At 38.6% G+C, this 547851-nt stretch overlaps 46 protein-coding genes, 2 long non-coding RNA genes and 2 other non-coding genes across 78 annotated transcripts; 31 read left to right on the top strand and 19 right to left on the bottom strand.

Annotated features, from left to right (window-relative positions):
• Positions 1 to 10541: 10541 nt before the first annotated feature.
• Positions 10542 to 11676, bottom strand: LOC111596633 (zinc finger protein 432). 2 transcript variants are annotated; one of them, XM_023310924.2, is made up of 3 exons: positions 11498 to 11676; positions 10769 to 11441; positions 10542 to 10705 (listed from the first exon to the last, which is right to left on the bottom strand). In XM_023310924.2, exons 1-3 carry the CDS (start codon positions 11571 to 11573, stop codon positions 10549 to 10551), a joined length of 906 nt encoding a protein of 301 aa, XP_023166692.1. In that variant the 5' UTR covers positions 11574 to 11676; the 3' UTR covers positions 10542 to 10548. The 2 variants fall into 2 exon arrangements, with proteins under 2 accessions (XP_023166692.1, XP_023166700.1); XM_023310932.2 differs by having other exon boundaries at positions 10769 to 11429.
• A 43265-nt stretch (positions 11677 to 54941) lies between these two features.
• Positions 54942 to 55737, bottom strand: LOC111592935. Its single transcript, XM_023305396.2, has 4 exons — positions 55663 to 55737; positions 55487 to 55607; positions 55127 to 55435; positions 54942 to 55059 (listed from the first exon to the last, which is right to left on the bottom strand). The coding sequence occupies exons 1-4, from the start codon at positions 55727 to 55729 to the stop codon at positions 54942 to 54944; spliced, it is 615 nt and encodes a 204-aa protein (XP_023161164.1). The 5' UTR covers positions 55730 to 55737.
• A 9004-nt stretch (positions 55738 to 64741) lies between these two features.
• On the top strand, positions 64742 to 64995 carry LOC111592946 (sex determination protein fruitless-like). The gene has a single exon (XM_023305424.2). It carries the CDS (start codon positions 64750 to 64752, stop codon positions 64993 to 64995), a length of 246 nt encoding a protein of 81 aa, XP_023161192.1. The 5' UTR covers positions 64742 to 64749.
• A 9160-nt stretch (positions 64996 to 74155) lies between these two features.
• Positions 74156 to 197079, top strand: LOC111592945 (sex determination protein fruitless). Of its 10 annotated transcripts, none has more exons than XM_023305413.2 (8): positions 106238 to 106680; positions 107920 to 108232; positions 173320 to 173467; positions 173533 to 173733; positions 173797 to 174618; positions 179412 to 179696; positions 181176 to 181311; positions 184712 to 185958. In XM_023305413.2, exons 2-8 carry the CDS (start codon positions 108225 to 108227, stop codon positions 185698 to 185700), a joined length of 2589 nt encoding a protein of 862 aa, XP_023161181.2. In that variant the 5' UTR covers positions 106238 to 106680; positions 107920 to 108224; the 3' UTR covers positions 185701 to 185958. The 10 variants fall into 10 exon arrangements, with proteins under 10 accessions (XP_023161185.2, XP_023161181.2, XP_023161183.2 ...); XM_023305415.2 differs by lacking the exon at positions 106238 to 106680 and adding an exon at positions 107633 to 107644; XM_023305417.2 differs by lacking the exons at positions 106238 to 106680; positions 107920 to 108232 and adding an exon at positions 74156 to 74220.
• Positions 88606 to 89619, bottom strand: LOC111592948 (odorant receptor 59b-like). The gene is made up of 3 exons (XM_023305425.2): positions 89171 to 89619; positions 88752 to 89109; positions 88606 to 88674 (listed from the first exon to the last, which is right to left on the bottom strand). The coding sequence occupies exons 1-3, from the start codon at positions 89617 to 89619 to the stop codon at positions 88606 to 88608; spliced, it is 876 nt and encodes a 291-aa protein (XP_023161193.2).
• A 2497-nt stretch (positions 197080 to 199576) lies between the features above and the next one.
• Positions 199577 to 205134, top strand: LOC111592937 (UPF0565 protein C2orf69 homolog). Its single transcript, XM_030224865.1, has 6 exons — positions 199577 to 199755; positions 202847 to 203217; positions 203274 to 203378; positions 203754 to 204450; positions 204571 to 204736; positions 204793 to 205134. The coding sequence occupies exons 2-6, from the start codon at positions 202901 to 202903 to the stop codon at positions 205110 to 205112; spliced, it is 1605 nt and encodes a 534-aa protein (XP_030080725.1). The 5' UTR covers positions 199577 to 199755; positions 202847 to 202900; the 3' UTR covers positions 205113 to 205134.
• LOC111592936 (TWiK family of potassium channels protein 18) lies at positions 201247 to 202732 on the top strand. Its single transcript, XM_023305397.2, has one exon. The coding sequence runs from the start codon at positions 201568 to 201570 to the stop codon at positions 202729 to 202731; it is 1164 nt and encodes a 387-aa protein (XP_023161165.1). The 5' UTR covers positions 201247 to 201567; the 3' UTR covers position 202732.
• Positions 205135 to 205136: 2 nt separating the features above from the next.
• LOC115483348 (lateral signaling target protein 2 homolog) lies at positions 205137 to 205763 on the top strand. The gene has a single exon (XM_030224866.1). The coding sequence runs from the start codon at positions 205158 to 205160 to the stop codon at positions 205608 to 205610; it is 453 nt and encodes a 150-aa protein (XP_030080726.1). The 5' UTR covers positions 205137 to 205157; the 3' UTR covers positions 205611 to 205763.
• A 1282-nt stretch (positions 205764 to 207045) lies between these two features.
• On the bottom strand, positions 207046 to 208124 carry LOC111592939 (glucosidase 2 subunit beta). 3 transcript variants are annotated; one of them, XM_023305401.2, is made up of 4 exons: positions 208046 to 208124; positions 207735 to 207858; positions 207489 to 207673; positions 207046 to 207417 (listed from the first exon to the last, which is right to left on the bottom strand). In XM_023305401.2, the coding sequence occupies exons 2-4, from the start codon at positions 207849 to 207851 to the stop codon at positions 207099 to 207101; spliced, it is 621 nt and encodes a 206-aa protein (XP_023161169.1). In that variant the 5' UTR covers positions 207852 to 207858; positions 208046 to 208124; the 3' UTR covers positions 207046 to 207098. The 3 variants fall into 3 exon arrangements, with proteins under 3 accessions (XP_023161169.1, XP_023161171.1, XP_023161170.1); XM_023305403.2 differs by having other exon boundaries at positions 207489 to 207655; XM_023305402.2 differs by lacking the exon at positions 208046 to 208124 and having other exon boundaries at positions 207735 to 208005.
• On the top strand, positions 208116 to 210294 carry LOC111592938 (WD repeat-containing protein 37). Its single transcript, XM_023305399.2, has 3 exons — positions 208116 to 208692; positions 208765 to 209347; positions 209403 to 210294. Exons 1-3 carry the CDS (start codon positions 208539 to 208541, stop codon positions 210148 to 210150), a joined length of 1485 nt encoding a protein of 494 aa, XP_023161167.1. The 5' UTR covers positions 208116 to 208538; the 3' UTR covers positions 210151 to 210294.
• Positions 210295 to 210494: 200 nt separating this feature from the next.
• LOC111592944 (vesicle transport through interaction with t-SNAREs homolog 1B) lies at positions 210495 to 221433 on the bottom strand. Of its 2 annotated transcripts, none has more exons than XM_023305410.2 (3): positions 221295 to 221433; positions 210964 to 211133; positions 210495 to 210896 (listed from the first exon to the last, which is right to left on the bottom strand). In XM_023305410.2, exons 2-3 carry the CDS (start codon positions 211123 to 211125, stop codon positions 210687 to 210689), a joined length of 372 nt encoding a protein of 123 aa, XP_023161178.1. In that variant the 5' UTR covers positions 211126 to 211133; positions 221295 to 221433; the 3' UTR covers positions 210495 to 210686. The 2 variants fall into 2 exon arrangements, with proteins under 2 accessions (XP_023161178.1, XP_023161179.1); XM_023305411.2 differs by lacking the exon at positions 221295 to 221433 and adding an exon at positions 211703 to 211720.
• On the top strand, positions 211858 to 220087 carry LOC111592942 (V-type proton ATPase 116 kDa subunit a). Of its 4 annotated transcripts, none has more exons than XM_023305407.2 (6): positions 211858 to 212006; positions 217106 to 217243; positions 217304 to 218928; positions 218998 to 219259; positions 219322 to 219553; positions 219615 to 219880. In XM_023305407.2, exons 2-6 carry the CDS (start codon positions 217127 to 217129, stop codon positions 219878 to 219880), a joined length of 2502 nt encoding a protein of 833 aa, XP_023161175.1. In that variant the 5' UTR covers positions 211858 to 212006; positions 217106 to 217126. The 4 variants fall into 4 exon arrangements, with proteins under 4 accessions (XP_023161175.1, XP_023161176.1, XP_023161174.1 ...); XM_023305408.2 differs by lacking the exon at positions 211858 to 212006 and adding an exon at positions 213463 to 213499; XM_023305406.2 differs by lacking the exon at positions 211858 to 212006 and adding an exon at positions 213532 to 213682.
• Positions 221434 to 221508: 75 nt separating the features above from the next.
• LOC111592941 (V-type proton ATPase 116 kDa subunit a) lies at positions 221509 to 224608 on the top strand. Its single transcript, XM_023305405.2, has 5 exons — positions 221509 to 221970; positions 222026 to 222442; positions 222504 to 223958; positions 224013 to 224268; positions 224326 to 224608. Exons 1-5 carry the CDS (start codon positions 221812 to 221814, stop codon positions 224589 to 224591), a joined length of 2553 nt encoding a protein of 850 aa, XP_023161173.1. The 5' UTR covers positions 221509 to 221811; the 3' UTR covers positions 224592 to 224608.
• A 336-nt stretch (positions 224609 to 224944) lies between these two features.
• On the top strand, positions 224945 to 228176 carry LOC111592940. The gene is made up of 3 exons (XM_023305404.2): positions 224945 to 225247; positions 225311 to 225634; positions 225695 to 228176. Exons 1-3 carry the CDS (start codon positions 224949 to 224951, stop codon positions 228075 to 228077), a joined length of 3006 nt encoding a protein of 1001 aa, XP_023161172.2. The 5' UTR covers positions 224945 to 224948; the 3' UTR covers positions 228078 to 228176.
• Positions 228177 to 229117: 941 nt separating this feature from the next.
• Positions 229118 to 232172, top strand: LOC111592929 (retinol dehydrogenase 14). 2 transcript variants are annotated; one of them, XM_023305387.2, is made up of 4 exons: positions 229118 to 229293; positions 229947 to 230089; positions 231126 to 231264; positions 231322 to 232172. In XM_023305387.2, the coding sequence occupies exons 2-4, from the start codon at positions 229949 to 229951 to the stop codon at positions 232050 to 232052; spliced, it is 1011 nt and encodes a 336-aa protein (XP_023161155.2). In that variant the 5' UTR covers positions 229118 to 229293; positions 229947 to 229948; the 3' UTR covers positions 232053 to 232172. The 2 variants fall into 2 exon arrangements, with proteins under 2 accessions (XP_023161155.2, XP_023161156.2); XM_023305388.2 differs by lacking the exon at positions 229947 to 230089 and having other exon boundaries at positions 229125 to 229293; positions 231322 to 232171.
• A 130-nt stretch (positions 232173 to 232302) lies between these two features.
• LOC111592934 lies at positions 232303 to 233569 on the bottom strand. The gene is made up of 3 exons (XR_003944318.1): positions 233206 to 233569; positions 232866 to 233028; positions 232303 to 232811 (listed from the first exon to the last, which is right to left on the bottom strand). It is a non-coding gene; the product is annotated as an uncharacterized LOC111592934 (long non-coding RNA).
• Positions 233570 to 238011: 4442 nt separating this feature from the next.
• Positions 238012 to 242171, top strand: LOC111592930 (protein glass). The gene is made up of 5 exons (XM_023305389.2): positions 238012 to 238190; positions 239415 to 239539; positions 239884 to 240014; positions 240110 to 241587; positions 241705 to 242171. The coding sequence occupies exons 2-5, from the start codon at positions 239494 to 239496 to the stop codon at positions 241829 to 241831; spliced, it is 1782 nt and encodes a 593-aa protein (XP_023161157.1). The 5' UTR covers positions 238012 to 238190; positions 239415 to 239493; the 3' UTR covers positions 241832 to 242171.
• Positions 242172 to 243932: 1761 nt separating this feature from the next.
• On the bottom strand, positions 243933 to 245264 carry LOC111592927 (nucleoporin Nup43). The gene is made up of 2 exons (XM_023305384.2): positions 244828 to 245264; positions 243933 to 244763 (listed from the first exon to the last, which is right to left on the bottom strand). The coding sequence occupies exons 1-2, from the start codon at positions 245093 to 245095 to the stop codon at positions 243970 to 243972; spliced, it is 1062 nt and encodes a 353-aa protein (XP_023161152.2). The 5' UTR covers positions 245096 to 245264; the 3' UTR covers positions 243933 to 243969.
• Positions 245265 to 245406: 142 nt separating this feature from the next.
• LOC111592928 (Werner Syndrome-like exonuclease) lies at positions 245407 to 247174 on the top strand. Its single transcript, XM_023305386.2, has 6 exons — positions 245407 to 245645; positions 245708 to 245806; positions 245868 to 246073; positions 246136 to 246363; positions 246575 to 246818; positions 246882 to 247174. The coding sequence occupies exons 1-6, from the start codon at positions 245586 to 245588 to the stop codon at positions 247035 to 247037; spliced, it is 993 nt and encodes a 330-aa protein (XP_023161154.2). The 5' UTR covers positions 245407 to 245585; the 3' UTR covers positions 247038 to 247174.
• A 51-nt stretch (positions 247175 to 247225) lies between these two features.
• Positions 247226 to 249330, bottom strand: LOC111592926 (protein hemingway). Its single transcript, XM_023305383.2, has 4 exons — positions 249003 to 249330; positions 247720 to 248909; positions 247506 to 247665; positions 247226 to 247439 (listed from the first exon to the last, which is right to left on the bottom strand). The coding sequence occupies exons 1-4, from the start codon at positions 249174 to 249176 to the stop codon at positions 247302 to 247304; spliced, it is 1662 nt and encodes a 553-aa protein (XP_023161151.2). The 5' UTR covers positions 249177 to 249330; the 3' UTR covers positions 247226 to 247301.
• Positions 249331 to 254649: 5319 nt separating this feature from the next.
• LOC111592932 (patj homolog) lies at positions 254650 to 285671 on the top strand. 2 transcript variants are annotated; one of them, XM_023305390.2, is made up of 2 exons: positions 254650 to 257535; positions 285226 to 285671. In XM_023305390.2, the coding sequence occupies exon 1, from the start codon at positions 254790 to 254792 to the stop codon at positions 257493 to 257495; it is 2706 nt and encodes a 901-aa protein (XP_023161158.2). In that variant the 5' UTR covers positions 254650 to 254789; the 3' UTR covers positions 257496 to 257535; positions 285226 to 285671. The 2 variants fall into 2 exon arrangements, 1 of the variants encoding a protein (XP_023161158.2); XR_002751006.2 differs by lacking the exon at positions 254650 to 257535 and adding an exon at positions 281593 to 281726.
• A 2576-nt stretch (positions 285672 to 288247) lies between these two features.
• Positions 288248 to 301491, top strand: LOC111592933 (retinol dehydrogenase 13). The gene is made up of 5 exons (XM_023305391.2): positions 288248 to 288451; positions 290030 to 290679; positions 290807 to 290870; positions 300645 to 300791; positions 301092 to 301491. Exons 1-5 carry the CDS (start codon positions 288354 to 288356, stop codon positions 301252 to 301254), a joined length of 1122 nt encoding a protein of 373 aa, XP_023161159.2. The 5' UTR covers positions 288248 to 288353; the 3' UTR covers positions 301255 to 301491.
• Positions 301492 to 305330: 3839 nt separating this feature from the next.
• Positions 305331 to 319206, top strand: LOC115483339 (serine/threonine-protein kinase D1). 2 transcript variants are annotated; one of them, XM_030224819.1, is made up of 9 exons: positions 305331 to 305570; positions 310397 to 310531; positions 312092 to 312612; positions 314850 to 314994; positions 315097 to 315234; positions 315379 to 315563; positions 316858 to 317845; positions 317908 to 318645; positions 318712 to 319206. In XM_030224819.1, exons 3-9 carry the CDS (start codon positions 312487 to 312489, stop codon positions 318906 to 318908), a joined length of 2517 nt encoding a protein of 838 aa, XP_030080679.1. In that variant the 5' UTR covers positions 305331 to 305570; positions 310397 to 310531; positions 312092 to 312486; the 3' UTR covers positions 318909 to 319206. The 2 variants fall into 2 exon arrangements, with proteins under 2 accessions (XP_030080679.1, XP_030080680.1); XM_030224820.1 differs by lacking the exons at positions 305331 to 305570; positions 310397 to 310531; positions 312092 to 312612; ... (1 more) ...; positions 315097 to 315234; positions 315379 to 315563 and adding an exon at positions 316680 to 316792.
• Positions 319207 to 320394: 1188 nt separating this feature from the next.
• On the top strand, positions 320395 to 321588 carry LOC111605435. The gene is made up of 3 exons (XM_023323951.2): positions 320395 to 321233; positions 321290 to 321444; positions 321508 to 321588. The coding sequence occupies exons 1-3, from the start codon at positions 320609 to 320611 to the stop codon at positions 321586 to 321588; spliced, it is 861 nt and encodes a 286-aa protein (XP_023179719.2). The 5' UTR covers positions 320395 to 320608.
• A 222-nt stretch (positions 321589 to 321810) lies between these two features.
• On the top strand, positions 321811 to 323258 carry LOC115483347. Its single transcript, XM_030224857.1, has 3 exons — positions 321811 to 321945; positions 321998 to 322616; positions 322676 to 323258. The coding sequence occupies exons 1-3, from the start codon at positions 321879 to 321881 to the stop codon at positions 323151 to 323153; spliced, it is 1164 nt and encodes a 387-aa protein (XP_030080717.1). The 5' UTR covers positions 321811 to 321878; the 3' UTR covers positions 323154 to 323258.
• Positions 323259 to 323270: 12 nt separating this feature from the next.
• LOC111605450 (dynein light chain Tctex-type) lies at positions 323271 to 324234 on the bottom strand. Its single transcript, XM_023323966.2, has 2 exons — positions 323633 to 324234; positions 323271 to 323573 (listed from the first exon to the last, which is right to left on the bottom strand). The coding sequence occupies exon 1, from the start codon at positions 324057 to 324059 to the stop codon at positions 323724 to 323726; it is 336 nt and encodes a 111-aa protein (XP_023179734.1). The 5' UTR covers positions 324060 to 324234; the 3' UTR covers positions 323271 to 323573; positions 323633 to 323723.
• A 110-nt stretch (positions 324235 to 324344) lies between these two features.
• LOC115483346 (2-(3-amino-3-carboxypropyl)histidine synthase subunit 2-like) lies at positions 324345 to 326096 on the top strand. The gene is made up of 2 exons (XM_030224856.1): positions 324345 to 324598; positions 324652 to 326096. The coding sequence occupies exons 1-2, from the start codon at positions 324446 to 324448 to the stop codon at positions 325924 to 325926; spliced, it is 1428 nt and encodes a 475-aa protein (XP_030080716.1). The 5' UTR covers positions 324345 to 324445; the 3' UTR covers positions 325927 to 326096.
• LOC111605443 (mitochondrial-processing peptidase subunit beta) lies at positions 325993 to 328307 on the bottom strand. The gene is made up of 6 exons (XM_023323960.2): positions 327991 to 328307; positions 327484 to 327690; positions 327099 to 327427; positions 326672 to 327042; positions 326514 to 326605; positions 325993 to 326459 (listed from the first exon to the last, which is right to left on the bottom strand). The coding sequence occupies exons 1-6, from the start codon at positions 328057 to 328059 to the stop codon at positions 326115 to 326117; spliced, it is 1413 nt and encodes a 470-aa protein (XP_023179728.2). The 5' UTR covers positions 328060 to 328307; the 3' UTR covers positions 325993 to 326114.
• Positions 328308 to 328413: 106 nt separating this feature from the next.
• On the top strand, positions 328414 to 329459 carry LOC111605449 (cyclin-C). The gene is made up of 2 exons (XM_023323965.2): positions 328414 to 329159; positions 329217 to 329459. The coding sequence occupies exons 1-2, from the start codon at positions 328572 to 328574 to the stop codon at positions 329430 to 329432; spliced, it is 804 nt and encodes a 267-aa protein (XP_023179733.1). The 5' UTR covers positions 328414 to 328571; the 3' UTR covers positions 329433 to 329459.
• Positions 329418 to 332001, bottom strand: LOC111605446 (GPALPP motifs-containing protein 1). Its single transcript, XM_023323963.2, has 3 exons — positions 331860 to 332001; positions 329707 to 330572; positions 329418 to 329652 (listed from the first exon to the last, which is right to left on the bottom strand). The coding sequence occupies exons 2-3, from the start codon at positions 330565 to 330567 to the stop codon at positions 329488 to 329490; spliced, it is 1026 nt and encodes a 341-aa protein (XP_023179731.2). The 5' UTR covers positions 330568 to 330572; positions 331860 to 332001; the 3' UTR covers positions 329418 to 329487.
• On the bottom strand, positions 330632 to 331860 carry LOC111605447 (phosphatidate cytidylyltransferase, mitochondrial). The gene has a single exon (XM_023323964.2). The coding sequence runs from the start codon at positions 331778 to 331780 to the stop codon at positions 330764 to 330766; it is 1017 nt and encodes a 338-aa protein (XP_023179732.1). The 5' UTR covers positions 331781 to 331860; the 3' UTR covers positions 330632 to 330763.
• A 73-nt stretch (positions 332002 to 332074) lies between the features above and the next one.
• Positions 332075 to 335470, top strand: LOC111605441 (exosome component 10). The gene is made up of 5 exons (XM_023323958.2): positions 332075 to 332456; positions 332512 to 332693; positions 332749 to 334159; positions 334225 to 335133; positions 335207 to 335470. The coding sequence occupies exons 1-5, from the start codon at positions 332334 to 332336 to the stop codon at positions 335285 to 335287; spliced, it is 2706 nt and encodes a 901-aa protein (XP_023179726.2). The 5' UTR covers positions 332075 to 332333; the 3' UTR covers positions 335288 to 335470.
• Positions 335471 to 335472: 2 nt separating this feature from the next.
• On the bottom strand, positions 335473 to 338155 carry LOC111605444 (glycosaminoglycan xylosylkinase homolog). The gene is made up of 5 exons (XM_023323961.2): positions 338109 to 338155; positions 336786 to 337853; positions 336152 to 336729; positions 335888 to 336088; positions 335473 to 335825 (listed from the first exon to the last, which is right to left on the bottom strand). Exons 2-5 carry the CDS (start codon positions 337062 to 337064, stop codon positions 335618 to 335620), a joined length of 1266 nt encoding a protein of 421 aa, XP_023179729.2. The 5' UTR covers positions 337065 to 337853; positions 338109 to 338155; the 3' UTR covers positions 335473 to 335617.
• Positions 338156 to 338290: 135 nt separating this feature from the next.
• Positions 338291 to 340388, top strand: LOC111605436 (L-asparaginase). Its single transcript, XM_023323952.2, has 3 exons — positions 338291 to 338483; positions 338537 to 338766; positions 338822 to 340388. The coding sequence occupies exons 1-3, from the start codon at positions 338384 to 338386 to the stop codon at positions 340280 to 340282; spliced, it is 1791 nt and encodes a 596-aa protein (XP_023179720.1). The 5' UTR covers positions 338291 to 338383; the 3' UTR covers positions 340283 to 340388.
• A 1333-nt stretch (positions 340389 to 341721) lies between these two features.
• On the bottom strand, positions 341722 to 347003 carry LOC111605427 (F-box only protein 11). The gene is made up of 4 exons (XM_023323936.2): positions 344187 to 347003; positions 343910 to 344090; positions 342500 to 343574; positions 341722 to 342436 (listed from the first exon to the last, which is right to left on the bottom strand). Exons 1-4 carry the CDS (start codon positions 346323 to 346325, stop codon positions 342307 to 342309), a joined length of 3525 nt encoding a protein of 1174 aa, XP_023179704.2. The 5' UTR covers positions 346326 to 347003; the 3' UTR covers positions 341722 to 342306.
• Positions 347004 to 347139: 136 nt separating this feature from the next.
• LOC111605428 (replication protein A 70 kDa DNA-binding subunit-like) lies at positions 347140 to 349384 on the top strand. The gene is made up of 4 exons (XM_023323937.2): positions 347140 to 347295; positions 347353 to 347597; positions 347652 to 348888; positions 348951 to 349384. Exons 1-4 carry the CDS (start codon positions 347260 to 347262, stop codon positions 349260 to 349262), a joined length of 1830 nt encoding a protein of 609 aa, XP_023179705.1. The 5' UTR covers positions 347140 to 347259; the 3' UTR covers positions 349263 to 349384.
• A 418-nt stretch (positions 349385 to 349802) lies between these two features.
• On the top strand, positions 349803 to 352004 carry LOC111605438 (replication protein A 70 kDa DNA-binding subunit-like). Its single transcript, XM_023323953.2, has 3 exons — positions 349803 to 349957; positions 350012 to 351469; positions 351541 to 352004. The coding sequence occupies exons 1-3, from the start codon at positions 349919 to 349921 to the stop codon at positions 351844 to 351846; spliced, it is 1803 nt and encodes a 600-aa protein (XP_023179721.2). The 5' UTR covers positions 349803 to 349918; the 3' UTR covers positions 351847 to 352004.
• A 1929-nt stretch (positions 352005 to 353933) lies between these two features.
• Positions 353934 to 384450, bottom strand: LOC111605461 (dedicator of cytokinesis protein 3). 2 transcript variants are annotated; one of them, XM_023323978.2, is made up of 13 exons: positions 383609 to 384450; positions 372279 to 372520; positions 372070 to 372218; positions 361146 to 361266; positions 359971 to 360208; positions 358167 to 359909; positions 357286 to 358106; positions 357111 to 357220; positions 356965 to 356982; positions 356444 to 356650; positions 356206 to 356380; positions 355926 to 356147; positions 353934 to 355866 (listed from the first exon to the last, which is right to left on the bottom strand). In XM_023323978.2, exons 1-13 carry the CDS (start codon positions 383640 to 383642, stop codon positions 353956 to 353958), a joined length of 5991 nt encoding a protein of 1996 aa, XP_023179746.2. In that variant the 5' UTR covers positions 383643 to 384450; the 3' UTR covers positions 353934 to 353955. The 2 variants fall into 2 exon arrangements, with proteins under 2 accessions (XP_023179746.2, XP_023179748.2); XM_023323980.2 differs by lacking the exons at positions 372070 to 372218; positions 372279 to 372520; positions 383609 to 384450 and adding an exon at positions 369178 to 369248.
• Positions 367350 to 370765, top strand: LOC111605462 (innexin inx3). The gene is made up of 5 exons (XM_023323981.2): positions 367350 to 367596; positions 368918 to 369126; positions 369195 to 369655; positions 369716 to 369869; positions 369929 to 370765. The coding sequence occupies exons 1-5, from the start codon at positions 367434 to 367436 to the stop codon at positions 370130 to 370132; spliced, it is 1191 nt and encodes a 396-aa protein (XP_023179749.1). The 5' UTR covers positions 367350 to 367433; the 3' UTR covers positions 370133 to 370765.
• Positions 384451 to 385807: 1357 nt separating the features above from the next.
• LOC111605434 (elongation of very long chain fatty acids protein 7) lies at positions 385808 to 398777 on the bottom strand. The gene is made up of 6 exons (XM_023323950.2): positions 398270 to 398777; positions 395541 to 395731; positions 395371 to 395451; positions 393927 to 394089; positions 393732 to 393868; positions 385808 to 386538 (listed from the first exon to the last, which is right to left on the bottom strand). Exons 1-6 carry the CDS (start codon positions 398427 to 398429, stop codon positions 386239 to 386241), a joined length of 1032 nt encoding a protein of 343 aa, XP_023179718.1. The 5' UTR covers positions 398430 to 398777; the 3' UTR covers positions 385808 to 386238.
• Positions 398778 to 408878: 10101 nt separating this feature from the next.
• LOC111605454 (elongation of very long chain fatty acids protein 7) lies at positions 408879 to 412939 on the top strand. The gene is made up of 4 exons (XM_030224843.1): positions 408879 to 408923; positions 411643 to 411845; positions 411950 to 412515; positions 412576 to 412939. The coding sequence occupies exons 2-4, from the start codon at positions 411785 to 411787 to the stop codon at positions 412867 to 412869; spliced, it is 921 nt and encodes a 306-aa protein (XP_030080703.1). The 5' UTR covers positions 408879 to 408923; positions 411643 to 411784; the 3' UTR covers positions 412870 to 412939.
• Positions 412940 to 416079: 3140 nt separating this feature from the next.
• On the bottom strand, positions 416080 to 422905 carry LOC111605432 (elongation of very long chain fatty acids protein 7). Of its 7 annotated transcripts, none has more exons than XM_023323947.2 (5): positions 421125 to 421274; positions 417523 to 417617; positions 417272 to 417462; positions 416425 to 417188; positions 416080 to 416371 (listed from the first exon to the last, which is right to left on the bottom strand). In XM_023323947.2, the coding sequence occupies exons 2-4, from the start codon at positions 417578 to 417580 to the stop codon at positions 416445 to 416447; spliced, it is 993 nt and encodes a 330-aa protein (XP_023179715.1). In that variant the 5' UTR covers positions 417581 to 417617; positions 421125 to 421274; the 3' UTR covers positions 416080 to 416371; positions 416425 to 416444. The 7 variants fall into 7 exon arrangements, with proteins under 7 accessions (XP_023179715.1, XP_023179714.1, XP_023179709.1 ...); XM_023323946.2 differs by having other exon boundaries at positions 416432 to 417188; XM_023323941.2 differs by lacking the exon at positions 421125 to 421274 and adding an exon at positions 422750 to 422905 and having other exon boundaries at positions 416080 to 417188.
• A 2646-nt stretch (positions 422906 to 425551) lies between these two features.
• On the top strand, positions 425552 to 428515 carry LOC111605429 (CUE domain-containing protein 2). The gene is made up of 4 exons (XM_023323938.2): positions 425552 to 426113; positions 426189 to 426456; positions 426632 to 426798; positions 426857 to 428515. Exons 1-4 carry the CDS (start codon positions 425800 to 425802, stop codon positions 427041 to 427043), a joined length of 936 nt encoding a protein of 311 aa, XP_023179706.1. The 5' UTR covers positions 425552 to 425799; the 3' UTR covers positions 427044 to 428515.
• A 466-nt stretch (positions 428516 to 428981) lies between these two features.
• LOC111605433 (transcriptional adapter 2B) lies at positions 428982 to 432248 on the top strand. Of its 2 annotated transcripts, none has more exons than XM_023323948.2 (4): positions 428982 to 429190; positions 429704 to 430576; positions 430894 to 430973; positions 431037 to 432248. In XM_023323948.2, exons 1-4 carry the CDS (start codon positions 429077 to 429079, stop codon positions 431722 to 431724), a joined length of 1755 nt encoding a protein of 584 aa, XP_023179716.1. In that variant the 5' UTR covers positions 428982 to 429076; the 3' UTR covers positions 431725 to 432248. The 2 variants fall into 2 exon arrangements, with proteins under 2 accessions (XP_023179716.1, XP_023179717.1); XM_023323949.2 differs by having other exon boundaries at positions 430824 to 430973; positions 431037 to 431239.
• A 45-nt stretch (positions 432249 to 432293) lies between these two features.
• Positions 432294 to 435894, bottom strand: LOC111605458 (DNA polymerase iota). Its single transcript, XM_023323976.2, has 3 exons — positions 435798 to 435894; positions 433749 to 434713; positions 432294 to 433681 (listed from the first exon to the last, which is right to left on the bottom strand). The coding sequence occupies exons 2-3, from the start codon at positions 434703 to 434705 to the stop codon at positions 432392 to 432394; spliced, it is 2247 nt and encodes a 748-aa protein (XP_023179744.1). The 5' UTR covers positions 434706 to 434713; positions 435798 to 435894; the 3' UTR covers positions 432294 to 432391.
• LOC111605459 lies at positions 434911 to 435774 on the top strand. Its single transcript, XR_002751801.2, has 3 exons — positions 434911 to 435325; positions 435399 to 435556; positions 435617 to 435774. It is a non-coding gene; the product is annotated as an uncharacterized LOC111605459 (long non-coding RNA).
• An 11316-nt stretch (positions 435895 to 447210) lies between the features above and the next one.
• On the bottom strand, positions 447211 to 449173 carry LOC111605430 (insulin-like growth factor-binding protein complex acid labile subunit). Its single transcript, XM_023323939.2, has 2 exons — positions 447482 to 449173; positions 447211 to 447401 (listed from the first exon to the last, which is right to left on the bottom strand). The coding sequence occupies exons 1-2, from the start codon at positions 449105 to 449107 to the stop codon at positions 447387 to 447389; spliced, it is 1641 nt and encodes a 546-aa protein (XP_023179707.2). The 5' UTR covers positions 449108 to 449173; the 3' UTR covers positions 447211 to 447386.
• Positions 449174 to 496701: 47528 nt separating this feature from the next.
• On the top strand, positions 496702 to 532196 carry LOC111605440 (GATA-binding factor C). Of its 2 annotated transcripts, XM_023323955.2 has the most exons (9): positions 496702 to 497041; positions 510028 to 510314; positions 510391 to 510595; positions 510626 to 511183; positions 518293 to 518438; positions 527704 to 527847; positions 531438 to 531624; positions 531692 to 531879; positions 532001 to 532196. In XM_023323955.2, the coding sequence occupies exons 1-9, from the start codon at positions 496702 to 496704 to the stop codon at positions 532025 to 532027; spliced, it is 2082 nt and encodes a 693-aa protein (XP_023179723.1). In that variant the 3' UTR covers positions 532028 to 532196. The 2 variants fall into 2 exon arrangements, with proteins under 2 accessions (XP_023179723.1, XP_023179724.1); XM_023323956.2 differs by lacking the exon at positions 510626 to 511183 and having other exon boundaries at positions 510391 to 510556; positions 532001 to 532192.
• An 8378-nt stretch (positions 532197 to 540574) lies between these two features.
• Positions 540575 to 540647, top strand: Trnar-acg. The gene has a single exon. It is a non-coding gene; the product is annotated as a tRNA-Arg (tRNA).
• A 401-nt stretch (positions 540648 to 541048) lies between these two features.
• Trnan-guu lies at positions 541049 to 541122 on the top strand. The gene has a single exon. It is a non-coding gene; the product is annotated as a tRNA-Asn (tRNA).
• Positions 541123 to 547851: the final 6729 nt, after the last annotated feature.

Genomic DNA, 547851 nt, shown 5'->3' with positions numbered 1-547851 from the left:
TTTTCATAGCAATCGATTAATAGTATTATAATGACTCGACTCGACTCATGCTGAAATTGTTATATATACATATATATGTGTATGTAGTTCAGACCTTAAGACAAACTCCTTCACAAACTAAAAAAACCCTTTGCAAGTGTATAAAAACTTATGACAGGCATCGCTTGATGTCCTTCGATGATAGACAATCAGTAAACAGAAGGCAGGCAGAGAGAGATAGAGTGAGCCAGATGAGAGAGATGCAGCTAACATTTGTGGCAGATTTATGTGGTAAGTGTAACAAGCTTTTGCCACTTGCCACTTGACTTTGCCACACAAGTTTCCTGTGTCCGTCTGCTATGGCAAGATTTTCCTGTTTGCGTTTGCAGCTTAAAGTTCGCGCTGCAAATTTAAGCAGCGAAAGTTTTTAATTAATTTCACACGCGCTGTAACTAGCGTGTGCATCTAATTACTTGAGCAGATGGTGGGCAGAAAGGGGGGCGTGGCTAGGTAATGTGTCTGTGGCAGCCATCATTATCGACAACATTATCTCGACAACAAGCAGCTGTTGCAGCCACAAAGTATGCAACACGTTTTGACAAGACGGTTAAACAGTAAGAAATAAGAAGTTGTGACTGAAGATACCCTGTAAATAAACTTGTCCCAAGATATTCGTGAATATTTGAGATCATGAATATGGCAATATATGGAATATTGACATGAGAGTTAAACAAAAGAAATTATTGAAAACCTAAAATATATTTAATATATATCTAACTTGAAAGCCTTTCAAGTTGTGTTGGAATTTTTTTAATTGATTAAGCGTGCAAACATTTATAAGCCCTCTTCAATGAGTTAAGGGTATTAAAAATGGAAAAGCAAGTGCAGTGGGTCGTCTAAAAGCAAATAAACAAACATAAGAAGAGTTGTGGCAAGGCAATACGCCTCGTCCTGCCTTCGTGGCTAGTCATCGAACTTTTAATGCGGGTCTCAGTTACACGTAAACTGAAATTTAAACTGCAGTTTAAAGTGCTTAAATTTTGAGCAGAGTGAATAAATATACAGATTAGTGAAAGTAATATATTGAGATATCTTAAGTAGTATGTTAAAGACATAAAACTTGAGCTGAGAATTTTGCCGAGGGTCGAAAACGTCACTGCAGGAATCTTCCTTCTTCGATAACACTGAACACGAGTTGTTTTTTATTTATGTATTATTATTATTTTTATTATTATTATTATTATTATTATTATTATTATTATTATTATTATTATCATTATTATTATTATTATTATTATTATTATTATTATTAATATTATTAATATTATATTAAAATATTTTAAATTTATTATAAATTTCAATATATATATTTCTTATCTTATGGCAACTTCAGTTATTTTTGGGCAGTTCAATAGTTAACGAGAATTCACTTTAATGCAACTCGCGTACGCTTCAATCGGCAAAGGCAGACAACGCACAAGCACTCTGACACACGCCCACCCACCCACACACCTTGACACAACTGCAGACATCGACTCAAACACCTGCGAAATTGAATGCGAAATTTCCTTTGTGTGTTGTGCGCTCAAAACTTATTTCCACTGCTACGAGTGCCACACGCACACAGACTAAATATATATGTATATATGTATATATTTCAAATCCGAAAATAGTTGCCAAAACAATTTTTGCGCCAAAAAGATTTTTTCCATACAAAGGATTCTGCAAATGCCCGAAAAAAACTAAAAGTTCTTCTTTGGTCAGCGGCTGATGAAATAAATATAAGAAAATAAATAAAAAAAAAAATAAAAATAAATGAAAAATTAAAAAAAAAAAATATAAAAAAATTCAAATAAGCAATAAATACAAAACTAAAAAAGTAAATGAATATAAAAAAATCAAAATACAAAATTAAAAATAAAAATGGCAATAAATACAAAAATAAGAATCAAATAAAAAAATAAAAATAAAAATATGATTTAATTAAAATTAAAATAAATAAACGCTTTTTTGTTTAGCCTTAAGATCGTTATTATTTTAATAACAATAAATAAAACGAATTCATTTCTCAAATGCACATTGGCCTAAATGCTAAAAATATTATGAAAAATTTTAAGATTGTAAATTCAGACCTCAGACATGCTACACTTTATGTTCATAGCTTAATTAAAGTCTGAGAAAAACATTGGACCAATCGCACCACGCCTTCTTCCTTATCTCACATATATATATTATCATTCATTGCACTGAATACAAGTAAAAATTTCAAAAAGGCAAGTTTAATTCTTAACTTCCAAACGTACTGAAATTGAATCGATTTTCCCAATCAGTAAAATGATAAATCGAAAAGTATTTAAATTCAGCTTGAGCTATATTTCTTATACTTATGTTCGAATTGGTTTTCGCACATAAAATTAATAGAGACTTGAAATAAAAATTTATTAGAATTTGTACCAAAAGGTTGAATATAAGATTTATTTTTATTTAATAAATTTTTAAAAATTTATTTTTATTTATTAAAAATATTTTGCAAATAAATTGTGAGTATTAAAATTTGTTTTGGATATAATTAAAAACCAAAATAATTTTGTCTCAAATTTCATATTGAAAAATATAAATATTAAAAAGCTGAGTAGCTGTGAAGCTGATATAGCATATAATCTAAATATATCATAAATTTGATTGTATATTTTTCTTTTAATTTATAATATATTTTTTAAAATATTGCTTAAAATATTGCTTAAAATATTAAGCCAAAAAAATATTATAGAAAATATGAGAAATGGAACTTTTAGTTGATTGATCTTTTTTTTAAATTTTAAACAAATATTTACCGGACTGTTACAAAAAGGCCAATTTAGTTTTATGTTAAAAAGAATAAAACAGAGTCTTATAGAAAAAAGTTATAGGACTATAGTTTGAATGATATGGGAAAAGTTCAATAGTAGCCAAAGGATTGAACTCTAATTTGATTCTGCTTCTCTTCAGTTTAAGAAATTATTAATTTTGCAATATTTTATTTAGCTAGCTACAATAGTTTATATTATATTTATTTAAAATTTGTTTTTAATTTAGCTTTCAGCTATACATAAAAAGAAATATTAACTCGCTTAAAGTTAGCTTTAAGAATGTTTTATAATAAAAACCTGAGGTTAAATTTGAATTAATCAAAAACTTTGCTCAACCGCCAGCAGCATAGATATGAGCTGTCTCTCTCTATATGTATGCAGTTGTTGTTGTTGTTTAGCACATATTATTGTTGTTGTTGCTCGTTTTTTTTACTTCATCATAAAGCATCAAAAGTCAGCTACAGGCCACGCCGAGTCGAACAATTTCAAAGTTGAATTGAGTTTTGTCTGAAACGCGAACTGCATAACAGCAGAGAGAGTAGTTTGAGGAGTTGCGCTATTGAGGGCTATACTCATTTGTCTGGCTGTTTGTTTATCATGTACAGGGTATTCCCACTGGCGCACAATCCCACTGGCAATATAAATGCGTCAGCCGTTTGACGATAATGAAAGATTTGCCAACGAACAAGTTCTACACAAGTGAATCACATATATATATACATATATATATATATGTATATATGTAAAGTTTATTTACATTATTGCTACTTTTTCCATTGAATGAAGTCGACGCTTAGCGGCCTCAGTTTCGGTACAGCTCTCAAACAAGTCGACTTCACGCTCTCTCACACAAATCGATGAATACCACAAAAATTATGGATTGGCTGGAGCAAGAGTACTTCTGCTTCAGCATGCTCTATCTAATACCATCTGTAATTGTGGCTCTAATACTGTTAACGTGTTATATCTATTACTGTTATCTAGCGGTGCGTGAATGTCGTCGCAGAGAGCAGCTCGAAAAGTCAAATACAACGATTCGCGCACGCATCCACCGAGTCGAGAGCATTCGGCAGATGCATCAAAGCCGACAGTCCGATTTTTATTGAAAATAACTAACTAATTTCCTAACCGATATTAGAGTACAAATAGTGCATTGCTTATGTATATGAAACGTATAAAAATTATTGTATTTTGTCTAGCAAATCCATTAATATTTTATATAATTTCAAATCGAAAACGACAAAGTGAAACGAGTGAAACAAAATGTAATTAGCTAAAACATCTGTTATGTTTTATAACTTTTTATCTAAGTGTATTTGTATTTGTATCGTTAAACTTTTTAAGCTATTTTTAAGTACATTTATGGAATTTTTCAACGAACACACAAAGCGTCTAACACGCTTTAAATAGAGGCATAAAAGCAATTGAATTTTAAAATAATATACTGACTAACACAATACTCGTTCAGTGTGCGAAAAAAAAAAATGGAAATGAATCAAATGAGCTGACCATAGATCAATGGGTATACTGTTGAGACAATCAGCAACAAATTTTGACTAAAATGTGTCGAGACTAAATTATGTAGTATTCCAAGTCAATATTCCAAATTTTAAGTCTAAGCTTAAACACTGACATTTCACAGACAAAACTCTTCTTTGCTTGAACGAGTATCAAAACGAAAAAAACTTCACTCAAATGTAGATATATCCAAGCTATAGAAGTAGCACAAAAATAATTGATATTAGCCATAAAATTGTGGCAGCTTTATAACAGCTGCAAGTTGCCACGCCTTCATTCCTAGAAGTCTTGTAATACATAATTATGTATATCAAACAGCAAGTATTTAATCTCGAATTCAGACAGGCACTGCACGTAACCCATATGCGCTTCTCATTCCTTGAACGAGTAACAAATCACGAATACCCCGCATAATTTAAATTTACATGGAAACACTTAAACTCATATCGCCCCTTATCAGTATTTATAATGCCTTCAAATTGTGTATCAAAAAATCTCAAGGGCTTAGTTTATAGTGCGTTGTAATTGTAATTATACACAGAAAATATATTTTTAAGTAAATAATATATATCAAAATAATTGTATATTAAATGAAGAAGATATAAATAAATATATGACAATTATTAAAGGAAGCTTTATTTTAGATTTATTTATTTATTTTTGCTCAGTGTAAGGTTTATACTTTGCAGCTGCAGCAATTAATATGTAGTCAGCTTTTAGATATCCTGTAAGTCTTGTAGATAGAGTTTTTATTGAGCTGAACATTGATTGGAGCTTATTGAGCTTGAGGTCGCTTAATTCTATGCGGCAAATGAATAGCATTAAGTGGATCTGCTGTAGAAGCAGCTAAGTCGATGTAGTCTAAGTCTTTAGTTTGCCAGAATGTATTCTATATGGATTGACGGAAGTCTCAAAATTTTATCTTAAGTCACAAATATATTTCCTGAATATGAGTAATGTTTAACGTCATGAATTTCCTCTTTTCAAAGGGGTTTTAGGCATGAAATGCTAAATATATATTTTTTTATTTACTTAATTTTTTATTTATTTATTTTAATTTAATAAATACATTTTTAATTATATTATGAAATATTTCTACAGTTTCGCTTACAGTTGAAATACCCGCTAGGAGCAATTTGCATAGCTACAGGGTATACCAAGATATATACACATAAAGTCGATAAGCTGGTCGGAATTCACACTAAGTACAATGCAATTTAATTGCCTTAAAATGCTTTTCTCACTTCATTATAGCTTGTAGTAATTGTACTGATTCATTGACCTCACATCAAAGCCACAAGTGAATTCTATTTCTTTGCCTATGAGTCGGGAGTTCGTTAAGCTGAACTGCAGCACTTCGATCGGGGTTAGTTTCGGTTTCAAGTTCTGTGAAGTTAAAATGGGTTTCTCTCAGCAGCTGGAGGACTTTTGGATATATCTGAACGAGGAGAATGATACACTGCGAATACCATTGGTCTATATTGTAATACCCATGTGTGCTGTTACCATCGTATTGTTCTTCCTCTGCTGTTACTTTTGCCTCAGGGCGTGTCAGGAGCCAGAATTACGCTTTGTGCCCCGATCTTTGCCCACAATGCCAATGCGTCGCAGTACCGCGGACATAATCCGCATGCCGGAAACTGTGCAGCCAAGGCTATCCATTGAAATAACCAGCTCCGACGAGGAGCACTCCTGTACCTACGTCGAGCTGGATGCGAATACCGTGAATCAACAGAATGCCATATACATGCAGCGCAACTATTGCGTGCGCACCTAAATACACCTTAGCCAAGCTAGACGAGTTCCTTAAATGCCGCTTAAAGTGTGTGAACGTGCCGTGGCTCCTTCGGCGGGTCATAAATTCTCGCCGTTGCTGTTGCCGTTGCTGACGTTTTCTTTTCATCAACCGCAAATTTAGCATCGCTTGGCGCTTTTTTGATAACCATCACCTGCAGGACGAAATGTGCTAATAAACGGCATTCGACATTTTAACTTGGCTGACATTTTAGTAGACGACAACAGCAGCAACAGCAACAGCAACAAAAAGCTGTGACGTGTGGATTTTTAAGCTTTAAGATTATAGTTGGTAAATGAGTATAACATTATATATAAATGATATATAAATATTTTAATTAATAAATAAATTAGTAAAGTTTTGAAATTTGTAGAAAAAAACTTTGTACTTTGCTGAGAGCTTAAAGTCTGCAGTCTTTAATGCTATATATAGCAGCTTCAAAGCTTTGGTAATTAGCTGCAAGCTCTTAAAGCACATACAAGCTCTAGGCATATGTAACTATGAATAAGACGATATATGCAAACTCATTTGAAATAGAAGTTAAAAACTAAAAAAAAAAATAAAAATAAAAAAAAATTAAAAGCATAAATATAATTTTTAGAATTCACAAAATTTTAAAAAATATATATAGATTTTATTATAAAATGAATGTATTTATGTAAATGATTAATATATTTAATATATATTTAAAATAGGAGCAATAGTAACGGCACTGCTAAGCAACTTTCTACTCTGAACTGAAATTTTGATAACATTTTGAAATGATTTTTAGATTGCAGCTAAGTCATAATTAAATGGCAAATTATATTGAATACTTCAGCAGCTAAATGCTTTCAATAACTTAAGCAGACGACTGATAACTCTGATAAAGGAAATGTTATCATTTATGCTGGGTCATTTTTTATGTTTGCTTAAGTTAGATTTTTAAAATGACTTATGGAAGGTTCAAGAGTTTCATATTTTTATTACATACAGAACATAAATATTATGTATATAGAATATATATTGTTGATCTATATCAAAAGCCGCATCATTGAAGCACATTTAATTTTTTGTCTTGAGTGTCCTCTCATAGATTTTTGAAAGCTTTTATTTTTCCAGTGTAGAAATATAATTATCGAAATTAGTTGGCTTTTTTATTATATAGCTACCATATTTAAGATAAATTGACTAGATTTAAGTTTGCATATCAATGTGCATGGTTTCCCTCAACCTCTGATTTAGACACTTAATTTGAGTAGCTATAAAGTGTTAAATGAAATTAAAATGAAGTGCATTTGGGGAATACCCCTGATAAATTATTTATATAACTTGTGAAGTACCTTAGCAATTTGAATGCAAATTGTAATTGAATTGAATTGGCCAACTTTGGGCAACTCGTTGGTCACCTTACGGGCCTTAAATTGAAAAGCTAAAATAATTTACGGCTCAACTAGCTGCATGCCAAAAAGAAGACAGAGAGGGGGAGAGGGAGAGAGCAAGCTACATTTTGGCCAAATGAAAGGCTCCCAGTTGGCAAATTAGTTTAAAAATACGTTGACAACGTGGCAAAGGCCAACATTGAGCTGCTGTGCCACAGTCGCAGCTGCTCAGCGTGGCGCATGCTGCGTTTTGGGTGGCATAAAAATTCACTTTGCCAGCCATTTGGCCACGTTCTGGCCAAACTTAAGAGCGAACTAGCGCAGCTCAATAAAATTTCGTGTTTTACAATTTTATTATGTGACGCCTGTCGCGCGTCTCGACTGCATCAAATATTTAATAACAAAACAAAAAAAAACGTTTTTTGGCCAATTGCCAGAAAGACTTTGGCCCATTGGCTGGGCATTGGCATTGTTCGTCGTGACTCTTAAGTAATTGCGTTTTAGTGGACACACGTTTTATGCTTGACCAAAGCCTTTAAATCATTTGCCTGCCTCATCCCTCAGCACCCACCCCCGCACACACCATCACCCATCCACGCCCATGTTCAATTGCTTTGGTCTGCTCGTTGTTTATCTTGCGACCATAAATTAACGCATTACCCATGCTGTCTCATCTTGTTATACGCTGTAGATAGTGTGCAGAGCGGGTAAATTGGCTTTTTTGTCTAGAAATGTGAATTTTATTTGTAAATGATTTGGTTTGTGGCTTGAATAAAATTCTATTGGCTAAGGCTTCGAATCGAGATTAATTTAGCTTATCAATTATAAATCAACATATTTTTATAGTTTTCATAATATTTATATGTATCTTGCTAGAGCTCAGTTCGAGTATATAAACTCATTTGCTTATTGTCCTCACATTGTTGCAAGAATCATCTCATTTATATGTTAAGTTTCTCATAACTAGTTATAGAATTCTCATTTCCTCTCACTTCTCTTCAAATCCAGCCATCTAACAGTCACGCCCCCAAAATTCTGCACATCTATAAATTTTTCTAGCAACTAAAACTCACTTCACTCTTCAATTAAATCAATCATGCAGTCAAATACCTTTCTCTCCACCACATTACAGGGTATGTGATAGTCGTCCAGCATCACTTTGCCATTTCTTACTGCTTGTTGTTGTTATTGTATTAGTCCCTGTAGCAAAGCAGGCATCGAACTGTTTGCATTTCGACCGTTGCAATTGGCCATGCAGCTGCTGCCGTCAAAATTGTGGCCAACTGTGTGGGGTTTACACAGCGGCCGAGGTTAACCGCAATCGAAGCACTAAAAACTCCCTTCCGATCATTAATTGTGCCAAAGCAGTATGCGTGTGTGAATGGCCAAAAGTTTCGCCCTCACATTTTGTTTGATTTAGAGCAAAACACTTGAAAGTTCGGCCATTGCCGAAAGTCTACTTCTGGCCAGCCAAAGAATTGGCTCTTTGTCTGCTAATGAGCCAATTTAGTTGCATCGAGCCGAAATTGCATTGTGTCTGCCACTTGAACACTTGGCCAACTCTCTTTGAAATGTTAAACAGCTTGCCCATATCGGTGTCACAGCAGCTGCCAATTGGACTCAACTTTCTGGGCGTGCAAGACATGTGAAGGCGGATGGCAAATGGCAGATGGCACAAGTTATACATTGCAAAGAGTAAGTCTGCTTAGATATAGCAGTCTTTCGATATTTTTTGTAGTCGTTTTAGTGATATAATCTATGCTTATAAACTAATAAGAACTTTACTTGATTAAAGAAGTGGAGCACATATAAGAAAGGCTGCTTCCTTTTGTGATTATGCTTAGTCTTAATTAATAAAAATATTTTTTTTTGTATGCCTAACAGTCTCTGGATTTTAGTATATTGCTTAATTTATTTATAAAATTTTATATAAAATAAAAATTTAATTTGATTTGAGCTTTTGTAAAGAACGTTCTTCATTTTGAAAATTTTATATAAAATAAAAATGTAATTTGATTGGTGTTTTTATAAATAACGATCTTCAAATTGGAATTCAATTTTTAATGGTTTCGTGTAATGACATTTAAGTGGCAGAAGAAGGTGCGGCATAGTCTTTTAAGTATATGTATTCTATATCAGAACGATGAGCTAAGTCGATCTAGTTATGTGTATCTGAGTATCTAGCATCTAGCTGCTCAACTGAGTGTCTGTCCGTCCGTATGAGCGAAGCTAAGGCACAAATGCTGGAGGCTTACAATTTGAATGAATTATAAATTTATCGAAAAACATTTTCTCATTATTTCGTTTTTTTAAAGTAGCTAATTACCATAAATACTAAAATTTAAAATTCTTCTTCAGCCAACCTTTATATTTATAACAAATATACTGTGGAATAAGACTTACTTTAATATGAACAAACAATGAGCCAGGGAAAGACTTACTGTAAAATAGACATAAATGAGAGAGAAAGGCTGGGTTACAATTGGGCAAATTGAGCAGTCGGGCGTAGCATCATAAATATGTTAACAGAATCAGCTCAGATTAGTTAAGTTGTAATTCAAAATAATGAGAGCTTCTTGATAAAAAAAACGTTTTTATAAATATTTAAAATATGAGTTTGAAGGAGTAGTAGGTTTAGATAGCTCAACGGTCTTTTTTGTTCTTGTTATTAAATTTGAACATACTGAAACACTGGATAAGGCTAATCTTATATTTAGATTCAGCTACTACAAAATTTAAAAAAAAAAACTAAAATCTAAGTTTTAATAAGTTGTCAGTAAAAACTTAATGTGATGTTGCCTTTATATTGGCTTTGTTAAAAAACTGAATCACTGAAAAATAGAGAGTACGAAGTCTTATCCATAAAGATGATGATCGATCTGCCTGCGCGTCTGAGAAATTGTGCAAATAATTTATATAAATTTCATGTATTATCGAAGCTATAGTTGAACATATAACTTGAATCGGTTTTTGAAATTCAGCATATATATTTATATATATATATAAATATATATATCTATTTATCAATAGATCATCTGTCGTTTCCTTATTTCTTCAGCCTAACCGAGAGCAGATACTTGCGGCAGGCATCCAAGGAATGTCGCTTCAGATAGCACTCCTGACTGAAGTACTTGCCGCATTGTCCGCACTGGAACTCCCAGCGATGGTGGCCCATGGTGCGCTGATGCGAACGCAGATTCGAGCTGTCAAATGCCATACAAAAATGAATTGTATTGATATATAGATTATATATACAAATGCCTCACCGATCGGCAAAGCTCTTCTGGCAATTCATCTCGGGACAGACGAAGGGCTTCTCGCCCGTGTGAGTGCGCTTGTGTGCTACCAGCATCCATGAGTGATCGAATTTCTTGTTGCAATCGCCGCAGAGGAACTGCTCGCCCGGCTGCTTGAGACGCCGTCGATCTGTTGGCTTCTTCAATAGCTCCGGCTTGGAGCGCTCGGCCAGCTGCACCCTCGGCGATCGAGTGACCATGCCCTGATTACATTGAATTAGCAGCTCGTCGCGCTTTTGCATATCCGCCTTCTTGCGCCGGCCCTTGGTCTTGGTCAGCATCTTGATTCTGCCCAGCTTGGTGACGCCATTCTTTCCCTGTTTCTGCTTTGCAAATATGGCCAGCTCCTCGCCGGGCAGCTCCAGCTCCCAGATGGTATGGCTGAAATCTCCGCTCGCGTTCAACTCAAGGTCCATCAACTGTATATCGTTGACCTCCTCCATGCGACGCCGCTCCACAATGGGCACATTGTCGGCTGCGCGCCAATCGCTGCTCGGCTCCCCGCTGCCGTAGTGAAACTTCTTGCCAGCGCCCTTATGCTCGCTATTTGGCGTCTTGTAGAAGTGGCAGAAGGCCTTGCCGTGCCCCTGCAGTGCGACCAGGCGCGGCATAGGCGTCATGCTTGGTATGGCTAAGCAAATTGCTGAAGAGCTATTCTATTTGAAGTGAAAATAGAGACAGCTTTATATTTTATATTACCTGCATATTTTTCATAGAATTGCTCATAGTTGCCATTGTAGCGATCGGAGAAGAGACTGCGAAAGAGTCGCGGCATCTTTAATAGTTTTTCACACAAAACAAATCCCAAGTTAAATGTAATTTATGTGAGTTTTATATGTTCTATGAAAACTGTTTGATTTCTTTTGTTGTTTGACAAGTCTGACAACTTCAGGAACTGCCAACCTTATGGAATTTCATTAATACTTAACAACATAAAAAATATTAATTTTTTTTCTTTATAAAGAATATAAAATAATCTAAATATATAATCTAAATATATATTATTTTTCGCCTGATTATTTTATAATTAAAAAACATTTAAAATTTTATGTAATTATTTAGTTTAAATTTTTGCTTAAAGTGGATGCTTCAGCATTGCTTTGATTAAACCTTTTTTTAATTAGCTATTTAAGAAACAGTTACTAAGAAAATAGTTTTTAGTCGGGAGTGCTTGAGTTTTGTTATAGTATGTATTGAAACTAAATTTAGTTCACTTGCTTATTTTAATGAGTATTTTCAAAAATTTAATCTTAAATTAAAGTAAATTTATTTCACTTCTTAGACCTCAATTAAAATTATTTAACTCATTTGCGCGCGCGTCCAAAGTAAACAGAAGAAAAGACTACTTAAAGTTGAAAAACTGTGAAGAGCTTTACTGGATTTGCTATGATGCTTATTGGCTTAAAGCCGCTGGCCAAGCACTGCCTTAAACTGGTCTTCATGAGGCCACTTAAGACGAAACACTTAAACAATTTTCTTGTACAAATTTTTGCACACGATTGCCAGAGGACAAGGAGCTGGGTCGGAGTGCGAATCCGACTCGGAGTCTGAGGCGATCAGAATGCTCATGAATGTGGTATACAATAAAATTAGTTTTCTTCCTATGTGGGTGTGTATGTGTGTGTGTGCGAGACATGCAAAGACGTTTGCAATTTGCCTGTAATCCTCCAGCGCACAGTTGCTTGGGCCTTGGATAGGTTGGAAATGGAATAACTTGAGGGGCCAGCTACTTCAACGCTTTAAACAACGAAAATTGAATTGTAGTTTGCAGTTGGTCTTCGGTAAGCACTTAAAAGAGCTTGTTCACAACAATTTTCAATTGTTTGGCAGTTTATGCGCTTTTATTTGCGTTCCTTTTTAGCTTCGAAGTGTGTTTTGTAATAAAAGCCGGAAGAAACCGGCCAAATGGCCTTATTTCATTTATTTGCCACTTTATTACCCATAGTTGTTGTTGCTGCTGCTGCTGCTGGTCGGCAAATTACTTGGGTAATTTCAAATGCAATCGGCCTTAGTCAAAGATAACATGAGCAAATTTACCAGTTAAACATTAATTCATTTTGACAATTGCAAACTGCACAGAACTCAACTTGTTTTTATCTCTTGCTAAATGCTTTATGCCAGTATATTGCACAATTTTTCATAAGCATGTGAGTGCCAGTGTGTGTGTGTGTGTGTGTTTTTCATAAATTTTTATTTGCTCTGTGCGTCTAACGAGAAAATCGCATAAATGTTTTCGACTGTCAACAAAGGCTTGACATGAAAGCAACTGCCAGCCCAATGAAACGATTCTTTCTCTATTTACTCGCTTTGTCTGTGCGTGGGTGTGTGTGTGTGTGCTTGTGTTTCTCTTTAGTGTTTGTCAGTTGGACTATTAAATATCTATTTGAAGTACATTGAAATTGCGCAATCCTGGCACAAAACAGCGCACTTTATGGCAGCAGCTAGAAAAAAATTATTGCATACTTTTGGGCTGGCCATAAAGACTTTTCCCTCTCTTTCTGCCTCACTCTGTCTTTCTCTCTCTGTCTGCCTTTGGTAATGAAAAAGCATTCCAAATGACATTCGCTTCACAAATTGTGCTTTGCATTTTATATGCTCTGACAGTGAACACTAATTTGAGGCGCAAACAAACGCCACAAATGAGTTGTGGGTCAGCTCAATTAACGGACTCATTTTTATGTGGGGTATTTAAAATATCTTTTTGCACTTAGCATATGATGAGATATATGAATAAGATATATGAATATGCATCTTTTGATTAGATGTTATAGTAAAATTGAATAGAATTTTATGAGTATCTGAGAATATGTCTAGATCTAAATCGATATACTTTTAGATAGAGACAGATTTAGATTCATTTTTATACACTTATCTATAGAGATACATCTTTAGATATAGATATACATAAATAGAGATACTTTTAGATAGAGACAGAATTAGATGGCGATACACATACATATAAATACAGATACACATATAGCTATAGATACATTTAGATACAGAAATATCTTTAGATAGACATGCTTTTAGATAGAGATATATTTAGATTCAGATACATATAGATACAAATACTTATAGATACAGCTACATATAGAAAGAGATACATTTATATAGAGATACTTTTAGATAGAGATAGGCTTAGATACATATATATCTATAGATTTTAAGATAGAGATCCTTTTAGATAAATTTAGATACAGGCACATATAGAAAGAGATTATTTTTTAATCACAAATGTAGGGCATTTATTAGTCGCACAAGGAATAAAAGCTAATTTAATTTTTTATTTTTTGCTGCCTTCACAAACAATTGTCGAGTGCGCGTTTTACGTACGTGCGTGTCAGTTGGTTTGTGCAAGGAGCTCGTGCGGCCAGATCTTAAAGCCGGCTGCTGATTGGGCTGAAATGTGGCAACGTAAGCCACGTTAAGATGACGTTTGGCTAGTGCTTGAAAATATGCAATAAATGCGTCTCGTTGCGTCTCCCAGAAGGCCTGCGGCCAAGATTGCATTGCAAATTTTGTCATCAACATATAAATGAAGTATGAATGGCAGACGTCTGACTGTCAATTGGAAAAACGAGCCAATAAATCCAGGTGGCATCATAACCAGCTCTACAATGGGAAACACAACAGCAACTGCTGCATTTACTCGACTCTTGCACAATTTGCCAATTTCAAATGTAATTACTTTAGCTGAGCCCGAAGATTTGCTGCAATTCACATTTGATAAATTACTTAAAGAAAGAAAAAACGAGTAGAAAAAGAAATTCTGATTTAATATTCAGCAAATCCGAATGAAAATATATATATAAATGTATAATTTAATCAAATTCTGTGTGTGTGTATGTGTTGGGGGAACGGAACGATAACGATCCGGTTTGCTGCAGGCGTTGGCAAATTAAATTTGCATGCCGCAATTCCATGCAACAAAAAAGTGTCAAAGTCCGAACTTGTGTCGAGTTATTTACTAAAGAAAAACACAATTGTTTGTAGCATTTGCGGCTGGACCACAAAATTTGACCAGGCACCATGAGCCCAGTGGCACGCCCTCTCCATTCCCTCCTTTTACTCCACCTATTAAGGTAGCAGCATAAACAACAAACTGCGACATAGGCAAATAGAACTTATTTTTGCTGTGCGAGTAGATTTGAAAATTTGTTAATTTGCGCAAAAGTTTGCATTGCATTTCCTCTGGCGACGTGTGTGGCATAAACTCGTGCAACGGGCCAACTGACTGAACAGCTAGAGATGTGCAACTGATGTGCTGCTTCAGCGTGACACGAAAATTTATTGCGTTTCGAATATTGAGTGTGGAATGGAAGAGCATGGAAAGCTTAATGAAAATATGTGTAAACTTTAAAGGGACTAGAGATGAGCAGCTGTTGCCATCGTGATACGAAGCTTGATGTAGTAAAATATTCAGTTTTTTAATGATTGAATAGTTAAGATAGACTATCAGCAGATAAAATACCTAAGAGTAATATTTCTAATTTTTAAAAGTTGCGAGTGTTCAATTAAAAGTGTGCCTAAAGTGATTTTCACTCGTGACACGAAACTGGATTTAGAAATGGATATGAAATTTCTAATGTAAGAAGTTGATAGCTTAAAGCAACATATTGCTATGCATATTTTTCTCTGCAAGTTTCTTACTGGAGAAAAAACTTGTTTTATGTTCTTCATTCGTGACACGAAATCTTATATGTTAAAATATTGAAAAGGAGTGTATAGTGCGATATATGAATATTGTAATAAAAATTCTTGATAATGCTTCTGATTTTATATACATAATTTAGTTTAAAGTATATTTATTGATTATATGTATATGTATTTTAGCTCACGACACGCGCTCTTCTCTACTACAGGCTCACGAGCTGCTCGCCTGGCCAGGCGATTATGTGATTTGGCTGAACTCGGTCGAGCAGCGAGCAGCTCTACGAGGTCTGAGGCTAACCACTTTGCTGTAATTAATGAACAGAACACATATTTGGAAATAAAGGCAGAGCCAGCATACGCATGGTAAAAAAAAAACTTGCTTTAGACTACAATTAGCATAGACCAAAGCCAGAACAGTTCTTATATGACATGTACCTCATTATTATATTTCTATTGACTTGAATTGATTAAGAATTATATATTTATTACATTCGTTGATATATATTTTAAGGCCAGTTGGATGTGAATAACTCGAGAATTAACTGGATACCAAGTTGACTGTACTCTGTATAGACACATACATACTCACACAAGGAAATGTATTCAAAAAGTAGAGCTTACAATATATGTAAATGTATTCGTTTGGGAATTTCTATAAAAGAAATTTGATGACTCTAGTTCTCAAAGTGTAAAAGATAGGTTGAAAAATAGCTAAACTTTGGCATCGATTTCTATTGATTTCATTGTAATGGAAAAAAGTTATCGATGATGTAAAGGAAACGTCATCTACATCAGCTATAGCAGTACCAATGAATAACATGTGAAGACTCTAGATCTCACAGAAATTTCGAAAGCAAAATATTCACACATACGAATAGACGGACAAACAGACTTACGACCGGACAGACGATAGATGGACAAATCTTGATTAAGTCTACATATAACAGACATGACTTCTTCTCTTAGTGACATGTAAAAAATATTTCCTTAAGCTATGAATGTCTTTCCGAATTCATAGAGAATCACTTAACATTAGACTTAGCCTTAACTTTAACCTTAAACTAGTTTTTAGCCATATAAATTTAGCCATATTTCGTTCCGTTTTCGGCCAATTTGGCATCCTCTATGCCTATATATAAGTTATGACAGCATTCGCATCTGCTAGCATTATCTTTTTAGTGGAAGCTGTTGGTCCATAAAATGGACCCGTTGCCATTTTTAGCAGCCATGCAACATGACAAATGTTTATTTGCTGTGCTGGTTTTTGTTTTTGGCCAAAATGTACTTCAACTGCCATTTGTATGCTGTTTGGCTATGGCTATTGGCTGGGCTAATAATTTATAGACTGCACGTATCCAATATATATATATTTATATATTTCTGTACAAATGTGAGCTTAGCGCGTTGATACCACACGAGTTGGGTGTCAGCTGCAATGGCATTGCCATTGCCATAGCCTTTTGCTTGTTTGCTGTGTTAATCGTTGGTAATTTACACTGCAATCATTACGTGAACAGAAAATAAGGGAGTAAATCAAACAAATATTAATTGAAAAAAATAGCAGCAGAGCAAACGCATTATTACAGCTCAAAATTATAATTTGACAATCAGTTGAGTTGAAGTGAAGCATTTTCACTTGGCGGCATTACGAAGGCTAAAAATTCGAAAGTTTTTATGAATTCTGATTTTTTATAAATTAAATTAAATTAAAATATATTATATATATTATATTATAGTTAAATTTATGCTTAGAGAAAATGAAACATTCCTCCTATAATAACTTATTAAAATAAGAGTAAGTAAAAATTGTAATTATAATTAATTTAATAAATAATAATAAAATTTTAATTTGAATTGATTATATATATTTTGAGCTTCCAGCATTTTAATTTAATGTTTTAAAATTGTATAATAAATATAATATAATTATATAATTTTATACAAATTAACATATAACATTTTATACAATCTCTTTCTCTTCTTTGTTTCTCTGCCTATTTACGAATCGAAACACTTAAAATGTTTTTATTTCATTTTCATTATATAAGAAATATGCAAGCCGTTTTTTTTTTAATTTGACTAAAATAAATATAAAGTTTTTTTAAATTTATTTATTTTTTATTATGTATTTTACCATTTCTTTCAGCTTTAGTTAGTTGGATTAAAAACATTGGCAAAAGGCTTTAAATGTTGTTCAGTGGAAACGCATTAAAACGGCGCATGCATAAAAAATAGATTTGTGTGTGTGTGTGTTTGTTTATTGCATTGCTCATAGTAAAGAAATATGCATGCAAATTTAATTTACACACACACGCAAACACAGTCATACTCATGCAGCGCACAGTCAAAGTCGTAGCATACTTTTCAGAGCCTCGAGGCATTAAAAAATGTATTCTCTTCGGCCAGTCGGCGATTGTTGTGTGTCAGTGTGTTTATTTAAATAAAAATAATCACACATGCAAATTAATAATTTCATTCTCTACCCCAGCGCCTGACGTTCCTTTATACAAACAAATTTTGCAGGGCAAAAATATTTGATTTGAAAATTTTTCATTTTTGTTTTTTTTTTTTTTATTATTATTTTTTAGCCATTTAGTTATGCATTGGGGCATGAACAATAAACGGTGTGTGTGCAGCAAATCTGTTGCGCATTGGTTTTTGCTTATCGTGCAAATAATTTATGGCCTGGCAAAAAAATGGCAATTGAGGTCTCAGTTAGGCAAGCCGATTTATCAATTTATCAATTTGCCACTTTAAGCCTGGTTCATGTTGCTCATGTTGTTTGCCATTTGTTCACATTTGTTTGCACTGCTGCACGATAATAATAACTGTTAATTTACATGCCGCAAGTGTCAATAGGCCGCTGGCCATCTGTAATTATGGACACCAGATTCTCCTGCTTTTTTTCATTGCTATTATTATTATTGTTTTCTCGCTTTATACGAGGTAACAGAGGGTGTTATAATTCGGTAAGCAAATGTGTATTATTTGAATTTAAAATATGCATATAGATAGAAAATATATGTGTGTATACTCTTCGTCTGTGTGGGGTTGTCACAGGCACCTTAAAGAAAGAATTGTGAATGAGTAAGTCTATAAGATGCTAGCGTATAGCCCACGAGCTTAGCTGATTGCGATTAACAGAAAATTAACTTAAAAGTGAAATTTGGCTTTTTTTAAGCTATAGCTCAGCAGCTGTGTAGGTTCTCAAGAACATCAGACTTTCAAACATTACAATAAAATTTGCCATTTACTTATAAAATGTCTTACGTCTGTCAAATGCATAGAAATATGTACAAAAAATATATAAATATTTCTACTAAGTTTCTAGTCTATTGCGCACTCTATGCTTCACGTAGTTGATAATTGATGAATCTTAAGCCAATATCCAGGCGTCTGTCGTCAGTGGAATGTGTAGAAATATTTATAAAAATTTTTAAGAAATTCGACTTAGTTTCTATCTTAAGCCAATATTCAGGTATAGAAATATAGCTAGCCACCTTAGAAAATATATTCAAAAGGAGCTAAAAAAAATTATTTAAATTTGCATTTCAATTAAAATTGCTTTAATTTCCATCGGATCAGCCTCTATATTACATAGTTCTATAAAAGAAATAAAAAATTTTAGATTTAAAAAAAGTGATTCTTATTTTCAAAGCATGTTAACAAAACTAAGCCTGAGTTAGCTTCACTTATCTCAATTCAACTACAGTCAAAGTACATAGCAAATCAATCGAAACACTTAATGTCAGGGCATACAAACTTCGGTTAGCCATAGTTAACGTTCCTTTCTTATGTTGATATTTTGTTTGCGGTTTAAATGAAGTTTTTTCTTGTTTTTTATTTTTTTAATTTAAATGGCACAAAGTACTTTATAAAGTGCATTGGCATGCAAATTACGTTAAGCTCATGAATTTATAATTTAATGAAGACACTTTGTCGCCATAATTGGTCAACAACAATTCGCAGTGCGGCCATAATATTGTTGTTAATTTAATAAATGCGATACGGCGATTGCAGCAACTGCGGTGATTTTTTTGCATTTCACATTTATGTTTTATATTTATTTATTATTTTTACATAATTATTGATGTTCTTATTGTTGTTGCTGCGCACGTTTGCACATACTTAATTAAATTGCACATTTTCGCTATTTTTTTTTAAATACATTTCGACTTCGGCGTAGCACAGCGAGACTCATCGAGCGAGTATGAATTAAGATATGTGGGAAGAGGCAGTTGCAGTCGAGTCAGTTTTTCGTCAGCCCTCACTCCTTACGCCTTTTATTTTTTGGGACTTGTTCATGCGCAAATGGTATGGGAAATGCAATTTGAAATAATTTAATAAAAAAACTTAAAAAATTAATTAAAAATATTTTTTAAAATTTTGAAAAAATGGGAAGCAATACGTACGATACAACTATTTGATACAACTATTCATATTATTTTGTATATTGTCTTAAAAAATATTCCCTTTATATTACGCCTTTTTAAATTAAGCCAAAAACTAACTCACTTATTTACTTTTACACTCTAAAGCCTAATATGAGTTGGCAGTTGGTAGATGTGGATGCATGATCCTAAAATACTTCTAATGATCATAATCTGATTTTTGGTTAATATATTTTATCATATTTTGTTGAAATGTGCCATGCAGAGACGTTGAGTGCGTTGAGCTCGATGTTTGAATTAAAAAAATGAGTACTCTGCATATTTATTAAATGAATGCCAAAATGTTGCTTGCAATAATTTTAATATTTTTTATACTAAATATTAAATAATAGTAAATAATAAAAAATATTTTTAAAAATGTTTTTCACATGTAAATGTCTAGTAGACATTTTATGCAAAGTAAAAAAAACATAGCATACTTTTTAGCGCACATTACATGAGTGTTGTCTTGGACAACCTTAAATCTTTAATTTTATTTTGTTTTGCAAAAGGAGTCAATTTTGCTTTAATTTTTCTTGTTATTTTTATCGTATATTTACGCATGATTTATGGTTAGATCATGATATGTGAACGCATAAACAACTCAATGCGAGCTCACTGACAGCTCTGTCAGTTTTCAGTCTTGCGTGTGTTTCAATTAACTTTTTGCCTGCACCAAAGACGCGGATATGAGAATGCAGTTGAGAATGTCGAGTTGGTGGTGATGGTGGTGCGGTTGGTGGTGGTGCTTGGCGGCTGCTTGTATTATAAGCAGCTTCTTCGCTTGTTTGAACATAAAAATGCGACGCTTAACATAAATTACGCGACGTGTCAGTTCTTCTGTGTGTTATGTTTGTGTTTGCCTAGCAAACGAGAGGGGCTGGAGGGGCATATGCAACGTGGTGCGGCAGGTGCGAGTCAAGTTAATTGTTAAGTGCTTGCCGCGTAGCTGTTGCTGCTGCAGCTACGTTCGGGATTAGCAGGCGCTGTGCTACGTCTTAAGCATCAAAGTTTTTGGACGTATCGTTTTTTCTTTGTTTTAATGGCAGGCACAAAGTTGCCCCGGCAGCAGCAGCATCAGCAGCATCAGCTTCCGCAATTTATGTGCCAAGCTAGATCGCAAACCCGAAAAATAGTGAAAAGCAACTGTAAATTATAATTGCATATTTTCATATTTTACAATTGACGCCGTCAGACTTGCGGCTGTCCTGCCACGTGTCCTGTCTTGCAGTTTAATGAGAAATTAAATGTCTGCACTGCTTATGCATGCAATTTTCACACAACTTTTCAATGGAAAGCTAACTCTGGAAATTTCCACAATTTCCGTTTAACATTCAAAGGCCGAAGTTGTAGACGCCTTTTGGCCGCAGCTGTGCAAAATGCATTTGCATTTAGTGTTTCAAAGACAATACTCTCTCTCTCTCTCTCTCTCTCTCTGAGATTTTCAATGCATTGTGATTAACTAAATGAAATTTCATTTAATTTAAGAGCACTTTCAACGAGTCTAACTTATATGTATATATTTCTTTAATACTTTATAGTACGTTAGTCAATGCATATTTAGTTATTTAATCTGTCACTGAATCAATTAGTGTTCCAGCCCATCAGTCATAAAGCTTGGCCTATAATAGTTTGGCCTATCAGTCAAATGAGTCAAATGAGCTCAGTCAATCACTCAATCGGAAAGACAGTCTGCCAAGCTGTAAATCAATCAATCAGATATTCAGTTCATCAAAAATCAAGTCATCAATCAAATCATTAAGTTCAACATTTATTTATTAAACAAGTTGATCATTCAGTCAATCAATCAATCTGGCCAAAAGTCAATCAGTTAATCTAATAGTGACTTATTATTATTATTGTTATTCTTATTATTATTATTACTTATTGTCAGTTATTTCAATCTGTGTGTCAATCAGAGAGTCACTTCAATAAAAGATCAATGTGTGAGAGACACACTCTCAGTCAATCAATCAAGCGGTCAATCAGTTTCCATTCAGTCAAGTTGTCTATCAATCAATTAGTTTTTTGATCAAACAATCATATTAATAAGTCCATCAGTCCATCAGTCTATCAATCAGTCCATCAGCCAGTCAATCAGCGTCAGTCATTTAACCGCTTAATCAATTATCGTTCAATTAGAGCATGAGTCAGTTGGTCAGTCTAGCTCACTATGATCATCAGTCAGTCAGTCAATCAAATCTTGTCTCTAAATCAAATAATCCATGACAGAGGGAGACCGTCAGTCTATCAATCAGTCTTCCAATAAGATACTCAAATAGGTTCTCCTATCAATCAGTCAATCAATCAATCAATTATTTTTCTATAAAACTGCTTTTCTTTCACTTTGAAAGTCTCTTTAACTTTTCTCACAGACTTCCGCTCAAACACCTAAAGTTGGTTAACAATTTCCTTACCTTCACATTTGTCTTGGCCAACAATTGAAAAAGTTTGCAGCCAAGCTAATGCACACACATTTTTATAAACATCTAATTTGAAAAAAAGGTGTGCGACAGTTGATACTAAAAAAAAAAAAAACAAGGAAAAACTAAAACTATAAACCCCGAGGGTAAGAATCCAACCAAACCAACCGGACTTCAACGCGTGGGCGATAACAAGCTGCCAATTGCCGGACGATTGTTGCCTTTGGGCTGTAGGAAAATTATTTCACAGCTGAAGCAATTTTCATGAAATTAGTTTTTCTTTTCGATAGGTTTTCTTTTTCCATTTCCATTTATCCTCTTACCAAATCTCATTTACCTGTTGAAAAAACTTGAGCACGTCTCGACCGAACGAAATCGGATATATGTATATATATATATATATATTAGCCGAAAAGTAGAGTTAATTCAAATACAATGCGTCTACGATTAATATTTTATAATTTTGCGCACGATTTTCAATTTCTGTCTGTTAACAGGGCCAAGAGCGCCGGTGAAAGTTTTGCCAATTTTCTATTTTCCTTTGCTCAGCTGCTTTTGTGTCGTGTGCCTTGCGGCTGCCAGACATGCATTTGAATTTTTCGTGTTGGCCAAGATTTTCGGTCAGAGCAAGCGAAAGGCTTTCTTGCCTCTGAATGAAAAGCCTTTCCTATTCGAGTGCATTATGAATAATTAATTGTGGAACAATTGCCGCCCAATGTCAATGCCATCATTAACTGAAGGGCTCCGTGAGCTTTTGCCGGAAAACCAGTTTTGCCCGCGCCCAATTCAAGTCTTGTTTAACAAGCCATTTGCCTGTCTGCCTGCTGTCCTTGAAGTTGCCGGATTAATTTCCCATTTCTGGCTGGCAACTAATCCTGTAAAAATAGTCGCAGCAAGAAACTTTTCTGTTTGTAATTGTTAAATGCAATTGAATTTATAAGCGGCGCATAATTAAAATTACGCAAAAACTTTTTGCAACTATTGCACTTCCGCAGCTTTGGCATCCTGATCCCTGATCCAGCGTCCTGTGCCATTGTCTCCCTTTGAGCTGGCTTCTAAGTGGGTTTCTGCTAACAGGATGAGCTTCGCTTAAAATATGCTCTGCGCCGAATGCCCAAGCAGCCAAGAACCGTGAGTCGAGAGTGGAGAGTCGACAGTCGAGTGTCGAGAGCCTTGGCCAACACTTTGCTAGCGGTTAATGAGGCGTGTCTGGGCATTGAGGCAGCGCATGCAAATGCTTGAAAACTCTAAGAAAAATGCGTAGAAAATTCAGCTTACTGTAAAATTTTATAATTTTATATTGGTTTTGCTGCAAATTCAATGCTATGCTTTCTTATTATAATAATATAATGTATAAATATTATATATATTGTTATATAGCGTAGATTGATTTATTAATATTGTATTAATAAGAATAATTTATTTTTTAATAAGAATAATATTCATAAGGCAAGCCATCATCTATCTATCTAATTGTTATCCCTAATCTAGAGCAGTGAGAAGTCCTTCTACACACTAACCTGGCTAAAACTATCAGTTTTATTAAAGTAGATGCCATAATGGAGCAGCCTAACTAGACAGCACAATGTAGCAATTATGGTAATGTGGTTAGAGACTTAACTCAAATTGTATTGCGGAGGTAAAAGTGGTATCAGGAATCACAAATACTAAGCTGGAGCCTTGAAGCTCAATGCGAAATAGCGCTCGTAGTCAGCCAAACAATTAAAGCATTTTCAGCTTTTATGCCAATCTCATTTATATAACAAAAAAATATATATATTAAATAATATTGATCAATTCTTTTTTCTTTAAGTCAAGTTCAAACTTTTCTCTCATATATGTTGATAATATAATACTAAATGTATAAATATAATATTTTAATTATTTATCCTGTCTGCTCATACTTTCATATATTTCATTTATTCATAGTTTTTAAATGCTTATATATAAAAGTTTTTTGCTAATTGTTGATCAACTTACAAGTTTAATTTAACTGTCACAAAAACCAACAAAACTGAAATATGTAAAAAAGTTTTTGTATGTTTTTGGTCCTTTTTGTAAGAATATTTCAAAAAGAATAGAGTAACTTCTCATATAGCAAAGGAATATATCAATTTTGTGGCCTACACAAAAAGTTAGCGAGATATTAGGTGAAATTTTTGGCAAACTTTTTTTTTAAATATTTATTAAAATATTTTCTCAATTAATTTAGAGCTCAACTTTGTTTTATTTAAAAAAAAAAATAAATCACAGTCAGATATAAAAAAAGTTTGGGAATAAAGCTTGAATAATAAGGAAAATCTAAATAATGTTGTAACCAGTCAACTCAAGCTGCTGCGTTAGTGGCACGCTTTTACTTATTAATTTTGGTACTTTAAGTACACATATATAAATGACATAATATTGTTAAAACAAGTTAATATATTAAATAAGTTAAGCTATCTCTAGAAATTATCATATAAAAATTTAAATCAAAACTAAAAACTGGAAATTCATTCAAAAATTTAATAATGCAAATGGAGAACTTTAAGCATTGTAGCTTTGTATTCAGCTCACAGCAACTAATAACTTTTGAATAATTTACTTGTTTTTGTATTGTATGTCTCCTGGCATGTGCGAGTTTTCTAATTCCTTTCAGAAAACTAGAACGCTTTTCTTTGGCTCAGGCATACATACATATCTGGCTGCTAAGTATAATGCGGCTGCTTATCTGCTGGCTAAATATGCAGCTGCTCAAACTAAAAACCTAGAGAACAACAAACAACAACAATTCCCATAAAGAGACACAAACCATTTGGCATTTTCATCAAGAAGATAGAAATACACACACACACACACACACACATGCGACTCATTTGACTGTCGCCAGCTGTAATGGGAATGCATGAAATGCTTCTGGAAAATTTTAGCTGCTCAGTTGTAAACACACAAAACATCAAAGATCCAGCGAAGCTGAAGCTGCCGCTGCAGCTGAAGTTGGTTTTTGTTTTTTAGCCAAGTTCAGAGCGAAATGCTGATGGTGATGAAAAGCTGACGCACAATTTGTAAGCAACAATAAAACATTTCAGCTAAATTAGTTTTTGTCAATTGCATTAACTAATGTAGTTTCATTTTTTTAAAGCACTTACTGCATCTGAGTGCATAAATAAGGAATTTAAATTGATATTAAAATGACATTTAATTAAGATTCAAATTTATGCAACCAAAAAGAGCTCAACAATTGGTAAAATACAACAAAAACAGTCAAATGTGTTTTAAATGCATTTTTGGTTGGGTATATTTTTTGTAAATTTTTTGCCACGCCCCCGACCGCTGCGCCTTCGCCTGGGCTGTGGCTTAAAGCTTACCGAAGCCCGGCTCGGCTAAAACGAGCAACATTGTATTGCCAAATCGGGGCAGGGATGTGGGCGCGGGCCACAACCAACGGCCGACGAATGAGACGACGAGCTGCACCGCCCGCCCTGCCCCTTCAACCTATATACCATAGCCATGTAGGCGACATGGCAGCCCGTCGCTGGTTGGCTGCCCGTCTAAATGGAGCCTATGTAAACGACGCACGCATCCGTCGTGCGCTGCTCTTGTCTGTGTGCATGTCTGCGTGCCTATGTGTATGTAGGTGACATGTACCACAACAACAAGAGTCATGGCAATGGCCAAAGGTAGCGGAGTAAAAGCCAAATCTGTAGGGAGCCCACTGCAGGGGAAGTTTACGTCAAACATGTTGCAAGAGGAGGAGTTTGGCACAGGCTGCCAACCCGGTTTGAAGTCAATTTAAACCAAAATTTCTGCTAAAAATTATAGTTTATAGTTGATAATATTAGTTGAATAAGAGTAAATATATTTAAAAATAAAATTTAATATATCTATGTTGTGTAAATAATTTTTTAAAAAAATTAATTTTTAAAGAAAATTTTTAGATATTTTTGTGCTTAATGCAGATTTTTAAGAGAAAAAAAATTTATATAGATATAATTTCAAGATTTTTACTTAAGCTTGCTTAGTCAACTAATTGCTACATTTAAATCTAAAAAATATATTTAAAAAAAATCTATAAATTATATAAAATAAATTATTTCAATGACGCTGCATTTCTTCTTTTAAATAAAAATATAATTAAATATGGCTAAAAAATGTATATATAAATATATACATATATATATATATATATATATATATATATATATATATATATATATATATATATTGACTTTACTTAAAATTGGTCCAAACTTTGACAATTTTAATAAATTTTAATAACATTTGTGTTTAACTCAATTTAGGATTCAAAACTCAAAAATAAAAATATATTTAGTTATTTAAAATATTTTAAAATTTTCAAAACAATTTTCAGTTAAGACCCAGGGATTAACAAGAATTTATGCTTAATTTTTTTTTTATATTTAACTCCCAATTTTAATTTCTTTTACAATAATTAGGAGCTTTTAGTTGTCTAGTTGAGAAATTTTAATGGTTTATTATTTGTAATTTATTATTATTATTATCTTTTATTATTAATTTTTAGTTAACATTATTTGCTTATATATAAATTATTCATTTTAAAAAGTGCAAATCACATATATTTTATATATTAAAATATGTTTCAGCTTTCAGATCTGTTTTAAGGATTTATTATTCATAAATAAAATTAATCAGAAATAAATTATGACTAACAGAATAATAAGTCCATAAAACGAATCTGAGTGCCATAACATATTTGTATATCATATCACTTATGTACCTTGGTGTCATACCACAATTTCATACAATTTCTATTCGTGCCACGTATAATAAAAATGAAAAAAATATATATGTGCCGACCTGCCCCAAAAATGCATGCAACATTTAAATGAATTTGAAGACAACGCCTGGCAATTAAAACGAGCACGCACATAACGAGTAATACGCACATTTCATTCGTGGCCCGATCGGCTATATACATACACCCATATACGTATATATATACATGTGTAAGTATGTAGCTGCATATATAAATTAACTGAAGTTTTGTAGGTGGAGTTCCCGACTTATGTAAGAATTTATTTTTTGTTGTACGGCGCTGCGAATGTTTTGTCCTTTTTTCGTTTTACCGATGGCGGGGCAATGTGCGAGCGAGATGGCTAGCGCGGCGAACACGAACATGTTCGATGTGCCGAGCACTTTTAGTTGCATGCTGCAGGGCGCCAAAAAAGCTAGCCGTGGCCAAGTTTCTGCAGTGCACTGTTGTTGTAAACAGAGCGCTCATTCGCTCACGACTTTACAGTTACCGAACGACATAGCCGGAGAGAGAAAGAGAGATAGTGTGTGTGACTACAGAATGCCGGCCACGTGACACTGTTGCATTTCCCGTTGATTGTGTGCGTGTGTGTGTTGGAGTGCGTCTGTGTGTGTGCCTCAGTGCTGATAAGCACCAACGAAGCTATTAATCAAAACAAAATCAAAAGAAGACGTGCGTTTGTGTGCGTGTGCTGAGTGGCGTGAGAGAAACACGTGCCGTCCACTTAACAGCAGCGCCTTAACAGCGCACTGTTAACGTCGCCCAGTTGGCAACAAGCCGGTCGACCGTTGCTGCCGCCATTGCCATTGTCTTCATATCTAATTATAGACTGAGTGCCTGTAAGTGCGTGGAGCTGAGGTGTAATCACGAACGCCCACTGCTCACCACCCGCTGGCCATTTGCATTTGAATTAATGAAGAGCGACACAGACACAGTATTGATTGCATAAATGCTACTTTAACCTTGATATTGGCTCGTGTACTTAGGCTTTGAGCGATTCAGCGCTGCAAACGCATTAAATCAATTGCTTCGGCTGAAGTCCCCAGGCTGAAGCGCCCGTTGCTCCCGCTGCTGCTGCTACTGCTGCTGCGTTGCATTGTTGCTAAGCCGTTAAGCGACTGCTTCCTTTTGCCTGTTTGTCCAACACTCTTGCCACACGCACACGCCGCAAATAAAGACGTGCCACAGCTTTATATATACAGTTATATATGCATTTGCACATAAAAATGTCCTTGTACTTTTATATAATAAACGATTCAATGCCGAAGCCGGCAGCAATCAGACCGCTAGCCGCCTTAACAGAGCGCTGTTAATTACAGCACTGATAAGAGCCGGCAAAATGCAAGGCGCCAGAGAGCGCAAACAGAGCGAGAGCGAGAAAGAGAGAGACAGAAAGAGAGCAAACTTTACTGCTGCTGCTATGTAAAGTGCAACTGTAAAGTGCCCTGTAGTTGCGTGGCACTAAGCCAACGACAACGCCAACAGTGGCCGACATACATGCTTGTCTCTATGTATGCATGCATGCATGTTATATGTATATGTATGTGGGACAGAATGCGGGGCGCCGTTGTACGAAGAACTTGCAACACGGCCGAGTGCCGACTGCGTTGCGTTGCGCTGCTGCTGCTGCTGCTGCTGCTGCTGCTGCTGTTGCTGTCGTTGGTTTGCACAACGACAACTACAACTACAACATATTTAGTTTGGGGGCTGCCGCTACACAACCCTTGACCAAGGCTCCACTTCGTGCTGAGCTCGTCTGCCTTGCATTATGTACATGCGACAACACATGTAGATGTAGCCCTGCTGTCTATGTGTTAGTCGGTGGTGCTGCTGCTGCTACTGCGACTGCTGCGACTGCTGCTGCAACAATCGCATTTTCCGCAAACGCCAACATTTAGTTGAACGCGGCTGTTCCTTCAGGAAGGACGCGCAGCAGTTGCCAAACAGCCAAAGCAGTCAACCAACCATTTAGCCAGCCACTTACTTGGCTTTGAGTGTGTCTTAACTTCAAACTAAAAATATTTTGTTTTGTTTTTTTTTTTTGCTGCTGCTGGTTCTCATGTAACTGTTAGCCAACTTAGCCAAGTGTTGTAATCAGAACTCAAGTAATTAGGCAACAGCTAACCACAGACAGCTGAGACGTTAACAGAAGCCGGCGCTGTAAACTTTACAGCGCTCGTTACATAAATGCTACAGGCGCCACTCTGAGCACTCGAATTGACTCGTTAAGAAAGGCCCGCCAGCATCTTTAGAAATCAGCATTTTGGTGGGACGGTCTAATTGACTAATTGGCAACGCTAATAAAGCGTTGCATGCAGCATTGCGGCAAGCAAAAGCCATGCATCAAATTGCAGTTTAAGAGACGTGAAAAAGAAAAACAATTTACTTCTGCTGTTCGATTTACTACTTCTACTTTAAGTTGTTATTTTCTTTGTTTTTTCTTGTTGCGCTCTTGTGTGTAATTTTATTAGACTTTCGTGCTCAGTGAACATTACTTGAAAAGACACTCTACTAACATCAAAAACGAATACCAAGTGGTTGAACTAGTTGTTGCTTCGTCAAAAAAAGAAGCAGGCGAATAAAGTGAATTCTATTTTATTATTAAAGTCAACAAGTTGCTGCAAAATCTCATAGACAACAAACCAGGTGAGTTTCATATGACAAAGCAGCAGCTGTTGCTGTTGCGGCTGCTGTTGCTGCTGCTGCTGTTCTTTTACCTGTTCATATCCTATTATTACATGCTGTGGCATTATGCTTAAGTGTTGATTATGTTTAGGATATTGTCTGGCTTGTCAAGTGCTTGTGCTGTGGGAAAATGTGAAAAGGTGAAAGAAAATGTGATTTGATTGAAAGCTTAACGAAGCTTGATTGTCAGTTGAGCTAGGCGTTTGATTACGATACATATAATTTGAACAAATTGCTAGAGTTGTTTTAAATTGTAGTATAACTATAAATTGTAATGAAACTTTTAGCCTCATTGGAAGTGTTCATTAATAAATTTCTAAAATTTTAATTCAAGAAAAAAATGGAAATATAAAATAAAACTCAACGGTTTTTATTCTGTTTATTCTTCATATAGTTAGAGCTAACAAAATTTGGGAACTATAAAATTGAAAAAATTTGTATAAGATTATTCACACACACAAAATTTTAATAAATTCGTTTTTGTATAAAATATTAAAATATTTTAAGGAAAGCATTATTGTAAGAACTATTTGAAATAATTTAAAAAATATTTAACTAAAGACAAAAATTTCAAATACAAGGGAATTTATTTTTAAAAATAATATTTTAAATTAGTCAACAAAGTTTGTACAAAAACAAATCTTAAGAGGAATTAATTTTTGTATATAGAAAAATATTTAGTAATAACAGAAATATTTTAAAATTTTTAGGGAAAAGTTAATAGGAAAAATTAATAAATATAATAAATAAATATAATATAATAATATAATAAAATAATATAATAAATAAATAAATAAACTTAATAGCTTAATTTTTAATTATATATGTATTAAAACAATAAATAAAATACATTTATGATGTCTTATATAATTATAATTAAAAAAATGTAATATAATAAAATATAGGTAATTACAAACAAAAATTTTTAAAAATGTACAAATTTAGTTTTAATTTAATTTAGTTTATAAAAAAAATTGTGTGTTATTTGAGAAATGTGAAAAAAAACATGTTTGGCTGCTCCGATTTGTGACTTAAAATAAATTTTGTTTATTGAGTTTGGCCCATTTCTAATTTTATTACTTTTATGTTTTTAATAAACTTATTTTTTACGTAAAAATTGTGGCTAAATAATAAAAATACATATGGCCAAAATATATATATTTAAAAACTATATATAAGTATAAATTTTATTAAATTAATTATGAATTTTTATGATTTTTTTTTGACAGTTCTAAAAATATAAGACGTAAAGTTATTTATGTCCTATAGTGTAACTCTATTATTAAAAAGTTATAAAAAATTTCGAAGCCCTAAAAACTTTAAATTATTAAGAAAATATATTTAATTTAAAGTTCGATATAAATTGGTGTTATCTTTTTATATATGATCCAATTTTTCGTTTAAAATTTCTAATATATTTTAGTTAGGCTTACAACAGTTTGAGAGAACAAAAATAAATTATAGGCAGTTAAGGTAATTCATAGCCATTTGCCAGTTGATATGAGTGTGTCCTAAAATATAAATATAAATAAATAAAATATGAAATAGCTTTTAGATAGTTGCAATAAATTGCATTAGGCTGGCTCGTCTTCGTGTTACCCCATAGACTTGTAATTTATGCATAAATCATAGAGCAAATAAAATATTACAAAAATAATAAAGCTGTTAGCACAAACTAAAACTAAATAAAATATACAAAATATCGTTGGTTATTTTAAAAAATAATATCTCAAATAAGAGATGTGTTGGCAATTAGTTTGCAACGTTGTTAAATAATCCAAACATTTTTACAAGCGGCTCCCCTTTGTAAAGCTGCTGAAACTTTATAATCCGACGCCTTGGTTTGTTTACATGAATGCCAAATGCCTCAGCCGCAATAACAACAACAACAACGAAAATAATAACAACAACAATGAGTATGAGAGTATAAAAATTGTTCCATATTTACACAAGACAATTTACACACTCGCCTATCTGAATGGCACAGGCTGCAGCAGACGCAGAGGCGTGGCAGCTGGAGCGAGGGGTGCTCGGTGGAGCTCGGTAGAGCTGTCTGTCTATTTGTAAGCACTGACTGAGTGAGTGAGTGAGTGTCGAGGTTATTTTGTAAATTGTGTGTAAGCCGAACTGCTGCTTGCTGAACATGCAAAAGTCCAACAAGTTAGCTGACGTGTATGTGTGTGGCATGTGGCATGAATGAATATGTGGCAAGTGGAAAAACGGGCAGCCAGGCTAAGGACAAGTGTCGGCAGCAAAGGCAATTGTTATTGCACCCTACTGCGGTTTCTCCCTAGGTGGGTGTGCGTGTGTTTGTGTGTGGCAACAACAACAGCCATTGCAGACGGAAGTAATTCGATTTTGTTGGCATGTTGATGATGAGCCTATGACATTCTTGTGCCATCCACGGATCGGCAGTCAAATAAACAGTCAAACAAACAAACAAACTGTCTGCAACAGTCACAATTGTCACAGCTGTCAGTCGGTGACCGGATGGAGGGCTTATGAGGCATGCAACAAGGCCGAAACAAGATCATATTTTACTGCACATTAATAACACACATTGCACAATTAATACAACTATTTATGCACTTCCCGTGCCAAAGGCCACAAGCTAATTTCGCTAAAATTTGGCATTATTATTATTGTTACTACTATTGTAATAATTTATTTACAACATTAAATGAAATTAATTGTAATTGAGCGACAAATTGTTAAACATTTCACATTTCGCAAAATGTTTACTACATTAATTGCATACTAAATTACATTTATTACACATTTTTATGAGCTTTGCTGTTGCTGTTCTAGAAACGCATTCAACTGCTTAGTGTAGCATTATTTATAGTACTAATAGCTGTCTGTGAATTAGTTTAGTTTAGAGTTTATTATTTTTATTCATATATGTATTTATATGTTTTATTTGATAAATGCATTAATTGTATTTCATTCGATGTGGACTAAAGCCAAGCAAATACTGGCTTGGTGGTGCCTAAATTTCAGCTTTGCTGTTGCTGTTAATAAGTCTGCTAAAAATTTAAAAATTTAGAAATTTTTAAGAGATATATATAGATACTTATAACATATATATAATTTATTAATTTAGTATATATTTTTTTTTGCATAGAATATATACAATTTATATTTATTATTAAATACAAGATTTTTTCTACCATATAAAACAGATTTAAATTTAAATCTGATTAACTTCTGACTTCGATTACCTAAGCTATGTCTTACAAACTTATACAATTTATAGTAGAGTAGGGAGCAATCGACTAAGAGATACTCTGAAATGCTTGTCAAGTTAGAATTTTTTTGGAATGACAACGGCCTTTAAATTGTGGAAATTTTCCACAATAATTTTGAAACCTTAGCTATATACCCAAAAAACTGAAACTGTGAATTTTTTAGCAATAATTAAATAAAAAGCAAGAACAGTTTAAAAAATTGAAGCCAACACAATCTGGGCGTGTTATAAGAAGTGAGTGTGTCGAGTTCTTAGAGTTGGCCATATGAACGCTCTTAGAGATTGGAACAGACAAAACTCGATACATGTTTAGGAATATATATTAATATATGTTATATTAAATTTGAATTATATATATTTACATATATATACTTTATGATATACGTAGGCATTTCCTATCATTCAAAGGCTTTTATTAATTCTGACGAATAAGGAACTTCTCGGCAGTTAGAAACGCCCTTCGATATAGCTGGACACTGATGACTCCCAAAAATTAGATATAAAAACCTTAAGAAACAAATGCATGCAAAATGCTATTCACATATCTAATTCATTGTATTAAGAGCTTTTACCTTTCTAGTAGACTTAAGTAAGAAAAAGATTCCAAGCTTAATTGCCCACTAGGAAAACATTTAGCTAAGCATTTTGTCAAACTTGAGCTGGGCTCTGGTCAAATGTAACACGAAAATTCTGGCAAATTGTGAGCACTAAAAACTAATTATGAAAAGCAACCGCAAATTGTTAAACGAAAATGTCAGAATATGTGACAAAAATTGGGCATTTTACATGCGGTCAATCCAAGTCGACAGGTTGCCAATTAAAGTGGACAAAAATGTGTCCAGGTCTGCGTAATTGCTTGAGCTTAAAAATGCATGACAAGCGCTCAGAAATGCTCAAAGTAATAAAATCTAACTCGAGGAAACATTGCCCGAAATATGTCCTTTGATTATCCGAATGGGCGAATAGAGATGTGTGCAGAGATATTTTTATTAGGCCTGCGGTAAATGCTTTTTTGCCAACGACGAACAACTGGGCATCAATATTTAATTTCATTACAAACCACAAAATGCCAAAAGAGCATCAACAATGACAAAAACGTAATAAATAATTCCCATCGACTGCCTTTCGATATGGAAAAGTTCATTTAAATATGCCTTTGAGGCGGTTCAATTTGAAGTCCATTAAGGGTAGCCTGAAGGACATCTTTCTCGCCGTCTCTCCTTCTCCCACTCTCCCGCTCTCTGTCTGTGTGTTTACACCTAGCTGTAAACTAAGTTGAAACCAATTTGTTGTTCATATATCTGGCTTTAAGCTGCAGCCCAGTTGAGCCACCCACGCACACATGGCCAAGTGCAGCTGCTGGCTGCATGTCCTTGTTATCCTGTATGCCTGCCCTTCAGCTGGCCGCTTTGGCGTCTGCTTAAAATGATAACGTTGAGTGTCCGCCCAGAAGACAAATGTGTGCCATTCAGGCGTAAAAATATTCCACTATAAATACACATAAAGCGCAAAATCCAACTTTAAGCTCTGTGTAAATCGCTTCATCTCTGCCTGCCTCTCTCTCTATGTCTTCTGCAGCAACTGTTAGCGTTTCTTTATTTATAGATTTTCCGTAGCTGTAAAATAGAAAAGTTGGCTGCTAACCAGACGCTAAATAGCGCGAAAATCTAATTATGAATAGCTTAAGCTTCTAGCCAAGTTTTTTTCACACACAAAACAAAAAAAAAGTAAAAAAAACAATTTGCAGTCACAAAAAATTAAAGCAAAAAACTAAAATCAATATTAACTAAAACTGTGCTGTGTTTTAATTACAAAAATTGTGGAACTGTTAAGATTAATGATGTCTTGGACAGCTCGACTTTCATGTTTATAAATCATTTGTTTAAAGGGGGCTTGTCCTGAGTGCCAGCAGACCTTAAGGAGCTGATGCGGTTTAAATATGTGATTGATCAGTGGGAAAAAAAATCCCTAGAGTATTTTTCTTTGCTCCCTTTTAGGGTCAGTATCTTTTGAAAATATAGGAGCAGGCCAGATTGATAACAGGCTAGGTATATATATAGATATTCTTGATCAATACTAAAAGTCGAGTGATTCTAGACCTGTACCTCTATCTTTATCTGCTTTTCAATCTCCTTACTGTAGCATGCCAATAGCAAAGCCTTTGCTTTTCTGATCACATTGTCATCGTGAGATGGTTATGGCTGTATGACAGCGCTTGAACTAGCCTGCCTATGACGATAAAATAAGTCGAGAGATAGAAAAAGAAAAAGTAGGACTGAAGATTATTTTTTTTGGATTTGAAAAATTGAAGAAAGCTGCTCACATTAAGTATGAATGAATCCATCTCGATCTACAAAGGCTAGAGACTGACGCATCAATGCTTCTAAAGTAGGATGAGCTCTGATTTCTTTAATTTTAGAAATCGATAGAGTTGCTTAAGCTCAATTTTTTTAATAGTTGCAACTTAAGTCTTTACAACTTTCAATCGTCTTCAAATCAAAAGTTAACTAAAGTTTCTAAAATATAGAAAACTTATTTGATTTAGGATATTTTCTAGTCGGTCACTTATAAATCACGCTGCATTCAATACTCTCAATTCTTATACTGCCACGATTTGGTTTTTCTTTCAATATTTTTTTAATCATTCCAGGTTATTTGCAGTTGCTTTACTATTTTAAATTTATGCCCACTTTAAAGAAAAGCTGCACATTTACATTTTATTTAGCATCTAGTTGCCAACTCAAATACTCTATACGAACTTGCTCAGCGGAGCTAATATATTAAAACGTCATTCCAAGGCAATCATCTAGTCTATATAACCCATAGAAAGCCGCATCTATTTCATTTTATAAACTAAATTCGGAAATAACTTTATTTACTTTTCGGTGCTCTCGTTAGACAAACAAACGTAAAGTGAACTCTTTAAGCTTACAGCCCGTGCTTTCCTCTGCGTCTGTCTGGATGCTGCCCCAAAAATTGGCAAGCCGCGCAGACAGCATGCCCCTTTGCCTCCACTCGACACGCTCGTGCTGCTGTCTGGCTCCTCGTTGTCGGCAGCCGGCTAGAAAAAATGTCAGTAAATGGCAGTAAATGTAAAACGAGCTGCAAAAACCGAACCGAGCGACGGCGACCCAATTTTCGTTAGCTGTAAAATCGCAGCTTTCATTAACCGCAGCGTCAGACGATTGAGGAGCGGAGTCGGTCTGCAGCAACTGTCGCGACTGTCAACGACTGCGTGGCAAAAACTGCAACAACGCGTGCCTTAAACAAAAACAAGCGCATTTCGAGCTGCCTGATTGAGGCGAGGTGCATGTAGAGGTGGAGCCGTGGCACGGGAAGTCTCTGGCTGCACAGCCCTTGCGGCCCTTGAATCCCCTGCGGTGCAAGCATGTGCAGCCTGTGGGTTAGCTCACATGGGCGCCAACATTGTTTTGGCTGTGCAAATTGCTTGCATTTTATTTATATATGACAAATATATATATATATTTTATATACACATAAGCTTTAAAGTACAAGTGGGAAGTGTTTGTGCTGATGGACTGATTGAACGATTGATTGATGATCAGCAGCGTGAGAAATAAAAGCTGGCAGGCTGTCCTTTTTTTGGCCGCATTTAGATTTTATGACCCAGTAAAATGGGAATATGAAAATGGAGTGAAATTGTTTAACGACTTTTTGTGTTTATTGAACGTATTTATATTTTATATGGATAGGATTGCATATATGCTAATATTTCAATATACACTTTGATTGATTGATTGATTGATTGATTAGCTGAAGTGGAAATTGTTGATCAAATGTAATCCTTTTTTACACAGATTTAAGCGCATTGAAGCTCTACTTAAGTGTAAAGTATAACTTTCCATCGAAGAGCTTTAAGATAATTTTTCAAGCAGATATAAAGCTCTACTTTTGAGAGAAAGCTCTCTCCAAGAGCTTCACCACAGTAGAACATGTATTAATCAAGTAAAAGCTCATTAAAGCAAAATATTAGAGAATATATTTAATCTCTGGTTAAGTTCCTAGCCTAAGTACATAAAAGCTATACAGTAAAGCATGCATTCCTCTAGCCAAGAAATTCTATAGCCTCAAATTAATATATGATACAAAGAGCTTTAAGCTCAGTTCCTCTCGACAATAATTATTTTTTACTATACTTCAGAAACTTTATTTGTGCATGAACGGCATGGGCTGAAGTTGACATATCATGGAAAGAGCTTTAAGCTGATAAAAGCTCTAAAATAAATTTTTTAAAACTTCGGAGATTCTAATCCTTGCGAGCTCAGCGAAGCTAAGTTTTGTAAAGCAAGGCTACGCTTTGTATTTTACTCAAAGAGCTTTAAGCTATCCAAAGCTCTATATTGAAAATATTGCATTCTCAGCTTAGTCAAGGCAAGTCCGCAACAAGCAAGTTAAATGTAAAAAAAACTAATTTGAGTTGAATAAAAATCGCACTGACAAATCATAAAATGCCCAAAGCTCACCTTTGACTCAACTTTTGATCAACGTGCAGTTGCAAAGTATTTCTTATTTGTCTTCTCCTGTTTTTTTTTTTTTGTGTCTGACAGTCAATACGGAAATTAAATTGTCATCGTTGGCTTTCGGCTGCCATTTGGGCCAGAAGGATGCGCTCTCAAGTGTTTGTGTCATTTGCAATTAATTGGCTTTTGACCAGGGTTTTTCCGCTGTTCGATTTTGGCATTTCAATTAGGCTTTGGCAAAAGGCAAAAAGCAAACGGGCACAAATATTGCAATAATTTTTGTCGAATATCGAAACCATTTGCAGCGCCTAAAAGCCGACTGCATATTTAATTAGTCAAAGCTAATGCAATTATGCCGCACAGATATCTAAACATGCTCGGCTTATCGTTATCGAACTTTTAAGCAGCCGACCAAAAATGTTGCCTTTTTACTTCTGATGATGATGATGACGGGCAGCAGGAAGCTGGAAGGTGAAGCTGTGCGTATCCTTACGGTCATTTATCCTCAGCTTGCGCCATGTTTGCTTGTGTAACCCATGACAGGAGGCGACTGCTCCTACTGCTGCTGCTGCTGCTGCTGGCATATGCTAATGCCAGGCAACTGTTACTGGATCTCCAGCGACTGCGACTCTTTCTGCCCAAAAACAAACTCTCGAAATATGTATGCCAAATGCGATTTACATATAACGTTCTGTTTCCCAACCAACCAGCCAGGCAGCCAGTTTTTTGGTATGCCTTTTAGTCCGACTTCTGACGTTGCTTTGAGCCGAGACTACTATGCACTTTGTGCCACAGTCAGGTATGTTTGCCACAAGCCCTCTGGCTTTGTGCGGCTTTTTGGACATCTGCTGCCAAAGGACATGTCATTCTCAGTACAGTTATGACACTCAGCCAATGCTGATTTACATGAAAATTAGCTGGTTCATTTGATCCATTGTCCGCATGTCATTAAAATGCTAAAATCTTACATGCGTATGCATAAAATTATCGCACGAAATTTATGCAAATTTGAAGCCAGCCAGCCAGCTCAATTGCCAATCACAATAACTTTCAATTTAAAGCGTGAACCAAATTCATTTCGATCAAAAATAAATTGCAAATGAGTGAAAGTAGTTGCCAATTGCTGAGGCGCATGCCAAAGTCGCCTGTCATAAAGCCTGCCAGCTAGATATATACATAGCTGTGTGAATGCCTTTGTGTGTGTCTGAGTCTGTTTTGTTTTTGCAGCAGCAGCAGCAGCTAAAAGGCATTGCCGGCATAAGTTTGTGTGGCACAAGAATTTTTCCTTTTTCAACCAAGTTGCACGATAAATCTCGACCGAAAGTTCTGCTTGACTAGCGGAATATGAGGTTAAGGGGTATACATGGCCCGTAGGGGGAGCTCGACTATCCGACAGATTGTGTAAAATATGCACTGCTTTGGTGGGGCACAGGGCACACAACAGCCAACAGCCAACAGTCACCAAAGGCAGGCAACGGCCACCAAAGCACTTGAAGCCGACACAATGCCACAAAGCGCATTATGATTATCAACTCGATTATGAGGGCGAGGAACGAGAGCTAGAGACAGAGTGAAGCTGCTGGCACAGTGGCCAACAAACATAGGCAAACACCAAAAAAACCAAATTACATTTGGCAATTGGCCAACACGCTTAACCAGCCATCATCGACTAATCATTTTAATGGTAAACGAATTGCATTAAATGAAAAAATATGAGTATCAACATTTAGTTCTTTCCTGTGCGAGGGCCAGCGGAAGAGTTGCAGCCAGGACTTAGTAATGTTTTATGTGTGCTGTTTATGGGCTATTGATTATTTGTTGAATGAAATTGGAATTTAGAAAAAAGTGTCTAGGCAAATGGAAATAATATTCATATATGAGTTGAGCAAGCAGGAATAATACTATTTTTAATAAAAATATCTCAGCAGCTGTTAAAGTAAACAAAAATATTTAATTGCTTAAGTATACAATATAGTTTGCCATTTAAATGAAAATTGTTTTTTGTATGAAAAACAAATGGAAAAGTTACTCAAATTTGATCATAGTTGGGCATACACAACCTGAAAAGCAATGCAACTACAGAAGCTAAGAAATTTGGCTACTTCGTTTTCTTCAGATGAGCTTTCATTTGATAATTTTGGTAATTTAATCTGAGATAACATTAAGTCTAGTTCTGAAGAGTTCAATACTAATATTCCAGATTTCATTGCCTGAATTAATTCTTTAATTCTTTTAATAATCTAAATCATATCAAATTGAGCCTTGCGCTTACAGCACTTGCAGCTAAAATATGACAGCTATTTAAATGATGTTATATTCCATAGATAAAACCATGAATGCAGCTTTAAAATAAAATTAAAAATAAAGTAATTTTTTAAATAGTTTTTATCTATTTATATTTATTTATTTAAATATATATTATAGCTTGACCAGCCTAAATGCTTCACAGCCGTCAGCAAATACTAAATATTTTTATATTATTATTTCTAAATGAATATTTCTATAAATGTTTTAAGAAATATTTTTTTTATATTATTATTTCTAAATGAATATTTCTATAAATATTTTAAGAAATATTTTATTAACTTAATGCACATTCACATTATTCGTTCAGCTGTTGCATTAAGCTCCATGCATATAGAATTTCAGTTTCCCCTCGCAAATTGAAAACCGAAACTAAATTTCCAACTCGTTCAATTACGCTCTTAAAACTAATTACAAAAAACGGCTGTAAGCGAAAATAAAGCCAGTCCTGTAACACAAGTATGTATGGCCTATAGGGTCATCAGATACATATGCATATATATCTTACCAAATATATCCAATGAATCAGTTGAGTTGGAACAGAAACTTGCTAACAGCTTGAAAGAGTGGGCAAAGCTCTTTAGAGCCTTAGGCGCAGGGTGGTGCACGGCTGGAGAGGATTGTGTGGTGCACAGTCTACAGTTACTTTTATTGGTATTTGCTGGCAAACAGGATGCCCCAGCAATGGAATTCGACTTTCAGCTACTTTCTATGCCAAAAACGAAGTTTTCGACCAACAACCTACTTACTGTGACTGTGACTGGGGGAGGGCGGCAAGGGGTGGCAGGTCTATAAACACGTGATAAAAGCTTTGCTGGCAATTTTAACTTTGAAGACGAGTGTAACAAGGAGCTAAACAGGATTACAGTGCAGCCCAAACAACAACAACAACAACAAATAGTTGCTGCAGCACAATGGCCGCGATGCACTGGGCGTCAGAGCGGCACCAAAGGCAGTCGGCAATGCCAATGCCAAGGCAGACAAGCAGGCAAGTGAGATGGTCAGTAAAGGAAGTAGAAAGAGAGTTAGAGAGGTGGAGAGAGTGTGAGGGAGAGAGATAGAGAGAGAGTGGGGAAAAGGCAGACAGAGTAAGAGAGAGAGAGACGCTGAGACAGTCAGACAGATTTCCAATGTCAAAGGCAGTCAGTCATTTAGTCAATCGGTCAGTCACTCAGTCAGCTAGTTATAGAAAACTCTTTGTCTGCCTGCCAGCATTGTGTCATTCTACTTAGGAGCTTCACTGGCGCAGAGTGTTGTTTAACCGTCTGTATGTGTCAAGGGTCATTTTGAACTTTCTGGCTTTTAAGCTGCTCGCGTTTCATCTCTCATACTCTTCTTCTGCTTGGCGAGACTATTGGCTATTTGTCAGCGAATGTGTAATGCATCGAAACAGCTTTGAACGTGCAGAAATCAATTGCAAAGTTCTCTTAGATATACCTTTAAGACTCTAAGCAACTGAAATTCTCTTCTGATTTATAATGCTAAATTATAGAAATGCATCTTTGCTGTGTGCTGGGCTGTAACTCTAGTAAAATCAAATTATAGATTATATTTGTTGTAGGCTTTATAGGTCTTAAATCAATTTTAATGTCATTTCAAGCAACGCTTTCAAGTGTATATGCATAACATTGTCTATTGAATAAACTTTTTCTATTAACTTTCATTTTTTATGTAAGATTATTTTGTGATTTTTTTCTTTTAAAAGTTAGTAAATACTCTGTGATATTTAATATTCAGCTTGCAAATGAATTGAAGGCAAGTTCGGCTTGAGTATTTTAGCTATGCATATTGTCATATATTTTTTTTAATTTTCTAAATAAATAATAGATAAATAAATAATAAAAAAATATCTGCTTTTCAAATTCGAATTATGCAAAGGTTAAACCTCCCTTTGCCACTACCTTAGCACGAAGTTAAATACCCTTTTAGTTTAGTATAATTTACTAGTTTATGCAATATTCAATATTTTAGTAAATGTTTGAATGTTTTAGTAAATGTCTGAAGTTCCCAAAATCTGACTAAAAAACTAATTTAGTTATATATATATATATATAGCAATGAGCCATGTTAACTTACATTTTCTGACTGGCCTATCAATTCGCATTTCAAGAGTATTCCGTCTTCGAATGCTCTCCTTTTGCTTTTTTCTATCCTTTTTATTTGTTTTTCTGCTTTTATATGCAGCTGCAGCTCTCGGTCTTTTATAGATTTCGGCCTTAAAGTAACAAATATTGCCATCGCATGTAATTGGCTGCAGTTCAACTATATATTTATATATATATATATATATATATATATATATATATATATATATATATATATATATATATATATATATATATATATATATATATATATTGTGTGTCTATTTTGATATACATTTGAACTATCACAGCTGGCCGCAAATTCCAGTCAGATTACTTAAATATGCCACTTAACATGGCCATGTTGAGCTGGCTTTGGCTCATCAACAGGGCGCTCAGCGTTTGGGTAGCAGCATTTCAATTTATTTAATTTGATATTTGTTTTTGCAAGTGCAACTGCGAATAGCTGTTGCAAAGATGCATGCCACACACACACACACGCACACCCATTACCAATGCCCAAGCGCATTGATTTGAATATGTCAGCAATTTGTGCAGTTTTGTGCTCGACTGCGCCTCTGCTCATGCTGCTACTGCTGCTGCTTCTGCTGCTTCAGCTTCAGCTTTAGCTTCTGCTCTATATCGTACTCCATATCCTGGTCCTATGCTATTGCCGACGGGCGACGCTGCGTAATGCAATGTAAACCAAACCAAACAATTTAAAATCATGGCGTGCATTTGGCTTCAATTCAATTTCAACTGAAATGAGCTCCATGCCCTGCCTGCAGATGGGCGCCGGCGGGGCGTGGCACTTTATATAGGTAGTCTAGAGGCAGAGCAGTAAACAGTACACAGTATACACTTTATTAAATTGCAATTTTCACTTACGTTGTAAACTATTAAATTACAAAAGAAAGAAAAGCCAAAAACTAGACTTAACTTCGATTCAAACAAATGCCTAGTCTGAAGTCAAGTTTATTTAGTAGAGAATTCTAAAGATGTAAAATAGAATTCGATATTTTTCTCTCGGGAATGTCTAAAATACAAATTAAATAATGAATTGTTTAGGTTAGACAAGGACAATGGAATATTTTCTTATAACATTTAAATTGAGTTTTTATAAAAATTTGTTTCTTTAAAATTAAATTTGTATTTAAGAAGAAAATCAATAAAATTTTCAATATAAAAATATAAAATATTTTTAAAAATAAATAAATTTGATAACAAATTCTGTTGCTATAATTATATATACAGCAAAAATCATTAAAATTATGTAGGTACTTAGCATTTTTAAAGCTATGTAAATTATAAAATAAAATCATATCAGCAAATATATAACATTAAGATGCAAAAATTAAAAAATTAAATATTTGTAATCATTTTTTGGTTTTTTTAAAATTTTTTTCTCATGACTTAAACAATTTAAATTAAATAATAAAACAAATAATATAAAAATTAGTTCATTAATTTTTTTATATTTTTTTTATTTTTAACAATATTTTGTACTTGTTGTTTTTAGACAATTTGTTTTATATAAACATATATATACATATTTATTTTTATATACTTAGTATAATTTTTACTTTATTTTAAATAACTAATAAAAATATATTTTTTATTTGAAATTTATTAACTAGAAAATGTTTTATTAATGTTTGTATAATTTAATATTTAATCTTAATTTTATTTCCAATATGACAGTTTTATATTTTGCCATAAACATTTTTTTATGGCCTTGCACGTTAAGCTGCTTTTTAGCTGAAAATAAATTCACGCACAGTCTGTTACAGAAGTAAGTGAACATCGCACTTGTTCGCCCAACGAGCTCTGCCGCTGACTGTGTCAAGTGCAGACAACTGGGCGCTGTTAATGCACTGTTAAGTGCTTACAGCGCGTTAGCAGTGCAATACAAATGCGAGACGATAAATTTGGCTAGCGTTATGCATTTTTAATACAGGCGGAACGGAAAGTTTTGGCATTACAATACCAAGGCCCAATGTGGTTGTCGAAGCTAAGAAGTTGTTGGCTTTGTTTTTATTGACACTTGCACACAACTGTGTCATATAATTTATGGCTGGCAATTCGTAAACAAATGACAAACGGGAACTGCATATGGAACGGATTGGTGTGTGCGTGTTTGTGTGTCTTCTTTAAGGCTGTAGCTGATGCACTAAGAATTGTTGTATGGCCAAATCTGAGCCGGCTTCCGTGTCCAAGTCGAAGACAAAACAATTAAAACGTTGCTCAGGCCAATTAAAAGTTTGGCTAAAAGGACATCTCAACCTGGCCGAAAAAGCAATGCTATTGCCGCACGAACGCCTTGTTAGCGCCAACTTTATAGCAAATGCCAACTATTCGTCGTGGCAATTTAATGAGAAAATGTAGGACACTGCCTCACTGCCTAACTGCCCGACTGCCAGGCTGACTGTCTGCTGCTCTATTCACAGCCTGCAGGCAGCAGCCAGCAGGGCAAGGCAGCACAGGACAGGGCAAGACTGGGCAGACAGTGCCTGGCAACGTCTATCCTCAAGACTGAAGCACCATTCAAACAGTCTGAGTGCCGTTTATAAAGCCACCCACCCACCACTGCCTACCTCAATCAGTTACTGAGCCACCTTTAAAGCGCCAGTTAAATAATTCATAAATCCGTTGCCTTTCTGGCAATTGGCGGTTCGCGCAGTTGATGCTGTAAAATCAGAGTTTTGTTTACAACTGACAAACAAGCAGCGACAAAAGCCGCAGCAACAATCACAAACTGACGGAATAACAAAATTAATTATGACACCTGCGTTGCCAACATGCCCTTCACTCTCCACACACCTGTCTCCCACCTCCCTCCATTCGCTTTACAACGCTGTGTGTTGCATATTTTAGTGTGTCGCCGCCAGCAAATAAGTTTTTGGCCGCCCAAATCCTGCCTCACAGTCTGCCTCTGCCCCAAGGCTGGCTGCAAAAGTTGTTGTTGTGGGCTTTAAAGCTCCAGTCGCAGTCAATAGCATTGGGCACGAATGTCAAGTGCATGGAAAAATGTGCAAGAAAATTGCAGTCGAGTCTAACTGACTGCTCAACACTCGCTTGCAGTAGCAGCTTCTAGCCTTCTACTTTGATTGCAGCTCATTTATAGACTAGACTCGATATAATCCTAAAAACTATCCCAAGTTACAAATCTATATCTTGAAAACAATTTGCAAAACCAATATACCTCATATAAAACTTAGTAGCCCACAAGCCTTGGCTAGCGGAACAATAAAAGTTAAGCTCCCACACGACGCGATACCCTGTAACCACTTGACCCTATCTATTGGCCACATGGTCCACTCTAGTGGCCATAAACTTTCGTGTTGTGGCCTCTGGACATCTTTACAACTTGCTGCGGCTAGCAAACTGCATAACAGCAGCTACCTCAGCACCTTCCACGCCCTGTTGCACTCTTTCATGGCTTTTAAGCTGCCTTTCGTTCTTTATGATAACCAAGAGAGCCTTAACTTACGGCGAAATTTAAATACGAAATGCTTTAAAATACTTTGCACTAGGCGATTGGGTCGCAAAACGTTTATGATACACTTCATTCGGGCCAATTGGCTTCATCTAAGAGGGGCTTACATCTGTTTGTCGTAAAACATTTAGACTGCATGCATTGGACATTTTTTATACCCTTTTTAAGGTTTTATGAATATAGTCTCATATGAACTTTTATAATGTTGGCGTTATTTAAGCATTCAAATTTTGTCTTGATTAGAGCATAGGGTACAGTTAACAGATACTTGTTTGTGCTGTTGATCGGATCACGTACCAGCAAAGAGAGCGTAAGTGGGAGGGAGATAGATAGCTAATGTGTTCACCAACAGATAAGTGTTTACAAGTTTCGATTTCTCTTATTCCTGCAGCTACAGCAAAGAGAGAGTGAGAGTGTATAGCGCTCACGCCATTGGTCGTTGCGTTTGTGATCCCGTTATGCCAATTCTATATTTAGCGCATAAGCGTGCGTTAGTGATGTAAGCGTTTTGAGTAATAAGAATACGCAAATACTCAATGAGTGCAAGTAAAGGAGGTAATTAAATAGCTGGTAGGCTTAACTTAGGTAAGCGCCTTAGAAGTTAAATTCGATTTAAATAATCAACTCTATAAGGGATTTATAGTTAATTTTAACCAAAGTAAATCGCTTTTAAACTGATATATTTAATAAATAAATTATCAGTGCCTTATTCAGCAATTGTGAAAGCATGTTTTCTATACAACAAAATGGCGGACATTTGTGTTAAGTCGTCATGCAGTAGGAGAGTCAGTGAGAAAAAGTGAGAGCAATATCAATTGAGTGTATTGAAGCTAAATTAGCTAAATTTAATACGCTTACAGAGGGTATATTAATTTTAATATTAGATATGTAACACATTCAGGTAAGCAACTCCGTTTATATATTAGGTACAATATATATATTTCCTAAAACAATATACATATTAAATTTTCCCCTAATGTTAGTTGTAGGGTATTCGAAACTATACTACACATTTTGATCTCTTGCAAAAGCGCATTACAGAAAAAGAGAGCTTTAAATTGCCGGCAAACAGTGGGCAAACTATTTGTGTTTGTTTTATATGCGAGTAATTTTCACTTTTATTGGTGCACAAAAGTAAAACAAATTTTTATTTCTGTTTATTTGCAAAATGTCTGCACATTTTTAATTATATGGAAACTCGACTACAGTTGGTTTTATGACTTGCCAGGCTAAAGTATACCTCTATCTATATTCGGATATGCCTGTGTGTGCGTGAGAGAGAGGGGAGGTGTATCTATTTGGCTGACTGACAGCCAAATGCTGAGCGTGAACTAATTAGCGCATTAGCATTTAGACGAAAAACTTTCACTGCACCACCTAAAGTAAAGTGGGTTAAACGCAACGCTCGATGATTTTCATGTGGATGTGGTTTGTGGTTATCTGGTTATCTGTTGTTGATTAAATATGTGCGTGTGTCTACGTGTGTGTGTGCGTGTGTGATTATTAACGCGCCTTATTATTGCGTGCGCAGATTGATGACTAATACAAATTGGCTTAAATAACCATGATGAACTTCACCTGCCTGCCTGCCTGGGTGGCTGACACGTGCAGCAATCAGGCCGGAATGCAATTTACATAGCCGCAACGCAAATTCAAAGCAAATTTAAGCTAGTGAATACCATTAAATGTGGCGTGCCGAAAATTGAATGCCCTGAAAGTTAAGCAGTTCAATTTAATTATACCCTGATCCCATTAAAAATGGGAAATCAGGGTATAATGGTTTTGTGCAAATGTATGTAACAGGCAGAAGGAGGCGTGGCAGACCCCATAAAGTATATATATTCTTGATCAGGACGACAAGCCGAGTCGATTGAGCCCTGTCCGTCTGTCTGTCTGTCCGTCTGTCCGTCTGTCCGTCTGTCCGTCTGTCCGTCTGTCCGTCTGTCCGTATGTGTGAACGCGTGGATCTCAGCATCTATAAGAGCTAGAGACTTGAAATTTTTTTTGTAGGTCCGTGTATAGCACGCGCAGGTCAAGTTTGTTTCAAATATTCGATAACTATTCGCATTTAATTGTTATCGAATAAAAACATTATTGAAATGCAGTAAATAAATTATATCTCGAACGTCTTAAGAGCTAGAGCCTCCAAATTTTGTATTTAGTGTTATGTATATTTTATGCAATTTTGATTTTTGTTGGATTTTGGATACCGGCTCCAAATTCCCCCAAATTCTTAGAATTTAAGTTTAGTTGGAACTAGGGCCATTATGTGAAGGCGTTTGCATCTCAACCAAGCCAATAGGATATGTAGATCATATGCTGAAAATTTCATTAAAATCCATTAAGTAAAACAGAAGTTATTAAACAAAACGTTTGGCCAATTTGCAAAAGCACATGTCAGCAGCGCCACGCGCACGCATTTTTCCTATGCGTGTGCACACATACATTCAAATGCGTGTATACTTTTCTATTCCAAGAATTGAAATTGCGATTGAATTGTGCTGAATTATTAGCTGCTACTTATGTTCAAATTTGCAACAGCTCGCGTAAGAAGGGCAGTGGCTGCGTTGGTAGAGGCACCTCTCGGATGCAGCTTGGTCCGGGTTCGAGACCAGAGGAGATGAAATGTTTTTTATTGTTTTATATTATTTATTTATTTTTTTTTTTTAGTTATGAAGTGGCGGTGTTGGTAGAGTTTGTGCACGTTGCGCAAATAATCCGGGTTCGAATCCTGGTCTCGCAATGTCGATTTTTATTTGTTTTCTTTTTTTTTTAATACTCGATACAAACTACGGAAAATATTACAAAACTCAAAGGACTGGGATCAGGGTATCTCCTAGTCGGGCACCCCGACTAGAGCTTTCTTACTTGTTTTTAAATAATTTGTATAATAATTATTTATTATTATATAATAATTTCATATAGTTTTCCAAATGTATTTGCATAATAATGAAGTCAAAAAGTTTTTTTTCTTTAATATCAAATCACGTATGTGTACCCTTTTTATCTAGCTATAATATATAGCTTATCTAATATACTTCAGATTATTGATAATATTTTTAATTAAGCTTTTAAACTTAAATCCCCTAATTTTTTAATATCAAAAGATTCTTCAGACCAAATTATAATTTAACTGTAAATATATCTGCTTCTACACGTTACCTGCTGGATATCTAGTTTATAATGCCCTGTGTCAGCGTATAATAACAGCCACAGAGTGTACGAAACAGTGGGAGTTAGGGAGAACGGGAGAGAGAGTGAGATAGCGCGTGGAAGAGCGAGAGTGAGTGAGATAGAGAGACAGAGAGAGAGATGGAGTGCGAGACAGACAGGCTGTCTGACTGGATTGTTGGTCAGCTACGCCGCAAGGACGCGTTGATTTTCATGTAAAACAAATATCACTTAATGTGGCTGTGTCCTGTCGACGCTGGCTAATGGCAAAACAAAAGGCACGTAGCTGAATTCCAGTTGTGGCTGTTGTCGGTCTATCTGTGGCCCACTGGGCTGGCAACGTCAACGGCGTCATTTGGCCAACACGCAGCTGCTATCGTCGCAGACCTACCACCTGGACACGTGTGCGTGTGCGGCTCATAATAAAAAGTGTGCATCAGGTTGCAAGAGTGCAGCAAGGGCAGAGAGAGAGAGAGAGAGAGGGAGAGCGAGGGTGGTGTAGGGGCTGTGCGCGTGGGCGTCGCTTTCTGGACTGGCCACCAGCCATGTTGTCCGCTGTGCGGCATTAAAAGCAACTGTCGCCAACCAACAACAAAAGCTATAGAAACGGACCACCTGATGGCACCGACTGTCCGGCTTGTGCAGCACAGCACCGTGGTGTCAAGCTGTGTAAACACTCAATGAAATGAAATATGGCAAAACTATTTTAGTTTAATTATATATTCAATTTGGCATATGTTTTCAGTTAGAGTTTCAAAATGCAAATATTTAAATAATTATATTTTATTTTTAATGAAAGAGTGCAAATATGAAATGCAAATATATAAATAATTAATTAAAGAGTTTTGAATGTTAAATATAGTAGAAGACTGAGAGATTTTTGACCAGATGAATTTTTTCTGTCGCGCCCTTTTTGTGCCTGCAGCTGTTACACGTCTTAGAAACTTATAACTTACATATGATCAATATTTAATTATAGCTCAGTTTGAAAATCACTTAATATAGTTATTATTACAGTTTTAGAGTCACCAAGCCAATCCTTTAAGTAGAATACAGTAGTAGAACTAGAATTAAAATATCATTAACATAACGTTAAGTCACTGATTGGTGTTTTCTCATACCACAGCTTAAAGTCATATATATATATAAAGTTTATATATTACAGTCTTAGAGTCAACAGCATAATCTTTCAAATAGACTGCAGTATTAAAGCTGGAGTAGACTAAATTATGCCGATAGCTCATTCACTACTTCGCGTATTGGTAAGATAGCAATAAGCCAATGATTGGCATTGTCTTCAATCACAGTTTTGAACTGTCGCCGCTACAGTTTTAGAGTCAGCTGTACAATCAATCAATCAATCAATCAAAAAGTTCCATAAACATTTCTTTTAGATTGAATTCTATTTCTAATCCATTCCCGTCTACTGCTCAGCTCTTAGCTATAAAATTTCTTACTATATTTCATATAAAATTCATGAACATTTTTAGCACATCATTTTTAGCGCATAAATATTATATCTTAGCCCACTGTGCGGCGACTGCCCCGTGTCCATGGCACTTAATTTTAATAAACAAAATACTCGACGCGTGTGCTTGGTGGACTAGAAGCAGCAACTGGAACTGGGACCAGGTCCACCAGCCGCAGTGCATGCCAAGGCTGATGCCATATGGAATACACACACGCACACACGCACACAAATACATACATATATATAGCTATATATATGGAGAGACAATCTTCATGCGTGTTGTGTATTCGAGCAGCTCTGCTGCAGTTGTAATGAGCCGCACGAGAAATGCATAAAGTTTTTGGGCTTAAGTAGTTGAGGGCAAACACGGCGGCACCCAGGAGATCGATGTCTAACCATAAGTCTGGCAGAGAGACGGCTGCGAGTGTCAGGCGACGTAAACAGAAGACCGTAAATGGGACTGTACGGGCAAAGGCAAAGGCAGCGCCAACGGCTACGGCTACGGCTACGGCTCACAGTTTTTGGCTTCGTGGCAGGTTCGCACGTGCGCTTGTCATTTTACTTTTAAAACTTTTGCGTTTTGTAGTTATTATTGTTGTTGTTGTTGGCTTTTTTGGCTGCTTTTCAATTTTATTGTGGAAAAACAACGGAAACTGTAAAAGGCGTTGGAGTGCTACGTGATTTACACCTAGGCGAATGTGCATCTGTGCATCATTTTACGAGCATGCTTTAGCTGCCGCATGCCACACATGCCCTACCATGCCACGCCCTACCCCCAACGCCCAACTCGCTGCTGTGCATCAACCCGTTTAATGTTTATAAGGTGCTGCTTTTAGCTGACAGCCGAGATGTTTGTTTACTCCTATACATACATATATATATATATAAATATATAAATATATATATGTATATATATATATTTCAGTTGATGACTCGCTGCAGAATTTATTCGAGTTTACAGCACGGCCTCAACCGTCAGCGTTGATGCGACTTTTACGTGCATGTTGATGCGCGTTGCTGCCGCAGCTGACAGCGCCGAGTTTTGAGGCCACTTGCAGTTGCTCTTACTCATTTTTTTGTTGCCCCCTCTCTAGTGCCACAAGCCGCTCAGCCATTGGCCATGTCAAAGTCAAAGCCACGCGCCGCCATTGTCATTACACGCGCGAACGCTTACACGATTTAGCTTGGGAATGGGCTTTGGTGTGGGCTGGAGGGCCGGAGCGCATTTTATAGACCGCAGGCAGTGGACTTGGCTGGATTGATTGTGGTCGCAGCTACGTTCGATTGCCCCGCTGCCGACGCGCCGAGCATCCACAATCCATTGCATTTTAATGAAGATATACGGCGCAGCAGCCAGCCTTGGCCGGGGCAAGTGAGCGGCAAAGCGGAAAAGCGGCAAATGCGTGTCAGCCGCAGCGCCTCTGCCGGCGTTTAGTTAGCAGACGCGTTGCGCCTCTATTCACGCGTCAGTCAGCCAGTTTGTCGAGCTATTTGGGCCTGCCTCTGCTGCAGCGCGCGACTCTCTATTTGACGCGTGGGCATGGCCAAAGGCGTCGCCAAGGCAGTTACGAGTTAGGTGAAGGTGTGTGTGAGTGTGTGTGGGTGGGTGTGTGGTTGTGTGTGTGTCCGAGTAGTTTTCGTGTGAAAAGAGAATATTTCGAATAACTCACTGACTGCTAAAATAAAGAATGCTTAACTATGGGAAAGATAAAGAAAGAGAAAGAGAAAGAGAAAGAGAAAGAGAAATAAAATGAGAGATAGAGAGTAGAATAGAGCACCTAAGAGAGTGAGGGAGAAGGCTGGAAAATTAAGGGCTCAAAAAAACTTGAAAACTTGCTCATTCAAAGCAGGCTATGCTCGACTACATAATGCTCGCTTGTGGCCCAAGATAAATTAACAAAATACAAAAATCTCGCTATCCCATTTGGTGTCTTAATGAAATTGCTTCATTTCTGTCTATAAGCAAATATTGCAAACTTTTGCTTTAAAATTGTTAAAGAAATAATTTAAGCTAAATATTATTAATGAATTTACCGCGCCCACCATCAAATTTGAAGAATTCTAATACTATAAACAAAAATACGAGAGTATACAAGATTCCAGATCAAAAAAATGAAGTCTCTAGTAGTAGGCTTTGCACACACTTAATATACTCTCTTCACTCTGTGAACGAGTATAAAAACTTTGTTTTACCATTCATAAGAAGCTATTAATCTTCATAAGAATATTACTCTACTGAAATTGTATTTAAAAAAATATTTCTTTTTTGTTAAATAATATATTTCATCTTTCAAATAACTCTGCACTTAAAATTTTTTATTGAAAATATATGCAAATATGAACTGGTACACAATAAAGTTTAGCTGATTTAAAAATTGCAAAAAAATTACAATTTCATATTTTATCATAAAACATTTTAAGCGAGGTTTTCTGGCTAACAATTGAAAATCCTATTAATGATATACAAACATCTGTATGACAACTCGACTGCTGACTTCAATTTATTCAGTTTAATAAAATATTTTCCTTTATTATATTATTTAATATATTTCCCTTTTAAGTCAAGCCTTCTGCACTCGCTGCAGAATATTACAAAATTCTGACTGTTAATTTTCGAGTGCTTTCTTTGTCTTTGTCTGGGAAATTTTCGCTTTGGCTGTTTGCTTTCACTTTGTCCTCACGACAATTTGATGCGGTTTTTTCTTCAGCTGCGCCTTTGTCTTGCCAGCCAACTTTACGCATTAATTCTGTTAATAAATTTAATGTCTGCATATGTTTCGGCATGCCAAAAAGTTCAACAACTATTTGTACAGACACCCACGCACACACACACACACACACACACCCACGCTTGGTAATTAAAAATTTAACTGCACTGTCAATATGTGAGCCGTCAAGTTTTTACTGTACCACAAGTTACAAATTGCACAAAAAGCAGCATTTGCAATGCAAATTACTTACTTGAGCAGTTTATCAATTTTACAGACATACTTTGGGCTGCAGAGATGTGGGCAAGTGGGCGGCTCTTCACACATTGTACGCCCTCTGTCCAATCCTTTGGCATTGACTACGGCTTCCGGCTGCCATTGGCAGTTGCCATCAATTTGCGCTGTCAATGCAAAAGCCGCTTGACGTGTTTATAACTTAACTGGGCACGCACACACCTGTAAGTGCTTGCCCCTTTTATTTACTGCTTAAGCATGTGAACTTTATTGGCTGCGTGCTGGCATTCTTGTTTTTAAGTTCAGTACTCGACATAGGTAGCTGAAGGTATTCATATAAATGCAAAATAGCCGCAATAAATGCATATTTTACTATGCAGCTAACCTTTCGCTCTCTCTCTCTTTATTGGCAAAGGAATTGCAAATTGTTTTCAACTTTTGAATTTTCTGCTTTGGCTTTAAAATATTTGTCCTTAAAGAGCCGACAAATGCAAGCCTAATTCATTGTTATCTTTGTTTCAATTAGCTTTATTGGCCAACAAATTGTTAACAAAAGAATTTAATTCAATTATCTTTAGTTAATGTTGCTAATAGAAGCAAGTAGTTGAGTTTTAGTTCGAGCAGTGGTATTTGACATGTAAAGCTGTGTCTATATAACCTATTGATCATTGATATTTGTTGTATAGAATATCGTATATACCCTGTAAGTCAAATGTCAGTAGTTGCATAAATTAATATATTTGAATATATAAGTAACAGGCGGAAGTAGACATTGCTTATTATTATTATTAAATTATAGATATGCTTGTAACATTAACTCAAGCATCTAGAGTAGAGTAGTGTAGAATAGAAAGTTAAGTATTGGATTGCAGCTTTTTATATGTAGGTGGTATATATAAATATATAAAAAATATATAAAGTGTAATTAACAAATGGAGAAAGTTGCCTTACTCTGACTTTAGTTTCAGAAGGTCATAACTCGAAGCTCAGCTGTAGTGATTTCCCTGAAAAATAGAAAAGATAACTTAGAAGTGAAGAAATTCATATTTTTAAAATTTTTTCAAAAAGTTTTTGCACAAAATGAATTTGCTCAAGTCTTAAAATATTCAAGAAAAAGAAGAGTTTATGGATCATATGAAATAAGCTTGATCTACGTGTGCCTTGCTCTTCTAGCTTAACAAATTGCACTTAGACAGAATAATAGACTGGCGAACAATGTGCCGAATAGACTTAAGTGAGCTCGGCTATTAAAGCAAGTCACGATGACTTGGAGTTCATGGATCGGCTTAGCCTACTTCAAGCAAAAAAAATATTCCCCAAATGCCAAAATTCAATGGATTCATAGCATACAAAATGGATATTCTAAATATACTAAAGATATTTCTAACTAATAAGCTGACTAATTAATAGTTAAGCTAGGCACTGTCTGCTCAGACAGTGTTAAGAACTAAGAAACTGACTTGCTCACGAAATGTATCTTTATGATTGAGTAAAGAGCACTGGGATAAGCTAAGCTATGCTAAGGAAATTCCAACTAAATTTTGATAAAATTAAGATTGAACTTATTTCATATTAGAGTTATCCCTAAAAGTAAATAAATGTCTATTTAGTTATTTTTTATATATTTTTATTTATTTATTAAATATTTCTATATATATTTAAATACATCTAAAATTTCATGCATACAGAGTATTTCTCAGTCAAGTACACTCAACCAGAAGCAAAGAAACTTTCACAGTTTGTCACTTGCATATAAATTAGTCAAGCAAATGCTATTTAAATCTGTGTAAATCCTATAACAATAAATATTAAATGAGGCAACATGGCAAGGCAAGGCAAGGCAAGGCACGGCAAGAGCTGGCCAGGCTAGGCAGCAGGATGTTGCCACGTCCGAGTTGTATTATATTTGATTAACTGGTTGCACTTGCTACTTAGTTACAAGCACTTGGCCGGTTTATGTAAGCAGTGCAGTGCAGTGCAGCTCAGCCCAACTTCGATTTGGGCAGCGTGGCAAGCAAATATTTGCGGCAATCGTCGAGCGAATGCCGTTGCAAGTCGCAATGCTTGCAGCACATGCTGCACTCCAGCTGGTGACTGCAACTGGAAAAGCAGAAAGCCATTACAAACGGTCAATAGGAAAAGTTTTCTTATATTCAGCGCCACGCACCCATCGACAAAAGTCAGCGGCGCCTGCTGCTCGGCCAAGCTTGGCGAGTCCTCGCGCTGCTGTTGCCAGTTGATTGAGCCAATTGTGTCCTTCAAACTTGGCTGGCTCATTTGCTTAAGGCTTAAGTTTGGCTTATCCGCCAGACGCAGCGAACGTCTCGGCTCAGCTAGAGCTTCATCCGCCTCCGTTGGCCAGCTGCGCCAGCTGCAGCCGTCGCTGCTCAGACTGCCCACACGCTCCATTAATTGGCAGCAGCTCCAGTTTTCAATGGCGCGACGTACCACAATCGACACCGAGTGTCCAGCTATCCTGTAGGTTTGCCAATTAGCCTTGAAGATAACGGACCCCACCGATACATACCACTCATCGTAATCGTAGTCTGCGGGTTTTCTCCTCTTGCGCGCACATCTGAGCGATTTGCTGCCCGAAGGCTCCTCTGGACGCTGATAGAGAGGCAGATTGGCATAGCGCTGACGTGTCGCTACACATGTATATATATATATTATACGTTCTTATATAATAATCCAGTGGCTCACCCTCGTATTGTGCATAGAACAGTTCGCGTTTCTTATTGTATCGATTGGAGAGGAGGCTGTTGAACATTTTCCATGTGCCTCTGTCCAATTGAGAATGCGTTGCGTAATCAACTTTAGTTCTATTTTAAAGCTTTCGACTGCAAGACCGCAACAACAACAACAACAATAAAACGACGATAGCGATAAGAAAATAAACAGTTGCTAAACGTTGACTCACAATCAGGCTGGTGCGACAAGTCATTGCTGCAGTCCACTCTGATAATTGTTTATAGGCAATTTTGTTTATATTTGCCAGCATGAGTATGTGCAGATAGAGACAGATTCGTTAAATGTTAGATTAGCAGTCGAGAGAGTTGCAAACTCTAAACATTTTCCTCATGCTCTAAGTTTGATTTTGTTTACTTATCACTTAAAAAGTCGATGCTGATGTGTAGAGACCCCTAATGAATATATTTTTTAAATGCTCCTTCAATTAGTTATTTCTTAATTTATAACTCCCTAGAATAATGCCTTTCTTTGCGATTCTCATTTCAGCTGGGAATTCCTAATAGCATTAAAGACATTCTCATTACACATTTTTATTCATTCTTTCGAGCCCCACTTTTCTGTCACTTCATCTCTCTTTCACTCTCTTTCTCTCCCTCTGTCTTTTTCTCCTTCTCTATCTCTTTCTCTCCCTCTGTCTTTCTCTCTCTCTCTCTCCCTCTCTTTCTCTCCCTCTCTCTCTCTCCCTCTCTCTTTCTCCCTCTCTCTTTCTGTCTTTGTCTTTCTCCCTTTCTCTCTCTTTGTCTGTCTCTTTCGCACTTTCATCCACTTTTCTTAATTATTTTATTACTTCTCTTACATTGTTACAACTTCATCTTATTCTTTTTCAACTATGCATCCATCATACTCACTTCTTCTTCCACTTTGTCTCTAATTAATCACACACATCGCTCTTCCATGCAATTCTCATGACTTCAACTGAAGGTTATTTGGTTTTTTAATACCTTTCTCTCGTTTACTATAATTGCTCAGCTTGACTCACTTACACTGTAGATGTCTCTATTACTTTACATTTGCTTTGTCGTTCAAAGTTTCAAGATATGGGTATATACCACTATACCCTTGAACCAAAGGTAATGACAATTTATTGTATAATTGTCATATATATTATATGTAAAGGCAGAAGAAGGCGTGGCAAATCCCATTAAGTATGTGTCTTCTTAATTAGCACTTAAAGCTGAGTCGAAAAGCTTCTGAATAATTAAGTTGCCACCGCTCCTACAGCAGCCCAAGCGCAGTCGCTGCATAAGCAGCGCTGTAAGAGGCCAAAAGAGGTGTAAAATGATTGCAATATGGAAATATGCAGCCTCGACTAGAGCACTTGCTTATATCTCACTCTATTGATTTCTTTTACTTCCCATTCACAATCGCTTAACCTTCATAAACACCACCCTTCTTTGCGCTTCTCATGACTTTAATCAAATCAATGTTTAGCAATAGAAAGTATGGAGAAGTATGTTCAAAATCATATTACATATTGAAACTAAATACAGCTATCAGAGTGGATTTCACGCTCAAGTGCTCTCCACTGAAGCACACTTATTTCGAAGAGCAGGGCAAACAAATGGGCTAGATGGAACGGCATATGAGCACTCGCTATGCAGCATATTATAATGCTGATAAGGCCAGCAGGAAAACAAACCATTTGGCACAATCAAAATTATAAACTAATGTTGAGTGAGAGCAGCTCTGGCCACATCAAATCGCAAAGTTTGAAAGCCGAGCACGTAGGAAAACTAAATGCGAGCGACCACAGCCAGGAACTGCACCTGAATGGGCCAAAAGTTGGACAACAGTAAACAGGCGTGCATGCGTGTGTGTGTGTAGCTGAAAATGAGACACGTAATTGGCTATTAACACTCGCCTCTACACAAAGCACAATGGCTAATTGCAGTTGTTGCTGTCATTTTTGTGAAAATTGCGTCGCGTTAATTGAATTAAAAGTGCGAAAACTGATTTCACGCGCTCAAATCATATTAAAAAAATATTAACAAAAAAAAAATAAATTAGCTAGCTAAACAAACATTAATGTAAATTTAATTGAATTTGCATATTAGCTTGGAGTTTTCAGCCAGTCAAATTTAAATGGCAAAGCTGATTTAATTGAGCGGCGGCGGCGGTGGTGTTGGAGCTGGTGGGTGCCAGGACACCATATAAATATAATCCCAATAAAATGCATTTTTCATGTCAAACGCCTGAGCTGCTGGAATAACCTGAATGCACGCACAGGACTTTACGGAATTGCACGCAAACAAAGTGCTGCACAAGCAGACACACATACATAGAGAGAGCGAGAGGGACAGGGAGAAAGCAGTGGGCAGATTTGCCAGGGGCGTGGCATCTGGCATACCAAATTGAATGCTAGCAGCTGTTGACTGGGCAGGCCCGCTGCAGCTGCTCCAGTATTATGTAATAAGAATGCAACAAACAAAAAGCAAAATAACATTTGGACTGCGGTCGAGCTAAGCTAAGAGCCAAGTCAATAGCACAAAGAGCGCCAAGCTATTTGGCAAAGAGCACAACAGCAGAGACAGGGAAGGCGCTGGGGCGTGGCTAGAGAGTGCATCAAATGCAATTGCCGCAAATCAGCTTATGCTTATGCATTTGTCTAAGCAAGTGGACTCGACGGACTTGCTCCGTGTCGCAGCGCAGCTGGCGCCAAATTCAATTTGTTGTCTTAAAGCGCTAAACCGCAAAACGACGGGCTAACGCAATAAAACGCAACAAAGGATTATCTCTCCACTGAGCCGCTGGCCAACAACACAAACTTACCCCAACTTGCTGTGCGGGCGCCTTCGACTCAACGTTAAAGTAAAAGTCAGCAAAAGTTATCCATTGCATGCTGATAGCAAGCGGGTCACAACTTCCAAGAAGTAATATATAAAAAAGCAGAAATTATGACTTGCTGCACCACGAAGATTATATGCCCTAGCAGCTGCAGCATATATTCTGTAGAAGTCTACGATTGAAACTGCTGAAATTCGTTATTTAAGTTGCAAATTTTTAAGAAAATATTATGAATTTTTTGTATTTATAGTCGATGTATATATATATCTTTTACCTTTACTTTAGTATCTGTATGATTTATTCTATCAAGTGATCTTGGCATATATAAAGTTGAATCTATGCCAGTTTCCATTACAGTGAATAGATACATAGACTGATTGATATATAGAATGATTGAACGATCGATGTATAAATAGATAGATAAATAGATACTTGGATAAATTGATGAAGATAGTTAGATTGATAGAAACATACATATGAGATATATAAATACACAGATAAATATATATATATACAGTTAGATAGAGAGATAGTTAGATGGTTAGATGGTTAGATGGATAGATTGATAGATTGATAGACATATCGAGAGTTAGATAGGTGCATAGAGACATAAATACATTGATTTAGATATACAAAGAGATTGAGGTAGATTGATAGAGAACTAGAAAGACTGCTAGAGCGATGGATAAATAGAAGGAAAAATAACTATATAGAGATAGATAAGGGCATAGCTTTATAGAGAGATAGATCGATAGATGGGCGGATGATAGATAGATAGTTTAGGAGATAGATAGATAGATTAATATAAGGAGAGATAGGTTGATATATAGATATATATATAGATTGATAGATTAATAGATCGATAAACATATGGAATGATATATCGATAAATTGATAGATTAATAGCTAGATATATCGAAGAAGGAAAGTCACATGGTTAAACAGAGCTTTATCATATAGACTGCTTCATTTTCAATTACTTAAAAATATAAATAATATACATCTAAATAATTTCCAAAATAATTTACTAGAATATAGAGTAGAGAAAGATAGATAGATATAGATAATCTACAGCCAAATTTTTTAGTCCATAATCACTGATAGGTACTTAGATAAATATGTTTTTTCTCTTATTAAATCTCATTATTTCTATCTTTTGATTACACACGTCATGCCATAGTAAGTAAGCCCTCATCAAGAGCATACGCAATTATTTTCAATATGCAGTCAAAGTTTTGCATTTGTTCAGCTTATGCCATTAAATCGCAGAGTAGTTCAATTAATTAAAAGTCAGGCAAATGCATAACGAACAGCAATGCACGAACTCCAAAAGTGCAATAGGTAGTTGATTTCTAGCAGCTTTAGGTATACTTAGCTAACACACAATAATGAATATATATATATAGATATATAGTTGGAAGTGGTTCAAATACTTGTGTGACAGACGGCATAGCTGAATGTGAGTGAAAACTTAGTTAGTTGGCTCATGGCACTCATATCACAACAAGCTAAGAGAAACTTCGGCAGCTAACAAGAAGAAGAAGAAGATATCAAAAACTAATGAAATATCTTAAAATTAGCAAAGACTTTAAACAACTTATTATAAATAGATTTGGCTGCTGTATAAAAATATATATATAGCACTATATTCACTAAGTTTACCTCTTTCTTCACAAGCTGCAACCATATAATTCTCAACTGGTTACAGCTTAGCAAGAGAGAGTAGCAGAAGCCAAGAGCTGCTGTTAGAATCGTTAGGTTCTTAAATTACTTATGCAATCGGCCATAAATATATTAGATATTATTAAAAATACGACTTATATAAATTGAATATTATATATAAAATTATTATCAGCTACATCACTTATTATGCATTTAGAGTATCATCAACGCTTTGTTAGTCACTTAAATTTATTTGGAGAGCACCTTTGCTCCCTCGTCCTCGCCCCCTCCCTAGCTTAGTAGACAAACAACCAGGCCCGTCACTAGATCCCATTAAATCTAGTCACATTTAAGCCGTTGTTATTAAACATGTTTGCTTTTATGTTTAATAGACGCACAAGTTCGGGACGCAGTCTCAAGAAGGTCGCCAAGGCAGCGCACAAAAGTAGGCAACACAAAAGCAACAAACTGGCGGCATTGTCAGCGCTTGCCATTGTTGTCGTCTGCTGTTGGGCTTTGGGTTGACGCCAACGCACTTAGACGCACCTACACAGAAACACACACATACACGCGCACAGCGATAGCATTTCTTGACTCATTAACAGGCCGCAACTCGCAGCAGCAATTGCTGTAAATGTGCCGCAACAGCAGAGATTACTTTGCCAGATTCCTGGTAGCAACACGCTCACGTTCAGTTACGTTCAGTTCAGTAGGTGACACCAATGTGCGCGTAGGTGCCCGACGCACAACGTCTGGCCTATTTGCAACCGTGTCGCGCCGCCCCACCAGAGACCGCATCCGCGTGCACTTGACGCTATTGCTCCAAATTTATCAGCGCGCATGTGTGCATGTGAGTGTGGACCTGTCCATGTGTGTGTATTGGTGTAGATGCATACAAGTTAAAGTCAACGATACTCTGGGGCATGGGCGTGCCATTAGCGTCACACGGTGAACTACAATGCACAGTGGGACCAGAAGAGCCGAAAAATATTTTGAATTTTAAAAATATGCTACAAATTTGACTCAATTTAATGGAATTTTAAACAACTATTAGGCTGATAGTTAATTTTTTAATAATCTTGAAAAGTATGTTAGTTTTAAGATAAACATATATTTTTTATATTTTAGCCAGCTCCGTCTGTGTATGCGTATGTAAATATTAAAAAAAATTTTAAGTTTAAGTTTTTCTATCAAAGATTTCAACTTGCTCACACAGACTCTTGCCATATACATTTTTATAGTTCATATATGCAAATAGCCACACTGTGCATATGCTCTGCATTTGATGATATAAAAAGTTGCTCCATGTAAGTTCAAGCTGTGCGCATATCTCTCAACTCTGATACGCTTGCCCCCCACTCCCCGACGGGCCCATCGCGCGCTTCAGCTTTAGACAAATTTCTTAGAAAGTTCGAACCGCGCCGCGCCGCCGCTGCGAACTTCATATAAATCCGCAAGCTGGCAACTTTTTTTCTTACACGTAATTATGCAAAAGTTAAACGCCGTCAACGGGAACGCCAACGCCAACGCCAACGCCAACGCGTTACGCCGTCTGGAAAATCAGTCAGCACTTGAGCTGTCGCGTTAAATTATGCAAAAGAAAAAAGGAAAATGGCAATAGGGAAAAAGTAGGAGTAAAAAAGAAAACAGCATTCATTAAGAAAGCGCACTGCATTCGGTCATTGTGCGAAGCATTTACTCTGTGTGTGTGTGGCATGCGATGCGATTTGTAGCACACTTAATTGTGGCTCAGAAATTGTGGCATGTTGCCCACTTGATGCCAATTGGCTGGAAATTGCGTTAATCCGCCAAATGTACTTACACTGGCTTACAAAATCACGTACGCGAATCAACCGTGACGTCATTAATGTCAACGGCAATTCCTTGAAATTTACACCTAATGCGATTATTGCGTGTAGCTTACAGAAATTAACCCTTGATCTTTGTTTTGAGCGGCTTCTGGGTATTCCAGGCAACAATTATAAATATTTATACATATATCAGCTATTTTTTTGTATACTTACAAAGCAAGACTTTAGATCAAACTTAAAGTGTTCTTTGAGAAATTTGAATATATATAGGAAAAATAAAAATAATTATAATTGGGTTTGCTAACTTGTCTTTATGAGTAGCTAGCAGAGCGATTATATAAAGAACTTACATTTTTCAATAATTCGCAATTTAAGAAATTTTATAGTCCAGCAAAATTGAGCTTCATTCAAGCCTTTCAATAGTCTCGAATAATTTCAGTTCCAAGCTCTAGCTCCAAGGCCTAGTTTTCTAAAATAGGTAACAGATTGCCCAAGCAATGAATGCACTCAAAGGAATTTAACTTGGTATAGTTCACAAGCTTTTTAGAAATAAATAAAAAAAATCAAATAAGTGTCATACTTTATGCTTCAAGATATGAGTTATATAAAAGGACAAAAAAATATTATTTTAGATATATATTTTTTTTGCTTATATAAATTAAATATAAATGTTTACTAATAATTTATTTGAAAATATAAAGCTGCCTCCTTTGACTATTATTTACTTTAATTATTTCTAAGTTATACAAAAGGACAAAAATTATTATTTTAGAAATATATTTATTTTGCTTATGTAAATTAAATATAAATATTTATTTGAAAATATAAAGTATCCTCCTTTGACTATTTTTTACTTAATTTATATTTAAAAATATCAAGCCATAAATGACATTCACAAAATACTCATTGGCCTATTAGTATTTTTATAAAGAGAAAATTTGCACAGCTTTATGTATATATCTACTCTGTTAAGTTCTGCTCTATTGCTGTGTGCGCTCCCATCCAACGAACCTGACTGAGGGCGCTGAGCAGCGCAACCTGAGCGAGTCAATGAATTCGAGTGAAGGTAGTGAGCGAAGAGCATGTGCCATAGCAGTCGCTCGATCAGTGGCTCTGCAGTGTCAGTCAGAAAGTGAAGCTCATCGGAAGTAGTTGAGTGTCACAATCAAAAAATGCTTGGACTCCCTGCTGAAAGTGTGGCAAATATGAAAGATATAGCACAAGGTCATATTTATAAAAATTAATATATTATCTAAAATTGATATTATTTAAATGAATTATATGTAGCATATAAATAGATGTTTAGTTATAGAAAAAGGCTAGAAAAAGGCTAAATGTTCTTACAATAATTTTTTGTTGTATATTTAGAACCCTTTTTTTGCTGCCCTCTCTGTCTCTCCCTTCCTATCTATCTCCACCTCTCTCTAATACCTTAATTAACCAAAACATAAACAATTCAATTTAAAAGTGTCCCTTGCTGAAGAATAGGCGCCAATAATTGCTGTTTGGCTTGATTACTGGGAATGCGAACACTACCATCAACTGCTCGTTACGCGCACTTTCCCAAATGGGCGGCACTTAAAGCGATGGGCGGGGACAGGACACTTAATTACATGCATTGAGCACTGTCGTCATGTCATGTTCTGCGCTGACAACTGTCCCTTGTCCGATGTCCGTTGCCCGTTGCTCAGTGCTCAATAGCTGATGTATCCTGTCAATTATGGCGTGTTCGACATGTGTGTGTGTGTGTGGCTGTGTGCGTGGCTGAATCCGTGCTGTGGGCATCAATCAAATGGACATGTTACAATAATTTCATTTCACAACAAAAAATTAAATGCAGTCGCGTGCCTCACATATTTACATGACTATTAAATTAAAAAACATGAATGGACAGGACACGCACGTTGCACAAATAACACACACACACACACACACACACGCACATAAGCTACCATCGTTTAGTCAGCTCTGAATGGCTGCCTATAAAAATGGTCTATTGACATGCCACGATTTCAAAAGTGTCTATGAATATGAATGCGACTGCGGTTTAAGGTCGCTTTATTTGCTTTTAATTTAGTGGAAAATAGGTGCGAGAATGTGGCTAGAGCTAACAATAACTTAGCTGGCATTGAATTATAAGCTGACAGGCTAAACGTCTAGAAAACTGCATTTTAAGCAGGTTTTCATTTTAGCGCCATGACTGAGTCCTGGAAACTTTGTTCAGCTAGTTGTCTTCAAATAGAATTAAAAGTTTTAATCGAAACCAAAATCTGTCTTGCATAACAACTGCAATGTAACAGAGTGCAGAAGGCATTTCTGATAAGCGTGGCTTAGATAAATGCATAGATAAATGTCCTTTGCCTTGCGCCTTATGACAAGCTAAATTGATTAAGCAGCTTGCCTGTCTGACTGTAAAAGGCTTCAATAAGTCTAGACTTAAGGTTTTATATATATGCTGGCTAATTAAATACATGCCTATAGAGTATAAAAGTCTAAAAAATTATAAAAAAATATTTTTTTAGAAAAGAATAAAATCGTTTATTTAGCAGAATTAATATTTTGTACTTCAAGTTTTATATAGCAAACTAAAAAATACCAAAAAAATATTGACAAAATTAATTTAAGCAGAGCTCTAATAACATTATTGCTATTGACTAAATTTCGTATTTCCCATCAATTAAATTCAAGGATTTGAATTACCTTCAACGATTTCCTGAACCATTTTCTTAATAATTTCTCTGTTTAATCGATTTTCCTTTCTCGATTGCAGTTTCGTTTCGATATGATGGCCACCTCACAGGATTATTTTGGCAATCCGTATGCGCTGTTTCGCGGTCCGCCCATTACCATGCGGCCACGCAGCTCGCCGCTGGGCGTGGCTGGGCACACGCATGCCGCATACGCGGCACTCGATCTGCAGTCGCCGCACAAGCGTCACATTGAGACGGATGTGCGATCACAGCCGCCGCCGCCGTTGCCGCCGCCGCCGCTGTCGCTACCGCCGCTGCCGGCCGCATCGCCGAGGTAAGCCAGAGTCGAGTGTGGAGGCGGGAGAGCGCTAGAAGCAAGCACAGAATTGAAAGTACAGAATCGAATATCGATCCCAAATGCATATCATCAGCAACACATCAACACTTCTTCTATGCTAAGTCTTCAATCAACACAAGCGCTTCAACCGACACCAAAGCAAAAAAAAAAGCAAACTAAATTTAAATCAAGTTTGAGTTTTTGTTATTTGTAAAAAAAAAACTTTTTTCTTAGCGTTCAAATCAAGTTAAATAGCCCTTAAATAGTTACGGCCAGAAAAAAAAAAAACAAAAAGAATTAAATTAACGTAAATCAATTAGAGTCATTTTAATCAATTGCTAGTCGCTTTTGTTGAACCTTAACGAAAACTAAATTGGACTTTAAACCCATCAAAGAGAGATTTGCAAAGAGAGAAAACAATTGAAAGAAAGGAAAAGTGTTTGCTACGCTATTTAAGATAAGTTAAGCTAAGATAACTAACACTTAAAACTATTCTAACTAAAAGAAAACTTAGCTCAGAAAGCTGAACATGTGCATATAGTAATCCCTGTAAGACAAGACACCAACTACTATTAAGCCTTAGACTATAGATCGTAAGCTATTGCAGAGCAGAGAAGAGCACTTGTACCGTTGAGGCAGACAGATTAGTTTATATATCTAAGTACAGTTAATAGCTATATAACTAACAATATTATTAACTTCCAAATTTAAGATATAATTGTCTCTGATATATACAAACTTAAAGTGTTCAACTTTGCCCAGATCAGCGTATTAAATAGTCGATTTAAACAATATAGTATATAATAAAAATATTATTTAGATATATATAAATATACTGAAAGGTATACTAAAGCCAATATTCTAACTACAAATCAATATATATATATATATTTATATTTATATATATAGCATTTTAGTAGACAGCTAAATTTGTGGGTCCAGTTGTTCCCGATACTTATATAACTACAGCATATACCATAGATATATAAAGATATATATACGCATTTAAAGTAGTGAACAATTTACAATATATATAATATTCTAAAGTCTTATTGCCCTTATCAAGTTCTTAGTGCTTCAACAATAACAAATACAGCTAATGTTAACTCGAAGTATACGTACACGAATAGCCTCTTGAAATTGTAGAATTTGTAGTTCAGCTCAAGCAATACACTTTACAATAATTGATATTCCATAACAAAATATAATATTTAATATTTATAAACATACCAAAAAGTAGCTAATCTTATCGATATCAATATACAATGTATACCAGTATTATATAACTATTTGTATCTAAGTAGTGCGAATAATTTTCTAGTTTTCTAAGCGATTCATGTTTATGCCTATCAACTATTATCAATCCTAAGTCCTGGGCATAAACACGCACCTAACGAGCACATTGTAAAATGCAAAATTTTAAGCCAAGAGTACAAAAAAAAGAAAAAGTTGAGCCCACAAATTGGAAACAAAGAAACTTGTACTTAAGTAGTTCTAAGACACTGTAAAGCAAACACTTTTCACGTGAGAAATCCTAAGAGATTTATATATATATATATATACGTAAAACATATGAAGCCAAAGTCAAGGACAACTGTGAGAAGCATCGAAACTGAGCCCCCAACGAGTGCGCCGGAGTTGCCAACGTCTTCAATCAACTATGAGCAGCCGATCATCAATCAACAATCAACAATATATTAGCTTAGCAAGTCGCATTAGCTATTAGCCATCTCTCTCACTCTCTCTCTCTCTCACTCACACAAACTCTATCTATCTCTATAAATGTAATGAAAACCCAACAATCAACAAGCACCCAAACACCTGTCAACGAGCGCGGTAAGTCAAGAGCTATTTACATTTATCTGTACTCCCTGCATAAGAACCAAATCACGTGCGTGTCTAGCCAACGTAGATACACTCACTCACAAACGTAGTGCATACCGAGTGCGGCATGGAGCCATTTTAGTGGGGGCGACAGTGGGGCTGCCCTGCATGTAAAAAATACGTATATATAAGCTTAGATCTACATAGTGCTTAAGATCTAGCTGCATTGTGCGCATGCCAAACAACCATTGTGAGCCTCTTAAAGCTGCCAAACGATGCAGCAACATGCAACATAAGCTCCAAGTAACTGTATATTTTATAATTAATTCAAATTCTTTAATCCCGAGCGCTGCACATGCAACAGAAGAAACCCATCAAGATATATATATATATAAAGCAATTTTCCTTTTTTGTCAACAAGTTCATGCGAATGCCAATTTTAGCTGCGATAAGATTCAAATATCTGCATTAAGCCCTTTGCTCCATCGAGCTCCAACATCGACGATAATCAAATCTAACGGAAATGTCTTTACAAGAACCCTAATGTGCGCTTTTCGATTGCCGCGAAACACACGAAAAGCGAGTTTTATAGCGAAGTAGACACTGAATACTCTTTCCTTGACTACCAACTGATATGGGAATAATTTTGAAATTAATTTTGTATTGATAAAGTATGTCGTATATGCTATATAAAAATAAATATATATCTTATATATATAAAAAGTTAACTATGGCTGCAGTAACTTCAGTGCAAGCAGTTAATCATTCGGTACACAGAGTTGTTTATCTATATGACAGAGGATGTAGATATAATACTTTATGCACTGAATGATAGACTGCTTGAGCTTGAGCCCACAGACAATATTTTAAAAATATATAACATATATATGAGTCATGCAGTACACAAAGTTCTCTGTCTCTATGTTCTGACTGACTGAGTATTTATACAATGGCAGCTAATACTAGTTGAGTAATTTGCTTTCTTATAGCTGCCTCAAGTTACTCAAGCTTTGATTACAGCAAATGGTCAAGCTGCTTTATAAAACTTTTTTTAAACTAATTCTGTTGATCTGGCAATTTTTTCTGGTATATTTATTGGCAAGCTGTAAAGAGCATATCTCTTTTAATAAATGTTGTCGCTTTCTCCACTCGCGAACAATATTCGAAGCGACTCAGCATATATTTTATAAAGCCCATGGCGACTCTATAGAATTTAAATAATGAAAGCATCATTTATTTGACTAAAATTGGACAACTTTTTCACACAAATATCTGACAAAAGCAAAAGTTATTTGGGTCTAATTATGCTCAATAAGGTGTAGAGTCATATGTAGAAAATGATGCTTCGACCATTTCTATCAGCTGAGTTAAAAACTTTGTAGGCTAACAGTTAGTTTATTTATTATTTATTATATATAATATCAGAAATAATATGTACATCTAAAATTTAAAATATATACCTGATATTATTATAATATTATATATTATATATAATATATATTATCATAAATAATATGAACATCTAAAATTTAAATTTATATATACCTGACCTATAAATATAGACAAGTAAGCACATGACTTTCTACAACATATACTCGTATATTTATTATTCCCTTATCAACTGTATTACATAAATTTCATCATATTTACTCATATTATACTCAACTATATATATACATATATCAATATACTACGACACATGTTGTTCGAATTCCTACGAAACACTATGAAACATTTAAAGAACTGTGATAAATTCCCAAGTAATTCTGCGTATCGTTAGTCGACTATCATAACTTTAGATAGCTATGCATATCTATAACCAATAACGTCTACAAAGCTATAATTAAAATTTCTGCAAATATTCTATAAAATATATAAGATTCAAACTATGCAGCCGAAGCTCGTAGAACTTCGTCTATGCCTATGCCTTAGCTAGGCCTCGACTTTGTTCTCACATACTTTCCTGAAGTTTTGTTTACACAACGATGGAGTTGTAATGAGTCATGCCACATGCAACACAATACATTTTTACAGCCATGTGTCGTGTGGCATGACGTGTGGCAAGTTGACAGCCGAGCATTGGTCATGCATTTCCGCCCGAACTCGAGTAACACGTGTAAATATACACAAATAACTGCGCTTTAAGTCAAATGCCAGAGTTTGTGGCATTCGGACATGCCAATTGGTAATCTTGTGACAATGCCATCAACATTTCGTATCAATATGATGTTAGTTAGTGCTCGAGGCACAACGGAAACGTCTCAATTTGCAATTTATCAAAGTGCTGGTCCAGAGCCAATTTTGGCCTGCAGCGTGGCTGGCCCGAGCCGTGGCTAGCAAAGACAGCGACAGATTTGTTAAATACTTTGCTCGCTTAGGCTTTATAGTAATGTGACGAGCTTATAATAATCGTAATATGCATAGGAATTGGCCCCAAGTCATGTAACACCATTAGAGAGGCTAGAGCTGCAGTTGCAGAAGGCCAAGGCAGAGACTGTGGCAGCGTCTGTTAATGGAATTTAATACTGTGCAGGCAGTATGCCTGCTTGCCACTTGGCCAAGTCTAATGAATGCAGCAGACTGTGGAACTGGAGCAGGATAAACACAAAAGAGCGAGGCTAAGGCAGCGACTGGGACTGCGACAGCGAAGGGGCTGAGTAGGCGCTCAGACTGGGATCGGGCGCTGTTGGGGCTGCCAGGAAGCACGCACTGACACCAATACAAGAACACACACACACACATATTCATAGGCAAAATGCTGCTGCTATTTGTATGCCAAGACATGCGCCTGCCCACTGCCCCTGCCCGTTCTAAGTCACCTCATGTCTCAGCTGCAAGCTGTACGCTGCTTGTATTTGTATATTTGAAAGGAATCGCCCATGGTTATGCCTAGCATTTACCTGTAATTAAAAACTCCTGTAGAGCTCAAGTTCATGTGAAATTATGTTTGCCGGATGTGGACAGTAAAAGCTATTGGCAGCATTCTATTTAAACAGCAAGGGGCAACTGTTTCGAGTGGCAAAAGTAATTGCGGAAGCAAACCGCAAACAGTTGAGCACTGGAGCACCTGCGGCTCGAACGAGTCAATAAATCACAATAGCCAAAGCGAGGAAAAGAAAAACTAAGCTGTTTCTACCCAATACCAATAGAGAGAGGGAGAAAAAACACAAATTTTGTAGCATTTTTCATGGCACGCGCTGACAGTTTCAAGGTTTCGTCGAGTACAAAAACTGTTTACAGTTTTTAACACAGTTTCGGTTGCGTTTGGCATAAGCTTTGCAGCTTAACTTTTTGCCTCTGCCTCTGCCATGGCGCGCCATTTTGTTGGTCTGCCATATTTTGTTCTAGCAGCATTTCCGCTTCCGGTACGGGCCCAAGCTCGGCGCAGCGTGGCGCCACTTTACACACTTTGAAGTCTTGTAAATTATTAAGTGAAAATGAAACTGTTTGCCGTTAAGAGTTTACAAATTTGTAAACATATTAGTGACATTTTTTTGTCTAAATTATTTAATGTTTAATTTATATTACTTCAACTTCAACTTCTTTGAGTTGGAATTCATTTAAGTTTATATACTTTTGAGTAAGACTTGTAATCTTATTTATATTCATAGAAATATATTTCAAGTAGATCATTCGGTCTTTATAAAATTTGTTATTAATTTTAGATACTTACAGCTTTGGGCTAGCAACATTTTTTTGATAGTTTATTTAGCAACTGATAGCTTGTTTTTTTTGGTTTTGGTTTGATATTTCATTATGATGATAGTCATGATTCCGAAGAATGATTATAAAAATTGTTGCTCCACATAAAATAAACAATATTGTCATTAAATGTGCAATTTAATAAAGCCTATTTTATTGATATTACAAATTTATTATTTTGCTTTATTATAATTTAAACTTGTAATATTCTATAAAAACCATCAAATATATAAAAATTAAATTTATGAATAAATCTCCTCCATTGTGAGCTGTCATATCAACTACCAAATCAAGTAATAAATTTTCTATTATTTTTATAGTTAAATTTACAGATATTTTACCAAGAAAAATATTTATTTTTAAATTTTAATAAAAATATATTATTTAAGTTTCAATAAATATTAATAAAAATACAATCGGAAATTTATGGGCAACTTATAGAAAGGAAATCTAAGCAAAGCGTTAAGAGCATAAAAATAAAAACTGACAAACAAATACCCTGGGAGCAGTAGCGAGCTGAACTAAGAAATTTTCATAGATATTTTTAAAGGCTTCTTAAGTTAAGTCGATATAATTAAACTAATAATGAAAGAAAATTAGTATAAAATATTAAATGTTAATCTTCAGGAATTTCTGATATCCAAATGAATGACAGACTGCCAAGCGGAAGATGAAAGCCAAAAGTTAACAGAGTCAGTTGGCATTCTGCTTCCATTACTAACTTACATTAACTCATAACAACAATATATCCCTTGTCTGCACACGTTCTACGCAGCTGCAGGATATAAATATCAAAAGCTAATAAAAATTAAAAAAAGTTTTGCTTTTGATTTGAAGTTTTTTGGACTAATTGGCAACTGGGAAACAAGTTCACATAAAATTTAATAAATTGGCAAATTTATTAAAGTTTCTTTGGGCTGAACAAAAAGGTCTTAAAGTGAAGCTTGCATAAAGAGGAAACTGGTAAATGCCGCTTATAATTAACTTTTGTCAACTTTGCTGTTTGTGCACATTTTACACTCGAGCTTTGCAGCTGTTGACAGTCCACAAGACAACGGCTTTGCCTTGTGACCAATGTCACAAATCATAATTTTAAATATGTATAGAGTGCATATAGTGAGTGGCTGCTGTGTTGCCAGTGCAACTAATCATTCGAGCAAATGGACTGACAGGTCCTTAGCAGAGGAAGCTTCTGTAAGTCGCCTCGCCCAGGGAACGCAGCTCTTCCACCTGCAGCTGAGGCGACGCTTGATTTACCGTTGATTGCAATTTATTTACGTTGATTCGGATTGGGGTCGGCGCTTTGTTTGGAATATAAATATTTGAGTGCCTTCATTTAATATGCATATTCAATTGCTCTAATATGGTATATTATGTAGGTGTTTGCACTGGCTCCCGCCCGCAAATGCAATTGTTTAATTAAATGGAAAATAGCTGCTCATTAAGCCCATTTGGCTAGGCGTATGCATGCCTTGGCCCTGGGTTAGCAATGCTTGCTTGCATTGGTAATTTAATTACATTATTTATTATACGCCCCGTGGGCCAGTTAAAAGACTTTGCACTTGACTTGCTGCCGGCAATTATGATTTGTGCAGCATTCACGTTACGTATACGCACGGTGGCGCATGTAAATGTTTCGGGCACATGCAGAGCGTCTAAAAGCCATTCCGTCGACATTTCTCTCTTGCACTCCCTTTAGCCTGGCAATTTGGGTCACTTAGCGTCGAAGTGCAGCTCGGATCCGAGAATGTAATTTGCGTTCGGTGTTATTAAATTGCCAGACAAAATGCAAAACGTCTCGACAATGGTAAAAACACAACGATTACCACTTGCACAGTCAACTGTACATAGATGCATATGCATATGGCTATATATATTGCTCATATTGCTTGAAGGAGTCTAAAAATGATGGTCATATTAAACAGACAGCCAGACAAATAACTGGCCCAGGGTTAAGGCGGGGGACTTCGCTCTGATTGTTGCATATTTCATTAAAAATATTGCGTGCAGTCAAAACCTGGCTGAGAGCTCGCTAACGTCTAAGTCCCTGCCCTTATGCATTTGCTTTATAGCACACACACTCTCATGTGCGTAACACTTTAGCACTAGAACTGGTTCGCCTCGTTGCGTGCGTGGGCCTCTTGTAGAACTGTGCGTCATTTGTGCCCGGCCGTTCGAGATTTGTGCGTTGGCATAAGTTGAAAAAGTGAAACTTTTTCCATGCACGCACCTCACGTCCACACCTGCAGCATACCACCTTATAAGCCTTCTTTATTTGCCTGGCTTGTTTGCATTTGAATTGTTGAAGTGCCTGGTTGGCTTTAGCTTTTCTTTTAATTAATGCGCCAAGCATCATTTTTTATTGAGGGATTAAGTATTGAGTGTTTCAATTAAAATTGTAAATTACATTTTTCAGCCTACTATGCGTGCGCTGCAAACGTTTCCTGGTTATAAAAACTTTTTATTTTCCCCCGACTAAAATCGGGAATTTAAAAAAATGTTGCCTACTTTTGTGCGTCCGTTGAAACTAAAGCAGCGCCAGCTTAAAAGTATGCAATAGCATGTGGCAAGTGCCAAAGCTGACATTGACAGCAAGAAAGAAGAAGAGGCGTAATGCTAAGTAGTAAAAAAACAAAAATTATATATATAGTATAACTATATATAACAATACTTAGTATAAGAGCATATACTATGCATATTTTTAATTTAATCTAATTAACTTGTGACACTTTGCTTTGCTTGAACTACTGTGCCAGAAAGGCAGCGCCAGACGCAAATAAAAGCGGCATGAAAAAAAGCAGCGATAAGGTAGCTGGCCTAAGAAATGCACTCAGAAATTATGAGCGAAAATTATTATATAGGAATTTAGATGACATTTTTAAATTTAATGTCAAATGATTATTTTGATTTAAGACTTTGACAAAAATATTTATTAATTTATTATTTATTATTTATATATATAAAATATTATTGCAAAACGAAAAAACAATATATTTTTTTTAAATATATATTAATTTATATATTTTAGATATTTTTATAAGAATTAAATTATATTAAAAGAATTTATATTTATATTAATTACTTATATTTAAATTTAGTTTTATTTAATTAATATGAATTTGAAATTTTTAAAATATATCAATTCTAACAATTTTTTATTATTTATTTTCAATATAAATAATATTAAAATATAAATAAAATATTTTATATTGAATATGTAAAGCTGTTTTAAATTTATTTAATAGTTTATTTAATTATTTAAATTTATAATTGAATTATTTAAAAATATTCAAAATAGATATATTTTCATTCAATCCATATTTAATTCATAGTCAAGCGAATGGACTCATGGAGAAAGTGTATCCCACAAACCATACCTTAAAGCGGCTTTTAGTAATTTTTATACATTTTGCCTTCTTTTCACTTGTGCTCTCGATTTTCCTTTTATTTTTGCTTTGCACTTTGTGTGTCAGAAGCAAAACGCAGCGGGCCTAACCTTCAGCGTGGCGTTACAGTTACCTGGTTTTGCCTGGTCCACCATTTTACCTTTGGGTGCTAGTTATGTGCGCAGACCATAAATTGTATACGATATTATTTTGCCTCTTGGCAAGCCACATTTTGTTTGAACAGTTTCAGTAAATGGCAAAACGTCGCGACTGTAAAATCGCAGCTGAACAAAAATCGAGAGATAAATTGACGTGTGAGTAGCTAATGCAGATGTGGTCAGATATATATATATATATTCTATTTATATGTAAAAAGTTAATTGTTTAATTGATAGACAGTTAAATGCCCATCAAGAGCCATTAGGCAGCAAAGGCACAATAATGTCAAGCTTAGCCAAACCATTTTTGGTCAACTGAGTGAGGCCGAGGACAATGCAAATTTCTCGAGCAAATTCCATGGCCAGCGACATTGGCATTGCCCATTTTGGCACCGACGGGATTCTGGTGGCCAATGAAGCTATTATTTGTGGGGCCTGGCAAACACAATTGCCAAAGCTGTCTCCGCTGTAGGTGTCACTTACCCGAGGGGCTTCATAGGGTGCAGGCCAGAGTAGCAGAAATTGGAGTTGCAGTTGATGTTGAAGTTGGAGTTGGAGTTGGAGTTGCGGCCGCTTGTTGTCTTTCAGTTGTCTGTTGGCCCCGTTGGAATTACAGGAGCACTTTTCGCAATTAGCTGAGCTGAAATTACCTGCCTCGCCGTATGCACCGGACACTTGTATCTGTGCACAATTGTTGTTGCATGCAACAATTTAGATTAGCCTCCGACTTGGCCATAGCAACGTCAATTGTTCTTGTCTGCTCCATAAAAATGCATTCCTGACGGAAGACTGGCCAAAGCAGCAGTCGTCGTCGTCTTATTTTTCCTACTTCAGTTTTTTTTTTCGCTTCTAATCTAAATGTTTAGCCTAGACATTTGATGGCCAACATGCGCCGTTTGCCGTTTGCCGTCACAACAGCTGAGTGGCAGCTTCAGCTCTGCTGTCAATCGTTGTCTTCTGCTGCTGCTGCTGCTTCGGCTTCTTCTACTTCTTCTGGCTGCCGGGCAGCAACGCAAACGGTGGCACTTTACAGTTGCACTTGCGGATTGAATGGCCTCCGCAGTGTGCAATTATTGTAATCCATTCGGCCTGCTGCCTTAACAGCACCAAAGACCAGCTACATTGTGGGCGTATATATATATATGTGTGTGTGTGTATATAGAGTTTATAGTTGCAGTTTGGCGCATTAGCCCATTGACCTTGTTAGGCGGTCGCGGTGGGCGACTGATTGATGCGGCACGTTTTTGCGCCACTTGAGCCGCTAGGCGGCACTTCCTGCCGGTAACTGGTTATTCGCCAAATTCGACACCCAGGAAAAATCAATCGCGAAAATCTTATCATTAAAACATCAAAAGCTAGCAACAGCCACAGCATGTAAACGCTGCCAGGCAGCAACTTAATTCAGCAACCAGGCAGGCAGACGACGCTTGCAACACACAGCTGCAAAACATCTCAGCGGCAATCAACGGCAGACAATCAAATGGCCAGGATAAAATCTACAGGTGCCGGCCAGTCAGTCAGTCAGTCTGTCTATCTGTCTGTCTGTCTGGTCCACTGCCCGTCTGTTTGTCTGTCGTGATGTTTCGCGTAGCTGCAACCGTGTTGCAGCAACTTTTCCATCAAATGCTGTAACCGGTTTCAATGATTTTTCAAAAAATTGCATTCGTCTTGATCCACGAGCTGCAGAGCAATAGATGATGAGCAGGATTAGCCGACGCATTGACAACCATCTCCATTTCCAACAACGATTCCACAGACCCGATTCCGACTCCGACTCTGACTCCAACCTGTCCGAGTGACATGCAGAAATTATGTTTTGCCACATTGCAGACTTATAGGAGATGCCTCTGGCTACTTAACGCCCCGTTGCATTCGTCTCCTGCAACGCGCTAATCAGTGTCACCTGTAATTAGTGGCAAAGCACAGTGGGATAGCCAGACGAGCGGCTCAGACAAAACCTGAGCAACTGCAGCTGATTATAATCATAATGTCAATAATTTGCAAATAATTATTAATATTCTCAAATACAGATTATGAAAATGCAATAATTAGAAATCATTCCATGACAACGAAATAGCAATGTTGGATTTTTAATCAATTCTTATGCTAAGGCTGAGTAGGATTATTTGTGCTCATTTTAGATACTTTTCAAATTTAGATTTACATACATTGATATTTCTTTATTTATTTATTATTTATTTATTTCTTTACCATATTTAATTTTCTATTTAAAAGCTATTTCATTGACATGAAAGAGAATATTATACTTACAACTAGACTCATCTATATAACTTTTAGGGAAACCTATTAACTTTAGTACATAACTTAATCTGAACTTAATTTGATATGGAAGCATTCGACTTATATTTGACTTTTTAATGCCTAAAACAAGAGAAAGCCCCAGGCGAGGCAGAGACTAACTCAGAGTTAGCCTGAGCTTCAAGCTGAACTCAAGTCTAAGGCATTCTAGCTTATATAATATATTCCACAGATTCATTAACTTGTTTATTACTTAAAAAATTACTTGTCTAAAATGCCTCAGCTGATCAACATTTACATCTATCGTTTTTATGAGGCCTTTTCATTCATTGTATACATTTAATACATTTCGTATTTCATTGTTTTATTATTAACTTATTATTGACTCAAGTTAAGTCCTAAATGTCTTTACTTAATATGCCCTTAAGACATAAAGGGAATTTATTGTAATATATAATTAAATAATTCACTTTGGCATATGCATAAAATGAGCTAAAATTAAAGCTTATTAAATATTATTAATTTTATTTTTATATAAAATATTATATTAATTTTATTATTATTTTATTTTATTAATTTTTTTATTATATTTTTTCTTATGTTAAAAAAGAAGATGATTATGTATAAATATATTTTATTAAAGTTATCATCATTCACATTAATTATTATTAATATTATACCTTGCTATGAGTCTCAAAGTTGTTACTATTAAAGAATGCATATTTTATTGCCTCAACTACTGTCGTGTATCAGTTTTATAACAATACATATATACATATATCAATGTATATATGCATCTAAAATGTTCTTTCGAACAATTGCAATTGCCTAACATTGTGGATAATCCTTTTATAGATCTCTAATATATATTTTTGCATACTCATATAATATGTTATGTCGATTGCTTTGGTTTATCTGTTAAGAATATATTTCTCTTAATAAACTTAGCCCTACTCAAACGCCTAAGCGTTGCAGTTCTTCTCGGCCCACTAGCCAAGAGCTTTGAAGAATAAAAAAAAAGATTTATGAATATATAAATAATTTATGAAAATACACAAAATTCTTGTATACAGACATACAAATATATATACATATATTTCATATGAATAGCATAATATGAAATTATATTCAATAATATCAATACTCTTTAAGCTGCATACTCTACTAAAAGCCATCTTCATTTATAACCCCATAACTTAGTAGGAAAACATTGCGCCTGTTGCATGTGCAGCAGCAACAGAGAATAGAAAACAAAAAATTGATTCGCCTAATAACTTCATTAAGATTGGATGGCCAACGATTTGTTGACTGTTATATATAACAGCTGGTAGCCGCTCTCGCCTCTGTTCGCTCGACTACTGCAGCCTCGTCGAGGTCAAAGAGAAGCGTTGGCAGCGTTTTACAGTTTTGTTTTCGCTTCGACGCTACAAAACCGTTGCTTGCTGCACCTGCAACAGCAGCATCCACTGGCGCATCATTGACTGCAATAGCAAAAGATGCTGCCTGCAATAAATCTCAATTTAAATGGCGCCCCAGCATGCGTGGCCAAAACGGTGCTTGGTGCTTGGCCTTCCACTGGTTTTCCTTCAGCATTTCGCTTGCTTTCTTTCCCTCTAGCTGTCTATCGTTCTGCCTCTGCCTCTTCCGCACTCTCTCTCCCTCTCTCTGTCCCTCTCTATCGGGCTCATTTGTAGCAGCGCGCGTCAAATTTGTTGCCGAACCAGTTAAAACTCTAAGCTGCAGCTGCTGCAATTGCGATCTGGGCGGCAGCAACAGGCAGCACATTCGAACTGTACTCTCCGAGTCCGTTGAATTTCGAATTGCGATTTACTGTGCCAAAGCGCGATCATTATCCTAACGCAATTTATGCGCGCTCCAGCCGCGCCCCACGCCCAAACTAATTGCAGGCAACGGATTGCATTGTTAGCTGCCTTTTCAGTGCAACAGTAGCTGCCAGCAGTAACAGCAGCAGCAGCGGCAACAGCAACAATGACTGTCGGTAATGGCGATAATCATTATAAAAATCGAACGCTGTTCGATAACAACAACAAGAACAGCAACTAGAACTGACTGCCACGACAACAACAAGAGCAGCCCAACAGGTTCTGCACGCGTCATCAACAGACATCGAACCGTTTCGACTAGCATTAACAGGCAATCTTAGGTCTTTGTCTTCCTGCCATCAACAAGATCGTTTCGCAGCGACATTGAGCCCGGCCCCAAGTCCGGCCCCAAGCCTGGCCCAAACCCTGGCCAAGCTGCGCATAGCTCGCAGTATTAACATCGCCATCAACGGATTTGTCGGTCTTTATCAATTACGCTGGCTTGCATTCTGTATTCTGTAGTCTGTTTTCTGTATTCTGCATTCGACATTTGCCACATTTACAGCAAGTGGCATCCACATCGACATTGGCATCTGCGCCTGCTCCAGCTTCAATCTAACTGTATTCTCCAGCTTGGCCAACAGCTGACAGCTTAGCCAACAGCCGGGCTAAGAGATGTGCCATCAAGATTTATGCGGCCAATTTGAAGATTGCTTCAGTTAGATTCCAAGCTTCATTTCGATTATGATGATCTTTCGAGAAAATAACAAATACTGTTCCATATATCATGCATATATATATATATAATATAACCTTTCGATTCCTCCCATTTACTTTGGCTCCATTGCATTTCCCATTTTTCTTCTTTGCCATTTTACAAATGGTTTTTCAGCACATTTCGCCTACAAACTTTATTATTTTTATAAACTATTTGCTATCTGTCTGCTGTCAATGCCGCAGCAAAACAAATGATATTTGTGACCTTTTTTCCAGTAAATCCATTCTACATGACAGCCGCATTAACCTGAATCAGGTCAACAGCTTAAAATGCAGACACGCAACAAAAATATTTATTTCTGATTGTTTAGTTCCCATTTTTGCAGCTGAAAGATCAGAGCCTTACTAGAAATAGCTCTGCTGAAACAGCATGAAGAAACTAATATATAAGGCAAATTTTAGGCTAGTGGATACCCTGTAATCAAACTGAAAACTTGCAGCAATATTTTGATATTTTGAGTTTGCGTTTCCTCTGGAAATATTTATATATACAGAAGAAGCGAGGTAAACTCAAGCTCTAGCCAAAGTTTGGATTAAATATTGCTTGAGAGGAGCTTAAGCGCTTTATAGATTGCTGTATATTAACTAAGCAACTCTTCTTAAATAACTTTTTATAATAGCTCCAACAATTATAAACCGCAAGCAGAGTTTAATTGAAGTGAAAATATATTTCAAAACTTTATTTTAACTAAGTCTAATTATAGAAAAATAAAATTTATTAAAACATATATTTAATGCAGCTGCACATGCTGGGTGTTCCCATATGAGAGTTCACTGTATTAGCTCCAAGTCACACACTGTCTTTGGCAGTAATCAAATACAGTTAACTCTTTCAAGGACATATAACGGCCAGCCAAGTGACAGCAGCAGCAACAGTCGCTGTTAGCGGTAAAGCCACACACATACACACACACACAGATGACAAGAACAAGTGCAAATAATGAAGAAAAAAGGTGAAGAAGAAGAGGAGAGAATAAGCCAGAATATATCTTACATTTACTTTGGCCATTGCCACGCGACAGCCCAGCAGATAACTCACTTTATAAGATGCAACAGGCAACAAGTCGATGCCCAGCCAAAAGAAACTAACAAACACAACAGGGAACAATAACGAGTACAAGCGGCGTTGATAGCTGCCCGATAACAGGCAGCAACAACAATAAACAGGGTTAGCAAAAATCGAGGAATTTTCAAGTGGATTACCCAGTTTTTCTTTTTGTTTTTGCAAATGCAATGTGAAAATAAATAAACTTGTGGCATGATTGGCTGTGCATGATTAGTCACATGCTGAAAGGAGAGTGGTGTAGCAGCAGAGTGAAAGAAATGCAGATAATGTGAGATAGAGAGAGCAAGAGGAGCTGACTAGCTGTTGTGCTTAATAGAATTGATATAAACAAGGCCGGTCGTAAGATACACGAAAGATAGGCAGCAACTGCAGCAGCAGCAGCAACAGCAGCAGCGGCAGCAACAACAGTTATTGTAACAATAAAATTAGCTAACGATATGGAAGGCAAGGCAGAACCAGGCAACAATAACGGCAAACTAAGTCGAAGAGAACAGAAACAGGTGGCAAACGTTGCACGAAGAACGGCAATTGCTGCTGCTGCAGTTGCATTTGCAGTTGCTGCATGTAAATCATATTCGTGGCCCCTTTGTCTTTGACTTTTTGTCTGCCTTCTTTTATTTTATTGCATTTTATTTGGCATTCAATATTTTGCTGAGCAAGTCCCACAGTGTCTCAGGACAATTGGTAATTGCCTTTACCTGTTGCCACAGACCCTGCTCAGCTGCGCATTTATTGATTGTCTGCTTCACGCTTTTCATGTTCGCCCACAATCCCATCTGCTGCTCTTGTCCGTTCTCTTTCTCGGCCTTTATCTTTGACTTCGGTTACACACTTTATTGCCTGCCCCAAATATGCATTTATTAACTCTTGGCAGCTGCTGTAAATAAAGTGACCATAATTAAAATGTCTTCAATGGCCTCTTGTCTTCTGAAAATTTTGTCAATATTTGTTATTTGTTTAACGTGGCGTATGTGTAATAATGTAAATGGTTTAAGTCATTATGTAAGACTTAACTTAATTGTGGGAAAGCCAATGAAATGGTTACATATTTAATAAAGCCTAATAAAATGCGAAAAATATATTTTATCATCATAAACTCAATACATTTTTATTGTAAAGTATTTAAAAGCTGTGGGAAAATTTTTTGAAATTTAACTTTACAAATTTGGAAATTTTTTAAATTTCTAAAAATTTAGAATTTAAGTTTTACACTGGAAAAATATTATATATATTTATTATTTTTAAATTAATTCTTTATTATTTAAAAAAATCTATTTTATTTAATAAAAATTCGTTGTTATTTTAAGTACCTTTTGTATTACTTTTAAATGTTTTTTTTTTTATAAAAAAAATAGTATATATCTGGTAAGACAGAAAATTGATCCAAGTACATTTTTAACGTTAAAAAGTAATTTATTTCTTGTAAAAATATTTTGTTAAAAATCTAAAAAATGTCAGACTAACTCAATAAGTTGCCAAAAATTAACTAAGGGCTAAATGATAAATAAAATGAGCATAGCTTCACTTCTGTCAAAGTTTTAAGTCCAATTTGCTCGAAAAATTTGCTCAGCCTTTAAAAATATTAAATAAAAGCAACTACAGCAGGCAGTCAGGGCTGTGGCACTTGTTGTTTATTTCGTGTCAGGCAAAGCATTTGCTATTATTAATTGAATATATTTAAATAATTTCTAACATCATCTATCATAACTAATGAAAAGCAGCAAACGAGAACAACAAGCGGAGACAACAGAGTGGACCAGCAAAATGAGTAGAAAAAAATCAATTTACATAAAAAATGCATACGCCATGGCGCCCAGACAAGAGAAAGAGGCAGCAGAGGCAAATGCTGAGAAAGAGTTGTAGTCAGAGACGAGGGAGAAGCAGAAGAAGTGCATCCCGGTGCATTTGTTGCTGGTCAGTCAGCTGGCCATTGAGGCGGCAAACGCGATGCGTGCGCCATTAGAAAGAGCCGATGGGCAGGCAGACAGTCGGCGGCGACTGGTGGGGTAGAGTTGGCTCCGCTCGATGGGTTTACGTGGCTAGATACCGTTAGGTACCCACAGCATGCAGCATCTGGGAGTTGAAGTTTCATTGATGGCCAGCCCGTCCGGTGCGATGCGGGCCAACTCAATCAGCCAGTCAGTTAGGGAACACAGTTGGCGACTTCGATGGCATCGCAATTGCAATTGCAGCCGCCCAATGGGACGCCCCAAGGATCAATGGCAGGTTTGTTCCGTTATTGGCCGCTTGACTGTTGTGTAATGCATGTTAATTTCATTTACTGGCTAAATTATTGTTATTATTAGCCAAAGACTGTAAAGCAAGATATGGCAGGCAGCCGAGCAGCCGGACACTATTGAGGCAAAGAAAAGGGGCAAAAAGTTGTCAAGCTTGAACAGTTTGCTGGCGTTCTGGTGGAAGAGGAGAGTTCCTCGTAAGTTATAGCCATACAGATAGATAAGCTTTACGCAAAAGTAATTTTTTTGAAATTCATATAAATTATTTATTTACAACGATTTGTTTCTATTGCGATAATGTGCGGATTATCTATAGGAAATAAATTGAAATTAAACAAAAGATGTGAATATGGATATGGTTAGGGATAAGGAAATGTATACGGATAGGAATAAATCTTTAGCTCTTCTTGTTATAGGAAATATTCTGTAATTAAAAAAGAGATATGGGCATGGATATGGATAGGGATAAGCATATGAATGTGGGAATTGGGATGGGGATAGGAATATGAATATGATTATGAAATATATATAGGTAGCAATGGATAAGGATAAGCATATAGACACGGAGTATATGAGTATATGTTTAGCTTCACATTCTATAAAAAATATATTGATATTAAAAATTAGATTTGACTATAAATATAGATAAAAGTATGAATATGAAATAAATTTATGAATATATAAATATATGAATATGAATATGAATAAATAAATATATGGATATGGATAAGGATAAGGATATGGATATGGATGGGTATACGAATATATCCTTATTTTTTTTAAATGGGTAATATATTGAAACTAAATAAAATATATAAATATGAATATTTGGTATAGGTAGGGATATGGATATGGATAAGGGTACAGATATGGATAAAAATATATTTTATTATTTATTATTTCTTTTCTTTCCTTCTCTGGAAATATTTAAAATGAAAGAATAAAAAAGAATAAGAATATGTAATATGTACTAGGATAAGGTTACGGATATAGATGCGATAGGCATATGAATGCGGATACGTCTCTTCCAACATTAAACAGCACAGAAATGTCAACTTCTAATGCTAAACATTTGTTTATACTTTAGTTAATTGATGCGCATTAAGGCTAGCATTGCCTTTATTGTTGATAATTAGTTTGTTGATTTATTTGGCCCACTAAACGTGTTTTGTTTCTCTCTTTTTGGGCAGGCGAAACACCTGCGAGCCAATAAGCCCGCTAGATACTTACTTTCAATTGAAAGCCGCAGTCGATGGCGCGATTAGCGTGCAACAAATTGCACAGATTTATTACGCGCCGTGGCAGCGCAGCGATTGGCGACTGTGTGCAGCGGCGGCTTATCAAGCGACTCTTGCCAATTTTGGCAACAGCAGCAGCAGCAGCAGCAACAACAACGGCAACAGCAACAACAGTGGCTGTGTTATGAATTATTGGACGCTTTTGACTGCCGCCGCACGGCGTGCTACCAAATTTGTGCGCCATGCTGGCCGGAGGACCTGCATTCGCAGCTGATGTTGGCGACAACAACAGCAGCCGCTGCAGCAGCAACTGCAGCAGGAGGCGGCTGCAGCAATTTGTCAGCAGAGCTGCAACGTGTCTGGGTTTGGGTTTTAGTTTGGGCAGTTGGCAAAGCCAATGCCAAATATGGTCGGGCCACAGCAAATGCCGCGTCTCTTGCTGTGGCCAGTTGCCCCATGTTGCCAGTTGTTCGTTGGCCTATTGCCTGCTGCCTGTTGCCTCTTGCTATGGCTATTGCTGTTGCACTTGCGCATGCGCATTTATCGTTTACGTTATTTGTTGCCGCTAGTTTTCCAGTTAGCCTCAGTTAGCTGTGCTGCATTTTGCTCAAAGTGAAAGATTTACGCGGCCTCGGCCTGCACTTGGCCCCTGTCTCACTCCGCACAGCACCGCCCTGACTGGGCTGCTGGTGGTGCTGTGTGGCAGTGCTGTTGTACTCTGGTGCTGTGCTGTGCTGCGCATGCGTGCCGTTATGGTTTATTTAATGCGTTTTGAAAGTGCATTTTCATGTTCGATGAGATTGATGAGAAAATTTGATTTATTTTTTTCTACGTATCGCTCATAATATTATTCTCTCTCTGTCGCTCTGTTTGTGTCGGCCTGGTCAATGGCCATTGGGCCATTGGTTGTCAGTTACACTTGCAGGTTGCGGCATTTTGTCAGAGGGACAGTTAGAAAAGGCCGCCTCGCAGATCGGCATTCGGACTGGCATTCACTGCCATAAATGGCCGTCCATGGGAAATGTGATGAAGTATTTTCTTAAGCTCCACTCACTCTTACCTCTCTATCGTCCTCTCTTTCATTCTATGTATTGCCTGGGAAATCGCAGCGTTTGCAGCGCTTTGAATGCCAAAGTTGGGATTGGCATTGACATTGGCATGAAAAAAAACGGTTTACCTTTTTGATATAGACAGAACGTTACTTTAATCATTCTTTGCAAGTCAAAAATATCAATTAGTAACTGAAATTTTATAAATGAGCTTTCGACTTATTAGCATTTAGCATTTAAGAATGAATAACTTTCTAGCGAACAATTTAGGATAATTATATATTGGATAGACTGACCCAGTTAGAGTATAACTTTTGCAAAGAATTATATTTTATTTATTTTTATTTTTTTATTTTTGTTTTATTATTTTTATTTATTTTTATGTTAAAAATATTTTTAATATTTGCCATTTAATCATGAGTTGTCTTAAGGCTGCACTGCAGAGGAAAGTATTTGTTAAATAATATATATGGTAATTTCGTGCTTTTAATATTGTGAGGGCTCAATCATCTGAAGACTAGCACTCATCAAATATTTCTTAAAAGGAAATCATGGAGATAATAATAATTATATAAATCCCTTTTATTTATATAACGCAATTTATTCTCCTACAAGTCCTAGTTAGATAAGGATTACTGTGACTTTGTTACTGAAGCTTACATCCATAGAAAAGAATTTTTATATATATACATATATTTTATATTTGTTTTCATATATAATGATGTACATATATACATATATTAATATTTTATATTTATGTATTATATTATAAATTTAATATTTTATAAAAAATTTACCTAATGTAATTGACTATATAAATATTTTTCCGTACAAAAAATTATAATAACAGTATTCATCTCTTAGCAATTTATATATTGCTTATATACTCTATGCTTATACTATGCTGCACAAAAACCAGAACTTCTTGAAACTAGGGTAAAGTTAAATGAGTCTGAAAACATTTTTTATATGAATGCTGCATAGCACTTATTTTTAAATTATTATAAAATATTATTATTATATTATATATATATTATTATTATCGTATAAAAAGTTAAATTCAATTCCATTTCTTACACTAAAGGCCAAAAATTTTCTGATGTTTTCTTAATTTCTATATTGGAATGAGTTCACAGTGAATATTTAAATAGCTGCTTTAAGAAGATGTATTTAGGATGCAGAAGAAGGCATGTAGACTCAAAAGTCAGGGTATATACAAGCACACTCCCGACTTTAGCTCACTCTTTCTATCTAAATAATTTTCCAAAGTAAGTCTACATTTTATTTATAGATGATTCATATGCCTCAAGAGCTAGCCAAGCTACATTACGCTCACAATTTAAGGAACATTTCCTCACCCATAAATCGCCGGCCACTTAATGCGATCGTTAAGGCCTCAGCGAGAATGTTGCCAATTGGCCAATCGGCGACTTTGTTGCCAATATTAGTTACGTTTGCCAATTAATTACATTGATCGTAAAATATACACACACACACATGAGTTTCTAAGCGCATTGATAACGGAGATAAAGCCCAGTGCAATGGCGCATAAAATTGAGACTCGCTGTGATCGTCGCGTCGCCCCTCTGCCGCAGATGCTGGCGATATCAATAAACGCATCGTTAAATGTTGTTGTTGTTGTTGTTGCTGTTGGCGATCGTTATAACTGTGCTGCATGCCAGCTGCTTGAACAGGAGGTGGAGCAGTAGGAGGTCGGTTCTCTGTGGCAGCCAGCATCAGATTGGCGTGCAACGTGTCGCCTCATTTGCTGTCTGTCGCAACTTGCATAATGTTTATTAATGCGCAAATTTTTACGACGCCTGCCCCCTTTAACGATGCCTTTTAACGATTGTGGGGCCCAAGAAGACACAACCGATGGCCATTCAATAAGTGCCAGTTGCAGTTGCAGTTGCAGTGGCTGGCATCCAACAATCGCTTTTAGGCCTTAACAGCATTTTTATGGCCCATAGATGTGGCCGGCTGGCCAGTTAGTTGCTGCCGCTGCCGCTGCCGCTGCTTACTGTTCTTTTGCAACAATTTAAATTGCAACAATTTACAATTAGCCACGTTTGTGCTCCATTTTGTCGTCATCGTGTTGGCCATCTAACGGTCAACATGTGATCGCCTCCTTAAGTACCATAATGCCAGGCAATTAAATTAGCCATTTCGCCTCGTTTTGCCATCTTATCCAGTTTGGCCATTTAACACAAATTTCTCTTCAACTTGTGCTTTAAATCATTTATTCTTTTGCCAATATAGATTCGAAGAGCTCTTTGAGCCACCCACTTGGCTGCTGCTTTTTCGTTTTTGCCTTTTACTTCAGTTGTTGCTGCTGCTGCTGCTGCTGCTGCAGCTGTAGCTGTAGCTGTAGCTGTAGCTGTAGCTGTAGCTGTAGCTGTAGCTGTAGCTGACCTTGACCAAGGCATCGTTTTTATGCTTCACTCGAAGCTGCAGCTTGTGCGCACGTGGCGTGTGGGCGTGCCTGGCGCTCTGCACTCGTGCGTGTCATTACATCACACAATTTGAGCCAACAACGAATAGTTTTCCTGTTTTTCCTTTTCTTTTATTTCGTCCAACTATTGCCGACATTTGGCTTATCATCTGTCGGCATTATGAGCTGAGTAATAAAGTGGCACGCCTTCCAACTCCTTTCAGCCTTTTGTAAGCTGCAATTTGATAAACGTGCCAACATTAATGCTGCCTGTCAAGGAAACTCCTGCTGCTGCTACACTTGAAGTGGAATATTTTTCTGATCTGTTGGCTAAAGAATGGGCGAGCTGCTAAAGGAATACTCTATTTATTAAAGAGAAAATTGAATGCGAACTGCATTGAAAGGTCTCTATATAGAGTTATATAAATTGTAAATTCTTTAAATTTGTATATTCCTTAAATTCGTAAATTCTTTAAATTTTATTTTTGAAAACTTCTAGCTAAAGGCTAGCATACTCTCAGCTAACATATAACATCTAAAGTATTTTAATTTTTTTATAGTTTCTGAAATCTATTGAGCTGCTATCATCGCATACTTTTTGTTATTACTAAGGGACACTCAGGCTGTCAGCCTATGCTGGTGCTTAGATCTTATATTTCAGTTATCCATATCATATAGCTGCCAGTGCAATCCTAGTCGATAAGTGCTGATTATAACAATGAAACATAATAAAAATTAAGGAATAGAAACAAGCCAGGCAGAGTACTGTTGCACAGATACCTTTGTGTTGTTTGTTAATACCTTAATCAACGTGCTCTAAGCTGTTGCCTTTCATAATATAAAACTTTAAGTTAAGTTTGTTTAGTTACCTTTGTAACAATTAACCAAAATTATATAAGAAAAAGGCAAACAAAACGAGGCTTAAGGTAAACGATTATTTGCAGGGATTACACTTTACTGAATGAGATTTTGCTAGTTAGACTCTCTAGTGGGATATATTAACATAGAATTTCTTGACTTGAATTTCATGCTAAAATCAGAAACAAGCATAATCAGTCGACCTTAAAGAAGACTTCCGTCATACATACCACTTTTAGTATTTACACATTCTTCAAGACATGCCTTTAAAACTAAAAGTGGAAAAGTTAAAATTTCAATTTTTATTGATGTTAAAGAACAAAAATGAGAACTCAAGGAAAAAGAAACATATTAAGCTTACATCGAATAGACAAGCATATATATTCCAGTTTAACATATATAGAGTTAGTAAATTACAAAATCGTTAAGGATTAGTTTTGAATTAAAAATCCAAAGCCACAGCCGAAGTTAAGCTGCCTGAGCAAACTGTCATTTGCTTAGCTTTAATGTCTTCACAAATGTCTGTGGGAATGAAGCAACTGTTCAGCTCGGCAAGGTGTTCGACACGCCCACAAAATACCTGTATAATTTAGCAACTTAACTGGGCAAACAATAAATGCTTACGCAAAAAGAATTTTCATGAATTTTTATTTCTATTTTAAATTATAAAATCATACAGAATCTGATTCTTCCGAAATGATGTGCCAAAGTTAATTATCAAAATTCAATTTATATTTAAATAAAAATAATAAGAAATAAAAATTATCAATAAATTTATTTTTATTAATTAAAGAACAACAAGTTCATTTTAAGCGTTCATCCAGATTCATTTGCTTCATTATGATCATAACGCTGAAGGCGAACTTTGCCATCTAAAAATGTTGAGAAATATTTATTGTGCTCAAATTTATAGCCATATATATCTATATTTATATATAACTTTACTTACTTTAATGTTGCTAGCCATGGAGATGGGAAAGATGCCGGCGGCTATAAAGACAATTGGTTTTTGAGCGTGTTGCATGAAAATTATTAAAGTGGATTTATATTTGCTATCGGCATTAAGCCAGTTCGATTGGGCCAATATGTTTGACAAGTCCATGCTGTCTTCGGCGAGTAGGTCGCTGAGATAGCAGCAGGGAAACGATTCTAATAGCAAAGCAGCCATAAATAAAAACGATACGACGCGATGAGCGACATCCGTAGAAGATAATATGTTGAGTATGGTTACGCCCAGCACGATGCCAACCAATAGAAAATGTATGAAAATGGTGCCCGAAATAACTGGACGCAAGATCTCAGAGCAACTGAAATAAGTAGGTTATTAGCCAAAGAGCAAAACAGTTAACCTCAACTCTATATACTCACCTCAAAATCAGCTTATGGTGTAGAACGCAGTCAACGAGCTCCTCATAGTTATCAGCCTCGCCCTGCAGTGGGCCAGTGCGCAGGTTTTGAATATGATTTCTTAACACATCGATGTGGCCTCGCAATATGATAATAACTAATATTGGAAACGTGTCTACGAGCAATGCCGAAAAAACTATAAGAAAGAATAAGAGGTGTTCCAGTAGTGAATGCAATAATAAATGGATCAGTCCATTTCGCCAATCAAAGAACGGATTGTATAACATCCAGGGCGGCCGGGCATTCAGTATGCCAGTCATGAACGCAAAGGTCGCATAGGTCCTATATAATATGGCGTATACCAAAAAGATATAGTTGGCATCGGCAACGGCCTTGTGGATCCTACGACGATCGTTTTCCAGAGGCACCCGATCATCCATACGGTCGAGTACATTGTCGATCTGATTCATTCGTGAAAAGTTAAATAAAAGCAACACACTCGTTAACATTGTTCCGGTTGTATTAACGGTTAGTTCGATTACGCTAAGAAAATCATTCAGATTTAAAGTCGCAAAGTTGGCAACAAGGCTGAGGGCCATTCCAATTGGTATATACAACAGTGAGAAAGTGCCCACCAAAGTAGACCAAACTAGATATAGACAACGTTGAACACCCTCCCTCGGAGGTTTCCAACCAATGAACTTGACCGCCTGATAGAAATAGGTAAAAGATTCCTTGGAACTCAGCCTAAATTGAACCGGAGCTGGATATATCAATTGGAATATCCGTTTCATTGTGCAGAACAGAACTCTATCTCGTATAAGCCAGAACTGAAACTGGTCTTAGTCAGAAATACAAATATTCCAATTGGCAAACAGCTACCTCTGGGACAAGGCCAGCTGTTCATTTAATATGTCCATAGATGTCTAACACGCGCTAGGCCTCTAATTAGAGAAAGTGTCAAGTGCCAGTGTTGAATGGCGTTTGACATATCTGAAAGCCTTCAACGACTGTTATAATTATTAAAAGAAATATTTAAAATATTACTAAGTGAATATTTGATTAATTGCCAGAGTTTTCTAACTAAGTGATTGCTAAATCGATTAATCTACTGACTGAACTTTCAGTTACACCTGACTAAGAGCCAGAGTGCCTGAACAGTCATAACTGTATAACTGTATAACTGTATAACTGTATAACTGTATAACTGTATAACTGTATAACTGTATAACTGTATAACTGTATAACTGTATAACTGTATAACTGTATAACTGTATAACTGTATAACTGTAAAACTGTATAACTGTATAACTGTATAACTGTATAACTGTATAACTGTATAACTGTATAACTGTATAACTGTATAACTGTATAACTGTATAACTGTATAACTGTATAACTGTATAACTGTATAACTGTATAACTGTATAACTGTATAACTGTATAACTGTATAACTGTATAACTGTATAACTGTATAACTGTATAACTGTATAACTGTATAACTGTATAACTGTATAACTGTATAACTGTATAACTGTATAACTGTATAACTGTATAACTGTATAACTGTATAACTGTATAACTGTATAACTGTATAACTGTATAACTGTATAACTGTATAACTGTATAACTGTATAACTGTATAACTGTATAACTGTATAACTGTATAACTGTATAACTGTATAACTGTATAACTGTATAACTGTATAACTGTATAACTGTATAACTGTATAACTGTATAACTGTATAACTGTATAACTGTATAAATCCCTAGCTGTCTGACTGATAATAAGTCACCGGCTGTCTAACTGACTTGTGGACCGACTGACTGAAGGACTAACTATGAATGTGATAGATCAACAAAAGCATATGATTGTCATAGAAGAAGACACTGAAAGGGGACATTATTGTGGCAAGACGCAAGGCAGAGTCAAGAGGAGCTTTCGCTAACCTTGCAGCTGACTCAGTTAGCAATAATGTAATTAGAAATTAATTGAAATTTACAGCTGAAGCCAGTTAGGCTTAAATATTTATAAATATGCATTTGGCTGACAGATTAAATCAGTAATTATATCAAAGCCATAAGCCAAACATCTCAATGATCAGCAATGCTGTTATATGTGAGGCATGTCAAAGGCATCTGCATGCAGGCGATCAGCATCAGCATACGAGCGGGCGATGCAACTTTTACTGCTGCCATTGCCAGTTACAGTTAACATTATTAGCCCCGCCATTGAGAACAAGTCAGCAACGACAACAACTCGACTTGAACAACAACAACAACAACAACAACGAGAACAACTGCAAGTGGCCGCTTAATGACTTTAATAATCCTGTCACCGATCATTAAAAAATCTCTGGCGAACACACAAAAGAAATTCCATGGCAGCTCCAATCAAAATAAAGTACACGCTCTTCCTGCCACGGCGCTGAGAGTTTTGCGGCCAATTACAGTGGGGCCAGCGACATTGTTGGCCAAAAAAGAACAGCAACAGAGCAACAGAAACAAAAACAAAATGTGTGATCGCTGTTCTCACATGCTGCTGCTATTCAAATTTCTTTTAACAACATTTTAATGATTACTTCGGCAGACATTAAAACTCATTCAGGCATAATAAACATTAATAACACTTTAATCCAAGGGGCAAGGCGGTGGCTGGCTGCAGCTGCTATCAAAATAATCAGAGGAGCGGGCAGAGATCTGACAGTAGAAGAAGAGGGAGAAGTTGAAGTAGAAGATAAAGCAGTGGCAGAAGCAGAAGTTGAAGTCTAGTAGAAGAAACAGTGCATTCTGGAGTGCACTGTGGCCGCTAGCTTGGAATAAATAATAGAGAAACTTGTTGTTGCCTGGGCGCGTTGTAAGGCTATAAAAATGCATGTTTGCTAAATCAATGCAACAACTTGGGGGCATGGCAGCCGCAGCAGCAGCGACAGCAGTGGCAGCAACTGTGGCAGCAACTGTGGCAGCAACCCACATGCAGCCCGTTTGGACCTATGCGCACATGTGCATATCCTACTCTCTCTCGTTCTCTCGCTCTCTTTCTCACTCACTCTGTGTGTACCTGCCCACCTTTCGCTTGGCATCCTTTAGTGGCAAGCTCGGGCGGCTGTGTGCGATCTTGCCACTTACGTAGGCCGCGTGTGGCAGGTTGCCGTTGCAGCTCGTTGCATTGGGCTCAGGCCGGCATGCCCCATACCAAGGTCTTTCTAGCTTGCAGGCCAGATCAGTTTGCTTCCTAGTTGCATCGAGCGGCTTGATGTAATTGTGCGACCATGTGTGTGTGTGTGCGTGTGTATGTGTGTGTAGAAACTCGCCTGGTTCTTTGGCGGGTTCTAAATGTCGCTGTCCCTTGGACTGTGATGTGATTAGCCGGCTCAATTCAATTTCTTAGACTGTTTGCAACCAAATAAATCGTAAGCATATATATATATATATATATATATATATATATATATATATATATATATATATATATATATATATATTTTATATATTATCACAACAGTTTTTTAAAAATATGTTTAAAAAAATAAATTAATTTTAAAAAACTAATGAAATATAATATAAAAACAAGAAGATCTATATAATAAAATACAACACGTGACATATAAATAATAATCATTAAATAAAATATAAATAAATATATTTGAAATTAAAATAAAAATAATAAAATAATAAATCGAAATTCGGAAAATATACTTAAATATATAGTAATTTAAAAAATGAATAAAAAGCCCAATAAATGAGTTATTAAATAAATTTTTTATTTCTCCCCCTAAGAGAATAATTAATGAATTAATTAATTATAAAAATTTATGTAAGAAAAACAATTTTTATTTATAAAAAAAAAAAAATATAAATATTAATAAAATATATATTTTAAAAAATTAAATATAAGTGAGCCATTTAAAATATAATTAATATAAAATATAAAATATAAATAAAAACAAAATAATAATGAAAAGAAAATTGAAAAAAAAATAAATATATATTATATATCTATATATTATATATCTACTAAAATACCCTGTAAGTATTCCTGTGACCATATGCTATAGTGTATTAAAATTGTCTGCCATTTGCAGTTGGATTTTTATGGGATTCTATTACTTTTATTTCACTTATCAGGGAAACATGTTGCCGTTGCACGTGGCCCCCTGCTGCCTGCCTTGTTGCTGTTGCCTGTTGGCACAGGAAAATGGCAATGGTGGACGATGGTCCGCTATCTTTCGGTCTTTGGTCGCGTCTTATGGCCAACGACGAGTAGGTCCACCAAATACCATTTAGAATCTGGCATCTGGCTGCCCATGGGCTGAGACTCGGTCCATTCCGATCCGGTCTGGCATATTTAAAAGGTTACGTGTGTGCCTGTGTGTGTGTGGAGGGCTGGCTGAAGTTTTTTTTGTTCGCTTGCGTCTAATAAACATAAAATTCAATTTTCATTAAGCTGTTGTCTAGATCCCTTGGCTATTTACCGTTATGCAACTATAGGGCCTTCAAGTTGCGAATTATTTCAATAATGAATTCGCGATAAGCTCTTGCCCAAGGAATTCTTTCACTTGATAGTTGGAACGGGTCTGGAAGTCTGAGCCTCTGCCTCTGCCTCTCCGAAGGTTCTCAAGTGCGCAATTTTCTCACATGTGGGGAGAGCCATGGACCCGGGTCCAGTCGGGTCTCAAGTCAACTTGTCGTCCCTCCAAAAGTTGTAGATTTAAATGAACATGGCGCTGGCTGGGAATGGACAGTCGGACAGCGGCTAATGCCCAGGCCGACACACACATGCGTGTGTGTGTGTGTGTGTGCGTTGATCTTCCGCCTGGTTGTGGCTGCGATTTTACGCCGCGATTGCGGTTAGTTGCCCATAGAGCTGACACCGCTTGACGAACTTCATCATCGTGATGCAGCTGGCGATAATGAAGATTAGCAGCGGGCCAGCAAAAGATTCAGATTGCAGATGCATTCGCATCTGGCTCTTAACCCAAAAAACAAGTTTGCTGCAGTTGCAGTTGCAGTTGCCGTTGCCAATGTTGTTGCTGTTCCTGTTGCTGTTATTATTTTGCGCTGTTGTTGCAAGTGCAGCGCGGCAATATTTAAATTGTTTTATGCTTTGGAGTGCTGTTAGCCAGCCAGCTGCCCCTCCCTCGAGCTGCCCCATGCCCAACGCATGTCCTAATGCGTAAAGCAGCGCTCGGCTGGAGAGCAGCAGCTAACGCAATTGCTTCCTTGTTGGGCTTGGGATTTGCATCGTTGTTGTTGCCGTTGCCGTTGCCGTTGTCGTTGCCGTTGCTGCTATTTGAATTGCTGTTGCTGCAGCTACCGCCTGTACCTGCTTTAAATTTCCGTTTATGCCTTTTGAGTGCCTGTAAAACGTTAAATAAAATTTAAATTTATTGCACTGCCACAGCAGCGATTGACGTCTCCAATGCGCGCCCATATGGCCAAGTGGTTAGCCAGCTTCGAGCTGTGCTCAATGCTTATCTCAATTGCTTATGGCCAGCTACTACTTACCAGAATTGCTTGTTTTTTTGGGCCAGGCGCCAGGCGCGGAGTCCAGTTAACGCCACAAATGTGTCAACTAATCATGAAGTATAGCCAAGCTATGCAAAAGTTAAGTAAAACTTTATTCAATTAATTAGAACTGCTTAGTATTTGTATTTATAGCAATTAAATGTTTTTTGAGCTAACAAATTGTAATGAAATTTTTGGCTAATTTTTTTTTTAGTTTTTTTAACAGCATTCTAAAGTGCATCAGTATCCAGCTGTGTATCTAGATACTTTTACTATTGCAACTCTTTTAATATAACCAGATCTGATTTATATATGCAGCACATGCTTAAAATTCCTAGCCAAAATAATGCTCATATGTTTTAGAGTATGATTGTCAGCATAATAATGGCTGGACTTTACAAAATCTTTAGTTTAAGGGCTTATTAATTTCATAAGATTTTAGCAAAGATTCCAAAATTTCCAATTCATTTCTAATTCAGAAATTCTATAATTTTGTATATGAAATTTTTGTATTTTTTTTTTTTAGTTTTAATGTTTAGTTTTATTTATACTTTAAATATGTCTTCTAGATGGATACAGCTTTTTTTGTTAGGGGCGTGGCCGACCTAAAAAGACTATGTGCACAATTTAAAGCAAAGATTATTACAATACATTTAAAGATGCTCAGCTTAATCACTGTTACAGATAGATCATCAACTCATACGTTCCAACTCAAAAGGCATGAAAAATCAATTCACGATTCATGATTTAAAAAAAAAAAAGATTTTTTTATTTTTTTTGTTTTAAACATAAACTAAATGTTAGACGTTCTCACTTATTGTTTCGTATTAATATTTTTTTTAATAGCCAAAGACTCTAAGAAATTTTAGATTCATTCACTTAAAGCTTCACATGATACTAAATTTGTGTGAAGCAGGCAGCACGTAAAGTGAACCAACATGAAGCAATTATGATCTATGTGTTGTCTTAAATGTCTTAATTGTTTAATTTGGTTTAAAGTTGACAAAATGAAACTTGTCGCACAATAAGTTTAACTGTCTCAAAGTGTATAAATAAAGGCGTAACTTATCAAACTAGCAAAATTTCAAACCAACTTAAAACATTAAAATTTTGAAAATTTTATTAAGTTTCTACAAGGCACTTCCAGTTTATTAAAAAAATTAAGTTGTATAATTAAAATATGTAATTTTTTGTTGACTTTAGCTGCTCTGTTGAGGGAGCAAATCAAAATAAAATCTGGCATATTTGCTGCAGTTGCTGTTTGTCTTGCTGCCGCTAATGCCGCGTGGCAGGTTAGCTAAAAATGGGCATTAAATGCAAAATGAGGGTAACCACAACAGCAACAACAATTTTCCACTTGACTTGAGCGTTGCATTTAGAAACAAGTGGGCAGCAAGAGGCTGGCCAAAGCATTTAGCCGTAGTGTCGCCCCGCAGGAGTCGCCTGCTTCCTTCTGTTTTCTTCTCTGCTGTCTGTTTTTTTTTTTCTTTTCGATCTGCCCACATTTTTACCTAAAAGGCGTCCGCAGAGGCAGAGCCAAACTTGAAGCTGAACTCGAACCTGTTGCCTACTGAAATGTAAATCTTGATGGTAATTTTAATAGAAAAAGGCAACAAAACTCCGTTGCACGAGGCGATGGACGGGAGAGTGTGGAGAGGGGGAGTGCGGCGGGCTGGATGGTGGCAACAGACAAAGGCGCTGGGCATACAAAACGTTGGCTAACTAAGCGCTGGCACGGGATAACACTCCAGCAACAACAACAACAACAACAACAACATCATATCCCACACCCATGCGAAGCAGGCAACACCTAATGTTTATTGTGCCATATAAATGGCAGCATTTGCAGTTAAGCAATGTCCGCTGCTGAACGCATTCCTTGGCCAAAGTGGCTGCAACTCAGGTACATTGGCCCAATCCTATCTAGCCAGGCCTAGCCAAGCGCTGGGCCGTCGCCCGCTGCGAGCTGCGAGCTGCGAGCTGGACAAACCAGATATTGATAACGGCTCTTCGATGCTGTTACTTTGGAGCCGCATTGCATTGGGCCCTGGTTTGTTGCGAAGAAGCGACGCGTCGCAGCGTTTGGCTATCATGCAACATTTGTTGTACACTCGCCGTGCCACGTATATCTGTATATGTGTGAGTCTGTGTGTTGTGTTTTTTTCTTGCGCTTGGGCTGTTTGTTTTCGTATGAAATTAAACGACGCGCACAGGTGCTTGGCTCAAGAACGAAGAAGACATTCGCTTCAGGTGCAGTTGAAGCTCTAGCTGCATTTTATTTGCAATTATTTTGTAGCGCACTTTATTCTGTTAGCCAGAGAGAGCGACGAAGAGAGAGCGAGAAAGCGAGCGAGAGCTTTTATCAGCTAACTGGCCATCTTCGAGTGCGGCTTAGAAAAATTCTAATTTTACAGCGCAGCTGCGCGCCAGGCTGCACAGGGAACACCTCCTGGAGCCGCACAAATGTCTGTCCACTGCCACTGCCACCTTGCCCCCATCTGTGGCAATGTCGACCTGCCTGTCGCGCTGTTGGTGGCGCTGTTGGTGTTCATTACGCAAGAGGTTAATGCACCTATCCATCGCGCCACTCGCACTTGGCCAGCTACTGCTCAGCGCTGCTCTGCCCTGCAGTCAAGGCATTAAATCAAGACGAACTTGTTCGCTAATTGGTGCCGCCGTCCATGCTGTCCATGTATGTGCCACTTAGGGACAACAAAAATCAGCCAGCAACTTGGCCGAGGCTAAACCAAGCTCATATCTTCAATTGAATTTGAATATGCCAACGAGCGCGGCACAACTGTACTTGAAATCTATTTTGCTGCATAGCTTGAGAATTATCTAAAAATTCAGATTTGAGCAAATCTAAATTTTTTTTGAGCTGAATCTGCAGAGGCACAGAAAGTATTCAGTGCATCTGGCTACAGTGCCTAATCGATACTATGAATACTAAATGTTTTCTCCCTCACAAACTAGATATTTTTAATATTGTAATATCTAATATATATATATATATATATATATATATATATATATATTTTTTTTTTTATTTTAATTTAGTTCAATGTTTTGTTTTTCTTAAGGAATTTTGTTTAAGGAAATTAATGCCAAAAGTCTGACAATTAACTCCCATGCAATTTCTGTTAACATTTGTTCATAATTAGTTTGTTATTAACGTTTTGAAATAGCCTAAAAGCATGCAATAAAAAATGCTTACTAATAATATGACAAGGTTTCTAAATAGTGACAATTTAATGTCAATAGAATTTTAGAAATATATAAAAACATCTCAGAAATTTGTATTGCAAAAATAATTTTTAAAATTTTTCAAATATTTATATTTATATATATATTAATATTTATATTTATATTTATATTTATATTTATTTGTTCAAAAAGACAAAAGAGTATATTGGAATATTATTTGGAAGACATTGCTTTACAATTGTGCTCCTCTGATGGTAATTGGGTAATGCTCTGATTGAAACTAGATACTTGGCATTTGAAATAAGTTAGTATATGGCATTGCCTGATATTGCATTGGTACTAAAATTATATAAATGTTGGAAAATAGCAAATTTTTAGAAATATTATACTCTATTTGTACAATTAGCCTTTTGCAGTGTTGTAAAACGATATAATATTATGTATCAATCAATATTTTATTGGTTGCTCCCGATAGCCACATTATCTATTTTATTTATTAAAAATATTTTTTTTAATTTTAAAAACTAGAAAAAAATATTTTTGAATTTATTATAAAAAATGAGTAATAATTAAATATAAATGAATTAAGCTCACAACAAATTAAAAATTACCTAAAATGTGCCCTAACTCAACTTGTATCTTATTAAATAGCATTCAAATTAATGCTCCAAATGCCCAGACACATTGACTTAAACATGGAGATCTTATCGAAGCAAAGCTTCACACAGCTCTCTACAAGAAGCAAAAGCGGGCTAATTAATTTCCCAATCAATTTAATCGTTTCTATTATGTTAACGTCTCGATCGCATTATTCATCCGAAAACTTCTTAAAATATAACAAAAAGCAGAGCCAAAGACGCGCATCTTCACTAAAACTGTATCGCGTCATGGATTATGTAAGCGCTGAAAAAACATGTTTTACCAAAAAATAAAACACAAAAGCTTAACAAAATACAACAACTAAATATGCACAAACAAAGCGCAAAAATCTAAGCTTTGCGAAATAGCAAAGGTCGTCAAGCAAATCAGCAACAACAACAACAATAAAAATATAAAAAAAAAAAACAATAATAAAAAGCATTTGGCAACGATAACGAAAACGCTTTTGAAGGTTGTTCTCATGCAGCGGCCCAAACCCGAGCAAATACATTAACTAAAATACATTAATTAAATAAAACAAAAACAACAACCACAAATCGATGACTGCAACAAATGCTGAACAAATTTATTACAATTTAAGAAGAGGAAAAAATAGAAGAAACCAAAAGTTGGCAAAAATAAAAAAAACGCAACGAAAAAATAAAAACTTCCGTATTTGCCAAAAACATTATTGCCCATTGAAAATGTGTGTGTGAAGCTGGGGTATATTGGCTGCGAGCAGCCGTTTGCTCGATATAAATATTATAGCGCTTGCTTCTATCACTCACTCACTCTCTTCTGCCTCTCGGCTTGCGCCTTCAGATTGTGTTTGTCTCTTATGTCACTCAGACTCTCAGCAGAGTTTCGCTTATATAAATTGAGTTAAGGTACGCTCAGCTTTATCATAGCTTAACATTAGAAATCAGCATAAAGAACAAGAAACAGCTGTCACATCACACAAAAGAACAGCTATAAATCTCTCAATAAATTAAAAAACATCAAATATTTATACACATACTAAAAAAACCGGAATCTTTCACCCATTCAATTTCTTTATTATAATTTAGTTTATTTGCAGACTAAGAAGATTCAGAGTGCTTATATTTAAATAGAATACTACGGAACTTTCCCTCTTCTTCTTCATCAAAAACTTTCACAGAGATCTTCCTTAAATATCTTTTTCTCTAATATAATATATAGCAGAATATCTTTGAGATGCATGAATACAAGAAGAGGAAAACTAAAACTATCTCAAAATAATAATATGAAAAAGAAGGAGGAAAAAAGCTGATTCCGTTTCCTTTCCTTAGTGCAATAACTTTCATATTTCCCTCCAACATACTGCAGGTATCTTCTAGTCGATCACAGCCCACTGCAGTTGTCTTAATATCTTAGCTTTGTTGTTGTTTTGCTCTACGATATTTAACTATAAATTACGCGACGACCTGTCGTGGCATTAGGTGCAGCCGGGTCGAGGGGCGGGCCAGTTGGGGGCAGGGCGGTGTCGTGGGGCGTCTGCTGAGGGCAGCGCGTATAATTTTGGCAAAGTTAACGAAGGTCTGGCGCTCGGCAACAGGGGCCCCCACTAGACCAGTTTTTAAATTACATGCAAAGCATTCAAAATGCAAACTAAAACATTTATTTTATTTGCTGTTGCTGCTGCTGCTGCTGTTGCTGATGTTGTTGTTGTGGTTGTTGCTGTCGGTTTTTGGCGACGTGTCTTCCTGCGTTTATGTTTTGTTTGTGTGTATCAAATGTTAAACAAAATGCAAACAGCGCACCAAAAAAAAATCAACAAAAAAATAAAATAAAACAAAAGCAATCAAAAGCAACAACAACAACAACAAACTAAAATTTGTTTTCAAGGGCAAATGTGCGAATTTTTTTGAGTATCTTTTTTCGCCTTTGTTGCGGCTGTCAACGTTGCAATGCGTCTTAGCTTCGAGATACACTGAAACTTAGAGCAATTGAACTTGGGGCATTTGACTTGTCACAGTTTCAGATAGTTTTTGTGATCAGATATATTATGTTATATAATACTAAATTAATATACATACAAATATTTTATGTATTATTAACTAGAAATACAAATTAAACAAGAAATATATTTTTAAAAAAATGAAGCCAATTTTTTTTTAAAAACAATATTTTGATAAATAATAAGCTTTAAAAAAAATTATTTTAATATATTACAAGTCTTTCAAAATGCGTATTATTTTTATTTAAAAAATATATAATTTTTAATCTATATATTTCTTTTTACTTGGAATTCTATGGCACTTATTAGGAGCATATAAGAAAATTTAATAAAATATATACATATATATATGAAACAGAAAAATATATAATTTTACATAAATAAAAATTACAAAATAGAAAAACTAATTTTGAAAAATGTATAATAAATATTCTAAAAATATTTGAATATAATACAAAAAAATTATAAAATTTATAAAATGTGTGAATACAATTTTTAAGAAATATGTATAAAATGAGGCACAAAATGAATATATATTTTTATATGCATCTTTTTGGATCTTCAGCTAGTCATTTATTAAAAGTATGCCAAAATTAGCAAAAGCAAAGCTAAATATTTATATATGCCAATTCAGTGATAACTGCACAGCTCTTCAGTTAATTTAAGTGTATTTGCCAGTCGTAGACTTATCAAGTTTCGAGCGCAATTTTCAGTTGATTTTTATAAATGGTGCGGCGCCAATTCCGAAATGCTTTTGTTTTCTGGGTAAAAACTCAACTGAAGCGCTTTAGATTTATGCGCACAGGCAATTAAATTCATTAAACGAAATTTATGAGCAGCTCAAAATACTTGTGGGTGACATAATTGAGTGCTGCCTGGCAGCATCTTCCAAAGATCTGCAACTTGCCTAAGTCGGTTCATTAGCCAGGCTGCAGGAATTCAAATGTGCGTAAACAATATCTTTATGGGGAATTTCAAATTGGGCTAAGTAAATTACGCACATTCGACTAAACCAAACAATGTGCATAAACAAAAAGAACATTAGCCGTGGGGTGTAATCAACTGCCTAATGCCCGTTCAAGGATGGAAAGTTGCGAATGATATGTTTATGAATAACTGTTCAGAGACAGTTTTCTTAAGGCTTTCTGTCAAGTTTGAGTAGATAAACTTTTAAGCTTGAAGAGATACACATTTTTCTCTATGTACCACGCCTCATTGTAAGTGTTGCCTTCAATCTATATAAGAAATTCTATCATAGAAGAATTTATATATTTATGTTCACGCATCTTCATATACTTTAGATCTAGTCCGATACAGAAGTATGTTTCCTCTAATCTTTATAAGACCCACTCCCATAGAAATGTATATATAAGCAAGCTCAAGTCCTTTTTGATATCAGAATATATATATATATATATAGCTGGCAGCAACTCCTCAGCTTTGCTTCCGCATTCAACCCAATACGCCCTGATCGCCCTGCTGGCGAGCATCAACACTTTGTAAGGCAAAGGCAAACACGCATGTGCTCTTTATTTGTAGGCAAGACCCCAAATACGACCGCAGCGTGTAATATTTTCGCTATAATCAAAATTGAGGCGATAAAAACCATATTGTTTTCGGCTAGGTGTGCATATGGCGCCCTACTTTCGGCTGGGTTGCCACTAGCTAATCGGCTATATATGTTATACATATAAATTTTGGCTATATGTATATATACTTTTCATTAAAGTAACACACATAAATATCAGCTACTTTTTTCGAGAAAATTTAGGGCAGCTACAGGCGTTTATTTGTAAAACAGGTTGTTGTTGTTGCTGCTGCCGTTGTTAGCCGAATAAAAGAAAACACATGTGTGCAAACTTTTACCAAATGCTAAGTAAATATAAAAAAAATGGAAGCAGAATCGAAAAGTTAAACAGTATTTGCCAAATGTGCGAATTGCAAAAGAATTTTGCCCATATACAAAGCAGAAGCAAAGCGCGTTACGCATACGCAGCGTGGGCCCAAGAGAGACGCGCTGCTTGGTAGCCGCGATAAACAACTGAGAGATTCGCAACTGCAATAATAGCAAACAAGAACTCACTTTCATTACATATCTTTAGATATATACAGACATTTTTCTATATAGAATAGTTTACTAACAAGAGAGAGAGAGAGAGGGAGAGTTCATGATTGATAGCTCAGATAAGATATGCGCAAATCGTTTTGCATTATTTATTGCTTTATCATGGCAACAGGTCAGAAGATAACAAACGCTGTTCAAAACTGATTTGAAAAGGGTATATTCGGCTTCAGACCCAACTTGAAATAAGAGACTTCAAATATGGTGTTTATAGCTGAGTATCCCTCAGGTCTTTCTGTAGATGTTTAATGTGTCATATCGTGCACTGCTCTAGCCTTTACAATCTAAACGCTATAGAAGCACGACAGACTTGAAGTAACTTGAGTATACGCTATGTAAGAGTTTACTGTGCTTTGTACACTTCTAGTGGAACAATTCGCTATGACGGTAAAAGCTGATTGAGATCTTCCTTAAGATTAATGGGTTATTCCCATGGAGGCCCAAAATTTTGACAAATCAGTTGCTGTTGACCTCCTCTATAAATTGCCTAAAACATGTATTATTTATTTAGGCATGACACACCAGCAAAGATCTTTGTCTTCTACTATCTAGAGTAAGGATCTGCAAGGCATCATGTATCTTCAAGTATTTGCAATAATTATTTACCTATTCTAATGATAAGACTTGGGGCATGGCATCAGATATAAACAAACTTTAATTGTTTTTGGATCCATAACGAGTATTATGCAGCCAATAACACTCGTTTGGAATGTTCTAACTTGTTTTTACTACAGTGAGTAATAATACAGAGTGATAATTTGCATGCTTAAACGTATTATTTTTAGCGATAATTAATTAATTTTATGTAAATAATGTAATTTTTAAATATATAAAACAAATTTTATGTGGAAACAATAATGAATAGTAGCTTTAGAAATTAAAAAACCAAACATGGCAATAGAAACACCGACATAGTTGTGCTAGTTCCGCACTACTCTTTCTGTTTCGTTTCCATGTTTCTTTTTTCAATTTCAAAGCCTTTACAAGAAAATTCATTTTGAGCGAAAGTAACGGGTTTTTTTTAAACTAATTTCCTTACATTATTTTCCTTATCTTTTTCAACTTAAAAAATATCTTTTCATTTAGTTAAAGCTTTGTGTTGTGCAGCGCTACTATTTTTATGAACAGCTATACATATTCATAAACATTTAAAATATTTATCAATTTATTTTGTTAATATAATAAAACAAATCTGCCTTTGCATTCACTTTCTGTTAAGCTGCATCTGATTAACCTGAAAACAATTTTAAATATGTTTTTTGCTAGATTTCCTATGACAGTCTTAAGCATATCTAATGCTCTTTGAGTTTTTTCTTAAATGAGCTACCAATTGATGAGCTCTTTTTGTTTTGTTAAGCTGCAATCAAGGGTCGCTTGAGTTCTTCTTGCTTCGAAAAGTAATTTAAAAAGCAAAGGAAAAATGTTCAAGTAAAATATTTGCTAACTGAGGAGCCCAACCGTCGCCCAATATCAAATTTGGCAGCGGCATGCCCTTTTTTTACAAGCAAGCTTCGTTTTTTAATACCCTGTAGCTATGGAAATATGATGGATTGAATGGATGAGCAGCTGAGTAGATATAGCTTGGAAATTTTCTAGTTTATAGAGAAGAATTTTGAGTATTTAATATGAATATTTATAATTGAATTTTTAACTTGAAAATTTTCATTCATCAAGGAAAGTTTTACAACTATATCATATATAAAATAAAATATAAAATATCATATATAAAATAAAAGTTAAGCCAGCAACCACAAAGTTTAGCTGCAGACAAAGCCTTCGATAACTTTGTTCAGTGCCACTCGTAACTGAGTTACAGGGTAACGCCATGTGTGCTTAACTATTATTTGCTTGTTGTAGTTGCTGGTTGCCTGTGGCTGGTGGTTGGCATGGCCTGGCCTGACTTGGAGCTCTTCGCGAGCCACACAACAAATGCAAACAGGCAAAGTTTGTTTTGTCATTCGTTCGTTGGCAGCGCCAGCAGAAGCCAAGCAAAACGTTGCCAATGATTACGACAAATGCCGAAACGACCTTGCCAATTACTGTTTGCGGCACGCCTCCCTCCCCCGTCTCCGCCCCCGACCACATATAACCAACAGCTAGCCACAAAATTTGTACGTTGCGCCGCGCTGTTTGCGTATGCGTGGCGAATGCTCAGCTATGTGTGCGTGTGTGTGTGTATGTTTAACTAAGCAATGTTAAAGGTTAAATGCAAACCTTAAAAATTATTGACGCTACACATTGCGCGCTCTTTAAAAGAGCGCCCCTTCAATCAAACCAAAAAACATGCATAAATTTACAGATACTTTTTATTTAAATGTATTTCATATGCCAACGTTGTATGTATGTGTGTGTGTATGTGCCACGCTGCTGAAAAAAAAATAGCTTGCAAATAATTAGCGCAAATTTGACGCCAGTTGCTCAGCGCCGAGTGCGTGCGATCGCAGCGTTTGAGTACGTGTATCTATGAGATACAGCTGTGTATCTTTGCCTTTTACATGAGAGTCGGGCACACAAAGAGAGTGAGAGAATGCGCAGGCCTGACTGTGTGTGGAGCGCTAGAAAAATGTGAGAGAGAGAGAGTGAGAGAGAGCGCGCGTGTTAGAGTGCGAGAAAGAGAGAGTGAGTGCGCGAGAGCAAGCGATGAGCTTAGGCGCGCAAAATTTTTGCACAAAACGTGGATAGTTGGCAAACGGGCGATCTATGCGCGCTTTTTTTTTTGCTGTGGCATCTTTTGTGTGTGCTTTTCGCAAAGTTTACGCACACAGCCGCTGACTAGTTGGGCCAGCAGCGGTGGCAGAGGCAGCAGCGACAGCCACTTAAGAGCTGTTGCGCACATGTGCCGCAAGAACTGAATAGCACACACACACACACACACAGAGAGAGCTGGGAAACCGGCATGTCAGGAAAGCTAGCTAAGCGATCCAGCTAGAGGCACGAAGCGCACTCGGACTTTGGTTCGGACTTAGACTTAATCTAAGTCAATTCTAATGCATGCATGCAGACACTGCTCAGAGAGCGAGACATGTGCATGCAAGAGCGAGAAAGAGAGAGAGAGAGAGAGAGAGAGAGCGTGACTGAGTGGCAGAGGCAGCATGAGAATGCGAGAGCAATTGCAGTTTGCCAGCTTCAACATTTGCCACATGCGGCGGCGACGACGACGACGCTCTCAGCTGCAACTGCTGCCACTGAGACGCTGCTGCTATTGTTGTTGTTGTTGTTGTTGCCTTTGCTGCTGCTGAACGTGTTCTTTTTAGACTTTTAGCATTATTTGCAGCATTTGCAACGAACACTCGCTAAAAACAACTGCAACCGCAACGTTGTGGCACGCGTTTCTATCGCAACAAGAAATAAAAATAAAAATAAAAAAATAGAAAAAAATTAGACAACAAACTTAGTCTTAGACTAAAAGCCCGCAAGTGGCCAAACGGTCAACCAGTGCTAAAAAAAAACAAATAATAGTGACAATCGGCTCAAATCGGTGCAATATACACGATATATATATCTAACAAATATAAACAAACCAAAAGAGCTTGCAACATGTGCCGCGCAACTTTGAACTTTGAATGAGATCATCGGCTATTTAAGCCAGGCACACACACACACACACCCACACACACACACCCACACACACACACTCGCACACTGGCAAAGTATGTGGGAGTCTCAAATTTTGGACTTACTAAAATACAAAAAGTTCTCTAGCTTCCGGAGAAGTTGAAATTTTCCAGCGAACAAACAACTTTTTGGCGCCCAAGTGAAAACATTTGCATACGACTTATTTGCAGGCATACTTTCGCACTAATGTAATGCTATATATCACTCAAAAAGAAAATAATATTAATTTAGTATAGATTTCGATAGAAAATTCAAATGTGATAACGCGGAAAGCACAACAACGGCGATCAAACCAATGCAAATTGTGAATTGTGCGAATTTGCGCTAAAACAACAAAAGCTGCTAGCACAACAGAGCCCAACACGCCCACAGGCACGCCCACAAGGCGCAACTTGCAAACAGCTGATGGGGAGCACAGAGGCAGCAGCAGCAACAGCAGCACAGATCCTCATCATACCCAAAAGTATCTGTCAGTTCCTTTCAGTTTCTAAACATGTGAGACGCACATTTTGCATGGTCTCAGGCAATTCCAGGGAATTAAAATGATATGAGAGATTGAGACGGAGACTGTGACTGGGACTGAGACTGAGACAGAGACTTTTATATATATATATATATATTTTGGGGGGATGATGATGAACGGAACAGCAAAGGAGACAAAACGAGACTTACACAGACACACAGGCACACACTCGAGGCAGATATAAAGCCAAAGATCGGGTACTAGGTTAGCAGGCAAAAAGAGGAATAGGAATAATGAAAAGCAAAAAAAAAATAACAAAAATAAAAAACATACAAAATGCTCTTAAGCAGACGAGCGGCTGTCGCCGAAGAAATTCGCAAATTGCTCGTTTGAAAGCGAAAACCCAGCGTCAGATACACAGACAGCTCACAGATACAGCTACAGCTACAGCTCACAGATACAGATACAGATACAGGCAAAACAGATCGCTGCTGTAAGCGCCTTCAAGGGTGAGCCAACAGCAGCGACTGCGACGCCGACTGCGTGTCGTGTCCAATATGCCCTTGATCGTAGCTGCTGCTGCTTAAAATGTCGCGACTGCGTAGCTGACAGCAGCAGCGACTGCAGCTGAGACAGCGGCAGCGGCAGCGACAGCGGCAAAATATCTGTAAGCTTTGCCAGTCCCTTGCCCATGCCCGATCCGTCCCAGCCCCGAATTTTGGCAACACACAGAAAAAGAAAATATACATACTTATATACACATATTATATGTATATATATGTATGTATATATTTATAAAGACAAGCATAAAGAGCGTTTGCCGTCCGCCTTTAGATACTCGCATTTTTGCTCAGTTTTTTTTGCGCTTTTGTGCTTTTAAATTATGTTATTTATTTTGTTTACTTGGGAATTGGGAATTGGCAAGGGTCTGTCGTACAGCCAGTCGGCGTTACGTGCTGCTGCGGTACGCTTTGCTTGATTTTGTTGCTTATTTGTTGCCGCAAGAACATATTACAAGCATGTCCAAAGTGTATCCGTATCCGTCAGATACACAAGTCCAAGCTACTAATTAGCCAAACAGTACGCGCTCTTTCTCTTTAATTCTACTATCTACGCCCCTCTCTCTCTCTCTCTCTCTTCCTCTCACACCCTCTCCCTCTGTCTGTCTTTAACGAATTGTGTAATAATTTTTGCCAAAATGCCAGCAACAACAAATAATAATTCGCGTGTTCTTCACAGCTCATAAAATTTTTTAGTGCCGCTCGCGTAGGAAGTCGCACGTAGGCAAACCCGAACGTTAGAATGCGCGTGTGTATTCCAGATACAGTAAAAAGATACAATACAAATAATTGATTGGTGCAAAAATTGTAAAAAATTGAACCGTTAGATACTGCAGCTGACCAAAAAAAAAAGAAAGAAAACAACAAATTACAAAAGTCTCAAATACTCAAGTCAGATACTCTTCGCTTTGTACCTCGAGCCAACCCAAAGCGTTGCAAATGTTATAAAAAAAAACATATAATTGACAAGGTTTTTTTACGGAAATGACCAGGTGCGTGTTGATACGTTAACTATTTATTTGTAATTAATTTCTACACGTGTGTTATGTTTGATAAATATTTGAAAATATATATATCTTATGTCAAGTATTCAAATTCTGAAAAATATTAGACTTACAGAAATATTTATAAAAGTTGTTTTTAATGATTTGACGAAGTTCTTATCTACTTATTGAGGTATATTGAGGTACATTATATACATATATTTATATGCATATAAACTGTGTATGGGTATATATAACTTTGCCTATATCAATATAGATATATGGAAAAAATTCTTATTTTAGTCAAATTCATGCACGACTAACTTTAATAGGTATACAATTTTAATTATTTTTTTTTAATTATATTTTAGTTTTTGTTGTGTTATTTATTTATTGTGCTGTTTTTTTTTTGGTTTATTTATTATACTTATTTTTTTATTTAAAATATTTTTTTTTTTATATTTATCTATTTTATTTGTATTTATTTATTTTTGTTATTTTATATACTTTTTACAGTTTTTATTATATATTTTTCATTTCATTATTTTAGTTATTGTTTTTTAATTATTATTTTTATTTTTTCATTTTGTTTATTTATCTAATACTCTCAAATTTTAATATTTATTTTATTATACCCTGATCCCATTAAAAATGGGAAATCAGGGTATAATGGTTTTGTGCAAATGTATGTAACAGGCAGAAAGAGGCGTGGCAGACCCCATAAAGTATATATATTCTTGATCAGGACGACAAGCCGAGTCGATTGAGCCCTGTCCGTCTGTCTGTCTGTCCGTCTGTCCGTCTGTCCGTATGTGTGAACGCGTGGATCTCAGCATCTATAAGAGCTAGAGACTTGAAATTTTTTTTGTAGGTCCGTGTATAGCACGCGCATAGATGAAATGTTTTTTATTGTTTTATTTTATTTTATTTATTTATTTTTTTTTTTTTTTAGTTATGAAGTGGCGGTGTTGGTAGAGTTTGTGCACGTTGCGCAAATAATCCGGGTTCGAATCCTGGTCTCGCAATGTCGATTTTTATTTGTTTTCTTTTTTTTTTAATACTCGATACAAACTACGGAAAATATTACAAAACTCAAAGGACTGCGATCAGGGTATCTCCTAGTCGGGCACCCCGACTAGAGCTTTCTTACTTGTTTATTTATTGACCTTTAGGCAACCGTGCTAAAAATATTTTGTAAAAAAGAAAATTAGAAACTAATTGAATTTTTCAAAATATTGCGTATACGATAAATAATTATTTATAGAACTGTTACTTATCAAACCCTTCTCAAGGCAAAAACTAATTTTTGTTGTGGGCATTAATTTTTAGTATATTGCTTTTTTTTGGATTCTAATAACAGGTTTTTTACAGTAAAGAATTTTGTTATTTAAAATAATATTTATGTTATACAAAATAAAATTTAAGATAGCTACCATAGACCAACAGCAAGGCACTCACTCGCTGTACAAAACAACCAATTTGGGATATTCATATCTATATACGAAAGGTTTTCTAATTTTTACATCTATTCCAAGATCTTTAATGTCTTTAGCTAAAGTAGCTAGAATAGAGACATTTAGATTCTGCGAGCAGTTCGAAGTTCGTACTTTTCTCACAAAAGATCTCCGACTAAATAATATAAATTATGATTTTAAATATTACTAATTCACATATTAATAAAGCCAGCTGAGCAAAACTTGTACAACAATTTGCAATGCTGGTCAATTATAGTTGCATTGGCCAACTTTGTTGGCCCGCATCAAGTTTACAGCGCCCAGTTGGATATCAATTGAGCACATAAAATTTGCTCCAACTTGGGTGGGGTTAGAGCTGAGAGCTCTGAAAGTCGTCTGCCCGCGCCCAGCTGCTGGCAGCTGTTGCCAAATCAATTCCAATTTAGTCAAGGACAAATTGGCTTTAACTGGGGCTCAGCTGGGCGACGTCATCAGTTCCAAATAGATGAAATAGTAAACAAAAAATTAAGTATACGCAATGCTAATTGAATAATTTGAATTGTTGCACCTACAACGACTGCAGATGCTTAATATAGTTGTTGCAATTCTTGTTGTTGTTGCTGTTGTTGTTTTAGCAACAGATATTTTGACAGCTCTGGCTAAGCCGACGTGGGCGCAGGCGTGCCAACTGCTCTTGTGGGTGGCAGCAACAGCAACAGCAGCAACGACAACATTTACTTCGTTTTCTAATCAATGCAAATGCACATTTTTGGTCAATTGAGCTCAAATGTAATTTATAACATTTAACAATATGCGAATGCCTATTTGTTTTTGTTAGTTTAAACAAATGGCAATACGCTATGGCAGAAAAATAGCAAGTGATGTCATCCTGCAGCTGGCTCGATTGCTGCTGCTGCTGCTGCTGCTGCTGTGACAGACACCCGGGGTCAGGTTAAAGTTGAATCATTTGTTTGTTAAGCGAACACGATTTTTCTTTTAGCACACATTTTCGATATTGCCTGCTAATTAATTGAAAGCCATTTTATCGCAGACACAAAAGCCGACTGGCCATCAATTTCACACAACAACAGCAACTGCAGCAGCAGCAGCAGCAACTGTTGCTATTATTATTACGTTATATTGCAACAATGGGCAACAATTGGGGGCAATATGCGCAGCGAAGATCGCCTCGGTGGCAGCTTCTAACTGCGCTTTTTGTTAACATTTCAAACACGCCCACGACACAAAGCGCGCAAAAAAAGGCCAAAAATAACTGGCACAGGCTTCGCCCCGGCAAAGTCCTCCAACGAAACAAAAGCGAAAACAATAACAACAACAATAGGCATAACAAAAAGTAAGAGTGGATGACGTGGCAGATACCCTGTAATTAGCGAGAAGCTATGTAAGACACTTAGAGAAGTTGCTGTGGCCACAGAAGGTATTCATAATTGATCTAATGGTTGATCTATGTGGGGTATGAAGGGATGGCTTGTATAGAGATTTATACATAAGAAGCTTTGCGTAGCTCTCTGTATATATTACAAACTGAACATATGTTTATACATAGGAATATTTTGAGCATAATAGATATAGCTATGGATATAGTTAGATAAATATATAGTTAGATAGATAGATAGATAGATAGATAGATAGATAGATAGATAGATAGATAGATAGATAGATAGATAGATAGATAGATAGATAAATAGATAGATAAATAGATAGATAGATAGATAGATAGATAGATAGATAGATAGATATATAGATAAATAGATAGATAGATAGATAGATAGATAGATAGATAGATAGATAGATAGATAGATTTATAGATAGATATATAGATATTTAGATAGTTAGATAGACAGATAGATAGCAAGAAATATAGAGTATAGATAGATATATAGATAGCTTGGTAGATAGATAGTTAGATAGATATATTGATAGATAGGTAGATAGACTTAGAGAGATTTCTCAGGTATTTCTGCTTTGCTACATTAAATTAAATAGACATTTATAGATGCCTGGAGAATTATAAGTGCAGATGGTTGGAGATTCAATAATTGAAAAAATTAATCAAAGACCTATCTAGATTTCGGAATGCCATATTTTATTTGTTATTAAGCCTATAACCTTCAACAAAAGTCTTAAAAATCCCATCGAGTATCGAATCTAATCGTGAGTACAAACCAAAGTATCGATCGATTTTCCAATCATCGAGAAAAACTACGCTTAACAAAATCTGTTAGCTTCCGATATTTATCGATAAACTCTATCTAGTCACAGTCTAATAGTATCCCATATTGTTACCTACACAAATATAAATCTTTGTATTCTTATAGATCGGGTTAATGCTTCAAATACATATACATATGTGTATTCAGTATGCACCACATTGTTCCAGCTGGTTCACATACCCCATTCGCCACATTTGCTACAGGGTGTTCTAAAGCCAGACAACAGCTTGAGATTCTCTTTCTTCGTTTTGGCATTTTCAGTTTCGTTTATTTTTTATTTCTTTTTTTCTGTTGGCCATCGCCTGCTGCCTGTTTGGCCGTTTGGCTGTTTAGCTGTTGGCCATAAGGCTAGTGGCTTACAACAAATAAACTGCTTTTAACCTTGAGCTGCGCGCGTTTAGTTTGTAAGTCACGTCTAAGTCGCCATCGCCGCTCAAAGGTTTGACAGTCGCCGATGACGCTGGCTGCGCAGCTAGCAGCGGCGTTGGCAGCGCTCTTTTTGGCCACGGGCTGCGACGCGTCAAATTCGCTTTATTTCAGTTTTTTTTGTTGTTTTTTGTTGCCATTTTTGCAAATTTTTGGCGTGCCTCGTTTTTACCCTTTTGCCTTGTTCTTGTTGTCAAGTGTGTGCTAGTGTGTGTGTGTGTGTCTATATATATATAAATGGTTTTTTTGGGAACTTGTAAGCTGCGCCGCTTGACCAATTTGAGTTTTTAAGTTGAAGTTTTGCACGCCACGAAAAAGGTTAAAACATGTTTCTGAAGTAGGTTTTCCACTCGCTTCTAATGGCCTGCAACATCTAACTAGCTCCGAGGGGCAGCTTTGAGGTGTTAGCCCGCTCAGGTATGGCTTATGTAATGCCAGGTAAACTAACAAAAATAAAAAAAACTCAAGAAAAAAATAGAAATACAAAACTAAACTGCCTATTCGTGCGAAATACATTAAAATGTCTCATATCAGGGTTAACATGATTTTTATCAAGTTGCAAAATATTATAAGGGGCCTCCATTCATAGCGTACCATATTTAGGGTACAGTTTGTATGGGTTTGCTCATATGTGTATGTACTCTTTAGAGAAATTATATATTTTATGATTTAAGACTAGGAAGTTTATAAAGAAATTTAATTCTGATATACGATTTTGTGTATCTTGTATCTCTGCCTAAGTGAAATAACTTATCTCCTTCTGATTAAAGTAAGATCTTTTCCAAGTCTTATCTCTCAAATCAAATACATCTATCCTAATATCTTATTTAAAATCGCTTCCTGATTCATACATATCCAGATATTCAATAAACTTCTCTTTGAACTCCAATCCTACCTTAAATATGAGACGATATTACTTCTGAACTCACTTCAAATCCTTTCCGACTCTTAAAGCTTCTAAGCTTATCTTTAAAACCTTCTCAAATTTTAATACTTTTTACTCAAAAATCCTGTTCTAACTGATACATAATAAAATATCATGGAAAGTTCTCTATTTAACATTTTCTTCTTATATAAAAACCTATTCTAAATTCTTCTCTGACTGTATAAGTATATATGAACTTCATAATTCTTTCTTTCCAAATTCTCCCTTTAATGTTTTGACTTAAATGGAATTTCAGTTAGGAATCCTATGATAGAAGAGCATGTGAAAAGTTCTTCTAGAAGTATCCCAACTTTCCAAAGTTTAACATTTCGCATTGCAAAAATATCTAAGATCAAAACTCATTAACGAAACTCTTCTCTATACTATAATGGAAATTACGCACCCAGAATCGAAACTAAATAATAAAAAGATAATTAAATGAAAAATAAATTGAAATATTATTAATAATCATGATATGCTCGTCAATTTCTGAGCTTCAGACACTTGAGCTTAAGTGTTTGCCTATCTGAAATGTGAATTTATTCAGATAACAAATATACGTAAATTGCCGTTATGAAAAATCTCCTTTCCGCTTGCTTATCAATTGTTTAATTACAAAATAAATGTTAACGTTTACATTTAGCGAAACACGCGCGCTTCCATTTGTTTAATCCACATCATTAATCGCCCCACACACATACACACACACACGTAAACATAAAAAGCTGCCAAAAAAAGTTACACACACGCACACACAATCGCACAAAGCGATAGCGAGTCTACTAGTGGAAGAGCAAGCAAGGAAGAGAGACAGAGCGAGAGAGAGCGAGAGCGAGCTAGGAGCGTAAGAAGCGAAGCAATAAAATGTGCATTTGTATTGGTTTGGCTTTGGTAAAAATTCAACAAATACACATCAATAAAAAATTAAAAGAGCACAACAAATATAGAAACGAACAACAGCAGCAGCAGCAGCAACAACAACGGCCAATAATAAAATTTAACAGCAAAAAATTAATATAAACATTTTGATGTAGTTGTTAGTGGCCCATGCACACACACATACGCATTTAGTTGTTTGCTATTTCGGGTTTTTTTTTAAGTGTATTCAGTTACACACACACACATCGCACAGCCTTTTGTGTGCATGTGTGTGAACTTTAAATTAGAAGAAACACGACGGCAACAACAACAACAGCTGCCCATACGAACAGACCCTAATAAATTTCGCATACTTTGCGAATTTATGCTGAGACACAACAACAATAACAACAACACTAAGCAACAACGACAGTTGTTCGCTGCTGAGCAGCAGCAGCAGCGGCAGCGACAGCACCAGCCAAGCCCAAAGGCCGTCGCTTCGTCTAATGGCGTCGTCGCTGACGTTAACGTTGACGTTGACGTTGACTGCATTTGGCAGCGTTGGCGTCGCTGCCATCGCTTCGACTGCTCATTTGGCGATTTTGGTGATCTTCTTTTGGTTCGCTTAACATTCAAGGACAAGTGTGACTGGAGTCTTAGCTCTGCTGCCTGCTTTTGCCTGCCTGCACAGTTACTGCCCCGGTTCGGAATGGATCTGATGTGGATCTACTGTCTTTCTCCCTTTCTCTCTCTCTCTCTTTCTCTCTCTCTGTCTCGCTCTGTACTTTTGTCTTCTTTTGATGTTATGCTTTGTTAAAGTGTTTATGCTGAGATGAATTGGCTTTAGATAGGCTGCAGCAAATACAGTTGTATGTAAATTGCTGTCGATGTTGTTGATTTGCAAAATCGAGCTATTTATTTCTAGACATTAACTGTAAAATAAACATGATGTAATCTACACTTCACAGTTCAAACCCACTTTTGCACTTTCTTATCAAGCAGCGCTGATTACTAAAACGCGTTAGATATGAATAAGCATGAATGAATGACCGGAAAGTCCAATATACACATACGCATACATACATGCTTATGTTAAGTATGTATATATGTATATATTTATAATAGTTAGTAAAGCCCTCTAGATCTATGTACTATATATCAATAAAATACTATACGTATGTATGCACGTATCAGAGCCATTTTGCAGTTAAAGAAATTTAGAGCCGGCTCATAATATTGTTTGAGATAGACAAGAAAATACCCTGTAACTCGCCGTTAGCATATGGCCACATGTAAGTTTTGGTGTACGAAAATAACAACAGTCTTGCATTTTTTCCATTACTGCTTAGGCCTAACCAGTTATTACTGTAAATTGGCATTGGCGCCATCTCGCTCTGAGCTTTGCAGACTCTTCATTAGCATAGGGTATGTTGTAGCAGACACTTGCAAAAAGTGAACAATTTTGATTTCTCCTTTGCTCTTTTCTTGGCTCGACTCTCTTCGTCTGTCTGTCAGTCTGTGAGTGTGTGTGTGTTTCTTTCTTTCTTTTTTTCATGTTGCTTACTTTTTTATTCGCTCTTCTTTTTTCGGTGCGCTTAATTTTTGCATGCACGTTTCGGCGCTGACCTTGAAATTTTTTCTTTTGCTTTTGCTTTTGTGTTTTGTTGGCTGCTGTTGTTGCCTTTGCTGCCGCTGCCGCTGTCACTGCCGCTGCTGCTATCGCTGCTGATACGTTACTCTGGCTGTTTATTTATTTTATTTTTATGTTTTGTTTATTTAAATTGTATATTTTTTATATATTACGTTACTTCGAGCTGAAAAGGAAGCAATAATAAAAACAACAACAATAGCAATATTATAATTATTTATTCTACATATGCATTTCAATTTATTTTTTTGTGTGACTTTTTAATGAGTTCGTCTAAAACCGGCGTTAGCCAGGTGGCATTTAATCCACCAAATTGGACCAGCAATTATTTTCAAATATATTTTTAACGTTGCTTGTGATATAATTCGAGCCGGGTTACTAAGTTATATGTGGGATATGTATAGTATAAAATTGCATATATGCATAGTCTATAACAGTTCCATTTCAAATCTTGAGCAGTTCCAATTTTGGTAAAAAAATTTAAAGTATAGATTTTTGCAATTTAATGTAATGAAATTAAATGTATTATAAATAATTTTGAAGGCAAGTAAAAATCTATAATAATTTCGTTACTAACTAAATGCTTTAGTTGCTTTAAAAATTCAGATCTGTCAGCCTCTAGTTTCTGAACTTCCTGCTTCGATTCAGTTCGGTTCGCTTCGTTAGGTAAATGTTTCCAAACTAAGCTCAAATCTATTTTGCATATTTATTTAAGATTTGATTTATTTTTTAACGTTCCACTTAGATATGTATGATAAACCAAATATATAAATTGTTAAAAGGTTACATCTTTAAATCTTAAAAATAAATCAAATTTTTTAAAAATATTTTTTAAGGAATCCAAACATTTTTTTACACAAATCTCTGTTACACTTTGCTCTTTTATTCGTTTATTTTCGAGGAAAACTTTTATTAATTTTTTTCCTTTATAGCTCAGATCTTGGGTTAAATTTGTTCTCGCAGCCCTGAAAATTATAATTAAAAATGCAATTTGTCAGCCAAATTTTGACAGTCAGCTAGTTGGCTACTTAATTAATTTAAATGACTTTGATAATCTTCTATGTATATGCATGTTCTGTTCCTTGCATATATATATATATATATATATATATATATATATATATATATATATATATATATTTATATATAATTCTGTATATAAAGTTGTTTTTATCGCTGCCTTTTTGCAGCTCATTAAAAATTGTCGCCAACTTTTGCACCTGTCGCATCGCTTGCCACCTTCAAACAGTTTTACTGACAATGCGGCCAAATGGCAGCTAAACGCACACACACACACAATCATATATCGGTGTGTCTGTAAAGTGAAATTGAAAGTGTCAGCTTTTAGTTTTTGATTTTTTGTCTTTGTAAATTTGTAGACAACTTTTTGCCTTTTGGCCAGCATTTAATTTAGTTTTTAATTTTCACTCATGTATGTGTGAATGTGTGTGTGTGTGCGTATTTATTTTTATGCGTGCTTTCGCATTACTTGTGCACATTTTGTACACGCATTTTTTGTGGTTATTAATTTGACCCAATTTCGCTGACAGTTGAAAAGTCGGCAAAATATTGTCGCTGGTCTCAAAAAAAAAAAATGAAGAGAGACAAACTTTTGGGCTATCTATAACAAGAAGACCAGTTGCCTTAAGTGTATACTCTGTACTGACAAATATTGCGAGAGTTTGAGTTGCTTAAAGAAACAATTCTACAGTCAGCTGAGACTTTGACGGGACTATTGAAGCCTTTAAATGTGTGTATATGTGCATTGTTTAAATTTTATAAAATGGTGAAAATATATATGAAAAATATAAAATTAATAATTAATTAAAAATCTTTAGCTGAAAGATGTCTAAATGAAAACTTTATATGATTTACTCTGCCTTCAGTAAATATGAAATAGTTTAGCTAAGTTTTATGCCTTATTGAAGTTTTCGAAGATCTCAGCATTCACTAAATTTTAATTATATTACATTAATAATTAATAATATAAAAATATATAATACTGCATCATTAATAATTTCCTAAGCCTCTCAATTGATAACTTTCAAAATCTCTAAAAGAAACCTATGCCAATTTGTGATTTCCAGCTGCCTCTACAGGGCATCTCATCTGCTAGTCTCATGGCCATCACTTGGCCAGAAATTGTTTGATTTGTGTCTCTTGTGCTGCATTTCGTGTAATAGTTTTGCTGTAAAACGGCATAGAGTCATTTCAAGGCATTTGGCTAATTTGTCAAATGCAAAACCCAAGCTGCTTCATTATCCTCAATGACAGTTGTGTGACAGGCGCTGTGACAGCGCTTTCCGCATTATTAGCTCGAAGTGCCGAGCGCACAGAGAGTGCGCGAACGTTGAAAGCGACAGCTAAATAGATGCCAATTTGCAATTGGAGCGCTATGCGCGAGATGAAAGCACTCCAAATGCAATGCAGCTGTTAATTCTGTCAATTATGCCAGCTGTCAATTGTGAGTTGTGCGTCAATTGTTGTTAAACATGGACACGAGTGATGCGCTAATAATTTATTTTAATTAGACAACAGGGACAGAGAGAGAGAGATAGAGAGAGAGAGAGAAAGAGTAATTGCGGCTGCAACACGCTGCGTATGATTAATATGTGCATAGCGCATACGCCGCGTAACCTGGTCAAATATAAACAAACAAATAGAATTTGCACAGCTATTTATCATGCATATAGCTGCGGCACGTCGGCACCAATTACAAATTAAATACATCAGCTAAACAACCACAAGAACAACAGCAGCAAATTAAGTTGTCCCAACTAAGTGCCTGAAACTTGGCAACCGCCAGACGCCGCGCCTGCAACGCAATATTTCGCTTGACAGAACGAGTGCAGAAAGCGAAGGCGTTGCCGCGTTGCAAGTTGCCCAATAGGCCGCATGTCTGCCCGCCTCTCCCTGCCCCACCGCCTCCCTCTCCGCCTCTCACACTCTCAGTTTCATCTTTAAATAATCGCATTTTCGTCAAATGCATAACATGTTGGCCATTTAATTGCTGCTCTGCACTGGAGCCCACGCAACTGGCCAGCAATTGGCCAAAGCTGCCTCCCATAAACATTCGCAAATTATGTCTTATTAAGTGTGAAGTGTGCTGGCCCCCAACTCGCCAGCCACTTGGCTGCATTTGTCATTAGCATTTGGCCAGTCGCTGCAAATTATGCAAAAAGTCAAACATCACAAAATGTAACAAAAAATTCAGTAAACACACTGCAAGCGAGCTGCACTGACTGCATGATGCGCGTTCACGTGAGGTCGCACTGTGTGGAAGATCGACTGAGATGTACCTAGACCAACGTAGCTCCAGAACTGTGCAAGATTATATTGGCTGTAAAACTGTAATAGAATTTGGTTATAGAAGTTAACTTTGAAGTTCACTTAACTATTGCTAGTTCTACTACTATTACTGCTACTACTATTTTTAATGCTACTATTTCGACTATTTGTATAAATGATATCTAAATTTCTATTAATACTCCTACTACTACTATGACTTTTTCTGCTACTAGTGTTACTACTACTATTACTACTATTAACAAATCTACAACTACTACTTCTGGTACTACTACTAATTCTACTACTACTATTTTCTACTACTTCGACTATTTGTATAAATAATACCTAAATTTTTAATAATACGTCTACCACTAATATTACGACTTCAACTACTAGTGTTACTACTACTATTGCTACTACTAATACTAATTCTGCAACTACTGTAATTACTACTACTACTACTGCTACTACTACTAATAATTCTACTACTACTACTGCTACTACTACTTCTAATTCTACTACTAATACTACTATTTCTACTACTAATTTTACTACTACTTTTACTAGTAATACTACTATGTCCACTACTATTTACTACTTCTACTACTAATATTACTATTTCTACTACTAATTCTACTAGTACAGTAATTTCTACTACTAATTCTACTACTATTTACTACTTCTACTACTAATACTACTATTTCTACTACTAATTCTACTACTATTTACTACTTCTACTACTAATACTACTATTTCTACTACTAATTCTACTACTATTTACTACTTCTACTACTAATACTACTATTTCTACTACTAATTCTACTACTACTGTAATTACTACTACTACTAATTCTATTATTATTTCTACTACTACTACTACAACTATTACTACTACTACTACTACTACTACTACTACTACTACTACAACTATTACTACTACTACTACTACTACTACTACTACTGCTTCTACTACCAATTCTAATACAACTCCCAGTCCTACGACTACTACTACTCACGCAGTATATATTCGAAGCTTAAAATTACATTCATAGCACCAAGCCAAAACGCTCTCTTGCCTTTATGAAGCAGCATTGAACAAGTCTTGCAAAGTGTGTGCACACGTACATATATGCATCGCCAGCACACACATAAATACATAACTATATGGAGTAGCTGAAGTCTTTCGGTGCCATTCCGAAACATTTGCTTGTTAATTGCACAGGAAGTGCCGTCATCAAATTATTATTTTGTTTATTTCTGTTCATTCTAATTTCTTTTTTCTGCATTATTGTTATTTATTTTGTTTTATGCGCGCACATTTATTTTATTTGTTTGCTGTTAATGCTTTTTGCGCTGGCCAATTAAATGCGACTGCTGCTGTTGTGTGTGGTCAAGAAATCAGATAAATATTTGAATATTACTTATGTGCCCTGAGCTGCGGCATATAAATCTTTCACGCCCATGAATCACATACTATATATAAATGTGTATATATGTATGTGTGTGCGCGTGCGTGTGTGTGTGTGTGTGGATGCGCTCAGACATTCCGCGACAACTTTGCATAATCCTCGACGTTGTCAACTTAGCGCTGCCTTTTGTGATATGCCACAGACTGGGCGTGTTTGCATGCGTCTGGACACTTTCGTATCTAAATTAATTGAGTCATGCCAGACTATAGCTATACACACACACATATATATATATATATATATATACGTGTCTTTGTGTGTGACTCACTCAAGTCAAAATTGCTGCGCTTTGGTTAGCCAGCTTACAAGCTGTGGCAACTGCCACTTGTGGCAGCGAAATTGCCAACAGCGTGAAAATGTGGCCAAAATGCGAGCTGTGCGCTTCAAAGTAACGCAATGCGTGCAACCGCGGCGCAAAGTCGAAAAAGAAGAAGAAGCTGCTGCTGCATCACGTAGCTAAGGCAACGCGAGAAAGTTGCTTTATTTGCTGTGTTTTCCCTAAGATTTGCATACAACTTAGACAGATAACAAGGCAACATGTGTGTTCTAGACGGTTGGGCATGACTAGTAGATGCCCTGTTGCAGTCTAAGCTGATGCCATGAGCTGTTGCATTAACTGTTGCTTCTTACTCTTTCCAAAGAAATTTGTTAAATAACTATGCCTTGAATAAGAGAGCAAAGTAAATTTTAACTGCGTCTAACTCTTAACTTGTCTTTAGCCATTTGGCTGAAACATTTAAGGAAACTCTTCTTTAAGTAAAAACTGCTCTCATTTGTAATACTTTTGCAGAGTCTAAGTACCAAGTTGGCAAAATATTGTAGCAAAAATAAATCTTAGCATCTATCCTCACTTATACTTAGCCTTATACTGGAAGAAACTATTGAAGAAGTGATGAGCTCTATAATTGTTAATACTTTGTGGAATCTACATATATAACAAGTATCGTAGCGCTAGCAAAGTGCAAAATTGTCTCAATTGACTGAAGTCTGATATGAATTTGAAAAGATTTTATGGAAGTTCAAAAAGTTTGCTGGGATTTGAAAAAAAGTCAAACTGTGTGGGCTTTAAGAGCATCTACATCCCAATATTTGACTTCCTATATGCTTAAAGTCTTATACATATACTCTTCTACTTGTTAGCTTATACTTACTAATACTCTTATACCTTGATACTTATAAATTAAATTTAAATTAATTTAAGTATATTTCTATAAATACAATTTTTTACTTATAATCTTCTACTTATATTTTTATACGTATAATATTATACGCATACTCTTCTTCTATACCATACTGTTATACGTATTCTCTTATAAGTATACTCTTATATGCATACACTTTTAATTAGACTCCCTTTTTATACAGCTCTACTTATTATCTGATTCATGCCCTCAAAGAAATTTCTGAAATAACATCTACAAATTATACATCATCTATATAAATATATATCTCAACAACTGCAATAATTTATTATATGAATTGAAAGTTAATTTAAAGCTTAATTCAAAAACACATTCCCGTACTAAGACCCTAACCTAGCTCAATATTTAATACATTTTGCCAGGCCTAACAAAACACAGCAAACAAACTCGTAAAAAAATAAAAACAAAAAAATTAAATGAAATGCATAATAAAATGGTATAAAAAAAGGTGCGCGACTTTTAGTAAGCGTAATTAATGCGCCTGTAACAACAAAAACTTAACAGCAATTTTTTCAAGGCTGAATTTCTTGTAAAATAAAGAAAGAAAAAAAAACAAAAACAAATTGGAAAAAAAAAACATTTCGCATGCGTTAAACAAACGAGAAACTGTAAAAAGTGCCTGCCTACCTATTAGGTATTCAAATGCTTACAACGCGAACAACTTGTGACTGTATGTGGCATATATAGCATATATATAGATATATATGTAGAGCTGTGAAGGCGCCTAGGCGGGAGGTGGGGCACTCGAAGAGTTGCTACGCTACGACGAACGCCCTTTACCTTGCTGACACACATTTTATGCTAAATAGCCGACGGGCAAAAACGGACGTGATTGTGGTTGTTGTACGAGCTGTTGTTGTTGTTGTTGTTGCTTTCATTTGTGCTGGTTATATCAGTGGGTCTAGTGGATCTGTTGTCTTCGACCCACTAATTTGGCAATCAACTAAACGCCGTAGAGCTGCTTTTGTTGTTGTTGTTTTTGGTTTTTGCTTTTCGCATTTGCTTTTAACCTTCAAAATGACAACAACAACAACATCTACCACGTAGTACATTTACATGTGAACTGAGCAACAACAAACACGAATTGAGGCGAAGGTGTAGGCATATTTACATATTGTAAAAAAACTCTAGGTTTTTTTAATGTAAATTAAGACTTTTTCCAATTTTAATTAAAATAAAATCATCATTCAATTTTTTAATAATAATACATTTATGAATAAAATATAATTTAATAAAAAATAAGTTTAATAAATTTATTAAAGAGAGAGACGAAATTTGTTAATAAAAACAAACTCTCGTTAGCTCAGCTGAGTATACACTCTTCTACATATTGGCTTACACTAAACAACAATAATTTTGATACTAGAGTAAAGAGCCAATAATGCTGATGGATTTGTTTTTATAAGATTCGGTTCAACTACGTTTTTTATTTTAAGCTCTTATCTTCCTAGAAATCCACTTTCCTTTTTCTTTAACAATATCTTATCGCTGTCTCCCACGGCTTGTTATTGGAGCTTACGGCACAAGTGCTTTGTTCTGATATTCCCATACTAATTTGTTTCGTATATATTACGAATGGTCGCAGTCCTCAACAGTGCAGAAAAAGATTGCCGAATGGGTTGGTCTTAATTCATAATTTTCTTAAAATTGCAAAAATAAAATTTAGAAAAAAATATATATTTTTATATTCGGAATTCACAGATCCCTTTAAAAATTTTTTTATTTTAATGAAAAAAAAATTGGACATTTTATCAAATTATTTTTAAGCGGCTTTTCACTCTCTGTGCCTAACATTTAATCTTTTTATAGACTTGCTTATTTATATATAAGCCGCTTACCTCAGAATATCCTAAACCTACATGATACAGAGCATGGCTTAAAAATAATCTGTTAAGCCCAGATTTTTAAAAGATTTTGTGCATCAATTCAAAGAAATTTACCTAAATATAAGTTCCCTTCATCCTTTGTATTCAGTTTGCAAGCGACTGCTCACTTCAATATATATAACTACATAAATTCTCAACTGTTAAAAATAAATATTTTTATAAACTTAATTTCAAGCTTAGCGCAATTAAAATATTAAAAAAAAAAAACAAAATTTTTTTTGTCTTTGGGCTAAAGGTTTTACAGTCATGTTGGCCAATAAAAAAACTGCTGAATAAAAAGTTCCCTAAATATTAATTAGAACAATTGAAGTGGAAAATAAGTAAAAAAAATCAAAAGTAACAATTTTTTTGTATAATTTTCATTTCTCAGTTTTCGCATTCATGTAAATAATTCTTTTTGGTGCCACGTTAAAATCGCTTACAAGCGCCAACAAACTTGGCCCAAAACACAAAAAAAAATTGAAAATTAACTAAAATTATACGAAAAAATTGAATTTCTGCTGATTTGTTTAAACAAAAAGCCGCAAGAAAAAAATGTAAAAAAGTGAAGCAAACAAAAAACCCAACTTCAACTTTTGTTGACGCAGCTGCTGCAGGGCTTGGGCGAGTGGCTGGTTGGCGGGGCTGATGTGTTGAGTGGAGTCAGTTGGCTTACAATGTTGCAGCCGCTGGCGCCAACTTCGGCGGGAAGACAGACCCCGGCGAAGGTCTACGCAAGCGCCAGCTACGTTAGCACAAAATCCAAACAGAAAAACTAAATAAAAATATAAATATAACTAAAAGCAACAACTACAATAAATAATAATAATTTACACTAACAACAACAGCAGCAGCGTCGGCACTAAAGTGCTGTAATGTGCCGCTTAGTTTACCATTTACAGCCAAGCCATTTTTTTTTGACTCTTTTTGTTTTGGGCCAAAACTGTTTTACGACTTTTGAACTGGGCATGTGTTAGGGTTCGGCAGCTGGGCAAAGAATTTGCAGCAGTACAGTAGATACTGTGTATTGAGGGACTTATAGACTTGTGAACTTGTCTCGAGCAGAATTCGAAGTCAAATTTATTGAAATTCTTTCTTTTGCTGACCACGTTTCGATAGCCAAATCACTGACTGTAAGTACAGTAGTCAATCAGTAAGAGTAACAATTTTTTAGTGATTGAAGGCTGCTTAGATTGAGATGAGTTAGTCAGCCAATACTCCCTTTGTTTATTCTCGCTCACCTAGTATTAAGCGTATATTGGCTTCCATAAGGCTGTTATTGATGCTTGAGATTTGATATTTCGTATAGTGTATCGATTATCCAGTTGTAGCTGTATAGTTGCTTACCTATTATACAAATAGAGCTTAAGGTTGGATATTTAGTTAGTTTGTGCACCTTCCATTCCATATGTTTCCACAATCATTTCTAGAATCACGCTTTCTAGTTGCTGAGCTTCGTTCACTGACAATCATCACAACCCTGTCTGATTGTCCTAAATAGTCATCTCACTCTCACGCGCCAACATCTCAGGCTACGTTCAGCAAAAGCTATCTCTTTCTCGCTAGTTCTATATCTCTCTCGCGCTCTATCCCTATCAACATCTCTCTATCCATCTCAATCTTTATCTCTCTCTCTCATTCCATAAATCTTTCTCACCCTCTATCTATATTTGTCTCTTTCTCTCTATCTCTTTTTCTATATACTAACTAGAACTGAGAAACGCAAAGCCAAGAGGCAAACTCACTCAGATAATACCTCCACAACGATTCCGTACAACTCTCAGAATCATGCACTACTGCAACAGTGGGGGATAATCATGAATTATATATATAATATATAATATAATATATAAAATACGAAGATTTACAGCTAGATTTCAGGTTGAGCCAAAGTTAACTTCCTTCTCAGCTCGATTTATAGAGGCGCAACAACTTCGAAAATATTGCGAGACTTAACTCAGTAAACTGAAAGAGCACTGAGCATGGCATGCCAGTCCTAAGCTTCCTTTTCTAGCGAGTTTAGTAGTAGTAGTAGTAGTAGCCAAAGTACAGTTGCCACTCAATAAAACTGACAAATTGCTCAGCATAGATTTATCATTAGCAAAGAAACACGCCCCAGCTCTGTTTAGCATAGAGCTTTATCTAGATATTAAATAGTTTGTAATTTGGCAAAAATCTTTTACAGTTGTTTTTTATTTCTTGTTTCTGGCTTTTTTGTTGTGTTTGGCAAACAAGTTTTTATTAGTTGTTTTTTTTTTTTTAATTTTTTGATTTGCGGTTGTTGTTATATGCAGCTTGACTAAGTCAAAAACTAGAAGTCGACCCGCGATTCGGTTCGCTTACCGGATTGCCATTTGGCTGCGTTTTGGCCGCGTTGCATGCGCGTGTTCTAATGCGAAATTAATTCAGCATGTTTTTTCGAATCGTCTTTTACTTCATTTTCTTCTCTTTTAGCGGATACTCTGAAGCCGTTAAAGGGGTATATATGCGATAGGAGGCAAAGTTGAAACATAGAGTATATATGTTGCTGATGAGAGGCAATTGCCTAAGCTATCTAGCTGTGGCTGTCAGCTAAAGACTGAAAGCAAACAGCTAAGTCTTGCTATATCATGCATGCTTCTAGTTTATTTTAAATTATCGATAACTTATCGCTTTAAAATCGATTAAAATTGATGTCAAAGCAGAGCTTCAAACCCGCTTAAAGAGCTTTAAATATATAAATATTTTTAGTTCCATACAAATAAAACGTAATCTACACTGTGGTCAGTCTCTCTCTAACCCAAACTCTTGTCCAGGGCATCTGGCAGTCGTTCACACACCTATTTAAATGTAAGTTTTATCGCTGTTGTTCGCGAATTCAAAGCTAACCAAACCAAAAAATAAAGCAATACAAAATTCTAAAGCTAATTTTACTACTAGCTAGTTAGTTAGTTAGCTAGTCGCAGCTGCTGCTGCTGCTGATGGTGCTGGTGCTGCAGCTAACTGGTTTTTTTACTTCTTAGCCAAATATGGCGGCATTTTTTGAGGTTTATGTCTTGTTATGCGCTCGGCTGTCGTTAATGAACGAAGGTCAGTTTTCTGCCGGTTCACATGGAATACCAAAAAAAAAACAAATATTTTTTAATGGTTTCAATTACGAAATTATACATGTATATGAACTATCTAGAAATTATATATATTCTAGTAAAACGAAATGTATTAAAATTAGCTGAAAATTTATATAAATATATATATCTATATGATATATTCTTTATAAAACTTTGAGTCGTGTTTCTTCGAGCAGCTATAAAAATTTTAAATTCCATTTGAGTTTTAAAACTTTCAGATGTCAATAATATTATAGCTTATACAAAATAATATTAAATAAAAATATTAATAATAAAAATGAATAATAATAGTATAAATAATAATATTAATATTTAATTATATTTTCTTTCTGCAGCTTTAGCCATTTTAATAGTTCGAAATTATATTTTTATATTTTTTGTTTATCTTCAGGAATAGCTCATGAAGCTGCTTCTGTTGACTTGGTTGTTTTCTGTTAACAGAAATTTTTTCAATTTTATGGGGAGCAAATTTTAGTATTTACAAATTTTTAATATCTTAGCAAAAATATTGTAAAATTGCTGGAAAATTGTTAGATGAATTCAGTTGTTTAAAAAAAATATAAATGAAACCCAGTTTCTGGTTCACATCTAAATTCTACTTCAAATTTTTAAAAGACAGAAATCATTTACTCTGCTAGGTTTTAGCTGAAAAATAGACTAGAATCTATTGTTTATATGTATGTAAATATATATATTAAATTCAGCTATTGCTGAGCCACAGCTGCAACTCTCTACCAGCTTTGGTTCTTTAACATTCATCACAAAGCCGTGTCGCAACTCGAAAGCCTCGCCAAATTCTGCTTAGCATAATCAAAGACAAACCTTTTTCAGTTAATTTCTGCCTTTTTAATAATTCTTCTTAAGCTCAGGTACAGGCTCAGGTTCCGGTTCATTCTTGAATCACATTTCAATTAACCATATACCCTAATCAGATTATGCTGCCAAGTCAGCTGTGTCATGCTAAAATCTTCATCAACGACTCATGCCTGACCACGCCCCCTGAACATCTGCTGAGTTATGTATATGGGCAAGCAGAAAACTCAGCGTGCCACGCCCCAATTCGGTGGACTGCGCCTCATGTGAAATGCAAACAGGCAATTAAACGGCGTTGCAAAAGGCGCAAAAGCTTGCAATGTGCCACAGTTGCAGTTGCAGTTCCAGTTGCAGTTGTTGTTGCACTTGCCCAGGCCAACGATCGACTATGTGTGTATGTGTGTGTGTGAGTGTGTGCTGTGCTGTGCTGCGCATGCGTCCAGTTTTTACAGTTTTATTAACTGCATTTTTATCTAGCTGCAACCAAACAACTTGCAGCAAGCTGCACGAACTGGCTCTCAGACTTGGCGCATTGAGCGGAAAAAACATAGCCCAGGTTTTTGCTGTTTGTTGTTGTTGTTGTTGTTGTTGTTCGTATCGCACGAAATACCCTTTTGGCCAAGAATTCGCTGGCTGGTTGGCTAGCTAAAAGGTACCATAGAGGCGGAGCAGGCGAAGGAAGCTGCCGCACTTGCCACAAACCAGTTGAGCGCCAAGCAGCGTCTAACTGTTCACGTCGGCGGCCAGTTGGGGCAAGTGCAGTCCGTTGCATCTCTTGGCTTATTACTTATAGAATTTATTTGGCCAACAAACACGACCGACCGACTTGTCTTGGCCAACAACAACAGCAACAGCAGCGCAGACTAAAAGCAAAAAATAAAATAAAATAATGATAACTGCTGAATCGTAAAAAAAAGGTTGTGCATTTTTTATAACTACTGCCATTTGGCAATGCCCAGGAGCAGCCAGCAGCGGAAATTGTTTGTCCTACTATACATATACAGATATATATATATATATCTATCTTTATATATATATATATATATATATATATATATCTATCGAAGTTTGTTGTTTGTTCTCGTTGCTTGTAATAGAGTTAGCTTAGCCCGAAGCACGGGTTCTGTTCTCCTTATAGGGGCAATCAGCCAGCATCGACAACTTGGCTGCAATTCAGGTTGCAGCTACTGCTGCTGTTGCAGTTGCAGTTGCAGTTACCGTTGCAATTGCATATTTACACAGGAATGTCAACTATTTCCTTTTAATAATTTGCCAAGACAGGTTTTGTTCGTTTTTTTTTCCTTTTCTGATTGATGCGCTAAACAATAAAGCTTCTCAGCTTTGGCCATTAATTAATTAGGCAAGCAAGCTGCTTAGCCACAGCTCGTTGCACATATATATATATATATATATATATATATATATATGTGCTCAACTATAGTGCTTGCCTGCCACAAATCCGCGCTACCGTAACATTCAAAAGTCAATATTGAATCGTGGGGCAGTTGCAAACAAACACCCAGCCAGCCAGTCAGCCAAGTGCTGCTGTCACAGGCACTTACACACACACACACACACCTACCACAGCAGCAGCTCCTTTGGCAGTTGACTTTTGGCACCTAGTGTGTTTGTGTTGCTTGTTTGCTGCAATTGTTTTCACAGTTTGTGGAATTTCGCACGGCAATTTGTGACGTCACGTTTATTTGAATATATATAGATATATGTATTGAAATGATGACCTTAAAATGGGGGATTTTTTTTGGTATCTTCACAGTTATACAACGCTCTTAATTAGTAGCCAAAGCGAACTGTGGATACATTGGAACTATTGAAATTTGTTTATAAATAAATGGTTATACATAAAATTAACAAATGTTTAGCTTTCGTATGACTTACATACATCTTGATTGGTTCATTGTGATGTCCCACTGCTCTAATCCTCTTTTTACAGCCTTTTGACTTTAAATATAATCGAATATTATTATTTTACTTTGGTTTATTGAAGTCTAAAATGTTAGTGGACTAAAGCTTAGAGCGTGAGACGAAGTGAGGAGTGTCATTGTCATTGCCATTGTCATTGTCATTGTCATTGTCATTGTCATTGTCATTGTCATTGTCATTGTCATTGTCATTGTCATTGTCATTGTCATTGTCATTGTCATTGTCATTGTCATTGTCATTGTCATTGTCATTGTCATTGTCATTGTCATTGTCATTGTCATTGTCATTGTCATTGTCATTGTCATTGTCATTGTCATTGTCATTGTCATTGTCATTGTCATTGTCATTGTCATTGTCATTGTCATTGTCATTGTCATTGTCATTGTCATTGTCATTGTCATTGTCATTGTCATTGTCATTGTCATTGTCATTGTCATTGTCATTGTCATTGTCATTGTCATTGTCATTGTCATTGTCATTGTCATTGTCATTGTCATTGTCATTGTCATTGTCATTGTCATTGTCATTGTCATTGTCATTGTCATTGTCATTGTCATTGTCATTGTCATTGTCATTGTCATTGTCATTGTCATTGTCATTGTCATTGTCATTGTCATTGTCATTGTCATTGTCATTGTCATTGTCATTGTCATTGTCATTGTCATTGTCATTGTCATTGTCATTGTCATTGTCATTGTCATTGTCATTGTCATTGTCATTGTCATTGTCATTGTCATTGTCATTGTCATTGTCATTGTCATTGTCATTGTCATTGTCATTGTCATTGTCATTGTCATTGTCATTGTCATTGTCATTGTCATTGTCATTGTCATTGTCATTGTCATTGTCATTGTCATTGTCATTGTCATTGTCATTGTCATTGTCATTGTCATTGTCATTGTCATTGTCATTGTCATTGTCATTGTCATTGTCATTGTCATTGTCATTGTCATTGTCATTGTCATTGTCATTGTCATTGTCATTGTCATTGTCATTGTCATTGTCATTGTCATTGTCATTGTCATTGTCATTGTCATTGTCATTGTCATTGTCATTGTCATTGTCATTACCATGATTCATTACCATGATTCATTACCATGATTCATCTGGGGATTTTCAGTAGCATTGTCATTATTATCATCATTCGTATAATTTTTTTTAATACTTATTTAAATCGAGTGGCCAAATTCATTTGCTGAACTATAGCCATAACGCTAAACGCAAACTTGGCCACCTGCACATTAGAAACGACTTCATATTAACCCAAATTTATTTTCATATTAAGCCATAATTATCTACCCACCTGAATATTGCTGTTCAATGAAATGCCAAAAATGCCGCCAGCTTTGAAGATAATTGGCTTTTGCAGGTTTTGCATAAAAAACTTGAGTGCGGATTTGTATTTGGGTTCAGCGTCGACCCAATAGGAATGTCCTAAGAGATTCGATAGTTCCTCACAGTCTTTGGCCAACAGATCGCACATATAGCAAAAGGGAAAGGTCTCCAACAGGACGGCGAGGGCAAAGATGATCGCGGAAATTGCACGAAATAGCCCAGAGAAATATATGGCATTGATCATAGTCAGACCCAGAACGAAGCCGATCAACATAAACTGTACGAAAATGGTGCGCGACATAACTGGACGCATTATGTTGCAGCATCTGAGATGAGGGGCTCATTAGCATATATGTTATGTAGTGTAACTGGACTTACTGCAGTATCAATTTATGATAAATAATGTTATAGACCAGATCCTCGTAGTGCTTCGCCTCTGTCTGTTGACGATCGGTGCGCAGCTGGCGAATATGCTCCTTCAGAACATCGGCATGACCTCGAAAATTATTGACGAACACGAGCGTATATGTGTCAGTAATCAAAACTATCGTCGCCACCAATAGGAAAACAATACACTCGAAGATCGTCTGTATCCAAAGCTGGCCGATATCATTGCGCCAATCGAAGATCGGATTGTAGAACATCCAGGGCGGATGTCCATTCACCACTCCAACCACGACGACAGACACCGAATAAGTTAGATTAAACAGGCCATATATGAAAAATATGTAATTGGAGTCAGCCACAGCTTTGTGGATCGTCCAACGATCGCCGTCGCTTTGTAATCGCTCATCCAGATCGTCTAGTATCGCGATCGTCTGGTGCAGACGCTTCAGATTCGTATACACAATAATAATCTTAACGGATGCTCCAGATATGTTGAAAGTTAGTGGCAGCATGCTCAGAAACTCGCCAGGACTAAGGTTCTTCAAATTCACAATGAGACTAAGACCCATACCAAGCGGTCCATAAAGGAACGCAAAGTGGAAGACCAAGCCACTCCAGAGCAGGTATAGGTAACGTGTGACACCCTGCTTAGGCGGTATCCAGCCAATGAACTTCATAGTTCGAAACAAATAGGTGCAACACTCTCGGGAACGTACGCGCACCACAAGTGGAGCTGGATGAATTAGCCTGAATATTCCGGTCATTGCGAGTGCCACTGAATTCAAACCGAAATGTGCTCAGCTTTTATAATGATTCAACGATAACTGTGGGATTGGCAGCAGCTGCAAAGGTGTCCATCACTTGGCTATTGGCTATATAATTAAGAATATCGAATTGGCTAGCTACGAGTGTCAATCAGAAACAAAAGGCGTCGCTCACACATCGAATATGCTGCAGGAGTGCGTGGCCTAGACTAGATGGCAAAGATATAGAGAGACCTTTGTAACTGGCAAAGAACATAGGAAAGGGAATATGAGACTATAAGACCATATGTTAGCAGGCTAAAGATAGAGAAAGTGTGTTTCATATAACTCTCAAATAAGAGCGAATAGAAGTCCAGGGGAAACAGATGAAACAGTAAAATTAGCTAATACGACCCGAGAGAAGCTTCTTATTATTTTTGCAATTTTCTCAGCCTAACTTCTCTATAAAAGAAGAGCTAATTTTAGGCATTTCAGTTTATAGAAACTCCCTTAGGCCTGAACCCTTTGAAAATGGGTAGCAAGAGGCGTGGCTATATATATTCCTAATCCATAAGCCATATCGTTCTGACTGCCTGTAAGGCTAGACATTTTAAATATATATTCTTGCAGTTTTCCGGGTATTGCCTAGTCGAGCACTCACAACTAGAGCTGATTTTTAACATAAGTTACGACAACTGCTGTGCAGATTAAACACAAAAATCTATATTTCTTAGTTGTGTTACAATTACAATTGAATTTTTGAATCAGCAAAGTTCTTAAGCTTTTTTATTTATTTTTATTTTCATTTTTCATCTCGCATTACTTGAATCGATCGCCCAGATTCATTTGCTGCACTATGGTCATAACGCTGAATGCGAACTTGGCCATCTGTAAATAATAATTTTATATAAGAATGGGAAATGATTTAAGAATTTTTCTACTCACCTGTACATTGCTCTTCAGTGAGATGGGAAACACGCCGCCAGCAATAAATATGATGGGTTGTTGGACATGTTGTAAGAAAATTCTTAGGGTCGACTTATATTTGATGCTGGAATCCATCCAGTTCGATTGGGCCAACAGATTGGACAACTCGATGCAATCGTTGGCCAGCAAATCGCAATAGTAGCAAAAGGGAAATGTCTGCACCAAAACGGCGCCGACAAATATCACCGAAGATAAGCCCCGAAAGAAGTTGGAGAAATGTAAAATGTTAATCAGAGTTAAGCCCAGGATAATGCCAATAAACAGAAACTGGATGAAAATTGTGAGCGACATTATGGGACGTATCAAGCGACAGCAGCTGGAAAGAAGATGCTGAAATGTACTACAGGCTATACTAGAGATATATGTGAACCTACTGCAGTATCGACTGATGATAGGTAATGCAGCCGACGAGCTGCTTATAGTCCTCAGCGTCTGTCTCGATCAGATCCTGGCGCAAATTGCGTACGCGATCCTTCAGCACATCGATGTGCGCCCGAAAGATATTGACAAAGATAATGGTAAACGTGTCCATAGAAAGTATCACACTCGCCATCAAACCCACGACCATCAGCTCGAGAACAGACTGTAGCAATAAGCTCCACACTCCGTGGCGCCAATCGAAGATGGGATTGTACAATAGCCAGGCTGGTTGTCGATTTATCATTCCGGCTATCACATCGGATATCGTATAGGTTAGATAAATCTTCAAATATATTAGAAATATATTGTTCGATCTGGCAATGGCTTCGTGAATCTTTCGACGGTCTTCGTCGCTGTGCACCTGTTCGTCCAAGATATCTAAGGCGTCTTTGGTGTCGTGCAAGCTGTTCAGATAAATCAACATCACCAGACACTTTACCGTGTTGCCAACTATGTTGAAAAACATTTGCAGAACGTTCAGAAATTCGCCCGGCGTAAAGTTCTTGGCGTCAATAAAGAGGCTCAGTCCCAGCCCAGTTGGCAAGTAGATCGCACCAGCAACAAATACGAAGCTCGACCAGCATAGATACAAATAACGCCTCAAGCCCTGCTTGGGCGGAATCCAACCAGTAACGGACATCATGCGATACAAATAGGTGCAACTCGCCCGGGAACGCATGCGCACTGAAAGCGGAGCCGGATAAATTAGTTGAAATATGCCTGCCATTGCACTTGATACTGTGGCATGTCTCAGAAGGTGCGCAGCTTTTATGCAGGCTTCAAGGGCAGCGCAGGAACTGCAGCAGCTGCTAAGGTGCTCAAGTTGAGACTTGGCCTGTAATTAGGCCTTTTGAGGTGTCAATCATTTGCAAGTTCTGCATTCGAATTCGCATTTTTGTTTAAGCCTTTTCACACTCAGCCAATTTCACTCAAAACAATTTCAAAAAAACAATTTAAGAGGCAAAAGTGAGTTGGAAGACTTCGGCTCTGCTGTTGAAATTATAAAAGGCATTTAAGACTGAAACTGTTGCAAAAATATATCTTTGATAAATACCAAACTTAGAATCTCTACTCTTCAGGTTATATTAAACTAAAATATTTTTGAACCATGAACAGAATAATATTGCTTAAGATTAACTGCAATGTTCTTGGCTAAGAAAAGTGTCAATCGTTAAAGATTTATTAAATATCCATATAAAAAGCGCGAAGCTAGTTTCTGTTGGCATTTGCTTGACACCAACAAATCAGTTGTTTTGTGATATATATATATATATATATATAATTTATATAATTTATATAAAATAGTTGCATGTTGCTGCCAGCTTTGGATGCTCGAGGCTGCTGTTCGAGCTGGCAAAAAATAGAATTGCCGGAGTTTTTGTAATTTGCACAGCTTAAACACGCAACGGATAAGCCTGGGCGTGGCCGTCACACCTGGTACAGTAGTGCTAAGTAGTTGATGGACCTTCGTGACTGTCAAAGCAAATATAAAATATACAAATAGATAACTAGATATGTAGCTTAGCCGTAAGTAGCTTAGCTGAAAAAAAAACTAAAAATATAACTAAATGAAACTAATCCTTAGAGCTAATATAAGTCTGCATTGATATTAACTGATATAATTAAAATAAAACAAACTTAAAATTAATATAACATAAATAAAATAAAAGCATCTAAATACCTTAGCGTGACTGTTCAAAGATTTGCATCGAATACATTAGCTCATTATCAATATTATTTCTTTGGTTTTATCATAATCAAATTATGTTTTAATCAATAGACATTTTATTTGTTACCAAATTCAAATTCTTGCTACATTTAACTGATAAACATTTTTATCTATTTTTAGGTAAGTCCATTTGAAGTGTGAAGCGTCTTACTTAATTGAAATGATTCTCGTATATTTAAGTACTTTTCGAATTCAGGTAAAATAAAAAACTTTTATTATAATTAACAATATTTAACGAGCACATCAAATGTTTATTCTCTTCTTAACAAAGTCTTATAAGTTTTTCGATTGTCTCTAAATACGCTACGTGTTCTTTGTAGGCAATCTGACAAGATTTGCACTTTGCCAAACTTAAAAGCTTTTTACTGTTTGTTTGCTAAGCAAGTGGCCAGTCTGTTTGACAGCCTGTTAAATATTTGACAATATTAAACACATATATGACAATTAAAAATAAGAGTAATGCATTGGAAGGTATTTAAAGAGCTGCTGTTAAATTTTAACAAGAACTAAACTATTCATTACATATTGTAAAGTAATCTCAATCAATCAAATTTTTAAGAATCAGATAAGTTTCGTAGTAAATATTTGTATATTTTCAATAACTTTGAATGTATTACAAACAGTTTAATAATATGTATAATTACATTTATGACAGAACTTTAACTGCCAGTTAAATATGAGTCAAGGCTTGCAGCTATTTTTTAACTTCCAATTCATAGTTTCGATTTCAACGAATAACACAGATCAATGTAAAATATTGTAAGAGCTGTTGTCAATTCTTTGACAGACACTTAACAGTTAGTTAAACATTAATAAGAAAAATTAAAAATTATAAAAATTATATATATATATATATATATATATATATATATATATATATATATATATATATTAACATTGCAAGACATGCTGTCAAATTTTTAATATGCACTTTAACTGCCAGTTTAATACTTGACTGCAAACCTTAGAATTCGTTGTTTCGATCTCAGCATAAAACACTTACAACACAAGAGATTAGAACACTGCTGTCAACTTTTTAACTGCTACTTTAACTACCAGTTAAGTATTTGACTACAATTGCAACGCTTACGAGGCTTACGATTTATGTCAAATAAATAAGAGTCACTTAAGCTGGCAGTCATGTTCATCATTTCCATGTAGAAAGTTCTCCCACACAGATAAAACTAGAAAATGAAATAGATTGCCGCAAATTTAATGCAATTTGACAAGCCTTAAGTCGCTCCACATTTTCGGCCACATATTAGGAATATTTTCCCCAAGTGGAAACGCGCAATAAACTCTATAAATTTCACACTATGAGAATTTAAGCGGGATTTCTTTTTGGCGTATTTTGAACATTCCGCTTTGCCACTTCTTGCCCAAACATTGACCGCAGCAATGAAGGGCTTAAAAACATAAAAAAAGAGGAAGCAACAACAAGTGGCAAATAAAGCCACAAAAAATGCCACAAGAGCAGCATGCCTGAAGGCCACCAGCCGCAACAGCAGCAGCAACAACAGCAGGAGAAAAAAAAACATTTAACGAGGAAGAGTTGAGTGCGGTTGGGTGTTGTCGGCTTATAAAAAGTAAAAGCGCAAAATTGTCATAAAAATGCATAATAAAGCGGACGCTCCTGCGCTATAATTGCTGGCCAAATAATAGCTGTAATTTTGTATGCCATCAACTTTAATGCGTGCAGATAAAATTTCGTTTAAGCTGGAAATAATGCGCGTGTCTTTGGGCCACGTTTCGGGCGCTGCAACATTGCGTATACGTAATATTTGAAATGCATTTCTGCAGCGGCAGCTGCCGCGCGAAAAGCCACTTAAAGCGCGTGGGCAGCCGTTCGACTGCTAATAAAGCCATTAAACAGCTTGGCTACAAATTAATTAAACAAGACAAGAAGACTCGATGCTCACAAGAGCCATGCAAATCTGTGGAGCTGCATGATGTCAGCAGCCGAAATATCTCTGTATAACAAAAGAGGAGACGAACCAAAGCTTGAGCATAGATACAAATGTATTCGCGCACATGTTCAGATACAAATGTATCTACGTGGCGCATGCAGCATGTGGGCCGTGCAGTGCGCATCTGTCAGCTACTTTTAGGCATGTTTGCGCCTCGCTGTCACCTGCTTGGCCGCTGGCAGCTCTAATGGCCGTTAGCTGCCCACGATGCCAAAAATGATCGCGTTATCTGTGCAACTTGTTGTTGCAAATGCGCCTGACCAACAAAATTTAAGCCGAGAGCCAAACATTAGTCATAAACGTAGCGTCTGCGTGGCGAAAAACCTTTTTCTAATACCCTGTAAAAGAGGCTGCTGTCAGCTTGACCGAACGTATTATCATATATACTCTAAATCGATAAATGTCGATTTATATAGCTGTTAACTTTAGGACTGTTGAAATACTTTAAACAAGAGAGACTTCTGTCGAGTTGAGGCTTAGTTAATGTAGTTGAGAACAAAAAGTGCTTTTCATTTGCACTCTTCATGCATATCGATAAATATCGATAAATATCTTGAAAGGTATCGATTATAATATTGTAGAATGACAGCTCTCAGAAAATCGTTCAACTGTTGAGCACAAACAGCTAAGCCAAATTTAAATGGATTTCAATTTCAATTAAGTTACTTTCAGCAGTTGTGAGAAGCGCAGAGAGAGGCATGTGTGAGTGTGTGTTTCTCTATATTGCATAGCCACAGTTTACAGGGTATATTCGAGTCAAGCATTGCTGTTTAGTTCTGTTTTTCTGTTGCTTTGGTGTCGAGTTGCGTTGGCGTGCTTTTGGGTCAAGCGGCAGCTCCTTTTTGGCATTGTTCTGTCTTTGGCTTTGGCTCGTGATTCGTAATAAAGTCAAGGAGAACTTTTTTTGGGCTGACGGAGCCGCGCAGCCAAGCGAAGTCAAGTCAACCGGTTGCAGTGGCATGTCAGTCAGAGCGTGTGGGTGTGGACCAGGGCCCATTGTGCGACGGCAGCGGTGACTCTTGTTGGCCTAAAACTAACCGCACTGACGGATTGCTTTCTAATGGTTTGCCAAATGTGCGCCGCCGCTGCTGACCCTTTTTGCCCAAAATTGTTTGGCGTTGGCGTGACCGCAGCGAGGCCAATAAAGCCAGGCGGCACGAACAGCAGTTGTTGTTGTTGTTGTTGTTGCTGGTTTTTGTTGCATGAAAACGGTTAAATCGCCGCAGGCGCGTAACCTGTCTTAAGACCTTTTGCGCAAGTGCAAAAATTGGCCAAAACTGGCAACAGCAGCAGCAGCAGCGGCAGCATTTAACTGCGTCTCCAACCTGAGTCCAAAAGTCCAAGCCGAAGTCCGTAAAGTATCTGTGCCGTTTGCCTGCCACATGGCCGCAGCATGCGATCGCCATATTTGGCCAAAATAAAATATATATATATAAATGTATGTGTGCATGTATGTGTGTGTGTGTGCTTGGGTATAAGCTGCATTTAGCTTGGCTAGCCAAAAAAAAAAAAAACACTATTGCATGCCACTTGACTTGCCGCCTGACTCGTATTTGGTTATACGTCGCCCTAGGCCCCAAAAGCTTGAGACGCAGCCAACATTCGGCTCTGCCTCACCTCTGGCTCCAGCTTCAGCTGCGGCTGCGGCTGCAGCCCAGACCCTTGCCTAAGCCGGTTTCTTCTTTTTTGCATGCCCGCTCATAAATCCCCAAGAATTCGCATTTTGTCTTCTCAATGCTGCTGCTGCTGCTGCTGCTGCGACTGTTGGTAATTCAAGCTCACATTTGACTTTTAACTTTCGGCCAACCGAAATGTGCAACGTGGCCAAAAACAAAAATCATTGGCGGCCATTTTGGTCATATGTGTGCCGAAATTGATTACAATTCGAGGCAAGTCTAAGAAAACGCATTGCCAAGAAGTTGCTAGAGCGAGAGACAGAACTCTAAACTTTGCTTATAGCAGACTGAAGTAAAATGAAGTTGGAGTTATATAGCCTTATATATATATGTATATATATATATATATATATATATATATATATATTATATATATTATATATATTAAAAAATAGTTTTTCTAGCCTCTGCAGAACTTATTTTAAAACTGAACTCTCAGCTGATCTCTGTCTTTAGATATTCTTGCACCTTTTGCGCTCTTACAGTCATTGCAGACAAGCTCTGGCTTAGCTCCTAAGTCATGTCTTTAAAGCATTTAATTACTTACGTATTCATTTTTATTTACTTACAATAATTTATTTTATATTTCTGTGAGTCCTTATAATATTTATTTTTTATTTAGATTTATTATTATACAAACTTATACAGCTTCTTAAGCTTTACTAGATTAACTTGTAATAGTCACAATAGAAGTAAGGATTTCAGTGTTAGTATATTTTAAAGGAAAGGTCTAGAGGCATCTAGAGTCATATGCCTCTGTCTGTCATTTTATTTTGATGGTCTTCTTGTCTGCGACTGCAGATATTTAATGTCTTTAGCTATGTTTTGAGGATTCTGCAAGCACAGCTGATAGATTCAGTTCTCTGAGAATGAATTGATTTATATCTTTATGAGTTTACCACTTTACTGTTGCTGCTAAATTCCAGTGAAGCCTTGGCATATTATAAATATATAATAAATGCATGCGCATGTCTAGTTGGCCAAAACTATTTTATTTTATTTACACTCTTTGCTTTCTAAATTTAAATAAATATTATATGTAACAAATGAAATTTATAAAGTTAAAAAAAAATATGTATAAATAGGTGAACTCAGAGTAGTCTGAAGACTCAGAATGCAGCACTCAGCACAGCTTCCACAAACTATCCTTAAGTAAACATTAAACTGAATGATTTTTTTTGGAGCAGCTGCTGTCTTCATTGGTCCTTCTTAGTCTTCTTACCAGTCCAAGTCGCACTCTCAAGTCTCCCAGCAAAGAGAGCACATGTATATACTATAGGCATCTTGGTGACTTCAATGCAGCCTAATTTGACGAGCTTTTTTGGTACGTTTCAATGTGCAATCCATGCTACATTGACCTGAAAGATAGGTTGACTCAAATCTAGGCACTAAACTTCGCCAGGAAAAACTTCATAGCTTTAAGAGTTGATATTTTCGTTTCACGTTTTTCTGAGCCTGCAAAGTACTCTCTAGTCACAGCATAATATCCTTGAAGCTTCCCTTAAAATCCATATTTAATAAAAAATTATCCAAGTAAATGAGCAATAAATTTAGCTCTCAAAACAGAAACCCTCCGCCTGTGCCACTTCAGGCTAATTGTATAAGAGAAAAACAATGTTTAGCTCAAATATTTAGGAAGCGCAGCGAAGTGAATCTAAACAAATCAAATTAAGGCCACACTTTAAGAACTAACGTGGCTTGTAAATATGTTTTTAACGGTGCTGAAGTAATGCGCGACGCTGAAATCGTTGCAGCGTGCCACCAGTAACAAATGCAACTAAATATAATAATAAATATATATATTTATATTTATATATATATATATAGAGAGAGAGAGAAACATATATGAATACGGTAAAGCCGCGATCCGGCTGCGGCAAAAACAACAATGGGCTAAAACCAAAGCAAGCATATTATAAACAAACATAATCGCTGGCGCCACGACACGCTTCGTGGGTCAAAAGCGGTTGCAGTTGCAGTTGCAACAACAACAACAACGAAAGCACTTAGTGGCAGCAAAAAAAACGCAAAAAATTGAAGCAAAACAAAACAGAAAATGGTAAAGAAAAGAAACGAAACGAAATGCACATGCAACAGAATCGGTGGCAGCCACAGTGGCTGGCTAAGGGTTAGCTGGTAATGGGCATACGTTGGGGGCAGGCAGGGCAGAGCCGCAGTCACATTTCTGCCTCTCTCTCTCTCTCATTTGTTTTTATTTTTTTGCAGCTTGCAGGCACTTGGCAATCCATCAATAAAATGAGCCTCGGCGCGTGCAAAGAATCAGCCAGCAAGCCAATAAGTACGACGTGAAAGAGCATACTGCAGCAGCAGAGAGGCAGCAAGGGGCAGGGGTGCTGAGACAGAGAGAGAGAGAGATAGATGGAGCATATTATGGCTTGTGGGTTTTTTCACGACTCTTGGCTTGGCTGCACTTGGCTGCCCGTCGCTGTTTTCTGCTCATATGAGCTCTGTCGACTACCCTGCAGTGAATGGGCTGCTGTAGAGGGGCTTATCAGCTAAGGGTGAATGAATATGGGTTAGTTAGATGCGGCAGCAACAGCAGCCGAGCTGGAATAGTCTATGGAATTTCTTTAACAGTTGCAGTCAGACTTTACGGTGCTTTTATATTGAAAATATATTTTATAAATTTGCTCAAATTACATAAATTTGAAATATTTAAAAGTCGCAAAATAAATCAAATTTAATTATTTACTATATATAAAGGAAATTAATTATAATATTTTACTCTAAGACTTAAATTAAATAAAAATTCTTAAACTTGAGAATTTTATCTTTTTATATATTTATATATTTATCTTTATATATTTATATATAAGTTTTATATTTTTATATATTCATATTTATTATCATTTCTACAATTAAAAAAATTATATATTATATATATATATACTAAGCTTTAAAATTTTGTTTCTAATATTATATTTTTTTAATTGTAGAAATTATAATAAATATATAACTATATTTCACTCAAAATATTAATTAAATTTATTTATTTTGAGCTTTATAATTATTTTTCTAAATAAATTTTTTATTTTTCTTATGCATAACATTTATATATATAATTCTAATAAGTAGTATATATCAGAATAGATTTATATTCATGTGCTGGATATATGAGATGCTAATATGAGCAGTAAAAAAATAGATTCTTGGCAGCTCTTAGCCTTTTCATCAAATGAAAAAAACTACAATAGTAGATATAATGAGCTATAACTCCAAGCTATAGCATCAAGTAGATAATGAAAGACTTCAAAGCGTTTGTTTATTCAACTCTAATTTCATTTTGAGGCAGCAACATCTTCAGCTTCAGTTTCTTAGCCAACTGCAGAGTATCGGCTAGTCGTGCATGGCCACTCCATATGTCTACGTGCCACTGCTATGCGAGTACTTTGCGTTCATTATGATCATGATTATGATTATTTTGGAGCAGACGTTTTGCTGTACCTTCGTCCCTTCAGTTGGCTACAGCTGCTGCTCACCTGCTTGCCGCCTCACCTGCTCGTCTGCTGTTAATGGGGCGCACTCATTCAATCAGTGGCAAGCAGCTACAGCAACAACAACAGTTTGGCTGCTGCAATCAGCGCGCGCATCAACGTTGCATATTTCACATTGCCACGCTTCAACATCTGCCCATCGTGCCCTGCCCCTTCCGACTGCCTTTTTATTGTTGTTCTTTTTCTTTTTTATTTCCTCTTTTTTTTTTGGTGTTCCTTCCACACGTCTTTCGCACTGTTTTTTGTGCCGTGCAGCCACTTAACGGTTTTTCAGTATGCAGCCACAGTTAATTCCCGAGTAATTGGCTAAGCGTTTCGCTTGCGTTCAGTTTGTGCATCGTCTGCCACAAATGGTCAGCCACATGATGTGGCAATAATTTCAGTCTTAAGTGATATATCTGCTAAAGGGAAATAGCTGCTAGTAGAGTTACTACAAGCTGATAATACGACACAATTCTGTGGACGTAATGCGAGGCTTAAAGTAGATGGAAGCTAGAAAAATGCAAAGACTGCAGTTAGACGGGAGTGTATGACTAGGAGATACCCGGATAGGGTAGGGCATTGTTTCAACATCTTATGCAGCGGCTGCTACTGGGAAAAGAAGCTATTAATGTTGTTGAGCTCGAATATGACATTAGTATATGTGTAGACAGCAAAGCACAGTTGAAGTTATTTTAATTTAAAGGTCAAATATAATAATTTCAAAATATTTAATTTATTTTGTTTATTCCGTAAGAGAACTAGAGAACTAATAATATCTTTAAGACTTATGGCCTTCAAGTTATTTATCAAAAATCAAATCATTTTAAGTGAACTAGAATATATATATATATGTAATTTCAAATCTCTATAACAGGCGAATATTATTCAACAAACAGTATAATAATATCTGTTTAGTCTTAGATAAATTACCCAAAAAATTGTACTTGAAACTACCTCGTTTTATGGTATTCATTCTAAATCTAACTACGCTCAACATTGTTATTATTTATGCTAAGGATTTTATTAGCCAGTTCGTAATTAAGCTATGGCCAGGTGGCAGCTGTTAGCAAATAATTAATTTCAACTGCGCTTAATTGAACAAGTCGAGCAACTAATTAGGGCTGAGCTCTACCCTCGGCCCTGGTAGAAATAATTTCGGGTCATTTGGCTAGCCAATTAGATTTTCTGTTGGCCATTTTTGTCGGCAATTTAAGCCAAAACGACACCAACAAAATAATTTAGCTGTAAATTGTGGCTATAACTGAATGAACTCTTGTATCTAAAGGGTGTTGTTGTTGTTGTTGTTGGCACGTGTTCCAGCACATCATCATTCATAAAGTGCAACAACAGATAACAACAGCAACGGCGACCTGGGTGTAAAAGATGCTGCAAAAATAAACAGAGCAACAGCAGAAAGCAGCAGCAACAGCACGCTGCTTGCTAAGGAAAGCCATTCAAGTAATTTAGTTTGATATAGTATGACACTTGCATATACCCTGTGAGGCCTTTTTAATGATAATCAATTTGAATTTTGTAGTTCTCTTAGCTTGGCTTAATGTGCTTAAATCAATTTTATATTTTTAACCAACTGCATAATACTCACTAAGGTATATATATATTTGTGAACTTGCCATGCTCCACTGGACAAGCTACTTAATGTAATATAGTTTTTAATTTAGTTTTTCTGATTTTCTTAGATTTCTGTTCATGTTGATCATTCGATAAAATAAATTTTATTGAAATATATATAATTTGAGAAAAGAATCATTGCATTAAGCTTCATATTTGTTAAGCCTTCTCTTGGACTTTTTAATCATCATATTAGAAAGGAAAATTTCCTTTAAGTTAATTAAGTTAAGTTAATTTACATTAAAAAACAAAAACATTTCATTATGACGCTGAAGCTTAAAATTTACTCAAAACAATTTTGATATATTTTTAACAATATTTATATTGAATATATTTATATGATATATTTTTTAAAAGTATTTCTATTTATTTATATTTATATGAAAACATATTTTTTCTACTATATATTTGCCATAGTAATTTTTTATTAAAAAAAGATTCATTTCGCAATCTACGCAATTTATTTTACATTTTTTAGGAATAATTTTTTCAACAAATTTTTTAAAAAATATTATGAAATGTTTCAGAACATATTATTTTTTTATTTTAAGAAAAATAAATCTGAGTCTTATAAAAATAAAATTATCAATTATATAGAAAATATTTAATATATGCGGAGAATGTGAAGGCTGCACTAATTTAAATTAATTAATTTAAATATTTGGAAATAATAAATTGAAGGAATTTTATCTTAATATTTTTTTTTTTAATATTCTTGACGGATAAAAATATTTTAAATTTTTATTAGATTTGAAAGTATTTTCTTAATTATTCTTTATATTTTATATTATATAAAATATTAAATTTGTAATAGATATTTCGCAGTCGAGCAACTTTCCACAGCAGCCTTGTTACACATTGTTAGGTAAATATGTGCCAGGGGCAAAAGGATCGCAAAGCAAAGTTAGCTTGGCTAATTGGCTGCCGACAGCTACATAATTAAGTGCAACAAGTTGTTGTTTCGATGCAGAAGAGGAAGAAGTATCACAAGAAGTAGACGAAGTGCAGCCAGCAACAGTTGCGCCAACGAGACATTCAAGCGCAGAGCGTGTGCCACAAGCGGCGATGGCGGCGGCAACATTGCGATTGCCGTTCCCGTTGCCTGCAACTGCTGTTGGCTGTCTGTCACAGCAGACAGTTAACCCGCTCACGACTGAAGGTCGCTGCGAAGCAGCCAAACTGATTCACGTTTCGCTCAATTGCTCGGCTGCCCCCGTTTATCACCCATCGAGCAGCAGAGAAAAGCATTCACTCAATCATTCATAGCCCATTCATTCAGTTAGTCAATTCATCAATTTCGCACTCTGCTTTTCCCATTCAGCTGGCAAGGGGTCAAGGTAGTCGTCACTTGATACTGATTGCGTATACGTCATGTGGGCCGCTTCTCATTGAATCTGGTTTAAGATACTTTGCGGTACATTCGCGTCTTCTTTGCAAAATTACAAAAGCTGACGGCTTTTTGCGCAAGATTTTCTAAAAAAAAAAATAGAAATACTAAAAAATGTGTTTGGCATTTTTTGTTTGTGCTCCCGTTGACGTTGTTTAATTTCACAGTTCAGTGCGTTACGCGGCTTAGACGCGCCCATCTGCCCATATACATATGACTGTAGCTGTACCTAAATGTAGCCGTAGCCGTAGCCGTTGCCGTAGCTGTATCTCTGTCTGTATCTCTGTCTATATATGCTACATCTTTGTTGGTTTTTTTTTTGTTCACTTTCACATTTACAAGCTGCACGCAGCCATTGGGTTAGACAGCCGTCGACAGCCTCAATTTTGGTTTTTTGCCAAAAACAAAAGGCAACAACAAACACGTTTCAATGCTGGCCAAAACGCAACCTTGGCTTTTGGCTTTAAACAACGGAAGTTCAATGCGGTAACGTTTTAACTTTTGCTTTTGTTGTCAATTTTCGCATTTGTTTTTTCGTCTTTATTTCATTTTTAGCTTCGCTTTACACGCATATATATATTTAAGTATATTTGCGTTTTTGGCGCACTCTAATATAAATATAAATAAAAATAATAAAATAAATAATAAAATAAAAAATAAATAAATACATATATATATTTCAAATTGACAAGAAAATCTTCGCTTGTATAAAATATTTTAAGTATTATGGAAGCTTGAATAAATTTTACACATGTTCAAACACCTGAGTACTCTACTAGATCAGAAAATATTTTTTTAAATAAGATAAGTAGCTTTGTTAAATGGAAATAATCTTGTTTTGTCCAAGATTTATATTTACAATATTTTCTTACAAAGTATATTCCCATTTTCATATATTTAAAAAAATATATTTAAAAATAATTTCCTAAAATATGTATTAAATAAATAAAGGAAAATTCATATAAATTTCTTACCATATTTCGAAACTTATCAAAAATAATATAAAAATATTTGAAAGCTTTCATAAATTTTTAGCATATCTTAAAGCTTTTTTTCCCAAAAAATTTAAATATATTAAAATTGTATTAAATGCGCAAACGAAACTTTACAATTTTATAGATAAAAAGAATCAAATATAAATCAGAATATTCAACAAAAAATGTGAAATCTGAAAAGCTGCAACTTAACCAAAGCGTATCGCAATTGAATATGTTTTTTCATATAGACCAGATATATACATATATAGAAGCGTTAATAAATCGTGGATAGAGCTCATAATGATATGCATACGTTAATAAAATTACAATGACAGCCTCTGACATATAGATTTTATTGCACTTATTTATGGCATTTACTTTTTATTTATTACAATATTTTTCTGTGTTTTTTAATCATTTTTTTGATTTCCTTTATTTTTTGTATAAAAATTGAAATGCTATTAAAGTCAATTACAACTTTTTGTTGTTGCCTTTATGCTGGGGTCTGCGAACTGTACATAAATAATAAAGGATTTTCATGTGGGACAAATGGAAAAGCTCTGGCTCTGGATTGAATCGAATGTCAGGATATTTAAGCTTGTAGACGCACTGGCAACAGGCACTGTTGGCGCTTGTATACTCTATGAGCTGACGATGTGTTCATATTTAAGGAGGAAACTTTTGTGAATACTTTGTAGAGGAAGTAGATTGGATTGAAGATGGATTTCTTTGAGATAATTAAGCTTATATAATTGTGATTAGTAAGAGAAGCTTATGAGTAGCTTAAGTATATAAGTTCTTGATCCATGAAAGCTAGCCTCTTAAGTTTAAGTCTTTCTTACGTAAGCTTCATGTAGGCTGTGGAGTTCGATCTATAAGTGGCTTTAGTAAACAAAACTAAGTCAGAGTCTCTTTATCTACATGTCGTTCTATATTCAAAGCTTAAGTATAAAAATTATCTTTATAGTTTTCAAAAACATTTCGACATGCATTAAAGCATGTTACTGATAATTCAGGTCTTATTATATCAATGAGTAGATAAACAATTATAAAGATCTTTTTCATATTTTTCCAAATAAATGCATCAGAAGCTTATAGACACCTTCTATACATTATAGTTTTCCATATATAGTTCTCTGACACCAGTGAACACTGCGCGTTATAACCTTTTCATTTATTTTTGATAAATTGATCTATCTTGATTTGATATTCATTGGCTACAAATAGATTTTGACGCAATGTGTTTTTTTCTTGCGAGAACTCTTAACTTTTTTTTGCTCAGGATATCAGTTCATACATCCAACAAATCTTGTCAATATACAAAGAATATAGCATGGAGCTAATGAAGAAACCATCAAGCGAAGATTACATATTTATTTTTCAGATTTAATTTTTGGCTTTTCTTTAAAATAATTTAATCAATTCCTCATCGAAATTGAAATCACATCAAACCAAAGTTTTTTAAAGTTAAGATCTCTTTTATATTTCTTATGACAGTTGCCCATTGACTCAGCCGTAATCATGTTATATAAAATCATATTTGAAGCTCTTTCTTATACTCAAGATCACTTCTAAGCGTCTACCTGGCAAGGTTCTCGTTTCCTATTATATCATATATTCTTAAAATTCTTTGCCTCCTTCATATTCGGAAAGAGTATTCAATCTTCCTAGTGGTTTCATAATGCATTTTGCTTCCATTTTATTGCTCGCGTCTGTCACTTGGCTCGCTCAGAATTGGCAACTGCTTGTTGACAGCTCCTCGTAGCCATTGTGTTGGTTACACAGATTTACAGCCACAGCTGGCAGTGCCTACAGACACGCCCCCCTTTGGCGCTGTTGGCCTGGACGAACTCTTAATTACGCCATAATTTCGCTGTCGGACTGGCCAACGCCAAACCGCGTCCGTTTCGCCCATTGTTTTTTAATTATTTGCCCAACTTTTGTGGAGTTGTAAAAGAAGCTGTGGCAGCCTCTGCGGCAGCCTCTGTCTCCGCCTCTGTCTCTGCATCTGTCTCCGCATCTGCCTCTGCGGCTGTTAATGAGCCAACATTGTTGTGTTAATTTGCCTTGCTGGACACACTGTGCCACACAGTGGGGCGCAACCGCTGGGCCTCCTCTCGGGCCCCTCCATTTGCCAGTTATTAAATTGACATTCGCGCTGATGACGCGTTGATTGCAATTCCCCCGGCAGAAGGACATGTAATTTTTATAGCCGTCGCCAGTTTTTTGCCGAAATTCAATTTGTCATTTAATTGATTTTAATGCGCGCTCTGGATATGCCGCACGCCTATTTGCATTTGTCCAAATGCAAATGCCTTCAATCGACAGCGAGAAAAAAGACGATTCTCAAAAATTATATATATGCACTAGATGTAACGAGTAGATAACCAACACACTAAGGATATACCCTATAAAGATAGACTGAGGTGCAGACAAAGACTGTAGACTGAGGCTGTGGTCTTAAAGTTGTTTTCTTAGTCCCCACTTTGGGTGTCTCGCGTAGAGTCATACTGAAGTTGAATCTATATATCTAATTTGATGAGTTCAGCTTATAGAATATATGAGACATGCTTAAATAACTCAAGTTTAATATTGGTTTTATCGATTTTTATCGATTTCCTGCGCAAAATGTATCGATTATTTGTGAAGAAGCGTATGATAACAGATGGTTATCTAGTTGCTATATTTCTCGAGATGGACAAGCTCATACAGACAGATTGACACACAGACTGACAGACCGACTATCACACCAACTGACAGAGAGGCTGACTGACGAATAAATTATCAGACTGAGAGATTAACAAAGCTCGATCAACTGATTCTAATCAAAAACATAAATGCTCCATAAACTCAGCCAAGCATCGTTCATAAACACACCTTGAAGACACGAACGCATATACCCATATTAAAACTTTTAGCCACTATTCAGGACATTAGTGCATATATAGACTATATGTGATATAATCAAAAAGAGAGTAGCGCAACAGCTGATAATGTTTTATGCATATTTTGCGGGCATTAAAAATTAAATTAAACAAGCAAATGCAAAATATACACAGAATTTATTTTATTTATTGCTTTTTACACAAGTTTTTTCTTTTGCTGCCCTCGAGGGAAGCGCCGCAGCCAAAAATATTTGTGACTATAGTGGAAATATATATGCACGATATGTGCGTATGTATATAAATATATATATGTATATATTGTCATTTACATATCTACGCGCAGAGAACACAAAACATTTTTCAAAGGGTCCCAATTGCATTGTGCCGTTAAACACATACAGTGCCTGCTTTTATTTTGTGCACACTTAGAGTTTTGTAAAAGTTTTTACATATGTACCATTTAATATTTATATTTATAAATATATATATATATATATATTTGTTTAATATTTAAAGTTGATTGTTGTAAAAATTTACAATGCCCTTAGGAAGTTTGTAACTCTCACTCTCTTCTTCTCTCTCTCTCTCTCTCCCTCTCCAACTTTCCCTTTCTGTCCCACACTCTCATTTTCTCTTTATCTCTCTCTCTCTTAACTATATTGCAAAAGCCAAACTTAATAAATAATTTAGTTTTACATAAATATTTATACTTGTTCAAACTTTGAATGGAGTATATTAGTTCAGCGCATTTGTCTCAGAGACTCATGTGTACTCACTTGATTCATAAAGTATTCAGAATATGCAGCTGGCTAATTTTTTAAAACTCTGCGACCAACAATTTTGTTGAATAAAATTAAAAAATATTAAAATGCCTTACCTAGGCGTATACTTGATATTATTAAGAACAAGGAAAAACAAGCTAAAAAGTACTAAATAATAACAACATGGTGCCCTCTCTTACCCAGTGCTTCGCAACTATGCTTTAGATAATTTTATTTCAAATGGCTTTTAGTAGCCACAGTCAAGACGCTAATTCACTCGGATAAGACCTCCACAACTCTACAACTCTCTGAATCATTCAGGCAATCATGAAATGGGCAACTAAATAAGCTGCTTCGGCTCTTAATATCACAGTATCTCGTCATACTATATTAGCGTTATGACATATTTGTAAAGAATCGAACCCTGAGTCACGTATTAAACTCACTCGACAATTAGGAAAAGAAAACTTTATGTTTTACAGTTTTCAAGTTGGAATCAAGTTTTGCTAAGCGATTGCTGTTCACTTAGCCTGCAGTTAGAGCTTAATATTATGTATATTATTATCTCATTATAAATTATAAATAAATAAATTTTTTTTTTAAGTTTTTCTTTAAGACATTTAGTTGCGTTGGAATCATGAATGAATCATTGACGAATCATGAATCATGAATCAATCTTGATTCTTTTATAAACGATTTTTTGCTGAGGAAAACGAAATGCGAAAAAATATATAACTGATATTTTTCATATATTATATATTTATATTATATTTATATATTTATATACCGATCTATATTTTATATATCACATACAGCTTTCGTCACAGTTTTTAGTCACGAAAATTGTGTATATATTTTAGCAGAGCTAATCGCTGTTTATCGGAATGCCCATCAGGTTGTTAGAGAACGTATTTAAATTGAATCTGTAGTATTTAAATTTTATAGTATATTGTGTATACAATATTTAAATCTATTTAAAAGTTGTTGTCGAGGCACAGGACATTCTGACGCAGCTCTATAAATCGCTTGGAGCCATTTGAGTCAACATTTTATGGCTGTTTGTTGGCCAAATGAGCAGGACTAAAATTAAATATTTATTGTAATTTATATAGTGTGGCAGTAGGCGTAGGGCTGTGTATGTGTGTGTGCCTGTGTGTGTGTAAACAAACGCACTGTTTGACAATAAATAATTGTGCTCTGAGTTAATTACAAATTGCACTCGTCGCAACATTTTGTTCGGCTTATTAGCGAATGGCATGAGCTGCTCTCTCTCTCTTTCCCTCTCCTTCTCCCTCCCTTTTGCTAGCTGTTTTAGCCAAATTGTTACTGTAAATACGCGCAAGTAAATGAGTTCATTCAGCTCTTTAGCTTTTGGCCCACATCGAATGACAACAAAAACAATTCGTAATTAAAGAAAACAAGTAAAAAGTGAGAACAGAGCAAGAATAGTGCAGGACTAACAAATACCCTCTAGAAAGAATTGCTTATATTTTCAGATAACCAGATAGCATATCAATCGATTTTCGATATTTATCGATTTTCTACAATTGATTTAGCTAACCGTTAATATCACCGCAATAAAATATAAAATATCTTTAAATATTTAAAGAGAGCGAACCAATTTCATTATCTTTAGCTATCCAAAGTTTCAAATTGTTTTCAAAAGCCTAAACGATATATATCGACTTCTGCAAATGTAAAGATCGATTATTAATATGTCTAAGCTTAAATGCTGCTACAAATGCTCTGAAACGTATCATATACCAAATTTAAGTATATCATAAACCTTTTGCTGAAAATCGATAATTATCGCTTAAACGGTTATATGGTTACATTCTAGATTCTATACTGTTCTATTCTAAAAATCTACAAAAGTGGTTATCTCCAGCGCTTGATTACTGCTTGAAGTGTCTTAAAATCGATATTTATCGAACGTCCCCAAATATTTAAATATACTTAAATTGTTAAGTTTGAAGGCATAATATATTTAGCTTATATGCTCGCAGATTACTTATTGAGAATATACCCCCTTCAGACACTGGCAACATTTACAGGGTATATATACACTCAATGAACGGGCCAAAATGTGCTGATAACTATAAAATGTTGAGAACAACATTTTAACGCTGGCGCCAGTCAGACTGAAAAAATACATTTCTTTAGCTTTTCATATACTTCTGTGTATATATAGTATATATTTTCGATTTATATATATTTATATATAGAGTATTTATCTGCTGTTGCTTTGCTACGTGCAGCTTTCACGCATTTCTTTTCAGCATTTTTCCATGCGAGAGCAGCTGATAAAGCATTACAGAGATGTCAACCCTCATACCGCAGCCTCTGCTCGCACCCCACCACCCCTGCAACTACCCGCTACCCGCTGATGCTCACCTGCCATTTATGGCGTACGTGAACTTTGCGCGCCAACTGTATCTAGAGAAAGATAGAGATATGTATGTGTGTGTGTCTGTGTCTGTGTGAGATATTTATAAGATATAGATATATATCCATAGCAGTTTCTCACGCTCACAATATGATTTTTTGTCTCTGTGTGTTGCAGGTAAAATGCCAAGCAAGATTTTTGCCATTTTTGGGCGCCAGAAGGTTTCGTTGCGCTTTACATGACAAGCGCCCGTTTGGGCCTTTATGCTAGCAACAATGTTGCTGTTGTTGTTGTTGTTGTTGTTGGGTCGCTGTTTTGGCATACGGCGCATGCGGCACACGTTTTGTTTTGGGCGAGTGTGTCAAGGCAGCGCCATTGCACACATGTATGTAAGTCGGTAAGTCCGAGTACAGCTGGCAGCCACTGTCGGGCGATGCCAACTAACTGAACCAGCTGAGTTTGTAGCCTTTTATGGCCATTTTGTTATTTGGTTTTCATATTTGAAGCGAAGCAGCGCGACGGGCAACGGGCAACAGCAGCAGCTCCCAATTAATGGGCGCTAATAGAGCTTTAATTAACTCATCTGATCAACAGTCACGGCCAAGTTGAGAGTCTCGTGATTCGGGCACAAACAAAATGTAGTATATTTGATTAAAGCATATTTACAAAGATAAGACATTTTCTTAATATTGTGCAATTTAAACTCGAATTCAAATTTGAAATCCTTCTAAAACAGTCACATCATGTTGCAGAACATTTGTTAGCAACATATGCTGGCTGCTAGGCCTTACTCTTCGTCAGTGTCCTAATTCTCTGCTAGTTCACTGTGTCAAACGCAGGCGCAGCGTTAGCATTACTATAAAACACACACATTCAAATCATTCTGTAGCTGCGTCGCGTCTCGTCGCGTCGCATTTTCGTCTGAGCGCATCGATCGTGCAAAGAGCGAATGTTCTGCTCGAAAACGCTCTTATTTAGCGCGCGCTGTTCTCTTTACTGCCTGCGACGCAAATACCGTTCTTTTCAACGTTGTTTTTTTTTGCTATATTTCGCATAACTTTTTTCAGTGTGTGCGTGCGCGTGCGTTTTTATTTAATAATTTGTTGTTGTTGGCGCTGCTGCCGCTGCCGCTGCCACTGCTCGATTATGTGAGCGCGACGCCGCAGTCAACAATATTGCGTGTTCAGTTCTTTTCTAAGCGGCATGCCGTGTAATTCTTCTTCTAATCGCTTCGAATTTTTACAGTGCGCTCGCTCTCGCGATTTTTGTTGTAAGAAAAGAATAATAAAAAAAAAGACAAAAACTTTCGCAGCGTGCGGGTGTGTGTGTATGTGTGTGAATGAGTAACTGTGCTGAAAGTGAAGTTTTTGTTGTCATCGTTAGTTTGCTGATTGGCTGATATGTGAGCGTGTTCGTATGTGTGTGCAGCGCTAGCTCCTTGTAATAATTGCAAGCCCCAATTGACGTTCATGTGAAATTCAACCGTGCCAATGCGATAATATTGCGTATTTATAGACGTCGTCTAATCACTCGTGATTGATAATCGTGCTGTCAATCGTCACCATATGAGCACACGCGCACATGCATGCATGTAAATGTATTGGGTGTGTATGTGTGTGCATGCATATTGTATTATGGGCTGCAGCCAACATTGTGCCCTTTTACAACACTGGTCAACAAAATGTTGCCAAACATTTTTGATTGTTGTAAGTTGAGGTTTGAAAATGAAGAAGTTCAAATTTTGGCCTTATTCTTTAAACACTAAAAATTCAAGGACGTTTTCTTTAAAAACGTTTTATAAAAAATTCAAATAAAAAATGTTTAAAAAAATTAAAGAAAAGTTTTTTTGTGAACTAAATTTTGATTTTCGATCTGTTTTGGTATCAACACATACATAAGCACAGCCACACACACATGAACAAGTATGTAAACTTGAATGATTGGAACAGTTGGATTGATAATTTTTTTCTATAGATAATAATTTAATCTAGAGGGAGCTGTTATCAATGCTTTGCTATTTATGTGATATTCATTCATAAAATAAATGTAAACCATTTTTTTTATTTGTCTGGACGAAATGGATTCTAGGGAAAAGCTAAGGTCACTTCACATTGTCAGCCAAGCATACAAATAGAGCACACACACACATGTACTTATATTTGTATGTATTTGTAACTTGTGGCAATAAAAAAAGCAACAATTAAAAATACTCAAACGGAACGAGCCCAGCAGCGGTTTTTGATTATATAAATGCAAAAAAATATATAAAAATAAAAAAAAAATTGCAAAAATTCTAAATTTATAAAAAGGCAACAACAAACCTCCATACACTTATACACTTGATCATACATACATGTGTGTCTTTTATACGCTACAACAAATTGGGCAGCTCGTTTAAGTGTATTTGCATGTGTGTGTGATCAAGGCAGTCGGCGCAGCAGCAGCGACGTCGGCAGCGGCCGTTAAAAAGGCAGCGGACCCTACACGCGCATGTAAAGTTACCCGAGCACACACACAGCCACAGGCAAATGCGAGCGCAGAACCAAAAAGCCGAATGTGCCAAAAATAAAGCAAAAATAACAGCAACAACAAAACTATGGCAGCGTCAACGTCAACGCCAGCAGCGACATCGACGCAACGCAACTAACGCCAAGTAAAACTGGCGGCAGCAACAAATTTTGCGCTTATGGGTCGTAAAGTTGACCTTCAAAACACGAACACACACACACACGCACACATACACACACAACGAAAATTGGCCAAAAAATTGCAGGTTTTTTTGTGTTCGTTGGCTATGCTGCGCCCAGTTTAAGCTTTTTCAAAAGCCAACAGCGCCCGACGATGACGCTATGTGCATGCCATTGTCGACGTTGTTGTTGCTTGTGTCTCATAAATGTGTGTGCGGCGGCAGCGGCAAAATCTAATTTTGTGAGCGCATTTTACAAAGAGAGTCAGTTGATCAGATCGCTGCTCAAAGCGGGGGCGAGGACGCTGCACATGCTGCTGCGGCGGCGGCCTCTGCCTTCTTTTTTGTTTTTTTTTTTTTATTTTTTTTTGTTACTTTTGCGCGGCATTTTTTGCTTTTGCAAACTTCGCTCTCTTACTCTTTGGCTTTTGTTTGCACTGCTCTTTTGCTATAGTCCGTCGCCGCTCTTATTGTGCGCAACTGTGTAATTTGTTGTTGCCGTTGCCGTTGCTTTTTGCGATTTTCATACCCTGCTCTCTAGCGACGATGGGAGTATTTGTCAAATGTAATGAACATATGATTATACATGGATTCGTTCAAATTATACAAATGAAAGGAAGAAAAGATGCAGTTTGAGGTTCGCATAGCTTGCCTCAGTTTTAAGAGAGTATATTTTTGCGAGACTCAGGTCTTATGCTCTCAATGGGTATTCAGCAGTCGTGAACTGACGCTGACGCACGCTAACTTGTTGCGAATGTTCGTTTTCGGGTGTGTGTGTGTATGAGTGTGTGCGAAGCGATCGGTATCAAGGTTTTTGGCAATTTGGTTTGTGCTGCCGCTTCAGTCGGTTGGTAGGTCGCGTCGTCAACGCCGGCGTTGCTGCTGTAGTTCTGCTGCTACCGCTGTCGCTGCCGTTGTTAACTGCGCTGCTTGCTGCGGTTGCGCCTTTTTCTAGCTTGCGGCTCGCTTGCTTTATTTTATGTATAAAACTTTTTTCGCAAATTGCCAATGCAGAGATCAACATAGTCGCGTCGCTCATGTGCTACGCTCGCGTGCGCGTTTAGTTTTCTGTTTTGTTTTTGGTTTTTGAAACGTCAACGTCGACGTCGATGCCTACGGCGCGGTCAACGCTAGCGTCAACGCCAACGCAGTTGCCGCTGCGCGACACTCTTAACCTATTTTCTCGCGAGCCGAACATTAGTTACAATTTTGTTGTGATGTTGCGTGGCAGATACGCGTCGGACACGGACGCTGCTTGCGCGGATTCTAAGCACGCACAATTACATTAGCACACATACATACACATACGTACACACACATACACACACATGTCTAGTATACACGCGCACATAGCCTCACACATACAAATGAAATTTTGCCAATAAGCTCTAGTAACAAGAAAAAAAATTAAATAAAATAAAATAATAAATAAAAGAACAATATTTGTTCTAGAATTTCGCAAAAAGTGCAAATTATATGTATACACATATGCATATATTGATAAAAGTGTTTAAATTACAGTGCCTTACAATAATAATCGGCTACACACATATGTGAAATCTGTTTACAATCAATGAAAATGCGGTGCCTTGGTACAATCTTAAAGTTTTATGCATGAATTCGCTCGAAAAAGTGCTAAAAAGTGAGAGAAAAATAAAAATAATAATAATAAAGTCCCGTTAACGGATGAACTATATTTGCTTGGCCTCAACTGTACCTTAGCAAAAGAGCAACGCATCAAATTGGATTACACAAACTTCTGGCTGCTGCACTCCCTGTCTGAAAGGTTAGTACGCGCATCAAGTATACGCCATATCACACGCCGAGCAGCTAACCCGCTCGATCGCACAAATGATGAATGGGTTTGCGCCTGTCCAAACGAAAGCAAAAGTGTCTAAGTGCCGTTCCACTAAATATATATACATATATATACTCGAACTAGATAATCTAGAATATAGTGACATAGTATGCGACAAGTGCTGATAAGGCTTACATTTTATTTTGCTTTCCTGGAAATTTCAGGCAAGTTCCGCAGAATTTTACGGTGGCCATAACTAGGGGAATTAGGGTTAACTTTTAACAAGCTAACAAAATTGACGCATAATACGTCTTGGTTATGTCACAACAAAGGCGAATATTATAAGTTTACGAAATCTGAACTCAAAAGCTAAGTTTTCTGTAAAAATTTGAAATTCTATAAAATACTCAAAAATCGCAACCAAATTGAAATATTAAAAAAAAAAATTTGCTAACCTTTTGGAAAAACTGCTTCCTTTTTTAAACAATAATTTCAATCTTAAACTAACTTGTATTGAATTTTTACACACAGATATATGCGAGGGTAGTATAAAAAATTTTGATAAGGAAATAAAATTATCCTAAACATTCAAAATATAGTAGCTGACGTTCATACGATATTCAAGATATTCATATATATTAAAATAAAATTACATTTAAAACTAAATATAATTTTTTAATATTATTAAAACATATTAATTTGTTTTATTAAAAATTTAAAATTATTTATTCAAAATATATATATAAAAATAATTTGTTTCTAATTTTTAAAAAAGAAAACATTTTTTTTATGTTTATATCCAAAAAATATATATTTTTTAAAATATGAATATCTTAAGTGTCTTTTACTGTATTTTTATCTTATTTTATAAAAATACTTGACCTTCATTTCTGCAAATATAAAATTTTTTTTTGGTTTCGATTTTTTCATTTGTAATTGCAATTCGAAACTGGGAATTTGTCTTCTTTGGCACAAAAGTTAGATAACAATAGACGCATTTGTGAACTTGTTTGAGGATGAGTTCGGAGCTGTGCAAACTAGTTTATGATTCGGTATTTTACTGTCCTGCCCAGTGTAAACTGGTTTTTCAACACATTTTTATTTGCTTTCTTTACATTTTTTATTTTTTTCCTATTTTTTTGGCAGCTAACGTATCTTATCTGTGTAAGGGATGTTTCCTTTATAAAAGACAAAGATTCCATAATAAAAAAACTTGATTTTAAAATTCAGTTTTAAAAAAGTTGGTTTGAAGCTTAATATAAAAATATTAAAATATATAAAAATAGTAGTGCACATATATAAATTGAATAAATATTACATTATATATATGTATATTGTTTATTCATATATATATATATATCTACCTATCTCTATGTATATATTCAACTTATGTAACCGTTTGCCCTGCTCGAACTCAGCCAATTTAAGTTGGGATAATATCAAGTCATGCGTAAAATTATTTATAAATACTATATGGGAAAATACTGCACGAACTGACAGATGCGCGGCAGAAAACACCTAAAACATGCGAAAATTATCTATAAATTAAAATTTTTACAATCTGTGTGCGATTATACAAAGCAACAACAATAACAACAACATCGACAACAATAAATGCTGCCTAAAAAGCTTTGAGCTGACGTCAAACGGCAACGCTGACAGCGACGTCGGCAGCGCCAATTTATTTTACACAATTAAGGGTGTGCGCCGCTGTGCGAAAGAGACAGCCAAAAGGCTGAGGGTATGTGCAAGTGGGATAGACAAAGAGATAGGGAGGGATAGACATAGCGGGCAGGCAAAGATATAAATATATATATAAATATATGTGTATAAACATATGTAAGACACGGGCGATCACACACACACACACTCACACAGATACAGAATGATGTGAAAAGAGCATTACTATGCGCCAATTTAGATTAAAGCAACGCGTGACCACGCCCCAGCCTCTGAAAAGCCCAGCTAACTGTCAAACGAAAATGACAAATATATCTGCTCAAGGCATACATATACCCTGTAGTAAGCGCTAAAGCGCAATAAGTGAAGAGAAGTGAAGATTAAAGAGAATTTATATATTAAACTATCTTTGATATATCTAGATATTGTATATATAATATTTATTAATTTTCATAAATCTTGCTTAATTATATTTAATATACGATTTGCTTCTACTTCAAGACTTAAGTTGTCTGTCATTGCCTATTATAGCCCATTTCCTGCTCTTCTATAGGATATTTAAAATATATACAATTTGTTACCCGTGTTTTAAAATAATAAAAGCAAAGAACGCTTCACAGCGCACAGAGCGCCGTCATTGTTGTTACCAAATTTTTTGCATATTTATTTAGTTGTACATTTATGCAATATTTATTATTATTCGATATATATTTATATGTATATTTTATATGAATTATTTCTTTGAGGAACATTTGCGAGGTTTTTTTGTTGTGCGCAACAACTGTGCAAATATTAAGCGCTCTTCTCTTTGTGTATGTGTGTTCGTCTGTGTGTGTGTGTGTGTGTGTGTAGCTACCAGACTCTCTTCCTCGTACCCTCTCTCTTTCTCTTTCAGCGCCTCGTTCTCTGACTGTGTGCGCCCAGCAGTCACAGGCCCTGGGCCCAGGCACACACACACACACACACACACTCACACTCACAGCTAGTGGGCTGTGCATGTGGATCATTTTTGCGCATAGAATAGATCCACTGGCAAAATACCAGCAGAAATTGGGGATCTATGTCAGTTCGCAGCCAACTGAATGGGCGCCCAACCACCCAACCTAGCCCAAGCAACCAGCCGGCCACCCACCTACCGCACACCTTGTGATGCTTACGTACGTTGGGAGCAGCTGTCTGTGTTGTGTGTGTGTGTTTATGTGTGTGTGCCCATTACGCCTCATTTCGTCTAGCTTGTTGTTGTTCTTATTGTTGCTTGCTCCCTTTGCAGATGCGCAAATCGTTTGTTTAGCTTGTTTTATACCCTAACAAAAGACGAGTTTCATTTGAAACGTAAATGGATTTTGCTAGATATGCTAATATATACTGTAGCTCTTAAATATATACCTATAAATATATGTATATATAATCTTGAATAGTAGATCTATTGCTCTTAATGTTTCTCTATATTCAAGCTAGCATATTTAAACTTGGCTTGAAGCTTGCTATCAATTGCAAACAAATTGCAATCTTGCAATGCAAATCGTTTTACCATATCATAAACTGATCAATCAAATGTGTGCATAAGACTTTGGCAGCTTATATACAGTTGTGTTCATAAAAATAGTATTGATTGGAAACAACTTGAAACGAATATTAAGATTAACTTATTTTTTGTTACAAAGCTCAAGGCTTGAGAAAGAAAAAATAACAGAATTTTGTTGTTCATAAAAATAGTAGTGGCTACTAAAGAAGGCAAACTATGTTTGAAAATTGTCAAATTTTATACTCAGTTATATATACTCAGTTAAGTTTGGTCTGGCATTAGATCCTAAGACTGAGACGGTCATGTCATGGCGTCTTTTCGAAAGCCAATCTTAACCAAGCGGACTCATCCATATATATATCCACAGATCAGCTGTCATACACATATATCCATAAACATATATGCCCTACTTTAAAAAGTGTATTTGCTCTTCGCCTGAAAATGTTTCTTAACAATTTTCTATTTGGTTCGCGCAGATTATAAATAAATTTTTGCTAGCAGCAGCAACAACAACCACAACAAGAAGAACGAAAAATGTTTAATATTATTTTTGATACATAGCCTTTGGCTTGGCCGCCGCCGCGCTGTGTTCCTGTTGCCAAAAAACTATTTGCAAACAAAAACATAAATTCATCTCGTGCTCGCATATATTTAGACGCATATTAATAAATGAATGCTACCAAAGATTCAGCTTTATTTATACCTCAGCGGCATTCGGCATAATGATAAAAACAAGTTTGTTAAATGTTACGAAATGTTTGTGCATTTTCCAGAGGTATATATATATGTATATATAATAATTATATATAATTTATATATTTTTATATTTTTCAACTTAGCTTTATCTGTGCTTAGCTTATCAAATCAAATTCTTAGATTTTTTCTGACGTAGTTTCTATACCACTCAAAGAGTTTTCACTGCAAGAGAACTTTGATTATAAATTCCGAAAACAACAGCAGATATATTATTTTACATAACATTTTTATACAACTTAACAAAGTTAAAACTCTTCCCCACCTACTTTGCTATTAAATATATTACGTATTTCGGCTTTAGATGTCTTTAAGGCCATGAAGTTTATATATTTAGCTTCTTCTGCTCCCAGTCTTAAGTCTCACATAACCAAAAGTATTTCTGTTAAAAAAAATCTTATAAAATAATATATTCAATTTTGAATTTTCTTGTTTGAATTTGGTTTCACATAAAAACATAATCTTATCAGCAGTCAGACTTCAATAGATTTCTCAAAAGTTATGCATTTTTTTCTCACATGCTTTACCACATGCTTCTTAGCTTCTATAGAAAGTTTTATTCATCAGTAAAATATATAAGTATGTAATTCTTTTATATAGTTTGTAATATTATTTTCATGGAATTTCATGTGTAATGCTAGGCACAACGTGGCGTGTGATTAATATTTATTTCTATATTGATTTATAGCTAAATATTTATAGTCTAGCGAAGCTTTATGCATAGTAATACTAATTTAAATATAAAAACCCTTTTTTGTCCCTAATCATGCATACAAATTGGATTTACCTCAAGCGCTTTGCTCTAACTTATTCGACTTGATTTTGGTGTGTTTTGTACCTTAGGCGTTTCCTGCCTGCTACAGACACATAATTGCGATCGTTGATTTGCTACTCGTTCGTTTGCATGAATTAGGGCCACATGTTGGCGATTCACTCTCCAACAACAACAACAAAGCGCACTCTGACTCTGCCTCTGCTTCTGCCCACGCAATGCGCGCGCAAAAATTTACGCGATTTGTCAGCCCGTCGAATATGCTTTTTTTTTCTTTTTGCTTTTTCCTAGATGTTTTTTCTTGCTGCTATTTATTGTGTGCTTACATTTCGCTTGTTGGTTCTTTGAAATGCTTGAGTTTGCTTTCGGCAGTGTTTAAGTGGGCCTACACACAGAAACACACACACGCAGACAGATAGACACGCTGTTCGCTTTTGATACACTGTTTTTGTGAGTAAAAAGGAGTTTAACTTAGTTATTGGCCTTTGGAAAATGCAAAAATTAACTGAATCTTTTTAATTGAAACCGAATTTTGCTTCAATCGGCATTGAAAATATTGTTAATCTTATGTATATACAAATAAATTGATTTAAAATAAAAAATAAAATATATTCAGCACATTTTTCATTTTCAATTTGTTGAGAGACTTATAAAATTTTAGAATAATTTGTTAACTTGTTTTAAAATTTACATTTTTATAAAAAACTTTAAAAATATTCAACTGTTTTAAATTAAAAATTATGTTTAAAAAGTGAATTAAAAATAATTTGTACAAAAAATAAAAGTAAATTTAACATTTACAAAACTTAAAAAAAAAATTAAATATTTTAAAAAATATATTTTTAAATTTTAATAGATTAAAAATATAAAAAAAATATATAATTTATATAAAAGATGTACAAAATATTTAAGGAACTAAAAATTAAATAGTAAAAATAAAAAAATGAAAAAATAAATAGTGAAAATAAAAAAATAAATAATTTAGAAAATAAATATATAAAAATATTTAAAACAATATATAATAGAAATTATAATAATAAATTAAAAATTTATAAAAAAAAAATTTTAGTTTTGGACATTTTAAATTATATTTTTGGTTCAACAAGCAATGCAAATAGAATCATCTATATGCGCTCTAAAATAGCTCAAATTAAGGAATCGCCTGTCACATATGAACAAAAATCAATCTTAATTATTTTAAAGAAAACAGAGCATTAGGCAGTCAGTTTAAATTTAGCTGCAGTGCCTGTCTCACTTGTTTGTGTTGTGTACTTAGTGATATCGAAGTAGTTGTTGTTATGCTGCTGTCGTTGCTGCTGCTTTTGGTGTTGTTGCTGTTGTTGTTGTTGCCGTTGTTTGTAGACAATTTCTAAGTGTGTTCAAATTTGGGTCAGCTCTTCTACGCACTGTCGCTGCTGACGCTGCTGGCTGTCAGAGTGTCATTGTAATTGCAAATATCGCAGCCAAGCAGCGACACTCACTCACTCAAAAAATATCACTCATACGCCAGCGTGTGCATTCGCGCACTGCCCACGCGCTGCTTAAGCCACAGCCAAGAAAAAAAAAAAACAAAATGGAAAAACGAAGCAAACGCAAACGCAAATTGTCATCATTTTCATTTTGGGGGCCCCAAAAGTGCCTGATGCAAAACTATAAATGAAAATTAGCGCATTTAATTGCCCAAAATGTGTCTGCCAACAGCAACAGACGCAACACGACTCGTATGCAACAACAACATTTGCAACGTCTGCAACAAGGCGCTTGACGTAATTGCCCAGACAAGTTTTCTGCCTTGCACTTCTCGCATTGCGCACTTTTGACAGACCCCAACGCAAAAGGCGTCTAAAAATTTATTTTACAGCATTGTTCATATATAAAAATATACATATACATGTGCATATCCATATATATATATATAATATTTTATTATACCTGTATTAAATATTATTACACCAGCTATTTATTTGTGGCGCGTATATTGCTGCCAGAGCCTGTCGAGGTAGCGCTTTTAAATGGATATTTGGCTTGTTTAGACATGAATAAATGGAATTATATTTGGATAGGTTAGGCCTCGAAAATTATAGAAGTACTTAACCACAACTATATACTTATACAAATATACTTATACTGATACTTATACTACTACACATTTATTTGATTCTATACTAATACCTCTACTTATACTTCCATTAATACCTTATCCTTATGATTTACTCAAATACACATAGCTTTGCTTTTACTTATACGAAATCCTACAGATTTTCTAGTTTATTGAAAGCTACTCCATGCACTAAGGGCTTGCAGTTGTTTGTGTATCATTTGGCAGTGTGTTAATCTTTTTAACTGCGGCATATATGAAGTATGCGCAATTTTTTTATACAAAAACATTGAGTATACGCCCAGTTGCGGGTATAATAAACAACGCGTGATGTTGCCAAATTTGAGTATTTAGCAGCTCATAAAGGCAGCTGCTGCCTGTGCCGCTGCTGTTGCAAAAATCCCTTTCATGTCAGCCCTTATGGCGCCCTAATTAATGCTAATTCCGCATTGACTACCTTTGCTTCATGTCTTTTTTGGCGCTCAATTAACATTGCGTTAATGGCCAACACACACACACTGTGTGAGATGCTCTTTGACAGCTAGAGAGCTGCTTAACATCGCTTTGAGTTGGTCACCAAGTGCCTGACAAGCTGCCAAAAGGGAGTCTCGACTCGAGACGAGCTTCAAGCCGCAGCCTCGATTGTTGTAAAGATTCATACAATAAGTTGTTGTTGTCGTTGTTGTTGTGGGGCAGCCCACGGCAAATTTCGCAAATAACAAACGACGAGTATCGAGCATCGAATCAACAACCATCGCTGTATGTCGCTGCCTTTTCAAGTGCTAACAAGTTGTACCGCCCCTCTGCCCCGCCCCCGTCATATGGCTAAATGTGTTAACCGCAAAGCAGCAACAAGTTCAGCTTCACTCAATGCTGCCAGATTGTGGCATTTGGCACCCACAACAGCGAAGCGACATAACTGTAATAATTACAGATAAATTCCTAAATCTAAAACCCGTCCACATCCCTGACCGCCCGCCCTGCCTCCCTAGCAGCCCATTGGCCAACGTGAGTCGCAGGGCTTGAGCTTGAGCTTGTGCCATTGGATATATATATATTTGTTGCTCCCATTCGGCCAATAAGAGCCAACCATACATGACATCGATTTAGCTAATGGAAAACTATAAACATATTTTATTGCATTAAATCTATTTATATAAAATATTTCATATTATTTTACGAAGTCTTAATCAAATTTGAATTGTTCGTTTGAGTCAATATTGAGTAGAGTAAGAGACAGAGAGAGAGAGAGAGAGAACTCAGAGCAAACCCACACAATGATTGTAGCTAACGTAAAAATATCGCAAAGAATGCTTGTAACATAAGATAAGGCTACTATGTGCCTGAAGTGAGGCCTTTTCAAGTACCGGAAGTTAGATCACGATTCTCATTTTAAGACTAAAATTTTAAGTTATAAAGTAAATTCAATTTTCGTCATCTGAAAGTTTCAGCTGTGTCCATAAACTATATTTATTTAAAATTAATATATAAATTGAACTAATATTTGCTTTTCTTTGGTGTTCTTAACTCCAATAATAAGTGTTGGTAATTTTATATCAAGTTTCATAAATATCTTTCGTCTCATAGTGATGAGAGCTGCAAGCTGTGCTAAGCTGTTTTGACTTTTGTCTAAGATTCTTATCAACAGCTTATATCTATTGCTAATGATTTCCCAAGGCGCGTAATTTGAGCATAGAGTACAAGGCATGTGCGTATATTCCTAAAGTCGATTATTTTGAGGTTTGGGCATAGTTGAAAAGTCCACTTGGACGGGGAGTCAGGAGCGTGGAGAAGTGACTATGTTTATGTTAGACGTCCATTTTTAGGCTTAGATCAACTAAACTACAACTAGAGTAAGTGATTTAGATCAATCAGTCAGTGAGAGCTGAACAGCGATGTACGCCTATAACTAGAGTAAATGATTTAGGTCAATCATCAAGCCATTAATCAGTCAATCACAGATGAACAGCAGAGTTCATGTAGTTCAGCGACTTATTGAGCTTTGTTTTCTGTTTTAGTTTTGAAGCAATCAATCAGTCTATCAATCAGTCAGTCAGAGCTGAACAGTGAAGTACTATATTTAATTGGCTTTTAGACTTCATCAAACAGCACTGAAGTATGATGTAGTCATATGCCTTAGTTAGTACTACACCTGTTTAGTTCTAATTTAAGTGCAATCAGCTCCTCAGTCAGTCAGTCAATCGCTCAGTTACGATACGATCAGTTTAATATACAGCAACGTTTATCTCATGTGTGCGTTGCCAACAAATTGCGATTGTCGCACTTTTACACAATTTCGCACTTTGCAGTAAATTTTAGATTTTATTTTATTTTATTTCATTTTTAAGTTGAATTTTTTTAGTTTTTAGATTTTGGCTTTTATTCGTACGCCCACACGAGGCGCGGCACTAATTTTTCGCAGGCGCCCATTCAGCCTCGTTTTGCGAATCACATTGCCTGCCACGCCTCCAGCCCCCTTTGGCAGTGTGTAAACAGTTGCGTGTGGGCGTTCTATTCCTGGCGCACGCATTGCCAGCGCAATTAACACATTTGTATCTGACAAATGCAATCTGCGCGCTCGTATCTCAAAAGCGTTTTCACTTGCACTTTTCAGATACTTTTTGCTGCTGCTGCTGTTGCTGCGACTACTGTTGTTGTGGTTGTTGTTGTTTTACGCTGGGTGCCTAATAAAGCGCATTGTGCGCTTGTTAATATTTGCGAGACAAATGAAATTTATAAGTGCCAAATGAAAATAAATTCAAACAAATGGCAAAAATAAAATGCGAATTCAGATTTTCTTCGAACATTGTGTAGGTCATAGCAAGCAGAGTTGTGTATAAATGTTCTTTATATATATCTTTCTGATTAGTTTATTAACGCTAAGTTGACTCGTTGACTCGTTACTCAACTGTTTCTCTTCGCTGTTCAAGTCTCTGTGAAAATTGGCATAGTTTCAAAATGTAGATGAAGATAGCACTTGGTCATATCAGCTAGACATATTTATATAGTTTTTAAAGCTAATTGATCAAATATAGTTATACACTTTAGTTATTGTCTTGATTTATAGTTCTGCTTTAAGCCATGCTTTGTTTAGCTGATGTCTCAAAAGAGTTTAGAACATATTGGTAAATTATTGACCTATTAGAATATCCCGTTTGGCTTTCCGCTCAGGCGAATACAGCATTAATTCCATGCACACATTCATAAAACTTACAGATTTTATAACTGTGGATTTGAACCTGACTGGCCGCTTATATAATTTTTGAAAGTTATTTGTCTCACATATTTTAAAATTTTGCGAAAACACTTGAGAAGCAGTTTACTGGGATTCGAACCTTAACTTCTTGGTTCTCATGTTATGTTCGAACCTGAATTGTCTTATACAATACTTCTAAACGACATGAAAATACCTAAAAAAAGTTTAACTGGGTTTTGAACCTGAAATTCCTGGTTTAAATTACGAGTTCTGACGAAAAAAAATGTTATATATTAATTTTAGGATGTTGTTTTCGCTTAATATCTATGCAAATTGCGCTCTATGAACGAAGGCTAGATAAATGTAATTTTTAATAATTTTCAGAGTAATTTTTTATTATTAGATATTTGTTTCAAAAAGCTGATATTAAAAGAAAATCAAGTAAAAATATTGCAAAAATATGATTTGATTTGAACTTTTAAATTTAAATTAAAAATTTAATTTTGATGATAATAAACAAAAGTTTAAACAAAAAATATAGAAAAATCTAAGATTTTGCTACGAATCGAATTTTCTATAAAGCTGACTCCAGTTAACAGCGTAACTAACATGCATCTACCATTTTCATTATCCATTCTGCCTTATTGACCCACATTTTAGCGTTCAGTCGACTTCACCCATTAACCTTTTGGCATTTGACCTTGCTGGCCAAGCTGGCCAAACCCCGCGAACCAAAGGCAATAGCTAAAAAAGCATTTTAACTGCTTAATCAATCATGGTTAGCCAAGTATCTATAACTTGTCTATGTATCTATATATATATATATATATATATATATCTCTCTCTCTCTCTTACTCTATATATATATTTGTATCTGTAACTGCTGACCTTCATCTTTTACAATTTACTGCGGCTGATGCTGGGGCCAAACCTATTTGCTACTCGGTTTATTCAAATGATTTGTTGCTCTTGCTGTTGTTGTTGTTGTTGTTGTTGTTGCTGTTGCCTTTCGGCTGATTCATTTGCCCGTTTGAGGCATTTTGCACATTTGACCATTGAGCCAAGGTGAACTTCAAACACTAATCTTGATCTCGTTTACCTTCTGCACAGATCACAGCTCTATATACACACACACATATCTATATGTATATATATTTTTTTATATATTTATTTTTTTCTGTTATCTCATTTGGCGCATCTTTTGGCAGTTCGCAATTGATTTGTGCCGTCGCTTTCAATATTGAAGGGCAAATGTTGGAAATAAAACAAGTTTATGATCCATTTGTTGTGCGGGTGTGTTTGTGTGACTGTGACTGTGTGTACTTATATAGCTATAGACTGATTGATTTGCTTAGCGGCCGTCATGTGGGCGCTTAGTTTTGTAACGCTCACGCGCGTGTTACCGCTGCGTTCAATGAACTCAACGGTAAATTTACAACGCCAATAACAACAACAAAAAAAAACACATTAATAATAAAGTAAAGCAGCAACTACAACAATAACAACAGCAATTGCTGTTGCTGCCAACGTCAAACGCTGAAAACCTACGCCAACATGTAAAGTTCTAATGCCAAAGATAAACAAAGGCAAAAAAAATATTCGAAAATGAGCAAAGAGAAACAGCAGCAACAACAAATATCAACAAACTACTTTGTATTTATAATTATTATCGGTCCGTCCGTCCGTACGTCCGTACGTCCGTACAGCACTTCAAGTGCTCGTGTATCTCTCTCAGCTCGAGCAAACCCCAGCCAACCGGCACTGCCTCTCTCTCTCCTCTCATCTCTCTCTCTCACAGCAATTTAGAACGTGTAAATTGAAAAACTATTTGGCTGTTACAGCAGCGCTGCCCGTTTCGCTGCCGGCGTCGCTGCTGCGCACGATAAGGCGCAGCTAACTAAAAGTTGAAGGCCATTGCTGATACGCCGCGTGGGACGCGTGTGTTGGCAGTTGTGGCAGTATCCATGTGTGTAATGTTGCGTGTGTGTGTGTGTGTGTATTGTTAGCATTGATTATCTAAGTAGCCATATATATACATATGTATCTATGGGCAACAGGCACGTGACACCAGGCGTGTGCTGTCCACAGCTCTATTTGCATCTGCATTAGAGTTTGTTATCTCATCTACAATTAATCAGCCTGAATTATTATTTATTTATTTATTTCTTACATATTAGACATTTATTTAAAGTAGAACGTTACAGTAAAGACTATTCGTATAAAATATATTCATAAATATTTTCAGCTACAAATTTTTAACAACAAAATTCCTAATTTAACTTTGTATAAATTATTTTGCATTGGAAATAATTTTGTAAATTTATTAAGCATTCGGATAAGCCTTCAAATGCCTAAAAAGTTAAGACTTACAGCAGATTATAGAGTTTATGCCCAAATAAGTTTGTGTAAGATGAAAAGTAATTTTCGTACAATCAAGGGAAATGGCCATAAATATAATATCGTTCAGTTAGTACTGTTAAGCACGTCCCATGGACTGTCCACAGCTCTGGCCCGATGCGTATCTATTACAGCATCGCGCTGAGCTAAGCAAACAGCGCACGGATAACGCGGGCACTTATAGACATACATACCTACACATACATATATATTTAACATATTGCGCAATTTGCTGATCGCTCAACTCGACCCGCCCCAAAAGAAAAAAACTCTCTTTACTTTTGTTTTTGTTTGGTTCTGTTTGTATTCTCAAGTGTTTTTTTTTTCAACGCTCGCGCTACGTCTGCCTGCAACGCTGATAAGCAAACACAATATACACATATAAATATATATATATATATATATATAATATATACATACTTAAACAATTTGACGTAAGCAGCGGAAAGTAAAAGTTTTGCTACTGCCATTGCACCCATTAATTAAACATGTGTGTGGAGGGGTTGCAGTGAGGGGGCGTGGGGGCGCGGCGCTGGGCCATTGCAAGTGAAAAGTGCAAGTGAAAATGGGAACTGCAAATTGTGAATCACTTTATAAACTGCAATTCGCGTCAATGAAAATGAAACAGAAAATAAAAATGCATTTCAATTATACATAATTTTTTTTCTTCGACCTTCTCCATAAATAAAAATTTATAAATTGCTAATTATTAATTTATGTTTATTATTATTTTCTGTATTGTTATTATAAATTATTAATTAAAAATTATTAATTCAAGCTTAATTGTTCAGGTGATTTATGAACGAAAGTAGGATAGCTCTAGGCAATGCCCGACTGGCAGATAACCCGAGCGCAGCGAGAAATCTGCTTTACGTTCGATTTACTTTTCGATTACTGTCGATCATTAGGAAATGAGATAAGTATAAGTTATCGCAAAATGATAAGCGCGTACTGAGTATGCTGTACAGGAAAACACATCTAAAATTCTAGGCTTGTACCGGACATGGCTAGAGCGACTCGTGCTGATCGTTGATATATTAACTTGCTAAAGCTGTACTATCTGCTATATATAGATATATGGATAATATATATAATTTGAAGAAAAATATTTAATTTAATTTTCTATAAAATGCAATTAATTATTCATTAATTATAAATAAATATTTACAATTTATCTACAATAAAGGCAAAGTTCTATATTGGGTATTAAAAGTCTGGCATATACTATATATGTTATGTATAGCTCTATAGATGTAGATATCTGACATTGATTTAACTTACATTATTTAATCTTTATTTACATATAGATACCTAATGTAATGAGTTAATCCAAGTTTATAGATAAATAAATGCGAGAAAATCCATTTCAAGTTATATTTATTATTTATTAATTTTGCTTAGATATATTTATATATTCTGTTTACTGATCTGCTATAATGATTATATATTATTTCAATTTCAAGTCTGCATCATTTCTCAATTTCAAATTCACTTTTTTATAGACTGTAATTCAATAATTCGCTTGAAACTTTAGCTGCCATAATTTTGTTTTTTTTTTGTTTTGTTTTTTTTTTTTTATAATTTGCTAACCTTACACTATCAATGTGAACATTATGTAATGCACGGCAAATAGAAGTTTCCATCGCGGCATAGATTTTACTCTGCGATATATTCTCAAATTCAAAATAGTATTCAATCAGATTGTAAAGTCTGCCAATTTAGCATAGAATTTGTTGTAAAATGTGTGCGAAATATATGATAATTCGAAAAGTATATTCTATATATTTCCATATGTATGAAAATCAAATTGTAATAGCAAATGAAAGCCGCGTGATCTGCGCTGGCTCTCTGCAAATTTAGAACGTTTGCAAAAAGCAAAGAAAAAAAAAAACAAAGTAAAATAAATAAATAAATAAAATGCGAAATTAACAACAAAAGTTATTGCAAAAGTTTTCTCAGCTGAAAGCGAAAGTTCTCTGCGAGAGATAGTTTAATGCCCGTTGTATATATATATATATATATACATATAATATATATATATTTATATATATTTATGTGTGTATGTATATTGTTGCTTGTGCTATTAAATTTTATAAGCCACACAAACACAGCGAGAGAATAAAATAATAATAAAAATGAAAAGAAAAAAACAAAAACAAAGAAAAAATACATTGCGGGCGTCGCAGTCGGCGCCGCAAATAAAAAATCGCTTACGACAGCGCCGGGCCCCATGGCGCACACGCACACACGAAGCTTGTAGTTGTAATTGTTATTATTGTTATTGTTACTGCTCACACACACACACACACAGACACACATGCACACATTCTCGCGATCGTCCAGCTCAGTCACACACCCTCATTGTGCGCCTGTAGCGCTTGCTCGCTCGCACACGTTTGCGAAAAAGTTCTTTGACGTTTTGTTTATTTATTTTGTTAAGCTGCGCGCGCGTCGTCAGCGACAGCAGCAGCAGCAACAACAACACTCATATACTCTCTTACTAAAAAGCTTTCTGTCAAGCGCTCTCACGCGCTCTCTTGTACGCTCTCTGCATTTGAAACGTATACAAAGCGCAAAGAAAAGCAAAAGTACTTCTTATCAGCTTTGCCTCTTCCCCTCCTCTTTGCGTCACTCTTTCTTTTGTTACTGTTCGCTGCATTAGAACTTTGCCCAAAAGCAGTTAAGATTAGAGCGCTGTAAAAAAAATAACGTACGCATACATGTGACTTACATATGCCAAGGCATGTATATAAATAGTGCCAGCGAGGGTGGCTATCACAATTGGGGTATGCATATGTTTATTTGTTTGTTTGTATGTATGCCTCTGTGTGTGGAGCTACATAAATTAGCATTAGCTTATCTATGCCATTACATTTGGCCGCAAAACATAAGCCAATGTACTTAACCCCTTCCAGCTTACACCAATATTTTCACGCAAAATTTGCTCGAGCAATTAACAGTTAGCCAGCAGTCAAAACATGGCGGCAACAAATGACAATTTACACGCCACACACCACTGCACACGCACCCCTCCCAGAGACAGAGAGATGGCGAATGGCGAGTGGCACACGCGTTTAGCCTGTTATCGGCTAACGGAAATGCAATTAATAATGTTGGCCCAGCAACCGCACAACTTCCGCTTAATTGTATTGGCAAAAAAAAATTTACATGGTGTTTAATGACAAATTACCATTTGTTTTCGTGTGCCTATAGATAGACACTGATAACGATATCACAGCTGAAAGTAAAAATGGGAGCCGCATCCGCTTCCTCTTTCCCATGCGCTGATAGCTAGCGAGAGTTGATAGGAACTAAAATACAAAATAGACTAGCACCAAAAAGGTAGTGAAAACTCTTAAATGAGTACAGAGTTCTATTTCCGATCGTTGTGCGATAAGACATCACAAATTGTACAGTTGTCGATTGCTATTTGTTTAAGTGCGAATTTCTCGCACGGCGAATGTGGGCCATCAAATAGAACTATAAAAGGGAACCAACTGCTATACAAACTCACCAAATAGCAATAGATATACAGAAAATTAACATCAGTTCTCTCGCAAATTCTCGGGTAATTATGGCTATACTTTGGATCACGAGATCCAGATGTTATTCTGTTTTTTTTTTTAAAGCCAAAAACTGGCTAACAAATGTGTTAATAAACCAAATATTAACAACATTTTCGAAATTTACTTGCCTCGCGCCCGCTATGCTGATAAGAGCTACTATATATGTGTATTCCTATCTAAGTTGATTAAGTTTTCGACATTTTTAGTTGATCGAAAAGCCAAAAAAAAATTTTTTCAAACATAATAAATATATATAAAAGGATCAGTGATATGTGAGCTGTGTAGCTTATGCTTTTCTTTATTCACCTAGTTTCCACGCCTAACAGTGGATTTGCATAGATCGTTTATGAGTTCTAAGAAGTCAATTTAATCTGAACTTTTAGCTCAAGTAATGGATATAGGTAGAAACCAATTCAAAAAAATGTTATGGAACTAAAAAATGATATATAATTATATAAATTATACCCAATTCACCCGTTTTCCATGTGAAAATGTGAGATTAAAAAAATCTTCTTTTCCATATATATTTGTTCTTCGCCGCCTTCTGTTCTATATTAAATACAACTCTTGTATAATTAGTATCGGATTATTCGAATACGTAGTTAACATATCTGTTATTGCTTCAACAGGTACAACACTGAACAAGGAGCTATGGACCAGCAATTCTGTTTACGCTGGAACAATCATCCCACAAATTTGACCGGGGTGCTGACCTCGCTGCTGCAGCGCGAGGCGCTCTGCGATGTCACCCTCGCCTGTGAGGGCGAAACAGTCAAGGTACAAACTGAACGATCTAAAAATAGAATATATAGCAATTATAACGGTTCCCAATCCTGTTGCAGGCACATCAAACCATACTGTCAGCCTGCAGTCCATATTTCGAGACGATTTTCCTGCAGAATCAGCATCCACATCCGATCATATATTTGAAAGATGTGCGATACTCAGAGATGCGCTCCCTGCTGGACTTCATGTACAAGGGCGAGGTCAATGTGGGTCAAAGTTCGCTGCCGATGTTCCTGAAGACTGCCGAGAGTCTGCAGGTGCGTTGACCAAACCTCTTCATTCATATCTTTATTGATGAGCTGTTTTTTATGGCTTTGCAGGTGCGCGGCCTCACAGACAACAACAATCTGAATTATCGCTCCGATTGCGACAAGCTGCGCGACTCGGCTGCCAGCTCGCCCACTGGGCGTGGCCCCAGCTATGGCGGCATGGGCGCCGATATACGCGAATCACGTGACTCCCTGCGCTCCCGCTGCGAACGCGACCTGCGCGACGATCTGCAGCGCAGCAGCAGCAGCCTCAGCTTGAGCGAACGCAGTTCGGCCGCTGCGGCGGCCGCCGCTGCTGCCGCTGCCGCTGTGGCAGCAGCCGGTGGCAATGTGAATGCAGCTGCCGCCGCTCTCGGCCTGACAACCAGCGCCGGCGAACGATCTCCCAGCGTGGGCAGCGCCAATGCCGCGGCAGCTGCCATGGCCGCTGCCGTCGCCGCAGTTGCGAATCGTAGCGCCAGCGCCGATGCTCTGAATAGTCGCGGCGATGCTGGCAGCGATCGGGGCAGTGAACGGGGCACGCTGGAGCGTGCTGACAGTCGGGATGAGCTGTTGCAGCTGGACTACAGTACCAAGGATAATAATAATACTAACAGCAGCAGCAACAACAACAACAACAGCAGCAACAGCAGCAGCAGCAACAACAACAATAACAACAACAGCAGCAGCAACAACAACAACAACAATCGAGAGCGCAACGATAGCAGAGACAGAGATCGGGACAGAGAGCTGTCGACAACGCCCGTCGATCAGCTGTGTAGCAGTAAGCGCAGACGTAAGAACTCATCATCCAACTGTGATAATTCGTTGTCCTCGAGCCATCATGCGAATGCGGCCCACATACAGGACAGACACTACGCGCAGGACTCTCAGGTGAGTCAAGCGATCGCTTGAGTAATTGATCAAAAAGAGAGAAGTCTGTTAAGCAAGGCAAGCTCATCAATATAAATGTGGAATATTATGAGCTATGTTTAAACAGACATAGACTGTTTGACCTTATATATTATAGCACCATATCGCATTAGACTGGTATTCAAAATCAAGCAAAAGGTGTTTTATAAACTATATCTATATATTCTTCATCAAAATCAATAGCCAAGTTGTTGTAGCCATCTGTCTGATCTGTCAGACCTGGCACGCATATTAAGTTTCCAGATTTGATATGCAGATTCTGCTCAAGTATTCAGTATACTAAACTTTTTGAACAAGTAATTGTGCTCTAGTCGAGTCGCCTCGACTAGGAGATACCCTGAAGCGTTGATATTCCCATCATTGTACGATACACACATAAGCTCGCAATAATAACTATAGTATAATATAGTATAATAACTATAGTATGCTTTTATTTGTAAAAGCACAAGTTTCTAGTATTAGAAATATACATTTTTTTCTGTCAATTTGAGCCGAAGGGTTGAAGTTATTCCATAGCCAAAATCAAAAATATTTAAAATCGTATGTATTAGGAGAACCGACACCATAAATCTGATGTCTTCAACATTTACGGTATTCAGCCTACGCTTAAAAAAGCAGACATAGCTAGATAGACTCAGCTCGTTGTCCTGATCAAAAATATATATATTTTATGAAGACTGTCACGCCTTCTTCTGCCTGTTGCATACATTTTCACAAAGCCATTAAATTCTGAATTCCCATAAAAGAAGGACTTTTCAAGGACTTGGCATACAGAGTATCTACAAGTCGTACACTTCCTTGAGTAATTTGTCTGGCTTTTTATTGAGTCTAATTCTGAACACTTTCTACAAACGATCTACAATTCAAACAACTTAATGCAGTAAACAAAAAGTATTTTGTGCAGTCTAAATTTTGTGTTTCTTTTACTGAATTAGTTTAAATAGTTTATGAAACAATAATTAGATACAATAGATATTATATAGTCTACGCTCACAGCTACTCAAACTGATCGAACAGATTCATGCTCTTCACTATGGTGACAACGCTGAATGCGAACTTGGCAACCTGTAAATAGTATCAAAATGATATAGGAAATATTTAGATGCATAGCCATACCAACCTTAATGTTGCTGTTTACTGATATTAGTATAATGCCGAAGCCAATAAATATGATCGGCTGCTGTACCTGATGCATGAAAATCCTTAAGGTGGATTTGTATTTACGCTCAGCATCGATCCAATGCGATTGACCCAGAATATTGGACAGATCATCGCTGTCTTCGACTAGAGAATCGCAGAGAAAACAAAACGGAAATGTCTCCAGCAGCAGAGCTATAAGCAATATGATCGAAGATATTTTGAAAAAGATATCCGAGGAGTAGAGCACGCCTATCATAGTTAGGCCCAGCACAGCCCCAATGAGCATAAACTGTATACAAATCGTGCGCGACAGTATGGGACGCATCAGGTCACAGCATCTGAAAGGAATTTCATGCAACGAAATGATGACTAAATAGATATAGGATAATATAAGGATGAGTATAGGGATAGGTAAAGATATATATAAAGTTTGATAGAAACATATTTATGGATATAGATGACTTATAGATAGAAAGATAGATATATTTAGAGACAAAGATATGCATAGAGGATGTATATAGATACTTAGATAGATACACATAGATGGATACAGAGTTACAGATAGATAGATGAATAGATGGATAAATATATAAAAGAATATGGATCAATATATTGAAGTAGATGGAAAGAATATATACATAGAAGGATATAGATGAATGTAGATATATGTAGATACATTTAGATAGAAATAGATGTATATAGATAGCTAATTGAATAGATGAATAGATATGCATTAGATGAAAATATATGAATATATTTGAATATGGATAGTTAGCTATGTGCCTATAGTATAGATAGATATACAAATCTAGATGGATGTAAATTGATGTAGATGAATGAAGATTTACATGTGAATGTTGATGTATATAGAATGAGTGATATGTACATATAGGAAGTTAGATAGATAGATCAGTCGATCTTACTTGACGATCAGTTTGTAGTACTTGATGCAATGCACCAGCTCTTCGTAGTTCTCAGGCTCCGTGTTGTACGTATCGGTGCGTAGATTGCGTATATGATCCTTCAAAATATCGACATGCGCTCGAAATACAACCATGCAAATTATGGGGCAGGTGTCCAAGACCAGATTCATAACCACAGCAACAGTTAGAGTTGAGAACTCAAAGAGTGTTTGTAGGCAGAGTTGAATGGTCCCGTCCCTCCAATCGAAGAGCGGATTATAGATCAGCCACGGAGGTTGAGCGTTCAATATGGGAGTCACTAACATGGACACCGTATAGCCCACGTAAGATACGCCGTAAACCACAGTGACGTAGTTGCAGTTGGCTACAGCTTTGTGGATCTTCCTGCGATCGCTGTCGACCTGTAGCTGCTCGTCCATTTCATCGAGCACTTTCATCGTCTCCTCAAGACGTAAAAATAGCAGGCGCATAATAAGAGACTTAAACGTAATGCCGCTCGTGTTAAGCATGATTTGGATTATGCCAAGAATCTCGCCAGAACGAAATCTCCCAAAGTCGAAAGCGAGACTGAGACCAAAGCCGACGGGTATATAAAATGCCGATAGAGCATTTACCAAGAAGGACCAGATGAAATACATATAGCGCATCGTACCATGCTTGGGTTGCAGCCAGCCAACGAATCTGATAACTCGAAACAAATAGATGCAAGCGTCTCTTGACTTCATCCGCACCCCAAGTGGAGCTGCTCTGATGAGCTTGAATATTCCGGCCATGGCAATTGAATGGAGCAAAATCACGATTGAAACTGAATCGAGCAAAGTAAAATTAAACTGCGAACTGCTGTTCGATTCGCACCATTCTCGAAGTGTCAACCACGCCCAACTATTTGCTTGGCTTATAATTAACACACAATTGGAGAATCCTTTGATAAAATATGTATTACTGTATAAGAATGCAAAGCTAGCTAAAAAGTTGCATATATCAGTCGTGGGTTTGGACTAATTTAAGATTTGCTGGCTATCAAAGCAAAAAGAGTATATTGGTTTTATGCAATGTCTGATTAGAATTAAAATTTGAAACATATATTAATTTGTATCTTTTGGTGACATGGAATTATGGAACATTAACTAAATTATTTGTGAGCTATAGACTTGATGAAGAGGGAGAGATAGAAAGAGAGCGAGAGAAGCTGGATAAGATGGAAGAGAAGATACTCGATAGGTAGAGGGATGGAGGGAGAGTGAGAGGTCGGCAGAGTGAGAAAGCTAAGATGAAGAGCTAGACATAGTAACAGAGTGGGAAAGCTAGATAGAGATAGCGAAAGTGAGATAAATGAGAAAGAGGGAGATATAGAAACAAAGGAAGAGCTAGACAGAGAGAGATTGAGGACGTCATAAATTATAGGTCATAGATCATAGATCATAGATCATAGATCATAGATCATAGATCATAGATCATAGATCATAGATCATAGATCATAGATCATAGATCATAGATCATAGATCATAGATCATAGATCATAGATCATAGAACATAGATCATAGATCATAGATTATAGATTATAGATCATAGATCATAGATCATGGATCGTGGATCATGAATCATAAATCATAAATAATGGATCATGGATCATTAGTCATTGATCATAGATCATTGATCCTTGATCATTGATCATTGATCATAGGTCATAAAAGACTATTGATCATAGATCATTGATCATTCATCATTGATAATTTATCATCGATCATTTATCATTGATCATGGAACATTGATGATTGATCCTTGATCATTGATCATTGATCATTGAGCATAAATCATAGATCATTCATCAGTAATTATAACTACTCTAATGCATTTACTTCAGGATCAGTTTGTGATAGAATTTGCAAAGATCTTTGTAGTTCCCCGTCTCCGTCTTGTGTGGAATTTTGCGTAGATTACGAGTATATCGATGTGAACTCGAAATATAGTTATCAATATGAGCGGATATGTTTCACATATTAAATTTATGAGCACACCAATAATAGCCCAGATCACAAGTAGGTAGTTAGATAAATAGAGCTGATTGCACTGAAATTATATACAATACAAAATCAATTCCATATTTGATCAAGTATATATATGAACTGCAAGTAATCGATAATAAATCGATGTTTAGTGGACATCTGTTAATCGATCAACGATTGAGAACCTATCGAATATCGGTAATCTAACAATAGCTAATAATTGCTTAACTGGAAATAATCGGTTCTTCAATTCGATAATGCTTGTTGACAGTTAACGCTAAATCCCTCGATGCAAATCTTATCGAAATGTGAAAGCAATAGTAATTAGTCACCGGAAATGAGATATAGTGAGTGTGTATATCGATAAATACACTATACTGTATATTGTATATATATAGCATATAAATTATGGGGTATTTGCACTGCGATGGCAAATATGTTTTCGTTATCAACATCCGTTCAAATGTGAATAGGCAACATTTATGTTTCGCGGTCGTGACACAAGTTAGGCAGGCCCCAACTGTCGAGCCTATCAGCTTACAGATCTTTGATGATATGCATGTGTGTGTGAGAGTGTATTTGTGCCTGACTTAGCGGTAGGCGTGTGCCGCTCTCGCGGCTGAAATCGCCAGATATGACTGCCGAATGGTGAAGAGTATGCTAACTCGTTGTTTCCCTTTTACAGGCCAGCAATTTCAAGTCGAGTCCGGTGCCAAAGACGGGCGGCAGCACATCCGAGTCGGAGGATGCGGGCGGCGGCGGCGGCGGCGGTGGCGGCATTGGCTGTCGACGCGATTCACCATTGTCGATGACCGTTGGCCATTTGGGCGGCGGGAATGTGGGCGCGTCCAGCGCGCTAAGCGGACTCAGCCAGTCGCTAAGTATTAAGCAGGAGCTAATGGATGCACAGCAGCAGCAGCAGCAGCAACATCGCGAGCATCACGTCGGCCTGCCACCCGAATACTTGCCGGTAAGTGAAGCCACATAGATCTACGTATTGCCCGACCCGATCCACTTTTCACTTTTATCTAACTGTAGTTAGCTAAGTTAATTGTTAAGGTTTTTTCTTTGGACCGGTGCGATGGTTCCAATTTCTGTTTTAAACCGAAAACAAAACAAAACCAAAAAAAAAAAAAAACAAAATGCAGCTTAATTTATTTTTTTTTCTAATTAAAATATTTTTTTGTATATATATATAAATATTTGCATAATTTAAGCCAATTGCAAAATGCTTCAAGAGAAAACCAAAAGCTGCTCACAAATTGTTCATATTATTGTTGTTGTTGTTGTTGCTTTTTGTTTGTAGTAAAATTTAAGAAAAAATCGCGTAAAGCAAAGGGCGAACGAAGGATTGGTTGTTTGGCTCGTTGATTAAACACATTTAGATATCTCGCAATGGAATATCGGCCAAGAAAAAGAAAAAATCTCAACAATTTTTTTGCTAAAGTAAATAAATTAAAAAAAAAAAAACGAAAACAGAAAACAGCGTCAAATCCTTCCTTCTACCAGTAGATTGTTTTGCCAATTTTTTCTTAAGTTGTATGTTTTTTTTTCCATTTGTTTTTCCTTTGGCTCTTTTTGTTGGTGTTTTGTTATTGTTCGGTTGCGTTTGGTGTTTGCCGTAGCCCAAAGCCAGCTGCACTAAAGACACTGAGCACAAAGCGGAGACCTCGATGCAGCAGCTGCTGCTGCAGCATGCGATGGAGGCGCAGCTCAAGACATTGCAACTGCAATATCAGCAGGAGACGCTGGACAGCACAGTGCAGCGATTGCTGCAGCAACAACAGCAACAACAGCAGCAACAGCAGCAACAGCAACAACAGCAGCAACAGCAACAACGTCTGCCGGATCCCAAGAAACTGCTGGGACCGCCAGCAACGACTACGGGCACCTCGTCGCGCAAGAGCGGACGCTTTCGAGCCAATTGGCTGTATCAGTTCGACTGGCTGCAGTACGATGAGCTGGCCAATACGATGTACTGCAAGCATTGCCGCAAGTGGAGCAACGAGCTGGCCGACATACGCACCTCCTTTGTGGAGGGCAATTGCAATTTCCGACTGGAGATTGTCAATCATCACAACAAATGCAAATCGCATCGTCTGTGCTACGAGCGTGAGCTGCAGGAGCAGAGCAATCTGGCCAGGATAAGCAGCAGCGGCAGCACAGCTAAGCGCGCTGCTCCGCCGGATATCATCACCATCAATGTGGGCGAGGACAGCGCCTGAAGCAGCATAGACACCCGCACACACACACACACCCACACTCACACACACATGTTGCTCTTGCTCAGGTTTAGTAGTAGTTAGCTTTTATAATTAATTTAAGCAGCTTGAAGCATTTTGCAATCGATAACAAATAAATATAAACGAGTATAAACTATGACAAGCTCTCTATCTCTCTATCTCTCCTTCTCTCTGTCTATTTGTCCTCTCTCTCTCTCTCTTCCAAGCAGAGCGCTGCTCTTAAAATGCACGCCGAGGACATGTCGACGCTGTTAACACAACACGCGCTGCAGGCCGCCGATGCGCGGGAGGAGCACAACGATGCCAAACAGATGCCACTCGATCAGACGGACAACATTGACGGTGAGTAGCGCACACAACTCTACCAATGTATATATATATGAATATATATATATATTATATATATCTCTCTTTATATATATATATATTTATATATATATATAGCATATATATGTTTCGTTTCTATCTGTGCTTTGAAGCTAATGCACTCGAAACTAAGCGATATCATCCAATGATATATAAAAAAATATCTAGAGCAAAACTTGTACAATTTTTGAATTAGCTTTTGATTTCTGTAAAAAAACCTGTTTTTTTTTTGTAATTATTCTATTGAGTCCGAAGGAAAACTTGTAGAAAAAAAAAACAACCAACAACAACTGTAAATCCGTAGTTCTTAGCTTAATTTGTTTTCGCATAACCCGTTCCTAACTATCCCAGCGTAGACAAAACTTTTCTAATTGATTGCGACTGGCTGTGCACAGTGGGGCGACGAGCAGGCCACCACTGTAGGCAGCCATATCGTAAAGTAAACACATATATATATATATATATATATAAATATGTGTAGTTATCCTGCATGCACTTGATCGTATATATATATATATATATATATATATATTAATATCCAAGCGAATCGAAACCGACCCGAAAGCACTTCAAGTGCTTTTCACACCTTTCTTACCCAACCACCCCGAACATCCACCCACCCCACCACCACACACAAGACAACTTTTATCGCTATAGTATATAGTATATGTATATCAAGTTCTTACTTTTTATGCTTTTGTATTTATGTATTTATCTATTTCTACCCATATACGTATACCTCCTCCCTCTATTATTATTATTTTTCTCTAATTTTTATTGCCGTTCTGAATGATAGCTTTTAAGCGAAAAAAAATGTTAAATCGAGAAGGAAATGCCACTTGCTAGAGCAGCAGATCAACACCTCTCCTACCAAATAGACTATGCCACATATATATACATATATATACTTTACTTTATATATATATATATATATATATGTATATTTGTAGTACATCAAATAATTTGTTGTTTTGTCGTATCGTATTTTGTTTTAATCGTAACTCTTAGGCGCAAACTATATTAGCTGACTTATCGTAAACGTAAACGTAATCGTAATCGTTATCGTAATCGGTTTAGTATTCTTTGTATGTTAACGCATGTTGCATGTTTAGATGACGCATACACACACGCCCACTGTTATGATTATGATTATTATTTGATCCATACAGTTAATATATATATATATATATTATTTTTGATTTTGACTCGAAATTCTCTTTACTTTAAATTTAAGTTATTCAGTTTCTTATTCATAGTTAAACCTATATGGGAAATGCCTCCGCTGACATCCATACAATTTACGTTCAGTTTAAGCAAATTGGCTCACATAATATTAACCTGACAAAATATATAAAAAAAAAACACGCTCAAAGTATAAACAATAAAAAATATATCATGACACAAACACACACTCACACACACACACTCAGCTGCTCACATAATATTTAAAAATTTATTTCAAATCTTTTCTCTCTCCACATCAACTAACTGCTTTTTATTATTATATTTGTTTAATTTTTCTATTACTAATTTATTTATTTATTTTGATCATTTTTAAAGTCTTTTGTGCGCGTTGTTTTGCCTTCTTTGTCTTAACTCTATTCATAACTGTGCTAAACTATATAGAAAAAAATACCTCAAATTTTTCAACTCTATTTTCGTCTTTAATGTTGCAACTTATTGTCTAAGAAAATCGAATAATTCTTTCGGTAAGAAAAACCAAACAAGAAAAAATATATAAAAAATAATAGTTTTTTTTTTCTCAAATAATAACAACAACAATAATACAAATATAAACAAATAACAATAAAAAAAAAAAATAAAACAAAAACTGCCACTGCTTCAAAATTCATTCAGTTTCTATATATATATATAATTTTTCTGTTCAATATTTACACTAACCTAACTTGCTGCATATATAATTTAATGTGAGCTCAATTTATTTGCCACCACTGTTTAACGAGATGTAAATGATTGTCTGTTTAATTGTAATTGGTTTTTGTCGATTCACTAAATGTTTTTTCTTTCGAATATATTTCCGTCTCTCTCTCTCTCTCTCTCTGTTTATGCATATACTATATTTATGGGTATGTGTACTATGCGTGTGTGTGCGTGTATGCTGAGTCTCTGTGTGTGTGTGTGTGTGTGAATTTAGTCTTACGGTCTCTACAAAGCTAAGCGTTAAGCGAAGGACTTACCATGCACATTGGTTACGAATTGCGCAAAAATTGAAAGAAATTATAAACGTACCTTATCTAACACGAACCCCCTTAAGCTACCCAAACTTAGGCCTCACAAAAAAAAAAAAAAAAAGAAAAAAAGAACTGGAATTTGCACCCAAAAAATGAAAGAAGAAAAGAAAAGAATATGAAATAAAATTAAGTATTATAAACTATATATATATCGTTTATTGCTGAAACATTTGTTGCAACATTGAAGTACTAAAATGAAATATCAAAATCAATCAAATAAATCAACAACAGAAATTGTATTATATTATGTAAATGTCCACAAATGACACACAAACATATAGAAATTAGTTATTTTTTGATTTGTTCTCCTTATATGCAATATATACACACTATAAATAGCTGAATTGTTTGAATACTGAAACCTGCCGAAACCGAAACCAAATACCAAATACCAATTTTTATTAGCCTTAAGTTGAACTTTTAATTTGTGTTTAATTTTTAATTTAATTTTAGTTTAATTACAAATTGTTCTTAAGCTGCTATTTATATATATTTCTATATAAATATGTTTTCTCCTACGTTTGTCGATATGATTTGAAATCCTCTTAGTTGCCAAACAAGTACCTAAGCTATTTAAGCCAGCCAGCCAGCTTTATTCCTAGTTCCATTTTGTTCTCAATGCATTTTACGTTCTCTTTTAAATGCCAAAACACCCACAATATATACACACGCATACGATCTGAATTGAATTGTAATGAAAACCGAAAGCAAAAAAAAAAGCAAAAACCAAAACTGAAAAGCAAAAAAAACACTAAAGAACTATTCTTGTAGCTGTTTCAATTCGTTTGCATAACCTAAAGAATATGAATCAAAATCAACATTTATATCTACATACTTATATCTACCTATACCACATACCATATTTATACATATATATATACAATATGCAATCCTTATGGCCTGCCTTATTCAGTTCCAATTACCAATTACCAATTACCGATTACCAATTGGCCAGAGCCCACTGTGCGCATGGAATGTAAACGAGAGCGCATCCCCCCAGGCATTGCATTCCACGCACTCGGCAAATCCTGCTAAAAAAAAAACAATAAAAAAAAAACAAAAACAAAAACAATAAACCTATCGCCACAGTGATAACGCATTATACGAAACGCAAATGTTTGCAGGTCGCGTTAAATGTTTTAACAGTGCCCGCAAGCACGAAGCGGACGACGATGTCGAGGTCGATGTGGCCGTTGCCGTTGTCCAGGATGTGGACGTCGATGAGGAGGAGGCGGAGGAGGCGGCGGCGGCACTGGCCTATCATCATGCCACGCCCAAATATAGACGCGCTATCATCTATGCGCCGCACGACGAGGATATGCCCGCCACGGATCTGTACATGGATAACAGCTACAACTGCGAGTACAAGTGCAAGGAGCGCAATATGCGCGCCATACGCTGCAATCGGCAGCAACATCATCCGCATCCGCATCAGCATCAGCATCAGCATCAGTTGGCGACGGCGCCGCAAACGGCGCTCAATCTGGGCCGGCACAGCAGCGCAATCGTGGCAGCTACAGCGGCGGAAACGCTCTGCGGCGCTGAGGCAGCAGCGGCATATTCGCCCACGCCCACCTCCAGCAACAGCAGCTATCGCGAACAGCAGCAGCAGCAGCAATCGCATTTGAGCTATGCGCTGCAGCAGTCGCCCAATGGAACGCAGCAACTGGAGCTGGCGCACAGCTATGCGCATCATGGACATCATGTGCCGCCGCCGCCGGCGCCGCCGCCATCGCTGGCAGCCAATTCGCCGCATTATCAGCCCGCCATTGGCTCGCTTTCGCCGCAGCCCAGCTCGTCGTCATCATCAACATCAGCGGCTGCAGCGGCGGCGGCAGCGGCAGCAGCAGCAGCGAATCGTCGGGATCATAACATTGACTATTCAACGTTGTTCGTACAGCTGTCTGGTACGCTGCCCACGCTCTATCGCTGCGTCAGCTGCAACAAGATCGTCTCGAATCGCTGGCATCACGCCAACATCCATCGGCCGCAGAGCCACGAGTGCCCCGTCTGCGGCCAGAAATTTACGCGTCGCGACAATATGAAGGCCCATTGCAAGATCAAGCATGCGGATATCAAGGATCGTTTCTTCAGCCATTATGTACATATGTGATCACTTCTTTAGATAGTTATACGATCTGTAAAAGCCACTCGCGAACAACCCAATGGAAGTCTGCACCAGAGTTAAAACTATTTATTATGTAGAGCCCTAAGAATTTCCGAGAGTTTCCTTACGCAATTTATCGTGAAAGACGGAAAAGTTAAACAAATCAAATCAAATCGAATCGTATCGAATAAAAGGTTTTCAATCTATAAAACTTAATAAGCCCACATACGTAATATTATAATACAAAAAGAACTTAAGATTTATCCAAACAGTTTCTTTAGCTATGATATCAAAGAAGAAATATGTATTCTACTCTCGTAGTTGATTTAAAAGACTTTTTATTAATTGTTACTTAAATAACCTTTAGATGCTTTTTTACATCAATTGAATCGTTATTATTATTATGATTATTATTATCATTATTGTGAACCGCGGCCAGTACTTAAGAGCAAACTTTATAAAGTATTACATTAGAATTCCACGACGTTATGCTTCCAGTTTTAATTTTCTTTATTTATGTTTACATATAACAAATAATATTTAACATGTGCTGTAGTGAGTTTTTTGACTAATACTATTTTGTGTGCCATATTATCTAGTACTTAATGAAACAATCAAATGGTTAAACAACAAATGACATCAATTTTATCAAGAAATGCAACGAGTGAGGCATGCAACAACGAGACTAATTCATTAGCTGAAAGCTATTTGAAAAGCAAAGAGCGAAAAGCGAAATGCGAATAGCAAACAAAAGCAATAAATATGAAAATACAAAAAAAAAAAAAAACAATTTTCTCAACAATTAAGCAAAACAACAAATATTTTAAATAAACTAATATTATAAATTGTTAAAATAAAAACAAAAACTGTAAAAACGATTGCGCTCGATTTCAAAACGAAGCATTTACAAAAAGTGCAAAAATGAGCCCCCTATGAGCACTTATGGATATATATCTTAACTAGGATTTGGTATTGCATCTTCCAAGAGTATATAGAGCATATTGAACTCTGATTTGAAGTTAACGTACAGCTCAATGAGTCGTTATGTTACAGTATACAAGCAAGTCTCTCTCTGCTGATCTGCTATGAGCATAAGTAAGATCGATAAGAGTTGGCTCTACAACATTAAAGATTATATATTTGATATGGTTATCATATCATTGATATGGTTTTAAGACTACAGTTCCTTCAGTTGAGATCATTCAGATCAAAGATCATTTTGCTGAAAGGTCATTCAGTTAAAGATCAATCAACTGAAAGATCATTCAGCTTAAATATCACTCAGATTAAAGATCATTCAGATAAAAGCTCACTCGGATTAAAGGAACATTCAGGTCAAAGATCATTTCGTTGAAAGGTCATTCAGCTCAAAGAGTATTCAACTGAAAGATCTGATATATCATTAGTTTAACTCTTAAGTCTCTGATATCATATCAGTGCAATCAGATGACATCTATAATGGTTTCTTGATTTCTGTGAGTATATATTACTCTTTTGATTCATTCATCTAAAGGTGTATATCATCACTGATATGCTATGATCTAGCAGAACTTTGAATTGATGTATTGGCTAAAGTAAGAGATGTGATAGGATAATCTTTTCTAAGAGCAAAGATCGGCTCTATTCGTTACACCTCTCCAAACTCATCATAATTGATTGATGTCATAATTTTTTATGATATCATTGATTTTATATCAATGTCTATGAAATGATAACTCTTAAAATCTAATTTTTTCAATCATTACAAACTATAAAAGTATATATATATACTCTTATTGTTCATTCATATATATATATATATATATGTCATAATATATATCATCTATGATTTAGAATTGGTTATTCGGATCAATTCTTATCTGCCTGATATGGCATAGCTTTGATCTACAGAATGTTGTAACAGCACTTCAAATATCATCATATATATGCTCTTAAAGGTTCCATATCTATGATAAGATATAATGCCAATCCTTTATGTATTTGCATTGAAATTGGGCGCTCGTTAGATATCTATATACCACAAATAAAATATGTTTCTCGTATCTTTGGCAAAAGACCCACCGATATTGGATTGGTTGCAACCGTTCTTAAATTATTTCGATTCACAAACAAATATATATATATATTTCTATAAATTTAGAGTGGTTTTTGCTAAAGTTACATTATCTCTAGTTCACACTTTAAGCTCAGCAATAAACAAATGTATTTGAAAAGCAAAAATAGTCGTAGTTTAAACAAATGAAATCCAATTATGCAGATCAAGCGAAAGCAAAAACAAAATATCAAAACAGCAAATATTACTTAACGTCTTTAACTTTACTTAATAAAACTCTTTCAAATCAAATTCCAGTTCTTTTCAATTCTCAAAAGAGATCGGCCTTTAGGTACTAAAAACTAACCAAGCAAAGGTCAATCAATCTACTTAATGCCAGTTTCTTATAATATATATATATATATATTTTGTACGTATATATATGTGAGCAAATACCGTTATCGATTTCGATTAATCCAAACAATAATAATAATAATAATAATAATAAATAAAAACTCCAAGCGCACTCTCTACCTACGGTAAGTTTCCATTTTCTAAGCTCTAACCAAATACATCTAAGTTGATTTAAATATGTTAAATTACATTTTAATGCATAAAAACTTAAGTTACGTATTGTTTTATGTATGTGTTCTCTTTTTTATCTAAAAAAAAAAAACGAAAGCTAAATTTAAAATTCTTATAAAAATTACTGGACGAAAAAAAACAGGAATTGGCCAAAACAATTGAAAATGTTTTCTCTCTCTCTCTATATATAATATTTCTAAAATGTTTTGAAACACTTGCTCTCTTACTCACTCACTTTCTACTCTCTTACGTCTCTCTCTCTCTCTCTCTCACACACAATCTTGCGCTGTCTCTCACTTTCTCTTACGCTGTTACTGTCTTACTCTGTGGACTTTTTGTCGTTATTTGAGCTCTCTTACTATATAGATATATATGTTTTGTATGCAGCAGGCAGGAGGGGTGTTGAAAACATATTTTCGTATATGCCACAATGTCGAATGTCGCTTAACTATATTTGACTATTTACATATTATTTTTTATGTATTTTTTTTTTAAATTTCCTTTGAGTCTTATATGCTGGCCCCTCTTATTTAACCCTCTTTTGTACATTCACATTAGCATTTCCCTCAAAAAAAAAAAAACAAAATTAAAAATAAATTATAATGAGAAAACTGCCCTCAACGCCCGTACAATATTTTTTGAAACTAATACGGTTTCGGCTTAAAAACAAACCTCGAAATAAAACAAATTATAATAAAAGGCAAACTTCTATAATATTAACAGTCGAAACAAAACATCCAACCAAAACACACACACACACTCATCAGCTACTTAAACCACATAACAAACAAATTATTTATATATTATAAAACTACAAAACCAAATTGATATATCCCAAACAAAAACACAGCGCTCATTGCATATATCTATATGTATATATATATATATATATATATATATATATATATATGATTATAAAATATATATATATATATATTTATATTTCTTATAAACGTTATTTGGTTTGGGTTTCTTCAAAAAGTCGTTCGTTTATTGTAAATAATAATTTAAGCAATTTTTCACTTTTGTCAACAATTTTTTTTTATATTTTTGTTGTTCTGAATTGGTTCTTCTTCTTTCCATTCCCAAACGAAATATTTTACTAAATTAATCATAATTGTTTATTAAATATTTTGTTTTTGTTTTGGGTGTAACAAAATTTTGCGTGTAAATCATATTTGAAATTCGAACTGAAATTGCGAAATAAAACGGAATTTAACTCGTTGAAGCCCACCCCACCGAACCAACCCATACACCTTTCATGGTTTTTCCCCCCCGCCAATTACATATATATATACATATATCTTACTAAAACTCCAGACAAGACGTCGTTCGCACGTCTTGACACATATATATAGTTAATAAATTACTGCAAACTCTTCATTGGCTACAAAAAAATATTCAAATATAAATAAAAAGCAAGGGCAACTAGTTAAATAAACAAAACCAAAAAAAAAAAACAATACAGCTTAAGAATAATTATAAAAATAATAATTTTTCTGTTTCTGTGAATCACCAACAACAACATTGTTTTTCTCTTCTTTTTTCTTTACGCGTTTGAACGAACAAACCAAACCAAACCAAACCAAACCAAAAACAAAAACCGAAACCAAAAAAAAAAAACCAAAACAAAAAAAAATAAAACTAAATTGAATATTTAAAAACAAAACATCTAAAACTTAATTAAAAATTAAATTAAAAAACATAAACGAAAATAAAATAATTAATACGTGCGCAGGCTCGAAGGCCTGGCACATGCGGCTCACCTTCGAGCGCCTCTCCGGCGGCTGCAACCTGCATCGCTGCAAGCTGTGCGGCAAGGTCGTGACGCACATACGCAACCATTACCACGTCCACTTCCCCGGCCGCTTCGAGTGCCCACTGTGCCGCGCCACCTACACACGCAGCGACAATCTGCGCACCCATTGCAAGTTCAAGCATCCCATGTACAATCCGGACACGCGCAAGTTCGACAACCTAATGTCCGCCACGGCGACGGCGGTGGGCGGTGGTGCGGCCACGCCTACGGCCACACAGCTGGCGGCCGCATCGCAGGCAGCCATGGCAGCGGCGGCAGCAGCAGCGTTTACAGCCGCGCAGCAACAGCAGCAGCAGCAGCAACAGCAGCAACAACAGCAGCAACAGCAGCAGCAGCAGCAACAGCAGCAGCAACAGTCACATCAACAGTTGCAGCAACATGCACACGCCCTGGCGCAGCAGCACATGCTGCATCAACAGCTGCAGCCACAGCATCATCAGCAGCAGCAACACAATGCAACAAGCGAATGATATAGCCAGTACCTGGCCTGGAACTATGCTGCATGGAGCCCAGACGAGTCGACCATGAAACAGCCGCCGCACTTTGCCAGCAACTATCAACAGCAGCAGCAACATTTACTACGCCGGGCACAGCCTCTCAATTTCTATGCACGCAACTACTATCAACAACATTTTGAGGCCAAGCAATACAGCAGCAACATGCGCTTGCAACAGCAGCAGCAGCAGCAGCAACATCGCCAGCAGCCGACGCAAACGATTGTCATTGATGAGAGCGATGACAATGAGCTGGAGGAGGAGCCAGGCGGCATGGCCAGCTGCATGCGACGCAGCTTCAATCATTATATGGAGCAGCTGAAGCAGTTGGCGCCGTGCGCAGCTGCAGCAGCTGCTGCTGCTGATGATGCTGCTGCTGCTGCTGCTGTCGTCAACAGGTGCAATAGCGACAGCAACAATTCAACAAATGCCAATCAAATGGAAGCTAATACAAATACAACAGCCACAACTACTAATAGTAATGCTAATGCTAATGCTAATGCTAATGCTAATCATAATAATTGTAATCCTAGAAACTTCAACAGGCAGCTGCCACCTTAGGCATTGGCAACAACAGCAGCAGCAGCAGCAGCAACATTGATACTCAGACCTAAGCATATGCATATATAAAATATATATATATATATATAAATATCCCGATATCTATATATATATATATGTAATTAACTGAATGAATTCTTAAATGTTGACCATGCATTGCAAAATATTATGGTAAGCCAAATTTATTTGTCAATTATATAGGGAAAGCAAGTGAAGAGCGCTAAGTGGATAAAGTATGGAATCAAATGCTGATCTGTGCACGATTCATGGTTTCAACTGGATGCAAATGTTTGCAAATTCAAATATAGAAAAACCTAACAATAGTTATTAAAAGGGACAAAGGGTTTCCAAGGCAGCCAACAGAGAACCTTAAACGAGATTGTGCATTATAAATATATGCAAAAAAAAAAACACATATAGATATACATAAATTCAAGTAAAAATTCGATCAGCACTTTTAAACTAACATAAATATCTCCTTTTTTGGCAGCCCTGACAAGCCTGTTCTAGAGCAAATCATGTGCCAAACTGTTTGCACCTGTTCGTTGTTGCATTTAACACGCTTACAGCAAATCTTAACTGTATAGAGTCGACTATATGCACCTAGAACTCACTTTAAACATAATTAACAGAGATTTCCTTCAGATAAAAACAAAAAAAAAAAAACAAACAAGGCACAAAGACATTGTTAAGCTTGAGATTTTCTGTGTGCAGCTAATTGAAATCTATATATGTATGTGCTAATCATGTTATATAAGCCGAAAACTGTAAAATATGTTTAACAAAACAGCTCTATACTTATACAGTTAGGCAGCATACATACATATATATATATATATATCTAGTACATAATCGAAATTGTAGAAGCAGAAGAATATTTATTATATGTGCGTTTTAATGTTAAACTTGGAAGACATATGCATACGATGCCCTATTAGTATACAATTATTGATTAATTAATTGATTAACAAAATCGAAGATGTTAATTTATTTATATAAATATATATAACACGTGTGTGTGCGAGCGTGAATGCAGAACAAAAATAAACAAACAAAAAAAATGGTAAAAGCAGCGAGCCTTCGCCCCAGTCAGTCGTACCCTTGCTCCCCCAACCCCCTTCTGTATTATATCAGCAATAGCCCTAGATATATATATATATCTCTGATAACTGATAGATGCATGCGAGTGCCCGGGCGCGTTCTGTTAACCAGTCTCTATACAATTTAGTTTATATCTAATATTAAAACATAGTTCTTGCAGCATTTTCTCAATAAGCCTCTGTATATATGCCCCCAATATATATATATATAATCAGTTATATATGTATATATTGTTTTTTTTACATATCTTTTTCACTAAGTAGTTTTGTATATTTCTTTGGTGCGCACATAAAATGCCTAAAAAAGAAAATTAAAACTGAGGTGTTAAGACAAAAAAGATTAATTAATTAAATACTATTTATTTGTTCTAATTTGTAACATTGAAATTGTTTAGTAATTAATGCTACATCAAATACTGCCCCGACTTAATAATTGTTTTTTTTTATAAATATTTTTTAATTTAATTTTTTTAACTTTTTGCTTTTGTTACAACAACATGAAATTTATCTATATATATATTATATATACGATGTGATAACTATAGTTAATCTTAAACACACACACACACAAACACATTACAAAATGAAATTATGTTAATTATTAATGGAAGAGCTGGAAGAGATGTCTATATGATATATATATATATATATACTTATATATATATCTAATTTGTGGTATGCAAAATGGTGCTAAATCCAAATATATACTTTAAATGAGAAAGCAAACCCAGCTGAGCCCAGCCCCCGACCCCGCCCCCTGACCTCGCCCCCCTTGAATCGTAGACAGCTTTTCAACTTATGTATGTGCAATATGACTAGTTTTTTGATGTGCAAAGTGGATTGTGGAATATTTAATAATAATTACAAATTAAAAACTAAACAAATAAAAATAATTAAAAAATAAAAAATACTTAATGTGGGAGCGAAAGTTGTTTGAATAGAAATAAATATAGCTAAACATTTAAAGCGAATGTTAACATATCAAATATGAATATGAATATGAATATGTATGTTGTATTTGTAACTGAACAATTGGTACTTTATATGCATATACACATACATATATATATGTATGTATAGATAATACAGTTAGCAACATTTCTGTGTCTATTTTCAATATTTCAAATGTCATAAACTAACATTACAATACAACAACAACATAAGTAGCAAATTAAGATCTGAGCCACACGCCCCGCCCTCCTCGCCCCGCCTACTTCATATTTATTAACAACAACAACAACAACAAGACACCCAACAAATTTATTATGTTTATTATGTTAATTTTTTCTTAATTCAATTTAACAGCCGAGCATTTGTTTGCAGTTCGAAAATACAAAAAAAAATAATAATAAAAAAATAAATAAAAAATAAAATAGAAAAAGTTTTTAACTTTTTTATTACTTTTTAACTAGTTTCAATGTAATCCTTAGCTCTTAAGCTTTAACTTTAACTTGTATTAATAAAACGCAATACAAATAATTTTAGTTTTATTTATATAAAAAGAAAAAAAATAAAAAACAAAATGATTACAAATTAAACATAAAAGAAAATTAAGCAAATTTGCAGCATTTGTTAAAATCTTTTTTATATACATATATATATATATATACAAATGATTAAATATATATTTTAAAATATTTTTAATAAACATTCTATCCATAAAGCCAGCGTTATATTTCAATTGAGTGCAGAAAAAACTAAAAGAAAAAAATAAAGAAAACAAAAATAATAATAAAATTAATAATAATAATAACAATAATCATCATATTAATAACCCGTACTGAACCACAGGCAAACTCAAACGACAAATTGCAAATAAATTGAAATTTTATGGAATCAAAAAAAAATCCAAAAAAAAAACAAAAAAAATGGTGATCACGTTTTTTTCTTTCTTTCCTTCTGAGTTGTTCGCTTTGAATTGTGCTTCCAAAGAGTTTTTAGGGGCTGCCCATTAGGAACTTATCATGCATATATATATATATATATATATATATATATATATATATATATATATATATTAAAACATATATACACACACCCACACACACACATACACACGCTCAGTTAAACATGTGTCAAATTTTATATATTACCTCGGCCCAATTTCCTGTTTTTTTTTAACCTTTAACTTTTATAATTAATTATTTATTATTATTATATATACATAAACAACAATGAAAATATATATATAATATGTGCTCTTATTAACAAGTTTTTTTTTAGGTTTTTTCACTTGTTTTGAGTTTTCGCTTAGTTTAAGAAAAAAATGGAAATATAAGAAAAATGATGCGACGCACAAATGAGTTACACCCAAGACCAAGAACAGTTGTTTATATACAAAAATAATATAATATATAATTCAATTTTATGTTAATTACACACACACACACACACATACATACATACACACATACTTATGCAGCTATATATATATACACTATATATCTTGTACTTGTCATTCGGATCAATTGTGTTACCCATTTGTGCTCAAAAACAAGCTTATTATAACTACAATTTACATATATATATATACGATATATATGTATATACCTGATTTGTGACTAATTTCATTTATATATATATATACATATATATGAAATCACTTTCAAAAGTATATCAGCAAAATCTCAACGGAGGCATTTTTTCTATTCCTTCAAAAGCTATATGTAGCAGATCCTAGCTATATATATATATATATATATATATATATATATATATACATACATATATATACATACATTACGTTTATAGCTTTAGTTTTAGTTTTAGTTATAACAAAAAAACCAAAGTGAGCTGAAATTTTATACAACTTGCACGCTTGAATGTGAAGGGCATCGAAATACTTAATATTACAAGCTAAAAGAACATAGTTTTTCCTTTTGTTTTTTGCAATCAATTTGTATTTTTAGTTCTATTTGTTATATTTTACTTATTTACTATAGTTTTTTTTAAATATATTTTTTCCTTTTGTTTTTCATACTCGAACTATTTTTGTATTTGATGCGCCTTATGTTAGTTAAGTTGCTTGAACGTAGTTAGCCAACAGCTATATAGACATAGGCATACACAGATGTCTGTGTGTGTGTATGTGTATATAGTTTGTTTTTGTTTCTTTTTCATATGTATCAATTAAGTTTTTAGTTTGTATTTGCCTATGACAACAATTTTATTTTGCCACAAAAACAAAACTCTCTCTCTCTCTCTGTCTCTGTTTTACCATATGTCTATCATACTGTCTCTTTCTAACTCGCTCTATCTATCTATCTCTCTCTCTCTCTCACTCTCTCTCTATCTCTCTCTGTCTGTCCCGCTCCCACTATCCTTATCATATCAAAAAAAATCAAACAAATTTTATACCAAATTCAAAAATCCAAAATCAAAAAAAAAAACCAAAAACAAATACGATCTATTTCTCTGGGCTGATTTTCGTCCCGCTCGACGGGCTGTTGTGTGTCTGTTCTTCTCTTTCTCGTTCTCGACAACAGGCCTCGCCGCTCGTCACCATCTCTCGACACCGCTCTCGACCTCGTCGTCGGCCTCGCCCCCGCCACCACCGTTCGGCATGCAGCTGTCGGCCGCACTGAAGAGCGAATACCATCATCCGTTGCACTATATACGCGCTGCTGGCAATGGCCATAATCCCGCCGGCGGCACGCCACCCGCCCACGGCTACAATCCCGGCCAGGCGGCGGCACTGGGCGGCGGCGCCAGTACACCAACTAGCACCGGTCACAATTCGCATCACACCATGTCGTATCACAATATGTTTACGCCATCGCGCGACCCGGGCACCATGTGGCGCTGTCGCTCCTGCGGCAAGGAGGTGACCAATCGCTGGCATCATTTCCACTCCCACACCGCCCAGCGCTCGATGTGTCCCTATTGCCCGGCTACGTACAGCCGCATCGATACGCTGCGATCGCATCTGCGGGTCAAGCATCCGGATCGACTGCTCAAGCTCAACTCATCGATGTAAGGGCGGGGCGGGAGCTGTGCACAGCGGACAACATTTAGCAACAACAACCAATACTACAACAACCAATACTACAACAACAACAACAACAACAACAACAACAACAAAAACAACATGTAAATTGATTTGTCGCGTCTTTTCCTACTAACGTTTAAGTGTCTTTCGTTCGACTCGGAGTTGAACCGATCAAATAGTTATATACATATATAACAGTCGTATAACAGTTTTCGATTAACTGTTATAACTTGCATTTAGTCGCTTTGATACATTTCAAATTTTGAAAGCCTCAATCAGCAATAACCCAAAATATATAGAACCGAAGATGCTAAAAAAAGATAAACAAGAAGAGAAATGAACTAACTATATGAACTACAATATAAAGAAGAGGAAGCAGCGGATATAGCATATACATATATGAGAAATCAATGGACTAGCTCTAGAAACGAACCTTTTCTTTTCCTATAAAGATTCTACAACGGTTTCGGTTGCTTGCACTTGAGTAGCCCCTGAGAACCGGGCACTACTAAACTAGGTTTAAGTCGAAAACTAGCGCGTATTTAGCATTGATGTAAACTTTACTAAACAAACAAAATATAATTAAAAAACTTTGAAGGTTTCTGCGTGTTGTTTCCTAATACACATACATATATGCATATATAAATAGCTAAAACTAAATGTAAACCTAAAAAGAAATGAATTGTAAAACACGTCAAAGGGATCCTCCGAGGTCCGGCACAGTCACCTACTCGTATACTACTCATATATTATCACATTAGTCTTTAGTTGGCACATACACACACACCCGAACACAATCACACACACACGCATATATATGTATGCATATATGATATATTTTTATTAATTTTACTATATATACATAGATATATAGATATATATATATATGATTTTTGCAGAGTACATTGTTTACTCAAAGAACTACGAAGAAATTTTGATATACCTCAAATGCATTTCAGTTTTATTGTTGATTGATTGCTTAATTTTAATAATTTTAACTATATATTAGCAAACTATTTTAATAACAAACAAACAACAACAACAACAACAATTGTGTTTTGTTAGCTGCGTTAATTTAATTGAACTTTTGTATGGTTAAAGTTTTTTTTATGTTTTGTTAGACTAAATGCGAACCACTTGAACCACCTCACAATTTTGTTAAACATTTACGTTAAGCTTAAATACATAAATATAAAAAAATAAAAAGTAAAAAAAATATAAATATATATTAAATTTGTAATAATTCATATCAGCAACTGTTAAGTAAACTAAATTTAATAACTATCTAAGTAAAATGCTGCGATTAGAGCTCATTGGATTTCTGCTTAAACATAAATTCAAAATAAAAAATTACTACAAAAAAATAACTACAAAATATTTAATAGAAATTTTTATTAATTTTAAACATTTTGTGATAAGCAAAATTTATGGTTTGGCACTTATTGAAATTAATAATGGCAAAAACAAAAAAAATAAATAATTAAAATTTAAAAATTTAAAAAAATCAATGTGATATTTTCGGCACAAAAAAACTTTACATAAACAAAATTTATGAATAAAAGTGAATGAAGTTAAAATAAAAATAATAATTAGGCAAAGGCAACAAAGCTAATAATATTAAATTAATGTTGCTCCTTGATGCCCCTTTTAGTTATGTAAATGTTTTGTTTATTAATTATTATTTCTTAAAATTTAAAGCAAAATTGATTATATTTCGGTCCAAAGCACAAAATGTATAAAATAAAAGAAAAAATTCAACATTTCTTAGTTTATAATTTACCAATTATTTTACCTGCTAAGTTATGTATATATATATGCATATAACTATATATATATATATATATATATATATATATATATATATATATATATATATATATATATATATATATATATATATATATATATATATATATATATATATATAATTATTATTTTATTTAGTTTTAAAAACTCTTCAACAAATATTGCAGCAACAACATTTACAACAACAACACACAGATTTATGTACCAAAAATGTAATAAATATGAAATTATATTAAAACAAAAAAAAACATATACTATATACTAAACAGCTATACTAAACCATATACTAAAACAGATCTAGATTGGGATTAACTCAAAGGGCAAGCGCAACTCTTTCGAGCGTATTTTTATATATATACAAATCAATATATATATATATATAGGGTTCTGCTAACTGCTGCATAAAAGAAAATAGTAAAATAACAATAATAAATAAAAATAATAATTATATATCTCGCACCACACTTAACCAGATTTAATGTAATTATTTTTTCACTCTGCACTCGACAATTTTCTATGAATAACAATTACCAAAAAAAAAAAAAACAAAACAAAACAAATCAAATATATACAAAACATGCTCAAATATATGCATAAATAAATATATATATCTATATATATAAATATATATATATATATATATATATATATATATATATATATATATATATATATATATATATATATATATAATATATATAATATATATATTTGTCTTTTATTATTATAAACTAAAGAACTCTTTCGTCGTCTAATCAATACGAGTATCTGCATTATATATGTATATAAATCTATTTATATATATATTGCAAAATTATTCCAATTAAATACAAATATAAAATCAAAATATACATCCCTAGCAGCATTTGAATGTCGAAAACAAAAGAAAACGAAAACCAAATAAAATTTATGATTATTATTAATAAACATTTAGTTTCAAATAGTTTTAGTACAAAGTCCTCTCTGTTGGAAGCACAATTCAAATCGTTAGGTTTTGGGTGGGGGGTGGATTGAAAGTTTTGGAGAGTTTGTTCCTCTTTTTTTCAGCCACACCAAATGAAGTAAGTATACATCGAATAGATTGACTACATCAAATGAGTAAGTATGTGCCAAAGTAAGTTTGAACGACTTCATACTAAGACTCTAGAAATGTAAGACTGAGTGATCAACACTCCGCTAAAGACCTAAAATCTAAGTCTGTGATGAAGGCAAACAATGCTACTAATCAATCATTCAGCGCCTATTTATCTAAGAAATTAAAGAAGTTTCCCAGTTTCGCATTGTTAGTTATAACTGCAAAATTTGAATATAAATTTGAATTGCGCTGTAAAGCAATTGGCGCCATATATTCAAATTACCAACCACTTTTTTGAGAGCGTTGCCATCACGCCGGTAACAGTTGCAGTTTGCCCATCTTCATGTTCAGTATTTTTAGCATTTTATGATTTGGTATTTTGTATGTTGTCTTCGCGGTCACACAGATGCCGTGGTGCGCAGTTTTGGGATTTTTAACAGGATTTGTGTGCCCATATTTGCAGTGTGTGAAAATATCAATGTAAAAATACGAAAATTAAAAATACAGACGCACAGATAAAAGAAAACTGTATAGAAGCAAAAGACGCGGGAATTTTTTCATAAATAAACAAATTATCACAACAAATTAAAACAAAAACGGCGTAAGTACTAAACACAACAAGCAAATTGTGCAGCCAGTGCAAAATTCGCGCGGTGCGCTGAAAATTTTGCATAAATTCGTGAAATATTTATGTGTGTGTGTGCGTGTGTGTATGCGCGCTTGTGTATGTGAGGCTAAAGTATGTGCGTATGTGTATATGTGTATGTTTTTGTACGTGTGTGTATTGAAAAAATCCATCTCTTCGCTACGCATTTCACCCCTCAGAGCTGGTGTTGCTGCTGGCGGTGCCGCTGCCGCTGCTGCTGCTGCGCTTGCCACTGGCCATTTATATGACATCTTCAGGGTCATTGCTGAGCAGAATAGCTGCAGTTGCAGCGCTGCTGGGGACACTGCATCGCCGTCCCCCGCTTACGTCGCACATCTTACGGCTGCTGGCGTGAACACCCCTAATGTGACGCCCACGTAATGCAACTCTTGCCTACCGCAAACCACCGCCGCTGACCCGTTTTTTGCGCATTCATTGATCTTCGTGCCTCTTCTTGTGTATCTGTTGTCTGTGTACAGGTTAAACCGGCTAAGCGGAATGTTAACGACCCTTAAAAATCACTGTTTATTATTTCATTATTATTTATTTGAATTTTTTTTTTTTTTTGCCAAGAGAGGTGTTATGCAAGTGAAATTAGGCGAAATGAAATGCTGCTCATATTGCCAATATTGAGTTTTTCTTATCAGTTCGTTTCGTCTGGTCTCACTGTGGGTCATATTTATTTATTTTCTTATTCTGTTGCGCTCTCTTTCGCGCTTTTTATTCTTTGTTTATATTTTGCATACACTTTGTTGTGCTTTGTATATTGTTATTGGCTTTGAGCTGCGTGTGATAAACACCTCAATAATCTGCGATAGTTTTTCATTGCATATATCTATATCTATATATACACACTCATATTTAGAATGTGCTACGTTCCCTGGTCTGAAATCTATTTGATTCATTAATCAAAGCTATTTCATAGACGCACTCGCCACAACGTAAATAACTCTGAAAATGTAAATAGAATTTTTGGGATACGAATTTTCCATTTTCTATGCCATAGTTCATAAATCGTTAAATGAGAATGTGTGAGTGTGTGTGTTTGTGTGTACAGTGTTGACTGCTTAAAAGAGAAAGAGCATTTATGCTCTTCGATTTGCATCTAATGTACACTATACGAGGGTAGTTCAATTGTTTGTGATATAAAGTTGAAACAAAAAAAATTGTTTTTTTTAAATTAAATCAATTTGAATTGCAAATTTTATTAAAATAATTTTAATTTAAATTTTTCAATCTTTCGACTTCAAGTTAAAGCTGACAATTTTTGAACTAACCCTCCTCTAGATCAACTTTGTTTCGAAAAGCTTGAGCATAGTTTGTGCTTGTTTCCCCAAGGGATTTGTTCGTCTGCGCAGCTTTCACTGTATCCCAAAATAATTCTATTGAATCCCTAGCGATGCTCTTGCCAAATGTTGTTGTTGCTGCGGCTTGTTATTTTGCTGCCCAAGAGAAATTCTGGTTGAGTTTTTTTGTTTTTGTGTGTGGAGCAAATAGTTGAATTTTGGCGGCCGCATCGATCGCATCTACATAGCTGGCCATTGGGTTAAGAGACTCGTTAGCGGCAAATGCTGTGTGGCAGTGCGTGGGTTTATTTATAGCATTTGTGCTGATTTTCAAGCAGTCGGCCACGAATAACCAGAGCAAATTTCCAATTAACTGCACATTAAACGAAATAGTTTCTCGATTTTAATATACATAGCGCGAAGAAGTGAAAAGTATTGCTGCTGATCGGCATAGAGTTATATAACTATGTAATTGCCAGACATGTCGAGCAAATTTCAACGCAGCTCCCCCCAGATGCTGGGCGTGGAGGCGTCTACGGTCTCATCGACGGCCAGCAATCAGCCGCGCAAACGTGTGAAACGCTGCTGCAGGAACTTTGTTACCTTCATGTGCACACAGGTGGGCGTGGGTGCGCTCATCGTCTTCTATGCCATCTGCGGCGCTTTGGCCTTTATGAACATTGAGCGCAAATATGTGGACGAGACTGCGAAGGTGGTGCTCAGCATGCGCTTCAATTGCTCGCAACGGCTCTGGAACATCACCGAGGAGCTCAATTTGATTGATAAACAACTTTGGGTGAACGAAACGAATGCCGTGCTGCAAGCCTATCAGGTGCAAATAGCGGCGATCATTAAGAACGGCTATGTGGGACGCAGTCCGGCACAAATCTGGAGCTTTCCGGCTGCCTTGATGTTCTGCCTATCCGTGATCACAATGATCGGCTACGGCAACATGGTGCCGCGGACGCCGTGGGGCAAGGGCTTCACTGTCATCTATGCCACCTTTGGCATACCCCTCTATATACTCTACTTCCTCAATATGGGTCGCGTGCTGGCGCGTTCGTTTAAGTTTCTCTATCGCTCCATGCACGACTGCACCCAGGAGCGCAACTATGATGCTCGCATGGAGGCGCTCGAGAACGGAAGCCTGGGCGCCTTGACCCTGCGCAAAAAGGTCATTGTGCCCTCGACAGCCTGCCTGTGGGTCATCATCTTCTACGTGCTGACGGGCACCATTATGTTTGCCAACTGGGAGAAGTGGAGCTTCCTGAATAGCTTCTATTTTTGCATGACTTCGCTGTGTAAGATCGGCTTCGGTGACTTTGTGCCGGGCGCCTCGCTGACTACCGCAGCCGATGTGGATGCGGCCACACAAAAGCTGCGCGAAGACATTTCCGCCGATCCCAATGAGGTGTCCGATCTGCAGCGCATTACCGATCAACACTCCAAGCTGGCCATCAACTTTATCTACATGCTGTTGGGCATGGGTCTGGTGGCCATGTGTCGCAATCTGATGCGGGAGGAGGTGCGCGTTAAGCTCAAAGAGATGAAAGAGGATGCTAAGCTGTGTGTGGAGGATACGCGACTACGTTTCGTTGGCTGCTGTGGCGATCCTCGAGATTTCTATGAGAATGATTATTACTAGGTGTGCGTGTGTGTATGTGTGTGTGTGTGTGAGTGTGTGTGTGTGCTGTGTGTATTGTGCTGGCTGTGCCAAAGTGTCGCTTAAAATGCTCTCTGATGACTCTCATTCCTCTCAGCTCACCATTGATCAATTTCTGCAACTACAAGAGCGGATACGAAACTTCGAGGGCATGCTTGGCGGCAGCAGCGGGGAGCGTTTATGCACGCCAAGCACTTCGGCCGGTCCATTTCGTATATTCTCCGTGGCCGGTTTTCAGAATCGCGCCAACGACATTGTCTACTGTCCGCCAATTGTGCGCCAACAGTCGCAGCATGTCGATGACTCCAAGGCAATTATCTACTTTGGGGGCGATGTGCAGGACTTTCCGGAGAGCATGGAAACGAATCGGGACAGTCGCGGCTACATGAAATACAATCTGGAGAACTCTGCGATATTGCTGCGTGAAGCCTTTCCGCGCTCCCATATTATAGTCATACGGCCGGTTCGGTAAGTATGCCAAATATCCAAACTTATTAGCTTAACTAATTTCTTTTTTCTTTTAGCATGGAATTTAAGACCTTCAGTTGCTTCGACAATTTCGTACGCGGGAACAATGCTGGTGTGCCGGATCATACGCCCATGAACCATGCGCTGCAACATTTAGAAAAGTGAGTGGCGCACAAACACTGGATGATCGTTGACATATACCAGCTTATAGTTTAGATATATGTTGATTCTTTATATAAGTGCACTTAGTTGATATTTCATTAGTTAGTTTTGGTATTTCTTACTCTTCTCTTTCATTCCTATTTCGAGTTAAGATCGATATTGCAACGGTATACACTAAGTACCCAGTTCAGAGTCGTCTATATAGTCCTGTTGCTCTTGTGAATCTAATCACTTCATTGTCTCAACTCTTTCATATAACTAATTTAAACCTCAGCAATTCAGTTTCTTCTAAATAATATTTATAATATGTCTATTTATATCTTCTGTTATCGAACTTTTAATTAATCTCATTCATCTTTTATTCTGCTCAACAGACTGCTGCAGAATCTATCGCAACGCCTGATCTCAATACCCGAGAACGAGATACTCGACCAGGCAGCACAGGCGGCGGCCGCAGCTGCTGCTGTTGCTGCTGCTGCAGCGGCGGCTGCAATGACGCTCTCAAATGCCACTGTGAACTCAGAGACCAGCTCAGCCTCAGTAGCAGCAGCAGCAGCAGCGGCGGCGGCGGCGGCAGCGGCGAATGACAGCAGTCAGGAAATGGACATAGATATACTGCAGGTGCAGGAGAATGTTACAGTGGATGCAGATGGTGCCGTGATCTTTCCCATAGTCTCCGCTGGTAGCACGGAAGCGAGCACACCTACTAATAATGTTGGCAATGTCAACAATAGCAACAATAAAGATGTTGTGCTTAACAATCATCAAGAGTTGAACAACCAACAGCAACAGCAACAGCAGCAGCAGCTACAACAACAACAGCAACAGCAGACAGTTGTAAAGGCAGCGTCAACGCCAATGAACAATGTGGATCACTACAACAACACAACAAACAGCAGCAATGATTGCACCGCAGACCGGCAACCGTCGCTGCCTACGCAACCGCAACAGCCGCGGCCGGCGACGCCGACGTCAGAGAATAATCCATTGTGGTGGCGGGAGAATCTAAATTTGGACAAGTCCAAGCTGGTGCTGATAGGCTTCAGCAAGGGCTGCGTCGTGCTCAATCAAGTGAGTCACATTTGGTGTAAAAATCGCTAACAAATTATTATTACGTTATTAACCTAGTCGAACCTACGAAAGCCCCAACTTAAACATTTCACATATTTATTGATGCGCGTTTGCTTGCAGTTCATCTATGAGTTTCATTATCTGAAAACGTTGACGCCAGATGACAGCAGCATGTGCCGGCTTCTCTCACGCATAACGGACATGTATTGGCTGGATGGAGGTCATGGCGGTCAGAAGAACACATGGATCACATCACGAAGTCTGCTGGAGACGCTGACGCGAATGGGTATGTCATCATTCTACTTTGCTATGTCCCAATATTTATCGAAGTTCAATTTTCAGGCATGAACATACATGTGCACCTCACACCTTACCAGGTGCAGGATGATCGGCGGCCCTGGATACGCAAGGAGGAGAAGCTGTTCACAGAGATGTTGCGACGTTTAAATGCACCCATTACACGACACTTGCACTACGATAATCAGCCGGCGAATCTGATGACGCACTTTGAAGTATTGCAGGCATTCTGTCAGCACGTCCATTCCCTCAACCAGCAGCAGCTGCAGCAACAGCCTGGCCACGAACAGCCAATTGTGGCCACCAACAATGGCTCGAGCAGTGGTAGCAACAATCTGCTTGATGCCAGCGATGAGGCAAAGTGACAGCTTCAATTGCATCCACATCATCATAGGCGGCGTTTACATGCGATGCGCAAGGGCGCCGCCGCTGCTAAGCGATTGCAGCTGCAGCAGCTACGGCAGCAACAACAACTGTTGCTATCAACGGATGCCGCCTCGTCATCGGCATCCTCTCGCTTGGCCGCGGCACTGATTTCCTCGGCTGTGGCTCTCAGTGCTGTTTCGACTTCAGCCACGGCTTGCACGGCGAGCATTGTAAATAATCATCATCAAAGCCATACACCACAGCAGCAGCAACCACAACAACAGCAGCAGCAGCAGCAACAACAGCAACACACTACAGCACGCTCACACTATCAGCAACAAGCACATTCACATCAACACTCTCACAGACATCATCATCACCATCACCATCATCATCATCATCACCATCATCACCAGCAGCCAAATCATTCGCACAACCATCATCAATGTCGCACGAAACGCAAACTGCAAAAATTGTATTATACGCTTTGCCGTTAGACTTGTACACCTAATTATAAACTATCTATACACATATACATTTTATGCAACTACTTTTTGGCTTAAGTGTAGCCTAAGTTATCCTCAACTCAATTTTCTCTCTTTTTATACCAATTATGTAAAGCTAAGGTCGCGTCAATTGTTGTGCTGAAACGGATTCTAATTGTACATTTGTTTTCTATAATTTATGTGTATTGTCCAAAAATATTTATTTATTTTTTTTTTTTTTTTAAATAATTTCTTCACCCATTTTTATACTATCAGACTTAAGCAAAAAAGAAGAAAATCTCGTCAGTGCAATAATACATCTTTCTTACTTTTATACTTTTCCCCTATATATGCAATCTTTCCACTTCCAAAAACCTATTTTAAAATGCGTAGGCATTTAAATTATATTTAAAGATTTCGATCGACAGGAATTTATATCAAAAATAAAATTTATTCACACAAACATAGAGCCACAAGTATCCAAACAATATTCAATAACAAAACAAATAAAAAAAATTAAAAAGAAAAACTCTGATTAAGTATTACTTAGCGTTAAGTAAGCATAACTTAAGTTCCACAACCTTAAAAAATATAGGCTTACACAATCAATTTATCTTAATAGTAATGCCTTTATTGTACTTTATTTAATGATTTTTGTATGATTACAAAAAAGAAAACGATTTTGCTCTATGTATTGTGTACGTAGTTCAATGTTGTACTACAAAATTCTAAGTAGACCATCTCATTGAAAATAAAAAAAATAATAAAAATAAAAAATGAAATAAATATATAAATTACAAAACGTTCCTTAATATAGAAAGCAAACAGAGAGCCATCAAATCCCAAATTAAGAACTATATAAAAAAAAAACGAAAAAGGGATTGCAAAAAATTTCTTAAAAAGTTTTGCTAATACTCTACAAAAATTAAAAACAAAAAGAAAAAAATAACAGTTTCGTACCTTTTAGAATTTGCAGTTCAAAATTGTCAGTAAAATTGTACGGCTTGAAAGTAAAGTAAATATGTTGCGAGTCTTAAAACGGAAATGAAGAGAAAACAAATGGAATGATGTCTTCATTATAAAAACACAAAAAGAGTTCTATGTAAAACAGGCTTTTGATTCTAGCGTGTCTAGTAATAAATGAAATTAAGCATAAACAGCGTTTATTGGGGGTCGTAACCAGAAGGCAAGATCTGCAATTGGAAAAACTGAGAGGTAAGTTTTGAGTCAGTATTTTCAAAATCTTGGCTTTTATGAATTACGTATTTTTATTCGATCTACTTAATTGTAATGCTTGGTTTCCTTTCTGTTTCTTTTTAAATTAATTACACGTTAATCGTAAAATATTCTACAAAAAATATCATTTGTGATGCACTTTTAATTACTAAATGGAGTAATCTTTGAGATGCGAATGAGATAGCTGTCGTGTCGCTTAGTTTTGTTTTTGTTTTTTTTTTTTTGGTGTTCTGCTAAGCCGATCCACCCGAAATGCAAGCAAAACTACGCACAATGATTTTGGCAGTTGGCATTTGTCGTCCATTCGTCGCTGCCGTCGCAGCAATCACATACGTTATCATTCACTCGGGACGCCCAAACCCACACGTCTAAGCCACGCCCCGTGATATGTCTTTTTTGGTATTTGCAATAGAAGCGGCCATTGGAGCAGGCATTTGTACTCGGCTCATCGCTGCCATCACTAACACAGTCGCAGTAGTTGTCATTGAGATGGTCAAAAGGTATCTCCCTGCTGCCATCCAGACACTTGAAATTGCCTTTGTAATTGGGCTTGTATGCATCATAGTCGAAGAGACGAATGCCCCTGTAAACGGTAGACGTGGCCACTATTTAATATCACATATAATATATATTTATATATACACTAAATCATACCTTATAATCTTGATGGCATCTGCATCTTGTGTTGCCGGCACAGCCAGATTGCCATCCTTGCCACTAGCAACGCCGCCTCCGCCATCAAAGTCATCGTCCAGCTGTTTGCTACCAAGTGACTGCATCATTTCTTTATGCTTTCGTCGCAGCTGCTGCACGCTGGGCAACTGATTCAGCGAGAAGGCCTATTATTAATTTATTATATTAATAAAAGCGCAAAAAAAAAACACGAAATCGTTTTCCAACCTGATAGGCAATGAATGAGATTCCAACCAAAAATATTAGAAGCAAAAACATTTTCGATTTATCCTTGTAGAATGGTTTGTAATATATATTTTCCCGCTTCACCCATGTTTTGCGCATTTTTAATCTGTTTAATATTTGTTATAATTAATAAAAAGCTTTAAGTTTTGTTTATTTGTTAGTCAGTCAGCTCCGCGTCAGCGATGTGGCCAAGTAATATGAATAAAAACAAATCTTAACCCTTATGTGAATAGCTCAGCTGAACAGCTTAAACAAATACAACAAAAATTCACTTGCCCTGATGTTAAACTCACTCAAGAAAATTCGTTTTATTTCCTGTCTAATATGATTTCTTATAAACATTACAAATAAAAAAACAAATGCTTATATTCAAATTGCTAACAAATTTAAATAATAATTTTGATATCATTAGACGGTCAATGGGTGTTTAATATGACAAGGTGGACACATTTCGGTTAAGCCAATCAGCTGTTTGTATATCAATGTTTTCATGCAGCTGATTTTGTTCACAGTGCTGTAAAAGATTTGCATATTCAATTGTATGTTTTCCAACACTGCAAAACATAAAAACCTAAAGAAAAATATTCATGCAACAGAAATATATATATATATGTATATATATAATATGGAATTGGATCAATAAAGGTCGAACGGCTATCATTAAAACTATCCACTAATTGGATTGTAAGCAAGCAACCTGGTGACGGGAAACGCTCTGTTGCGGAAGTCAGAAATAAACTGGCAAACGTGAAGAAACAAATATACAGGCAAAACAAAAACATTAAAATGAAATCGACGGCAACAGCAAAAACGCGGCTAACTAGTTTAACCGAGGATATATCCATAATACCCGAGGATGCGCCATATCGCAACCGCCTTCACTACCTGTTTGCCCAAATCGAAAAGGAATTTGAACAGCTCTACTTAGAGAATCTCAGTCGTGAGTATACATACGAATTTCTTTGCAAAAGCTAAGAAACCAATTCAATTGCTTGCCAATTGTTCCTTACAGTTCAGGATAAGTTGGAAAATGCCACCGCCGTTACCAAAGATTCACTGACACCGTACGATCAACGTTCTGCAGCGGGTGGAGCACTAGTTGCCACGGGCAGTGGAGGCGCCTCACTGGCGGCCACACCTGCTACACCCTCCGCACCGTTGGGCGACGAAATTGGTGCCAGTTTGCTAGCAGCGGCTTCCAGCACACACAAGAGTCTCAAAGCCAAGCTGAGCAGCGCTACAGGTGGCAGCAAGGTGAAGGCCAGCAATAAAATCAAAGCCCAGACCAGTCGAATCGTCTCCAGCTTTAAAGCACAGACTGTGGTCAGCTCGGTGGTACGTGAATTTGGCGGTCACAAGGATGGCATTTGGCAGGTGGCTGCCAAAGTGGGCCAGCCCATTATAGGCACAGCGTCCGCTGATCACACCGCTTGCATTTGGGGCATAGAGAGTGGTCGCTGCCTGCTACAGTACCAAGGGCACGCTGGATCCGTAAACTCCATTAAATTCCATCAGTGTCGGGATCTGGTGCTGACCGGCAGTGGCGATGGGACAGCACACATCTGGCAAGCCGCCGTCAACTGGGAAGTGCCCAAGTAAGAGATTCTCCATTTAAGAAACTTGACCAAAAACTAGCTCTTCCCTTTTTAGAAAGGGACACTCGTCTGAGGAGGAGCTTGATGATAGTGACGGACAGCTGGAGGATCGAGACCGTGTGGATTCTTTGCGTACACCACTCTGCGAGTTCACTGGCCCCGGTGGACATCTTTCAGTTGTGGTTGCTGCGGATTGGCTCTCGAGCATGGATCAGATTATCACCGGCAGTTGGGATCGCACGGCAATACTTTGGGATGTCGAGACGGCACAACCGCTGCAACCGCTTACCGGCCATGATCACGAGCTTACCCATGTATCTGCACATCCCACACAGCGCTTAGTTGTGACGGCTTCACGTGACACCACCTTCCGCTTATGGGACTTCCGCGATCCGATACCCGCCGTATCCGTCTTCCAGGGACACACCGAGACGGTCACCTCGAGTGTTTTTGCGCGCAACGATAAAGTCGTCTCGGGTTCTGATGATCGCACAATCAAAGTGTGGGAATTACGCAATATGCGCTCAGCGCTGGCCACCATACGAACAGATTCATCCGTAAATCGCTTGGCTGTCTCAAGTGGCGGTATAATAGCCATACCCCACGACAATCGACAGATCCGTCTCTTCGATTTGAATGGACAGCGAGTGGCGCGCTTGCCACGCACCAGTCGCCAGGGCCATAGACGTATGGTCTCGTCGGTTGCCTGGTCGGAGGAGCCGATTTTGAATTGTGATCTGTTCTCTTGCGGCTTCGATAGACGCGTATTTGGCTGGTCCATAGTGTTACCAAAGGATAATTGAAAATTACTCAAACGCTGAGCTGCATTGCAGACAAAAAATACATTAAATAATAACATTAAAACGCTTTTACTCAATTGTTCTTATGAAAGCGAATATCTCTCGAACACATCATTTAGGTGTCATTTGGTTATCTCAAATAGAAACGCGAGTATTTACCTTTAATGTCGTCTATATATCAAGTATTATGCTAATGTGAAAAACTATTTTTTTTAGATACGTTCTTATCCATTTAGCATACGATTTGTTTTATGCCAAATAATCACGTTATATATACATCTATACATATATAAATATGTATAAAATTATTGTTATCCTATTATATACTATTTGTAAAATGTGTGTAGATAAGGGATTCAGATAACCTCCATAACGATTAGCTGTGTTTTTATTAATATCGATCCATATACGATTTACATTATCTTAACTCTATATGTCTAAGGCATGGGTTTAGCATGATTGTTAGATAAGACAAAACAAAATACTTAATAAAAATCCATATCCACTCCGAATATAGCTTTGGAATAAACTGACTCGCCTCACAGATGGGCAAACTTTAGGACCAGCAGGCCAATGAGTATGGCTATTTCTAAAAATATAATTAATATTAAAACGATCCTGTTGTAAACAACTTCACGGCCCAGTTTGCGTAAAATGATTCGAGACTTCGAAAGTTCCTGATCGGCATCCTCTAGACGGCGAGTAGTGCGTAGGAGTGATTCACGTTGTTCGCCCAGCTCGCCAAGTACCTGCATACAAGAAGATTTATATATATTTGTTTAATATATTTGCTTTGCTTGGCATTTTTAATCATACCTCGGCACCCATATTTTCCGTTTCGATGGCCACTTGATTGGAGCGCTGGATGCTTTCTGTGGTGCGCTGCAGGACGTCATATGTGTTGGCTATCACCTGTTGCTGTCGTCGGTTGTGGTCTGTACTGCCGCTAGGCAGTTGGGTGTAGCCTTCGTAGGACATTCTACGGCCTTAGCAATATCAAAATGAAATAAAAAATTTTTCCAACTGAACAGCTGTATACAAAGAAACATATCGAGCAGTTAGCTAAACAAAGCTATCGACTAGCCACCACAACAGCTGCTCACTATAGCAGCCCTAGTTGTACATAATAATTATAAGTATATTTATTTAAATATGTGTGGTACATGTTTGAAATTAACGTATTTTGTTGCTAAGACTCGTATTTATTTTAGCATTGGGGGAATATTAAAAACGATTTATATGACTGACACAATCAATATCAACTGGCTTATCGAGCCCTGGGAATTACTATGTTAAGACGTTGTTAATTATAATTGATAGTGTCTCCTGTTTTTTTTTGTAGAACATACGCAATTTCACAGATACACAAACACAAACAACAATAATATTAATACAAACATATATCACTAGAGAGAGCTTGGACTTTTGTATTTTCGATTTCTGATAAGAGAAAAAAAACTTGATCAGACATATTTATATGCGACAATACTCGTATGCATGTGTGTGCGTATGTATATATGTGTTTGTCATGCTTGGAGGCCGCAACCGTACTCACCGAGATACTTCTCAAAGTAAAGTTACCGAGCGAGAGAGAAAGAGAAAGAGAGAGAGAGAGAGAGTGAGAGTGTGTGTGTGCTCGCTGCTGTCGGCTACATGCTCGCTTCAGCTCAATACTAAACATCACAAGCAACTGAACGCTGGTGTTGACCAGACGTGTGCTCTTCTGGCTGCGTCGAGATCGTTTTTAATAACCTATACAAAGGCAGGCGCTACGGGCTAAACAAGTTCTAAATTTAACGCACGTACGCTTGGGGAATCTTAAATATTTTGTATAAAAAAACAATCTTAAAACTGCAAAGGTAAGCATGCCATAAACAAAGATAAAAAACAAAGATAAAAAATAAAACATCGTAAGACAGCAAAATAAGTACATATGTATATATTGTATTGTATATACTAAGCATAAATCAATTCGCGTGTGACTTCAAGGTGATCTGCTAAGCAAAAAAAGCTAGACATCATGCGTGTGCATAAAATCGAATGTTAACATTAAATAGTAAATGCTTAATTAAAAATTCAACAATTACACTATCTGCACGTGAGCAACGCTCATCACAGTTGTAGGCGCAGCTCTGCGAATTGTCATGAGACTTATGTCAAAGTAAATGCCGCGCCACCTGTCTACAGCGAGCGTAACTAAGTGTTAACAGTAGTAGTGCCGAGTATCTGTTTGTGTGTATCTGTGTGTATCTCTCACGCACGTTAGTCAGCAGTATGTATATATATATATACATATGTGTGTGTGTGACCAGTGGCGTTACAGAGCTGAGTTTTATGCAATCCCCATATCATGTGACCTGCATTTTTCCCAGAGAACATCTTTGGCATGCGTGCTTAAATTCATTTGAACAAGTATCAAGTAGCTCTTAGCAGTAGAATATAATCAAATTCAATTGAATTATGATTTATATGCCGATCATAAAACTTGACAAGCACCTCAATCAATCATTTTGATTACAGCTACGGCGGATCGTTTTCATATATTTGCCTATGCAAGGGAAGTCTATAAAATCTTTAGATTAGAGATTCAGATATTTAAAGCATTGTACTTATTAAGTGTATTAACTAACTGCGAGGTATTTCAGTTATATTCCTCACTTATGCAACGTTTGGTCGGGTTATCAATGTCTGGACGAGGCTTTTTAATATTTTATATTTTACATTTCCTTAGGTTTTATCAACTCCCCTTATCGCTTGCATAACAATTCATGATATGTTGCCAATTTTTAACGCAAAACGTCTGATCCTCATTAATAATAGCTCCGAATAACTGTCATAAGATAGTAGAAAAAAATGGTAAAAAATGACCAAATTAAACGTCACACACTGACAAGCACATACACAAGCTAAAGTGAGCTCACGAAAAGAGCAAGCGTGCATGAGAGTGAAAAACAAACAAAACACAAAAAAAATTTAACGAAACTTCGTTGTCGTAGAGATATTAACTGCGCCTAGCATGGGCGTTGTTTGATGGGGGTCGTCAACGCCATTGGCGTGAAGCACGAATTGCTGTTGCTTCGTTAAAATGTGATTAAGACTCACCCGTTTCTTGCGTTTGTGTACGGGCGCGACAGCAAGCGCACACACACTAACACATTGACAATTACATATTGTACGTATTATTGCAAAAGGCAAACAGAGACAGAAACTACTAACACCCACACATTACACGCTCGTAGTCCGGCTTACTCACGAAAATGACCAGCGAAAAGCAAACGCTAACTGTCAGACCAACATCAGACCCTGGCACGGCTAGGCGGCGAGAGCGAGAGCATTTGAACAGACGGCAACGGTGTGTTTAGTTGTTTTGAAGTTGAACTGGTTTACAGTTGTGCGTGTTTAGAAATTGGAAAAAAAAAATTATTTGTATATTTTTTGTGTGGTTAACCAAAAACTCGCATTCAATATCTGTATATATGTTTGTACATATGTATGTATCAGTATTGAATTGAAAGCGCATATCGTGTTTAGCAAGGCAAGTTGAAATTTAGCCTGAAAACGTTTCAAATTAATTGAAGCTTAATTAAAAACGATACCCGCCTGCATATATGTGTATGTATGTGTGTTTGTGTGTGGCTGACTTGCTGACGGTGCTAAAAAATAAAGTTGCACTCATGCAAATCTACATACAGTAGAGCTAGCTGTACTTGTGTATATGTATGTATGACGGTAAATTTTGTAAATGGATTAGCAATGTCGAGCGCGAAACAGAAATTGTTAAGAATTTATGAGTCCTTCATTTTATTGATGGCAATGTTCTAGTTTAACTGTTATATACATAAATTGATATACCTTATACTGTTCCACATTAATTACAATGAATATTAAATGTTCATCGTTCATTGTTTATAGTGAGTGGATGTTTTATAAGTTGGCTTCCGTTTGGTTACCTTATCTTTTGAGGCATACCGAACTCAGCGATAATTTAGCAATGCTTGCTTATTGTTTTACTTTATTAGTAAGCTCACTATTATTGAGGCAAGCAAATAGATATAGCTAAAGTACAGTCTAATCAGCTATTCATAAGTGGAATTAAGGCAACATATGACGAAACTTCCGTTGAAAACAGTTATCCACTCTGAATTTCTTATTAAAAGGGTGCGCTAAATTATTATTTCAACAACATTTTTAAATATAGCCTTTCATAAATTCTGATAAAATATTATTATACAGTGCACAAAAAAAAAAACACGAACTAATCAGAAGTTTAAAATAACATTCATATTTATGGTGATGATTCTTATGTGCCTGTTCCAATATTTCCAGATAACATTGTAATATAATATACACGTTATATGTTGTAGTATATATAAATGTATATATAATTATATATATTTATTTAAAAAAAAAACTTTTTACTTTAATTATTGATAAGATTTTGTTATTTACTCAGATATCTTGAAAAATGAATGTTTTTCCTTAAACGATTGTTGCTATGCCAGCGGATCATATGACTACTATTTATTTGGACTAAATAATATATGATTTAAAGAGCAATCCTAAAAGTTTCCGAACTTAATATCTTATGAACAGTTATCTACCGATTAGTATTAACTGTAACACATGTACATTAACTGTTATTTTCATTGATACAAAAGTGTTTATACTCTCTGAAAGGGTATGGAAATACTTGTGGCATTCCTTAAGCAACAGCAGCAATGAGCAACAGGCATGATAAAGAAATGTGCAAATGCTCCAATTGAAAGTAATTTGAATTCAGTTACAAAGAGGAATTGTTGCTACAATTATATAGCTATATCTTTATATATATGTGTATATATATATATATATATATAGTGTTATATATAGTGTGGACAAGCTATAACTATGCTGTTGGTTGGCAGCCAAGAAGCCAGCATAAGTTGATTGCAAAAGCCCGGCAGATGGCGCCCTACAAAAAAAAAGATTTTTAACGAGCATTCAATGTGTGTGTGTGTGCGTGTGTGTGTGCGTGTATACGCGCACATTTATCATCATTTCTGCTATGCACAAACATATTTATGTATGTATGCAAGTGTTTATGTTTGAGTGTGTGTGTGTGTGTGTGTGTGTATGTGGATATGTACATAAGCTAAAGCTAATTCTCCTGGCCAGGCCATTAAAGTTCGATAATGTGCGACGCGTCGTCCGTGTCGTTGACTGCCCGAGTCTGATGATGTCACAGTGAACCTTGGCGTGTCGCGACTGTTTGTACATTTTATTTGTTCTAGTTCATTTTGGTTTTTGTTGTTTTTTTTTTCGCTTTTGTTTTTAGCCAATACAGCAGCAGGCGCAGCAGCTGTGTTGCTTAGTGCATTTTCATTTCCATAAAAAACCAAAAAAAAAAAAACAAAAAAAGATTAATCATACTCATTATCTGTTAGTGTCGACTAATTCATCTGGTCACAGTTAATATATATTAACAAAAATAACTATTTATATATGTATGTATATGCACATATTTTAATATGTAGCATTCTGATAAAGCAGACATTTATCAGTTAATTAATCGACTTTGCTAAATTTCTAATATTATGTCAGTTAAAAAGACACAAAGTTACATAAGGCAAAAAAAAAAATTAATGTTGAGAATAAAAGCAATACACTGAAAAAAATATATAAGAATATTAATATTAATTTTAGGTAAAAGAGTTACTATAAAAATATGTATAAATATATATTTTTTTTGTTAGAAATCTTTTATCATTTTTACCAATTAATGTATATTTGGAAAGTAAATTTTGATTGATTGATTTAATTAATTTTAGAGAACTTTTGCAGGAACCTTTCTAATCATGACAGAAATTCACGTATATAATAACAAACAATGCCTTAGCTTACTAAGAGCTTAATTCTGAGAATCGAAGTTCATTTACTTAGCCTGCCTGAGTAATGATTGAAACGATTTAGCCCGGCCAACGTAAAAGTATGAATTGTAGCCATTTCGACAGGGCATGGCAATGTGCAGAAGTAATTACCTCTGCATAAATAATAAGCATAAACAAATGAAAGGAAAAACCCAAGTACTATGCAAAGCAAATAGAAAATCCGTTCGTCTTTCGAAATAGCACCAATAAAAGTTTCCTCGGTCTTTTGACTACATTTTAATGGCAGACCAGGCGCATGCAGCATATGTTCCTGAGCACAGTGAACACACCAATAACTAACAGTGGCAATAATTTCTGAATTTATTAAAATTATGTGTTTCAAAAAATTCAGGACAAATTATTGGTATTTCGATTCCTAATAAGATTATTTCTGATCATAAATTGAAATGACAAAAATGAGAAATATATTTTTGCAATTAACGACTTGTTTAAAAACCAGTTTGTTAACCTGATGAAAATAAATATAATATATTTATATATTAAATATATACGTACAAAATATATAATAGCACCACCATCACAGCTTAATCGTTGGTGTTTAAGTAACTTTGCAATAAGTTTATACAAAAACAAGACCGTAAATTAGCTTGAAAGTTATCATATACTAATTTAGAACAAAAATTTAAAAACCAAAGTTTTTTTGAATAATTGATTAGATCAATGCTATTATTTAATTCGTCACTGTATATACTATTATGATATTTTTATTATATTTCAGTTAACTGGACTTAAGTAAAACATTGTGAAAACTTGGTCAGTTCATTCAATTGAGTTTCACCTGTATGTGCTATAGTATATGTTAGACAAAAGAAGCCATTGGCTGTGGCTGTCATCATGGTTAGACCAAAACAAAAATACAAAAACAATTCAAATCATTTGCCAAACGACGACGTCTTCGTCTGGCCGTTGATTTTTGTTTTCCCATTTGAATTTTAATTGCATGTCTGTGGAATGTTCCAACCAACCTGCCCCCCCCTCCTATTACTCTTTCTCACTCACTCACTCACTCTCTCTCTCTTTTGCTCTTGCAGGGAACGTAAAGCGTCGCCAAGATGGGGGATATGTTCCGCAGTGAGCAAATGGCATTATGCCAGATGTTTATACAACCAGAGGCCGCGTACACCTCCGTCTCGGAGCTGGGTGAAACCGGCTGTGTGCAGTTTCGCGATGTAAGTGAGACGCACGATTTGTATGAAGCTCATCTCTAATCCCCATTTGACTTTCCACAGCTAAACTGTACGGTGAATGTCTTCCAACGCAAGTTCGTGACGGAGGTGCGTCGTTGCGACGAGCTGGAGCGTAAGATACGCTACATCGAAACGGAGATCAAGAAGGACGGCATTGCGCTGCCGGATATCCAGGATGATATTCCACGCGCGCCCAATCCACGCGAGATCATTGATCTGGAGGCGCATCTGGAGAAGACCGAAACCGAAATGATCGAGTTGGCCCAGAATGAGGTCAACATGAAATCCAACTACTTGGAGCTGACCGAACTGCGCAAGGTGCTGGAGAATACCCAGGGATTTTTCTCCGACCAGGAGGTGCTCAATCTGGACTCGAGCAATCGTGGCGGTGGCGACGAGGCTGTTACCCAGCATCGTGGTCGTCTCGGATTCGTGGCGGGCGTCATTAATCGTGAACGCGTGTTTGGTTTCGAGCGCATGCTGTGGCGCATCTCGCGTGGCAATGTGTTCCTTAAGCGTTCCGATTTGGATGATCCTCTGAATGATCCAGCCACTGGTCATCCCATCTATAAGACCGTCTTTGTGGCCTTCTTCCAGGGCGAGCAGCTGAAGAATCGCATCAAGAAGGTGTGCACCGGCTTCCATGCCTCGCTGTATCCCTGTCCCAGCTCGCACAACGAGCGCGAGGAGATGGTCAAGAATGTGCGCACTCGTCTCGAGGATCTGAAGCTGGTGCTTAGCCAGACCGAGGATCATCGCAGCCGTGTGCTGGCCACGGTCTCCAAGAATCTGCCCTCGTGGTCGATTATGGTCAAGAAGATGAAGGCCATATATCATACGCTCAATCTGTTCAACATGGATGTGACCAAGAAGTGCCTCATCGGCGAGTGCTGGGTCCCGACTAAGGATTTGCACGTTGTGCAAAAGGCTCTGTCCGACGGCTCAGCTGCTGTGGGCAGCACCATTCCATCGTTCCTCAATGTCATCGATACGAACGAACAGCCGCCGACTTTCAATCGCACCAACAAGTTCACGCGCGGCTTCCAGAACCTGATCGATGCCTATGGCATCGCCTCGTACCGCGAGTGCAATCCGGCTCTGTACACTTGCATTACATTCCCCTTCCTTTTCGCTGTGATGTTTGGCGATTTGGGACACGGCCTGATCCTATTGCTCTTCGGCGCCTGGATGGTGCTCAGCGAGAATAAGTTGAGCCGCATCAAGAATGGCGGCGAAATCTGGAACATCTTCTTTGGCGGTCGCTATATCATTCTGCTCATGGGTCTATTCTCTTGCTACACCGGCATCATCTACAACGATATATTCTCCAAGTCTATGAATTTGTTCGGCTCGAATTGGGTGAATAACTACAATACATCGACGGTACTGACCAATCCACATCTACAGATGTCACCGAACACCTCCGCTAAGGGTGTCTATCCCTTGGGCCTGGATCCCATTTGGCAGCTGGCCGACAACAAGATCATCTTTCTCAACAGCTTCAAGATGAAGTTGTCCATTATCATCGGTGTACTGCACATGATCTTTGGCGTCAGCATGTCCGTTTTCAACTTTGTGCATTTCAAGCGTTATTCCTCCATCTTGCTGGAGTTCGTGCCTCAAATTTTGTTCCTGATGCTGCTTTTCGGTTACATGTGCTTCATGATGTAAGTCAATTGTATAACTGTACTTAAGCGTACATGCAATATATGCTAATATATTTAAATTACTTGCAGGTTCTTCAAGTGGTTCAAGTACAACGGATTCACCAGCAACCAGCCCGAGACACCTGGCTGCGCTCCATCCGTGCTGATCATGTTCATCAACATGATGTTGTTCAAAAACACTGCGCCACTCAATGGTTGTAAAGAGTTCATGTTTGAGTCTCAGCCCGATGTGCAGAAGCTTTTTGTCGTCGTTGGTCTCATTTGCGTGCCATGGATGCTGCTCGGCAAGCCGCTGTACATCAAAATGACTCGCAGCAAAAACGTGTCGCATGTAAGTGGAGCGATGTGCGGCATGAAGTTCCAAGAGGTTATTGAGATTGATTTCTCTTTCAGGTCAAGCACAATGGCGAGCTGACTGGCAACATGGAACTGGCCGAGGGCGAGACACCATTGCCCACTGGCTCAACCGGCACTGAGAGCGCTGGCGGTGCGCACGGTCACGACGACGAGCCCATGAGCGAAATCTACATTCATCAAGCCATTCACACTATCGAATATGTGCTCAGTACCATCTCGCACACGGCCTCCTATCTGCGTCTCTGGGCTCTGTCCTTGGCCCATGCTCGTAAGTGGCAACAAATCTTCAGCTGGCATTTAGTATTGATTCTCGTCTGTATTCCTTTTAGAACTGTCTGAGGTGCTGTGGAACATGGTGCTGTCGATGGGTCTTAAAATGCCACCCTATACCGGTGCCATTGGCTTGTTCATCATCTTCGGCGCCTGGTGCTTGTTCACTTTGGCCATTTTGGTTATGATGGAAGGCTTGTCTGCTTTCCTGCATACCCTGCGTCTGCACTGGGTGGAGTTCATGAGCAAATTCTACGAAGGCTTGGGCTACGCCTTCCAGCCCTTCAGCTTCAAGGCGATCATTGATGGCGAAGAGGAGGAGTAATCGAGCCCCAGCAATAGCCACAACTATATGAATATCATATATATATATATTATTTTGTTTTGTTTGATATTTTTTGTTCTCTCAATACTGTCAGTATTGTGGTACTCTTCCCACATTTCCTCATTTTATGTATTCCATCCGTTTTCAAAAGTTTTTTGTTATGTATTCTCAGAGAAAAAACCGCTTAAGCAATAATTTGATATTCGTTGTTAAACAAATTTATTAATGAAACAACCAGTTCAGTTAATGTCTGTCTAAAATTTATCTTGATGATATTTGTGAGCCTTGCGATATCCTTATTATAAATTTTAATCATTTAGTTAACTAATTTGATAATAATAAAGCAAGAAGAGAAAAGCAATTGCTACTGTTTATCTATAACATACAGGGTAACTAGTCTTGACATATTTATAAATTTTATATATGTATTAATATTATGCATTGATGTACATACAATGTATGCAATGTATGTATGTATGCATAGGTGTTTATTATGTGTGCTTGAAAGTGTGCATTGTTGCCTTACTGTAAGCTTTCAGTTATAGTTACATTTGATAGCAGTTGATTGCAATATGATAAACGTTATGGATATATGTATGCAAATATGTAGGTGTTTATGCATATACATGTGCATGTAGCGCAGGGAAAGGAACTCAGCCAAGGCAATGTTTACATGTTGATACCAAGCATTATAAATTCCTAATAATTCCTTCCCAAAACATACACACAAGTGCATGCATAAGCATATATATATTTTAGGCAGCACAAAGAGTTGAACTGAGAGAAGTTGTGTATCAATGAGTGTGTGTGCAGTTAGACACATGATCTGTGGAAATGTCAGTCTGAAGCATGGTCAGTCTGAGAGGAGAGCTCGTTCAGAGCAGTTGTAAGCTTTACGCCCAAGGAAGTACTTGACTCGCATTGGACATATTAAAGATATAGAAGACACAGTAAGTATATATAGATATGTACATAAGTATGCATATACGTATGAATATATATGTATATGTATATATGTATGTATATATAAATGAAAATGTTCCTAAGCTTATAACAAAAAAAATTTAATTAATAAGAAAAAAAATTTAATTAATAAGAAAAAATATGTTAATCTGAATATTTTTTTGTTTTGCTTTAATTGTTTAAAAATTTGAAACTGTACTAAAATTTGAATTTTTTAAAAATTTTAATTGTTTAAAAATTTTCTAAATAACTCTAAATTTTATTGTACAACATTTAGAGCTAAGTCGCACTACTATTTTTATGAACAACGCTCTATGTGTAAGTATAGAAAAAAGTGCACATATCTGTGCTTATATGTATGTGTCTGAACATACATATGTATATATGCATGCATGTATGTATGCCTGTACATCCATATTTACGTATGAATATGACATTTTTGTCAACTTACCATAAATGTTGCTTTTCAGGCAAACCTTTTGCTATCAGCATAGTTGAAAATACTAAACACATAATTTTTAAGCTGTTTGTATTTACATCAGCTTTTCATATTATGAACTTATTATTCTTCAGCTATCTGTCGACTTCTTTCACTGACAAACGTTTCACAACTGAAATGCCAAAGCGAATTATGTCTCTAAAAACTCACTGCAAATTGGTTTCTGATTGGGTTCCAATTAGTTTTTAATGCCTAGGTAAGCAACAATATCAAACTTTAGACAGATAAGGGGCCATGACTCTGCCGTCATATTGATAGATGGCTCAAATATGCATCGGGCAGCTCTGGTCACCTTGTGGAATAGTTTATCCAGAGCATGTGGCCGCCAGATAAGCCTGGAAAGTTGTACATAATTAGTGTCCAGCTGTGTGTCCAAAGCTTCGTTGTAGCAGTCACTTGACCACGACGATCAGTCCACCTGCCGTCTTTGAAGTGCGCGGAGGTGTCCCTGTCCGAGAAAGAATTGAAAATGTGCACCAAATTTAAGGAATTGCTGTGCGGCTCTGGCCCGCAGGACAGCATATTCCGTAGCGAGAAGATGTCCTTGGGGCAGATGTTTCTGCAGCCAGAGGCCGCCTATGAGACCATTGCGCAGCTGGGCGAGATGGGCTGTGTGCAGTTCCGTGATGTAAGTGTGAAGCTATGATGATGATGATGTAATTGTAATTGTGCTGCGCCTGCAGATGAACGAGGGCGTCACGGCGTCACAGCGCAAGTTCGTCAACGAGGTTCGTCGCTGCGATGAGTTGGAGCGGAAGATACGCTATGCGACAGCAGAGTTGGCCAAGGATGGTCTGAAGGTGGTTGATCTGATCGAAGACTTTCCGCCCGCACCCAAGCCCAAGGAGATCATTGAGCTGGAATCGCTGCTGGAGAAGACGGAGACAGAGATCATCGAGCTATCTGCGAACAATCTGCGTTTGCAGACCAACTTTCTGGAGCTGACCGAAATGATTGAGGTGCTGGAGAGAACGGATTCGTTCTTCTCCAACCAGGAGTCGCACAACTTCGATGTGAATAAGCGTGGCACGCACTTGGATCCGGAGAAGTGCGACGGCAGCTTGGGCTTTGTGGCTGGCGTCATACGCAGAGAGCGAATGGTGCGCAGGATGAGTCCGTTCTCAGTTTACTTTTATTTAATTGAGACATAAATCTTTACAGTTCGGCTTTGAGAGGATGCTGTGGCGCATCTCGCGTGGCAATGTTCTGGTGCGCAGCTGCGATATGGAGTCGCCCGTCAAGGATCCTAAGACGGGCGACCTGGTCCATAAGACCATCTTCGTCGTCTTCTTTCAGGGCGATCAGCTGCACGGGCGCATACGCAAGGTGTGCACCGGCTTCCATGCCACCATGTACCCGTGTCCCAGTTCGCATCAGGAGCGCATGGACATGATTAAGAGCGTGCGTGTACGCCTCGACGATCTGAAGATCATCATCAGCCAGACGGAGGATCATCGCTCCTGTGTGCTGAAGGCCATCAAGAAGCAGCTGCCCAACTGGACGGCCATGATCAAGAAAATGAAGGCCATCTATCATACGCTGAACATGTTCAATGTGGACCTGGGCAGCAAGTGCCTGATCGGCGAGTGCTGGCTGCCGCAGCGTGAGCTCGAGGAGGTGGAGACTGTGCTGTCGGAGGCATCGCTGGCCTTGGGCAGCACGGTGCCCACAATATTCAATATACTCGAGACGAAGAAGGAGCCGCCCACCTATTTCCGCACCAATAAGTTCACCTACGGCTTCCAGGTGCTGATCGATGCCTATGGCGTGGCGGAGTATCGTGAGGTGAATCCCGGTCTCTATACGTGCATCACGTTTCCGTTCCTGTTTGCCGTCATGTTCGGCGACATGGGCCACGGGTTTTTGGTCTTTCTGCTTGGCCTCTGGATGGTGGTTGACGAGAAACGGCTCTGCAAGCAGCGCGCTGGTGAGATCTGGAAGATTCTATTCGGTGGTCGCTACATCATAATGCTGATGGGCATGTTTGCCGTTTACACGGGCTTCATGTACAACGATTGCTTCTCCAAGTCGTTCAATGTGTTCGGCACGCACTGGGTCCTGCAGTACAATAGGACGACGGTGCTCACGAATCCCGATCTGCAGCTGAATCCGACGACGGACCAACGCGGCACCTATCCCTTTGGCATTGATCCCATTTGGCAATCGGCCACCAATAAGATCATCTTCCTGAACACCTACAAGATGAAGCTCTCCATCATATTTGGCGTGCTGCACATGATCTTCGGCGTCTGCCTTTCGGTGGAGAACTTCGTGTATAAGAAGAAATATTCGTACATTTTCCTGCAATTCGTGCCGCAAGTGGTCTTCCTGCTAATGCTGTTCGGCTACATGGTATTCATGATGTTCTACAAGTGGATTCAGTATTCGCCCAGCAGCAAGGATGTCGCCAACTCGCCGAGCTGTGCACCTTCCGTACTGATCATGTTCATCGACATGATCCTGATGAAGACCGAGGTGCCGGCAGCGGGCTGCATGGCCACCATGTTCCCAGTCCAAAGGGAGCTGGAGACGATATTGTTTGTTGTGGCCATCATATGCATACCCTGGATTCTGTTGGGTGTGCCCGTTTGGACGATAATCAAGCGCAAGTATTCGGTAAGTCATACTAAAAGGAATCTCGATGCGCTTCTATAGAGCTTGCTTTTGTAGAGCGACAAGTTTGAATATACGGGCGACACTATCATGGAGACCATCGAAATCTCTGGCAAGGAGGTGATCATAACAGAGCTGGAGCCACATGGCAAGCTGGCACATGGTGGCAAGGAGGAGCATGACGAGGAGGAGGAGGAGCCGATGAGCGAAATCTGGATACATCAGGCCATACACACTGTTGAGTATATTCTGAGTACCATCTCCCATACAGCCTCGTATCTGCGTCTCTGGGCTTTGTCCTTGGCTCATGCGGGTAAGTTGCTGTGCGACTGATTTCCTAGGAATTTTGTTTACATTGGAACACTTGTAGAGCTGTCCGAGGTCTTGTGGACGATGGTGCTGTCGGAGGCTCTGCAGATGGGCGGCTGGATTGGCTGCATCGCCGTCTTCCTAATCTTTGCCGTTTGGGTGTTCTTCACCATTGCCATCATGGTCATGATGGAGGGTCTGTCCGCCTTTCTGCACACACTGCGTCTGCACTGGGTCGAGTTTATGAGCAAATTCTACACCGGCTCTGGCTACGAGTTCCAGCCGCTGAGCTTCAAGGCCATGCTGACAGAAGAAGACGAGGGCTAGAGGCGTTTTATGTAATCTTAGTGGGTTACCCCCATTAATAAATTGAATAGCATACCAAACTGACGAGGGTGTTTGGTTTTATTTTTAATACTCTCGTTCTTGTTCTTGTTCTTGTTGGTCTTGCTGGTTGGCCCACATACGAGACGTGATTGCCGTCGAAAGCGTTAAAAAGGTCATTGCATTGAGGGCAGCGCTCAGCGAAAAATTCTTGCCAATCGCAGCAGATTTCCATGGAACTGAAGCACTCTGGAACTCAAAGCTCTAGGCGGCGCAGCTTATTAGTTTCTCCCCTTGGCCAACGTTGCGTCAGTTGTTTAGACATTGAGCTACGGTGAAGTCATCTACTCCACACAAAAGATGTTGTGGCTATCGTTATTCGCTCTGCTGGCCGTGTGCCAGGCGGAGACCCTAGTGCAGCTGCACGTGAATCGTCCGTTCAACGATATCAGCGAGAAGTTCATTAGTTTTGCGGTTCGTCCGGAGGATCTGTACGATGCGCTGGATGGCAAGAATCGCAAGGCTGTCACCTGCATGGCTGCTCTGCTGGGCGATGCCTATGTGAAGTTCGTGGGCGACTTTTACTTTGCCAGCAATGTGAAGCAGCGTCTACGGAATCCCACCAAGATCATATGGAAGGGCTTCAATCGCTGGACACGGTAAGTCACTTGACGGGCTGACTGTGGTGTTGATGCTTCCATTTACTTGCTCTAACTGTTCAGCGCTGTCAACTGGACCATGATTATACCCGTGCCCTATGCGCCCGACGAATGGGACTCGATGCACACGCTGAAGATCCTGAACACCTCCTATATGGTGGGCATAACGGACTGCATCTGGCAGCTGGGCACAGACTTTGGCACGTCGCGCGCCAAGGACTACGTGCAGGAGCTGAACACACTCAAGCTGATGACGGATACGTTTAATCCCTATGTGGACAGCTGGCGTGTCATGGGCGCCGACATTTCAGCCGGCAGCTGTGCTGAGGAGACGCGCAAATACGTGGACATGTCGAAGGATGTGAATGCCGCCTTCGGCTGGACGCAGTGAGTACCGTAGGAGTGTCAACAATTGTCGCATTACACCTATTTCCTATGCATCAACAGACCCGCCAACATGCTGCCCACCAGCAGCCTGGGAAGCTACATTTATAACAGCGATCCGGCCCTGAAAATTCTGCAGCAACAGCGGGTTCCGCTGTGGCTAACGCTGCCGGACGAGCGCAAGGGACCGGAGTCTATAAACAATCGTTTGCTGGGCGATGAGACCACGGACGCCTTGCGCTGGGCCCAGACCCTGGGCGATGCGGCCAGCGGCGGCTTCGATGTGGTCTTTAAGCGCATGTCCCTTGAGGATTTCGAACGACCCAACTTTAGCTACTATGTCACGGCGATCTTTAAGAAGGTGATGGGCTCTCGAGTGTTTCCGGCGCGTCCCTTGAATGTCTTTGCGCCCACCAACAAGCTCTACACGCATTGCGCCAATGCTGTCTCTGGAGGATTGGCCTTCATGGTGGTCAATACGGAGGAGCAGCCCACCACGATTACCGTGCGTAGCACGAGTCGTCTGTCGAACAGCGACATCTGGCAATATGTGCTCACTTCGGACAAGGGACAGATGCGCCTGAACAATGTGAAGCTCTCCTTAAACTCCACGCTGCGTCCGCAGGTCACTTCGAAGGACTCCAGCAAGAAACTGCAACTGATCACGCCCAGCATGTCGGTGGGCTTCTGGGTGCTGCCCAGCGTCAATCTGGAGCACTGCCAGTACTCCGAAATCGAAGCAGACAGTGTCAGCGCCGAGAGCTCAACCGACAGTCGACATGCCGATGGCTACAGCTCCGCCGATCGCCTGCTGCAGCGCCTGATCGAGGAGACGGCCGTCTCGCGTGGCTCGTTGCAGAGCTCGCTCAATCGCCCGCGACGCTTTGTGCTGGATAACCCGGAACTGGAGGTGCCGGACACGTGGCTGGGCCGACTGTTGCAACCGTTCAATCGCCTGCCGCTGCAGAAGCCTGCAGCAGTTGCTCCCGTCAAGCGTCACGTGAAAATTGAAGTGCAACCGAAGGCGCAAGCTGTGCGTCCCTGCGAGGCACTCAACTGGCTGAGAAATGTTATGGAACAGAGCAGGGATGCACTGCGCCATCGTCGCAGCAGGCGTAGTTCAAACGACTACGCGGGGCCCTTCTTCTACAATCGGCAAGGCAAGAAGACGACGGTGACCAAGAAGATAACCGAGATACGGAAGCCGGAGCGCAAGGTGAAGCCACTCTTCGATCTGGCCGAATTCGATGAGGAGGAGTTCTTCAAGAAGATGGGCGAACAGCCCGAACCACCGCCATACACCCGCCTGCCCGAGGGCGACGTCCATCTGAAGCACATTGAGACTCCCGACGGCGAGGAGAGCGAAATGCAACCCGAACCCGAGCCCATCAGATACAAGAAGCGCAGGCCTTCCAAGTCCAAGCAGTTGAAGATTTTGCAACGTTCTCGGGAAGAGGAGGAAATAGAGGATGTGCCCGAAGCGTCCAAAACTCAGGAGCGTCAAAAGCTGCGTCTACTGCCCACGGAGTTCTTCGAGGCTCTGCCAGCCCCGGTGCCCAAGCAGACTAAACGCTTGAATCTGGGCGCCACCTTGAACTCGTTGCTCTTTCCCGAGCCCTTCTCCAACAAGGGCACCGTGAGCAAGAGTCAAGGCAACAACCAGAGCAAGCAAGTGGAGGAACCGGAGCCGGATGTGGACAGTGTGGAGGGTGATAGCAACAGAAAGCGTTCAGCGAAGACCGGAAATGCCGCCACCGACTTTCTGCAGGCGCAGCGCGAGCTTGGCAAGCACTTCCTCAGCCATATCCATGAGCACAATGAGCACGAGCAGCAGTTTCCCATGGGCGATGAGCACTTGAGAGAGCAGTCAGACGACGACGAGAGGGAAGTTGAGCCACGGAAGGCGGCCAAGCCGCTGCCAGCCAATGACAATGAAGAGGATTACTTTAGTGCCAAGGCCAGACCTGTGCCTGCGCCGAAGCGACTGAAGAAGCTTGCCGAAGAGAGCATCACCTCCTGGTGGGACATGCCAACATTTAGACACCGTCGTGCCCTGGCCCAGCCGCTCAACTATGCTGACGCGGCTCTGAGCTCGAACATCATACACAAGGACGATCAGCAGGAGCTGCTGCCCCTGGGTCGTTATTCAGTCTACGAGTACAAAGTGGACCTGCCCACGGTGACGCCTGCCAGCGAACCAGAGCAGCCCGAGGCCAAAATCATGAAGATCAGCCCAAGCCCAAGCAAAGCGCAAGGCTCAAGCTGTCGCAAGATCACACTGTCCGACAACATTGTGACCACCGTAAAGTCCAGGGTATCCAAGTTCATGAGCATTATCTCGCGGCATATGAACGAGTGGTACAACACTCTGGCGAAGCATCTGGACAGCGAACCAGCCCACGCACGTACCTCCTCCGTGCGAGTCGAGAACGCCATAGACAAATGAAATATATTCTCATAGCTTGGAATAAGATTTCTGCTTGAAAAAATCTGCGAAACTTGATGTAAATATGTATGTATATACAATACGAGGTTGGTCTGAACAGTTTCCATTCTAATAAAAATTATATAATAATTTAAATAAATTAAATTTTACATTTCCGTCAATTTTGTTTCATATTCAAATTGATGTAGGAAATATTTCAGAGCCGACCTACGTACAATATTATTTTATAAACAACTTCAAATTATTCTATTATTTATAAAAATAATACGAAGCTAATTAGTTTTTGCTTTTCTATCAAGAAAAATATATTTAAATGTATAAAGTTTTTATTTTATTTTTTTTTATATTTTGTTTCAATTAAAAAAAAATATTATAATGAATTCTGTAAGAATGCACTGAAAAATAATTGAAATATTTAATAAAAATATTGAAAAATATATATTATTTTTGATCAAATTTTTCGATATTGTTAAATTAAATTAAATTAAATTAAATTTAAAATTATCAAAAAGAACTTTTAAAAAGAACTTTTTAATATGTATCTATTATTGTAAATAGTTAAAAATTTTTATTTGGTGCATTCACTGTTAAAACACCTAATTTCAATTTATAAATAAATTTCTTAGAAGTAAAATATGCATGCAAAACATTGCAATGGTAGTAAATGTCATAAGCTAGCTTAAATACTTTAATAATTAATTATTATATAAGAGAGCTTATAAGCTTTCGCTCTATACATTTAACATACAATCACAGAGCTTTAGAAAAGTTTCTTTCCCAAGCGACACTTTCTCTCTCGCTCTATCCGTCTTATGCTCTATGCAACAGCTAGCGAAAGACCAGCGCAAAGAAAAGTCAACGAAGCAGACGCTCTATCTCTCTCTTACGCTCTACTCTCTCGGGGCTCTCTTTGACGACAGCTTCAAGCTCAGCTTCAACTTGTTTTGCCGGCCAGCAGCAGCAACAACAACAACAAGACATATCTATAAATACAAACTATTGCGGCTATTTGACAATAGCAATGCGCACAGCTTCGATCGCGAGACGCTTTCAGCCGTGAGTCTCTTCAGCCAGTCGCAGAGTAAGCGTTCAAGGCGAAGGTTGTGATTGAGTCGAGTTTTCGATCTGGCAATAATTCAACAGCTAGTTCAAAGTACAAACCTACAACGTTTGCAATAATATAATATATATATATTTACATATATAAATCAGACAGGTGAGTAGCTGACTAAGCAGTTTTTATAGCATTTTTGTTGCCAAAAACGGGCAGCAAACAAAATCGGGTCAATTCTAGCTCGAAGAAGTTGCAGTCAGGGAAGCATAGAAGCGTAACCAGTTAACCAAACGTACCCAAGTCAGACAACTTTTTTTAGTGACGTGGACAGTGAAAAAAGAAGAGACAGAGAAGAGGAAACAACAATAACAACAACTACAACAACAACAGCAACAGCTACAAATTTGTGGCTTTCTTTTGCCTACCTGTGTAACGGCAATGAACTTTGCTTTGCTTTGGCCTCGACGAGCGCTTCAAAAATCCGTTTCATAATTATTTATCGGGCTTATATGAAAAGTGAAAGTATAAAATTTCCAATATATTATATTGATTTTTAATTTATTATGTTCATTTTATGCATTTTTGTTAATGATTTCGTTTGGCAAGTGTAAAATTGACCAAGTCTAAATTTCCTCTTTCGTTGCCTTTGTTGCTGTTGGTTCGATCTTGAGCTGGTTAAATGGCCAAACGTGTTTCGAAATTCGAATTTGAGAGACGAAATCGAATGGAATCATTGTATTATATAAACTAATTTGCATACACATATACATTAACATATATAATATACGTAATACTGTTCACAATATCATTTATAGGAATGGGTTTCGTCTTGGCCTGGTTGCCAAGCGATCATTATTACCGCGATATATGCATCGTGACACTCACAGCGGCTTTTCTGGCCACCTTGCTGAGCATTCGATTCTATTTACGCATTACGGCGGGACGTTGTTTCACTGAGGTAAACACACAGCCAGCTCACTAGACTCTTCCCCAATTAAATATCTATCCAAAATCGAACTTCCGTCAATTGCTTAGCTGTACAACTATAGAGATCGTGATCTTTAACCAACTAGGCTATACCTTGAAACTTAATTAGCCTAGCCGAAGCTTTTTATAAGTCTGTAATTGTTACTAACTAAAGATCACTTTTCTTGAATGAATGAATGACTTCAGTAAACATCAATTGCTAGGTAACGACTTTTTGTTTTGACAGTTTAGAGGTGATCTTACCGTGAAGATCAGATAGAATTGGGCAGTTATAAGAATATAAATAAATAATATTAATAGAAACTCCAAATTATAAGTTTAAAACTTTTTTTAAAATTATTATTTCGGTATTTTTCCAGAGCATTTCTATATATCATACAGCTGTCAAGAGCTTTTTGTTTATTCCTTAATATTCCTATTCTAAGAACAAAATCTTAAGATCATTGAACTAACAGCCGCTCAACTAATGAGTTTTAGTATAAAAAGTTTTTTTGTCTTGACACTAATCACTACATCAGCTTTGATGCACCAAATCCATGTCTAGTTTGTCCATTATATTATGTATAAAGCGCCTAGAGGTAAATTTCTATATAATCTCTTAGACTCAAATAACATATATACAGAACTTTATAGGCAGTACTTTTAGTCTCTCGAATAGTTCGCCAAGCCGTGACGTAGACTTAATTAGCTTTTGTAAGCTGAATGTTGCTAGTGGAGCCGACTCTATTACGGTATTTGTATTACACTCGACGAGAGATCGCTTACCTTTAAAATTAGAAAAACGAAGCGCTGGGCTTTTTATGAGTTTCCACGGAGGTCGGCAATTAAACACGCCGCTGATGACCATGCCGGAAAAACACTGAGATTCGTATAGTTTCGACTAGAACATTGTCATTATACTAACTACACACTTTAATTAGAATAGGCTATTATCCGGTAACGTCTATTAAACTGCCCAACCACTAACAGTAACTGTGTTACTAATATACTTCATATATATATTTTAGACTAAAATGGAGGGAAAAACTGTTATCATCACCGGCGCCAACAGCGGCATTGGCAAGGAGACCGCAAAGGATCTGGCAGGACGTGGCGCCAGGATCATCATGGCATGCAGAAACCTGGAAACAGCTAATGCCGTCAAGGGTATACACATGCATAAGCCAAGTTAAATAAATGTATATAAGTTAACTCTGTCTTTAGATGAGATCGTCAAGGAGACCAATAACAACAAAATTCTGGTCAAGAAGCTCGATCTGGGCTCACAGAAATCGGTGCGCGAATTTGCGGCTGATATTGTTAAGACTGAGCCAAAGATCGATGTACTCATTCACAATGCCGGCATGGCCTTGGCCTTCCGCGGTCAGACCAGCGAGGATGGCATCGAGCTGACCATGGCCACCAATCATTACGGTCCCTTCTTGCTGACGCACTTGCTCATCGATGTGCTGAAGAAGAGCGCACCGGCACGCATTGTTATCGTCGCCTCGGAGCTGTATCGCCTGGCTTCGGTGAATGTCAACAAGCTGAATCCCATTGGCACCTTCCCGGCTGCCTACTTGTACTACGTGTCGAAGTTTGCCAACATCTACTTTGCCCGCGAGCTGGCCAAGCGCCTGGAGGGCACCAATGTCACAGTCAACTTCTTGCACCCGGGCATGATTGATTCGGGCATTTGGCGCAATGTGCCCTTCCCCCTCAACTTGCCCATGATGGCCATCACGAAGGGTTTCTTCAAGACAACCAAGGCGGGTGCCCAAACCACCATCTATCTGGCCACATCCGATGAGGTGGCCAACGTCTCGGGTAAATATTTCATGGACTGCAAGGAGGCGACACTGAATGCTGGCGCTATGGACATGGAGAAGGCACGTCAAATATGGGAGGAATCAGTGAAGCTTGTCAAGCTGACGCCACAGGATCCCAAGATCTAAAATCAACTCATAAAAAACATAAAGAAATTTCAATAATTTTGATTATATACAACGTAATTTGGGGGAGCATATCATAAGCTTAAGTTTTTCACGTAAATAAATAAAAACAAATACATTTTATAAAACTAAGTGTATACTATTTAATTTTTATTGAAATTTTGTTTCAAAAGCGAACTAAAATTTTAACATAAGCAAGTTTAATATAAAACAGTTTTTAACAGCGCTGCTATTAGTAACAGTACTGCGCCTGTTAATGTAAGTGTCATACGCTGTTATTAACATTTGTGGTATTTATTTGAGCTAGTATTGGCCAAGAACTAGTTCCATAGCTGCGCTTTAATGCATTGATTTTTAAATATGAACTTTTGTTTTTATTTATTGGATTTCCTTGCGAAGGAGTTACAATGTCAGTTCATGAGAATTAATAAAAACGACAAATCACAGCGTCAACTGGAAATTTGATATGCACAAAGCAGAATCACAAAAACAAACAGAAAAAAATTAAGATTCTCACACAATGTGCGTGCAGTTCTCACCTGTTGAGGGCGGTCGAAAAAAGGATACGCTCAACACTCAAGGGACAGGGACGGCGCTGCACTTTGTGCTGCTGAGGGTCCTTAATCTGATAAAATTGCAAGCGCATCTCGTTGTCTCAACCGCAGAGGGTAGTCCCAGTGCGATTATTATCGGCGACTGGTTGACACGTGACTTCTGTATTAGCCCGGCGCCAAAGATGCTGATAATGATAATGATTGCCCGCTAATAATATGTTAACGACTATAATTGAAATTTAATATTTATTCAACGGCTTACAGGATAATCATTTGCGGTTTTTGCGGCAGGACGTGCCACTCGGCACTAGGATAATTGCCCATGAATAGAATTTCCCCTCTGTAAAGGACATACATCGGTCTACCCCCTGCAGCGACCGCTGTGCGAAATTGTCATCGGCCCATTTGTTTGCGGAAGTGATTCTCTAATAAAAAATAAACAACGTAAAACAGTAGCCAACAACGAGACATTTTATTGCTACATTGGCTGGTAGATGCCACTCCTGCCCTGCCCTGCCCTGCCCTGCCCTGCTCCCGCCCGCTGCCAGGAACTTTAGCCATTGATAAGGGACGTGGAAACCCTCTGGAAAGTATCAACTTACAATTTTAATTTGGCGCGCTTCACTCAAGTGTACTCTCATAGTATCCACAAACATATTTCGGAGTTCCAGTTTTGACTGTAATTCAAGTCGTTCATTGGGGCGGCCAGGGCACAGGACCTCATGTCCTGCACAGTTGCTCAAACTGTCGCCTGTCGGTTAGCAATAAGTCGCAGTTTAATAAGCTGGCTTAGGTTTTTAATAAGAAATGGGCTATGAGCCGCACTCGAGGTTCGATTCTCCAGCTGTCAGCCAACTACTGCGGCCTGCGTCCTACGTCCTCCAACTGTCAGTCGGACATCGATACTTTATCCAGCCGGAATGACGTGCTCGGCACTAGTCACTGGCTGACAGTTGTTAAATTTATTTCCATTTTCAAATATATTTCAAGTAAACAAAATACTTCATATACTTTATATACATATATGCGAATATTTATACATATATTTCTAACTCTTCATATTCTCAGTTTAAGTTTTGTTTTACTTCATTAAAAGCGAAGTCATAGATCATTTTTCAGTTTATTCTCGTACTTCTGCCAGAGAAACCAAACTGAAATTAGTAAAATTAATTGTAAAAACTTATTATTTCTCTCTAGTGTTGCCGTGTAACTTTACCTACACTCTGTGCTCATAATTAAAAATAGAGTATATTCGCTTTCTGCATTTTGCGTCGCTTTGGCTAGTCGTTTGCAACTAAATAAAATTTTCTAAATTATGTTAATTTTAAAGTTTATTTTTACAATGTTTTTGGAATTTAATACAAATATTTTAATATGTTAAATGGGAATGAATTCTTGAATTTATGTAATTAATATTATATACAGTAAATTAGGATAATATTTTAAGATTTATATATATATAAAAAATAAAACTAAAAAATAAAATAATTAAAAAATTTTTATAAAAAATATTTTTGATCAAATTTTTAATAAAATTTTTATGAAAAACATAAAATATTTTTTGAAAAAAATTTTTATAAAAAAAATTAAAAAAAATTAGAAAATATTTGTTGTATCAAAAATTATTTATTATTTTATAAATATTATATTGTCCAACATCTTTTATTATTTTATATAAAAGAAGTTACTTTTGTAATACTAATAAGTACTAATAATTTTGATGTAAAATATTATATTTTTTTTCTTTTAAAATTGAAAAAATTATTTATTCTGATTGTTTTTTTTTAATAAAAAAAATCCAAAATCAAAATAATAAATACACAATAAACAAAAAGAAAAATATTTATAAAACCAATAAATATATATATAAGACTTATGTACAATTCCAGTTAATAAAGTCTTAAAGAAATGAAGCGTTGCAAAAATAATTTAAAGCACATTAAGTGCGCTACACATGATTTCGCAGAGCCTATTGATTGGACAGCTAAATAAAATTGAAAAATAAAATGATTTATAAATTAATTTCATTAAATGTAAACATAATTAGACTAAATGTGAGTTGGCATTTCGATTATAATGTGTTGAATATTGTGCGATTCAAGATGTTAACTGACTTCGACTACCCGACACATTAATGTAAAGGCAAAGCGTAGCCAGCGCTTGGGAAGCCTCAAGAGTGCCACCCGAAAAGTATTTCATTGATTTTTGAAGCCCCGCCCAAACGCACAGAGCGCACAGAGAATAAGAATACAGAATACACAGAGCTCGACGCAAATGAAACGCAAACGAAATGCCTGACTGACTTTGCAAGGCAGGAGGGGGCGGGAGGAGGCGAGGTGGGCAGGCATTGAGGCAACAATTGTGCGGCCCACCAGGACGTCCAGAGGACCACAGCCAGAGCGAGCAGAACGCAAAGACTTTAATCAAATAGTGACCGAGGCTGAGCTCTAAGCAAACAAACATTCACGTGCCACAGTCCCATTGATAATGATGCGACTGGTGTGATAACAGGTACACAGCGTTGATGGTGGTAGGTCGACTCTCGCAATGTTTACTTACTTAACAATACATGTAACAAATCACAGTCAGGGCAAATAATTTTCAAGAATTTTGTGGTTAATTAAGCGTCTAAGCAACACAGTTGAATGCCGCTGAGGGGCGGGCGCGAGCAGGTATGCACAGCTGACACCTGAGCACACTTGCAAAACCTAAGCGATCATTTCTAATCATCGTAAACAAGCCAAAATTGTTATTGATACCCAGTTAGCCAGTTAGCCGGTTAGCCAGTCAGCCAGCCGTCCGACAGTCAGCTACCAGGCTCGTACTCCTGAGCCTAATGCGTTCTGACAATCGGCAGCAAAACATGGCTCACAGCGAGAGCTCAAGCTCGACTCAGGTCAGGTCCTGGACAAGTTGAAACCGATCGCACTTGTAGCCAAGTATAAGAGCAAGGAACAGGCATTTCCGCATGCCGCACTTTGAATACTCTTCAAAGCTTTCAATGTCGTTCAGTTGAGCTGCAGTTACAGTTAGCCATGATAACTTAATTGCTTATACGATTTTGTATAATAGCTATAAGACGTGGTCACCTGCTATCATTATATGCATAGAAACAGATAGATCTGATCTGAACTCTTGCTATCCGTTGCATATTCAATGACAAAATAATATCCTCTGCCAAGTGAAAACTGAAAAACAGGATTCGCTCAGACATTGATCATCTTTTAACACACACGACGTTGCTGTAGACCTTAAAAATTCCCACCAATATGGTAAAATGATATGATGTAGCTACACACATAGCCCATAGCCAGCAATCACTGAAAGCCTTTACACTTAACTGATTTAAGTAATTCGCAAATTCTGTTTTATGAACGTTTACTGCAGTGAAAAACGAGTATATTGGCTAGCTGCTTGATATTTAATGAATATATATATATATATATATATATATATATATATATATATATATATATATATATATATATATATATATATCATATAATTATTTATATTCTTTTCAAAAATGATTCAAAATTTAAGTAAAATTTATTTCTTGATAAACTATTTGAATATCGTAAATCTTTCATATGAGCTAATATTAAATAATAAAATATTGTAAGAGATTCATATATTGCATAATATATTGAAAGAAGTTAACAGATGTAACTTTTTCATAAATTAATCAATCACTTGGCTCTTTTAAAGACAATAAATTTTATGATATTTAGTGATCAGATTTTTGATGAAGATATGAAGCGAGCTGCTCTAAGAATTTATAAGAAATTTTTAACTCTTAGAACTGTGTCTAGCTTTTAGATAACTATGAACAAGACGAGCCACAGTCGTGTCTTATGAGCCCTGTGAATATCGTAAATCCTAAATTGGCTTAGTTATTGAATAAAGAGAATAAATATGTTAACACATAGAATGAAGATATTAGATAAAATTAGGTAAATATCGATCAACATATTTGAATATCGTAAATCTTACGATATTTAATGAATATGTATGCCAAACATCTCTAAGGATCAATGGAAACACTCAGAAAATGTTTGTCTTTAGCTACTTTCCAGCTCTAACTGAACTATGAACGAGTATAGCTCAGTCGTTTCACACGACCCTTGCAATATCGTAAATTTGACATCACAAAAGTTTGGGTGTTTAGCTACTGCATGAAGAGATAATTTGAACTCGTAGACAAGAAATTGATAGATTTGCCTGCTCTTGAGCTACGAACGAGCATTAGGCAGTCGTTTCGACTCACTTTTGTAGGCCAATTTGAAGTTAATTGGGGAAATGGAAAGCTGTAGTTAATGCAAAAGATTCTGTTGCTAAGCCTAGGCCAGGTTCGAGCGATGACAACGACTCGCTGTGAAATGTTTCATAATTTTTTTTATTATTAGTTTTCTGTAATGAAAACACAACCACAAAGCGAAATATCGAATGACAATAAATAATTCACAATTGTCGGGTTGATTGTAACTATGCGAAAGAGCAACGATCGATGGATTTTAGACGAGCCGAGCGCCCCAAGCACAGATACAATTGTCATTGGTCGCTAGAAATGAGAAAGACACCAGATACACAGCCCAGAGAGAGGGTTGCTGGCCCGGCTGAAGTGTGAGCGAGCGAGCAGCAGTGTGTGCGTGCGAGCGGGACAGACTGTTTGATGAACTGTCACAGTGGCAAAGGCAAACATGTTTAACCACAAAGAATGGAACGAAGGAAGCAGCAGACGATCAATGGTCGCTCTGCCCCCAGACACTGGGCTCTGGCTGCAACCGGCTCGCTTGTATCTGGTGTCCAACTGTAAAGATATTGGGTGACAAATAAAAACTACTGAAAAACTGCTGCTGCTGCTGCTGCTGTTGCTGTTGCTGCCACTGCTGCTGCTGCTACGTATGAATGAGCGTTGCTGAATGGAGCAAGGGGGTTGCAAGACGTCAACGTCATTGGTTGGCTAACTGACTGACTGACTGACTGTCTGCCTGCCAGCTAGCCAGCCTGCCTGACTGTTGTACAGTCTGTGCTGCTGCTGGTTGTGGTGGTTGCTGCTGTGAGGGGGGTGTCTACAACAGCAACAGCAACAAGACGCTGCTGTAAGGGTCTCTCACACATGTGATTGTATGCCAAGTAGTTGGGCACTTTGTGTCACTGTAGCTGCTCTGAGTGTGTGTGCGTGTGTGTGTGTATGGTTTGACGTTGTCTTTTGCGCCCTTTTGTCGCTTGTTTGTAATTAAGTGAGCATTTTTTTTCTGTGGTTGTCGCTTTGACGCTGACGCCTCTGACGGTATCGTCGCCAATATCGGCCGAGAGACTTCGAACCGAAACTGACAATTAGTCGCCTTCTTATGCTCGTCGTCGTTAGTCGCTAGTCGATACTAGCCCGCCCCCCGAACCGTTAACTTGAAAGTGCAAAGGCTACAATTTCTGCAATCACACAAGAAACAGTCCAACAATCGAGTGAATTTCAATCCACATTCAAAAATTATAAAGTTTGTGTTTCATTTGAAAAAGATCTGCAAATTAAATCTTATATTCAGTGCTGTGTCTTGACCATGAGACATGTTTACTTAACAACAAGGTGCGATTTGGTAATTGGAAAATTTTAAATATGAAATGTGCTTAAAAATCAAACTGGGATGCAAATGGATACACTTGATGGATATATTAAAAAAAAAAAAATTAAAAAAATAAATAATACAATAACTAAAATTTAATAATTTTTATAAGAAATATACATAATTTTTTTTATAAATATATAATATTTATATAAAAAATTAAGAAGTTCAAAAATATTTTATTATAATTGTTTAGTTTAAATAAACTTTAGTTGGAATATAGCAAGCTAGTTGGAATTATATACATTTTTATAATAAATATATACAAAATTATATAAATAATAAATATATCTATCTATAGTCCTTCATATATAATTCCTAAGACATTGCCATCTATATATGCCTCTTTCGGCTCGTTTGCCTTGAGAATATATATCCACTCATTTTATATCGTTTAAGCCTCAACTAGCTTTATTTTAAACATCTTTAGGTGTACTGAGTTTTAGAAGTTAACGTATTTAAGCTTCCACAATGAAAGTTAGGAGTTATTATTGAATAAGAATTTTATATTTGTTTATACTTTTTCGACAATGTTTTGAATATTTTATTTTGGATAAAACTAGGTTTGAATTTGAAGCAGATTTTTTTTAAATTAAATTAAATTCTAATAATATATACAAAAATGTTATATAGTTATTTATACATATACTTCATATATTGACTTTTATATAGCTAAAATGAAGAATACATATGTTTTATGTATATTTTCAAAACCTTTATGTGAGCTAAGAAACAACAGTTCAGCTAGATTTAATAAACAAGAATCCTACTTTACTTTTTCAATTATTTATTTTTTTTAATTTTAAATTTTTGAAAATATAATTGACACAATGATTTATCAATTCGGTATGTCGGTTCGGAATCAACGAAATTTTCGAAAAAATATAGCTTTATTCTGTGTTGACAATTTCATTAGAATTTAATTATTGTCTAGCTAGGCTTTTAAAAGTATTGAAATTTTATTCAATCTAATATCTAAAATATACCTATAAATAAATATATAAAAAAATATAGATAAAGCTGATTATTATATCTATAACTGAAATGTTTTACAAAAAAGCCAGGTTAACTTACCTCCATAATTATTTTTGTTTTATATCATATTATTTATTCTATATTATATCTGAACAAAACTCAACCTAGATATCAGATTAAATAAGTAAATAATTTGCGTTCACCTTTTGCAGCTGGAAATGGCAATTGATGCGACAAAATGAAACGTAGAAAAACGAGAAATAAAACGCAAAAATCAGCTGGAGTCATGTCATGGGATTGTTATTTAAAGGTTCCAAACTCTTGAACATAATTCTGGGTGAGTTTTTAAAACACAAAATACAGAGTTGAGCAGAGTTAGCTAGAGAGTGAGAGAGAAAGAGAGCAGCGAGGACAGAGGACTGATAGAGAGAGGGAAAGAGAAAGAGAGCAGAGAACATAGGCAAAGAGCAAAGCAAATGGCGTCGCGTGTGCTTATTTGCTCGCGTCTGTTGTGTCTGTGTGTGTGTGTGTATGAATGTATATTTGTGCTTGAATGTGTTTAGGGGCGGAGTTTAGCGCGGCGCACAGTGGGCCGCAGTTAGTTGTGAACTGTATGAAATGTTTGGGCATTGCTTGCAAGCATTTTTCCAATGAAGTTAACTGATTTGCTCTCCTGCGCAGATTCCCTGGAAGATCAAGAGGGTGGAGCTATGTACATATCGTGCGATGTCTCAAACGGAGGTCCTGTGGAACCAGAAACGGGCTATGTGCCCAATAATCCATTATTCGGCCTGGCGCTGGACAGTCCACAGGTACATTGACGCGCTTCGCCATAAAATCACTTGACACTGGTGTTGCAGGAGCTTTTTGAGTTAATTTTCGTTTTTTATTTTATCGCCATCTGCAGCAAGAGTGCGCTGCATCCTGCGTCGGCTGCTTATCCTGCCAAGGCAACACCGCCCTGCCCATCTCCTCGCTGACCAGCAGCGACTTCGATTGCGGAGGCTGCTTTGATCCGACGATTGGTGTGCTCAGCAGTCAGATCAATACCACGCCGCCGGCCAGCAATAACAACAGCAACAACAACAACAACAACAGCGTCGCCTCGCTGACCGGCAACGGCAGCTACTGGAGCACCGACGAGATGGCATCCACATTTCCTGGCCTACCGCCGCTGGACATCGATCCGCTGCCCAGCCTCTTTCCGTTCTCGCCCTGCGGCGCGTCCTACAATTTTGCCAGCAATCCGCACCAGGCCTCGCTCTCATACACCGTGCATCCGCACCAGATGCTGATCTCACCCACAGGCAGCCAGCATCACCATCAGCAGCAGTATCAGCCGCAACAGCAGCAGCAGCAGCCGCACACACAGTCATCCACGCATTCCCATCAGCTGCAGTCGCAGCACTTGCAGCAGGCATCGCACGGTGGTAACGCGCTCCACGGCCACAGCAGCAGCCTAGGCAACGGGCCGCTCGTCGGAGGCGCTGGCTCGGGCTCGGGCAGCGGCTGCTACTATGAGGCCGCCAGCAATGCCAGCGCACCGCCCATGTATCCCAGTATGAGTGTCAATGTGAGCATGAACATGACCATGCATCATGGCTACGGCGCCGATGCTGGTGCCGTGCCCATGCCGTGCTCCCAAATGAATTGGACGCCGCCAAATAGCTCCTCGGCGGCTGTCAATGTGCTCTATCCGCCGCTATTGAGTCCCACGCACTATCCGGCCTCGGCCACCTATTCCTTTACGGCCGACTTTCGCGCTCCGCCGCCAACTGCGCTCAACGCTCTGCCATCGCTGGCCGACAAAGAGTCGACGCCATCGCCGCCCGTCTCCAGCACAGCCGCTGCGCTGGGCTACTATGCGACGGGCGGCGGCCAGAGCTATACGCCGCCACACAAGAGCCCCAGCTATCAGGCTGCAGCGCTGAGTCTCGGCCTGTCCGCCTTCGAGGACGAGGAGGAGAGCATCGAGGATGGCGATGCTGATGGCGAGGGCAGTGCCGGCGGTGATATGAAGCCGAATCTGTGCCGCCTGTGTGGCAAGACGTATGCTAGGCCGAGCACATTGAAGACGCACTTGCGCACCCATTCCGGCGAGCGGCCGTATCGATGTCCGGACTGCAACAAGAGCTTCTCACAGGCCGCCAATCTGACGGCCCACGTACGCACACATACCGGACAGAAGCCGTTCCGCTGTCCCATTTGTGATAGACGTTTCTCGCAAAGTTCCAGCGTAACCACGCACATGCGGACCCATTCCGGCGAGCGGCCCTATCGCTGCTCATCCTGCAAGAAGTCCTTCTCGGACAGCTCCACGCTGACCAAGCATCTGCGCATCCACAGCGGCGAGAAGCCCTACCAATGCAAATTGTGTTTGCTCAGGTGAGTCGCCCATCCACTGGAAGTCCAAACTGGAATCAACCAAATAACTAACCCCAACTTCCTCTATATATATATATATATATATATATATATATATATATGTGTGTGTGTCTGTAGATTCTCGCAATCGGGCAATCTGAATCGGCACATGCGCGTTCATGGCAACAACTCGAATGGCAGCAGCGGCGGCGGCGGTGGTGGCAATGGTGGCTCGGGCGGCATTGGCGGTGCTCTACTCACATGACAAAAGCCGCGCAGTGCAGGCGGTTTTCAGCATTATCACCCTCCGCACACGCACTCGCACACACACCCGCACACTCACACACACACACACATGCATCACCACGCCCACGCCCACGCACATTTGGCAAACTATGAATATGGGAATTACAGCATCGGCGACTATACTCCACCCACACAAAACTATTCAGGGTATTATTTCTGCGCACTCAACAAGCCGCCCAAATTCGAGCGTTTCTATTAGAGTCGAAGATGAAACGGTACCAGCTAAATCCATTCCATAACATATATTTCCAATCGCAAATGCTCAAAGTCTAATTGAAATTTCAAACAAAAAACTTAATTGAGGCCCAAGTGCTTTAGTGTAAATATTAAAAAGAAAAATCATTTTGTATTTATTATTCACTTAGCTTATATATATATAAATATTAATGTATCAATGGATTAGTTTATAATAATAATATATGTGTATGTATATGGTAGTTGAAAAACACGCATAAATCTATCCAAAATTAGCCAACGATTAGTATATTACCTTAAGTCAAACACAAACCTAGGCAATGTAACACTGAATGTGAAGTTAACGCTGCAGAAATCAGTTCAACACTTAAGAACAATTTTCATTCTTTATATTTTTTCAGTAAATAATTTTTTAAATATATTTGCATAGTTTTGATTTTTCAAATTTCATATTGAATAATGATTTTGTAGCTTCATATTCTTGACTACGCTTATGTAGTTCCGACACAGCACCCAGATATATATATATATTTAAGACATTGTATATTTAACTGTAGTTGTATTGTTAGCCATATATTGTGTAAGGCAGGTGCTTTGATTTAAGCCAATTTTGCGAATACTGAAATTAAAATGCATAAAATATATTTAAAAAAAATAAATCAATTTTTGCAGGCGACTTTTCATAATGCTATTGATCCGTATGTATCTAAAAAGGGTATACCTTCTAAAAATTTGTATATACCTAAGCAAGGCGCATTTTAAATTTAAACTAAGCTTACAAACGTTCTATTGATGAGCCCTCAAAATAGAATATATGGCGATTTGAAGAAGTCATATATGGTAAATCAGTGTGAGATTAGCAAACAACTTTACAAGATATAGTCCTTCAAATTAAAAAAAAATTTTATGATTCGAATATTTCTTTCAAAAATTAGAAATTTTAATAACTTAATCGAAGAGTATTAAAAGTTTTAAAGCTGTAGTAACTGAAAGTCGGAGCTTTTGATTGAAGTTGTCCAAGAAGATCAGTAGTCATCAGTCATCACTTATCAATCATCAGTCATCACTTATCAATCATCAGCCATCACTTATCAGTCATTAACCATTAGTCATCAGTCATTAATTCATCTGTCATCAGTCATCATCCATTAGACATTAGTTCATCACTCATCACTCATCATTCTTCAGTCATCACTCATCACTCATCAGTCATTACCCATTACTCATCATCAGTCATCATTCATCACTCATCACTCAGCACTCATCATCTGTCATCAGTCATCAGTCATCAGTCATCAGTCATCAGTCATCAGTCATCAGTCATCAGTCATCAGTCATCAGTCATCAGTCATCAGTCATCAGTCATCAGTCATCAGTCATCAGTCATCAGTCATCAGTCATCAGTCATCAGTCATCAGTCATCAGTCATCAGTCATCAGTCATCAGTCATCAGTCATCAGTCATCAGTCATCAGCCATCAGTCATCAGTCATCAGTCATCAGTCATCAGTCATCAGTCATCAGTCAGCAGTCATCAGTCATCACTCATGAGTCATTAGTTCATCAGTTCATCAGTAATTCATATTGTCAGATAATGTGATTCTAGCTCTAATAATGTGGAAGATTCGATTTCCTCATTCAGAACCGTAAGAATTTACAGGCCGAAATAGTATAGCGGGACATTAAGTATGTGAATAGGAATGTAAGCTAGCAATCCGTAACATAATCCAACCAAGGATCGACTATATTAGAAGGATAATATTTGGTACACTTTACCAAGTCACATCTGACAAATACTAAAATTGAACTTAACATTTAGAAAACACACAGCTAATTGTTTAAGTATAGAAAAGTATCATAGAAGTAGAAATGTATTTGAATTGAAATATAAATAGGGCATTGCTTAAACATCGTTAACAATGTAAACGGCTTCTGTGTCGCTGCCGCAGACCATTCTGGAGCCATGGACATCGAATGAATTGATCGCTTTGCGTATGTTGGTCAGAACGCCGTCGACATTGACCATGGCACGCAATCGGTCGCCGGATAGCCAGGCACTGCTGCTATCATTCTGGCTGGCATCAATGAGCTGCTTCTTCTCTGACCACATCCAAACTTCGCCCGCTTCCGCTGCAGTAAACAGCTTAGAGGGATCTTGGCGATGAAATCCAATGTCCGTAATGGGCGAACTATGAGCACTCAAGTAGGAAGCTGGATAGTTCAGATGGCGCAAATCCCAGACAGTAATGGAGCCCTCTTCACTGCCACAGATGAGTATGTGCTGTTGCATGGGATGCGTGATCATGGCAGAGACAAAATTCGAGCTCTTCGTATCCTGGCAGGCGGCCATGAATGAGATTTTTGGTTGTCCATCGCCCGCTGTGCGCACATCGAACATGCGAATGACGCCCATTCGATTGGCCGTCACAACTTGATGCTGGTTGACGTAGGAGACGGTCAACAGGCTCATGCTGTCCGCATCAATTGTGCGCTTCACCTGATTCAAATTGTTGGCATTCATCACATTCAGGCGTCCATCCTCGCCAACGGTCGCAACGTCCGTGCCGTACACATTGATTGCCGTGCAGGGCGCATTTGCATGACTGCATTTGAACTCGTGCAGACGTTCGCTGTGTGCTATTCGTCGGATTTGATCCTCCTCGACGGCTCGATGTACATTAAATAGGCTCAGTCGACCTGCGGGTGGACACAAATGGTAAATGTAGCACAATCCATTACCTCTTCTTATACCATCGCTTACCATCGGAGCATCCCACTGCAAAAATGTCATCGTTGACAAACTCTAAGCCTGTGACGTCGCCCTCAATTGCCACCTTATCGTTGCAGCGTGGTGTGTGCTCCACATTCTCTGCATAGGGGTTCACATGGAGACGCCACACGCGCACAAAATTGTTTTCCATATCCCAGGTGCCGGTCACGAATCGCTCGCTTTGTGTCAGCTTCTCTGGCAGCCAACGCACCTTGGAGATTTTCTCCGATATATAATGGGCACCTACTGTTGCTGACATCCTGCAGCACTCTTTAATATAAGTTTTTGTAAGTAAGATAAATAAAGCAATGCCGGTCAATGGGCCGAAACATATGTTTTTGGCTTCTATAACGTTAACATTTAGCCGCGCTGTTATTAAACAGCTTCTAAATGAGCATAACAGATGTTAAAATACGATAGCACTATCGTATAGAGTACAATTACTACTCGTCATCGATTGTTTAGCCAGCAAGTGGAATCATTTTTTGATAACTGATAAGCAATTTGAATATTTACAATATTTTTTTAAACAATTGATAAACCATTTGATTATTTACAATATGCTTTCAATTTTTGTGCTGTCTAAGTTTAAGTACATTAATACGTTCAAATAACTTGCTGCTCGTTCAACGATGTTCAACTATCGCTAAACGCTTAGGCTTCTGCAGACGAAATGTTTACTGCAAGCGCTTTCCAACACTATCAGCTATTTTGGCGGCAAATTTTAGTAAGCAAAATTGTCAAAGGGCATGGATAAATATTTAATTAAAATGCCAGTAAAATCAAAAAATAATGTCCTGCCAGAGGAAGTATGTATTAAGTGACACATAAAAAAGGAAAGCCTACTAAATAATGATTTATTTCGTTAAAGAATAAGACTGTTAAGGAAGAACAGCCGAAGCCAAAGAAAGTCGCTAAGGAACAGAGTGCAATTGCTAATAAGCGAAAGAATTTAGATACTCCAGAAATAGTAAGTAAGTGGTTGACTATATATTTAGTTACTGTAACAAAGATGTTATAATGCGCTGTAGATCAAAGACAAAGAAAACGCCGAGGTTGAGAACCCACCCAAGCGCAGGAGCACTCGAGTGACGCGCAGCACACGCTCCATGGCTGATGACGGAACGCCTTCGCCGGAGATGGAAGTCCCAGAGAAGTTACCGTTCATCAAGTATCGCGGTGCCATCAAATATTTCACCGAAAGCCAAGAGATTGCCGCCTCTGCAGATGAGGTCATGTAAGTATAGAGACTGAATTAGATATTGGTATTTAAATATTGATTATTATTTTGTATATCAGGCAGTGGGTGGATAAGCAGACCAACGCAGAAATCGTGCCCATGGCCTTTGACATGGAGTGGCCCTTCTCCTTCCAAACGGGACCCGGCAAGTCATCCGTTATACAAATATGCGTTGATGAGCGCTGCTGCTATGTGTATCAACTAAGCAAACTAAAGAAGATCCCAGCTGCGCTGGTCGCACTCATAAATCATCCCAAAGTCCGGCTGCATGGCGTGAATATAAAGGCGTAAGTGTACATATATAGGAAAAGTCGGGAGTCTCAGACTAGACAACAGGCAATTAAGGCTCTTTAACTTGACTCAACTTGTCTTTGCGTCTTAATATGGTCAAACAATCCTATTTCTGCCTATAGCATATATATATGCATAAAACTAATATACTTTGCTCTCTTAAATCTTATCTATATCTTTTATATTAATTGGCATCGAAACTTTCAGCGATTTCCGCAAGTTGGCGCGCGACTTTCCTGAGGTAGCAGCTGAGCCGCTGATCGAGAAATGCGTTGATTTGGGTGTGTGGTGCAATGAGGTCTGCGAGACAGGCGGCAGGTGGAGCCTGGAGCGACTGGCCAACTTCATAGCCAGGAAGTCAATGGACAAGAGCAAAAAGGTGCGCATGAGCAAATGGCATGTAATACCGCTCGACGAGAACCAACTGATGTACGCGGCCATAGATGTTTATGTGAGTATTACAGACAAAAGTAAAGAAGTTTGTAATAATAGTCCAATTCCTAAATCTTTCTAGATTGGTCAGGTTATTTATAGGGAAATAGAGCAGCGCGAGCAGACAAAACTGAAGAACGAGGCCGAGTTCAAGCAACAAAACGGAGAAACTGCATTCAAGGCTGTCAAAGCGTTAGGTGAAACCTTCCTCACCAAGATCAACGAGGTGACACTCTAGAGTTGCAATGAAGAAATCCTAGGCTTTGGCCTAGGCAATATATACTTAAAATTTTATTTCAAATTGTATTAAGATTATACTTATATGCATTAACAGAGATTTATAAAATTTAAAGTACTGTAACGATCTTTGATACGCATACATTTTTATATATTTTTACAATAGGTATTAACTTGCATTAAATTTTAATTTGGTAAATTCGCTTTAAACATTTCTAAAATTATAATATTTAGTATCTGCAGAAATAACAACGGTCTGATGAGTTCACTTGAATATAGGTCGGCGTGAGCCAACGGCTTCCAGTTTACGCTTCAGCACATCGTTGTCCAAATCAATCTGCCTTTGATACTTCTTGCGGTTCACAGCGGCACTTGACCTGCGTGCTACAGGCGGCCCTTGATTCTGGATGGAACAGGTGTTTTAAAGATGCCTATATCTTATATATATCTGTAATCTGTTTGGGCCTACCTTAGCTTGAATATTGGTGTTGGATTTGGCTGCATTATTAGTCGGTTTTATTGTCGGCTTTACGTTCATCATTTTCTTCAATAAAATGTTATTCTGCCGCTCGATTTCGCGCACCTGGGGATTAGTGAAGCTGAAGCTCTTGCGTCCCAGATTCTTATAGCTGCAAAGCGCATTTGAGATTGTTTTCACACAGTATGCATGGCTCGGTACTTACTTGACCTCCGAAGGGGCGGCAGAGCGAGGGCGTCGTATGTCCAAGCGGTAGCCGGTGGTTTCGCTACGCAGACCACTGGGCGTTGAGCTGAGTAGGCGAGCCGAGTGCGGCTGCTTTTGGCGCGGATAGCGCAATAGGCCATCGCCCTGGCCACATTCGTCCATCAAAAAGTCGCTGCCTTCCTCAGTCTCAGTGATTTCACTGGTTGAGGGACAGCGGCAATTACGACGGCCCAATTTCTCTGAGCACACTGTGTCCGGCGTATCGATGGATTCGGATTCCTCTTCCAATAGGTCCACATCGGACGATTTCGGCTTGCCGTGTTTCTTCATCAATTTGGTGGCCAGTGCCAGCTGCTCCAAGGCACTGCTGTCAGCAGAGCCGCCGCTTAGGCGGAACGTCTTCATGATCATCTCCGACATCTGGGTCATTTGCTGTTCCAGAAACTTGACATTGAGCGGATCACCTGGTGCAGGCTCATCGCCATCCAGTTTATAGACCTCTTCCCCATTATCATCGTAGATGTTCTCTAGCTTGGGGACCAACGGTGCCTCAGCATCTACAATTGGTTTCCGTGGTAAATTTGGATGGTACTGATGACTGCGTTTCATATTTGGGAAGTTCAGATTGCGCAGGACGGTCATATCATCTGCGTCATCGCCGTCTGTGTTGCGTGCGGAGTCCATCTCACTGTCGTCACCATCGGCGACATTGACGAGGTCCACATTGGGCGTATCATTTGCATCTTGATTATTGTTCTCCTCCTCATCTTCATCATTCTCATCTCCCTCGTCCTCCCCCTCATCCAGTTGGGATATTGCAATGTCATCCTTGTCATCGCTACATTTCTCGGTTGCAAGGTCGTCATCGTATTCATTATCAGAAAAAATCATCTCTTCAGCGCCCAAGTCGTCGTCCAATTCGAACTCCACTTCAGTTAAATCACTTTCTGATTGCCCATCGTCCTGCTGCTTACCGCTCTTTGGCATCAATGTGCGCACCGACATGGATTCATCGTCTGTCTGCTCCGGTTGCAACGACGATGAATTCACTTCGGCCACCGTCTTGGTGATGACCACGGGTCCCTCGTCCTCGGACGAGGATGTGTCATATTTCACATTGGTTTGGCGGGCGAAGCCGCTGCCGCCGCCAGAGCGCTTGGCATAGATCTGTTGACGGCGTGCATGGGGCTGTGGGGGCAGTTGGTTGATATAGTTGAGGCTAAACTCTTTGATGGTCAGCTCCTGCAGTTGGATCTGACCCGTTGTTGTTTTTGGACTTACATTACCACGCAGATACTCAGCCTCGACGTCCGTGTCGCTCTGCGTGTCGCTTTCATTCACTTCAATCTCCTCCTCAGAGTCCTGTTCCTCCTCCACCTCTTCATCGAAGGCCTCCTCCATGTAAAATTCCTCTTCAGAGTTCACCGGCGGCTCAGTCATTTTGTTATGTTGCATATAACGATTTTCCCGGCTTGATCAATGCTTATTGTATGTCAAATGCGATCCAGGATTTATTTATTTTTTTTTAGAAAATAAAGTTAACGAATATTTACTATATATGTCTTTATCCAGTTGTATTATTGAGAGTAGATGCGAGCTACTGAAAATTTTCATGAAGTCATCCTCTAAACAGGACACTTCGTTCACCGATTACTGGGTTCACTGAATTTGATTTCTCGCTACGTTTTCGACACTTCACTGAGATGTGGGACACCGACGACGGGTTGGCCAATAGGTGCACTGAACCCATTTCGCCCACAGCTTTTCGCTTTTGGTCAAGAGGCAGCTGAGACGGGTGCTTTGTAACGATAGTTGCGAATAATACGTTCCTTCCTATTATTTTTTTTCGCTAGTTATTTTCCTCACGCCCGTCGCAGTGTCTTGGCTCATAGTTCTTTAACACCTGCACCGTAACTTTCGAGTGTCTTTACGAGGTGCTGCCAACCGTCTACGACTCCTTGGCAGGTGGAACTTTGCCTGTTTATTAGGATGTCGTAGCCCTTGCGGCCATGAACGTTGCCGTGGACAACAGAGCAGGCGCACGAAGTTTGTTGATTGACGTAGCCTCCCTGCCAAAGGCATTCACTTGTTGTCCACCTGGTGAGAGAAGTCTATTTACATGAATTCAAGCAGTCATAATAAATATCTCAGAAATTAAATTTCTAGCTCATATGTTTGCATGTATAAATATATATGTATATAAAAGCCATTTTGTAGCATAAATTATCTGTCCTGCTTACTCCTTTACTTCTCCCGGACGGAGTCTAACAAGTGCCAAAACTGTTTTCAGCATTCACACATATGCAAATTTAACATACATACATACAGTCAATGACATTTTCTTAACATTCTGTAATCTTCGTGTTTACTTCACACTTGTGCGCTGAGATCATAACAAGAATTAGTATTCATTGTCTCGCTTACACACTTCTGGTCCTACTTGCATAACTGCTTGTCTCGCTCGCACATGCATAACAAAGATAACAGCTTTGGCTGTACGCATCATATAAGTTAAATTGTTGTCTCCTTTACACTAAAGGATCACAATTTCTTTTGTTTGCATGTCTTGATCGAACGTCAGAAGAGAGCAGATGCAACTCAAAGTATTTGTTTACCATTCGCTAGCAACATTTGTGTTTTACTACATAAGTTGAGAATCGACCCCTTGGAAAGCACCACAAACGGCGCCACTGTATCCAAAAGCTTTCTTACGCACTCTCCCACAATCGGAAAGTTGAATGAATGCTATACGGCGGCAACTTCAGGCGCCGCCAGCTGCCGCCGCGCGTCAACTTCATATGTAAATACTGGCCGAGTGCCGAGCGCCGAACAGCCGAGAGAGCCAGGCGCAGCTGTGCGCCGCAGCAGAGAGCACAGGAAAGAGAGACAGAGAGAGCAATTCGCATCTAAACACCCTGTCAAGACGCCACGTGCGAGCGGAGAGCACGACATAGCATAGCATAGCAGAGGCAATCTGGCCAGCGGGCAATACATTTGACCAAGTTGCTTAGTCGCGTGCGGGCGTGTTGTCGAGCCGGAAAATGCGCGCGTAAACTGATAAAAAGAAAGAAAAAAAAAGTAGCATATAATTACAATTGAGGGGAATATAAAGTGCACAGAAACTGAGCAAATAAAACGTAGTGGAGCCAGCCGCCATGCTGGCCCAGAGCAATGTGTTTATGAAGTGAGTGAATGAGCGCAAAATGAAAATGTGGCCAAAAGCCAGCGAGCCAGTGCAATCATATTGTTTGGCCAAATGTACGCAGCCGGCCCTTAAAATTAATTAATAATATGCAACAGCTGCGAGTGCTCTGCAAATTGAGTTAGCACCAACGCACACACACACACACACCTACGCGCACACACAGACTTGCAGATATGGACATGGACAGCTCAGAGATTGGCAGCGATTGCTGTGGTTAGCGTGCTTTGTTTGGCTGCATCAGCTTGTTAAATCAATAGAAAAACCACGTTACGCGCTGTGTGCGTGGCTTTAACCAACTGCGGCATTGCTCATACGCCGCGTTGTTCGCGACATTATTCTAGGACGGTTCGGCTTGCCATGTCTTGGCTTGGCATTGCCTGGCATCGGGCTGGCTCTGCTAAGTAATTGCGTGGCATGACTTTTGGTTAGCAAGTTCACAAGTTGAGCTGCTTTCTTTTCTGTGTGGGGCTAACTGCAGGCAATGCTCGCGCAATTTGGCTAAAAGCCGTCGCTATCGCCGACTTGTCGCCGACTCTTGCTCGCTCTTAGGTAGGTCAAAAGGCGAAGCCACAACCGCGCAGCAACAGTCAGGCGGCTGGAGCCTGTTCAGTCTGCGGCAAAAACAAGTCAAGAACAACAACAACAACAACAACAACAACGGCAGCAGCTAGAACGATAAACAACTATGGCATAAGCAGTCGAAAGTCAAATTCATTAAGCATTAGGCGTAGGCGTGGGCGTGGCCGCTAATGTAGGCGTAGGCAACAAAGTAGCAAAGGAGTAAACACGCCAAGCCGTGGCTTCATCTTGCCCGCCTCCACGCCCTAATAGCTTATATATGTTTATATATGTATATCGTGCACACTTTCTTTTTATATTTTGCGCCATTTATCGATTTTTGACACTTGACTTGAGCGGGCCAAAACGCTGCGCCGGCTAATAATGCTTAGTGGGTCAGCGTTTTGAAGTGCGTTAGAAGCAACAGTGGCCAGCGGCAATAAAATGAAAATGAAAATGAAAATGAGAATGAGAATGAAAACCTGAAATGTTGGAACTGGCACAGCACCAGTTGGAGCCGCAGCTGGAGCAAGCCTTAAGTTGTGACATATAAAAATAGTAGCCCCCCAACAACACACACACACGCAACAAATCCCCCTGCAACACATACACACACACACACACACACACACTTGCAGACGCATTGTAAACTTCAAACGCGCTTGGCCTACTTTTTGTGTACTGGTCTGGGATGGCATAGTCCACGCCATCGTCCTGGCCATGGTGCTTGTCGCCCCCTTACAGCCGGCTGGCCCTCGCAGTTGCGTGCTCGTCAACCGCAGCCAAGTTAAATGAAGCACAGTGCCGGGCAGCGGGGCCAGCAGGTCTGCAAACAAATGACCAAAAGCGTGCGCGCGCGTTAATCATACGCCCCGTGCGCCGGGCACCAATCCGTGCTTTGTTGAACGTAAAGTCAATCAGCGCTGAATTGACAGCTGCACTCGATGGCCAAACGGTGCAGCGCAGCATAAAAACCAAAAATGATGGCATCGCGCCACCGTCCAGCTGCACCTCATTAGCTGCCCATAGAGATGAGCCCGACCAAGCGCCAAAAAGTGTGCAAAGTATGGCTGGATTCATTGTAAATGATTCGTTTTCTATTTCGTTTACGTTGAATTCAATATTTATTTGAGAGTTTCAGTTATCTAAGCGCAGCAAATGCTAAGAATTTGCAGGCGTAAAGAAGTTCATTAATTAATATAGAAATATATAGAAGAATCTTAGAAATGGTAGAGAATAATGCTGACTTTGTAGTCAATGTTATTAGGTAATTGTTAAACAATAATATATATTATATAATATATAATATATAATATATATTATATAATATATAATATATAATATATAATATATAATATATAATATATAATATATAATATATAATATATAATATATAATATATAATATATAATATATAATATATAATATATAATATATAATATATAATATATAATATATAATATATAATATATAATATATAATATATAATATATAAATAATGCTCATTCAAGGTTCATAAATAGTTCAATAACTTTTGCTATGTCTCAAGAGAGAATCTTTAGTAAGTTAAGTTAGCAAGTTAATCAAATTTTGGGAGCTTTGTAAGATATAGTTTAATTCCAATTTGCCACGCCTTAATGGGCGCAGGTATATCAACTCTATATTAAAGGCTTAATTTGCTTAACTTGAAAATTTAAACTTGAAGCAGCTTAAATAAAAACTTTAATATTATATCAGATAAAGTATTTAACGCTTAGCCACGCCCCTCTATATATGTGGACAATCTTAATAAATTTCAGCTTTAGTTTTTCGTCCAACATTGCGCTAAGCTAATATACGCCTTCACTTCATGAGCGAGAATCATAAATTTATTTTTTATTTATTTTTTTATTATTTTAGAATTCAGTTAAAATTATTGAAAATATTTTAAAATTCTTAAATAATAACAAAAAATATAAGTTCAGTTTATTAATGATAAAATTGAGCTGGAAATAATTTTTTATTTATTGATGCCAAATAAAAAAAGCGCACAATTTGCTCTTTTTTTGCTTGCACTGCATACAGTGTTGTCATAAACAAGTTTTTATCATCGAACGTTCATAAAAATTCGCTGGCTTCATTTTCCCAATTTCCCATTTTCCCGCACTGCATGTCATTCAGTGCAAAAAGTTAACTTTATTAATAAAAAATTACAATTCAAACAAGCAAAAGAAGTTGTAAAACAAATTGTTTTCATTTGCCTGGAGGCCAGCTGCATTTGAGTATAAATATTTGCTAGGCTGATCAGTGAGAGTATGTATGTATGCATATATTTATACCTGTATGTACCTGTTTATTTATCTAACTGTTAAAGAACTTTTTAAATTATCAGCTCATCTCTAGACGTGTCGCAGCATTAGCAAGAAAAACCACAGCAAAGTCGTGATGCTGCCTCAAAAGCAGGCAACAAATACACACACACACACACACACACACACATAGACGACCTTTTATTGACTGCTTATTCGAGTTATCGTTAGCTGCAATTTGCTTCTGGCGCGCGTCTCCGCGGCACATTGTGCTACAGAGTTGTTCGCATTAGGCTCGGCAAACTAGTCGAGTGCAGTGAAAGGTTTTGCTCATTTTCCAAATTAATTGCCGTCGCGCGGGCGGCGTGGGTGGTGCTGTTACTGAATGTCTGGCATGCGTGGCACGTGAACGCGAGGCAAAAACCATTTGCTTGCGTGTGTGGCTGGGTGTGTGTGCGGGCGTGCGTGTGTGTGCATGTAAATTACGAAATCGTGCAAAAAAGGTGCCATTAAAAAAGGCGCGCGGTTGCCCAACAAATGAAAAATAAACTAAATATAATATAAATAAAAAAAAGCAAGTCCAGCTGCTGCCACGTGACGTAAGGGCAGACGCTGCGTATACGCAATCAACTTTCGCTCTCTCCCTCCCTCTCTCTATCTGTCTCTCTCTGAATAATTGCGGACAGGTGGCGGTGCGTGCGGCTGTTGTCGTTAAATGTTCGTGGCGTCGGCGGTGCCAGGAGCCGTTACCCGGCCGGGCCATAATCGTTATTCAAATGTGGCAAAGGTGAATAATACGAAATGCAATAACAATAACTGCGACAGAGACAGCAAGCTCAAATAAATACAAGTGAAAGAGATAAAAGCACAAACAGACAACAACAGCAACAACAACAACAACAGCAGCAGCAGCAGTTTGCCAACAGCACCACCAGCGGTCATGTTAGCAGCCAGCTTGAGCCGCCGCACCACAGTCAAGCGAACCACACGTACAGCAGCAATTGGAGCAGCAGCGAGATGGTATTGAGCACCGAATGGTCGCAGGTGGAGGTTATAGATTTGATCAACGATGGCAATGGCTTGGGCTTCATTCTGGTGGGCGGTCGCAGCACGGGCGTTGTCATCAAGGCGCTGACGCCGGGGGGCGTGGCCGAGCGGGATCAGCGCCTGCAGCTGGGCGATCATCTGCTCCAGATTGGCGATGTAAATCTGCGCGGCTTCAGCTCGGAGCAAGTGGCCACAGTTCTTCGTCAGACCGGAGCTCAGGTGCGTCTGATTGTGGCACGGCCGGTGGAGCCGACGGCCATCGACTATCATACGCTGGCCAGTCATGCGCCCATTATACCAACTAAGCTCCTCTCCGACCCGGAAGAACTGTCGCGGCATCTCTTTCAGAATCCGAGCTTGGCCACGGCGACGACACCCTTGGATGTGGGCAGTCTGGTTGGCCTGGTCACTGGCGCCCCAGCTGGCGATACAGCTGACCAGGGCAATGTGTCACTGCCCCTGTCCCTGCCCCTGCCCCTGCCCATGCCCCTAACTCTGCCACTGCCACTGGCTCTGCCCCAGACCATGCCCTTGGCCGCTCTTGACCCAGCGCCCGATACAGAGCTAGCCGATCTGCCGCTGCCACCGATACCCGCCAATCTGGCCAGCAGCAGCAGCTCCTGCCTGCAGGACCTCGATATTGTGCCCTACTCAATACTGTCGCCGCCTCCGACGACAGCGCTGCTCACGGCGCGACAGTCGCTGCAGTTGCCATTGGGTCAGCGCTGGCAAAATCAGGAGGAGGAGGACGACGTCGACGACGTGGATGATGACGACGATGATCAGGATGAGCAAGTTGGGGAACGAAAGCAGCATGTGATAGCCGGCAAAAAGTTGGCAAACGACGGCGACTGCTGCTCCGTGGACTCCGAGTCGCCCTCGACGTACGTCGACTCACCCGAAACGGAAACGTACGTCGTGGAGCTGCACAAGAACGTGTACGGCCTGGGCATTACCGTGGCCGGCTACGTCTGCGAGGAGGAGGATCTGTCGGGCATCTTTGTGAAGAGCATCATTGAGGGCAGCGCCGCCGAGATGAGCCGCCAAATTCAGATCAACGATCGGATCGTGGCCGTCGATGGCCGCACTTTGGCCGGCGTCACCAATCATCAGGCCGTGGAGCTGCTGCGCAACACGGACATCGAGGTGCATCTGACGCTGGAGCGTTTCCTGCGCGGCCGCAAGTTTGAGCATCTGCAGGTGGCCCTCACCGAGATGAAAGTGGGCGGCAGCAGCGCCAATGCCAACGATGGCGATGCCCAGTCGCAGCTGTCCATGCCCGCCTCGCCGTCCATAGCGACGCTCAGCTGGCTGCCGCCAAAGTCCGCCGATGCGGACTCCATTGTTACCGATGCCGGGGACGGCCACCTGCTGCCGGATTTTCCCGAGCTGCCCTCGCGGGACACCGTCGACTCGAATATGTCGCACATGCTCGACCGCAGCGATCATAGTGCGCCGCCTCTGACCAATGGCAATGGCAATGGCATGGGTCATGGACTTGGGCATGGCCATGGCCATGATCATGACAGCGGCAATGACACCGATGAGCAGTGTCCAGAGCCGGAGCCGGAGCCGGAGCCGGAGCCGCAGCCGAAGCCGGAATTGAAGCCGCAGCCAAAGTCAAAGTCAGAGACTGAGTCGATTGCAGCTGCAGCTGCAGCCGTCGCCGAGCCGGAGCATGGCAAGACGCCCACCAATGAGCCGGATGTGCCGGCGTTTAAGTGCGCTGACACGGCCACGCCCGTCAAATTGGCCAGCCCCAGCGCCGGCTCGCTGCGGGTGGCCTGGAAAAGTGAGTTTCCCGAAAGTGAAATTTTAGTTGCCGAAATAAATAAACTTTCAGGTCTAGGGATCAGCCTCGAGGGCACCGTCGACGTCGAGTGCGGCATTGAGAAGCGTCCGCATCATTACATACGCTCGATACTCGAAGACGGTCCCGTCGGCAAACAGGGCATTCTGCGGCCGGGCGACGAGCTGCTCCAGGTCAACGAGCACAAGCTGCAGGGCCTGCGTCACATCGATGTGGTCAAGATACTCAAGGAGCTGCCGGCCAGCGTGAAGCTGGTCTGTGCGCGCGGCACACGCGCGCCCTCAATTATCAACACCTCCCAGAATGCGGAGGCCTTCGAGACGCGCAGCCTGCTGCCCGGCGGCCATCAGAGTCTGCAGAATTTGCTGAGCAAGGCGCAGTCGGAGAGCTCCCTCTACACGTCGAGCACGGCAACGCTGACGGAATCAGCTGCAGCAGCGGGCGCTGCAACCGCTGCAGCCGGCGCCACAGTTCAGCGCTCCAAGTCGCTGGACAACATGTCCGGCCTGGCGCTGTGGAGCAGCGAGGTGACTGTGGTGCATATTGAAAAGTCAGAGCAGGGCTTCGGTTTCTCCATACTCGACTATCAGGATCCGCTCGACGCGGAGGGCAGTGTGATTGTGATACGTGGCCTAATACGCGGTGGTGCTGCGGAGGCAACCAACGAGATCTATCCGGGCGATCGTCTAATCAGCGTCGGCGAGCACTCGCTCCAAGGCCTCGAGCTGGACGAGGCGGTGGCCATACTCAAGGCCATGCCGCCAGGCCGCACGCGCCTCGGCATCTGCCGGCCCCTCTCCACCTCGGACAGCAACAGCAACAGCAACATTGCCTCGCCGCTCGCCGACTCGGCGAGCAGCACATAGTGCCAGGCGGAAGCACCAGCGCAGCAGCAGCTCGTGATGCGTGAGTATTAAAGCCCTCTATAAATCAAGTATTTCAATATTTTACACTTGAATATTATAAACAAAAACGAAATTGATATAACTTTATGCTCAGCGAGAATTGATGCCACTTCAAATAAGTCTAGTTGGATTCTGATTAGCATTCAAATAAACTCAAATTTCCTGCTGGAATAACATTTGCTTTAAGCTTTTTTTGTTTTGTTTTAACTATGTGAAACAATCGAATATGCATCTGAATGTGCTTGAGCAGCTGCAGCTACAACATGTTCTATATACCCTGTACTTGCACAAATAGATTAAAGTGTATGATAGAGTCAGCAGAATGAGACCCGTTCAGATTTAAGCCAGTCTTAGCTCTGCTCACCTCACACAAATTTCTATTGAATGACAGCTCTTAAATTTAAATCTTGATTATTTATCTATATATGTATTTATCTATATATATATCTATATATATTTATCTGCAAAATCTCAAGAGAAATTCTAGAATTGGCAAAGCAAACAAAAATGAACTCAAACACAGACAGCAAGTATCTGTGCTGGGTATCTGTTAGTGCACTTGAGAGCCAGCAATCAGAGTGCCAAATCGTTTCAAAAGGTGTTTTGCACCTGTTGCCATTATAATATGAATTCGATTGCCGTTGCCAGTTCCATTGGCAGTGCGGATTGCCTGGGCTATAATTGAATCATCTTTTGAGGCAGCTGTCGCCAGTATGCTGACGATTTTGCTTTCAGGTTTGCTTATGCTCGTTCCGAGTGTGTGAAGCGAGCATATTGGTTGGCTAGTAGATTGATTATCAGAGAGTAGCTAGCTATTATAGCCTAGTTATCGAGCTAGGTTGAAGCGAAAGTAGTTAAAATTGTCTATAAAAATCTATCAGAAATGAATAAATTTATATAAGCTTTCAAGTTTTGCTGCTGACCAAGCGTGTATCACGCAGTTGTGTATACCCAATTGAGACATGCTCGCTTGCTCTTTATTATATTTGCTTTTTTTCCTTTCGAGCTTCGCTTTTTGTGAGCCTGAACGTCTGTCGGTGACAAATGCTGCCACTTCAATTTGGTCGCTTTTAATGTTGTTCCTTTGCCACGCCCCCACCAGGCTTTCACTCTTTTTGGCTCTGTAGTGCTGTTTGAGCCTTTATTTAATTGCTGCCCACAGCAACGCCCCCACGCACACTTTTGGCAAACAAAAACTCTGTCAAATTTATAGCCCAGGAAAAAAGGGGGCACAAAAAAAGAGAAAACAATGCTTGAGTGGGGACTGTGGAGCCGTTCGAGTGCTTCGTGTTCATCCATATGCTGACAACAACTCTTTGCGCCTTTTGTCAGCCACTTGTTGTACTCTAATTCGTTCTGTGATTGCCCACATTCAGCCGTGTGCTCACGGCGTGGGGCAGGTGCAAAACTTTTCTCAAAGAATCTTTGACGCAATCCGCAAAAGTTTTCATTGCACACTTTAGTTCTGATACACGCTGCAACATTGCTGTGGGACTGGAACTGGCCATCACATCATTTGGCTTTTTTAAATTCAAATATATTTCATTTGCTTTCTTTTGCTCGAATATATTTTACATAGCAACTCCCTTGGGCAGACATTTGTTATGCGAGCCTTTGCTTTTTGATGTGGTCTTTCTTTTGACCGAACTCGGACACTCTTACTGACAGACAGAAATATTTTAATGAAATTGCAGTTGATTGCGCCTGAAAGAGCTGCAGGAGTTGGTCAAGGCTTATGTAAGGAGCTTGAGAAATGTGGAAAGCATTTGGGCTTACTTTAGTCTCCAGCAGCTATTTGTGTTTTCAGCCGTGGTGCAGTCCTTAGCGCTTAGTTCTTAGTTAACTACGTTTACAATTTAAACAGATTTACTATACACTGCTTCCTTCCAACTTCACAGTAAAAAATGCTACGATGCAGTGTGAAAGGGTTGACATGAAGTAGCTGACTATAAATATTTAAGTATAGTGTATAAATCGTAATAGAGTGTGTATATATGAATAACCTGATAAAGCTAGAGCAGCGCTTCGCTTTCCGCATACTCGAGTAAACGAATCCACTCGATTCTCAGCGCAAAGTGCTTCTGATACGCGCTGTTGTTGCTGAGTCAAAGAAGGCGATGATTTCGGGTGATTGTCTAATCAGCGTTGGCCAGCACTGGCTTCAAGTCTTCGAACTTGACGAGGCGTTGGGTACACTGAAGGCCAGCCACCCAGGCAGAAGCCGTCTCAGCATTTGCTCATCCCTCAGCAACTACAACTGCAGCAGCTACAATGTCTCGTATTTTAGTTTCTCTCTAAGCAAACGTGTTTCTTAGTAGCAAAAGAGCAAATCTATATTTTATAAAATGTCAGTAAAATTGTTAAATTTGTAATCAAATTCAAATAGACTAAGTAGAAGCATCTAACTAACTATAAATCTTTCTATATCTATCTCTCTCCCACTCTGTATCTCTCTCTGTCTCCGTCTCGTTTGCTCTCTAGCTATCTCTCGATATATATATATATATATATCTATCTAACTCTCTCACTCTATATATACATATATATATATCTTTCTCTTATTCACTTTTGCTCTCACTCTGTCTCGCTCGCTGTCTCTCTCTCTCTGTCTATCTCTCGCTGTGTAGCTCTCTCTCTCTCTCTCTCTCTATCTTTCTCTCTGTCTGTCTATCTCTCTCTCTCTCTTTCTCTCTCTTTTTCTCTCCCTCTCTCTCTCTCCTTTTCTATCTCTCTCACTCTCTGTCTCTATCTCTCTCTCTCTCTATCCCTCTGTCTACCCTGGAATTGGCATGTACCTTATATCCCTTATTATTTAGTTTTCTATCGACTATACCAACTGGAGCTCTTCTAGCAACAACTATTCTAGCAACTTTAGAGTATTTGATTGTTGTCATTAGTTGCGAAAATTTTCCTTAACAATTCCATCAAATTGTGTTGCAAACGAAACAGCTTTAAGAGCTTAGCTCGCCTGGTGGCAGCCGGAGTCATCAGGACTTTCGAATGCCTTTTGAGTTGGTGCAGAAAAGTTTTAATACACCTACTGCTCGGCTGGTTGCTGGGCTCGGGCACATTAGGCATTAGGCTTTGTCCTGCCATAAATAATTCATGCATAGAAATAAATACGAAACTTTGACAGAAGTTTCAAGATGCGATGCCTGCCTGGGCTTGTGGCTGTAGGGACGAACAGACGCCAATTTGCTGCTAATCCCAAGCGGGTCAACAAGCTGCGCCTTAAGCACTTCACACATGTGTGTGTGCGTGTGTGTGTGTGTGTGTGTGAGTGTTAGTGTGTGTCTCAAAATCCCATAAATAGTAATTTTATTAATTGAGTGTGTTGTGCTGCGCTCCCAGTCCCAGTAGTCGCTTGTTTTCATTCGTAATTTACGATACGTTTGACATTTGTTTAAAAAATCATAATTCGCAATTGTCAAAGGCATAAATAACGAGCTACAAGCTTTCATTTCGGTATTCGCATATTAATGCCCACATGATTTATGTATGGCCGACGATAGATATGCTTTATTATTGTTTTTTGTTTTGCCTTTTTCCCTCAACTGGATCATGAAAAATGGAGTCCATTGTCCGGCAGCTGCCCTAGAAATAATAAAGCCTCGCCATGGCAAATTATAAAAAATTGTTTGCCCAGAAATTTGCTCAGACGTGTGCACAGCTATGTACACACACACACACACACTCACACAGTTACCTTTATGTAATTGTTGTTGTTTGGCCATTTAATTAATTGGCTATTAAAAGTGTTGAAAATTGAAAACAACATTTTTCGCTATTGCACGACGCGCGCAACGCAAAAAAATTAAAATTCTTGCCCAGCGCTCGCGGCAGCTGTGGCATGTGCCCCCTGGTCAGACCGACTGACTGTCCGGCGTTTAGACTCGTGTGTTTTCCGTATACTATATAAAATGTGAGCATATAGAACAGCAACTGATATATATATATACAGCTGAAAGTGCTTCAGTGCATCAGTCAGTTAGTTGATATACCCTGTAAAAAGTGCGTGGCTGCTTGGTTTTATATTACTATCAAATCAAATTTTATTTATTGTAATTAACTCAAATAGTAATGGCAATATTTTCAGCGTATCTTGACTTTCTCAGCAGAGCATTATATATTACTTAAATAATTTTGTTGCAAATCATAAATCAATATTTAGTCAATATCTTATACAACTAAAATTTCTGAATTTTAATAAAATTTTATATAAAATTCATAAATAAATATTTATTGTATAAAATATTATATAAAATAAATGTAAATTAGAGATATATATAAATTTATATATATAATAATATTTTATATTTTAGCTATAAATACTTGCTATTCTTAGCCTTTTTTGGCGTGCAATCAAAGCCAGAATAATAAGGCATTTAGCTTGAGTTTTACTTTGTTGTTTTGCTCTGATATTTGTTATAAAAATGCAAATATGTTCAAGTCTTTGCTCCAAATGGCTTTTCAACAATTTATAAAAGTCTTTAGTGGCATTCTGTGGACATTCCAGCATGACAATGCTGACAATGTCAATTCATATCGCCTGATTGGAGAAAATGTAGATTAATGCTCGCTTGCTGTCAAGCTCAGCGCAGTTCGACATTATTAAAAATATTTGGGGTTGAAGTTGGAGACTATTTGTCAACTTTGCGAACTCTGTTGAAGCAATTAAAAGAACATAGGCAACAGTTGAGGGGAGCTAGTGAAAATGAAAAGTTTTACAAGGCGTATACTTGATATTATTAAAAATGAGGCAGAACATAAAAGAAATGGAGTTGTTAAACTTTGGCAGTGCCTTAAAATGTTGCTTATTATAATTTTTCTTAAATTATAAAATAATAGTTGTTTTAACAAAATTTATTTAGTTGAGTAAAAACAAATATTAATTTTTATGCTTAAAAAAAACTAATAAAATTATAGAAAAATTAATTTTTCTTATTTGTTCAATGATTGTTGTGTTTATATAACAAAATTTGCTTCAATTGGATCGAAGTTTTTGCTTAAGAAATTTAGCTTTGCAAACTTTTGTCAGAAATCAAACCTATTCAGTTGGATAGCATTGTATATATAACTCTTTTAGCCTCTAGGATATATGATTAGGATTTTATATTGCTTTATCTCTATTTCTTTTCTACCTACAACAGCTCAATCAACCTTTGCACACAACTTTATCTGCACAGGGTATTATGAAATTCGGCTACTGTGCAGCAGCTGCAAAATTAGTTTCATTTAACCATTTAATGAGTAGAAACATGTGTATATTAAATAAATCTATCTATAATGTCGAGTACTTAACTCTTTATGGACTTAAGTTGCAAAATGGCTAAAAAAAGTTGGCTAGGCTATCAACATATATATATTAATATATATGTATATTGGTCATATCATATGCTAAGCTGTTCAATTAATAATCGATTTGTCTCTTAACACAGCAATTATACATAACACCCAGTCATTAAAATGCCCAATGCCCAGTGCACAATGCCCATAAATAGTTTGATGGTCTTTCAATTATAGCCATAATTGTGTGTGGGGCTTAATTAAAATCTCTGAAAATAAGCGCAGAAAAAAATCAGTATAAACAAATTTGTGCGGTTGCCTTTCTGCTTCAATATTAATTAGATTTTAATGAGATTTATTTATAATTCTATAATAACGCAGGCCCTCGAACTGCGCTGGCTGTGGAAAATTTTAGCGAATTCATATTTAAAACCAAATCAGTTTGAATTAAGTAAATTAAAGAACAGCAGAAAAAAAATATATATATAAAAAATATATATAAACAATATAAGTCAAAATTCAGATTTACTTTAAAGCTTTTCTATTAAATTATAAACCGGAAAAATGAATCATAAAAGCTAGAAAAACAAATAAGAATCTTGCTGCTGCTCATAGATAGATCGTTAGGTAGATATATATATATATATAAATATATATATATATATATATATATATATATATATATGTATATACTATGGTTCCACAGACGAACCTTAGAATTTATAGCTGAATCTGTAGAAGAGCATTTGCAGGTTTAAAGCTGAGATCTTACTCTGAGGCTCTTACGATTTGTTATATAATTTATTTCATTTTACTAATTTAACTACTTTTGTTATATAATGCGAGGTCTGCTCAAAAAGTATCGCGAATCTTAACTATGAGTGCTTACATATATTTGCGTTTTTGACTCTTCTGTGGTGTTCTCATATTCCACTCTGGTTTATCTCTGCTTCGATTGCTTCCTATGCCACCTCGCGCACATCGTTGCCTGTGGGCCAAGGACAGCCCACTAATGATGCTGCAGTGCCGTATGCTATAGACCTGCTCCTCTGTGACTTTTTCTTGTTTGCGAAACTGAAGAGGCACATGAAAGCTGAAAGATTGAGATGATAAAGAGCGCATTGTAGCAGGAGCTGAACAAGATAACAAAGATGATTTCTTTAAGTGCTACGCGGATTGGAAAAAATGTGTTCACAAAAGAGATAATAATAAATAATATAATTGTTTTTAAAGAAAACTAAAAATTTTGATAAATTTGAACGGATTTTGTATCTTTCTCTAGCTTCAATGGTATCAAAAATAATATTGTAGATGCTATCAAAAATATATGCAGTCGTGTTCCGTACAAGAAACGTGCATATATAATATATATATGATTTGTCTATGGAAGATTACAAAAACAGCTGATGGAATAGATATAGATATATATATATCGATATATACAGTATTATATATTTGCTTGGTTCATTAGGGGCAACCCTCTACAAGTTAAGTAAGACATGTTATATGAGCATACTTAGAAGCTTCTCTGCGAAATGTCAACTGGCTGCAAATGATTAACGTTTCAAAGAGACAGACAAATAAACCAATAAATTCTTCACTTTATGAATTTTACTTTCTATTCTATTCTATTATGAAGAGAATCCTGAATAAAACTAAATTAATTTTCTATGACACATGAAATATATTAATGCATAAATAAGTTCTGAATTAGGCTTAGTGGCAAAGAAAATTTCTGCCACAAAAGTGAGCGCAGAAATGCAAGTTTCATTTGTTTGTTGTGCATGGAATGCCCACATGCCACAGATATATATATATATATATATATATATATATATATATATATATATAAATGGTGTGTGTGTGTATATCAAAAACACGCCAAGTTCCAATTGAATTTTTGGGGGAGAAGCGAAAAGTTGTTGGCATTTGCTGACAAGGTTGACGTGAACGTTGATTTGGGCGCGAATGTCGTTGGTTTTAATAACATTTTAATTAAGAAAACATCCGATGCGCTTCATAAATCAACAAAATGCCCAAATTGTTTACAGCAGCTGCCTGTCTGGCAAGTGGGCGTGGCATCAAGGGGGATGGTTCCGCGCGGCAGGTTCGGGGCTCCTGCTATTGTGCAAGCTTTGCATTTTAAATCAAATGCAATTTGTTGTCAAATTAATGTAAACATTCGCATAATTGACTGCCAGCCAATTTGGCAAGGGGTGCGTGCAGAGCAGAGCTGGCAAATTGCATAAAACATTGCTGCCACTACCAATGTGGACAGCATTGTGCTTCGGCCCGAATGCAAATCCCATAATGTAAATACCAAAAATAGCAACAACATAATCTAACCAAACTTAACTTCTCTCCAACTGTGTGTGGGTGTGTGTGATTAATGTATTTAGCTTTTGTTGTGCAACATTTGGATTTTGTCTGTTGCATTTTCCTACGCATTTCCCTTCTGGCTTCCATTCGCATTTCATCAAATAATTATTAGCATTAAACGCATTTGTATCGATTCAGTTAGCACACAATGAGCAGAGTGAACAGTAATTTGGCTAAAAGGCACATTATTCGAGGTTACTCTTATATAAAGCTAGTTGTATGTAGTAAAATAAAATATTTTCTCTCTAGATTTGAACGGACACTTAAAAGTTCAACTTTTGATTAGTGAAAATGATATAAAATACAATTTTCAATTTTAAATATTTTTTTTTGACTAAACTGGATATAGAAAGTAGATCATGAAATTCATTTTGTAAAAGAGTCGAGCCAAAAATAAAAAATAGTAGAAAATTGAAAATGGAATTTTATATTTTTATATATATATATATATATATATATATATATATACATACATAAATATATATATAAATATATATATTAGAATATATATACTTAGCACCTTCTTCCAAAAAAGTGCTCTTGATATTTGTTGAAGATTAAAATTTATACATTATATATATATATATATATATATATATACATATATATATATATATATATATCATAATACAATTATTGTAATATATCAGAATACATCCAATAAATAATATAAAATTGGCAAAGCCAAAAGAAGCGCAGCTAAGCAAATGTGTGCTTGGGTCACATTGAATGAGGCGAGCTTAGATTAGAAAGTTAGAATATGACTATTACATATTAAATATACATATATAAATTAATTAAAATATATATAAATAACAAAGTATATATATTTATATATAATATTATATAAATTTATATGTGTTAACTATAATTGACTTATATACTAAATTCCATATAAATATGCCTATGTTTTTTCAAAATAAAATCAATTAAAATCAAATTTAAATTCAAATTCCAATTCTACTTCAAAGTTCAGCTTTTGAGCTTGAAGTTCGGAACATTCATTTCGATTCTGAGACTTGAAGGAAATCCATTCAGCACGCTCCTCAGCTCTTTTCGATCTACTTATCTGTTGCATTTATACCTAACTAAGCACCAACACATCAGACAGAAACTTGCCCGCTCTGTGCACAGCTTCCTCGGCTTGTTGGTTTGATGCAAACGCATTTGCAGCGTCAGCTAGTTTTTTGTGGCACAACTTCAGCTATCACTCTGCCACATGCTGATTATAAGTGCAGACTTGCAACTGGTGTAAAAGAATAATTACGCCAGAACAAAAACTCATTAAAAGCCATTGTGAATAGTACTAGATGCCGCAAAGCACACACATTCCCCAGTTGCTTTCTTGGAGCAGTTGGCATTGTGGCATGCAACCAAGCAGGTCCTTATGTGTGCACACACACTGGGATATATGCAAATCTATCAACGTCTTTGTGCCTTAGAGGCGGTCGGTCTACATAAATGTGGAAATGGGAGCGCTTGGAATACAAAACGTTTATTTAATGCAACAATTCCGTGGCAAGTGCAGCAGCAGCTGCTGCTCGAAATGAAGAAACAACAGAGCGCAACTAGCTGCACGTTTCAAATATGTATACATGTGTGCCTGTGTGTGTATTTAAAGAAGTGCCAGCATTAGGTTGCATGCAACATTTTGTATCTACAACATGATGTTGCCTTTTGGCCTGGCATATCGACAACGTGTCCTCAGCTGCCACTTGAGGCACGCTGACTGCAACCGCAAGTGCTACGAAAATGAGCTTGTTATCTGCTTGTTATTTGCTCAGCTATATTTGACAGCGACAGCGACCCCGACCCCTGCCCCTACCCACCACCACCCCCGCTGACAATCTTTAATTGAACTCTGACAGAAAGCGAAAAATGTTCAGTTCTCTGCTCGTCGTGCACAGTCAGCAGCAAATATTGAGTGGCTTTTCCTGATTGTTATCTGTCCGCTGACACGCCCAGCGCTGTTTATAATATGCCCATGTCCGCGAGTTAAGATCGTTAAGACCCTGATTACGTCTGCGGCAACTGACGGAGCCAACGAGCGCTTTAAATATACATAAAATATTAAGAGCTGACGCATAGGAGACCCCGAAAAAAGAAAGCGAAAAAAGCTCTTGCTGTGACGCACTCAATATATATATTACATATGCCATAACTCTGCTCTAGCTCTAGCTAGCGGTGAGCACGTGACACGAAAGAGCTACAACATCATCTATTCTCGTGAGTGCCTAAAAATTCTAAGCAAAGTCCTTAAGTATTAATATTTAGCTCAATCAATCACGCAATCATATTTTCAGTGTTGCTTAATTTGGATTAGTGTTGAAAAACTGTTCGCCAGTAACACTTTTCAACACTTACTAAGCAGAAACTGTAAGAAACTTAGATATTCAGCTTAAGAAAATCTATTTCAGTGTTTATTAATTAACAATTGCTTGATTAGTGTTGGAAAACTGTTTACTGCCAGCACTTTGCAATACTGTATGCTCAAAAGGTACTTTAACTTTCATATATACGAGGCTTCTTCTTACTAACAATTAATTTCAGTGTTGGTTAAGTGTTGAGAGACAGGAAGTGCTAGTAATTTGGTTTAGTGTTGAAAAACTTTTGGCTATAAGCACTTACCAGCTGCTGTCTAACAGTCAACTTAGCTATTTTTATTAAAAATAATATAATTTAGTTTTTAATAATGATTCAAAAACTTTAATTAGTGTCGGAAAACTGTCTGCTGCCAGCACTGTGCAACACTATTTGCTTAAAACTTTCTTTGCTTCTTGTCGCTAACTAACAATACTTTTCAGTGTTGGTTAAGACAGTGAGCAGCAACGCCCATCTCTAGAAAGCACTCGTTGCTCCCTAACCACATGCGCGACTCATGATTTTGTCATTAAGTCTTGTAACCGACTCAGTTCGTCATGTTATTAATATTTGACGGTTTAAGTACGTGAACTGATTTACTTAATGCGCTTAAATTATAAACTATTTAATGCCCTGGTTGCCACGTCTCTTAATAATTATGGCAAATGAAATGCGAAGTGCCTCGGCTTGGGCACTGTTTTCTGGTTCTTGCTCTGGCATTGTTCTTATTGATTTTCTGTCAGTGAAAAACACTGGAAAATAAAGGGAAAACATATGTGTTCATATTTAATTATACTCATGCCACAATCACTGACGCATTTTTTTGTTCTGCGTGTGTGTGAGTGAGACAGAGAGTGAGGGAGGGAGCGAGAGACAGGTTGACCATGTATGTCCCTCAAGTAATAATCATAAAGTCGAACAACTTTCGCAGCTTCATTGCAAGCTTGTAAATGCTTTATGGCCACTTCGGGTGCGGTTTTATGCAGCTTCGTATAGTTGATCCTTCCCTATATATGCATGTATATACAATGTACTCATATCCTTAAACTGTTTTAAACGGAAGCTGCACACATTTGAATCCGCTCGGCTTATGAGTCATTAATATTTTTAATTTGATGTCTTCTTTGATTTTTACGCCGTGTCATTGCTTGGCAATTACTCAAACAGTTCTTTATTGCAAACGCTTTATGGCTTATGCCTGATAAGCTTTATTGAAATAACACCATGACGTTGCCAAATTACCTTATAAAAAACTTTTACATATATTAACAGCTTTTCATGGCAACTTTTGATGATGCAAATGGGAATTAAGTGCAAAGGAATGAGCACAGAGAGTTTACTTATGCATATCGAAATTTATATAAACTTGATTATTGTTATGTGAGCAGGGCTTAAGTCTAATAAACTAGGGCTCGTTAGAGATATGAGAGCAGGTTTGAGAGGTAGATAAAGCAAGCATAACTTATAGAGAGTGACATGATTTAGTAGTTTAGAAACTTTTATAAGTAAATAATATAATTTATAATATATAAGTAAGTAAAACAATATTATAATTTGAAACTTTTGCACATAAAATAAAGTTAAATTTTTAAGCATACATTTTTGTTTAAATACCTGGCAAGTTTTTTTATGAATGGAGTCTTTAAAAATAAGGCGACTCAGCAAGAGTGATACAATTTTCAATAGCTATATTTCAGTTGTTATTTAAGTTATTAATAAATAGAAGATGTTGTAATATTTTATAAGCTATGCCATTTAATTAAAAATTTAGTTTCATAAACAAACATATTGAAAGTGTTAGAAATTGTACTAAAAAGCTGCTCGTCATTAAAGCCTCACTGCTCAATTTGTCTCACAGAAGGTTTCAGCATGAGTATAAGCTTTTAAATAATAACTTAACATTTAGACAGAGATTGGCATAAAGTTATAAAAATATAAAAATATAGCCAGCGCAGCAAATGGAAGAAACAGCGAAGTCGCTTCAGAATTTCGCATTGGCTGAGCCTCAGCTTATTGAAACAAGTCAAGCTAACACTTGAAGCAGTTCCATTTGAATAGCAAAATAGCACTAGTCGTTCAAGAGTTCAGCTGTAGTCTGATTATCAACCATTAGCTTAATATTGATCTGGCATAGATACAGTATATTTATATTTTTAGTTCTTTTCTCGCTGCAATAAATATTTATAAATATTTATATCTATTTCTATTTTGCGCCTAATGCCTGCATTAATAATTCAGTCGAACCTGGCACGATACGGAATTTAAATTTAAATTGAAATTGATTTTGTGTATTTAGTGCAGCTAAAGGACTTTGAAGGTGTCCAGGCACACATCAAATATGCACACGCACGCACAGAACTCAATGGCCCTTAATTTTGAGTGTTCCGGATTAAGGAAATCCGGACAGAGGGAACTATTAGCAACAAATGGATACGCATGCCTCGATGCGGCATGCCACTTCGGCAGCCACCGTAGCCAGTTAATTGCAGATCAAATCCTTGGCCTTTTTTGCAGCCAGTTTTGTTTGCTCTGGCAAAATGTTTTTCAGCCACTGCAATAGCCAGATAGGTTGTGCACACATACGCATCGGCTGCACACAGATTACCGCACAAATGTAGCTGCATCCCTTACCCATTTCCATCCCATTTTTTTGGGCATCTTCTCTAGAAAAGCAAAACTGATGGAGCAGCAGCAGCTGCCGCCGCCGGCTAACGGCAACTTGTAAAGTGCAATGGAATTTGAATTTATAAGGCAAAAGCAAGAGCAAACTGCTACAAGCATTGCAGCTAGAATATACCCTGTAATAGCTTAGAGCTGTTTTCTTTATAATACAAAATATCCTGTCATTATTTACCATGCTTTAGTTCGTGCTTCGAGGCACTGAAACAAAAGTCTTTTTCTACTATGTGAGCTCTAGTTCTATATAACACATAAATTATAAGACTTGGCTTTTAGTTCTGAGAATTCGATTCAGTCTTTGCTTCATTTTGAAGTTTGAATCTTTGGGCTAACCCAAGCTTAAAACTCTTGCATTTAAGCAGTCCAAATCGTAGTATGAAAGTGGTCCTGAACCTTAGATAACTTCGGATAACTAAGCCCAAAAAGTATTTCTAAGTTTCCAACTAAAACTTTCGCTATATGAATTATATTTAGCGCAGTAGTAAAACTTAAATCTCACTTAGGTTTTTGACTCTACTTTTCGCTTTATGAATTGCTCAACTGATTTGATCTAAGTATCAAATTGAAACCGGTTCAGCTTAAAGCGCAACCCACTAGCCTAGCTCACTATATACTTTAGTCATAAGCCTTATAGGGTAAAGAATAATGGATGGGATCAAGCATCTCTTTCAGTTGTACTCAGTGCTTGTAGACTTATGCCACCCACTGTGCGACGTTTTCACATTTATTGTTCGTAATGTTATTTCATGGCACTCGTTGTTGTTGTTGTTGTTGCTCTTGTTTGCTATCAACGCGAAAAAACATGCATGTATATTGAATGAAGATGTATGTGATTGCAAATATGAGAATAGTGCTACATATATGCGTGTGTGCGTGTGTTAGTACTCATGTATTTATATGCATAAATTACGTATACGCCACGGCAAGTTCGATCAAAGCGGGCGCTCGCGTACAACCACTTGAGAATCGCAGCCGCAGATGTCGCCAGCTTCAGCTTCTCATCTGTCCCTCTCACTCTCTCTCTCTCTCTCTCTCTCTCTGTTGCGTGCACTCTGCCATACAAGTATTTATATGCAATTCTTCTTCATCTTTTATGTATATGCGTTGTCGTCACCGGCTTTCATATCCTTTCGAGTGTGTGCATATACTTATTTGATGTGCTGTCAGCCAGCCGTTTGCATATGTAAGTCGCTGTAATGATATTTGTTTGTTTGTTAGTTTGCGTGTGCGTTGAAAGCATTGAAATCTCGCCTCACACCACCCACACCATGCACGCCACTCCGACCCTACACACAACTACTACACATGTACCCTGTACACTTTTCTAATGGCTGCGCAGCGCCTCCGGCTGGCAGACAGGCAAGACGAACGAACGCATTACAACTCGCTTACAATTCGTAGCACGATTCAATTACCACGTGACTGGCCATAAGGCCGCTTTGAGCTTCACATTTGCATACTTTGGGCCCAAAACTCCCCCAAAGGCATTTGTCAGTCCCGCTGCACTTTAGCCATAGGCAGCCAACATTTTTAAGTGCACATTCTGGCCGAAGCAGTTGCCTAGATTATTATTTCAATATACTTATATATATATATATATATATATATATATATATATATATATAGTCTATAGAGTGCATTAAGCCTTTGTTTATTAATGCATTTTTCGCTGAGAAGCATTTTACTAGACGTCACGTCGTTCCGCGTTCTAAATTTTAGTCTTTAATGTGCATAGTCTGATAATTGAGTTCAATAGATACTAGAATAGAATATTATATTACAATTGACAATATTTTAGCACTTTAAATTAAATTAAGTATTATACTTTTTATCATACAAAGCTCTGTTAATAGTTCATTAATTTTGATGATCAAATGGAATTCTTGAAACAAAAAATAGTTCAACATAATGAACCAGTTCTGCAGTGGAACTTCTAGCTTATCATTTATATTGTAATGTTATCATTTGTATTGTAATATCGATCACTTTTAATCAAAAATAAAAAAATAAAAAAACTTTCTTGAGTAATGTTCAATGATACTATATTTAAAAACTGAAAAACAAATAGTAAATTCTTTTACAACTATCCCAACCTTTACAAATTTGTCGATTAACTATTTGTTATCATTTATATCATTTATGTAACTCTTTAGCCTTATAGATATGCAAATACCGACTATCCTAACTATCCATCGGCTAGATATCGAAAATTTTACGGCATTTGATGAAGCTGCATAGGCTTCGATCGATAACAAATGGCTTTTCAACTGTTCTAATTTTGAAAATATACCGATTATTTTTGATAATCGATTAATAATATTGTCATAAAACCAAAATATATATTGTTCAATAGATATGCACAGAAATCGACTATAAAATCTGTCGGCAGATTAATTATATATTTCACATCATTTAATAAAACCTCACTTTGATCGATAATATATGACTTTACAGCTCTTACAATTTTCTTAACTTATCGATTGTTTTAAGTAATCGAATATCTAATATCTAATAAATCATCTATCCAGTTGCCCATCGATTATTCTAGAGTCCAAGTGTATAGAATGCATGAAATAGGCTTCATCTTATTGAGAACAGAATTAATAGGAGCTTAATCTATACCATGTCATATTTGTAAGAGAGCTAAGTGTCTATGCAACTTTGAGGACTCAAAGCTAGCTCCTATTTGCGCTGTACAAATTCCTCAGCCCAGGAGCCTCGTTTACAAAGCTACCCCAGCCCGACCTCAAGATACATATGACTAGGTGGTGTATGTAAGCCGAGTACATGTGAATGCACATCTGATATGTTCGGCTTGATTGATGATGATATTGGGCCTACGGTTAGGTGAGACTGAGGCTGTCGCACAGGGAGCCACAACTCGTACATTATCAGCCAGCCGGGCCAAGCAGGCCAGGAGTAGGTAGCGCTCGCTCTGTATACGGAAATGGGTTTCGGTTGCGCCTCGCTTGCCATGCACATTATCCTGCCTCTTGTGCCTGTCATCCTTAAAACCAGACAAATTCTATTATTTGTTGCCACTCAGTGTGCACATGTGTGTGTGTGTATCTGCGTGCGAGTGTGTGTATTTGCAGAATACAAAGCGCCACATGCAAACAGACACTCAGCCAATATGATACGCTTCATATAGCACACTAAATTAGCGCCAAGGCTAGGAGAATATGTTTTCGGATGCGTTGGGTGTGTTAAGAACTTTTTTCGGTTTGTTTGCTTGTTTTGCGTTTTAAAGGATTTCCATTGCATGATTTGCCAAAACAAGTAACAATTGCCATTAACCACACAGCCACAATGACACTGTCAACAATCCGTGATGATGCTTTGTTCAGTTGGCTTTTTATTATACCCTGTGGCCGTAAACCAGCCAACAAAGGGTATAATAAAATAGTGTATACGGCAGAGACCATCTGGCATTAAAAATAGCAAGCCCTTTACAGCTTAATTTACCATAAATACTAATTTTACTGTTACTTATACTGCTACTGCTATTGCTACTTCTACTTCTACATATACTTCTTTTTATACTTATACTTATACTTATACTTATACTTATACTTATACTTATACTTATACTTATACTTATACTTATACTTATACTTATACTTATACTTATACTTATACTTATACTTATACTTATACTTATACTTATACTTATACTTATACTTATACTTATACTTATACTTATACTTACTTATACTTATACTTATACTTATACTTATACTTACTTATACTTATACTTATACTTATACTTATACTTATACTTATACTTATACTTATACTTATACTTATACTTATACTTATACTTATACTTATACTTATACTTATACTTATAATTCTTATATAAGCCCTTACAGGATAACACCAGATCATGCATACCCGCTTACATCTTTTTTTCCTGTTTTAATCTACAAATTGGAATTGATTTTACGCAAATTAAATTCATGTGAGCCGCATTAAATTGTCTTGTTGTCGTTGCCAATTGTTGTTGCTGTCGCTTGTTGTATTTTTATCACTCGCTCGCTCTCTCTCTCTCCCTCTGGGTTTCTGTATGTATGTAAGCACGCCTCGTTGAACATTTAATGCTATATTCAAATCATCTAACTAAGCATTTTAACAGAGAGCCAAACTCGTGGAGGCGTCCACAGCTTTGCCAACTGCTCTGTTTGCACTTAATTTTCATATTTAAGTTCATTTATTATGCGGATTTCATTAATTATAAAGTTAACTTAAAGCGAAAGTTAAATTCAATATTTCAATTTATTGCTGACATTCGCCTGCGGCCAATGGAACGAGGAGAGTTGCTAACACGTATGCGGGTCAAAGTTGACTTTTACGACAATTAGCCGCAGGTGGCTGGAAGCAGGTGGCAGATGCCAGGTGGCAGCTGGCTGGAGGCTGGAGGCAACTGGCAATTAAACGACACTTGACATTTTCACTGCTCTGGGCCACAGCGAATCAAAAATTAACACTCAGCCGCACTGACTGATCAGCAAATGCCAACATATATATCTATACGAAAAATGAAAACAAATAAAAATTCATCAGGGACATAAACTGTTGGAGATATAAAGCATGGGCTCGCGTATTTTTTTTCCTGTTAGTGATTGCGACAGAAGCAGCTGCTGCACTGGCTCTAAAGTACACACACCCACACGCATACAGATGGCAAAGCGAAATGCCAAAATGTTGAAAAATGTAGCATACTTTTCAGCGTGAGTCAAGGCGAAAACATTAAAACAATTTTGTCGCCCGCCGCTTGCCGTTCGATGCTTAAATTATGCAACATGCTTTTAAGAGCTTTAAAGCAAGGCATCAGCAAAATTGGGAGCGAAAAAAGCGACACAGATTGCAAAATATGCGCCCAACAAACAATAAAAAAAAATGAGACCCAGCGAGAGAGAGATATTCGAGAAGGCAAAAGTTTTGGCTCCATAAACTCAGTCGTGTTATTTTTTTTTGGCAAGCCTTTCGGCATGGCGGACACCAGGCACATTTTCAGCTCAGCCGCATCAACACACCATTTATGAATACACCCACACCCACACCCACATACATATATATATACATATTTAGGTGTGTTGGTTTGGCTGTCAATTTTAATGGCTGGCCATGAAATTGAAATGCAAGCTATGAAAAATGCAAGCATTTCAACATGATGGACACCGTGGAGTGGCTTTAATTTATGGCCAAGGCAATGCCACAATGAAAGCTCTGACAGGAGAGACGTGAAACCAACAACAACCACAGTTCAAGCAATAACAACAACAACAACGACATTTGCAGCGCTCAAGGCTAAAGGCACAGAGCCGTCGCTCGAAGCAAAAGACAGTTTAGAAAATCGAAACCGTTGAAATGTATTTTTGGGATTTTAACATTTCGAATTGTAATCAAAATGTCATTAAGTTACCTTTTTTTTAATATCACAGGCCACAGCTCGACAGTATTTTGGCATTTCGATTTGCGCCTGTTTTAATTATTAAACTCTTACAGCTTTCACTCTGACTCCAACTGTTCCTGCACCGCATTGAAGCTACGCTTTGTCCTTTCTTGTCGCTATTGGCTCATCAGCTTGCATGGCTGAAGGGCTGTTTGCTTTTGGTATTGACATACATTGTACAAACTGAGTGACAAGTCGCCCCAATCACCCCGGCCCCAACTTTGCTGGGAGTTAAGAGTACTAATTGCAATTTAATGATTTCCCAACACACACAGTCGATAAAGCTGGCGAACAAATAGCTGCTTAGCTTCTCTCTCTCTCGCTCTCACCCACTGCTGACTAACTGATTGATTGAGCGATTGGCTGACTAACTTATTGGTATACAAAGTAGACAGCCATAATTATTTAACTGTATTTTATTATTTCGTAGTGGCTGTGGAAAGTTTTTGCTATTGTGGAAAATAGTTGAATGACTTTAGCTGAAACTTCTTCTGTTTGATTTTAAAGAGTAGCTGAAAATCTGCAAGGAACTGTGAGATCGAAGCTAAGGGCAACATTCGATTCGAGCAGTAGCTAAATGAAAAGCATTAAAATTTATGCTTTAGCCCTCAGCCAAATAAGAAAAACAGTAAATTTTTACAACAATATTAATAAAATGCAAACGCCAACAGAAAAGTGAAATAAAAAAACAATAATAATAAATGTAAATATAAATTTGCATGATTTTCGCAGGAATTGAAAGTTTTTAGTTGAGCTATAAAAGCAATAAAATCAATATAAATTTATACATATAAATACATATATATATATATATATATAGAGAGAGAGAGAGGGAGAAATGTGCAGATGGCACTGATGTGCCGAACTTTTCAAGTGGATTATGACATGAAATAAAATTGTTGTGCAACAAATTATATTTGCATAAATTCCAGGTAATAACAAAATTGATTGTGCCAACAATTATTTGGAGATTGTGCAATCAATTTGAGTTCGGGTCGCACGGGTCGTATACATAATAAGCACATTGCTTATACGCCAAGTTGTGCGGAACGAATCGGCTTTGGCTCCGGCACGGGCCAGCTTCTTGATGGCTTAACTCAATTTGAACGCTTTGATAAGCTCAAATTTGTTTACGAAATCAGCATAAAAAGGATGCAAATGAAATGTATCTATGTCAATGCCTGCCATTCGTTTTGATAAACTCCATAAAAGTATCCAAGGACAGTAACGAGTATTTTAAGCCCATTAAAGACAGGCCGCCTGGTTGCCTGGTCGCCTGTCAGCCAAATGGGCCAAACTGAATCCTTTTTCAACAAACCGCCCAAGGGGCAGCCGAAGATGGAGCGCAAACATGAGCGAAGGCGGCGCCAAACATCTAACAAACGACATTTCCAGATAAGACCTAACCATTTTTTCTCTCTCTCTCCGGTTCTCTCACTCTTTCTATCATTTCTTTTCGGAATATTTTTTTCCTTCTTCCTGCCATTGGCCTTTTAATAAAAGTTGCGGCTGCAATAAAAACGCACCAATGTGGGCACAATGCCCATGTCCTGCCTCCTGTTTCTCGACTGCTGCTTGTTGAAATCTGAAATCTGTTGCTGGGACTGGCCGTTGCTGGCGTTTCTTATCTGTAGCCGCACATGCTTGGTCCATGCGTTCGTGCTCTTCCTTTTGCGACTTTTGGCTGCGTTTTGCAAATGGAATTATTTCACTTTTATGAGAAATTCGCTCAGCGCGTGTCGTAAGACAATAAAATCCGACGAGTAGGCCGTCAACGCAGCCGGCACATATTTCTACATGTCACTAGCTTTCGCTATGCCTGCTGCCAATACATCCTTCGTCCTTGTTAGGCAGGCGACAGACGTGCAAATAAATCATTTTATTGCAATACAATTTTCCAACACCCGCAATGCTCTGACATGACAATGGCCAAACGGATTCCTACCATACGCTCGCTGATGCCTGTCACTCAATTCTCTATCTGTGTGAGTGTGCGTGTGTGTGTTCATAGGTGTGCTAAGGCATTTTATGCGACCATTGGGATCGCATCCTGGAACGGCAGTTCCACGCTGATGTAATATTAATAAGAGTGGCTCTGTCAATATGACTGCGTCCGGATGTTGTGCTGCAAACCCAGCAAAGACTTTCATCATCCAGCGTGTTTCAAGGCAGCCAATGCTCATTGAAGGTAAAAGACAAACAGAGGGTATACCTACAGCAGGTGTATCTATATTACAGTTAGAAAAAGCTGGTCTTAGGAGTTTTTTAATATAAATAACTATAAATTTCGTACCAGCTGTGGAAGATATTTTGCAAATAGTTTCTTTTACAGCTCACGCCCATTTAACTCATTGTCATTTATCGATAACTCCTTTCTTTATCAAAAAATCGATTACTATTATCATACTTTTGCCTATGCTCTTAAAGTATCGAAGAATATTAAGGTCTAGACCTTCAAAGATTGATAATTATATATATCATACTGTTTTAAATTAATATTAAAATATCGATAGGTTATCTTCAAATCCAAACGATATATATTGTTATGCAGAAATTATTTTTTTTTTAAAAGAACTAAGACTAGCACGACTAACTAAAAGACGAAGGTAAATAAGGCAAAAAAGACTTATCGATAAAAGTTTCACTTTTTCGATAACGCAAAATTTTTAAGTAAAGACATTATAATCAGTTTTATGATTTATCCTTAACTTTTTCTACCTTTGCTATGCTAAATAAGCTATGTATACTACTAAGGTGTAATCGTCCTTAAGAACTTATCGATAATATTAATTGTTATTGTTAATGTGTTATGTAATAAGTTTTTATGTGCTACAATAGTTATTCTTCCACTCTCTCAATGTATATACTGTGTGCTTTATTCAATCTGATAAATTTATCGATAATTCGTTCCACTTTAGGGATATCCATAAAAAATGCAGTATGTATATATCATTGATAAATATTTTTCCTCGTTTCCTATAAGGAAACACACTTATCGATAACTGTTTTTAGATTATCAATATATATATAAATATAGATAACTTCATTTCACTTCGCTTTACCGATAACGATAAATTGGCCCCTATATATTTATTGAAATTCTCTTAGCTCACAAAGACTGAAGTCAACAAATTTGATGGATTTCTAATATCGCGTTTTAACATAAATTTCGATAACTTGACACAAAAGCTATTCAACAGCCCAAAGGAAGAAAAGTTTTAAATACGCTTTGTTCAACTATAAACACCTGCTGTAAACAGGGTATTCCCGCATCGCGCACACTTTGCTAGTCAGCATCCACAGTCTTTTCCCCTTTTTTGTAGCGTTCAGCTCAATCTCGGTCAGCAGCAGCTCTTGCGCATCGAATGTTCAATTGGTATTTGCTGCCGGCGCCGGAAACAACGGGCAACACTCAGCGGCAACTGGCAGCAACTGGCGGCAGCTGGCAGCGGATGTGCTGCTTTGATGTATTCGTTATTGGGAACTTGGGTTAAAGCTTTAGCTGAAAAGTCAGCCTTGGGCCCAGATTGCAGATTCGCGAAACGCGCGTTCCAATTAATACTTTTATGGAGCACGCGTTGCCTGGTTGGAAATTTAATTTAATTATTAATTAAGAGTGGTTTGCGCTGCGGCGAGTCGGCCAACCGGCCAGCCGACCAGTCGGCCAGCTATTATGCTTATTAAACCAAGCGCACATCCAATTAACTTTCCACACACACACACATACAGTCGCATACTTTTACATACTTATCTGAAGTTAATTTCGGGCCCATGCTGCGCTATTTGACTTGGTCTACTCCGGTTGCCATTATTTGCACAGAGGGCAGCTTAATTGCGTTTGAATTGCAAACAAAGCAGCTGAAACAACAACGCAGCCACAGCAAACGCAGGAGCATCGCTCTGGCTAGGCGAGGGCAGGGTGAGGGGCGAGGGTCGCTGGCCCAAGATCAAAGTCAACGTGTCGTATTCTGTCGCCTTGCAGCCAAAAGTTTTGTGGCCCCATTTCCTTAACGGTTGCACTGCACGAAACTTTGTCCTTTTACCTGCTGCCAGCACCTGGCTAGTTTTCCCCTCCACTAAAACTCAGCTCCTTCTCACTCTGGCTCCGCCTCACCCTGCTCTAGTCCTTTACTCTTTTGGGCTCTTTCACTTCCGCACCTTAAAATATTCATAATGAAAGTTATTGTTTGCCACTTTGCGAGCACGTATGCCTCTCTGTGTGTGGGTGTGTGTGTGGATGGGCATGCGCCACGCCCACGCGCCCACCTATACAAAGCATGTTGAAAGTGTGCACATTGCTCAGTGGACGGTTTTGATTGTTTTGCGGCCAGGCCACGTTGTCAAGTTTTGCAGCGCTGGGGCCTTGTTTGCTCTATTCGAAAGTTGTTCGAACTTCGATTGCAGCTCAAAAGGCCAACCAAAATTTAATTGAAACAATATTCAAAACCGAAACTACAACTCAATTGTATGCCGCTAGCTAGCTCGCTAACCCAACTATATAGTTTGGCAGAGAAGTGGAACAGAGCGAGAAACCAAATCTAAGCGAGCTGAACTTAAAAATATATGTCTTTTATTTGTATAGTAAAGTCAGCTATATTTATATATATATATATATTTTTTTTTTGTTTTATATTTATACATATATATGTATTCACACACAACAAAAAATAAATATATATATATATATATATATATATATGCATATATTTAAAGATATAAATTTACTTTGGCTTTCACTTGCTTTTTCAGCCTTTTTGTATACATAAAGTTTAGTTGTATTTGTTATAAAATATTTAAAATACTACAAAAAATTCAAAATTCAAAAAAAGCAAATGCGGTTCATATCGAACAAAAATAAATTGCATTTAAAATTATTTTCATACATTTTGTATTTTGAAATATATATAGAAATTCTTAGCCAAGCTGCATATTTGACCTTTTGTTATCAAATTAAATTAAAATAAAAAAATAATATAAATATAAAAAAAAATTAAAAAAATAAAATTACAAAGAAGCTAATATCTTAAACTATTTATGTTTTATTATAAAAGTTGTTACTGTTGCTTTTAATTGGTCATCCTACCAAAGGTAAATTCATGAAAAAATATATATTATATACATGCAAAAATTGTTTATTAATTAAGCACAAAAAGTTGTGTGTTTCAAATTCATAAACAATTTTCGTGGATAAATGAAATTAACTTTCGAGCTCTATTCCACTTTATGAAGTGTTTTTATTTGGGGCATTGTAAAACATATGAAAAATTAAATTGAAATTGAAATTTCAAACTGTTTTGGTAGCTTTTCTTTATATATTATTTTTTCAACATTTTTTCTATTTTATTTATTTTGAACTCAAAGTCAACAATATTAAACATAAATTTGAGCAACAAATATATGAAGTGAGGCAGAAATTTCATGCACAAATATTCTCTAATATTTGTATATTAAAGCTCGTTCGGCTGTTAATAAAAACAAATTTTCCTAGCCCACTCAAAGCACCTGCCAAAGGTATGCCAAATAGACTTTTTTCGACATATTTTACTTTGAGCGCCTTTTTCTTTGTTTCCTCGTTTTTTGACAAATTACTTGGGTGAGCTCCTTAAGAAGCCGTCGCTCTTTGCCTTCTTTCACGTAGCTTTACGGGCCGTTTATGGCCCCGTGGTATATGGCATAAAGTCGGTGCTATTAAATATAATTGCCAGCAATTTTTGCAATCTACTTAGGAAATCATTTTTAATGTGCTTTCAAAAGCTAGCCCAGCGTCCCCCGTCCGGCTGACATGCTAATTGAGGACTGTGTGAAAAAGCAAAAAAACAAAAAACATAAAGAACTGTGTCCCAAGCACAAAACAATAGAGCTTAGAAATTTAAATTAACATTTTGAGTGAATCTAATAAAAGGGAAACGGAAAAGAGTCTGCGATAAGAGAAAAAAGTGGCCAGCAAAGCAAAACAGTTAAATTGTTTTTGACCAGGGCACGGACGATGGAATGCGATGGCAGCCACAATCGCCGCAGCCAGGTGGCACCAGGTGGGACCTGGCGTTAGATTTTTTATGCATACCCAACATTGTTGCGGCCTGGCTCTGGTTTACAGTTAGCTCGACATTGCTCTGGCTGGTGCCTTTGTTTATGCGGTCAAATTTAAAATGCTAACAGCAGCAGCAACTGTGTGTGTATACAGAAATATGTGTGTGTGGGTGTGTGTATGTATTTACATATTTTAATGTGCTCGTGGGCAGCATTCGATGCCTTTATTTTGTATTCCGGACCTGGTCAAAGGGCTGCGACTGCGACTGACTTGAGGCTGTCCCAAAAAGAAAACCAAACAGCAACGGCAACAGCAACAGCTACGACAAAAGCAGGGCATAAACCAAGGCAGGCAAAAGGCACACACACACACACCCACACACAGTGGAGCTGCGAGCACATGCATACATACATAAATTTTCACACTCGCTCGACGAGGGGCCCGCAAAAGTTGAGGGACAAATGCAAATACACAAACAATGGCAGCGAGGGGCTACTAAGCCAAACTAAGAAGGTTTCGGTAAACAAACAGACACACACACACACACACACATGTATACACAGGCACATAGACAACATCAGCCACAGCCACAGCAGCAGCAGCAGCAACAGCAGCGCAGGCGTTGTTATTGTTGTTGCCACCAGTTGGGCACATTCATAGTTAAAATTTGGAGAGACAGCGCCGAGAGATTTGGCAAACAGCCGTGGCGAACCCAACCCACCCTAAGCCAACCCAAGCCTAACCCAATCTCTCTCGCTCTCTGTCTCCTTCCCTCCTCTCCTTACCCCAGCCCTTCTCTTGTCCAACTCGGTCGCGTTAATCATGGCTGCTACAATCGCCAAACAAGTAAAACAACTGTGCAACAACAACAGCAACAATGCAGAGTGAGCACGTGCCAAAATGGACATCACACACACACACACACAGATGGCCACATACCCTAGCTTAAATTGTGTATACCAGGCGATGTTGTTCGCATTTGTTGGCTGTCAGTATTTAACATTAACTCGCACAGATTCATTCCCCCAGCATCGGCAACTGTGGAGTATATATTCTAGAGCCAGTAGCTCACAATGCTACGAACCTCAAATATTTAACTGTAATTTCATTTAATTCAAATCAAGTTTTATTTACAAAACTTTGCGCCGCAACTACAACAACAACTTTGTGCATATTTTGCTTAACTCGACATTTTGTATTTTATTTGTTTTTCAAAATTACATTTTCGCTATAAAAAAGAGCTGCACATTGCTCAATGAAACAAGGCTTTGGCTTGGGATTCGTTTTGTTAAGCTAGTTTTTAATATTTACAAAAAAAAAAAAAAAAAACAGATTAAAATGCTGAAAGTTAAGTTAGAGTCGAGTTTAAACGGTTTATATCTTTAGTCTCTCGGTTTGAAGACTTTAAATTTCACTTTAAATAAATATTTGAGTATTGATTTATTACGAAACTTGTTTTGCCCAAAGTTTAATTGAAGCTAAAAGCTTTAAAAATGTTTAGTTTACATTTGCAACATATAGACGAATATCGTATTGAATATCGTGTCTAATATTGTCTGGAATTTCATAAAGAATATCGTATCTAATATCGTATCTTATTTCGTATTGAATATCATATCGAATATCATAGAATATATTATTGAATACAGTGTCAAATATCGTGTTCAGTGTCGAATTGAATGTCGTATTGAATATCGTATTTTATATCGTATTGAATATTGTATTGAAAATCGTATCGAATATCATATTCATATCGAAAACCATGTTGAATATATAATATATAGAATATCACGAGTTAGTTCCATTTTTGGTTCGAGATACATTTTTCAACTCACTCAAAAATACCGATTAAAGCCTGAAATGAAAACGTTACACTAAAAAATACTGAACTTTGTCAATAAGAATATTGAATTACAGCTCATATCCATTTGAATCGTACAGTAGCTTTTTATAGTTTTCTTTTCTCTTTTAAGTTTTTCATTTATATTTCACTATTTTAACAGACAATATATATGCAATATATATTTATGTAGAGCTGCCAATTGATTTACCCTTTTTTTTTTAATTTTACATATTGAAGAGATACATTAAATACACAATGGCTGCATGGCCGCTATAGGTCAATGTGCTATGCATACCCTGATGATAGCAAACAAAATGATGAACTCTGCACAGCAATTTGTCCGAGCAGAGAGCAAAGCATCTGAGTTTATGTACGTCGAAGCATGTAGTATATTAAAATCGATTGATTTTTTGATGGTTATTGCCAACAACGATGGGGCTATGTATACATACATGCACATTGTGAATAAATGGCCACTCGTTAAGGTAATAACAAATAACTGTATAGAACATTATGCCTAACAATGAAAGGGCATAATGACAATAGAATGGGCGGAGGGGCAGGGTGGGGACAGGGAGGCTATAGTCAGAGAGGCAGCAGCATAAAGTTAATAGTCAAATATCAAGAGGCATTCATTTAACTTACGATCTTATTTGAGCTAATTACCAGCTAAAGCAGCCCAATTAACAGAGTAGTCAAAATTAATATTAGGAAAGGACTTAAGGACGGGCTTAACGCGGTTTACGATATATTAATGTATATATATAAAGCTTATGAAATCAGAAATATTTGTGTTATTTAGTTAAAGCATTTCAATGTTTTTTTTTGAATGCATTTATATGCATTTAAATTGTTGCCGATACTCGTTCGCCAAGTGAAAAGGGTATATTAGTTTTGTTAGAATTACTACAACAACAAAATGAAAGCCAAATTTTTTGAACACATTTGAGTATCTGACATTATTCAGCAAAAGCTTTTAGAGTGACCATATATGCAAAAATATCAATGCGAAGTCCCTAAACTCTATATGCTTATTGAATGAAATTTAATGTGTACATAAAAATGAGTTGAATAAATGAATAGCAAATCACAATAAACTAAGACTCTGTCAGTTTTAAGGCTAGGGTGACCAAATTTCAATTTAAAAAGCTTATAGTTCTTAGCCTCCAAATTTTTGATGAATATATAGCATATAATTATATAAAATAATCATAAATTAAATCATTTTGTCTATCAAAATTGATCTATATTTTTGAGCATTTAACAAGTATTCTACAGTCAGTTACACCCAACTACAGTTCTACATAGTTCGTGCTTGTTTACATTGAGGTTTTTATTTGACATTTAATTCAATAAGCAAGAACAACCACTAATTGCATACATAAATAAAGCATTTATGCAATCTATGCAATTTACGAACTTTTTCCATGAATGTTTTAATATTTACAAAAAATATTTATTTATCAAAAGAGGGAAGCAAAAATGAATTCCAACCAAACAATCTGCAGCGCAATGTTTGACAGCCATTCGTTCGTGCTCTTGAATGATTTATAAGTGCCCACAAAATTGGAAAGCCGCTAATCGAATTTTCATATATCTGTATCTATATCTATATCTATATACATGTATTAATACATATCTCTATATATATTTGCAGATTATATTTTGACCCTCATATTGGCCAGTTGAATGTGAAGCAGCCAAAACCAAAACCAAAAAAAGAGAAACAAACCCGAAAAACTAAACGAGCTGCAGTATAAATCAGCGGAACTGAGCATGCGACAATTTGTACATAGATGACCCATGGCATATATTGTTCGAGTACATATGAATAGTATCTAGTAACACACACACATACACACAAAGAGAGACCCACATACCGTAGCTGTAACTAATTGGTTTGACGGCGCTGACGTGTTATTGATCTGCAGCAAACGTATAAATAAATAACTAGATAGTTATGCATGCGAAATTTTCAGATTTCAACAACAACAGCAACAAAATTGAGAATAAAATATTTATCACAAATTGTAATAGTCCATCAATTTATAATAACAAATTTTTGTCAGTTGTCGAAGGACACAAAACACCCACAAAATCTAGTCAAACAAAATTTAAATATCATAAAAAATAATACTAAATAAAATAAAAGAAAATAAATAGATTGCAGAACAATTTTCAAGTGTAGGCTCCGATTTGTACCAATTGTAAATAGTTAAGAAATTGTTTTTTTATTAAAGTTTCTTAATTTGATACCTAGTTGAGTGTAGTTTAGTTTAAGGGTCTAGGATTCATTGCCTTCGAGGGAAAGCCCGTAGTAATTAAGTAGGCAATCACAAAAAAAAAAATCAAATTGGATGTATCCAATGAATATTAGTAAAAATTATATGCTTATGGTAAATAATATAAAAATCTATATATATATACAATGGACGACCAAACAAAAGTTTAACTTTAAATTTAGCAACTCTAAAGATCATACTTCAAATACAACTAAATTGAAGCCAACTGAAACATTTAAAGTTCGGGCGCAACTCTGAGATACTTAAGATATATATGAGTCTAGAACTCATAGAGCTCAATCTGAAGTCAAGATTTCGAAATGCCTAAGCTTTAGCTCCTCCAAATATAACAAAAACGTTTAAGAATGAAATATGAAAGGGAAAGAAGATAAAAATTAACAGAAGGCTTGTTAGTGATATTAATTTTAAAAAACTTTAAACTAAAACCTATTAAAGGATCTTTAATGCAATATTTTAATTTGCTGAAAAAAACACTTGAAGATGATAGAGAAAATATTAACAAAAAAAAAAAAAAAAACAAAGGAAGGGCGGACTACATAAACATCTTGAAAAGCAAACTAGAATATTTACTTTAATACGCCCAAGGTAGCTCTATAAGCATTAGGTTCTTATGTAAATTCGGCAGTTAACGTTTTTCTGTTAGTTAACTTTTAGCTTATTATGTTAAGCTTCAAACTGATTGTAAATAATAGAAGGAGGCGAGAACACTCAGCATTTGAAATAGAGATTAAATCACTTAAGAACTTCTCGTATATCAACTAAACTAAAATTTAAACAACATTATACACAGGCAGCACATTAACAATAAGAAACACTAAGCAACGCATATGTAAACAAGTTCCAAGCAAGTCTTACACACACACTCACACACAGACACATTCACACACACTCACAGACATGCACATTAATGCAGCATATTCAAAGAAAAGAAAAGAAAAAACAACAATTTAGCAATTATCATTAAATATTTACGAACTGTCTGAGCAAAAGCAAACTAACTAAAGCGAATGACTAAGCTAAAGAGAAAGCAGAACTAAACGAAACACAGCGCATAAGCAATAGGCGCCATCAGCTATACGAGTAATGTAAAACGAAAGAAAAAGCCGTTAAATAAACGAATAAAAAAAATAAAATACAAACGAATTATTTTCAATTTCATTTTGCACTGCAAGCATCAATATGCGGGAGCTGGAACTGGTTCGTATGCGCCTGGGACTCATTGCTCCCATACAACATACGCCCAATTGAATAGCCGGAAATGAAATGCGAAAGACTGCAACAGTAGCTGATTGAATGCTCCGTCATTATAGGGGTCAGTAAGTAAAAACATACATATATATGAATAAATATATATATCTAAATGAACATACGTGTGCTTCTATGGATTTAATTCAATTTGAAGTAACAAAGGGTCGCATATGGGAAAACCGTGTTGTGAGAACTAATGTTAAAATAAGAAATTCATGACATAAATGTGAATTAAGTTAGCTGCGCCATACGCCATGCCTCACTTGGTACTGAAATGTTAAGCAAGCGACGCAAGTTAGATATTGCAATTGAGAGTACCCGAGCTATAGTAAGACAAGACATATAACTTATAAAGTAAGTAAAAGTAAGTAGTATCTTAAAAGTTCAGCTACATTTTACTATAAAGGAACTAAGCTAACCTCCATTCCCATCATCACCCAGCTTAGCAGCACAGAGCACCACCCAAGCAAAGCATCCGAAATCGTAGAAGCCAAAACAGCTGTTAAATGTAATTAAAATTGGTGGCCAGCGTAGTGAAGAGATGCGCGGCGCTCGCCCGCAAATGAATTAAATAAATTAATTTAGTTGGCAGACGGAAAAAAAAAAATATGCAAACGTAATATGCGTAAAACCGCAAATGAAAAAAAGACAAAAAAAAAGTAAAGCGAAGTTAAAACCCAAATGAAATATGGAAAAACGCGTGTAAATGGCGAACGCGTGTTTTTCTTCTCAACACCAGAACTGGGGTAATTTTACACCTAAGCTAAGAGCAGCGACAGGTGCTTAGCAACACTGGCACCCCAGCGTAAGTCGCAACCACTTGCACTCGCACGCCAGCATCGGGCCTCTCTGTCTAGCGCTCATTTAAATGCCGCGCAACAAGCATTTATGTAAATTGAAAATATGCCGAAACGGGGCAGCCATTTAAATTCAATTGTCAACGGCATCTCGTGCCGCCATGGCAATGCGTAAGAGCGAGGGGGACAGGAAGCGGGAGAACGAGCATAAAGGAGAATACGAGCGCGCCAGCAGCCGCAAGCTGAGCACTCTGAGCGCTTCCCGCTGTGGGTGCACGCAATCAGAATTTATATTTATTATTACGATTACAGTTCAGTCGCAGTTCACAGCCGTTGCAGTGCAGATACCCATTTGTTCATCAATAATAAGCGTGCAGAGACAGTCTTGAAATTGCACAGACACCTACACGCCCACACAGACTTACACATACAACAACATGGAACGCCTGCTGACCATATTTGAACAGGCTGATCCCTTCTCCACCTGGTGGCCCACAATTGCTGCTGTACTGGTTGGCGTTGTGATAACAGTGCGGTAAGTGAGGCGGTTATTGAGGCAGCACACACACACACACACATACACAACACAATATCCAACACTAACGATAAGACATGACCCACGGCAAAAAGTTTTCGCCGCATCGCGACGCGTTGCCGGACACGTGCATATACATAACTGTCGCGGCGAAGAGAGTAAAGTAATAAAAAGAACTCGCTGCACTCGAAACTTTTTAAGTGGATTTCACAAAGAGGGTCGCAAGTCGCAGCTAAGCCCGCTCAGCCTCCTTCTCAGTATTGCCGCGCCCACATCCTCTGCTGCTTGCCTTTAGCCAACTCCGTGAAGCAGCGGGATAATGTGTAATATCTAAAGATTATTTTTGCGCGTTGCGCTTTTGAGGAGTGCACGCGGTTTTTGTGGCCTGCCCCTCCGGTTGCAGGTGTTTGGCTGAGAATGCCGGCACGGACTAAGGGGGCGTGTCAGTGAGCAATGTGGTGCTGCAATCGCAATATGTACGAACTGGCAACTGACAACTGCGGCAAGTGCCAAAAGCTGCTGCTGCAAATATTTGTAAAGTGGATTTGCGCAAGTTGGCTAAAAGTAAATGCGCTGGCAAATGAATTCTGAAACGTTGCAAATACCGTCGAGCAGGTAAAACTTACCTAAAGTGCCAAATAACTGTCAGCCAATGAAGTGGAAGGTCATAATGCCACCCAAGCAGAGACAATTTAAAAACTTAAACTAAGCCAATGCGATATCTCTTGATTTGACAGCCGTAAGAAACGACAGCTTAATAGTTATATGTATCTTATAATTGTGATACCAGAGATGAGACATCTAAGTAATTATAGAACACAAAGTGCACAAATATACTCAATTTCACAAATTTAATTCGTTTATCACGCGTTTCGAAGCTTGTTTTAAATTCGCTTTAAAATAGTGTTGGACAGTTCCCTAATTATTTATTAGCAGCAGCTTAGCATAATGTACACAAAATAACATAACTCTGTTAAGTGAGTACTTAAAGCCACGATTGAGCTTAGCATAATGCACAGAAAATAACATAACACTTTTAAGTGAGTACCTTAAGCCACGATTCAGAAATACTCAGTTCTTTAACAGTGCATAGGCTTTCCAACTTAACATAAGCTCTTGCTGTTATTAACAGCCGTTCATGTTTAGGTTATTTTGCATATAGCTAATAATACTACAAATATATTAATAAAAAAAAGAAGCTTAAATCTTGACGCACAAATAATACTTATTTTAATATATGTTAATAATATTCATTGCTGTTTAATCTAGCGTTCAATAGTAGTTTAAGCTCTGCAATTGTTGCCGCTTAACTTGTTGAGCATTTTACATAATTTTTAATTTAACAAATGTGCATTTGCATATGCTAATAGGAAGTACGATATTATTTACGCCCCATCAATAAGCCATAGGGACGCACAGAGCGTGAGAGACAGGGCGATATGCTCCAGCGAGCCGGCTTTGGACCACATGTTGGTTACACAGCATTACGGTTAAGTTTGCCACCTACACACACGCATACTTACACGCACATGTACAGTTATCTGTAGTGTATTCAACTATACGTAACCCGCATTGCAGCACCATAATGAGCGGCCAGCGTTGCCCCAACGATAATCAAATCAAGGAGCAAATTGTTGTAGTTACCGGTGGCAGCAGCGGCATTGGCTTTGAGATAGCCAAAGCGCTGGCGGCACGTGGCGGCCGCATTATCCTTGCCAGCCGCAATCTGGCGGAGGGCGAACGTGCCGCATCAATTATTAAACGGGAGCTCGGCTGCCGCACGCCCACCTCCAGCACGGACAGCGTCAGCCCCGCCGAACGCTACTTTGTGGAAGCGCGTCTTCTCGACCTGTGCTCGCTGCGCAGTGTGCATCAGTTTGCCGGCCAGCTGATGTCCGAGTTCGAACGCATCGATGTGCTGGTGAACAATGCGGGCATGGTGTTTGGTGACACACGCGCGACCACGCCGGACGGCTTCGAGCCGCACAGCCAGGTGAACTATTTGGGTCCGTTTTTGCTGACGCAGCTGCTGCTGCCGCATCTGCGTCGCTCGGAGCAGGGCCGGATTATTTTTGTGTCGGCGCACGCCCATCAGGCGGCCAAAATCGATTTCGACGATCCGCTAAATGTGGGCACCTGGTCGGTGAAGTTCCATGCACGCGACGCCTTCGCCCACTCCAAGCTGGCCGTTATTTTGGCCACGCGCTGGCTGGCCCGAGAGCTGAAAGGTAAGCGCTGACCATCAGAGAATTCAATTATTTTTTTTCCTAGCCAAGCTCGCTAAATTACTGAAATGCTTAACTCGAGCGGGCCGTCGAGTTTTTCATTTTTAATAACGCGCTGATTTCCCCGCAGATACCCCCATTACGGTCAACTGCTGCACGCCCGGACTAGTGAGAGGCACACGGCATCTGCGCAAGTAAGTGTAACCAAACCAGGCCAGGCCAGGCCGGGCCAGACCTGCCCAGCAACTAAAAACGTAAATTGAAATCAAAACCAAAAAACCCACAAGTTGCACTCAGCACAAACTGCAGCTGCAGCTGCAACTGCAACTGCAACTCAATTTTTAAGCTCATTTCGCGGCCGTGCAAAAACTTTTTCCACTTTTCATTTGGCTAAACGTGACTCGGCGTGGGCTTGGGCGTGGGCGTGGGGTCAAAAGTGGGCCAAGTGCCGAACGTGACCCGCCAGTTGGCATCGCATCAAAGGCCCAGGCTCAAACTCAAATGTAATTAAAGATTTCAAATGGACAGCCTTGAGTGCTGCTCAACCAAATGACCCTGACTTGATTGGAAGGCTGCTCTTACGTGCTTGATTTACTTCAAACATAAATTACAGTGCCTCAAAAAAATCCTAACGCAGTTAAAGTGCTTCAACAAAAGCAACTTTGCAGCACTCGCAACTGAAATCTTGGGGTTAATTAGGGCTAGGCTTGATAGTTCATCAGCTAAAGGGGCTGTAGATAAAATTATAGCTATAAAATGTTAGGCAGATTGTACAGGAATTGTCTTAACAGAACTGTTAAGATCTGAAAGGAAGGTCATGTTAATATGAACCATCAGCTTAACTACATTTGACATGAAATCGATAAAAATCGATATGAAATTTAAGTTACTTGAGCATGAGATAAAAGAGCGCATGTCCTAAAATATTATTAATTAATTTAAAAATTAATTATTATGTTTTTAATTAATTAATAATATTTAGGACATGCGCTTAATTATTATTTTTTTAATTAATTAATAATATTTTAGGACATGCGCTCTTTTATCTCATGCTCAAGTAACTTAAATTTCATATCGATTTTTATCGATTTCATGTAAATGGAAAAATATATCGATAGATGTGTATATATAGAAGCAACGATGAGTACTATTTCACGCACCATTCTGAGAGGCTTATCCTAGAAAATATAGGTTCCACGGTTGGGAATGCGGCTAGAATGACGAACGGACGGACGCACGCACAGGCAGGCGCATAATTAAAGATGCTTTTGTCTGTTGCTCCTGATCAAAAATTTATATAAATTACATCCCTTTAGGCATAGCTAACATAATATCCTGCATTCCTATTGTCTCTGGATGCTGAGTTCCAATAACTTGTAGCTCTGTTAGAAGCTGTAGTAGCTAGCTAACCTTAATGATTAATTGACCAGATTACACAGGTATTCAGATTCGAAGCTGTGCGGAGTTTGAGATAGCTTTATAGGTTGTATCAGCATAGGATGGCATAACCTACACTAGGCTGAGCAGAGCTGGCATCGAAAGTAGTTCTGCCTGACAATAGAGAAAGATTGACTGGATTTGTAACCACTAATTGCTGCCATCTATAGACAGCCTGCAACATTGACTGAGTCTTTAACTAGCTTCCTGTTAAGTGAAGCAGTTCTGTATCGCTGAAGTCGCTCAAGGGACAACCGCTGCGTTCATATCGTTTCCCTTTCCGCGTAGCTTAAGTTGGCGTTAGAAAAAAAAACCGTAACTGTTGATGCCCCAAAGCTAGACGCATCCTGTTCCTGCGAAAAGCTAGAAGCTGTATCTTTTGTGGAGTCAGCAAGGGCGCATTAACCGACAGCTTTGCCTGGGGATTCATTTTTGGTTGCTTCACAAGAAAATATGAATCGACTGCATCATTTAAAATTTAGCTACTTTTGCTCTCAAGCGCAAGATACGAAAGCGAAACCAGTGGCTTGCTGCCATTATCCGGAGCAAGATTATTTTTAGCAGCGCTGCAAAGGGTTTCTGAGCGTTGTCTAAACAAAAATCCATTAGGATAGCTGTCAAGGACAGCAACTGCATTAAACAGAGCAACAGCAGCAGCAGCAGAATTAACAGAGCTGCGGCAAAAGGAGCTCGATGACATAGGCTTAAAGGCAGCCCATGCAAATTGGTTGTCAGCCCCCCAGCAAAATGCTGTATAGAACATCAAGTTTGTGTGCGGGTATATACGTGTCTATATAGGGGAGGAATATGAAAAAAGGAAATTTGCACAATACACAGAAAAGGACGTGCAAACACGACAAACAGTTGCAAATTACGAACAGCACAAAATGACGACAAGCTGCAACAGCAACAGCAGCAACAGCATAGACCCCACATAGAACCCTCCATCTCTGCCCACCGCACAGCAGCAGCTGCGTAGATAATCCAGCATCGAGTGGCACTTGCCACACACTCGAACATTCACACACACATTTGCAATTGCTTATGCAACAAGAGCGAAACGCGATAATTAGAATGCCAAGCACGCGGCGCGACATGTTACGCTGCCCGGGCCAAGCTGAGCCAAGCTGGCCGAGCACTTGACAATTGCCTACGATTTCTTAGGGCCAACAAAGATAACTGCGGGTCCCAAACTTGGCCTAGACTGTGCGGATTTTGAGTTATTGCCCACTCGCGCACAGCTGACAGTTGTTGTTGTTGTTGTAGTTGCAGATGCTGTTGCTGTCATATATATTGCTGCTGCTGCTGCTGTAGTTGTTGCTAAGTGTATTGTAGTTGTTGTTGTTGCTACTCTGCGCTGTTGTTGTTGACTGTTGCTGCTGTTGCTATTCATGTTGCTGCTGCTGTAGCTCCTTTGTATTGCTGTTGCTGCTGCTGTTGCTATTGTTGCTGCTGCTGCTGCAGCTGCAGTTGCTATCGATATTGCTGCTGCTGCTGTTGTTGTCGGTGCTGCTAGAGATGTTGCTGCTGTCATTTCTGCTTGCTGTTGTTGCTATTGATGTTGCTGCTGCTGCTGCTGCTGCTTCTGCTGCTGTTGTTGTGTTTGTTCCTGATGTTTATGGTTGCTGCTGCCTCCATTGCTCTTATTGTTGCTGCTGCCTCCTGCTGCTGTGCCTAGTCATGCCATTGATGTTGCTGTTGTTGCTGTTGTTAATTTTCCTGTTATTGCTGCTGCTTTTCATGCTGCTGCTGCAGGTGATTCCGCTGCTGTGTTGCTGCTATTCTTGTGGCTGTTGCCGTATCTTTTGCTTCTGTTTCTGTTGCTATTGTTGTTGCTATTGCTACCGCTGCTGCTGTGTCTGCTGGTGTCGTTGTTCTTGTTGCTGGTCCTGTTGTTGCGGCAATTGTTTCTTTTTGCCAACGGCAACGCTGTGTCAGCAAAAACCAAGTTCAAGCGACAAGCATAGTCGACACTTCGCTACGCCCCTATTCTTGTCTGTCCTACTCCACCCCCGCCCCCTCCCACTCCCCGCAAACATCTTTCATTGATGGCAACAATATTAATGCAAGATTTATTGATACTTCAGCTGGTCTTGCAATCGCAAATCTGCAACTTTCTGGCAGTTATAAATTAGTCATTGCCAAACATTTTGATACGGAAGAGAAATCATTTTTCAACCAGCAAATCCACCCACAATGACCAAGGCACATTGCACAGTCATTGCCAAAAGTCTGTTGACACTGAGTCGACATATAGAGGCAAATGTAGTTGTCTCTATCTCTATCTCTATCTCTATCTCTATCTCTATCTCTATCTCTATTCTATCTCTATCTCTATCTCTATCTCTATCTCTATCTCTATCTCTATCTCTATCTCTATCTCTATCTCTATCTCTATCTCTATCTCTATCTCTATCTCTATCTCTATCTCTATCTCTATCTCTATCTCTATCTCTATCTCTATCTCTATCTCTATCTCTATCTCTATCTCTATCTCTATCTCTATCTCTATCTCTATCTCTATCTCTATCTCTATCTCTATCTCTATCTCTATCTCTATCTCTATCTCTATCTCTATCTCTATCTCTATCTCTATCTCTATCTCTATCTCTATCTCTATCTCTATCTCTATCTCTATCTCTATCTCTATCTCTATCTCTATCTCTATCTCTATCTCTATCTCTATCTCTATCTCTATCTCTATCTCTATCTCTATCTCTATCTCTATCTCTATCTCTATCTCTATCTCTATCTCTATCTCTATCTCTATCTCTATCTCTATCTCTATCTCTATCTCTATCTCTATCTCTATCTCTATCTCTATCTCTATCTCTATCTCTATCTCTATCTCTATCTCTATCTCTATCTCTATCTCTATCTCTATCTCTATCTCTATCTCTATCTATCTCTATCTCTATCTCTATCTCTATCTCTATCTCTATCTCTATCTCTATCTATATCTATATCTCTATCTCTATCTCTATCTCTATCTCTATATATCTCTAGCTTTATCTTTGTCTATTAAAATTAAAATTCTTTTGAAACTTTAATCTTAAGTAAAGAAATATTAATTTTCGAGGCTTAAATTATTTAAACTTCATTCCAATTTCTGAACTTCTACCAAAAGTATATAAATTTTAGTTTACTGTGGAAATGCGAACAGTCTGTTTGCCTTCATTCATCTGGGCCAACATTTGACTTAACTTGGCTTAACAACTTTGCACCGAAATAAACAAAATAAATGAGCGTAACAGATGTGTGCAAAGCCTTAAATAGTTAACAACTTTGCAGCTAGAGGACGATAACAATCTGGAATGTTACGCAAATAAAATACACACACACACACACACACACCCACACACACACACCTGTTTGTGAGCATGCTTCACAAATTACACAATTCAATAAAAATAATTGGAAATATATAGTTGAGTGAAATACATATGTATGTATAGTTGGCAATGCTGTGGCAAGTGGCAGGCAGGCATTTGTGATATGCCACACACACACACTCACACACAGGTAACAGCTGTCAGAAGCCACAAAAGCATAATCCATCATAGACACAAAACTGTTGTGCTCACATCGCACATATGTATGTATCTTATTCGCTTGCCAATGGCAGCTGCCACATGGCCAGGGCGAAACATTGTTAACATGCGTCATTACAATTTGCAAATGCCTCGTGCTGCTGCAAGCTGACTGCACAGTGAAACAAAAGATTGTCAAACAATGAAAGAAATCAAATGCCGGGCCAAGCGTACAAATCATTTAGACATAAAACGCAGCTCCTTGACAGCTGTGGACTGAGGGCGCTGGCAGTGGCGGGGCTCTGTCAGTTGTGGCAATAGGCACGTGGCACGTGATCCTGACGCCATCAACAACAGCAACAACAACAACTGGCCACCTTCACAGCCCTGGGGCTGCGGCAATAAAACAGCAAATGAACAGCGGAAGTAACATGAAGTGGACGTGCATGGAGCTGGCCTACAGTTCACCTACATATGACTCTTCCAAGTGTGCGTGTGTGTGTGTGTGTGAGAGTATCTGTGTGTGTATGCTGCTAGATACAAGCACCTGGCAGGCATATACTTCCTGTGCATTGCGCTGCATGCAACTGCTGCCCACACGCTTCACTTCAGCCCAATTTTAGTTCCAGTTCCCGTTGCAGCTCTCGTTTTTAGCGTTGCTCTGTGCATATGTTTGAGCTGCTCAAGTTAATTTTCTTTTTTAAATTTGTAGCTGGTTCTAATTGTTCAACTGTTAGTTTCAGTTCCAGTTCAGTTCTAGTTCTAGTTCCAGTTTCAGTGTCATTTCCAATTTTAATTCAAGTTCCTTTAATAGATGCAATTCAAATTCCAGATCTAGATTTAGTTACAGCTTCAATTCCAGCTCTAATATCAGTTCCAGTTCCAGTTTCAGCTGTTTTAGTTTCGCTTCCAATTCCAGTTTTATTTTTAATTTCAGCTCTAATTCTATTCTCAGTCTCAATGTCATTTCAAGTTACAATCACAATTCAATCCAGTTCCACCTTTAGTTCCAGTTCTAATTCCAGCTTCAGTTTCATTTTTAGTTGTTTTAGTTATATATACATATATATATATATATATATATATATATATATATATATATAATAATATATATATATATAATATTATTTATTTATATATTATATATATATATATATATTTTATAATATATTTAGTTCTAATTTCAGTTATATTTGCAGTATTATTCTTAATACTAGTTCCAATTCCAGCTTCAGTTTTAGTTCAGCTCTTGCATCTCTGGCAGTTCTCATGCTGGTTCCACCTGCAGTTCCCACTCAAGTATTCAGTTGTAAGTTCAGTCCCAGTTCATTTAAACCAATTCTAATTCTCTAGTTCTCTAGCTCTAGTTCCAGTTTCAGTTCCACTTTCAGTTACATCCCAGTCTCAGTGTATGTTCGCAACAAATCACTGAGTTCCATCTCAGCTGTTGTTCCAGTTCCAGTTCCTGTTCCTTGTCGTTTGTACATTTCGTGTACATGTTTTGGCTCTTCATGAAGATTTTCTATTTACAGACTTTGTAGCGTCAAATTGAACTTTTGTTTTACTTGTACACACACACAGAGCACACACACACACAGACAGAGCACATACAGACAAGAACAGCATCTTACATGGTATATTACTCTGTGACTTTCGTTGCTTTTATGATTGTCAGGCTTGTGTCTGTTGAAACAGCTGTCAGCCACGTATTGCATTCTGCCCCGCCTCCAGTTTTACCTTCGCCTGCTGCTCAATGTGCGGTCAAGGCGCTTGATGTAGCCTGCCTGTCCGTCAGTCACTCACTCACTCTGTCAGTCACTCAATCTGGCACATTTTCGTGATAATTTATTAAAGTGCAACTGCGCTCTACGTCTTATCTAGTCCTGAAAATAATTCAGAAAATCAATTTCGGTTCAGCTGGTTTTCAATTCACTTTTATGTGGCTTTGAAATGAAACGAAAATGCATAAAATTTTACAGCTGTAAATAATTGTGATACGAAATAAACTGAGCTAGACTATAAAAAGTTTTCTTATTGCCAATGGATGAACATTTATTTCTTTTTATAAAGTAAGAAAGATTTAAGTAAAATGATCAAGATTATAGCCACTGTATTTGTTAGGGATAAGTTCTAGAGTAAACTAACTTCTTTAAGCTCAAATCTTTTAAGCTCATGTATCTGATCTATATATGATTTTTGTCTGTATAATATAGCATTTATTATATGTTCCTACCAATTATTCTTTTTATTTTCCCATATTTGTTTTTAAAAAATGACATTATAACGCAATACCGTTACTTTTAATGACAGCTTTACTAATTAGCAAGCGAAAAGCTAAAGCACACACACGAACATATTCATAAGCAAGTGAGATTCTTGCACTCGACTGTTCAATACTCCCGCGCGGGCCAAGCACGTGCAACGTTTTTCCATTTGCCACGCCCTAATATAGGTTTATTTTTAGTGTATGTTAACAGTTACTCAACTTACAAATCTCAATCTGCACTCAAAATGGAGCAAAGAAATTATTTTAATGCATATATCACAGCATGAATGATTGTGGCTTTGATAGATCAACTCTGACTTTAACACAAGATATAGATAGATATCAAAATATAGTGTAGCTCCAACTGCCCCGCCCCCACTTCAGCATATCTCTCATGCAGCTGCTTGACTCGACTTAATTATTTAAATTCTAAGTCTGTGGCAAAAAATCAATATACTCCATTAACTTCTTGGGCGAGTATAAAAAGTAACACGTTTAACTTTCTGTTTAATTAATGTATACGAGTACTGAGTATGTCTCTCTCTAAAAAAACAGCTAGCAACAACCCGTAATTCCGACGCATTATCCATGGCAAAGTGGAAATCGTGATTTCCAAAAGTTCTGCGTGAACTCGTTCATTAAGCAAATGTGCAGATACCCTGCAGTCATTGGCAAGGCATTTAAATGCACTTATGTGTGTGTGTGTGTATTTTTATGTAGGGGCTAAGCATTCACATGCAATCAGCTGCACGGTAGGGTGGCTCATTGCACGTGAACTTTGTCCGGCTTAGCGGTTCAGCCCGCACAGCTCGCCTAATGCGATTCACAAATCCATCCAAAGAATTAAAAGGGCAACAAGAGAGAGGAGGGACAGGGGGCAGGAACTGTTGGTTGTGGCAAGGGCAACAAGCTTTAAAAAGCGTTGCATTGAATGAAACCATTTTCACTCTATGATAGGGCAAGGCACACAACACACAGCAGCAGCAGCAGGAGGCGAAGGAGGAGCGAAGAGGGCAGCGGGAAGCAGGGCAGACAGCGATAGCAGTGGAGGCATAAAGAGGTGCAAGAGGTAGGGACAGCACTGCAGCCAGATAGACAGACACGCTTTTGTATGAGCTCAGTGTGTGTGTGTGTGTGTGGGTGTCTGTGTGAAATGAATGAAAATGAAAAGCAGTTAATGCTCAAGTCACGGAAAAAGCGTAAATGGAAAAGTTAAACGCATTAATTATTTATTTATCGTTTTATTATGTTCAAGTGTCGGTGAACCTGCGACCATTGGAAGCAGCAGCAGCAGCAGTGGCAGCAAAAACAATAAAAACAACAACAAACAAACAACAAAGACAGCTAAGCAAATTGAGCGCGCGTCCGTAATCCTGTCTGAAAGGCATCTGCATGGCGTATACACATATATAAATAAATATATATACTATATAAAAGTTGAGCGAAAGAGAGTTGGCTATGACGCACGTTAAATTGTAGCATGCCCCAAATTGTTTTTTATTTCATTTTTTCTTCCTCCTCTCTGTGTCTTCTGCCACAATTAAAAATGCCATTAGAAGGCAGTTGTTAAAGTTGTGCAACTGAAACCCATTGTCGTAGATTTCATGACTCTCATCTTTTTTTAGCTCCTCGATATCCAGCCTTCTTTGCTCTCTAGTTTTTTTTTCGATTTCGGTAATTCAATTTAAATATTTATGGAAGCACAAAGTTTTATACTTTTTATTCCCCAACAGCTGTTCAGTGAATACATTCAGCTGTTCACAAACTTTGTTTAAATATAAAAATCTTACAAATACATAAATTTCCAATTCATGGATCAGCTTTCAAGTTAATAACTAATTATTAGTGAATTAAAAAGAGAATTGAGCTAAGGAATATATGCTTAAAATATATAGAGTAAAGCGAGGTATACCAAAGTATAAGTATAAGTATAAGTATAAGTATAAGTATAAGTATAAGTATAAGTATAAGTATAAGTATAAGTATAAGTATAAGTATAAGTATAAGTATAAGTATAAGTATAAGTATAAGTATAAGTATAAGTATAAGTATAAGTATAAGTATAAGTATAAGTATAAGTATAAGTATAAGTATAAGTATAAGTATAAGTATAAGTATAAGTATAAGTATAAGTATAAGTATAAGTATAAGTATAAGTATAAGTATAAGTATAAGTATAAGTATAAGTATAAGTATAAGTATAAGTATAAGTATAAGTATAAGTATAAGTATAAGTATAAGTATAAGTATAAGTATAAGTATAAGTATAAGTATAAGTATAAGTATAAGTATAAGTATAAGTATAAGTATAAGTATAAGTATAAGTATAAGTATAAGTATAAGTATAAGTATAAGTATAAGTATAAGTATAAGTATAAGTATAAGTATAAGTATAAGTATAAGTATAAGTATAAGTATGAGTATAAGTATAAGTATAAGTATAAGTATAAGTATAAGTATAAGTATAAGTATAAGTATAAGTATAAGTATAAGTATAAGTATAAGTATAAGTATAAGTATAAGTATAAGTATAAGTATAAGTAATTCTCTTGACTTCTATGAACTTTCCATTTCCTAGATTATCTTTAAGTCGACTACTCTCTGTTTGGCTTCATGTTTTGCATTTTAATTACAATGGAAATGAAATTAAGCTAACTCTTGTTACCTTTTTTAACTTTTGTTTTGTTTTTCTTCTTCTTTTTGTCGTTTTTCTTTGATGTGGCTAACACGCACAGCTCACCGCTAATGTCGGCCATTTGCGTTAAGGTGATCACCTACCCCTGGATGTGGCTATTCATGAAGAACGCCAGCGAGGGAGCCCAGTGCGCCATACGCCTAGCCACAGATCCCCAGCTGAAGCAAGTGACCGGCGAGTACTTCAAGTGAGTTGCCAAACAACGGAACCGGCTGATGCCGCATTAGCGCCATTTTCCTACACTTTTTATATCCGGAGATGCTTTAGAATTGTGTGGAACGGGTATATTAGTTTGTTGCAACAGCACCTTGAAGCCTTGAGAAGGAACAATAGTATGTTCATCTGTCTGCGAGAACGCGAAAACAGCAGTTTGCAAACTTGAATATATTGAATAGAATAGTTTCTTAGGGTATCTGGTAGTCGGGCACTGCCGACTTTGCCACTCCTACTTGTTCATTTTGTGCAACGTTTCTTCGCCTACTTGCAGTGACTGCGAAATTGCGCCAACTTCAGAGGCCGGGCAGGACAAGGAGTTGGCCAAGAGATTGTACATGCAGACCATAGAGACGCTCCAGCGCGTTACCAAGCTAACCGTCGACAAGGAGGCGTGCACCATGGCGACGCAGCTTCAACTGGAGTCCGGCAAGTGATTTATGTGCTGCACGCGGCCAGGCATACACGACGACGACGACGTCTACAACTTCCAACGTCTATTTGCATTTGGCTTAACAATTGCCGCATTATCCAGCCAACCAGCCAGTCTGCCAGGCAGCCAAACCAGTTCGGGCCACTTAGAGTCCGCCCCAAATTTAAGAGTCTGCAGCTGCGACTGCCTCTGCGATTCACTCGTAGAGAATATATGTAAATTTAATGTGCTAACGAAATTGCTGAGCTTCTGTTTTGCTTTTTAATTTATGACTAAAAGAAATATATAAATATATATATATATATATATATATAATATATATATGTATATTTAACTATATATAAATTGAGGGTCAGGCCCAGGCAGAGATTTATGAGACGCGCTCAATTAGAAATTCACCATATGCTTGCCTCAAGCTTGCTGTCCTTTTGAATATTATTTTCTAGAATTTATTCAAAGTATTTGCTGAAAATGTCTACCTTAGGTATTAATATTTAACATGACTAAATCATTAGGACAGATAAGCAAAACGTCAATTTTCAAGTTTTCATATTGTAATCTCCTGATTCTTTGCAGGCCAGGAAAGAGATGGAGAAAGACAAGGATAATTTTGTTCTATAAGCAATCAAAGTCTGTTATAATATGAGAGTAATGAAGCATTTGCATATTGCAAATTATTCAATTTATATATTATTTTATATATTAATATATATATTATTTTATTTATAAATAATTATTTACATTAAAATAAACATTTTCTTTATCATTCTGCTAATCGTTATTTACTGCCAAAATTCAATAGGCGATTTCTTGTACTGCAAGAAGTGATCAGAAGGCTAGAAAGGAATGAATGAGGCTATAATGAAGCAAATGAGCATAGGCAAAGATGCTGTCCAAAGAGTAACAGTTAGAAAAGAAAAAGTAGGAGGTTTGCAGTTCCAGACGAAGCCTCGAATCATGATTAAAAAAAAACATTTAAAACTACAACAAAAATAGTATTTCAAAAAATCAACATCATAATCATCAATATAAATGTCAATTTAAATATAAATAACTATGTTTACCACTATTATTATCATTAACATAATCATTATCGTATCAACAAAATGTCCTAAGAACTTAGCTAGATGTGAGTAAAGAGCTTTGCTTCTAAAGCATTTAAACTTAATTTAATGGTGCTCTAGGAAATCTATTCAATTCTCTCACAAAAGACTCTATAAATCAATAATAATTAACTATATCAATATCAACATCAACAAGTTAGTGAAATCGTAAGCAATGATAACATTTCAAACTCTCTGCAAGATGTTCATCAGTCAACATCAATTAACGATAAAGAATAGAAGTTAAGCGGATTACTTCAAGCAGAAGGACAGTTTGCATCTTGACAGAAAACTTGAAGCACATTCTTCGTGTCTAAATTGTGGAGCTTAAAACGTGCAATGCAACGACTCAGTCAGATTGAGGCAATTATTGCTGCTGCCATGGATCGTGAGTAAAAATTGATTGCATACTTTCAGGGGCAACACCTTCGGCTGGCTTACCTGAAGAAGTTTTGAGCTGTAACTAGAGCACAGCAAATAAAACTATATAATTTATTGCTGGATTTATTGTCTTTATATAACCTTTCAGTTGACTGTTTTAAATGCAAGTGAAGGTTTCAGCTGTCATGGCGCAACTCGAGCTGTTTAAATAAGGCTCATAATAAGCCATAAAAGAGCTTAAGCGCATTAAGCCAATGGTAAGCTAATGAAAACTTCTCGAATGTGTACAGCCGACAAAGGTTGCAATAAATAACAGTTCTGCTTTCTCTTTCTGTTCGCTTGCTATCAGCTCGTTGTTTGGATAACTCATTAGCCAGCATCAACTATGTGAAAATACGTGAAAAGAGAATTCCTTGGCACATATGTATGTATAAAAAACATTCTATACGAAGCTAATTGGAAAGTGCCTCTCTGTCAGCTTTTTCACTCAGTCTCCCCTTCTCTCTCTCTCTTTTTGTCGCGCTGTCACACTCGCTATCTGTTCGCGTGCCAACAAACTGTTGCTGTTGATTAGCAGAAGTAAAACAAAGAAAAACATAAAAGAAATAGATAGCAAAGTTTGTTTACAAAGCGAACAGACTGCTAAACTACACGAGCAATTATATACTTTATATATATATATATATATATATACAAAAATATATATAAAATTTTTTTCTGCTCAGCTAAAACCGATTTCGATTAGAGCCCGATATGGCAGCCGCTTTGTATGCTATGGAAAATCTCTTTATTATATTACGTGCCATGCTTTTGTTGTCTAGAACTCCAATAGCTTTTCGCAAGAGCCAACAAAATATAGCAGAAGCAGAAGAAGTAGTAGAAACCCCACCCAATCGCGACTGGAACGGGCGACGTGAGGAGCTGCGCCATGTGTTGCTGGCACAATTTGACGGTTCCTTTTTTGATGCTGCTTCGTGTGCCGTTTTTTCCATTTTCCCTCTGCACAGTAATTGCATGGCTGTTGAAAATGAAAAGCTCTGCTCCGTAGCGAAAGCGATTATGTTGCTGGTGTTGTTGTTATTGTTGTTGTCGCAATTTCCACAGTTGGCAAAAAGCTTTACATTTCCGCCCACATTTCCGCTCTGGCGTGCATTTTTACGCGCCTCAATTAGAAGCAGCTAAACAAACAGAAAATCAAATTCACGCGAATCAACGGAACAAAGGTTTAAGTGCAGAGAATTTTGTTTACTTAAAAATATTTTTAGAAAACTTTTGAATTATTTTTGCATATATTGAAAAATATGGATAAAATAATATTGCTTACCTTTCGTATACGTAATATTTTGCTGTGTATTGCGAGCTTTACTACGGGAGCAAGTTGTAAAAAAGCTGAAACGTGCGACTTTCGCTCTTTCACAGCAAGCAAAGAGCGCTGCTTAAGCACTGAAGCTCTTATGAATTATTACAACATATTACGTATACGCCTGGTGCTGCGCAAATGGACAGGACTTTGGGCAGAAGCAATGTTTGAACCAATTGTCGATGGAAAGAAACTAAGAAGGTATCAAAATAAAAAAATTGATTTCGGAGCTTATTAAACACTCAGTTATTAAATACTCAGTTAACTTTTCGAGCTAAGAATTAAATCCATTTCAGATTAAATTTTTAATAAATTTTAAGTTTTTCAAAGACACTTGGTAGCATAGAACAGTAAGAGTGCAAACATGTATAAGGTTCCATAATCAAATATTAATTTCAATGCTTAAAAACTCAAAATCTAATCTAAGTCTAACTTCAGAATCAAACAAATTTTTGAATAAAACTTTTATTGTAAGAAAAATTTTCGTTGAAATATATATATAAATTTCCAATTGCCAACTAATTTCTATTGCCTAATACGTGGCCAAAAATATACATATATATTTGATACGTCTAACATTATAGTCACCATTCATAAGCTAACAATAAGCTACTACCGCACAAAGCCGGGTAATATTTGCTTATATTTAAATACACTTCAACATTTATATCCAAATGCTTTAGTCATTTCCGGCAAGAGCTTTTGCTCTCAAACACTTATCTTAAACAGTCTGGCAACGCTGTGATGCGCGCTCTCTTAGGTCAGTGTGAACGCCGCTCTTGCATGCGCCGCTCTCTTCGATTGGCAACTCCACAATAAAGCACAAACACCTGTGAAAGCTGCCAATTCAATTTTAGCGGCAATTCCGAACGAACGTAAATAACAACGAAAAATAATCACAAAATGTTTTAAATAAACAACCGAAGCTGCAATAAGGGAAACGCGTCAAGAATCATGGCCCATAGCCACAGTGGGCATTCAGCGTGTGAAAATTGCGTCAACATAGCGTAAACAACAAATAACGCGCGCTCGCTCTCAGTCGCCCTCGCTCTCTCTCTCTTTCTCTCTCTCTCGCTCTAGCTCTTCTTCTGGGAGCAGCGCTGAGCTGTGGGAGCATAAGAATTTGAAGAGCGGAAATGAGTTGAGCTGGCGATGCTTTTCAGGTTGAATTTTTATTTCTTTCTTTTTTTTTGGGTTTTTTGCAGCTCGCGTTCGGTTTTGGTTTCCTCGTATCAGTTGCGCGGCAATCCAGCCAAAGACTAAACGTGCGAATTATCCTCGTTAGCGTGTGTATTGCCACACATTGGGGCAGACGACGACGGCGATGCTGCTGCTGCTGCTACTGTTGCTGCCACAACGGTCGCGTTGACAGAACAGTACAACAAAAATATAAAATAAAATAAAAAAAAAAAACAAAAAACGAAGAAATTTGAAATTCTAAAGAAAAGCGCTTGGCGAAATGGGCCACGAGTAAAGGTGTGTCGTTTGTGCGCGTGTGTGTCTATGTGTGTGTGTGTCTGTGTCTGTGTGCATATTAATTATTCAAATTAATTGCAAGAAATACGCTACAAGCACAAGTAGCTGCGTACATAATTTATAAACATATTTTTGTTTGAGCGAAATATATTTTGAATTTGTTGTTAGTTTGTTTGCCAAATGAAAATGCATAGAATAACTAAAGTGTAGTTGCTGATATATATAATGTATATATACATCAATTTATAAAAGTTCAGCAATAGATGAACTAACAACAACAGCAAATAATCACAAGATGAGCGCACAGCTTGCGACTTTACGGGCCAACCATGTTTATAGAGCAGGTTTTTTTTCTCCCATTTCATTTTTTTGTTTTTGTTTTCGTTTACTTAGTGGACTAAGCTGCCACATTGAGCTTTACACACTCAAATATATATATATATATACATATGTATATTTTTGTACACCTATGGCCAGGCATATAGCACAAGAATTTACAAGATAAAATATAAATGCATATATATAGATATTAAATAATTGAAACGTATATATTTCAATCAATTTAAAAAAAAATTTATGTATTCACTTATTATTTTTTAATATTTTATCAACTGTTTAATATAAAAAAATTAATATTTTTTTTTTTTTAATATTAAAAATATAATGTTTTACACATTTCTCAATTTTTTTTGCAAAATTTTTAAAAACAATCTTTAATTAATAAAATGTCAAAATATATTTTTAAAAAAGTAAATATATAAGTATATATATTTATTAATATTCTTAATATTTTAAAAACTCTAAGAGTTCTTTGATCAGAAAAGCATTCAAGTTTCATATTAAAAGCACTAAAACATAAATACTAAAATAATATATTATTTATATTTTATTTCAATTTAATATTTAACTAGTTTTTAAATATTTTAACTTAATTAACTCATAAAAATAAGTTATATATTAAAAAAATTAATACCTTCGCCTTTTTTAGTATACACTATTATTTTTTTGAACGACTAAATTTTGTTAATTTTTCTGTCTCAAGCCCTCAAGTGCACATGTTCCCAAGTTGTACTAAGAAGTACATTAAACTTAATCTTTGTTTCAAATTGTTATTTAAATATTTTGTTTATCACTTAATTTTGTTTTCCAACATTTTGTGCCCAGCTGCACTACTATTTTTATGAACAGAGCAGCAAATATAAATAATATGTTTTAAGGAACTCTCACAATATTTAAAATAATAACAAAGACAAGTATATATAATATTTTATAAAATTTAATATCTATTATTCATTTTTAAATTTTTTTATTGTAGATATTTGTTTAAAATTTTAAATTCAATTTTTGCTTTACTTTTCATTTTGAATATTTCTTCTTCTTTTAATATTATTATTAGTACAGCATAAACTTTGCCTTATCTTTGGTTCACATAATTAAGTTTTTTGAATTGAATATCTCTAATTGCCTCGTGTCGGCTGCTCTATTTGCATGTCCATGGGTGTACATATGCAGAGTCTGTGTGTCATTTTATATGCCATTTGTAAATGTTTGTGTGCCACCAAGACCAATCTATATTGAAGTGGAGTGTGGCTGGGAAAGGCAAACAAATAAAGAAAACACGTTCAAGTTATTCCTTGGCCTTGGTATTTATGGCCACTGCGACAGGCCCTGTCCTGTCCTGTCCGCCTGCTGTTCCAGTGCTTCAGCAGAGCCCGCATACTGAATGCGATTTATGAGAGTTGGCCTCACGCCCTTCGTCATTTGGTCGCCACCCACAGTGGAATTTGAACCTGTCGCGACTTGGCAGCATCTCTCACATGTCTCTCTCGGTGGCCCCATTATCACCTTGCTAATTATCTATCGATGATGATGCCATGCGCTGTGCCCTACTCTGGTCTGCTCTAGCCTTATCAGCTGCGTATGCGGGCAACGCTTCCATCTATTTGCATTTCATTTCTATTTCAAATCTAATAATATTTCAACAAATAAACATGTGAGCGTGGCCTCTGAGCTGAAATGAGACAATAACGGGAATATATATACATATAATTATATATATATATATATATATTTATATATATGTGTGTACAGACAATGTAGAAGAACTCTTAATGTCCTTTAGCATTGTCAAGAGCAGAACAAAGACTTGGCAAACAGCAGAGCTTTACGGTCTATAAACGTGACTATTTCGAGCTCTAATTTGCGCTGGGCTTCTAATTGTATAAAGCGAGCATTATACCATTATTGTTTGCCGACTGTCTATACAAAAGAAATAAAAATACAAAGCTAAATCTGCCAAGGGTGATGAATGGCAAAGGCAGCATCAGTTCACTGACGACTAAGCTATACCCTGTAATATATAATTAAGGAAAATGCAAATTTCAAATGGCTGCAAATTTAACAAAATTTATTTATATTTTATTTTGAATAAGTTCTATTAAAATATTGATAAGTGACATATAAACCATATCAAAAATTGACTTGAATATTTTAGATAAAATTTTTAATTAAAAAAATCTAAGATAATTTTTGGCCTTGATAAAAATTATATTTTGGCAAAACTCATTAAAATGAGATTGATATAATTCGATATACCCTGTAGCTAGCTGTCGAACTGTCATTCTTAAACTATAATTGAAATTATTGTTCAAGTTTCTTGCAGTTAAAAGGGCGTGACTATTAGATACTCTATATCTTAGTTAGCTAAAGAACTCTTTAAAAGTATTTCCGTTAACCATGTATATAATATTATAATAAATTATAATATACCCTGTAGTTAGTCATAAAAACAAATACGACTGAGACAATTTATATGACAAATCTAATGCTGCCAATCGATATTTATCGATATTATCAAACTAAGCGGATAAGCTCCGCCTCTAACTTTAACTGTTACTAAACCTACTTTAGCAGTCTCGTTAAGCATACATAAATTGCCTGTTACATACGCCCACACAAAGCCAATATGCCCTGCGCTCGTACCATTTTCGATGAGCACAAAGTAAAAGAAATAAATTGTATATTTCTGTGCATTATTTTTCATTCAACCACTTGAAGCGTTAACAGAAGCCCTCACCTAAATAGAGGCATTTACGAGGCGCAGCCGAGAACATTTCTTTTGCACCTCGCGATGGCAACGCTGGGCGAAAGGAAAGTCAGGTCGAGTGTCGCTATGAAAATCGCTTATCAGCGACCACAGGTAGTTTTTCGCACAGCCTTGACAATGACAGCCAAAGAAAATGGGCGCGCACTACGACTAGCTGAGGGTGGATGGGCGGACGAGAGACAGAGAGAGAGAGAGAGAAAATAAGTGCAAAATCGTTGCGGCTGTGGCAGTGGCAACAATGTTACTTGATTATTTTAAGGCAGCGACAACAGCAGCGGCAGCAGCAACGGCTGTGGCAACGGTCGTTACAACAAACAAACAAAGGAAACAAACAAAGTGGCGAATATTATGGGGCGAAGAGCTATCAACCTTAGCGGGCGCAGGGCGAGGCGGGGCGGCGGGAGATGGGAACGAACTGTCGTGCTGGGTCGAGTGCTTTGGTTCATAGCACACACACACTTGCATACACACATACTGTTAAGCACGCGCTCTTTCTCTCTCTCTCTCTCCCACTCTCTTCAAAGAGCATTCGTAGCGTATGTGTGTGTGTGTTGTGTATGTGTGTGTTTGTGTAGTAAAACGGGTTTTGAGTTGGCTTTTACCACTGCCAACTGCCGCTGCTGTTGCTTTACTGCTGCTGCCGCTGCTGCTGCTGTCGCCTTTGCAGTCAGTTGGCCAAATCAGTTGCTCTTTTGGCTTAGTTAACACAGAACGTGCCGCGGCGACAATGCCAGCGACAACAGCAGCGAATTGCAACGCATAGAACAAACAAACAAACGGGCAAGAGACAGCAGCAACAGCAGCAGCAGCAGCAACAGCAGCATTGTAACGGGTTAGTCACAATGCCAGCAAGTGGCAAGCACTGGGCTGCAACAAAATTTAACTAAATTCAACAAATTAATAAATATTAAAAAGGAATTTATAAAAGAATCGCGTCTGCGGCAGCTGTTGCTCGCTGTTATGTAAAATGTCAAAATTCAAAGCTGCTCAAAGATACAAATAAGATTTAATGCTATGTGCGTGTGTGTGTGTGTGTACGCGCGAGTGACTGTGTGTGTGTGTTAAATGGCAGCATTGACTTGAGGCTGCGTCATTTGCTGCTCAAATTCTGTCAGCCACTTGAAGTGTTTCTAGTCCGCAGCCTCTCCCAGCTTCAATTGAAATACGAAACGCACTTGGCGGCGCTTGGTTCCTACGCGTCTATCCCTCAGCCTTGGCCGCAGCTACAACAACAACAACAACAATAGCAGCAGCAGCAGCAGCAGCACAACAATAACATTTACACTCCATACACCTACTTAAAAAATTTAGAAAGTTGCTTGTCGGCCGACGCGTTCGAGTCTTTTTCTTGGCCTGGCTTTCATTTCGTTAACTTGGGCCTCGTTGTCTTCCACACACACACACACACTTGTGTATATATATATGTACTCGGCATTCTTTAGGTCTTGGACCTGTTTATTAATTGCTTTTAATATCTGGCATTTTCTTGACATGTGAGATACAAATTTATTTTGTTTTCGTTTTGCATAGAAGCGAATCTGTTTTCTTTATAGAATATTCTCTCATGCCTTCATCTTGTAGAGCAATTAGCAACCGGTTCGTGTGTAATAAGCCCAATTACCCATATATATATATCTAACTAAGCGCCTGCAGTCGCAACCTAATCAAATACAAATTTCAAATTCACGCTCACATTATTTATAGCCCCATTGTTTCCCAGATACACGTTCCATGACCTAACTTACTAAAAGTTCGACTTCGCCAGGGGTTTACGAGGAAATTGGCCCAACTATCGAACTGAGAAAAATATTATTGATTGAGAGCACGTGTGCTGAGTGCTCTTCAGAACACCTGAGTATGTAAATTGCGAATCTCTGCATTATTTATCGACTTTAGCTTAAGTTTATATACTTTTGTTATTATTTACTGTTTTTCTAAGAAAATGATGTCAAGGAATGAGCTCCATAGATAAACAGATAGAATATAGAATATAGAATATAGAATATAGAATATAGAATATAGAATATAGAATATAGAATATAGAATATAGAATATAGAATATAGAATATAGAATATAGAATAGAATATAGAATATAGAATAATATAGAATATAATATAGAATATAGAATATAGAATATAGAATATAGAATATAGAATATAGTATAGAATATAGAATATAGAATATAGAATATAGAATATAGAATATAGAATATAGAATATAGAATATAGAATATAGAATATAGAATATAGAATATAGAATATAGAATATAGAATATAGAATATAGAATATAGAATATAGAATATAGAATATAGAATATAGAATATAGAATATAGAATATAGAATATAGAATATAGAATATAGAATATAGAATATAGAATATAGAATATAGAATATAGAATATAGAATATAGAATATAGAATATAGAATATAGAATATAGAATATAGAATATAGAATATAGAATATAGAATATAGAATATAGAATATAGAATATAGAATATAGAATATAGAATATAGAATATAGAATATAGAATATAGAATATAGAATATAGAATATAGAATATAGAATATAGAATATAGAATATAGAATATAGAATATAGAATATAGAATATAGAATATAGAATATAGAATATAGAATATAGAATATAGAATATAGAATATAGAATATAGAATATAGAATATAGAATATAGAATATAGAATATAGAATATAGAATATAGAATATAGAATATAGAATATAGAATATAGAATATAGAATATAGAATAATTAGACTATAGAATATGAATATAGAATATAGAATATAGAATATAGAATATAGAATATAGAATATAGAATATAGAATATAGAATATAGAATATAGAATATAGAATATAGAATATAGAATATAGAATAGAATATAGAATATAGAATATAGAATATAGAATATAGAATATAGACTATAGAATATAGAATATAGAATATAGAATATAGAATATAGAATATAGAATATAGAATATAGAATATAGAATATAGAATAGAATATAGAATATAGAATATAGAATATAGAATATAGAATATAGAATATAGAATATAGAATATAGAATATAGAATATAGAATATAGAATATAGAATATAGAATATAGAATATAGAATATAGAATATAGAATATAAAATATGGAAGATAGACTACACAACTATTTGGGAAATCGAATAAACATCATTAATTGCTTTCCATTTAAATTCTATATCTGCAGTGCGATTTGATTGCATCTGAACCGCATAAATCAAAATCCGTAAACACGCTGGATTGGCTATTAAGTTTTAATTGATTTTTCTTTTTATATCTCATGGCCAGCGATTAAATCAAGTGCATGGCAATAAAAAATAAAGCTAATAATTTGCTAACGGTTTTTTGTTATTTTGGACTTTGTTACAGTTATTTTTCGCAAGCCGTTAATGGCTGTCTAGAATTACGGAAACCCCCGCCAACGCCTGGGCCACAGCCGAATCCAACCGCAGAAACTTGCAATAGAAAAACGTCCAAAAGAACAACAGTAACAACAATAACAACAACAAATAACGGGATTAAGGGAAATACGAAAACGTCCTTCGTCCTTGATGTGCTTTGGGCAGCAACTGCTGCTAAAACGAAACTTTTTATTGAGATAACGCCAATCGCTCGCGCAGCTGGAGCACCCTAAAGACGCAAACCTGGCGCAACGACAGCAACAGCAACAACAACAACATTGCAACAACAACAGCAACAGCGGCAGCAGCACCAACGGCTGCGGCGTCAGCGTCGGCAGCGGCGTTGGCAGCGTGCCGGTCATCATGGAGGGGCCGGAGGTGACATTCCTCTTTCAATTTGGCAGCGTGCGCGACGCAGTTTGTGTGCCGGCAAATGCATTGACGCTGAAAACGCTCAAGGATTTGGCATGCGACTTCATCAACACCAAGGTGAGTTGAGCCTGGGCTGGGATCGACCAAATGGGTCAACATCTGTCGACTAAATTATGCAAAAGCTAAACACACACACACGCCCACACACCACTACACACACATACATGTAACTAGTCAATATTATTGCGCGGAACGCGGCCAAGTCAACAGACTAAGGCACAGTGGGACTATTTGCATGGTTACCTAATGAAAATCTTTATTTGAAATTGCTAGGAAATTAATCTAAAAACTACATTTAGCTATTAAGAATTTGAAAATGATGCACAGGGTGTCACGATAACAAGGTGACTCAACTTTGTGTTGGAAATATTTATATATATATAATTTTTTTTTTATTTTTATTTGAATTTGAGAAATATTATATTATATAAAATATAAATATGCGAATATGTGATTTTTATTTTTTATTTTTTTTTTCATTTTATTTCTTTTATTTATCATATTTATTTTAGTCATATTTTTATTTATTTATTTTAAGTATTTTATTTTTATTTTTATTTTTTTTATTTATTTTATTTATGCTATTTATTTTAATTATTTTATTTTTATTTATTTTTTATTTTAACTATTTAATTATTTTTTATTTATCGTTTTTTATGAAAATAAAAATACTTAAATAAAATTAAGAAAAATATCAATTTTAAGATTAACTCAATATTTAATAATATAGAAAATTGTTTATTTTTGTCTTTTGCTTGAGATTTTATGAACATTTATAATGTTTTTAAAACTCAAAGCTTCCTTTAACAATTCTCTGCACAGTCCGAGTTATACTAATATTGCAGAATTTTCAACTCAGCTTAAATTTCAAGTAAAAAAGAAATTATATTTAATTTTTAGCTATGCCTGCTAAGCTTGACTTTTGCCTACATTTCAAAGGTCATAGGCCCACTGTACAACGCTAGCTCTATTAGACTGGCCTACCGGCCACTATGTCGCTCTATCTCCCCTTCTCTCGGCCCCTCCCCCATTCTCCCTCTCTCTCTCCGACTCTCACTGTATTTGTTGATTTGTGTAGCAGAAGTGTGTACCTAATAAATTTATGTGTGCACTATAATTGCTTAATTTCATTAAGTAAGTCGGAGTCCCATACACATAGTAGTAGACACTTTCCGTTTTGCGCAGTTATCCATGACCAATTCAATTAACCAGGCGGCCAAGCAGCCAGCTGACACTCACTCTTAGCCCGAATCAGTAGCTTTGCTGCCCTGGCACGTCCTGTGGCCTGCTCAGCAGTTGAGCTTTGACAGCTGCTCCCGCCGACACAAGTATCATTTTTCAATGTCCATACTAAATAATGGGCTATGATGAGTCTCTTGTCCAGTTCGCTGTATATTGCCATCGCAAGGATATCTATATCAATCTATATATATCGTAAAATAAGCCTGCAGCACTAAGATACCCTTTGACCTATGACAGCGCATGAAAATCTTAATAGTGAAAAAGTTTTCTTATAAGAAACAGTCTTATTTGAAGGCAATAAAGGTATAAATATAAAAATAATAATACATATATAAATGTAAATTTATTGCTGAATCAGTTTACTTATGGTCACAATTCTAATTGGAACAGTATTATGAGCAGTAAAGAATACGCATTCACTTTACTTATGGGAACTAATCTGATTGGAATATGAAATTAAGAAAAGAAGAATCAATCAGATTGCAGATGGCAACTCATCTGATTGGAATATTATTGACTTGAGTAGAGAAGACTCAAACCCTTTACATATGGATGCTTTTCTAATTGGAATGTTTTTAAAATCAACCAAGACTAACTATATGAGAATTTTATTTCTGAAAATTATTTCTTTATAATAAAAAATATGACAAAAATAATCTTAAAGATGCGCTCATTAACTGAGTAAAAAGCCCACTAAAAAGCCCTCATTAAAACTAATAAGAAAAGAGCTAACTAAATATACAAATTGTGCACTTAATAGGGTATCTCAAACAGAGCACAGTTTGCTAACTGTTTTGATTATGCACAAGTAACTGTATTTGTGTAGACATATATTAATTGATACATACACACATACATATGTGTGCGCACGTTAGAATCTTATCGCACAATCAATTAAGATATGATATGATAACTGATATAGATATATATATGATAAGTGCCATATGCAAAATGAGCGTTAAATTAAGCAAAACATCAAAAATGGACATGCATCTCCTCTCTCTCTCTCTCTCTCTCTCTCTCTGACACGTCTTCTCTTTGTCCATTTACAGATACCAGATAGTGGACTCACATATCTGTCAGAGCGCATTTTACTCTTCATACATGACTATAGCACGCCCAATGTGCTGCACATTATCAATTCCGCAGCGGAAGTTGTGGACGAGACATTGGTGGAAATTGTATTAACAGCCAGCCGTAAGTAGTTTGTGTGTCGCCTTCAATCAATGTAGGATGAGCCGCACACTTTATCCATTTAACGAATGTCATCAGCCATATCCATTCACTCCTCGCCAACAGCCATACTATATCCGACATCGGAAATGCCAACATTGAAGCCGCATAGCCTGAACGTTCATTCCTATAAGGCGCCCACATTCTGTGATTTTTGCGGCGAAATGCTGTTTGGACTGGTGCGTCAAGGACTCAAGTGCGATGGTATGTACACAGACCCACACACAGACACACACAGTCACACACACACACACATACATACAGACGCCCGCTTGTTCAGTCATAAAAACTAACTCAATTTGCGACATACATATATACATATATATATGTGTGTATCATTCACCACAGGCTGTGGTCAGAACTATCACAAGCGCTGTGTGGTGAAAATCCCGAACAATTGTAACCGCTCCAGTGATGCCACCTCGAGACGTTCGTTTACATTGCAGCCGCCCCGCAGCCCATCTGGCAGCTCACAGCAGTCGCTGGTCTCCAACGAGGAGTCGACGGGTCGCCACGATTCCAGCAGCTCATTGGTAAAACGCATGTCGGAGCTTATGAATGACATAATTAAGAATTAAATATGGGCAGCGCAGTAGCAAATGGGCTTAAGTGCGGTTTAAGTTTTTGGGGTTAAGCGGTAACGGGGCTCCCTACGAGTATTTAAAACATTATTTACTTACATTTTTTGCTTTTTAATTTTTATATTATTTTTTTGAATAAACTTTATTTAATTTTGATAAAACTGCTTTAGTTGGCTTTCATTTGAAATTCAGTTAAATACTCGTAGTGGAAATATTAGAGTGGAATTTTAAGGATAGTAAATTGGAGAGTTGTTTAAAGTGTAGAGTTTAATAGTATTATGAGGGGTTGAGCTTATAATGAAACGGCATACTTTAGTGCAGATAGAAAAAGCTGGGGCAATGTGTAGAGTGGAGAGTTTAAAACTGAGTAGATATTAGACTATACTTAAAGAGAAAAAACTTCTATAGAAATTATAAGGCTTAAGGTATACTGTAATTTGGAGAGTTTTGTAGAGTGGAGACTTAAACTCTCCACTCTCCACTCCATTCTAAATAGTTATATTAGACTATACTAAAGTGCAAATTAAAAGGCTTATTTTAGTGGATATGCTGTAATTTGGAGAGTTGTGAATAGTGGAGAGTCGAACATGGAATAGGCAGTTCATTAATATTTACGGCCTAAATAATTGGCATTGCATGTTCACTTAACCAGAAATAGAGTAAGTGGGAGAATTGTGTAGAGTGAAGATTTTAAGTCTCCACTCTACACTCTACTCTGAATAGTTATATTAGACTACACTTCAGGTGTAATAAGCTTCTAGTGCCATCTAAAGTGGGCATACTGCAATTTGGAGAGTTGTGTAGAGTGGAGAGTTGAATACGCATTAGATATATATTCGTATATTCGTATTAAAAATAACTAGAAGGACAATAAACTAGTTTATTTAACTTAGAATAGAGTAAGTTGGAGAGTTGTGTAGAATGGAGAGATATAAAACAGTGAGAGTTGAAGAAACAGTGTGTAGAGTTGTAAGTCGATTAGAGTGAAATAACAGATAAAATTAGCCAACTCAGATCCTCCCACTGCTCATATATATATATATATATATTCAGATATATATATATACATTTAGTTTTTATATGTTTAAGAAGTCTATTCTCATTTAAAATTGAATATTCCTCAAAATAGATAGAAATGCGTAGCAACGTCAAGTTGTAAGGGAATCGCTAAGCCAAGCAGGGTATCTCTTAGTCGAGCACGCCCTCGTCAAATGGATTTTCTAACGCTTTTGTATTTGCCCCTTAGAACATACCCGGATATATGGGCCGTCATCAGCGCACCCACTCGGCGAGCAGTCGGAATGGGCAGATGGTGCTGCGCATACCGCACACCTTTATGGTGCACACCTATGGAATACCCACGGTCTGCCAGCACTGCAAGAAGCTGCTGAAGGGCCTGTTCAAGCAGGGCTTGCAGTGCCGCGACTGCCAGTACAATACTCACAAGAAGTGCATGGATAAGGTGCCGCAGGATTGTACGGGCGAGGCGCAGCTGAGCCAATTGCAGGCGGAGATTGGCGACGGGACGCCGCGCAAGGAGCGCGACAATTTCTTTCGCGAGGAATTCGACGACAGCGATTTCGAGGATGGACCCCAAGCCGAACTTGCCATATACAACAGCAAGGCCATGGGCGGCACGAATCTGGTGGCCGGACGACCAAGGGAGGCGCCCAAGGCGCTCACCAACGCACAGAACTCACCACCGGAGCTAGTCAATGGCGCCATGACGGACAACAGCGGCAGCACTGGGCCCGACGCCAAGTCGACTGACGGCCAATCGGAGCAGTCGCAATCCTCGTCGTCCTCCTCGCCCAGTGCCAATATACCCCTGATGCGAATCGTGCAGTCCGTGAAGCACACAAAGAAGCGGGGCGGCCAGGCCATCAAGGAGGGCTGGCTGGTGCACTACACCTCGCTGGACAAGGCGCTCAAGCGCTACTATTGGCGCATGGATTCGAAGAGCATAACGCTCTTCATATCGGAGCAGGGCAGCAAGTACCACAAGGAGCTGCCGCTGGCCGAGCTGCTCTCCATTGAGACGAAGCCCAATGCCAACTACTGCTTCGAGCTGTGCACGGCCAATCTCAGCTACTATGTGGGCCAGGACCCGCAGCTGGGCGTGGGTGAGCAGCAGGCGGTGCGTCTGCCACCGCCGGACAGTGGCATCGGCACCGACATTGCCAAGAGCTGGGAGACGAGCATACGGCAGGCCTACATGCATGTGACAAACACACGTAAGATTCCCAGCTTGAGGTCTAACCAAATCTTTGCTAATCCATTCGTTCCATACGCGCAGAATGCTGTGAATCGGAGGAGCAGGTACAGGATATGGGTCAGCTGTATCAAATCTTTCCGGACGAAGTGCTCGGCTCCGGACAGTTCGGCGTCGTCTACGGCGGCGTGCACAAGAAGACCAAGCGCGAGGTGGCCATCAAGGTGATCGACAAGCTGCGCTTCCCCACCAAGCAGGAGGCACAGCTGAAGAACGAGGTGGCCATACTGCAGAACATAACCCACTGCGGCGTTGTCAATCTGGAGCGCATGTTCGAGACGCCGGAGCGCATCTTTGTGGTCATGGAGAAGCTCAAGGGCGACATGCTCGAGATGATACTCTCCCATGCACGGGGCCGCCTCAGCGAGCGCGTGACCAAGTTTTTGATCACACAAATCCTGATTGCCCTCAAGTATCTGCACTCGCAGAACATTGTCCACTGCGATCTGAAGCCGGAGAATGTGCTGCTCTCGTCGGATGCTGAATTTCCGCAGGTGAAACTCTGTGATTTTGGCTATGCGCGCATCATTGGCGAGAAATCGTTCCGGCGCTCGGTTGTGGGCACGCCCGCCTACCTGGCGCCGGAGGTGCTGCGCAACAAGGGCTACAATCGCTCCCTGGACATGTGGAGCGTGGGCGTGATCATCTATGTGAGCCTCAGCGGCACCTTTCCCTTCAACGAGGAGGAGGACATCAACGATCAGATACAGAACGCGGCTTTCATGTATCCACCCAATCCCTGGAAGGAGATCTCCTCGAATGGTAAGCCTCAGGCTCAGCCTCAGCCTCAGTACCTATAGATAGTAACACAATCGGAACTTCTCTTAGCCATTGACCTCATCAACAATCTGCTGCAAGTGAAGCAGCGCAAGCGCTACACCTGCGACAAGAGTCTGATGCACTATTGGCTGCAGGACAAGCAGACGTACAGAGACTTGCGCAACCTGGAAACGCAGGTGGGCCTGGGTCGCTATCTCACCCACGAGGCCGACGACATGCGCTGGGACAGCGCTGGCGACATTTGACCTGCCACAACAGCAGCAGCAGCGGCAGCAGCAACAGCAGCGACAGCGGCGACAGCACATGCCGAGCTGTTGGGCAGCCAGAGCGTGCCCTCGAACTGTGCCGGCTGCCATCGGCTGTCCAGCTCGCCCAAAGTGGAGGCCATTGGCGACAAGGCGCTCAAGTGGATGCGCTTTCATCTGTGCAAGCACATCAAATAGCCTTCGCTTCCCACTAGCTTTTTCTAAATACCATTCATTGTTTTTATATACTACACACAAATATTTGCCAGACTGTAAATTAACGTGAAAATATTTTAATTAGCACCTTGTTCAAAGAAAAAAAGAAAATGACAAAAAAACAAGAAATTTTCAATCTTGGCGTTTATCAAAATTTTTAGATATATTGTCTCTCTATGAATTTCGCACAACTTTTCTTACGCTTGATCTTAAAAAGAGCAAGAAAAAAGACACAGAAAACACAAAAAAAAACAAAAAAAAAACACAAAAATTCATTAACAAATTAAATTTCTCACGCTTTTCCAGATGCCGTTTGTAACTGAAATCTCTGTGCTAAATTTTTCCTAAGAATCAAAACTAGTATACTTATACATACATATACATATATAACTGATGGATTACGGTACTTAAAAGAACGCATACTATAGACGAGCAGAAGCTGAACAATTTCTGAACTTAACAAAAAATAAAAATAGAAAAAAATTTAATATTTATTTAAATAATAAAAATTTTGGTTTATCAAAAAAAAAAAAAAAAAAAAGAAAACAATTTAATATTTAAATAAATAATTAAATAAATTAAATAATTTAAATAAATAAAATTTTTATTTATAAAAAAAAAATAGAAAACAATTTAATAGGAATTTAAAGAAATAAAATTTTTCTTTATCAAAAAAGATAGAAAACACTTTAATAATAATATAAATAAATAAAATTTTTATTTCCCACTTTCATCTTCAAATTAAGTTCGGAAATTGTTTAGCCTCTTTTTCGTCTATATTCACATGACCACATAGACCAATCCAAAAAAAATGTATGCAAACGCTCAGCTGTGCTCGTATTTTAGAACCAATTAAAATATAATTACTAAAAAAAAAGAAACCGATAAAGATAAATAATAATAAAAATCAGACAAGTACTGCTTGAAAATGAATGTGTGTTTGAGTGCCCTATATGGAAGCTGGGTAAAGAGGGTATATTGGTTTTATGTGTATAAGAGCTAGAAAGAGACTTGATAACAAGTCTTATTTCTATATATGTAACAGCTAGAAAGAGACTTGACAGCTATAGCCCATCGTCTATACTTATCTGTCCCTTCTATTCCCTTGCCTCTAAGCTCTTTTGCACCTCCATTCGTTTAGCTGTCTTCTATACCTTAAGCACCATAAGCTCTTACTCTTACCTCTCATCTCTTTAATATATGAATATATGCCCTAAAAATAATATTGATATTTTTATACATTTCATATAATTTGTATAATCATTCCCTATTCACACTTAAAGCATTCATGACTTTGATAAATTTGCACAAAGTCAACAATAATCTTTGCATCGGGTACTTTCTAGTCGTGCACTCCCGTCCATAACACTCCAACTTGAAATCTGCTTCAGTGGCATGCAACGGCTGACACCCTTTTGCGAGATTTCTGGCCCAGTTGCAAGAGTTAGCTGCAGCAGTCGCTGCACACTCTTTGGACGAGCAAGATGCAACACTTTGTGGCCAGACTTTGGCTGCTGCTAGCACTGAGCCGCTTCAGCATTACCGAGTGGGTGGAGATTGCACACTCGCAGTCGCAGCCGCTGGCAACTTCCAGTGGCAAGCAGCTGGCAGTTGAGCGAAATGCCAATGGCGAAGGCTTCACCACGCCCAGCGCTGTCTGGCTGGAGTATCAGCGGGAACGCTTCGGCTTGAGCAACGGTCAGAGCAATCCTTTGGTAGTTAGCGATGTGGGCGGCCTGAAGCACAGCGAACAGATTGTGGTGCCAAACAATAGCCAGGTGATTCATGCCAGGACCAAGCTGGTGGTACACAACAGTTCCAGTAGGCCGCCAGTGGATGTGGATCTGGTGGTTACACCCAAAGTGGAAACCACATCGCGTCGCCATTCGTCGCAGGTGGAGAGTGCCGAGGATGTTGATGGCGTTGTGGAGACAGCCACCGAGCAGTCGGACGGCGCAGATGATGGGGAACTGCTTTTGCCCAGTATGCAGGGTTTTCTAAAATTTTTGAAAAAAATGCAAATCGGCTGGATTAAGAAGTCGGCACTCAACATAGAAAATAAAATTAAATTACTGAAGCAGCTACGAGACAATTTCATGAAAGTTATTGGTGCGTACTTGAAATAATAAAAAGTTGTCGCATTAAGTGAATTTTACTTTCCACAGAGCAACAGTTCTCGGTGCTGTGGCAGCCAACGGAGCGGCACAGACGACGACGACGCGGCCTGTTGGATGAATCCAATTTAGAATTTCCACCGGAAGCAGCGCTAATGAGTATTAATTTTTTAACATTTGCAGTATTTTTAATTAAACTAGTGCTGGTGAGTAGATTGAATCGAACTGATAATTTCCATAGATAATAATGTACATTATTCATATTGCAGCAAGTGGTAAAAATAGTCAAAAGCAAACATTACAGCTTTTCAGGCTTTAACATTAATGCAGATGTTGTTCGAAGTCCATAGAATATACATTTTAAAATTGGCGCGCAACATTGTGTATGGCAGCTCTAATGATAACAAACATCTGGCAACCTCTGACAGGCTTAATATAATGGCAGATTTCCATTGCATGTCTTAAATTTAAAAAGAAGCGGGCAAAATTGTCTGTGACAACTCTGGTGACAGCAAACATCTGGCAGCACTGTTTCCCCAGCTGTTCGGCTATTTGTAATTCCTACACGTGCAACGGCACATTTGACATTTAACATATAATCTGTATTTAAGTTTTTAAGTTTTAATTTAATTGAATAAAAATGGATGAGAAAACATTGATTGAAAATGTTTACAATCACAATCAAGATACATATTTCCCCACTTTGCGTAAGTAGTACATTGTAACTGAAAGATCTTGTAAAAAAACTTCTGCTTGAAGTAAAATTTCAGAACGGCTCGCTCGGCACCAGCTCAAATTTTTCACTGATTGAGAGCAAAAACAAACGAAACACACGCAAACGCGCCTTGGTCATGGCAGGTGCCAATACCTATGTAGGTGATTTGCAGAATAATGAAGAATTTGATACGTATATCTGTTTGCGCGATAAAACAACAAACAAAGCTACCATTTTGCCTGTGCAGCAGGCGCTGCTGTCAAACCACATTTACGAGAAAATGGATAAACTAGAGAACCGACCAATGCTGAGCAAAGAACATGCTACAAAGAAGCTACTCAAGGAGTTTGGCGGTCGCAAGGCATCCCGCTATGTGGCCAATCGCGAGGAGATGATGGTCAATGTAAATGTGATGCGTCAGGATCTAGATGAAACAGTGCAGAACTCTGCTCGTCAGGAAGACGAAAATGACGAGGATAATACCCTACCCGAAGTGGATACAAACAATGCAGAATATTTGGCGACCATTGTGCCCAAGTGCGATAAGACGGCAACAAAAATAAATGAAATTTACGATGTGGAGGATGTGGTGCCACAAGCATTGCTCGATCGCCTGGACGAGGAGGCCCAAAGTGTATACTCTGCAGAGTTGGAGACACTACCGTAAGTTTTCAATTTAGATCTATAAACATTCTCGACTTACCTAATCCTCTTTTTTTCAGCATCGAGTCGGACTATCTGCGTGACTGCATCAAGCGCATCCAAAATAAGGAAATCACCACAAAGCAAGATATTCTGCACATCAAATTGATTATCTACATGGACGCGCTGCAGTCGCTCATTGCGCTGCGCAAGCGGCAAATGAAACGTGTCGAATTCTCGGAGATTACGGAGAAAGTGGAAAATGACATACGCCATCGTTTTGCAGATCCCAACGTGGCCAAGTCCTGCACACGCACCACCTTCAGCACAGAGAAGGCGCTCACACATTTCATTGTGCTGGCGCTGCTCATCAGCGAGAATCATGAAGTAGATGTCAATATGCTATCGCGCATTCTACGCACATCCAAGGAACGCATCATCACCTACGCACACTTGGTCAATGCCCGTCCCAAAGCGCGTTCGGACGTGCTATCACTGCGACTGCCCAGCACGGTGCCAGCGCTGACGGTCGGGAGGCGCTTTCAGCGCAAAAAGTAACAGTTTTTAAATTACAGAAAGAACACCCTGTATTGATTGCAGCAGTTGCATCGATTAAACAAATTTCGGTCGTTATTCAAGGCCGAATGGGGTGAAACTAAAAAACATAAGAGAACATTTATTTTTACATTTTATTTAATTTACTTTTTAAATGAAAAACCGTACGTAACATTCAAACACTTTGTGTGCAACTTTTGTTATTCAGAACTCGAAAAAATAATACAAATACATTTCATTTTGCTAAATAATTGGAAATTTTGCTGCATGTGTTTCATTCTAAGAATTTGACAATACTTTGCTCGTTGTTGTAACGTGATAGATTGGTTAGATTCCTTGTTATGTGGCTTGAACAAATAGTTCGCTGAAGTAATTCTTTTTTTGTTGTTTTTGTTGAGTATATCGATTTGAATTCTGTTTCAGCTGCAAAATGTGGCACTTATTAAAGCATTTATAATTTATATATATATTGCTCAACTTACACGCAAAACAAATGCAAGGCAATCTTGTTAATCCCTCCCCCTTAGTTGTTAGTGATTTGTGTGTCTTGGATCATGATCGATGTGCGTCGGCCTAAACGGCCAGCCCAAAGACCGAGACGATGCAGTACATGGTCTTATTTTCCCAGCGGACGGTGCAGCTGCCGTCGGTGTCGTTATTCCAGTAGCAGGAGCTGGCCGTGTGCAGTCCGGCGCCGTTCTTTTGCATGATCATGGCTGTGACAATGTATTTGTAGGGCTTCTGCTCTTTGGTGAGCACAGTGAGGCAATTTTCGACCACCTGGCCGGTCCAGTTGTTTACTTTATCGTGCTGGTATGCGTTGCCACCGATAGTTGATTCGATAGCCTCTTTAATTGTTTTGCTCACATCATCCACAATAAATTGGCTTTCCTCGCGTGAGTCATCCATTTTTGTTCAGATTTGTGAAGTCTATGTGTATTTCGTATACAGTTGATGCTCCTTTACCGTTGTTTGACGTTGAATTATGCGCGCGTATTCGCAAACGTTGGCGCGTCTGAATGCCTCAAAAATATATGTCTGGGGTTAGCTTCGACAAATTTCGCTTGCCTTGCTACTTGGTGAGCAGTTAAGTTTAGCGATGGGAAAAGCAATAGCATATCGATAAGTTGGATTTTGATATCATATAGCAAATTCTTTTTGCTAGAGTGAGACAATTACATATCTGTAAAGAAAATACCACAAAAATTCGATAAGTATAAACAAATCGAACTGCTTATCGGCCTTTCACTTTAATTGTTTATTTTACGGTTTCTGCACATTTATTAAATCGAACAATGACAGCATCTGCCTTTTCCAGCCAGGATACGGCAGCGCTGGAGCGTCAGACAGAATTGGCTGTGGAATCGCCGGTAACATTTGAACAAATCTGGAATGAAACGCACAAAAAAGTTAGCATCGGCTGGATACGACAAAATGGTTACAAGCGGGTGCGTAAATGCAACAGGAAAAAGTTGTTGCGTGATTTTAACATATTTCTCAGATCTGTCTTCAATTCCCAGACGATTATTTGCCTCACAGCAATGCGATCAGCACTTGCCTGCAGTTAGCGCTAACAGTAGAGGACTGCAAGATTTTCATTTTAGCAGACACCACGTATGGCAGCTGTTGCGTCGATGAAATTGCTGCTGCTCATGTGGAGGCGGATAGCATTATTCACTTTGGTAATGCGTGCCGCAGCAAGGCCAGTCGCTTACCGGTACTCTATTTGTATCCAGTGCTGCCTCTGGAGCTGTCCACAATGCTACAGCAGCTGGCCACGCTGCAACCAGAATGCACTGAACGAGATGTATGCGTTTATCTTGATATTGGCTACCAGCATCTCTATGAGCATCAACTAGCTGAGGGCGAGGATACGCTCTTTAGCCAGCTGCGCGATGTGCTACGCCCTAAAAAGCTGCTTATAGAGGTGTATCCACCACCCGCTGAAGATTGCATTGAGAACAAGCAACCAGCTGAGTCAGAGACTGCATCGCCGACGGAGCGTATTTGCATTTTTATTGGTGCAGATAATCAGCGCTTTGCTAATCTGTCACTGACCACCACAGCGTTCCAGTGGCATATTTTCGACGGTGCCAGTGCCACGTTGAGTGCCAAAAATCCACTGACTGCACAATATATACGTCGGCGTTATTACTACATAGAGAAGTGCAAAGATGCACAGACACTGGGGCTGATTGTCGCCACATTGAGCGCTGTTGGCTACTTAGATGTAGTTTCACGTTTGCAGGAAATGGCCAAGAGTCGTGGCATTAAGACGCAACTTATTTCCGTTGGCCGCATCAATCCGGCTAAGCTGGCTAACTTTCTGGAGATAGACTGCTTTGTGCTAATCGGTTGTCCCTTTAACAATATGTATAATTCCAAGGAGTACTATAAGCCCATTGTGTCAGTGTTCGAGGCTGAAATGGCGCTGAATCCAGCCTGGCATATGAAGTATCCGGAGGCGTATGTCACAGATTTCAAGCAGTTACTACCGGAGGGACGAAGCTTTTTAGCCTTTGATGCACAGGCCGTGCAGCCGCAGGATGTGAGTCTGGTCAGCGGACGCATGAGAGGAGGCACTGCTGGCAATGAAGCAGTCGATTCAAGCACGACAGTGGCTACGCAGGCCAAGATGGCACTGATGACAACCGACACTGGCTTGACGTTCGAGGATCGCACTTGGCAAGGCTTGGACCCGGCGCTGGGTCAAACTGAGCCAGCCAAACTGCAGAAAGGTCTTAGCGGAATACCTATCAACTACTCGCATGATTAGATAATAATCGATGTATCACCTCTCAATACCAATAAAATACAACGAACAAATATTTACAGCAGTTCATTTAAAGTTATGTTGTGGTTTTATATTAGTTTGGTTTTTACTGATTCTCTTGGATCAAATTTTTCTTGAATTGGACTACACTGCTAGCAACGATATATTTTAAACCAGAGCATTGAAGCTATTTAGACCCTCAACCAGTACATCGAAGAGCGAATTCTGTTGTAATCGGGCAAATTCTCAACGGGTCCAACGGCGGATACGGCGGGGCATCTGTCATAGATGTACTTCATGCCGACATCGCGGACATTCTGGACGCTGACAGCATCGATGCGCTGTTCCAGTTCATGCAATGGGATGCGGCGATTATAGCACAGAATCTGGCGACCGATATCCTCGCAAATAGGCGTAGTGCCATCCAACTGCAGAAGCATGTTTGTCTTCAGCAAGTTCTTGGCGCGTTCAACTTCAGCCTCTGTAACCATGGTGCAAAGACGCATCCATTCAGTTTGCACATTGAAAATCATATCCTAAAAGAAAGCTGGTTTTATAGAAACAATCTGCTAGAAGAGATTTATATATACCTCGCACTGCAATGGATCGCAAACGAAGTAGATACCCCATAGGCCGGTATCCTTGTAGCAGGTGTTGAACGATTGGAAGCTGTGGCACAAATCTGCATATGGAATACGAAGCAAGAGCATTTACATAGGACAGAGATCATTATATTTTGGATACTAACTGTCCTCAGCACTGGCACGTGCCAAGTTGGATGCATTATTGGCGCCACCGCCCTGAGAGCGATCCCAGGCACCTACCAAAGTGTTGGCCACCATTAATGGGATGTTGTCCTGGTCGGTCCAGCCACAACCCTCAACAGCAACAGCTACATGAGCCAAAGGCAGTGAATCGTCACGCACACGCACTTCGGAGCCAGTGAAGCGACAGGGAGTTACTTCAGCTGGCAGTACGCTAGACTCCAAGCGGCCAAGAGACTGACCGGCCAACTTGACAAGTTCGTCATGCTTAACACCACCGGCGCCAGCCAAAACAATGCGCGACGCCTTATAGTGGGTCTGAATGTAGTCGGTTAAGTCGGATTTACCAATTGACCTGTAAATAACAGAAATTAGCTAAATCTTAAATTATCTCAAATATATTCGACTTACTGAATGTTCTTGGTCGGGCCAAGAATGGTCTGACCCAAGGGAGTGCCCTGATAGGCAGTAGCGTGCAAGTGATCAAAGACCACCTCCTGCAAATTGCTCTCCACCTCCTGCATCTCGCGCAGAATGACCGAACGTTCACGTGCGATCTCCGACTCACCCAGCTTGGAGTTCTGAATAATATCAGCTAAAATCTCAACGGCCTTGGGTACATCCTTGGACAGACACTTTGCATAGAACACAGTCTGCTCGCGTGATGTGTACGCATTCAGATGAGCACCCATGTTCTCAACCTCAAGCTCCAGGTCAGTTTGCGAACGCTTGGCAGTACCCTAATAATGGAAGATGCATTAATATTATATTTATATACTATTATGTTCTACCTTACCTTGAAGGCCATGTGCTCCAAGAAGTGGGCAACGCCATTGTTCTTATCGTTTTCGGAACGCGAACCAGCATCGATCCAGAGTCCAACCGTGGCAGTAGATGCGCCCGAGTCTTCGCTAGCGACGCGCAGTCCATTATCCAGCCTGGTCACCTGGGTGGCGGGTATGTTCAACAGCGTCTTCCTAACGGTCAGTGCTGATTTGTAACGCTAAGAAATAGGAACAAAGAAAAAAAAAACAAAACAAAACAAAATTTTAAGTTGCGAATCAGTTGGGCAATTGAATATACATAACCTCAAATTTGCTAAAGACATTTTGTAACTATTTTGTGTAGCTTTAAGCTAGCATATTGAAGGGACATATTTATGCTTTTTAGCTTAAGCCTTTAAATAAAGGAGCTCGCCACTCATTCCACTTGCAAATTGGAAGTGGGCAGCTTACAAAATGCACAATTACGTAATTTAAAATACTGGAGCGTAAACCAATATATAATTGTATTTTTTAGTTACCTTGATGAGGTCAACGCCGCGCATGTATGAGCGCATATTTTGCGTTACTCCAAGTACACGCAACGCCATCGTTTATTATAATCGTTTAATATTTTATACACTTAAAATAAATTAAACTTATGCGTTCCCGTTGTCGCGGCGCCTGCTGAAAATTTCACACTCGCATATGTACTATGTTAAGGCGTGAAGTTAGTTGCGTGCAAATCAGCTGCTCACTGGTCGATGGATACTACTCTGGTCCCACTGTAGTAAAGCAAGATTTGTGTATTTTTTACGTTAAATTTTTTGGCAAACTTTTTTTGTTTTGAAAGATTTTCAATTTATTTTATAACCGAAAAGCAAAGCCAATTGATTTAAACATAAAAAGTTTATATATTTCCAATATTGCTTCCCAAAGTATCTAATACATGGGTTTCAATTCAAAAGCAGCTGATACACGTTGACAACTCTGGTAACACTGTAGTGACGCGAAATTTGCGGCTTTTAGACTGTTGTTAGTTTATTGAATTTTTTGACAATTTTTGTTTTTAGATAAGCAATTTCCGATCTAAACGAAGTCGTAACGAACTGCCAAGCTTATAATGGCAGGCAACTTCTGGCAGAGCTCGCACTCACAGCAATGGATACTCGATAAGCAGGATTTGCTACGTGAACGCCAAAATGATTTGCTGGCTCTCAGCGAGGATGAATACCAAAAGATATTTATATTTTTTGCTAATGTCATCCAAGTGCTGGGTGAGCAGCTAAAGCTTCGGCAACAGGTCATTGCCACGGCAACCGTATATTTCAAACGTTTCTATGCTCGCAACTCATTGAAAAATATTGATCCTCTGCTCCTGGCGCCCACTTGCATCCTGCTGGCCTCGAAAGTGGAGGAGTTTGGTGTTATATCCAATTCGCGTCTGATCTCTATTTGTCAGTCGGCCATTAAGACCAAGTTCAGCTATGCATATACACAGGAGTTTCCCTATCGCACGAATCACATACTCGAATGCGAATTTTATTTATTGGAGAATCTCGACTGTTGCCTAATTGTATTTCAACCGTATCGGCCTTTGCTGCAACTGGTTCAGGATATGGGACAAGAAGATCAGCTATTGACTCTTAGCTGGCGCATAGTGAACGACTCGCTGCGCACTGATGTTTGCCTGCTGTACCCGCCCTATCAGGTAAACACAATGAATACATATAAAGCATTAGAAAGCTCAAGCCGCAATGAATTTTAGATTGCCATTGCCTGCCTGCAAATCGCATGCGTCATCTTGCAAAAGGATTCCACCAAGCAATGGTTCGCTGAGCTGAACGTCGACTTGGACAAAGTGCAGGAGATAGTGCGCGCGATTGTCAATCTCTACGAGCTGTGGAAGGACTGGAAGGAGAAAGACGAGATTCAAATATTGCTCTCGAAAATACCGAAACCCAAGCCACCGCCACAACGATAAAAGTTGCATTCAATATATCTATATTAAAGTAATTTTATACTAATTTATATATTGCTCAAAGATACTTGGCTTGTCCGCTGGAAAACTTTGTATTAAGTATCTTAGCCTTATCCACAATTTGTTTGGTTTGATTTTTGTCAATCTTGTTTAGCTTCAGATCCACGTCGCGACTAAAGGGTCGCCGCTCGGGTTTAGAACCGCTGGCAGCCAGTTCCTTCTCCTACAAACAACAACAGTTAAAAACATCGAACATTTTAAAATGCAAAATTTGTACCCGTTCGCGCTGCTCCTTGCGCAGTTTCTTCTGATGCAGCTGGACAAGGGATTCATCTCGTTTGTGCTTCTTTTTGTGTTTCTTGGCAATGCATTCCTGCTCCTCATCACGTTGCCGTTCGTAGTTAGCCTGCGCCTTTTGCTCCAATTCTTTAGAGCTGCAGGGCTTCGGACCAGCAGCCACACTCTGCGGCGTCTTAGTCCAAGAGCTGCGATCACTAAAATCTGGTCGCTCTTTGCCCTGGTAGAAAGTGCGCTTCATATTGTTGAGAGCGGCCAAACCAGTCTTTAGACCCACTTCGGGCAGCTCCAACATCCATTCTTCGCGCACATCTTGATCCGTTGCAGAGCTGCCCAAGCCGCCGCCCTCCAGTGCAGCTAGCTTCATAGCCAGCGCACGTTCCTCCAGCTCAACTTGTGTGGCATTTGGTATTGGTCCAAACATGCCCGTCATATCGTCATCATCATCATCAGCGGCTTCGCTTTTGTGCGGAGCATCTTCGTTAATTATTGCAAGCTGGCTGGGCATTACGGGTCCAATAATCTGTGTTTGTTGTGGCCGAGCATCCATCTGAGGTTTTTCCTGATTAACCAAGTATGGCGGTAGCGCGGGCATATAAGCATTTGCATCTGCATCTGTATCATCAATCGTCACCGGCAGCTGTCTAGCTGGCAGTTCTTGAAGCGCTTGCTTCTGTTCTGGCGAAGCGTCCCGCTTGCAACGTTTCTTTTCCTTGTGACGCTTTTCATGTTTGTGCTTCTTGGATTTCTTTTGCTTCTTATCAGCGTCCTTGCTTTGTTTTTTATGCTTGCGCTTGCGCCTGTGCTCCTCGGCGCTGGAACTGCTCGAATCGCTGGTCATGACCTCTGTAAAACATTTCGAAATTGCTGGCAATGAAAACTCAGGGCTCTACTTTGCAGTTTCTCTATTGATGTCAACAACAACTTTAGGACTTAAAATTAATTAACAAAAAGTTAGCACAAGTTAGCGCAACTTAGTCAATAATTGGCAGGGAAGATTAGCGAAAGATTAACTTATAGCAGATAATATAAATACTTTAAACTGCGAAAGTCTTCTGGGCCTTGCGAAAGCTATAGACGAGTGACTTGATAATCCCAGCTGTGGCAATATTTTTCAGCGATTGCTTAATGCTACTGCGCCACACGATGTCATTCACCGAGACCTGGACGATCTTGGAGAGCAATGGTGCTACGGCTAGATACTCTACCACATCCGCATAATCTCCGCGGCAGGCAGCATTGCGCTTGAGACGGTGGCACAGCTCTTTAGGCAAATGACGCAGATGATATCGTGTAGCTTCGCCAGATTTATCCTGCTCGAAAACAATGGCCGGCTTTAGTGATCGCGGCTCTTGGCCATGCAAGTCAACGGCCATGTACTGCGACAACTGTTTCATAATGGGTTGGTAGAGTGCGAAGAACTCGGAGACTTGTGGCTGGACTATGTTGTGCACCTTCTGCTTATTCTCGCCAAAAATCATACGAAAGTCGCCCTTGTAGCTTAGCCCGGCAATGGCATAAAATAGCTCGTAGGCGGTAAATTTCTCGGGCAGCAGCAGCAGCGCAGTCTGACAGGCTGACCGTAGATTTCTTTCCAAAGCCGTTTTAAGACGTGAATCGGCGTCTAGCTTTACGAGATCAGTAACCGGTTTTTGTAGGCGCCCAGCCAAATAAAGATGCCGCCAATTGAGTAGATCATCAATTAAATGATCCTCATGTACTACGCCGTATTTGATTGTCACACCTAGATCATAAAGTGGCACCAGCGTATTGAAATAAACCCTGGCGCCGAGTAGCTCCTGATACTGTGCCACAAGGTTGGACCCCATATAACGCAATGCTGAATAATGACTGGAATGCCGGTGTATATTCTCCGCATGAAAGCCTCGAGTATCACGTACGCAAAATACTAAGTCGATGACACTTTTTGAATCCGGCTTCTGTTGAACTTTTTCATAGCCTATTTGCTGCTTAACGCCCGATCCATAGGCGAACATGTAGCTGACATTGCCAAGTGGAAAGCGACCCACAGCGCGCCTGTATAAATCCAACATGATGATGCAGTGCGGGGAGTTGGGTTGAGTTATGGATGGGATGGCTTGACGTAGTTTTAATATATAATTTTATAATTACGTTTCTTTTCTTTTTCTGGCGGCTAACGCTGGGATTTCGATTATCCCATAAACATCGATGTACTTGTAGCCCAGTTGCTTGCTCTAGTTAGGGAATGGCACGATTTCGATACATCCGATATTCAATTTAGTGATGACAATACTCGGACAAGGACAGGCATGTCACAGATTTAAAACATGATGCGGTCGAATATGTTGTCGAAATCATTTCAATCTCTCAATCAATTTTTTATAATTTTCTTCGCTGTAAATTTGAATGGCCAGCTCGAATTGGATCGTTTACAATAGTCTTGCATTTCAATGAGTAATTAAAATTTGCCGCTGGTAGTAGTGTTGACAACTCTAAATTATCGGTGTTTTTAATTCTTTCGGAAGAAGAAGAAAAACGCACATTTTTTGTACCCAACCAGCAAACAAATCAAATACAATAGTACCGAAAATATCAAAAGCCAACCATCATATTATATCCAACACAATGCCACAGACGCCAAAACAAACAAATCTGTCGGAACCAGAACAGCCTGAAGAAGAACCCGCTTCCCAACCGTCAACATCTCAAGCCAGCTCGGATCGCAGAAACTTGGTCACCTTTACAACGGTAAGTGAATGCAAATTATTTAAAAATTAGCCAATTCTCACTTCTCATTATTTAGGAAGCATATCGCAATGTAGTAGCTGCTACACGCTGCTGTAATGCATTTCCACAGGGTGCAGCCCGTTCGATTTATCTCAGTTATCCAGGGTATGCACGTATGTTGGAGGAGCAGTCGCAGCGAGTGCTGGGATTGATTAACAAGGTCTTAAAGACGGAAAATATATCAGGTGACATAAAAAGGTAAATAAGCCCTTAATCTCCATACGTTTAAAATTCTAATAAGAAATATCCATAGGCGTCAAGGCGATGAACAGCTGGAAATGGTGCAGGAATTTAATGATATCCTATTCGAACGTATCACTACAAATTTAGACATTAGAAGCGGTCTTAGACGAGGCAACCAGCCCATGGTTGTCGAAACCCAGGTCGATGTACAATCTACATCGAGTGCCGCAAAATCAGCGACCATAACAAAAGAATCGCCACGTGCTGGTAGCTGGAATCGCTACAGCACAACTCCTGGCACTCCAGCGCGCAACATGGTCTCTGCACGATTGTATACGGCACACAATATAATGCGTCCGCAAATACAGTTTAAGGTGCCGGTGGACAATAGCTCTCAGAATCCTTTTCGACCGCGTCTTACGGAGAAGCCTAATTCGCTGAAGCCCTTGGCATTGCTGCCCGAATACGATGATGCTGGTAACGTAGTGTCTTACCTACATCCGTATGAGTTTGAGCTGTTGAAATTTGAGCCGCCCAATGAGCAATTGCAAATGCAAAAGCCCCTCTTGCCGGCCCCACCAGCTGAAACTGAACTGATGGTAGTAGACAATGTGGAGGCACTGCAAGAGGCACTAAAGGAGCTGCGCCAAGCGCCTCAAATAGCCATCGATGTGGAGCATCATTCGTATCGCACGTTTATGGGCATCACTTGCCTCGTGCAAATGTCAACACGCACGAAAGACTATATATTCGACACGCTGACGTTGCGCGAAGACATGCACATACTAAATCTAGTGCTCACCGATCCCAAGGTGCTTAAGATATTGCATGGCGCTGATCTCGATATTGAATGGCTGCAACGCGATCTATCTCTATACATCGTTAATATGTTCGATACACATCGCGCTGCCAAAGCCTTAAACATGGCACGACTTTCGTTAGCATTTTTACTGAAGCATTACCTCGATCTGGATGTGGATAAGAGCTTGCAATTGGCAGACTGGCGCATGCGTCCACTGCCACAAAAACTAATTGACTATGCACGCCAGGACACACACTATCTCATCTATGTTTACGAGCGTCTCACGAACGATTTGTTGCAATCCGAGCAAGGTCAGCTACAGGGCTTGCGTATGGTTTACCAAATGAGCACAGACGTTTGCAAGAAGCGCTACACAAAGCCGCACATTGGACCGGATTCACATCTGGATCTAGTGCGTAAAACGAAGCGCTCCTTTGACAATCGCCAGCTACATGCACTGCGCGGTATCTTTGTGTGGCGCGATGCTACCGCTCGTCAGGAAGACGAAAGCTATGGTTATGTTCTGCCCAATCATATGATGTTACAAATTGCAGAAAGTTTGCCTCGTGAAATGCAAGGTATATTGGCCTGTTGCAATCCTATTCCTCCTTTGGTACGCCAGCAGCTCAACACGTTGCATCAAATTGTGCTACGGGCGCGTGAACAACCTTTAATCAAAGTGAGTCATCCAGACGCAATGTCTAATCTTTACAAATCAATAATCCTCTATGCTTTCGCTTATAGCCCATATTAGAAGCACGTCACATTGTTCCCATACACTTATTGCCGAGCACTAAAGACTTCAATAGCAAACTGAATTGCCCACTTGACTTTTCGCATCAAGAGGAGATACGCGATGATTTACCCACACTGCTAAGTCGCAACCCTACGGGCAAATTGGAGCATCCAAGCAAACCGAAACTTGAGGTACCTTCGGCATCCTTAATTGCACCTGCTCTATCATTATTAGAAAGGCCAGCGACACCCACACAGGACGAGCAGGTGCGTTGGATGCGCGCCCGGCAGGAGAGTAAAACAATGCGCATGCCCTATAAGCGCTACATGGCTATTTTGCCGCTCATGCAGCAGCAGAAGAATGAGCAGACTGCACAACAAAATAATGAGCAGCTCACGCGACGTCTTTGCCCCGCCGAGCCCGTGCCGCCGACCGAATTGCAAATTGAACCAAAGGTGGAAGAGGATTCTGTATACAATATTCCACTGAAGGAACAACTAAAACGTAAACATCAGCCCACAAGTGATCAATCCACGCTGGCGAAACGCAATAAAAGTGAGGAGATGCCAAGTGCGTCCACATCCGGGGCATTAATTAATCTGACACAACAAAACAAAATAGAGGTAGACCATAATGATGACGACGACGATGAAGTGGTTGAAGTGCCCATCGAGAAAGGTCCCATTGAGATTCCGACACCTATGCTCAGCAAGCGCCAGCAGAAACGCCAGGAGAAAAATAACCGATTCAAGGCCAAGGCACGAATGCAAGCACAAAGCTCCAATAGAGCTGTACAATTGCCCTCCAATAGCGGAGTGGTACAAAACTTTGACTATAAAAACGTAGACTTCCGACAATTTCAAGGCGGCGCTAAACGCGCACAGGGCACAGAAATCAAGTCACAAATACGCGGCAAGGTAAGTTTGATGTTTGATTAATTGAATCGAACCACTTCGAATGCTTATAAAAATCAATTTTAATTCATTGCAGAATCGACCAAACAATCGGAACAATAAGCAGTTTAATAAACTGTTTACTTTCAGCAAAATTAATAAAGAGAGAAAGAAGTAAATGAGAAAAAAAATCTGGAAAAATTCGACCCGATCAACAGACCGACATATGTAGTCATTGAAACTGCATTCAGAATATTTAGTTTTGTTTTCTTTCAGTTTGTATTCTGTTTAAACTAGGCAACAATCTTAACTTTAAATAAAACTAATAGTAGTTACAAATGGATTGTAACATTAAATTTAACAATTGATCTGGAAAAGTAGTTCAAACTTCGTCATTCACTAGATATTTTAAGCAATTACTATAACTATCGATATATACGTGTATTTCTGGGCACTTGATTTACTAAACCTAATAACAACCTAGACCTTAGCTAAACTGTAAGTGGAACTAGAGAGTTTTAAACATCTTGTCACCCTCCTTGTCCATGCAGTACTCCACCACAGCGAATACCACAAGTAATCTGCGCTCAACACCGCGTTTATGCTTGTCCGTGATGAGCGGATAGAGAGCATCCTGTTTGGATAGACGGTCAACTATTTCAGTCAGCACGCCGCCCGAAAAAACTTGCAGGCGATCCCACGTGGATTTACGTATGCTTAAAAGGGAAATAAACGTAGGCTTAGACTAAGGGCAATTATAATCGGGATCCGAACTCACAGGCAGCACTGATAGAGAGGGGCCAGGATGTCCAGATGATCCTTGTTCGGATTGCCAAAAGCTTTGCCATTGTCAATCAGTACAACGCGCTCTTCGCGCGTCTCATAATGATGTCGATCTCCATTCTGTATCAGATAGTCAAAGATGGCCACGTCTATGAGATCCAGCAGCCGTATTGTTTCCATTTTATTCTTGAGAGATCTGAGAAATAAAAAAAGAGCTAAAATAACTCGATTAACTTGATATATCAACTTGTCGGCTCACTTGCAGTAGGTCATATCATCTTCCCAAATGGCACGCTTTTCCTCTTTGTAGGTGCGTTGCCATGGGGAACGACGTTTAGCCAACGTGCCCGGCACAATGTAGATGATGACGCCCTCGATATTGTGCTGCTCATCGCCGCAAACAGTCTCCTCCTCGTTGCAATAGTGACACTTGCCAAACAGGCAATATGTCTCGTTACCCTCATCATCGACTTCAATTTTAATTGTGTTCTGGAGCTCTTGATCGCCGTGGGCGTATAGATCATTTTTGAGATTTACCACGCGACCGACCACAATGGGTGTCCAGCGTAAATCGAGTACTGCGCCCAAATAGAAGGCATACACCTCGGCCACATGGCGATCCTTGCCGCTGTAGACAACGCCCTCGATGACCACGTCACGTGGATACCATTGCGGCTTGAAGATTACCTTCTGCTGCTGGCTGAGCCGCAGCAGCAGCTTCAGCTGTGTGCCTCGTGCCAAATTATTCGCCCTGGTGATGGGCTCCTCGCGCAACGTCTTCAACAGTTGCCCCATCGAGGAGTCATACAAGGGATAGATCTCGTTCTCGTGCGGCCACTGCAAAATGTACGTTAGACATATTGTGACCAGAATATGGTTGTAGGCAGACTCACCCAGTTAGCTATCTCCCAGAGCACGCTGGCATTCTCGTAGGCCGCCTGCTTGTAGTTCTTCAGCAGTTTGTTGCGAAACATGAAGAAGCGAGGATTGCGATTTAAATACGCGGGCTTCAGATGGCGTATCTTTTGCCGGATCATATTCTCCAGCGCACGCACGCTCGCCAGCTGCCCCTCCTCAGCATTGAGGTAGTACATGAAGTAGAAGTTGGCGCCGAGCACAACGCACAGCAGCGTGGCAATGATGCACAAAATGATGATGCTGCGTTTGTTCATCTTCTGAATGATCTCTAGTCTCTGGGCGGGGCGACAAGGTGATGTGCTCTTGCCTTTTCGCTGGGCGCTCGTACTTTATTTTTAATATTGCCTATACGTAACGCAGAACTAGCAAATTGCTCAATTCTAGCAAATAATTTGTTGCCGTTATTGCTGCTGGGCTGTTGATGTTGCTGTTGCATGCTGTGGCTTCGTTCTTTTCTCTATTTTTTTTTGCTTTGTCTTGTTTTGTTTTCTTTTTGGCAGACATTAGCAACAACTGTTCGCATCAGTCCATTGTTGTTGTTGCTCTAATTAATTAATGACAAACGGCAAATTGTTGGGTTTTGCATCTTAATTAAAATGTCATCAAGTTGTTTGTCCTTATGGCAACTACAAATTCCCAATAAGGTCAAGCCTGGACATCTCTGTCGACCGCATGGCAGTGGCTTAAGTGCGTTGCAGGTGTGCGTTACTCACAAGAAGAGGAAGCGCGTGACGTCACGGTTGCTTTTTGGCGGCGATCCTAAGCGCGCTGATCGATCCACTAAATAAACATAATTTACATGCGCATTTTTGTACTCGCCAGCCAAGAAGCAAACTCATTTTGAAGATTTCGCACAGTTCCAACTACTATAAAGTTTATGAAATCATTCTTCGGAAATTGTCTGTTTGGCCCCGGCATAAGTGATAGCCGACAAATTTGTTTACTTATATGTAAACACACACCGGTCTATATGTTTACACAAATAACATGTTTATAAATATGGTCACACCATTATTCGTTTGGCATCCGGACGCAAATGTTACCTAACAGAATATCTCATGTTATTAACATTTAATGAACCGTTACTAGTTATTTCTGTTGGTAAACAACAGGCAGGGCCACAATATTTAAATTTAACAAATGGCGCTCAAATCAATAATACAAACGTTGTTATTGATATATTGTGAAAATGTAAAGTTATCTGAAACTGATATTTCTTCAAGTAATTTGTTTACTTGTAATAACAATAATTAACTGTTAGTTGTTCAGTTTGTATACAATTTACAATGGGACAATACCTAAAAGTGACAACCTCACTACTTGAATGCTGGAATACAAATTATTAATTTTTTGTCGAATCCATGGTAAAGTTTAAATTGAAAAAACTGTTGTTTGCAATAACATTAATATATTAAATCTATTCTGCTTGCGGACGTCTGGCAACGCTAACTTATGTTAATCTAACATTGTAATCTTTTGAAAGCTATGTCAGTTATAAGTGAAAATTTGTTATTTAATGTTTGGGAAAATAAACTTTTAAAATTCAGTTAGCGTATCGTGGCAGTTGGCTGCAATGGCAAATCAATCATGTCGCTGCAAGCATAAAAAGGAATCGCGTGTCCTCGTCATCAACACCGGCGGTTGCATTGGTATGATACGGCAAGCCGACGGCAGTAAGTGTTTTATATCAGTGGAATTGAACCATATTTGAAAAGCGGCTTGTCAGGTTTGAAAAGTATCAAGGATGAACTCATCAAGCGACTGCGCGAAGATTCCAGCTGCCACGACAAAAGATATAATCTGGCTTTCGAGAGGGGCGAAGACTCGCCTTTGGTGCTACCACCGATTCATGGCGCAGAATTCCGTGTGATCTACGATATATTGGAATTCTCGCCATTGATGAACTCTTGCTCCTTACAGACGGATGACTGGGAGCACATAGCCAACGAAGTGGGCGTACGCATAATGCAACTCAAAACTTTGTACTTGGGTTAATCTCTTTTGCTTGCAGGACAAATACGAGCGCTATGAGGGCTTTGTCATTCTGCATGGCAGAGACACCTTAACCTTTACTGCCTCTGCTCTCGCTTTTATACTTGAGAATCTGTCCAAGCCCGTTGTACTAACCGCCAGCCAGTTGCCCATTGTTGAGATGCGCACAGATGGTCGGGACAATTTTATTTCATCGCTGCTGATAGCTGGCAACTATGACGTGCCCGAGGTAATGGTATTCTTCGGTCACAAGTTGTTGCGCGGCTGCCGCTCCACAAAGCGGGCAAGCAATTCTTTTCACGCATTCGATTCGCCCAATTTTCCCGCACTCGGCATATCTGGCGTTAACATCGACATAGATCAGAAGCACATACTTAGGCCTAGCGACACAGATTCATTCTCTGTATTCACTGGAATGGAGCGGAATGTGGGCCTGCTGCGCTTGTATCCAGGCATTACAGTAGAAATAATGCAAGCCGTTTTTAATGACCCTATCAAGGGCGTTGTCTTACAGACCTACGGAGTCGGTAATATACCAACCAAAGATACTTCGTTCCTCGAAGTGATTTCAGATGCGGTTCAGCGTGGTGTTCTGGTTGTGAATATGACGCAATGCTCAGTTGGTAAAGTGTTGCCCGAGTCCCTATCGAGCAGTTGGATGGATGTTGGCGTCATATCTGCCTCCGATATGACTCAGGAGGCAGCATTGACCAAATTATCTTATGTGCTGGGAAAAAAGGAATGGGACGCAGAGAGTAAGAAGGAAATGATGGCCCGAAACTTGCGCGGCGAGATGAGCGTGTCCAAATTGTCAGTCAGCACTGAGGTCGATTTGATTGAGGGCGTGGCACGTGGTCTTAACGTATCCAGTAACAAGAAACGTGACGAAATGTGCTCCACATTCTTTCCAGCGCTCGTCGAAGCAGCCGTTCGAGAGGATAATTCGCAGAAACTGACAAGCCTCAAGCAATACGGTGCGAATCTGAGCGATACGAACACGGAGGGACGGACTGCTTTGCATCTGGCATGTTTTCTGGGCAAGGTAAGCTGCGTGCGAACCCTATTAGACGAAGGATGCCCAGTGGACTTGACCGATCGATTTAATCGAACGCCGCTGCACGAAGCCATCGATACAGACAACCATCAGATTATAAAAATATTGCAAAAGAGAGGCGCCAAGCTAACAGAAAATCCATTGGATCTGGCCGAGCAATTGCGTCCACTCGCCGAGCATGGGAATATCGAGCGCTTGGAGTCGTATCGCTTGGCCTGTGCCGATCTCGAGGTATCCGATGGCAGCGGTCGCACGCCACTGCATCACGCCAGCCAGCTCGGCCAAATCAAGGTGGTTAAGTATCTGTTGCCCTTCTATCGCAATCCCAGTGCCAAGGACAACGTCGGGCTGTGTGCTATACAATATGCCAAAGCCGGCAATTACAGTAGCATTGTCGCTTTGCTGTCTGCAGACAAAAAGTGTTGAAGCATGTATAAGCAAACAAAAAAAAACGTGAGCTTTTTGCTCTGAATATTCAGACAGTTTGAATTGCAAATTTATAATATGCGTATATATCCATATAATTAAAATAAATAGAATGCAACGATTTTGTTTTTTTTTTTGTTTTTTTTTTTTTTTGTGAAATAATTTCAAATATAATTTTAGCTTATACCTGGTATGTGTATAATTAGTTTGTTGTCTGTGAGTCCAAGTCGACGACGATGCGTAGGTAACACATTAAAATTCATTTCTACATAATATAGGTGTGTCTGTGTGTGTGTGTTTGTGTATCTGTGTGTGTGCTTGTGTGTTTTACAATTCAAAATTGTCGTTGCTCTTTTGCTCTTACATCGAAATACAAATACACACATATATGTGTATATGGATGTATATAGTAGGTATGCACAACGCTATTATTTTATATATTTATGTTTTTTGTTGTTAGTAAATACGCTTATATACTTGAAATATGTTTGTGTTTGTGTCTGTGTGTGTGTGTGTGTGTGTGTGTCTGTGTATTTGTTTATGCCTATATTAAGATACGTAAAATATTTATGTTTAGCATATGGTTGGTTTCTTTTTATGTTTTTCTTCATTTTTTTTGTTAAATTTAAATCGATCTTCATTCAAGTTATTTGATTTATGCAAAAATATATATTATGAAAAAAAAACAAGCGAATCGCGAAAATGTAACATAAATAAACACATTGGCAACATATAAAAAATATTAGGCATGAAAAAATAAACAAAACTAGTTAATTCTTAAAGAGAAAAATTAATCAAAAACACAAATCATCAAAGGATTAAACTCTTCTACGCTGCGCATATATATATATCTTTATATATATATAAAACTAGTTACTGTGTATCTCTACAAACATACACGATATATATATATATATATATATAGTATATAATGCTACTTAGTAATATCGATTATAGTTAAAAATAATGAGTTTGCATAATTCGAATACTTTGAATACTTTGCCGCAAACCGAAACAGTTCATTTTTGTTTTCATTTTGTTTAAGCTTAAGTTGCTAAAATGACACAAATATATATATTCGTTAAGCTTTTCGCTAATGTTTTTCTTATTTTTTGCTTTCCTTTTTTTTGACATTTAGACATGAAATATTGCTCATTATTGAATGCTATTAAACGCTTTTGATTCTGAAAACTGTATTTATGTATAGGTAATTAAATATATATATGTAGATATATATATGTTTATGTTTATGTTTATGTTTATATGTTTATATGTATATATATGTTTATATTTATATTTGTATGCTTGTTAGTTTTGTTGCTAAAGCAAAAAAGCGGCTGCTGTCGTTTATCTAATTTGTTATTAATACTTAAAATTGCTTTTCGTATTGTTATAGTTTTTTTTTGTATGTTTGTTGGTTTGTTTGTTTGTTTGTTGGCGGCTTAAAATACACTTCATTTTGCTTTTGTTATTTTAGTTTTTAGTTGGAATTTAAAAAAAACTACTTAGCTACATTACAAAATCGTTTTTCTTCACTGGGTTTTCTGGTTTCTCATACACGTTTATCACCCTTTAGCATATCATATCGTTTTTCATTCAACATTCTCGTTTCTTGTACAAAAAGAAATGCATTATTTTGAAAATGTGTTTTGTTTCGTTGTGACAGATTGTGGACATTGGACTGGCGTCGATGCATTTCCATAAATTGTATTTTGAATTGGTTTAAACTAAATTGCACATTGAGTTAAATTTTGAACGCAGATTAATTATTATTTATATACAATCGATTGTATTATTGAGGGCGTGAGTGTGTGTGTTTGTAGGCGGGTAGGCGGGCAGGTGTGTGTGTCTTAGTGAATATGTACAGCAACACAATTTTGTGGGAGAGAGCGAGTTAGCGAACGTCTTAAGTCTAAACAGTTGAGAGCTTAATTGAAAATATAAAATACCATTAGAGTGTTTTTATTGATGATGCTGATGCTGCGACTGTGACTGTGACTGCGACGGCGAGTGCATAGGCTGCCCTAGTTAACCATCAGTGTGTGTGATTCCATGGGCGCTGCCGAGTCATAGAGCGTGTCCGTGTCCTGCGTGGGCTCGCCCTGAAGCTGACACTGATTGGATAGGGTGCCGGCACCGCAATCACAAAAGAAACTGCAAAATCAAACGCAATTCGATTATACAAAATAAACATATATACAATTGTAGTTGTCTCACCGATCGTGTCGTATAAATTCAACATCATGTCCTGCATGACAATTCTTTATGCAATTGACACATATGGCATTTCGATCCGTTGTATTGCAGGTCTGGCAGCGATAAAAGTCGTGCATGGGAAAGGATGTATAGCTGCTTATCTTGTATAGGCATTGACCGCTGGATACGGCCTTCTCCACCTCATCCTCGTTGTTGAATATGTTATTGCCACGCGTTATTGGCTGCACACCGCTGGCCAGGCACAGCCCACCGAATTTATTCTTAAATATCTGATTATGCTCCAGCGTAGCTGTTGCATTGTTGGTTATCTCCACGCCAGCTGCTTGCCCATCGTAGATACGATTGCGCCTCAGTATCGGATGCGATTGCGTTGAGATCAGCACGCCCGCCTGCGTATTGCGAAAGATGTCGTTCTCCTCGAGTATGCCCTTGCCACCATTGAATATGCATATGCCGCCATCGCGACCATCATAGATCTTATTACGCTTGAGTGTGGGATTCGAGTCTGTTTTGATCCACACGCCAGCCATGGCATTATCAAAGATCTCATTCTGTTCCAGCAGACCCAGTCCTCCGTTGTAAACAAGAACGCCGCCATTCTGGCCGCCCCAGATCTTGTTGCCACGTATCACCGGATTGCTGCCAGTGCGTATTTGAACACCCGAATACAGATGATTAAATATATCGTTATCCTCCAGCTTGCCATGTCCATTGTCATAGAAATAGACGCCCACTTGCTTGCCGGAGTGTATACGATTACGTCGCAGCACTGGTGTGCTGCCCGTGGTTATCCAAACACCGGCCAATGTATTGGAGTACACCTCATTCTCCTCAATCAGACCCTGACCCTTCTCGTGCACATAGATGCCCCCATGCTGGCCATGATGAATCTTATTGTGCCGCACAATCGGATCACTGTTCGTGCGTATCTGAATGCCAGCCAATGCATTGCCATAGATGTTATTGTGCTCAATGAGGCCGCGACCCTCGCCAAAGATATAGACGCCACCCTGATGACCATTGTAGATTTCATTCTTGCGTATGGTTGGATTGCTGTTGGATGTTATCCACACACCTAAATAAAAAAGTCAGAGTTTCAATAGCTTCTCGATAGTCATCGATTACTTAGATATGAGTAAAATATAGTAATCGATAATGATTACCATATCCTTTCTTATCTGAATAAACAAATTATAGACTTCAAAGTAAAATAAAAATATATTTAAAGGAAAAATCGATAGGAAAAGTCGCTAGTGATTTCGATATACTTTCTAGATATATATAAATTGTAGTCTATAAACTAAACTATTTAGTAATTTTACTGTATTCACATATTGGATTTTATTATTCATTTAAGTTTTGTTTGATATCGATAATTTGTTATCAGTAATCGGAGCTTGAGATACATACCCGCAAAATTATTTGAATGTATTCGATTTTCGATGAACTGTCCCAGCCCGTTCTCATGCACATAGATGCCGCCCGTCTGACCATGATGAATCTCACACTTGACCACTGTGGGATTAGCGCCAGCTTTGACCTCAAAACCGGCTATGCGATTGTTGTGTATATCGTTCTTCTCGAAATAACCCTGAAATTGTAATTATAATAATATAACAGTAATTATAGTAGTTTCAGACGATTACATATTTAACTTGTTCACATATTCAATATTATATTCACATACCATGCCATTCTCAAAGGTAAATATGCCCACATCGCGTCCGTGATGTATATGATTCTCACGCATTATGGGACTGGCAAAGTTCTTCACCCAAATGCCGGCCAGGGCGTTGCGGCTGATCTCGTTGTGCTCGTAGGTGCCCTGGGCATAGTCCGTCACGTAGAGGCCGACGTTTTCGCAGTCGCTGATGTCACAGTTGCGTATGACGGGATTGGCACTGACGCCCCCAACACAGACAGCAGCACCCACCACCGATGTAGAGCGTATGATGCAGTTGTCCACAGTTGGCGAACAATTCTCGCCAATGTCCAGACAATAGTGCTTGTGATGCGACACAGTGGAGGTTACCTCCGGTGAGAACTTGAGCGTTAAGTAGCCCACATAAGCGTATTTGGCACCCTCCACAAACATCACAGTGGAGCCTGCCTCACGTTCCAACACCACAGATTCGGCCACATTGCCGGGCGCTGCACCGACGAGTGCTACATCGGAGTCAATAAATAGATATTCTCCTTTATAGTGGCCGGCATGCAGGAATATTAGTGGCCCCGGATGCTCCGCTGGCGGCACATTCTCTTCGTATATATTGGCCAGGGCATTGACGCTGGCTCCTCCTCCACCGCCACCGCTGCCGGTACCGGTGCTGCTGGTGGTGTTTGAGAGACCTGCATTAAGATTGCCAGCGCCAGCGCCAGCATTGGAACCCGAGGCAAAGGCCGGCTCGAGAGCTGCTTGTATAGTATTGAAGAAGACAATGCTGCGTCCAGGTTGGCGCCTATCCTGGTAGCCAGGACGCACATGAACGCCGCGATAGAGCTGACGGAAGCTCTCCTTCCAGGGATTGGCAAACTCCGATTCTTCAGGCTTTTCAAATACAAATTTGCATAGCTCGGGATTGAAGAGCGGCAAATCGTACTCGAATACAGATTGAAAGAGTCGTTTCCACAGTTCCGTATCGTTGGCAATGGTATTGAAGCGTTTGCAAACCAGCGCCAGCCGGCAAAGATCCTGTTCCAGCAGGTAAGAGAAAATGGCCAGCAACACCTCATCAGCTAGCTCATACTGCAAATACTGTGCTGCAGTGGGCCCACCACCGCTTGCCGCACTGCCTCCGCTGCCGGCTTCCATGCTGGGCACTGCTGCCGTGTCAGTCTCCCCGCTCTGCGTATAGAGGCGGCGCGAACGTTTGCGTGCCGGCAGCATATAATTATTCTCCTCAATTACCGCCGCTGCACCGCCCACTGGCAATGCACCACAATGCTGTTGCTGCGGTACAGAGCTATGAACATTCGGCGGCTGGGCAAGTGTGGCACCTGTTGTGGGCGCATTGCTCACGGGAAAGGTGGCACTGGTCGATGGTGCCTGCACAATGGCCGATGGCGATGAAGACGACGAGGTTGACGACGAGTTTGAGGCTGATGATGCTGATGAGGAGCAGGCAGGTGAATTGCTAGGATTCAATAATGGTGGCGAACTGCTGGCTGGACCCACCATAATAGACACCGATTGGCTAGCGCTCGAACCAGAGGAGCACCATTGATCGTGGTTACTCACTGCCGATATCTTGCGGCGCAGATCATATGGCGACTGATGGCAACAGGAAACGCTACTACTGCTACTGCTGCTGCTGCTGTTGCTCTGACTGGCAGCCGATGTGCTGGGAAAATTGGAATTGCAGGAGATGCCATTGCTGTTGCTGTTGCTGCTGCTTGGGCCGGCGGCTGATGAGGTGCTGGCCGGCGTTGAGTTGCCATCGGAGGTGTCCATAATCTGCACAGAATTATAGATATTACTCATGCACGGATTTTGATTTAGACCAGCGGAGGGTCCGGCAGCAGTGCTACTCGTGGATTGTCCACTATCAAAGTATTCCGCGGCATTGCTGCTGTTTGGAGCAGCATTGTTATTGTTGTTGTTGTTACTGTTTGAACTATTGCTATTTCCAGCTGCTACTGCTGATGCTACTGATGCGGAGGCTGTGCTTGTTGCTGCAGTATTGTTTTGCTGTGCATGCACTGACTGCTGCAGCATGGGATCCATTATGTTGCCCGTGGGACGATTTGGCGTGGCTATGCGATTGGCTCCTTTTCGTCTGGAGCGGCGCACATAGGTGCGCGATGATGTGAACGAGGCGCTGGGCATTTTTATTTGTACCCCTTTTTTTATGGAAATGCTTGCCGTAGAGGGGGAAAAGTCTTGTGGCGTTTAACACTTTTCACAATTTACCAACCCCAAACCCAATTTTAATTCCACACACACGCACACAGATGCACGGGCACAGACACACAGACAGTAAAATGAGCCGATGGCAATGGATTTTCTCCTTTCACTTGCAGTTCGAATACATTACTGCAAAGTAAGCATGGCGTTTACAATTACGTCTTCTTTAATGCAGTTTAAACAGTTAATAGTTTGTAGTCGAACATTTTGTAAACTTTATTGTCGTTTATTGGACAGTTTTTTGCCTGCTTCATCATCTGCTCTTCTTCCTATTGTATGTATTTGTGTGCGTGTGAGTGTGCGGAGTTTTCGGGGTTTCTATCCTTTGTTTCTCATTTGTTTTGTTTTATTTGGAAAGAAGAGTTGCACTAGCTATCACACGATGGTGCTGTTTCGCTCGCTCATTGTTTCTTTTATTTGCTCTTTGTGCCTTGCTTCGTATTGGCAGCTGAAAAATTCATACAATTTCTTTCTTATTTTCACACACTTTTTTCAGCAGCTTCACTTTCGGTTCAGTTTCTGATGACTTTGTAACCATATGTTAATATAAGTCTTCACGGTAAGCAAATTATTTTAATTTGCAAACGAAACAGGTACGACAGAAACGAGCACGACGGGCCTGCAGTTCAGCCTACGATGACTTTTCTATAGTGCTGCGGTCAATAAGTCATCGATAGTTACAATTCACAGGGTTGCATTTTTATCGGCAACGTCAGAAAACTACGACATATCGATTGAAGCTTTTCGCATTACTGTTCCCGCCACTTCGGGCATCACACAGATTATAACTGCGCCGCATTTCACAATAACTGTAGTTACTTTTTTGCCAGGGAATCTTCTGTAATTTAACTATAAAATGCCGATTGCAAGTCTTACCACAGGCGTCATTGCGGTAATGATATTATTAATTCTTTGTGTTTCTGGTGCATTGAACTGATATTCCTTACAGCGCATCATGCACGGCGAGGATGTCATACAACCGGTGTTGCAAATCCTGGGGATCAAGCGAATCAACACCAATACGGATCAGGAACGTTACCGGTTACTCATGTCGGATGGAAAATATTACAACAGCTATGCCATGTTGGCCAGCCAGTTGAATGAAATGCAGCATAGGGGACTGCTCAATGAGAACACAATTGTGCGTCTGGAAAAATACATGACTTCCATGGTTGGCAAAGAAGGCTCCGGCAAGTAAGTTGATAATTGAATTCGGCTGAAAATGTTTATCTAACCAATCTTTCTTAGACGCGTGCTTATTGTAACCGAGCTAACTGTGCTGAACTCGGGGGAGGAAGTAAAAACAAAAATAGGCGATCCCGTGACATACGAGAATGCGGCCAAGCAGGATACAGTGACAAAAGCAACTCCTGCAGCGAGTGCTCCACTGAAAAAGGAACAATCTTACAATAACAATAATAACAATAACAATAACAATACCATGAACAGCACCATGAACAGTACACTCAGTGCCAGTCTTACACATCCAATTGCCAGTTTAAGTCCATATCAAAACAAATGGGTCATTAAGGCGCGAGTTACTTCAAAGACGGCCATACGCACTTGGAGCAATGCACGCGGCGAAGGTAAGCTCTTTAGTATGGATTTAATGGACGAATCCGGTGAGATTCGCGCCACTGCTTTCAAAGAGCAGTGTGATAAATTCTACGACCTGATCGAGGTGGACAATGTCTACTTCTTCTCTAAGTGCCAGCTTAAGCCGGCCAACAAGCAGTATTCACAACTGAAAAATGATTATGAGATGACGTTCACCGGAGAAACAATGGTTCAGCTATGCGATGATGAAGACAATGGCGGCATACCCGAGATCAAATTCGATCTGATACCTATTTCACAAGTTTCAAACATGGAGAATAAAGAGTCGGTCGATACAATTGGCATTTGCAAAGAAGTAGGCGAACTGCAGACATTCACTTCACGTACGACCAACAAGGAGTTCAAGAAACGCGAACTCACGTTGGTGGATACAAGCAATGCTGCTGTCACCCTTACACTTTGGGGCGATGAAGCCGTCAATTTTGATGGACATGTGCAACCCGTCATTTTGGTCAAGGGATCGCGCATCAATGAATTCAATGGCGGCAAAAGTCTCAGCATGGGCGGAGGCTCAATTCTTAAAATTAATCCAGACATTCCTGAGGCCCACAAACTGCGTGGCTGGTTCGATAATGGAGGCGGCGATAATATAAGCACCATGGTGTCTGCGCGCACTGGCGGCGGCAGCTTCAGCACTGATTGGGTGACCTTGAAGGATGCTCGCATTCGAAATCTCGGTTCGGGCGACAAGCCAGACTACTTCCAGTGCAAGGCAGTTGTTCACATTGTCAAGCAGGAAAATGCCTTCTACAAAGCGTGCCCCCAAGCGGATTGCAACAAAAAGGTCGTGGATGAGGGCAATGGCCATTACCGCTGTGAACGCTGCAATGCAGCATTTCCCAACTTCAAGTACCGGTTGCTTATTAATGTAAGTTCAATGTACACTAACTTATATTTAAAATCGCACTTCTAAATATTGAGTGTATGCAGATGAGCATTGGAGATTGGACTTCGAACCGTTGGGTAACCTGCTTCAGCGAGATCGGCGAACAGTTACTCAAGCACTCGTCTCAGGAAGTTGGCGAGGCTCTGGAGAACGATCCGGCAACCGCTGAGAAAATGTTCTCTGATATTAATTTCTCATCCTACATTTTCAAATTGCGCTGCAAGAATGAGATGTACGGCGACATGACGCGCAACAAGCTGACTGTCCAATCCATGAGTCCCATCAACTACAAGGAATACAATAAGCACCTCATCAAAGAGCTTAAGGAAATGACGGGCATTGGACCTGCCAACTAGATCTTAGAAACGTGCAGCGCGCGTCACGCAGCCTAACATTAAGCTAATTACTTAAGTTGAAATATTATATATAGCGCATATGATTGAAAAAATTTAATGGAACTACATAAACTTTTAATCCCTACAAATTTATAGGCTTGTCTTTATTTTAAAGGATTATCAACAGTTTTTGAAGTTATTCCTGATATGATATAAAATGTATTTATATGTTAATTGTGAAAATGCCTATATTTTATTGAACTACGGAAACTGTTGTGTATCTATTAAATAGGAAAACTGCTGGGGGATGATATAAAAAGACCTTCCTCACAAGGAGTATACTCAATATAATATTTTCACTAAAAAATAGCAGACATGCTTGGCATTAGTTTTAGTAAATTGCAGGTGCTGCTAGTCCGACAGCGGCAGACGAGGTGGTGGTCAGCTGGTCATTAATTGTTGTCATTGGAACTATTACTCTTTGCAATTGCAGCTGGAGTTGGTGATGGGAGAGACTATGTCTCACTGTCGATAATACTGCGACTAAGAAAAAATCGATAGCCACGATCGCGCAGCGTTGCAATTTCGTAGCTGATATTAAATTGTATATTACCGCCATTTAACCACGCAATATAATACTTTTTATTTGTATAGTCCCATTTTAGTCAAATTTTATAATGACGTTGATTCAAAGTCTTACTAGAGGTGCAATAACGGTAAACATTCTCTTAACAATTTTGGTGCAATATGTGATCTGACTCATCTTACAGCGAATCATGCAAGGCGAATATATATTAAATCCGGTTGTACAGATTCTGAATATTGATAGAGTGAACCCCACCAAACCGGATGAGGAACAATATCGGTTGATTATATCCGATGGCGAGTATCACTGCTATGCCATGTTGGACATCCAGTTGAATCAACTGCATCACTACGGACTGCTCAGCGAGAACACAATTGTGTGCCTGGATAAGTACACAATCTCTATGGCGGGAAAGAAGGGGTTCGGCAACAATCAATCAATTATTTTTAGACTAATTTTGAACGAATTAACTGCGTTAAACTCGGGAGATCAGGTACAAACAAAAATTGGTGAACCCGTTACCTACGAGAATGCAGACACAGCAAATAGCGCTTCAACTGCACCTGTTCTACGTGGGCCCGAGGAAAGGAAACAATCTAACAATAACTATAACAGTAATGACAGAACATTGAAAACAAAGTGTAATGCACTCACCATTCCAATTGCCAGTCTCAGTCCATTTCAGAAAAAATGGTTTATCAAGGCCCGCGTTGTCGGGAAGACACGCAAGTACCCGTATCGCGGAGGCAGATACTTTAGCATGAATCTTAAAGACAAATCCGGGGAGATTCGTGTAACTGCTTATAAGGAGCAGTGTGATAAATTCTATGATCTGATCGTTGCGGACAATGTCTACTTCTTCTCCAACTGCCACCTTAAGCTGGCCAACAAGCAGTATTCACTGAAAAGTGATTATGAGATGAGTTTCACCGGAGAGACAATGGTTCAGCTATGCGATGACGAAGACAATGTAGGAGTACCCGAGATCAAATTCGATCTGATACCTCTTTCACAAGTGACAAACATGGAGAATAATGAGTCAGTCGATACAATTGGCATTTGCAAAGAAGTGGGCGAACTGCAGACAGTAACTTCCCGTACGACTAACAAGGAGTTAAAGAAACGCGAACTCACGTTGGTGGATGCAAGCAATGATCCTATCGTTCTAGTACTTTGGAATAATGAAGCTATCAATTTCGATGGACAGGTGAAGTCGGTTATCTTGGTGAAGGGATCGCGTATCAAAGAATACTTGGGCCACAAAAATCTTAACGTGGGCAGTGGTTCAATTCTTAAAATTAATCCGGATACACCTGAGGCCCACAAACTGCGCGAGTGGTTCGATAATGGGGGTGGCAATAATATAAGCACGATGGTGTCTGCGCGTACTGGCGGCGGCAGCTTCAGCACTGATTGGCTGACCTTGAAGGATGCTTACCTTCGAAATCTGGGTTCGGGCGAAAAGCCAGATTACTTCCAGTGCAAGGCGGTTGTGTACATTGTCAAGCAGGATAATGCATTCTACAAAGCGTGTCCACAAGCGGATTGCAACAAAAAGGTCATGGATGAGGGCAATGGTCATTACCGCTGCGAACGCTGCAATGCAGCATATCCTAACTTCAAGTATTTTCTAAAGGTTGATGTGAGTTCTGTGTGCCTTTCTCTATATTTCTATATAATTGTTTTTTTTTTTGCAATTTGTTTATCTGGCAGATACACATTGGAGATTGCACCTTTAACCGTCGAGCCATTTGCTTCGGCCAGACTGGCGAACAGTTGCTTAAGCATACAACCCAGGAGATTGTTGAAGCTCTGGAGAATGATCCGGCTAGAGCTCAGAAAATATTCTCTGATGTTAAGTTCTCATCTCACATTTTTAAATTGCGCTGCATGAATACATTCTATGAGGGCACGGTGCGCAACATGCTATATGTCCAGTCCATAAATCCCTTAAATATCAAGGAATACAATGGGCGTCTGATCAAGGAACTCATTGAAATGACAAATGGAACTGCTTAGCAGCTTCTCTTCGTGCACTAAACGCTGTGTGCAATATTATTTGTTAAGCTACCAAAAAACCTTTTTATTTCTCAATAAAATTGACTTTTAATACTGTTTTCCCGTTATATTGAAGGGATCACAACCGTTTAGAAAAACTTAATGCCGAAATTTTCAATGTTGCCTAAAAATTATGAATATATACTCGAGTAAGCCTGAATGGATGTAACAGGCAGAAGGAGGCGTGGACGACGAGCTACGCCGTAAACAAAAAAATCTTGAGAGTTGATCTTTAACTTAATTTTAAGTGTATATGCACACACACGCCAATGTATTGTTTGCTATGTTCTCATGTCTGAACTGATTCATTTGAACTAGTTCATTTGAATAAGTGCATTTAAACTAGTTCATTTGAACTTGTACATTTGATCTAGTTCATTTGAACTAGTTCATTGGAACTAGTTCATTGGAACTAGTTCATTTCAACTAGCTCGTTTGAACTAGTTCATTTGAACTGGTTTCAAAACGTTGAATGCTTGAAACAGCAGCTGTGCGCAGGGTTCAGGGTATTGCCTAGTCGAGCACTCCCGACTAGAATATTCTTACTTGTTTTCACTACATTTTTAAGGTGCACTTAAAGCTAAATGAATAATGTAAGGAAATTACAAATATAATTTTCAAGTATTTTGAATGAAAATTATTTTTTCAATTCCTGCTTATTACTATTTATTATTTCTCTAATTATTTAATTCATTTTAACTTTGCGTATATGTGTAAATTATTTATATTTTTTATTGATCTCTAATAAATTCATATTTTATTTTTTTTTCATATATATAGGGCATATATATAGGGTTTATGTATATATATCAAAAAAGTTTATAGTTCACAGCTGTCGAGCTGTCGTTGACTAGTTTGCTTCTCAGCTATTAAAAGTTGATTAATTATTTGTTGTTTAGTTTTCATTTGTATTTTTAATAAATTATGAGTATTTTGCGCTGATATCTTAGCTTTATATATATATATATATTTTTTTTTTTTTGATAAAAAATATATAAAACTGGAAAACGGATGCATGTTAGCTATGAAAGTTTAGATACATATATATATATATTTATATAATATATTTAATGTAAAATTGTTTATTGTTAAAGTAAAGACTGCATTGCACATTTTGTCATTTGTGTGTGAGTGTAAAGTTTGCTTGATCCATTTTGATTAGCGTTTCATATTTTGGTATAATTCTTTTTGATTTCTCATATGCTTCTATTAAGATAGAATTTGTTCAACTTTATTAACTTATAAATATATATATATATACACATATATATATTTATATTTAGTTTATTCAGTTTATTCATGCATCTTAGTAACTTTAGCGACAATTCCCCATTCGTAACATAATCCTAATTGATATATATATATATAGAGAGAGATATTTAGTAAATATTGCATTTAAATTAGAATTTTTTTTTTACAACATTTGGCACCAAAGCAAATAATTATAATTAAAATTAATTGATATTAATTAATAAATTATTAATTAATATCGACACAATACTTGTTATAAGAAACTAATCCTCACTCTCTATGGGTAGCTGTTGACTGATGCTGTTGCTGTTGCTGATAATGATGCGGATGATGATGATGATGATGATGATGATGTTGCTGACAGCTGAGCTGTTGCTGCTCCAGTTGGTAGCCATAGCTGGAGCTGGCATGGGCCTGCACCGAGAAGCTCAAGCCACACGAGCAGTGCTCGATGTGCGGTGCTGCTGTCGTTGTGGGCGTGGCATGTATTTGGGCCTGCTCCGTAATGATGGTGGGCGTGGGCGATGGCGACGACAGGCAATCCTGGCAATAGGGCAGACTGTGAGTCGCATGGAAATGATTGTACGTAGCTGAAGCCGATAGCGGTGGCGGTGGTGGTGGCGGTGGTGGTATTGGTGTTGGTGGTGTTTCTGCTGCTGCTGGCGTCGGCGGTGGCGTCAACGATTGCGTGGAACAGCTGGAGTCGCTGCTCTCGCTGGCCGTCTGCGACTCCGTGCTGTCCGACGTCGACGTCGACGAGGATGGCTTGTGTGGCTGATGCGGCTGATCGGGTGGATGATGGCAGCGACATATTGTAACTCAAAAAGTGCCGCCATCGTGTGGATGACTGACTGCAGCCTCAACAGCTACAGGCGCCGGCGAACGGCCGTTGGCCAGCAGCTGATGCTGCGGCGAGCTGCAGCCGTCGCCGTCGCCGTCGCCGTTCGATTGCGGCTGCTGCTGATTGTTGTGTGAGTGATGACTGTGATTGTTAATGGAATGATTGAGCGATGCGTGTGTGTTGGGTGAGTGTGCCTCGTCGTTGGTTAGGTTCAGGCCTAGTCCATTAGTCGCCGTCACGCCCAGCGATTTGGGCGGTATTGGCGGCGGCGGCACGGGTATGTCCTCCACATCAAACGAACTGGTCGAACTGTCCCGCTGCGTTATATTCAGCCCGCCGGCATGGAGATGCACGTCCAGGCTGCCATTGGAGCTGATGCGACAGTGCTCCCGATGCATGGATATGCTGGCTGACTCCTCGCCTAGATTGTTCAGCTGGTTGAGCTCACGCGAGCTGGTCGTGGAGATGCCGGAGTCACGAAAATCGTTGGGCGCAAAGCAAACGCTCAACTGATTGCCGGCCTCCTGCAGATTGTGGGGCAGCGAGTGGGGCTGCTGATCCGCTTCGGGATCATCGAAACTGATGTCCACCACGGAGTACTTTTGGCCGTGCTGCTGCTGTGCCGAGTGACGCCTGGCAGCGGCATCTGCTGCGCTTCCAGCGCCGAAATCATAAAATATCATCGGATTGGAAGCGCGCTTGTCCGGCGTAATGCCACGCGGCGGCAAAGGCGGTGCATTGGATGAAGTGTTGAGGGGCTGGCGCTTGGGCGGCACCTCCGGACTATCGATGCTGCCGCCGTTGATGGCCGTGACAAAGTTCTGGGAGCGCGGACGATTTGGCACCGGCGGCGCATCGACCTGCTCGCCGACAGGCAACGCTATGCTGAGGCTCTCTTTGCTGAGAGTCTGATAGGAATTCATGGTTTCGACCGGGCGCAGCGTGTCGCCGGGTCGCGTATAGATCTCATCCAGCTCATACACATAGTTCGCATTCGGCTGCTGCTGCTGGCCAGCTCCAGCCGCCACTGCTCGCTGCTCGGTGGGCAACGGCGGCAGCGGTGTATTCACAATGCTCTCGGAGGGCTGACGCTTCAGACGACCCATGCCGGAGAGGCTTTGCTTCAGCTGTGAAAAGCGCTCGAGCAGGCGATTGTGCAGCGGCTGCACGCCAGCGGGCGCCAGCTGGCCATGCAGCTCCAGAGCCTGCTCTAGTATTTGTATTTGCTCCAGTATGAGAATTTTTAGACGCTGCACATTGGCCTGCTGGCCAGCGCCTTGCGGAGACTTGAGAAACTGTTCCGAGAAGAAGGCCTCCTGATACTTGCTGATGCCGCCCATGACATTCGCATCGATGGTGCCCTGCAGACGCATTGAGAAGGGATTGATATTGCGCTTGGGATCGCGTCTGTATTGCACAATTAGATCGGACAGCTCCTTGCCAGCATTGTTGATAATCTCGCAGGCATACTCCACCGGCGTCAGCTCCTGCACCGACTTCTGCTTGACCTCGAACCAGCGCAGGATGCCCGGCAATGGACTGGCAATGTCCAGGGTGGTGCGCTCGATCCAGAGCGACTTGAATTCGTTGTCCTTGTCGATGGGTCCCTTGTACATGGGCCGGTCGTAGATGAAGCGCGTCACATCGTTCACCTCATAGAAACGAGCTATTTTCTCCGGCACCGGCACCATGGCCGTCTTCAGCGCCTGAGCATCGCCCAACGGGCGCACATTGCTGATCTGAATATACTGCTCGGGGGCATTCAATATCGACGCCTCTGGCGGACTGTTGTTGGCCAGAATCTGTGCGCTGGGAAATTCCGTTTGCAGGCGCTGCGTAAAGGCTCCAATGCGCTCGTACTCCAAGCCGCGATAAACGAACTGCTTGTTCTGTAAGAGATTAGAGGCGGGTCAGGTCAGTGGCTGCTTATGGCCAGTTGGTTGCTTACCCGCACGAAAAGCGGCAAGCCCATGCCATAGAAGCCGACGCGAAAGTATTCCGGCTCCGGGCGCAGCTGTGTCAATATATTCTGAAAGAACTTCGCCTCCAGGATGAGTATGTCGCTCAGCTTGTTGTAGTCGAAGCGACGCGTTTCATACAGCTGCGCCAGCTCCTTGCACAACGGAATGCCCTTCTCCCAGCACTTGCCCTTGTCGAAGTACTTGAGTATCTGTAGGAGATGGGATATATTTTGAGCTCAAATTGAGTTGCCCTGACTTGAGATCTACCTCGTGGTATAGTCGCTCCTTGCGCTGCCATTCCGGCTGCCCGCTGTTGTCGAAGGGCGCAAAGCTTTGCGTTTCCCGGTCCCAGCTGAGCATCGAGGCGTACAGCTTCAGCGTATAGCCAGCCTCCGTGTAGTTCTCCGCCTGCAGATGCAGATTGTGCAGCTTATAGATGTATCTGTGAATCAGAAAGGATTGATCGACTGATTGATCGACGGATTTGTATTGACTTGCAACGCACCTCAGATACATCTCCTTGCGATTGATTTCGTTTTTGTAAAAGTTGAGCAGATTGACGGTGCAGGTCATGCGCTTGTCTCGATTCTCCTCGCCCTGCATCACGCTGCGATAGTCCAACAGGCGCTCCAGCAGGCGCGTCACGGAGGCTATAAAAGCGGTGCCCGCATCCTTCCAATTGGGATTCTCCGTCTGCACCTTCTCGAGCAGACTACAAAATTGTTGATTTACATTACAAAAGTTTCGAAATGGAAATTTTGAAAAGTATTTGCAGATAATACAAAAGTGGAACTTAAAATAATGAAATAGCTGAGCATTAGATACACTCGATACAGAGTTAGATGAGATTTCAGATTAATATATAATGATGATTCGTCAATATATTTTAATTAAGGATTTTTTTAGATTTTTTTTAAAGTATTTACGCGAAGCACCAATTGGATAAATGAAAATTGAAGCACTACGATAAACTATATATATCAGAAAAGGAGGGTTCTAGGCCAAATAAATGCGAGTTGAACTTACACCAAGCTGAGATGCTCCCTTTACATATGGATGGCGATTGCAATGATTGTTTGATTGAGGTGAGACATTTATACAGACATATATATACAGTTCAACATACATATATACATATATATATATATATATATATGCAGCTAATCACTTACATGGTGCTAAAGAGCTCCCGATACTCGTCGTCGCCCTTGTTCTCGCTTATCAACAGATCCAGCTTATCAATGAGTTCGCTCTCCACCAAACGAAAGGAGCCTCGCGCCGCCTGGGAAGGATAGAAGCAGTTTTGTTAGGCAGCTGGAGTGCAGCTTGAAGTGGCACCTGGCTCACCTGCTCGCACTGCATCATGTCGTAGAAGACGGAGAGCGTGGCCTTGCGCAGCGCCGGCTCTGGCACCAGGGTGACCTCCAGGAAGGGACCCACCATCGAGGGTATGAAGTGCAGCTTCTGTTCGCCCAGCTGCGACCACATGCTGAGTATCTGGAAGCCCATCAGCACGCGCATATCGCCGTGCGAGTGCAGGATCTTCAGGCGCTTCGGTTCCCTGTACTGTTCCAGCTGCAGCGAGGGCTGCGTCAGAAATGTGACCGCCAGGCTGAAGTAGCTCCACCAGAGCTGCGAGTCGAAGGCCTGCGGACCGAGGAAGCGATAGACGAGCGGCTTGGCAAACTCCTCGAGCGATTTGCGCAGCACATCGTTGGCGGCGAGCTTCATGATCAGCCAATCGGTGGGAAAGACTAGCCAATCCTGGGTGAGCAGCTCCTCGTAGACCAGCAGAGATTTGCTTAAGAAGTCCTTGAGGTCGCGCGGATCCTTATTGGGCGTTAGCTCATCCCAGTAGCGTTTGTAGTGCGTCTCGTCCAGCAGCTGCAGCAGACCCAACAGACAGGCCACCAGCTGGGGCAGATTCGGATTGGAGCCCTCCATAATGATGCTAATGGTGCGTATCAGTATGCCCAGGATATTCTTGCACAGCGAGTCCAGGTCGTGCTGCAGCGTGTTGGTCACCTTGTCACGCTGCTCGCGCTGCAGCTCAAACAGCTGGCTGAGTATCTCCGAGAGGATCTCGGCGCACAGACGCAGCTCATCGCGCCGGCTGAGATGCATGCGCAGATGTTTGCAGGCAACCGAGAGGACAACGGTGCGAGAATCTGCAATGGAAAGGGATTAGCTGGCTTACGAGCCGGGAATTCATGAACTGAGTGGCTTACCATCCTCGTGAAAGAGCTCGCCCGATACCAGATCCTTGACCGCCTGCAGCTTGGCCTGTATGAGGCGTATGGGCGCGCCGCGTGGTATCGCATCCAGCATATTCCTTGCCAGCATGCCGAGCTCGGGCGCGGGCAGCGTATCCTTCAGCTGCTCCAGCACCACGCCCGTCGAGTTCAGCAGCGCCTCCTGCGTGGGTATGATCACATCGTACGATGGCACAGCCAACATGCCATTGAGCGCCGTGAACAGCGAGTGCAGATCCCGCCTAAACGAGTCCTCGTACTGGCCACCAGTGGCGCGTGCAAAGAGGCGCCGCGATTGTATCAACAATTTGAATATGTACTCCAGCGAGCCGAAGCATTTCTGAAACGGATCCGGATGCTCCGCCTTGGTCATGAACACGGCCATGTGCTCGACGGACGTGATGAGACCCTTGTAGACCAGCGCGGCAGCAAAATGATTCTCGATGTACTCATTCATGACGGGTCGAAAGTGCTGGAACTTATTGCTCTGCAAGAGACTGAAGATGCTGACCAGCACATGGAAGACGAGGCCCGAGTGCTGTGTGCTGTTGCCCTCCTCGTTGGAGAACATGGCGAACAGAGCATCGAGCACATCTTGCAGGAATTTCACCAGCTCCTCGTCGTTCAGCCGCAGCACGCCGGTCAGCGAGTCCTGTATGGTCTCTGGATGGGTGCGCCACTGCAGCAGCGAGAGCAGGTCTGCGTTCTGGGTCAGTTTCGTGGAACAGAGCAGAGAGCGCAGCACAAAGACCTCCTTGGAGCTACGACTAAAGCAGCCGACGCAGTCGACCTTGGCCTGCGCATCTCTGGGTCGACACTGCAGGCGCAGATAGTTGGCCGCCTGCAGCTTGGCGGGATCCTCGCACTTGTAGACATACAGCTCGTGCTGGCCGTCGCCTAAGGTGGCCCCACTCGTGTCCATTAGCCGGGCAAAGCTGAAAGCGAACAGCTTCGGCTCGGACTTCTCCCGCGTCGAGCAGTGCCGGAACTCGAAGCGGACATGGGCCGTGGAGAACTTGTCGATGGGCACGCTCAGGCGCATCATTTCATTCCAACTGGGCGCATTTTGGTGATACAATATCATGGAGCGATACTGCGGCAGTGCGTCCATGCCGGAAGCACCCCACAAGCAGTCCGCCAGCACGTTGCCCGTCACATCGAGCACAACCACCGTGACCAATATGTTTTTGCCCGTATTCTTGCCGCCCCGTTCGAATTCGCCGCGTTCCAGGGTGAGGAAGAGATCGTTGCGCACGTCGCCCGGCATGATCACATCCGGAAAGCCCATTTTCCGAGTTATGGTTGTGCCCTGGAAGAGCAGCGGTTGCTCCTGGCGCGCCTGAACCAGTCCGCCATGCAGCAGCTTGAGCGAGACCACAATGCCCTGGGTGCTCTGATTGGCTGGCTGGATGGGCGAGTATTTGCCACTGGACTTCTTGATAATCAATTCGGGCAGCAGATGGAAGTCCTTCTCCTCGCTCTGGTACAGCTTGAAGTTCAACTCACGCTCCTCCGACGACTGCTGCTCCAGGCTGCTGTCGAACTGGCAAATGTCCGAGAGCGACAACACGCCCACGCCGTACGGTCGCCGGTAGGTGGGTCCAGTCAAGCTGGAGGAGTTGTTCTTCTCGGTCTTCTTCATCGAATCCGATTGAATGATTTTGCCCACGCGCATAACAACGGCCACCAGATGCAGCTCCTCATTGAGATCAGCAGCGCCTGCGAGATGAGAAATTCAAGATGATCAGGATCCCTTGGCTTCCAGTTCGGCAAGTCTTACCCAGATCCGTGAAGACGGTGCAATTGCTGTGCAACTTCTCAATGTAATTGGAGAAGCCATCCTTGGAGATCTTCACCAGAAAACGCTCCGACACCGGACGCATGCGATTGCCATCATAGAGGAAGAAATAGACCTCCGCATCGTCGCCGCCAATGCGATGTCCAAAATCTCGCATACAAAAATACAAATGATGACTGAGAATCTTGCGCTGGATCTTGCGGCGCAACGTGCCGCGACTCTGTGGGAGAGAAAGGCAGGACGAACGAGAGAGGGGTTGGGGAGAGGAAGAGAAGGGAGAGAGAGAGCGAGAGGGAGACGGGAAATGATATAAAGAGGGAGAAGGGGGGAGGGAGAGAGAGATTGGAGGAGAGACAGACGATGAAAGAGAGGAAGAGAGAGAGAGAGAGAAAGAAAGGGAGAAAGAGAGAGAATAATGGAGAGAGAGGAAGAGAGAGAGGAAGAGAGAGAGAGAAAGGAAAAGAGAGAGAGAGGAGAGAGAGAGAGAGAGAGAGAGAGAGAGAGAGAGAGAGAGAGAGAGAGAGAGAGAGAGAGAGACAAAGGGAACGGAGAAAGAGAGACAGAGAAACGAAGGGAGAAAGAGAGACAGAGAAAGAAAGGGAGAAAGAGAGAGAGAGGAATGGAGAAAGAGAGAGGAAGAGAGAGAGAGAAAGGAAAAGAGAGAGAGAGACGAAGATGGAGAGAGAGGAAGAGAAAGGGGGAGAGGGAGAGATACAGAAAGGAACGAAGAAAGAGAGAGACAGAAAGGGAAAAAGAGAAACAGAAAGAGAAAGAGAGAGAGAGAGAAAGAGAAAGTGAGTGAGAGAGTGAAAAAGAAAGGGAAAGAGAGTGAAATAGAGAGAGAAAAGAAGAGAGTAATAGAGAGAGACACAGTGATAGAGAAAGAAAGAGAGAGAAAGGTATGAGATAGATAAAAGTGACATAAGGAGTAAGAGAGAGTGAAATGAATTTAGAGGTTAAAAGAGAGACAGAGTACGAGAGGGAGAGAGAGAGGGAGAAAGAGACATAAGGATTAAAATAGAAAGTGAAATGGATTTAAAGGTTAAAAGAGACAAGGTGGGAGAGAGAGAGACACAAATAGGAGCAGAGAGAGAGAGAAAGAAAGGAAGAGAAAGAGTCTTAAAGAGTTACATTTCAGTTAATCAGCTAGAGCTTACCGATGATGCTTTGGCATTATCCGCGCTGCTGACGTGCACATTGTACAGCTTCACGATGCCGATGCCATGCGGATCCACGGCCAAGGGGCCAACGCGTGGCACCAAGTCGAGGCCCAGTTTTCTGCAAAAGATCAGGAATGGGGGATAACTTGTTGAGTTTTATGGCTGATAAATGAATTGAATGCGGGAACGGAGAAGAGCTAAAATAACTTAGCCACTTAGTCACGTTCCGAGTGTGTGAAAATAGTTGCTTTATGGCAACAAAATCAGCTGCGTCTATTTGGGGGCTTAAATGAGTTTGACGCATTCGTTATTAATTGCCGGATCGGAGTCGAGTCGAGTGCTGTGGCAACAGCTTCAATTCAATTTGGTCAGTCAGGCGCAGTCAGGCGGCTCCATTGGGGTATCATTAATCAAAGAAGCGTTTCCCAAAATAGAACACTTCAACGTAGGGAACAGCGAACAGGGGGTGGGGCAGGCAGGTGGCGCATGCAATAGGTGTTTGGTCCGCAAAGCAATTCTTGACTAATGCGATTTGTATATGATTCTATGTGTTTAATATAATAGCTGCACGCTCGATCAGTTTTGATGTTCAGCAAGCAGACATATTCAAAGATATATTAGACATGCATATAGATCAGTATATCAGATCTCTGAGTTATAGCGAGAACAAGTCTAAGCCACCTTTTGGCCTTTGCCAATGCCAAAGATTTGCGAAGCTTAAATGCAGCAGAAGCTGAGGGCTTATGATTTCGAAATTGAAAAATATTTATAAATTAATAAAACAAGTCAGAGTAGTGGGTGTGGGACGACTAGCAAATACCCTAAAGAGAGTTGCAAATAGAAGGATAGGGCTAGATCCATTCAGCTTTTGATGCGACTCAATATTATATAAATTAATTATTAATTATATAAATTAATATAAAATCTGCTAAGTCTTCTTCTGTCCATCACATACAATTTAAGAAGAGAATTTTATGCCTAATTAAAATTTTGAATATGTTTAAATATAATTAGGCAAAAGTCTTAAAATTTCTAGAATTGCTATCTATGATAAAAATATTTTTAAATATATTTTTTAAATATGTTAAATAGCTGAGTAGATGGATAAATTAAGAAATTTTAATTAGCATAAAAACTCTATGATAAAGATAAAATATTTGAAAACTGAAACGTAGACTAAACCAGAGGCAAAAAATGATTCTGAGCTACTCTTAAAATTTTCTAAGCTCTCTTTTTTCTCAAGAGTTCTATAGTTAAGTGTAGATCCCCACATTAACCTATCCATTATATCGACAAACTGGCCCAATTGCTCTGCTTCATTGACATTATCTTAATTATCATTCATAATTCTGTAAATTTAAATTATTTTCATCTAAATATAAAAACTCAAAACACAATTAAGAGCTTGTATCTAGCTAACAACCGCTGTTCTGGGCTTATAAATTAGGCTCTAACGTGTTAACGGCTTCCAGTTTCAAATTCTGGCCAACAAATATCATGTAGATAGCTGGAGAGGGGTAGGGAGAGAGCGTGAAATTGACATTGTGATCGGAGTTAAGGTTAAGTCTAAAGTTCTCTCGCATAATATGACGCATAAATTTGGCTTACAAAGTAGTAGCTGGCAGCCAGCGAGGCACAGATACAGCAGGCAGCAGGCAACAGGTAATGGGTTCACGGCATTCCGGTGGCGCATACGCGACTTAACCTGGCTGCCACAGCAGCAGCAGCAGCAGCAGCAACAGCAGCGAGAGCCCATCCAACGTCATCAGCAATATGTTGCCGACGATGTTGCTACCTCGGCTACGCTTGACTTTTCTACCTGGCTTACGCAGCGAGCGAGACGGCGAGTGTGGGTGAGAGAGAGATGGCAGCTAAGCGAGCGTCTAGGTTGAGTCTTCCAACACGTTGGCCAGAGCAGCTCAAGAAGCCGCTTTACTTTATTTTTGGTTGTTAACGAGGCCTAAACGACTTGCTTGTTGTTGCCCATACTGAAAGAGCGCGAAGCGGAGCGAGTGCTCAGAGAGCCAGAGAGCGAGAGAGGGAGAGAGCAGAAATAATGTGGTTTCCATTTTGGAACTGGAACCGGCCAGCCGACGCTCTCTGTAGCTGCGTGTGTGTGAGTGAGTGTGTGAGTGTGCGTGTGTGTGTGTGTGCCCTGAGCCACCACTGTTACGCTTTAAGCTGGACAACGGGCAACTGGGCAGCTCTGCATGCAGTTGACGCGGCGAAAAGAAGAAATGCCTTGCGCTTCCAAAAATGTATCTCATGGATACGAAATATATACATACACGTATACACACACACACATATATAAATAGGCATAAGCGAAAGGAACGCGAGTGTGCGCGCGTGCGCTGTTGCCACGAACTGCCCCCAACTGCTGCCCCGAAATGCTGACTCAACACACGGTAGCACAGCGCGTAATAAACGCTTTAAATCGTTTTTAATTAAGTCCCGCAATGCAGCGCAACAGGTGATAAAAGTAGCCACAAGCAATTGATTTTCAAAAGAAATTCACAAATTTCTTTCTTTCGTCAAATCCAAATTCTAAAGTGTTAAGAAAATACGCATTGATACGAAAAAATACAGATACAGCACGTAGAAGCAGCACAGATACAGAAAGCGAGAAAAATACAGAAAAATTAATTATTTACACATCGATAAGCAGCGTCAACCACAAGCGGCGGCAACAACAGCAGCAACACGGGCATTGTATCTGCATCTGCAGGTCGCAGCAGTAACAGATACATTTTTATCACAATCACACATGCCATATATCTCGCTTTTAATGTCTTTATAAAAGGTGTGTGTTGCCCTGAGATACATTTCAAAACCCGCACAGGCAACTTGTGGCAGGCGAGGCACACGGCAAACGGGCAGCCGTTCAACCGGGCAACCGGGCAACCGGGCACCGGGCACAGACAATAAACAAACAACAAGGCGACGAGGCCAGGACAGGACATGCAACAGCAGCAGCAGCAGCAGCCATTACGAAATGCCATTTCATTATGGCAGAAGCAGCTAAGCCCAGCTCATTTCAGCTGAGTCATCTTGGCAACAAGTTGTGGCAAGGTTAAGCGCATGGTGGAGCAGTCGCTGGAGCTGCGCCTGGCAACAAGTTGGCTTCTCATGCAAATCCAGCGCCACACTTTAACTATGCAGAAGACACATAGAGATAGAGAGGGAGAGAGAGATAGAATGAGATCTCTTCTCATGGATGCACTTGCTCAGCCACTTGAGTGGACTTTGTCTAGCCAACAGGGCTGGCATCTTAAATGCTCTCCCAACTACCACTAGTTAAGAGCCAAGTTTATACGTTCTTAAGACTTAAATGATTAGATTCTGCTGAGTTTTTCTAAGGTTCAGAGATCTGTTTGAAAGAATGAAAAATATTTTATATTTTTATATGGGTTCTATGTAAAGTAGTTGACTATTGATAAAGAAGATGGATGCAAGGCGTTAAGATAATACGTAATGGTATTACATAATGGTATTAAATAGAATATGCCGCTCAGCTTATATAAAAAAGATATCAGATCAATCAAACTGGAATCTAGAACGTAGTCTATTCAGGATGCCCATATTTTAGTTGCTTTACTAAAGAAATCGTTCGGATTTCATGGTTTATAGGATCTTTAGGAAAAAAAAAAAAAAAAAAATATATATATATATATATATATATATATATATATATATATATATATATATGTGTGTTATTTATACACAGTAAATACATACTTCACTTCTGAGTTAAGTTTAAAAGAAATGAAATTGAATTCAATTTTCTTCTACTACAATTGGTTTATTTATTTATATCAAAGGTTCGATTTTAGGGCACACAAGAAGTGTATTCAAAGTATTTTTTTTTTTTAACTAACAATGCGCTTAAGTCAAAACCTGAGCCAAAACTCAGGCACAGATCCAAGCCAGAATCGATAGAGTTGTACGCAGGTCCAAAGAGTGGGCGCAGCCGCAGCAGGTTTCTTATGAAGCAATAAATTTCGAATGGCTGTCGCTGGCGAAGTGGAGCGAGGCAACAATATAAAAAAAATAAGATGAAGTAGAAAAAAAAAAACAGATAACTTTTGATCCAGATATATACATATGTTGTCATGGTTTGGGGTTAAGCAAGTAGATCAACATTGAATGCCATTTGCTCGCTCTAATGCCGGGCTAAATAAATAAACGTTGCAAGCGGCGATCTACCTGTAGGTGGTTGCCGATACAGCGCCCAGGTAACAGGCCGTGCAAATGCAATCTGAGCGTAATTTCCAAGCTGTGAGTCGGAACCAGTCGCCGATTACGATCAAGCCAACTGGTTCCCAGAGCGAAAACCATAGAGAGAGAGAGAGTGAGTGAGAGGGAGTGTAAGCGCGCGCGACTGTAGGTGAGAGCGAGAGCACTAGCGAGCTCTCTGAGAGCGAGCTCTGAGTGAGTAGCGGTGGGCTCAGTTAGCAGCGTTTTGTGTCGAATTCAGTAGGTTTTGGAACGCCGCTGAGCGCAGCTGCACAAATTTAGAAAACGGTAATCACAGCAACACCAAGCTGCAGTTGTCAGTAGCAAACAAAAAAATCTACTCAGTTATACACATACACACAACCACACACAGTTGCAATTACATATACAGATGCAGTTTCAAATGCAGCTACAGCTGAGGTGGTTGGTATGACAATGTGTGTGTGAAGCAGAAACAAAAATTTGCAACAAAGTATAATAACTAGAAACAAAAACAATAAATTAAAAAATAATATGTAAGGCCAAGCGCAAAACGGGCCAGAAAATTAATGGCCCGCAACGCGTTTAAAACAAGTTTTCAATGTGTCAAAAGTGGCTATAAATTTTGTATGCGAAATGCCAAATTGGCAGGAGCAAAAGAATCACTTAAAAGAATAGCGGCCAAAAAGCTGCAGACAGGCTCGGCTACGGCTAATGTTGGTAGCGCAAAAGAAGAAAAAACTTCGAAAAAAAAACGGCAGCAAAGCGCAACAGTGGCACTACACTAACCGACCCGACCCGAACCGAACTTGGGGGCCTCTCGCTCTCGCCGATCACTCGAAAAAAAGAAAATACCTTAAAACCAGTTTTTCGTAAAATTTATTGAAAAAAAAAAAAGAAAAAAGCAGCCGCAGCAGCAAAAGAATTGAAGTTGAAATGAAGTGCCTGGCTCTCTGTGTGTGTATTCGTGTGTGCTGTATCTGCCTGTGTTTGTGTTGGTGTGCAGGGCATGAAGCATTATGTGTAACTTTCAATGCTCAGTGCTGAAGGCAGAAGCTGGCTGCATTTTGAAAAGGAGTAGCCGCCGCTGCGCAGATGCAGACACATTTTGACTTTAATTGCAGTGTGTGCGACAGAGACGACTCTATGTGTGCGTGTGCGTGCGTGTATTTGAGAGTTATGCGATATGCGCTGATGAAATGAAAGACGCACAAATCGAACTTAAAACAACAGCAACAAACATGACAAATTTGCATATAAACAAAAGCGCCAACGAGAGATTCAAAAAAAAAAGATGAAAGAAATAAAGAAAACAAAAGGCAAACAGAACCTGATCTCGATCTTATGATCGAATTCGAGCCGTTAGCTATATGTATATATATATATATATATATATATATATATATATATATATATGTATATATATATCTTTATGTATATATATTGAGCTGAGCACTATACAAAAGCTTAGACTTTCAAGTGTCTGCACATATGTATGCACATACATACATATAAATAGCCATGCCCCAAAGTGAAATTTATGCGTGGGTTGACAAAAGCTTTAGCTAGAGCCCCATTTACCGGTTCTTCTCAGCTCGAAGACTCGCTTTGAGGCCATTCAACCGATGTATGTGTGTGCACAAAAGACAAAGATTAGATTAGATTGTGCTACAACATAAATAAATAGAAAACAAAAAGATCTATGCGGAGTGGAGAGAGCGAGAGCGAGAGAGAGAGGCACTTACTTAATTGTAAGTGCGGCTTGTAGAGGGCAGACCGATAAGGCAGCCAACGGAAATGTGTGCTGTAGTTGCGCATCATTTCAAATATGTCACATTATGTGTTGTGCCAGATAACTTAGACACACACACGCACACACTCACATTTACTTACACATACTCACACAGCTCATAAATTTCCACATTGCAGCCTGTCGTAATTGCATAATAGGCAACTACAAACAACAATGTTTCCTCTCATTTACAGTTTAGTTTAGTTAACAGCAGCAACATCAATTAGCAGAAACAACCACAAGAAGAAGAAGAAGCAGCAGAAGTCGAAGCTAGAAACATGGCGGTCTTTGGCATGTTATCGGCTGTGTCCGGCTTCATCAAGATACGCTATCTACTGGACAAGGCGGTGATCGATAACATGGTCTTTCGCTGTCATTATAGGATCACAACAGCCATACTATTCACTTGTTGCATTATCGTTACGGCCAACAATTTGATTGGTAAGTGCATTCACTTCATTTTTGTTAACTTCTCCAATTCGAATTTGAAACCTGTGAAAATTAGTGCAGTCTATGCAAATGTGTTAGCCATGCCTTTGGCCCCTTATATTTGTGCATACAATTACAAGCGATTGCGCTGAGTGTGGCATAAATGGAAGCTCAGACGGTGATTCACGACTGTCAAATACTCTGTGTTTGTAGCACAGAAAAAACAGCTGTTTAGATAAACAAAACAAAAGGTTTGTAAATGGATTACAATAAAATAAATACTCATTGTTTAGATTGAAAATTTAACTGAAACTGCTTTAGCTGAATGTGTTTGTTAATCACTCTGAATGATTGCAAAACTGTACAGTGACTTTCCAACTTTCAACTTTTGTTTGTTGGTCTACGAAACATAATTCCATCGATCACATTTCTCAGTGATTCTTAAACTACGAAGCAGTGACTTTCAAACTGTGCAAGCATTGCTATAATATAATCGAACTTTTAGAGTTTCTAGATAATCAAAAAGTTCCAGGCTAGGCCATATACCTCAGGGTATTCCGTTCCTAAATCGAGTAGAAAACCTTTTGAGCTAATTGAATTTCAAAAACCTATTTACGCTTGCTCAATATTGAATGGTTCGGCAACTCGAAGGTCTGCGGCACGTTCATCAGATTTCAGATGTATACGCAAATGAGTCAAATGAGTGAGTCACAGCGGGTGGTGCGTGTCTTGGCTGTGTGAAGATTCATGTAGCCAGGTCTCAGCTCGTCTCTGACTGCTGCTAACAAGCTTTTTTTTTCGTGGCAAGCCGCAGCACGTCTGAGCCAGTTTCTGTGAAATTGATTTATGGCCAAAACTCGCTGCCAAAGCCAATGTTTGTGCATTAAGAGAAGCGCACACATACAGACATATATGGTGCCAATATAAATATTGACAATTGAGTTCTAGGAAACTTCAAACAAGCCCCAAAGCACATAGCTCAGCTCTTCTCGATTTGTGTACGCTAGAGCGAAGCAGCAGGAGGGGCAAACACAGAGAGAGGGGGCAGCGAGTGGGGGCAGGCACACCCATCCAGAATTTTGTATGAGCAGGGTTAGAGATTTAGATTGCCTTAATGCCACTTGACGTTGATGAACGGCATTTGGCTGCACTCATGCAAATGCATTTGATTTTGATGCACATAAAAAAGTAAAAAAGGTCACGGGTTCTAATTTCAAATTGCAACTGATTCACGTCGTTATTTGTAGCCCCATTGTGAGGCTAGTTTTATATAAGCCCAGCTATATGTAATAGTTATATCTATACTGATAAACTTCTCTCTATGCTCGGGCAGGTGATCCGATTAGTTGCATTAACGATGGCTCCATACCGATGCATGTGATCAACACGTTCTGCTGGATAACGTACACCTTTACGATACCTGGCCAACAGCATAGGCAAATTGGCACCGACGTTGCTGGGCCTGGACTGGGCAATGAATATGGACAGGAGAAACGCTATCATAGCTACTATCAGTGGGTGCCGTTTGTGCTGTTCTTCCAGGTGAGTTTTCCGATTGGGTGAAAAGAAAACGAATTTGAAAAGTGAACTTACGACGTTTCCCCCCTCAGGGTATCATGTTCTATGTGCCCCATTGGATCTGGAAGAATATGGAGGACGGCAAGATACGCATGATTACGGACGGTTTGCGTGGCATGGTCTCGATGCCGGAGAAGTATCGCAAGGATCGGCAGATGCGTATTATTAAATACTTTATTGAAAGCCTCAACTCGCACAATGGCTACTCCTTTGCATATTTCTTCTGCGAGCTGTTGAACTTCATCAATGTAATTGTGAATATCTTCATGGTGGATAAGTTTCTGGGCGGTGCTTTTATGTCCTATGGTACTGATGTCCTCAAGTTCTCCAATATGGATCAGGACCTGCGCTACGATCCGATGATCGAGATCTTTCCAAGATTAACGAAGTGTACGTTCCGTAAATTTGGCCCGAGTGGCTCAATACAGAAACACGATACGCTCTGCGTGCTGGCCCTCAACATACTCAACGAGAAGATCTATATATTCCTATGGTAAGATTCCCAAATAGTGCTGATCGATCATGTTTGTTAAAGCCCGTTCTGTTGCTACAGGTTCTGGTTCATTATACTGGCTACGATTTCTGCCGTGGCCGTGCTCTATTCCCTGGTGGTCATCATGATGCCCACCACACGCGAAACGATCATCAAGCGCTCGTACCGCTCAGGCCAGCGGAAGGCAATTAATAAACTAGTGCAACGTTTGGAGGTAATTGTATGGGCTTTATCATTAATAGATAGGAGCTAACGGTCTCTCTTCTTTGACAGATTGGCGACTTTTTGATCTTGCACTTCCTTAGCCAGAATCTTACCACTCGATCGTACGGCGATATGATAGATCAGCTATGCAGCTTGTTGACCAACGAGGTGCCGCGCACACCCTCCGCCCCCTCGACGCTGGAAATGAATCAAATGAGCCATTCAATTTATCCGCCCGCCGAGCTATTCGACGGCAAGGAGACCGAGACATAGGCGCTATAGCAATTAAATTGGCGCTAATTTTAAACAAACAAACAAAAATTTCAATGATTTCTCAATAATATTTGTAGACGATGTGGAGATGTGACCGATTCGAGGTGTTTTTTTAGTAGGTGTTCTAGGCTTGTAGGCTTTCTAATATATATTATGCATATATATCTATATGGATATATATGTATGTGCATCTCTAAGACTGTTTTTTAAGTTGAAACATGAATTTGAGGAAATGTCAGCAAAATCGAAAACGAAAATTAAAACAAAAACATCAAAAAAATATGGAATCTTTAGCAAAATTTGTACGCTTGGAGAGAGAGAGAGATAATGAGAAAGCGCAAGTTAAAGTAGGGAGAGAGAGCGAGGGAGAGAACACACAGGCAGACCGTGCAATTTGTGAATGATAATGAAATTGATCCGATATGCTTATACTGCTACCTAATACAAATTGTATTCGTAGTAAAGTTAACAATGATGCGCCATTTAAATATATATACAAAATATAGTCTATAGTTTTTCTGCTCTTCGATCACGCCAAGATCGCAGCTCACGCAACGTTGATCTATATAGATAGATCAGAGACATACTTACAGCTAAATTGTAGTAATTGAATTATATAAAAGGAGAAAAAAACACAATAACAGTAACAGTAACGAAAACAAAAAGCAATTGCTCTCGCTATTTTTGTCTTAACTTTTAGTATGTAATTTTAAGCAATTTTGTTTATAACAAAATCATTGTGATTATTGCTAGAAAAGAACACATTTTACATAAATACAAAATAAAGAAACTATCTAAGTTTTAAATTGTAATAAATATGATAAACGAGTCTGATTTCATTTCACTTTTTCGAAGACAAAGAGAAACCAAAAATGTTCTGTTAATATTGAAAAAACCGAGGGAACTCTTTAAAGAGATTGTTCGACTTTGAGGAGTATCTATTTGAGTAATATTTCTGATATATCTTAACTACATATATTCATATCTAATCTAGAGAAAATATATATATATATATATTATATCATCGATGCAGCACTCATAGCTAGATTGAAATTCGATCAACTTGGAATTTGTTTTACACAAATATTTAACATCAACAAGCTCAAGTAGAAAAGCTATCAAAATATCCGAGTCTTGCAAAACAAAGAACATTCTTGTGTGTATATCAAAGCACATATATAATATAATATATATACATACATAAACATATATTTATATATATATATATATATATATACATATATACCTAGTATAAACACAACTTTGCGTTACACTTGAAGATTGTGAAACGGAGATAAATAAATATTGCTCTTGAAACAAAAAACCTTGAATTGAAGCCAAGTTTCTAAAGGAAATGTAAGCTACAGTGTGGCCTAACTAAATGTGACTCGAGCTTATTCTGATTAACAAATAATTAGAATTCTGAATATATTCAAATTCTCTTCTATTTCAACGGCAGTGCCCGACTAGGAACTACCCTAAATTCTGCGCACACACTGCTTCACTTATTCTAGATGGACTTTGTTAGTCGAATTTGAAGACATCAAGTTTTAGATTCAATAACATAATCGGATGCGTTTATTTGTTAAGGTTCAAGTTTCTACTGTTTTAAATAGGCTTTTTTTCAGCTTGACAGAAAGCGAAGAGTTTAAGCAAAAGCCTCAAAGGCATCATATACAAGTAGTGTTTGAATTAAGAAATCAAATTATCGATTGATATCGATTATAAGCACATGTGATAAGTTATCGAAATAAAATGATCAGTTGGCACTGCGTAAGGCAGACAGAAATACACATTGAAGATTTCAAGTCTCTGTCTCTGGCTTAAGATACCCAGACGTACGCATCTGCCTTGCCTGACTGTAGACATATATATCGATGAGTTGCGTTCAGTTTTTGTTAAAGTTTATCATCCATATTTATAGTTACTTTACTTACCGATTGCCCCAATCAATTTTGGAGACCACAACCATTTGGAGTTCGATCGTTTGATCCTGTGTCATGGTGGCGCTTAGCAGCTCGCGCCGACTATCCAGTATGGAGTACATGACCTTGCGCAGCGTCTGAAACTTGTACGCCTCACGATCCTGTCGAGCAATTGTTGATAATTATTTAAGTGCTATGAGCTATAGAGAGCATATACTTGCCACATAGAGACGCTTCCAGATCTCGGACCATTCGCGCAGCACTTGCGTGCACTCGGCCACGACCGGATCGATCTTCGACAGATCCTTGATGTGTATGTAGGTCTTGGGAAAGATGCCCACGGCACGGGACTTGCGTGGACAGGAGCCGCGAAACCAATGCCGGCATTCCTCGACAATATCAACGGAATCGCCCACATCCAGGGCCAGGCCGTAACGCACATCGCCATGCCAGTTGTGTATGGCTGAAAGAAACGAAGGGTTTGAGTCTTTGAGGAGTTGCAATCGGAATTGGCAGCAACCAGTTGCGCCGTGGCCCGTGACATTGGGACTGCATTGGTGTTGAATGGAGAAGACGCCAGCCAGGCTATAGCCAGGCTATTGAAGGCAATTAAAGTGCTCCCATGAGTGGCTACTTGAGCATGCCACGAGTGGCACAGCAACAATAAATACTTCAACTATAAATAGGCAAATGGCTGTGGAAACAAAATACGTTCAAGCATATGGGCGGCGTGTGTGTGTCTCTCAAGGAGCAACAGCAGCAGCAGCAGCAGCAACAACAATTGCCACAAGCGGCACTTGGCAATTGAACACTTTTGCTTGCAACCAATGAACAATAAAGGGAAGCTGCAGCTGTAGATGGAGCACGAGATGAGGCTTGAGCAAGGGAAGCGGCTGCTGTTGATGCTGTTGCTGCTGCTGTTGCTGCTGCTGCTGTTGCTGTTGATAAGTGGACGTATAAATCCGCAACGTGGCCGCCATGCTGGCCAATTACAAATGCCAGGCACGCAGTGGAGTCCGGGCGGCGCCGCAAGACCAAGTTGCGGGGGTGTTACGGTATCTGTGTGTGTGTGTGTGTGCGCGCTGAAAGACAAACGAGCGAGCACGGCATGAGCATATCAACGAAAGGAGCTAATAAAACGCACAGCCAGACATATAGATAGAGTGGATGGATGGATGTACATATGTAAGTGCTATATGCCTGCCCGTCCGTCTGCCTGCCCGCCTGTCTGCTTGTGTGTGTATGTGTGTGTGTGTGTGGCTGTTGGTCTGTCTGTCATATGAAATGCTTCAATGCGATGAAAATGGGCAAACTGCTTCCTGTTGTTGCTGTTGCTGTTGATGTTGCTGTTATACCCTGTGCCCATTCAAAGTGAGTAGGGTATATTCCTTATTTATGCATTATTTGTTTATGCTTAAAAAACGTTGTCAGAGAGAAAAGCTAGAAGGAAGTGCAAATTTGTCTTAATGTGTCTCAATCTATCTCTCTGGCTTACATATTTAAATGTCTCAAAAGTAGGCTTTGCCAGTCTCCATGAATTATAAATAAAATTTCATAATTGTAAAGTAGATTCACAAAATTCCAAACGCAATTTTTGGAAGACAATGAATATAGAGATTTGATTGTAAAGAGTCTGCAGGTAAAAACTTAACATTCGAAACATCTTTGCAGAGGTTAGAAAAGTTAGAAAAGTTTTTATATTTATTTTCAAAAGTTTTTAATATTTAAAATTTTGGAAAATATGTTTTTTATATTTCTAATGTATGATATTTGTGCACATACATCAAGGTGTACTCAAATAATATTCTACCAATTAAGTTAATTTGATTTTTTACTCTCTTACGCCTGTGGAAAAATGAGGCAGGAGCAGGAGCCGAGCTAGATATAAAATAAAATTAGTTTGTATTTATTATATATATATATTGTATTTATTATATATTATATATATATATATATATATATATATAATATACAGCTATTTTTATGTATTATATATTATTTAGTTATTTTATATATCTAGTCTTATTTTTTACTTTTAGATCTTAGCCAGCTCTGTGTGTCTGTGTCTGAGCTTCTATCCGCCCGTGATCTGACTCAGATCTAAAACTTTAAATTTGAAATATATATTCCTGGTTTCTTGTAAGCCGTAAGCAGAATGAATATATCTTTTTCTTTCACTATCCCTGCCTTAACTTTCAAATCTAGTTACGAATCAATTTGTTGAGAGATTTTTATGTGAGAGACTTTAAATGGCATGATTTTGTATGCTTGTCTTTCTCTCAGTGTATGTTTTAACAGGGTAACTGTTAGTGGGGCACTGTTCACTTGTTGTTCCTGTGGCTGTTGCTGCTGAGCATTACGTTTGCCGCGTCTTCAACTGCGTCTTCCTGCTTTAGCATTTTCGTTGGTTCTGGTGGGGGTCGTCGTCTAACTTTTGCTACTGACTGAAGCCGGTTGAAGCCGGAGCTGGAGCCGTTGCCTTTGCCTTTGCTGTTGCCGTAGCCGGAGATGGAGATGGAGCCACTGCTGATTTAAATGGATTTCAAGCTGCTAAATAGCTGAAATTTTATAATTTAAATGGATAAAGCAGCGAGGGAGGCGCTCTGAAGTTGGGCTTGGGCTTGAAGCAATTCAACTTGCGCTAGCAACAACACTCAAGCAAATGAGCACACACACCACAGACACTACACACACACGCACACGCACACACATTCATTTAAGCTGTGGCAGTTACGGGCAGGCACAGTGCCAACCAACCGTCGCACTATTTAGGTCAGTCACATTAGGCAGGCGTCGGGCTGGCAAGCAGCTAGCCAACGCCCCGCCCTATGCCTTCAAAGCACACACACACACATGCATACACTGAACAAAATTAAGGTATCTTGTACTTAAAACTTAGTCTAGTTTCAGCTGGGATTTTTCTAAATATAATATATAAATATATAAATAAATATAATATATAATATATAGAATATTAAAATTCAATATATTTTAAAAAATTTGCAGAATTTCTAATTTTAAATAATTTATTAATAATTTTTAGGCAATATTTTTTAGACTTAGGATTTCATTGAATCACTACACAAGATTCTTTTAGAATATTTAAACTAAAACTCCAAAATGAATGCCTCAAATTTAAGTCGTTTTTATTTTTGACCAAGTTTAGTAAAGATTTTTTAACACAAGTTGTGCTTCAATCGAAGTACCTAAGTCTTATTTTAAGAACTTAAGTATCTTTCGATAAGTATATATAAATTTAATATATATAAATTTTTGATAACTATTTGGAATACTTGAAGAATTCTTAACATATATGAAAATATAATGCTTGCTCAAAATATTCTAGGTTTTTCTTTAAAAAACTTAATTAAGCTCCTATTTTTGACAGTGTATTTTACACATAGGCCGCCCAGCCCACCCACAGCCAAGCGCGTTTAGAGCTGCGCATAATTCTAATGAGCATATTTTTTAGACATCAGAGCGCATTTAATGAAAATGAGAAAGAAATTTAATATTTCATTTCCCTAAAATAGTTGGGAATGGCGCCAAGGCATATATAAGAGAGGTGGGGCGGGAGAGATAGAGAGAGAGGCAAGTAGTGCCAGGCCTAGAGGGCAGATAATTACCGTTGCCCTTTAATTGCGCTTTTGATAAAGTACTCGAGGCTCACAAATGGGATTTGCCAGAGTTTTACTTTGTTCATCAAAAACAAAGCCCACAGACAAAGACAGGAGCAAGGGAAAGAGCGAGAGAGAGCGAGAGAGAGGGGGTTATAGCAGAAGCAAAACAGTCCAACAAGTCCGCAATGTCAACAAACGTATTTAAATAAAAAAGTCGTTAAGCCAAGTGGATGCAAAAAAATGAGCAGAAAAAAGAAAAACAAACAGAAGAAAATGACACTAAACGGAGAGCAGAGCCAGCGACAGTTGGAAAATAATTTTAAATTAAATAAAAGAGCTGCTGCATTAGCGCAATGAGCGCTTCATGTGCAATGAAAGTATGAAGCCCCTAGATATGAAATATATATGTATATATATATATATATAAATGTATATATATATGCAACTAATATATGTATGTGAGCTTAAGCACTAGTATGAAATTGCTGACAATCTCTTGTCTCTCTCTCTCTCTCTGTATCTAACTCTATGTTTAATGCAACTGGAAAAGGCATTTTGCACGCATTTGTGGCAACGTCATCAAATAGATTAAAACTAGAACTTAATAATCGATGCTGGGACACCCTTTCTGGATAAGAATATCACGATTTCATTTGAGAAAATTCCTGATGATTCAGATTTGTAAGCTGATTAAGTGTTCATATGAGTGAATCAGTTGAAAACTAAATTAATATGAATATGAATATAAAATTAAATTTGAGTATATATATCATCAATGGAAAAGTATATATATAAAGTATACCACTAAGTTTTCCCATCTCCAAATTAATATGAATATGAGCATGAATCGTTGGGCAAATGGCAACAATATGAATGTGAATATGAATCATATTGCTGCACAATGAATTTGGATATGAGTATAAATGTGAATGAATGAATATAAAATGCAAATTGATATGAATATGAATATAAATGTGAATATACATATGAATACGTATATGAATATGAATATGAATACGTATATGAATATGAATCTGAATATCAATGTGAATCTGAATATCAATATGAATCCGAAAATGAATATGAATATGAATATGAATATAAATATGAATATACATATGAATACGTATATGAATATGAATATGAATATGAATATGAATATGAATATGAATATGAATATGAATATGAATATGAATATGAATATGAATATGAATATGAATATGAATATGAATATGAATATGAATATGAATATGAATATGAATATGAATCTAAATATGAATATGAATATGAATATGAATATAAATATGAATGTGAATATGAATATGAATCCGAGTATGAATATGATTCTGAATATCAATTTGAATCCGAATATGAATATGAATATAAATCTGATTATCAATATGAATATAAATACGATTCTGAATCTGAATCTGAATATGAATATGAATATCAACATGAATCCGAATATGAATATAAATATGAAAATTGTATATGGATATGAATACGAATACAAATTTCATAATAAATATGAATACATATGAGCTTTATTAAGCAAAAGGGCATACACTGCAGGGCAAGCGAATAATAGCACTGGGAGCTGGCAGGCCACAAAGGAGAATCTTCACACTTGACCCAAGTGCGCGTCGAGGGCTTAAGAATTTAATTAATTAATTGCGTTGTTTCACACACCGTTAAGTCATGTGTGTGTGTGGGGTGTGGAGGCGGGGCTCTGGTGCATAGGGAGTGACGAATTGGGTCAAGCAACTGCCAGTGGGAAAAGAGTATGACGAAATGCCATTAAAAGCTTCGACCCTAAAGATAGCCAACTATTAAATAGTTCTGCCAATATTTCTGTAAATATACAAAGACTTTAAAGCACAAATCATAAATAAACATAATATCTGTGATTCATCTATCGATGTCGAGTTACGTCTACAGGAAATGTGGCCTCAATGTCAATCAGATGTCATTGGAGTTGGCCGTTGTGCCAGACTCCCTCCCTTCCATCTTCTACTCATGTGTCGCCGCTGGATCGTTTGCATCGCGAATCGAATGTAAAGTTCTGTGCTCAACGTTCTCCATTCTCTGGTTGATGAACAGCTTCTCATTATTGCAGCTGACATCGTATTTCCCTACTAACACACTCACATACATGCACACATGCCAACACATACTATTACACAGAGCTCAATATGAAGACGTGTTAGCATGCCGCTGAAACATGCAATATGCATTTCTATACCCTTTATCAAGAGGGTAGATTTGCTTAAGCATGAAAAAGCATGAACGTTTCTCTAGAGACATTTATCTATATTGAATCTATGAATATATTAGAAATTTTATTTTAAGGTAGGTTATATAGATATATATATTGAGAATTGCTTATAAAAGAGTGAGATCTTAAGAGATGCCTGTAAAAAGATTTCTATGAAACTGAGCTGTTATTATTTGAAACTATCTTTAGAGCGAAACATCGAATAAAATTTAAAAATTATTTTAATTTAAATTTATTTTTAGCTTTCTTAGAAAACTTGTTCGTTTGCCCCAGCTACTAGGCCAAGCTTCAGATTTGACCTAGAATTTATGTTTAAACAAGCATTCGCTATAGAAACTGATTTGAAAGACTTTGATAAATTAATTTAATCAATGAGAATATCTAAAGCTAACAATGGGTTTTAGCTAGAAATGTAAACATTGAATTCATTGTTAGCTATTACAGCTCTACATAGCATATATCACTCTATAAAGAAATTCCATTTATAAACCTATTATATTTATCTATATTATGCAACAGGGCATCAGCTGGTCAATGCACAACATTTTGCGCATAGCTCTCAAACGCCTCGCAATGCCGTTTGCTGCATTCGCAATGTTTAATGTGCGCAACCAATTTAATGTTTGCATATGCGAATATTAAATATGAAGATGCGAAAATGTGAAAACTTGAAAAGCCAATGGGAGTATCGCAAATGAAATATTTGATTGAAAATGTTTGTTTGGGTGAAATCAACGTGGATAGTGGAGCCTCTCCCACGAACCCCAATTAACCAACCGGAATTGCTGCAGCCCAAGCGGAAGCCGGAAAGTGACACAGTTGTTAATTATTTATTTACAGTACTTGATGTCTGTTTGTCCAATGCTCGAGTTTTATCTATAGTTTATGATTGCGGGCTTTATTTGTGCCTCTTATCGCCAGACCTTGTGGGGCCCACCCTGCCGTGAGTGAGTGCCGTGTGTGATGTCTATCAGTTCTTAGGACTGCATCTACATTAATGCGAGGCATGACGTGAAACGTGCCTCATCCGGTTAACTGACTGATAATGCGCCAAAGCAAATCGGAAGTGCGATATGCGTCTGTCTATGTGTGTGTGTGTGCGTAGTTAATCATAGAAGTAGAAATTGACGTAGCACAAATCATAAATACAACGCTAAAGACAAATTATGGTAGGCCAAAATGTGGAAACGAACTCGAGGAACGTGGCACAGGCAGAGCCGTGGGTGCTGGCAGCGTATGGGGCAGGGGCTAAGGGCGGTAAGGGTTGGCTTATAAAGTTGCCGCCAAGCATATTAAACAATGAATATGAATCAATTTAATGTGTGTGCTTGTGTGTGTGTGTGTATCTGTGTTTGCATAACAAAAAGGAAACGCTGCACAAATTTGTGAGCCGGTTTCACACACACAGATAGAGAGAGGGAGAGAGTTACGCAGCCACTGGCCAAATGCATAAAATGAATATTAAATTAAAGTTGAAAATGAATTTGCCCCTAGTCGAGTAACAGCAGCAGCAGCAGCAGCAACAGCAAAAGCAAAAGCAACAACAACAACGGAATTCACTGGAAAAGGCATCGACTACATCCGGCCTGCGCCTGTCTACAAATTTTAACTTCTTCTGCTTCTTCTTTATTTTTTATTTTTAATGCTTTTTTGGCAAAGTTGCGCTGAGAGTTTCCAGCGGCTGCTGCGGTCTGTGCCAATTCGCTGCGCACAGCTGAAACTGCCCGCATTCAAACAGCGAGCCACCAGCCACCAGCCACCAGCCACCAGCCATCAGCTTCAGTTGCATGCAACCACCAGAAATTGTCGTTGACTAACTGCGTAATTGAGAATGAGCTACAAAACGATAGAAATGCACTCAACTGTACCTGACTAACCGATGCCCTGTAAACTTTAAACTGCCCCTGAAGCAAAGCTTAACGGCTGACCAAGCAAGAGCGTTACTATTTCCACTGGCTATATTTCAGCAGCTGTTTAAGTTTTTGATAGCATGCAGCTGTTGACGCATGCATTAAGCTTTGCCATTTTATTTGATGAATCGTTTTAAATATGTCTTACATATGGAAATAGTTAAAAACATTATTATTATTAAGCTACTTATATATATATCAAAGGGCAGAGAAGACAAGATATTCTTGCTTTTAATGAACCAGTTCGCAACTGGAACTACAATTTGATTATGAAATTAATATTAAATTAAACTAGAATAAAAAATATAAAAATAAAAAAATATTTATATATGTATATAAATAAAAATAAAAATAAAAATGATATATATATATATATTTTATTTTTATTTATTTTATTCTAGTTTCACTTTAAATTATAATTTTTTTTGTATTATTTTTATATATAGCCTGATCCACAATATTAAGCTATAGATATAAATATATATAAATAGATATAGATATAGATATAGATATAGATATATATATATATATAAATATATATATATATAAATATAAATATAGATATAGATAAAAAATATTGATATAAATTGATAAATGTCTGTCAAAAATTTGTATTAATTAAAATAAGTCTCTAGGGGAATTATAATTTACAATATTATGTGAAGCGTATATTATGAATATTTTTCTAGTAGAAATGTTAAAAAAATTGTGTAGAATGAAAATCTGTTTGTAAAGCTTACAGAGTTCATGAACCTCGACTTTGGGCTGTAAAGTTGCTTTAAAAGTCAACTGAACGAAGTACGATTTGGTTTTCGGATTAGAATTGCGAGAGAAAACAGTCCAATTGGGTTTTTAAGTGAAAAATTTCCAAGCATTATTTACTATATATTATATATATATATATATATATATATATATATATATTACTAATAATGTCTAAAATTGTTCTACAAAATTAAATTTGCTGCGTGCCCCCAATGATAATTATACCCGCACTTACACGCATGTTCCAACTTGTTACAGGGTATACAAAAGCGCTGATTGGTTTACCCTGACAATGCTTACAATTGCTTCCCAAAAAAAAACAGACAAAGAACGTGTGCCTGGGCCTGGGCCTGGAACTGGGGCCTGTGCCCGGGCCTCGGCATGCGGATGTTAATGAAGTCATTGGCCAAGCGAAAGCTGCATACGACCAGCACGTGGCAGATGACAGCCAGATCCGCAGTCGCAGACCCCGTTTATTGTGCAAGGTTAGGGCGTTGTTCGCGCTGCCCGACCAGCCAGCCACTAATGGCGTTTACATTGCATGGATGACAAGCCCCCGGCCCAACTCCCGAGCTGATGGCTGACTGATTGATTTGTGTAAACTTTGACTGGCTGCCATGTCACAAATCAAGAGCAGTTGCATGGAATGTGGAAACTAGAGCAACAGCAACAGCATCATCAACAATACATTTGCAGATGACAACTACAGCTTATCGGGCACAAGCAGCAAACGGAAGTGAAGCTGCTGACCAGCCTTCAGCTACGGAGGCAGATAGAGCGACAGCTAGAGAGGCAGATATAGATAGAGAGGCAGCTATGAAGGCCGCAGCTTGAGAGAGATTTAGAGGCAGCTAAAGAGGCATCTAGTGGGGCAGCTGTAGATGGCAGCAGAAGATGCTGTTACAGAGATTTAGAGAGAGTTGCCAAAGGAGATTCAGAGTCAGCGATAGAGGAAGCAATATATGCAGCTGGATGTGGAGATATAGAAGCAGCTAGTGAGAGATATTCAGAGTAAGCTTTAGAGGCCGCAATAGATGGAGAGAGAAATATAGTGAGACGGTGTGAGAAGAATTTTCAGAGGCAACTATAAAAGCCATTTTAGCGCATCTAGTGGAAGAGCTAAAGAGAGAGGAGATTCAGAGCTTCAGCTGCAGCTAGAATCGAAGATTCAAAGGCAGCTAGACTGGCAGCATGGAGCTTAAGGCCAACTATAGATGGAGATTTAGAGAGAGTTAACGATGGAGCTTCAGAGATAGCTAGTAAGGAATATTTATATCTAGAAGGGGCTATAGATGTACGAATGAGTAGCTGCATCTGGAGAATGGACTGCTATTGATGAAGATGCAGAGGCATCTAGAAAGGCGCAGACTCATAGGCAGCTAGAGTAGCTGCCAGTCAATTTCTTTAGACGCAATTGTCATTTGTTAAACGTTCCCATTAAAGCGCAAAGTGTGACGAAAGTGCTGATAATGTAAAAATACTATATATATATATATATATATATATATATAAAGAAAACTGGACTGCGGAGAAAACACAGTAAAAACAACAGCAGCAACAATAACATAAACAAAAGCAACTTAGCTGCAAGTTAAACATTTGTAAAAATTGAGCATAAAAATGTATTTGAATGCTAACGACATTGGAATACTCTAAACAGTCGCTGACAAATATTCAAATTTATATATTTAAATTTATAATGATTTTATTTATTTTAAAACGAAATTCTTATAAAATTTAAATTTTATTTTAATTGCAAAATATTTCGTATTTCAAATTTAAATGCAATTTTCAAGTATTCGCGTAAATTGAGTTTAGATGCAAGGAGTGTTCTTAGCTTTTACTTTATAAAATTTTAGTACGACATAGTTGTTAAAATCGATAAGATATAAAGTTTAAAGAACAAAAAAGTATATAAATATATGTTTTGACGGCAAGACTTTCCATAAGTTCTATACTATTGTGATTAAATAGTTCGATTAGATTGTGATTATATAAGCTAATATTTTGGCTTCAGCTATACATACGTCATATATAATATATATATATATATATCTTTTCATTTAATATTTTTGCATAATGTCCAAGTGTTAAAGGGTATTTAATGCCACAGATACATTTTAATGTGAGCTGGCAGTTAATTCATGTCATTCAAGTCTAGTCTCGAGTGTTATCAGAGAAACGAGTTTATGGTGCGATGGCAGTGTCACAATTACAGTGGCTGCCGCAACAACGTTGCCGCTTGCTGGGCAATTACAGAGGCATTTAAATTGGCAACACCTGGCACACGGCAGCGAGAGCTTGATGCCAATTGTGTTTGAGATAAGGCAAGGCGAGGGGGCGGCGGGCAATGAGCAAATGAAAACATAAACACATCAAATCGCAGCAGCAGCATCAACAACAACAACAACAACAACAACAATGCGAAGATGAGGAAGAACAACAGCAAACAGAAATCTCTTTGAGTTTCGTCGCTGCCAGCGAATAAAAAGCATAAAGAAAAAAGTCAAAGAAGAAGAGGCGCAGAAAAGCGACAGCGGCGGCAGCGGGCATGCTATAAAAATAAGTAGAAAAATCGCTTTTCCGCTTTTCCGGCATGCCGCAACAGCGGCTGGATGGGTGGGTGGATGGCTGGGCAGAGGTGCCTGTTGTTGTTGGTCGGCAGGGGATGGGGTTGGGGTGGCCGCCTGTCTGTGATGCTGCACGGTGTTTCGCGGAAAAAACGGTGAATCAACGCATGGCTACAACAGCTACAAAAGCAACAATAACAACAAAAAGCATTGTAACTGTGCACGTGACGCATCGTCGCACAGCCGCCCCGACCCGCCCCTCTTGGCCACCCTCGATTACACCGGCTCAGGGGGTGTTGTTGGGCCCTGGCCAAAAGCGAGGGATGCGACTGAAACATACATACACACACACACGCACGCACACACACACACGCACGCACACACACACAATTATTGAAAAGTTTTACTCACCGACGCCGTATTTGTTGTTCGATGGTATCCACATATTTTACTTATATATGTTTTATATTTCTGTTGTGCGTTTCTGCTGCTTGGAATCCAATTGGAATATGGCTAAAGCGAAGTGCAAGGCCACTCCCAAAGTGGCCGTCCGTTCTGCCGGTTAAGGCGCCTTTTTTTTTCTTTAATTTCAGATTATTATTATTTTTTTTATTTTTGCTTTCACGATTTTGAATTCGCTGAACACATTTTTGTGTGTGCCTTTTGCATCTCACACACACACATCCATATACACGCGCGCGCAAGCAGGCACGCTCACACAGACACAACAGTGTTGAACTTTTGCTTTTGCTTCTGTTGTCGTCGTAGTTGTTGTTGTTGTCGTTGTTGTTATTGCATCTGTCGCGCGCTCTCACTCGCACCTTGAACGACACTGACACTCGCCTTAGTTAATAACACTTAAACAAACGCGTCTACATTGTTGTTGTTGTTGTTGTTTTTGCTGCGGCTGCTGCTGTTGTCGTCGCGTCCATTGCGGAATTGGCAAATTGCTCAACAAGCAAGACCAACTGATAATCTTAGCTCTTATTGGAAGATGTAGTGGTTGCTTTTGTCACCTAATTTTTTTTCTTTTTACTCTTTTTTTTTGCACGTCACAAAACACGAAAATCAATATTCATTTTTGGTGCTATGTTTGCTGTTCTCGATTTTCTCGACGTTGCTCTTTTTAATAATATTCCTCAATTTGTTTTTCGACTTGCATTTGCTTCGTCTTTTAATTCAATTTGTTATATTTCGCTTTTTACTCTGCTTTTCGCACAACCGGAGCTCTCTCTCACACAACCGCACTCGCGCAGCTGTCCAATAAGACTAACAGCCAGCTGTTAAACAAGATAAACGGCCACTGTTGTTGTGTGTTGGTGACTGTTAGATACCCTGGGCAGCGAGGGCGCCTGCTACATAACAGCTTTGAGAGTATGTGAGGATTTTTATTTTAATTTATGAAATTTAATATTTTTATTCCATTTAACATTTTATTTGCTATAATTGCTAATATACTTAATTAAAATTTTTTATTTCATCTACTACATTGCAAATATATTGAGTTTTATACTTCAGGGAGTATAACAACAGTTTGATATCAGCGCTAAACCTGCTGTTAAGCTTAACATAAGTATTTTAAACTTAACATAGCGCAGTCGGTGGAATGTCAAAAATACAAATTGCAAACGCTATCGCAAATTTCTTTTTGATAAGAACCTATTTAAGTAGTTATAAGCTTTTTTAACATGTTAAGTTTATAAAGTCTTAAAACACTCACGTAACTGAAATTTTTATTTTAAAATATAATTCCAGCTGTATGTGTTTTTGCCTTAAAATACAAACATTTTTTTATTGGCACCGGCTTCTGTCTTCGAAAAATATAAAATATAATTCGCCAGGTGGCGAAGTATTTTCGAATTTTCATTTGTGAAAGCCACCTAGCGGTAAATGCAAGTAACTTAATGACGCGTACAAAGTATTCTGACAACGAAAATGGGCGACATCTAGCGTTATTACTTAAAATAAACTGAAAATTTGTGCGCCATCTAGTAGCAATACTTGTAACTTACACAAAGTGTATCAACCGTGAAGTTGGCTGCGCTAATTGAGTGTAGCAAAGTGCACAACCATTTGGAGTTTTTATTGATAGCTTCAGGATAGACATGAACCTTGACTTGAAACCTTCAGATGGGACACAAACCATAGTCAAATATGTTTTTAGTTTTTTATTTAATTTTCTCGTTTGGTTTTTATTTAAATGTTAAATAAAAGAAGTAGTCATATATGTGCGCTTGGGCAACACACCTGTTTCGCACTTTTTCTTGTTAATTTATTTTTGTTTCTGAAATGCCGCCCATCTTTGCCCATTTAATCAGGCAAAGCAAGCAAATGAATGTGTTCGTGGGTTTGTTGTTGTTCTTTTATATTTGTCTTAACTTTTATTATTGCTCTGTTTGTTCGTTCGCATTTTGTAACTAAGACTAGTTGGCTTAGGCTACGGCTTAACGGCTACAAATATTTAACATTTAACATTTACAAAATCTATTTACAAAACTCACAAATTACACATTACAATTAACACTTAGCAGTTACGTTTGCCAAACTGAGCAAATTATTGATATATATATATATATATATATATATATATATATATATATATTTGTGTATATATATTTTAGATTCTTAATTAGATGACTTACACTTAGGCTTAAGATCGTTTAAGTTGACCCAGTTCTCGAATGGTTCTCTAAGCTAAACAATGACAAGCAATCAAGCAAAGTTTCTATATGGTCAAAAAGAACAAAATTACCAGACATATCTTTATTGCTAGACATATATATATTGCATAGGCCCTGGCTTAAGTTCTGGCAGAATTTGTTAAATCTATGCGGGCTAAGGCTTCTATTTGTGTTCTTTAGGCATTTGTGTGCTGTTCTAGCTAAACATTTTTATGGCTCCCCCCTCGAATTAAAATTAAACCTTTGTACCGAAAACTAATTCCAAATCTAAATTTTTTTGTTTCTTTAGCTGCCTGCTTGTTGAACCAACACCAATTTCTTTTGTATTGCACAGATTCGTGCAGCATCTCGAGCGGCATCTTAAAGCGCCTTCAATTTGTGCGCCAACATTTGCTCCTCCTGCTGCAGCTGCTGCTTATCCTTCGAAAGTGCGTTGTTGTTGTTGTCGCCATCAGCTAACGCTGTTGCTGCCGCCAGTTGCTGCTGCTGCTGCAGCTGTTGCGCTTTGGTCTTCCTGTAGCTCTGCATGTAGAAGTTCATGAAGAGGCAGAAGAATATGGAGGCATTGAGCAGCAACAGCGCCGATATAAACTTCGAGAACTGGCACTGATTGCTGAAGAGCGCGCGCGTGGTGTGCACAATGCAAAGCACAAACTGTGCCTGTAACCAGAGAGAGGGAGGGAGAGAGAGATAGAGAAACATTATTATATATACTTAAAATAATATTCAATAATCACATATGTTTAGGATGTGTTTTGCGTGCTGTGTGCAGCGTGTGAAGTTAACGAGAAAATTGACATCTTTTTTGTATAGTGGGAATTTGCAAGCTGAAGGCGTGGGCGTGGCCTGCATAGTAATTGAAGGAGAACAGCAAATGAATAGATAGCTAAAGCTTAAATGCACTTCTTTTTGCTAACTCTTGCCAATCATCGAAAGCTATATATTCCTGTTCTTCATTCCATGTTTTGATCTTTACTTTGGGCTAAGAATCTCTAGCAATTTGTTGACCAAACCCATTTACCACCTGTGACTATATTATGTTCCCCAAACCGAAGAGGCCCAGAAGAGGACGAGACTATGCAACGTTGAAGAAGATTAAGACAACATTCAAGCAGGAGCTGAACAAGAACACAAACAATTTTTTTTTATGAAGTGTTTCGAGAATTGGAAAAATATTGCCACGATAGTAAAGTATCTGATGTAGCTAACAGTGAAAGAGAACATATTTGAGATTTATCTAAAAAAACACCAAATTTTTGTACAGACATCGTATATATAAAAATGTTGTTATTTATGCCACTTTGTTATTTTTAGGCATTTTCGATCGTGTCTCTTGTATCGTTAGACTAATCTGCCTTGGAACAATGCAGCAAGACACAAACATTTCAAATATGACAAAGGTAAACGAGAAGCAAGAGAAATATAAAGATACAAATGCAAAAATTGAATATTCCCCGAAATGTATCTGATACTAAAAGATATAAGTTGAAGCGCTTAAAGGCCCTATTCAGTGATGTCCATATAAAAGAAATAAAGTTAGATATGTGAAAATACCTTAAATATAAAAAAAAAATTAATATAAATTTTATTTTGCACATTTCAATTCTCCCCAAAACTTTAACTACAATAATGGTCAGGTCTACTTCATTATATATATGTATATATATTCATTATATAAATTAAGCTTTAACTTTTCCTTGCTTCTACTGCTCCTATCTGAAATTTGTCATATCTATTATTATTGCTGCTTTCTCGTTGAGATACGCTTTCTTTGCGAATAGCAACACAGCAAAGGCTAACCCTGAAAACGTAGCCAGGCGCCGCAATATTTTAATTGCTCGCGAAATGAAAATCAAATGGGAAATTGCGCGTTTCATGGGCCATAATCACCCTTGAGCGTGGCAATGGTAATCAAAATGCGTTCACAAGCGCAGCTTCAGTTGTTTGTTTGCTAATGTCAAGCAGACATACACTGAAAGAAATATCCTGAATGACCACGAAATTCTAGTTGTTGCTTAAGCTGTCAGTTGAGGCGACTTTCGTTGGCAGTGCCCGACTAGAACATATCCTAACTCTACAAAGTAGCAGTTAGACAGATATACAGACAGATGCACACAGACTATATACCCTAGCTGAAACATGCCTTCTTTTGTCTGTAAGCTAATACACTTCTTTGACATTTTCAGTAATTACAGGGTATCAACATAGACATAGATTGCTTCAATGACATTTGAATGTTTAATCGAACTAAATTAACGAAATCTGTAGACAAATAGCATTAACTGACTCATAAACAATATACTTTAAGACTAGACTGGACTGTAATTTCGCTGAGTGTATATATTGTATAGTTGGCTGCATTAAGAAACACTCTGATAGAGCAATTTGTGTTAATAACTGTTATGTGATAGATAGTTAAGTATGCTTCTATGTCTGGCTGCCTGTTTGTCTGGCGCTGACTTTGACTAGCAAGTTTGTTGTCTAAGTCTTTCGATAGCTGCTTCCATTGACCTTTTCTGTGACACCTCTTAAGTGTTTGCGATCGATGTAGCCCACCAATTAAGATTACTTCTATTGATATTGTTAGCAGGCAATTGAATGATGCATTATTCATATTTCAATTAGCTAAACCGATGGGCAGCAGCGTAGCGAATGCAACGCACACGCCCACAAGCCGCCCAGTAAGTTGGGGTTTTACTCTCTTGATTTTTTTTGCTGTTTTTGTTGCGCTTTTTGGTGACCTACAAAGAACGAGCCACATGTTGTTGGTCAACCAAGCGCTGCAAGTTTCCATTAACACAGCACCACAAAACGCTGCAAAGTCAGCGCAGCCAACAACACGAAGCACAGACACAGCACTGGGCCAGCAGTTGGCTGTGGCCAAAAAGCCAGTCGACTTTTTTTCTCGTTTTGGCCAAATACGGTTTTGGCTTGAAGCTAGCATCAACGCTTAAACGCTTCATTACACACGCCAATGCAATTGTCTACATCTGTGTGTGTGTGTGTGTGTGTGTTTGTACAAGTGCATTTGAGTGCACGGTGGGCACAAGTGCTTGTGCTTGTGTATGAAAAGAATGGCATAGTGAAACATGTTAAAGATAATTGTTGGCCTTTATGAAAACGGAAGCAGCTAGAAAACAGTCATTGGCCGGGCGTTTATATATTCTTTTGAAAAGATTTGCCTTACCACTAAAATTATAGAACTTTTGAGCTGTGTCGTGACTTAGGTTAAGCTACAACTAATTGGGATTATCTCATATCAAGCTGTGTATAAACGATTTCTTTTCATATATATTACAGCATCTAGCATTTGCTAGCAGCTAAAGTAAAGCAGAATTTTCAACTAGAAGTTTTGTTGTGTAGAACCAATCAGAGATCTCAACACGAAGTTTCGCTGGTTAGCTATCAACATAACTGGATCAACTGTACCAAGCACAAGTTTGCAAATTTTTATGAAAATTTATTCTTGAATATTTCTTTTTAATTTTGGCCACTAAAAAATTTTAATTAGCTGCATGCGGCCATAAGCTTGCCTTAGACTCAGTTAGTAATATAATTGCCTAATAAAATTATATTAAAATATAATATAAGAGCATTTATTTGTGCTGCTTTTGAGCGTCTGCTCGTACGGCTGTCCAGCTGTCTGGACGTCTTTAATGAAATGCAAAGCATTTCGTTGCTATAAAAGTTAGAGGCTTGAAATATGTGACTTTTATAAAGTGCTGAGATTTTCATGAGAAGCTCACAGAAGGCATGGGCAAGCAGATATATATTGTAAAAAAATAGAAGATTTTATCAATATGGAAACGAGAGAAGAGAAAGAGACTTGAAACATGAAAAGAAGACCGCTGGAAATCAAAAATTTGATCAGTCAGCAACTGTTGAACTACTGTAAAGATTGATCAATTAGCAGTTGAGGGAAGCTGACAAATATATCTATATTATACAGACTTTAAATTCTAATTGAAAATATAGCAACTATATGCTTAGCTGAGCTTTGCGTTGCAGTTGCAAGAGCAATAAAAATGATTTTTTCCTGATTTCTTAAGATTGTTTATTATAAATAAATGCCAATTTCTTGCTTTAGCCTTTTGCATAATTCACTTAGGCTATAAATCACTCGTCTATAATAACGAGCTGCGTAGCTGATTTATAATGCAAACAGAACTTAACTGTTTAGACGTGGGAAGCTGTGAGTCGTGGCCTGTTTGCACTTAGAAATTCAGAAATCAATTCGAATTTGAATAATTGTTAAGGATTGGGATTTGAATACCACTGTGGCAGCTGGACAGCTGGGGCAGCTGTGGCGCCGGCGTCATCTGCACAATTGGTTGCACAATGAGCGAGATCTATGAGGCAGCAGGCATTATAAATGCAGTTGCAGTTGCACTTGCAACGTGAACGAGTGTTTGGGGCGACTTGTTCGGGCGACAGGCGTAAGGAAACTGAAAGTGGCAAATTGCCGGTTGACTTTTACCCAGAAACAGGCACAACACACAGAAACAGACAGAGCCACATAGAGTGGCATAGACTTTGCGCATGGTGTGGCAAGTTCGTTGTGGCGCATAAAAGTGAACGCTGCAGCACCGAGCATTCATTGCCGCAAAACGGAACACGGCGGCAAATGGCGAATGCCAAACCAAAGATAATGTAATCGAAACTGGTCGGATCGTAGCGCGCGAAAATGTGGCAATTTGTGGAATTGGCGCAGCGGCCAAAACACTGGGATGTTGCAACAAAAGCGGGCAATAGCTGCCAGCAACAGCAACAGCAACGGCGGCAGTGACCAGCATTGGCCAATTGGAACTTAAACTTGTTCGCTTATTACCAAATTGGACTGTGTGCTATTTTTATTGTTTATATTGTTGCGGCTGCCGTTTGTGGCTAACAGAGCTGCTGCTGCTGCTGCTGCTGCTGCAACAGTGGCTGCCAAATTATGCGACCGATGCGCCCATGTTTATCTGTTTATGCACTTTGCATTTGATTGCCGTCTCATTACAAAAATAAAATGTCAACCTGCGCTGAAAGAATCGGGCGAAGCCGAAGGCGTATGTCTATATCTATAAACAATCTAGTATACTTGTATATATGTATGTTAGGCGAGCGTATGTAGAAGCTTGTCTAATGTCAATTTTCATCTATTTGCATTAGAGCTGAGCGTGCGGCGTGTGGCGTGTCACGCCCGCGACAATTCTAGAAACAATTCAGATTTCTGAGTGTGACAAGATTATAGTAAGCTAAGATTCTAGATATCAAAAAAGCGGAGTAATGCTATATGACATGCAGACTTCATGAATATATAGCTTGTATCGTGTCTCTAAATATCTATAAATATCTAGTCTTATAAACATAGAAATATTCTAAGTAAATTAATTATTAATTATGAACGCGCAGTCGAATACTAAACTAAATATGAAGTCAATATCTCATATTATTAACCGCAGAGCATGCAGAAAATATTTTAAAATTTTGTATACATCAAGGAGTAGTTTTAAAACAAACTCTGAACATCTGAGAAGTTACAGAAATTAAAAAAAAATTGAAATAAGCGAGATAAAGCTAATTGTATATATATAATTCATATTTATATAAATATATTATATTTTTTCAGCAATTAGCTTTATTTCTTTTTTAATAATATTTATACGAAATTTTAAAGGTAAAAATTTTGGAAATATATTTTATAAAATATTATTTTTGAATTTTTAGATAAAAGCTAATAAATAAATTAGTTTTGTAAATTTAAATTAGTTTTAGAAATTTAAAAAAAAATCTTTATCAATATATTGCCAATTATAAGCCTACATAATAAATAACTTTTACGTACAAAAATTAATTAATTAAAATTACAAAATACATTTTAGAGAAATATTCTAAGTAAATTAAATATTTTGTTCGAGTTTTGTTAAAGCCATAATAGTTGAAAAATATTTTTCACTTAAAGATTTTTGTTTACCTAAAGTGTGAAACAGTTTACAAACAGATTTCAAAACCACATTTCTGAAGAAATATTGAATAAATGCATTATTTACCTATAATTCGCACCTTTTAGTAAAAATCTACAATGTCTTTGGGCAATGCGTAAGGCCAATTAACTACGGCGTGCGAATTAGCTGCAGTTCACTTCCTGGGTTAAGGCAGTGTGTTGAACCTAACTTAGTCAGGATGAATAGTTGTTCATGTTTACATATGTGTTAGGCAAAATGAGTGTCTTGCGCGGGTCGTGACACGCGCACATCTATAATGAACGAACGAACGTTTGACAAGTCAACTGTGGAGACTCAGTGAACCTCAAGGCGACGCACACGCACACACAGACAACACTTAGAAGCGGGCCAGCGACAATAATAACAACAACAATAACAGCTAACTAACTACAGAAGCAGAACTAACTAAAACTCGCCAAGTTTTATGCGTTTCAAGAATTTCGAAACATTGAAATACTGCCATGAAAACGTATTTGCAGTCGAATGCCATGCCATATGTGTGTGTGTGTATGTCTATTGGTCTTTCAATTACATGCACATATATATGTGTAAATATATATGAGAAGAACTGCACGGAAAATCAGTGGAGTGGCGCAAATGCCATCGCCACTGAGAAAACGGAAAGACTCGCAAAGCCAATTGAAATCTAAAACTAAAGCTGAAAGTAAAATCAAGCTTTAAATTAACAACAACAATAACAGCAACAAAATTAAATATTGAAAATGAAACCCACTTAACTGGTCAGCATACTTGTTTTTTTGTGAACATTAAATAGTTGTCGTTTTTTGTTAAGCAGGTCGTAGAACAAACTTGGGGCGTTGGAAACGAACGAAAGTGACAAACGGCGCAATGAACTCGATGATCTTAGCCACGATGTCGATAACGGACTCCAATTATGCAAGACACACGACAACAAAAACACTAATCGAAGCAATGCTCTCAACTGCTGCATACGCGCTCAGCTGATGCAGCGAGGCAGAGCCGAGTCAGAGTCGTTGCCAAATGGATTGGTTCAAGTTTTGTGGACTGTCAAACACATAGTTATATTATTGATGTGCCACGCCCACAGTTAACACTTAAACTATGAAAGTTATGTGTTTGTGCAGTTGGCTAAGCTGTATGATTTATGGTTCAAGCATTTTGTAAGACGCAAGAATATAAATCTAGACTCTTAGAACTCCACGGCTGTCATAGACTGAACTCGGCTTTCATAAAGCTCAGCTATAGAATTTATTATAAAGCAAACATATAAACATTTATATGTCACAAGTTTTAGTATTCTGCCTTCAAATGGAGCTGTAAAATCTATACAGAATATTTCAAGCTCAAAACCAACCAAAACTGAATCTAGTCAAATAAGTATCCGATCAATAACCAGGCTGCAATTTTTCAAGTTTCTAGAGTAGCCTAAGCTAAACAACTATGTCCAAATATACTCGCTTTCACTTTCATTGAACGGGCATTCAAAAACAAATACTGCAAATCTGCTAGCTTGGCCTTTGACTTCAGCTTTGACTGAGAGGCTGTCTGCCAGTTGGCCTGCCTATGAGTGTGTGTGTGTTAAGCACAAACCACTTCCACTTGCAGCTGAGTGTCACTTGGCCTGGCCAGTTGCAAGACACAGTTAGAAGCATTAAGTAATGTGGTTTTTTTTGTGGTTTATATTTTGCTGTTTTTTTTGTTTTTTTTTTGGCAATCGCATTTTGTGTGCCGGCGGTCAGGTCTAACAGGTTTGCTATGCTGCTCTGCCGCAGCATATTTCGACTAAGATAAAACTTCTAAACAAGTTTCTATATAGTAATTTATATATATAAATGTGTGGAAACTATGCTGGAACATATTTGATAATGACGCGGCGACACTTACGATTTGCAGCTCGGTCATGTATTTCTTCCACCACAGAAACTTGGCGTACTCCGGTCCCATGGCGGACATCATGTAGTAGAAGTACATGCACACATGCACAAAGTTGTTCAGCAGATTGGGGAATGTCGCATTGCCGCCTGAGCGAGTAAGCCGTAAGTTAGCTAGAATTTGTGCACTGCTACTGGGTTTACTTACCTGCCAGGAATTTGACCAGCACCCAGGTTTCCAGTGGGGTTACTGAATGATGATAGACATGCAGCCAGGTAATTTGGGAAGATTTCTTGCGCAGCACAAAGAACACGGTGTCGGCGAACTCGGTTAACTTGGACAGATAGTAAATGTAGCATAGATTGAGCATCTGTAAAGAGAGCGAGGGCGAGAGAGAGAGAGAGAGTGAGAAGAGTCTTAGCTATTGGCAAGGCTATATTATTTTGGCTAGCTTATCGCCAAGCACGTGGATCATATTTTCAGGCCAAGAACTTCGTTTGGCATGTTTGTCGTGCGGCTCATGCGGCGTATGCGCAATGTAAACAGACTCGCAAATGCCACATAAATATTAACTATATCGTTATTTGGTCGTTTCTTTCTAAGCGGATGTCAAATTTATCAGCGTGTGAAGGATTATGCTGTTTGGGCTGAAAGTTGTAAATTTAAGCCCAGTTTATGACTTGGACCACATTTTATGAGCCACACTGATTTGCGGCTCGAACAAAAGCAAAAACTAGGCTTATCTTTTTAGACAAGAGTTGTTAATTTGACAGCTCGAACATAAGAAACATATAAAACCATAGCCTTGGCTTTGTAAGTCGCTGTATTTGTGGGCTTTGGGTTTGCTGCACTTTTTAGTACAATTTAACGCAGCTCTTTGGCTTTTATGGCTTACAGAAATCGTTGGCAAATTATGCATTTAAACTGAAATGGCGTATTAGCTAATTATTTATTTAAATGCTTTTGAATTGCTTGAGAGTTTTGACAGGCAGCAAAACAATGAGATCGACAGGCGTAACTAAATGCTCATTTGTTGATTAGTCCAGAACTGAAACGCCTTTTCAATTGGACTTAACTCAGCTTTTGGCAACGTCATAATTACGCTAATCTTGCCCACAAAGAAATAAAAAAGCTGACATGACTGGTCAAAAAAGTCTTTGGCTGAACTTGAAACTCAACTGGGGTCCGTGACTCATCCAGAGCCAACGAACTTGTTGCGCAGACGGCAGCAACAACAAAACAAGTGAAGCCAAATGAAACTGAAATCAAATGTTAATATTCATAACTTAGCAGGGACGTTACGACTGCTTAATACTCGCTACACTTGCTTCTAGAGAGATTTGGAATTTGAATATTACTTTTTAGCAGTTAGATATGTCTAGATGTATCTTTAAAGATCTATCAGTGGGCGTGACTATTGAAATATATTTTATTTTCAGAAAACTGTTTCTTTCAATCTATTCCGAGGCGTCCTTCGCACAAGTCTCTAAACTTGTCTAATAAAAAGTTCTTTATTGCAGCAAAGTCTAGTCAAGTAATTTGTTTAAGCATCTTAAAACAAGTTTCATTTAAAGAGCTTTATGCTGAGTCCATAGACTCCTTTTAGGTTTCATAAACGTGATTAAAATTTCAAATTAAGTTTGTCTCTTACCCGCTTGGACATGGGTCCATCTGAATAGTCAACCGGTTGGCACTTCAAATTATAATTGTTCAGCCAGCCAGCCATTAGATGCTGCAAAAATAAGAGGAATGACAAAAATGATAAAAACATGAAATATTTATAGATAAGAGTTACTTCCGTGTGCCAAAACGAGAACTCACCTCGTAGAACATGTAGCCGCTGAGCAGCACCTGGAAGGCATTGTATATGACGAGTGTGCGGCGCAGCTGGAAGGGTTTGCGATCGCGCATGAACAGCGGACCCAGCACCAGCACCCAGGACAGATAAATGGCAACCAGACCGAATGTGAACAGCGGATGCTCCATAAGCGGAAAGCGTTCCGCGCGCGGATCTGTGAAGAAAAATAAATAAATAGATAAATAAGTATATATTGATTTATATTAACATATTTGTGTATTTATATTCCCAATTTTACTGTCGAGTCAATGGCATTTAATTATTGTCACTTGATTAATCTATGAATTCAATCTCGAAGCCAGTGCCAATTTGCACGAATGAATGAAATCGTGGCCAGCTAAAATAAAAACTAAACACAATTTGCCGGCCCGTTGTGTGTTCATTTCTATTGAGGTGTAATGCTCGGTTCAAGTGGACAATTATCTTGTTTACTCAATAGGCGTACTTAGGGTTTTAGACGAATACAACCGCAACAACAATAACAACAACAGCAGCAATAACAACAAGCGCATTAATCTAAACCGGATTTTCTAGTCGAACTCAAATGGAACTACACTGGGCTTACTATAACTGACTTAGTTAGGACCGCAGACAGAGTCTAGCAATGTCGTCATAGATCGTATTCATTATGGATTACAAGTGAACCCCATTTACAAATAACAATTAAATATTCCATTATGAATATTTCTCTGCAGCTAATCACAAGAATTTTGTTTACTTTTTCACTTTTTTTCCGTTCTGAAACTTTTCCTACTCATTAAATTGTTTTTAATCTGGTTTTTTTTTCAATTGCTTTGAAGTTTGATTTCAGTTTTTGAATTCCTTGCCGCATTGTTTAGCTTAATAAATGGACGGTTCAAAAGCAACAAAGTCTAACATTAATTTCTTTGTCCAATTCCAATTCACATATGCGAAGAGTTATTTGTTCCGTTTATCTATTTGCTTTGTGCAATCTATTACCAAGAGCTCAAAAATGTATTTTGAATACAAATTATTGCCAAATTATAAATAAATTAGTGTTGGCTTTTGCATTTCTGTTTTCCTGTTTGAGTTTTTTATATTATAGATATATATGTTATATATGTGTATGCATCGAAATATTTTATTTTTAAATATTGAAATATATAAATATTAAAATATTTATTTTTATTTTAAATATTTTTTACTGTTCTATTCAAATATTTTTTTTAAAATATTTTTATATTATTCTATTAACATTTTTTTTAAATTTTTTTCATGTTGTTCTATTTATTATATAGTCACATATGAATTAATTTTACACATATATACTTGTATTAAAATATCTTTGTATATTTGATTCGATATATTTTCTTAAATCGCGTCTTTAATGATTATTTATTATATTTTTCTAAGTTTATATTTTTTCTATAACAATGTCTGAGCTCATGTTTAACTAAATTTGTATCTTTTCTCATTGAAATCGATAGCTTTATCTATATATATAGCTGTTTATATTCTAGCTCTTCTTCTTCCTCAAAGTCACTTCCCAATTAATGTTCTTTCACACTTTAAACACTTCTAATTAGCTCAACAAACAAACTGTTTCACAATATCCTAACAAGTTTGTGTTCTAAGTCTTTTGTTTTTAAATTTGTTTTCCTCAATTATTTTAGTGTTTTTGCACAAATTTGGCATTCGCATTCATATATATATTCATATATATATATATATATATATATATATATATATATATATATATATATATATATATATATATATATTTGGTATGGCTCAGCTGGCATCTATATACATTATTTGCATTGCTTTTAATTGCTGCTACCTTCCATTGACCTTTTCACCCGCTCGCGGCAGTCAAGAATGTCAATATGCGGGGCAAATGCGAACACGTTTTAAAACGAAAATGAAAACGAAAACGAACAACCAAAAAACTAACAAAAAATATTTAAAAAACGTAGAAGAAGAAGGTAAGTAAACGAGCATATAAATCGTATTGTAAGTACATATGGCACATGCATCATCTTCGCCAATGTTATTGTTATGATCATTGCTGTTTGTTGTTGTTGCTGCTGTTGTAGATGCGTATGTATACATATTGTATGTGCTGTACCATGCTCAGCTGCACACACAACAACGCGACGACGAAGACGACGACGGTCGCCTCGTAAAAAAAATGTTTAAGATCAACTATGTAAATACATTTTAATTACGTTAATAATTGTCAAAAAACACACAAAAAAAATATATGTATATTTATATGGATATATATATATATATGTGTATGGATATACATAAACAATTGGCATTGCCAAGGTTGCCATTAAATACACAAAAGAAACCTTTTTTAATTGTCCTAGAAGTAAATTTTGTTATTTTTAGTTTCGTTTAGGTTGTCTCTTCGCGTTGTTGTTGCACTTTGGTTGCTTTTGCCAATTTTTGTGTTTTGTGTGCCCAAAATGGCAAATCATCGTGTTTTTTATGCTTCTCATAGTTTTGAGCGTAATCTGGCAGCGCCTATCGAGGTGGCTTGGACTCTCAGCTTTCAACTTCCCGGAGCTTACTCGATAGATAGACGCCCAATGACATCAGCCAACACTTTATGAGGGCTGCTATAATTTCCATATCCCCCCTGCATATGGTTTTTTATTGCTTTTAGCCCACATTTGATATGGCTAACTGCAAAAGTGCATTTCACGTTTGCTTGTACACCTACCGCCGTAATCCTCCTCGACGAGCTGGTAATAGCGCTGCACTAAGCCCGTGTAGTTGCGACTGAGATGATGGGTCTTGAACTCATCCAGTGCAATATTGGCTATCTCGACGACCATCTCGTAGCGCGTGCTGCTGTTGTAGTTGTGATATTGCATAGCCATTTTGTAGCAGTGTATATTATCAGCTAAGATCAGTTATACTTATTTATATATATATATTTGTGTACAGATATCTTTATTCTATATAGATGTAGCTAGTTTAACAGGCTCTTAGTTACTGTTAGCTGTTAGCAGCTAACGTCATGCTGTCACTTAGCTCGATTTGCGCTCAACTTTTGGCCAACTGGGCTCAAATGCACAACACTTTTTGTATGTATATATATATATATAGATATCGATAGTTATATATATATTGTTTTGATTGAAGTGTTCTCGTTTTGATCTTTTTAGCACGCACTGCAACGCATTTGATGCTCTTAGCCACCAAATTTGAACCGCACCGTAGAAATGTTTATGCTCAACTGAATCTAAAACTTCTCAGCAATCACAAGATAAAGTAAGTTTTTTTAGCAGCAGCGTCAGCAGCGACGCCAACGCAAGCAGCGGCTTTGCAAGTAGCACGGGTATGTACCTCAGTCTACACACACATACCCACACACACATACGAATACACTTAGATTGGCTGGCTTGGCTTGGCTTGGCCTAAGCTTGAAAACTTAACGAACGATTTGAACAGCCGCACAGAACGGCGGAAGTTTCGTTAAATTTGCCAATTGTGTATACGCGTGTGTGTGTGTGCGAGTGTCTGTGTGTATTTGTGTTTGCCTCTTGCGCGCTTCTTATTGTATGTGCTTGTGTGCGGCTTCGATTGGCCCACTGAGCGCACGCTTTGGTGTTAGCTGATTTAGCAAGTTCCGAATACCATTCTGCTTTGCAGTTGCTGTTGTTGCTGCTACTGCTGTTGCTGTTCTCATATTATGAGCTTGGCTTATATCACTACCACTGTCCAGATTGCAGTTTTTATGGGTCAATGTACTACAAAGCAAAGGGGTTGGTCTTCATAAACTAGTTTCGCTCAAAGCAAAAACTAAAAGATCTGCGACCTTCACTTCAATACAATACGCAATAAAAACTTCTTCAAATAAAATTTATATTTTTCGGTGTTTGCAAATAATGAGAAGTTTAGGAAAAAAACATTTGTTTAACATATTGATACAAGATATTAAAAAATTTATTATTTACATTTTGTTTCTTTTAAAAATTTTTTAAAAAAAAATTTTTTTTAAACATTTTTTATTTCTTTTTAATTGTTTTGAAACTTTATGTATAAACTTTAAATATAAACTGTGTTCTTAAGTATACAATAAAAATCAGGTCACTTATGTTTTACTTAAATGCAATTAAGTACAACTAGTTGCTTTAACTAACTAAAGCTTTAAACTAACAAAAACATTAATTATTGACATTCAGGAACAGGTTTAATGCATATTCAAAATATTTCAATTCTTTATTTGCATGAACATAAATTTATATGTGGATATGTATGCATAATTTTATAGATACATATATGTATTTATATATATTATATATAATTCCAGCTAATGACTGCATAGTTCGTTTCATTATTAGCTGGTCCTATTAATAACTGTCGCTAATGGTAAACAGACTGAACAAGTTGCCCACATAGGACAGCAGGATTAACTAATCAAGAATAAGAACATAGAATTTAGGAAGTTGTTAATGTGTTGTCTTCAGAATAGTTCTAACAATTCAGCTTATCAAGATACTCAACATATTTGAGAGCCTGTAGGAACATGTTGTCATTTGAAGGATAAGCACTTGAAACTATGAAAGTAAAACTCCTATATATTATATTTATTTATATTATATATTATATTATTATATTATATACTATTAAAAATATATATATATTATGTATTATTACTCCATGAAGAACTCGGACTGATTGAAGTATGACTTCAAAAGCGGAGAATAATAGTGAACACGCGAGATCTGGAAGTTGTCCTGCAGTCACACTATACCTACCTGTTAGTCAATCGGTAAAATACGTAGGGGTTCATTTTGATCGGCGGCTAACTTGCAAGCAGCCCATCAAATCGAAACAAGAGCAGCTTAAGGTGAAAACCGGGCTGTTAGGACCACGTTCTGAACTTAGTCTTGGGAACAAATTAATGCTATATAAGACCGACCTGAAGCCAGTATGGACCTACGCTTTGCAGTTATGGGGTACTGCTAGTAATTCTAATATCGAAATTATACAGCGATACCAGACGCTCAGAATGATGTGTGCACCCTGGTATGTGACTAATTATAATATCCACAAAGATGTTAAACTGCGCCTTGTTAAAGAAGAAATACAATTATATGCAAAAAGATACATGAATAAGCTACATAAAGACGATAATGCTCTAGCACTAAGACTACTGGATGACTCAAACAACCATAGGCGACTTCAAAGATTTAATGTCCTAGACCTGCCCCACAGAAATAGATAAATATGTAAAGTAGGTAAATATATGGATTGATTGCAAATAAAAACAGCAATTAAAAAAAATATATATATATATTATTAAAGACTCTTAAGTTATCAGCGAGATATCATCTAAGCCAAAGATTTGTTAATAAGACTTAGTAAATTCAGTTTCATTATCTGATTCTTGATTACGAAATGGCTATCAACTTGGACAGTGATAGAATCTTTTAGACTTTAAACAAGCTGCGCTATATTGCTTAGGCTTTTCTTATATACAACTGAGAAGTTTTATGTTTTTTAAGACCTATCAACAAAAAACCATTTGGAATTTGAAAACTGGTTCAGATGATTGGAAAACCATTAAAGTACTATGGAATAAAAGTAGTTTGTTGTGGAATGCGACATATGTAAAATTTACTATGAACCAATCTAGATAGCAAAAGTTTTAAAATTACAAAATAAATGCTATAAATCGGTTTCCCGAAATTTCAATTTATAATTTTTTCTAATTTATATAAAAAAGAAACTACTTCTAAGCCAATAATAAATTAGGTATGAGACGAAAATGAGGAAGAGCGCAAATAGAAAACAAGAATTTGGCATAATATAAGCCATTCCCCAGCTGTCGCTTTTGTTAGCTCAAATCTAATTATAAGCTTCGTCTGCCCATTCATATCTTCTAGCTATCGATGTTTCCAAGCCAGTTTTTTCCAAATGCACACAGTCTTGCGGCATATATGTGTGTGTGCGTGTGTGTGTTTGTGTGTGGCATTCAACAACAAAGTGCTATTGATCTCCACGTGTAAATACCTGTAAAGATTTCAGATCAAGATATCGGAGTCTTGGCCAAAAGGCTACGTGTTAACAAGAACGCAAAACCCTTCATATATGTAGTTTGGCTATGCTGCTTGCCTGGCCGGACGTGCAGCTTTAACATTGGCGAGGTCGAGATCGGGTTTGTCATATATGTTGTATATATGTATGTTTCAATGTAAATGGACAAAAATGAAAATGAAAATGAAAAAATCTTAATTATGCCATTGAAGTGTGCGCGTGCAACAACAATTGACCAACTGGAGAGCGAAACACAATTACAAAGAATCAAATTGCGACAAATTAACACGACCGAAATTGTTCTTTAAAGTGCGCTTGACCTCTGCCACTTGATTATTGTGGCCATGTTGGCCAGAGTCGCAGCAACTGTGACTCAATGGCAGCAGGATGACATTGCAGTGGTGGCTGTTGCTAACGGTTTTCATAATGAACACGATTTAGTCTAAGGCTTTAGCTTGAGATTCGACTGTTTTTTTTTTTTTTTTTTTTTTTTGGCATGAGCCGGATCTATAGCCGGCATTGTTGTTAGTGTGTTTTTCGTATATCTTTGTTTTCAATGTCTAGGTCTAGGTCTTGGTGCGATACCGGCTGTCGGAAGTTAATAAAGCCGCCAAAACAGCTGGCCAACATTGGTGATAAATATACGCGCTGAAACAATCTAGCTACCGCCGTCGCATAGCTCCAGTTAGACCATGGCGAAACGCTCTTTGGACTCACCACTAATAATAATTCGTATATTAATATATTTATACATTTTCGCGTCTATGCAGATGCGCGCTTTTGATTTATAGCCAAGGTGAGACATATGCTTCAAACATTTCAATTTCACATCTATCAGAAATCAGCATACCCTACATACCCTACATACACTAACGCGTTGCGTCGTATTAAGTCGTGCTCCAAAAGTGCAGCGTTATTAGCCGGCAAATAACTGGCTTAATTGATAGATACCACAAAACAATGTTGCCCAACACTAATAAAAAAAGGCAAGTGAGAGTGGACGTGTGTGCTAGACGCTGAGATACCGTGTATGCACGTTGGCTTAAAAACTGAAGTAAAAATTTGAAAATGTTTTGCCAGCTTGTTCTAGGTGTGCAAGCTTGTTCTACATATGAGTTAAAAGAGGCGAAGATTGTACATCGTATCGTGTATCGTGTATCGTATATCGTATATCGTATATCGTATAACGTATATCGTATATCGTATATCGTATATCGTATATCGTATATCGTATATCGTATATCGTATATCGTATATCGTATATCGTATATCGTATATCGTATATCGTATATCGTATATCGTATATCGTATATCGTTATATATCGTATATCGTATATCGTATATCGTATACCGTATATCGTATATCGTATATCGTATATCGTATATCGTATATCGTATATCGTATATCGTATATCGTATATCGTATATCGTATATCGTTAGCCTATTACTCAACGAATATACCCTATAAATTCTCAATGAATACATGGTGGTATACAAAAGCTAACGTATTATATGCAATAATTTTAATTAGCAAGCACACATGAGGTCAATAAATTTCTAATTAAATAAAGACAACGTGCTGGGGGCGTGGGCTTGGGGCTTTGAGCTAAAGGTAACAAACTGAACCGTTAACCCCGTTGCTCGGCAGCTCATTTCATTGATAAACGGAAACTTTTGCGAAAGGCTGTTGGTTGGCGATTAAATAATTTAATAAGCAGCTATCGGATATACCGGATCAACAGATATATATGTAATTATATATAGTTAAATGTTTCGTCATTGATATTCCTTGTGGAGCGTCATGGAAACGCCAAAGATTGTTTACTTAATATGATATCAAACAGAACATTGAGGTGTTTAATATAAAATTATTGATATATAAATTCAAAACCTTCCTGAACTCCTTGCTGCTGTTTGACCTTTTTGTTGCCTTTCATACAAATAAATATTTTTTTTATGGAACAGATGTGGTATAAGCTTTACTTTTATTACCCAATAGTCCAAGCAATACTTACCAACTTCCAGCTAACCTTATGTATCCCATAGGTAACAATTATTTTTATTATCTGGTCTGATTACGACATACAAAATTGTAGTTCCTGCTACTACTTCGCTATGAACAGGTGATTAAATAATGTGCATACCATGATTTTCAGAACGGAAAATAGTTTCATTCACTCGTGTGTACATGTATAATACATATAAGTATGTACACATTCACAGCTATCCATGCTATGTTGTTTTTTTTAAGCGGTAAATAAACAATTTATTTTGATGACTATAACACAGATTTAATTTTTTATATGATAGCTTTTGGCTTTGTGTGTGGTCTGTATGAAAGTATTCCTATGCTTGAAGTTAAAAAGAGATTGTTCTGAAGTAGATGCTAATACAAGTGCTATAGACTCTTATAGATGCTAATGTTATTATTAATATTATAATAACTATTTTTGCTTTAAGTAATATATTTATTTAAGTAATATATTTTTTTTTATATTAACATTATTATTTTCTAGCACTATTATTTTTATTAACATTTTTATTGTACTACTATTAATATACTTATTAAATATTTTATTAATTTTTGAGTACTATTAATTATTTTTTTACTACTACTATTATTATTATTATTAGATTTATTTTATTTATTATTATTATTATCATTGTAATTAATATCATAACGGAACATAATTCATTTTTACATTCCTCAAACACAAAAAAAATTTATTATTATTATATTATATTTTTTATTCTTAATAATGAAAATTTAGAAATTGTAAATCACTTTTTTTATATGCCCCTCAATAAAGTACTTTATATAAAATTGTATTCCCATAATGAAAATAAATAAAATTGAAAATAAAACAAATTACTTACTTAAATTTCCGGCTTAATAAATAAAATCTGTATACAGAGTATCCGAAAGTCGTCAGCTCTTCTTGCTTATCTTCATTTATTAGCAAACACATTTTGGTACTAATTGATAGCACAAGCTGGGAAGTTAGTTGGGCAACACTCAATGGAAACGGCATGGACCAAAGAATCAGTAGCAATAGCTATGGCAATAACAGTAGATATATTATTATATGAAAGGCCAAATCCACGAATCCATTGATGGCCACCGTATCGGACGCTCACTTATTTGGCTAAGTGCCGCGTTATGTTGGCCATGTGCTGGGCTTCGTCTGCTAATCAGTTGGCCAAATATGCGATCGCTTACAAATGCCACACAGTCTGAATGAACGTCATTTTTATGCACGTACCCCACGTATGCCCCGCGCACTTAGAGGCCACTCAAAGTACAGCTTCGCGTCACGGCGGAGCAACAACCGGACAAGTTATATGACATAAGAGAGAAAAACAAAACCACATGTATATATGACAGAAGAGAGAAAAAAATATACCAAATATACCATGTGTGCTAAAAAAATCTCCTCGACTTTGGATTTAAAGTGAAGACAGAATCGTAAACGATGTTTAACTCATAGTTCTTGGCAATTATTTTATTTAATTTTTGGTTTATTTCACTTCAGTTGCCCCCGACGCGTCGTTGAACTTGAACAGATTTTTGGTTAGCCAAATGAATATGCTCGAAATAGTAATTAAGCGTCAGCGCGAAGAAGAATATATCGTCAGACCGTATACGAAAATCTTGGCTTGAACTTGACATAGTTCAGTTCTTGGTGTATCTTCGCATAAAATTGCAAAACTATATAAAAAAAAAACTGCTCAGCTAGAATTAAGAAAACATTTAAACACCAATTAATTAAATAGGAAAACGAAACGTTTGCTAAGCGTGTTGTATATGTAAAATTGTTTAACTGTAAGTAGGTTTATCGCCGTTTTAGCCGTTGCTTGCGATCAGGAAACGGAAGTTTTTTTCTGTTTTTTTTTTTTTTTTCATATTTGTTTTTGTTTCAGTTAACTAATAGTTTTTCAATGCGTAAGACAGGTTTTGGGCAAGGGCACATGCAGACTCAACGGTATTTCGCTGATTTCGATTAGCCGTAAATGTGCTGAGGCTAGATCGATCGCTTGATCGACCGATAGATTGTTAAATTATTATACGGCGTGTTATAATGTGATAGATACCTTCATTGGGCATTTCCGTGCTAAAAAATCAGGTTTAATTTACGCTATATTAGTTCTTAATACTAAAGTGGGCTAATGCTAAGACTAAAGAAACTTCGTAGTACTCGGACCTTCACTGAGATGTTCATGTGTTCTTTGACACGCTCGCCTCTGCTTCTAAATATAATATATGCTAACCATTATATTGTAGGGCATACGGAACATGTATAAAGTTAATATGTTCTGCCAGCTGCAGTTGAATTGTTCTAGCGAAGGAAGTCAAAGTTTAAGTGAATAAATAATTTATTTAAGTCTTGCTAAATGTGATCTCCATTAACCTCAAAAGTCTGATATTTCTATTGTGCTCAAATAATTAGCTTAGACTAATAGAATTATAATTTGACTTTGAAATGAATATTCTGCGAATCAAAAGAAGCTAAGCCCATGGGCAAAAGCTAAAGCTCTTACTCGCTTTGGGAATCCCTTCTAATTTATTTTTATTTTTGTTTTTTTTTGGGGAGTTTTCAATGACCCCAGCAAAAAGAGGTTCTTCAGGGTTATAAATTGAAGCAACTGTAACCAGGCGTTTTTAATATAATTGTTTTATCACATTGTAGAGCCTCTGTCTTATGTAACATTACAAAAATGTCTGCTGATGGTTCTCTCTCACTTCATAGGTCTCTCATGTATCGATCTAGTAGCTATAAAATAATGCACTAAATATAATGGATCAGCCATCAGAAGATTGCCAAGATGATCTTTTGCCCATTCAGCTTGAATAGCTATTGCGAAATTTGGATATCGAGCTTTGGCCTATTTACTTTCCCTTATAGCAAGTCGAATAAATGATTGACTCCATCGACTTTGCTCTACAGTATCAACACGATTTAGTCTGTCAGCCAATGCATTCTCTCCTCACATTAGGCCATTCACCTGAGACAACTTTAAATAGAATAAAGCAAGCTAACAAAAATGGCTAAAGTTACCTCTACTCATAGTTTAAATAGTTCGAAAATAATATTATTTCAACTGCTGAGCTTCTACAGCAGACCCAAAGCATCGGCATGAGCAGCGAAACCAAATACGAAGCCAAGCTTTAGTTAAATTAAAACTAGTTGGTCACATCTGCACAAGCTTTGAAGCCAAACTAAAAAGCAACGAGCTGTAGATGGCGCTAACAATGCTGCAAAGCTGAAGAAACTGTTTAAAGCCACAATTAAACGAAACATTAAGCTTTTTATTACAAATTAAAATGCTCAACGACTTGTCATGCAAAGCGTGTAATTAAAACGTGGTTAATTATTGTAATTAAGTAAGTAATTGTTGTAAATAATGTGCTTAAATATTGCTCTAAGGGATGATAGTTACACAGACTCTAAGGGTATTAGGATCAAATAAGCTAGCTGCGATCTTGGCTAGAATTAAAAAAATATATATATGTATCTATAAATGCCTCTTCATTACTAGGAACTTGGCACGATCAAATTAGGAACTGAGCAATACAGAAAAGACAAACAAAGAGGCACAGAAACATGTACATTTAATTGCGAGTGTGATTTTTGTTTTGTTTTGTATAAGAATCGCAATTATTAATTAATAACCAATAATAATTGTTAACGGTTTCGTCTTCGTATGTAAATATTTGCGGAAGAAAATTTGCATAATCTGCAAGTGGCTCGTGTCTCGAGGCGCTTGAGATGAGACTCGCGTCGATCGCCTCGTCAGCCAAGCCGTAACTATTGCCGCATGATAATAAACCAAATCAACAAACTTTTGCATATGATTACGTTGGGTGAGATACGCGACAAACAAAAGCCAGCGACAAATCATATCAAATGCGCTGTGATGACCGGAAGAGAGCGTTGAGTAATGTCTTCGGCATGGCTAAGGATAAGTGATTGATAGGCGAGCGTCAGCTGTTATCATGTTCAGCAAATAGACAAGCATCTATGCTGCCAATGAGACTAATCACAGCTAGTAATCTTGGCCCACAGCAGCCGCGACCAGTTCAAGCCAAACTGGACGAGTTTTGCGAGCCATAAAGAGCAAAAAAGAAGAAATCACAAAAACGTTGGCGTTGGTCAAGCAGGGTCAAGTTCAATATGCCGGTGACACAGTTAACCAAATATTCAACTTTCAGTGACCCCAGCCTCAGCTAGATTGCAGTCAAAAGTGTGTGAGGCTAGCCTCAAATTTCGACCCGGAAATAACATTGCGATCGGCTCAAGAATTGCGCCCTGGGCCTCAAGAATTCATATGTAAATTATCAAAATGATAATATAATAATATTGCGACTGGTTTCGTTTTTTATTTATTTTTTGTTTTTGATCATTTGTATTTTACCCGGTCAAGTGTCTCCTTGAATAGAGCCGCCATCAACGGAACTCAATGGCCAGCCAAAGGCTGACCTTGATCGCATAAAGATATCTGATTTTTCTTTTAGTTATTGCGCTCTATTTCCTCTCCCTTATTACAGAGCATGTAAAACATAAATCTTACAACGTGCTTTAGCATTTTTGTCCACACAGCACTTGTGGGGCGCTGCGTGTGCCAAGAAAGTGTTTAAAACTCACTTATATGGCACAAGGTTTAACTAAAACCTAAAACCTATGAACCTAAAGCTTAATGCGTGAATCAGATTCTCCCCTCCCTCTTTCTTTCTCTATCTGTATATATATAAATATATGATATGCTTATGTATTTCTGATTATGTACCGCAATATGTTTCCGAGTTCTTGCTGCTTGCTCTCTTTCGGGCCAATACCATATTCTACAACTGGCCAATAACAACAATTATGGTAAACATTAATTATAATACAAATGCTGCAAACGTAAGCGCCAAAATCAATTAAAATTCAGCCAACAACTAGTGGAAATACAATAACCGGCAAACCTGACAGCAAAGACACAGCAATAAAGCCGTCGAGCTGTTTGCCAAAAGGCTGTTTGTCATTATGGTGATGATGATCAATAGAAAAGCTAAACGAGACCAGTCGACGCAATGAAACGCAGCTTCCAAGCAAATGAAGCGACACAAAAGAACATTTAAACAGCAGATGCGACAACAACAAACAGCAGCAGCAGCAGCAGCAACAACTGCCAGCAGCTAGCCCAGTAGAAACCAACAGCGGCTAAGCTGAAATACAAAACAAAAAATCAAAAACCTATAGACGAAATTTTTATACATAGCAGCGCACAAATCGGCGTAGCAGTTCAGTACGCGTACAAGTCTCGTGGGTAGCGGATGCCAGCAGAGGTCTCTCTCCCTTAATATATACCAATAATTATAAACAAACCAACAAAAAGACATAAAAAAGAAAAAAATCACAGTTGTCATGGTGTTAGCATTAAGAGCAGTCACTGTTGTTGTTGCTGTTGCTGTTGTAAATTAAGTGTACGGCTCTTGGAGAAGGCAACTGTCAACCGAGACGATTGCAACAGGTGCTTGTGCTCGGATTTGTCAGTGCTCAAAGATATATACACACAATTTGTATATATGCGTTTATAAAGAAGATTTGCAAAAGACTTTAAGAATATGTGCCGTGTGTGACAGGATTCATTTATCAAGTAGCCGCAGTGTGGCACGGCTGAAGAGCTTAAAATTAATTAGAATTTGTGCTGAGCGGGAATTATTATAAAGTAGCCGCAGTGTGGTATGCCAAAAGAGCTTGTGATCTTTATGAATTAAAGCTGAGCAGGAGCTAGGATCAAGTAGCCGCAGTGTGGCACAGTCTGAAGAGCTTGAAGCATATTGAAGTAGCTTCAGAGTTTTTTGAATTAGTTCAATTCAGGATTTGTTCATCTAGTACCTGTAAAGTAGTACGCAAAAGAAGATTGAGAGCTTTATGAATTTCAGTTGATCAGCAACTAATATCAAGTAGCCGCATTGCGGTACTTGGAAAGAGTTAGAGATCTTCTTGAGTTCTTGTTGTAAATGAGTTATTATCAATTAGCCGCAGCACGCATTAATAGTTTAAGATCTTATAGAATTGTGATTCACCATTTGCTTATCAACTGGCTAAAATAGAATTTGAGAGCTTGAAGAACTCATGCTGGACAGTAGCTATTATCAAGTAGTTAAATTAGTTTTATTACGTGTGAATCAATATAGATTTATGTAAAAATTCCTATTGAAAAGCGTGGCGCATGCGTAAAACTTACAACGCTGTTAAACAGGATTTGTTTGGGTACAGCCAGAGCTTAGAGTTAGTGATTATGCAAATCATATGCAAAATAGATTTAACGGAACACGCGAGTCAATGGGTTGACACCAAGGTCCATTCAACTTTTAGTTGAACCTCCAACTAATTAAGTTAAATATGTGACGCATGGTTCTTACGAAATGTCTGTTAACAATTGTTGACACAATTTGCTGCTCACCTTAGGCTTAGCTCAGGGCCAAAGAAGAAGCAAGAGTAGACGCAGACGCAGACGCAGTCGCAGCCGTTGCCTGCCCAAGCCCAAGCCCATTTTAACAAATGACTAGCCATGTGGAAATGCAGCGAATCCACAAAACTCTCTTCGCTGATGCGAATGCGATATATGCAAAGTTTCGGACAAGCTGCTCAGAATAGGGCGCAATACTTAGAAGCTCGAGAAGAGGAAAAAAACGAGGTCTCAGGCATCATTTGTTCATTAGCCAAGCGCAAATTTGATGGTTCATTTGCGCGTCTGTCTGTTTGTTTATTTGACTTTTGTCAGTTTTCAAAATTGATAATTTGAAAACCCGATTCTATGTGTATGTGTGTGGCGCGCACAGTTTTTGGTTACTTTTTTTGTTTCGACTTTAGCTGCTTTTTAGCACCTTCCATGTATTGGCTAGGTCGCGGCTCATTTTCTGGTTCGTTCTGCGTTAATTGTTGCAGCATCAACAACAAACCAACAGACAACAAAAGCAACAGCAACAAAAGCAAACAAGTGCAGGAAATGAGCCAAGCAAAAGCAAACCAGTCGACGCTTATGGCTTATGGCTTGTTAGCCAACATTGCCCTTCAATGTTTATAGATAGCTGTATATATATGTGTATATTGATCGAAATATATGACAGAGCAGCTCAGAATATTGGTGTGAAAAAATGACCACGGAACTGGGCAAAGAGCCAAAGACGCCGAAAAGTCAAAAAGCCACTTTATAAGCGCTTGACGCTGACTTCTGTGGCCTTTGTGGAGTTCAACTAGCCACTTAATGCAGCTAACATAGTTAACAGTTATTAACATTCGTTGTTATTGTATTGTTGATAATTATTTTTAACAGCTGTTTCGCAGCTGCTTCGTGCCACTGTGCGCACACGTGAGCATCGCGGTCTCTAGATGGCCAAAAATGGAAAAATATTATTGTTGTTGTTGTTGCTGCGTCACCCAATTACTTGTTGATCTTGTGAAGCAATTTGTTTTCTACGCTTGTTTAATTCATAATAATGAATATAATTTACTCTTACTCCGGTTACATGATAATTTTGCATTGCACAGCCACACACACTCACACACACACAGCTAGGCACAACAACAAGAGCTCAAAGCAAACGGCGACAGCTTTCAGCAGCTCAGTCTTTTTTTCGACAATTTTTTGTAGCAAAAAAATTGCGTTTGTCTTATAGACACACCCAAAGCGTTGACATCAGACAGCATCCAGCACCCAGCACCCCGCTCAGCATCTGTATATGTATCTCAATTTGCATCTTTTAAGCGCTTCGGATTGCCGCAACTAAGAAGTCAACTGCTTTCGTGTGTTTCTGATTGTTTTTTTTTTGTGGCCAAGTCATGCTGGCTCGGCAACAGCAGCCGCAATATCTTGTTAAAGCAACTGGTCTCTGCTATTGCTGTTGCTGTTGCTATTGCTGCTGCGACTGCTTCTTCTTTTCTATTAACATATTTTTTTATATTTATGAACTTGAAAGCAACAAAACGCAAGCTCTTTCTAAAATGTTTTGTTTTTTCTTTTTATTTTACTTTTAATTTTTAATACGCGCCGTACAGAACATTGGACGAAAACACGTTCGCTTCGAGCGCTTAGCAGATTTTTAAATTTCACGCAAAAAACAACTTCTGCTGAACCCCCAACAGCATCTTAAAACATCAACAACAACCAGCAGAGGAAGTCAATAAAACGAATTTAAAAATGGCGGCCGTCAACGGAACACAAACGGACTATTGGAACTTTCTGTTCATCGAGCTGGCAGGTGAGCACTGTTTACCTATTTATATATATATATATATATATATATATATATATATATATATATATATATATATGTATATGTATATCAATCTGAATACCTTGTAGATCCCCGCACCAATGACTGGTTCCTCATCAAATCCCCACTGCCTCTGCTAACAATTCTGGGGCTCTATTTGTACTTTGTACTCTCATGGGGTCCGCGTTTCATGCGCGATCGCAAGCCCTTCAAGCTGGAGCGCACGCTGCTGGTCTACAACTTCTTCCAGGTAGCGCTCAGTGTTTGGATGGTGTATGAGGGCGTTATCATATGGCAGTATTATAGCTGGCGCTGTCAGCCGGTCGATTGGTCGCGCACACCCAAAGCCTACAGAGAGGCACGCGTTGTCTACGTCTATTATCTGGCTAAGATCACGGAGCTGCTGGACACGATCTTCTTTGTGCTGCGCAAGAACGATCGTCAGGTGACGTTCCTGCATGTCTACCATCACACAGTCATGCCCATGATCAGCTGGGGCACATCCAAATACTATCCCGGCGGTCATGGCACCTTCATTGGCTGGATCAATTCGTTTGTGCACATCATCATGTACTCGTACTACTTCCTGTCGGCCTTTGGACCCCAAATGCAGAAGTATCTGTGGTGGAAGAAGTACATCACCAATCTGCAAATGGTAAGTGCTCCATAAAGAGATATAGCTACTGTAGCTGATATCTTGTCTGTCCCCTTATAGATCCAGTTCTGCTGCGCTTTCATTCATCAAACCCAGCTGCTCTACACCGACTGCGGCTATCCGAGATGGTCTGTCTGCTTTACCCTGCCCAATGCCGTGTTCTTCTACTTCCTCTTCAACGACTTCTATCAGAAGTCTTACAAGAAGAAGCAGGCCGCGGCCAAGGCCAAGGCAGAGGCCGAAGAGATCACCAACAGCAGCAACAACAACAACGACAACAACAACGAAAGCTGTGCCAAGAATCTGAATGCCGCCATAGCCACAAGTGCAGCACAGCAAAAGAAGGTGCTGTAAGGCAGCTAGGAAAATACTCTAACTCTATAATCTCTAAGCCCCTCCAAAACACACACACACACACACACACACACACACACACACACACACACACACACACACACACACACAGAGTAATACTTAATGGAATTCACATAGAATATTTTTTTATATATATTTGGGAACTTTACCATTTAATGCTTAAGTCTATGGAGCGGGCGTTGTTCTATGCACAACTTTGTTGACTAATTTGTTAAGTAATCCGCCGCCAAAAAAAAAACAACGAGAAGACAAATGAAAATATTGAGAAATTTTAGGTTTGAGTTAATAGGCAAACAGTTAAATGCTTTTCGCAGCCATCGCTTCGTTTGATGTGTGTTTGTGTATTTCCCCCCGCCGCCTCCTCGAGCAACACAAATGAAAGAAGTTGTATGTTTACGGCCCAAAAAACAAAATAGCTGAAAGAAGCAGAGGAAGAGGAAGAACAAGTCGAAGATGAAGAGTAAAAACCGATTTAAGTTAAGTAAGCGCTTAGGAACAAAACAAAAAAACGGAATTAGTTGTGTAAATAAGTTAAGATACGCTTTTGCCATAAGCAAATGTGTTAGATAATATATATATATATATCTATATATATAAAGTTATTGGCATGTAAAGTACCTAGGCTTAAACAAAAAGATACCACAAATACAAATAAATATAATTTTCTTAAAAAAATAAAACAAATTTCTGGTGTTCCATGAATTGCAATTTCGAACTAATCATACGGATGTGGATGGATGGATAGCTGAGTGTGCCGGAAGCATTCTATATAAGAGCTGAACAAAAGACTTGCCACTAATGGGAGTGTGTGCTGTGTGGGGCGTGGCAGAACAGGTCCATGGCGCTGCTAGCCATGCAGATTGGACAAGCTCATGAATTTTATTATAATTGCAGAACAGATATTGGCATTGTTAGAACCCGGCATTAAACGAAAATCTGTTTCTAGCTCACCTTGAAGATGGCAGCTGTTCAGTTAGTGAAATATATGTACACATGTATGTCTGCTGTTGTGATGCGCATGAGCCCTGAGCTTTTCTCACAACCTTTTTATTGATCAATCTGTCAAAACAAAACGGAACCTTAAAATCCAAAGCGGAAGCCAAACAGCATCATTGAAGAGCAGCCAACAGCAACAGCAACAGCAGCAGCAGCAGCAGCAGCATCAGCAGCCGCGGCATCTTAACGAGCTGCTAACAGTAGCATTTAAGCCGGTTCTGGTTTTGGCCTTGATCTTGACCACAAGCGCTTAGCGTCTCTTTGACTCGTTGTGTGTGCTCGAGCTGCGTTTGATTTGGTTTAGATTTTCGGCGATTTCGGCGCAGGGCCGTGCTTTAGGGTCGCTTAAAGATTAAAGATCATTTGTGTCTGTTTCTTATCGATATTGGTTTTATGTGAATTTGCTTGCTCCAAAATTTATAGTTAATTTATTTCTGTTTTTATTACAACTTTATTTCCTCATAATCAATTTGAGTCAATTTGGATTCAGTTTTGTTTTGTTTACATATATATACAAGACTTGTTCTGACTAAGTAAAACAATTTGAATAAATTTAGTTTTGTTCACAGATACGTTTCGCATCAGTGTGAGGCAGAGATTTTGATTTCCAGCAGCAATTTTTCACACTTCATTTTTCCAATGCATTTTCAGCAGCGCCTTAAAGTATGCAAGAGAAATGTGTTTTTTTTTAATGCTCAAACTGCAGTTGACCCAGCGACATTTGAGCTTGGGTTCGTATAAGCTAGTTATGGCTAGTATATATACCAGCTAAAATTCAATAGCGCTGAAGGTCGCACTTAAGGCAAATCCCAATCATGCCATATCTACGGAAATTCACTGGAGTCTAAACAAAATCGGTTTTTTTTGTCATCTATATAAAATGACTTTAAGCCTCACATCTCATTAGTATTAAGATAAACAAAAAAAACTGGAAGACGCTGGGAACGCTCTGGAAGCTAAAATTTCATATTTGTGTAATTTGCATTACACAAGGCTTTATATTTATGTAAATAAAAAGTTTCTGACTTACAAAACAGAGTCTAATAATAAGATACTACATTGACAATCTATATATAAAGATTACCAAAGCAATAGAGTTGGAGATTTTAGCGACCGGCGTGCTTTGGACTTAATCTTCGCAAGTCACGACCCGTTCAGCAATGTTTTCAACTGTTTTGCATATTCGGTGATTAATGGGATGGTATACGGGCAAAGCATGGCCAGGGAGCACGTCTTTCAAATTCTGGAATAACTTGTCTCCGTGGACTTGTAGTATACTTGATTGTATAGACTCTATGTATGTATTTCAGTATATACATATAGTTTTGATTGTTTAATAAGCAACAATCTATGCATCATTCATCTGGCAGAAGATATCATCGAAATAATATGCCCTTTGCACTCGTGTGGCTCAGTATAAGCAAAATAAAAATAAACGAGAAACAATTTGTAGAAATTAGAATTTATAATTTTCTTTGATTATGTGTTTCTTAAGAGTCGCCATAATGTCTCGCGGAATGAACCTGTTTTTATGTTAGACAAAGAACAGAAAACAATTGCATAACCAAAAGGCACGCGAGTCAAGTTCAAGCCGAAGGCCCTGTCGTCTGTGCGAGTATTAATCATTGCAATAAAGAAATTCAGCTGTTGGGATCTGCATAAATTTGATATTTAGCTTGCCACGAGCTGGTTTCAAATTTCAGGGGCTAGCGGGTACCCTGCGGCTGTCATAAATATATCGAACCGCAACTGGTTTGTCCGGTGATTAGAAAGAACTCGAAGGCCAAAATGGCCAAGACCATATTCTCAAAAATCATGTGAGAATATTGCAATGGACTGCGTAGCACTTGTGCTCAGTTAAATATAGGAATGAAAATGCGCTACTCGATAAACATATTAACAGTTATCGATAGGATTTTGTTGTGCAATTGTTTCATTTATCGATTCAAATAGCCAAAAGAGCTCAAAAGCAAACAGAACTCAGTCTTTAAGGCATCGATACTTCTTGAATGCAGCTTAATTTACTATAGATCTTGATAGATGCATAAATTTAACTTAATTTCCAAATGTTAATATACAACATGCCACTAAGCCAGCATACCCTATCCACTCTTTGGTTAGAGTATTTCAAATTATGTAATAAAAAGTCAAATGAATTTCTAAAAAAGAGTTAAAATATTGTTTTTATTTTGTTCAGCATTGACGTAATTGGAAACAAATCAATTTTCGATTCTTATTAACAACAAGTTGTTTGCATTTCAATACTTAGGGCAATACACACAAACAGGCAGACACATGCACACGCACACACACTCACTTCCACTCACTCTCACACACTTACACACCTAGGTATTTGGATGAAATCTTCTGCTGTTTGGCATCAACTTTATACACTCTACATTTACGAAGCTCATCATTCAGATTCATTTGTTCATGTACAGTTAGGGTTATGGATAAACGTTTAACACTAGACTTAAGCCCCGATCTAAAAAAAACGTATGATTAACCTAAAGACAAAGCAACCCTACCAAAGTTAACCCCGAACTTAGCCTATCTGCTCATTCCATCTTCAGGGGCTTCACATTGTTATTGTTCAGGTCGATGTAGGGCTTATAGTCGCTGTTGTTGTTGTTGTTGTGGATGTTGTGGATTTTGTTCTTGGTTGGCATTGGCATGCAGCCCATGCCACCGGCAGCCCTCAGTGCCGACTGAGCCAGATTCATGCTCCTGCCACCAGAGCTCATGGCATTACCATTGGCATCGATGGTCTTGTTCTTATTGTACGTCTTCCGATAGAAGTTGCCGAACAAATAAAGGAAGATGATCGTGTTGCCCACAAAGAAGAAGGTCAGCGTCTTGGGCATGTTGCAGCCCTTGGCGCCCACGGTCAGCATATAGCCAAGAATGAGGACAAACTGAATCAGCTGAATGCTGGTCATGTACTTCTTCCACCACAGATACTTCTGGTATTGAGGTCCCATGGCGGCGACCATATAGTAGAAATACATAATGATATGCACACCGGAGTTGAGAATGCCAATGATGACGCCCTGTTCGCCGGGCGCATACTTCAGATAGCCCCACGAGAAGAGCACTGTGATCGTATGATGGTAGACGTGCAGGAACGAGACCTGATTGTTCTTCTTGCGCAGCACAAAGAACGTGGTGTCCAGCAGATCGATGATCTTCGAGAAGAAGTAGAACCAGGCGCCCGAATAGAGAGCCAAGTTCTGTTCGCGTGTGCGGTTGATTTCGCACTTCTTAGACAGTATCGATGCCATGACATTGCTCTCCTTAAAGGACTGCAAGCGATATAGGTAGAGCAAATAATTGATGTCATACGATTAGTTTACAATCACATTCAGTATACGCCACGTGTGCTTACCGTACGACACATCCATATGGAGTAGCAGACCTGAAAGGCATTGTAAAACACCATAATGCGCTTCAGATCCATGGGCTTACGATTCTTCATATACTCCGGGCCAATTTTGAGCACGAACGCCAGATAAACCAGCACCACAGCGACAACTGGAGCTGGTGAGCTCATCAGAAACCAGCTGTCCACAGTTTCATCTAAACGGGGTTTTTCGAATTATAGATTGTGTTCTCGATCGAGCATCGATGCCAACTCACCAACACCCTTGGCCAGGCCGGAGATGCGTTCCTCAAAAATTTTCATATAGGTTGTCATTTTCCTTCTTTTTATATTTTTTTATTCAGCTATACGACTGAAATGAAAGAGATTGCAAGACATTTAGAAATTTTCGTTCGATCGGATGTTTTTTTTTTTCGTTATTTGGCCGCTGACGTCCGAACAGCGCGTTGCCAAATTATTGAATGAAATATTCTAAGCTGAACGCTGCTTAGACAGGCCGTGCACGTCCAACTCGAATCGAGACCGAGACGGAGACAGCGACAGAGACGGAGACAAAGACGTAGACGAATCGCATCGAGTTGGAGCTGTTGCTGGAGCCGGGTGCTTGATTATGCTCGCTAGGTGAGCGTGCGCGGCATAGGAATGCAGCTAGCACGCAAATATTTTACTTAATGAAAAAGAAAATGCTTAAAGGGGACGCTGCCGGCAAAGCAGGGGGGCGAGACAATGGGGCGACGTCAGCCCAAAACCGTGTGGCCAACAAATGACGACACCGACAACAGCTGCCACACAGAGGCTGCAGCCGGCGGCCAACAAATAAAACAATATCTCAATTCAATCAATGCCAAGTCGGTGCAGCAGCAGCAAGAAAAAAAAAACGAAAAAAATTAATAAACTTAAAAAATAAAACATAAAAAACATCAATAAGAGAATTCGCATAATTAAAACGTTTGGCTTCTTGATGGTGTTTGGGTTTAGTGGTTCTGCGACCGCAAGTTACTGTGGCTTAAAGACCTGATCAAGTTGAGCTATCTGTGCATGTGTGTGAGAGTATATGGGAGTGTTTGTATGTGTGTGTGAGTGTGGCATTCTACAAGGCTACATTTGAATTTTTCGCCTTGGCACTAAAGTCGTATAACTTTGGCATTCATCTTGCAGATGCCAAGTGTAGAGCTACACATATGTGAGCTTTTAGTATTCAAGATGGCGCAGCCTCGCACTCACACACACGCAGGCACACCTATATAGATACTGCGAGGCAATGTTCTAAGCCACATCTGCTGGTTGCCTAACCCGCTTCTCGCTCGCCTATTTAAATATTTTATATACTTTTATTTAATCAAGTATTTGTATATACGTCTATATAGATGCTGGTTATATACAAATGTATTCCTTTTTGTTATTTAAATTGCATACGGAACAACATTGAGCACCTATGTCTTTATTTCATTGCTTTTGTCTTTATGTCAGGCTGAATGTGCTTGGCAAACGATGAGATATTAATTTTCAATTACGGCGTCGCTTGCTTTTGGGCAACTTGTTTTGATATTTCGTCGAATTAAAATATGTATAGAGATCTAGTGCCCAGAGCACTTCCGGTTCACGACCTTGCCAAAGGGCCATTCTATAAGCCACAATTTTATTTCGATTTCATTGGTTTTCAGATTTTTATATTAATTTGTGTAAGTTCTTGGAAATTTCCAGTTTCATGAATAGAATTTCGAACTGAACTTGATATGTGTTAATTAGTAAAATTTCTATTTACATTTATTAATTACTTAGTTCCATATACAGCCTTCGACGCAAATTACGAGACACGCGGCACACACTGCGTATGCTTGATATCTTAAAATGAATCTGTAACAGTAGCCGAAGAAGATCTGGCAGAGCTGATGAGAATTGTACCTGAACTGTTGTCAACTGTGGACATTTGATGACTCTATCGCACACTGATCTTACACGAACGCGGCAATGCCAACGACTGTGCCACATTTGCCCAGCTTAGACGGGACTTCGAGCCCAGTTATGGGCTTGTGCCTGGATCAGCGAAGCGTACCCCATTGACGCTCGGTCATCTCAGACGCTAATTTGTATGCAGGCCGTGGCCGGGCCGCGGCCGAGCTGCTAGCGTCAGCAAAACAGCTCACAGATTGACACTGGAGACAGGAAAATGAGCTCTGCGGCATTATCACGACCAAAAATGTGACGACAAACGTACGACAGATGGACAGACGGACGGATAGTCAGCCAGTCAGATAGACAGCTAAATAGACAGTTGGCACTGCACTTGCCCTTGCCCTTGCACGGTTTTGGGATCGCGCACCTAATGCGCTGCTACAGTTTGTAAGCCCAAAGGCCGCTGGCCCCTTCTAAGTCTCTGTCTACGCTCTTGCCTCATTAGCGGCAAATTTACTAGAGAAATTAAATTTATATATAGATGTATATATATAAATAAAATGGCAAATGAAAGCAATAAACGCATAGCTAATATACATATATATATATATATATACCTGTATAAAACTATATATATCTATGTTTATAGCATAAAGACAGCAGCGCACGCAGCGCTAAATTGATTTGTATGCATAATTGATTTTTGCGATTTTTGTTGCTGTAGCCTTTAACAGCGTGTATTTGTCTCGTTATTGTTGCTTCTCTAAAAAAAAATTTATATATATATATATCTATATATATGTATACCACTATTGTCAGAATTAGAATTGCTCAGCTTTAGTTTTATTTTCTTAAATTTTAATTTTTGTTCGTGTCAAACATCTTGTTCAGACTCAGGCTACTCCAAATGATCGAAATCTAAACAATGAGCGAAAATAACCCAGTCAAAAAAAAGTACATACAATTTGGAGTGAGAGACAAGTAAATGAAAGACTATAAGATACCCTAAGTCTTCGTACTCCTACATACTTTTGCTTATCGTATCGATACCTATCGATTTTATGAAAAATGTTATTGATTACTTGATATCTATATGTATAACATGCATCCATCAGAGGAGTTAGATCTTGATCAAGAATATGTGTTTACTGCTAGCGCTTACAGAAATCTTTAATTGTCTGTTATATAGACAAAACTAAGTCAGCATACTCCATCAACTGACTTGCAATGCGTATAGCATAGAAAAAGCGAAGCACACAAAAAAAATGGTGGCAAGTGAACTTAGCCCAGTTATTCAGGTTCTACTTCTTATATATAGACACGCCTATATATATATATATATATATATATATTTTTTTTTATGTCTCTATATATATATACATTCATCTAGTATATTCTTTTGTTACTTTTAGCAGTTTTGTTTTTTCTTCACACGCCGCAATTAATGAACTTTAGTGCAGCTGCATCTGCTGCATCTCGCTTGTTGCACTTAGATAATTGCACTAGGCAAATAATTACAAGCCAATGGGCGACAAATACACACACACACACACACACATGTTTTTGTATAATTTTCCCTATTTCGTTTTTCACACAAACTGACAAGTGCCGTGTGACCCCCAAGCTCACACCCGAAGTACCACCGAAAAGCATCAGATCGAAGCTCCGGCACGGATGTTTAGTGTGCGCATACATTGTAACGTAATTTTCACACGCATCTACCTATATGCTAAAGGTAAAGCAAACAATTGTCCGTACTCATAGACTGTGTGCACTGCCATTTTCTATATAACACCAGATTTTTCTCCTATATAGATGGAGTACTGGCAATCCCTAACAAGATCGAATTGCGCAAATATGATCTATTGGTCTTATATAGTTAGACGATATTTATACCTATGTATATATTTTTATATATTTGTATATTTATATATTTATATATGTATAAACAGTATATGCTTACTGAGTTGTTATTTGCTGACGTTGCGAGCCATCTAAATTTAATAATAATTTTTTACTGATAATGTTTAGTGTCAAGACAAAACCGCAAAATGTAACTTTTTTTTTGTGCGAATTATTAAATATCAATAAAAAATTAATAATATTCGGTTCTGTATTTCCTCGGACGGAAAACAAAAAGATATGTAGATTGCTTATAAAAAAACTGAAAATCTTATTTAAAATGATATATTTTAAATTTATATATATTATATATGCCTAAAGATTTGTAGATTTCTTGTGAAATCTTTTTGCATTTCTAAATTGCTTTATTTCTATTTTTATTGTATCTATTCAATTTCTTTTTCTATTTATCTATGGTTTTATCTAATAGCTAATAGCTGCCTATATTTCCATATATTATTTAGCCCAGTCTTATAAGCTAAGCTTGGGCGCAAATATGTAGAAAATTAACAAACAGAAATTATTAGTATGTGTATACATTAAAGAATGTGAGACATACAAATATATATGTATATATATATATATATATATATATATATATATATATACGAATTTATGCATTAATATACCAAAAAATATAGATATAAATTGCACATTAATTTCGACTTTGGTCAAAACTATTATGAGGTCTATTAATGTGTTTTGTTTTGATTTGTTTTTGTTTTTCTTTCTTCTTTCAACTTGGCTTTAATAGATTTCCTTATTGTTGTATTATAAGCACCCAGTAAACAACTGTTGCAAGTGGAGCTTGGCATGGGGGGGGGTCAATCAATTAGTCGAGGCTCAAAGTTATATAAGTCACTTAGTATATGTTTTCAAGCTGACTTTAGCCCTTGAATTAATTTGAACGCCTAGCGCCTAGACAAGAAACGAGTCTTGGGCAACAGACCAGGTCTTAGCCAAAGAGGCGCTCGTTTAATTACTTGGTAAATATTTGCAGCGTTAATTGGGTTTTGACATTTCGGGTCTCTCTTTAAGTTGGACAAGTCTTGCTGACTAAGCGGCGCTCCATTTTGAAAATACGTTGCGGGAACAGGCGGGTGGAGGCTGTGCTTAGCTATTAGATTTGATCTTGATGCAGCTTGCATTGTAATCGCCATTTATTGATTACAAGTTCAAAGCGTTTAGTTTTGGCCGCCTCAAAGTTGTCAGTCTTGGCCTTGGCTGACTAGCAAAATTGCAGCAACTGCAGCAACTGCAGCAGCAGCAGCCACAGCAGCTCCTCAGACAAGTTTTCAGCACTTAATCTATGTGCATTGCATTGGGTTAAGGTCAACTAGAAATATCAGACAGCTAGAGCCAGGCACCAATAAAGAAACATTAGCAAAGAGCAACAAAATTGCAACTAACGAAAATTAGTCAAGGCAGCGCGAATAGCTGAGCCAAGCTGTGCTAAACTGAGCTGAACTGAACTGAACTGAGCTGAGCTGAGCTGTGCCCAGCTGGTGCAAACATAGGCAACTGTGCATATGTGCAACAATTCAAGTTAGTGTGACAGCAAGATTTAGCAGCCAGTGACTGTCAGCAGTGCCGTCCATAGCTAATTTAAGTGCGAGTGTTATCGATAGGCTTTACTTCCACACTGTTGGCCCATGATCGATAACAATAGTCGATTCACTTCCGTACCTGATTTGTACTTTTTTATGGATGATCCCGTTGCACACCAACACACACCACACAACACTCACACACATACACGAATTGCAGCACGAAGCACTGAACTGCTGTCAGACACTCACACTGGGTTAGATGAGGATACGAGAAACCCGTCAACGGCGAACGCCAAGAAGACACTAATACGGAGTTCTACACGCTCGGCTGTATAAATAAACAAAAATTGCGCGTTCATCCGCCGGCTGAACCGAAGCGTTGACGTCGTTGACGAAGCCGCGCGGCCAGCGTTGGCAGCGGCCAGAACGCGGACCCAGGCCCAAACCCACAAGCACACACACACACACTTACACCAACAGCAACAGTAACAGGCCCGTGATTTGGTTTCGGCTTGGTCTTGGTCAATCCATTACTCGTTTCTTTATTGTTCGGCTTGTTGCAAATCGAAGTCGCGTTAATTGCGGATTTCAGTTGCGGAGGGCTTAAGACTTTTTTGGCACTTGTTTTAATTTTATTTTTGGTGGTAAGGTCAAGTTTGAAGCAATTATTGCGTCTGCTAAGCGGCCAAAAAGAAAGCAAAACTCTTATTTTTTGTGCGAAAATTGAATTTGTTGTTTTTTTTTAACAAGTTTATTAACCTCCTTAAAAGTCACGCGCTGTCTATTGGGAGATTCTCCGGTAAATCCAAAACCCTCATTCAAAACAAATGAAAACATAACACTTGAGCGTGAGTTCAAAAGCACTTATAAATATGAGTATTCTTTAGGATGTGCCTCGCCCCACTGGAGAGCCATAAAATGTATAAGTCTGACTGTGGATTGGCCACCAAAGAGGCAGCTGCCGATTTGGCGATATTAGCTCTTTAAGTTAGTCACATATTCACTATATATTCTAATCAGTCTAAAAAGGAGGTCTTCGCTTAGTTATCAAATTTGTAGCCTCTAGCTCAGAAATTGTGGTAGTCGATTTGAGTCATATATATATATAATTTTTGATCAATCAATAAGGAAGGTCAATAGTAATCCATTTACCAAATCTATATGCTCCAACTAAATCACACATAGTTTAGCAGCCACCAATTGGCCCTGTGCTATATATTCTATATAAATTCCAAATTTTTAATCCCTGCCTTCTGCGACGACAGAGAGACTTTACAAAACTAATATACTCTTTTAACTTTTGATACTAGTTTTTGTAATAACAAAAAGCTTTTTCAACTGTAAAACCCTAAGAAGTATAAAAATAGCTTCCGACGAATTGATTGATTATCATTGTCACGGTAAAAACAAATTGTAAAAAACAGTGCACGAACTAAAGAGTTAGCTGTTATGACATGAAGCTGGCTCCATTTCGGTGTTTAACGAGAAATTACGCAAAAATTCGAAACGAGTTAACACATTTCGCTTATGGGAAAATAGCTCATCAGTCAGATCAGTCAGAGCTTTCCCAAAAATCCAACTGTTAACTACATCGGCCAATATTTGCTCCACTCCATATAGGTAATTCAACTGTCTACCGAGCGAAATAGCGGCAGTGCGCGGGCTTCCGGGTTTTAAGTTTAAAAATACATGTTTCAAAACCGATTTGCATTTACATATATTTAGTGTGCTTTATCATTGGTATGCGTTTCGCGTGGTTACTAATTAGTGCTTCTCTCTCTCGCTTCTCTTTTGTCCGGCTGCGATTGAAACCTTGAACTTCAATATAATACTGTCATCATTAAATAAAACGAAGTTTACCGCTACAAGCTAATACCAATACTGGTACAAACGTTGCTAGTTCAGCAGCCCCTTGGCCGCGATAAATGTGGTTCAGAACGATATTTTGACTTTGCCGAAACTTTGACCTGCTTTTCATTTTCCTATTTATTTATAAACTTTGTCTTTGAATTACATAGATAGTTACTGTTACAAATTAAATATTTGTGAAATCCTTGAGCAGGTATTGTATATTTGTAACCATTTAGAGTTATAAATGAGGTGGCTGTTGTAACAAGTTTAAGCTGACCAAAAATAAACGTTACAGTTTATATACATTTGAATTGCAATTACTTATTTATAGTGCTGTGAAATATATCAATATAAGTGCGCTCTTCGGCTATCTCTTTTCTAACAATATCTATCGGATCATTAGTATCGATATGTGCTGAATGAATATAAGCGGCATAGACAGTTGAGGCACAGATTTTATTGATAGAAAGTAGTACCTCAGATAATTAGTATTTTAAGCTTATATAGTTTATATTAAATATATATAGATAATATCGTATCATAAGTATATTTTTTTATTTGGACAATCTTAATCAATAACCAGTTCTTAAGCGTTCTACTCGCCTACTCGGTCTCATGCATGAAATTATATAGAATTCGAATACATTAGCGAATTTTTAATGCAACATAAATATGTAATATATTATGAAATCTGAGCTCACTATTATGTAGCCACTATAGCCATTACTTACAGAAATAATTTATTATCCACCCTTTTATTAGTACACTTTTTACTGAAACTAATTCTGAAAAATAAAAGCCTTAATTATAATATTAATATAATTATATTGAATATAACTATATTGCTTTTTATTATAATACATATATAGCTCAATTAATTATATTGTATTTAAATTTAAACTTTCCACGCGAATCTGATTTGATATCGATATGTACAGTATTTTTCTATCGATATCGATAGTATTCGTCACAATTGCGCTGCAAAAGTATTATTGATTGGAAAGAAGAAGAAGCAGCAGCAGCAGCAAAAGAAAGGCGCAGCAAGCAAAAAGTACGCTATTTAAAACGAATTCTCATTTCAAGTTTGTTTTAAAGTTGCCTTGATATAAAAATGTTTTATACTCGATGAACTAAGCGACATTGTTTACAATAAATATATTAATATCGGGTGTCCACTTTCACACACATATACACGTACATACATACATACATACATATATATCTATATATCTACTTTACAGAAATAAAAGGCAAACCAGCCAAACGAAATTCGCCGAACAAACGAGAAAAATAAATAAATTCAACTAAGAAAATAATAGAGGAAATAGTGGAATCATGACCAATTTGGAGAAGCAACACGAGATGGTGAAGCGAAGTCTTGTCCAGTTTGTCAGCGCGCATATACCAGGAGCCGACTTTAGTGTTGTGGATGAGATCGTACTTTCCTATATAATATCAATATTGGAAGAGGCTTCTCAGGATCCATGCTTTGATGTCGAGGGATTCGTTGAGATGATGGGCGCCTATTTTGAGGAGTTCTCGACCATCGATCAGGGCGTTATATGCGAATGGATATACAAGCTGGCCAACGAGCTGACCGATATGGAAAAGAATCAAGGCAACCATAGCTCAATCAATTTATCGCTCCAGTAAGCCATGACTAATTATCTAATTAAATTTGAATTTTTTACATGTTCTGGGTTTGGTTAACTTTTTTTTAATAGCGCCTTGAGCTTGTCTAACATTATACCAGAGTCCAAGCTACGTGCTCGCAACTCGTCCATATCCGAAAAGGACGAATTATCCTCGAACAATAGCAGCAGCAGCGGCGGCAGCGGTAACGGCAATGGTGGCGGCAACAGCAAGCGCTCCCAGCACTTGTCTGAAACCAGTGATGGAGGCTCCACTGATAGCTCCAGCTCCAATTGCGATTACTTTTTGGATGAGGCCGAAGTGTTGCAAGAGATGTTTCCCGACACCGCCTACGTCGAGGTGAGTCAATAGTGCATGCCATAATATCAAGTTGCAAATCTGTTTTTCGTATAATGACAAAAACAAAAAATAAATCGTGAATTTATAGTAAATGAGGTCATTTTGATGAAGCGTTACAACAAACACGATTAACTCATGATTTCTCATATGAAATACGAATTTGACATGCTTCCAGATAAAACACTGCATTGCTATATCGAAGGGTGACATTGATAGTGCTACTCAAATCCTACTACATCGCCAGGACACCAATCAGAGCCTGACCGATAAGTCGCACACTATTGGCATGAAGAAGAACGTTGTCGTTGATGATAATGAGCTAAAGAATCGCATTATAGCTAGGTAAATCCTAATTTTTTTTCTATGTATTAGTAGTAATTGCATTTGTTGTACGTCATAGATACTCCTATGTGGATAAGAATGCCACTCAGCGCGAGTACAAGCCGGTGGTGCCCAAAATGGAACCGCGCAAGCTTGTGCGTTATCGTGATAATAAAATTGTGTCGCTTAAGGGCGAACGTTACACTGAAGTCAAGCGTGACGAAGATGCTGAGTTAAAAAAACCCAAGAAGCAGATTCTACCGTAACTAAAGATGAACCAATCCCACAAGTATTTTATCAAGAAGCAACTTAACCCACAACCACCTAATAATACCGCACCAACGACACCTGAAGTTGAACCATGCAGCAGCAGCAACAGCAGCGCCTGCCGCTGTAATCAGAATGTATTCGGGCACAATTTATGCACAGAGCTGCATATCCGTGTAACTAGAATTCAAGCCAGCACCGGTCCGAGTCCCACACACCCACACCAAAAATCCCGTCTGGCTTTAGCGCCAGTTGTAGCCATGCTTAGCCAACGTTTAGATGCTTCCTTGCCAAAATCTACACAACATCAACAGCAACAACTCATAAAAGATGATTTAACAGGACAACAAGAACACCAGGAACAGAAACAGGAATCGAGCAGAAGAGCAGCCGCATTGTGTGACCCGTTTATAATAATCAAGGAATCCTTCCCATGTGAGTTAACTGGTAATTTATTGTTGTTGCTATTGTTAGTTTGCTTTGCCGGTTACTGTAGCCCATGGAATTTTTATCATAATCAGATTGTGGCTAAAGACACAAAGACTTTACATACCAAATTAGTTAATAGTTATGTTTTAGGTAAAACTTTCGCATTTTTTTATGTTAACCTCAATCGGGACATTATAATTGACAACAACTTATGAGTCTCGTTGCGGTGACAAGGAGCCGGCTCCAGTTTATTAGGGGCTGCTGCCTGTCGCACATGACAACGCTTGCCGTCGCACCTGCATGTGGGTGGATAGTATTTGTTAGTTCCTTATGCTCACACAAGAAAATCGCAATCAAAATCGAATTAAAAGAAACAAGAAGAAAAACTGAACTGTGACAAATTGTGCGACCAACTGCCAGAAACTTGCTCGCTTGTGAATCTCGAATCTCGAAAAAGCATCAAAAACATATTTATATAGATAATAATAGAAATATAATTCTAGCCTTGTGCTCCCCACAGACAGGTGCGACTCGAATACGAATTTGGCGCTCAAATAGACTTATTTAGATGATTTTAGGTATTCAAATTGAAAGTGTGTTTTGTGAAGTTCGCGTTTTTAAAACGCAGCTGTACAACAACTTGCCATAAGATTTATGTTAAAGTTCTCTTATATCGTAAACTTGTTTAGAAATATTTTTTTTTATTTTATTTATTATTTGTTTTTCGTTATGGTCTAAGCAAACTAGCAACAGTAACGACAAATGCCATACACTAACTAGTCCCCATCCTGAGAATTCCTCGTCCTAACTGCCCCTCACATACCAAAGCGGCTGCTGCTCGGAAGGACACAGCAATATTATAAAACATATTCAACATATAACAAAACTAATCAATCTTAATATAACCTTATATTTAGCAAGCTTCATTGTAATTCCTAACAACAAGTTGAGAGCCCAGCGCAATTCATATATATCGACATATATATTTATATTTATATTAAAATATTTTTTTTTAGATTTAGGCATCGGTCATCATTCAACGCATTTGCATTACTTACTTTAATTGATTTTTACTTATTGCTATTTAAATTTGTATAATTTTAGACGCGTTCCTTCCCGTAACCACCGTTCGTATTTATATTCAGCTAATTGCTTACAATGTTTTTTGTTATTGTTTCGCTTAAGCTAACCACAGACTAATCGGTATTTATATGTATTTGTAAAAATTATGTATTTACGTATTTCATTCGGTTTCGGTTTGATATTATGCGGATTTTCTCATATTTTAGTTTTATATATTATTTTTGTGATATTAGCGTAAAACAAATTGATTATTACAAGAAAAAGGCAAAACTCGAATTAAACTTTTGAAATTTAATAAATATATATTGTATCCAATAAAAAGAGTGATTTTAAAATTTGGCGCGGAAGTGGGTAAGCTGGCAGCAAAATGCAGCGCTGGTCACATCAGCGCGCGACAAGGGTGTTAGCTGGGTATTTTGAACGATATGGCAACTCTGCTGTTGGGCCAAGATGGCGACTGTAGCATAGTGCGTTTTTCGCATATTCAATTATTCAAGAAAAAACGCTATTTAAAGTCAAAATGACTACAATTGCGGACTTGTTCACAAAGTACAATTGCACTAATTGCCAGGATGATATCCAAGGTATACGTGTACATTGTGCTGAGTGCGAAAACTTTGATCTGTGCCTCCAAGTAAGTATAAGTACATGTATATGTGTATGTATACGCTGATACCCAGCTACAGATAGACTCACACACACCAACACAGACATATCGGGAAAAGAGCTAATATATATATGTATTTGTGCTGACGCATCTAAAACTGTACATATAGCCGGGCGATTTCACAATGTTGTTTTTGAACAGCTGTTTTCTATGGACGCAGTAACGAAAATGCTAAATGTATACTGATGCGTATGTGTAAATGTCAATATGTGAGCATATGATTTAAAACATTAGATATGTAAATTGATCCTGCAGTTCACACGAGTCTAGAGGCATTGAATATATAAATATATTCTCGTATCTGCTTGAAGCCCAGATGAATGTGGGCTTACCGATTAAATCGGTATTCCCCACAATTAAACAACTTGACTCCAGATTAGGGACTGTCCACTTATCGCAAAGTTCGATAATTCGTGAAGAATCACATAAAATCAAGTATTTTTGAACTGTTCCGTTATAATTGATGTTTTTGTTTTCTAGTGCTTCGCAACCGGCGCAGAGATTGGCGCCCATCAAAACAGTCATGCATATCAGTTCATGGACACCGGTACTGCCATTTTGAGTGTATTTCGTGGCAAGGGCGCCTGGACGGCACGTGAAGAGATTCGTCTCCTGGATGCAATCGAACAATATGGCTTTGGCAACTGGGAGGATATCAGCAAGCATATTGAAACAAAATCCGCGGAGGATGCCAAAGAGGAGTATGTAAATAAATTTGTAAATGGTACCATTGGCAAGGCCACTTGGACGCCGGCGCAACTGCAACGGCCCATCCTAATTGATCATACAGAGGATGATACTGGGCCATTGGGTGCCAATGCACTTGCCCGCCTGCCGCCTCTAGAGATAAGCAATGAGGAAGCGCTGCAACTGGGATATATGCCCAATCGTGATAGCTTTGAGCGCGAATATGATCCAACGGCCGAACAGTTGATCTCAAACATTGTATTCAGTTCGGAAGATGTCGAAGTTGATGTTATGCTGAAGCTGGCACACGTTGACATTTATACGCGGCGACTGCGAGAGCGGGCACGAAGAAAACGAATGGTTCGCGACTATCAACTGGTATCCAACTTCTTTCGCAATCGCAACTATGCGCTGCATCCAGGCCTCAGCAAGGAGCAGAAAGAGTTTCGTGATCGTTTTCGTGTCTTTGCTCAGTTTTACTCCTGCAACGAGTACGAACGTCTCCTGGGTTCTCTAGAGCGCGAGAAGGAGTTGCGCATAAGACAGTCAGAGCTGTATCGCTATCGGTACAATGGCATCACGAAGATCGACGATTGCCGGCACTTTGAGCAGCACGCTGCTATGGCGACACATCGCTCCACTGGCCCATATGGGCATGGAAAGACCGTAAGTGTGACATATTATTTGTGTTTGGTCCTTCGTATTTGAATGCATGGCGAGTTGAATATCGTGTCTGCTAGAGCTGGAAAACAAAATTGGCAATTGGCAATTGGAAAACAAGATTTTTGATCTATTTTGAGATAAAGAGTAGCTTTGTTGATTTTCCAGCTCTGGTTTTTAGCTATGTTAGTTGAATCGCAACACAACGCAATGAAACTGTTCTTGTCTCTTGTCTTACTTTCACGATATTCAGCTCCTTTGTATTATCAACGCGCCCAACTCGCAGCGTTTGAATGGTTGTATAAGACAATGTTTAACCACAGGACAACATACATCATTACAATGGAAGTCATCGGCCGCTAAGCTCTTCCTTGCACTCCCCTCAAGCGAATCCCAGAAAGGCGTAAGTCCATTCTTATATTTGCATGGATCATATCATCAATATTTTGTTTGCATCGATTCACAGCGAACTGTTAAGCGGCGTCGAGGCAAGTTCAAGTTCAATCGCACCAAGAAGCATGCACCTCATCGGCGACCCGACCTGCTCCGGCGCATTATTGCCCAGCAGAAACTACTTGGATAGCTATCGGACATCGTCGGCAGCTACGACAACGATGCTGCCGACGACAATGACAACGGCGACGGCAACGGCGATGGGGATGGGGGGGATGAACACGGACATGAGCCAGGGACTGACATTGGAGTCGGCAATGACAGCGACGGCAGCGACTTCCACGGCTACGATGACGGCAGCCCAGGCGAACCTGCCACAATCGACAGCAGCAGCGAAGGGAAACCCACAACATCAGCAGCAGCTGCTGCAAAGCGGCGTCAAAATGCAGCTGCAGCTAAGCGATCCCGCCGCCGCCGCCAGCAATAGTTCGACTGAGGAACAGATGCAGCAACAGCAGCAGCCATCAAGCATGAGCTATATACTGCGCAGCCAGTTGGACGAACTGAAGCGTCTACCGCAGCCGCTGGGCAGCAATTTGCTCACTCACAATGAGCTGGATGTGTGCAAAAAGCACAACATAACACCAACAACCTATCTATCTTTGAAAACTGTCTGTCTTAGTGGTGCTCCATCTCTGGGAAGCCCCATGGAAATCTCGCTGCGCAAGTTCTTTATCAAATGCGGCTGGCTGAGCCACTGAACGTGCAATGATGCCGTCACTTCTGCTGTTGTTGCCATCTCCCTAAAAACATAAACAAATAATTACTTGCTTCAAAGACTTTAATCATTATTTTATTATGTAGTTATATATATAGTTAAAATGTATGATAATAGGTCGCCCTAAACAAATTTTATACTGCTCTATATAATTATATATAAATCTTTATTTTTTGTTTTGTACAGATTTCGTTGTTGCCATTTTAGGTAAACTACAAAACTTCCATTTGTATTTCAACTTTAACTTGTATCAAGTCAAGCGGACAGATTCCCAAATTTCTTAGCAACAAGAATACAAAAAACGAGTTTTGTTATTTAAAACACATATTAATAGTATATGTAAAGCGTGAGAGCTTATAGAAAAGTTCTAGTTCAGCATTCGCTTGGACGCAAAACAAAAAGAGAAACCTAAAAGAATTAAGTTTAAGTAGGGCACCTTAACAATTCTGTATGTGAGTATTTAATGAAGTGTATATGAATTAATAAATGTACTGAATAATGCAAATCGGGAATTTCATCAACAGCTCATCTAAATATATTCTAATACCACAAACCTATCAAAATATATATATATATATAATATAGTGTATATTTGTTTCAATTTTAATCTTAAATAGGCAGAGTTTGCGTTGAACGCATCTACTACAACATCACTTGTTCCTCAGGAAATAACGATATAGGGTATTCTTCTGTGTAGTGGTACTGCTGCTTCCGGCACCGCTGCTGCTGCTGCTGTCGGCACTGGCTGAGCTGCCGTTGCTGGTTGTTGCCTGTTCCACGGCATTGGCTGCAGCTACCACCAGCGAGCTGCGCCATGAGGCAATTAATTCGTTTTGCAGTTCAACAGGCAGCTCTTTGAAGACCTGAGCATCTACACCAGCGGGACAGGCCAGATGCGCCAGTGAATCATCTGTGGCTGCTTCAGTGGTTGCACTGCCCACACTGGGAGCTTGTGCAGCCTCTTGTAACGCTGGTGTCAGAGTAGGTGTGCTAGGCGCACTAACCGTATCATCCATGGGCGAGGGCAACGGCGAAGATGCCGTGGAACTGGCATTGGAGCTAAGGCGACTGGCCGTCCTTGCGGGTATGAAGCGCAGGCTACCATCGATGCGATTGAGCAGTGTGTTGGGCGGCTGAATTGTGCGAAAGCGCGGCGCTGTTGATGATCCCGATGTGGACGCAGCTATTGGACTCATGGGAAAGTCCTTTTCGCTGTCACGCGAATTGAGTCGCAGATCACACACGCGCAGTTTGCTCGGTGAAGCCACATCGGCAGCCGTGTCCGTCACATCACCCGCCAGGCGACTGCGCTTCGACACCAGCACGCGACCAATGCGACTTTTCTTGGGCGAGGGCTCCACTTCCGTTTCGGAGAAATCGCTAAAATCCGAATTGGTGGCTGCCGACTCGGAGCCGTTGTCCAGGAGCATAGGCACTGGAGACGCAGTGGTGGCGCGTCTTCTATAAAACTGATCACTGGGTTTGAATGTGGTGGGTGAAGAGCGAAATGCAGCCTCATCGCCGCTCATCGCTGTCGGACCATTTTCCGACGTAGGACTAGTGAGATTCGTATTAGTTAAGGAAGTGATTGATTGCACCTCCAGATCGGCTTTTTTAATGAGAAAATTGGCTATCGATGAGGAGCCAACTTTGCGTTCCTGAAACTTGGAGAAGGCCAAGCCAATCAATGTGATGTTGAAGGGTTTATTAAGATCTACAATGCGCTCAAATAGACGCATTATGATCTTAAGGAGCTTATCCAACGCTCCATCAGCCAGCTGCACTTTACAGACGCCCGTCTCGCCAGCACAGACCGAGGACCTGAAGAGCGAGGGCAGTATGTTCGCTTGCTTGGTCTCGCGATGGCTGCTCTTCTTCTGGGCATCAAATTTACGCAGAACCACCTTGATGGCAATGGGTATGCGACCGTCCTCGGCAACCTGATGAAGAGTTACACATGGTTACAAATAAGTATCTGTTGATTTGTTTTTTTGTGTTGCTGCTCACCTGCTCCATTAGTCGCTTGAGCAACATGCGAAACTTATCCGTCACATCCGTATGCACCGAGATGGTCTTGCAGGAATCTTCAACGCTGATTGACTTGGGCTTGCCTGTCACACGCACGCAGCTGCCATCGCGGCCCAGTGCCAGGTCACGCAGTTTGGTTGCCGTCTCGAAGCCGAACTTCTTGCGCATAAACTCCATGTCACAATTCTGCAATTGTTCCACACTACTGACGCCCGCCTCTAGCAGCAGCGTTTGCGTCTTTTGTCCAATGCCTGTTACGCTGTGTAAGTCGCTCAGTTCTCGCATAAACTGCTCCGTATACGTAGACACTAGTACTGTCTGCTGGTTGGGCTTGTTGCGACTACCCACGAGCTTGGCCAGCAGTTTATTATAGGCAATGCCCGCACAACAGGTGATGCCCAGTCGCAGATGCAGCTCGTCGCGTATCTCCTGAGCAATACGTGTGCCTATGGCTAGTCGCTGTGCGCAACCACAGCTACACGCTGTCAGCGGAGTGCCGTCTGCTGGGTATATGTGTCCCACAGCTGGTTTGAACTGCGCATCGGCTGCGTGTGCCTGTCGCAGTTCTACCAGCGCCGTTACATCCATATAGTTCTCATCGAAACCTAGCTTCTCGACGTCGGGGGTATAGTTGAGCAGCAGATCGAATATCTTTTGGGACATAAGCCGGTATGGTGCTAGATCCTCGCCATTGACCAGCACTAAATCCTCGCAAAGACGTTTCGCTTCTTCGATAAGCATTAGCTTGGTAACGCCTCTCGCTCTGGCCACATAGTTGCACGTGACCACAAAGTTTTTCTGCTGCACAGCCAGTGGTTGAGTGCGAAGTGCGGGCTCACGCAACTCCTCCACTTGGGCATAGAAATAGTCCATGTCCAGGTGTATGATGGTGCGCTGGTGTGGTTCGCTCTTATTAAGTACGCTGGCGAAATCCATCTTGGCGCCTGACAAAGCGAAAACAAAATATTTAGTTGTTGAAATACTCCATGTATTGAGTAAAGGAGTATATTGGTTGAAATACGACTTGCAATATATACTTTGCTCAAAGTAAAGATAACGAACGAAAGCCACAATAGAGCCAAATTCAACATCGGCTTGAAGTTACAGTTTGACACGCATTACTTTCTAATTACAGTCTTGGAGTCACATATGAGAGCAATAACAAACAGTGCTCAAACACAGTTTTAGAGCTGTGCTCAACGAATGTAGACTAGATCTAAAGTTACCGTTTCACATGCACTTCTCTTTTTAAGTTTACGACTTTAGCGTAACAAAATGTATAAAGTATTTTGTAGTCAAATGTACCCTGCCGAAATGTTTTGTTTTCTTCTATTTTTTATTGTATCTTGAATCATCGTATTTTCGCGTTCTTTCCGCCGCTAAAACAAAACAAAGTGAAACAACAAAAACAACCACCACCCGCCTCCTGCGTCCGCCCGTGACCTTTGAAAAAGAGCTACGCGTGCCGACGCGTCGTCGTCGCTGTCGACACTATTTCGTCACTGAGATCGGAGCAGTTGTCAGGCGGCAGACAGGCGAAGCGAGAGAGTGCAAAGGTAAGAGCACAGCTCTAGGCCAGCGGGTGTTGGGTGCTGCGAGAGCGTCGATATTATGATTTTTTTCTTTCAGCTTTTTTCGCGCGGTGTTCGCCTTGACGTACGTTGAGAAATTGTGTAGCTGCTGTTGCTTGTGCTTCTCCGTTCCGTACGGTACCCACACACCCACAATATCGGCAGCCGACTTTCTAATCAAACAAACGCATGCGAAACAAGATGTACAGTGCACCGGTAAATTATTTAGTTCGTCAACAATATTGCACATATTTGTAATCAAACAACACCAAATAGACAATGATGACGCACAAATTATACAGTAAACTGAGATGGACAAGAGAAAATTGTCGCTCAATGCTAATGGCTGATCACACAAATTTAGCTATTCGACTTGCCCACTAATCACAATTTGTTTGTTATTTACTTAACAACGTTGACATTTGCATAAATACACACAAAAATAATATTTATTTACCTTTTAATAAACAATAAACTAAACACTGCGCAACGCATCGACAACACTTTCGACAACGTTTGCGAATATTTTTGTAACGATAAATGCTAATCGTACGCCGCCACACAAATGTATCGAGTTGTAACTGTGCGATAATCAAAAGTGTGACCGTTTGGGTTTTGTGAGCTATACGATGAATTACTAATGCTGTGGCAACACTGTGCATATTGCCAGCTGGTTGAAAACAACAAGATTGGCGCGGAAAAATATTTAAACATGTTATTCAAGTTAATTGGAACAGTGTGTTATCATGCACAAAGACATTTTCATTCTTATTACAACAATTTAATGGCTGCACTATGAGTGCTTTTTGTTAATGATATTCATGAGTTTTTTATATTAAATGTGTCGGTCAGCAGCGAAGAATGCCATAAAGCAATGTTGCGATAAGTGGGTGGGCACCAACACCAACGCTTGGGGGCAGCTGTGGTCACGCGCGATGCCGATGCCGGTGCCGATGCCGTTGTAGTTGTTGCAACAATATGGGGCAGCTTTATGGCTGGTTGTTTTCTGTTCCTTATTTTGATTCTCTCGCTCTCTCGCTCGCACTCTATCTTGCTGTTGTTGCCTGTGGTGCTTTATGAAATGCGCTTGGAATTTGAGCCAACAACAATAACAACAAGAACAGCTACAACGTTTGCTATATGCAGGCCTTTTCTTAGTCCTACTCGTGCTCCTGCTCGTCCTGCGCCTGCGATAATCGCCCTTTTTTGCTGCTTTGACAGGCAAACAATGCTGTGAATTTTTGATTAAAATCAGGCTGCGTGTGCGTCGCGTTGTTGTTGTTGTTGTTGCTCTTGGCTTTGCTACATTTGCTTGATTTTTCTGATTTTTCTGATTTTCTTATTGAAATCTTGTTTGTGGCCCAGGCAGCCGCAGGCGCTGCTGCTGCACTAATTGTGAAACGCCATAAAAGGCAAAGAAGAGCTCAAATATGGCCAAGCTCTTGCCAGACTGCCAACCAGCCAGCCAACCAGCCAGCCATGCAGCCAGCTTCTTGGCAAATTTTCAATGTTCTTCAAAATAAGAAGAGCGAAAAAAAACTAATTAGTTGCTCGCCTGCTTTTCAGCCAAAATTGTAAAAAAAAAGAAATGTGCACAGGATCAGCCACACGGCGTAGCGAAACGGATGTTCTGGCGCATCCTCTCATTTTAATACCCTGTACATAAATGGAGTACAGGCATGCTATGTTTCTAGCTTCATTCTGTCAAATGCTTAGCACAGTTTGAGAAACAAACTCTTTAAACCACAGTTTAACAGCCACTTCGATGTTACCAATTCATTTCATGCTTAATATTTTAATATTCATATCAATATATTCTCATCTAACAGTTTGTGCAACTTACAGTTTTACAGCCCATGTTTTATTCACATTCTTCATCACATAAAATATGCATTCATCTATATACGCATTTGTGTGTGCAGTTTCAAAATCAAAGTGGGACACTTATAGTTAAGGGCCATTGTGTAAGCTTGCATTTAACAGCGCACAGTCTGACAGCCAGCTTCTTCGAGCTACAGTTTTGCAACAATTGATCTATAACGCAGCCGTTTCGAATTGACCTTATAATGATACACCTGTGAAAACAGTTGTAAGATCACAATCGGCAAGTTGTAGTTTTAGATTCACAATCAGCAAGTTGCAGTTTTAGATTCACTGTAGTTGAGTTTATTTAAGCATAATTTCGATATTATATCGATATTTATTATACACACATAAGCCTTAGATCTATACAGTTTGAGAGTATCTGGCTCACAGTTGTGCAGCCACTAGGCGAAACTGCTCTTCTGCAACTTAGCTTAGCTGTTGAAATACAGAGTATGGGCTCAGTGGGCATTATGCAATTTTAGTCTTTTGCCTTGGGTTTTTTTCGTTTGTGGGGTGTGTGAAAATCGCAAAAAGGACTGCGTATGTGTGTGTGTGTTCGGCTAGTGCGGGGCAGCAAATGTTAATAAATCTTATTTTTATCATTTGGCTATAAATACTGAATTTTTAGCTCCGGCCATGCTCAATTTATGACCATTATTTATGTCGGAAAAGCGAAAACCTCAAACATGTTGCCACAGTTTTTTCTCTCTTTCAGCTTTGCGCCGTGTTGCCGTGTTTGCTGCCCCACCTTCACCCACCTTTGGCGGCTGGCATAGTGCATCCATTTTGGCCTGGCTAAAAGGAAAAGATATACAAACATATTATTGCAATTTTCCAGTTGCTCCGCCCACGCGCTCACTCTACCTCCGTCCCCTCTGTGAGCGAATAAAAGGAAATATGAAAAATTGCATTACACCTTAATAAACACCTCAGCTGGCAGCAGCGATGGAGCGGGGGCGGCGTCGGGGGCAACAACGGCGACTGCATCAGCATCTTGTGGTATATCGCGAATCGGAACTGCTGCAGCTGTGTGCCCTCCAGTGTCCATAATGAAGATTGTCTGCGGTTTAAGTGGACGCACGTTTCTCTTGGAGCCCAACTCCAGCTACAGCTGCGATGGATGCGGCTGGCTGGCAGGTAACTGATCGCGATCATTTAGGCGCTCATCTGGCATAAAATTGTTAGAAACGCCCCGTGTGTATCCACAGCCGCCTGAAGGTAGCAAGACAACATCCCCTGCCTCTGCCCCCCCTTCCCTCCCTCTCCTTCACCCTCTGCCTCCTTTCACTTGTTCTCAAGCGTCTCATAACGTTTTTGCCATTAAATTAATAAATTAATGCGATCGTGCTCGGCCCCAAACTGCAATCCACATGACCAAAGCGAACCCCAAACAAAAAAATATGAGAAAAAACTTGTCAGAATTTTGAAAAACTCAATAAGAAAATATTGCGCTTGCGTTTGGTTCATCAAAAAGCTCATGAGATTTTGTCATAAATTTCTGTGCAGTTAGCCAGAGCAGCTGAGGAGGGGGCAGAGGGCAGATGGGCAGCGGAGCAGCGGAGCAGAGGCAGACGGCGGGGTCTACATGAAGCTGCGCTTTGGACCATGGAACAAAATAAATTCGGCACAAGAGCGCTGCATATTGCACTGGCCCTTGTTATACCCTGTACTTAAGTGAATGCCTAATAAAGGGTATAATGTATTTATGGCTTTATGTGTAACCAGCTGTAGGTGCATATAACAGATAGTGTCTGAAGAGGTAAACTTATGATATAGCTGAAATAGTTCATATATTTATTCACAGTTTTTTGTTTCTATTGAATTATTTGTCATTTTCATTCCATAAATATAGGTCTTGTTAAGTCAGATGCAACTGAGATCAATATAAATGGATTTAGCTCTATTTTAAGATAAGTTTTAACAACGTAAAGTGTTAGGAAGACTTTAAAAGATATCTGTAATCAGTGCATGTTCATTTTAGATGGTTTGACGAAGCAAGACTGATACTATTTTCAGTAGCAATATTTCTACAGTTTTTTAAGTTAGCAATAACAGTTAAATGAGGGAATATTTATTAAGATTTGCCATTTGATTATTGTCTTCTATCTGTGAAATGTTTTGAAATAATTAAGGTTTTGTAACAAAAATTAGACGCAGCTCTTCGGTATTGAAAAGTTCCAATGAGATAAAGATCGATGTGATTGCTTCTTAACTAAATGCGCTCTCAGCCCATATGACAGTTCCAGCTCCATGTAGACTTTTCAGGCATTTCACACAGCAAAAAGTAGTAGCCTACAATTCTATGATAGATATTGTTTATGTTAGATTTAGATACATAAAATGTCTCTCAGCATATTTTAAATACAACTAATCACCACAGTACAGGGTATATTCTGCATACGTTACTTCATTTATACTTAAGCTCACTCTAGTCCATGTCAAAACTCCTTTGTTAGGATCTGCGAAAGCTTTTCTATATCAATCCAATTGATAGGGTATCTGTTAGTCAATCAGTTGCTAATCGATGGCATTATTTTTGTCAGCATTTGTTGTCGTGATCTTAAAGTGGGTGTTGCTAAGTGATGCTGATGCTGCAGACTCAATGGCTGGTTCGACTTGACTTCGCTTGGCTTGGACAGCTCGTGGAACGAGTCTGCCATTTTTGTTATTTTTTTGCTTTTTCTGCTGGTGCTGCAAGCGCGCGTCCAACCGCTGCCTCTGCCCCTGCCCTGACTCCTCCTGCATCATTAACGCGGCCAAAAGGCAATTGCAACAGCAACAACAAAGAAATAATTGCACATGGCAGCAACAGCAACAACAACCAACCAACATGGATATAGCTGGGGCCGTTCCCTTGTTGTTTTGGGTCCATCGCTCGTTCTGTGTGTTGCTCTGTTAATTTTACAGCCATGTCTGATATTGCTAAATGGCTGTGAGTGGATTCGTTTAAGCACCAATTTTATTACCAACAAGCATCACGTTGCATCTGCATCAATTCCAAGCTCCATTCGCTGCGACGGCTGTTGCTGCTGCGGCTGCTGCTGCTGCAAGTGCCTCGGCCAGCATTCAGATCCAATCAGATGCAATCCTTTTGCATTGGCCTCGCCACTTACAACAACAACAAACTTGTTGCCCATTATGAGCGCGGCCAGAGCCAAGTTTTTTGCTGTGATTTTTGCGCCTATTTTGCATTTGGCCAGGGGATTGGCTGCCCGCTAAACCCAAAAACAACGCCCTCCTCCTGCAGCTGCCATTAATCGTTGAGCAACCCCAGCATTAAAGCTACGAACAGCCAAATAGAGCTAATCGTTTTTAATGTGATTTGCGGGCAAAAGAATATACTATAAATATATCAAATATATTTTATATAATATATTTAAACCATGTTTATATCTGCAATAAGACAAACTTTAAGTACAGTGAAATGCAAATTTTCTACTTAAATATTTTTAATATTTTTGGTAGAAGTGTATGAACTTTTTTATGGCTGAGATATAATTTATTATATTTATTTATATTTATTTATATTATATATTTTATATTTATTTATATTATATATTTTCATATATTTTCATGAAAGTGCATATATATATCTATTTAATATTATTTTTTATTTTATTTTTTTGTTTTTAAATTATTTATAGGAAATAAATAAATGACGATTAAAAATTATCAAAATTAAGTTTTGATTTTTACAATCGTAAAAGTTGGCATAATTTATTTATTTATTTTGTTTTCAAAAATATTCCAATTGGTTTTTAGCAATCATTCAATTGCTATCAATGCAATTTCAATTTCTGTAAATTCAAATTTGGAGAATATTTTCATTTATGAGTTTATTGTTAATAATAAAAACATAACAAGTTTACAAGAAGTGAACGAGCTGAGTGCTTTAGCCAATGCAGCAAGCTTTCGGTTTATATTATCAAAATAGTTTTTGTATATTTATATATCTATATATATTCATGGAGAATAATGAATCTTTTCATATCAGAATTGATTGAATTTATTAATTTTTGCTTAGCAAATTAAAATTTGATGAAAATATATTTTATTTTGAATTCTTAGACACAATGACCTAATTCTTATGTTTCAATTTTTATAAATTTGAACAAAAAATATGTTTTTTATGTTACAAAATATTTTTGAGTGTTTATAGTATTTTTAGTGTTTATTTTTTAAGTTTTCGTATTTTCTAAATTTTGAAAAATATTCGTTTTATTGATTTTGTCATAAGTATCATTATCATTATTTTTATATTTTTTTATTAAAAATAAGTAAAATTGTATACCTTCACATTTCGCAGAAATATTTTATTTTTTGGGAACAATTGTAAAATACTTAAGAGCTTTCAACTGGCCGCCCACTCTCACCATAATATATGCATGTTCCATAATTAACGCTGCTGCTCAAACATCTTTACAGGGTATATCAAAGGGAATGGCAAGTGACTGCGAGAGGCTGTCGCTATTGGAAAACTCGAATTCCATTTCTTCACCTGAGAACTTTTCACGCGTTTTTCTACAGAAAAGCCATAAAAATAAGTAAGCAAAAGGTAATTAACGCAGGCATTAAATGCACAGAGTGAGAGAGAGAGGGCAAGAGTGAGCGAGATAGAGCCAGAGAGATATCGCAGTAATTAGTTTTACCCGCAGTTAATGCATTCCGATTGCTACCCAATCTCTTAAGCGATGCGTATTTAAAGCCTTTCTCGTTGCTTTTTATTTCCATTTGATATCTTTTTGATTCTTTAGAGCTCTTTTTCCGAAAGTGGCGGCCATTAAGTGGACGCCAGGACATGCGTATGGCTATTTTAATGGACTGCCAACTGGGAGTGCTCCAATAATAATATAAAAACGAAGACCTTTATTGTTCTCAGCTAATGAACAGCGCCATGGGTAGCGGAGAGCAGAAGCGAAGAGAGTGGGTTGCGCGCGATGGCACAGATTAACATATTAAACGAAATCGATAGCGATAAGGATACAAGCGAATGGCAGGAGCAGCCAGTTAAAGGATATTGCGGCACTGGCGCACGTGATGCGCTAATTTTGTGCCCTGACACTTGCCCGCAGCATCGCAGAGCGGGTGGACGGGCATTGCGAACAATGAGAACGGCGTGTGGTCCGCCGGATATGTCAGAAGTGTCGTCATTGTGGCACGTGACTCGCTTAACGAAAAACAAAAAAAAAAACTGAGCCGAGAAGTGCGAGCTGACAAAGACAACGCGGGCGGTCCACGGTCCACGGTCCTGGCCAAGGACCTTGAGCCTCAGCGCAAACAGAGGCTGAGCTCTCAGCAACTGCTGCAGCTGTAATCGGAGACAATGAATGCGCCGCCACCAAAAAGTGACAAAAGCCGAACAATGAGCTTTAATTTGTTTTTATTCAGCTCAACAAAAATATCAAATAACACAGAGACGAGAGAGGAGACGAGATCCGAGCGCTGAGAGCTAAGCCAGGCAGTACCTGGTGGGGGTGGCGCCGTTCAAAGTTCAATTGCAACAAAGTTCTCACCCGAAATTAGCTGAGATTCAATGTGATTTAATTTTTGATTAAAATATAAAATTGATTTGTCTATTTATGTCGTGATTCTAATCAATTTATGAAGAGTATAATGTAATAATACAAATTATTTAATACATTTATTTTTTAGTTAATAAAATATGAAAATAATTAGAAACGAAAATATAGTATAATTGTTATACTTATTAACTTGAAATAAATTATTTATGAATTATATTATTTTAAAAAATTTGTTTTTTAAACTTATGTGTGTATATTTGCAAAAAAATATTTAATTTATATTTATATTTAAGACATGTAAATGTAAATTTATCATAAAAAACTCAAAGACTTAAAAACAATATTTTATTAATAAAATATTAAAAAAATATATAAATATAAAATATATATAAATATAAATTAATGTTAATTAAATTAAAAAGGGTTGCTTTTATTCCTTATACTTTTCTAATAATATTGAAATTTAGATTTTCGAGCATTGTCATTATGTTGCCATTATAAAGAAATAATTATAAGCCAAGTTATGCTGAAAAGTTTCACGAACATTGTGTTTGTATGTATGTATATGAATGTTGAATAGCTATTTTCTCTTCTTTAAGGTAGTCCCAATCAGAAATTATTGATATATCGCAGACTCAATCTTCACTTGCTTAGCTCCTCCTGCGTTGCCAGCTTCAGGAATAAAGACACAAACATGGTGCCAGGTCTGGGGAAGAAATGTCGACGTAGGCAGTTTATATATGTCTATATATATATATACAAATTTAAGTTCGTCTTAGACGAAGTAAGTGCTTATAAATTTGTTATAGTTTTATTTTTTTTATTTTTTTATTTTGCATCCAGGCAACAGGTGATACAGACTTGAATCAATTGCAATATAAAATAATTCTTTTATTCTGTACAAGAAATTAAAAATATCTAAAACATAGTTTTAGACCTTGACATTATAACCTCAAGCAGCACCCTCAATCATACTTATTTATGTGTGTTTTTGTTAAGTATTTTTTAATGTGTTATTTTTTTCTCACACTACCGTAAACCGATTTAGAGATTGTCCTTTTTAGCTGGTTGCTGGCAAGTCAATCATTTGGACAGTGTTGCGAAGAGTGCGTCGAGGCATATTTTAAACGTCACTTCGATCAATTTCCCAGCGCACGCCCGGCCCAGCGGACACACCCAGCAGCCGGGGTGGCAGTTGCCAGTTGGCACTGAGCATTGAGCATTAAGCATTGGGCATTTAGCTTTTGAGCACTTGCAACCCTGTCTGTGCAGCATCCAGGGGCAGCAGCGGCAGCAGCGGCAGCAGCAGCTAAGCGGATATTCATTACACGAACCGCACGCCGGCACGCGCCGCCGCTTTGACAGTGGCTCAACCCCCGCCGCGCCGTCCTTGGCTGGGCTTACACTTTACATATGTCACAGATATCCCCGTGGGAGTGTTTGTCGGCGTTTGACTTTTGAGTGCGAGGCCGGGCCGCGCTGGGTTCGCTCAGACGCAAAAGTCATGCCGCTGATCCTGTTTGCTGTAAATAATGCGATTAACGTGCAACACGCAGAGGAGCATGGGGCGCTAATGAGACAGCGGCGCTGCCTAAGGATTAGAGCAACAAATTTGCGCCTAAGCATGGTGTGAAATGTCTCTGGGTGTATGAAAAATTGTGAGCGCGAAATATCACTTGTGGTTTGGTGTGCGGCATTGTCTCACCAGAAAAAAAAACCATTAAAATGTCTTTAATGTGGCATGCCCCAAAAGCACTTCGCCCCCTACCTCTCCTTCTCGTTAGACGTATGCCGTTCAGTGAGTCGGAAATAATGCTATGAACTTTGCCAGTTGCCAAAAATGCACAGAAATAATCGCATTAATGGAGCCTCAGCCACGTGTGAGCTGACTGACTGACTGACTGATTGACTGACTGACTGACTGAAGGTCTGCCTAGTTGTCTTGGCGCTGGGGGTCGCGTCGTGTCATTGTCGTGCCGCGACTCTGCTAGCCGCCGGCTGCTGTTGCACTTTGTCTTGTGGGCGGCGGGGGCGTGTCTCATAAAACGCGTGGAAAATCACATTTTCCAGCTAAAAGCCAAAAGAGCCAAAGCCAAGTGTGCGAAAATTTGATAATCGCGCGCGAGCGCCTTGATTTATGAATTTATGCCATAAACAAGCAGCGGCAGGCAGACAGCCAGCCAGGCAGGCAGGCAAATAAATAATATACCAAATACAATATAAAGCGAGAGAGAGAAAAAACGATTCAATAAAAATCCAAGCGAAAATTGACTAAATACAAAACATGACAGACGGCGTGCGAGTATTAATAATAAAGCGGCCAGCTCACATTTCGCTCTTTGCCAATGATTCTGTGATTGTGACTCTGTGTGTGTGTGTGTGTGTGCTGCCTTTTTTATAAAGTGCAAAAAGCGCTGTACTTTTTTGCACATTCACATTCGATAAAAATCGCATGATCATAAATTTACACTTTGCACAGCCTCCGCGGCAACGCCCACCCCAAAAAAAAAACACCAGAAAAGGGGTGAGTCGCTGGCAGGGGCGTGGCAGCGCCTCCTCAGCCCGACCGCCCCCCACCCGCTGCTCTAGCTGGGCACGCAATAATATGCTCTTGTGAACTGGACGCTGCTGGACGCGTGAACGATTGCTAAATTGTTGGCCCGCTCGAAATATCTTTTTCCCTGCTCTGCTTTTTCTTTTTTTCTTGCGCGTTGCACGTTGCTTGTGGCACAATTGCAATCGCTGCCTTTCGATTTTTATTTCTTTACAAATCGTTGAAATATTTTTCATACCAAGCAGAGGCAAAGAAAACGAAGCCGGGCGCGCGCGTTTTGCTTTTGAACGCCCACAACGCAACGCTGGTGTGAAGTTATTTAATTGCCAGGCGTTTTGGGCGCGACAAAAAACGCGCGACGCACAAAAACCGCTAGCAAAACGCGCTCAAGCATAAACTAACTTATCGAAGCTGATGTGAGTGTGTGCATGAGTGTTTGTGTTAGAGTGCGTGTGTGTGAATGTGTGTGTGGGTGTGTGAGTGTGGTTATGTTTGTATTTGCATAATTAATTCGACTGCACATGATTTGCATATTTCTAATTTAATCGAAATGATTTCACAACAGCAACAAAAACAATAAATTCAAATTGAATATGCAGCAACAACTGCAATGCATAGCCATGGTGCTACCCCTACCCACCCTATGTTGTGTGTGCATGTCGCTGTAACATTATAAATAAATCAAAATACAATTTCTCAGAAATTGCGATGCCCTATCAAAATCTTGAGTGCGAGTGCGCGCTAGCACCCAAAACCCGAAGCAAGCCCTATGCCCTGTGCCCGCTCTCAACATGAGCGCAATTTCCACCCAAAGCATGTCGTAGGCAAATCTGGCCAAAAAGGGGGCGGGCCAAGGCAAGTGTATGTGGCAAGTCGTTGGCATACGGAGGCGGAAAAGTTGTTGTTCAGGTTGTTCCTGTTGGATGTTGTCGTTATTGGTCAGGCAGCAGAGGCAACACTGTAGTTGAGCTGCCACAGGCAACAGCCACAGCCACGGCCAGGGCCAGGCAGGCACTCACATGTTGCACACACACACACACACACACACTCACACGACTTGTCCTCTGCATGCCGTGCAATTATTTTGAACTTAAATTCGTATTTTGTGCGAATCTGGCGAATGCATCTTGTGTCTCTTCGTTTGCCTTGTGTGCCTGGGCAACATTTCATATGCAAACCTAGATGCCAATATCCAACAGGAACAACAGCAGCAGCAAGCACAGCCAAAACAACAACAACAACAATGTCAGCATGCAACTTTAACTAGCGCTAAATTGTCAGCAATTGTCGTTTAGCTCTCGCAGCTTGAAATCTTTAGCAACATATTGCACGCGGCAACATGTGACTGCAATAAGGCTTAAATACACTGCGCGAAAAGATTGTGGTTGAAAATGAAATTTATGTGGAATGATGATTTTGTTGCTGACATATAGACAAAATGTAACGCAGTCGTGGGTGGTATAGCTTCTACACTGTGAGAAAATGTTGAAATAAACTTATTTAATGATTTAAGTGTGAGTTATTGGTCGAACATGAAAATAGATACAAAAACTATAATAATAAATAATAAAAGTAAATAAATAATAATAAATAAATAAAAGGAAGCTATAGCAATTTATTTGTATAAAATAGTATATATATTTTTATCTACTTTTTTCTATAAATATATAAAAAAATAAAATAACAAATATTAAAAAAATTTGATATATAAAAAAAATTTCTATCAATTTACAAATATGTTTTTTATAAATTTTATTTTTGTTTAAATGTTAAAAACTGTTAAATGCAAGAAAGCTAAGCAATAATTAAAACAGCATAAGCAAATTATTTTAGTGTGATTTTCTTTTTTGTTCTCTTCCATTTACATATTTTAATAATATTATATTATTAATAAATATATTTACATTCATATTTAATTTGTTTCTATATAAATTTATGCATATCCATATTTATTCCCAACATTTTCTTTCAAATTGTTTCAATTCACTTTACGTTTTATTTTATTTCTTAAAATAAAAAATTAAATTATTTATTTTACAGCTTTACCTTGAGTTAGCCAATTGAATAGTGTTAGAGTTTTCTCTGCGTGTACGTAGTCTCACGTTTAATCACTAGAGCTCTGTTAAGTGGGAGAAATGGGTAGAAAAAAAGGAAGGAAAAAATAATAAAACCAATGCAAATCATGCGCCGAATTCATACTTCAGAGTCCTCCTCGTTGAGGCGCCTGGTCCGGGTGCCATCGGCCACGGCAGGTTGCCTGCCCATGAACCAAAGGTGCATGCGCCGCAGGCAGCCCTCCTCGTCCAGTATGCGGTAGAGCTGCATCAGCAGTATGATGAACACTGCCAGAAGCGTGAGGAAGGCCAGGATGTCACGTGTCGTCCAATATGGATGGATGCCGGTGGTGCCAGCGCGGGTTTGGACCAGTGCAGCATCTGAAGCAGCTGGTTCTTTGGTTTCCATGTTGCCGTCCGTTCTGTGCAGGCACCGTATAGGCAGGTGGACGCCACGATCGCTCAAGTAGATCATTATGCGGCGCATTAGCACAAAGCTAAGCTCCGTATCGCAGATGCTCAGCTCCTGCAGATGCGGATGCTGGCGATGGAAGAGCTCGTAATCGAACTCCTGTAGCCGATTGCCCTCCATATGCAGACGCTGTAGGCGTGGCAGCGCTGCAAAGCTCTCTGCAGTCACTGTCAGCAGATGGTTGAAGGAGATGTCCAGCTGGAGCAAGTGCGTCGGCCACAGCGCCGCATCGGGCGGCAGGCGCCGCAGCTGATTGTGCGCCAGATTCAGCTGCGAGAGACTGGGCAACAGTAGAGCACTCGAGTTGCTGCCACTGGAGAGTGCTTCGATATTGTTTTTGGCCAGATCCAAATGTTGCAAGTTCCACATGCCCTGCAGCAGCGTCGACGTCGCATTGCTGCTCAGCTGATTGGCGTGGAGATCCAGCTCGATGACGGCGCTCTTATCGCCAATGCTGAGCTGCGTCAGCGCATTGTTGCCTGCCAGCAGATTGATAACGCCGTCGTCTATGATTAAGCGCTGCACGCCGCTACCCTCCAGCCGCAGCGTCTGAGCGCCCAGCAAATGCAGCTCCGACAGCTCATGCAGCTCACAGTCGCTCAGATCGAGCAGGCGCAGTCTGGAGAGCGTCGCCAGCGAATTGGGCTCAAACTCGGCCAGCGAATTGCCCTTGAGCAGCAGCGTTTGCAGCTTGCTATTCTTCTCGAAAGTTTTTGCATCCATATGGCTAATCTCATTGTCGCTCAGATCGAGATGAATTAGATTTGCAAGTGCAGTAAAGGCGCCAGCCATCAGCTCGGTAATGCCGTTGCCCTGCAGACCGAGCAGCTGCAGCTGCGTTAGCCCCTCGAACGCCAGCGAGGGCACGATCTGTATGATGTTGTGGTCCAGCTGCAGCACCTGTAGCTGCTGCAGCGACGCGAACTGCTGTCCCGTCAATCGTGAGATCTTGTTGCGTTGCAGCATCAGTTGCCGCAGCTGAGGCAGCACCTCGAAGTGCTCTTTGCTCACATGGTAAGTGCTGCAGTTGAGCACTTGGAGGCTGTGCAGATTGGGCGTCAGGCGAAACAGCTCCAGGGGCAGCGTTCTCATCTGCCAGTTGCCCAGCAGCAGCGTCTGCAGCTGCACAGCTTGACCCTTCGAGTAACGCAGCGGCTGGCGATAGTCGCTCTGCAAGCCCCACAGGCTGCAGAAGCTCTCCGGGCAGCTAGCGCTCAAGTTGAGGCTTTTGTTGTCATCGTAGATGGGCGCTGCTAGCAGGCACTGTATTCCCAGCAGCAGCAGACACAACCAATGCATCACTTTATACTATATAGATCTATAATTCCGCTTAATGCTGTGTGCTCTACAACCGACGCTCGAAAACGCGCTCAGTGCACTAAAGTCACGATCGACTTGGACGACGGCGTCGGCGGCTGCTGCGGGCTTATCGCTCAAATGGACAAGGCAATGGGGGTGGCAGTGGGGATGGTTGGCCAGTGTACGGCGAGGGAGGTGTGCGGGCTGCTGATTTAATATTTACTCTATATTTATATATATAACATACATTTATATATATAGTAATGCAGATAAGCTGGACAGCAAGCGTGTGTAATATTATTTCCCCTCTGGGAGGCTCTTCGAACACACAAAGCACTCGCCAGCAACATTGTTGAGCTTAACATTTTCATGTGTCTTTGATGCTTAACAGAAATATACTCAAGTTCAGTTGGAGAAATGTAGAGTTAGAGCTTAATAAAACAGCTAAAAGCTTTCTTCCGCTCAGCATTCCTTGTTCTACATAGAGATATATGAGACACAATAAAACACATTTTCACCTGTTGTCGCAGAAACATAACAGTAAATATATATATACATGTATATATAATATATATACGAAAGCTTTATAGTAGAGTAGAGAGCAAGAAATTTAAGTATTTGTTTCAAAATAAATAAAACAAAAATAAATTCATAACACATATCTATATACAGACATATATATACATATATAAATTATATTACTATATTTATAAAAAAAATGTATATATATTTATATAGGGGCATATATTGACTTGGCATACATAAAAAAATAAATAATTATATTTAATCAACACAAATTTTAACTAGAAAAAGATCTTATAATTAGTTTTTTCTACAAAAAATAATTTATTTTTATTTTTTTTTATTTTCAGTTTATAAAACATTTTTTGTAGTGTACTCAATATGTGTCTAACCAAAATAAAATAGCTTTTAGTAAAAAAATAAAAAAATTGTGGCATATTTTTTATTTTATGTAAATTAATTTTCACTTAAGTCTTTGAAGTCTATATGCCATTTCTTACAGTATATCTAAGCAATATAAATTTAGTATTTAGTATTATATGATATTATTTTATGTAGTACATTTTCACTTAGGTATATCAAGTAGGTATACTATTACTTACAGTGTAGCCTAAATTTGTCTAAGTTATCTAAATGTAGCTGTTAATAAAAGATTCAAAGATTCATAAAATAAATATTTAAATATTTAATTTTATTTTATGTAGTACATTTTCACTTAAGTATATCAAGTTGGTATGCCATTTCTTGCAGTGTAGCGGCAATGTGTCTAAATAACATAAACAACATAAATTTGTTGTTAGTCCAAAGCCGTCGTCCGCATGTTGACAGCATTTACTTAAGGAAGAAAACACAAATCTGCGTAGCTAACATATCGTCAATAGATCATCAAGATTGTATCTAACGATATGATCGAGCTGCCCATATGCCCACATACATGTGTGCGTGTGTGTGTGTGTGTGCGTATGTCTGGAGCGGCGCAAGTTAGAAGCCATCATAATTTCAACATGAGTGTTGGCTGCCACTGCGCACGGCTAACAATGATGAGGCTCACACTGTGGCTCACACTGAGGCTTCACTGTGGCTGCTGAGGTACAAATGTGTTCGACGCTGGGCAGCAAGCTCGCTAGGGTCGCCTGTGTGCGCGTTATCAGCAACAGCGATGCAGATTAATCGCCGCTGATAAGCCCCGTTTGCTCCGTCGAGTGTCTGTCTGTCCTGCTCCGTCCCTCTGTCTGTCTGTCTGTCCGTTTGCCTGGACTGGGTTGGATCGCTGACGAGCAGCGCTTATGACAAGCCACAATGACGAGGATGATGATCGACGGTAGCGTTGCGTTGACGTTGACTGCGTGCGGGTTTCGGGTACTTCAAGCACATGCACACACTCATGTGTGTGTGTGTGTGTGTGTGCACACTCACATACTCTATGCTTTTGTTTGCGCTGCTTGTGTTTATTCCATTTTTTGTTTTCTTCGTGCGTTGCTCTTGTGAAAAGGTGTGCCTGGGCTATGCGAAATATGCGTGGCTTTTGTCGAATGTCGATCGCTCTGACCGATCTGCTGGCTCTTCTGCTGCTGCTGCTGCTGCTGCTGCGTGTACCCTTTCGTTGCCCAAAGTGGTTTAGATTAAGGGCTTTAGTTTAGTATTTTGGCAACAAATGGGGCGTTATTTGCTCAGCGAAACGTGCGACTGGTTTGGCTTTGGCTCTGGCTTTCGATCGATCGATCTGGACAACGGTCGCTGCACCCCATTGACCTCTTGCAGCTCGTCCAGCTCTGGCTGCCCGAAGACGTAGCCCTCGTGTTGTCGTCTTCATTGTTGTTGCTCTGCCTTGCTTTTGTTGAACATCTGTCGATCTTGTTTGGCGATAATTTGAATTGAGTTTTCTCTGCTCTTCTGATCCACACCCGCTGCCTGCCTCCTCCTTCGCCTGGCTTGTCACGTGTGTGTTAATCATAGAGCTTGATAAGTTCTCTCTGCCAGCTGCCCACATAATTATGCCATATTCTATGTCAGCATAACTCTAATGGCAGCTAATCAAAGTTCAGCGCTTTCTCAGCAAACAAAACGTGTCAACCGCTCTCAGGTGCAGCAAAGCAAAAACGACAAAAAAAATGCAATGGCTTTAAGTCGAAGCATGGAGCCATTCGCATTTTGGAGCCACGCTGCACGTTCAACTCGTTTTCTCGCAATTAACGCGAAATTCTACGAATTGTTTAATTAGAACTCCAGCTACAGCTACAGCTACAGCTCCAGCTAAAGAACTCAGCTACAGCGTCTGCAGCACGTTTAGAGCTGGGCGCTGCATAATCTTTTTTGTAAACATGAAACTCGCGCCATTATATCTGACTGCAGCAGGGTTCGCGGAGAGAGGGATTGAGACAAGGGGGCTACGAGAAGGGGGGCAGCTGCACATCTCTGTGGGTTTTGGTTTTGTCTACATGTTTTGCTGCGCTCTGTGGCTACGTTTTAAATTTAAAATCTGTGAATTTGAAGCAGTTAATCGAGCCACGTTGTCTGCAGTTGGCTGCAGCTACAGCTACAGCTACAGCTTCTGCTTAGGTGTTGTCTCCTCCGCTTGTTGTTGTTGCTGTCTGTCTGTCTCTCTGTTTGCAGTTGTTGCTGTGCCTGATTTCGTTGACCGATTAAATCATTAAATATTCCGATTGTGTAGCGTTATAATGAAATGTTTTTAACGCTTGTCTGATTTGAAATTATGCAGAGAATTAAAGGATCTCGCGTATTTGCTCAAATTGAAAAGAAATACAGTCGAGCGCGAGCTTGATTTTGTTACGTGGAAAAGAGCAAGACTAAGAAAAAAATAATTAAATAAAAAATTGTCAAAGATAAAGTGATTTTTTTTATATTTTGATATAAAAAAACTAAGGTACTAAAACTTAATGATATAGTAATTCATTGAGTAACTAATTTTATTTAAGCCAACTACTTCAGCGTTCGACAGCCTGAGAGAAGTTTGAGTTACTAAGCAACATTTCATATAGAAATTAATCAACTTCATAGCAGGTGCATCAATTGATGCTAAGATGCAAGCTGTTTAGATCTAACTGTGCTTATTTTTATTATTATACTTATACTTATTCTTATACCTAGTCATCTGCTGCTGTTGTTCAAATACAAAAGCATTATGACTGAGCACAGAAGGAAATGAATATTATATTATATTTGTGTGTTTATGTATTTTTCATATTTTTTGTAGATAACTCAGAGACAAGTCTGTCATAAACAGAACTAAAATGTTTATAAATAATTCTTTTTTTTTGACAAAATTAATTTTGCATAAAGCCATAAGCAAAATAGCATGAATGTGGTACATAAAAACTTATAGACATATAGAGTTCTTGCTATACAATTCTTAATGAATTTAAAATCTTTATGAATTTAAAATATAGTGACCATAAAATGCTAAAAAATTTCTTTGAATTAAAATCTGTATAGTTCAAAAAAATTTTAGACAGTTAGGGTATGATTGAAGCAAAACTAAAAAGCCAAAAATATTTTTTAAGAGAGAATTTTTTGTTGATAACACTAAGAAATTATACAATATATGTAATATATATATGCATATATTTATAATAAATTTAAATAAATTATATGTAGATTAATTGTTTAACTAAATATATTATTTAGAGAATAGAATATATCTCTTATTCGGACTCGAATCACAGAACAGATAAGGAAAGAGTCTTTTTAGTTTTCAGTTGCAGTAATTCGTTTCTAAATAAATTATTTTTAAATAACAACTAAATAATATATTCATGTCTTTAACTATAACCTTTTTATTTATATGTTTAATAATATAAACTCAAAAGAAATAAGAAATAGGTCTTAAGTATTTAAGTCTATCAAATGTAATTGAAATCACAAATGAAACAAAGTTTTTAATAAACTTTTTACACAAATTATCGCATCTTTCAGTGCAGCGAAAATCTTTTTATATTAAGAAAACTTGTCGAAAAAATATTTGTGACCAAAAATGGAAATTCCCATAAACTATTCGCTCAATTCATGAAAGCGAACCAATTCCATATATAACAATAGACAGGCAACATTGCGTATGCTTAATATGCAACAGCCACAGCTACTGCGACTGCAACTAACAAGACAACAAACGAACAAACAAAAAGTAGCTCAAAACAAATATGTGAAAATCTGTGACAAATAGATTTGACTGATATGAATTTTATTTAAACGCAATCGCTGATGCATAATTAATTAAGAGTTTTTTTTTTTTTGATTTTTGCTTTCTGATTGTTATATTTTTGTTTTGTTTACTGAGCGATTGTTGTTGTTGTTGTTGTTGCCGCTCGCCTGGCTGTGGTTGGTTGTTTGGTGTGTGCTCCTTATCTTGTAAATTGAATTATGAAATCGTCAACCTGAAACTGAACTGAATAGCAGCCTGGCTGCTGCTGCTGCTGCTGCTCCTTTAAGTCCATCGACTGGAAAATCAGTTAAGAGAGCATGACGACGCAGCAACAACAACGACAACGAGAGCAACAGCAGCAGCAGCTGCTGCCCGCGCGTTACGCCAATGACCAATGACAGCAGCGTGTGGCTTCTGTCTCAGCCTCCGTGGATCAGCGCATGTGTGAGAGTGAGTGAGAGAGAGAGAGCAAACAAAACGAGCATTTAACATAATCATATCATATCGTGGTAGGCATCACATCGCAGCAGAAACCACTTAAGTTGCCTGGACAGGCCGCAGGATGACTGCCATTTGCATATGTATGTAGCACTGACTGGCCCAGTGGCAGCCGCAGCCGTAGCAGCAGCATCACTGCCTTGCCCCTTGTTTGCTTGCTTGTTAGGTTTGACTGCTCGAGTGAGCAGCATTTAGAAGTTTATCTCATTCATAGCTATATTATTTGTTGTTGGTCTGCTTTTGATTTTTCCATATTTGTATTTTTTGTTTTTTTTTTTTTTTTGGGTAAAACGCTTTGGACTCTCTCGCTTATCGAGACGACATCATCTAGCATCTGGCATCTGGCATCTGAATCTGTGCTTTTGTTAAGTAATTGAGAATATAATTACACGAAATTACGACGCAGTCGTCATGCTTATCTCAAATGTTAGCATCTGTTTTATCTCTGACCTCTGCTGCTGCTGCTGCTGCTGCTTTTGACAGTGCGTACAAGCAGTTGCTGTCCCTTTGTGTTATTGCTGGCCAAGTTCAAAAGTCGCAACTTCACTTGTGACATGTGTGCGCTTTCGCAGCGCTTCACAATTGACACACACAGAGAGCGAGAGAGAGACGAAGGCTTTGGCCCATAGACACATAGCAATTGCCACTTCCCAAAGCAATTACGCCACAATTTAAGCGTGTAAACAAAAAATTACAAAGTTGTTAGACCAAAATGGCAAGCAAACTGCAAGTCATCGTCAATGGAGGCGCCTCCAAATGACACAAAACAAGAGACGGGCACAAATTGAGACAGAGAGAGAGAGAGAGAGAGAGAGTGCGAGAGAGGAGTAAGAGCAATTTGACAATTCTTCTATGCTTGTAATTATCACAGTGAATACTGACAGCTGATGGCTATGAAATTTTTAAGCTGAAAATTAATTTTGGTTTTCATTTGATTGATTGTTTTTAACAAGTGCTTCCAACTCTCAAGTAATTAACTATTTCTCTCTACAAATTCTCTCACAGATCATTATTTCATGTGTTTGCTATACAAACTAAATTCCAGTTGGAAATATGTTTCTGAAATTATATCAGATAAAGTTTTCACTTCGCAGTCCTCATTAATATGTCGTTAATTGATTTGTAAATGTTCCATTTGATTGAGTTTTCACTGTGGTGGCTCTAACAAGGTGACCCGTTTTTATTCCATTCGTAACCCCAACTAAACGCTAACAAACCGCAAATAATGACAGCGTTGAAAATCGATGTAAATGCCGTTGTGGCTGGAACAGAGCCAGCGTTGGAAACGTAGCATGTGTCGACACACATCATCAAGCTTCTAGCTAGCGGCTCTTAATTGGTCAATTGGGCAACAGTTGGACCCAGCAACCCCTCGTCCAACTACCTAGCCATGAAGCAAGTGTTACCTTTCCAATAAATATTTGTTACGCACAAATAAACTTGTAGCGCGCGTTAGAAATTACATTTGCCTTCCCCCCCCACTCCAACTCTCACGCACTCTCTGCAGCGTAGCAAGTGAAGCGCAACATGGCATAGAAGTCCTCTCGATCTGGCACTGCGTGTGTGTTGTGTGTGTGTTTTGGTATCTAATGCTTTATCAAATTTTGATAATCAGCGTGTGGTGTTTGTCTCTCGCCTTGCGGTATTTGTACTGCGTCTCTTGTTTGTATGTTGATTTGTACACCCTGTATGAGAGTTGGCTTAGAATAGGGTATGTGAGAAGGGCGCCTATGCTATGCAGAGCTGGAGGTATGCATTGCTTGAGTTTAATTTAAATTATTAACTGAAATACTTTTGTATTTATGAATGAGTTTCTTTAAGTCGTCTTTCAAATTAAGTTATTTGTCGGACTACATTTGTGTCTCTCTAAGATCAACGATATAATATAATAAATGTATATATTTATGTCTGATATATAAAGAAAATTTACTACATTTTATAACTCTTTAGATAATGGTTTGATTAAGTGTAGGCGTAGCTTGTGGTTTAACTATATTTGTTACCTTGTACCTAAAATTTCCTTGCCAAATTTTAGCTCAAGCTGCTTAAGTTGATTTAGATTTGAAAGTGAATTATATTTTCTGTATCTATTTGCAAGTAAATTATCTGCACAAAAAAACTTTCTCTCAGATTAGAACTAAAACTGAAAGAAATTCTGGCTGTAATTGCAAACGACTATTACTTTCTTAGCACTAAAGCGATTCTTAGGCTAATTCAGGTTTATAGATATATATATACTTATAATAAATTTATAATAAATTTAACTATATTTTAGTCTTGTAAATATTTATGATCTTCGTACATATTCCGAAAGATTGAAATACTAATATATAGTTAAATTTATTATAAATTCTAAGATACTTCTCACACATTAGTACAACATAAAGCTATGGGGTATACAGTAGGTCGCATCCCTACTGAGCTGCAACTTGTTCTTCGCTGCGAGCGCCGAAAAAGACGAGAAAAATGTTTGCTTAATTTATCGCAGTAGCATCGCGCGAGCTTGTTCGAAAATTGAATTTAATTGGATGCCACCGAAGTGCGCCCAGAATTGTGGCAGTCGAAACAACGAACCAACGAGCCAACGAACCAACGAACCACCATTTGGCCCCTATGTCTAGTCATAATTTGGCAGCGGCTTCGATTTCCGAGCGGGCTTCCTGTTTCTCTGAGCGCTTATCGCAGCATTTGGATCGCTGTTCGCACCTATTCAAATGATGCTTAGACGAGCTGATTGAATCGGCTCGGGTCCAAATCTCTCGGAAGTCTTTAGCTGCATTCTGCGCCGTCCGAAACAAAAAACTGGAGTCGTTTTTTTTTTTTTTGCCTCTCGGTTTGTTGTCGTTTATCAGCTGAGTTTTTGTCGTGGCCATCTCGGAGCACATCTCTAATTTCTCAACTGGCCAAATAGTCCTGGCTCCAGAGAGTGTGCATTGTGTTGCGGTTTTGCTGCTTATCTTGATGCAGGCGCGCAAAAATGTTTACAATTTGGTTGCTCGTTTGGTTTTTTTTTGTTTTTTGATTTTTTAGCTGCTTGTTCACATTGCTAAAAGGAGTATATTAGTTGTGAGTGAGGCTGAATTGAGCTGTTGAAGCTGAAGATTATTATTATTAGACTATTATTATTCATCTCTCTGCGGTTATTAATCGAAAAAGTATATATCTTGGTAAGTTTATGGTCTCGGCTGCTTCAATTTATCAAAAGCTCTTTTAAAGACCAATTGGAATGAATTTTAGCTTTATAAAAAATCGTTGATCTTCGAATACATTTATCTAGTGTGGTTTTTGCAGACGATATGCCTTTAGCTAATGTCCGCTAAAGGAGTCATATAAGTCTTTGGAGCAAAAACTTCTATTTAAAAGCAGCTTAAACATATAGCAACCTTGAGATTCTGAAGGAAGAAATTGTTTGAGACTGGGTCAAGATGCAGAAAAGTCACCTTCGGACAGCTTTCGATTTGTTGCTTGGCAGTCTCAAGGCCATAGCCAAGACAAAAGATGTTCTAATAGAGGAAATGCGTATTGATTCTAAATTGTTGATTATTTTCATGCACTGCACAATAAGCAAAAATCATTGAATAGGCTACACTACAAACTAAGCTTATGAGGCAAATGCTTTAATTAAAAATTAACTTTACTAATGCTGGAATATATAAACTTCTTGAACTTCTCATAGATGTATCTAATAACCATTTGATGCTCGCTTACATAGTGCCATGAAGTATATTTGAATTTTGAATATTTGTCTACAATATTCAACCTCTCTCTTCGCTAATTAAGCTAGCAACTTTAAGCTCCATCAGCTATGCTCAACTGCAACTCAAAATATCTTTTTTACTTCCAGAGAAGTCAGCCTCTCTTCATGTCCTTGCCTATCTCAGATACAGCTATGTTCAACACCAGCATTGCAGTAGAGCTGTTGCACAGATTCTCTTTGTCATCAACCCAAATCTAGTTAGCCATAACTTTTCATATTCCGAGCGAGCATGCCTTCCGTCGTGCACTGCCGATTGCAATAAATTTTTTGTTGCTTATTTTCCATTTGTTTCTTTCTCGCCTTTTCATATGAACTCACAATTAAAAATGTTGTCAGCTTGAGTTGGTGCTGGGCCCGAGCTGCGTTTCATTTTTCATGTTGTTGGTCACTCAATTGCGGGCAGGCGACGCATGCCACAAGGTGGCAGGCAGACGGACAGACAGTCGCTCGGCTTGGCGTTTTGTGTCAAATAACAAATAAATATCACGCATGGCCAAAAGCAGCAATCAAAGCCATCAAAACTGGCAACTGGCAGATGCCACAAAGGCGATAAGCAAAGCCTGCCACACATTGCCAAGCATCCTGAAACGCACAGAGGGCGAGGGAGAGGCATAGAGAGAAGTCCTGGCAAAAAGCAACTCGATATATTGTTGCGATAGTGTCATTGTTGTTGTTGTGGCTGTTGCTGTTGCAATCAATGTTTGATTAACATGCGTTTTAGGTCTCAGCTGGCTGTAACGGAGCGTGCGTCTTGTTGGCCAACATATAAATGGTCAGCCCTCAGGCGCAACCATAATTATTTCATTATAGCCATTTCTTTCATCAAACCCATTGGCCACAACTTCTGTGATTGTTGCTGTTGTTGCTGTTGCTGCTGCTGTTGCTGATGATTTGGCTGCCAGCTTATCAATTGGTCGCCATCTTAATTGTTTGTTGTTAAACACGCAGCTCGTTCCCAACTACAACCTTAGCCATGAGTCTCGCTCCGACTCTGTCTCTGACTCTGACTCTGACGCTGGCTTTGGGTTTCCGTTTGGGTTGGTGCTTGGCCAATAGATTTTTTCAGCTTATTGATTTTTCATTTGAATTTCGTCGTCAGCCTTCGTTGATTTATTGTCGTCCACTTAATTTGTTCAAGATGCTGTTCAGATTTGCCGCATTTTAAAGCCTGCTCGGCTCGACAAATGTTTCTCAGCCTCTACTTTTTTGTTCACTTCTCTCAGCAACTATTTATGACCCGTTGTTGCTCATAGAATTTGTTTTTCAACAAACATAACAAAATGCATTTAATGTTTCGTGGAAGGCATTAAATTAAAGCATGCCATTTGCATAACTGACTGATAAGAGGTGTGGCCCCGCCAGCTAAGATTGAAGTGGGATTTCGCAAAGCTGTTTAGATAAATGTATTTAATTAATGCAATTATAAAGCACTTAAAATCAACTAATTTATATAATACTTTATCTCTCTCTCAGCTGTTTAAGAAAATTAACTGCAAATTTTGAGTATTTAGGTTATTCAAATTGAAATGAATACATTCGGTGAGTGTGATGCGGTTGAAGACAATTAAAAAATATTGTTATAAATTGTATTGCAATTTTATTTTATATTTTAAAATATTTATTGCTTGGCTAATTAATAAAAAATTTCAAATATATATAATAAATAAATATATAATATATCAAATATATTTTAAAACTCTTTTAGGATTGTTCTTCTTGATTTATCTCTAACGAATTTCTCTACTTTTTATATACATCTTTTATTAGATTTCTTTCAATATATATTTTTAACCTTTTTTATATTTCATAGATTTTATAGATTATATATATTTTATAGATTTTATGGATTTTATAGATTTTATAGATTTTATAGATTTTATAGATTTTATAGATTTTATAGATTTTATGGATTTAATAGATTTTATAGATTTTATAGATTTTATAGATTTTATAGATTTTATAGATTTTATATATTTTATAGATTTTATAGATTTTATAGATTTTATAGATTTTATAGATTTTATGGATTTAATAGATTTTATAGATTTTATAGATTTTATAGATTTTATAGATTTTTTAGATTTTATAGATTTTACTTAATTTATTTCAAAAATTGATCGAATTTAATATATCTCTTATCAGATCTCCAATAGAATATATTTTTTATCTTTTACCATTTTTCAATCGCTTAACTGCTAAAACTATATCTTCTATACCTATATCTACTATAATTATATATCTGCTATAGCTATATAATATTCGGACAGAATTTCATAGGGATACAGTTTGCATTCTTTCTGCAACTAAAAAATCGTATTCCCATTTAGCCCTTTCGGCAAATTCTCGGAACTGTATCAATGTGCCACAGGATGCTCTCCGAGGAATAGCGCCTGCAACAAGGCCGCAATTAGACACAGTTGCCAAACAGTGGCCACAACAACAACTGCCACAACTGTCCAGGTGTGTGGTCATATATATATGGCCCCCCTCCTATCCTACCTCAGCTTCTGAATTGGCGCGTTGAGAGGCAGACAATGGCAATTGTGGCCGGCTGAGAATGTTGTCATATGTCGCCTCCGTTGTCGTCGCACATCGCTGTATTTCATGTAAACAAATAACAAATTAAATGAAAATTTAAATAAAAGAGACCCGCACACACACCGAGAGAGTGACAGCCAGGCCAAATCACAAACCAGCCCAGGGGCTGGCCCCGGCCAAAACAAACGATTTATGTGGCGGGCGAGGGCTGGATAAACCGAAAAACCCGGCGCTAGACGGCGTCATCGTCGTCGTCGTCGTAGGCGAAACCCCGCTGATCGAATCAAATAAAACGAACACACACATGCCTTGGGGGAGCAAAGAGGCACACAAAAAAAGGACAATCAGAAGGTTGCCTGGTAGCTGGCAAGGATTTCCACAAAGCCACGGGGCAAGAGGGAGAGAAAGTGAGCGAGGGTTTGCCTTTAACTGGCTCTTCGTGTCGGCCCAACTAGGCGGGTGGCACTCGACCGTAATTGGGATTTGTATTGAGTTATTATTTATTGTCAGACCCGAGTCAAAATAGAGAAATTATCAGTCTGGTTGCCTACTTTGATTGCGTGCTGAATTGATTGATTTGCCGAGCCAATTGCAGCCTGTGTGGCCGCAGAGTCTTTGCATGTCAATAGGTGCTAAAAATTGACTTTGGCGACGGGCAGGCGGTGCCCCTGCTTCAAACTTAATTAACCAAAACGCCAGCGTTCGCTCGTTCGGAGATGTATCTCTCGTTCTGGCCACAGAAGCTATGCCACATCAAAAGATAAACGCACGACAATCAGTCACAGCTGCGGGGGAAGTGCAAAAAAAGAGACACAGGAGCAAAAAACACGCAGCTGCAGCCGCAGCCGCAGCAACTTGCAAGTTGGCAACTCGCAACATTTACATACTTACAAGGAAAGCAAGGAAAGGCTGCCATGGCGATGATATATAAAAACACAAGAAATTTGACATGAACTGTGAGATTTCAACGCAAAGATAAGGCCAAAAGATGCGACGACCGCTTGCGAATGAGTGTCTTCGACTCCATCTCCATCTCCATCTCCGAGCTGTTGGCTGCTGGTTGCTGGCTGCTGGCTGGCTCCTTGAATAATGGCGTCCACGAAACAGGACTGAGCCACGAAACGGTTGGACCCAAGCAATTGTAAGAAAAACTCAAGAGGGTACAACATAAAACACACAACAGATGAGATGAGATGGAATTGGTTGGCCTGGCCTCAGTGATGAGATGAGAGAGCTCAGCTGAACTCCAGCTCGAGTTCGAGTTCGAGTTCGAGTTGGTAGCTGAGAAAAGGTTTGCTGGCTGAAGAAGACGAGCCGATTTCTAGATTCGATAAGCAAAATCATTTGTGATAAAATAAATAATTGAGTTCGTTTGCATATCATGGGAAACATCTCAGCGCAGCCATAAAGTAGAGGAAGCCCAAAGAAAACACAAAAAAAAAAAATAAATAAGCAGAGATATAATAAATTCATAGGCATGCGGCATACTCATAATTTTCCAATTGTGTCACAGATTAAAAAAAAAAAGATAGAAACGTCTTTAGACAGACTTCAATCAAATCGGACAACGTTTTGCTTGCTGTTGTTGTTGGCAGCAGCAGCAGCTATCGACTATCAGCTATCAGCGACTATCAGACGGGGCGCACCTCAATGCGATAAAGCGTTAAAATTAATTATCGACTGCCACATTGCTGCGCTTGTGCTGTCAAATCTTTATCGCGTAATTGATTTCATAGCTACTGCGTTGCGTTCTTCAAATTACACGCCGGGAAAGGGCACGCTGGAGTCTACGCCAGCCCATTGTTTAGACAGTCGAGGAAAAGGCTGAACAGCAACAACTAGAAAATCAAAAATAAAAAACAAGTCAAAAATTTAAGCCAGTCTCTTAATGATAAACTAAAAGATACTCTGCACTAAGCTTAGGTGAAGATAGAGTTTAAGAATGGAATAGTTAGATGGAGGAGATAGAGGGATATATGTGGAGGTGAATGGAGGAATGAATGAGCCGATCGATTATTGATAGATGGATAGATAGGTAGATTGATTGATTGAAAGATTGATAATTTGATAGATTGATAGATTGATAGATTGATAGATTGATAGATTGATACTTTAAAAATCAAGCAAAAAGAAATACATTAGGATGGATATAAAAAGGGACAAAGAAAAGATTCTATATAAATTTTTCCATCCTGTTTCTTATGAAAGTATTTCACTAGTTAAAGGAGGAATCTAAGCTGAAAATTAAAAAAACTATATCTGAACTTTCAATTCCTTATATCTGCGCACAAATTATAATATCTCAGTCCATATCAACCCCTTTTCTAACTGCTTGCAGGGTATTGATATCGTCGCGATGGCAGGGGGATAGCAATTGAGGTAAGGCGTTAGAAAACATCACGATAAGAAACTGTGATTTTTATTTTTCAACTGATTTTTGATTTCCTGTACAATTTTGATTAAAAACTTTACGAAGAGGCATATTTGCTCTGTCAGCTCTGTCCTCCAGTCCTCCGTTGCCACCTTCCGTGCGCCGTCGAAAAACAAATTGAAAACAAAGTCTAATCAGTCACAATTGAGAAATTTTTTTTTATAAGTTTCTTCTATTTTTTTTTTCTTTAACTGGGCTGAGGTTGCTTTGAGAGCTTGGAAATCTAATCACTGACAAGCTATGGCTGCCTGTATTTGATAGATAGTTTCAGATGGCACGTCATGCCAGCCGCTATAATGCGGTTGGCCCATTGAAACCAGCAAGAAAGGTGCCCATAGATTTGGGCTAGTTGATAAGCGCGGTGCCAAGCACAAGTGCCGTCTGCATACATGCCTCAATATATATGTATATTTGTTTATATATATGTAATTTATATCTCATTAGTTTTAGTCAATTTTTGTCTTAAGTTTTGCAAGCACAAACTGCCGATTGCCAGGACCACCACGTGTCGCTGCCCCGTTCAATGGCTGCAACCTTTTGTGCCCGTCGTAATTAAAACTTAAAACGCTTTTTGTTTTGCAAGCAGCTCTTGAACCATTGTTCTTCAACCCACAAAGTTCAGACCACCCCGTTAGCTCTTGAAGCCTCTCCAGCTACTCCACACGTCTCGGCAACAAGGAAAATAAGTGCAGAGAGAATAAACTCAAGTGTTTTCATTGTGCACATTCCTTTGGAGAGTGTGCGACTCTTTCTTTGCGGACTAAAAAAAGCAACTGCTAAAAAGTTTGCCATGCAACCCCGACCGCCCCCAGGGCCGACAACAGCACTTGGTGCTTATGGAGTTCAAGTGTTGCAACGCGCGTGCCCAGGCACGCACACCTTCTGCCAGGGCAGGCGCCTCGAGTGTCCCAATATGTTGCAGCTTCGAACAGCAGCACATGCCATTGCCTCAGTTGGCACAAGGATGCGCGCCACATCGATGCCCCATGTGCTGCTCGCCTATTTCCTTATTTAATACGTGTTGGCAAGCGATTTTAATTACAAGCGCATTAAACTCTGTGGCTTAGAACTAACATTGCAACTGTCATTGAAATAATTAGTAATAATTTAACTATATGAAAGTAGAAAATATATATACATACCTATACATATTGTTTAAGCAGGTGGATAGATTCCTGTCTACCTCTGTCGATCTCTTCAGCTGTCCACATTAAACTTAATAGTTAGAGCATAAATACTATAAACTCAAGTCTTGCTTATTAAAGTAAATTTCTAAAAAATGTTAAAAAGAATTTAAGTATAGCAGCAACAACTTTAGATATCCTAAATATATTTTATAAATAAATTTTTTTAAATATAAATTTAGTCTGCTATTTTAAAGAGCATAAATTTGATTATATATTGAGTTAGTCTAACATTTCAAAAAAATGTTGCATATATTTTTAAAAAAATTTAAAAAATTATTGCTGAAAATCCATTTTAGAAAAACTTACTTAATTTCATTTTTAGAAGAAGAAACAAAATTGTAAGTTAATTGAACTAGAATTTAATCAACCATAAGAACACGAAGGATGTGCTATCCGGATGTCATGCAGTGCTTAGAGAAAACGAGATATAATTTCAGATTCCTATTCCAGAATGAAAAAAAAATTTTATAAAATTATATACTAAAATCTGAACAAATTTATTTGGTCTGTGAAATCTAACTTTGATTAATATAAAAAAAGGCTAAAATAAAGTTATGTGCGAAATGATGAAAAATTTGTATCAGTTTAAAACTAAGTAAAGATTTAGAATGGACATTTTATAATTTATTGGAATAATTTATTATATTATACCCTAGTAACAACATATACTAAGATTTTAGGATGAGACCAATGCATATCCTTTTTGCTGAAATTGAAATGTTACCTAACCGTACTATAATATAAAATTATTAGTATTTATATAAATATTTTATATCAATAGATTAATATAAATTATGATAAAATATTCTATGACTAAAAAGCAAAGATAAGGCTTTGGTTGCAACGCCAGAGAAAAATATTAACTTGAAAATTAAATAAATTTATTCCTGAGTAAATATCAATTTTCCATAGATCTGCTAGCATGGAAGACAAAATTTAAAGCCAACTTGCAGTTGAATGAAATCTCTATCTTTTATAGATAACGATATCGATCCTACCTGACCCAATGCACCTGTAACCTTAGTATGTGCATAAATCATGAATGCAACAGCAACAGCAGCAGCAGCAACAACAACAACACACCATAAGGGGACAGTAGAAATCGAGCAATATAAACGCCCGCAGCGTTGACTAGACCTTGAACCTCAGCGTTCAGAGTTCGACGGCTCAGAGCCTACGCCCTATCGACTAACGGCGCTGCCTCTGCCTGTGACGAAATATTTAGTCGAAAATATTGTCCCTAATGCTGGCGCCAGACAAGTCTTACGCTGATGATGATGACAGACTTAGGCACCGTACACAAAACAAATCCAACCTGTCACACTAACGACTTCTGCGAAGACAATGGCCCAGCCTCTGTCTGTGTTGCAGGTCTGCATTTGAGTTCGAGTTTGCACGTTGCACGTTGCACGTTGCAGGTTGCAGGTTGCTGGCTGGCTGCTTGGCCGTCTTTGTCTGTAAGCCAAAAGTGTTGCACTAGTTTTGAGTTCTTAGAGACAAAAGGCTATAGGTTTTTAGCCGCGCGGCGCTTTGTTCGACGCGCTGCCGTCTCCATATTGAAGCATTGTGTATGCATTTTATGGTGCAATTCTTTTGTGCTCTGGCACTTGCCGAAAGGCAGGCCAATATTTTTATTGCCGCTTGTAGCACAAATTTATGAAATACAAATAGCGGCCGCTAAGAGTTATGACCCGGCGCTAGGACACTGCCCGACCAGGGCCGGGCGGCTGTGAAAGGCATTTGGCAAGTGCATTTCGAATGGCCGATTTCATGCAGTGATCGTGCGGAGGCTTAACATCCGACAAAAGTATAGCCTACTGGCGCCAGGATTTCAAAGGGATAAGCTGTAAAATAGTCTACACAACTATTTATTATATATTATATATATATATATATATATATACATATATATATACTTATATTTGGTAACAGAGCCTAAGAAAGTTATGCATAACGCTTAAGATTTACAAATTGTTCTGTTACTTGGCCGAAATGTTGAAGCTGAATTGAAGTTGTTTCTTTGTTTGTTGTTCATGGAGCATAAAGCGATAGGGAAGACATTAAATATATCAATAATTTTATATATATAGTTCTGTTACTTGGCCGAAATTCCAGTGATCGATGAATACTTCCACAATATGAGTGTTCATTATAATTTGAGATTAGATTTCCTCGCGAATCACATGATAAGACAATGCCGTTATATATATCTATAAAGATTATTTTTAATTATTTTCATTAAATAATCTATAAAGCAAGACAAAGACAACTCGAAGACAAAGATAGAAATTATTAAGCTCAAGGAAGTATAAGAATAGTATAAGAGCGGATATAAGTTCGTTTTGTGTATAGTGGAAGCAAAGTAGTTGGATATATATATATACATATACATATATATGGGTAGCAATAGTATTTGGTATAAGTATATGCAATCTTATGCTCCTAGAACTCTTCTGTTTTTAAGTACATATTATTTAGATATGGGACGACTATATTCAATTATACTAGAAATGTAGTATACAATAGTTCTATTAAAGTAAATGAATAATATAATTATAAATAAAAATATTTTATAAGATTAGTTTTTGTATAAAATAAGCATGGATGTTAGATAGAAGAAGCCAATCCATACTTATATTATGCTTAGACTATTACATATATCTATACTTATGTTACTATATACTTATACTGTTCTCATACCTGTTCTCTATAAGAGTTGTTTGTAGTATAAAAATATAATATAAAAAGTTGTTAAGACCAAATAAACATTGAGATATTCATACTATGTATAAACCATTCATACTTAAATTGTGTTTAGACTAGTCCAAAAAGTATAACATAAATCTAAGCTCATTTAAAACTATAAGATTAATCCAAATATAAAAGTATAATTTTATATAAGTATAACTAGCATATATATGAGTATATGCATAAGTATATCCATACTTTTATTATGCTTATACGAGTCTTATACTTCTTTTATGCTAATGCCTTACTCTAATTATACTTATATTTTTTTTCACATGATCTCAAACTCCACTTATATGTATATATGTATATATATAAAAATATATACATACAAAACTCACAGAGACCGTTACTAAGCTGTTACTCTCTCAAAGATCAGAGCTGGTGTGGAACTTGTATATGTCTCATATGTCGAAACTCGGCTTAGATCTGAGCACATCTGCGTGCGATCTGAGGCCCGACTATTTGTCTGGCATTGCTCTAATGCCGCTGGTCAATAGAATTCTGGCACTGATTCAATGCAATTGATAGGCAAATCCCGGCGATTAAGAACCGAACGATTTCCCAGTAAATCTGATATGATTTGGGCGATATTTCGAGCGAATGTGCAGGCACAGATACGATCGAAGGCGCATAACGCCTCTGCCATGCGATAAGCACTTGTCTGATCGGCCATCTACAGCTCGCGCTATCAGAGCCGAAGATCTGCCAGTCCGAGAGCTCTCCCACTCAATGTACAGAGCATGACGCCGCTGATCGAGAATGATATGCACATTCCAGAAGATCGGGTCTCGCTGCTAGTGCTCGTAATCCTTCTGCTCACGCTCGGCTAACGCCCCGCACAGACGGACTGGCTGGCTGGCTGGGAGTTCGGGTGTCTGCCGCCGTTGTGGCTTTATGCTAATGATCGTGTCGACCAGAAACTAGACCAAAGCAAAAACCACTCAAATACTCATTGTCTGTGCGATTGTTTCATCAAAAAATCTTCTCTCTGTGTGTGTGTGTGTGTGTTTGTGTGCCTAAATATTGCAAATCTCTGCCTGCCGGCTAACCATTGTTTCCCAGTTTGGCTGGGAGTGCGAAAAAAAAAATCTCTTAATCGGCACTGGCGACAGCATTCAATGAGTTTTCTGTGTGCGTGTGTGTATGTGTGTGTGCCGTCGTCCGCGGCTGGGCACTTGAAACATGACAATATCAATTTGTACGTACAATGGCCTAATCTGATAATCAGTGCAAACATGTCCTTTGTGTCCATTGTGCGTGAAACAATGCAAACGGCATAGTTGTGCGCCAGGATTAAGTGCTAGTCAGCCAGAAGAGCTAAAAACCACTCAGCCAGGCCAACTGCCAACTGCCAACTGAAAAGCCATCTATGCTGCCAACTTATATAGAGTTCCCTCTCTCTTTCTCCCTTTTTTTTGGCAATTTGGCGCCCTTTGGCAAGCTGAAATTTGTTTTGGGGCTGGGCCAACTAACTAAGTGGGCCCACCAGCTAAGTTCATTATGTGCAGCTCATAAAATGATAAATGCGCATTTTATGTTAATAACTTTTCGGATGCTGCTGGCTCATAAAAATCACTCGCAGAGCGATCATAAAAGGCGACACCAAAAGTTGTTTGCCCATAAACAGAGAGCCAAACATGGAGAAAGATGATCGCCGATATGCACAGACTACATATGCTGGCTGGCTGGCTGGCTGGCTGGCTGGCTGGCTGAGGCTCTGGCTGACTGAGACTCTGGCTGGCATGTCAATCAAATGTAGCCGCAGTCGCATAAAAATGATCGACAACAATGACACTTTGGGCGGCAGGAATGCCACGGATAAGCATCTAAGCACAGATACAACACTGAGCGCCAGCCCAGTCGCATGTTCATTTATCATGCCACACGCAAAGGGCTTGGGGAGGTGAAGTAGGTGTGGCAACTGCATTAATCAGCTTCTGGGCAACAATTGAAATGAAATCAAATACAACAAATACAACACACAAATGCAATTGTCGCAGCGTAATTGCTGCAACAGACGCAATTAATGAGGCATGCCACAAGGGTAACTCTTGCAGCGCTATCTCTAACTATATTAGATGCGGCGTCCTTCAGCACATTTTGCCAACTCCCCACGAATTAGTTACGTAATTGAGTCATAAAAACAAATGTGCCAAATGTTATGAAACTTTAACAAAAACAACTTGTTTCTTGTGCTTGTTTTTCTTGCGGCTTGCAGCTTGTGGCTTTTGTTGTTTGACAATAACAATTGCACAATTGCATAAATAGCCACGGGTTGTCCTGCCACTGGAATGGACTCTGCATATGCTGCAATTCAAAGTTAATTTTTGCTACCCCTCTCACTCTCCCCCTCCCTCTCTCTCGCCTCTCTCTCTCTCTTATCGCATCCACTCAATTATGTCGTATCGCGTTTGTTAAATGGAGTTTTAAGTTGCTTTGATTATGTGTGCTCGAAATGATATTGTATTATATGTAATATTTGGGTTGGGGCCTTACCTTTTTATGTTCCGGGGCCATTAAAAATGTGAAACGACTAAAATTTATCGCATTGCTGTGCACGCTATAAAGCAACAAATAAATTTAAATACTAATAATAATAAAAAGCCGAGTTGGCCAAAAAGAAAAAAAATAAAAAAAAAACAGCGAAGAGAACCTCACGCATGCTCCAGCTACAGTAACAGCTCCATCTCCATCTACAGCTACAGCTCCCGTTTTTGGTAGCATCCATCCATTTCATCCTTCAAAAGGATAAAGGGCGCCCATTTATGGCCAGCAATTAAATGGCCTGCCATTTGTTTTATTATAACGCACAGCGAGCGGCGTTCGCATCGGCATCAGCGATAAGACCAGTTTTATTATTATCCTTCTTTTTTACTTTGTGGGCAACACGAGGGCTAGGGGCGTGGTATGGCATGGCGCTGCCTTGCGGCTAGAGGACTATGCTACACATTAGAATAGGCAAAGCGAAAACAAGACAAGGCCATAAAAAGTCGCAATGCGCCATAAAAACAGTTAAAGCCAAGACAAAAGTAACACACACACGCACACCTACCCACACACACACACATATAAAAAGAGCTGTGTGTGTGCTCTGTACAAATTAAGCCTTTCTACATAAAGCGAGCTCACATCCTAGCTGCACAGATAGACGTTTACTTGTATTTATAGACCCGTAAAAGTGGGCGCACACGTTTCGCTTAGCCCGAAAGATACCAAGTAGTCGCTATTTATATAATCTGAACTGAGAATGTAATATAAAAATAAAAGCAAATTTTGTTTAATAAATAAAGTGCATGGCTAAAAAAAATATTTGAAAAATTTTCAAGAAATCTAAACAAAATAATTTGAATTATTTCAAGCAATGATAATTACATATTCAATCTGTAACCTTTAATTTATATAAGCACATATTGTCACCAAAATTGTTTATATTTAAGCTAAAGATCTTAAAAGTTTTTTTTATAATTCCTGTAGGTTAATAAGCAGGCAGGAACTTTCAGAAAAGAGTAGAGCATATATATATATATATATATATATATATTTTTTTTTTTTTTTCATAAAACATGTTCCTGCTTATCAATTGCGTGCATTATACCCATTTTGTCTAAGCTAAGTGGTATTTTTATATATTTATAACAAAAATACAGCTAACATTCGTCTCGGCCTCTCTTTGGGCCAGCGCTGAAGCATGTGCAAAGTAGGTTGCGCAAAATCGCGCACAACATAAAACATTTTTAATGCCAAGCAACAACAACAGGAGCAACAACAGTTAAAAGCGGCAGAGCACAACAAAAAGAGTCGCAAAAAACATGAGCATAAAAATGGCAGCTGGCAAAAGAAAATGGCCGACCAGGCTCCAAATGCGGTTGCTGTGCCTGCAGCCCGCGCTGCCCCTCCTGCAGCTACTGCTGATCCATGGCGCCGCCCACATTGCACGCTGCATACAGGATATTGTGTGAAAAAGGATTAATGTGTCCCTTTTTGTTTTTAATTGTATCGAAGCGCCGAAGAAGCAGCAGCGGAAGAGCGCGCGTAATGCCCAAAAAGCGACCAAAATTCTACGTACAAAAATATCCTTGTGTATATTTAAGCCATAGCATGCCATAAAAATGTCACAAACTCCTTGAGTTATGTGCATGGCTGTGGCTTCTGTGGCGCCAACTGTACCCACGCCCCCAACGCTAACAGCCCCGGCGGGCGAGAGGCGGTGGAAAACCCTTTTGTTTTTTAATTTATATACGGCTGTAAACGAATTTATTGCTATATTATATAATTGTATAAAATAAAAGGAGCACGAAAAGCAAACGGATTGAATGTGAGTTTAATAATAGCCAAACTACGGAAATGGCTACATCAGGAGCTCCTTCTGTCTCTCTCTCTATCTCTCTCTCTGTGTTCCATTAGAGATAATTGCATTGCAATTGAACGGATTGAGCCAAATATTTATATGGACAAAGGCTAAAGATCATGCTAATACTATTCCTTAAGGCTGTCACGGATAAGTAGAATTATGTAATGTATTCAAGACTTTTTACAAAGGAATTTTTTATGAAAGTGTATTGGCAGTCGTGCCACGAAAGCTAGTAACAGTTAAGTTAACTACAATAACTGGCAACTAATTTAGCATTAAGCATTTCAGGCAGTGAAATATTTACTGTATTTATATCTATATGTAATCATAATAATCGATATATTTATCGATATATTTATTGTAAAAATAAATGACTTCATTATGAAAATCGAAATGTTTTATTTAATTTATACAAAGTGATCAAAATTTGATGATTAGATAAAAATTCGGGTATACCCATTGCCATCATACTTTTTCTATTTATCTATGCTACTTAGCTTTGTAGTTAGTGATACAGTTACTTATCGATCTTCTCTACTATGTAGCTATTAAAAAACTTAAAAAAAAACTACTTATTGATATACTTAACGATTTAGTTATCGATCTTCCAAATGAAATCTTCTCAGCGCACTCTTAACACAACACAAATAAAGAAACCTTGGCTGCCTTAATGAGCCCACCTCTCGGCCCAGCTTCTGCCCACGTCTCAAGGCATTCGCTAGCAAATGGCTTGTTGCATGCAACGCGCTCTGTATTTGGAGCCACTGTCGCCTAGTTAAACATCTCTCATTTATATGCGACTGCCAGAAGCGGACACAGTAGCAGTTTAGCTGTCCGCACACGCAAATTTCGTGGCGCACACCTGCCCAGAGCTGAGAGCTGCCCTGGAAGCTGGCATGCAGTTGAGGCAGTAGCCCTCTTTTAATTTATGGCGCTTGTCATATTTTGTTAGACACGGCGATTAATTAAAGTGCAGAGAGAGCGCTACCCGCTGCCCGCTGCCCGCAACCGTTGCCCCGGGCCAGTGGATAGCCCAAAAACGCCGGGCTAATTGAAAAGTGGCCCAGGAAACCGAAGGTACAAACGACAACCGCTTATTAAAAACGCAAAAGCCAACACAGAAGATGTCGGGTTCAAGTGGCTTCGGCTAATAAATGCGGTCCAAGTTCGTGTCAGCCAACAGTCTGCACTCAGGCGAGTGGCCACTCAATGGACGAGTCATCGATATTAGCTCAATTCCGCGTAAACTGGTGAGGCCCAAAAAAAAAAAAAATCGCCGATCATTGCAGGAGCGGCTCCGCTTGAGTGGCAGCCAGCTAGGTCGGGCAAATACATAAATGAAAACAACAGACGAAAAAATATTTAAAAAGTAAATTGAATTTAGTGCAAGTCATGAAACGAAATGCATTTCGCGCCCAGCCCAGCTAAAAACTGGGGCGTGGCACGACGTCAAGGCGCAGGCAGGAGCTGAAGCTGAGACTCTGGCTGAAGTGCCCGACTGACATACATGACATGCTAATTAAAAGACCACAAACAGCCGCCAGAGACTGGCGAACAGACAGCCAGCCAGACAGAGGGAGTGACAAGAGCGAGACAGACAATAGCAGGTGGCTAGCTATCTCGCTCGCTCAAGAGGCAATCTATCATATTTTGACTGCAATTTGTCAACCACAATTACGTGCACATTCCCAAAAGAAGAGAAAGAAAACGAGGTTTGGAATTGCTCCGCTTTGGGTCCACGGGCCCACGCATTTCCCGGTAATCCCCCAGTTTAAAGCCGTTCCAATTGCTCCGCTTTTGATATGCCATCCACTTAATTACATGGCTTATTGTCATACGCCTATTCGGCTTATTATCCAGCTGAAAAAAAAAAAACAGTGCGCTGCCCTTAACTGATCGAACTTTGTGATCGAGCCGCGATAATCTGTGCACACACACACAGATGCTGAGTGCAGAACGAGCTGTATATGACATTGAAATATACTCTTTTATAAAACATTCTAAGCATTTTATATTGTAGAGCTTGTATTATTATATAAATCATAGCACTCTAAATATTTTTTGTAATGCCCGAGCATCCATCTGTAACAATTGCCTAAAAGTAGAAATTAAATAAAAAGAGAATATTCTGTAATAAATGATTTCTATAATGAAAGCTTTTAAGAAAACAGCGAAAACTGATTTGCTGACTGGAACTGGAAATACTTGGCTGTTATAAAAAAGTCTTCTAAGAGGTCTGATCTTCTGTTTAAAGATTTGCTTTTTTATTATAAAGAAATTTGTTAAGATATAACTGAAAAAGGAGAATATAGTTTTGTTTTAGAAACTATAGAAATTTATAAATTAATCTTTTAACAGAGATCAGAAGTTGGCCATATTTTTAAGAAATAATTTGTTATTTAAGTCTTTTAAGAGGCGCCTGAATTGGGAGATATTTTGTATAAAATTAATTAGTTAAAGAAGACTTATAAATGTTAACTGAATGAAATTTGTGGGCTTCTAAAAATTAATCCTATAAGAGATATAGATATGAGAGATAAAGCTGTCGTCGACTCTCACTAGAAGACAGTTAATATATAGCTAAAATATATTATTATTTCTTCAACTTCTTCATTAACATTTTGCAGTTAAGCCAGCTCATCCAACTGGAACAGCTCAACGACTTATTGTAAGAGTATTCAATGTGTATAGAGCTTGGCAACAGGGCGCTGGGGCGTTGTTTTGCCATCCATTGATCAAAAGCAACGCAGGCTAGCCTACCTAGATATCCATAAGCATATCTATATAATGTATATATATATATGATCTCATATATATATTTATCATGTTTACTTTGTTGTTGTTGTATTGTTTGTGTTTTTGTACGTTGTCACTCGTTCGTAGGCGAGAATTTCCGATCAACAGGCAATGATCGACGGCAGCAGGCCACGCCACAAGATCCGCAAGCAGCTCGTAGTACGACATAGTCATATGAGAGTATAGCACGAAGCAGGGAAAGAAAGAAAGAAAGATGGATCGTTGACGAAGCCACACAGCGTGTTGATTTATTCCCCATAGACTTAAGACTCCCCTGCAGACTGCAGCAGGCCCGACTCGAGTCGCTCTAGCTATATGTCTGGTAAGTATGTGCTCTTTGCCATCATAATAACGAGAAGTCAACAAGGGCTCAGCCAATGCCATGAAAATTATTAATACATATTAAAAATGGCTCTTCAATGCACTACGAACTTCTTATGCTCTCTAAAATTGATTATTTTGTTGAAAATAATAACAAATAAATAAAATAAAATGTATAGTAAATAGTTTCGTTGAGTTAGAAAAAACAATAGAGACTTACAAATGTTTTTATATTTTTTAAACTTTTTGTTTTTAAATTGAAAAATTAATAAAATTATGTTAAATGTAAAATTTTTCACAATTGGACAAAAAAAATAATTTTTTTCTAAAACAAAAAAATATGGAGAAAAAAATTTAATAATATAATTTTGTAAAGTATTACAATTTTAATAAGTTTATAAAATAGCAAACATTATTTTTTTTTTTAATTTTTCATTAAAAGATATTTTTAAAATTAAAAATATATGTAAACATTTTTTTTAATAAATTATTTTTTTTCTACTTATTTGTAGTTCAAAATATGTAAAAATAATAAATAAATACAATTAAATATCAGTTCTGTTGAGTTATTTATTATTATTAGTTCAATTTTTTTATAAATAAATTATTTAAAATTTTCAATTATTTAATTTAAATTAAAATTTAAAATTTTTTTATATGGACATTTTTATATGGACAGCTAAAATTTTATTAAAAGATTTATTTATAGTGCTAAAACATAAGTTATAATAACAAATAATAGTTTTATTTATTCGTAACTCTAACTGAAGTATATTTCTGAATGTCTTGTAAAATATGGACATTTGTTAATTTATAAACTTTTTACATTTTCCTTAATCTTTATATAAAAATTGTGTTTTTTATTATTATTTTAAACACCTCAAAAAACATGTCTTAAATTGAATTTAATATTATAAATAAATATAATTAATAAATATAATTAATATAAATATAATTAATTGTCGAAAACCAGTTGATCAGCAGCAACGTATAACAGTTTGAGCTGTTATACAGAAGAGACTTCGTATTTTACTCGGTTTTCTTATAATGTGCCCATATATCCCCCAGCATAATAAATAAATATCAACGTATATTACACATTAAAGCACATTAGCGATACAAACGAGTATGCAGCTACAAATACAGATCGCTTTAAACACGTAAACCTCTTTTTATATATATGTATGTGTGTGCGTGAGTTTGTGAGTGTGTTTGAGTGTGTTCTTATAGCAATTCTAGTTTCGTATGCAGCTCAGGATTGTCGCTTGCTCCTCGTCGTTGTCATCGACGACATCGTTGATCATGTGGCCCCAACAACAACAACAGCAACTGTTGCTGCTGCTGTTGCTGTGATGATGATGATGTTGTTCCTTGTTGTTGCTGTTGTGATTTTGATGATCGTGGCTGAAGGTAGTTTCGGGCGCGACAAGAATAATTACAAATGTCACATGAAATCGACGAGCATCATAAATCAAATCAAATTATAATTAAGCATATTTGATCAGTTTGTCTCTTTGTCTCTGTCTCCGTCGCTGTCTCTGGCTCTGGCTCTGGCTCAGCTCGATAGCCTTACAGTTCGACCTTATCGCTGGGCATGTCTGTGTGGGCTGTGGCTAGGCTGTAGTTTTGTTGATTTAACCATTTCGACTTATTTGGCATAAGTAATTGAAATTGTGTTTTGTTATTATTGATATTGACGCTGATGATGTCGCAAGGATAATCGTTGGAAATTCATTAATTTCAAGGCTCCACATCTGTCTCTCTCTCTCTCTCTCTTTGGGTTGTGCAACTAGTTTTTCAATATTTGCTTTTAATAACATTAATTTGTCTGCTTCTTGAACAGTTGCTTTTGTGGTCGGCTTAGCTGCGTGTTTGTTTTGACGCGGATAAAGTTGACATATCAGATAATTTGATTAAGTGTGTAACGGCTCCATGTGTGTGTGGGCACGAGTCAAAATTGTTTTGTCATGCGAGCGTTCGCTGTTCGAAAAAAGAAACCGAAATGTTATTATTATATCTTTAAGTTTGTGTTACGCTTTAAGCCAATTTGAGTTGACTTTTTATGGCTATCATATATATTGCACAATTTATCAGTGCAAATAAAAGCAGCGCAAAGCGAAATAAATATAAACGCAGCTCATATGTTTCACACACACACATGGACATGAGATAGAGATACAATGCGAGAGCGAGCTGGGGCATACAGCGTGGAAATTTATGTTTAGATTTAAACATTTGCAAAACGAAAAGTCATAAATTACTTCCGCTGGGGAAACGACAGCAGCAGCAGCAACAGTAGCAGCAGTAGCAGCAGCAGCAGCAGCTTTTGGCATTAGCCAAGAAGTCAGCAGCAGCAGTAGCAGCAGCAACAGCAACAACAATGACAGCGACAAGGATGCGCCTCAACAATCCACATGAAAAATCTTCATTTTACGATTCGCAGACACACAGAGCAGGAGCAGGAGCAGGACGAGGGCGAGGAGGCGGAGGCTGAGGCAGAACATATCAAGTGTGCTAGGCGCAGCTTTAGCTATGCGATAAGCGCTGCCAAAATCAGTGGCATGTATCTTATGGATACAGCACAGCCATTTTTATTGTAGATTTACTTCTTAGGTGGAAGCTAAGGCAATTGTAGCAACTGCTGCTGCTGCTGCTGCTGCTGCTGCTCAACATTAAAATAAATATGTACAAATGCGCAGATAAATAGATAGCGTAGCCATGTGATGCCTCCTGAAAGGATGACAAGGCAGCCAACAAACAAAAATGGCGTAAAGGAGCCACTCACACACACACACGCACAGCGAGAGACAGCTCATACACACAACATTTATATTTCAGCGGAGAAAGCTCGTATATTATCATAAAACAAGTTGCTGGATGCGAAGCACAAGAGGGCGGGGCTGGGGGCTGCAGTACTACAATTTTTTGTGTGTGCGTGGGGAGGGTGGGGGCGTGGCAGGGTGAGGGCGCAGAGCAACGGGCGTGTGATGCGCAAAAGTCGGGTCGTAAATCTTTGCGATAACATTTTATGCGAAACATTTCTTTTTCTGGTCCAGAGGGAGCTACAACCGAGAGCAAGGACGCCCAAGCCAGGCGGGCGCAAAGGTCGGGCCAGCGTGGGCGGTTCGTGAAGGGTGGTTGCTGTGGTTGCTGCTGCTGCGTTTAACATTTGGCAATAGCACGGAAAATGGCGCGTACAGTGTGCTCGCTGTTTTGTCGGCCAGCGCAAAGCCAAGCAAAAGAACCAACAACGGCAGCAGCAGCAGCAGCAGCAACAACAAGGGCAGCTCCTGACTTGTGGGCAGGTTAGCTGTGCCTGGGTGGTTGGGGCAACTGCCGTTGCTACGTTTTATTGTTTTTGTTGTATTGCCAAGCGGATAACTGAAGGGAGACAGGCAGCGGTGGTTGGTTTAGGAGCTCTCGCTGCTCGCTTTGAAGAATTTATGGCTTTCAGAGATGTATCTATATGCCAAAGCAAAGGCAGCACAGGCAGAGACAGAGGCACAGGGAGAGGCAGAAGCAAAGCTGATGCGATTCACAGAGCTGCGCAAGGCATTTGCTTTGACAATTATAGTAAACTCCTAAAGCAATTGCAACCTGCAGCAGCCGCAGCCAAAAAGTGTTGACTGCCTTTGAGGCGATATTTCAATAACTTTTGCCTGCTTCGCCAACAAAAGGCAGCGCGCCCTCAATGAAAACTATGTCGAGTGTATGACACAACAGCAAACAATATAAAAGACAGGCGGCAGCAGCAGCAACAGCAATTGTTAGGCATTAGAGAGGAGCCAAGGTCTGTCTAGCAGCCATTGGCAGACAGTCAGAGCGTAGCAGAAGAAGATTCAGATGTTGTTAGATGCCTTATTTATAGTCGCTGATCGAGTGTTGACGTCGCACAATATATTTTCAAAATTTAAATGACATATAAAAGTAAATTCTTATGGCCTCAAAATTAATCTAACTATATATTTTAATGGTAGTCCAATAACAATTGTTTGTATGGCAATATCAGATTCTATAATCCATTTGGCCAATTGCTTGCAATGTTGATGCTTGCCACGTTTTGTGGGCAGAGGAACCCCTGTGGGTTTTTGAAATTTGGGAAATTTCTAAAATATAGAGTTTATACTAAAATATTTGATATGTGATTAATATCTGAATTTTGAAATATTTAAATTGTGATTAACATCAAATAATTATATAGCAGACTTCACAATATAGATTGTTACAAAAGATAGAGCTACAAAAAAACAGCTTAAAGCTATCTAAGATTAAGTTTTTGAGTAATCTATGATTGCAACTGAATCAGTTTCGCAGTTTCTGAAAATCAAAAAAATATGTTCAAAAACTATTTCAAGCACACGAAGTTTCAGTAAAACTTAGCTAGAAAAATGTAAGTGATTCTTAACTTATCTTTCTTAACTTACAAAAGAAGCAAGTTAAGAATACATTTAAGAGAGAAAGATTAGTGTAAAATAATGATATACGCATCTATTATATATATTATATAAATACATATTATATAAAATATAAATATATATATATATATTATATAAAATAACTAGAAGATGTATGGATTGACATAGATATAAGGATATATGGATATATGGAGAAATATAGATATATGTATATATAGATTTATGGATATATATGGATATATGAATATATGAATATGTGGATATATGGATAAATAAGGATATATGGATATATGCATAGATATGGATAAATGGATAAACATATGTATATACATACATACATATATTGTCATAAATCCATACGACAATATGAACATAAAAGTTAAAATATGTACATATGAATTAAAGCTCAACAGCTCAAATATTGTCCGAAGCTATAGAAGATCTTTCTATAAAGCTTACACTCTTCTAACAGGTATCGATCAAAGATAATGTCTGCCTAGATCGTGGATAGGATAAACAATTACCTGCACATATATTATTAGAATATATTATATATATATTATATATATTATTAGTATATATATTATATATTTATTTTAGAATTATTATATTATTAGAAAATCTAAGCATATCGAATTTTCTAAATTTGTAGCAGCAGCCATTAGTAGTCTTCCCGTTCCTCTCTCAACTTTCAGCAGTTCTAATTTTTTCAGCTATTTTGTGATTTCAGTTGCATCTCACGATATCATCTCTAAATGGAACACTTTTTATGCGCTGCTGTGCCCTTTTTCTTTTAGTGTAATTCTATGCTCCCCCAAGCAAAGAGATCTCAAAGGTTTTCTCTCTAATGCAAGCGGATAAAAGGATGTGCAACTTCAAAGCGAACGCGATGCGATGCAATGCGACGACAGGACCTGCGTCTGAGTGCCACGAAATCGGACGATGATGTGACAGTTTTTCAACGCAATTTTCATAATTTTCCTCGCATTGTTATGAAAACAGAGAAAAGAATAAAAAAAACTCAAACGCGAACTCGTTGCCCGCGTTGTTTTTGTTGTTGTTGTTTAAGTGCCTAAAATCAGTGTTTGTTGTTGTTGTTGTTGTGGTTGTTTGTGTTGCCAAACATGAAAAGCATTTCATCAACCTTTTATCCAACTCTCTGGGGCTGTGTCAGGTGTAGAGCTCGCTCTATTCTTCACTCGAATGAATGCTCGAAAGGATTTTCATGTGAATTTATGATAATTGAAGGCGGCAACACAAATTGTGGGAAGATGTTCATAGTTTTTGGCTTCGAATTAGAGACAGCAGCAACTTTCTCACAGGCCAATTAAATGGCCATCAAGTTGGCCAAGCTTCCCAGTTACCCAGTGCGCGGACGTCGTGCTCGATCATAAAAATGGCAATAAAATTATGCGCCTAATTTTTGCATAACAACATTTCGTTGAGCATTTTCCCAGCTCGCTCGCCGAGTGTCACAACAAATCAAAACAATGTTGGCGTTGCACTAACCCTTAGACCGTTGCACAAACTGCTGGCAGCAGCAGCAGTAGCACGCGTAATAAAATACAAAAATCGATTCGCTGCGGCTGGTTAGACGAGGCGTATAGTGCGGCTAGCAAGGGGCAGGACCTCAGTGCCTGCTGCTTCTTTGCTAATTAGCTTGTCTGTCTCGATTGCTGTTGCCGCTGTGCGTCGTGTTGCTGCCGTATAATTGCTGCGGTTTGTTCAAATAATTGCGCATGCAAATTTCTATTATGCACGCCCAACACTCGCACACACTCGCACACATATTCATATCTATTTAGATTGCTGTATATGAGTATATTCGATGCATGTTCTATCTCTGATCTGATGCTGTGGCTTTCATAATTATTTAGCTGGCTTCGACGACGACGACGCTGCGAGACTTTGAATTTGATGTAATTTGGTATTGATGCATTTTCATGCGACAGCCTCCCCCTCTGGCTCTGCTGCCTCCCCCACTTTGGTGGCAAACGTGCGATACATGACATATCTTGTATCTCAGCTTTGGCAATCTTATCTCAATTGTGACCAGGCAATTCCAATTCCAACAGCCCCTCACAATTGATGCCTGCAACTTGTGCTGCACACGTCGCAGTTGCCTTTTTCGGTTTTGTGGCATTTGAACGAGCGACAGCTTTTGGTAATTTAATAGAACGTTGCGATCAAAATGATATGAGACTGGGATTGCGGCTGCTGCTGCTGCTGCTGCTGGTGCTGGATTTGTCGTCAGTTGTGTTTGGGGTTGCTATCGGTGGTTGCTGCCTGCTGCGTTGTTGGCTGGTATCATATCTGTGGTGGGTGTTTTGGGCATTGGCTCTAATCTGTTGCCAAAAATCAAATCGCCCAGCCCGCGTCCACTTGCTGTGGCCTGAGCAATTGTTGCAAATTTAAGCACAATTATTATGAAAATGGTCAAACGCAGCTTTTATCGAACGTAGCGCAACTGTTCGAATCAAGTCAAGCGGCAATTTTCATTAAAATTTTCCCATTGTTTTTGTTGACTGCGAATGAGCAGCAATAATAAAAAGCCACAGCAGCGGCTTAAAAACAAACAGCAATTCAATCAAAAACGAGCAACAACCACAGCAGGCACACACAACTGGCTGGCTGGCAATGACAACTCTCTGGCTGATTGCTGAGTTCCCCCTTGCCCCCGATCCCCCTTCTTCCAGCCCGCGCACAGGTGAAAAGTTAATCTGCATGAGCTGCACGCTATGTCGAGCAGAAGCTCACAGAAATCTGGAAAAAAAAAGAAAAAGTAAAGCAAGTAAGGCAAATACCAACAAGAAATCAGTAAAAATTGATAACAGTCAAAGAGCAGGAGCGGCAGGAGAGCATCAATACACATACAAATGCAATTATCATGGAAAACAAAAGCGACAGCGCTCGTTGTTGATAACAAACAAAATGGCGACGTCAAAGGATGCGCCACAATTGAAATTGAAATCAAATACCAAAAGGATTGCACCAGCAGCAACCACAGCAACAACAGCAGCAACAACAGGCGTTGGATTTGGATGATGAGCTGGCTGAGATGACCGGCAAAAATAAGCAAAAGTGTTCGTCGCATCGGCCAGAGCAATGCCGTATGCACTGCTTGGCCATGCACTGCTTGCCGGGTGATAGACTCTGCGCTTGCCTGCTTTTGCGTGCGCTAAAGCGAGACAGCTCTAGCTGTGCGGCATGTGCTCTCTGTTTTGAACTCGCCATTTTTGATTTGGGCGGCGTTTGCCAGACGCGCTCTCATTGGCCGCGGGCATGCGCAATGTGCCGAACATCTATGCTGTGCGACGCTGCAGATGTTCGTTGTTGTCGATGGCAAGAAATTAAAAATGGTACATTTAGCGACAGCAGCAGCAGCGGCAGCAGCAGTAGAAGCAGCAGCGGCAGCAGCCAGGAAAACTTTGTCTTGACTGTGGCTCGTTTCGCTTTTATTGTTAGCTGCAGTTTTCTGCTATAATTTTGGTCACACAGCTGTCACACACACACACAGAGGTACTATAGGGAGAGCGCAAGAGCATGCCAAGTGAGAGCGAGAGAGACGGCGGCTTGCATAATTTTCTATGCAAAGTTCAGTGAACGTCAAAAATATTTGCATTGGCTTGCTCTGTGTGTGTGTGACGTCTTTTGTCTCCATTAGCTGCCCTAAAGCAGCCGACACACACACACGCACACACACACATACATATGCGCACGCTGTGTTTGTCGCACTTTTTGCTATTTGCATCTGTGATAAGCGCTGCGTCTGCTTTATGCGGGCCAAACGTCGACAGCTGCAGCCTTTTAGGCGCGCACACACACATACACATGTATGTGTATACATATGCTTACTCACACTCGTATGTAAATTGTGTTATGTTTACTTTTTGATGTCCTTCCGCAAAATGTTTGGTTCAATTCATTTGCTGGCAATTTTCACAGCTTTTTTGTGGTCGCTTGTGGATGTGGTTGTTGTTGTTGTTGTTGTTGTCGTGTTTGTGGCTGAGCGCAGCGCGTTAATTGCTTCATTGAAACATGTTGCCAACTGCTGTCAAAAACTGGCTTATTAGGTGCCAACGGCTTTTGGCCAACATAACATATATCAATGTGGCTAACAAATGGTGGAGTGGAGCGTGCTTGTATTTTGTGTTTGTTGACTGTTGGCTCTCATTAAAAACGCAATTTAATTTAAATGACAGCGCCGACGAGTGGTGCATTCTAGTTTTTGGTTGAGTAAAAGCAATTTATTACGCTCTCTTGCGTTATCGGCGTGGCTCCGACATAAACCTCAATAGTTTTTAATAGTAAACGAAAAACTAGTCATTAAAACTAATCACAGCTAAAAGGCACTTAAACAGCGCGCTGAGATACAAATCGAACCAAATTAGAACGTCCAATAGCCAATGGCCAAATGTGGACTACTTAAAATGAACTCATTAACAGGTCCGTAGCAAAAGCCAAGCCAAAGACAAAACCTTCGCTGACAATCTGCAGTCGAATCGTAAAACGGTTGAAGAAAGTGCTGAATCGTAGCACTCGAGTGAAATTAGGCGTTGGCCTCGTCAGGAGCTGAGCCAGCGCAGTCATAAAAATCAAAGTCAATAGCCGACGCGCTGTATTTGTATTTTTTGGCTGCTGCGGTCTGTGCCGCCTGAGTTCCCAGGAAAACGCATTAAAATGGCCAAGTGACAAATGAAGTAACTCCAAATCATGACCAAAGCGGAGCACACGCATCCAAAAAATCACATCAAAATCAAATCATTTGTATGCGCAGCGCAACGGCTATCATAAAAGCCAAAGAGACGTCAACAACTGCAGAGCGCTCGTAAATGCTCGAAGTGAAAAACAACAAAAGCAACAACAGCAACATCTATAGCAACAACAACAACAAGAAGAGTGTCCATTAAAGTAGCGCCGTCGTCCGAGGCAATGAAAAGCAACGCGTGCTTAGTCCCAGCCACAAATATAGCCACAGTTGTCCAAAAAGCAAAAGCAAAAACTGAAATGGGATTCTCAATAAAAAAAAAAAAAACAAATAACAAAAACAACAACGACATTTGATGTAATCAACGCGCTGATGAACGTATCATTCGAGTGGCAGATCCGCCTACAACAAACAGTCAGCAGATAGCGCCAAAAATCGAAGAAGGAAAACGGTAGTCGAGGTCCTTCAGATCCCTGGGATCTGCTGCTCGGCAGTTGGTCGTATGTAGTTGCCGCCTTTGGCAGGTAAATCGCAGTTGACATGGCTCCTAGGATCTGGCCGCCTATCTCTCGCATATCTCGCACTGTTTTGTATGTGACACAATATGACATCAAATTACGGCTACCCTGTTTCCCAGTTCCCAGTTCCCAGTCGCCGCTTGCCGCTTGCCGCTTGCCTGTGTTCCCTTTCGCTTTTGGCATTACCTTTGCCGCACGCCCCGTCGCACACGATCGCCTATCTGATCAGCGCAATCGCAAAAACTCTCTCGAAACAAAAAGGAAAAAACACATTTGTTCTTGTTGTTGTCGCCGAGGCATGCTCTAGCACATATGGCCTACCCCTCGCCGCTGGCATTCGGCATACAGCGAATCGCTTCTTTCGCACTCAGAAATGCGTAAGCGCTTATCGCTTATCGTCTATCGCTCACGTTTATCGCTCGCGTCTCATCTCACTCTCGCTGTGTCTGTCCCGTTCGCTCGCGCGGCGGCCTTTAACAACAGCTCTCGACCATCAGTTGAGATTTTGTTGTTTAAGTAATTTGCAAGAGATTCGCATTATGTGTGCTTCATCTGCCCGGATTCTGTTCAACTCATATCTCTCTCTCTCTACTTTGAAGATAGCGTCGCATCTGAGTTGTAGAGGTGTTGAACGGATTGTCACTGGGCCAGGGCCAGATTGCTTAATGGGCAACGAGCGGGCGTTGCCTCTTGCCTCTTGCCTCGTAAGGGCTGGCCAGAATGCATGTCGGGCTGCTCGCTTTGTTCGCCTTGCTATTGCCATAGGAAATCGTAAAATTATCCTGGCAGACACCTCGTTATTTAGCCGCCGCGTGGCCGTCCGGCAGGGACGCCGGCCTGTCCTGTTAACCTTGACGTATTCGGTTTTTGGTTTCATTTCAGCACACCGGCGACGCTTGCAAACAATGCGCAGTCCAACAATAAGTTTGCTCAGGTGCTTAGCCAAGCTTTCAGCAGGAGCAGCAGCAGCAGCGGCAGCAGCGGAAGTAACCGAAGCCCCCACAACTGCTTCGTCTGGCTGCATGTCCTGTCTGTCCGTCTGTCCGTCTGGCCGTTTGGGCTGCCCGTCTACTGTGTGGCACGTAGTTCGTTACGTCTGCCAGCCGGAAAAGCGGAAAACTCGCATGCATATGAATGGCAGACTGTCCGCTATTTGCCAAAGCGTATTGTATAGAAGCTGAACTAACTGCAACGCCACATGAATTGGCAAAAACTTTGCGCAGACTGTGCGCAAACAATGAACCTTGTTACTCTAGCCCCTCCAGAGAGTCGCCCCCCTCCCCCAGCTCCCGCCAGGGGCGGAGTCGGAGTGAGGCAGCGATTAACCACCTGGTTATATAAAACTATCGTCTCTGCTCGATTGCACGTATCTGTCAATCGTCGCTATATCAGTCGCTTTATAACTTAAGTGAATTAAAATGTTAAAAATAGAAAGAATTTTTACTGAAACTACGAAATGAATGAATGAATCATTTAATTGAATGCATAAGCAAAATGAATCATTAACAATTATTAATTACACAATTTTAAGCTCTTTTCCTGTGACAAACTTTGTACACTCTTAATAACAATTTAACTAAAGAAACAAGTTTGTATCTAAGCAAATATTTAAAGTCCTTTATGATTATTTTTTATTTTATAAATGCATTAATTTATAAGAATGATTCATTATTTATTAGAAAAAGTTCTTTTAGACATATATTAGGTATATAAATTAATTAAGTATTTAGTAAAAATATTTTAAAAATTTGATTACAGAACATTTCAGTTAGATGAGAGCGGAGAGTTACAGTAGGAACCTTCTAGCCATCTGTGAAGAATGCAAATTTGAAAATTAGAAACTTTGTTGATTAGAAAATAAGTTTTCTGTGGTATCAAAGTCATCTTATGAGAATTATTAGAAATAATAAAATATATTTGTGTATACAGCAAAAGATGCCTAGCAGAGTCTGAAGGTTAATGCGGTATAGTACCTGGTTCCCATCAATCAATAAATATTAAATCAGTCTGTGACGATCTCATGTACCTCTATCACAAGAAATAAAATTTATTTATAAATATAATAATATATTATATAATTTTTTTTTTCAATAAAATTTCGTTTAGTTTTTTAGCTTACTATATATTTACTTATTATTTTATTTATTTTATTTTTATATATTTATGTATTTGTATGTTATTTATTTTTTTTATTTATTTTTTATAGTATAAAATTATAAAATTGCATTTAGTTTTGTAGCTTACTATATATTTATTTACTATCTATTTTTTATTTTATTTATTTATGTTACTTTTTCAGATTTAATTTTTCTGCATTTGATTTTGATGCGCTCATAAACTATTCAAAATAAAGTTATAAGCTTAGTAAGCAGAGCGTTATATAGTTAATGTAAATGATAGTTATAAATATATATTTTTTTATTTTAGGATTGTCTATGAATATTTGCATCTTTGTTAAGTAAACTTAGAAATAATAAGTTCAAATATATATAAATATTTCCATTTAGGAATTTATGTAAAGGCAGCAAAATTGATATGACTCAATAAATTGGGTTACACGAATAATTTTTTGGCTTTCTGTACTTAAGGTATTTATTTATTTAAATAATATGTTGTTTAGCACTGAAGTTCATCCCTTCAACCAGCATCCCCCGCCCGCCCTTTCATACAATTTTCATACTCAAGATCGCAATGATATAGTCAACTACTAATCCGCTCCTGAGGCATGTGGAAGTGTATATATACGTGTGTATATATAGCAGAAGAGGGATGCATTTAAAAAAGCCCCTGCCACGCTAGAGCACATTGTGGCTGCGTCTGTGTGCGCCTCCACTGGCCTTGTCTGTTTAGCTGTCCTGTGCGTCATGCTCTGCATACGTGCCCGGGCATTTGTTTGGCTGGCTAATGCGACAGACAGCCTCAACTGCGAAATGGAAAGTACTGCGGGCGGGTTAAAGTGAAAGTTGTTCGGCTTTGGACGATTTGGTTGAGCAGAGGAGGGGCTAGGGCCAGAGCATTAAAAATGTCTGGATCGCTTGTTTCGTCTGCCCATTTTCAACTTAATTTGCGCTAAAATACTTAATATGAAAACAGATTTGCGCTGCCAAACAACAAATCACTTTCGCCATGCCGCACATGTGTCCATGTTCTGGACAGGACATGCAATGTCCATGTGCATGTGCAACTGCATGCATGTCTATGTCTGTGTGTGTGTGTGCCTAGACGAGGTCGAGAACGAGCCTTTCGAACATTTGCATAATTGACCCATGCAGGATTCGCGCACCAACTGATTTCATTTACGAGCCGAGCAGGAGCCCCACCTACGGCCCACAGTGCTCGAGCCAGCCTAGAGCCTATAGCTCCTCCACTCCGCCCGCCTGCAGTGTCAGTGTGCGGGCAACGTATGGTCTATGCTCGAGCTTTTGCACATTTAGGCAATTTACATTTATAGCCTGGCGCATGAGGTGCTTACGAGCTGCACAGGATGTGCCGCCAGGCTCAGCCATGCCGCTCCATGAAATTTACACCCATTGCGGTTTTTGGGGAGGCGACTGCTGCCCACGCCACGCCACGCCACTCCACGCCACTCCACTTCACTGTGCTTCCCTCGCTGCAGCTTGGCGGAAGCCATGCATTCGCGTTCGTTGTTGTTGCTGCAATGGCTGCCAGCCAGTTTATTATGAAATTAGAGCGTGGCCCGAACTGGACGCGACTAACAGAGAGAGAGTGAGAGAGATAGAAACGGAGGGGACGAGAGAGAGGGAGCTAGGCAACTGCACTAAAGTGGCACATGACATATGAACTGCCTCGTCGTATATTGCAATTGCATTTGTTGTTGTTGTTGTTATAGTTATTAAATTATATATATACGTTTGTATAGATATGTATGTGTACTTGTTTGCTGATTATTGCCAAGGGTGATGCACGTTTCGATTGATGATTGCGCAGCAACTGAAGAGTAATATGAAATACATTAACAAGATTTTAATAAAAATATATAAACAAATGAATTGAGAGCGATTATTCGCAGCAGATCGGTTACAAATAATTAAAAAAATAAAAATTAAAAAATAAAGTAAGAAAAAAATAAATAAATAATATATATAAAATATATAAAACTATTTCATGTATTTTCTTAAATTTCCTGTTGTTGATTAAGACTGGCTTAAATACTAAACACCAAAGACTACATTTGTCTGTCTGTTATGTTATAACACTTTCAAGTTGTTGTACATATCTATTAATGCTTGAACTCTCCATCAAGAGCTGTCAAATAAAAAAACGAATTTACTTCAATTATTCAAGACAATATAACTTAACTGCATTGATGCTTGGGAATTTATGGAAAGCTGAAATCTCTCATGTTAAAGTGTATTAGAAATAGCTTGAAAATCACTAGGAATTGCTATGTTATAAGAGATACTAGCTACAAAATAAGATCACTTCAAGCATCTCATTTGATATGAAAATATAAAGAGATTTTTTATTTAAATATTATATACAAATTTGTTTTTTTTAGAGCTATCTAACTTTCAATTGGGGACGTAACTTTCTTTGGTAATTCTTTAATTCTTTTTATAGATAAACTTAACCTAAAGTTACGCTTGCAGATTTTTTAAATTTGTATAAATTTTTTAACTTATCGGGACGTAGGTCCTGTCCCCGTTGAATGGCAACTTTATTAAGCAGAATTATTGCATTTGAAGTGAGGATAATCCACAAGAACTTGTCAAAACATCATGAAGTCTACAATGAAAATTGATGCTGCAAATTGCGCCGTAGCGAAACATAGTCAAAAACCTATTTCAGCATTAATGTCATAAGCTTTTCTATTCAATAAAGTCCATTTAAATGATATTAAAAATAAAAGGATTAATCCTCTTATGATTTCAACCTATGTAACTCTAAAAAAATAAATTAATAAATAAAAAAATAAATAAATAAATGTATTACATTTTGACTTATAAAGGATGAAGCTTATATCCTTTAATTGCTGAAGAGAGATGCAGACTCTATATATCTTTAAACTTATAGATAATTAATTTCACAGATTATTTAAGAATTTCCTTATTATTAGTTCTTATGCTTTTGCCTGTATTTATTTTTGCTTGCCAATCTCTTAAGCTATTTATCAAGATTTTGAATAGCTATAACAACTTCAAATTACAGATTTTTAACTTCACAACGAGTTGAATGCATTAGCTTAAGTTTCTTTATGTCTCCTCGACCTCTTGAGTTATCTATCACTAGTCCAAAATATGCCCAATAGGTTCTATATCTTTCTCAAAACATATCTTTAACTCATCAAAGAGCAGCTGCGTTAATATAGTCAGCTAGCCTAGCTAAGGCTTCACGTCATATATGATATGATAACCGTGTTTTGTGAAATAGAAATAGATAACGAGATGAACACTGACCGGATGCGCTGACAGCCTTATCGCTATGATTAAGTTAATATATAACTTACATGGAAATATATCTTATTATTGAAAGTACGTCGAAATGACCTTGCGGCCAAGCTAAGATAAGATAAACCCAACACACAGTTAACCCAGTTCAATGATAATTTAACATCTTCTGGTTAAACTTAAGCTTAAGATAAAACACTTAGCGAACAGCTGCTAACTTTCTGAAATCAGCAATTTAGCTTTTTTAGATGTTTCTAATCGCATTTCATATATAAACCAGTTCTAGTTCTACCCGCATATTGTCTTTAGTTATCTTAAGCATTTGCTATCTGTTCCATGGAAAAGTATGTTATCGAGCGCATTCCAGTGTATCGTATGTAAGCTCTTTAGAACTATCCATTATTTATCTTAATGTATCAACGGCAAAAAAGAGATTCAAATAAAAAAGTTAGTCCAGTCTAGCTGTGGATCGCAGCGAGAACGTGGCGTGCATATTTATGGCCTCAATAATATGTGGAGCGCTGTTTGGGGCTAAAAAAAAACAAAACAGGGGTGAGGCGGATCTCCGGCAGACTGGGGGAGCCATGAGAGACAGAGGGACAGAGAGCCAGAGAGATTTGCAATTACGAGTGGCAATTTAAATAGCATTTCGTTTGCTAAAATTATTTGTAGTTTTAATGATTTCCATGCGGTCAGAGGCTGCGACAGTTTTGGAGCTAAATCAGAATTTATGCTTTGTTTAAATGCTGTAAAAATGTCGCTGATTTCTATCGCATGGCAATGATTATAACAATAATAATAACTGTCTATATGTCGCGTAGCGTACATTTATAATTCAACTATCTATACGTACACACACACACACACACACACGCACAGTCGCATAGATCTATTTAAATGGCGAACGCGTATTTAAACCAATTTTATGGCGCATTTAATTGTTGCTGCTTATGAGCTACAGCAGCAGCAGCAGCAGCATAGTCAGTCGGCAAATTAAAAATGGTAACAAAAGGTTAACATAAATTGTTAAAACTAAATTATACATATAAACAAAACATTTTTATGCGATTAAAATCAAAATTACACGCAACGTGCGTCGGCTTCAACTCAATGCAGCAGCACTTAGAGCCCATTGGGGAAGGGCGGGGGCGTCGGGTGTTGTTGGTTTAAAGAGGGGCTGGGTAACTCCATACGCTGCGCTGCACATGGCTAACGTTATAGCAAAGGGGGACTGGCTGGCTGGCTGGCCTTGTCTCTGCTTTGACTCGCTCTGGCAAGTTTTGGACAACGGAAAAGCTGCGCACGTGCTGGAAAAATATGCATTAGAAGTACTTTTCCACTATAAATGTCTGTGAGTGTGTGTGTGCGTGGGTGCCAGAGCCTTACAGGTCGAGAGCTATTTATATGCTTCATGATTTCTGCGTAGAGTGCGCGCAAACCAAAAGAAAGTCGGAGAAAATTCAACACGAAAAAATTCGAAAAAAAATTCTAAAATTCAAAACCCAAAAAAAAATTGCGAAATAACCGTTAAGCTTAGTACACGCTGCGTTCGACAGAAATCCAGTTGGCTTGCCTCCTTAGTCTATCTGCAATCTGTTAAATGCAAACACGTTTTCCGAACAATAAAGAACAATTAAGTTCAATTAACTTGAAACGAGCTAAAATATGATTATTGTTTGTTTCTTTTTTCCAAGATTTCCAGTTTTAAATGATTATTGAATTAATTTAAATTGATTTAAGCTGAATTTTAGCTGTGATTAAAGCAAATAAATTGGTATTAAAATATATATATAATAGAAAAATTAACATATTTCTCTTATATTTTTCTGTTAAATGTTATTTTTTTAATTTTCAATATAATTTTTTAGTTCTGCATGAAGATACTTTTGGTAAAAGTGTTAAGCCCATTGAAAATGGAAAATGTGGGTTTAATGAAGTTTGTGAAACTGTTTATAACAGACAGAATGAAACGTTGCAGACTCTGTGGGTTTATATATATGTATGCTAATATCTTCTTAGTCAGTAGAACAAGCTGAGTTGATATAGGCAAGTTCGTCTGTCGCTTCTCTGTTTTCTGGCCGTCTTATCACAAAAGCTGTAGATTTGAAATGCTGTTGCCTGTTTAACCTATGTTGAATGAGCTTCTCATTTTTACAATAACTCATTTCTGTTCCTTTTTATCGATAAAAATCAATAATTTGCACGTATGACCAGATACTTCGTAGTAGCCCACTCCCTAGCAGAGCTCTCGTACTTGAAAGGAAACATTTTTTTTCGGTTACAATTAATCGTAACATTTACAGTTATCTCTATTTGATTTTTTTGGCATTTCCGAAAAGTTTCCTTTCACAATCTTTCAGTAGACACTCACTGTATTTAGTTATTATTGATATCGGCTGCAAAACAGATAAGATTTAGCTATTGCCATAGAGCCAAGTCTAATTACGAGTCTAATCTTATCGTGCTCGCCATATTCATATTGATTATCCACAGCCGTTGGCTAATTGTTGTTGTCTGAGAGGTCAATGGGAAGATTGAGCTGCTATAATTAATCTTCGATGCGTGTTAGTTCCGTTTGAAGGCGCTAACCTAGTTCGGTTAGGCTGTTCCCATCCTTCTACGTATCTCTGAAGTCTTGAAATTGCAATCGCTTGACACAAATTTGACTGCTTAAAGGCATAAAGAAAGGGCGAGCTGCTCAGATTTCTATCTCAGTTGCATGAACTTATGAAATGAGTATGCAATGTTTCAAAATATGTTTTTTGGCGGGGTTCGGGCCTGGGAAAGTTGGTCCAGCTGCGGCACAGCATCCTGGCAGGCAGTCAGCCAGTCAGGCACTTGCAAAAAGTCTTTGCGCTACTTTTGCGCTCGATTTCAGGTGCAAGCAACAACAATCGCAACATTTAACCCTTTTGCCAAAAAGTTTCGAGCGCAAAAGAAATAAAAATTCAAAACTTTTTAAAGCGAAAATCAATGCGGGATGGAGACCCCCACTCCTGGTCCCCCTTAAAAAAGCAGCTCACGTAGCAGCGCTTCCTATATACAAGCACATACATATTTCTACCTTTGTCTGGCTGTGTGTGTGTGAGTGTGTGTGTTTGCTGTTTATGCGCAGCAGCTGTACTGAGGCAACACAAACTCTAAAGTTGAAGACGGCAGCCAACTTGCCAAGTTGTTCAACCACAAAAAATATGAGCTCGATATTAATAATTTCTATCTAGATAGTTGCCAAAGATGCTGTTGCCTGAGAAAAAGAAAAAAACGGAGAAGCAGACACAGAGGCTATAGCTCTGGAGGCCAAATGTCTTATAGACTCTTATGCTTATTAGCTATTTAACATGCTTAACTGTGTGTGTGTGTGTGTGAATGTGTGTACAGTTATATGCATAAACATAGGCATAATTGTGTATTTAGCTTAATTTCCAGCTGCTAATTTATGCAAATTTAGTTTTATGTGCGACAAAAACATCAACACACAAACAGCATGAGAGGGAGAGAGAGAAGGACAGAGAGAGAAACACCTACACTCAGACAGAGACTGTGCATAACTCAAAATCGGCAGACAAATCTGCACACATGTTAAAGCCCATAAATAAACCACATAATCACAAACGGAACGATCGATGATTGTTGTCACTGTTTGACAGCCAGGCAATGGCAATGGTAAAAGGCAAAGGCAGAAAGCAGAAAGCAGTGGCCGAAACGCTGTGCCGCAAACAGAGTGAGAGACCCGAGAGAGAGAGAAAGAGAGAATCGACAGACAGGCAAAGCCAAAGCCAAAGCCGGAGCCGGAGCCGGAGCTAGAGCCGAAGCCTCACCTGGCGCATGAGCGAGTCGACGTTGAAGCACCGTGCCAAGTGCAGAGCGCAGAGCGCAGAGAGGCGTGCCACAGAGAGATTATTGAACGATGCACTCGAGCATGACGAGTCGCAGCAGCAGCGACAACAACGACGACAAACCCTACAAGCAAACAAACATGCAACTGCAACAACAATAATAACAACAACAGCTACAGCAACAACAACAACAGCCAAGCGAAACGAAACACAAACCGGTTTACCTGCCCGCGTGCATAACAAACAAAAAACACGCCCCGCATGAAGGCCAAACAGTGACAAGCATATTGACAATGAGAGTATTGCCATCTCGCTTCGACGCACAGCCTGGCCGCTTGCAGCTGCGACCATCTTGTATGTGCCAAATGCCAAAGCCCGGCCCTCGTCAGACGAGTTTCACACACATACACACACACGCACACACACACACACATGTACGCGCACGCAAACGCACACACACCAACACCAGCACACAAACGCAGCGCGTGTCTCTGCCGCTGGCTTTCCTGTTTTGCGCTCGTGGTTCAGTTGGTCTGCGGCCGTTGAAGTGTTTGCTCGTGCCTCGTTCGCCCGTTCGCTCCGATTCGAATCGTTTCGTTTCGTTTTTCGTGTGCTCACACGCTCTACGTATTACGTATACGTTAGCGTCGCGTTTGCAACAGCAATAACAGCAACTACTCTAACAACTACGACAACGACAACAACAATTCCCCACATTAATAAACAGCGGCAACGACAACCCAAAGCCAAGCTAGAGAAAACGCGTCGGCAAAAGCGCGCAAAAATCTCCATAGCAGAGAACAAAAAGTGTTTCAAAGCAAAGCAAAACAAACAACAAGAAAACATAAACAAAACCAATGTGTGACTAACAAATGTGTGCAAAATGTAAGAAAATTTATGAAAATTCTATGAAAATCATAATGCAATGAAAAGTGTTGAAACCCAATAAAAACAAGTGGGCAATCGATGTGATTTGAACGTAGCAGCGGCACAGGCACCTATCAGCCTAAACACAAGCAGCATAGGAATATAAACTGAAAGTATATGAAATAATATACCTAAAAAAAAACGAAAGAATCAAGAAACATAGCCCGTCTTACTCATGGTCAATGAGTGGGCTGGGGCACAAAATATTTGACAGTTTGCTTATCAATTTATTGCTATCAATTCCAACATTTTAATGAAAAGTGTTTTCCCCAAATCAACAACAACAGCAGCAGCAGCAACAACAGCAATAATATGAACGAGTGCAGCTATCGCTGCCTCTGATAAATTGATTGAGTTTCGTGGCCCAGTCAAACTTTAAACAAGCGAAATCAAAGACTCAAATATATATATATATCTATAGCATATATATATATATATATATTTATATACAATGCGCAGTGTTCATAGTTGAAAGTTATGTTGCCTTATCATCTTTTGGCTGGTTGTTTGTAGCGCAATTGTCAATTGTGCGATAGGCATCTGAGAGGCAACAACAGCAACCTGGACAGGTCTGGGGACAACAACAAGAGCAACAGCAACAGCAACAGCAACAGCAACTTCTGCTGCCTTTTTATTATTAATAATTTTGTGCTTGAAACCAAAACAAATAACAGCAACAAATACAAACAAAAAAAGTAGTCAAAAAAATACAAAATTATTGATAAAAATCTGGCAAGCACTGAATGCACATACATCAAGAGATACAACCAACAGATAGACACTGTAGGGCGCACACAGAATGTCTGATAAGAGAATTCTTCAAAAATTATACGCATTCCTTCTCCTTTTTTTTCTTTTTGTGTCTTGGTGCCCAGCTACCTGTCTAAGCAAACGCAGCCATAGATAGCTACACATTGATAATAGTTGCGATGCGTCGGCCGCAGCGCTGGCATCTAATTGGGCCTAGTCGAGCGTAGGATACAAACCGCATGTTTAGCGCTAATTGCACGGCCAGGTGAAGTCACCGGGCGGCAGCACAACTTTGCCCACTCTCAAGTGCCACAAGCAGTTGCCGTCGGCGTCGAACGCCCACACAACAAGTTGTCGCAACTACAGGATACAGTTGTAGCGCCACACAGTCAGGGTTCCAGAGTCTCCAAGTCTCAGGCTAGGCATGCAGCTCAGCAATCTAAGCGAAACTATTGTCATTCGCAGACAACTCTAAGCTAAATATCAGAAATTGTCAGAAAGAGCTTAACGCGCTTATCTTTTGTTTACAGTGTGTCAAAAACTTTGAATATGCATGACAAATCAGCGAGAAAAATTCCTGTAAATTTATATATATATATATCTATATATATATTTATAGCAGCTCTTATCTTTTATGATGTTATAAAATTTATAGTAACTTTTATTTGCCAAATGCTTATATCAAACAAGCTAAAGCTATGAATATATATGCAGAGACAAGACACAATGAAACAATACTAATTTATATATATATATAAATATATATATATATGTATGTGTGTGAAAATCAATTAATATGCTAATACTATTTATATCTAGTATGCTGTTTAACTATCGCTTGCCAATCTTAATTGAAGCTCAAATATCTATAATATATAAGCTATATATGCCATACAGCTAGATTTGTTTATAGATTGATTGCAGCTCGATTACCTGCGAGCACTTACTTTGCCTGAGCTGCACACCAGCCACAGCCTTCGACATGATTTGACATTGTTTTGAGTCTATTAGAGAGGCTGCAGTGTAAACAGCGCTGCGACAGCGAGAACAATGGCCAAAAAGAAAAGGTAAACTGTTTGGGCCGCCTTCGACATGTTTATTAGAACCCCAGGAAGAACTGCTGCAAATTTGTGCCTTTAGATGTCTTTGTCTGGCATCCATCAGGGAATGCAGTCGGCGCCCCCTTTTCCCACACTTTAGCTACGCACGTGGACCACCTGAAAAGTCTAATCTCTGGCATATGTATATAGCATATATGTATATATAGGTAATAGTTATAATGGCTTGGGCTACCGCGCAATTGTAAATCAACCTGAGTGCCAACTGTACGCGCGCTATAAAAAGAAATTCGACACAAAAATATAAAATGCTTTTGGCTGATAAGCAATGGGTAGGCAGGTGTAGGTAGGTAGGCAGCTAGGTGTGATAGGCTGATAAGGCGCGCCGCAGCTACCGTTCAAAGCGCAGTCCAAAGACAATGAAGTTCTTCTTTCTAACCCGAAATCAAATCATTTACAGCTAATGCAGTGCTGCAAAACGCGCGCATAAACATGTGTTGAAAAGCGTCGAAGCTTATTTAAAGGCAAATTAATCAAGCGAAAGAGATCGTGAGAAGGAGAGAGAGGAGTGCGCAGGAGTGAGAGCAGCACAGAGATCGAGCTTCTCTGTAGAATTTTGCGCGCCCACGTTCTATTGAAAAAACATTCAAAATTATACTCGAAATGGATATGACCTCAACAGCGGAGGCTGCCGCTCGCAGCTGGTATGACAGTCCGCGCTTAGGCGGCGGCGGCGGCGGTGGGGGCGGCGGCGGTGGTGGCGGCGGCGGCGGTTCGCCGCATACAAACGGCCTGGGCAGCACCGGCAGCAGCCTGGCCCACAGCCATCACAGCTTGTCCAGCGGCGCCTCCTCGGCGGGCAGCAGTGTGGGCGCAGCGCTTGGCGGCGGTGCAGGCGGCGCTGGCGCCGGCCTCGGCCTGGATACGAGCGACATGAGCGCCTTCTACGCGCTCGAAAGCAATGGACACCATCGACGCTACTATCCCAGCTATCATCAGCACAGTAAGTTCACGAAATTAAACAAAAAACACAAAGCCAAACACGATTTGTGCTTTATGCTTTATTTATTGTTTAAGTAATTTTAGTGGCGCACCGAGGCTACATTTGTCCTAATGTCATTTCTAATGCGTTTTTAATGAATCGTGGAACGCAGGGGGTGACTCCGAGCCCGGGCTGGGGTTTATGTGTGCCTCATTCATGTGTGGCTCAGCCCACAAATCGATTGCTTCGCGCCTGCTTTTTTTCTATGTCGTTTCCTGTTGGCTGCCAGCAGGGCCTTGGGGTGGGGCAACAGCGACAGCGACAGCGACAGCAATTGAGTTCTGTTTGCATCCCTTAGCGCTGCTTTGGTCGCGCATTGGTTTGCTGCCCAACATAAAAAACACACACAAAAATGCGATTTGTGGCATCAGCTTTAACGGTTTCACTATAACTGTAAACAGCTCACTTACAGCCTGACAATTGTTGGGCCATAACCAGACGCAGCCGCAGCCGCAGACTCTGACTTGGCTCACTTAACTTTTCCCAGCTGGCAGCTCCATGTTTTCTAATTGCGCGCAATTTGTAGACAGAAGAAGAAATAGAAACAAATTATCTATGCTCATTAGTGTTATGGCAGCAGCAGCAGCAGCAGCAGACGACAACAATTTCTTGATTCACACGCCTACAATAAACAAAACAACAACAATTGCCCCCGTTTTTTGAGGCAGCCCAAAAAAAAATTTGGCTTTTCGGGTTCCGCTAAGTTAGTTTTCAATTTGAAAAAGTGGGTGCCACAGAGGCAACGGCTGCTGCTGTTGCTGTCACTTTTGACAGTTGCCTCCCAAAAAAAAAAAAATAAAAAAAAATCCATTTTCACTTGGCACTTAGCATTGCAGTTGCAGTTGCTGCTGCCAAAGCCATGCTCATTGTTATTGTTGCTTTCAGCTGAGCGCAGCTTTTGCCTGCATTTTTGACAGTTCCACGTAAAATCCGACAGACGAACGGACGACGGACGACGGACGACGGACGGACGTGACATGCATCGATGCGGCTGCCGTTGAATTTATTTCCTGCTCCTCAAGTGTGCGAAAATTTTAATTTAAAATCTTTTTTCATTCGTTCGTTTGTTTGTTGGTGGCACGGAATGTGGAACGCGAGCGCTCACTGGAGACAGCTCAAAGCGGCGGGTGTTGCCTGCAAGTGATCAATCAGCTCTTTTTGGGATAGCCTGTTCCCCCTCCCCCTTTCGGTTTGCATTTATGTTTAATTCATGTTGCGCACTTTATTGATGCTTGATTCGATTTCATGGCAGCAGCAGCAGCAGCAGCAGCATCACAGCATCTGCGATCCAGCACTGATCCGGCTGCTGTAATTCATTCATGCACTCAAAACGCGCATTCAAATCGCGCTCTTTTGTCTGCCATTTTGACAGACAGACAGTCTGTCGGCTTGAGATGAGGCTGCTGCTGCTTCTCGTTGGGGCACCTGTGGCGAGCGTTGATTTTAAAATTCATTAGTCTGCATGTGTCACACTGCGGCCGAGTTCGTTGGAGTTGTCACAAACCAAGTTTAGCAGAGTAACTCAATTTAGTTGGCATTATGAGTGCTCAGTTAGTTGCAGCAGCTCGCATACCAGCGCGTCAAGGGGGCGTATGTGTGTGCACACACACGCACACACAGACACACGCCTGCTGCGCGTTTGCTTATGCAGTTTAATGTATTTTGACGCGCTCACTTACACACAGCACACACACACGCACACATGCTCAGCTCACACACATTGCGATTTTTATGATACAAGCCATAAAAACCGACAACAACAATAGCAACAAGCCTGTGAAATTTAAATTTCAAAAGCAAACATGCCGAAAATTTGGCAATAACTTTTTTCTGTTTTTTTTTGTTGTTGTTTTTTTGTTTTTTGTATTGTTTTGACTCTTGCTCATTTCTTATTTCTGGGTTGCCTTTTCGATGAAAAATAAAATACAGATATGTATTTGAACATGTGTATATACAGCTCGTCAACAATATGGCCACAGCAAAGTTGCCCTGCTGAAGCGGGTCACATGAATTTGCTATCAAGTTTGCACATAAACATATGTATATATATGTTATATATACTTCAAGTAATTCAATTATAAAATGCTTCAGTTCAAGCTTATGACAAAGTTTTTGAGGTAATTTATGGCATGCAGCTGAAAATAAAATATGTTTTCGTATTTTATACATAAAATATAAGGTCAAGTGAGCTAAGCTATGTTTAAGTTGTATGACATTTACACATATATCTCCAAATTTTGTTGTTCCACATTTAGTGCTCAGTTGCACTACTATTTTTATGAACAACGCTTTAAGTAATTTTTATATTTATTATATTATATATATATTTATTTATTATATTATATATATATTTATTTATTTACATTTATATTGGCCTTTGGCTCAGCTAATGCTATACAGAACTTTACTCTTCAAGCTTTCAACTCAAATAAAACTTATTGAAAATGCTTATAGGGTTCATTTATATATTCATTGATATTTTATTCATTCATGCATATATCACAGCATATGCATTTTACAGCTTCGTCCGCTTAGTCTACCGCCTGAGCAAGTGCAATCATTTAAATGCACTTTTAATTAGCGAGAGACAGCAAACAAATGCATTTTAAGCATGTGAAGGCTTTGCCAAACACACACACACGTATATACACTCACATGTAAACAGCTACAAATCACAAGCATACACACACACGCTCACGCACAGAAACACATTGAAGCTAACGGTTTTATGCCGTGCGTATTGCCATTGCACTCACACGCGCGCACATTAGCATATGCCATAAACAAATTGTGCATGGGTTAGACTAGGTAAGCAACAGTTCGACTTTTTGACAATATTTTTGTCGTTGATTTTCATTTGTTGTTGCAACTTTGTTGCTTATCGCGCTGACAAAATCAGACAAATGAAAACTTTGTCAGTTCAGCTGTCGCTCTGTCTCTCCGTCTCTCCGTCTGTCCGTCTGTTGTTTGAAGTTGCAAATATTCCCACACAACTCTTGACGCACTTAACGCAAATGTCACGCACAGTGGCAAAGTCACAAAAGGGATATCAAATAAATGCGGGCCCATTCAGCCAGGAATATCAAAGTCCATTTAAAGCGCAAGCAGAAGCCCAAGCTGAACCTGAAGCTGAAGCTGAAGCTGAAGCACTGCCAATGCAATTTGCGCTGAGCCTTTGGGGCTGGCTAGTGAAGGCTAGGCCGCTTCCTGGCTGCTACCAGGTGTTGCACTTGGCCAGCCAGAGACTCATAAATTTCGCGCTGGCCCAAGTTGTGCGCGCATAAAACAGAAATTTCCAAGAAATTACAACACGGCCAACACACAAAAGCACAAAAGCCATATACCAATAGACGTGGCCAACAGGCTGCAGGCCAACAGCAACGCCAGCACGGCAGACAGTCGGGCACGGCCTGTCTCCATCTCTCTCGCTCGCTCTCTCTTTGTCTGCCAGTGTAATAGTTGTTGTAATTTAGTGACTGCGACGTCGAGTTGAGCCTGGGCATGGTCGGAATCTCGGCCGCAAATCTTAATCCCGGTGCGCAAGTTTTCAGCGAACTGAGCACTGAGCACTGAGCACTGAGCACTGGGAGCGTGGCGGCGGCCTATAAAAATGAGTTATGGTATTGCAATTGAACAGCTGGGCCACCGCTGCGTATGATTGATGTGACTTTAAATGCGCTCTACTGCTTTGTCTATATGTGTGTGTGTATGTGTGTGTGTGTGTGCGTGTGTATGTTAATGTGTGTGTGACACTTTTCAAAGGTATTATAAACCTTGAAGCTTGTTGCTTATTGCGGCTGCTGTTGCTGCTGCTGCTGCTGTAGTTGCCCTCTCAATTCGCTTTGATTAAAATGTCTTGAAATCATGCCACATTAATTATGACCCAAATTCCTGGAAGCATTCTTTACATCGTATGATGCAGCGGCAAACTGTTTGTTGTGCTTGTGTTGCTATTGTGCATCTGTGGATGTTGCATATTGTTTATTGCCTTCGACAGTGGACGGTCATTCATATTGCACATGTTGCTGCGGCCGCTGCTGCCGCTGCTGCTGCTGGCGCGATGTTTTAATTAGTCGTAGCAACGGCAAACTGTCTTTGCTTAATTAAATGACATAATTATAAGAATGTGACTGCCACACTGGCCCCCAAAGCCAAAGAGACTCAACAGTCGACTTCGACTTCGACTTCAACTTCAACTTTAACTGCCTACGCCGAATGCAACATGCAACACGTGATGTTGCTGCTGTCGTTGACATTGCTGCGATGCTTCAATTAATTTGCACTGCAGCAGCAACAGTTGCCGTTGTTGTTGCTGTTGTTGTCGCCGCCTCACTGGCTGCCTGACTGCCTGCGCTGGCTACTTTGCATGCCGCTGAGCCAAAGGTGCCGCCACAAGCTCCATTGTCCAGCTGCAACGAGCCTGCCCCGCACTTCAGCACATTCCCATTGCCAACACGTTTCGCATTCTAATTTGACATTTCGTTTTGCCCGCTGGCTCTTTGCTAGAGCGGCTAGTGTGAACAGCTGTCCTTCAATCACTATCAATGTCGCCTGTTGCCTGTTGCCTGTTGCTAGTTGCCGGTTACTCGTTGCTGCCTGCTGGCATCAATCTTGCCTCGCCAAGATGGCGGCTGCGGCATTCTTCTAAAAGCTTTTTGCCCAGCCTTCTGATGAACTAGGCCGGAAGTCTTTGAGCTAGCTGGCATCCTTTTGCCCGCTTGCTTGTCATTTGTCAGCTGCAGATTCCTGGAACAACATGTATGTGTGTGTGTGTGTGTGTGTGTGTGTTTGTCTGTTGTGCATCATCAATAATGTTGCTACTGTGAGCTGCTGTTGCTGCTGCTGCTGCTGTTCATTATTAATTTGTAAAATCAAAATGCTGCTCGCCAGCAATTTATAATGACAAGAGGCAAACAAAGCATACGCATGTTGCTGCCACGCACGCCAGCAACAGGCAACGGGCAACATGGCTGTTGCTGTGATTTGTCTAACACAGCGAGCGGTCAATATATGCCGACACTGAAACATACAAAAGCGCAAACCGGCAGCAATCATTAATTTTATGCGCACAGCGACAACAGACGGCAGCAGCAACATGTTGCCAGGCCGTCTGCTGCTCTTGACTGCAACTGGGCACGATTTGTGACTGCAATTACAATATTGAATATTAGCGCATTGTTGGCTGCTGCAACTGCAACGAGTGGCGGCTAGCGGCTGGCGGCTGGCGGCTGGCGTTGTCGCCCCCGCTGTCAGTGCAATTGCAACTGCAACAACGACAGCAACATGCAGTTGCAGCAGCATTTTGTGATAAACTGTTGCTAATACATTTGTGCAGCCAGTTGGCCGCTTTTGTCTGCTGCATTTGGCAGTGTCAAGTTTACAAATGACTTTGGCAGTTCGGGCTGCGGCATGGCCTTAACTGATCTTAGCCGAGAGCAGAGGGACTCCGAGCCCCGAATGGCATATTAATCAGCCGGGCGAGAGAAGTCATTGTACGCGTTTGGCAGCTAATCGCTAATGGCTAATGCCTAATGCCTGATGCTTAATGGCCAATAGTAAATGGTTAATAGTAGTAAATGCTTAATGGCTTCCAAGAAGCGTTCGCAACTATCAAAATAGAACAATCTTACCAAGAAGCGGCGAAGGAAAGCACAGCATACGCTAACAGCCCGCAGACCACCTGGTCAAGCGGATCAGGTGTAATGCCATGAGCCATGTATTTGGCTAACAAATGACGCCCCCTCTGGCTCATTAGCATTCGATGAGCAGCGAAAATTTGTTAAGAAATTTGAGAGCTTTGAACTGAAACCAGTTTGCATAGTGCGAGTAGATGATAGTCTCTGTCTGCCTCTCGGCTGCTTAGCATAAATGCCTGACTCGGTTCGAGTCAAACAATGCAGCAATAAAAGCAAACTCAAACACAAGACAAGAGGGCAAATAATAATGCGTTGTTTGCTGTTTGTTCTGTTGGCCAAAAAGCAAGCAAGCAAGCAACAAAATATGTCATACGAGTGTGTCGCAAGAGACGCCGCCAAAAATTTGTTGCCGCTGCGGCTGCAACTGCTGCACGTAGCCACCCGGCACGATTTTCGTTTGCAGCCTTTTTTGGTAGAAACTGTTTAGCATAATATTGCTCCCGCTCCTGGCTAAGCATCCTTCGACGGCGGCGCGTGTGTTTAATAAAATATTTTATTAATATGCGAAAAGTGGACGCTGCCAACAGTTGCCGCCGTTGCCGTTGTCGCATCAATTGAATTTCTCAAGTTCAGCCTTATGAATTTATGCAACGTTTTTCTTTGTAGTTGGGGGAGCTGAGCTTTTGTTTTTGTTCTTTTCTTTTCTTTTCTCTTAGCCTGCAGCTTCCAAGCCCTTTGTTGTGATAAATGTCAACGCGTTCTTATTTATGACATGTGAAGCAGCGCCCGCTTGGCCTGCCAGCCAGCCGGCCGGTCTGCCTGCCTGACTTGGTGGTCCAGCAGCAGCAACAGCAACAACAACTTGTCCCAACAACACTTCAAACGTTGCGTTTGTGGCCGCTGCTGGCTTTTGGCTGACCAAATTTGGCCGTGTCTTATAAAAACTTGTCAATTTTAATGATTTTGCTGACGCTTCGAACTGTCATAAGTGCGCCAAAGGCATTTGAGGCGCGCCTGACAGCAGCTACATATCCTTTCTCTCTCTTTCTCTAACTGCCTCCCTCTCTCCTCTCTGTATGTGTGCTCATTAGCCATGCCTTTGAATGGCCAGTGCAAAAACTGTCAGCGTGAGTTGAGCCTGACTGAGTGACACTGGCAGCCCAATCACTCGCCTAGACTCCGGTCTAGCATTTGCATAAATTTATTATGCTTGCGTGCTGGCCAAAAAGGATCAGCGAACGGGGTAAGCTGCTGCCTGGCTGCAGCTGCAGCAGCAAAATGAGTGCGCGTGCAACTGCCGCCAACTGCTGCAGCAAATGCAGCCGCATTATTAACATTTTTTACCAGCCGCAGCACCCACCATAACAAATGAAAAAAACAGAAAACACACACAAAAAGCTGCAAGAAAATGGTGTGGCCCGGCAACAACAACAAAGGCAAACAAATGGCAACAAAAATGGCGCATTTCAAACCCTCAGCTTGGCTGGGTTGCTGCTGCCTCGCCTTGCTGCAAGTTTTTATTTAGTGCGGCAACATTTATCGCTGCTGCTGCTGTTGCTGTTGCTGCTGCTGCTGTCGTCTTGTCAACATGTTTTGCGGCAACATTGCTGCACGTATGCAAAAGTTAGTCAGGCCACGTAATTCACACGTTAAGCTAAATATGCTTGTTAACCACAGCTCCAGTTTCCAATTGATGTCAGCAACAAAAAAAATAAAAATGCCTGAGAAACTAACAGCAACTCTCTAAACGAGTACTTAATCAAAATATGTTTAACTCAACTGCATTTAGTAGTTGCAAATATTTGAGAAATTAACCAGAAATTGCTTAGCTCAAATACATAACATTCACTTCATATTAGAAATTTATCTATCTGCTAATATTATAACCACTAAATAGCTTCATCGTTCCTTCTGCTTGGGCTTATTCATTTTGATCACGCAAAAATTTGTGATATGTTTAATACAGTTGTATTGCAACTTGCCCATTGGATAAATAATGTCATTTAAACGAGTTTTGCTTAACTGAATTTTAATAGTATATATATATATATATATATTATATCACTAGACATGCTCAAGATGTTCATACTACTTTATATTTAAATTTCTTTAAAAATACTTCATAAATACAAAAACTTTAATATATTAGATGTGGCATTAAAAAGAGCTGTCAAATCTTTTTTTAGTATTCGACTTTAAAAATAATTAATAAAATGCATTAAATATCTTTAAAATGTCAGAATTATTTTATATTTGATATTAAAAATCATTGAAATATTTGATTAAATAAGTTAAAATTTTTTTCTTATATTAAATATTTATTAAAAATTTGAAAATTTCTGAATTTGAATAGTTAATGCTTAAAATAAATAACAGCATTTGTAATCTATATTTTTTTAATATTTCTATATTTTTTATAATTGTTTCTTAATATTTGTCATTGACAATAACTGTCAGAATTTATTAAATTTTTTAAAATATATTTTATAACATTTTAGATTTTTGTTGAAAATGTTTTCATATTTTAAAGTTTGTTTTTGTTGTTGTACATTGAAGCTAAATTATAAATAATTTGAAGAATTTATTTTCTTAATTTGTTTTGAATGCAAACTGCTTCAAAAAAATGGTGGAAAATACAACTTTCCATTGTTTCTACAATAAAAGTTATAAAAGTTTCAGAGCTGCGCCTAATATATTGACCAGCAGTGTATATACATTATCATGACATGTGAAGCATTGAGCCGCTACTTATTCAGTAGTCTTTAGTAGCATTAATAATAATACGAATTACTCAGAGGCAACTTAGTGAAGTTATCTATCAGAAATTAGCATTTCATTAAAGGGAATGCTTTATATTGATTGATAAGATCTAGTGGAACGAAATACTTGCTGCGAGAGCTATACACATTAAGCAATTAATAACAAATGAAATGGTTAAAAAATAATTCAAATTTTACAAAGTAAAAACATAGTCAAGAAATAACTCTGGGCTATGCGTGGCAAGGAGCTGGCTGAGAATTCGTGGTTAAGTTATTAAACGCATTATCATAAATACAATTGACAACTTATGACTAATGATAAGCTGGCATGCAACTGGAGCAGCGTCAGAAGACGGCTTGTAGTGAAGCAGGGGGGCGTTGTACACAGAGAACCGCAAATAAAGTGTTAATAATATAGATGGCAATGGCAGCGCAGTTTGCGCTTAATAAAGCAGCCGCCAGCCTGTCAGTCAGCCAGCCAGTCAAGCAGTCAACCAGTCAGTCAGGCAGTCAGGCAGTCAGGCTGTTGGCACGCAACTCAGCTGTGCTGCAATATGCGCCAAGCTAGCAAAATATGAAAAAGCAAAGAAATAATTAAAACAAACAAGAGCGCAAAATGCTAAACAGCTCGCAGAGCTGGAGAGCAGCTCCCAGCTGAACGTCAGCTCAACCTGACTCAAGGTGTCTTTTGCGGCCTCTAACTGACCTACCTGCTAGCAGCTAGGCTGCTACGGTGGTGGCTAAAAACTGGAATCCGTTATAGTTTATTGCCACCGCTGCTGCTGCCGCTTTGCCGCATTTTAAATTTGGAGCAGGTGTAAGCAGCCAGTCGCAGAGACACTTGACCGCATTTTGGAGCCACGCGCCTACAAGCGAGGCAGGTGAAAAGTCTACATTCGAGTCCTGGCCAAGAGCGAGGGTCGCGCAGGTTATAAATTAAGCGAGCGCCTGCAGCAGCAAGGCAGCTCGCAACAGCGAGGGGTCATTGCAGGATTCACTAAGACACTGGATCGACTGTCTCAGCCGTTGGCTGCCTTTTTCTCTTTTTTTTTTTCTTGTATGATTGATTGTGGCTTAATGCCAGGCGGAAGCAGCTGAAGCAGGCGACTGACTGAGCCGATCTAACTGACTGTCAGAGTGACTGTCGAACTGCCTCGCTGCCTTGACTGACATACGTTACATTTACTGGCTCGTATTCATTTGGCGATTTGATTTGCCATCCGCGATAAGACGAACTCTCTTTCGCACCCCTAACCCGTATTGGTGTGAATTTAATTTAGCAAAGAGCTGGCAATCCTTTTACGCCGAGCAGCAGTAACTGTTACATTTTGCTCTGCGGCTCTAATAGCATCCCTAACTGGCTTATCAAGATGTTCGCGCATTGAATCGAGTTGTCACTGAGGCTGAGGTTTCAGTTCTTTTGTTGCCGCTGCTGCTGATCATTCAAATGAGATGTGATAAGGCGCTGCCATTGGCATAGCCAAAGCCTTTGCCAGCTGCTGTTTTTTCTCTCCATTTTTGTTGCATTTTGGTTAATTGAATGGCCAATGGGTTCGCCTATCGCCCATCACCTGCTGCAGCTCCTGTCCGCTCTGTTCGCTCTGTTCGCTCTGTCAGGGATTGTCATCTTCAAATGTCAAACACGTCGAGCTAAGTGCTTCGCTGGCTGTGCATACTATTAATTATGTCATTCACGTTGCCGACTAGCCACAGAAGCAACAACAACCATTTGAAACTGCAATTAAAAGGCGCTTTCGGTACGCTTTTTCAGTTAAGAGTTGGCAGACAGGGCTTAGACGTACAGGCGCTGAGTTGAGATTTGGCTTTAAGTTGACTTCAGCTCGAGTTGAGTTCGAGTTGAGTCGCTTGTCAAACGCTTTTAAAACGCCACACACATGTCCAAGCGTCGCTTTATGGAGTGTCTCTAACACACACACACACACACACACACTCATGAGTCGGCTTTGTGGCTTTGATCTGTCAGTTTGAAGAAATCAAGCTCAGGCCAAAAACTTCAAAATGTTTTTTTGTTTGTTTCTACAACAAAAATTAAAGGCAGATTTTATTGTAGCGCTTTGTTTATTGCTGTTGTTGTTACTGTTGTTATTTTTGTTGCTGTTGCTGTTGTTGTGTAGAACGTGTCAGCCAGGCTTTTTGGCTTTGGGGGACGGCCAAGGGCACGACGCCGACGACGTCGCCGCTTTTCACCAGCACGAGCTTTGCATACCGACATGACAATAACAACAACAACAACAAACTGTCGCTGTATGTGTGTATATGTTTTTGCAACTTTAATTGCTGTACTCAGCTTGATTTATTAGCGAATTGTTTTATACAAAAAGATGCCAACAGCCTTTAACAACAGCAGCAGCAGCAGCCGTCGCAGCAGCTAACAGTGACTCATGCACGCTTTAACAGCAGCCTTAACAGCGCTCTGTTATCGTTAACACCATCGCAAATTGAAAGTTTTCATTGGCCGCAATTAAAGTTTGGCCCTCGCATATATAATTTGGCATATCGAATGCGCTTATTTGGGCAACCCGAAATTATATACACTTAGCCCGCTCGATGACGACTTCATATTGGTTTATCAGTGCATTGGCAGCTGCAGCTCTTGCTGCCCGAGCACGTCGCTGCAATTGTCTCTGCTGCAAAAGTGTGAAGTTTGTGCTCAGCCAGAGCCTGTTCCGTTTTTGTAACAAGCCGCTACAATTGAGACCCCAAAAAGAAGAAGAAAACTATCTCAGCAGACAGCAACTGCGCCTGCGTCTCCGTCTGCGTCTGCATTGGCTGCTGTGCATAATTTCTATAATCAGACACACGTACATATAATATGCCCGCTAAAGCACTGTTATTAGGATAATCAAATGGATATTATCGCAGCACAGCGATCGATCGGCAGCAGCAGCCGCAGCAGCAGCTTCGTATACCCTTGGGAAAGTCCAAGCAAACAGAACTCTGTGCACTGAGCGCAAGCAGATGTAGTTGAAAGTTTGTCTGGCATTTTGGCTTTTGAAAATATTTCAATAATTATTCAAAATGCGATTTATTCTCTTCATAATCTACTTGAATTTAGCTAAAAATAGTTAAAGCAAGCATTAGTATTTATTTTATAGGCAAAAGCTCTCTCATTATGCTATTGCCTTGGCTCGCTCTTAAACCTTAGAATTCTCAACTGCTTAGAGCTGAGCAGGAGACGCAAAGCTAATGCAAATCTAAATTCTATAAGCGCTTAGCTTGATTGATTCTTTGAAAAGCTATGCTGACAATCTTGCTCTTCTTCTTAATTTTTAATATAAAAAAATCTGAAAAATTTGCTAAATTTTTTTATGCAATTTTATTGCCATGAAAAATGATGAATTTATGTCAGTTTTGACTTAAATTTTTTTTATAATTTCGCTGAGTGCATTTGAGCACGTTATATAACAAAAATCTTCAAGGAAATATGCAAACATCTAACGCATTTTTGCTACAACTAAATTAACCCTGAGTTTTTGCTTGGTTTTTTGCTTTCAATTGATCAAGTATAGAGCATCGCGAGTGCGACTTGATGCTGATGGCTTTATTTGTCAGATTAGGGCTTGAGCTTCGAACTAATCCATCTTGGCGTGCATTGAACTGAATGACCTACTGTTGGACAGACCAAAGCCAAGTCGCGACCAAAGCATGGCAATTCGCGTCGAAGTTGGAGCTGGAGTTGAAGTCGGCGTCAGCTTCGACAGCGGCTGCTGCATAATCAAAAATAATTTCACATACAAACAAGCCCCAAAGCTAATACAGCGAGCTGTTTCGTAGCTGCAGCCGGAGCCAATATTAATGATAATAATAAGAATAAGTGCGCAGTGCAAACTCCCTCTCTCTGCTGCTGCTGCTGCAAACAATTGCAGGATATGTTGTATATATGTACGTTGGCGTGGCACGTTGCAGCGATGCGTTGCAACTATGGAAACGGCAGCATTGGCGCACATAAATCTCACTTGGTGTCCGCTAAATTATACACTGCCAGACATTTAGGCTACACTTTTAGCCAAAGCCCCGGCTTTGAGGCTGGCGAGCTCTCTGAGGGCAGCGCGGCCAGCATTTGCGAACCTCTCTGATCGATCTTTTTAGCTTTGGGACAAAAGTTTAACGCGATTGTTTATGATACAAATTAAACAATTTATGACAATGCAGCAGCCAAAGCCGCAGCGCTCTCCCTCTTCGTATGCAAAGTTTTGCGCTAAGGCCGCAAGCCTCGCCAGGCCATGGACAGCAGCAGCAGCAGCAGCAGCCGCAGCGGCAGCAGCAACTGTTGCTGGTGTTTCATAAATTATAACGCAGCTTTTCCGCCTCGAAAAGAGAACAACGTCATTTATTATGAATTTTTTATCGCTTCTGGTCTGCGTCTTGTACACGTTCAGCTCTCTCCCCCCACCCAACGCGGCTTAGGCTGTTAATCTTCGTTATAAATTTTGGCCATAATTGATTTAATGCTGCATTTAACTTGATTTTTTGGCGCGTTTTATTAAATTCTTATCGTTGATTTTTGTTTTTGTTTTTGTTTTTTTTTTAGCATCCCGCATGCCCTCCTCACATGCCACGCCCCAAGTGTGCCGGCCGCACTTTCATACACCGCTCAGTCCCTGGCTGGCCGGCGAGCACAAATCGTTTGCACCCGCCAGCGCTTGGGGCATGAGTCAATTTGCATGCCCCCAGGAGCCGCAGATGGAGCACAAACTGGGCCAGGTGGGCCAGAGCCATCAGACAACGTCGGCCGGCCAGCATTCGTTTCCATTCCCACCGACACCGCCAAAGGACTCCACGCCCGACTCCGTACAAACCGGCCAGTCCGAGTATCAGGTAAGCATTCATGCCTTGACTGCAATGTCTCCGGCCGACCGTGCGCTTCAATTTGTTTGCTTTGATACCGTTGCAGGCCGTCATGAACGCCTTCATGCATCAGCAGGCCACGGGCTCTACCTCACTGACGGACGCCAGCTGTGCGCTGGACATCAAGCCCTCCATACAGAACGGCGGCCCCACAGCAGCGCACGCGGGCAGCTCCGGACCGGCCCAATCCTCGGCGCCCAAGCAGCGTGAAGGTACGAACAATACGAATAGCTCAAATAGCAGCAGCAGCAGTGGCGGCGGCGGTGGCAGCGGCAGTCAAGCGACGTCGCAGCAGCAGCAGCAGCAGCAGCAACAGCAGCAACAGCAGCAGCAGCAAAATAGCAACAGCAATGCCTCCTCATCCGCCTCCGCCTCTTTGTCCGCATCAACGTCGAACGGCCTGTTCGATGGCACCGCCCAGGCGCATTATGCGGCCAACAATGCCAACAGCTACGATAGCAGCTATGCCTCGTATCATCATGCGGCGGCGCAGCATCAGGCAGCGGTTGCCGCTGCCAACATGTTCCAAAGTTCCTCCGTGGCGGCAGCCGCTGTGCGGCATAGCATGGCAGCGGCGCATCATCATCATCATCACAGTCACAGCCACCATGGTCAGGCAGGCGCTGGTGTGGGCCTGCATGGCAGTGGTGGCGCTGGCGCTGGTGGTGCTGGCGGTGCACTGGGCATGGGCAGCGGCATGGGCAGTGCCATGAGCAGCGGCGGTCACAGCAGCTCCAGCGGCGGCGGTGGCGGCGGCGGAGGCGGCGCTGGCGGCGCTGGCAGCCTGAACATCGGACTCGATGTCAAGCCCGTGCGCACAAAGCCCAGGACAAGCGCTGGTAAGCAAGACAAAAGATATTGGTATTGGTGTGGGTGGTGTGGGTGAATAATTGATTTTGTTAATTTGTTCGATTGATTATTGATCGATAAACGATTTGCTTAATTAACGATTTATTAGATCTGTGTTGTGCGCAAACACTTATCGATTACGTTTCTAGTTTCTAGTTTCTAGTCTTAGTTTTATTTTATTATTTTTTTTTTGTGATTTTAGCTTAAGTTTTTTCCTTCACTCATTTGTTTTGGCTTTTGATTTTCCTTTCGTTTCACACGCTCGCACACACGTGGGAAGCTCTTCACTTAACTGCACTCTGTGGCACCAACTCTTCAACATTTTCAGCGGCACTTGACATGAGCGCTCTCTCCCTCTCTCTTATCTCTATCTACCTCCCTCCCTCTCTCTTTCTCTCTCTGGCTCCTTCTGTGCACCGTACTTCATGGCTCTGGCCACATTCCCGCCACTTGGTCATGTTTCCTGTATGCATTCAGGCAAATTCAGATTTCCCCCACGCCCGCTCACACAGCTTTGTGACATTGCGTATACGCCACCATGAACTCAACACAGCAGCAGCAGCAGCAGCGAAGAAGAAGAAGCAGCTTAACTGGCAGCAGTTGCAAAAAAAAGAAGTAAAACGCAAAAACTTCAATGCTATTGTCAACGCTTTAGCTGGGCTGCGCTGCGTCATCAGCTTGTTGTAGTTTGTTGTTGTAGTTGTTAATTACTTCATGTTGCTGCTGCTACAAACACACACACACACACAGACTAAGGCGCTGGCATTCGCTGCGGAAGTTTGTTGCTGCACCTGCTTCACAGTCGCCGTCTCAGCCGGTTTCGCATGTCGCTGCCAGCAACAGCAGCAACAACAACAACAACAACAACAACGACAACTTTATAGCCGCTCGACAATGCGTGAGAGGTTGCGGGTTGAGGGTCGTTGCGTCAGTTGCAGTTGCAACCCCTCCAAAGGCAGCCAGCAACAGCAGCTAACACAGCTGTCCAAGCTAACAGCGCACTGTTAGTTAACAGAGCTCTGTTACTGTTAGCTCATTCGCTCAGGCAACACTCAACTCAAACGAGGAAGCTCAACAACGCTGGCATGTGAACTAACTAAGTAGCCCAGTGCGCTTTGTAGTGCTGTGTATCTCAGGCTTTGCATCTTTAGCTGCAGCTGCAATGTAGGAAGCTGCGCGCTGACAAAATGTTTTGCCTGCGCTTCATATTATTTCATTTGCTCGATGCCAGGCGACAGTTTTTTCGTTGTTGTTGTTGTTGCTGTTTAACTAACCAAAAACGTTGTCTGCAGCCTGCCTTGGCTGCGGGCGCGTTCGTTAGCCAGCGATCCTCTACCCAATCCACGCTCCACTGTGCCTCTTTTTGTATTTATTTATCGTTTATCGCATCGCTTGCGATAAGTTTTTTTCGGGGCGCAAGAACATGTGTTGGTTGCTTCCCTCTCTCTCTCTACCTTTGAGCAATCAATGGGCCAACCAAGTCGCATTCCCGAAGACTCAGTTCCAAGCCAAGACATTTAGCCAGACATGTCCATGTGCAGCTAAGGATTTATGCTTGGCCAGCGCCTGGCCAAATTGATTGGATGCCATTTGGGCTTTTGTCAGGTGAAAATAAAAAATGTTGTGAATGAGCTTTAAGTAATTGATATGGGTATGCGAGTGTCCATGGAGCAGGCCTCTATGCAATGCGCAACCTTCACTCAATCAGCCGTTCGTTGTCCATGCGTCTCTCTGTCCGATCTGCAGGCGCAGCTTAACAGCAGGGATGAGCTTCTTGTGCGCGCGTCCATTGTTCCTTTGTCCAGCGCCTTGACAGCTGTGGCCTTAAAATGAGGCGCTTGCTGCTTATTTGAGGCATGCGTGGCATGGCCACAGGCGTTACCCAGCCAGCCAGCCAGCTAGCCACTCAGCCGCGAACTCCCAGTTGTATCGAGCCTCTCTTTCTCTGCTCTGCGTGTAAATAATTCATACTTTTTACTTAAGCTTGCATTTTATATAAATTGTATTAATTTTTTTCATTTTCATTTTGTTGTTTCATTTTCATTAAAAGCAAAAAATAATAATAATATATCAAATTCAACAAACAACAAACTATTTACTCACACATCCACATGTGTCTTTTGTCTTGTTCACCAGTAAAATGTCTCTATCTCTCTCTCTCTCTCTCTATCTATCTATCTCTTTTTCTGTCTATCTTGCTCTGTCTGTCTATTGCTGTAACTGTCAAACTTTGTCTATATATATCTAAGTAACCTTTAACTAGTATAAATGTTTATTAATATCAACAAACAACAGCAACAACAACAACGACAGCTAATTAAAACTGCAGTTGACCCTTCGCATTGGGCCTGCCCACATGCGACTAACAAATTAAAGGGAATTTTCGTTGTCTCTGAAAAGGTACAAGACATAAATTCTAGACAATTATGGCCACTGACGCCAAATGTCAAATCAAGCAGCGACCACAGTTAGTTAGACCTTTAAACTCGGACATCCATATAGCCGAAGACCTTAATGCCAAATCAGGCCCTAAAAACAGGTTCAGATGCTACGCTCACTTGGGCTCACTACGTTTTCGGGTTCAGGCCCATGGCCAGACAATGTCACACGGACCCGTGGCCGTAAAAAAAAACACAGCAACAACAACAACAACCTTAACCAAAAACCCAAAGAAGAGCACACGAAAACGAAATACCAAAGTGTGCACAAATTTCCAAGAAATTACAACGCAATGCTGCGGATGATTGTGCCCATGTGGATGTGGCTGTGGCTGTGGCTGTGGATGTGACTCTGTCTGCGGACTGTGTGGACCACAAGAGAAACAGTTATAACATGCTACTAAATCATAGGCTAACTGAGAATCTGGCCAACCTGCTACGTGTTGTGTGGAAAATGAAAATGAAAATAAATAAAATGTGAAAAACTGTCAAAGAGAGGCACCAGGGCAGCTGGAGGAGGAGCGCAGCCAGACGGCAGCAGAAGCAGCAGCAGCAGCCCGGCGACAGGCAAATTGAAATCAAAACAAAGCTGGAACAACAATAACAACAAAGAACCCAAAAAACATTTAATGGTCATATAAAAATAAAATAAAATAAGAAAAGAAAAGAAAACACACACAGCGAAAGGATCCTATAGATCAGAGCAGAAATCATATAAAAAGTGAACTAAAACAAAAGGCAGCGAGAGAGCGTGTGAGTGAGAGAGAGGGGTGTGAGTGTGTGAGAGGCTGTGCGCGTGCGCAAACTCGTAGCCAGCCCAGAGTGGGATTCATATTACGGATACGTCTACTTCAGGCAAAGCCTTCAGTAGTTGTCGCCAGCGCTGTCGTTGTGGCTGTTGGCTGTTGGCTCTTGTGTTGCCTTTGTTGTCAAAAGTGGGCACACTGGGTAAAAACATCATTAACACATTTGATTTATTAACTGGCGAGTGGTGTGGAGCAGCAGCCACAGCGAACTTCATTGGAATTGTGCTAGAACAAAAGCAACAAAAAATGAAGAAAACCAAAACCAACGAAAAAAAAGAACAACCACAGCAAGAACAACCACTCACAATGCCACAAAAGCCACACTTTATGGCTTAATATGGCCTGCATATATGTGTATATAGAGACGACCTCTATTCGGATTTATCACAGCCAATAAATGCATAAAGTTTTCCGCACTCAACTGGGCTACTGTGCGCCGCACCAGCCCAAGCTGTTGGTAGTGTTAGACAAAAGAGTTTCGAGAGTTGGAAATTTGAATGAAATTAAGTTGCGATTGGGATACTAGATGGCTAGCTTAAGCTGTGCAGCAGCTGGTCAATATATAGTATAGAGTGGCAATGGGCGTGTGTGTGGCTGTTGGACACTTCAATTAAAGCAGCTTCAGGCAGTCAAATTATAAAGTGATAAGCTCCAGGATCATAGCAGAGCTTTGGTATAGGGAAAAATAAAAATATTAGAATAGTAGTAGAATAGTAGTACAATAATAGTAGAATAGTAGTATAATAGTAGAAGAACAGTAGTAGAACAGTATAAAAAAAGTAGTAGAATAGTAGAAGAATAATAATAGAATAGTAGTAGAATAGTAGTACAATGATAGTAGAATAGTAGAATAATAGTAGTAGAATAGTAGTAGAATGTTACATAATCATGTTTCAAACTAGCTAAAGATATCAGAGCTCAGAGAGGTTTTATTTATATATAGGCATATATCCCATCTTAACTTGAATGATAGAAGTCTGTAAGCTGCATTGATCTAAGGCAATTTGGCAATCTAAAGAAGATATTATACAAAGCAAAGCCTATGAAGTGCGCAACATGATAACTAGAATTTACTAACTATAAATTACCCAAACTAAAATATGAATTGATTCAAACTTGTACAACGAGTCGACGAAAGACGGCAAAGAGCTCTAAGTGCTGCATATGCGACCTGGAAAATTGAGATGTTGCAGGCATATAAAAACCGTTTCAGTTTCTTAGTCCAGGAAACTCTCACTACAATCTCTAGAACACAGTCTAGCCGCAGTCTACACTCTACAACTAATTACAAATTAAAAATATGTTTTCACTATAAAATTGAAATCCCAATTGAGAACTCAACAACAATTCACGATCTACAACTCAATGAAAAGAATTAAACGCTTCATACAAAATATTTCACAAACAAAGAAGGAAAACACAGAGTCAAACAAATAACTGTAAACAATTTCAGCGCCTTTCAAATAATTTATGCAATTTTTATACAGTGGGTGTGACTTTTTTGATTGGCGGCAATTTGGCTTTGGGGCCTTTGTTACGCAGGCCCCAAAAAAAAATCTGAAAAAAAGGAAAAGAAAAACTGAAACTGAAACTGAAACTGAAAACCAAACAACGCCCAGTGCCAAATGTGCGGCAATTAAAAAAGCCGTACACAGAGACAAAAAGAAAAGAAAAACAAAGAAATAACTGAAGTACTATAAAAAGATATATATATATATATATATTTGTGGGGAAAAGCAAAGTAAAGTTGCGATTAAATGAAAACAAATGAACTGTTTATTAAACGCGCGCGCCCCTGGCGAGTGGTTTGGGTGGTGCGCGTGGTGCGCTGGACAGGCACCCGCGGCGGCTGGTAACACGCAGAACGTTTAATTTAATTTCTTTGAAAGCTCAAAAACAAAATGCCTGGCATGCCAACGGGACAGCAGCAGCAGCAGCAGCAGCAGGACACGTGTGATTGTCCTGCTGTGGCAGTCGAAGCGCAGCGCGTATAAACAGCAGCAAATCACGTAAGGCTCTTAAAACAGCAGTCGAAACAGCAAAAAACTGTCATCAAAATGTCTCTAATGGCATTTGGGCAGGCAACGAGTTGACAACGCACTTAATGAGCAACCAGCACTCGCCCCACCTCGCGCTCGCCTTCTTGGGTGTGACTTGAGCTAATATTCAATAAAAAACAAAAGGAATAAAAGTTATGCTTATGTGGGCATGTAAAGCGAAACGTTAATTAATTACAGTGCCTTCAGAAGTATGCATACACACTCACAGAGAGTTAGCTATGCCAATTCAAATTGCCCCATATTTTGGGGGCCAAAAAGTAGCGTTAAATCTGTTAGAGCAGACTCTACTTTTTTATGACTAAATTTCAATTTGAAGCGAACAAACAAACAGACAAACGATATAATGAAGCCCATTTAGTGGCAGTCATTAAATGCCAGAGAGCAGCCGCATACACTCCGAGACTGCGAAACAAAGACAAAAGCCAACTGTAATACGAACGTTAATAACGCGTTACATTTGCAACTTCATTTTCAAAGCCAAATGCTCCCGGGGCCCAAGTCAAGTCAAGTCGCTTACAAATTATGCCTAAAGTTATTCAAATGAGTTGCGTTTGCGGCCTGCTAACCGAAACTGGGTAGGGGTGGCCCAGGGGCCGACTGCAGTCACTAGAACCGGGCGCTGCTTAATTAAAATGTGTGGAGTCAGCAAGGAAGGCTGACGCTGCACTGCTACAGTGCCAGCGAATCCATCATTTCCGCTTCCATGCGTTTTATGCCAGCAAAAAAAAAAAAACAAAAAACGAAAAACAAAGAAAAAAAACACTCACAATAAATACAAGTTAGCATGTTGCTGCTGGCTATAAGCGACTGTCTAATGCTCGTTCAATTGGATCGAAGCTATTAACAGCTGAGCTCAACAGCTAACTGAAGTCATTCAAATTTCTACGGCAATAATTAAAGATCATAAAAGAGTTCTGAGTTCTAAGTGCTCAATCTAGTTCTTTATAGTCTAGCCTTGCATAACTAAACTTATTTCTAAGCCATTTCATTCCTGACCTATCAAAAATATTTCTTAGCTCTTTGGTTTAAAAAAAATTGCAATTTCTTGTTATGCTATGCCCACAAAGTTCACTTATTGCTTAGCTTTTCTGTAGAGCAGCTCATGGCTGACAATACCTTGGGCATATTCATAGTCTTCTACAATTTATTAATAGCGTAAGCCATGGCGCTCTTGTTAGCTTTATAGCTTAAAGAGTTATAGGATATATAACTTATTAATCTGCCACGCCCACAAAGGTCATACACACCCAAAAGTTGCTGAATCAACAAACAGAAATCTAAAAAAAAAATTACAAAATATGTCAAACATATTACCCAACAAAGACTTCTAATTATTAATAATTTCAATTAATAATTTCAAGAAAATCCAAAATAAAAACTCTTTAAAAATACAAACTAAATAATTCCTACGTAGACACCTTAAACAAAGACTTTAACTGCCACAAATTATAGCCAATTTATTGTATATATATTTCCTTTAAAGTCTTAACAGCGCACCAAGCTTATATACCCAGCTGCACTGCTGCGAGCGAGCATTAAAATAAACCTAAAAGCAAAAAAAATACAAGACTGTGAAACAGCTGAAAAATGTGTGCCACAGCGAGTTGCTGCTGCCGCTGCTGCTGCTGCTACTTTGTATTGTTTTTTTTTTTGTCTAACAAGCTGGCGCATTGTTGCTGCCTGCACTCGGCACTCAGCTCCAATTTAGAACAAATTTTAGCTTATATGCATACATATATTTTTTCTTTTATTTTATTTTTTGTTTTATTAACCGTTTTGTGTTTTGTCGTTGCAGAGGGCCGCGAATGCGTAAACTGTGGTGCCACCTCCACGCCGCTGTGGCGACGCGATGGCACCGGACATTATCTGTGCAATGCCTGTGGCCTCTACTACAAAATGAACGGACAGAATCGGCCGCTGATCAAGCCAAAGCGAAGACTGGTAAGTTACGGTGAATAGTGCATGCTAGTTAAGCTCAGAGTCTGTGCAACACCCGCTGCGTGCAGCTTCCACACATTGCCACAAATTGATCAATAAATTTATAAACTGTATTCTTGGGAATTTGCTGGCGCATCAATCTCGGCGCACGTTTCTGTCGCCAAAAGCCATAAAAAGCAGCGTGAAAGTTCTCAAATGTCATAATAATTCCTGGAACATAACGCAGAGAGACAGAGTGAGAACGAGGGAGAGAGAGAGCATGTATTTAATTATCATTTTTCTGACTAGCTGGCGTCTTGATTGCAGTTTGTTGGACGACTGCAGCCAGAGCTGAGTGAACGCTTTGGCTGATAACGATCAAGGCGCATCATCATTATCACTTAACGCACTAAAAACATAATCAGGCAGCAGCCCAAGCGGTCGCTCGTTGTTTTGTGTGGGTTATTGGAGAAGCCTCGCAACAACTGTTGTCATCTCTCTCACTCACTCTCTCTCTCTCTCTCTCTCTGTGTGTCTGTTGTCCGCGCTGCTGGCCAAGGCACATTATCGTTTTTTATCGAGCGTGCGCATCAACAGCAACAAACTATGAAAATATATGTAACGCTGTCCGTCCGAAGGTCTGCCCTGGCGCCAACTACATCACCAGCAGCAGCATAAACGAAAGACTTAAGCAACGAACTCACACGCTGTCACTGCGTGTGAAAGAGAAAGCAACAGTACAGCTCACTGCGAGCTGGACCTATACAAAATTAGTCCATTAAACATGCGTAAAAACAAAATAACCAGCAACAACAACCAACAACAACAACAACAACCCACAACGAACAACTGTTAAATGCAGTTCGGGTTCGTGTCTTGGCTCGTCGCGTTGATTTTTTATTGGCATTTAAATCGTATGCATTTTGATTGCATAACATTAACATAAATAAACCATTATTGGATGAAAATCAACAACAAAATCAAATAAGTAGAAGAAGGCACACACACACACACACGCACACACACAGCCTGACGTGGCAGCGCGGGCAAACGCAGGGAATTCCCAAGAAATTCACAGCTGGAGCCAGCCAAGTTGACCTGAAGTGTTTGTTGATTTCTCGTTGACAAAATATGCAACAAATTAAAATTTATGTGCCGCTGACGCTGACTTATGGCAGCGACTGTATATGCGAACAGGATGCGGCCCATCAATGTCCTTGCATCGCCTGTGGCATTTGCCTTGAAATGCAATTCAATTGTTTTAGAGCGCGCGCTGACTACGCTGACTTTGCTGACTTGCTGGGTGGCAATTGTATTGATTTTGCAACAGAGCGAGGGGGTCAAGACTCGCGGCGACTTTGCATACGGCGAATATTGGCCATTGCCCAGTGCCCATTGGCGAGCTTCAACTTCAACTACAACTGCAGCTGCACCTGCCCCGACTGTTGCGCATCTCATTGTCTGCTTCGGTTGCCTTTAATTAAATTTCCGAATTGTATGAAAACAGTCAACAAGTCGTAACTTTTGAGCAGCACAAAAATTGTCTGCTTTGTGTTGCCGTTGCTCTTGCTGAAACAGAACAATGCAAATTTTTAATTTATGTATTTTAGCCCGCCCAGCCGCAGCAGCAGCAGCAGCAGCAGCAACAACAACAGCGTTTCAGTCGCCTTCGCTTATATATGTTTGCAGTTGTTGCGTCTCTCATTGTTGTTGTTGCTGTTTTGGGCTGCTTGGCTTGGCCGCTGGCGTTACAATAATTGCATTTAATTATAAGTCGAAAATGCTTAACACAGCCGCAGGCTCTATGGCCAAGCCCCGAAATATTGCAGTTTTGCTCAGCAACCTTCGACATGAATTTGTCACATTTTGAGAGAGCTGGCAGCTTCTATGGCTAATTGTAAATGCATGTTAAGTGCCTGGCAAAGCAGCTGTTAAGGTCAGTCAGAGCTGGGCGCATCTCAGGCGACTGCAATGGCAATGGCAGTCGTGACTTATATAAATATAAATATAAACGGCATATGTTAGTCAGTCAAGACGGCCAAGGGGCATGGCATGGGCAGGGGCGTTGCTTGCATTTTGCATAATATTTATGCCTCAGTCGACTTTCAGTTGTTTTGTTTTTGCTTTTTTAATTTATGCGAATTTTCACACAATAAATTGAACAAAACGTTGGCAAGCTGTTCGTACATATATTTTGTTGTTAAGCGCTGAAAATTGTTTATTTTTATGCTTATTACGCTGCCTCATATCATTTGCATGCAAAGACTGCCGAACAACTTGCAATTGCCATTTGCACATTTATAGCTGCAGTTGCTGCTGCTGCTGCTGCTGCTGGTGTTGTTGTTGCATTTGCTGTAACAATAAACACATCAACACTTGACACAATCATTTATAAATGTTTTTTTTAAGTGCTCACAAAAGCCGCTTAATTAATTATTTATCAAAGGCGTATTCCAACAGCAACAACAACAGCAACATGAGCATTAGCTCACTTTGCATTAGTCGCCATTTAACGGCTATTAAATACATCAATTTCAATTTGGAATGCCCTAACTTAGTCACAAGACTTATCGTTGTTTATTTATATAAATATCAAAATATGTTAAAGGCGGGCATAAATTTGATGAGCTGACAGTTATAAGGCAAGCTTTCATATAAATTTTAGCTCAGGTCTCACGAAAGTGTTAAAATTTAGCACATTAAAAGTTTTCAAGAATTTCAAATTAATATAAAAAAACTTAAGAAAAAAATAATAAAATAAAAAATAAATCAAAATAAAAAAAATACCATAAAAATAAAATAATAATAAACTATTTATGAAAAATAATATTAAAAAAAAATAAAATATATAATAATGAATTTTTTTTAAAAAATTATAAGTCTTCAAAATTGGAAAAAAAAATATATAAAAATTATAAATAAAAAATATAATAACTATAACATATTTAAAAAATATTACATTTTAAAAAAATTTAACCAAAACAAAAAAATATAATTAAATAAAAACAATAAAAAATAAAAGAAAATAATTATAAAATATATTTTTAAAAAATTAAAATATTAAATACAAAATATTTAAAAAAATGCTCAAAATTCAAGTCAAAAGTTAGCTTAAACTATTTATTTTCAGCTATATCAATTTATTTAACTTGATTTTTGAGCACAGCAAAATATTATATATAAATAAACCTACCTTAAAAATAATTAAAAATATTTAAAAATATAAAAAAAATAATTTAAATATTATTGATACCAAATTTTAAATAGCAAATCTAAGATTTTGGTAAGAGCAAAGCCTCGTCGGTATGCCAGAGCTGTCTAGCTGTCAGTTAAGCGTGTCAGATTTCTAGATCTGTATTTCAAATGTTAGGCATCCCACTGTGCAGACATAACAGCCAACTAACTGGCTGGGCTTAAAGCCACAATCATCAATAAAATTAACGGGCGTCAAGTGATTGACAAACGCTGACTCGACATTTTTTTCGTGGGGGAGCATAGAATGTGCTTATCAAAATTCAAAGAGAGAGAGAGAGAGAGAGAGAGAGAGATAGTTAACTATACGAAATTCTAATTAACACATTTTTGCTGAGCGCGCATTGTGTGTGCGCCATATGTGCGATAGACTGAGACGTGAACTGGATCGAATTGAATTGGTAGCCCTTTGGCGTGGGAATTTCGCGCTGAACGCGATTTAAAATCACAAGCAGCAGCAGCAGCAACAGCAGAAAACAAGGCTAACAAAACTGGAGGCAGTGACGCCAAAAATTAAATGCAAGGCGCAGACGCTTCACGTATAAATCAAGTTACCGAAAAAATGCGCGCCAAATGAAAGTCAAAGTCAAAGCGATCGATAAAGCAACAACAACCACAACAACAACAGCTAAAACGAATCAAAACTAAAGCAAGCAAGCCAACAGCAAACTGAGCCAAAGTAAAAGTTCAATGCACGTTCTGCAAACGGGGCGTATACGCAATCGAGCGCATTAAGTCGCCCGACTTTTATATTTTGTTTTGGCTGTTCACTTGTTGTTGTCGTGGGGCGCTAGGATCTTGTTAAGAGCGCGCTCATTTCATCAAGTGGGCAGCCTAATGCCATTAAAATGCACTTGAAATGTGGCCATATAGCAACAGTGTCCTGCTGGCTGGCTCTTGCTGCTGCTCTCTGCTTGAGGCACAAGCTGACGAACCTGACTGCAACATTGTGCCGCAGCGCAGATCAATTAAAAATTAACGATATGAAGCGCAGCCGCAGCCGCAGCCGCAAAACAGGGCGTGCCAATAATATAATGAAACAGGCTCTCACAAGCCAACAGCTCGACAGAGGCAGAGCGAGAGAGAGAGAGGAAGAGAGAGCTTGTGGAGTCTGTGCGCGGGTCGCACAGATGATTAAGGCCTGCTTGTTAGGGCGCCCCTGGCTCATAAAGCTTGCTCGGACTGCTCGAACTGCTTTATGCGAACGGGTTGAAAAAATACAGAACAATATAAATCTATTTAATATGCAAAGGCATAATTTGCAGCTAAGGGCAAAAGGGTTGCATTTCTAACCCTTCCAGTTTGGCCAGACAATATGTGAAAATGTGGCCAGGCACGCAGCCCCCAACCGCAGGCAGGACGCGTGTTTAGACCACATTCATTTTGGTAACAGCAGCTGGCCAGCTAGCCAGCTAGCCAGCCAAAGGGGCCAGGCTCTATATAATTTATATATGCAGTTGCAATGTCCAGTGACAAATATTAATGACGATTTTCATGCCTTCACAAATCGCGGGCTACACTCTTACACTCTTAGACTTGACCATGTTGCTGTCAGTGTCATTGTTGCTGTAGCTGTTGTTGCTGTTTAAAATGCAAAAGAGCGAAACCTTTTGGGCGCTGTCTGCGACAAGTTGTGACCAGCTCCAAAAGGCTCGTAAAATTCATTGAGCAGCATTAATGAGCGACATTAATAGCTTGTCGTAGCAGCAGCAACATTGGATGTTGTTGCTGTTGTTGTTGCTGTTGCTGTTGCTGTTGCTATACCTGTTCCGTAAAACATTTTATTGATTTTTCTAGCCAAGCAGCAGGTGTGATTTTTAGCAATAGTTTTCGCTTTGTGTTTTTTTTTTTTTTGGTTTTCTTTCTTGTTTTTATTTTGTGCGTGCCAGCAAATGAGTCGAGCTGATGTATTAATTAGGCAAATGTGGCTCAAATAAACGAAAAATAAGACCAAGCCAATCAACGAGCGGTGCACGGGCAACCCTTCGAGCAGCAACAACAGCATAAACATGAAAGTGCCAGAGCAACAGCCTGAATTGCCACGCCCCAGCTACCAACAGCATGTGGCTGTGCGCAACAACGAATCCGTTTTGGCCAAAAAGGAAATGAGCCCAGGATATAAAAGAAATATAAAAAATAAAAATGAGAAAGAAAAAGCTAAAAAACATCAGAGACTACGAGAGCCTAGGACAGCCACAAAAAATGAAATTTGAATTTTTAAATTAAATTTCACAGTGCACACAGAAAGATATATATATATTTATATGTATATAACTTATATATATATATATATATATATATATATATATATATATATATATATATATAGCAGGCGCACTCTTGTCTAAATGTAACTGTTATGGCAGCGACATTTTGTTGGCACTTCGCCTCACCTCGCCTGGGCCTGTGTTCTGCCTATGCCTTTGCCTCTGCCTCTGCCTTTCATTTCATTTCACTGGCGCTGGCAGCCACCCAACAAGCCACCCAACAGGCCACCCAATTGACTACCCAAAAAACCACCCAAACCACCAACTGACAGCTACCCAAGTCAAAGCCAGCATCAGATATAGAAATTTTCGTTGCGCTGTTGCCTGAGATCTGGGCGCTATCTTTTGCCATCTTCTCTTTGTGTGTGTGTGTGTGGGGGGCTGCTCCAAAACAACCCCCAAAGCGCTGAGGGTTGGCAGACAGCAACTGCAAACGACTTTTTGCGCTGGCTGCGAACAATTTAATGAATGTTTTGTTAGATAAAGCTAAAAGAAGAGAAAAAAAATGAGCTGATAAAATGTCGGCGCAACGTGGGCAGTGGGGTAATACACACACACACACACACGCAGAGCTACAGCTGCAGATATATAACACACACAGATACAGATACATCTAGAGATACAGACACTTATACAGCGGCTGACTGTGTGCCCCCAAGTAAAAGATGTTACACTGAGATAAACGTAACATTTTCTGGGCAAACGGCTGGGGCTCGCCCTCTCTCTCTCTTACTCACTCTGTCTTTGTAGCTCTCTTGCTCTCGCTTTTGGCCTGCTGCGTCTTTGGTGCGATATCTAAGATGGCAAAGGGCATTGCCATCCCCAGCGCACAAAAGCTGCGCAATAAATAGAACTGTAGCTCGGCTCCTCACACGCCTCTCTATACCGCCCGCCCCGCCCACGCGCCTCCTATGTACAAAAGCATTTACTGTTTCGGTCGCTTTTCACTCGCTTCACACAATTTTCGTGGCACATTTTTGTTATTGCGTTTGTTTTCACAATTTCAATTTCAATTAAATATTTAAATGCGCCTCGTGCGCTTTTGTCTAAATGAAAACACAATTTGCATACACATTTAACATAAACAATTCAAAACGAAAAACAAATTTAAATTCAGCTCAAAAGCTTAAAATTAAATTCAAGCAAACGCCATTTTGTGAGCTGCAGACATATTTTTTGTGGCCAGTTGCAACTGTAATAAATCAACGCAAGGTGGCAGCAATAATGAAAAAAAAATAAAATAATAATAATAATAATGAGGAATTTGTCATTGCACTATGACGAATGCCAAATACTCTGGCGCATAAGTCATGTGTGCATAATAAATTATCATCATTGAACTTCACTTGACGTTGATCTCTGCGAGATAGTCTCCAAGTAGTTGCAGCAGCTTCGCTCTGTTAGCATAGTCTCAAATTTAAAGTATGTATTTAATGAGAGGAAGCCAGCGAGCCTGATCTTATAGAACACTTCAGTACTCTTATTGAGAATTAATATAAATGCCTTAACGGCCCAGTGAAGCTGCTTTGTAATGGCTTCATTTAGTTTTTAGTCCTGGCAACGTATGGAGACAGCTTTGAAAGCTTTGAAATTGATTTGTTAGCTCAAAAATTATTTTCTTAAATATAAATTTTAACTTTTAGCAATCCTTAAGCTGCTTATTGGATATAGTATAGTCAGATATAGTTATACGATTTATATAGTTTATATAGTTGACATATAAAAAGCAATAAAGCTGAGATAGAAAGCATAGATAGCAAAGATACAAAGAGCTAGCTGAGAATGCAGAAAAGCTTGCTTGAAGCAATCATCAAACTGACTTTGACATGACTATCATATATAACTATAAAATATACCTGAATCCCAATTGGCCAATAACAACGAGCAGTTGCCAGAATACGCCAAATATTTAGTTTTGGTAGCTGTTAAGCTAGTGAAAGTCTTTCAATAATTTCTATAGTTTGAAACAGTTCATGTAGCAAAGCTAAACAAGCAGCTTAAGACTCTTAAATTAAGATCATATAGTATATATATACTTATTCATATATATATATATATATATACATATCACATTTTTCGCGACAACATTGCAATACCCTTCATAAGTGTAGTGTGGCAAGGGCATTTTGTCATGCTTAAGCGCATTGAGAAATTTAAATTTATGAGCTCAGCGCACACAGAGACAAGCTATATAAATATATAGATATATACATATACATATACAACTATATACATCTGTTATATATGGGAATTTAGTGTATTGTCTTTGGCTTTTGTATAGTATTATTTATCGCAAGCGCCATCTTGTATGCGAGCAGTTGTTTGTTGTTGTTTTTGTTGTTGCTGTTGTTTGAGTGTTGGCGCTTGCGCTTTTTGCATTTCAATTAAAATGCGCCACGTTTGACAATGTTTGACAGTTTGTCAATGCGATGCTGCCCCACAACCTGCCACTCCCTCTACCTCTTGCTCTCCCTGCCGCCCTCTAGCGGCCCTGGCCTGACATTGATTTATGTGCCACATTTGGAGGCACTCTCTTAGTTAAGCAGCGCCTGCTTAAACATGCTGCAATTTTAGCACCTACAACTGCGACCAGTTTGGAGACTTGCCACATTTTGTGGCATTCGCCTGTTTAGTGCATTTTGTTGCACTGTCATGTTAACAACTTAATTTATATATATATTTATATATATATCTGTATATATGTGTGTCTTCGCTTAGGCATTTGCTGGTCGAAGCTTGTCCTCGTTGTGGCTGCCACATAATTACCACAAGTTGCTTGGTTACTGCCACGATTTGTAGGCGTTGCAAATGAATTTTGAATTCTCGCACATTTTCGATTTTCGATTTTTTTTTTTTGGACTGCAATCGCAGCTGTCTGTATGTGAAATTGTTACAAGCTCGTTAACACACGGCAACAGTGCCACCAAAAAGTATGCAGACACTGGCCCTCGCTGTGGCATGACCTCTGATTTATGTTAATGGCAGCGTGGCAGCGTGGCAGCAAGACACAACCAGAACAGGTGAGCCGCAGAGGCAGGAGGCAACAATTAAAAATCAAAGTCAAACATGATCAACGCCAGTTTAGGGCCTCGTTGCAATGTGTTTGCCTTGTTCTTGCTGTTGTTGTTGCTGTAGCAGCAACATGAACACAAGCCAAGAGAGCTGTAGTCGAAGTCGAAGTCGAAGCTGCACAGGCCCAGATGCCAGCCACAAACATGCTCCAAGATCTTTTGGGGCCTGACTCTGGTTCTGGTTCTGTTGCTGTTGCTGTTGTTGCTGGCTTCGGTTCGCTTCGGTCCAGGCACAAAATGTTTTGGGTCTGCAGTTTGGGGCTACGCTTCTTGTAGCCAATTCGTGGAAATTTAAGCGTGGCGCAGACATGCTCTCCAGTTGTTGTTGCTGTTGTTGTTTTGGGCAGTTTTGTAAAAATTGTCATTTTAATGAATTGATGCTGCTGTTAAAGGCAGCAAGTTGGAGTCCGCATGCCATTTAAAAAATGTTGTTGCCTGGTGTGTCGAGCAACTTTGTTTGCCACAAGGAACTGCACCGAGCACATACCTGTGTCGCAGCTACACATGTGTGTGTGTGTCTGCCTGCTGCTTGTTGCGTTAGTTTTTTGGCACCGTTCAATTAGCGCAGGCAACATATTTGTGGGCGTGTGACATTAGCATAATCAATTCGGCAGTCGAGTCGAGTTAACAAAACATTAATAAAATAAACCAATCAAATATATAATTTTGCGTATTTCCTTTCTCACTCTCTCGTTGCAGACGCTGCAGTCGCTGCAGAGCGCGGCCAAGCGGGCGGGCACATCCTGCGCCAATTGCAAGACCACAACGACAACCCTTTGGCGGCGCAACGCCAGCGGCGAGCCGGTTTGCAATGCCTGCGGATTGTACTACAAGCTGCACAATGTAAGTGGAAAATCAAGTAGCCATTTAGCTATATATCTATATACACATAAGTCAGCAGCTAGCTCAGCTATATATCGATTTGTGATTTGTGATTTGCGATTCGCTTTTAACCCTCGTTAAGCGCTTAAGCGATTTAACGCAACATTTAACAACTGCTCGGGCCACTCGAGCATTCCAGCGGAAACACACACATACACACACGCACACACACACACAGATTAAAAGTGACAAAAATGAAGTGTATTGCACACCCAACGCCCCCTTTTTGGGCTGCCACAGAGGGTGGCAGGTTGCAACGGCAGCCACCCCGATGATGAATTGTTGATGATTATTTAAAGATGCCCGTCGAGGTTGTTGCTCGTGTTTGTTGTTGCTGCTGCAAGATAAGCGTCTGGTGTTTGGCTGTGAAAATGCGATAAGCTTTGATTTTATTATGGCCAACGCGTGCGACGGCAACCGGCGACAGTCGACGACGAGAAATTGGCGTAATTTATGTAATAGACTACGGCTCACTGAGTCCGAGTGCCCCACGCGTCCAAACCCCCATTACGGAAATGCAGCCAATGATATAAAGGCTGTCGAGCCATGTGGAAACTAGATTTAATAACATTTTCGCGCCCCGAGGGGCGCCACCACGTTTGAGGGTTGCTCTGACCAACTTCTGGCTTATTAAATATTCATTAGCCACTGTACCAGCCAGCATATAAACGTTAGCGTTTATGGTTTCAGATTTGTATACCCTGTAAGGAGACAGCGCAGTGAGCTTGTGGTAGATCGAAGGGTGATAGGCGAGGGTCTTTAGCCTGTATTTGTTGCTGCTTGAGATAACTGAAATAACTCAAATCTAGCGAAATGTGAGAGAGCATCTCAGTTGTATCTTGTCACTGATATGCCCAATATGAGACAGGGTATCTTTCCACTGACATGCTCAATATTGGGTTTTAATATATGCGGCATATTTATTATGTGAAATAACTTTTGATTTTGAGTGAAATGAGCCCTCAGAGTTCTTGAAGTTGACTTTAGTTAGCTAAGCCCAAGTAAACCTTTTTTCTAGATGCCTACAGAGTTTTATATGTTATTTTCTATATACTCTTTTTCTTTATAAACTCTTTACTCCAGCGACCTTCACTCTCTTCACAGCTTCTTTTATGTCTTCTTCCTTTCAAATTGAACAACTTTTAAGAGGGTATTCCCCAGTCACAGTAGATACATTAGTAGACGCCACGCCTTCGATGCCTTCGCTGCTTTCATACACTTTTTTTTAATGCCCTGCAGTCAGCTTTTAATGACTTTGGTTGAATGTGGCCAAAGTTTTTTGGGGGTAGTAAAAAATCACTTGAACTTTTAGCACATTTACATGTCAGTCGGTGCTGCACGAAAATGATGGGCCACCTGTGCAGCCGCAAACTAATTAGGCTAAGGGTTTTTCTATTTATGTACGTGTGTGTGTGGCAGCTGCAGTTCAATTGACAGCGGCGGCAGCAAAATGTTTTAATTGAGCCTGGTCAAAGGCAAAGTTGGAGTCGCGGCAGATATATATCAAAGCATCAGGCACAAGCCTTAAACATTGTATGTGTGCTCCAAATATCTAATCTGATTTGTTAGCTAAAAGCGGCGGTGGCGGCTGCTTGCAACGTGGCGTATGAGCAATGCGCCAAAAAAAATAGCAAGAAAAACTATAAATGCTGTCGCTTTGGGTGGCTAGCATGTGTGTGTGTGTGTAGGCCATTAGCTAGCACACACACACACACATACTGCGCGCGTTCATAGCGGCGAAATTTATTTTGCAAAAATTTTCTTTCAATTGGACAGTGTCCCATCTTGATAAGATGCCAATCAGCGCGCTTTTTGCATTGCTCAGTGTTCGCTGCTGTGGTTGTTGTTGCTGCTGTTGTTGTTGTTGTTGCCTAGCTGTAGCAGTTCATTTCAATTCAATTCGTTTGTCATTTGGCCGCCATCGTCGTCGTCGACGTCGTCCGCCTGTGTGGGCCTCTTTGGCTGAGCGATCTGGCCATGTGATTGGCACATTTTATGGAAATGCCGACTGCACTTCACATCTCAAGCTCCACTCTACTTAGGCGCGTCGTCGTAAAGGCAAGGGGGCGGCGGTCGTTACGCGTGTCTTCACGCAGTTCGCTGGAAAACAGCTAATTAAGACCAAATCAGACACTTGCCGTCGCACACTCGTGCATCCTGTAAACATCTTATCAGCTTATCTATAGACACAGCTCCTGCTGCGCGTGTGTGCAGCTGCTGCTGCTGAGTGTCCTGCGGCGTTAGAATGATGTATATATGTATGTGATATATGTGTGTTGCATAAGGCTGCGCCTGGCGCCGTTTTGAGCGTCTCAGTCAATTTGCCAACAACAGGCACTGAGCTCTGTCTGTCGCCCTTTTTGTAGCTATCAATCCGTGCGACGGCCCACCCACTTTGGCGAAGTCAGCTGCAGCGGCGCGTGTTGCATGCACCCAGCTTGCACGCTCGATTAAGATTTTATGCATAAAAATCTGGCTGAGTTTTCTTATGAATCTCTTAATGAGCTAGGCCTGTGCGATCAGCACATTAACAACTTTATGCTTTGTTTAGTGGCTGCTGCACATCAATTAAAGCTTTTGAGCAGCAGCTGCTGCTGAGCTGCTAATTGCCACAATTTGTGCTAAACGTTAGGGAGCGGCACAGACCAGAGACTATCAATTACCGTTGCCGATCGTCCAATTCAGCGGCAGCATCCCTCGCTCCCAGTGCGCAGCCACTGTAAGTGATACGTTTGCTCTTGTTTGCGCTGCATTACATTACAATCAACCCTCGAAAATCTCGTCAAGAGGCTCAAACAATTGCTCGACAATTTAACAATTTCTGGGCACAACACACACAAAAAAAAAAAGGGGCCACAAACAATGTCGTAATTCACGCCCAGGTAGACCGAGCCACGACTATATACTATAACTATATATATAACTATATATATATATATATATAATGTAACTTTTTCTTTGTCGTCGACGAATGGGTAACTCAATATTGTAATTGTAGCGCAATTGTTGTTGTTGTTGCCGTTGCCGTTGCTGCCGCCGCTTAGATGTTCGCAAGTGATAAGAAATTGCATATGAAGCGGCAGCCAGGGCAGCCTCAACAATGGCCAAGCGACTCACAAACAACAAAAAAAAGAAAAGAAAAAAATAAAAAAAAAAAGAGAGAGAGAAAAAGTAGCTTGGTCCTCCGCTCCCCTGCGGCCTCTGGTCGGCGCTCGTCCGTTTTTGCTATCAGCGCCAACTAATCGCATTCGCAAATGTCGCTTATCTGATCGTGTAGAAATGCTTGTAATACTTCATTTTCACTTCCCGGTTCCCGACTGCTGCCACACAGCGCTGTTGCACAGTGCGTTGCAACAGACAGCGTGTGCAGTTAGCGGCATTTCCGGCCAAAAAGGGCCGCGCAATGAATTTGCATAAATTTGACCCATTTCTGTTGCCGACGGGCAGCAGCAGCAGCAGCAGCAGCAGCAGACACACTTTATTGATTTTTCCCCTGGTTGGTTGCAACACCCACTAAAACAGCTGCTTCTTCTTCTTCTTTTCTCATGCAGGTCAATCGTCCACTTACCATGAAAAAGGAGGGCATACAGACGCGTAATCGCAAGCTCAGCTCTAAGTCGAAGAAGAAGAAGGGCTTGGGCGGCGGCTGTCTGCCAATGGGCGGACATCTGGGCATGGGCGACTTCAAGCCACTTGATCCGTCCAAGGGCTTTGGCGGCGGCTTCTCAGCCTCCATGGGTAAGCATCAAATCAAACTGACTGGGACTGACTTTGAATATTCGTCATTTTCTGCTGTTCATTCCAGCGCAACATGGACACCTTTCCAGCGGACTGCATCCGGCACATGCGCACATGCACGGCAGCTGGTATACCGGCGGCATGGGCGCACTGGGCGCCTCGGGTGGACTGCAGGGTGGCTTCTCTACGGCCGGTTCGTTGGGCGGCGGCGTTGTGCCCCACTCGCAGCCCTATCACTTGGGTCTCAGCTCAATGGTGAGTATAAGAGAAGCACAGAAAGAGAGAGAGCGAAGGAGATAGAGATAACGTTGTATAAGAGCTTTGTTTATTAATGTTTCAATTCGGGATTTCCCTTTGTTTGCCTCTCGTCTTGCAGGGCACTTGGCGCACTGACTATACGTGATGGAGCGGGAACAACTTGAACAGCAACTTGTTCAGCTAGAGGCGTTTCATACAAACTGACTTCGATTTCCAAACACAATGCCAAACTGAGGACTCACAAGCTACAGCTACAGCTACAGCCACAGCAGCAGCAGCCAGGACCTTCGCTTGCCTGCTCAACTCTTAGGCACTGCCTTGTCTGCGAGAGGGGCTAGGGGGCGCGGAAGCGGGCGTGCGGGCAGTCAAGTGCTGGCTATTCCTAATTGTAAACATTGCGTGCAATTTTTAATTATTTAAGTTTTCGTCGTCGGCCAGCAGCTAAAACAAAAGCCCATTAAAATTAATTAAAGGGCCGCACATATTATTTTTATTGCTCTCTCGTATGTGTGCGACTGTGTGTGTGCGTGTGTGATTGTGTGTGTGCGTGTGTTTTTGTATGAATTCATTGTTTTTATATTTCGCTTAATTAATTTAATTTCTGAACGCAAATTCGGTGTATTTAATTGTGCTTTATGAACTGCCATAAAATCAGCAAACAACAAAAAATATATACAAACAAAAACTAAATAAAAAATAAAATAAAATAAAATAAAATATAAATTAAATAAAAGCAAAAGCAAAATTCATAAATATTAATATATGTATATATGTATGTATGTATGAAGCAGAGAGCAGCAGCAGCAGCTACAACAAGCACACAGAAACTAACGATAACTAAGCATTAAATTTAACTTATACAAAATGCACGTCCAAAAACAAAAAATAAAATAAATTATGATAAAAGAAATTGAAAGCAAAAAATGTTTTATATAAAAAAACAACAGCAGCAAAATGTTTGTCCTATTAATTAAATGCAATTGTAAATTGCAAAAATACTTTAAACTGTAAATTAGTTAAATTATTAGATATTAAACAAACAGACGTGATAAACAAAAGAAAAGGAAAAAACATAAGTTTAAATACAAATTTAATTAATGTAAAATAAATTTAAATAAACTATTAGCCCCAGACAAAGAGAGGAGCAAAGAGCAACAAAACTAAAACAAAAGTAAGTCAAATTGTAGCACAGTGTATGTAAGACATATATATACACACACTTAATATGTACATATATAAAGATCTATATATAGCTGCATATGTTCGATGTTTAGGGCTAAGTCTTATTAATAAATATCAAATACTTTTAAATCAATTCAATGTTAAAGGCAATTTGTAAAAATTAAATAAGCAAAACTATAAAAAGTGAAAAAAAAAACAAACAAAAAAACACAAACATTTGTTAGCAACTTTTGTATAATTTTAGCAAAAAAAAAAATGAAAAAGTAAAAAAAGTATTTATATAACTACAAAATAATCGCCTAAGTTCTGTGTACATATAAAACAAATTTAGTTTTTAACCTAATTTATGTGCGTAAACAAAAAGAAAAACATAAACAAAAACAAATATATATGTAATATTTAATATGTATATGTATACCTACTTCTAGAGCTACGGATATGTATGTATGTTGTAAGCATATGCGATAAATGTATTGTAATTGGCCATATTGATAGTTGAATATATAAAACAGAAATACAAAACAAACATACGTTTATTTAAATTTAAAGGCAATCACCAGAAAATATATAAAAAATATATTAAAAAAAAAACAAGAAAAAAAATAAATAAAATAATTTATGAAAAAAAAAATAAAAATATAAAAAATAAACAAATGCTTCTCTTCTTCTTCAAATTTTGTTAGTGAAAATTGTAGAACGGTATTTGACGTACAAAGAATTTGATTAATTGCGGCCAGATGATTGGACAGAAATTGTTGTGCGCGCGCGTATGTGTGTGTATGTGTGTGTGCGTAATAATAATAATCTAATGCCCATTTATGCTTATGAATTGCTCTTTAAATTTCGATGCGTCTTCAATACAAAACGTGCGCGCGTCTGCCCCACTGAATGTTCTTTGAGCAGCGAGCAAAGAGTTTTGGGCATTTGTTATGCGGCATTTGTTCGTTATTGAACGCATGAGTTATGAGCTTGTATTGAGGCGTGAAATGGCATGTTAATTTATTGGTACGACAACGTCAGCAGCAGCAGCAGCAGCAGCAGCAGTTAAAAGCAACACAGGTAACTTACAAGCGAAAGCCGACAAAGTTCGTTGCCTAAGTCTTTTGTTTTACGAGTCTGGCCATAAAGCCAGCACATAAGCATATACACATATATCTACTATATGTGTAAGTACCTTAAAGCCAAGTTTATGAGTAGTTAAAAACTAGACTGCCTCCCCGTTTTATGGGCATGGCGCTAATTAATGGACAACGCGTGTCTGACGGCCATAAAGCGGCATCCAGCTAGGCAAATTTGCTGATTCGCTGAAGCCACGTATCAATGCGCATTGGCTAATGTCATTTAATTGTCAGCGAGCATCCGTTTCCGTTGCACCTTGTGCTACAAATTTCCCATATATATATAAAGGCACGCAAGGCTCATCATCAAGCATCCATTTAATAGAATAATAACAATATACCAAATACCTTGTATGGATATCATGGCGACTGCATCTGCTGTTTTGGCCAGTGTAATTGAGCCAACAATTAAGTGCACGTTAAATGCAGCCAAGCACAAAAATTGGATATGTATATATATTTATATATGGTGGCCATATAGATCGATCTTATAGATCACTGTACAGCCAGCATCACGAAAGTTCCGTGTTGATGTAGCCAGAGTTCCCCCACTCTTTCGAGCGGCCTCATTTGTCTAATTGCATTGGAAGTCAACATCAACCACATGCGACAAAGTTTCTGCCTGACCACGCCCATAATTGTTATATAATTACATTGTGATTCGGGCAAAAATAATTCATATATATATAGGTATATATGTATATATGGTGCAATTAGCTCGACATACTCACGAGCCACTGAAACATTAGCTTAACCCGCCGTCTATCAGTTGTGGACTCGAATGCGCAGCGATCAATGCATTACAAATTACTAGCCATATAAATCAGTTAATCAGCATCTGCGATAAGGCCTCTGTATATATATATACAATGTATGGTATTAGATATGCATGGGAAATGCGCCTGCCACACGCAGCTAACCATAACCCGCCCAAAATATGAGCATAAATCAATGGCCCTGTGAACCAAGGCAGCCGTCACAAATATTTGGGCATGCATTAGCTAATTAGTGTTTAGACCTGGCCAGCTCGCATCGTTATCAAATATCTGATTGGGCTGCGACAGAGCTGGGCAAAATGTGGTGGCATTTCGATTAGTTCGATTAGTTCCCCTTGCCATATATGTTACATGGCAGCTACTCGCTGCGTACCAACAAAATGCCTTGCTGCGGCTTAATACAGCGAGGCGATTATATAGCTAATAAGCTAATAAGCGGCTTATGCTAATCAATAACAGCTTTAACTATGCCTTAACTTAACAACTATATTACTAATATTTTATGTTTTTTTTATTCGACATATACTTAAATATATATATTAAGCGTTTCATTCTTGAAAAAAATTAAAACACACTCAGTAGATAAAGAGTGCTGAATGCCTGAGAGTGTGTTTGTTCTTCAAGTAACTAAGCTTAAGTAGTTCAGAATGATGGGTGCCTGTGATTTGTGCTTTAAGTAGAAAGTTCTAGAGTTGCTACAATGTCTGATGGTCTGGTATCAGATGAATTATTTGTTAATTACATAAATATATATAGGTTATATGTTTATAAATAGCGAACATGACCTGGAAAGTTAATTGCAAGCTATGTAATTAAATTGAGAAATAATAAAGAAAATTCTCCTGAGCTTTTAATAAATTGTTCACGACTTAAAATAATACTTAATTAATAATTAGACAGTTCAACTGTTTAAATGTTTATCTCAGTAGTACTAGCTACTACTGATAGCTTTCAATAAGTTTCGATAATTTGAGATCATTATTTAAATAATTTTTCCATATCTGTTATCAAGTTAGCTAAGATCAAGATAGAAATATTGTTCTTTGTTTCCCTAAAACTTGAAAAACATAAATTTAATTTCTTTAAAGTGGTTTCATTTTCTGATAGAGAACAATAAGATAGTAACCCAATACCAGTCAGTATTCAAACTGAATACTTATCCACTTTAACTATTTCTTCTTATTTATATGGCCAGCAAATAAGATGATTCTTAATTTAAATTTTTATTATTATTATTTTTTTTATTTATTCACATTTAATCATAATATATAAATGTGCATTGTTAATTTTCATATTGTTAATTTTGCCCTACATTTTATTTTTAATTTTTATTTCACTAAATATTTTAATGAATTTGTCAAAAAGAAAATTGTAAAATCTGGTGCGTTTGCATCCAATTATCTCCGCGCAAAGGTTATTCTATTTCATGAAGGCATAAACCTTCCCTGCAATTTTATAAAATTATTTATATTTTTATATCTAGAACTTTAATGCCGGCCCATTTTACTATTCTACTTAATCAAAGTTACTTAAGCAACATTTCATTTTTCTTGTATCAATAGTATTTGTGTGTTTCTATACTTTTAATACATGAGCCACATTTCATTAGATCCAAGCTCATAGACTGATAAATGTTTTAATTTTCCACACTTTGACGAAAAGTTGTTCATAGAAGAGTTTCATAAAATTTTACTATATTTTGCTGCTACAAAAAATTCAATTTAAACTTTATCTAACAGAGCTAGATATATACATACATATATATATCTATTTATATATACATAATATATTATCCCATATATTGTTGAAAACAAAAGCAGCAATGGCAACAATTATTTGGTCATGCATTAACTAATTAGTGGTAGTGGCAACAACGCTTCGATAACAGTGCCACTGCCACTGGCACTGCCTCCACGCTGCCTTCCACTGCTCTGTGCTGCCTGCCGTCTCCCGCTCCTTCAGCTGCTCATCCTTTTGACTCTTGTCTCTGCCAGGGCCATGGTTTGTGCGCTCGTGCGTTTTGGCTGCAGCTTTATCTGATTGGAAATGTATGCCCAACAATGGCGACACACAGCACGCACACAGAGAGAGAAAGAGAGAGAGAAGGAGATAGAGAGAGAGAGACAGAGAGAGGAGAGAAAGAGGGGGCAGGGCTATAGGCAAACAAACAAAATGCTTCTTTAGATGATTAACTATGATAGGACACTGTGACCAGTGGTCCAAAAGAATATCGATACATTTGTTAGATTTAAATGGATTTTAATATGGTCAACGCCTGAGCTGCATAGCAATTTAATTAGCCTGTTGGTTGTTGCGGTAATATCAGCCAAAGCCATTATATAATGTGGCACAAATACATCTATGTATATATAGATTCATATATATAAATATAATATATGGCATGTGCATGCCAGTTTATCGTACTGCATCAGAGCCAAAGCTCATCAATGCTCTTGCCCAGGCAGCTGTTAAATGTAATTGCTTTTCTATGAATGTGCAGCAGTGTGTGTATATGTGTAGGTGTATGTGTGTGTGTGCTGTTTGTCTATTCATTAATTTTACAATGACAGCAACAATTTCAATTAAATTTCAGCTTAAACACACGCGCACAAACATTTGAAAATTGGGCCTTTGTAGGCAGCGATTGGACACAGGCGATAGGGCAACTGCAACTGCAACTGCAACTGCAACTGCAGCAGCTCCTCTTTCTAATTAGAATTGTCCTAATGAAATTAAATTGTGTGCACGTTATTAATTATTTAAATTGCATTCGCTCGAACATATTGCAATCGCAATGCATGCAATTTGAGCGCTATCATAATTTGTTTCTAGATTCCGATTGTGCAAACTATTTCGTTTCTCAGCTAATTTGATTAAATTAGGCCCAAATGCCAAATGTCTGACTATTCTGCATGTGTAATGTGACAGGCCGAAAGCCAAAGTATCCCACTGGAGCCCATATCAAATGCTTAATGGCAACGGCCATGTCAATTCGTGGCATATTAAATAGGAAAATTGGCATTGCCAATTGCACAGATATTAGTTTCGTTGTCCGAGTCGTTCAGGTCTGTCCGCGTGTCCTTGGTCCATTGCCTTGTAGGCCTATGCAGACCATCAGCAGCAGCAGCAGCATCAGCATGTTTGCCCGAGAGTTTGCCTATCTCGGAGTGCGATCAATTTGTCGCTTGATTGTGTGCTGCATGCAATTGGAGAGACTGCGTTTAGCTGCGAGTCTGCAGCTGTTGACAACGCATTGGCCATATTTGTGTATTATTGTTATAAGGCCGCCAGCAAATATGACAAAGGCACATAAATTCGGTAGCGCCCAAAAGCAACTTTTACTGTGCTGCGCTTGCCAATGCCAGCCTAAAAACCTGATGCACATAAATAAGCAACAGACACAGCAGCAACAGCAACAGCACAAGGAACAGCAGCAGCAGCAGCAACAAGACAAAACTCAAATGTTGCCCGTGTGTCTGGCAGTTTGACTGTGTCGTCATCAGCAGCAGCAGCCGCAGCAGCAGCAGCCACAACATGGCTAAAGTGTCAAATTTCACGCAACATGATGCGCTAAATGTTGCCAGCAACTGTGCAACAACAAATGTTGTTGCTGTTGTCGTTGGTCAGAATCCTTCTCGTTTAGCAGTTGCATGTTTATTGTAAATATTATGAAATTGTGAGACCTGAGCTGCAGCTCCTGCTCCTGCTCCCGCTCGACTGGGCAATTTATTGATGCAACACGATAAATGCGCCACAAGCATGTTGCCCCAGCGCAGTTGAAGGCATAAATAACATATTCTGAGAAATTAAGCCAAAACGAATTATTGTTTTCGACAAGATTTCTGTTGTAATTACCCGGGCCTAGGTGATAAGCGTGCCACACCTTGGCAAGTGTAAAACACTGAGATGATTAGATGCAGATACCAACAGCAGCAGCAGCAGCAGCCAACTTTCATCATCATTAGGAGCAACGGCCACGGCAACAATATCATCGATTACATTTGACGCGCGATAAGTGGCTTCGATCTGCACCTCGTGTGAAACAATAGCACATAGCTTTCCTATATATATATATGTATATATATATATATATATATATATATTTACTGCTTTTAGCCATAGCTTTTTCAGACCTGTGGACAACATTAACCTGTTAACCCAAACTGACGGCGACCAAGTCCCCGAGCAACAGCGGCAACTGGTGTCGCCTACTTTTTGGTGCCCCGACTCGTTGCTTGGCTCGCCGTTTACTGGTGCAGTCCATGAATAATGCGCGCCCACAGCTCAATAAATTTTCACTCCTTTCGCCACAGATCGAGTCGACGTGGCAGCTCACAAAAAAAAAAAAACGATAAACGAAAAACAAAAAAAATTCACACATCTTGTGCAGGTCTCGCAGTCGCAGCAGTTGGCACTCGACGCCACAGCAGGGAGGAGTTCAGTTTAGCTACGTTGGTATGATTCATTTGAGCTGCAGTCGCAGCAGCCGCACACACATAAATGATACCAAAAACAACAGCAACAACAGCATAAAAACCATTTAAAGGAATTCTCCCAAAGTTAGAAGCCAGACACGATCAGGACCCGGACTCTACATGGCCAGCCGAAAACAGACTCACAAACACTCAAAACATTAAGGAAAAGCATCGCAGACTGCTTGGGGTCTCTCTCGCTGGTTGTGCGCCCGCTGCAGCTCGCCGCGTTGCCAGTTGCAAGTTGCCAGTTGCAGTTGCGCGATTTCATTTCCTCTTCGCATGATTTCGCTGCGCCTGTGCGCAGTGTGCGCCCACAATTGTCGAGAGATTAGAGTGGCTGTAATTCCACAGCTCCAACAACAACAACAGCAACAACAACAGCAACAACAACGACAACAACAACAACGACAACAACGACGACGACCATGCCGATTGGATTTTCTGCCGCAGCAGCAGCAGTGGCGGTCGCCACCGCCACCACGACGAAGATGATGACGATGCGGTTGATTTCGAGCTTATCACGTTCACAGGAGACTGCAAGACGCTGCACAAGTTTATACGAAGTTGTAAGAACTTTAAATCGTGGAAACAATTTCTTCTTACAGCTCAACACTAAAGCTAGCTAAAAAGCACTAAGAAACTTCTATAATCACAAGTATATTCTAAGAAAACTTTACAAATACAAATTATTAAACATTAATTCAGAAAACTCTATCACAAGCACCTTAAAAAATAATAACTATTTATGTAAGAACCAAACTATAACAACTGAGAACAGTTTTGCCACAACAAAATCTAAATTCGAGAACAGTTTGCTCAAGCAAATATTCTACACATAATTGAGAACAGTACACAAAGCTAAGAACAGTTTCAGCGCTCTGAGAAAACTTTGCATATGCAAACGTAATAACAGAAAACTGAGAACACTTAACTAAAAGCAACTTCGAATATTATATGGAAAAAACCGGAATTTGCTCTTAATTCAATATTCATTAAACTTAATAGCAAACAATAAAATAATATGCAAATAAGCTCGTTAAACTCACACGACAAAGCAACATGAACAAATAATGATGAATAAGCAATTTATTCTATTTATAGAAACATTCTTGTGCAGAAGAAGACAACATCGTTGTTATGCGGTCCTGTGGCGCAATGGATAACGCGTCTGACTACGGATCAGAAGATTCCAGGTTCGACTCCTGGCAGGATCGAAATTTTTTAATATGCTTTTTGAATTTTTTAATTCACTAAAATTATTATTTTATATACTAATATTGTTAAATACGAAACAAACAATTTTATGAATCTGTGCGGCAAGCTTGCTGATGAGTAAAAATATTATATATATATATTAATTTTTAATCGGGTTTTCCCTTCAGTTCAAATTAAATTGATAAGAACTAAAATATATATAGAAATCAAAAAATTTAATAGACATTTTTTTATATATTTAATAAATGATAACATGAAAAATCAAAAATAATTCTGTTGATAAGAAATAGATAAGGTTATGGGAACATATGCATACATATAAAATAAAATAAATTGCTTTATAGACTTTTACTTATAGTTTTTGCTTAATGTTTGATGTTATGCCAAGGGTCGATCAACAGCCTCCGTGGCGCAATCGGTTAGCGCGTTCGGCTGTTAACCGAAAGGTTGGTGGTTCGAGTCCACCCGGGGGCGATTTCAATTTTTTATTTTTTTTATTATAAAAAATAATTGCATAAAAATAAATTATTTTTGAATAATTATTATAGCATTATATAAGTTGTTAAGCTATTTTAGCTTTCTTTATTACATCGTGTAAACCGGGAACACGCTTTGGGCGACCATCTGTGGTGTCTGTGTGTCTATGTCTAACAATGGCCACCACAATGGCAGCGGGGCAACCTCGACTGGGCTATGCGACTGCGCTCTGTTGTTGTGCGGAGCTTCGCTTAGTTACTTAGTTGGAACCCATCTGGCTGGCAATGGCAACTCAGGGGGATCGACACACACACAAACACGTTCACACACACACACACCGCCACGCCCCCCTCCCTTTGTTGCATTGCATAAGAGAAATATTTGTGCAATTTGATTTCGCAGAATTGCGAATTCGTTGGAATGAATTCCCGATGCCGCCCGCTCCCTGGCTTGCCCCCTTCCACCCGTCACGCCCTCTCTTGGCCGCCTCTTAGCTCTGCCATGCGGCTTATGCGCATTATGATTATGATGATACCAGCTGCTTTGTTGTTGTTGCCGTTGTCTGTGTGTTGTTTTCGCCTTGTTTGCTGGTTTGTTAGCCGCTCGCTGCGATTATTGTTGAAATTCTATGCAGTCGACGAAGTCATGACCACAGCGGCGGGCAATAGAAAACTGAGGGAAATTCTGCGGAAAACTTTTGCGGCGTGCGCGCCAACGTCTGTGCCACGACTCCACTCCACTCTTTCGAGCCTAAACAGAGATCAACATGACCAGATTGTGTTTGCAATCATTACAGCCGGCGATGATTGCCAACGACCACGACTGGCCCACTGTGGATCAACGGCGTTTGCGTGGTCTGTGTTGTTGGTGGGTGCCGATTTGTATTTGATTGGGTGGCATACAATTTGTACAAAATGTGTGCCTGCCCCTTGCCCCAGCCTCGCTCTTCACTTCTCGCTCCTCGCTCCTCCTACAGCTTCGTTCATCCAGCTGCAGCAAATGTTTTTGAAGTGGAATACGACGAGCCACAAAGTCATTAGCAAATGCAAACGAACGAACATTTAAAATTACATTATGACAAATAAATTTTGTAGGCTACACATTTTACACCCTCGTAGCAGCCAGCAGAGGCAGAAATGTATAAAATGCGTCTGCTGTAATTTAAATGCAAGTGTAGGACACTCAAGGTCTGAGCGACAATTTAGCCCAAATGGTAACCCAAAGCCACGACAGGCGAGGGGCACACGAAATGAAATGGAAAACGTGTACAAAAAGAGCGAACCCAAAACTGAAAACTGACCAGGGCCGGGCCAAGTCGAGTCGGGCCTGCGCCAGCGGCTAGCAAAATGAGGCGCTTATCTAAATCTTCATAGTTGGCTAAGCGCGGCTGGACTGTTACTCCTGGCTCTTTCATTTGGCTTGTTTCGTTTTTAATTGCAGCCGAAACGTGAGCGAAATGTAACCAAAAATGCAATTGCCTGCCCAGTTTTTATTCTCTTTTATTTTGTTGCTTGTATTTTTGGTCATTCGTGCAGCATTCCTTTGGCTCAGCGACTCTCTAGGCCCTCCTCGATGAGCGCGTGAACAAACCTAGCAGCTCTTGTCATCGAAACATGTAATTATGCCACTTTGCGTCAGCTTTGCGACCAAACTCATTTACAATATGCGTAGCCACATGGCAACATGTTGCCAGCAGCCAAATGTTGCCAGCCGCAAATGTTGCAAGCTCATAATTGTCGCCTCACGTGCGATTGTCGCATTGCGAGCGGCCAAAACGCTGTCATTCTCAATGCACAACATGACAATTAAATGGGCGACTGAACCCTGGCGACATGCAACACAAAATCTGCCAATTGCCAGTCGCAACTTGCAACTTGCAACTTGCAACTTGCATTCTTGACAATGGCCTTAATTAGGGCTGTTATGAGCCATAAAAAAAACGCCTCTCACGCGATATGCATCGGCAGCAAAGGCTCATAACTCTAACTAACTCTAAAATAGTACAGCATTGGATGGGCCTCTCTCCGACTGCCACTCCCCCCTCTCTCTCTCTCTCACCCTGTGTGTATCTATCGTAAAACCCTTTTTCTCAAAAATTGCCAACTCAATTACATGGCTGAATGCACAGAAAATTGCCAAATCAAGAAAATAGCTGAAGAAAATAAATAGCCCAAGGCAAAACGCATAAATCCAGAGACAAGCAAATTCTGCAGCCATGTGGGTGTTGGGTGGCTGCTTGGTTGTCCGCTCAAGCTTAGCCACGGCTCCACGGCTGTCCAGCTGCCCGGCTATCCAGCTGCGAGTGTCCAGCTTTCAGTTTAGCGATAAACAAACATAAAACTTGATGTTACTCGTTCTTGTCGCACAGTTCAACTGGCACAATACTTATTTATTTAGCTACACTTGGCAGATATGCCAGCCACGCCCCCACCCACCCACAAGACAACACGTCCGTAACGCAATTGAAAAGTAAATGTAGCTAAGCTAGATTTTTTCTTCCTTTTGCCGCTGGCAGCGAGTGGCAAAAATTGTGTTTTATTGACCGGGATTAGCTGCGAAATATGGTAAGGGATGTGGCGAGGGGCGGTGCGGGCGTGTCAGCTTTTGGTCAGCTATGATAAAGGACAACGCTTGATGGTCAAAAGGGTTGACCGTTGGCAATTTATTTACACGTGCCTCGGCTTCTGAACGGGATTTGCCTGCATTTGATTCGATTTGATGCGATTTTTTACGGCGCCTCGTAAACTCTCGTATTCGAAATCAATTTCGAGTCTGCCAAATGCCAGCTCCCGAGCTAAGCTGGCTAAGCTGACCAAGCTGGCCAAGTTGGGCCAGCTGTAAGCTGCAATTAAGGCAGCAGATTTATGCGGCCCACCTACAGCGGCTCCAGCTATCGCAGCCAGTCAGTCGAGTGTCCGTCGAGTGGGCGTGGCACGCAGCTCATTTCTTATTAAATATATTGGCAAACAATTAAAATAGCATTTAGATGCAAATCGTAGCGCGCGAATTAATTACAAATTATTGGCGCACTTTTAACAGATTTGTATACCCATTAAAAGAGGAGCGAATGGGGTAGAATGGCTATATATTTGTTTGCATACGCATGTAATAGGCGACGTGATGACTACTCAGTTATCAATAAATTGGGAGTACGCAACTATTCGGGTTTGTTTAGCAGATTATCTGCTCCTACGCCTCCTCATTGCTTCTGTATCTATCCTATCTAGTTACCTATCTATACTATCTATCTATCTATCTATATATCTATCTATCGAGCTAGCTATCTATCTATCTATTCTATTCTATTTTATCTATCTATCTATTTTATCTATCTATCTATCTATCTATCTATCTATATATCTATCTGTCCATCTATCTGTCTATGTATATATGTATCTATCTATGTATATTTCTATCTCTCCATATATGTTTGCATAAATCTGTATATTTAGGCACCTTAGATCCTTTTCTATAAGCTTTACTGCCAACCACTACAAAGCTTTCAAAGAGATACTACAATAAATATATAATATATATACAAGAACTTGAAATTTCACTCCTAGCTCTCTCTATATCAGCTATAGCATTTATTATAGTCAAAAAAAAAATTGACAAAAAGTTTAATTTCATTACGAATTAAAAACTATAGAACTTGAAATTAACTTTTTTTATTTTTGAATAAAATTTTTAATAACTAAAGAGCTTGAAATAAACTTTTTTTTAATTTTTTAAAACTAAAGAACTTGAAATTAACTTTTTTTTATATTTTTAAAAACTAAAGAACTTGAAATTAATTTTTTTTTAATTTTTAAAAACTAAAGAACTGGAAATTAACTTTTTTTATTTTTGAAAATAAAAAATATTTAAATATTGGAATACCCAAACTTTCTATCAACTTTACAACAGCAACAGCATAGAACTCAACATTCTAAAAAAGATATGGTATTAAAATATATATGATATATAGTATATATATACTAAGACTATGTTTCTTCTTTTCTTAACCCAACACTTTAGAAATTATCGAGTAATTTTGCAGCTTGTGAAATGATCTAAGATACGCCTTGAAAGCTTGGAGAAAAGGAACAGATATCAAAAACTGTAACGTATTAGATATATAAAAACTTATTCAATATATGCATATATATACACATATTTATATATATATATACACTCACATAATTATATATACAAAAGTAATTTGGATGGCCTGAAACCACAGCTCGGCGCTACGATTCGGGGTAGCTGTTTGTGGGGCACAGTCAAACTGCAGATTTTTCGCACGCTGGCCGCAAGCGTAAAGCGGATCAATTGCCCAAAAGATCAATTGCCAATTGACAAATAACAAAGCAAACAAAACCAAAAAAGAAGCAATTGCAACTGGGAGTTGCAACCACTTGAAAGCGGCTCAGTTCATTAGCCAATCAGGCGTTAAATCGCTGTACAAATCAAAGCGAGCCACAATTGCAGCATTCCATTTCGTCCTCTCCCTCTTTCTCTCTCTCTCTCTCTCTCTCTCTCTGTCTCTGTCTGGTTTGGCTGTCAGTCAAGCGCATAACGAGAAATTCGTTAATCCGCTAGGCGCAGCAGGGCTTAGGATGAAATCGGGACACAGTCAACATTCCTAAGCTGGTTTTTGTGGCGGGCCTCATTTAATTACATTTCTGTGTTTGCTCTCTCCCTCCCTCTCGCTCTCTGTATGTGTGTGCGTAAATGTGTGTGTGCTGCATTTGGATGCACCTTGCACCTTTATTTTAGTTTATTTTGGCGGCTTCTTGGCCGTGTGGCACGCGCTGCATTTTTATTGCTTCATCAGCATCAGGAGCTGAGGCAGGAGCCGGGTGCAGCGGCAACCTTCGAGCAGGTGCAATTCCGTGCGAGCCAAATTGCAACTGAAATTTGTAATTCATGTTTCCGCAGCGTGCCAACATATAACAACAACAACAACAACAAACATGAAGAAGCCGCAGCTAATATAAAATAATAAAAGGGAAAGCGGTTCAATAGCTGAAGCGAATTTCTTATACACTTACCCAAAACATACGAACAGCTAAACAATAATTGTAAGTAATAAAAATTACATTTAGTAAACAAATTTCGTATTGTATATATATGTATAATATATCAAATATGAATACAGAAGAAAGTTAATAAGAGATTCTAGCTGAGCTATAGAAATCTGTTGCTTAAGAACAGCGCCGCTACTTCTTATTAAAACTACATAGAATCTGATCTGACTATGAATAATTAAATTGCGGTTTCTGTAAATTGCAAGTCTCTACATTTATTTACGTATTAAATATATCAAATGTGTCTTACATAAATAAAAATTAAATATAGTATAAAATATAGAATATAAATAATAATATAATTGAAATAGTTGTTATAAGCCTTGTTAAAAATATTTATATAACAAATTTGACAAAGTTTATAATTATATTTCTATATAAATTATTCCAGAATATTTATTTATTATTTTTTTTATCATCAGCTCTAATTGAGAATAGGCTTTAGCTAAGAGAGCAAAACCAAATGAGCTCAGCGTCCGTTTTTTGAGCTTATTGAAATAGTTCTATGGAAATAGTTATTATAAGCCTTGTTCAAAATATTTATATAACAAATTTGACAAAGTTTATAATTATATTTCTATATAAATTATTCGAGAGTATTTATTATCTTTTATCATCAGCTCTAATTGAAAATTGGCTGCAGCTTTAGCTAAGACAGCAAAAACAAATGAGCTCAGCGTGCGTTTTTGAGCTTAAAGAAATATATCATAATATTTTGTATATAGTATTTATTAATAATCACACATAAATCCAACTTTTTTCTATGTAAATAATTAAAAAAATTTAAAAAAAAAAATTTTTAAATTTTTAAAAAAAAAAATTTAAGTTTTTTTTAATTACATTTTTAGTAGAGCTTTTGTAAAAAATTGTTGAGCCAATTATTTATTGAAAAGCCACAAATTATAGTTAAATTTTGAATGGTTTTGCTTTCAAATGGCTCACGTATGAAAAGATCTAGATATATTGAAAAAAACCTTATGGTTTTATAACACACAGATTAGATCCCATTTTAATGCATATACACTCAGTTCTCTTGAATTTTGTCAACAGAAATGTTAACATAGTCAATAAGGCGTCAGGTTTCATCTCATTGTGTGAAAACGTTGTGAAAACTGCAATAATTTGAATGATTTTTTTATTTTGATTATAGATCATAAAGATTCCTTAGTAAACTTTCAATTGGCCCAAATTTTTCATTCATAAAAATTTTTAATTAGAAGTTAGATCATGAGATCTTGTTTAAAAGAGAACTGTTCTTAATAAGTCACATCAAGTTGTAGCTATAAATCTGAATCTAAATGGAAAAGTTTTCTATATTTTACTAGAAATGTCTTCTACTTTTAAAAGTAAGCAACGCGCCATAAAGGCTGATGGTAAGTGTATCGAAAGATGTTTTCACACCATTAACAAGACAGAATTCTGTGCAATCTGTGCCAACAGATGCCGATACAGTTAGACCAGAGCCAGAGCCAGGCCATAGACAAGCTGCTGCATAGTCGATGCTGATTGGCCAAAAGGCGGAGCCAACACAAGAGCGCGTTGTTGTTGCGCATAAATTATGGCACTAAGCTAGCGACTGGGATTGGTGCAACGCAGCTACTGCAACGGCAAGAGCAGCAGCCAGAGCAGTGAGTGCAGCATCCCACAAGACAAGATC

Source organism: Drosophila hydei, unplaced genomic scaffold, assembly GCF_003285905.1.
Source record: "Drosophila hydei strain 15085-1641.00,03,60 unplaced genomic scaffold, DhydRS2 tig00008119-arrow-pilon, whole genome shotgun sequence".
Classification (NCBI taxonomy): domain Eukaryota; kingdom Metazoa; phylum Arthropoda; class Insecta; order Diptera; family Drosophilidae; genus Drosophila; species Drosophila hydei.
Note: the sequence above shows the minus strand (reverse complement) of the source record. Positions and strands in the feature narration are given on the sequence as shown.

What these genes read in the sequence shown, in the direction of transcription:
- LOC111592944 (XM_023305410.2), bottom strand. Translation starts at nt 211,125, where the DNA reads ATGTCCTACGAAGGCTACACCCAACTGCCTAGCGGCAGTACAGACCAC. An exon ending in CGGAAAATATGGGTGCCGAG is followed by an intron (nt 210,897 to 210,963) that starts GTATGATTAAAA and finishes TCTTGTATGCAG; the next exon opens with GTACTTGGCGAGCTGGGCGA.
- LOC115483347 (XM_030224857.1), top strand. Translation starts at nt 321,879, where the DNA reads ATGGATGAGAAAACATTGATTGAAAATGTTTACAATCACAATCAAGAT. An exon ending in TACATATTTCCCCACTTTGC is followed by an intron (nt 321,946 to 321,997) that starts GTAAGTAGTACA and finishes TTCTGCTTGAAG; the next exon opens with TAAAATTTCAGAACGGCTCG. An exon ending in GCAGAGTTGGAGACACTACC is followed by an intron (nt 322,617 to 322,675) that starts GTAAGTTTTCAA and finishes TCTTTTTTTCAG; the next exon opens with CATCGAGTCGGACTATCTGC.
- LOC111605461 (XM_023323978.2), bottom strand. Translation starts at nt 383,642, where the DNA reads ATGTGGATACCATCGAACAACAAATACGGCGTCG. An exon ending in GAACAACAAATACGGCGTCG is followed by an intron (nt 372,521 to 383,608) that starts GTGAGTAAAACT and finishes CGTTTCTTTCAG; the next exon opens with CCATACACAACTGGCATGGC. An exon ending in ACATGATGCAGTGCGAGCAG is followed by an intron (nt 357,221 to 357,285) that starts GTGAGCCAGGTG and finishes TATCCTTCCCAG; the next exon opens with GCGGCGCGAGGCTCCTTTCG.
- LOC111605440 (XM_023323955.2), top strand. Translation starts at nt 496,702, where the DNA reads ATGGATATGACCTCAACAGCGGAGGCTGCCGCTCGCAGCTGGTATGAC. An exon ending in CCGGCCAGTCCGAGTATCAG is followed by an intron (nt 510,315 to 510,390) that starts GTAAGCATTCAT and finishes ATACCGTTGCAG; the next exon opens with GCCGTCATGAACGCCTTCAT. An exon ending in AAAGCCCAGGACAAGCGCTG is followed by an intron (nt 511,184 to 518,292) that starts GTAAGCAAGACA and finishes TTGTCGTTGCAG; the next exon opens with AGGGCCGCGAATGCGTAAAC.
- LOC111605429 (XM_023323938.2), top strand. Translation starts at nt 425,800, where the DNA reads ATGACCAATTTGGAGAAGCAACACGAGATGGTGAAGCGAAGTCTTGTC. An exon ending in TCAATCAATTTATCGCTCCA is followed by an intron (nt 426,114 to 426,188) that starts GTAAGCCATGAC and finishes TTTTTTTAATAG; the next exon opens with CGCCTTGAGCTTGTCTAACA. An exon ending in AAGAATCGCATTATAGCTAG is followed by an intron (nt 426,799 to 426,856) that starts GTAAATCCTAAT and finishes TGTACGTCATAG; the next exon opens with ATACTCCTATGTGGATAAGA.
- LOC111605436 (XM_023323952.2), top strand. Translation starts at nt 338,384, where the DNA reads ATGGCAAATCAATCATGTCGCTGCAAGCATAAAAAGGAATCGCGTGTC. An exon ending in GATACGGCAAGCCGACGGCA is followed by an intron (nt 338,484 to 338,536) that starts GTAAGTGTTTTA and finishes GCGGCTTGTCAG; the next exon opens with GTTTGAAAAGTATCAAGGAT. An exon ending in ACATAGCCAACGAAGTGGGC is followed by an intron (nt 338,767 to 338,821) that starts GTACGCATAATG and finishes TTTTGCTTGCAG; the next exon opens with GACAAATACGAGCGCTATGA.
- LOC111605428 (XM_023323937.2), top strand. Translation starts at nt 347,260, where the DNA reads ATGCCGATTGCAAGTCTTACCACAGGCGTCATTGCG. An exon ending in GGCAAAGAAGGCTCCGGCAA is followed by an intron (nt 347,598 to 347,651) that starts GTAAGTTGATAA and finishes AATCTTTCTTAG; the next exon opens with ACGCGTGCTTATTGTAACCG. An exon ending in AGTACCGGTTGCTTATTAAT is followed by an intron (nt 348,889 to 348,950) that starts GTAAGTTCAATG and finishes GAGTGTATGCAG; the next exon opens with ATGAGCATTGGAGATTGGAC.
- LOC111592941 (XM_023305405.2), top strand. Translation starts at nt 221,812, where the DNA reads ATGTGCACCAAATTTAAGGAATTGCTGTGCGGCTCTGGCCCGCAGGAC. An exon ending in GCTGTGTGCAGTTCCGTGAT is followed by an intron (nt 221,971 to 222,025) that starts GTAAGTGTGAAG and finishes CTGCGCCTGCAG; the next exon opens with ATGAACGAGGGCGTCACGGC. An exon ending in TAATCAAGCGCAAGTATTCG is followed by an intron (nt 223,959 to 224,012) that starts GTAAGTCATACT and finishes TTGCTTTTGTAG; the next exon opens with AGCGACAAGTTTGAATATAC.
- LOC111592940 (XM_023305404.2), top strand. Translation starts at nt 224,949, where the DNA reads ATGTTGTGGCTATCGTTATTCGCTCTGCTGGCCGTGTGCCAGGCGGAG. An exon ending in GGCTTCAATCGCTGGACACG is followed by an intron (nt 225,248 to 225,310) that starts GTAAGTCACTTG and finishes CTAACTGTTCAG; the next exon opens with CGCTGTCAACTGGACCATGA. An exon ending in GCCGCCTTCGGCTGGACGCA is followed by an intron (nt 225,635 to 225,694) that starts GTGAGTACCGTA and finishes ATGCATCAACAG; the next exon opens with ACCCGCCAACATGCTGCCCA.
- LOC111605430 (XM_023323939.2), bottom strand. Translation starts at nt 449,107, where the DNA reads ATGCATTGGTTGTGTCTGCTGCTGCTGGGAATACAGTGCCTGCTAGCA.
- LOC111605434 (XM_023323950.2), bottom strand. Translation starts at nt 398,429, where the DNA reads ATGGCTATGCAATATCACAACTACAACAGCAGCACGCGCTACGAGATG. An exon ending in CGTCGAGGAGGATTACGGCG is followed by an intron (nt 395,732 to 398,269) that starts GTAGGTGTACAA and finishes TTTTCTTCACAG; the next exon opens with ATCCGCGCGCGGAACGCTTT. An exon ending in GCGGCTACATGTTCTACGAG is followed by an intron (nt 395,452 to 395,540) that starts GTGAGTTCTCGT and finishes TTATTTTTGCAG; the next exon opens with CATCTAATGGCTGGCTGGCT.
- LOC111592945 (XM_023305413.2), top strand. An exon ending in ACTACGCGCAGGACTCTCAG is followed by an intron (nt 174,619 to 179,411) that starts GTGAGTCAAGCG and finishes TCCCTTTTACAG; the next exon opens with GCCAGCAATTTCAAGTCGAG. An exon ending in TGCCACCCGAATACTTGCCG is followed by an intron (nt 179,697 to 181,175) that starts GTAAGTGAAGCC and finishes CTCTCTTCCAAG; the next exon opens with CAGAGCGCTGCTCTTAAAAT.
- LOC111592938 (XM_023305399.2), top strand. Translation starts at nt 208,539, where the DNA reads ATGAAATCGACGGCAACAGCAAAAACGCGGCTAACTAGTTTAACCGAG. An exon ending in CTACTTAGAGAATCTCAGTC is followed by an intron (nt 208,693 to 208,764) that starts GTGAGTATACAT and finishes TGTTCCTTACAG; the next exon opens with TTCAGGATAAGTTGGAAAAT. An exon ending in GTCAACTGGGAAGTGCCCAA is followed by an intron (nt 209,348 to 209,402) that starts GTAAGAGATTCT and finishes TTCCCTTTTTAG; the next exon opens with AAAGGGACACTCGTCTGAGG.
- LOC111605444 (XM_023323961.2), bottom strand. Translation starts at nt 337,064, where the DNA reads ATGAACAAACGCAGCATCATCATTTTGTGCATCATTGCCACGCTGCTG. An exon ending in TCTGGGAGATAGCTAACTGG is followed by an intron (nt 336,730 to 336,785) that starts GTGAGTCTGCCT and finishes TACATTTTGCAG; the next exon opens with TGGCCGCACGAGAACGAGAT. An exon ending in GATGATATGACCTACTGCAA is followed by an intron (nt 336,089 to 336,151) that starts GTGAGCCGACAA and finishes TTTATTTCTCAG; the next exon opens with ATCTCTCAAGAATAAAATGG.
- LOC111592935 (XM_023305396.2), bottom strand. Translation starts at nt 55,729, where the DNA reads ATGTTCAACAGCCTCCTCTCCAATCGATACAATAAGAAACGCGAACTG. An exon ending in GTTCTATGCACAATACGAGG is followed by an intron (nt 55,608 to 55,662) that starts GTGAGCCACTGG and finishes ATACATGTGTAG; the next exon opens with CGACACGTCAGCGCTATGCC. An exon ending in CCGCTGACTTTTGTCGATGG is followed by an intron (nt 55,060 to 55,126) that starts GTGCGTGGCGCT and finishes CTGCTTTTCCAG; the next exon opens with TTGCAGTCACCAGCTGGAGT.
- LOC111605450 (XM_023323966.2), bottom strand. Translation starts at nt 324,059, where the DNA reads ATGGATGACTCACGCGAGGAAAGCCAATTTATTGTGGATGATGTGAGC.
- LOC111596633 (XM_023310924.2), bottom strand. Translation starts at nt 11,573, where the DNA reads ATGCCGCGACTCTTTCGCAGTCTCTTCTCCGATCGCTACAATGGCAAC. An exon ending in ATTCTATGAAAAATATGCAG is followed by an intron (nt 11,442 to 11,497) that starts GTAATATAAAAT and finishes ATAGCTCTTCAG; the next exon opens with CAATTTGCTTAGCCATACCA. An exon ending in CAGAAGAGCTTTGCCGATCG is followed by an intron (nt 10,706 to 10,768) that starts GTGAGGCATTTG and finishes GGCATTTGACAG; the next exon opens with CTCGAATCTGCGTTCGCATC.
- LOC111592933 (XM_023305391.2), top strand. Translation starts at nt 288,354, where the DNA reads ATGGAACGCCTGCTGACCATATTTGAACAGGCTGATCCCTTCTCCACC. An exon ending in GGCGTTGTGATAACAGTGCG is followed by an intron (nt 288,452 to 290,029) that starts GTAAGTGAGGCG and finishes CCCGCATTGCAG; the next exon opens with CACCATAATGAGCGGCCAGC. An exon ending in GCTGGCCCGAGAGCTGAAAG is followed by an intron (nt 290,680 to 290,806) that starts GTAAGCGCTGAC and finishes ATTTCCCCGCAG; the next exon opens with ATACCCCCATTACGGTCAAC.
- LOC111605441 (XM_023323958.2), top strand. Translation starts at nt 332,334, where the DNA reads ATGCCACAGACGCCAAAACAAACAAATCTGTCGGAACCAGAACAGCCT. An exon ending in ATATCAGGTGACATAAAAAG is followed by an intron (nt 332,694 to 332,748) that starts GTAAATAAGCCC and finishes AAATATCCATAG; the next exon opens with GCGTCAAGGCGATGAACAGC. An exon ending in AGTCACAAATACGCGGCAAG is followed by an intron (nt 335,134 to 335,206) that starts GTAAGTTTGATG and finishes AATTCATTGCAG; the next exon opens with AATCGACCAAACAATCGGAA.
- LOC111592946 (XM_023305424.2), top strand. Translation starts at nt 64,750, where the DNA reads ATGATGGCCACCTCACAGGATTATTTTGGCAATCCGTATGCGCTGTTT.
- LOC115483346 (XM_030224856.1), top strand. Translation starts at nt 324,446, where the DNA reads ATGACAGCATCTGCCTTTTCCAGCCAGGATACGGCAGCGCTGGAGCGT. An exon ending in GACAAAATGGTTACAAGCGG is followed by an intron (nt 324,599 to 324,651) that starts GTGCGTAAATGC and finishes CATATTTCTCAG; the next exon opens with ATCTGTCTTCAATTCCCAGA.
- LOC111592930 (XM_023305389.2), top strand. Translation starts at nt 239,494, where the DNA reads ATGGGATTGTTATTTAAAGGTTCCAAACTCTTGAACATAATTCTGG. An exon ending in ACTCTTGAACATAATTCTGG is followed by an intron (nt 239,540 to 239,883) that starts GTGAGTTTTTAA and finishes TCTCCTGCGCAG; the next exon opens with ATTCCCTGGAAGATCAAGAG. An exon ending in TGGCGCTGGACAGTCCACAG is followed by an intron (nt 240,015 to 240,109) that starts GTACATTGACGC and finishes CGCCATCTGCAG; the next exon opens with CAAGAGTGCGCTGCATCCTG.
- LOC111605449 (XM_023323965.2), top strand. Translation starts at nt 328,572, where the DNA reads ATGGCAGGCAACTTCTGGCAGAGCTCGCACTCACAGCAATGGATACTC. An exon ending in TGCTGTACCCGCCCTATCAG is followed by an intron (nt 329,160 to 329,216) that starts GTAAACACAATG and finishes AATGAATTTTAG; the next exon opens with ATTGCCATTGCCTGCCTGCA.
- LOC111592932 (XM_023305390.2), top strand. Translation starts at nt 254,790, where the DNA reads ATGGTATTGAGCACCGAATGGTCGCAGGTGGAGGTTATAGATTTGATC.
- LOC111592939 (XM_023305401.2), bottom strand. Translation starts at nt 207,851, where the DNA reads ATGCGCAAAACATGGGTGAAGCGGGAAAATATATATTACAAACCATTC. An exon ending in TCTCATTCATTGCCTATCAG is followed by an intron (nt 207,674 to 207,734) that starts GTTGGAAAACGA and finishes AATTAATAATAG; the next exon opens with GCCTTCTCGCTGAATCAGTT. An exon ending in GATGCCATCAAGATTATAAG is followed by an intron (nt 207,418 to 207,488) that starts GTATGATTTAGT and finishes TACCGTTTACAG; the next exon opens with GGGCATTCGTCTCTTCGACT.
- LOC115483339 (XM_030224819.1), top strand. Translation starts at nt 312,487, where the DNA reads ATGGAGGGGCCGGAGGTGACATTCCTCTTTCAATTTGGCAGCGTGCGC. An exon ending in ACGATTCCAGCAGCTCATTG is followed by an intron (nt 315,564 to 316,857) that starts GTAAAACGCATG and finishes TTTGCCCCTTAG; the next exon opens with AACATACCCGGATATATGGG. An exon ending in CATGCATGTGACAAACACAC is followed by an intron (nt 317,846 to 317,907) that starts GTAAGATTCCCA and finishes CCATACGCGCAG; the next exon opens with AATGCTGTGAATCGGAGGAG.
- LOC111605438 (XM_023323953.2), top strand. Translation starts at nt 349,919, where the DNA reads ATGACGTTGATTCAAAGTCTTACTAGAGGTGCAATAACG. An exon ending in TTACTAGAGGTGCAATAACG is followed by an intron (nt 349,958 to 350,011) that starts GTAAACATTCTC and finishes CTCATCTTACAG; the next exon opens with CGAATCATGCAAGGCGAATA. An exon ending in AGTATTTTCTAAAGGTTGAT is followed by an intron (nt 351,470 to 351,540) that starts GTGAGTTCTGTG and finishes TTTATCTGGCAG; the next exon opens with ATACACATTGGAGATTGCAC.
- LOC111605462 (XM_023323981.2), top strand. Translation starts at nt 367,434, where the DNA reads ATGGCGGTCTTTGGCATGTTATCGGCTGTGTCCGGCTTCATCAAGATA. An exon ending in TACGGCCAACAATTTGATTG is followed by an intron (nt 367,597 to 368,917) that starts GTAAGTGCATTC and finishes ATGCTCGGGCAG; the next exon opens with GTGATCCGATTAGTTGCATT. An exon ending in AAGATCTATATATTCCTATG is followed by an intron (nt 369,656 to 369,715) that starts GTAAGATTCCCA and finishes CTGTTGCTACAG; the next exon opens with GTTCTGGTTCATTATACTGG.
- LOC111592928 (XM_023305386.2), top strand. Translation starts at nt 245,586, where the DNA reads ATGGATAAATATTTAATTAAAATGCCAGTAAAATCAAAAAATAATGTC. An exon ending in CATGGCGTGAATATAAAGGC is followed by an intron (nt 246,364 to 246,574) that starts GTAAGTGTACAT and finishes CGAAACTTTCAG; the next exon opens with CGATTTCCGCAAGTTGGCGC. An exon ending in ACGCGGCCATAGATGTTTAT is followed by an intron (nt 246,819 to 246,881) that starts GTGAGTATTACA and finishes AAATCTTTCTAG; the next exon opens with ATTGGTCAGGTTATTTATAG.
- LOC111592948 (XM_023305425.2), bottom strand. Translation starts at nt 89,619, where the DNA reads ATGAATCAGATCGACAATGTACTCGACCGTATGGATGATCGGGTGCCT. An exon ending in CACCATAAGCTGATTTTGAG is followed by an intron (nt 89,110 to 89,170) that starts GTGAGTATATAG and finishes TACTTATTTCAG; the next exon opens with TTGCTCTGAGATCTTGCGTC. An exon ending in CCATGGCTAGCAACATTAAA is followed by an intron (nt 88,675 to 88,751) that starts GTAAGTAAAGTT and finishes CAACATTTTTAG; the next exon opens with ATGGCAAAGTTCGCCTTCAG.
- LOC111592929 (XM_023305387.2), top strand. Translation starts at nt 229,949, where the DNA reads ATGGGTTTCGTCTTGGCCTGGTTGCCAAGCGATCATTATTACCGCGAT. An exon ending in CGGGACGTTGTTTCACTGAG is followed by an intron (nt 230,090 to 231,125) that starts GTAAACACACAG and finishes TATATATTTTAG; the next exon opens with ACTAAAATGGAGGGAAAAAC. An exon ending in AACAGCTAATGCCGTCAAGG is followed by an intron (nt 231,265 to 231,321) that starts GTATACACATGC and finishes CTCTGTCTTTAG; the next exon opens with ATGAGATCGTCAAGGAGACC.
- LOC111605446 (XM_023323963.2), bottom strand. Translation starts at nt 330,567, where the DNA reads ATGACCAGCGATTCGAGCAGTTCCAGCGCCGAGGAGCACAGGCGCAAG. An exon ending in GCAAGGAGCAGCGCGAACGG is followed by an intron (nt 329,653 to 329,706) that starts GTACAAATTTTG and finishes TGTTGTTTGTAG; the next exon opens with GAGAAGGAACTGGCTGCCAG.
- LOC111605454 (XM_030224843.1), top strand. Translation starts at nt 411,785, where the DNA reads ATGGCGGCCGTCAACGGAACACAAACGGACTATTGGAACTTTCTGTTC. An exon ending in TCTGTTCATCGAGCTGGCAG is followed by an intron (nt 411,846 to 411,949) that starts GTGAGCACTGTT and finishes AATACCTTGTAG; the next exon opens with ATCCCCGCACCAATGACTGG. An exon ending in ACATCACCAATCTGCAAATG is followed by an intron (nt 412,516 to 412,575) that starts GTAAGTGCTCCA and finishes GTCCCCTTATAG; the next exon opens with ATCCAGTTCTGCTGCGCTTT.
- LOC111605458 (XM_023323976.2), bottom strand. Translation starts at nt 434,705, where the DNA reads ATGGATTTCGCCAGCGTACTTAATAAGAGCGAACCACACCAGCGCACC. An exon ending in TCAAGCGACTAATGGAGCAG is followed by an intron (nt 433,682 to 433,748) that starts GTGAGCAGCAAC and finishes ACTCTTCATCAG; the next exon opens with GTTGCCGAGGACGGTCGCAT.
- LOC115483348 (XM_030224866.1), top strand. Translation starts at nt 205,158, where the DNA reads ATGCGCAAGGGCGCCGCCGCTGCTAAGCGATTGCAGCTGCAGCAGCTA.
- LOC111605432 (XM_023323941.2), bottom strand. Translation starts at nt 417,580, where the DNA reads ATGACAACCTATATGAAAATTTTTGAGGAACGCATCTCCGGCCTGGCC. An exon ending in CGGCCTGGCCAAGGGTGTTG is followed by an intron (nt 417,463 to 417,522) that starts GTGAGTTGGCAT and finishes AACCCCGTTTAG; the next exon opens with ATGAAACTGTGGACAGCTGG. An exon ending in CCATATGGATGTGTCGTACG is followed by an intron (nt 417,189 to 417,271) that starts GTAAGCACACGT and finishes TATCGCTTGCAG; the next exon opens with TCCTTTAAGGAGAGCAATGT.
- LOC111592927 (XM_023305384.2), bottom strand. Translation starts at nt 245,095, where the DNA reads ATGTCAGCAACAGTAGGTGCCCATTATATATCGGAGAAAATCTCCAAG. An exon ending in TGCAGTGGGATGCTCCGATG is followed by an intron (nt 244,764 to 244,827) that starts GTAAGCGATGGT and finishes GTCCACCCGCAG; the next exon opens with GTCGACTGAGCCTATTTAAT.
- LOC111605433 (XM_023323948.2), top strand. Translation starts at nt 429,077, where the DNA reads ATGACTACAATTGCGGACTTGTTCACAAAGTACAATTGCACTAATTGC. An exon ending in ACTTTGATCTGTGCCTCCAA is followed by an intron (nt 429,191 to 429,703) that starts GTAAGTATAAGT and finishes TTTGTTTTCTAG; the next exon opens with TGCTTCGCAACCGGCGCAGA. An exon ending in CATATGGGCATGGAAAGACC is followed by an intron (nt 430,577 to 430,893) that starts GTAAGTGTGACA and finishes GTTTAACCACAG; the next exon opens with GACAACATACATCATTACAA.
- LOC111605443 (XM_023323960.2), bottom strand. Translation starts at nt 328,059, where the DNA reads ATGGCGTTGCGTGTACTTGGAGTAACGCAAAATATGCGCTCATACATG. An exon ending in ACGTGCCAGTGCTGAGGACA is followed by an intron (nt 326,606 to 326,671) that starts GTTAGTATCCAA and finishes TTCCATATGCAG; the next exon opens with ATTTGTGCCACAGCTTCCAA. An exon ending in GCGATCCATTGCAGTGCGAG is followed by an intron (nt 326,460 to 326,513) that starts GTATATATAAAT and finishes GCTTTCTTTTAG; the next exon opens with GATATGATTTTCAATGTGCA.
- LOC111592926 (XM_023305383.2), bottom strand. Translation starts at nt 249,176, where the DNA reads ATGCAACATAACAAAATGACTGAGCCGCCGGTGAACTCTGAAGAGGAA. An exon ending in GCCGCCCCTTCGGAGGTCAA is followed by an intron (nt 247,666 to 247,719) that starts GTAAGTACCGAG and finishes TGCGCTTTGCAG; the next exon opens with CTATAAGAATCTGGGACGCA. An exon ending in ACACCAATATTCAAGCTAAG is followed by an intron (nt 247,440 to 247,505) that starts GTAGGCCCAAAC and finishes TGTTCCATCCAG; the next exon opens with AATCAAGGGCCGCCTGTAGC.
- LOC111592937 (XM_030224865.1), top strand. Translation starts at nt 202,901, where the DNA reads ATGCTTGGCGGCAGCAGCGGGGAGCGTTTATGCACGCCAAGCACTTCG. An exon ending in ATAGTCATACGGCCGGTTCG is followed by an intron (nt 203,218 to 203,273) that starts GTAAGTATGCCA and finishes TTTTTCTTTTAG; the next exon opens with CATGGAATTTAAGACCTTCA. An exon ending in GCGCTGCAACATTTAGAAAA is followed by an intron (nt 203,379 to 203,753) that starts GTGAGTGGCGCA and finishes TCTGCTCAACAG; the next exon opens with ACTGCTGCAGAATCTATCGC.
- LOC111592942 (XM_023305409.2), top strand. Translation starts at nt 217,127, where the DNA reads ATGGGGGATATGTTCCGCAGTGAGCAAATGGCATTATGCCAGATGTTT. An exon ending in GCTGTGTGCAGTTTCGCGAT is followed by an intron (nt 217,244 to 217,303) that starts GTAAGTGAGACG and finishes GACTTTCCACAG; the next exon opens with CTAAACTGTACGGTGAATGT. An exon ending in GGTTACATGTGCTTCATGAT is followed by an intron (nt 218,929 to 218,997) that starts GTAAGTCAATTG and finishes AATTACTTGCAG; the next exon opens with GTTCTTCAAGTGGTTCAAGT.
- LOC111592936 (XM_023305397.2), top strand. Translation starts at nt 201,568, where the DNA reads ATGTCGAGCAAATTTCAACGCAGCTCCCCCCAGATGCTGGGCGTGGAG.
- LOC111605427 (XM_023323936.2), bottom strand. Translation starts at nt 346,325, where the DNA reads ATGCCCAGCGCCTCGTTCACATCATCGCGCACCTATGTGCGCCGCTCC. An exon ending in ACATTCAAATAATTTTGCGG is followed by an intron (nt 343,575 to 343,909) that starts GTATGTATCTCA and finishes TTTTTTATTTAG; the next exon opens with GTGTGTGGATAACATCCAAC. An exon ending in GAATTTATACGACACGATCG is followed by an intron (nt 342,437 to 342,499) that starts GTGAGACAACTA and finishes TTGATTTTGCAG; the next exon opens with TTTCTTTTGTGATTGCGGTG.
- LOC111605447 (XM_023323964.2), bottom strand. Translation starts at nt 331,780, where the DNA reads ATGTTGGATTTATACAGGCGCGCTGTGGGTCGCTTTCCACTTGGCAAT.
- LOC111605435 (XM_023323951.2), top strand. Translation starts at nt 320,609, where the DNA reads ATGCAACACTTTGTGGCCAGACTTTGGCTGCTGCTAGCACTGAGCCGC. An exon ending in CAATTTCATGAAAGTTATTG is followed by an intron (nt 321,234 to 321,289) that starts GTGCGTACTTGA and finishes TACTTTCCACAG; the next exon opens with AGCAACAGTTCTCGGTGCTG. An exon ending in TTTTAATTAAACTAGTGCTG is followed by an intron (nt 321,445 to 321,507) that starts GTGAGTAGATTG and finishes TTCATATTGCAG; the next exon opens with CAAGTGGTAAAAATAGTCAA.